We start from the raw sequence: 576,716 nt of genomic DNA on the forward strand, positions 1-576,716 counted from the left end.
AAAGAGCAAATTCCTAGTTGTTACAGATTTAAAAATTTTTAAATAGAGAAGCTTTACTCAAATGAAACTAATGGATTTCATCCACTATGAGTACGGAATAGAACAATAAGACAAAAGAGTGACCTATTTGAGAGAAGTTTATCTATTTCTTTTTTAAATCTGCACTTTTTCACATGGTAACACACATAGAAAATTATATTATTCACACATGATAGTAGAAAAAATGGCTGAGTCTGCTTGAAGTTGAAGAAGCAACTAGCTCAGGGCTCTGGCCTTTACAAGCTTTCAAAACTTTGGTTCACCTGTACCCCCATTTGTGGTACACCGGTGTGCACCAGTGTGGGATCTAGGCAAACAGACGGAAAGGATCTGCTACCTATTTTCTTTCTGTACTTTTTGAAACAATTGTGGTTTTTCTTCTTTAATTTGTTAACCAAAACAACTCTCTGGTACTGACTGGGTGTCCGACAATTCAATTTAATTCTGCCACTAACTACCCAACGTTAGTGTGTACCCCACAGGTTAAGGGCTATGTGCCACAAGGCTGTCCTCACTTTAGACACCAGTCACAAGCTGTGCTGCCCTGACTCTCCACCATGGGTTCCATAATTCCATACAATTACTCATAGAACTCAGGAAAGCTCTATAATCATGACCACAGCTTCATTATAAAGGATACAACTCAGGGACAGCCAAATGGGAGAGATGCATGAGGCAAGCTGGCGGGAGGTGGAGCAGTGCAAGCACAGAGCCCCCATGCACTCCCCAGGCAGCCACCGTCCCAGCACACTGAGGCATTCACCCACTGGAAACTTCCTGGAACCTGCTGTCCAAGAATGTTTTCTCAAGGTTTCATTAAATAGGCATGATCGATTAACTCATTAACCATTGATGATCGAACTATCTCTAGCCCCCTTCCCACACCCATCCCTGCGCCCCCCGCTCAGAGATGTGGCAGGGGGACTGAAAGTTTGAAACATGCTCCAGTCCTTATCTTTCTGGTAACCAGTTTCCATCCTGAAGGTATAGTTGAAACAGGCTCATTGTGAACAACAAAAAACATTCCTATCCCTCAGGAAATTCCAAGGATTTTATGAGCTCTGTGCCAAGAACATGGGACAAAGACCAACTATATTTTTATTATACCACAGTGAGGTAAATTATATTAATAGATTTTTCTAATGTTAAACATTGTTGCATTGTAATATTTTATATACTATTTAATTAGACCTACTAATATTTTGTTTTGGGTTTTTCTGTAGTGAGAATGGCCTATAACTTTCCTTGTTCATATTGTCATTGTCTAATTTAACTAGCAAGGAACAATTGGGCTTATTCAATTGGTTGGGATATTGCCCTCTTTTTCTAGTTTTTGGAAAACTTTAAGATTAGAATATGTTCCTTGAGTGTTTCATTTTACATATGGAACTATCTGAGCTGGTGTTTACCTCTTTTAATTACTGATTCAATTACAATAATAATCATAAGGTTATTCAGATTTTCTATTCTATTCTTGAGTCTCTGTTGGTAAATCATTATTTTCTAGGAATTTGTACATATCATTTAGGTTTCAAATATGTAGACATAACACCCACAATGCTTTCTTCTTGTATTTTAGTACTTGCTGCAATTGCACATATGTCCTTCCTTTTCATCTTAATGTATTTTATTTTTGTCCAGAGTACCAAGGCAGAAGCCACAGATTATACTTCAATGAAACTCTTGCTGTGAGCTCTAGTGAAGCTATTCCTCCTTTACATACTTTGGGATGGCACTAATTTCCGCCATCTGTCTACATACCCCCTTCTCAGCCCAGGATGTGATACTTGTTTTGATATGCCTTCTTTGCTGGGGGTAGAGGGAAGTTCCAGAGGCTTCTACTTGGCCTTCCCAATATTATAGCTCTTACTCCACAGACCAAAGACCCAATGTAGAGATTTTGCTAACTGCCAAGTACGCCAATCCCAATTACACAGAGAAAAAAAATTAGTCAATATAAATAGAACAAAAAATAATTGTGATGGTACAGTTTGTAGATAGGAGTTTAAAAACACTATTATAAATATATTTAATGATTAAAAGAAAAGCTAAACATATTGAAAGAACAACACACAGAGAATCTCAACAGAGAAATTGAATCTTTAAAAAAAGAATCAAATAAAAATTATAGAACTGAAAAATATATCACATAAAATGAAATTATCATAAGATAGGTTTAACACTGAAGAAAAATAAACCTTGAAGATAGGGCATAGGAGCTATCAAAATGGAAGCACAACAAAGACTCAAAAAAAAAAAAAAAAGAGTGGATGGAGCCTTAGAGAACAAATGAAGGAACAGATGAAGCAATGAGCATATATACAGGGTGGTAAAAGTAGAAAATAATACCATAATTGATACATAATAATAAAAGAATAAACTCTGTTTTGTGTACTCACAACTGTAAACCTACTTTTGCTCCACCTTGTATATTTGGATTATTAGACAGATAAAATATAGATTGGAACAGATAGAAATAGTCGTCAAATTTTTTCGTCCAAGTTGGATGAAAAATATAGTCCAAAAAATTGTTGGCATGAAGATAAACACACAATCAAATCAAAACACACCTCATAATCCAATTTCTAAAAATGTATGTAAAAGAGAAAATATTAAAAGCAGCCAGAGGAAAGGCACTTTACATATTGGTGAACAGTGTTAAAAATATTTGCTGACTTCTCAGTAACAATGCAAGCCATAAGCAATGGACAGTTTAGGCCTCTTGCTCGGACTATTTCAGTCGATGTGCACTAATTCAGAGACTCTGTATGTTGCTAGAGAGTCTCTGTATGGTGCTAATTCTAACCAGCCTCTGTCTATAAGTTTCTGGCTTAAACCCACATAGTAAACCACAACTATATCATATATTACGGAAATTATGTATCAGGTAGAAGAAGGTCTTAAATTTGTTGGCATACTTTAATATATGTTTTAATTAATCATCAATGCTGCTTTATATCTAAAACTACTCTTAGTGCCCTGGCCAGGTACCTCAGTTGGTTAGAACGTTGTCCTGATACACCAAGGTTTTTGGTTCAATCATCAGTCGGGGTACATACAAGAAACAGCAAATGAATGGATAAATAAGTAGAACAACAAATTTCTCTCCTTCCCTCTTGCTCTCTCTGAAAAATCAATAAGTAAAAATAAAACTACTCTTTGGTAATGATCTGGTGCATTTAGAAAAGCAATGGTAGTATAAGAAAAAAGATGGATGGTATAAATAAATCACTTTAAAGCATCCTGAGAAAGAAATATTAAGTTCTTAGATATGAATACCAAGAAGAAAACAATAATTCTGATTTAGAAAAAAGTAAAGAATATGAGTTTATTCAAACTGCAAAGTTAAAGGTGAGGGAAAACTTAGAAATAAACTTCAAGATTAAAAGGTTTATACCATGTGATTATTAAATATTTTATTGTAGGAGAATATTTAATGGCAGGGAAAATGCTTACGGTATATGACTAAATATTTTTAAAAACTAGCCACATAATAATAATAATGGGTAAACTATCATCCAGTGATGACAGATGGAGAGAGAGATCAATCAATAGATAGGTAAATATAGAACAATAGATACACTGAAGGGATACAAAAATATTGGCAGTGATAGAGTAGTAGGTTTAAAGATGTTTTAAATTTTATTCCTTGTGCCTTTTTACATGACATTATATAATTCCTACAATAAACATGGATCTGTAGTTTTGGACAGTAAGGCAATTAAAGGGAAAATGGGCACTAGAGATAAGTATTCAATTGGGACAAAAGACAGCAGGGAACATAGATTCGGGAGCCATATGCATCAAGGTTACAAGCTGCTGGCATGAGATCTCAAGGGAGAAGGCACCAGCAGAGGCCTCTACAAATTATGGACAGAGGAGGAAGAAGAGTCAGAAAGTGTGAGAGAACCAGAAGAATGAGGCTAGGCAGTCACCCAAGACCAGGAAGTTTAAGGAGGAAATAATAACCGCATGAAATTCTTAACAGTAATAAAAAAATGAGAAGTGTGTTAAGGTCAGTAGTGATATTAAGGCTCTTTCAATAAGATGGTAACACAAGCTAGATAACAGAGGGTTTTCAAAGAGATCAGTGGCAAGGAAATGGAAGATGGGTTAGGTAGATAAAGACCACCCCACTTGAGGATTTGGGATATGAAAGGAATGAGAAATGGTATAGAATTTAGAAGAAAGTGTCAATTAAACATTCAATTTAGCAGCTAGGAGATTTTTGAATGATTAAAAAATAGAAGGAGAGGAGTCTTCTTTTTTTTCATCTCCTTTTTAAAAACTGTTGCCAGTACCTGAATATTCTTTAAAAAATACATTACCTCGCAACTCTTTTGAAGAGTGTTGCTTCAATTTTTAGTAGTATTTGGAAGTACATCCTTTAGTGTCCTCTTGAAGAACATGTGGCCTTGCCTAGGTGCTCCTTAGAGGAAAGCTGGGGCCACCCCAAAGAAGAGTCACGGTGCAAGTGAGTCACATCACAGAGCTGCTCAGTAGTCAAAATTTAGGATTATGGCTTTTCTGTGTTGTGATTTGACACTTGGGAACAAGTGATCCATTTAATGTGTGATTCTTTACCTTTTATGACCTTGAAGGACATTCTAATTCCAGCTTCAGCACCCTTTTATTCTGCAGTTTAAATTTGATAATGATAAAATTTCATTGTCTATTTCAGTTCTATGTATGTAAAAATGGAGTTATATATGGCATAAGGGGGTCAGATTATCACTCATACATTCTGTGACCAATAATAAGAATTGACTAAGGGGTTTAAAAAGAAAAAATGTCTTGCTGGTGATGAAAATGTTTGCATACACTCGCTGCTATAGTATATCTCTAAGGGATGGTCATTAATCATGGGAATGAATCTGCTCGAACTGAGAGTGACTACTCAGCAAAAATCATGGCAGGAATACCACAGTACACAGTGCAAAAGTAAGTATAGCAGGTATACTTTTTTGGTTCTTTCTTTTAAGGACTTTACATTTTAAAGAAAAGAAATAATTTTCAGAGGCTGTCAGAAGAATGATATAAACCTACCTATATATACACTTACCTTTGTGAGGTCTGTTGTCAAACTGCATGCAACAAAGGATGGTGAAGGAAAACTGACCTGGAAATACATCCAAGTCCGTACTGATGTCTGCTTTAATACACTGTGGCGTGTGTTAAAGGGAAGCACAACCATGCCTCACAGGACTCAGACTGGTTGGGAGACACATGCAAGTGAAATGGTTAAGCAGCAATGCAAAGCATCGATTGCCAGGTGATTGAATTGGATATATGCAGGTGTTTGGAGAGATGAGTTTATTTAGGCTGGGAAGTCTCCTGGAGAAAGGAGGAGTTGAACTGGACCTTTATGGGGGGGTGGGAAGGTGGAATTTACATTGGTAGAAAGAAAGGGGAGGTTGTCCCTTTCAGGGATAATAGTCGTCACCAGACTTCAGTGTCTCCCTCCTTTCTCCGCCTGCTCACAAGCCCGTATTTGGGACTGGGTGATCCCTGGTGAGGTCCTCTATCTGGCCTAGTCTTGTAGAGCACAGGGCAATACAGCTCTGACAACACGTTGTACTCTAGGTCACATGAGTCCAGGTCACATTCTGTACATATCACCAGCACTTGACAAATACTTAAGATCACATAATCTATGAACATATGATTTTATAGGGTCATTTTATGAAACATTTCACTTGGAAGGAAAGAGGAAGGCCCAGTGAACCTGAAGTGACTGCTTTTTACTAGGAACTAAGCTGAATGCTTTTATTTTTCTTTAAAAAAATTTTTTTTGTTCAATTACAGTTTTTCCTCCATTATTCTCCCCTGTGCTACCTGGCCCCCTCCCCCCACAGACCCCACAACAATTTTAAAAGGTTGTGGTTCTAATTTAGAGAAAAGAAAATGGTAGTTCAGAGATGCAAAGTACCTTGTTTACCTTCACCAACCAGTAGAGTCAAAGTCAGGATTTTTTTTGAGATATAATTGACATATAGCATTGTGTTAGTTTTACTTGCACAACATAATCATTTGATATATGTATACATTGTGAAATGATAACACCATAAGTTTAGTTAACTTCCATCTAAAGTCAGGATTCATACCAGCTCTGACTCCAGAAAATAGCCACTTTTCATAGGCTATGTTCTTCCCTAGAGATGGAAACACATTTTTCCTTAATTACCAGAAGCATTTCAGTATTGAAGTTACAGAACAGAGGACTTATTAAATTAGTTACAAAAGGTCAAATAAAGTATTTGGTAGGCTAAGAATTGCTGGATAGGGTTTACACTCAACCTTTGATCAGGGAAAGAGGACAGCCTTTACAGTATGTTCTTTGGAAAGATTAACAAAGTAAATAAAGAGAAAGTTTTCTAGTTGCTGCAAGCAATCAAGGAAACACTACATATCTATGTGATTACCTAGCAAAGTCAAAAAGCATTTTATTGGGCAAATAAAAAGTCCAGAATGAAGTCAGTGCCAATGACCTTTAAGCTACCTGAGAAACACTGAGCGTGATGAAGTACAGCACATTACCAAAGTCCTTAGAAGTAAGGTCAAGAGTCAAAGCTTTTTGACACTTTGGCTTACAATGAGCATACTACCAGAATTCCTTGGGTTATTTGGATATTTCTTCAAATTAAAATTAGATGACTTTTATATTATTGCTTCACACTGCACAAGAGAAAAAATGACTAAGGTATCATGTGAAAATATGGCATACAAAACAGCCTTTTAGTAAAACTGGTTTAATAAAGAAATTGGGTTACTTTCCAAGTATGTGTAATTTATTTAAGTTGTAATACATGAATAACTTCTTGATTATTGCAAAAATATAAAAATTTAAGATACACTATGATTCTATGGTAACAGAATTGTCCTATAAGAAAAAAAAAAAAAAAGGTTTTTTTCTCTCTGATTTGCAGGTGAATATATCTCCCTCTAGTGTTCTAAGAAACCAAATGCAATCATTTGTATTTTTCCAGATCTGGTTGTGATTAGTCGAAGGTCAATGTGTAGTAATAAAGCAGCTCTGTTACTTGTTTTTATGGGAATTGGTCCATATATAGCTCAGTATTTTCACAAACACATACCACATGCATGAATTGTCAACCACATTTTGTAAGGTTCTAGAATCTAAGATATCTGTTGTAACTCTAACTTTGTACTTGTATAACCCTTTGTTAAAGGGTTGACAAAACATGTAATTTTTAACTTTTAAGTTTCCAGATGGAGAAAAACAGATCCTTGGACCATCTTTCTTTTTGTTTCTGTTTACTCTTTCTGTCATGTGATAATTTCATCTAAATTAATGGCTTCAGTTAGCATCTCTCTATGGATGAACTTCTGAATCCATACCTTTACCAGAACTGCCCCTAAGCTGTATATTTCCCTGCCTTCACAACACCTCACTTGGGTGTCTAATAGGCATCTCAAATCAGGCATCTGAAAACCATTTTTTTCTTGCACCTTTCAGCATGTGTTCTCCCCACCCTCACCTTAAAATTTCTAGCATCTATCAAGTAGCTCAGACAAAACCCCCCCTAATGATCATTTTATCTCCTTCTCATTCCTTACATCTAATCCATCAGCAAGTCCTATCAGGTTTTCCTCCAAAATATATCCTTGATTTGCCCTCTTCTCCCCATCTCCACCACTTTCCCCAAGTTCAAGCCCTTATTGTTACTTCCCTGACCTACTCCAAGAGGACTTTTTTTTCTTTGAAGAGTGAGTGGGAAGTTTATTTTATTATTGTTTTTATCGACTTTATTGGGGTGACATTGGTTCACAAAATCATACAGGTTTCAAGTATACAACTCAATAAAACATTATCTGCACACAACGTTGTGCCCCTGACCCCAAGCTAAGCCTCTTTCTGTCCCCCTCCACCCACCAACCCTTTGCCCACATCCACCTACCCCTCCTCAGCCCTCCTTCCCTCTGGCTATCACCACAATGTTGTCGTGTCTATGTGTTTTATATATATATATATATATATATATATATATATATATATATAAACATATATATATAATGTTTTTTTCCTTAATCCTTTCATCTTCTTTCATCCAATTCCCATCCCCCCCGCCCCCCGAGAGCTGTCAGTCTGTTCCATGTATCCATGCCTCTGTTTCCAGTTTGTTCATCAGTTTATTTTGTTCATTAGATTCACCAAAATCTGGAAACAGCCCAAGTGCCCATCAGTAGATGAGAAGATAAAAAAGCTGTGGTATATTTACACAATGGAATGTTACCTGGCCATAAAAAAGAAAAAAAGAACACCACACCCAAACATGGAAATCTTACCTTTTGCTATAGCATGGATGGACCTGGAGATTATTATGCTAAGAGAAATAAACAATAGGCTCTTAATTGACCTTCTTTCTTCCCCTCTGGCTCATTTCAATTCACGATTTCTCCACCTTATTAAAATAAAATCCTTCCTCCCTGTCTTCTTTGCTTCCTTCAGGTCCCAGAATGCATCAAGCTCAAGCTCATATTTAGGCCTTCCCACTAGCTACCCGCTTCCTGGGAAACCCCCATCCCTGACATCTTTAAAGGACTGGTTCCTTTTTTTGTCATTTGAATCTTATCTCAAATGCTTCTTCCTCAAAGACACTTTCCCTTGACTACAATATTTCCCATTACCCTGTTATATTTTCTTCTTACATTTTTCTCCATCTGAAACAAATAATATATTAATATACTATTGTTTTCTTGCTAATGTTGCTTCCCTCCGCTAGAACAGGAGCTGAGATTTTGGCTGCCCCTTGTCTCCCATGCCAAAAACAACACCTGGGCCATAGCAGGTGCTCAAGAAATATTGGTCAGTTGAGCAAAATGAGGAAGAGGAGGAAAAGTATTTTCCTTGTCTTTGGAGTATATTTTCAAAAGAGAAAAAAAATACAGGCAGAGGAAAGAATTCCAGATTTTGGACTCTGCTTTATGTTGTACGCTTGATTTTTCTCAACATCATACCATGCCCCAAGATAACAGGAACTCATGGACACAGACAACAGTGTGGTGACTGCTGGGGTGGCGGCCGGGGTGGTGGCGGGGGGATAGGAGAAGGGGGTGGGTGGAAGTGGAAGAGAGTATAGGATGAATAAATGGTGATGGAAAAAAAAGCTGCCTTGCTACCTCAAAAGGAGCCCTTCTAACTCACATCAGTGCTCCCTTCTTCCGCATATGCTAATTTCAAAAGCAGGAGGCAGAAATTAAGTAGTGACAAATAACAGCATAAGCCATAGCTCAGCAGCTGCGTAAGCTTGTGCATTTTAAAGGAAATATCTTCTCATAAAAGATTCCCTAAGAATCAGCACAAATTTGGACATAAGATCTTTAAGCAAGCATTTGGTTCATATCTAATAAGATCATTTTAGCAAAAACACCCAAACCACATGAGAAAACAGGGGATCATAAATACAGCTGACCTTGACACCCAGGGAACCAAAATATCAACACCTCAATTTCTGTTCTCCATTTGGTCTTTCATACTTGGTTAACTGAGGTAACAAGTTTCTGCTCCTACACACCTTCTCTTAAAATGGACTTCCCTATTTGTATATAGATTAGCAAGTCAAAAGCATACAGATAGCTCTACCCAAATTAAACACCAAGAGAATTGTTCCTGGAGACAAGTGGCAGGACCAATGTGCCTTTCTTTAATCTGAGGGATCCAGTGGTCTAACACATGTGACCTATAATTCATTTTATAGATACAATTTTTTTTTTCCTGTCAGGGTTTTGAGCTGACCTTAACTTTAATTGTGAGGACAAGAATTATATCTCAGTCTCCGGTTGGTGACATTGATTACTGTGAGAATTGCTATGGGAGTTAAGTCCCAGGAGCCACATTTCTCTTGCTGACAGGGATTGCAATAACTGACAAAAAGAATCCTTCGCCAATTTTTATAAAATTGTTTTTACATTCCGAAATGTTGGCATGGTGCCCTACAGCAGACAAATTTAGAAACAGGACTCTGCCAATAAAAACCTGATCCCCAGAGGAGCTTGAAATGGAGGTTTAACAGAGACAATGTAGGAAATGAGAATACCCTGATCTCTGTGTATTTCAATTAGTGACACAGCAGAGGACGGGCGAAGGAAAGTTTGCTGGTGGGGAAAGGCGGGAGGGCCATGGCTGACTTTTCCAGGCTCGTCTCTGCCTGGGCTGCTGCTGTGAACCCTTCTGTTCCTCCTTGGCTTGCTCCTGCGGACTAGCGCCCTCTGCGAAGCAAGCCGGGCCGTGTTGGATTTCTGCCAAGAACCCGAAATTCCTTCTAAATACCTGGGAAATGCTGGGACTGGTTCTTTCGGCAACACAGTGAGGAACACTTAACCAATCATCTCTTCCTGTCTCTAGGTTATTGCACGTGGTGTAAGCCCTTGAGGTAGTTTTCCTGCTTCTCATACTTCTAAGTGCTCTTTGCCGCTCTTGGCTGACTCAGCCTTCTAGTACTCCACTGGCTTTCGGGTCTTTTCACTATGCCCTGGGCTATGAAAGCACACTACGTCTTCAACCCCTGCTCCGACCCTTACCCCTGCCTCCAGGCTTTGACTGAAATTTGTCCCCGAAGGCTCTGTGTCTGCGAGGATTTTTCAGCTCTTCCGCATTCCGGCTTCAGTTAGCCTATGGTAAAACTGATTTCTTGGTACGTTGTTTTGCTTAAAGCTGCAGCTTCCAAGAAACCTATCCACCCCCTTAAAGAGGGATTCGCTGTACTCTTAGTTCCCAGTTATCTCTGGGCACTTCTTTTCAGTTCTCTGTGCAGGCTCACCTTCTGTCCAATTCTTAAAGATTGTTATTTTAATACTAGATGTTCTTTCGTTCTCGTTCTACATACTCCCTGAGCCATCTCATCTGTACTCCTGCATTTCAATGTCATTTGTATGTTAATGAGTGTCAAAGGCGTGTCCCTAATTCAGAGAGGCGCTGAGGGGGTCCTGGAAAGCTCCCAGGGGACCCGCTGCCCGTTTCCGGGTGCTCTCCAGGGAGCTGCAGATGACCGGAAATGGAACCTGTGCCGGCGCGTTGCTTAGCAACGACGCTTCCGGGACAATACACAGTCCCTGCGCCCAGCTAGCTGAGACTGCCAGGCCCGCTCTCCTGGGGTCTTATTTCTGGTCGGAGGGGTCTCGGGGGCGTCAGGTAGCAGCAATCCGGGAGCCGCTGGGTGCCGTTAGCGCGTCCTCGCAGCCATGAGCAGCGAGCAGGTGAGAGGGCGGCTCCCAGCAAGGCTCACCTCGCCCGGAAGGTTCCCTCGCATTTCAAACGCTGAAGCCCGGGTACTTTAGACTCCCCAGTCGCGACCCCGCGGGGTACAGCCTCCTTCACCCAGTTATGATTGAGGGTACTGAGTGCTTTCCGTGAAAACTCTTCTGTGTTTCCTTACTACCGTTCGTCCTTGATGTTGTCATAACAACCAAGCTATCAGTAGAGCGGTGCGCCAGCAGTTTATACTACAGTCCGACGGTGTTCCCAGGGTACTTAATAGTGGGTTGTGTTTGGGTCGGGGAAGCTCGGTGGGGAGTCGCGGTGGGTTCGGTCTCCGGCTTGGAATCCAGGCCCCGTCCTAGCTGTACGACTTAGGGCAAATCATTTCGTCTTTCTAAACCTTCTCTGCTGAGGGGAAAATCAGAGTAATGTTTCCTCCTTTCTAAGGTTGTGAAGTTCAAGATACCATACCATACCATACCATACCATACCATACCATACGTGAAAGGGTTTGGTAAGTGATAAGTGGGATATTTTCTTAAGAAAATTGCAATAGTTACATTTCAGAACTTTTTCTTTATTGAACCTAAGAGAAACGGTAAACAAAAGAAATGCAAAACAATGGTCAAACATTTTAATGCCAGAACAGATAGGAAAGTGTTAAGCCTAGGTATTATTATTTTGGCTAGCTAGAAAACAACTCCAACTCTCTAAGATGAATATGGAAAAAAGCCCCTTAAACATCCGGGTACTGAATAGGAAACAGTTGCTTTTAAGCCTGCAAATTTTGCTTAACTTCTGTGTTTTGACACTAAACTATAACTTTTTTCCATGCTTTACAATTTCTTTCTGTCTTAGAGTTAATTGTGGAAATGGTGTCAAAAGGTGATTTGTTCCCCGATCCATTGGGTTGTAGATTACTAACAGAAAATGTCATTAATTAATCAAGTAAGTAGTCAATGACTGATGAAAAAAATTGTGTTTCAGCATTATATTGAAATGTGTGACAAATGAAGAGCTAAGAAACATACAGGTTCACTCACCATTTAATTAGTAATTAATCGTAAAAGGACAAATGAACAAACAAAAACAAAAGAAAATTGAGATACAGATTACTAAAAAACAGCAATTAGAGAAATAGACTGTGCTGATTTTTTCTATGTGGTATTGTAATCAAAGTCCTTTTTAAAAAAATTTTGTCATCACCACCATCAATAATATACATTCAGCAACTTGCTTGATGTCGATTTTAGCCTTTGGCTTGATCTTGAATCATATTCTACAATGTTGAAATTTACAGTATACATTTATCATATTTGCAGTAGCATTTCTGAATAGCTATTATTTTGCAAAGCCCCTAATTGACCAATTTACAGCTGAAAAGCATCCACTATAAACCTATTGGCAGTTAAATGTTAAGTTTTGCTTCATCTTAATAAAAGTACTGTTTAGAAATGACACCCATTACCCTTCCCTTACCCCTCCCAAAGGACCTATATTATTAAAAAAGGCAGTGGGATCTTGAAAGAATGAGCCTGAGCCCATCCAGGATTATTTACATTTTCAGTATACTATTTTTAAACAGCAGAGGACCCCCTCTCACTGCTTTAGTTGGTCTGTAATTTTAATTGATGCTCTCATTTATGCTAATTTTGAGTGTAGCTTTCCTTTTGAAAGGATGAAAACTTTTATATTTCAAACTAAAACAAATGGAATGAATTAAACTTTGGAAATGCCATTTTATGTGACATTTACTTATGTATTCATTTAGTTTGAAAAAGTAAGCAGGTGGTAATTCATATTTGCCAAAGGAGATTTTAGCATATTCATCTCATTAGTGGAAGGTTGAGAGTAATGTGACATTTTTCAGAAATAGCCATCTGAGTTCTTAAGTTAGGTATTTAAAATAAATATGTCTTTTACAATTGCTCATTTCATTTTTAAATTAGTGAAAACAGAAGATAAGGCATTCTGAGTTTCAGTTGACGATACATTCATATCATAGATTCATAGATTCTGGTCATTCGATGAGAGTGGTTAAATTTGGATTATATGAGGTTTACAACAGCCCTTCCAATAGACAAGTAGTTGAAAATCAGCAGAATAAAAAATAAGTGTAAAACCAGACTACTTAAGGAAGACCTAGATTCTTCAGCTAAAGTTTGGTTTTGGTAATGTGAAATTAGATTAGTCAAGATCCAAACAGGAAACAGATGGCATGCTCAAAGAGATTTAACTGAAGAAAACTTATAAAGAGAGCATTTGCTGAGGTGTGGGCAAGGTTAAGGAAGGAACCAACAGGGATGAGGAGGCATTTAAGGATGGCTAGCAATAGACAGCTATTACCATTTCTAGGACTGATGGGCCAAAGAAACTGAACACTGCTCTCAGAATGAGAACTGGGGGCTTGGAATGGCAGCTTCCTGGCAGGTGAGCTCTGGAGAAATTCAGCCACTGTCAGAAAGCTGGGAAACAGAGTACTAGGAAAGAAGCCCTACACCCCTACTCCTCCTGCTCTCTCTCTCTGGTCTCCTACTGGTGCCTCTCACTGCTTAATCCCTGCCCGAAGCCAGGGGCTGGGAACACAGATCGTGTCCATACATAGGATTCAGGCTTCCAGTCACAGAGCAGGAAGAAATCCATGGAGATTTGACTTGGGCAAACAAGACACATCACAGAAATTACTATAAATAGATGCAGCATTCAGAGACATTTCCCTATTTACTAATCCACTGGGATTAAAATTTTTAAGTCATTTGTTTGGATCCTATAATGCTTTCCCTTCCATAACCTTTATACCTGAGAATAAATTTAACAAAAGGTGTATAAGACACTTATGAAGACTATTATAAAGTGTTTTTGAAGGATATACTCTTAGGACTTGAATAAAGAAATATACTGTGTTCATGAAAAGGAAGAGTCAGTGTTATTATAATGTCAGTTTTCTCTAAATTATTTTAGAAATTCAATGTTTCTATTAAAATTGCAAAAACTTCCATGCAGTGTCGATTCTAAAATTCACACGGTAGACTAAAAGTCAAAATTATTCATAATTTTTAGAATAGTAAAGTGGGATCTTACAGATTTCAAGACCTATTGTGAAGTCATAGTAATTTAGACAACATGATTATTTACAGATAGATAAATACAGCAATGGAATTAAATAAAGGCACAAAAACAGGCACATACACACGTATAATAAATATATTCATACATTGTTTGGGTGTATGCAAAATACAAATATTGTGTGTATACTAAAATACAAGCCAAAAGATGTTTATTGAAACATATTTTGTAATAGAAACATTGGAAATTAACTAAAATGTTCATTCATAAGAGAATGGAATGGATAAGTGGCATTATATTCATACAGTAGAGCATTATATAGCTATGATAATCGGTGACGAAAGTATTAATGTGGGAAGTGAGAAAACCACCTGCTTGCAGACTGAAAGGTTTGAAAGGGGTTTCCCTGTTTGATGCAAGGGAAACTTGCTGGAAAGCTGCCCTATGGATAACAGTGAGCCTGCGTTAGGGGTCTGCCACTGGGTCCGTCACACACGCACCACAGGCTGGGAAGGTGCCCAAGGGCAAGGGCGGTGACTGCTGGCAGCCACATGTGGGGGCAATGGGAAGAAGTACTGGGCCCAGGAAGAAAATTCCCTTTCTTTTGCAGTGTCTTATTTTGAACCCTTTACAAATATTGGGCCAGGTGGAGAAATGTCTGTAGAGTCCTGCTCAAGAATCACAAAGGAAGACAGAAAGCATAGATTTGATGATGAGATGCAAGGAATTGACAAGTGTCCACAGCACAACTCACATTATGTTTTATAATTCAAAGAATCATTCTTAGCAGTGCTGCTTCTTACCTAGATAAAATTCCTACCATAGAAATATTCTCTATTGCAAAGAAGGTAAAGACATTCTTCTCTAAAAGTTACTGCTAAAAAGTACAAATGTTACTTACAGTAACTTGAGGGTGCAGGTGCCTTAACCTGAATACATTATGACCTTGAGAAGTGGAGAACTCTGGGGAAAAATTTTTAGCCATGGAAAAGGTAAATGGGGCTGAGGAAACTTTCAGTGCTAATTAAATTCAGATAAATTCTCAGAAGATATGACCAATTCTCCATGGAATTGTCTTGGCACCCTTGTCAAAAATCAGTTGCCCATAAATGTGTGTGTTTATTTCTGAACTCCCAATTCTATTCCTTTTATCTATACATTTAATCTTACGCCATTTTCATTACTGCAGCTTTGTAGTCAGTTGTGAAATCTGGAAGTGTGAGTCTGCCAACTTTTCTCTCCTTTTCCAAGATTGGCTGTTCTTGGTCCCTTACGTTTCCCTGTGAATTTTGTGATCTTGAACTTATGATCTTATGATTTTATGAACTTGTTAATTTCTACCAAAAAAAACCTGTTGAGATTTTGATAGGGAATATGTCGAATCTGTAGATTATGGGGGAAGTATTGCATATTAAGAAATTAGTCATCTTAAGAAATTAGTCTTCCAATTCCATTTATTAAAGTCTTTTAAAATTTCTCTCAATAATGTTTTATAGCTTTCATTGTATGTCTTTCACTCCCTTTGTTAAATTTATTCTAAGTGTTTTATCCTTTTTGATGCTGTTGTAAGTGGATTTATTTCTTACAGTTTAGTATCATTTATTGCTAGTGTCTAGAAATACAGCTGATTTTTTGTGTATCAATTTTATATCCTACAACCTTGCTCACTTCATTAGTGCTAATATTTTATATGGATTCCTTATGATTTCCTGTACACAATAAAATACTATCTGTAAAGTATGTTTTAGAGTATTTTGGATACTTGTTTTACTTTATATTAGACACTCTGTAATATTTGGTTGAGTGAATCAGTTTTAACATTAATAAAGTTTCATTTTTTTATATTTTTCATGCAGGATAAATCAACCAGCAAAGAAAAATCCAAGATATCAGTAAGATTTTTACCCCAGTTGTCTATGGTAATTTACCAACATGTCATTTTGCTTTATATCATTATACTCTATTGTTTTATCATAATGTTTATTAGTTTTCAAACTTGTAAATAAGTTACTAAGTTTCTGTTGTTAAATTCTGTGGTCTGTTTAATTTTTTTCTGATAGAGAATATCTATAAGGTATATACCTTAGGGAAAATAACTGTCTTAATAAATGAAGTATAAGCTATAACATGCTAGCATGTATAGAGTATTTGAGTATTCTCAATAAATGAATTTTGAAGATGGTCTAACAGAATCAGTGTTGGAGTCAAGAAAAAATTTTTGTCACTGATGGCTGTGTGAGACTGTTGGGGAGTCACTTACCTCTCAAAGCCCTAGATTCTCTGAATTAGTGTTGATTTGGTGATCTCTGAGAAGGTGTCACTTTCTGGCACTAAAATGCTGTACTAAAGCTTTTTCATTATCTTGACTTTGAATTATTATTGTTTTGTGGAAAGAGATAGGTAGTAGACGCTTAATTTGTAAAGTGCTGGACAAGTAAGATTTTACTGCAGTAAAATGTACTATCTATTAATTATGTTGAGTTTAATGCTATTGAGTTACACTCTTGTAATTCTTGGAAGCTGAGTTTAAGTGGAAGTTCAATGTAAACATTATATGTTTTGCAACATATTTTAAAAGCTCAGAATGAGCTCTAAAATGGAATCTGCATTACTTCATACAAAGAAGATTCCTAATAATTTGAAATATAAGATTCTTTCAGCTTGAAAAACCTTGAATGAAAAATTTGCAAGCAGCCTACCTGGTGTGGCCCAGTGGATTGAGCCACCAGCCTGTGAACCAAAGGATTGCCAGCTAGATTCCCAGTGTAGGGCACATGCCCGGGTTGCAGGCTGGGTCCCCAGCAGGGGGCGTGTGAAATGCAACCGCACATTGATATTTCTCTCCCTCTCTCTCCCTCCCTTCCCCTCTCTAAAAATAAATAAATAAAATCTTTAAAAAATTTTTTTGCAGGTAAATGTTCTTGAACATTTGAAAGTACATATTTTAATTGTGAACTTTAAAAAAAAAATAATGCCAAGATTATCACACCATGCTCCAGGAAATAAATCATAGTATCTTTTTTCATTAGTTCTGCAAATATCTATTTTATTTTTTCTATTTTAAAAGATAGAGACCTGAAATGGAACAAACATTTTCTCTTTTAAAACTTAACAAATTTTAAAAGTGGAGAAAACATTGCTGTTAGTTTTTAAAAAATCCTCACCCAGGGATATTGATGAGAGAGAGAGAGAGAGAGAGAGAGAGGGAGAGAGATATGGATGAAAAAGAAACTTTGATAGGTTGCCTCCCATACATGTCCCAGCTGGAGATCAAACCTGGTCAGCACTCCAACCAGCCAAAGCCACCGGTCAAGGCTGTTAGTTTTTTTTTAATGTTAACTAGTATGTGGCCAAATTCAAATTTACTTAATAAATATTCACTGGCTGAGATGAATGAATTTTTCTAGCCAATGAGGCATATAATTATCTAAAATCTTTTGTTAGCTGATTTAAACCTTATACTGTGTTCATATTTAACTGTATCTTGCAGTTTTCCTTCCATATCCTTTACGTTTTATGTCTTTTAAGATAAGTCAAAATTTTAAAATATTTAAAAAAGCCATTGAATAAAATCTTTTTATTTGAATATTAAGGTTTGTGCATGAATAACCATTCCTGATAGTAGTTAAAACCAGAGAGATTGTCACTACAGACCTCCATGCTTCTGGAGGTGATCCTGTCGTTGAAGTCAAGTTGAACCAGCCCCGGAGACTCCCAGCCTTAGTGAGCTGGTGACCCAGTTCTCACCCTTTGTGCACACCTCGCTCATTGCCCTGCCATGAATCTTAAATCCTTTATGGAGCAAGATGAGAGTGAAAAAAATGGAAGGGCAGACAGAAGGATGGAAGGTCACTGATTTTTAAGTTGGCTTAGCTTCTTTTCAAGTGGAAGAAGGGCCTGAAAAAGGACTTGTGTGCCCTGTAATTGGAAGGAAGCAGGAGTAAGGGATTGGGGGAGAGTAAAACTAGGAAGAAAGAGAAGTCAATCTGAGGGTGTGTTACCAAATTGCCTGTCACACTAGGCAATTGGGGTGATCTGCCATGACCTCCTGAGGGCTTATAGAATGCTTTCTGGAATTGTCCACTTGAAGATGATCAGGGGTAGCATTTATCCATCAGCGCTCGTTTCAAACTGATGGAGGTTGCTCTAGAGGATGTTAACTCCTACCCACTTCTGGCAGCTCACTTGTGTGTGCCAAGTGAGCCATCCTGAGATTCCCATGGCACTCGAGAAGCCTCACCGCAGCGAGGTGGGTAGACATTTTCCTCAGGCAAAACACTGTCATTCCTACATGAATTGAAGGCAGCAGAGAACTGTTCATTACAGCTATGTCTGGAATCAGAGGTGAGGCTCAGAGGGTGGGAAAGAATGTGAGACACAAGGTTTGTTTGATAATAAAGTCATTGTGCCCTGAACGAGTGGCTCAGTTGGTTGGAGTGTTGTCCTGTACACCAAAAGGTTGCGGGATCGATCCCTGGTCAGGGCACATACCTAGGTTGTGGGTTCATGCCCTGACCACACAGAAGGAATCCAATGGATGTTTTTCTCACACTGATCTCTGTCGACCCCCGCTCCCTCTACCCCACCCTCAGTATCAATAAATACATCCTTGGGTGAGGATTAAAAATAAAAAGTCAGTGGAATTCCCTCATTCCCTTAAGCCCAGCCTCAGAGGAGTGCCAAAGCACACTGAAAGGATGGTGTATGCCTAAGTTATCATCGAAAAAAATGCAGACTAAAGTAGAATTGCTTAACAGCATTTGAAAAAAAAAATGTAGATGTTATTTTAAAATCCACCCTTCTAGCTTTATTGAAGAACAACATTATTTAGCTAGATGGTGGTCTGGCTTATGAGTGGCTGCTCTTCTTGGTTAGCCAGAGAACCACTACTTATAAAATATTCTATGAGATGTGTATTCGGCACTACATTATAAGAAGGGAACATTAAGGCCCTCACCACCCTCCTCTACTCAACGGTGCCGAGGATGCGGGGTGAGAGCTCAGTGTGCACAATGGGTGTGAGGTCCAAAGAACTCAGGTGTGTAGGGGTTTGTGTGGGAGACCTGAGTCGAGCAAGATGTTTTGTACATTTGTCTTGGCTCCAGTACAACAGACCTCGTTTGAATTGCCTCTGCATCCTAGTATGAATATTCTAGAGCCTCAGACCATGTATCCCAGAACCTTAATCATCTATGACACTGTTCTATCAGGCCTTGACTGCACCCTCCTTCTACCCAAAGGGAAGCCTTTCACTCTGAGAAAGTGAAAACGTGCTCATGTTCCCCTTCACATCCTGTGGCCCACTGGGAATTGCAGAAAACTGAGCCATTTTGGGGTACAGCATTGGATATGTCTGAAACATTCACCTAATCTGCTGTTTGTACTTTCGGAAGTACTGTCTGAAGTTCACTGCAACTCTTTTTATTTTTTTAAGGGCTTGATTAACCAATTTATATTTTTAAGATAGAGTTAAAATTATTTTAAAGTTAGTTTTTCCAGCCCTATAAGGCTGACTTAGTAGTCGAGATGGAGCAGAGTGAGGGGATAGGCGATCAGGATAGGCACACAGATATATTCCAGTCAGACTTTAAACAAGAAGAGAATTACCAAAGCAGTGTTATTTATATTCAGAGGAAATCATCTGCAATCGTAGTTAAAAAGAAAGTTAAGCTTTTTTGATACCTGTTGAAGAAAGTGCCAGATTTCAGGGAGATAGTGAGGGGACATTGGCAGTTCTGTGCGTCAGGGTAATCTAGCCGACATAACAGGCACACCCCCAAAATCTCAGAGACCCAACCCGACAAAGACTGCCCCGTGCTCACATGAGGTCTGAGGCGGGGCAGGTAGCCTGCGGGAATGCCTGGCCGCCTTGCTGTGGGTGGCAGGCGTGAGAGAGCAATGGAGGAAGTGCACCAGCTCTGAACCGCTTGTCCTGCTCACACTGCGTTGTCTGGCTCAAGGCCTGTGGCTGTGGAGTAAGTGTAAGAGAGGCTGAGAAATGAAACAGTTTGGGCGTATTCATGGGGATATGAAAACTAAGACAAAGTCCCTTTAATAGGGGACTTTTTGATGTTTCGGACCAGGGGAGAGGATGATTAGGGCTATGCCTTAGGAAGGTTGAGGTGACCTTGAGTTACTAGCATTTTCTTTAAATCAGGTTGCCTGGATTGTTTTTAAAACCTGCTAAAGTCTCCTCACAGCTGACTCCAGTTTTTTTCCTGTATATCTTGTTTACTGCTGTCAGGACCATTTGTGAAATAATCCTTTGTATGTCCTTGCATGATAAATAAGGTAACAGTATAATTTATCATCCAGACTGAGATGCCACTGTGAGTGAAAGTGGTCCTTATTATGCTTGAGCAAGAGGTATAAACTGAAACCATCCCCACAAACTGGGACTTGAAGTCACCCCAAGAGGAGGCCGCAATGGTCCTTTGTGGCCAGCCAGGCCAATCAAGCCCCCAAACCCATGTCTTCAGTCATATGCAGCACCCACCTGTCCAGCCCTCCCTTGTCCCTGATTAGGTTCCTACTCAAACATAACCTATGCAGAAAGGCCTCACTACCCCATCTAACCTAGCCTTCTCCACCTTCCATCCCCTGTACCCTGCTTTGTTTTTCACCATTGCCCTTATTACTTCCTGACATTACACGATATATTTATTCTGAGGTGGCTCTCTGTATCTCTATTGAATGTAAGTGCCACCAGCAGAGGGGCTTTGTTCTATTCATGATTGAAGCTCTAGTGCCTTAAAGACAACCTGACACATGGTCTGACCCATGGTAGGTGTTCAGTGAATCATTGTTGAATAAGAGAATTGTTATACCTTCCACTTCAGTTGGGCCAAGTCCCTTCACCATCAACCCCAGCATCTCCTCCCGAGGTGTTGTTTGTGATGCTCCCTCTTCTTTCAGTAAGCTCCTTGCTGTCCTCTGTAGAGGTATGGCTGTGCTTCAAGACTTAACTTCCATCCTTTTTCATTTTGAAATTTTCTTTGGATATTCTGTTCCACACCATCTCCTATCCTGGATGATGGGAGCATGTAGTTTTTAATATTAACTGGACTGTGCACTTTGTGGAGGCATAAACTTTATATATATAGTCTTAGAAAAGTCTAGCCATTATTAATATAATGAGAATGGTTTGCACGACATTGATGTAACCTGGCAGCCAAGGAGAGTGGACTGGAATGCGCATGCGTGAACAATGACAACTTCATTGTACTAGTCATTGGGGGCTGTAGATGCCATTGAGTGAGCATGTGTACTGTGTGGCCATCGCATTCAAAATGATTGTGCAAGTAGAGCAACAAGTCTGCATCAAATTTTGTGTTAAGCTTGAACATTCCTCTGTGGAAACTATTCCACAGAGTGGATGATTCAGAAGGCTTTTGGGGATGATGCAATGAGTGCAGCACAAATAAATGTGGCACGAATGCTTCAAAGATGCTCGAGAATCTTGAAAGTGATCCACATTCTGGAGGGCCTGCAACAAGCAGAACACCTGAGAATATTGAATATGTGTGGGCTGCAGTCAACAATTGGTGACTGACAGTGTGAGAGCTAGTGGCTGATCTCGGGATTCTAAAAACTACTGTGTCCAAGATTTTGACACAGGATCTTGGCATGAAATCTGTCGTGGCAAAATTAGTTCTGCGGTTTTTGCTACCAGAGAGGAGGAACATTGTGCTGCAGTTGCTAATGACTTGATTCAAACTGCTGCCAATGAACCAGATTTCCTCAAGAAGGTCATAACCAGAGATGAATGGTGGGTCTGCGGCTATGATTTGGAAACAAAGGCCCAGTCTTCCCAAAGGAAGTTGCCTGGTTTTCTATGCCCGATGAAGGTTTCGCAAAGTCATAGCAAGATTGAGACCATGTTTTGAACAGTGGAAGAGATGCTGGGAGAACTGTGTGAGGTCCCAAGGTGCCTAGTTTGAAGGGCACTGAAGCGTCATTGTCCTAAGTACAGTGTTTCTTGTATCTTCTTCAGTAAATGTCTCTATTTTTCTGGACATAGACAACAGTGTGGGGATAGCTGGGATGAGGGGGTATAAGGGGACTAAATGGTAATGGAAAAAAATAGTAAATATTAGATTTCAAAAAGTCCGTATTTTTCATAGCACATGGCTGGATACTTTCTGGACAGCCCCCCCCCCCATACACACAGTCCTTATGTATACAACAGGCACAAAAATGGTATAACCTGGCTTACCTCATAACACTTGAGAGAGAATTAAATGAGAAAATTTATGTAAACTTAATACACAGCACATACTATAATCAATATACTCTTAAAATATATTATAATCAATACCAAGAATCATTGACAAGATAATTTATATACTTTGTATTTTGTACTAAGTCTTAAAAATGTAGTATATATTTTACACTTAAACACATCTTTTCAGATGAATAACATTACAAGAGGTCAGTAGCTAGAGGTGGCCAGTAGATGCTGTTTTGGATAATGTAACTTTAAAGAATACATGATTAGCAGACATAAGGAGCAGCCATTCCCTTTAGGTCTAAGGGAGAGCACTCAAGGAAGAAACTTAAAAGATCTAACACTTTACAAAGCTAAGATTAAGACCTCTTGGAGAGGCAGAGGCAGTGGCCCACTTGGGACCTTTGCTGAGGTGTTCCAGGCCTGGGCTGGGAAGCGAGAAAACCACCTGCAGGGATGCTGAAGTTTGAAAGGAAGGCTCCCTCTGTGAAGTGTGGGGAACATTCTGGAAAGTTACCCTTAGGAATGCCACTGAAACCTGCTGGAAGGTGTCTGCCATAGGCCAGGAAGTACCCGAGGGCAAGAATGCTGACAGCCACACTGTGGGAGACATGAGAGAAAGCACTGGAACCAGGAAGCAAAGTCCCTTCCTCTTACAGTGTTTTTTTTTCTTTTTCTTTTTTATCATTGTTCAATTACAGTTGTCCCCCTTCCCCCCCATTACTCTCCCCTGCTCTACCTACCCCGACCTCCTACATTCAGTCCTCCCCCTGACTCCTGGTTGTCTTTGCCCATGGGGCCTTTATACTCTTTCTTTTTTTTAAGCACCCTTTATAATATGAATACTGCTAAGCAAAGGAGAAATATTACAGGATTCCACTCAAGAATCAAAAACAAGGGCAAAAAAAGTAGATTCAGAGCTGAGAGGCAGTAAACTGACAATTGGCAAAAAGCACAACTCATATTATCTGCTTATAAATCAAAGTCTCATTCTCAACAAGTGCTTCCTCTTACCTAGAAGAAATTTCTACAATGGAATCATCCTCTACTCAAAGGAGATAGCAGCACTTTTCTCTGAAAGTTCTTGCTAAAAAGTACAAATGCTACTTATGGCAACTTTAAGGTGTGTTATCTGGAATACATTGTGAGCTTAGGAAGTAGGGCCTTCTGGTTGTCAAGAGGACCAAGCTGATATTTTAGTGATGGAGAAGGGAGGTGGAGCTGAGTAAGCCCTGGGTACTGAAGAGGTTCAGATAAATTCCTAGAAGATAATGTAATTGATAAAAGGTTTTGCACACTTTTTAAAGCTTTCTGACTAGTATCGTTGGGTGCCTTTTTTACTTCTTTCCTGGCTGTGAAGAAAGCAATTCTAAGACAAACTTCGAGAACTTGAAAAGTAGTGGATTATGTCTTTGAATATTTTAGATAGTATGTGCTTCACTTTATAGCAGACTGCTGAAAAATTGGTTGAGGGATTCGATTTTTGCATTAACAGAGTTCCCCTCACCCCCCATATTTTCCATGCAGGATAAACCAGGCAGCAAAGAAAAACTCAAGGCACCAGGAAGAGTTTTACCGCAGTTGGCCATGGTAATTCACCTATACACTCTCAGTGAATTTTTGCCCTTTTAAGAATGTTTATTAGTTTTCAAACTTGTAAGTAACTAAATTTCTGATTTTGAATTTTGTGTTCCATTTGATTATTCCCTAATGGAGAAATTCTATGAGGTACAGATATTAGGAAAAATAACTATTTTAATAAGGTAACTGTAAAATATAATTTCCTAGTTATGTTCAGAGTATTTAAATATACTGGATCAAAGATTTTCTAAGATGGAATAGCAGAACGTATATCTGTGTTGGAGTCAGGAAATGGGGCCGCAGGTGACAGCTTTGCCCCTAATGGCTCTGTGATCTGAGATGGCCCCTTAGTTCTCTGGGGCTCAGTTTCTGATCTTGAATATGAGCACAGTTGATGATCTTTGAGATGTATCTTCCAACAGTGAAATGTTATGCCACAGAGGATTCCTCAGATCTTTCCATCTTTTCTTTTTTATTATGACTATAAATTGTCATTGTCCTGTAAAAGAGGCAGTTAATAAACATTTTTAGCTGATAAGTACTGAGTCAGGTATATTTTACTATAAGAAATTTTACTACCTACTAATTATGGTGAGTTCAATGCCATTGAGTAATGCCCTTGTGACTTCTGAAAGTTGAACTTAAGTGAAGGCTCAATGCAAACATTTGTGTGTGTGATAAAATATACACAACATAAAATTTACCATTGTAACCATTTTCAATTGAACTGTAGTTCTTTGGCATTAAGAATATTCACATTGCTGTGCAGCCATCACCACCATCCATTTCTGAAACTCCTTCATCTTCCCAAACTGAAACGTCCCCCACTACACTGTAACTCCCCATTCTCCCTCCTCCCATCTCATGGCGCCCACCATTCATTCTACTCTCTGTCTCTATGTATTTGACTATGCCAGGGCCCATACATAAGTAAAATCATACAATGTTTGTCCTTTCATGACTGGCTTATTTCACTTAGCATCATGTTTTTAGGGTTCAACCAAAGCATTATCTTTGAAAGATATAACAGCCGAGAACAAACTGTGAAATTGAATTTGTATTTAGAAAAGACTTCTGATAATTTAAAAGGAAAGACATGTTTTATCTAGAAACTTGAATTGATATTATTCTGTGAAATTGTATTGAACATTCCAAAATGCACATTTTAATAGAAAATATGCTTTTTTGATGACCTGATTATCATGCCAAATTCTGTAGAATTGAGCTATAGTATGTTTTCCCTAGTTCTGCAAAATCTATTTTAAATTTTCTAGTTTAAAAGACAAGACTTGAAATGGAACATTTTATTTTCTCTTTTAATATTTAACACATTTTAAAATAAAAAAAAATACTGCTTTTAGTTTGTTGTGTCTTGTTAGTATAAAGGTTTAGAAATGTAAACTTAAATTTCCTTACTTAATATTCAGTGACTGAGTTTCCTGTCAGGGTATGCAATGGTCTACAATACTTTTGTTGGCTGATTTAAACCTGGTTTTATGTTCATATTTGGCCGTACATTACATTTTCAGCATTCTTTGAGTTTTATGTGTTTTAAAGGAAAAGACATTTTTAAGATGTTTTAAAAAATACATTTTTTTAAAAAGCATTTTGTTTTGGATGTTAAGGTTTAGATTTAATTAAATAAATGTTCTGGCGATAGTTAAGACCAAGCGTGATTTTCATTACAGACCTCATGCTTCTGAAGCTGATTCTTGTTGAAACCAAGGTGACCGAGCACCAGTGGCTCCCAGCCTCTGTGAGCTGGTCCCCCGACTCTCACCCCTCTGCTCCTCTCACTCCAAGCACTTCCACAAATCTCAGATCCTTTATGGAGCAAGATGAGAGGGGAAGAAGGGAAAGCAGGTGGATGGTTGAAGAGCACTAATTTATACATTGTATTATCCTATTTTCTTGTTAAAGAAGAGCCTGAGATAAGGACTTGTGTGCAGGTAGTTTATTTGGAAGCAGAAGTAAGGCACTGGGGAAAGTAAAACTGTGAAGAAGAAGAAGTCAGTATAAGCAGCGGCTAGCCAGTTGGTCTGCATCTGAAAGGAAGACAGTGACTCAATTGTCAGCGTTAAAAAAATTAGTACCTTTTACTTTAAAATCCTCCCATCTGTGTTTACTGAAGAGCTATGGATGCCAGTAACATTGGGTCTGTGCTCTGGTAGTTCAATAATTGGCTCGAGCTCAACAAATTGTTGCCTTTTGAAAGAGTTAGGTGTTTCTCTGTTTGCCACAGTCCCTACCCTGCCTTGTTTCCCAGCACTGAAACCGAGGGCCCATAGCTATCGACCCCAGCCTTCCCCTGTCTTTTATGACACCTGCCTGAATTGGTGTACGTACAAGAATTTAGGACCCCTGCCTTAAATGGTGGAATAAATGTGTGAGTTTCCAGAGTAATCTAGAGACACTGAAAGCCATGAGGACAGGAAGCCTTTTGGAGCTGGAATATAGTGGAACTCATTAGCATTGGAGACCAGCAGAGGGTGCCTCTCATGAAAATGGAAAGCTTAAAAAGCACTCACCAATATCTGGGGGTGAGTAGTCACTCTGGAATGAACTCCCCAGTGTTAGTTACAGGTGCCCACATCAAAGCAGCCCAAGGTCCTTTGGCAATGTCTTCCAAATGTCACATAAATGGCCTTTCCCAGGCTTGAATAAGATTGGCTGTTGAGGGCTTGGCCCTTCTTTCCAGATGTCCTGATTTGTTGGAGAAAATGTCTGTGTTTATAATGCTCATGCATTTCATTAAAAAAAGGTTGTTGTTTTTTTACCTTGTCTTTTTAATGCATTGAAATTTCACCCTGCAGGTTAGCACAAAGCCCCAGTGGCAGCAGGCAGCTCCATCATTCCATTTGAGTATAAAGAAGGATGAGGATATTCCAGAACAGTTTAGTGTTAAAAACGAACAGTCATGTGGTAAGACCTTTAATATTCAAGCTTAGATTTAAGAAAATTTTCTAAAGAAAAAAATCATATGGCATTTAGCTAATAGAGTAGTGAAATTATAAAACTAAAATAACCTTTATATCAAGTAGAAAAATTTATCTCAAATGTTTTCCTTCAGAAAAAGATTGATTCCAGTTGTTAGCTATTTTAGGCTGTTGTAAATGTTATAAAAGCTGACATTTTAAGGATTGAAATATTTATATTAAAATTTTGATATATTGTGGTCAGAATTTGCCTATGCATCAAAGACTAAGAATTTTTTTCTAAGAATGATTTTAATAAGTTGTATACATTATTTCCAATTTAGTTATTTTAGTATTTTTTATTATTTTGACTCATCAGGTTGATTACATTGAATATTAACATTTTTTCATCATGGTCTTTAAATAGTCCGAAATAGTTTTGTATTCTGCTTTTATCATAATTTTAATCTTGTTTATTTTAATAATATATGATAGAAACATAATTGGAAATTTGAGTTTACTAGCATATTATTCAAAATATGAAATAAAGTTATTAAATAATCTAGAAATAGTGTTTCTATTATGATTACATGAAACAAGAGTAGTTTAACTTCCTGATGGGGAAAGGAAGATAATTATACTATGATAACTTGAGAACTTAAAGCCTGTAGTTTTTTCTTACAGGTATTTTAGCACTTAATTTTAAACACTTAAATGTTGCAGCTTACTTTTTAGATGACTAACTTATGCTTTTTAAAAATTTAGCCAAATACATGGGACACGGAAAAAAGGGCACATTACTAGACCAAGTAGAAGATAGTTGTGCTGGGCCATCTACTTCCAAATCAAAGAGCAAATCTCCACATAAAGAACGAGAGAACTTCAGAAGCACTCTTGTTAATGTCATTATGTAAGTTCTATAAGCTAATCAGTATGTGTTATCCTTGCTGGGGCCCATGAAAACTATTTATCCAGAAATATAAGAATTATGTGCATCTCTAAGGATGCTCCACGGCCTTGTTGGAATGAGATCAGGGTAAAATAAAGAATGAAAGATTGAGCTTGTCCCTATTAAGTGTATCCCTTTTTAAAATACCACGAGCTGAAAAGGTATAAACGTTAATACTTCATGGTAGCAAGAGAGCAAAATGTCTGGGAGTTCTGGTTGTAGTCATGGTGGCTGGTGGAAGATTTGGAACGGTTTTTTCCCCATCTCATTGGCTCAGGTGATGTAATGACTTCATTGCATTGTGGGTCTCCTTGTTTAGAAAGGGAAGAGTTTGGGGTGAAGTGATCAGCAGTGGCGAGTAGAGCCTCGGCTTGGCTGACTTGACTTTTAGATCTGTTTATGGAGAGCAATTCAGATGTGCACTAGTAGTTCCTCTTTGCTTGTTTCCTCACAGCTTCCTGCTAGTTATCAGTGCCCTCTTTCCTTCATTACAACTCTCAAGGTGTGCACACTGCCATTTGTGAACCAACAGAGTTTGATGACACATTTCAGTAAGCAACTTACCCTCAAAACCCTGTTCAATTTCCATGTGGCACTTTGCTAGCTGGATGGCCATCTTGAAGCGGGGACGGTGGATACCATGTGCTTCCAAAGGGAAAGGGAGTCCTGTGGAGCTGGACTGTGGGCATGTGCCTATACTAGAGTGGTTTGGAGTTTGCTTTTGACAGGTGCTGCTGGCATAGTACTAGCTTGACTCACTTATGTCTCTTTGTTTAAGCACTCTCAAGTCACTCCAGCTGTGTACAGTCAACGCTCGAAACCGTGGGTGGTAGGACTTTGGTTAGAAAATGTTAGAAGCAACATTTTCTTTGCTTCTAAATGCAGTGTCCTGGAAAAAACAGATGATCTTTCCTGATACCACTCCCTGTGCCTGTCATTACTGGTCCTAGGATGACTGAGGGTAGAACCCATCTTGAGTTTCAGCTTCATACAGGGGTCTCGGTTTGAGCTCCTCATTTCACTCAGGCCCACACCGTAATCTCCTGATGCGCGGGCATTACAGCCCGGAGCCACAACCCTCCAAGGGCAGCCATTGCCTCAGGGCTTTGCCGATTGCTTTGCCTTATGATTCCAGTTTTTCCTCATGAGTATTTTCTTTCTTGTGAACTCAGCTATTATTCAAAAAGAGTTTTGTGACACATTATTCAATATTTAGAGAATGGTACTGGGAAGTTTTTCAGATTATCTTTGCTACTGTGTTGTAAGAAACAAAAGTCTCATACATTTTATGTAATTTTTTAGTGATGCCTTTTATAAACAGGATATGGGTGGACTTATTGATATTTAATCTAAGAGTTTCTGTTCTTAAATAGAGTATTTAATGCTGTTCATAGTGTATAGTTATTGGTATTCCTTATAGGTGTGGGCTTAACTTCTACCTATTTAGTTTGTATATTTTATTCAGTATATGTTACCTTTGCTTATTTTTTCTGCATTCTATTGAATTGAATTTTCTCTCTTCTCCCTTTATTCCTATTGACCTAAAAGCTATCAAATATATTTCTATTCTTTGGTTACTCTAACATTTAAAACCACATATTGTAATTTATTTTTAAAAGTTTAAAATTTATCTTATCTTTTCCCCCTTAATAGCACAAATAAACCTTAGAATGCTTTAACTCACCTCTGAACTACCCTTTGCATTTTCCATGTGATTGTTTATTTTATTTCTACCAAGTCTTCATATTTTTAAGTTAACACTTAGATTTACTAACATGTTTTTTAATTTCTTAAGAAATTGCCTATGCAGTGTACTCTTCACTTCTGTGTTCATTTTCTTTTTTGCTGAAGCTTATTCCTTAGTTCTTTCAGTTAGGATCTGTGGGGAGTAAACCTGCGACTTTCATCTCTGTAAAGATCTCTATTTTGCTCTTACTCTTGAATTAGTGACTAAACTGGTTAAAGAATTTAAAAATAATAGTAATTTTCCCCCTGAAAACATTAGATTGAAAAATATTAACTATTATTTTTGGCATGTATTATTTTCCCCAACTTTATTAAGGTCCACATGACAGTTAGCGGGAAGGAATGTTTTATTATACAGCATCACTGACCCAGATAAAGCTGGGATCCAGAGCATGATACATTCAGTGATAAAGAGGTTTAAGTTATCCTAGGCCAACTTATTTTTCTTAAAGATGTGAACTATGTCTTTACACACAGGGGAACTCCAGAAGAAGTCACAAAATGGAGTTTCTATCTGGTATAGATTTTGAATTGAATTATGGCTGTGACATCATTGCATTATAAGAACCCTTATCAACAATAAATATAAAAGAGCATAGGAACTCCTGTGTCACTCATTGGTAACTTGTTATGTGTCTAGAAATCAGAGAAATGGTCTTTTGAAGAATGAATCTGTCTTCTGCAAAACTACATTTAAAGTCTTTTCCATCAGTGCTCCTTTAAATCCCGAATTTATAAATAACCATATATAATTTAGGAATAACTCAAGAATACTCTTGGACTTCCAGTCAAGATGGCAGCATAGGTAAACATGGCTCACCTCCTTGCACAACCATATCAAAATTACAACTAAACTGTAGAACAACCATCATTCCAAACTGTCACAAGTTGAGTTGAATGGAAGCCCTGCAACTACAGAAATAAATAAGAAACTGCATCGAGACTGGTAGGGGCAGAGACATGGAATGGGCTGGTCCCACAACCACAAGTGGTGGATAAATATCAGGAAGGATATCTCAGGGTCCCAACCCCCAGAGCAGGACCCTCAACCCAGGGTACCCATTCCAGGAAGAGACATTGCCATAACTTTTGGCTGTAAAAACCAGTGGGGATTGAGGCTGGGGAAGACAGAAATGCTGGACTCCCTGGCAGTTCCTCTTGAAGTGCCCGTACACAGACTTACTCCCTCTGAGCTCCAGTGTGGGGGCAGCATTGCAAGGCACCAGGGACATACAGGGAGAAACTGAATTGCTTGGCAACAGAGCAAGAGATGGAGTCAGTTTTCACTCAGACAGAAGTGTTGGCCGAGCCCCTGTACGTTTTCTGAGTCCTCCCACCACAGAGCCACAGAGCTGGCCGGCGGGCACCATTTCTGAGACTCCATAAACCTGGCTCATGCTGTTTGCTCCACACTGGTGATTCCTTGAGGCCCTCCACCACCCAATTTCAGGCCCACCCAAGCTGTTTAGTGTGGCTTTTCCATACCAATGGCTTGTCTTAGCCCATGCTTCAGATTTTTCTAAATTCTCTCAAAAAAGCAGCATCTGGCTTCAGTGAGCCCCATATCTCTTGCTAAGTTGCCCTAGGGGCAGCACTAGCAGCAGCCAGCCTCAATTCACAGCTTGGCCTCTGCTGGGTACCTCCAAGCCTAGGGCAAGTAGCAACAATCTGCAGATCGCTTTTTAGTTTATGCTATGTGACCCCAGACAGAACACAGGCAGTGGCTGACCTGGAAATGCCAACAACAATCAAGGTTTAGCTACCACAGGAGCATATACGCAGCCCACACAGCAGGTATACCTTGAGTACCAAGCTTAGGTGATAGAAGAGGCTGTGTCACTGGACCCTGTAGGATACCTATTATATTAGGCAACTCTACCAAGCCTGGGAGATGTAGCAGCTCTACCTAATACATAGAAACAAACACAGGGAGGCTGCCCAAATAAGGGTACAAATAAACATGGCACAAATGAAAGAACAGACCAAAACTCCAGAAAAAGAATTAAGCAAAATGGAGTTAAGCGAGCTAGGTGCAGAGTTTAAACCACTGTTTATAAGGATGTGCAAGGAACTTAATCAGGACCTCAGCAGCATAAAAAAGATCCAGCAAAAAATGAAGGATACACAAATTAAAATAAAGAACAATTTATAGGGTATCAACAGTAGAGTAGATGAAGCGGAGAATCAAATAATCAATTTGGAACATAAGAAAGCAAAACCCAACCAATCAGAATAGTAAGAAAAGAAAAAGAATCCCAAATAATGAGGATAGTTTAAGGAGCCTCTGGGACAACTTTAAGTGACCAAGATTCACATCATGAGGGTGCTGGAAGGAGAAGAGAGAGAACAAGTAATTGGAAACCTCTTTGAAAAAATAATGAAAGAAAACTTCCCTAACTTGGTGAAGGATATAGACATATAAGTCCAGGGAGTGCAGAGAGTTCCAACCAAGCTAAATGCAAAGAGGCCCACCTCAAGACACATCATAATTAAAATGACAAAGGTTAAAGACAAAGAGAATCTTAAAGGCAGCAGGACACAAGCAGTTAGTTACCTACAAGGGCACTCCCATAAGACTGTCAGCTGATTTCTCAAGAAAAACTTTGCAGGATAGAAGGGATTGGCAAGACATTCAAAGTGATAAAAAGCAAGGACCTACAGCAAACATTACTCTACCCAGCAAATCCATCATTTAGATCAAAGGAAAGATAAGGAGTTTTTCAGACAAGAAAAAGCTAAAAGAGTGCATCACCACCAAACTAGCATTATATGAAGTGTTAGGTCTTCATGAACACGAAGATAAAAAATGTGAACAATAAAATGGCAACAAATACATATCTATCTCAAATGAATCTAAAAACAAAATAAACAAATAAGCAGAACAGAAATGGAAGTGTAGATACAGAGAGCATTTTTTTGCTTGCCAGTTGGGAGGGATGTCGGGGGATGGGCCTAAGGGGTGAAGGGATTGAAAAGTGCAAATTGGTAGTTGCAGAATAGTCAAGGGGATGTAGAGTATAGCATAGGAAGCAGAGCAGCTAAAGAACACACATGCATGACTCCCGGACTGGACAATAGTGTGGGGAATTGTCTGAGGGAGTGGGGTTGGTGCCTGGTGGAGTGGGACGGAGGTGGAAAAATTGGGACAACTGTAATAGCATAATCAATAAAATATAATTAAAAAATAAAAAAGAGTACTCCTTTAACATTTAAAAGAAGAGAGAGCTTGTCTTTTTAGTATTGATGAAGAATCGGTAAAGCCCATAAAGCAGCAGATGGCCTTTGAATTAGGTCTTTTAATCATTTCCAGTATAACTGTCTCTCCATGGATAAAGAGAAAGTATTTGGGAGGGATATGGTACCAAAACAAATATGTGTACTATTTATAAAACATTCAACAATTTATTTGTTCCTTATGATTTAACAGAATACAGTCCTTATCTTTTTATATCTATTGCTATAAAACTGTTTTTCAGTAACTATTTAAATAGTTGTTTATCATTTTCTTAGGCAACAAGATGCTGTTCTAGACTCACCTACTCCTGATGAAAGCACATTTCCCAGAATGACCACTTCTGCAATAGAGAAAGACATCTTGGTAATGGCTATTTCTTTGATCTGTATAATTGGAAGTAAAGGAAGCACCTGAAGATACTTTCAACTTTTGAGATTAATCTTTGCTCCTCCCTGTGAAACTGTGTGGAAGTAGGAGTAAATATGGAGTTCCATAAGATTGCTCCATTGGATTAATGGAGGAAATCATTCTTTCCATTGTCACCTAAGACCACAATGAAAGAATCCCAAGTTTCCTCCTGCTCCCTTTGTTAAAGCTAGCCTCAGTCTTGTATAGCTTCTACATGTTTTTATTCTATGAGAAATTATCTTAGCTATATAATGTATACTTTACAAAGACTATTAACTTCTAAATAGTAATTCTTTGAGTATTTCAAATACAAAATTTTAAAAGATAAATATCAAAGTCTTTAACATTGCTAATTTGAAAGTATTTTTGTGTTTAAATATTTTTTGAATAAGTGACATATTTTAAAAGCTAATGAAAATATATTGAAGTTAAATATCCATTATTAGAGAAACACTATCATGTCTTAAAATGAATATTTTATGCACATATTTAATACCAGCTGTAAAATGATAGTATGGAATATTAATAGGTCAATTGGAAATTTTCTAAACCCTGTAGTATTGTCTTTCTGAGGTTAATGTATAGGGATACTAATGCCACTTGGAGCCTTTGAGATCTACTTCTGATTATAGATAGTAGAAGAACAAAAACTAACATACCAAATTTTCACCCACTTATAAAACATTGAATTCTACTTCTATATGGTCTTTGTTCAGTAATATAACTTGATGGTTTACAGTAGAATTATGAACTAAGATAAGAGCATTAATTTTCATGTAATATCATATGTATTTTTTAAATTTAGGCAATCTCAAATAGTGCCTATATGAACTGCACAAAATACTTTTATTAAATGTAAATAGGTCTCCTAAAACTTTAATTTTGCTCAGTAGTTTTATGTGTGATAAACAGAAGTATAAGAACTTCAATTATTATAGTTCTGAATCCACTTACATTTCTTGTTCTCCTTTATATAGAGATATTACTATTATATTCACCATGGAATTGATACAGACCATGTTGCCCCAATGGAAGATTCTTGGCTAGAGCATGTATTGAATTTAGTCCCCCAACATCTGAAAGTCCTCACTAACAGCATTCTTGCATTATCTGATGAAATGAGAGAAGATTATCTTCTTAGTGTAAAAAAATCCATAGGTAAACCAGTATTTCTCTCTTCTTTCTAATTTGATTGTCTCATTAAAGAAAAATTTTTTGAAATTGAAAGTTAATACCTATATTTGTAATTATTTATTGTATTTATTATGCTGTTTCTTATATTTCTGTTATAGTGCTCAAGATCTTAGGCAAGTTTTATTAATAATTTACAAAAAATTCAAGAAAAACACGATCTATCTGTATGCATATATCTACCTCAACAAAGGACAGAACTGAAGAAAGTTATTAAAATATTAATTATTTGATTAGTAATAACATTACTGATACTATAAAGTAGAATGTGATTAATTACAAAATTGTTGCTGTGAACCAGGGGTTGGCAAACTATAGCTCACAGGCCCAATCTGGACCACTGCCTGTTTCTATAAATAAAGTTTTATTGGGACACAATTACATACAATCATTTGCACGTTATCTATGGCTGCTTTTGAGCTACAGGAACAGAGTTGAGTAGTTGTGATAGATACCTTATGACTAACAAAGTTGAAAATATTTACAATCTGGCTCTTAACATAAAAAGTTTGCTGATTTACAGTGTGGACCAATAGATTCTAAGACCGACTAATCATCAGAATCATTTAAAAAGTACTGATTAGTGGACCCATCTGAATTAAAATCTCTGGAGAATGGACTTTTCAGTCTAAAGGTTCTCCAGTGGGTTGTGATATAATCATGGTATAATTGATGCTATGCTCAACGTTGGAGAAATCGTGATGCTTTGGAGTGGTCTGGGAACCCTTTATGGAGGAAGACATTCACTGCATTTAAGACTCTTATTGAGTGCCCTGGTAATAAAAAAAATAAAGATCCAAGTTCTTGCCCTCAAAATGTTCATAGTGTGATAAGGGAGATGGACACATCACTAAATTACAAAATAGAGTAGTAAGTGCAATGAGGAGGTAGATAGAGGACACACTCTGAGGGAGAAGAGGTGGCACCTGCCTTGTGTGGAAGGACTCTGGAGGCACCTGAATGGAGGTTGAAGAAGGGGCACAGCGTGCTAGGTAACATACTTGGCCTCGGAGATGGAGTAAACCATGGCCAATTTACACGAAAGGCCCTTTCAGGCTTGGGAGCAGTTCTGATGGCCAAAGCATAGCGTGCAGTTTGGGAAGGCAACAGAATTTGATGGCCTTTTTAAAACATTGGAAGGTGAAGGAGAGTCAGTGGAGGATTTTAAACAGAGGGGTAATAACATATATTTACATTTTAGAAAGAACATCTTGAAAGACAGGCAGGGAAATTAGAATTAACTGAGTTAAAGACCACAGAAGACAGAAGCAGAAATAGCTCTCTTTACTGATTTTATAACAAGATTGTTTTATGCTCCTAAGCAATTTAAAAGAGAGCAGCAAGACAATATGTGTATTTTTCTGTGACGGGAAACTGCTGCTGCTCTGTGGTGGTAAACTTCAATTAAATGATAACTACTTTTTGTAGAATAGCTAAACAAGAAAATGTAATATTAAAAGCTATTATTATTTTCAAATGAAAGAATAGGGAGGGATATTGTTAAGAAACAAACACTCTCAAAGATAAAGACATCATATATTTTTCATATTCATAAATGCACAATTATTTTTAAAAACAATTTAAACAATTTTAATGGAATTAGTTTTGCAATTGCTTCAAAACATACTACAATTAATATAAGGTGATTAATCAGAACTTTCTTGTTTTCTTTTAGTTGATTTTGTTTTGAAAGATCCCAGAGAAAAAGATGATAAAAAGGCAGATGAACTACCACCCCATCGTGCTGAGTAAGCTATCGAGTTTCCCTAAGAATATTAATTATGTGACCATTCCTGTGTATGTGTATATATTTACACACTGGTATTATTTTCTCATATATGTATGTTTACATTTTATGTACTTCATATATACAGTTGGTAGTTCTAACTCTCTTTATATATTTAAGCCCTAATATGTTACTTTACACATTGATGTATAGTGGGTATCCGAGTCATAGGAGTTACAGAATAAATGTCTTTAAATAAGAATGTTAGTGTTTGTGATTTTGTAAGTGACATTACACATTAATAGAGGTGAATTTCAATTAGATTTCCATAGGTAGAATGGATTATATCCTTAAAATGTTTCAAAAATAAAGGGAAAAATTAAATGTTTTATGTCTTCTTTAAGAAAATCTTTCAAGATGTATATATAACAGAGCATGTTTCTGTCTGATCGTTATGATTTACTTTTGGACTCAATAGGATCAAGTATGTAGAGAAAAAAATTACCTTATGTGATAAAAATTAAAATCTAATTTCACGTGCATTATTATCCTGAAATTACAGTAAGCCATAAAGAGCATGACTTATATTGTTATTACCATGAGGGATACATCATATTTTTAATTAAAATTAAACCATTATTACTCAAAAAATACATTGACTAAGAATAATTTATTTTGATTTTTAAAGAAGATAATGGAATATTTTCTCTTTATTTCCAGAATGGAAATTCTTCCAAAACCTTGGAGGAAGTCTTTTTTTGCTGCAAGAAATTATATTAGGGATCACTTGAATGCAATTAACCCTACAATGCTGGCTGTGCTAGATTTGTGGCACAGTACCTTTAAGTGAGTATTTCTGGCCTTACTGAAAATTTTATTTTTTTTTTAAGAGATGAAAATTATTTCATCTTAACTACATACTTATTTTCTACTTTAACTGCAAACTTTTAAAAATATTGCAAATTTAATGTATTTAAGCATGGCTTTAAATGAGCAATATAGCATAAAAAATAAATATTGACTTTATCTTTAATCCGATTCTCCCTTCCCCACTCCATACCCCAATAACACACATGCTTTAAGGTATAATTACAGTTAAGGGGCTGAATTATCATGCCTTGTTTTAAATCTTACAGAATGTTAGCTGCTACAATCATCTGTATGGTTTAGGGACCCAGAAAACATTGCCCGTATGAGTGGCAAGAGGTGAAGTTCCTGGGTGACTGGGATCGTGCATTGCCGCCGAGGCACTGCCCTGGCGGGACGGTGCAGAGCGGATGCACTCTGGTGGGAGCTGTGAAGCGAAACAGTTGAGTCCTGGGCTGAGGACAGTTTGCCTCCCATTTTAGAAGCTCCAGCTTCATCCTATCCCCTTCCTTGAACTGCCACTTCCAGGGTACGGGGAGACATCTTAGCAATATGTACCCATGGAAATAGGATTTTATAAAATATGTAAAAGTAATGCATAGATATTATTTTTCCTTAAAGAAGGCCTTCCAACAGGTCCCTTGAAAACCTGGGTAGGCCCCTGTTTTGTGATAGAGGAGATGACATCCTTCTCTCCAGAGTAGTCTGTGAGCCTTTTCTCACACCACCACGCTTGTTTTCTTTCATTTCCACTCACAGATGGAACTGCCAGAACACATTGGGCTGGGGATGAGACTCCATTGCTTAGTGTTGTTCATAAAGGGATAGTTTTTGTCTGTTAGAATGTGCTATTTGGCTAAGTTTTCAAAGCATTTTGTTTTAAAACATTACTTTACACTGTTCAGTTGTCCAGAATAACATTACCAGAAGTGCTCCAGCAATGGCTGTACCTACTTTGTGTCTAATGCATTATCCATGCCAGGTACTGAATGCATTATAAGCTAACAAATGGATTTTAGCTGTGAAAGGAGTATAAATACATAGATTTGAAATGTGTTTTGTTTACTAACCAGGATTTTACATTGGTCTTTAAATAAAAATTAAATGTGTTGTTTTTAATAGTGTTTACTATCTTTCAGGTAACATAGAAATCACTTAACCACATGGAAACAGGGAAAGAATCTATAATTAAATTGAAGTGAATAACGCAATGATATTAATAGGTAATAAATGAGTAAACCATGTATATTACCAGGATCCATAGCCTTGTTGTCAGAAAAGAGGCTGTCCTGAAAGCTGTTCACTGGAGTAAACGTGTGTTTTCTAAAAAGATCAAATCCAGGCAGGTTTCGATTTAGCCCCATTCATTTTTTAAAAAGATTTTGATACACTGGATCTTAAGTATGAGTGAGAGATCCCCCACCACATGGTTTCCCACTAGTCAGGGCTGCTTTCTTTTCAGAGAGAGTGCAACTTTTGTTTCAAGAGCTATGGCCCCTGGAAACTTTGGGTCCTACCTCTTTTCCTGTTTTAATTGTTTCAGTTTGAAAACAAAAATCAGTTTAAACTGTTCATCAGATCCCAGTTATTACAACCTTCTATTTGATAGTATAGTGTCATAATTCATACTGTGTTGCTGTTGAGTTTATATTATTTTTATTTACTTTTTAAAATTATATTTATTGGAGGTAACATTGGTTAATAAGATTATATAGTTTTCAAGTGTACAATTCTGTGAAATATCATCCGCATATTGTATTGCATGTTCACCACCCAAAGTCAAATCTTCTTCCATCACCATATATTTGACCCCCTTTACTATCTCTCCCACCCCCTTCTCTCTGGTAACCACCATACTATTGTCTGTCTTTAGGAGTTTTTGTTTATTTGTTTGTTCATTTGTTGTTTTCAGTTTTAAATCCCACATATAAATGAAATCATATGGTTCTTGTCTTTTTATATCTAACTTATTTCACTTAGCATGATATTCTCAAGACCCATTCATGTTATCAGAAATGGCGGTATTTCCTCTTTTCTTATGGCTGAATAGTATTGTATATATGTGCCATATCTTCTTTATCCAATCATGTTTCCATGTATTGGCTATTGTGAGTAATGCTGCAGTAAAATAGGGGTGCATGTATCTTTGTGAATAAATGTCAGATTTTTCTGGTAGATACCCAGAAGAGGGATTGCTTGGTCATATGATAACTCTATTCTTAATTTTTTGAGGAACCTCCATACTGTTTGTTCCTATAGTAGCTGCACCAGTTTGCATTCCTAAAAGCAGTGAATGAGGGTTCCCTTTTCTCCACAACCTCTCCTGGACTTGTTATTACTTGTCTTAGTAATGATGATAGTCATTCTAACAGGTATGAGGTGGTATCTCATTGTAGTTTTGATTTGCATTTCCCTAATAGCTAGTGAAATAGAGCATCTTTTCATATTGGCCATTTGTATGTCTTCTTAGGGGAATTATCTGTTCGTGTCCTCTGCCCACTTTTTAATTGGATTGTTAGTTTGTTTGGTGTTGAGTCGTATGAGTACTTAATGTATTTTTTATATTAGCCCCTTATAAGTGCTGTTGTTTGCAAATATTTTCGCTCATTTGGTTGGTTATTGTCTTGTTTTGTTGGTGGTTTCTTTTGCTGTGTACTTTTTAGTTTAACATAGTTGCACTCATATATTTTTTTGCCTTTACTTTCCTTGCCTTTCGGGTCAAATTCATAAAATCCTCTCTAAACTGAGGTCCGTAAGTTTAGTGTCTATGTTATCTTCTGTGTAATTTATTGTTTTAGGTCTTAGATCCATTTTGAGTTAATTTTTATATATGGGGACAAATGGAACCACAAAAGACCCTGAATAGTCAAAGAAGCCCTGAGAAAAAAAGAATGAAGCTGGAGTTATCACACTCCCTGACTTCAAATTATACTACAAAGTGACAATAATCAAAACACCATGGTACTGACAGAAAAACAGACACACAGGCTAATGGAACAGAATTGAGAGCCCAGAAATAAACCCATATGTATATGGGCAAATAATTTTCTACAAAGAAGCCAAAACAAATATAATGGAGAAAAGAATCTTCAATAAATGCTGCTGGGAAAATTGGAAAACCACATGCAAAAGTGTATTAATTGTGTTAAAATCATAACATCTTATGTCTTGAATATTAATTTTTATGCAACACAAATTTTAGTGATAAAACCTAGGAGTATTATATTTTTTGAGAAGGGATCAAATAGCAAAATATTAAATACAAAAACACCTCATACTTAAATCACTGTTCATTTTTATCTCTTGCAGAAAATTACGTTTAGTTGATACAGAAGAATTTCACAATTGCCAGGAGGCATTAGAGATGTCAAATTTTCAGACCATTGTTATGAGACACCTGGAAACTGCCAAAGAGACTCTACTTAAAACGTAAAGTAGACATTTCTTGAAGGAAAACAAATTTAAAAATGTGATTGGTTGGGTACTAAATTTTAACTGCTTTTTGAAAATTACACCTTAACAAGCTTGTAATCATCTCTGTTTAAGAGTTAAATATGATATCATTAACTGCTTTGGTCTGTAATGTCTATCCAAATGTTCTACAGAACCCATACGGGTTCTGATTAATGGTTACTTTTTTCTTAATGTCTGGTTTCTACCTCAGCTCTGCGAGTGGGGTTGGATACCATGGGGGAATGGTCATCAACTAGTTACTTGAAGATATTTATTTGACATCTACTATAAATACATGCAAGTTTCTGTGCCTTTTTCATTTTGTTTTTGGCTGAAAGATGTGGTAGAGTTAAAGAATGATTAGGTGGGGGAAAATATACTCCTATCTATAAAGGTATTTACAATCTCATTGGAGGTTAGATTTAACAAATGATAATTTAACACTGACCCTTCAAAATGGAATAGCCACATATGACAATTATTGATACAGGTGCTAGACAATATGTCATGAAGTAATACAGGACAATTGTCTTTTTCATGTATAATAAAGTTATTACAAAAACAACATGATGAAACTCCAGCTTAGTTTTGTAATTTCCAAAAGTTACTTAGAAATGTATCTTGATGGTTTAAGACTGAATCTTTTCTTTATCTTGTTTCTTCTTTACTATGTCACAATCAAATTTGACACTACTTGAAAGAACTTTTGACTTCTATTTAATATTAGTGTTAAGTTAACATAAACAAAAAGAGAAGAGGTGCAGAATAAAAACCCATAATTAATTTCCGAGAAGAAAATGACCTCTTAAGAACAGAATAAGAATAAATTATCTTAAACTGTAACTTCAGGGCTATACCCCAGAAATACATTACCACTGTAAATTTTACTAAATTGGGCATCCAAGTATAGGGTAGAGTACAGACTTTATTGAATACTTTGCCAAAACATGTAGATAGAGGACTTCTGGTCAAGATGGTGGTGTAGGCAGACATGGCTTGCCTCTTTGCACAACTATATCAAAATTACAACTAAAATATACAATAACCGTCACTCAGAAGTGTCAGAAATCAAACTGAATGCAAGTATGACAACTATGGAATTAAAGAAACCACATCCATCCAGATTGATAGGAGGAGTGCAGATGTGGTATAGGTTGGTCCCACACCCATATGTAGTGGATAAAAATTTGGGAGGGATATCTCGGGAGCAAGAAGTTCCAGCCCTGCAGCAGGCCACCCAGCCCAGGGTTCCAGTGCCAGGAAGATAAGTGCCCACAAGTTCTAGCTGCAAAAATTAGTGGGGATTGAGTTGGTAGAAGAGACATCTGCAGCCCCAAGCAGTTCCTCTTAAAGAACCCACACATGGACTCACCCACTCAAACTCACTCCCTCTGAGATCCAGCACCAGGGTATCAGCTTGAAAGGCACCAGTGGTATACAGGGAGAAAATGAAGTGTTTGGCATCAAGGCGAGCAGAGGCCATTGTCCCTTTTCTAAACCCTCCCCCCACAGAGCTGACAAGCTGGTGCCCTGTCTGAGACTCCATCAACATGGCTAACACTGTTTGACCTGCCTTGGAGATTCCCAGAGACTCTTTCCCATCCAACTTAAGGGTCAACCCAAGCTGCATTTCCATATGAATGGCTGGTCATGGCTCATGCTTCACAACTTCCTAAATTCTATGAAACAAGCAACAGCTAGCTTCAGTGAGTTGTAAGCCTGGCACTAGCAGCAGCCAGCTTAGAATCACAGCTTGGCTTTGCCTAGGAATCCCCAAGCCCAGCACAAGTAACAGCCATCTCAGATTGCTTTACAGCTCAGGCAGGGTGCGCTGGGCAAAATGCAAGTGGGGACTAACCTTGGCCTGCACCACCTGGGAAACCCCAGGGCCAGCGAACCCAGTGGACGGCTGCAGACCAGGTCAGAGACCCACCACTCTGCCCCTGCACAGCTCATCCTCCACAGAGGGCTGAGGGTGGTGGTCAGTGGTCACAGCCAGTCCTCTCAGCTGACTGGCCTGGGTAAATCCCTCCCATTGATCTGCCAACAGCAACTAAGGCTCAGCTACAAGAGGAGGGTGTACTCAGCCCACATGAAGGGCGCACCTGGAGGACCCAGCTTGGGTGATAGGGGAGGCTGTGCCACTGGACTTTACAGGACACCTAGTACATTTGGCCACACTACCAAGACACGGAGTCAAGGCAGCTCTACCTAATGCATAGAAACAAACACAGGGAGGCTGCCAAAATGAGGAAAGAAAGAACCAGGGCCCCAATGAAAGAACAGATCAAAACTGCAGAAAAAGAGCTAAAGGAAATAGAGATAAGCAATCTTTCAGATGCAGAGTTCAAAATACTGTCTATAAGGATACTCAAGGAACTTAGTGTGGACCTCAATAGCATAAAAAAGACCCAGTCAGAAATGAAGGGTACACTAATTGACATAAAGAACAATTCACAGGGAAACAGTAGTGTGGATGAAGCCGAAAATCAAATCAGTGATTTGGAACCTAAAGAAGCAAAAAACAACCAATCGGTACAATAAGAAGAAAGAAGAATCCCAAAAGAATGAGGATAGCATAAGCAGCCTCTGGAACAACTTTAAGTGCTCCAACATCATAGGGGTGCCAGAAGGAGAAGAGAAAGAGCAAGAAATTAGAAATCTTATCTGAAAAAAAAAGAAAACTCACCTAATTTGGTGAATGAAATAGACATGCAAGTCCAGGAAGCATACAGAGTCCCAATTATGATGGATGCAAAGAGGCCCATTCTTATACATATCATAATTAAAATGCCAAAGATTAAATATAAAGAGAGAATCTTAAAAGCATCAAGAGAAAAGCAGTTAATTACCTACAGGGGAGTTTACATAAGGCTGTAACTGATTTCTCAAAAGAAACTTTGCAGGCTAGGAGGGATTGGCAAGAAATATTCAAAGTTATGAAAAGCCAAGACCTGTAGTCAAGATTGCTCTGCACAGCAAAGCTATCATTTAGAATCAAAGGGCAGATAAAGAGCTTCCCAGACAAGAAAAAACTAAAGGAGTTCATCATCACCAAACCATTATTACATGAAATGTTAAGGGGACTTCTTTAAGAAAAAGAAGATCTGAACTATGAATGGTAAAATGATAAAAAATACATTTCTGTCAACAATTGTATCTAAAAAACAAACTAAGTAAACAAGAAGAACAGAGACAGAATCATGGGTATGGAGAATGTTTTGATGGTTGCCAGATGGGAGTGGGATGGGGGAGAATGGGTGAAGAGGTGAAAGGATGAAGAAGTACAAATAGGAAATCACAGACTAGCCATGACGATGTAAAGTACAGTACAGTATAGGAAATAGAGCAGCCAAAGAACTTATACGTGTGACCCATGGACATGAACAAAGGTTTGGGGTGTGGGGATGGCCTGAGGGAGTGGAGGGTGCTGGGTGGAGGGTGACCAAGGGGAGAAATCAGGACAACTGTAATACCATATAAAATATAATTAAAAATGAAAGAAACCAAAAAAAAAAAAACCCAAAAAAACAAAAAAGAAAGATGTAGTTTGATTAGCTGCATCTCTTGCTACTTCCTGATGATTCTAATGGCAGAACCCTCTACAATACTTTTAGTGAGCCACATGCGTTTTTCATGGTTAAAGGCAGAATTTAAACTCACCACAGTGGAGAAACAATTAGTAAATGATTAATTATGACATCTACCACAAATGCAAATGTTTTCTCTTGGTCCTCCTCCTCTGCTTCTACTTAGCAGTTGTTGTTTATCGCCCCTGCCTCCTGGAAATCTGTTTTTATGTGTCCCTGTGCCTGTTTCTTTTCTTTGTTTCTGTCTCTCTTTATTGGCTACTTATTCCTACTATCACTAAGAGTAGGGGCTGCCCAGGGTGTTTGCTGTCGTTTCTCTTCTTTATATTCTTGAAAATTTCATGATTTTATCTGTCTCAGCTGTCTTAAGATCCTTACATGTTTTCTGATTTCCAGGCCCTTATTACTAATTTTATACTGTATAGTTGAATGCCATGTTAGCAGCTGAATATCCGCATCTCCATAATAATGCTTGTTCTTCCAAACCTGCTACTCTCCCTTTACTGGACCATCCTCAGGCAAAGTTGAAAACCGTGACTTTTTCTGCCTCTTGCTCATCATCTACATCCTTACCACCCCGACCCTGCTCCCAGCCATATCCAGTGTATTGCTAAATATTCTTTTTAAAATTAAGATACAATTAACTTACCAGAAAATTTACCACTTTAATGCACACAGTTCAGTGGTTTATAATATATTCACAAGGTTGTGCAATAATCACCACTAATTTCATCACCCCAAAAGAAACTCTGTGTCTGTCAGTAGTCATTCCCTATTCCTCCTTCATAAACCCCTGGAAACCACAAATATATTTTCTGTCCCTATGCATTAGCTTCTTCTAGACATTTCATCTAAGTGGAATGATACAATATCTAGCCATTTATGTCTGGCTTCTTACACTAAGTATAATGTTTTCAAGATTTATTTATATTATAGCATGTATTAATACTTTAGCCCATCTGATGGCAATTAATGTTCCATTGTATGGATATACCACATTTGTTTATCTATTCATCAGTTGATGGACATTTGGGTTGTTTCTGTTTTTTGGCTGTTATGAATAATGCTGCTGTGAGCATTCATTTTGTGTAAACATATGTTTTCACTTATCTTGGGTATATACTTTGCAGTAGAATTGCTGGGTTCTGTTTAACTTTTTGAGGACCTGCCACAGTTTTTTCTAAATTCCTACAAACAATGTAAGAGGATTCCAATTTCTCCACATGCTTGACAATACTTATTGTCCGTCTTTTTGATTATAGACATCCTAGTGGATGGGAAGCACTATCCCATTGTGGTTTTGATTTGCATTTCCTTAGTAACTAATGATGTGGAACGTTTTCATGTGCTTATTTTTCATTTGTTTATTTTATTTGGATAAATTCCTATTAAAATCATTGTTCATTTTTACTGGTGTATTGTTGAGTTGTTAGAGTTCTTCATATATTCTTGATACCAGACCCTAATCAGTCATTTGATTTGCAAACATTTTTCCCCATTATGTGGTTTATTCTTTTACTTTCTTGATAGTGTCCTTTGAAGCACAAATATTTTAAATTTGATTAAGCCTAATTCAGCTCTTTTTATTATCCAGAAACCTTGCTAAATTTGTTTATTAACTTGAATATTTGTGTGTGTATACTTTATTGCTTTCCATATATAAGGCCATGCCATCTGCAAATAGAAACAGTTCTATTTCATTTTCTGTCTGCATATTTTTTTCTTTTCTTTGCCTAATTGCTCTGATTAGAACTTCCAGTGCAATATTGAATGGAAATATCAGGAGTGGACATCCTTGTTTGTTACTGATATTGGGGGAAAAGCTTTTAGTCTCTCACTATTAAATCAGTTGTGTAGTTGCTCTTTATTAGTGTTGAGGAATTTCACTTTTATTCATAGTATCTTTATTGTTTTTAATGTGAAAATAGTATGGATTTTGCCAAATGCTTTTCCTGCATCTATTGAGATGATAATTGGTTTTTCTCCTTTATTCTATTAAAATACTGTATTACATTGATTAATGTATTGAACTAACCTTGCATTCCTAAGATAAACCCTCCTTGGCCATGGAGTATAATCCTTTGTATATGGTATTGGATTCAGTTTGCTTGCCTTTTGTTGAGGACTTTTGTATCTGCATTCGTAAGGGATATTGGCCTGTAGTTTTTCTTCTTGTGATTTTTTTTTTGTCTGGTTTTGGTATTATGATAATACTGGTCTCATAAATGAGTTAAGAAGTGTTGCTTTTAGGAAGAATTTCTGAAGAATCAGTGTTAATTCTTTAAATATTTGGTAAACTCAGTAGTGAAGCCCTCTGTGCCTGGGTTCTGGCTCTTCTGTTTTTCTTTGGAATTTTTAAAATTTATTAACTCAATCTGTAGATCTATTCATGTTTTCTGTATCTCTTAAGTCATTTTTAGTAGTTGTATCTTTCTAGGAATTTACTAGATTATCTAATTTTGGGCATGTAATTGTTCATTATAGTTGCTTCTAAACTCTTAGTTTGTAGGTCAGTATTAATGTCTGCTTCTTCATTTCTATTTTGACAGTTTGAGTCTTCCCTTTTTTTTGGTCAGTTTAGCTATGTTTGTAAATGTTGCTGATCTTTTTGAAACCAATTTTTGGTTTTGTTGATATCTTCATTGTTTTTCTGTTCTCTGTTTTGTTTGTTCTCAATCAGATCTCAACTGTTGTAACTTTGGATTTCACATTAAGGGGGATAAGAAAATAATATACTTGATTTGTTGATTTGTACCTTGTTTTCAAATCATTGTGAAAAAGATGCAATAGCATAGTATGCCAACTGGGTTGATCCCAATAAGCCCTCTCTGGGCTCAATCAGTTGCTCACATTTTAGCTTTAAGGTAACAAATCCATTCCCTGAGGAATATTTCAGAGCCTAAAGAGTATCTTATAACATTCAATAAAGTTAGTTGTCACGTTTATTAAAAAACTGCATCAATCATAGTTTCTGAAGTTAGATGTACATTTTTCTCACAACATCATGTCACTGAGTCATTTTCTATTGCCTATGATTAAAATTTCTTTTCCTGGGAGAAATGAAACATGCTAATGCTTACATTTCTAAACTCTTAAATTTGGGTCATGAGAGCGGGCAATGTCACTGAGCACTGTCCCTCTCTGTGTCCAGGAGTTACTGTTAAAGTGCAGTGTAAGAGGAGAAATGCATTAAAAGTGTTAACTTTTAAAGGTCTTTTGTTCTTTCAAGGTGGTTTCCAGAAGTACAGAATATTTATTACCAAGGTAACAAAAAAAAGCAATTGCCAGCCAGTGACAGCAGTGCCAAATTGGAGTCTTTTTTCAACTGCGCTGCTACGCTTATGACTTTACAGCTCCAGGAGCTCACTTTAGTCTCCATGCAAGATTTCACAGACTTAATTGTACAACCCCCAGTAAGTATGGTGCAGTTACACCAATATTCATTTACTAGTTTATTTTACTTTCAGTTTTTACTTTCAGGGAGGAGGTGTTAAAATACTTTTGCCAGTGGGAAAGCAGAAAGTACAGGGTGGGGCAAAATTAGGTATACAGTTGCTTGTATGGGAAATAATACAATAATTAATAAATAATAATACAAGAATAAACTCTGTTTCACATACCCAAACTGTAAATCTACTTTTGTCCCACCCTGTATATCTTTAGACCTATTATGCTTATCTGTTAAAAAAAGTTATTATGAACCTGCGTATTTAGGATATATGAGTAAAATCACATTGGTGAGGATTAGTGGAAATAAATGAAAATTCCTATAATTGGGAAATTTGGGTCATGATGGCTGGGGAAAAAGGAACTCTTTTCTTTCTAGAAAAAGGTCCTGTTACAGTGTGAGCAGGACCTGGGAATTTTTTTTTTTTTTTTCGGCTAGGGAATTTGAATGTTCTCCTCTTGGGCTCTTCTTTACATGATTCTAGAGCCCCATTGCTATGCACATGCCCCTTTTCTTAGAATCTATAAGCCCAATGGATACTAGATACCAACAAATCTACCTGGGAATCACTCTCACCCTTGTTAGTAGAGCTCTTCTTTGGCTTAGCTTTTGGGCATAAGAGGAAGGGTGAGTTCCTACGTATTCTAATTGGGACGAGTGACTTCTAAGTCTATCACAATTCATATGTTCAGGGTGGGGCAAAAGTAGGTTTGTAGTTGTTTGTATGGAAAATAATACAATCATTAATAAATAATAATACAAGAATCTTTTTTTTCCCAGGATTCTGTTAGAGCTTTTGAACATCCAGGTTTCATCATGAGGCTGATTCTTGATAATGACACCATTAAGTTTGAACCTGAGTTCAATGACTACATAGACATCTTTCTAAATATTTATGATGTCATGATTAAGGCTGTCAGTTTTGTGCCAAGAGTTGAGACGAAATTGTATTCCAAACTGGTAAGTAACAAGTATATTCTGATTGCTTGACTTTGTCTGATATTCACTTCAAATCGCTTCCAAAAGGTGTAAACAGCTGTCCTCTGCTTTGGGGAATTTAAATGACCTAGTAACATTGACGTATGAGGAAGTTTTGTTCCAAAACTTCCATTAGCTTTCCCATTAGCTTCCCTTATAATATACCTATTTTCTTAGTCCGCTCTTCCACTGGAATCAGCTGAAAACTGTCTGAGGGGAAAGCACTGAAGTTGTGATCAGATTTGAAGTAGTCAATGAGCGTTTGCTGGAGCACTCATATCATGTTGTAGACATCCACTCTACTTGTCCAGCTCTGTGAAACGGTCCTCCAAATCATTACTCTCCTCATCTTCCTTTTTCCATAACAGTGTCTCCCTACTTTGAAATCAGAGACTCCACTTCCCTTCTCACTTTGGCCAAACATTTAACAGTGCTATGCCGAACTATGACATTTCTACGGTAGTTATTACAGTCTAGTATATGAAATAAGCATGTCAGAAAATTCTTTAACTTGCAAGGTTTTCAAGTTTTGTAAGTCCAATCTGTAGCTTTCTTTTTCCTTTTATACTTTTAAAATAGTTTATTAAAATTTCATGCATACAAAAGCGTATGAGAGACTAGTGTGTATAGTTCTAAGTAGTGATATAAATTCCTGTGTACCTATAATCTAACTGAAAAAAGAGAATATTACTGATACCTTTAATCCCTCCCTGCTCCCCATTGCCCTTCCCTGTTCACATTGCTATCCTCCTGGTAAAACAATCACTGTCTTGAATTTTGTTGTTATTATTCTCAACATCTTAAGGCAAACGTACTACATGTTTATGTATCTCTAAACAATTTGTTTAGTTTTTCCATGTCTTTGTATAGAGGGTGTCATTTTATAAATGATAATGTCTTGTTTTTTACTCAGCATTATGGTTGTACAATTATCTATTCTGAGAATATTGCCATCTTTATGTAGTTTCTAATTTTTTTAATTATTTTTTTTTTGTATTATAAAAATTCCATTAAATTCTCTTTCAAATAGGCCTGGTCATTTCTGATATCTCTTGTACTTAGTCATGTATTCATTACTCTTTTACCTCTCTGTTTGCTGATACGAGTCCTGCTCTTGGTGGCTTTTATTTTTGGATGTTTTCCTTTATTATTATGAGCGTATCCATGTAGGAGCTTTATGCAGGAAAGTCTTTGAGGCTTTGGCTTAAGTTGTTTCTTCCGGATTATCACAGTCTCTTCACAGGTGCTCTGGAGGTTCCTGCAGACCAAGGACCATTTTTAACAAAATTCTTCTCTGAGAATTTTGTGGACAAAAATGGCAGCATGTATGCTTACCCTAATCTGTGTGCGAACAGGCTTGCAGTTACAAATTATTAAGGCAACCATCTTTGTTCTCCTTCACTGGGAAACAAGACCCAAAGAAGACATTTCCCTTTACTCTTTCCCCTCATTCAAAGGTTCTGTCACCTGTTAGCATTCCAAAGTTTTATGTCCTCAGAACCCTCATTTTGAGGTTGTGTTACCTTTCAGTGTTCTTGGCTTTATGTGGGAGTGACTTCCCACCTTGCTTAGGCTTGAGGCTTTGTTCTCTGACTTCTATTCCCCCTGTCCTCACACAAGACACACAGAACACAGGCCCACCTTTTGGGAGACTCATTAAAGCAAAATATAGACCATCAGGGGTCCGCAGAGTCTCCAGGGCAGCTGCACACTTCTGCGCACAGTTCCCTCTCAATTCATGCTTTCTGTCCTGTTTGGCTTCTTTTATTATCATTTTACTTCCTTAGCTATGCATTATGAAAGTTATATTTATCATTTTTCTCAGAATGTTTATGTGTTTTGAACTAGGTAGTTTTCAGGATATTTATTCTTCATGTTGCTATAAGTAGAAGTCTCTCACGTTTTAGAAGTGTCTCTTATCTGTCCCAAGTTGTATGAAGTCTGCTTGTGAGTTTCTGAGACCTGAAAATTGACAGCTTCTTTGCAACTGGTGTACTGCTCCCGGTGGCTGGCTGGCTGTAACCATGCCACAGAATGAGTATATTCAGCTACACCATGAGCTCTATGGATATTTTTGGATTACCATGAGAAACAGAGAAAACAGTCAATGAGTAAGGGAGGTCATTGACCTCTGATCTTTGATTTTGTGGACAGCAACTACAGCAGACTAAAACCTGTAGTTGAAAATTTGCATTCTACTGTCACCATTAGAATAATGGTGGGTAAGAATGGGCCTGATACAATTTTAAATGAGCAAACAAATCTCAAGAGCTTTTCTCCTCTTTTTCAAATAAGAAGTCGATGTGCATTCATGGTTTATCTTCTTGAACCAAGTTACTTTTAAAAATATATATGCTCCACTTCTTGTCCAGAAGGGATTTTTAAGTGAAACAAAAAGAATCATTGTCTGTAGTAGATAGTCTACAGCAAGAAAGGTCATCGAGAGGCTCATGAACGTTCAAAGAAGGCAAAAAAGATAATTGGTCTGAAGGCTGAGCCTCAACTTAAAAAGTGCTATGCTGAGCAAATACAAATGAAAAAGACTATCAAGATGCATGAGAAGAGAAACACCAGACAAAAGAATGATGAAAAGACTCCACAAGGAGCAGTACCTGCATACCTATTAGACTGAGAGGGGCAGTCCCGAGCTGCTATGATTAAACACACATGAAAAGAGAAAGTGCGAAAATGGAAAGTCCCTCTGCCCAAAGTTCATGCCCAGGGAGAAACAGGTATTAAAAGTTACTGAAATGGGGACAAGAAGGAAGAAAGCATACAAGAGGATGGCTACTGAAGTCTGCTTCACTGGAGATGGCTTTACTCAAAAACCACCTAAGTAGAAAGATTTAGAGGGTGTTTTGTGTAAGATAATTGAACATGCTCTTAATCATCTTTGACAGCAACTGCAGAACTGGAATTCATATAGCTTTTTCTTTTCAAATCTTTGATGAAATTGAAGGGGAAATTGAAACATGCTTTTTTCCATGGAAGGCAAACCCACAAGAAGCTAAGGCACTGTGAGTCCAAGCACATACCCATTTCATCTAATTTGACTTGCTTTTGAACACTTGAACTGTCTCATATAGAATATCATTTCTCTTAACTCCCTGTAGGAACTGATCAGTAGTCATATGAAAAGAATACTTTCTAACATAGTTCTGAAGTACTGGTATCCAGTTCTGTTTAGAAAGATAAATATAACCTTTAAAAATTAGATAGGCTGTTAATAAATTTAAGAAACATTCTGTAATGAATATTAATGAGCTCTACATTAGCTCCAATAATTTTACATTACATACAGTACAAAACAGAGATTGCTTTATTCTAAAGTTCTTTTTCAGCAAAGATGACACCAGCATCTACTGAGCCACGGGATGAGGTGGTGGTGGCGGTGGCGGTGGTGGTACTCACTAATGTTCTCGTGAAGCATCTGGTAGGTCTAAGCAAAATGATTTCCTGGAAGGCCCACTAGAGAGCATAGCGGACAAATGCGCCCTGGATATCTGACCAAATTACTCATTTCTCTTAAGGAATCCTTTGATACCAATCTAATACTGTAGACTATCCAAGTGGAGCATATATATTTTTAAATGTAACTTGGTTCAAGATGATAAGCCATGCATGCACATTGACTTATTTGAAAAAGAGGAGAAAAGCTGTTGAGGTTTGTTTGCTCATTTAAAATTGTATCTGGCGCATTCTTGCCCACCATTGTTCAACGGTGACAGCGGAATGCAAATTTTCAACTAGGGATTTTAGTCTGCTCTAGCTGCTGGCCACCGAATCAAAGTTCAGAGGTCGACGAATGAGTAAACAATCTTTCCTTGCCCTAAACACATTATTCTGCAATGTGAAAAAGTACTGTGATCAAAGAGTATGATGATGTGACATTAAGATGGCTTATTTTTAAAAAGTGTACCATGCAAGCAGTGCCTTATAAAACTAGCACATGCAATTGCACAAATAAAAGATGGATTTTGCTGTTTTTATATTTTCTTACTTTGTATATATTTTTACTTTGTGCAAGAAGTGACTGTTCTTGCATCCATATGGAAAAACTAAACACAACTAAGTAGGTAGCCTTAAGGAAAAACAAAAAAGTTATATGAAACCTAGATATTTAAAATAACTGCTGTGATTGGACAACATATCTTTCTATAGAGATTAGAAAATCAAGAAGAACTTGTGAATAAAAAATAATGTCAATATGGTAAGATTGGCATTTTTACAAAGTTAAATGACATGATTACCTTAATATGAGGCATTTTAAATTACTAACATTGTCTTTTCCCCTTTGTTTAGGAAAGTAGCTCTAAACCAACAACCTTGAAACCAATCATTCTGAAGGAAATTGTTCAAGCTCACAAAGAAAAGGTTAAGGAAGTGATAATGAAAGAGAGCAAAGCACCTACTGAGCACCTCAGACTCTATGACAAGTATGATTTTTTGATCACCAGAAAAGCTGAGCGAGATGTTGATGCTTTCCTTGCAGAAAACCATCATTATGAGAAAATAATACAAGAAATTCGCAAATACCAAAAACTCATAGAGGAAATACAATACACATCTAGAAAGGTAAGTGACCCATTTTGTACTACCCTTCTCTGTACCTGAAATTTTTCCGGGTCTATCAGGATGTGTCTTTAGACCATATAGTGAAAGAATTAGGCCATTAATATAAAAAGGAAGAATATTTATTGAGTCTTTCCATTTGCCAAGCATTGTGGTTCTAGTAAGCCCTAGACACATTGAGACAGACAGACAGGGTTCTTGTCCTCCTAGACTGAAAGTCTACTACAGTCCTAACTAGCTAAGTACCTGAGTTTGACTCCTCAAAAATTCCAAGAAGTTAACTTTTTTTCTTTAGTATTTATAAATCCTTTGGACAATATGGTAATTACATCAAAATATGTTTACTTCTGTTCAGTAGGAGACTAGTAAATTAAAATTTTCTCCTTTTGTGCTTTTTAATATTTTCTAAACTTTCTACCATGAACATGTTGCTTTTTCCTGTTTATGTGTTTTATTTTCAATTTGCATACAAAAAATTTGTTTGCCTCACAGTCATAAAAATCACAATATTGCACTTGACAAATAAACCCTCCCTAGCCCTTCCTTTAATTAAATATAAGAAAAGCTTAAAAAAAAACATGTAATTTAGATTGTTTTCATCTTGAAATGTAATCCAGTAAGACTAAGAACTAAACATTTCAGGTCCTGTACCAAATAGTAAAATATTTGAAAGCCTTCAGGATTCTTTGACTGATTTACTTCAATAAAAGAACCTATTTTTGATGTAGTAATCTCCAATTACAGTTTCAAGCTCCCATCAGCCAGCCCCATCAGAGGGAAGCCGCAAAGCTTCATCTTCTTTTGTAATTTCACTGTCATCAATAATTCTCTTCAGTTCTTCCATTACACGTTTGTGTACAGAAGCCTCTTTTCTGATCGTGACATAATTTTTGTAATTACTGCTGCTGGCATATCTAAGCTTTCTGTCCAGCTGAAACTTGAATTCCAGAAACTCATGTCCCAACTTGCCCTTGTGCCCTACATAATAGCACAGGTAGGGATCACTGGTAATGGCCATTTTTGTCCCCAGAAAGCCCGCGGAAGATAAACGTCTTACTTTTATGTACAGAGCAAATGTAACATTTAAATCCCATACTGTTTAGCAATAGCTCAATTTTCTAAAGTTTCTCTGCTTATATTCATTATTGTCCTGAAATAGAATTGGCTTCCAAGATAACAAACACTTTAAGGGGATTTATTTAGAAGATAGTTGTAAAAACAAATGAATATTTAGAAAACCTGTCTACATCATATTAAAAAAAAATCCTGAATCTTGTTAGATCATGCACACAAAAATTGATACTATGAGAAAGACAAAGTTGTGGGAATCTTTTATTTGGTTCATGTTTATTAAACTTCTAATATTTGTTACTTAATGTTGTAGACTGTTCGTTTAGGAATGTTTGAAATGTGCTGTGAGGAATTAATCAGAGCTTTGGTGAAGCGAGCAGACGCTATTTGTGGAAAATTAATAGCTAAAATGTTCAGAGATCATCAAGAAATAAATACAAGGTATTTAGGTGATATTGATTATATTTTTATTTTTGGGGGGGTGATGTGAAATAGAATCAACTGTCTTTCAACTAAAGAAATGGATTAGAGCAGTGTCATAAATGGCCCAAAATAAAAGATAATGCCAAACTTATTTGTTTGGCTTTAAGTGTTATTTGGTGATTATTAATATTTATTTTTTTTTATCACAGAAGTGCCTTCCCAATTTTTTTAATTAAGGTAGTACTAAAATGTTTTTCATTTCATTTGTACAAGTGAGGTGGACATTACCTAGGTTCAGATTTTTAAATTTTTATAGTCAATATACAAGTGTGTTTTGAAAGTGGATTTACACAGTCGTGGGGGACACACATTTGGAACTTCGCCTTGCCATAATTACTCCTCAAGTCTACGGTAACTTTTTGTCTTAACTAAATACTCATCTATTGACTAACCTGGAGATTTTTAGGAAAACTGATCTATGTTAAGTAAACTCACAGAATGCTAAAGTGGAGTACCTATTTATTTAAGACAGGAAGTATAACTAGTCTTCCAACAACTGATATTAACGGTGTTCTGATGTCATTTTTTTCTAGTATCAGTTACATGGCGGGGGGCGGGAACAATTAGTTTTTTATAGTTATGGTATTAGAGAAAAAAATAAATCATTAAAAAGGATATTTCTTCCATACTGTAAAGAAGCCTGAAGGAAGCTTTATTTACTTACCATGTGTTAGGAAAAACACTAGGCACTGGGATTCTAAATATAAATATAACTGCTGAGGGAAGTTATAGTGTTGAAGGGGAAATAGACATACAAGCCAGTAAATTAGTACAGTGCACAGTAAGTACTGTACAGTAAGTAGGTAAGTAAGTAAGAACAGAGAAGAAAACAATATTCTTTCAGTATAGAAGTTGGGGGAGGGGGCAAATCAAGGAAGGCTGCAAAGAGGAAGTGATGTGTGAATTCATTTTAAAGGAGAAATAGGAGTCTGCCAGGTGAACAGTGTGGGTGAAATAATTCCAGGTAGAGAAAATATGATATAGAAGGGAGTAAAGTATGAAAATGGCATGGTGCGTTCCAAAAACTAGGAGTAGTTTGTGTTCCTTTCACAGACACCATGAGGGATTAGAGGTGAGGGGTAAGTCACCATGTGAAAGAGGACTTGGCTTTGGGTAGTTTATCTAGGAACCAGAACCATATATTCATCTTAAAACTCCATTTCCTGTAAAGTACCTGGAAGAATAGTGAAAATATCTTTTATATGTAGCTTTTCATGCTGAACGAAATATATATTTTAATTTCACAGATATTTTACCTGCCTCTTAACTGCCCTCTGAGCTCAAGCCACTTCTATTTTTCCCTTTTTTTCTCATAATTATGCCTCTCACCAGACTCACTGGATGTACAGAGGACATATCAGGACTGTTATAGGAACCATTAGATGTGAATGCCCTTAATGTTTTTTCCCTATATGTCTCAACTCACCTCTCCATGAACCTACTTATACCTGTCTCCCCCATGTTCAGAGAGCAAGAATCTGCTATACCATTCAGAGTTCTGTCTACCTATGAGCTCAACTCTATTTCTTTTCATCCCTTTGGAGTGGAATCCACCAATCATCTCTCTGTATTTAATATGTCCTTCACTGTTCCACCTCTGAAATTTACAAACATGTTCAAAACCCTCTTCCAACCCCGTACTTTAAACCAACATCATCACTGTGTTATTCCACTCACCTTCCCTTCAAGTCCAATTTTCCTGAAGAATTTCTGTACATTTTATCTGGACTTCCTTAGAACCCATCACACTTTTTTTAGACTCACAGTAAGTTCATCATTTATACTGACCATAACCCAAATCAGTAGGAAATATTTGCATATTACCAGAAGTTTCTGAGCATACAGGCCCAATTTAACCATTCCCTCCAAGTAAAATTAATCTCTCCCTTCCTTTGTACCGCTTTTTCTCATATTGTATCAACTAAATTTCTGCTAGGGTCCTAAAAACTCTAGGTTGGAAATGATTGTTTATGGTTCTGTCTTTTGTATTGATTATGAACTTCTTGAGGACCCTTGTTACCTTTTATCCATGGCTGTATTGCTTAATACTTCAATTGGGAATATAATAGATAATCATTAAATGTGTATTAAGTAAGTGAATACAAATTTACTTAAAATTCATCAGATGTCATATAGGTAACATAATCTTTATTTTTCATCTAATGGAACAATTCAGTAGTATATAGTAACATATTTATGGATGAAATTAAGTATGTAAGATTGTCTTTGTCTGTTGTTTCAGTTTATGCAATGAATTTGAGAAGATAGCTGAAAAAGCTCTTAGCACTCCTCCAAATACAGCAGAACTAATGGAAATGAAGGTACTGTCTGTAAAGTCTTTATTGTTGTACATGTATAAGTTAATTTTTCTGTTGCTTTTATAATTATTGACATGATAATATAATAAACCCTCCAAAATTTAAAACAGAGGCTTGAGATAATTTTTTTTATACCCAGCTTATGAGTTTGCAGTTTGACAATTTAGGCTTGACACTGCTGGGTGGTTCTTCTGGTCTCACTTGGATCACTACTGAATTGGGTCAGCTAGTTCTCAGTTGGGTTAACTAGTATAACTATATTTAGCAACTTGACTCTCTTCTTGTCTGAAACTCCAGCTGGCTCACCTAGGCATGTTCATGACATGGTAGAGGCTCAAAAACAATCTCAATTTTACAAATGCTTTTCAAGTTTCTCCTTGTGTCACATTAGCTAACATCCCATTGGCCAAAGCAAGTCCCAGGGCTACAGAGTCAGGGTGAGAGGACACTGCCGGGCATAGATGCTGGGAGAGGCGAAGTAGTGACGCTGTTAATGCTGTCAGCTACCAGGAGATTATTGAAAGCCCTGCTAATAATTATTACCATGCTAAAGGCATAAATCAGGGCTGTCGTGGAGAACCTGAGATAAGTGACCACCTTTCATTTTTTTAAACAACAAAAACTTAATCCTTCAGTAACATCTTTGTTTCCTATAGGCTATCTTTTGTAATATATTAAAAATTTCTGTGGTACTTTGCTAAAATATGTTTTGAGCATAGGATTTATGGTATTGAAAATAGTGGATGTCTCATTTTTCATGCTACTTCTATGCTTGACTAACTAACAGTAAATAATATAAAACAACTAGTTAATCACCATTTCATTTGTTCTTTTTTCATTCTTATAACATGAAGTTTAGTTTTTACAAGGTCTTTTAATCTAACATTCCCAAGGTGCAAAATAGAATCATTTTATTTTTAGATTTTAAAATATTTAAGCAAACCCAGCAAAACATGTAAATATCATTCAAACATTTGTATAGGCAAGAAATTGCAAAAGCAGTTCAAATGATAATGCACATTTTGAATTTTTTACTTAAACAAGGGTTTGTTAAAATCATTAGAACCAACTCTATACATCAAGCCTCTAACTAAAAGAGTTCTATTTTTTAAAAAGTTTTTGTATAGGATTAAGGTTCTTAGTCTGTGAATTTGTGTGTGTATGTGTGAAATACACATAGGCCTATATATATTCTCTTTTAGAATATTTGTGTATTTCATATTTGTTGTAAGACATCAAGTGATATGTTGATTATGGGTGATTATAAACATAGCTGGAAAGTTTCATAACTGTACATTCTTTTGGAAAAATGAATATTGACTATGAAGAGTCGTTTACTTATCCTGCTAGTCACCACTGATACTATTTAGGAATTTGGAGTTATTTCTTGTGAATTTCTATTGTTCATAGCAACCTTAAACAGAATTAGCAAATGGGATTCATTAATTGATATTTAAAAGATTTCTGTGCCCTAAAATGTTTATTGTTGCAAAGGCAAAATAGCTTCTCAATTTATTCACTACAGAAATCAGTCGTTTATTATCAGAAAAGGGAAATAAAAACACTGCTGTTTGATTACATTAAAAGCTAATTAACCAAATTACAAAAATACTGTATTTTCAGTTAGACATTTTGTTACTTGTGGAAACCACCATGGTTTGCTTCTTATTTGTTTGAAATTGCAACATAAAAACATTTAGTCTAATTTAGGTGACATTAATGAAAGATTTCTAGGCAATGTTACTTGGTTTTTTTTTTTAATTACAAAAATAAAAATTTAAACAGTATGGTTTTGCACAAAGTGAAATGTAAAAGTTTTTTTTTCATAATTCCTCTTTTAAGGTAATGATTCTTTATAGTTTAGTATGAATTCTGCTCTTTCTGAACATATATGTAATGTTACATATCTATTACAGAGAGAGAATGAAGCGAGGGAGCCAGAAAGATGGAGATCAGAGATTAAAAAGAGCTTTAAAAGCATCAAAAAATCAGAAGCATTTACTTCATAGACAGTGAGGTGGGGTGTAAGATAGGGCAGGTGAACATAGGTAGTTAAATGTAATGGCCTGTTTTCTCATTTTTCAGTGAGGTAGCAAGTTTTCTTCCGCATTTATATTATTAAGATATATAATTGCAATTTTGATTGAAATTTCATTGGTTTTATAGACTGGAGGAACATTGACATCTTTACATTACATCTTAACATGATTCTATATTCAGAACTTTTTAAATGTCCTTTAAATAAAGTATTATAGTTTTCCTTAACTAGATTAAGCACATTTTTTGTTAAATTTGTCCATAGATATTTTTTAGGTTTATAATTGGGGAAAGTGTTGCAACACTGTTGTCTGCTGCAAGTTTGCAATTTTACATTTGATTTGGTGGTTATTTCACTAATAGTCTTTCCCAGGTGGATTTTAACCTCTCTGAGGTCAGTGCAAGCCTGTCTGTTGTCACACTGAATTGCCAGCCCTCGCCACAGTGTCAGACACATAATAGGTACGAAGAAATGCTATCTGAAAGAATATCACTCAGATAGCATCTGCTTCGTATTTCCCAGAAACCCATAGCATTGTTCTCTGGTTTTCCAGTACTTTTTGCATTTGTTTAGTATTTTCTTTCCGCCCCCAACCCTGCTATTTTAGTAGAGGTGTTTGGGATTGATGAGGCTAAACTGTACTGCATCTAATCTTGAACCAAAAGTCTATAGTACTTCTAAGAAGTCTGTACATATTTAAGCAGTGTATTTCTTCAGGCTATTTTTGACATGAGCTGTTCATTCAAATGCCATCTGCAATTTTTGTTTCCCCTCAGGCTTATATTCAGAAAGTAGAGACAACTGATATGGTCGAACTGGGACAGAGACTGGTGGATTCTAAAAACTGCCTCGCTTTCCTCATTGAATGTGCCAACTTTTCTCCGGCAGATATTAGGCTAAATAATAATGTTTTCCAGTGGTATGGAAGAATGGAAGAAATTTTTGATGAACATAGGAAGATCATTAAAGATAAAACAGAACAATATCAAGAAGGTCTTAAGGTTGGCCTCATAGATATTTTAAATTATTTTTTTTTTCTGGACATGTTTAAGTTTTACCTTCTTATGTAGCATTGTAACTCAAATTAATTCACAGGTCAGACATTTTAGCTTTCTCATACTATAAATCTTAGTAGAAGATAGTATGCATACTGGATTGATGTGGTGCCATTTCTTGATTTTTTTCAAGGGAGAAAACATCCAAATACATTGTCCACATACGATCATCAAAGTGCTCATCTGAGTTATTTTTATCACTTCATGTCAAAGCTCCATTGATGGAATGTACCTTCCCATCTTATAATCGCTCAAACTCACCTAAGTACTTTGCTTAGAATCATCACTGTTAACATTTACTTTACTCTCACCCTTTTTTAAACGCTTAAAATATACTTTAATAAGTTGACGCTGCATTACTGCTCCATTTTTATGCCCTACATATAAGATGGTTGGCCCTGCCCACCTGTCCAGCCTCATCTCCTTACCCTTCCCACCCCTCGCTTTTGACTTTTCAGTAAAACCCCGAGGGACCTTGGGGCGCCTGCTCTCCCACACCTCTCACCTCTTGTACAGCCCTTCAGTTCACTCCGGAACACACTTGTGCACACACGTACTAATGCTTGTCTATCTAGTATACTCATTTGACTTTCTGAGAAGCCCTCTCACTCAGACCTCAATGCTGCTTCTCCTCTGCTCCCACTGCGCTTTCAACACATCTCCACTGCATTGATTATCTGATCGTTGTGTTTTCATCTTCCAGTCTCCCTCTCCACTACACGATTAGCTCCTTGACAGCAGGGCTGTTTGGTTTTGATCTTTCCTCTATTTATATCCCATGGCCAGTACAGTGCGTGACATAAAGGAACGCCGTGAGCACTCCATAGCTATGTTCTGAATAAAAGACTTAGTATTTTTGGTCTTATTTTACAAATGAAAAAACAGAGGTTCCCAAAGTGAAGAGGCCTGTTCCAAGTCAGCCAGCAGGGACGTCCTTTGATAGTAAGCCTAGTATCTTTCTGCCACACTATAGCAAATACAGTTAATCTGCAGAATGTGTTGTTTGGAGAATGATTCATAGACTTAAACAAACAAACAAACAAACAAACACTCTTCATTTCAAACTGTAGTCTATATTGCTGTTTTATATTTAGTCCATTTCAGGATTTTTAGAAGGTTGCAGAAAATATCATGAATAATAAGTATTAAATGCTTAAGTTACAATATAATAGAGTCTTAGAAAATGCTAGGTGGCTCAGCATTATCTATAATTTAGTGTAAAATATACTACTTTATGAAACATAATGCTGATGAAATTTTTCCTCTCATTTTCATTCCTCTGCTGGTCCAGAGCAATAAATTTGTCAGGAAAATAAAGAAAAGAGGACAGAAATCAACCTAGAAAATCTATGATATAAAATCTATTTTTGAATAACCTAGATTTGACTTTTACATATTTTATTAAGAACTATTTGTTTAGGTGTATTTAATTTGGAATGCCATACCAAGAACAATTTTGTAGTAAGCCTTTCTTGTTTAAACACACACGCACCTGTTTTATATTGGAAAGCTATAGTTTTTAGGCTTTTATTTACCTTACACGTTTCTTGTGAGGAGAGCCCATAGAACAAGAAAAATAACTTTGGAATTCTTTCTTAACATTGCTAGTAAAAGAGATGTTTGAATATCAGAATACAATTAAACAAAAATTTTCCAATTGTTTTTAAAAATGCCCCAAATATCATTATAGCCCTTAAAAATTGGAGTTTTCTTTTAACCCCATACTTAATGATTATGAGACTTTCAAATGCTTATAAGTCATTTGTTAGCATAAATTCTTTAGCACGCTAAAGAATACCATCGTCTAACACAGTCTTAGTCATTTTATTAGAATTCACATTGATAGCGCAAGGGTAAACTTTCTCTAACTTGTGAATCATAGGAATTTTAATCATTAGTTTTAAGTCCTACTCTTAAAAATGTTGTATATTTTGGCCTTAGTTGGTGTGGCTCAGTGGATTGAGCACCGGACTGTGAACCAAAGGGTCGCCAGTTGGATTCCCAGTCAGGGCACATGCCTGGGTTGCAGGCCACCGTCCCCTATAGGGGGCACACGAGATGCAACCACACATCGATGTTTCTCTCCCTCCCTTCCCCTCTCTAAAAATAAATAAATAAAATCTAAAAAAAGCCATTACGTATATTTTGGATCCCAGTTATCTACCAGATTATCCCTTGTTTATATTTTGCTCATATCAAAATACATTAATAATAATTCTGATGGTCCTTACAACTATTTATTTATATTTTTCACGTAAAAAATAAAAATTCTATATTATTTTCTCCCCCAGTGGAAATTCTTTATTTTACTTTAAAGTTTTTTATTATTTTTTTCCCATGATCATTTATCCCCCTTCCACCCTCCTCCAGTCCGCCCACTTCCATCCCTCTCCGCGCGGTCACCGCCCGGCCGTCCCTGTCCTGAGCCGTTTTTCTCTTTTGCTGATCCCTTCATCCTCTAACCCTACCCCCCAGAGCTGAAAAATATTTAAATTTTTTCTTGATGCCTAAGGGTTTTAACTTTTAAATATGTAACAACAAATATTGTTTTTATTATATTAGTTGCGGTGTGAGCGGTTTGTGGAGGAATTAGAGAGTTATGCTAAGCAGTCAGAAGAGTTTTACTCATTCGGAGACCTTCAGGATGTACAGCGATACCTGAAAAAGGCTCAAATACTGAATGGAAAGTTGGACTTAGCAGCAGAAAAGGTATTGTTTAAAAATTCTTAAGAGGATGAATTAGTTCAAAAGAAAGAGCATTGAATTTGCATTGCATATTCCCCTTTAAGAAATAGATTTGAATAAAAGAAATTTCACTACATTTAATTAGAGAATAATATAAATGGCACCTACAGATTTGACAGTCTTCGAGGAGTGGCACTACTGTTTTCCATTGGTAGTGACAACATTTCAATGGCCGTCATCTTTTATTTGAAGGAATGAACTTTATCTCCATCTGCTTCTTAACTTCTATTTTGTGTCATTTAACCATTTGTGTCATGTGATGGCACCTGGTTACTGTTTAGTTTTCTCATCTTCATAGAAACCAGCTTAGGTTTGGTGGCTGTGTTTTTAAATTAGGTCATTTATCATCAAGCTTCTTTGTTCCCAATATTGCCATTTCAGAAATCAGCTTTGTCGTTAGAAGAAGCTGGAAGGGGAAAAAGCCATATTCTTGGCCATGTGAGATGTTTCACATTTTTAATTGTGCTTTTTTAATAAAAAGGGGAAATATGAAAACAGACCATATTGCAATGCTCTACCATTTCTCTTACACCGAAAGATTTTAGTATCTTATCAGATCAGGTAATTAGTTTATAATAATCACAAATATGTAAACGCATGTTAAGAAAAGAGAAACTTTGTAGATTTTTTTATAACTGATGCCAATGAAATTTTAAGTAACCTGCATAATTTATATATCAAGATCACATATTTTGATTCTATAGATTTCTCCTCTAAACCATCCAAATCCTCACATATTTCTCAACTAAACAAAGAAATTAATGCTTTCTTTGCCTCTTCTTATCCTATTTAGTTTCAAGACTCAGTCCCAGTTGTATCTTCTCTACAGAGCACTTGTGACTTAATTATTTCAGCATGCTCTTTAGTCTCTGAGGGATAGCATTTTTTTGTAAATACTATTCCTTTTATATTAAACAGCTACTGCTCTAAGATATCTCTTATATTGCTTTCATTATTACTGAATAATTGCTAGTTAACTTTTGAGTACTTATGACCTATCTCCTTGGCTGCATTACGAACTGCTTGGAGTTGGCACTTTGCAATATAATACTTTTTAAAATGTTTCTGTAGTAGCTAACACAGTGCTGTGTATGTTAAAAACACTTAGGTTCTTGTTCATTAATAAATGAAGCTGTATCTTCAGTACGTCTGGATGGGCAAAGGCTCCTTTGTGGATGTAAATTTATTTTACTTTGTTAAGAACTTAACCAGTCATTGCTTTCCAGAAACTAGGAGAAATAGGATAGAGACTACTGCTCAGTTTTTCTAGATTAGACCTAGTATAAATTTAACTAGGTCTTAGTGAGTGTTTTTTGGGTCATATTTGATGTGAATATTTTTTAAAACTTAATTTTGGATATCATTCACTTTCAGAATAATAAATTTAATACCTGTTCCTCCAGATTGAGCAGTTTAATGCTGAAGAGGAGGCATTTGGTTGGCTACCATCGATATATCCTCAACGCAAAAAAATCCAAGATGGTTTGAACCCCTATCTTCGTCTCTATGAAACTGCTGTTGAATTTAGCAATAAATACAGAGGATGGACAGAAGGACCATATCACAAGGTGAATCCAGACCAAGTAGAAACAGATGTTGGAAATTACTGGAGAGGACTTTACAAGCTGGAGAAAACCTTCCATGATTCTCCAAATGCATTGGCAATGACAAAAAAAGTAAGAGCAAAGGTGGAAGATTTCAAGCAGCACATTCCTCTCATTCAAGTGATCTGTAATCCTGGTTTACGCCCCAGGCACTGGGAGGCCATGTCCAAAATTGTTGGTTACCCCCTGCAGCCAGCAGATGACTCCACCGTCTCACCTCTTCTAGACATGGATCTGGAACAATACTTAGATAGATTTGAAGGCATTAGTGAAGCAGCTAGCAAAGAGTATTCTCTTGAAAAAGCCTTGGAGAAGATGATTAATGAGTGGGATACAATGGAATTTGTCATTGTCCCTTATAGAGAATCTGGGACATTTATTTTGTCATCAGTTGATGAAATTCAGATGTTGTTGGATGACCACATTATCAAGACACAAACAATGAGAGGATCTCCTTTCATTAAGCCTTATGAAAAGCAAATGAGGTAAAGTGCTATTTGTAGGATAGTGTTTACACTATTTTACCAAAATCACTTGTTTTATTTTGATACCAAAATAATCACTAGTATGTAATGTAGAGGTTTTTTTTTGTTTGATTCTGCATTTCATACTTAGTATTTTAAATAGTTCATTGTAAGGAATGATAACCTTCATTGCTTTTGGGAGAGTACTGATCTTTTGCTATCATCTCTATTCATAAAAAAAGGTTGCGGACAGTCAGCCGTGAGATACTCATTTTTATTGCCTACAACCTGATCTTACTTATTTGACTCTGAAAAATAATTTTGTGTCTACGAACATAGGTTACAGAATTTGTAAGCTATAAAACTGAAAGCTTATACTCAGATATACTAATTAGTTTACTATAGATAATCCCTTTAAGCATATTTTAATTTCCATTCATATGCATGAAGGATTGCTAGATAAGTGCAAAAGCATGAAACTATGATTTTAGTCTGGTATTTTAGGCATTTGCCACAGCCAATTAGATTAAACTTTCATCCCATCTGTCAGTTTTTTCAATTTTTATAATTTACATCAAAAAGTTTATATTTTACCTTAAAAAGAGAGTAAATCCAAATCAGACTACCATCTTCAATATGATTTTGCATGGCAAGGAGAGCTAACCACGTGGTGGTAGGCACTTTTGGTTGTTGATACATTACCTAAACTTGAGCATGCTTCTGGCTCGGCCTATCCATTTCCCTGGTTGTCTGCGCTGCCTGCCGCCCAGCTCCCTCCAATGTGCTCATCAAGACTAATTTTTGAAACTCTGAAAGTGATATATCTAGGTTCTATTTTTAAGGACTGTGCATGAGATCATTAGTGAGTGGGAAAATTTTCTGCCTCAGTCAAGGATTAGATGGAGAAAGAGGAAAACAGTACCAGAAAAAAGCAGAGGCATTCATTTCTTCTTGTGCAAAGAGGTTAAACAAATTATTGATAAAAATTGAAAAGGAAGTATTTTATTTATTTATTTTTAAATTTATTTATTTTTAAATTTAATAAATTTAATACATTTAAAAATAAATAAATAAAATAAAACCCTTGTTCAGTTACAGTTGTCCCACCTTTTTCCCCCTTGCTCACCCCCGCCCCATCCCCCCACTTCCACAGTCAACGCCCCACCGCCATTGTCCATGTCCATGGGTCTCCTATTTGTGTTCCATTGCTCGCCCCTTCCCCTTCTTTCCCCCATTACCCCTCCCCCCACCACTCCCCTTCCCCCTCCCTCCTGTGACTGTCGGTTTGTTTTCCAAGTCTCTGGTTGGTTCTGTTTTCCTCTTTTGTTTGTTTTGTTGATTATGTTCCACTTATAGGTGAGATAATGGTATTTGTCTTTCACCACCTGGCTTATTTCACTTAGCATAATGCTCTCCAGTTCCTGTGAAAAGAGGTTAAACAAGTTATTGATTAACATTAAAAGGAAAGTATTTTAAAAGGTCACTTGAAAATGCCTGGTGACTTTAAGAACTCCTATGTATATTTCCTGGTGACATGAAGCTATCTCATCGCTAAGTTCTATTGTTATTAATCATTCTTCTCTATAGTTTTGTTAGCTCTTATAACATAGTGGTTATTGCTGTCTGGGTTCAAATATGGATCTCTTACTTATTAGTTGGGTGAACGTGAGCGTCATACTTACCTCTATATGCCTTACTCTTCGAAGTGGTATACATGTGAGAATGTGAGGATAGAGCAAATACATACTGAGACTTCAGAAATGTTGCTTGTAAAATTGTGAGTTTATAGTATAGTTATATTTATTCTCGAGGAAATCAAGTTATTTTGTTTTTTATATTTAGAAATGAACTGAAAACCTATTGTAAATTCTAAAGTGCTTCCTTCTCATGAATGCCACACTGACATATTTAGGATTATGTAGATTTTTCTTTAAATGTTAGTTACATCTTTTGAATTGAAATATTTTATTCTGGAAATAAGGCCTTGATGAGCCCCAATTTAAAAAAATGTTAAAGGAAATGAATTTTGGATATGACTACCTTTCCTAAGAAGTTTAGAATGCCCTCCATTGAGGAATCCCGTACTGTCTCCAAAATCTCGCTCCTCAGTTTGTGCTCCCTAGCCATGGAGTTGGATTGCAGAAAGGTTTATTGATACGACATATACAGAAACTAGCCCATTTGTAGATAGGTATGTCTTAACATATCTATATAAGCATAATTGTTGATACTATTATTTTAAAATAGATTTTGTAAAACAAATCTAGTGATTTATCTTTGAATGAAGACAGGTGAATGGATATTGGAATAACAACATTGCATACAAGATTGACAGTCTAGTTATGGTTTTGAGTTTAGTCATCAGAAACATTGTTTGGTTTGCTGTTGATAAAAACTACTGTGTTTTGCTTCTCAGAGAGTGGGAGAGCAAGCTCCTGCTGCTTCAGGAGATTCTGGATGAGTGGCTCAAGGTCCAAGCCACGTGGCTGTATTTGGAGCCCATTTTCAGTTCTCCGGACATTATGTCTCAAATGCCTGAGGAAGGCAGACGATTCACAACTGTGGATAAAACATGGAGAGATATAATGAAAAGTGTCACACAAGTAGGTAAAACTTCTGAGAATGTGATTATTTGGTTGAAATGCCATGATTTTTGTTTTTAAAGCAATCCAAATAAGCCAGTCTTTTTTCCACCTATATTTCCTTTTCAGATATTATTTTAGCAGGTACAAGGGATATCAAAAGGAAAATAGGTATTTTGTCCTAATTACTTCTTGCTGTCCAAGTTAAATTCGCATTATTTAATGACATTTGGGTGTAGCTGTGGTTCTTACCAGATGCTCTGATAAGAAGACCTTGGACTCAGCACTTGCTGCGCCATCTATTCGGTGGCCCTGCGTTATAGGCTATATAACACTGACATGTGCTCTGGTGGAAACATGTCAGCATGCCAAACACACAATCCACAATTTTCTCTGTAGGGACCTAAAAAAAGAAGAGTGGTAAACATAAATAAATCTAAAGAGCCCAACATATACAAACAAAATGCAATCAATTAATCAACACACAAATACTGTGCAGAATTTATAATTTTTTTCCGTTTTAAAGTTGAATTTATTGGGGTAACATTGGTTAATAAAATTTTGTAGGTTTCAGGTATACAAGTCTATAATACATCATTTGTATATTGTGTTGTGTGTTCACCACCCAAAGTCTAGTTTCCTTTTATCACCATTTATACCCCCCTTACCCTCTTCTACCTTTCCCCACACCCACCTTTCTCTCTGGAATCACCATGCTTCTGTCTGCATCTATGAGGATTTTTTCCCTTTAATCTCTACCTTTTTTTACCCACCTCTCCCATATCCCCTTCTCTGACAGCTGTCAGTCTGTTCTCTGTATATATGAATCTGTTTCTATTTTGTTAGTTTATTTTGTTCATTCCATTCCACATATAAGTGAAATCAGAATTTAAATTAAGGAAGAAATTTAATAAAAGCCAGTAACACTGAAAAAGATGTGATTTGCGTTTGATTCAAAATACATTTATTTACTGCCTGCAAAGCATGGTTTGTGTGTTACTGGAAGTTAAGATTAAAATAGAAGAAATGTTAGTTCTTATTATCACTAAATGAATGTAAACCTCTCCATTGGTTTTTTGATCAATTGCAATACAGTAGATTAGGAAGACTATCATCTTAAAAATTCTCTTCCCTAAAATAGCAATATGCACATTTCTCCCGGGTTCTTTTCCTCCTCTGATAGCACTGAAGCAGATCAGTGCACGTGGTGGCAGAGCAGGCTTCTAGTTCAGGGAGAAGATATTAGCCTCCTCTCTTTATAGGCACTTGAAAACATTTCTTCTCTCTCTGAGCCCCATCCCTAAAGAGGGCTCAGTTAACTGTCCACCATTTGGAGGTGAAGGAACTGGATAATCTTTCATCATGTATACTGCATACACCCAAACTTGACTTTTGACTCACCCAAGTCTTCTTGTGTATTCCATACAAGGCAGAAAAAGGCACTCTTGAATTTCTCCCCAGACCTTTTCCCCATCTTGGTAAATATAAACACCATTCTCCCTATTGCTTAGGCCAAAAATTTAGGAGTGATTATTTTATTTTACTGTAGTAAATATGATCATATGTCACCAGGTATCACACTTTATGGTGAGTTGGAAAGCTAAAAACTCCATCTCCTAGGCACCTTAGCATCTAAGTGTTTGGAAGGGAGTTAGGTTTTGCCAATTAGATATACTCATTTGGAATTTGGAAGGCATAAGTGAAACTACAGCCATCTCCTTGCCATTTTAGCTATTTCTACTGTCAAGCAAGGTGGTGTGACTTTTCCTTTTCTTTGCCAACAGGATTTTAATGGCTGGTTACTAGTGTCACGAGTATTTAGAGGAAGTGATGATCGTGGCTTCCTGATCCCTGGAATCACAGCCACCATTGTGTGCTCTTGAATGAAGTAGTCCAGTGGACGTGTCCTTTTGTCCTAATTGGGGCAGAGGCAGTAACACTCCCGGGAGATCAGTTCCACAGGCCAGGAGTCTCTCAAAGTGTGGACCTTCCAATGATTTTGTAATCATTTAATTCTCTATGTTAAATCTCTTTTTTAGTTAGTATACCTAGGTGGATGCTGCACTGAACTAAGAATAAAGATACCAGAGCCTCAGAGATAGGCTTTAGGGTAGTGAAAATCTAGTTCACTTTTGAAAATGGAACTCTGGTGGTATCTCTCATGTAGTACTCAAATCACTTACTTAAGTTATGCTCTTAATGAAGAGCCTGTTTTACAGGCAATACTGTGGTGGACCAAGTGGCTGCTGGAATAGGTCAACGCAGTAGGACTTTGAAATGCGGAGGGTGTGAGATGGGCTCTGAAACACTGGAGAAATTAAAGAAATAAATGGTGCCACTCAGGGTGCAAACTCAAGACATGGTCAAAGGACTAAGGGGCTTCTGTGGTGGCCCTCCAAGAGCCTCCTACTTCTCAGAGCTATGAGCTTGACAGAGCCAAAAATGAGCCACAGAGCCTGATCCAATGGGTTGTCAAGGTACAATATAATTTAATTCACAGCCTTACCAGATTTGTGTGAAAAGTAGTTTACTTCTTGGCAAAGAGTGGGATGGTGAGCATTGGGAACAGTGGCACATTTGGGTGGGTTTGACTGAGTGTCGGTACCTTGAGCCTTGTCAGAAGCCTGAAGAATGTGGAAGGAAGTGTATTGTAATCGTGCTTGTCAAGGGAGGAGAGAACCTGCTACATGCAGGCAAAGTGCTGATGTGAGCGCACTTACCAGAGATACTGGTTTCAGTGGGCTAGTCAAGGAGATGCGAATGGTTCTGTTTATTTGCTTTTTTGACCAAAACCTGGCTTCTATGATAGCATACTTAGATACAGTTGAAATGCCAGAAAATCCTTGACATGGTTTAAATAAATCAGAGATTAGTTTATAGATGTTTCTGCAGAATATCCTTGTACCATACAGAAGTGAAAGTTATAGCCCCAGTTAAGGGGCCTAAAGGGAAGTAGCAAGGTGATCCTTCTAGTGGGCACAACTTCAATAAATATATTAGTGTTTTTTTTTAACCTGGCTTAGAAAGGGAAGTGTCAGAAGTATGGATCTACATTGGTCATGGTCAGCAGTCAACAGTTTGGCTACATGATCAAGAACTTAGAAGAAATAAGATTGAAATTTTGGTAACAAGGAGGTCTGGGGAAGAGGAATAAGGGATCACAGAATAGACTAGAATATGAGTATATTTGTGCTCTGTGTAAGTGTTTAATAAAAGACAGCACTGTGACAAGAGGCACTTAAATATATAGTTGACCAGTTGATCTCTTCTGTGAATGTCACTCAGCTTATGCCAGTGTATACACAGTGAGCTGTGAATAATCACATTGAATAATGTGAATAGAATAACCAATAATAATACTGTCCAGGCTGGGAAACTTTTGAGAGTTAAGGCAATTAATAAGTAAGCCTATAAAGCAAGCATGAACCAGAACTCTCCTAATCAAATTTGGATATATGGTCACTCTAGCTATAAACAAAGAAGTCATGATGGCAGAGATGGAAATTACAGAGAGGCTTGTCATCCTAGGCTACCTGTTTCCAACACTGCTCAGTGCCCAAAGCTGCCAACAGCAGAAACTAACATAACTCTCTTGTTGCAGCACCACACCTGAAGGGACCAGGCAACAATTTAGGAGGAATTAAACACATCGGCCCTCTTTCAACATAGAAGGGGAGAGTGGTTTGTCTGCATCAGATGGATTTTTCCTCTCTCATCCCAAGCTTCTGCCAACACTGTCATTCATTGACTTACTGAATGACTTATTGTCACAGTTTCCACACAACATTGCTTCTGTTAAGGAACTCACATTACAAGGGAAATGAGGCAACTGACTGACATTCATGAGATTTACAGGTCCTAATGCGAGCGTTGACCTTATAAAAAGTGGAATGTCTCATGTTGAAGACTCACTGCTATACCAATGGGAGGACAATAGTTTGCAAGTTTAGGGTGCAATTCTAGAGGATACATAGTATATGTTCTCAACCAGATCCAGATATTTGGCTTCTTCCATAGGCAGAGGGAGAGTACATGGGTCTAGGAACTCAGGAGTGAAAATGAGAATGACGATTCTCAGCAAGTCACCCAATAAACTACTCACAATGTTGCTTCCCAACTTTTTTATTTTGCTAGTGGAAATATCTTAGTGTTCAGGGAAGGAATGCTTCTGTATGGGGACCTATCAATGGTTTCATCAAATAGGAAGTTCTTGATCTTCTCATCCTACCCTTTACCTCTCTGTCCTTATAACTCTCCACCTTACTAGATTATTAATTCTAGCCTCACTGGCTTCCTTTTTATGTTGTTGTTTTTTTTAAGGACACATGCCAAACACCCTCTGCCCTAGAGCCTTTGCACTTACTGGACCCTCTTCCTGAAATGCTGTCCCTCCAAGTACTTGCAGAGCTAATTAATGCCTTTGCTTCCTTGAAGTCTTTTCTCGAATATCTCCTTTTATAAAGAGTCTAACATGGGTGCACCATATTTAAAATAGAAACCTGCCTTTCCCTTTCCTAACACTCGCCCTTTTTCTTATTTGTAGCACCTATCACCTTCTGACTTACTCTATGATTTATGGATTATTACATTTATTATTTACCACCTGTCTCCCCATGGAGGTTGGGATCTTTGTTTTACTGACTGTCATGGCCAAGCACTAAGACCCAGGCTTGACAGGTAGCAGGCCCTTGATAAACGTTTGCTAAGTGAATGAATGAATAGTTGGAGTTTGACCCTTGAATTACTGCTAGTTCTAAGAATTCTGAGGGTTTTTTTTCCCTTGAAAAACCCTCTCTGAAAATTCAATTTTAGATAGTAGGCCCTCCAATCTGAAAATCTAGAAACATCTTGGGTCTTGAAAAATTTTTTGTTCTTGGTAAGATCAAAGGATGTCAGAGTTGTCAGGCAGTTTTTGCGTCTACTTGGTGAACCCACATTTCCTTTCTTAGTGCTTAAAAGGTTTAATGAAGATCTTACCATTTGCTGTTGTCCAAGGATTTCTGATTAGGAAGTTTTTGCTTCTAGAAGTTTACTGAACTGGCTTGAGCTTAATGCCATTAAGTGTATGAAACTGTACTTTTCTGTGAAGCTTCTGGGCAGTAATAAGTAGAATGCTCTCTCTATATCCCCAAATTAAAGTTTCAGGCCCTGGTATCACAGGTATTTGACTTAGAAATGTAAATCAACTGCAGATTGTCATTTGAACTGATAAGAGTGGTGATACTTGTGAAGTAAGACACAGAATTTGTATAATTCTTTCTTTTACCAAAACAATGACAGTTAATAGTTCCTTTTCTTCCCCTCCAAGGGATAGAAAGTAATTAAAGTGTCAAGGGAACCATGCATCGTTTCAATTAGCTAGTAGCTTCCTGTATAACATTGTATTTTTCTGTCCTGAGAACACAGCTAATAAATGCCAGCCTGATGCGTCACGGGGGCCGCACGGCTTTTGAGGCCCTCCGTCTGTCTGTGGGCTTAACTCACCCTCCGTTCACCCGAGCCCTCAACAAGCAGTGCCGGAGTGCCCGCTCGGCGCCGGGGTGTATGGCAGTGCTTAAAGGGGCTTAAAAGCCCATTTTATTTTACTATGATAAATATTTTACCTGAAGGATGACAGATTATAAAATATTTATTTTAACTCCAGAATAACTGATCGAATGGTGTAAGTGCCTCATTTTCTCCTAGATTAGTACCTGTCTGCTTCCCTCTTTCTCTTTAAGAGACAGGCCACGGAAGGAAAATAGAAAGAGTAGTTTCAAGTATGTATGTGATCTAGGCACCAGATTAGATGCTTTAAATATTTTATGTCATTTGGTCCTCAACTTTTAGAGAGAGATCTTTTCCCCATTTGAAAGATAAGAGACCCAAGGTCATTTGCTTACCTTGGGTTAAGGCGACACAGGTAATGAGAAGGAATGCGGGTAGGAATGAGGTCTGTGCTTTCCTTGATCGGACGCAGTCTTCATTATGCTTACTTCTCATGGGAAGAGAGAGAAGGTAGTTTAGTTTCCAGGCATGAGATGATTTCTTCCGTAAAGTTCATATACAAAGGTGCATAGATTATTTCCTATGTTTATTTAGAACTAGCACATTTATCTCAGAGTCATTGAGCTAATCTGGTTAAATAGTTTTGATCTCAGGATTTCAATAAAATATTTTTTTTCACTTGAATACTGAGAGTTTCCAGAGGTATTTCTTTTGTAACTATAATAGCTAGGGAAAGAAACATGAAATGTTGTTTTAAATAAGTAAATTTTGTTTTAACTTTCAAATCTCACATCCAAAATAGCAACATGCAATAAGTTCTTTGAGAATAAAAACAAATATTGTTAATTTATGAAAGGAATTTTTCACATTTATTAGCAACCATTCAGCCTTTTTTTCCCCCAAGAAGAATGGCATATTTTTCCAGAAGGTGGCACTCTAAGAACAGCATTTTGGTTTTTGGATTTAAGAGTACAAGGGTACCATTCAATCTATTATTGAATGAATTGCACATTTACATTTTGACCCCAGTTTCTGGCATGCTTCTTTTTTCTGTGTTTAAAAAAATGTTCATTTGAAGCAAACTGTTAGGAAATATAATAAAATGTCTTTCGAAAATTGTGGCTCTTCAAAGGTAAATGAATCTAATAATTTGTTTCATATTTCCTATGAACCTCTTTTATTGAGAAAACAAGTATTAATGATAATTATTTTGTTCTTCGATTAAATTGCTGTTTCCAAGTTACATTGTTGTAATTTAAGACAAAAGAATTATGTCTTTTCAGCCACATTCTAAGTATATTAACAAAAACATATTTTATATACTCCTGCAATAGAATGAAATTTCTGTATGAAACAATTTGCAACTGACATTTTTGGTTTATCTCTTATTTGTGGCTGAGTAACAAAAATAAGTTTAATTAGTTAATTTTGAAATTCTATGTTTAATTTTAAGTAATATTCTCTTGATCTAATTTCATATAAACTTTCTAAAATGCCTGATTACTTATATTACTAAATGCACTGGTGTGTTCTCACGAGGTTTGTTATTTGGCCTGGTGATGCAAACCCCTCGTGTATTTTAGCGCCTCTTGTAATGCCTTTAAGCTTATTTAATACCTAACTTGTTTTACTTTTGTCATTGGTGTCAATGGTGAAAACTGAATTTGAATTATGAGACCAAGACTTGACCTGGATGACATCAATCATGTACCAAAGAAAAAGAAATATTAAAAAAGAATTTTTATATCTAGATTGTATTTTAATATATATTTCTAAAGATTTTCATAAACTCATTGGTTACTTATATGGTTATTTTAAATTATTTGCTTTTTTAACATATCGGTTCTCAAGACTAGCTTGTGATGATAAATCTTATTTTGAATCCTACGGCATAAAAGCGAACTTCTTAAAAAAAATACTTGATTGTATTTGAATCACTTTAGAACAAATAAGTCATAGTGACACTTTCATGTCATAGGCATTCAGAAATCCATAACTTAAAGGTAGAACTGTCCTACTCTCTGTTGTTCGGGAAGAACACACCTTGAACTTCAGTCCTTCAGCAAGCAATGTTATAAAGTAGTTTCGAATGCAGTTATTTGCCACGTGAGATCTTTATCTAAAACTCCTTGCTCTTTGCCCTCAAGCCCTTAATTTTTAACCTATAGTTAGAAAACAGGGATTGTGTTGTTTTATTATTGTTGATAACAATAATATCCAAAATAATAATTATAATGATGCCATCTTTTTAGAGCACTTTTCCTCAAAGAATAAAAGACAAACATATCCCATACTATTTTGTTTCCTCCTGTCCTAGTGAGTTCAGTGTTCCTTCTCTCCCTCCTCCTCCCAGCTCTCACCACCTCTTGCTTACTTTCTGTCTCTCACACTTTCCAACTTAGAATGAGAACTTGTGGGCATCGCTGAGAATCAAGTCAACATGACTTTTACATAATTGAAGAGGCATTGATTATGCAAGACTACTTTTTAGAAATAAATATTTACTTTAAATTTTGCATAAACTTCATTTGATTAAAGACATGTAACTTCAAATGTAATATGCATATAAAGTTAATATATAGTATTTTTGAGTTGAGTGTTTTTTATTTTTAGGATAAACATGTTCTGACAGTTGTAACTCTTGAGAAAATACTGGAAAGGCTGAAAAAATCTAATGAACTTTTGGAGCTCATTCTTAAAGGACTCAATGAATATTTGGAAAAGAAACGTCTCTTCTTCCCCAGATTTTTTTTCTTGTCTAATGATGAACTTCTTGAGATACTATCTGAGACTAAAGATCCTACTAGGTAAATAACTTACATATGTAACACACGGCTAAATTTATCTGCTTGAATTTATTTTTTGTAATAAGGTAGAACATAAATATATGAATAATTGTTTATAGAACAACTTTTAAAAAGACTATGATGGATATTATCAATAATAAACTTAAGACAATTATTTAAAATGTAAGTGATATCATTGAATGACATTTTTCCAAATGTGATGACTCTTGGAGTCGATTTCTTATTTTAGCACATATTCCCTTATGGATATTTTCAGAACGCATCATCTTTCTGTATCACATTCAGAATAAAAGTTAGTGCCCTCAATGGTTTGCATTACCCGTTATTCTTCCTATTCCTCTCCCCATAGTTTTCTTCTTGCACACTGCTGCAGTCCTTGCAGTTCCTCCATAGAAGGGGCAGCCTCCTCCCTCAGTATTTTGTTCTCACTGCCTAGAATGCTCCTTATACAAATATTCCTAAGACTTCTCTTACCTCCCATAGGTGTTTGTGCAAACCTGCTCAAATGTCTGCCACTCAGGAGGCCTTTTCTGACCACTCTGTGGAAAGTGGCAGCCCCTTCCAGCTCTCTCTAGCCACGCTTCCTGGACTACCTTCTTGGCCTTATTTTCCTTTGGGATATTTTTACCATCTGTCTTAGTGTATAATGTATTTTATTTGTTTACTGTTTGATTTTTCTCTAGCAGATTATAAGCATCACTATAGAAGAGATTTTTTACTTTTTCCCCTCAATGCTGAGTACTGATTCCTTAGAACAGTATATAGTATATAACAAACAGTGAGTAGATGTTTGTTAAATAGTTTATTTGCATCTTGTATCTTCAAAGTAGGAGACAAGTGATTCAGACAAAGAGATCAATTTAGGTTCAGATTTCCATTTGAGTTTTTATACTCCGCTTCTTTATTGGCCATCTGAAAGACATATTCAATTGGTTATTGGTAATGTGTTAAAAATGAGAGGTTAGTCAGTTCCAACTATATTACAAAAGACTAAAAAGACTAAGTTAGGTAGCTCCAGAGCAGTTGATTTAGTAACCTCTACAGTACATAAAGCATTAAACTTAGTCCACATTTTGCAAGCAGTGTGTGAAGATCCCAGGTGAAATGACTACTTTCATGTATTTGAAGATTTTTCAGATTAGTGTACTATTTGTTAGTCAAGATTCATTTGCTCCTTATATTACTTTTAAATCTTTTGATTCATTGTGTTAGAAACAAAGCCTCATGGATGTCTCTCCTGTAGCTCTTATTGTAATTATAATTTTACAGATCTTTTTGTGATTATTGAATTAATGATGACCTCTCACGGGACTGTATGATCCATGCAGAGAGGGTTTGTGTCTTTTTTTCTCAGCACTTTCTCTCCAGCATCATCTAGCAGGGGCCTGACACATAATACACATTTATGAATTTGGAATGGGGATTGGTGCACTGATATCTACGGAATTGCTTTAATTTGGTTAATTCTCTTAAATGTTTATTTTTTTTCCTGACAGAGTACAACCTCACTTGAAGAAATGTTTTGAAGGAATTGCAAAATTAAAATTTACAGAAACGTTAGACATTACTCACATGAAGAGCAGTGAAGGAGAAGTGGTGGAACTTGTAGAGACCATTTCTACAGTCAAAGCCAGAGGTCAAGTGGAAAAGTGGTTGGTTGAATTAGAGAGAATTATGATTAAATCCGTCCACAAGGTAGCTGGCTGTATTTATTATTTCTAGTATAGATGATAGAATATAAATGTATCATTGATAAATGCACTATTATTTAGATAGAAATTGAGGCATGAGTTACCAATTTAAATAGATAGCTTAAAGGCCAAGGTATGGTTTATGATATTAATTTTACAGTGACTCACTTGAAAAGTGGAACGAAATGCCATCTATACTGGTTTTGGTCATGAATCTGTCTAATTTCTTACAGCCACATGTTAGTGCTTTCTATCATTAATCAGACACAGTTTGGGCTACACACAGTCTATCTCTAGTCTTGTCTTAAGTGCCTCTCTACAGTTTCACATCAATTTCCTTAACAGGTGTGTTTCTGTGGTGAATCCTTTTGTTCCGTATATATACAAAACATGTACCAAAATGTTAGAAAATCAGGAATATGTCCTATTATTAAGGCTAATTTCATATTGTTTCATATCACCTCATAAAACACAGTATCACCTAATCACTTGTAATTATTTTTGTCAGTGGAAAAATGTTCACAAAAGTTATGGTCACAAATTGATATCGATTGAGCATTTAAACTCATTTTATACTATAATGTGGACTTAGCATTCAAGTTCCTTATCAAGAATAAAAATCATGGTTAAGCAGGGGAATGTGAGGGCAAAAATGCAGAGTAAACATGGCATTAGGTCTAAATCAACAACAGCTTTTATTAATTTTTCAGATTCTCTCACACATAATTGAAAAAGAAATTAGAATCTGGATGCTTAATGGATATCACAAGTCTTAGTGCTTCTTTCTCTTCTAAAATATGGTTTAATATCTGCTTACATAATATTTTCCCAATAGATGTAAAATCTTTTGGCAGTTTCCCATTTCTCCCCATTATGGATTAAGTTATAGTGAATGCCCTTATACATATAATTAGCTTCTTTGATTGAATTATTTATTTGATTATGATAATTCTCATGCGGAGGACCACTGGGCCAAAGAGGGCGAGCTTTCACAGGCCGTGCTAAGTATTGAGAAATAGCGTTCCCATTTTTGTAGATGTTAGTGATACAAGTGAATTTCACTATGACCGCTACTAAACAGCATTGAATTGGGTTATATGGTTGGTTAATTGATATATATGGTGAAAACTCATTATTTTAGACATACACTATTTCAACCCCTCATTTGATTTTGTGTGTCGAAGTGCTTAAAGAAAATATTTCAGTTACCATTTCAGATCATTAAGATGGGGTGGCAAGGAATTGTGTAGGAGATATTTTCCCCAAATGTTCATATGTAAGTTTGTGTTGGTGAAATATGCAAGCAAATGCAATATAAATATGAATGGGAGAAATATGTGTTAACTTTTGTTGTGGTATATGTGTTTGCATACTTGAAAGACTACTGCATACCTAAATTAAGTGAATTTTATGTCTTTTGTAAATAACAAAAAAGTCACATTCTTGGCACATTTGCCCCTTTATCATTCTAGGCTTCATAAGTTTAATGTAGTTTGCTATCCCCAAAATGTACATAATTTATGTGTGTATACACACACACACACACACATACACACACATATATATATACACACACATATATGTATATTACATACATAGATACAGTAATATACTTTACATATATTATAGGACTTTAGGTAATCATATTTCTCCTCATCCAACTGTGTAAAAGTTTGTGATTTAGATATTAATGTCTTCCTCTTGTTCTCTCCACGATGTCCTTCTAGAACACATATTTACTCTACCCTTGGCATATCTCTGCTCTGCCTTCTTTCCTATGTGCCTCCCATCTCTCTGCTGTTCGTTTTCACCTGCCCTTTCTGTGGCTTCCTTGGTCTTTTAACTTTTCCCTACTATCAATAGCATCTCTCTTCAATTCCATAGACATACTAGCTACACTAGAATCCCAAAAGTTTCACTTTTATATATTTCTAAGAAAAATTCTTTTTTGATTTTTTTTCTGAAATTCAGATATAAAAATGGGTATCACCTCACAGATGATGTTACTATTTTTGATTGATACATAAACAGATGAAAATATTACCTACTAATGGCTGGTAGAAAAAAAATGGATGCATCAGTCCACTGAAAACATATGTAGCAAAGTACATGAATCAGGCTTCCTGATTTAGCCGTTCTCAACTCTCCATGAATGAATTATACATTAGTCCCCGTCATCATTGCTTTGGGTATCAAACTATGGAATTGGAAGGGAGTGAGATCTGCAAACACAGGAGGAACTTCAGCGAAATTGTGTGGTTTACCTGAGAGGACACGCACACATATGTGCGTGGCTGACGGGGGACCTGATGGGGCTCCAAGAAAATTATTGCCTGTGAACTCGACGGGTCTAATTTTGGAAATATTTGAATTTATGCTTTGCAATAAAATCACCTGTGCCTCTTTGATCCAAAAGTATCTAGGATATTTTTAGATACAGTTGGTACAATAAATACTTGATGTAGTGTGTTTCACATAAATTGATCATATATCAGCAAAATAAAGTGTTATGTAATTTATTTTGCTCACAGGCATATGCATGTATAATATGCATATTTAATATGCATATTATACATAAATATGCATATTCAAATTTGTGTTTAAATAGTCTACTCCTATGTTTTGAGTCTTCATAACTGGCTAAGATATAAAAAGTTGATCAGTATGAATTAATCTGTTGGCATTTAGCTCTTCATTGTATAGCATATTCAGGAGTGAAACTGTTCATCTTTAGCATTTTTTTCAATTAGGTAATTCAAGATGCAATTCTTGCCTATATACACTATGAACGAGTTAACTGGGTAAGGGATTGGCCTGGACAGACGGTCCTCTGTGTATCCCAGACCTTTTGGACAGCAGAAGTACAAACAGCTATTTCAGTGGGGCAAGAGGTAAGCTTTTGCTTCCCCTACATTTGTCAGCATTTTTTCAGTAGTTATTATAAATAAAGACAGTCCACTCAAAAAGTCAAGGGCACTTGAGTCCCAATCTTGTTCTTATATACATTTTTGTGCCTTTAAAAATAAAATACTAAGACTCAGAAAGGATAATTCTTCTTTATGTCTTGAAGACAAGGTATCAGACTCATTTAGACTCCTTTTTTCTTTATTTTTAATATACTGCTTTTGAATAAATAACTTAATATTTTGAGTGATGCTTAATTTTAAATATTCTAATATATTGGGTATATGAATTTAGAAAGTACTGAAGTCATGTTAGTAATTAATTAGTAGCCTTCTGTATCTCCCTCCTTCCTTCTGGCCCCCCCAATTCACCAGCGTTATTCCTCATCACCACAGGGAAATCATCTGGAGGTAACAAAGAAGCAAATGTGAGCAAATCAGCTACATTTGTAGGCATCTTCCAGTGTTTTTCAGGTAGTGTTTAAAGGTAGTGTTTATCAAACCTCTACCCCTCTGTCAAAACCGTATTTTTTTTTCCTGGTCTTACTCCAAGAATGTTGGAACAGATAAGGGTTGAGATAGAGCATTAAAGGGTTAACTATAATCCTTTCATGCTTCTACTTAACTCCCAAACATAATTTGAATCTCAAGGGACAGGTAGTTTGTGTCAGTACCTTCTCAATGTGCCCTCTGCTCAAAACTCTCTGCTCTGCCTGTAATTCTCATATTGTTGCATTCAGATACAAAGAGTGTTTTGGTTTACAACAGTGTCAACTGATACTGAGATGGAGTTATTTATTTATACATTTGCTAGCCTATTCCCATTCATGTAATATGGTACAGATATGGACCATTCACAGAGAAAGCCAAAACGAGAACCTGTGCCTCAAGGGTGACTCAGTTCCATAGACTTGAGGTCCTCTGAAGCAGTACCTTAGCAAGAGTTGGCAAGTCAGTCTTTTGTTATTGTTCCTTGCCCAATTGCCCTCTTCCATTGTGTTTGATGGTGCTTCCCTGGCTGTTTTGTGGTATGAAGTTAAGCTTTATATGTGTCTTTAAAAATTAATTCTTTTTAAAAAAAATCTGCTTGTGATTAACCTGTGTTAGCATGCCCTTCATCCACTGCCTGTGGTTCTATCATGGGAGGCTAGCATATGTTTTAGTACTCTGTGTGTTGGTAATTTTTTCCCTTAATTAATGTGTGGTTCACATTTGAAAGTGATGACTTTGGTTGAGCAGCTGGAGACTCTTGGCAGCCTACAGAACGCTGGACGCTTCCGTTCCCTCAAACGTCCCAAGCTGTCTGGAGCCCGATGCTACGCTAGCACTCCCAGAGGACCTGTTCACCTCAGGATCTGTGTTTCCATATCTTTATTCAGTGAATGTTGATTGTGGAACTAGTCTGTGTGAGGCATTGAGGGGGTGGGTACAATGAATGAAAGAATCACAGCTGTCGCAGAGCTTGAGGTTTGCAAATATTGATGTGATTTTGAGTCAGTGTATCTTTGTATATGTAGAGGGATCTAGGTATAATGAAAACATTTGATTACAGATATGATTTATTTTGGCTAAATATGATGGTAATTAATTTCAGATTCATTAGTTCACTGTGCAGAAAGGTTTACAAGGAATCAAATGTAACAAATACTACCAATATGATGATTTATTTTCCCATCTACTTTATCTGAGTTCTGATTGATTCATACAACATAGTTCCTAAAGAGCTCAGATGACCACAGTTTGAAGCTAACTTTTAAATCTCAATCCATTTTTTTAGTATCTAAAAATACATTCTGCTAGTGTAGATAGTAATAAATTCTTATGGACATATAATTTATACTTTCAGGTCCAAACATTAAAATTTTTTAATGCCTTGTGTGGAACTACAGGATGTGAAAACTGGTGAGGCTTTCAGAGATCTCGACTTTTACTGATGAGGAAACTAAGATGCACCAGCTGGCATGGCTTCTGTTCTGAGGATCACAATTGTTCTTACTCATTTATATATTCAATATACTTAAATTCATTAATTGGCTCCAAGAATTTAAATGCTTATGGTTATTTAAACACGGGTGGAATAGAAGTATATTTTTCACTACCTTTGAAGTAAATTAATAGCAATTAATCGTGTAAATCACATAAATGGCTACAGTGTTCAAGCACCAAACTTTTGAAGAAAAGATTCCTTAATATAAAAAAAAGATAAAATGCCCCTTAAAAATACAATTTGCCACCCCGAACAGTATCCCCACTTTGAGATTCATTGCTGCCACTTAACTGGCCCTAAAAGAGCAAAATATACTCAATGCATAACGTTTATTAAATATTACTGTAGTGAAGAAAGCGACCACATTAGTCTGCTGGAGCTTCCCTTAAGCACAGCAGTTTTTATTGATTCTAATTGGATTTTAATTAACCTCCTTCCCTCTTTTTTTAAACTTACTAATTACATTTACCTACCAGAAAAGAGACCTCAAAGCAAATCTTGTCCTTAGGATTGGTATTAGTTCACCCTAAACTAAAATGTTAGATGTTCATTAGTATCTTTACATTTTGAGTGGCACAAATATTATTCAGAAATTGCATGCAAGAGTCCTAGAGGGACTCGCGTGATCTGAGGAGGAGCAGTTGGATCGGGATCTTAGGGCTTTTGCGCTATTTCACTTACTCTTTCATCGTCTGTCTTTCATCTCTACTGGTCTCTGGCAGGTTTTATTCTGCAGTGGGATAAAGGCTTGCACTATCTTCCAATTGCATACAGGTGAAAACAGCCATAGAGCACAGAGCAGAGGAAATAGGAAAGGAAGGAATATTGGGTAGACAAAAACCACAAATGTCCACAATATCTAGCCAGATAGGGCTTGTTCACTTAATTCCTTTGTGTTCAGAAATATTTGAAAATTATGTCATATGGAAAATCATGATAAAAATGTAGAAAATGCTTTGTATACATGCTAGTTCAAAGTGTTTTTATTCAGAAGGATTCTGATTTTATTGAGTAATCATATATTATTTTCTTTCAGGCTCTTGAGTTATACTTGGAAAAATGTAACAGACAAATCGATGATATTGTCACCTTGGTCCGTGGCCAGTTGTCCAAGCAGAACCGTGTTACTCTGGGAGCCCTTGTGGTGCTGGATGTCCATGCTAGAGATGTCCTTGCATCACTTGTTAATAAAAAAGTTAGTGATGACTCTGACTTTGAATGGTTAAGTCAGCTTAGGTACTATTGGCAAGTAAGTGATACTACTGAACGTTATTACATAGCAATTTCAGCTCATAGCTTTTTAATTTGTGCTTACTTGCTCACATGGGAAATAGTATCAGTAATACAGGATTTTTTGCTGATGGCTGACTATACCCAAACAAGCATTCTCCAGATTGAAGATTAAGGCAGCCAAAAACTATATCTGTATCATCTGTATAAAAACAGTATTCTGTATCTAAATCCATCCAAATGTATGGTTATATAGAAATACATAAACACATATAGACACACACAAATTATGAGTAATTTAAAAAAATTACTCATTTTAAATGAGTCATTATGCTTGCTGAATCTGCAAAATGTTGGAACTAGTCATTTAAAGTTGCATTTATAGATTACTGATGCATCTATAGAATACACCAATCAGACTATTTCAGTCTGATTTAGTCATTAAAATTTTCTCTTGTTCATCAGTTGAAGGAACCAGAAACATAATCGGGAAAGAAGGTTTTTATCAGGGCATCTCGGTGACTGGTGTTGGCAGTCACCATTTGGAGGTAGAGAGAGCAGGTATAGTTCGTACAGTGGAAAAGGTTAGGCCTGTTATGAGTGAAAAGTGAAAGCTCATGACAGGAGATATGGACTCTAAAGTTCTCATTATATTCACTTTTGTGAAATGCTTGGGACATACGGAGTAAGAGGAGAGAAGGTACAAGAACCAGAAGCTTGGAAAAATATATGAGCGGCAGTGTGTATAATGGTTAGGAGCTCAGACTGTGGAATCACTGTTTCAAATGCCAGGTCCTCCCTTTACCAGATGTGTAACTTGGGCAAGTTACTTACTCTCTTTTAGCATCAGTTTCCTTATCTGTAAAATGGTGATAATACCCACTCTATAGTGAAAATTAATTGAACAAATGATTAGAAATATAGGAGAAGAATGAACTGTCAGAAAAAGAAATTAAGAAAACAATCCCATTTACAATTGCATCAAAAAGAATTCAATACCTAGGAATAAATTTAACCAAGGAGGTGAAGGACCTGTATACTCAAAACTATAAGGCATTGATGAAAGAAACTGAAGAAGACACAAATAAAAATATATTTTGTATTCATAGATTAGAAAAAGAAATATTATTAAAATGTTTATACTACCTAAAGCAATCTATGGGTTCAATGAAATCACTATAAAAATTCCAACGGCATTTTTTTTTGCTATTGCAAAAATAGAACAAACAATCCTAAAATTGGTATGGAAGTTAAAAGACCCCAAATAACCAAAGTCATCTTAAGAAAGAAGAACAAAGCTGGAGGCATCATGCTTCCTGATTTCAAACTATATTACAAAGCTGTAGTAATCAAAAGCAGTATGGTATTGGGGGAAAAACCCAGATTGATGAACAGAATAGATACCCCAGAAACAAACCCATGACTATATGGTCAATTAATTTACAACAAAGGAGCCAAGAATAGACAAGGGAGAAAGGGCAACCTTTTCAATAAATGGTGTCAGGAAAACTGGACAGCAACATGTCAAAGAAACTGGACCACTAACTTACACCATACACAAAAATTAACTCAAAGTGTATTAAAGACTTGAATGTAAAACCAGAAACCATAAAACTTCTAGAAAAAAGTAGGCAGTTATCTCCTTGGCATTGGTCTTGGTGATGATTTTTTGACTCTGACGCCAAAGACAAAGGTAACAAAGCAAAAATAAACAAGTGAGACTACACAAGCAATAAAGCTTCTGCACAGCAAAGGAAACCATCCAAAATAAAAAAATGAAACAGCAACCTAATGAATGGGAGAAAATAGTTGCAAATTATATATTTGATAAGGAGTTAATATGCAAAATATATTAAGAATTCATACAATCAATGGCAAAATAAACAATCTGGTTAAAAAATGGGCAGAAGACTTGAATAGACTTTTTCCAAAGAAGACATACAAATGTCCAATAGGTACATGAAAAGGTGCTCAACATCACTAATCATCAGGGAAATGCAAGTCAAAACCACAATGAGGTATCACCTCACACCTGTTGAAAGGGCTATTATCAAATATATAAGAGATAACAAATGCTGGTGAGGATGTGGAGAAAAAGGAACACTTGTGCACTGTTGGTGAGAAAATAAACTGGTGCAGCCACTATGGAAAACAGTTTGGAGGTTCCTCAAACACTAAAAACACAACTGCCATATGAATCAACCATTTTATTTCTGAGTAGCTAAAGAAAATAAAAACACTAACTCAAAAAAATGTATGTTTATTGCAGCATTGTTTGCAGTAACCAAGATATGAAAACAACCTAAATGTCCATCAACAGATGAATGGATAAAGAAGATGTGATTATATACACACACCCCCCACACACACCCAACATGCACATATACACACACACACACACACACACACACACACTCAACATGCATATATATATACACACACACATACACACACACACATATATAGTTGCATTTATAGATTACTGATACATCTATAGAATCTGCAAATCAGACTTTTTAAGTCTGATGTAGTCATTAAAAGTTTCTCTTGTTCACTGGCTAAAGGAATCAGAAATGTTATCTGGAAGGAAGGTTTTTATCAGGACATCTGGGTGGCTAGTAATGGCAGTCACCATTTGGAGGCAGGAAGAACAGGAACAGTTAGTGTAGTGGCAAAGTTTGGGATGGATATATGGAGATACATATATATATTTCATTCAAGCATAAAAATGATGAAATCGTGCCATTTGTGACAACATGGATGGATCCTAAGGGCATTGTAAAAAGTGAAATAAGTCAGACATAGAAAGACAACCACTATATGATCTCATTTATATGAGGTCTAAAACAAACAAAACAAAATCATGCTCATGATATAGAAAACTGATTGGTAGGTGCTAAAGGCTGGGGATGAGGGTGAGGTGGGAGAAATGGATAAAGGGAATTAAAAGATACAAACTTCCAGTTATAAAATAAATAAGTCTTTAGGATGTGATGTACATATTTGTAAGTTGCTAAGAGAGTAGATCTTAAAAGTTCTCATTGCAGGAAAAAAAAATTCTGTAACTGTGTATCATGATGGATATTAATTAGACTTGTGATCATTTCATAATATACACAAATAGAGTATCACTGTGTTTTGTTCCTGAAACTACTATAATGCTGTATATTAACTATACTTTAATAAAATTAAAAGTGTTAGCAAGGTTGAACAATAGAAAATACAGAAGAGATAAGGAACAAATATATTTTCCAAAGGTAGTCTATAGGAAAAAATTGAAGCCAGTGACTTCAATTTATTAGCCAAGGAAATTAGATATTGAATTCTTCTACTGAATTAAATGTTTTAAAAGTGAATTTTAAAGATGTTTATAAAAAGGCTATTATCTATAAAAGAGCTTGAGATTTCATATTGCTTACAATCCTATTATTTAAGCTAACTTTCTTTTATCTAATTTATCCTAGGAAAGTAATTTGGAAACAAAGATGATTAATGCTGGTTTACGATATGGCTATGAATACCTGGGTAATTCCCCTAGGCTGGTAATTACTCCACTCACTGATAGATGTTACAGGTAAACATCCCTAGACCACTTATTTCTTATACAGTACCAAATTATTTCCCACTCAGTAAATGTACCTTATGTTACCTTTTCCTAGACCCTTAATTCTATTCTCAACTTGATCTTCAATTTTTCTTTCCCTGCTGGCTTCTTCCTCTCGGCTCTGGAGTTTTATGTATTGTCAGGTATTGCTGTGTTGTTGTTTTTTTCACATTGTTCATCTATCCTGTCTTCTTGAAACGTACTGACTTTTCTTTTTGGATCATTTGAGACCTCCTCCTCCCTCTCCTGAAGCACAGGATTTTCCAGAATTCTGAGTTCATGTGATAATATGATTTGCCTGATGCTTCGTGATTTCCTGAATGTTCTCATTCCTTCTCAGGCTTTAACAGATCCCCAGGTCTGTACCTCCAGCCATGGGTAACATTGGTTAATAAAATTTTATAGGTTTCAGGGGTACAATTTGATAAGACATTATCTACATAATGTTGATACATCACCTGTATTGCGTTTACCACCCAAAGTCAAGTCTCCTTCCATCACTACTTATTCTCCCTTTACCCTCTTGTACCTCCCCCACCCCCCTTTTTCCTCTGTCAATAACCATACTGTTGTCTATGAGCAAGAGTCTTTCTTTTTATTCTTTGCTTAATCCCTTCACCCTTCTCACCGGGACCCCAACCCCCGACCTCTCTGACAGCTGTCAGTCTGTTTTCTGTATCCATGAGTCTGTCTCCACTTTGTTACTTTATTTTGTTCATTAGATTCCACATATAAGTGGAATCATATGGTATTTGGCTTTCTCTGACTGGCTTATTTCACTTACCAGAGTACTCTCCATGTCCATCCATACTGTTGCAAAAGGTAAGATTTCCGTCTATTTACAGCTAAGTAGTATTCCATTGTGTAAATATACCACAGCTTTTTTTACACATTCATCTACTGATGGACACTTGGGCTGCTTCCAAATCTTGGCTGTTGTAAATAATGCAGCAACGAATATAAGGGTGCATATATTATTTTTTAAACTTTTTAATTGAATATATTGGGGTGACATTGGTTAATAAAATTATATGGGTTTCGAGTATACAGTTCCATAATACATCATCTATATATTGTATTGTGTATTCACCACCCCAGGTTCAGCCTCCTTCCATCACCATTTATCCCTTGCATACCCTCTATGACTTCCACCATCTGCCTTTCCCTCTGTTCACATACTATTTCGAATTAGTGCTCCAAGTTTCTTCAGAATCATTGGGTCATAAGGCAGTTCCATTTTTAATTTTTTGAGGAAACGCCCTACTCTTTTCCACAGTGTCAGACATTGACTTTAAAATTTTACCTCTTCTCCATTCTCTTTCTTCATTCTTTTATGTCCCTTAACTTTTCTTATATTAGATCTATGTATCTTCCCGGGTGGTGTCTTCATATTTACCTTCTAATGCACAATTCTCTGTTTCTTCATGGTTATTCCACTACTTAATCTATTGACTGAATTTTTAAAAGTTCAATAATTATATTTTTATTGCCATTTTTCAAGTTTATGAAGTTGGCTCCCTTTTCCTTACAATTTTCTGGTGTCTATTGCTGTTTATATAAAATCTTGCTGAACAAAGCACTGGGATATGAGAGAGGGCAGATTGCCACAGACGTAGTAACACTCCCAGGCCTCTGCCCATGTGCCTTCGCCTCTGCAAGCCTGACTCTTCACTTTGACCTGTCTCTCAAGTTTTAATTGTGAGCCCATTTTAGCAGGGGTTGTATCCCCATTCATTTTTGCATGTTCTCAGCTGAGGAGGTGTCCATAGGGAGCAATTTCACGTTTCTGACTGAGGAAGCCTTTAGGGTTTCCACTGGTCCAGAGTAAAATTTTAATGTTAATTTTTCAGTTTGGTTACATATGCCCATGGGCAATAGAAATTTGGGTTTCATTTTCATGCATAATGCAGGCTTTTCATCAGGCCCTGCATGAAGGGTAAGCTCCTGTCTCTTCTGTAGCTGACTCTTTTTTCCTCTTTCCTCAGTAGTTTGCTGGAGTAAGTTTAGTTCCCTTTTATACAACGCAGCCTTCTAGGTTGATAAGGGTGGGTCCATTTTAGCTCCTCACCTTGCTCAGTTTTGAGGTTTCTTATTTTCTGTTTCTGTGTGAATATGTGTGCACTTGTGATAGTCAGATACCAAAGCAATATGCACTTCTATAGCTTTAGCACCTAATTGCTTTTCCAGCTTTTCCTTCCCTCTTCATTGGCTGTTTTCTTGTCACTCTTTCAAATATGCCTGTGTATTTTTGTGTGTGTGTGTGTATAGCATTTTCATATGCTTGCAGTGGAGGAATTGGGTGGTTCAAAGTGAGCTGAATTCTCCATGTTGACCAGAAGTCTGCATCGAATTTCAAAAGTGGATTTGTTTAGAATCCATCATATATACAACTATTCAGAAGTAAAATATAGTAACAAAGTAATGTACAAAGAATTTCAGAGGTTAGTGGGAAGGAAGAAATTATTGAAGAGGATGTGGGAAATTTGGCTCTGTTTAAACTTTCTCTTCTTCAGACTGTACATGAAAATATCACATTATTTTACAAAAGATTGTTTATTTCTTATCTTTCAGAACCTTATTTGGAGCCCTTCACCTGCACCTCGGGGGAGCGCCTGAGGGCCCAGCTGGCACTGGGAAGACTGAAACTACCAAAGACTTGGCAAAAGCTGTAGCCAAGCAATGCGTTGTGTTCAACTGCTCGGATGGGCTGGATTATCTGGCCTTAGGAAAATTCTTTAAGGTTAGAATTGACACCTCATTTTTTTTTTTTTTACTATATGATAACTGCTTAAAGAGGAAGGTTATTTATAATTAAACTTATTTTAATGCAAGTAAGAGACTTTGTAGTTTAAGTAAAGTTAAAATTAAAGTACCATCTCAATATTCTCAAGAGAAATGCGGTTATACTAAAGCTTATTTGAAAAGGAGCCCCACCTCCTTCCCCAGTCCTGCTGTCATGGGTCAATATTCCTGATAGGATTGAATGGTGTCCCTTCAAGACATTGGGGCAGATAAAAATTTGAGAATTACTACATCATGTGAATGTTGTGGGAATCTGAAGACTTTTTAAACTGTGGACCATGTTATTAACAAGGTATGATTCAGTAATTCAGTTCTATAGGCACCTTCTAGTTCACCTGTTTTTCCCAACTTAAAAATCCATTGAGAGTGTGTGTGTGTTTTTTCTGGGTTCTGAGTCAGAATCCCACTCTCATGAGTTTATAAGATTGCAAAAGGAAGATTAAAATGTAAAATCTCTAAACCTATGAATAGCTTGTCAGTTGAGCACTTTGTTGCTACAGTCTATTATTTCTTAAAACATTAGGTGGTACATTTAAACACAATATTCTCCATTTGGGATTATGGGCTCTGTTATTTCTTTTATTTCTATTTTTCTGTAGTTTTCAAAGTACATTTTAAAAATTCTGTAATCCTTACTTTTCCAAAATTTCTCCAGAGGAAGTTAACATTGAAAAGAACAATGAACTAACAAAAAAGATTCTACCAATCCTACCCCATACAGTAAACTGTTCCTGGCTGAAATATGGCCTGGCCATTTTATAACAAACTTGGAATATAAAAAAATCTCTACATTTGTGATGTTGAAACAATTAGAATTGGTTTTCAAAAAGTCAAAATTATAATGAATGAAATATCAAAATAATTTGAATGACCAAGTATCATTGTAATCATCCTCTGTAATAAAATGCAATGTTGTTATAATGATTATTTAAGAAAGAAATAGCAAACATAGAAGATTATATATGTAATTTGAGTAGTCATTATATTCCTAAATGTTCCAAGCAATGCCTGGTATGTATTACCTAATTTTTGAATCTATAAAATGGATTTTTAATTCTTTAATTTAAATTCATACACTGGATGGTGTTAATTTCGCTTATCAATAAGTATTTATTGATTATATAGACACTTTGTGTTATGATTAGGTTATGCTGAATAATGGAGGTATAAAATTAAAAAAAAATATGGGTGGTACTATTAAGAACCTCACAATCTATATAACTGAAAGTGTGACTTCATGAGCATTCTGTCCTCTATGATTTCTAAACCTTTTACTATAGCGTGTATTAGAGATGAAAGTCACAGGTAGAATCTGTTTTAAGTAATGAAAATGAACATTTTTTGACATGCATTGATTTCATGTTCATCTAGTACAGTTCAATAGATTGAACTGGGTACATATCCAAGTTCAGCCACTATTAGCTGTGTGGACTTGAACTAATTACTTAACATCTTATGTAGTCTTAGTTTCCTTACATAAAATATATGTAAAAAGTGCCATGCATCATGCCTGGCACATACCAGGCACTCAATGAAACATACATATGTACATATACAATTTACATAGAATATATTTTCAACAAATATTTGTTAAATAAAATTTTTAAAAAGTGAATCTGATTTTGGACTGAGCTACTCAGGCTTGATTTTCCAGTTTTTCTTTTCCTTTTTATTTTTATTTTTTGATATAACACAAATGCAACTTTATCATGTAACACAAATGCAACTTTATTTTGCTTTCTTCTTGCCTCTTTAAAAATGTGATTTACAGGGAACTTACTCATGTAGGCCCAAAATTTGCCCAAATTAAAATAAAAATAAAAGAAATCTTATGTCATTCAAAGTGATGATTCTTATTTGGCATCTCCATGGTTTCTGGGGCTGGACTGCAGAAGAAACCCACCCAGCCTCCTCTTTCTCGCTTTAATTTTCTTATTGTATTTTTTCCATGACCACATACCCCTTTTATCCCTACCTCCCCACCACAATCCCCACACTGTTGTCCACGCCCATGAGTCCTTTTCCCTTTTTGCTCCATTCCTCCACCCCCTGACCTCGTCCCCTCCCCATAACTGTCATCCTGCTATCTGTGAGTCTCTCTATTTTGCTTGTTAGTTCAGTTTGTTCGTTAGATTCTACATATGAGTGAAACCATATGGTATTTGTCCCTGACTGGTTTATTTCACTTAGCACAATGTTCTCCATGTCCATCCATACCATCGCAGAGGGTAAGATTTTCTGTTTTACAGCTGAGTGGTATTGCATATGTAAATGTCCCACAGTTGTTTCATCCACTCATCTACTGATGAACACTTGGGCTGCTTCCATATGTTGGCAACTGTAAATAACACTGCAATAAACATAGGCATGTTTATGTTCTTTCAAATTAGCATTTTAGGTTTCTTTGGCTATATTCCCAGAAGGGGGATCACTGGGTCAAATGGCAGATCTGTTTTTAATTTTTTGAGGTATCTCATAATTTTTTTCACAGTGGTTGCACCAGCCTGCATTTTTTCAGGTATCCCCACACTGCTCTCCACAGTGGCTGCACCAAGCTGTATCCCCACCAACAGTGCACAAGGGTTCCCTTTTCTTCACATCCTCACCAGCACTTATTGTTTGTTGATTTATTGATGATAACCATTCTGACAAGTGTGAGGTGATATCTCATTGTGGTTTTAATTTGCATTTCTATGATGATAATGACATTTAGCATATTTTCATATATCTATTTACCATCTGTATGTCCTCTTTGGAGAAGTGTCTATTCAGGATCTTTGCGCATTTTTTAATTGGATTGTTTGTGGGTGGGTGTGTGTGTGTGTGTGTGTGTGTGTGTGTCTGTGTTGAGTTTTGAAAGTTTTCTATAAATTTTGGATATTAACCCCTTATCACCAAATATGTTCTCTCTTTCAGTAGGTTGTCTTTTTATTTTGTTGATGATTTCCTTTGCTGTGCAAAAGGTTTTGGTTTGATGTAGTCCTGTTTATTTTTTCTTTTGTTTCCTGTGCCTGGGGAGAATTATCTCATAAAATATTGCTATGAACAATGTCCAATATTTTATTGCCTATGTTTTCTCCTTGGATTTTTATGGTTTCAGGTATAACAATAAGTCCTTAGTCCATTTTGAATTTATTCTTTTGTATGGTATAAGAAGGTGGTTTAGTTCCATTTTTTGCAAATATCTGCCAAATTTTCCCAGTGCCACTCATGGAATAAACTATCTTTAGCCCATAGTATGTGCTTGCTCCTTCTGTTGAATATTAATTGGCTATGGTGGTGTGGGTTTATTTCTGGGCTCTCTGTTCTGTTCCATTGATCTCTGTGTCTGTTTTTATGGCAGTACCATGCTGTTTTGCTTACAATGGCCTTATAGTTAGGTACCATGATTTCTCTAACTTTGTTCTTCTTTCTCAGGATCACTGTTGCTATGAGGGGCCTTTTGTGGTTCCATATAAATTTTTGAAATATTTGTTTTAGTTCTGTGCATATGTCATTGAAATACTGATAGGAACTGCATTGAATCTATAGATTGCCTTGGGTAACATGGATATTTTAATGATGTTAATTCATCCGGTCCACGAACATGGTACGTGCTTCCACTTATTTGTATCTTATTTGATTTCTTTCTTCGGTGTCTTATAGTTTTCTGAGACAGAACTTTTACTTCCTTGGTTAGATTTATTCCTAGGTATTTTATTCTTTTTGAAGCAGTTGTGAATGGGATTGTTTTCTTAATTTCCCTTTCTGTTAGTTAGTTATTGGCATATAAAAATGCAACTGATTTATGGATATTAATTTTGTATCCTGCTATTTTGCTGAATTCATTTATGAATTTAGTAGTTTCTTGGTAGACTCTTGGGGTTCTCTATGTGCAGTATCATGTCATCTGCAAATAAAGACAGTTTTACTTCTGCCTTTCCAATTTGAGTGACTTTCATTTCTTCTTCTTGTCTGATTGCTATGGCTAGGACTTCCAATACTATGTTGAATAAGATAGGTGAAAAGTGGACATGATCTTCTTCTTGATCTTAAGGGGAATGCTTGTAGACTTTGTCAATTGAGTATGATGCTGGTTTTGGGCTTGTCATATCTGGCCTTTCTTATGTTGAAGTATATTCCCTCTATTCATTCCTTGCTGAGAGCTTTTGTCATAAATAGGTGTTGGATTTATCAAAAGCTTTTTCTGCATCTATTGATATGATCATGTGGTTTTTATCCTTCATTTTATTTATGTAGTGAATCACATTTACTGATTTACAAATGTACCAACCTTTCATTCCTAGAATAAATCTCACTTGATGATGGTGTATGATGTTTTTAATATATTGCTGTATTCCATTTGCTAATATTTTGTTGAGGATTATAGCATTTATGTTTAACAGGGATATTGGCCTATACTTTTCTTTTTTTTTGTAGTGCCTTTATCTGGTTTTGGAATTAACAAAATGCTGGCTTCATAAAATGAGCTTGGGAACCTTCCATCCTCTTGAATTTTTTGAAATAGTTTGATAAGGAGAGGTGTTAGTTCTTCTCAGAATGTTTGCTAAATTCTCCTGTGAAGTCATCTGCTGCAGGGTTTTAAATTGTTGGGATTTTTTGATTAGTGCTTCAGTTTCACTAATTGCAGTCTGTCTACACATATTCTCTGTTTCTTCCTCATTTAGTTTTGGAAGATTGTATGTTTCTAGGAATTTATCCACTTCATTCAAGTTGTCCAATTTGTTGGCATATAATTGTTCATAATATTTTCTTATAATCCTTTGTATTTCTTTGGTTTCAGTTGCTATTTCTCCTCTTTAATTTCTGATTTTATTTATTTGGGTCCTCTATCATTTTTTATTGATGAGTCTGGTTAAAGGTTTGTCAGTGTTGTTTGTCTTTCCAAAGAACTACCTCTTGAATTCATTGATCTTTTGTATCTCTTTATACTCTATTTCATTCATTTCTGCTCTTATTTTTATTATTTTCTTCCTTCTGCTCATTTTGGGCTTTGTTCGTTATTCTTTTTCAAGTTCCTTTAAGTGTAAAGTTAGATTGTTTATTTGAGCTCGTCCTTCCTTCCTTCCTTCCTTCCTTCCTTCCTTCCTTCCTTCCTTCCTTCCTTCCTTCCTTCCTTCCTTCCTTCCTTCCTTCCTCCCTCCCTCCCTTCCTTCCTTTCTTTCTTTCCTTCTTTCTTTCTCTTTCTCCCCCCTCTCTCTCCCTTTCTTTCCCTTCCTTCCTTCCTTCCTTCCTTCCTTCCTTCCTTCCTTCCTTCCTTTCCACCTTTCCACCCTTCCTTCCTTCCTTCCTTCCTTCCTTCCTTCCTTCCTTCCTTCCTTCCTTCCTTTCCACCTTTCCTTCCTTCCTTCCTTCCTCTCTGTCTTTCTTTCTTTTGTCTGTAATACTATGAATTCCCCACTTAGGATTGCTTTCCCTGTGTCCCATGGATTTTGGGTTGTTTTGTTCTCATTTTCATTTTTCCAGGTATCTTTTGATTTCTTCCTTGACTTCATTGTTGATCCATTCATTGTTTAATAACATATTGTTTAGCTTCCATGTCTTTGTGTATTTTTCAGTGTTCTTCTTGGGATTGACTTCTAGTTTCATAGCATTGTTGTTTGAGAAGATGCTTGATATGATATCAGTCTTCTTAAAACTATTGAGACTTGTTTTGTGTCCTAACATGTGGTCTGTCCTAGAAGACATACCATGTGCATTTGGTAAGTACTGTATTTTGCCATGTGTAATGCACATTTTTTTGCCCAAATTTTTGAGGGAAAAATAAGAATGCACATTGTACATGGGTATAATGATTACATACCATGGGTATAATAATGAGTATAATAATCTCATGTATAATGCACACAAAAATGTGGGTGTGCATTGCACATGGCAAAATATGCTATGTATATATTCTGCTGCTTTGGTGTGAAATGCTCAGAAGATAACAATTAAATCCATTTGGTCTAGTGTGTCATTAAGTCTGCTGTCTCCTTGTTGATTTTCTGCCTGGAAGATCTATCCTTTGAAGTCACTGGGGTGTTAAAATCCCTGAATACGACTATATTTCTCTCGATCTCTTCCTTTAGGTCATCAAGATTTGCTTTACATATTTAGGTGCTCCTATATTGGGTGCATAAATGTTTACCAGGGTTATTTCCTCTTGTTGGATTGTTCCCTTTATTGTTATGTAGTGTTCTTCTTTGTCTCTTACTATAGCCTTGGTTTTAAAGTCTATTTTGTCCGATATAAGTACTGCCAGCCCAGCTTTTTTTCCTTTCCATTTGCATGAAATATCTTTTTTCCATCCCTTTATTTTTCATCTGTATGTATCTTTTGATCTGAGGTGGGTCTCTTGGAGGCAACATATATATGGGTCTTATATTCTTATCCATTCAGCTACTCTATGTCTTTTGATGAGAGCATTTAAGTCATTTATGTTTAGGGTGATTATTGATAGATATGTATTTATTGCCATTTTATTTTCTAACTATTTTCCTGTTTTATTCCTTTTTCTTTGTCTTCTTCTACTTAAAGCGAGCCCTTTAACATTGGGTGCTGCACTTGTTTGGTGTTAACAAACTCCTTTAGCTCTTTCATGTCTGGGAAACTCTTTATTTCTCTTTCAATTTTAAATGATAATCTTGCTGGGTAAAGTAGCCTTCATTGTCAGTCCTTGTTCTTCATCACCTTGAATATTTCATGCCAATCCCTTCTGATCTGAAATATTCTGTTGAGAAATCAGATGACAATCAACTTGGAGCTCCCTCATAGGTAACTAACTGCTTTTCTCTTCTGGCTTTTAGAATTCTCTTTTTGTCTTTAAGCTTTGCAATTTTAATTATGATATGTGTTGATATAGGCCTCTTTGGGTCTATCTTGCTTGGGACTCTTCAAGCTTCCTGGTTTGTGTGACTTTTTCCTTCCCTAGGTTAGGGAAGTTTTCGGTCATTATTTCTTCAAAAAGGCTCTTGATCCCTTGCTAACTCTTTTCTCCTTCTGGTATTCCCCTGAGGTGAATGTTGTTATGCTTCATGTTGTCTTAAATGTTTCTTAAGCTCTTCTAGTTTTTTAAAATTCTTTTTTTTTCTGTTGTTCTACTTGGTTGTTTCTTTCTACCTTGTCTTCCAAATTTCTGATTTTATCCTCTGCTTCATCTAACCTACTGTTTATTCTATTCCTTTCAGTGTATTATTTAGTTCAGATATTGTTCTTTATTTCTGACTGGTCCATTTTTATTGTTTCTTTGTCTTTTTTCATGCTGTTGAGTAATCTTACAATCATTACTCTAAACTCTGTATCTAATAAATTGCTTGCCTTTATTTCATTTAGTTCTTCTGGAGAATTCTTTTGTTCTTTCTTTTGGCACCTGTTTCTTTGTCTTCCCATTTTGGCTGCTTCTTTGTATTTGTTTCTATGTATTAGGTAGGTTTGCAAAGACTCTGGTGCAGACCTCTGTCAGATGTTGCCTGTGACTGGCCTTGGAAAACCTTTTTGGAGCTATCAGCAATCCATAGTTTGTGGCTTCCTCTTCTGGGCCTGCATGTGTGCAGATATAACCAGGCTGCACAGCAAGGCAGGCTTTTACCAGCACTGGGCCCTTTGGGGTGGGGGTTCAGCTAAAGTCTCAGAGATCTGCCTTTGCTTAAGGCTTTGTCTTTGAAATAGTCTTTAGCTGTACTCTGTACCAGCCAGGCTTAAGCACCACAGGATGGGACAGAGTAATTCCTATGGGTGGGGCTGTTTCTTCTCCCTCAGGCTGATGCTGCTCAAAGAGGAGTACTCTGTCTGAGAAAGGTCGCTTCTGTAGTATGTGGAATGACTCAGCACAGGGATCTTGGCAGCTGTTCCTTCAGTTCTCTCCCCAGAACCACCAACCCGAGACCCTCCTCATGAGTCCCTAGTCCATTCTGCTCTACCTCTTCCAGAGCCCATGGTAAGTGGCTGCACAAATTTTTTTTGTGAGTTTACCCTTTAAGAGGCTCTCTGTGTTTCCAGTTGTTTCTCCTGGGAAGAAAGAAATCCCACTACTTTTATCAGTCAGGTATTATCTGGGTTCCTTTCCTGGTTCTAGTGCTGTATGCTGGGGAGCCCAGCTTGGGGTTTAGTCCCTGTACTCCTCAGGGGGCCCCCCTGGCTGCTGAAATATCCCTCTGGAACTTCAGCTGCCACTCACAGGAGCCCAGCCAGCCTTCTTGTGCCTCCTTTGCACGCCCTACCAGTCTGGTTGTGGTGAAGTGGTTTCTTCCACCTGTCCTTGGTTACAAGGCTTCTCTCCAGCTAGTGTTCAGTTAGTTATTCAGGATGATTTTTCTTTCCATTGTAGTTCCAGTTTGGTCCTGGGAGGAGGTCTGTGTAGCTTCTACTTACTCCTCCACCATCTTAAAAATCTCCAGTTTTTCTTATAACCAAATGGCACATATTTGTGAGCTAACTGTGAGTTACAAACTAGGGCCTCAAACCATGTTAGTTGGCTTTTAATGTCCTCAGACCATAAAGCAGGCTCTTTAGCAACAAAAGTCATCTTATTCAGAGGATTATTTCCACCTATCCTATGGAGTCTATATGGAAGAAGCAAATGAAATCAATTTGTAAATAAAAAGTAAGAAAAGCTTTGAAATTACCAGTGTACATGTAAATGCTAAAAAAGGTATAGAAAGTAAAAAAATCAATTGGAAAATTTCAATTGATCAAACTCTTTATTCATGCGTAATAATGAATTGGTAATACAAAAGCCATCTTTAAAGATAAAGGTGAATAGCAATTCCCTTGGTAGATAGTAAATTCTTGAAAAGACCAGGTGAAATTGCAACATTTCAATGTAATATTCAATCAGATAAAATTGAAAAATTTCATTACTGTTTTCTCCCAGGGACTGTTATCTTGTGGAGCCTGGGCCTGCTTTGATGAATTTAACAGAATTGATTTGGAAGTACTTTCTGTGGTTGCTCAACAAATTCTTACCATCCAAAGAGGTAATCAAGTAGTTTGTCTTTTCATTATGTGAAAAAAGTAGAAATATGGGATGTAATGAATGGCACAAGTCACAATTATGTGGAATTGCTAAGTCATTTCATTCTTGATTACCCACAGGTATTAATGCAGGTGCTGAGATACTAGAGTTTGAAGGAACTGAACTAAAACTTGACCCCACATGTGCTGTCTTTATAACAATGAACCCTGGGTATGCCGGGCGATCAGAACTGCCAGATAATCTTAAGGTACAGAAGGAGCAATTATATCGTCCATTTCCTTGCTATAATTTACAAAGTTAATATATAAAAAGAAAGAACATGCTATCCTTGAATTTTATGAAAAGTATTTGCTTTTAAGTGTTATATTTTAGAAAGCTTTTAGAAAATAATTTTTACAGCTGTGAATAGCTTTAGAAAATAAGTATGCAATCCAGGGCAATTTCCAAAACTTATGTTTAAAAGTTGTGGTAATTATAGAAAATTAGAAAATACAGGAAATAATGAAAAGGTACTAATTTTACTGCTTACTATATTGTATCCCCCAATTTTCAATGCCTTTTAAAATGTCAATTTTAAATGGAAAAGTCAGACAATTTTGTATACTGGGTGTTTTTTTCAAGAGTGCATTATAACATGAGCATTTTCCTATCTTTATAAATAAAATTCTATAAAGGTACTGAATTATAGCTTACTGGTGGATATTTGCATAGCTTTTAGGGTTTTTTGGGGGGTTTTGTTTTTTTTTTCCATTATGGATAATGTTGCAATGGCCAGTTTTTTACTTAAAGTCTTTTCTCTATTTTAAAATATTTCCTCAGGTAGAGTCATAGGACAAAGAGCTTTGTTGCTAAATTGTCTTCTAACACAGGTTGAAACATTTATATCCCATAGCATTTCTCAATTCTCATTAATACTCAGCACCATTTAAAAAAAAACACTTTGTCAATTAAATAGATGAGAATCTTCAGTTTTCTGGTGAATTGCATGTTTATGGCTAGTACATAGAGAACAATGTTGAAGAATAATGCAGTTGTAATTGCGGATCCAAACCCAAATCTTCTGACTCTCTATCCTACATTCCTTCTGCTATTCATGCACTTAGACTGACAGCTTCTCAAGAGTATATGACAGACTTTTTCTTTTCCACCAGAAACACTTTTGATACAACTATTGCTACCAAATATTTTTGTATTTTCATTCCATGTACTTTTGTAGGTTAGAAAAGATATTGTAGTACTTTGCTTTAGTGAAAGAAGGTATGATTAAAAAATAAGAACTGGTAATCCTTTTTTCATCTCTGAAGCATTTTGCAGCTTTTCAGTGTGACTCACATCTGGAAAGCTCTTTTTGTATCAGTTCTTTTATTCACTCACTTATGTTTTTCTTTTATTCAGTAAGATCAGTCTGAATACATAAATATTTGTAAAGACAAAAATCTGTGAGTAGTTAATCATAAAAAGCTGGGACCATTATCAGTTGAGTTTGTTAATACCCTATGTAGGCTTTTTCATGGTTTTATTTACTGTGCAGGTTGAAACAGTGTCTAAATATTCACCCTGCAATTCTTGGAGTAATGCATTTTCCTTAGGCTTTAGGCCAAAGGTTCTATCAGATTCTGATGGCTAATTTTTGTTCTTCCTATTATGCAGTCTTTTTGGTTAGAGCTGCTTCAAAACATCTGTTTTAAGTATATATGAAAATACCTAAAAATTTTGGAAAATATATCTTAGTCTGAAATGAAAGTATGTATTCCTTAAAAATTAAAAGCCTCCTGAGGCTCAGAGTGTTGGTACCAGTCTTCAGAGTCATCCCTGAAGCCTCCCTCTTCACCTGGAGATTCAGCCAGTTGCCAAAAACCAGGGATCCTATTTTAAAAAGTCTTATCATTCTTACCGCTCCTGCCCAGTCTCACGGTCACACCTTGCTTCCACTCCTCGTCATTCTTCTCTTACAAGTCCTATTGCAACAGCGTGCCTGTCACCAAGCTCTTCCCCACCGACGTTCACTGTAATGAATTTCCTATTCCAATGCTACCAATGTCATCTACCAGAAGAAATCTGTGTCATTTCCAGACTTAAAAAGCTCCTATGCTTCTTTTTGCCCACAGAATGAAGTTCAAATGTCTTCGCCTGATCTACAGGAGACTTGGCATTAGGACCAGTTACACCTGTACTTCCCTCTCCCTGCATGTTTGCCACACGGGGCGGGCCTCACGAGCCCTGAGGGTCCCATGCCTTTGTAAACACTTTGCCCTCTCTTGGGTGTCGGGTGAACCGCCGTTTTCCTGCCTGACAGATTCATACACACCCTCTAAGCTAGGCAGCGTCCTTTAAATGAACCACTGGATGTCCAGTTCAGACATGAGCTGGGTGAGGCGCCGGGACCTGGCAGAAAGTGCCTGGTGTTGGCAGACTGGGCTTCAACTGAGGTTCTCTAGGTATTTAATTAATTGTATGATTTGGGCTTAACCAGGTAACCCTTAATAACAAAGCCATGTTAGATACAAGATATACTTTGAAATGTTCTTAACTTGTTTGAAACTGCAGTTTCCATACCAGTTCTTCACCAAGCAAAATAAAGGGGAAAAAAACTGGAAATAAGACATGGGTAATAATTATTGGAAGTAAGTCAGTTTTCTATATTGTAAAGATGTTATTTTCTCATGGTATTTTTAATATTGTGGGACAAATGAGTATCATGTGATTCTTAGGTTTATAGCTGAATTTTTCCATTGTTCACATGTCCATGGGATCTTCTAGGACTCTTTTGTTAGGCTTCTCACTTGCAAATGCTGTGACTTGGGTGATGGATTCTGTTTCTCCTGTTGTCCTTCCTCCTCTCTGCCTGGATCTCTGGTGGCTGATTTTAAACAGACCCCACTGTTGGAGGGCTCTCACTTTGCCAAGGAGGTATCTTAGACAGGACTTAAAATGCCTCCAGCTTAGCTCTCTCTTGTTCATATTGTGTACATTTCATGCATCCTTTGTCCCAATGAACTCTGGGAATGAAGGCCACATTGATTCTGCTGCCACCGGTCACTTTTGCTTTCTCAGACATGAATGAGGCACCAGTCCATATCCTCCCAAATATGGGTATACTCACTCATAAGCTCTCACTGAACTTGGGGCAAGGGTGGGAGGGACTCACTGCATAATAGAGGCTCCCTTCGATGGCAATCTTTTCACAAATCCTCTTTCTTTACTTACTCTCTTAAATATTTTATGATCTACGAGTAAGTAAAAAGGTTCAAGAATTGTATACATTTCCTTTGTAAATTTTGCATATTCGGTAAATCAAAAGTACTTTGCTTACTGACATGTATCATACCATGAAAAAAGAACCCCTTTTTTGGCATTCTGTTACATCTAGATAAAACCTGTACAGTAGCATAATTCCTTAAATATGTTTCTACTTTAGAGAAGCTATATAGAAGAATCAGTGCTTAATAATCATTTCAGAATAGTTAAGTGTGAGAAGCCATGGTAATCTAGGCATATTCTAGCTCTTTCAATGTCATAAAGCCAATAACCTGATAGATAGCTTTAACCTGATAGGTATGTAACATCAGACACCCAATTAGTATAGAAGAAAAAAGTGAAGTGGATCCTGAATCCTCCATTTCACTCAATTAAAACTTGCTTATTCCTGAACAGGTCATTATATTTATGAAATTTATTTCCAATTCCTAAGAAAGAAATGGTAAGAAGTATTGCCTGAGATTTTTTTTTTAATACCCAGTATGCATTCTCTGGGAAGTATATAGACTTCATTATATGTCACCCTCCTTCTTCTACCAAATAAGACAGAAGCAGTAAAAGAACTATTCTTGAGCATTTGTTTCTGCTGAGGTAGACATGGAGGTAATGCTCACATTGATTGCATATATTACAATTTATTTGAGCCCTGGCATGTTATCTGGATTTGTAACCCCCTCTTTTTTTTAATACTCAAGAAAGCATGTCATTGGTTAAGTTAAAATCCAACTTAATTTTTTTAAACAGTACTAAGTTATTTTTAAACTTACTGTTATTACTAACAAATTATTTCTGATACATTCCAAATCAAACCATATCATATCAGTACGTCAAACACTTTGTTTGAAAACCATTGAATTAGAATATCCACCATGATAGCAGTTTGGGCCTAAATTTTTTTTTTTGATCAGATGCTTTTCTCTGTGATAAATAAAAATCAGTGTTAAAGCTTTGGTGGAGGATTTCTATTAGATGGAGCATCATGATATCCTCTTGAAACTTCTTTACCTTGCTCTTTTTTTCCCTCCTGGCCTGAGATATGTCTCTTTCATGATGTTCCACAGTCATATCGCTAATTGTGCTGAGAGAATGCGAATAAGAATGAATGACATACCCAGGGTGGTCAGAACGAAACCTACAACACACAGACCTGAATGTTGACCCCGGACTAGTAGCAATTTGTACTATTTTGGAAAGACTCATCTCACCCTAACCTAGCCATTGACTGACAGACCGGTTTGTTAATTCATTCATTGCCTCTTTTCTTCATTTAAAAAAAATAGTTGTTGAGAATCTACCCTTTAAAAATGGTACCATCTGTGTAGTAATTCTCTTGCATTCTTTTTTCTTCAAGTATGCAGAGGTTGGAACACGTGCTTACACTTCTCTGTTCTGAGGTATTTGTTCAAGCTACGTATCTTTAACATTTTATTATTTCCATTCTTCAATGACTACTTTATTGAAAAAATAATAGTACTATGTCTTCTAGCTAGTAATTAACATATGACATTGGAAGGATTTTGCTTGATGCAAATCTTTTATTTGTTCTCAATAATAGATCATCTGAGCAAGATGTTTTCATTTTCTATCTGCGTTGTGTTTTCGGTAATTCAACTAATTCCCAGAAGGTATTTACAAACTATCTGAATACAATTGCCATTCACTATCTGAGTACTATTGTCATTTTTCTAGAATATTGTTATTTTCCATCTTTAGTACAAGACTGTCATTTTAATGCATGAGCTACTGAAGTCCAGACACATACCAACATTCTAAACTTAAGTTTTCTTATTTATCCTTTAAAAATCTGTTCAGTTTTCACCCTGGCTGGTGTGGCTTAGTGGATTGAGTGATGGCCTATGAACAAAAAGGTTGCCAGTTCGATTCCCAGCCTGCGCACGTGCCTGGGTTGTGAGCCATTCAATCACATTGATTTTTCTCTCCCTCTTTCTCTTTCCTTTCCTCGTCTCTGAAAATAAATAAATAAAATCTTTAAAAAAAATCTACTCAGTTTTCTATTTAATTACTTTCACATGACATTTATTTGTCCCACAATAATTAAAATACCATGAGATCATCTTTACAATTTGGAAAATGTATTTATCTCTCATAATTATTATCCATGTCTTATTTTTAGTAACCCCCCCCCCCCCCCACCGCCCCCACCTATTTTGTTTGGTAAAGGACTGGTATGGTGACTGCAGACTCTACAAGGTTAAGATTATTTCAAAATAGATCATGTATCTCACAAAGCCTTGTTATTAGGGTTACCTGACTGACCTCAAAGGATACAATTAATTAAATACCGCCAGAGCCTCCCTTGAAGCTCAGCATCCCAACACCAGGCACTTTCTCCCCAGCCTGGATGAGAAGCCCAGGTTTCGCACATCGCTGCAGAGTCTGACGTTCTTTCCCTATAACATGGAGCTTCCCCAGAAGAATAGAACATGATTGATACTTTATATCTCATGTGAATTAATAGTTCACCAAAGATTTAAGTATGAAGAGAATTTAAAGTTCTTAAAACATAATTTAAGGAAAATATTTAGGTAAAAAGTTGATGAATTTATTATATAACAATAATAAGAAGCCAATTTTTTTTGCTTTAATTTTATTTTAATTTATTTTTTCAAATACATTTGTCTCTGCCTACCCCCCACCACTTTCCCTTGCCCCCTCCCTCCCTCCCTTCCTCCCTCAGCTCTTCCCCTTTGGTTTTGTCCATGAGTCCTCGCTATATGTTCCTTGACTTTCCCCTTCCCTTCCTTTTCCCCGCCCCGCCTCCCTCCTTCCCTCTTGTCTCTGTTGATTTCTTTTCCATTCAGTGTTGCTGGTCTTATTTTCCTTGCATCTTTGTATTGTTGGTTAGGTTCCGCTTATAGGTGAGATCATATGGTATTTGTCTTTCGCCCCCTGGCTTATTTCGCTTAGCATAATGCTCTCCAGTTCCTACATGCTGTCGCGAAGTTTAGTAGTTCTTTTTTTCTTTCTGCTGCGTAGTATTTCATTGTGTATATGTACCATAACTTTTTGATCCAGTCATCTACTGATGGGCATTTAGGTTGCTTCCAACACTTGGCTATTGTAAATTGTGCTGCTATGAACATTGGGGTGCATAGGTTCTTTTGTATAGGAGCCAATTTTTTAAATGAAGCGTTTTTACCTATATGACTTGGACATTGTAATAGAATAATATTGATGAAAAGCTGTAAAATTGTAACATGTTATAAAATAAAGAGCAGGGTTATCTTCATGATGGTCTTTTTAAAAGCACATGTTTTTCCACCCCCGCAAGGCCCTTTTCCGGACAGTAGCGATGATGGTGCCTGACTATGCCATGATTGCCGAAATCGTCCTGTACTCCTGTGGGTTTGTCACAGCTCGGCCACTGTCGGTAAAAATTGTGGCTACCTATCGCCTATGTTCAGAACAATTGTCATCGCAACATCACTATGACTATGGAATGAGAGCTGTGAAGTCAGTGCTTACTGCTGCAGGGAATCTAAAGGTAGGGAGCTCAGGCTGTTTCTCGCTCATACATTTCCTATTTGTAAACTTCAGGACCATGTGTCTTCACAGAGTTCTGCAAACTAGTTGGTTTCATCAACCAAAAATCATTCCATTATTGTACTAAAATTTGATTATTTATTTGCACATATGAAAAACAAAATATTATAGTTTGTAAAACCTGAGACATGTGATTCTTAGTGATTTGAGTTCTGTTCCATAAATTTAAATATATGAAACTAGGTGCTACCAAGGAATAAAATTCTTTGTTGCTGAGAAATATTTTGAAAGCTATTATTCTACATGAACATGTATAACTTTAAAAGAAATAATGCACAATTTAATAAGTATATACAAAAATCCCTAACCATTTTCACTTAATATAATTACACAATTGCAGCTAACTATAGACTAGTAGTAATAGCTTTGCAATATAATATTTGCATTTAAAAATGATATAAATCACAAATAGAGATTAAAAATCCAGATATTTTAAGACTTGGGTAACCTTTCATTGGTAGTATTTTGTGAAACTATGAAATATAACTATGCATTAGGTCTTTATGAAAGCAAGCAAGATAGGCTATAGTTAACAGGAAAATGCACAATATGACCTTGGAATTTATAAAATTTTCATATTCATGATTTGTAGAAGATAAATATTTTAAAATATATCTCACATGATTAAGAACAAGGGCATGCATTTTTATCTTCTATAATAATGTTATCAAGAATCCTGATATATAGTGGTGATATTCTACTTCACATTAGCCTAACATATCATTTTTTTTTTTGCAATAAACAAATGCAACTAGAAGCAACAATTTATTTTAACCTGGCATGTCATGATTACATTGTGGTCAGATAATGGGAAAGATAATGCATGTCCTAGTGTATGTCATCACTGACATCTTAACTATGGAATTGAGCTATGAAAGTTACACAGCAAATGAATCCTATCATTCTTTGTGCAAAACGAATTGACAATTGTTGAGTGTGTTGTCTTTAGTATTTTGAAGTTTGTTTCTATTGTATCAAGAAACAATGTAAATATTTGCTTTAAAATAATGGCTTTTCAGGGATTAAGAAGTACAAATAGGCAGTTACCGAATAGCCATGGGGAAGCAAAATACAGTATCAAAAATGGAGTAGCCAAAGAACCTACACATGACCCATGGACATGAGCAATGGTGTGGGGACTCCCTGAGGGAGTAGGGGGTGCTGGGCGGAGGGCAGCAGAGGGGGAAAAATTGGGACAGCTGTAATAGCATCATCATTAAAATATAATTAAAAAATAAAAGTAAAAAAAAAAAACAATAGCCTCTCAAATAACAGAATAAACTTTTGACACTTCCTAATTTGTGTGTGCTTAGATTGATGCAAAGACAAACTTTTTATGAGCAGGACTGGCTTTGGCATTGGGAGGCCAGGAGATTAAAAGACAGCTGAACTGGACTCCCAGGCATTACTCATTTTACAAGACTACAGTCAGGAAAGTAGGAACATGGAGTTTATTAGGGAGAAAGATTCTAGAGAAAATGAAGAGGGTTCTGGAAAATTAAAGGCAAGATGATAGGAGAAACTTTGGTGTGAGATAAGTATTGAAATTGGGATCAATAATTCTGAGTTCAGATTTTTGTGAGTTATGTGAACCTTATGGGGATGAGCAACAAGTTGAGTTCAACCAGAAAACACTGGATTTACCACAGGTGTTTTGGAATTTAATGTAAACTTTCTGAAACACCCGCTACTTAAGTGCCATAGCACCAACCAGCCGACCCCACCCGGGAGCACACTAACGCGCGCCTACACTGGCTCTCAGCCTGCATGCTGCTCCCACCCCTGCCCGCCACCCACTGTGTTCCTAGCTAGAGACTCAACTTGTTCATGAAACCTTCTGAAGCCAGTTGGAATGTTACTGTTATTGTGTCATTTAATTAAATGTAAACAAAGTGGATAATATATAAGCGCAAAAAAGGAGAGTTTTGTTTTTATGAAAACTAAGTTCATTGTTTAAGAAAGTTTCAGCAACATGAAATTCTAAAAAAAATGAATTAAGATTAAACATGGATAAGAATAGTATATGACTGAAAAAACGTTAAAAATTGATAAGGATGCTACGCTTAGATGGTCTAACAAGTATCCGAAGAGCTTGATCCCCTTTAAAAAACACAGCCAGAAAACCACAAATCTGGATGGAGCAGATGATGCATTATGGATGTGTTTTTTGCAAGAAAATTGGTGCCTAACTCCATACTCAGAGGAAAAACCTGGTCTTTCTCTCTGAAATAAAATATGGTCAAATAAGTGAATGTTTATGTTTCAAATTTAAATACATCTTTTATATATGATTGTCCACCTTTAATGATTACTTCTACTTACCCAACCCACTGCTGGTCTTGAACACATAGGACAATCAAGCTCTTAACCCAATACAGAGGCAATGGCTGCTGCTCCGCTCCACTGAATTCATGCCAGTAGCTTTTACTCAGGGCTCCTGTGAAGAGGTAATTAGTTAAACCTAGGTTTTCATAATTAACTAGTAAAGAATTCAACAAGAATAAAGGTCAGATTCTAAAATTAACAAGAATCCAACTAAACGAAAATAATTAAAAACAATACTTTTGCATGGGTTTAAACTGCCTCTTGGGCCTGTGTGCTTGTGTGTATGTGTATGTGTGAAAATGAGGGGGTGCAGTTTACCGGTGCTGATATTGTGAACATATTTTCTTTTAGCTGAAATATCCAAATGAAAATGAAGAAATTTTACTGCTTAGATCTATTATTGATGTCAATCTGCCAAAATTTTTGTCCCATGATTTACCACTCTTTGAGGTAAGAACATTTATTATTCCAAAGTATCAGAACTCTTATAATACTGTATTTATCAAATGTCCAAGTTCGCAACTCCCTGGGAGAAACGCCCACTGTAGAAAGCAGGGCTATGGCACAGAGGAGCACAGCTCATTGCATGTTCTATGTGAAGTGTGGTTAGCTAGCTTTGTTGCTTCAGATGGCTTTTAACAACTTGGGATTTTAAAATAGTACATTTTAAACTCCAGAATATCATGAGCACACAAAAGTTACACAACCCTTATGCTTGCTCATAAGTTACACTAGGATGCAGGGTCGCTGAAGGGAAGGAATCGGTCTGACATAGCACTGACTCCCTTGCACAGAATAGGTCCTTAGGAAATGTTTGTTAAATTAGTGAATGAGGTAATAAAAAGATAAGTCAGCTTAATTCCTTTAAAAGGGTGCAGTAGCTGTTAAGAAATCGTTTTTCAAGAGGGAGGGAAGGAGGGAGGGGGCCAGGGAAAGTGGTGGGGGGGTAGGCAGAGACAAATGTATTTGAAAAAATAAATTAAAATAAAATTTAAAAAATAAAAATAAAAACAAATAAATAAAATCTTAAAAAAATGAAAAAAATAGATAAGCTAAGAACAAGACTAAGCTTAATATTCTTATATTTTTAAGATTATATTATACTAATTAAGAAGAAGAATTAGAATGATGGTTGACATTTTCATATTATAATTTGATTTCATGCTTTTCCTTTTCCCCATCTCAGGCAGAAGAAATCAGGGATGGGGCTTGGGCTCCTGAGAAATGTTAGATGTTGCACGAACTTGTGGTGCCTGGAAGTACAGGCAGTAGGTCCCCGTGTGTAAGGACTGATGTCGTTATGACTGTCCTGAGTGGGGAACAGCGAGGCCCAGTGTTGCGGGTTCTCTATAGCAGCCCTGTTGCACCATTCAGAAAGGAACTTCCCTTAGTATTTAGAGCTGGCAGCGCAAATATTTTATAGGACAAAAGCTCAAGAAATAGGCACACATTTACTTCCTCAAGTTTCCCTTCAGTTTTTTTTTGGGGGGGGGGGGGTCGGGGGGGACTAGTACACTGTACACAGTTTCTAGGAGTAATTAAAGCTATGTTTATTTCTATAAAGTGGAAATATACCTCACTAGATGTAGTTTCGTACAGGTATGTATTCATTCAGTGAACGTATATTGAGCAATATTTCACAAATGAAGTTTAATTAGCATTTCCAATGGGGACAACTCCTTGTTGTGAGAGACTGTCCCTTATACCACAGTACATTAGGCATTTCTGCCCCACCCTCCCAGTGTCTATAGACCCCATTGTGACAACCAGAAGGACAACTCCACATATTTTCAATTCTACCTAGTGGGATTGAGAACCACTGAATACTAAATATGTTCTGGAGATAGCTGTTCCTCTCAAGGTTAACCATAAAAAATTCGAACAATTTGAGATTTTTTTAAATTTAGAAAACATGCATTTACTATGGACCAGAAACTATCCTAAGAACTTTCAAGTTATGGAATTATAATTCTTTTCAATTATACATTATATGATTATATTAGTTTCCTAAAAGTACCATAACAAAGCACCACAGACATGGTGGCCTTTGACAACACAAATGTATTCTCTCACTGTTGCACATTGGGGGGTGGCTTCCTCTGAGGGCTCTAGGGGGGAATCCTTATCCGCCTCTTCTCAGCTTCTGGTACCTACTGGCAATCATCGACTTTCCTGGGCCTGCCTTTGCATCACCCCAATTCCAGCCTTGCTCACTACAGGGCCTTCTTCCCCAGGTGTCTCTGTGTCTGAATCTTTTTATGAAGATACCAGTCATTGGATTTAGGGCCCAGTATGAGCTTGTCTAACTTAATTTACATCTGCAAAGATCGTCTTTCCAAATAAGGTCACATTCTGAGGTTCTGGCTGAACATAAATTTTTAAGGGATGCTAGACGATTAAGGTATTACCCGCTGTAATGATTGAAATACCTTACAACTAATTTTTGTGTATGGTGTGAGATATGGATTAAAGTTCATTGTTTTGGCAAATCCAAGTATTCTAGCATCACTTATGGAAGACTGTGTTATCTTTTTATCTATGGAATTGCCTTCATGCCTTTGTTGAGAATGTGTTGGTCACATGCGTGTGGGTCTATTTCTGGACTCCCTATTCTGTTCCATTGTCCCCATTCTGTTCTATTCTGTTCACCTCTATACCAATATGAAGGTCTTTGTAATTAGTGTTAAAATCAGATAGTATTTATTTTCTACCTTTTTAACTTAAATATACTGTAAAACTAAAATTTGTAAAAGAAAACAGGAGAATCCCTTGTGACATTGGGTTTGGCAAAAATTTCTTAAATATGACACTGAAACACAAGGCATAGAACAATAAGTTGATAAAATAGACTCATCAAAATTTAGAATTCTGTTCTTTAAAAGATACTGGTAAAAGAATGAAAGACAAGTTACAGACTTGGAAAAATATTTGCAAATTAGATGTATGGTGGAGGAATTATATGCATAATATTTAAAGAATGGTCAAAAGTTACCATTAAGAAAATAAACCAATGAAAAGTAGCAAAAGATTTGAACAGGCACTTTACTGAAGAAGCTATGCATATGGCAAATAAGCACATGCAGAAATGTTAATCAGTGGGAAATGCAAATTGAGGCCACAATACGATACTGTCACACACCTATTGGTAGGGCTCAAATTAAAAAGACTGCTCACACCAAATACTGGAACTGGTATACACTCCTGGGGGAATGTGAAATAATACAGCCACTTTGGAAACCAGGCAGTTTCTTAAAATGTCAAACATACCTCCCCATGTTATACAGGTATTCCACTCCTCAGTACTCACCCAAGAGAAATGAAAGCATTTGTCCATAAAAAGACTTCTACACAAATGCTCATAGCAGCTTGCTTTGTTATAACCCCAAGCTGAAAGCAATGAAAATGTCAGTCAATAGGGGAATGGATTTTAAAATGGTGGCACTTCAATACAAGGGAACACTGCAGTACAATGAACTGTTGATACATGCCAAGATATGTGAATTTCCAAATCTTCATGCCAAGTGAAAGAAGCCAGACAATTAAAAGTAGTGCACATAGTATATAATTTATCTATATTAAATTTCAAACAATGTGAATAAAAATAGTAACAGAAAGCAAGTCAGTGGTCACCTGAGGATGAAGTAGGAGGCAGTAAGGAGAAGAGGGAAAGAGGATTACCAACAGTCACAAGAAAGCTTTTGGGAATGGTAGATATGTGACTATCTTGTGACTTGATTGTTTCACTTATCAAATTGTACACTTTAAACATATACAATTTATTGTATGTCAATCATACCTCTATAAAGCTATTAAGACACTGTTGAACTATGATTTAATGACTCTATTTCCATCAATATTAGATATGAGAATGAAAGAAATTGTATCATATTTATGTGTATATATAGTGTATATCTGTATAAATGTATATGTATATATATTTGTATATGTGTCTATATATGTGTGTAAATATATATATGTATATATAGATAGTGGATATATAATATATAATATATAATATAAATCCCTAAATCATCTATTCTCAGGGAATTACTTCAGATTTGTTTCCTGGGGTGAAATTGCCAAAACCAGATTACAATGATTTGCTGACGGCTATTCAAGACAACTGTGATGCCATGAATTTGCAAATGACCAATTTCTTCTCTGAGAAGATTCTCCAAATATATGAAATGATGATTGTGCGTCATGGTTTTATGATTGTTGGGGAACCATTTGGAGGAAAAACCAGTGCATATCGCGTCTTGGCTGGAGCGCTAAATGATATATGTGAGAAGGTAAGTGTGTTATAAATGCATTAACTTATTTATAATCAGGTTTGTGCATGATAGAATGTATGGTCACTTGAAAAGATACTTTAATGAAACAACTTCAGATCATGAAAAAAATGAGACAAAGAGAAAATAAAAGTAGAAAAGTAATATGAAGCATGCAGGAAGTTTGGTATATAAAGAGAATGCCACACATTTCCCTCTCCACCTTTTATTTCTGTTTTTAAAATGTTTAATTATAAAGGTAACACACAGTCATTGTAGGAAAAAGTCTGGAAACACGAAAAAAACTGATGGTTTTGTTTTCATACTTTTGGGAGAATATTTTATTTTTCTGGGTGGTTATAACTGTAGTGCCAACTTCTGTTACTGGCCGCTTGTGGTATTGAGTTGAAATGTGTGTGTTTTTGTCTGTGTATTGCATAATATATTTATATGTACATATATAATAAAAATAATTATTATATCATTCAAAATTTATATCTTACACATTACAGATTGGTCTACTTTGATATGCTAAAGAAATGAGGCTATTTTAAATTTTCCAACTAATATTACATTTTTGTCTACTTGTATTTTTAATAGTTTTTGCTTCACATATTTCAGTGTTTATGGCCTAGATGGGATTTGTAATCATTATATATTCACTGTACAGCCTCCCCTTCAACTAATATAAAATTGTGTACTTACTCTGTTATTTGCCTTGGATCCCCTGCATTTAATCCCAATATTGCCACCCATGTTTTCTCCTCGCATATATGTTTGCCTATGCCTGGGCATCACTGTGATTTACTTTTTTAGAGAGTGAACTGTCTGATTACTATTTTCTCCAGTTTGATGGTCTTTATCTTTTCATGGGGGGAATGAAATTCATTTATATTTATTGGACAAACTGATATACTACTCTTTTCTGTTGTCTGTTTTTATACTTTGATGCTATTTCCTTTCTTTTCCCTTCCTTTCCTTTTCCATTACCTTTTCTGCCTCTCTGCCATCCTGCCTTCCTTTTCTTGGTTTTTGTTTGTTTGCATTTATTCTGTTTTGTTGTTTTATTATTACACAGACTAATTGTTTTTACTCTGAAAAAGGTCACTTTTCAGAATAAAAGTGCTAGACGTGATGCCATTCAAAGATTAAAGAAGATGAAGGTATCAACATGTATTCTAGTCCAACTGCAAAGCCCCAAATGGCTCATTACCAGGAAACTCTAAGAGTGACCTTGTGGGGACCTATGGGACAGTCCCTCATAGCCACTGCATGCAAGCTATAGCTTCACACTAGCCTTTCTGCATTTGGGACAAAATCCTTGCTTTGGTGGTAGCAACTTTATTCGAAGAAAACCGAGCTTCCCCATACTTCTGAATTTAGGAAGACACATTGTTATCCCTTTCCTGAGCACAGATGAGATAGCAAAGACCTCGAGTTTGTTTTACTCCGAAATATTGTTATTCCCACATCTTTTCTTCAGTTTGATAGTTTGTGTCTCAAGCTCTGGGGTGGTGGGCAGGAGGCAGTGTTGGGAAGAATCGAACTTGTTATATTGTTATACATAAACGTGAGATGATTATGAATAGGTAGGGCACAGAGGATTTTTAGGGCAGCGAAACTATTCTGTGACACTGAAATGGCGGATAGATGAGATTATGCTCTTGACAAAATGCATAGAACTGTACAATACAGAGAATGAATCCTAATGTAAACCATGGACTTCGGTTACTAATAATGTCTCAGTATCAGCTCATCAATCATATTAATGTACCACCCCAATGCAAGGACTTAATTGTAGGGGAAGCAGGAGAGGAATGGGGTTAGGAGGGAAGGAATATGTGAGAATCTCTGTATTTTCTGTTCAATTTTCTGTAAACCTAAAACTTCTCTTAAAGAATAAAATCTATTAATTAAAAACAAAACAAAAAAAGCCTGTGCCTGAAGGTCATTAACATCTCATGTAATAATTCCATGACCAGCTTTTAGGGTTTTGGTTGAAATTGACAACTTACCAGTATTAACTTTTCCATGAGAATGATCATATTTCTCTGTATTTAGATCTTTCAATTTCCTTTCAGAGGGTATTTTGTAGCAGAGGCCAGCCAGTTATAGCATATGGGCCCAATTCAGCCCAAAACATAATATTTTGTAATGGTGTTAACAGTCTTTAAGATTTTTAAGAAGATGAAATTAAAGAAAAAGAAAGAAAAACACAAGAATATGACACAGATCATTAACTGGCAAAGCCTATAATTATTTATTACCTGACCAAAATTACCAACTCCTGTTTTATAGTTTTAGATTTATAGATCTTGTACATTTGCTAATTAATTCCCAAGAATTTTATGAGCTCTTTATTATTTTTATTAAAATTTTTTAATTTTTTTCCTTTATTTTCTTTTTAAATAAAATTATATTTTATTGTTTATGCTATTACAGTTGTCCCAGTTTTTCCACCTTTGCCCCTGTCCACTTAGCAACCCCACTCCCTCAGGCCGTCCCCACACTGTTGCCCATGTCCGTGGGCCATGCTTATGTTCTTTGGCTACTCTGTTTCCTCTGCTGTACTTTCCATTCCCGTGACTGTTCTGTAACTACCAATTTGTACTTCCTAATCCCTTCACCTTTTTTGCCTGGCCTCCTGAACCCCCCATCTGACAACCATCAAAATGTTCTTTGTATCTATAATTCTGTTTCTGCTCTGCTCGTTTATTTTGTTTTTTAGGTTCAGTGTTGATAGATGTATTTTGATATATTTCTTCTTAAAGAAGACTCTTTAGCATTCCATACAATACTGGTTTAGTGATGGTGAACTCCTTTAGTTTTTTCTTGTTTGGGAAGCTCTTTTTCTGTCCTTCCATGCTAAGTGGTAACTTTGTTGTGTAGAGTAATCTTGGCTATAGGTCCTTGCTTTTCATCACTTTGAATATTTCTTGCCAATCTCTTCTGGCCTGAAAAATTTCTTTAATATGTCAGCTGACAATCTTATGGTAACTCCCTTGTAGGTAACTAACTGATTTTTCTCCTGCTTCTTTTAAGATACTTTCTTCATCTTTAACTTTTGGCATTTTAATTATAATGTGTCTTGGTGTGGTCCTCTTTGGGTTGACCTTGTTTGAGACTCTCTGTGCTTCCTGAACTTGTATTTCTATTTCCTGTACCAAATTAGGGAATATTTGGTAAAAACTGACATTTTTTCAAATAGATTTCCAATTTCTTTCTCTCTGTCTTCTCCTTCCAGTACCCACATGATGTGGCTGTTGGCGAACATGAAATTGTCCCAGACGTTCCTTTTACTCTCTTCAGTTTTTTGGATTCTTTTTTCTTCTTGCTGTTCTGATTGGTTGTTTTTTGCTTCCTTGTATTTCAAATTGCTCATTTGATTATCAGCTTCCTGCACTCTACTGCTGATTCCCTATAAATTGTTTATATTAGTTAGCATATCCTTCATTTCTGACTGGGTGTTTTTTATGAGGTCCTCACAAAGTTCCTTGAGCATCCTTATAACCAGTGTTTTGAAATCTGCATCTGATAGATTGCTTATCTCCATTTTTTTTAGCTCTTTTTCTGGAGTTTTGATCTGTTCTTTCAATTGGGCCATGTTTCTTTGTCTCATTTTGGCACCCTCCCTGTGTTTGTTTCTAGTATTAGGTAGAACTGCTACATTTCTCAGGCTTCGTAGAATGGCTTAATATAGTAGGTATCCTGTAGGATCCAGCTGTACAAGCTGAGTACTTGAGGTACACCCACCGTGTGGGCTGTGTATACCCTCTGATTGTCATTGAGCCTTCACTGATGCTGGCACATCTAAGGTCAGCCACTGCCTGTGCTCTGTCTGGGGTCACACAGCATAAGCGACACCTGCAGATGGCCACCACTTGTGCTGGACTTGGAGGTACTCCGGGGAGGCCATGCCGTGAACCATGGCTGGCTGCTGCTAGTGCCAGGCTTGGGGCAACTTAGCAAGAAGTATGGGGCTTGCTGAAGCCAGATCTGCTCATTTGAGAGAATTTAGGAAAATCTGAAGCATGGGTCAAGAAAAAACATTTCTATGGAAAAGCCACTGGAAACGGCGTGGGTGGGCCTGAAAGTTGGGTGGGACGGGACCTCAGGGAACCACCAGTGTGGGGCAGTGTGAGCCAGGTGGATGGATTCTCAGACATGGCCCTTGCCTGCAAACTCTGAGGCTCTGTGAGAGGAGGGTTCAGAGAAGGAACAGTGGCCCCTGATAACACTATGTCTAGGAGAAAGGTGCCCCTCCTCCCCTCAGCTCTTGCCCTGATGGCAGACAATTCAGTTCTTCTCTGTATGTCTCTGGAGCCCTTCCATCTGTTGCCCCAGTGCTGGAGATCAAGGGTAGTGAGTTTGAGTAAGTCTGTGTGTGGGCCCTTTAAGAGGAACTGTCAGGGAGTCCATCAGTGTCTTTCTTCCCTAGCCTCAACCCTGGATGGTTTTTACAGCCAGCAGTTAGGGACACTTATCTTCCTGGCATTGGGGGGCGTGGTATGGGGCTGGGAGCCTTCGCTCTTGAAATATCCCTCCCAAGGTTTATCTACCACATTGGGTGTGGGTCCAGCCCATTCTGTGTTTCCTTTCCTCGTACGAGTCTCAATGTAGTTTTTTCTTTAATTTTGTAGTCATAGTACTTCCATTCAGCTCAATTTCTGACAGTTTTGAATGATGGTTGTTCTATAGCTTAGTTGTAAATTTTATATGGCTGTACGAGAAGGCAAGCCCTGTTTACCTATGCTGCCATCCTACTGGAAGTCACTTGAGCTTTCGAATACTATTGTAAATTATATCTTAAAAAATTTTATTTTTCAGTGGTTTATTGGCCTAGAAAATACAATTTGTGTCTACATGTTGACCTTGTGTGCTAGGACCTTGGTAAATACACTCCTTACTTCTGGTAGTAGTTTCTTTGTAGATTCTTTAAGATTCTCTATACACAATCAGGTTTTCTTTACATAAAGACACTATTCTTCAAAATATAAATAAACAAATTGATTGATTGATTGACTTTTTTTTCCTTTAAGGGGTTAATGGAAGAAAACAAGGTTCAAATTACTGTTTTAAATCCCAAGTCTGTCACCATGGGCCAGCTGTACGGACAGTTTGATGTAGTGTCCCACGAGTGGTCTGATGGGATCCTTGCTGTCAGTTTCAGAGCATTTGCTTCTTCCACGGTGAGTGCCAACACTTTTGCATGCATGCATATTTAGAAATCTGTGATATTTCCTTCTCACCAATTTCTGATTTTTTCAGTTGTTTCAAGCAAACATATTTATAGCTCAAGACGTTTCTTTAAAACACACTGCTGGAGAGCCTGGCAGTGTTTCTGTGAAGAACCTTATCAGGACCTACGAAGGCGCAGAGATGTGCTGGCAAGCAGCTTTGCCCTGGTGACGGACAGGAGGAAAAAGGGCAGGGGGTAGAGCTTCTGGTTTTCTTTGTTCAGGCTAAATGATCCGGGAAGGAGAGCCTCTGAATAACATGATCCTTTTGCTCCGTGTGATGTTCTCCCTTTGCCCTGCTGCAGAGCCGCTGTCGCTGGCACACCTACTAACTGTTAGGTGTATTCTAGCATTTAGAGGAGAAACTGCAGACCGTTACAAAACACGTTTCAAAGTTCCAGCACTGCCCCTCTAGTGTGTGAAGAAGACAATGGGCTTTCTGTGGAAAGCAGAATGCATAGAGGGTATGCCGGCTGCTAGCTGCTGTGGTTAGGAGCGGGCACTTACCTGCTCCTCGCTTATTCTGCTTGTTCTGCTGAGTGGCTGTTGCCCACTCTTACAAAAAGAGTTCGCAGACCAGTAAGTGGTTATTTGGCTATCATACGCTTTCAGGCTCACCATAGAGTGTGATCCTATGGGAGACAGCTTGCTAAAGCTAGTCTTCAAAGAAAGAGGGCCTAAGCTAGAGACATTTATTTAAAAAATTAATAAAAAATTTGAATGTTTCCTTTATGCTGATTATATGCATACTGAACTTGGTGCTCTTTTTCTACTCGAAGACCCAGCTGATCATGACTTATGGGTCAGTGTGATAATAGAAAAACATCAAATCTCAGCTCTGCTCTGATTGGCTACAGGACCATGGGCAATGAGTAACATGAGGATAGATTTCCATGGAGCAGACGTCTTGTCTAGTGTCAGAGTTTACTAGTGATGTCAAGGGTGAAAGTAATCCTGAGGCACAGGTAGGGCAGACAGAGGTGTAACTTCTCAGGTCCTCTCACTACAGTGGATGAACTCTGGCCCAAATTAACATGTAAAGTCTCTGAATAATATATGCAGTTACATTATTTACACAGAAATGATCATGAGATCTCTTCCATTTTATACTCATTTACATAGCTTACATTACATTTTCTAGGACTCTTTGTTCCATAGCTACTGAGTCTCAGGGAGTAAGTAGCTGACCCAAAGTCAGATAGCCGATAAGTAGTGGAGCCAAATGAAAGTGAGGTCTTTCGGATTGCAAAGCCCAACATCTCGCCATTACAAGGCAGTTTTTTTCCCCAAAGTGAATATTAACAGGTATGGGAAGCCAACGGTACAAGGGAGTTAATCTCTGAAGTACGGGCCCTTCCTTGTTTCCTGAATCAGCCAGAGCTGGCCTCCGAGTGTGAACGTGTATGTGGCCAGAGGCCATGGCAGGCCCGCTCTGAATATTAATGCAGGCAGCCACAGGGCCTGAGAATGTGTTAAGAAGGGTTCAAATTGTTCAGCACTTCAACTCAAATTTACATTTGCTAAAGTTGAACCAAGGCATCATCTCTGTACATAAAGAGGCTGATTCTTGAGAATCTGGAAAGAAGCTGTTTGTGCACTTGCCAGCTAATACCTGGCCACTCTTTAATTTTTTTTTTTAAGATTTTATTTATTTTTAGAAAGGAGGAGGGAGGGAGAATGAGAGGGGGAGAAACATCCATGCATGGTTGCCTCTCGAGTGCCCCCCACTGGGGACCTGGTCCACAACCCAGGCATGTGCCCTGACTGGGAATCAAACCAGCAACCCCTTGATTAGCAGGCCGGCACTCAATCCACTGAGCCACACCAGCCAACACTCCTTAATGTTTATTAGGCATTTACTATATTCCAGACAATGTGCAAATATTTTGATATTTATCAATGTGGGACTGTGAATGTTATATTGAGATTAATGTCCTATTCCTCCATGAAGTAGTCCAGTCTAAGAGGGGTGTATATATGTATGTGTCTGGAGGGAACAAAAAATGTGGCTTAGCACACAAGAATAATTACTTTGTATGAACGCAATACTATATAGAGTTAGACAATCCAAATGAAAATCTTGTTTTCCCTGAAAAATATGTTTTTAACTTATAATACTTTCTGAAACATGTAGTGTATGACTTCAGAAACATTGGAAAAGATAGAATGTTAAGAAAAGTGCTATATTATGTTTTGTCCATGGCATGTACAGATGAGGCAAAATCAGGCTTACAGTTATGAGTACACACAAAACCCAGTTTATCCTTATATTGTTATTTATTAATTGTATTATTTTCCATAAAGACACCTGTAAGCCTAGTTTTGCCCCACCCTGTGTAGGCTTACTAAGTGACTATATCATTCTCTCTCCCTCTTTCTATCTCTCTCTCTCTATATATATTTCATTCTATGTATATTCTCTATTATATATATATACTTTTTAAAAAAGATCTTATTTACTCATTTTTAGAGAGATGGGAAGGAAGGGAGAAAGAAAGGGAGAGAAACATCAATGTGTGGTTGCCTCTCACGCACGCCTGTACTGGGGACTTGGCCTGCAACCCAGGCCCTGACTGGGAATAAAACGAGTGATCCTTTGCTTCAAAGTCCAGTGCTCAATCCACTGAGCACATCAGCCGGGGCTATTATATATACTTTATTCAGATATATACTTTATTCAAAAGGTACCTTTACATTTTCACAGTCAAATTAATTTTGAGAGTTACTTTTTAAATTTTGATATATTTTTGAACTGTTTCCTTACATTATCATTATTGCATTTTTGTGTTGTATTCACCATATGCATAAACCAGACACCAGATAGGAAATGGTTAATTTTTGATGGACCAGTAGACGCAGTATGGATTGAGAATATGAATACTGTACTGGATGACAACAAAAAGCTATGTCTTATGAGTGGAGAGATTATTCAAATGTCACCACAAATGAATCTTATTTTTGAACCAATGGATTTGGAAGTTGCTTCTCCTGCCACTGTAAGTTCTCAGTTTTGACACCTGCTTATAAATTTGCAATGTTATAAATGATTTTATTATCAAGTAACTGTAACTTTAAATGAAAATTGTTGGTAGAACTCCTTTGACAGCAGTCTCTGATTCTCCAGGAGCAGACATATCTGTTGACAGACCTTGACAAATTTGAGTCAGGTTTTTTTTCTTTTTTGTCTGCAGCCATTTGGTAAAGTCAGATGTAAAACATTAGATCATGAAATTATATAAATGTAAGCATTTTTTCCAAGAGTTTGTAAGAAAGAGAGATACCAAGTCATGTTTCTTTTATAGGCAGCACCTTGATGGTAAACAGTTACTGTTGTTCCAGGTTTCCAGATGCGGTATGATTTACATGGAGCCTCACATGTTGGGTTGGAGGCCGCTGATGATGTCTTGGTTAAATCTTCTGCCTGCTACCCTCAGTGCCACTCAGAAGGAATTTATAATAAGCTTATTTGAAAGAATGGTCCCTGTTTCTGTTGAATTTATTAGAAAGCACACAAAGGTAAGAGGGGTGGGAATTTTAAGATTTTAAAAAATAAATGGAAAATCCAAATTACCTAAATATATCAATGTTAATGTCAGCTTTTACTATTAACTACTAGATATTAAAATAATTTCTTAACTGGTTTGACTAAAACCTTTTTATCTAATTAAAGTAAAAAGATTTTCATTTATATAATTATTCCATCAAAAATATTTTAAGTGAAGCACCTTAGGGTTTGAGAAAACGTTTGAGTGCTAATCGTTCTTCTCTTAAAAAAATCTCAAAGACCGACCTAATCACATCCAGATGATTTTAGAGGAAAATACTCTAAAATGTGTCTCATTTCTAATGGACTATTTATATTTTAAGTAGTTTCTATTTGTACAACTTTCCTCATTTTCCAAACTTCCTAGGATAAATATAGATGATCTTGTAATCAGAAAAAACGGCCACCTGAAAGGCTGGATAGTGGGTAATAATGGAGCAACACACATTACGGCCCAGACAAACCTAATGAGGAACCGACTGTACGTAGCATGAGCGCATCTGATTGTTTAGGGAGTACTGTCAGTAGCTAGAAATACAGATCCTGGGAGGGAAACCAGTCCCTGGCAGAAGGATTGAAACAGGTCCTGAAGGAGGCAAATCCATTTTTCTTCCTTTCAGTACATCCTGGGGGATTGGGGTCAGGGGAAAAATAAAAGGTAGAGAAGTAACAGCATGAAATTTGCCTCTCAGAGCTGATGGAATTCCAGCTAGCTTCTTAAACCCTCTCCAGCTGGAAATTGTATGGAACGGACACTTAATCTCTGCTTTGGGAGATGTAGACCAAAGGTCTTTATAGGATGATTTTGGCTCTGGAGCAAATATAGGGATGCAGGGCTGGTATTTGTCCTGCTGTTTGAAATATAACAGAAAAATTCGAGGTAGAAGGTTAACTCCAGGTACAGAGCTTGAGAGTGGAGTTTAAAACCATGTTAACAGCAATTACCTAAGAGGAAAATCCAGAGGAGAAAGAAGAAAGCGAAGGATAGGGTCCTGAGTGCACCAGCAAATTCAGGAGGAAAGAGGGAGGAGAGCATAGCATTGTAAGAAGCAAGTAGTCAGCGTTACGAGGAACTACTAAAAGGTCAAAGCAGCAGAGGATTGGCGCATGACCCTCGGATTTGGCAACAGAGAAGACGGAGGGAGAATGAAGAGAGGCGAGGCCACTCCAGGGCAGTGGGCTGAGCAGTGCGGGACACGCTGGCACCACAGTGAGTGTGGGCCGCTCTTCCAAGAAACTTGGCTGTAAAAAAAAAAACCCCAAAAAACAACAACCTGAAATATGTTGTAAATTTGAAGTAATCATACTTCAAAACAATTAAATATTTATTTATTGAGGTCATAATAGCATAAGTTACAGGATTGTTTTCTTCTGACACTGTCAGAGAATGTAGATATTCCAACTAAATGAATTTTCCGTATAGTTGAAACTTACCCTTTTAGTAGCAAAATAGAAAAAGACCACTTTTGATGCAAGCTTTCTAAAAGACACTGCGTTTTTGTCTTCCTGAAGAAATTATGAATGTCTGTTATTAACTATTGAATAATAACTATGTGTTTTCTTTTAGTAACATGTAACTATTTTTTTTAATTAAATTTATCTGGGTGACATTGGTGACATATAGGTTTCCAGTGGACATTTCTATCATATATGATCTGTACGTTGCATACTATTTGTATTTTAGTGTTGTGTCAGTAACACGTAGTCCCACCCTTAGTCTGCGACTCAGCTGTCATTTCTGCCTTCTTCTACTGAGCCTGTGGCTGAATATGAAGTCCATTTCAGAGAGTTAATTTTTACCTGTTACCATGAAGCAATATGACTCTGAAGGCTGGAGGAGAGCTTGGAGGGTAGAAGACATGCTCATGGAGAACTTTCTGTATGCTGCATTGTTCTAAGAGCTGTACACTGATACTATTTCATTTGTTTTTATAAGATGTCATGATAAGACCTAAAAAAGTAAAGTGAGCAACATTTACAGCACCCCAGCAACATTTTGTGCTCTTAAACACTTGAAAATATATTTCATAGGGATGAGTTTACTATGAGTATTGCCGTAGGTTATAAAGATGTTTTAAAATTGATTTTATTTATGAAGCATTTTAGATATGCAAACTAATTGCTTTCTCTGAAAGAATTTTTAGTGTTTTGTGTTTAAAATTGGAATCTCTGTCTTTGATTAAATTAACTGAGCATGTAACAGTGAGTTTTTAAATTGGAGATTCAGTGCGAGAATGGGTAAAGAACAGACTACTTGACGCGACATCCACAGCTGCTGCCCTCGGGACTAGGGGATGAATGTGTGCCTCAGCTTTCCCTCCTCTAAACTAGGATTGCAGTGATAATACCTTTTCATGGATACCCTGGCTGTTAGAACTAAATGAGTCCAATAAATATTAGTTGATACTATTTTAATTAGTGCCTAGTTTAATTTGTTTTGTAAAAAACTTTTTCACTGATTTTGTTAGGAATTATCTCCTACTTCAGATACAGGCTTAGTCCGATCCTTAATGAATCTAATGGACTGTTTTATGGATGACTTTGCTGATGAAGTCAAAGTAAGAGAGAGAAATGATCGAGAAACATATTCTTTGCTTGAGGTAAGGTCCATTGTCTGTGAAGTATGCAGTAGAAAGACATCTCTTGCTTTCCCCAATGCTTCCTAATTAATGAAACTCAATTTCCCGCTGGAATCCGGGGCTGGACAATGGGTGGTAGCTGAACAGTGAGGAAAAAATCAGGCCTAAAATACCAGGTGCTGGTAGGGAAATGCCTAGATTGGCAGTTCTGTTGCATCAGTGGTGAACAGTGATGTTAGATCTGCTGCTGAAATCTATTTGATCAGCCTCAGAAATTATCAGTTTTCAAAATGTCTATCACCATTTGACAGTGAGATTCATCTTTCTATCAACTGCAAAATCATAACAACTCATCATTTTTTTCCCTTGATTTTCTTTTCTTTTTCATGTGATACAAATGTTTAAAATATGTGTGTATGTATATGTGTGTATACATTCATATTTGTATTGAGGGAGCCAAGAAAATATATAACCTATCAACATATTGGTAATACAGAAATAAGATTATTTAATAAAATAATATATTGCTAATAGTAACACTTCTAACGTAGTCAATATGTTACTCTTGTTGCTTATACTTTATGTAGTAAATTAATTTTAATTTAGTGTCATATAGTTTCCAGAGAGAAACAGTCTGTGAGTAATCTAGGAGTAGGAGAACAGTGTCAAAGTAGAGTCCACAAATTTGATGAGTACAGTCAAGACTGTGTTAGCATCGGTACTAAAAAGGGTATTTGATTTTTAAAACGAACAAGCAGGCTTTCTCATCTGACAGTTGGTGTTGTTATCAGCCCTGTTCCCTCTGCCTGAGCCTGGTAAGAGGAAAACTTGCAGGACGGCAGTTCTCGTTTCTCAGTCCATGCTCTGATAGTTACTACTGTCAGATAAAAAAAACGAATTGGTTCTACTTTTAAAGACCACTGTATTAAAATTTAAGTTGAAAAAACATATATTGTGGGTTGATTATTCCTATTAAAATAGTCTATTATACTTATAAAACATTATCTCTATGTTCTTTTTAATATCAAGGGCCTACCATATACTTAAATATCATGTGATTTTCCAGACTAATCATTCTCTTTCACTCTGTCTGGAAATTTTATTTTGCATTGTATTATCTTCTCTAGTAGGAAGGTTTCTACAAAATATGCAATTTGATTTAAAAACTAATTATTACAAAATCTTGAGATAACTTACTATTACATATCAGTTTATTCATTTCCTTTCACAAATATTGATCTAGCTAATCTGATGTAAGCTTTAAGAACAGATTAAAGTTATTCTTTGATGCACTCTATCTTTACGTTTCTCCATTACAGGGCATTTTTCTCTTTTCATTGATATGGTCTGTTGGCGCTTCTTGTAAAGATGATGATCGGTTGAAATTTAATAATATTCTTCGAGAACTAATGGAAGGTCCAATTTCAGAGCTAACTCAAAATAAGTTTAAATTACTGAGTGGTACTGAACAAATGTCTTCGAAAGCACTAACTGTCCCATTTCCTGAAAAAGGAACAATTTATGATTATCAATTTGTCACTGAGGTAAGAGTTTTGAAATAAGATTTGCAATGACCAACCTGCCAGAGTGCCCTCTACAGAGCACATAATGGCTCTGTGGCCACTTTGTCACCTCTGCTTACCTTAAGAGACAGCATGTATTAAGGAAGGTCCCCTGGCTTTTGAAGTCAGACATACCTGGTTTGAATCCTAGTAAGACCATTTGCTTTCTGTATAGCCTTGGACTAATTAATCTCTCTGAACCTTGTTTATCTTATCGATGAAATGAGATAAATAATAACACCTTATGGACCGATTGTACTCAACAAATAAAATCACATATTATGACATCTGCTCCAGGACTAGGTACATTCCAGTCAAGGACACTTCTTGGCGGCTCTTGGTGCATGTTAGCATATTACAGGCGCTAAGAAGTCCTGCAGGAACAAACGCACCTGGCTTAGTGGTGTTAGTTCAGCACTTCCTGGACAGATTGGACAGTAAAAGCTGGATGGCGTTTGTTGACTTGTTTCTGTGTAACAGCTCCCATAAACACTGTATGGAGGACAAAGTTTAAGGATATATATTATTTAAGTATATACAGATCCAAGTGAAATTGGGATCACACTGTATCCCCAATGGGTAGTTTTCTATCCTTGTTTTTCCCCTAATAAAGAGAACACCTTTCTCTCTCACTAATGTTTCTTTAATAAACTTATTTCTCTAAAGCTTCCTTATTTCCTATCACCTGGATGGACCATGATCTATTCAAACAGTTTCCTACTCTTGGACATTGAACTGTTTTTATTGCTTTTTAGTTTTTTTACTTTGGTGAATATTCTTGTACATGTCATTGTATTCATATCTGATTATTTCTTTGAGTTCATAGAAAAAGTATTACTATATTAATTTGAAATTTTTATAACTCTGGGGATATAGTGCCAAGCTCACCTCAGAAGAGATTCTTCATCCCACCAACCAAAAGATATTATCTCTTCATCTTTATTTCAAATTACTGATAATATTCTGCCTTTCAAAATATGGGAAAGAAATTATTTATTCATCAGATCTAGAAAGTTCTAGAAATTTCTTTGCAATACAGTTTTCAGGCTGATGTGAATTCAGTCTCCTCAAACAAATCTCGACTATATGCTCAGCACTGTGCCAGAGGATACAAAAATGAATAAAGCACAGTGCTGCCCTTGGTGAGTTCCTAACCTCTTCAAAAGAGAGACATGTAACACTCTAGGTCAAAAGCATGCTGTGTGTCAGGGCCCAGGGACTTGGGTCATGTTTGAAATCAACAGATCCATCACTGAAGCTAGGTTGTGGGATACATGAAGATATAGAGGATGGATGGGCTTGAATGCTGATGTGTTTTGTTTGACAAGAAGCTTGAATTTGATTCTGTAAGAATGGAAAGGGATGTGGTGTTTTTCTAAGGAGGGAATTAACATGATATTTTTGAAGCTTTTTGTTATAAACCCTGCCATAGCAAATTAAAATTTTAGTTCAAAAGCCAATTGGATGCAAGGATATAATGTTAATTTGTCATAAAAACATCATATTAAGAAATCTCATATGTTCTAGATATCTGTTGCACAACAATGTGAATATAATTAACACTGGTGCTGTGTACACTTAAAAATGGTTGAAAGTTAATTTTAGTTGTTTTTTAATCACAATTAAAAAAATATTGTGCACTTGAAGTCCATATAATTTTGTTAACCATGTCACTTCAATTTTTAAAATATATTTTATTGATTATGCTATTACAGCTGTCCCAATATTTTTCCCCCTTTGCCCCCCTCCACCTAGTACCCCCCATCCCTCCAGCAATTCCACCCCTTAGTTTATGTCCATGGGTCATACGTATAGGTTCTTTGGCTTCTCCATTTCCTATACTATCCTTGACACCTACCAGTTATGCTTCTTAATCCCTGTATGTTTTCTCCCATTCTCCCCCTTCCCCCTCCCAGCTCTTAATCCTCTAAATGATCTCCATATCTATGATTCTGTTCCTGTTCTGGTTGTTTGCTTAGTTTGTTTTTTACAGGTTCAGCTGTTGATAGTTATGAATTTGTTGATCTTTTAATGTTCATAGTTTATGATATTCATCTTTTTCTTAGATAAGTCCCTTTAATATTTCATATAATAAGGGCTTGGTGCTTTAACTTGACCTTATCTGGGAAGCACTTTATCTGCCCTTCCATTCTAAACAATAGCTTTGCTGGCTAGGATAATCTAGGTTGTAGGTCTCTGCTTTTCATCACGTTCAATACTTCTTACCAGTCCCTTCTTGCCTGCGAAGTTTCTTTTGAGAAATCAGCTGATAGCCTTATAGGAACTCCTTTGTAGGTAACTCTCTGTTTTTCTCTTGTGGCTTTTAAGATTCTCTCTTTATCTTTAATCTCTCTTGTTTTAATTATGATGTGTCCTAGTGTTGTCCTCTTTGTTTCCATCTTATTTGGGACTCTCTGCACTTCCTAGACTTGTATGTCTATTTCCTTTACCAAATTAGGGACGTTCTCCATTATTTGTTCAAATAAGTTTTCAATTTCTTGCTCTTCCTCTTCTCCTTCTGACACTCCTATGATTTGGATGTTGGAACATTTGAAGTTGTCCCTGATGTTCCTAAACCTATCCTCCTTTTTTGAATACTGTTTTCTTCCTGCTGTTCTGATTTAATGCTTTTTCCTTCCTGTATTCCAAATCATTGATTTGAGTCTTGGCTTCATCCTCTCCACTATTGGTTCCCTGTAGATTTTTCTTTATTGAAGAATCACTTCACTTAGAATCACTTAATGTACCCTTCATTTCTTATGTTTTCAATTTACTCAATGAGTTCCTCAAGCATCCCGATCACCAGTGTTTTGAACTTTGCATCTAATAGGTTGGTTATCTCTGTTTCATTTAGTTCTTTTTCTGGGGTTTTCTTTGTTCTTTCATTTGGGCCATATTTCTTTGTCTTAATTTGGCAGCCTTGCTGTGTTTGTTTCTGTATATTAGGTATATTATGTACAGGTAAGTAGAGCTACTTTGACTCCCTGTCTTAGAAAAAGTACCTGAAAATTGTGTGGGGTCGAGCCTTCAATAACTGCTATGGCACAGCAACCTGCTTCACTGTTTTGTGGTTCTGTGAGGGAAGAGGGCTCAGAGAGGGAAAAATGCTGCTGCATGGCTTCTGGAGGTTTGCCCAGCACTTGCCTTGTTTTCAGTCACTTTACCCACTGCCCATATGTGACTGGCACCCTTCCAGCTGTTGCCCTGGTGGTGAATCCCAGAGTGAGTAGGTTTGCTTTTGTTCTAAGTCAGTGTGGGCCCTTTAAGTGGAGTCTTCCCAAAATCTGGCAGTTTCTTTCACTATCCCAGTCTCCAGTGGTTTTTACACCCAGAAGTTATGGAGATCTATCCCAGTGCTGGAACTCTGGGCTGTATGGTATGACCCGGGGCTGGGACTGCTTGCTTCCAAGGTATCCCTTCTGATTTTTATCTACCACATGTAAGTATGGGACCACCCATTCCACCACCGCCACTGCTGCTGCCTCTCCACACCATACTGCGTCTCTGTGCCTCCCTGCCCATCTCTGACTCTGCCCCTCCTACACAATGAGATGAATGTACCTTCTTTAAATCCTTGGTTGTTGGACTTTCATACAACTCGATTTTCTGACAGCTCTGGTTATTTGTTTTGAGGCATAGCTGTAATTCTCTATGTGATTGCATGTGAGGTGGTGAACTGTGTCTACCTATGCCTCCATCTTGACCAGAAGTCTCAATTTTTTTTTTAAAAAAGAAATATCACCTAAAATAAGCTGATGTTGTAAATGCCATCATAAAAGTCAGGCAATATGCAGCTTATGTTATCAGACTATCAGCTGATTTCTCAAAAGAAACCTTGCAGTCAAGAAGGGGCTGGAAAGAAGTATTCAAAGTCAAGAAAGACAAAGACCTGCATTCAAGAAACTCTGTCCAACAAAGCTATCATTTAGAATGGAAGGGCAGATAAAGCGTTTCCCAGATGAGGTAAAGTTAAAGAAGTTCATCATCACCAAGCCCTTATTATATGAAATATTAAAGGGACTTATCTAAGAAAAAGATGAATATCATAAACTATGAACAGTAAAATGATAACAAACTATCAACAACTGAACCTAAAAACAAAAACAAAAACAAAAAGAGAAACAAACTAAGCAAACAACTGAACAGGAACAGAATCACAGAAATGGAGATTAGAAAGGAGGGGAAGGGGGAAGAATGGGAGAAAAGGTACAGGGAATAAGAAGCATAACTAGTAAGTACAAAATAGACAGGGGGAGATTAAGATAGTATAGGAAATGGAGAAGCCAAAAAACTTATATGTATGACCCACAGACATGAACTAAGGCTGGGGGGAGATGCTGGTGGGATGGGGGTACAGGGCAGAAGGGAATAAAGGAGAGAAAGAAAAGAATCTTAACATTTCTCCAAAATAATTGATTTTTGGGTTGGTATAATCAATGGTTTCAGGGCATCATAAATATCACAGCATTGCGATTTTATTTTTATTGATGTAGAAGCCTAGTTTTTTCTTCACTTCATCTAAAATTTGAGTTGAAAAAAATCAGGATGAAGCATTTTTAAAAATAAAGATGACTGTATAAATATTAACATTTCTTGGTCTTGATTTTTTATCTTTTCTACCATGGGACAGGAGTACAGAGGTCTTAAAAGTGTTTTATAACATAACATTCCCTATTTGGCTCTTTATTATAAACAGGGCCTAGGAAAATGGGAACCGTGGATTAAAAAATTGGCAGATGCTCCTGCAATTCCTAAGGATGTGATGTTTAGTGAAATCATCGTACCAACTCTGGACACAGTTCGATACTCAACACTAATGGAATTATTAACCACCCATCAAAAGCCTTCAATATTTGTAGGGCCAACAGGAACTGGAAAGAGTGTTTATATTATTGTAAGTATTGTAGAAATGTATATATTAAAATTTGTATAGCATTCCTAAGAACGTCACTTTAAAAACCATCTGAAATAGTAGTATTTTTAAATACTCAAATATTTTGATGTTGGAGCCACAGAGAATTTTTGTGTAATTGCCTATTTATTTTAGAAAATTGATTGAAAATCTGGTGTCATTTTATATTACTAAATTACTGTCCTTTTTTAGGTATTTTAATAAAAATAGCTTATCCAGGATGAAGAATTTCATATCCATTGAGAAGTGTTTTAGTTAATTACACCTGCTATTCAATCTTCTCAATTATTTAGTATCTGAATGGTTACTATGTAGTAATAAATAATTTAGTAACTTTTATAGTAAAGTGTTTAGTAATTTTAGTATTTAGTCAGTTGGTAACTGTAGTAATTTCTCTTTATGATTCCTGGAATCATACCCATTCTATGTTAGTTAAGAAAATGCTAGCTGCTGTGCAGATAAAACCCCAGATCCTGGTAGCTTTACGCATCCTATGCTCCCTTGAATTTAGGTGCTCATATTGATCAAAGACCAGTTCTTATCTCTAGTTTCAGATTTCTGAAGACAGGAAGCTGGCTGGAATTAATAGTAAATAGCACCCCCATCCTTTTGCATGGCAAATAAATACAAGTTTCACCAGGGTCAAGTGGACAATAAGGAAGATAAGTGGACTTGGGTCTCTCTAGGACTCGACTCTAAGTGACCATAGCAGTGAGGGAACCCCATTTGTTCCTGTGTCAGAGAGCTGTGCAGTTAGTTGGATGTCCCTTCAGAGTATCTGAAGAACCTGCACATTGGCTCCTCCAGACAGCAAGCCTTTGGAAGCTCTCCATGATAGTGTCCAATAAAGCATTAGCTGAGAGAGAAGCACAGTGAAGTCACTGAAGTATGACTGTGGCCCTGCCTTCTACCTGACCAAGGGAAGCGGGGAATATAGAGGCAGCAGGGCAAGGAGGGTGGAGGAGCCATCAGTGGTTGCTCCCTCACTGCGGGTTCCCAGTCAATTCATATTCCCCCAATTTATGACTGTACCTGTTTCTCATTCTTTATTTCAATTTAATCATTTAACCCTTTTGCAATTCATTTGGTTATATAATTAAATAGTTGTCCTGGCATCATTTATTAAATAATCTTTTTCATAACAGGTTAAAATGACAAAAGAGAGACATACCACTGACATGGTAACTGTTGTTACTGTTGATTTCATCTCCTCCTGCATTGTTAAGACACTCCCAGGTTAAAGTTGTTTGTCAACAATGATGTTTCGTATTTATTTTGAAATGTCAAAATATAATTCCAACTATGGTTCATTTCATTATTTTCTATTATATAGAACTTCCTTTTAAATCAACTCAATAAAGAAATCTACAAGCCTCTACTAATTAACTTCTCAGCACAAACTACAGCAGCTCAAACTCAGAATATTATCATGTCAAAATTGGACAAAAGACGAAAGGGAGTTTTTGGTCCTCCTTTGGGCAAGAGAATGGTAATTGTTCTGTTTCTATATACGTGGTACAGCATGGGTCCTGTTCAAACACACTGCTCCATCAGAACAGGGAAGCCACACATACTGCGCTTGACACCTTCATGTAGAGATTTTGTATCACAAATTTTGATTAAGAGGTTTCCTTAAAAGTGTTCATATTTGTATGTGCTTTAGGCAACTTGACAGTAAAAACAAGCAGATGCCCTTTAAATTAAAAGTAGAATATTCATCTGGGAAATTATCTACCTTCCCAATTCTCTCATTAACATTTTTACTTAGCAGAATCTGCTAGACCTGTAGACATTCCAGTTATCAATTGACTTACCTGTGTTCTTCTACCAAGAGTACCCTTCTCAGCCTTACTGTCGCCACTCAGAGGTTGTACTCATTTTAAAATCACACTTGTCTCATTTCTTTTTTTTTATTTTATTTTTTCAAATACATTTGTCTCTGCCTTCCCCCCACCACTTTCCCTTGCCTCCTCCCTATTTCCCTCCCTCAGCTCCCCTTTGGTTGTGTCCATGAGTCCTTGCTATATGTTCCTTGACTTTCCCCTTCCCTTCCTTTTCCCCACCCCCTCTCCCTCCTTCCCTCTTGTCTCTGTTAATTTCTTTTCCTTTAATGTATTGAAGTTGTACATGGAAAAAAAGAAGGCACATTGAGAAACAAACTGTATGGGAGGATTGCTAAGTCCTAAACTCTTAACCATCACTTCCCATATAGGTACTGCACAAGATGATGATCCAATTCTTTGCCTCAACATTATTTACACAATAGGACACTATAACAAGATGTTAATATTTTTTAATAACTCTTGTCATTCTCAGGTTGTCTTTGTAGATGATGTCAATATGCCTGCTCGGGAGGTATATGGGGCTCAACCTCCCATCGAGTTATTGAGACAGTGGTTAGATCACTGGAATTGGTATGACCTAAAAGATTGTTCTGTGATTAAACTGGTGGACATTCAAATCATTTGTGCTATGGGACCTCCAGGTACACTTTCTAAGTTTGTGATTATTAAGACTGAAAATCACTCTGGCTATATGTAAAGAGAGAGCTGGAGAAAGAGAGACCCAACTGGATGATTTGAGTTACAGTGTTTTGTGTGTGTATTTTCTATGTGGACACATTGTGACCTGAGGGTGTGTACCACAATGGTCAACACTACAAAGTGGGCGGCCTTGTTTGGGGCCATTCTTCCACCAACTCTTCAAAATCCTTTTTCTCCTACCTTATGGGACTTTGCTTCCCATTTCCTGTCCCTATATTCTGAGATGCCAGATCCCCCTGGGTAGCTCATTTCCATTTCATTCCTTGAAGTTTCAGCTGCAAGAAACATTTCTGCTTCAAAGACTACCATCCTCTACCCCAATCTAGTCCACTCTAGTGAGTCTCTGGATTTAGACAGGCTGTTGAGAAGAATTTTAAGTAGTGAAATGGCCAAAAGAATTATTTCCTAGAGACCATTTACATTTTCCAAGAGATATTTATAAACTCAAATTAATCTTTCTATAGAAGAAATTTTGTTTGCTGGAATATCTAAAATTGCTTGACTCACCTAACTGGACATCTTTAATTGTTTGTTTTTTTTCCCCCCTGAACACAAGCTGGAATTCTGTTTTGTTTTTTTAAGATACCTTTACTTGATGTACCATTTCTTCTGGAAATCTATTTGGTATTTGCCTCTGAATCCCTGACATTTACTGACCTGTAATGAAGACAGTTCGCTGAGTCAGTAATTGCTCTCAGCGCGCTCGTGCGCTCTTTCTCTCTCATAAATAAGGCTATGCTCCTGGGTCTCAGACTTGAGTTCTGCCTTGCCTCTCTGCCACCCTGCAAGCCAGTCATTTGTACTACATGTTCACTTTTTCCTGCCTCTTCAGGGACTGGATGGAAAATTAGGTTGAATCCATGAGGTATCTTTTCCTCTCAGACCCCATTTTCTGATGTTCTCTGGGAGAAGGGGTCGAAGACAGAGGTAGAGGATATGATCCCACACCTTTCCTTCTACAGTCCTTTCATCAGCTTCTTAAGCTTGCCCAGGGAAATCAGTGTTCGCTGTGAGCTTGTGAACACTGCAAGACATGCATAACTGGTTTGATCTATAGACCACCAGTTCTGTGCTGTCACACATTTGTCATGTTTTCAGAAGCAGCACTGTATAATTCAGTGATAAAAACAAAGTACCATTTTAAACAAATATGAAACTTGAACTTACCTATCCTTATGCAAAACATATGTTCAAGATCCATACTTCTGAAGTCGCTTTTTTAAACCAAAGATTTTATGATAGAATCTCTTTAAAACACAATTGCAAATTTGTCTATATATTTAAAGGTGATAACATCAGTTACTAAAACAATGTGTTACATCTAAGTCCGTTATTAAAGCCTCATATTGGAAAATGGAATCATTATTTCATGAAAGTGAGATAATCCCCAAATTTTTAAACATGTGAGTAGCCAGTGAAATGGCCACATGAACCACATAGAGTGACCTTAGGGAAATCCATTTAAGATGTGGGAAAAGGATTAGGCTATATGCCGAGGATGCGCTGAATTTCAGACACGTGGGAAGGACCCTAAAGTTGGTCATCTGGGTTCACCTTATATTAATATTGTATAATACTATGTCTTAATATTGTTTTGTAATGATAATGTTCACAATTTACTGTTTTGGGCTATAGATCTGGAGAAGGTAGCCAATGGCTCTTTCCTTCTGGTTGAGTTTCCTTTGGTAACATAGCTGTGATCCAAGATTTTGTCTAATTAGTTGAACTCATTCAGATAATTCATCTTGAAAACAAAACTTTGAGTTTGAGGGGGATACTTTTTTCCCCTGCCTCAGCTTTTTATTTATTTTTAATTTTTTTAAATTGTTATTCAATTACAGTTGTCCCCATTTTCCCCTACTCCTCTCCCCTACGCCCCCCACATTCAACCCTCCCCACCGTTGTCTTTGCCCATGGGCCCTCTATACATGTTCCTTGACTTGACCCTTCCCTTTCTTTCCCCTGTTATGAGGGGAATACTTTTTTTGATGTCAGTGTTATCCTCTTAACTTCTCAGTGTGCCACAAATTTGTCCATCTTTCAAGTTATTTTATGCTCTAAAATATTAGAGAAAACACTCTGGTATATATTAGCAACATTGTTAAGAGTTATCCTTTTTTAATATATAGGTGGTGGTCGAAATCCAATAACTCCTCGATATATGCGACATTTCAATCTTGTAACAATCAATGAGTTTAGTGATAAATCCATGTTTGCAATCTTCTCTAGAATCTTAACCTGGCATTTTAAAACCTGGTGAGTAATTTAAAGTGTATTTGGCTTTTCTTTTTTCATTAGGGTGAAATAAAATCTTTTGAAAACATCTCAACATAAATAATGCTTCTTAAACTTTTCCCCAAAAGCATCCCTCGACCAGGGAAAGATAATAGGTAGCATCGCTCTCATGCACTGTGCCCAGCTCCAGGTTATGGAAGCATAACGCAAAGGAGCCAGAGTAGCTTTCTCTTTTTCCTTTTTTTTTGTCTTAAGTCTTGAACTTGAGCCTGAAAATCCATACAAATTTTGGATTCTGCTGCATAATATGTTCATGTTGGAATTATCAATATTTTGAATTTTCACCACATAGTGCAATTAATGATGAAAAGATATGTCAGGTTTATCCTGTGACTTGGGTGCCTCTAGAAGAACTCCTGAGTCCCCCAGGGGTGTCCATGGGGCCTCAAACCTGTGCCCTGGGGAAGCGTTGCTCCCTCTCTTCCCCACAAGGTGTGCGGGGTCTGGCAGACCTGAGCAGGGCAAGTCTTGGTTCCCTGGTGTCCGTCTCAGGAAATTGTCATTTCTTGCCATATGCTGTGGTGACAGAGGGCTGGCTCCTTGTCAAAGCAGAGGTTAAATAGAGACAATTTTTCCAAATAAATATTTTTCCCCATGTTCTTTCTACCCTAATCATGCCCTTCCCCCTCCCTCCACATTTTTAAGTCCTGGCTTATAATTTATTTAACTTTAATTTTAACTCTCTTTTTTTCTCTCTTTTCCTTATTTTTTTCTAGATTTGTATTTTCTTTCTTCCTTTTCTCTGAAAATACCTGCTATACCAGTTATCTATATGCAGTTGAGAATGCCAGGAAGTAAAAATTGTTAGAGCTTATTTGTTTAGTGGATCCTAGATTTGAGTTATATAACCTGGGTTCCTTTGTTGGCTATTCCATTCACTTATTTAAGTAGTTTAAAGCCCATTAAATTGGTTCTGCTACTCATGAGTTCCTTTGAACATAAATAATGAATGGGAAGTAACCTTAGGAGAAGTAAAAAATCTATTATTATTATAAGAAGAAATGGTAAGTCTACAAACTAAATCAATTGATATAATCAGAATATAAATTTTATGAGACATGCAAACTATTTATGTATTGTAATTTTATATTTGCTAACATTTTTCTTTCTTTTTATTTAAACATTTTTAAGTTATAAATTTCCAGATGATTTTCTAGATTTGACCACACAAATTGTAAATGGTACAATGAATTTGTATAAAGAAGCAATGAAGAATCTGTTGCCTACTCCCGCTAAATCTCACTACTTGTTCAACCTCCGTGATTTCTCCCGTGTCATTCAGGGTGTTTGTTTGTCAAGACCAGAAACAACACCAACCAAAGACGTGATTAAACGTCTTTGGGTTCATGAGGTAAGTTTCCATGTTACTGAAATATGATTATGCAAGAAACAAAGATTTTATCATGCCAACAACTGAGCAAGAAGGAATATTCAGCAATTTATATTGTTGAAATGCATTCAGGTATTTGGCATTCTAAAGGTTAATAAGATAATTTTAAAAATATTTAACTCATGTATAATGCTATTTAAAATGTGTTGTGTCTCGTTCTTAGGAATTCTTGTTGCTTTCTAGGATATGTTGAAGTAGGTATCACTTGGGGTCAATCTCCCTAAGAACTGAATCCTTGTTAGTATGACTTCAAATAATTTTGTGGTAGAACACTTTCTGGGCTGTTTTATAAGAAGTGAATGTATTTATTTACATTATTACTTGTAGTTTTACTAGATGCCAAAAGAAATGTAAGGCAAACCAGTAATGAGAGCATAGAAACTGTATAAAAATATATTGAAATTGTCTTTGGGAAGAAGAATGTGGGTGAACATTTCCTTGGAAAAGTGTGAAGGAAAGAAGAGTGAAAGAGAGAGAATATAAAACATAATGCATCAAAAAATAACAGTTCAATATTTTAAAATTAGGCAAATAATATGAGAAAGTGGGAAGAAGAATGTTCTTCCATGTTAATATATAAATAATGTAGTTATTTTCATTTAATAATGTAGTTAAGAAATCTAGAAAATTGGAACATGCTATGTTAAAACCATGTGCTCCACAGACATACATTTCAAAAGGGCTTTTAAAAATTCATCTTCTGTAGGCTTTTTAGATCTATAATTTTAATTCCTAAATCCTCACACCTTCAAATATATGCCCAAGTGGAGGTTCATTTCACTAGGAAATTTTGGCCTCATCAAGGTCCTTGAAAGTGATCCTTGGGAAAAGTATGATCTGCAGATTCTTGCTTCGCTCCAGTGTAGGTCACTTAGTTGCCTGAGGGGAATCCATATTCAGGGACATGGACACAGACCTGAAGTCTGGTAGGTTGCATGGGTAATGGAAATAATACTGAAAGGTGGAAAGGGAGGGAGATGAGAGGGGAATGTCACTGACTTCATTGAAGGAGTGCACTTTGTCATGGGCCACATCTTACCCTAGGAAGCATCTAGCATTCTCCACCTGAGGAACTTTGGTCTTAATGTACCTTCTACCTAGCACACTCTTATCCCCATTAGTCACAAGGCTGATCCACTTACCTCCTTAAGTTCTCTGATCGAATATCCACTTACCATAGAGGCTCACCTTGGACCATTCCTACCCTCCTTTGTAACTCTTTATCTTTTATCTTGCTCTGTTCTTCACACACGGAACGTCACTTGACACCATCTATATTTTTGCTAACTTGTTGTCTCTGCTAGAGTGGAAGTTTTGTGAGAGCAGGAACTTTGTTTATTCACTGCTCTCCCCAGTGCCTGTGGTATGTTCACAGCCTTTAGGAAACACTGCCTTAGGTTCTTACTAAGTTGCCAGCTTGATAATGATGTATTTGATTCATGCTTAGGCACTGATGTCTGATGAGTGAGGTTGGGTTAACTTAGTTTCCTCTTCCCATAGGAATACTATACATGCTCTTCAGTATCTCCATTCAAGAAGGTGACTATTGGCATATGCTGGGAAACTTAGGTTGTCCCGCGGAAAAATAGCTTTGTTGGAGAATGGGGATGCTTCAGTCATATCATTTGCCTGTGTAGCCACAACTGCTAGAAAAATGGACGCCACTATTATGTCATCCATTTGACAATAGTGAAAACATGAAAATCATTATTCTTGAACACCATTAGGTCTACTCCAAGGCAGTTTGTAATAATTTTAATTCTCAAGTCTATAGTTTTTACATATGTTGTGAGTTTATTTTTGCCATGTGTCTATGAGACTTGCAAGGCAGGTATTACCACTTCTATTTTATAGGTGAAGAAGCTGAAGTAGACAGATTTAAGTAATTCCCCTAAAATGTCAGAAGTTTTGCTGACAAAAATATGGCATTGCTTACATCATATATGTATTAGTCTGCTAGTGCTGCCATTATAAGATACCACAGGCTGAGTGGCTTAAATGAGAGCAATTGATTTTCCCATAGTTCTGGAGACCAGAAATCCAAGATCAAGATGCATTCAGCAATGTGGTTCTGGTGAAAGGTATCTTTTTGATTTGCAGAAAGCTGCCTTTTTATTGAGTCCTCACATGGCGTTTCCTCTTGTGTGGCTGCGGAGAAAGTGAGAGTTCTGGTGTTTCTTCCTTTCCTAATAAGGACACTGGTCTCATGGGATTAGGGCCCCACCCTCATGACCTCACTTACCTTAATTATCACCCTAAAAGACTTTTCTCCAAATACAGTCACATTGAGGGCTCGGACTTCAATATATAAATGTAGGTGGGACACAATTTAGTCCAAAATAGACTGTAACCAAGGAACACTCATACCATTTTGAGGAAATGGTTATTTTACATAGCAAGTCTGATTACCTGTACCTTCTAGTCCCATAATTTGTGCCCACAGCCAGAGTTTGTTTTAGTAGATTGCCTTCTGTAATGACTTACAACAAAAATAATTAACAAATATCCAAAACAAACTTCCTTTCCACTGAAGACATTTTCTTTTTTTCTAGAATATGTACTTAAAAGATAATATGTATTGATTTGCCAATAATTTTCAAAATGTTACCTAGCTTGGAGAAAGGGAAGATCGCTGCACAGAAGTTGGGAAACCCTAGCTACCAGTGCCCAGCTTTGTCTCACCCGAGTGACCTGCAAAGGCAGTCACTTACCTTGTCTAGTTTTGTTTTCTTCTCTAGTCCGTATAACTCTTTGCATCTCTACAACGTGCTTCAGTCCCTCCCAATTTACCTTTATTTATTGAAAACTATATGTAGCTGTGTTATTTCAAATATATATGAGCAAAGTGATCATTTAAAATAAACATGATCATGAGTTAGTCCTGATTATTTGATATGCTTTAATAAATCCTATACAAATTTCCTGAGAGTACTTTTTATGTTATCTGAGATTAGCACAGAAATAAAACTAAAAAAATTAGACCATTCAGTTCCTAAAGCTGCTTTTTACTTATTATACAGATCCTTAGAGTGTATTATGATCGCCTCCTGGATAATGCGGACAGAAGCTGGCTCATCAACCACATTCAAGAAATTTTGAAAAGTTATATGAATGAAAATTTTCATGAACTTTTTCAGAATTTAGATTTCGATAGTGATGGAGTGGTGGAAGAAGATGACCTACGTAGCTTAATGTTTTGTGATTTCCATGATCCCAAGAGGGAGGACACCAACTACAGAGAAGTTGCAGATGTGGATAATCTCCGGGTGATAGTAGAAGCTCACCTTGATGAATATAACAATATGAGCAAAAAAGCCATGAACCTTGTCCTGTTCCGTTTTGCCATGGAACACATCAGCCGAATTTCCAGGATCTTGAAGCAGCCTCGCAGCCATGCTCTTCTGGTTGGTGTTGGAGGGAGTGGAAGACAGTCTGTCACCAGATTAGCTGCCTACATGGCTGATTATTCAGTTTTCCAGGTTGAAATCTCAAAGGGCTATGGTAACTCTGAGTGGCATGAAGATTTAAAAGTGATCTTGAGGAAATGTGCCGAAGGCGAGATGAATGGTGTCTTCCTGTTTACAGATACTCAGATTAAAAGAGAGTCATTTTTAGAAGATGTGAACAATCTGCTCAATGCTGGGGAAGTTCCAAATCTCTTTGCATTAGATGAAAAGCAAGAGATATGCGATAAGATGCGTCATTTAGATCGCCAGCGGGATAAAACCAAGCAAACAGATGGCAGCCCTATCGCTCTTTTCAACATGTTTATTGAACGCTGCCGCAACCAACTGCACGTCGTCCTTGCCATGAGTCCCATTGGAGATGCATTTCGTATTCGTCTAAGGAAGTTCCCCGCTCTTGTTAACTGCTGTACCCTTGATTGGTTTCAGGTACTGCCATGTAAAATTTTTTTACAGATTTCTAAAAACGTTGATTCTCCTTATCATCATGGCTTATTTTATAGACTCCCCCAGGAAAATCTAGTGTTAGCAGAATTTTGTGATCAATAATAATGTATTATTTCATAGAATTATAATACAAGAAATGACCAAAATAGAAAAAAAACATTTTATTACTGGTTTATACAGTCATTAACTTCAATACATCATAGACTGTTTTAGGATAAATTTGTGTATCACTCCTGGCAGGAAAGACAGAGCACACTGGAAGGTGTCACTGAGGAAAGCTAAATGAAGGGGCTCTTCATGGAGGTGTAGGCAGGGATAAAGGAAGTGAGAGGGGATGGAGGAGCCATTGAGCTGAGGCAGAACACAGCAGGAAGTGGTTGCTACAGCTGGATATAGAAGGGCATAGGGAGGACAGTGTTACTGGAGTTTGAAGCTGTAGAAGGTCTGCTTCAAACCTAGAGCTCAGCTCCTGCTAGCAAGGAACAGAGATATAAATACCCTTACCTCTCTTTTTCCACCCTCCAGTCTCTTTCCATGAGCTAAATCCAACAGGAACTCAAAAGGAAGAAAGACAGACTGACACTTTCTGCAGTGAACTTGAGTATCAGGAAGCACAGAGTGGATAAGGGTAGGGGGTGGGAAATTTGTGGGCTGTGGTAGATATCCTATCAGTGAGACCTAACACATAAGCATTTTTTGACTTTGGGGAATTTATGACTCCTCTCTTGCTCCATTTCCTGCTAAGATTAATTATTTCACTCACAGCATATTTGTTGAACCTTTGCTTTGTAGTGGGTCTTATTCTCAAAGCTGGAGATAAAAAGGAAAATGAAATTGACAAGGCTTCTGCCCTCCTTGAGCTTAAATTCTAGTGACAAATCAGCAAATAATAATTACATCATACAGAGTAGCCTATAGGAAATAACAGAGGAAACAAAAGACACAAAGTACCAGTACTGAGAGGATCTGGCTAGAGAGAATAAACTAGTGAAGGCAAGGGGTTGTGTATATGGAATGAGTGGGCAAGAGAATAACATTAGAGCGGGGTAACTAACCGAGGAGCTGGTGGGAGAGTTGAGGTCAGAAAGGTGGGTAGGGCCAGAACAGGTAGATTTACAGATTCAGTTGGATTTAGATTTTATTTAAAGTATGCTGAGAAGTTTTCAAAGAATTGAAAGTTGTGGAATGTGACATTGTTACTGAACAGCAAGCAGGGTCCTGCTGCCCACGGCCACCCTCCAGGCAAATTCCAGAGGCAAAGTTTTGCTGATAAAGGAAGGGAGTCTTTATTCAAAAGCTTCACAATTGTGTAATAACAGCTTTCCATATGAATTAGTAGTCACTTAAACCTATCAATTAAGGCTAAAAGCTATCTCTAGTGACAGCTTTAATCATTTAAGCCTGTCAATTAAGGCTAAACTCTTAACACCTGAGTTCCAGCAGTCACACTGTTAGTTTTAATTATCTTTTATGTGTAGGGTTAGTTTACAAACTAAAACAACAAAAGATACAAAAGATACACAATTTTGGAAGAATGGCTGGCTTCTGCCTCAGAGCCTGTCCCCTCCAGACCACCCAAAGGAGAATAACCCTGCCACCCTCTGCCAGGCCAGTCTGATCCTAAACTGCACCTTGAGTTCCTTCGCATCCAAAATACCGTCTGCTGGGAAACACTGGATGCATGATCATTCAGGCATCCTCAAGGAAGACGAGCCCGAGAGCCAGCCCGTCCGCCCCCACCCCGCAGGGCCCCAGAGTGCTTCTTTTCTTTCAGATCTTCTTGCCCATAATTCCATGCGTTCTGGAAGCGTTCTGCTTCTCAACCATGCCCATCCTAGGCAGCTTACCATTGCCTTGGGCAACCTCCTTCCACAGCCCCTCCTTCCTCCTTCCTTGTGATCTGATCAGATCTCTCTCTAGCAACATAACCTAATTTATATTTTGAAAATATTCTGGCAGCTGCATAGAACACACAAACAGGGAGAACAGTTAGGAGACTGTTGGAATATTCTAGACAAATGATAAGAGGGGTTTGAACAGGGATATAGAAAAAGAAGGGAAAGGGTTTGTAAGCTATTTTAGGAGTGGTGCCAGTAGAACTTGCTTATGGGATCCATGCAGGGTCAAGGAAGAAGAAGGGGGTCAAGGATGATTCCTGCGTCTTGGCTTCAGCACCTGGGTGCATAAGGTGATGTTTACTAAGTTGGAGATGATTGCAGCCATTTCGGGAAGGATAGGAACTATGTTCTGGACTTGGTGAGTTTCAGATGCCTGTAAGAGGAATGAAGGAGGTGATTGTTATATGATTCTGGAGTTTAGGAGAAAAGATAACACTTACCTCAGAGAATTACTGGGACAATTAAATGAGATCATTTCAGTAAAATGCACACAGAAAGAGACATTCTGTAAATTTAGTTCCATTCTCCTTTCTTGCTCCTGCAATACTTCCAGACAATTTCTCTAAGCCCTGAACGAACCGATAGGGTTAATATTACATGCACTACCCACCGGCTCCCTGCCCTGTGAATGCGAGTACTTGGGGGAAGTTCCCCATGACAGTGTTTCTGCCAAACCATCCCTCATGTTTTCCCCTTCGTTTCCAATACCCATAATTGTAAAGGGCTACAGTATTAACAGACTCATATTAGTAACTTTGATCAAGTACTAAAACATTTGTATTCAATTCAGCCATGGCCTGAAGATGCACTAGAGGCAGTTGCCTCACGCTTTTTGGAAGAAATTGAGATGGTAGAGGAAATACGAGACGGATGTATCGACATGTGTAAAAGCTTCCACACTTCTACTATAGATTTATCAACATCCTTCTATGTTGAACTTCAAAGATACAATTATGTGACCCCAACCTCTTATCTTGAATTAATCTCCACCTTCAAACTGTTGTTGAAAAAGAAAAGAAGGTAAAAATGAATTTTTTATATTTTTAAGTAAGCTACAGTTGTTTTAAAGTACTTCTGTATACAAAACGGTATTGCTATGATGTAATAGGGATTTATTTCATATATATAAATTGAGTTTTGTTAAACCCTTAAATAATTTACTCCACAAACATCTTTTATGGTATAGAGTGGGTCATACTCTTTTATATAGTGCTTTGCCTAACATGTCATAAATACATAATCATGTTTGTTGAACGAATGAGTATGTCCACTCAAAGCTGTGGTAAGCCTGCAAGATACTTTGACAATGATATTGAATAAATACCACTAGAGAGTAATTTTACTTTGATAATAGATAAACCTTCTTTTTAGATAGTAAACAGCTGAAGCCCAGAGACAGCCACTCAATGTACCTAGTCAACTTTTCTTCAAATAAACTCTCATTTGAAAATTTCAATACAAATATCAATAAACTCATGTACTATAGAATGTGTCAGTGTGAGCTTTTTAATGTTAATTAGGGTGATTTTTACATGCAGGAAAGTTGTTGCAAAAAATTTCTTTGGCTCTAAAAATTAATACTCAATATGTATATTAAAAATGTAAAACCTTACATTAAGCTAGAGAGTTAGAAAGTTTAGAAATTTTAGTGATCACCTTTAAGGGGGCCTTCAACTAACATTTGTTCATATTCAAAAACTTATTTAAACAAAGTTTTTATGTTGTAGTTATTATTTTTAATATATGTTTCCCTTTCAAGATCTGATTTAATGAATCAAACTTTCCTACTTAAATAATTAACAAATCTAGTAAATTATACGGTGAGCCTTCAGTTCTTTGAAATGTTTGAATATTATCTATAAAGTTAATGAGATTTTTACTTAAAAACACAAATCTAACTCTACTGCTCAGTTATACAATTTATATTGCAATACCTTTTCTATTGAATAAATTTAACATGTAACATTGTAAAAGTTTAAACTTGTTACTTTGATATATTTAATATTGTAATATGATTGCCATTATAACAATATTTATCACATTACACAATTATAGTACAATATTATCAGCTTTATTCATTTTACTGTGGATTAGAACTCTTTGGCTTTTTTCCTATTCGTTACAATTTTGTACCCTTAAACAGCGTCACTCTTATTCCCCTCACCCAGTCCCCTGATAGCCACCCTTATACTCTCTGTTTTTTATAGGTTTGACTTTTTCAGATTCCACATATGAGATATCGTACAGAACTTGCCTTTCTCTGAGTTATCTTACTTAGCACACTGTGATCAGGATCCATCAAGGCTGCCCTAAATGCTGGGATATCCTCCATTCTCATGGCTGAATAATATTCCATTATGTGATTTATGTTGGAACTATAAGGCTGGTCTATTAAGTCAACAGACCAAATTTTTAAATAATATTTTAAAAAATATGTAAAACACCAAATGTGCACAGATTTCTTGACAGAAAAACATTAATGTTATGGGTTTGATTTTTGCCCATTTTTCTAGTTAATTTTAAATGTTTCCATGGCTAATTCATAATCTTAGGCATTTTGAAGACCCTTTTCTCTCTTTTTTTTTTTGTTTTTGTTTTTGTTTTTTCCCTTGCCCCCTCCCTCTTTCCCTCCCTCAGCTCTTCCCCTTTGGTTTCGTCCATGAGTCCTTGCTATATGTTCCTTGACTTTCCACTTCCCTTCCTTTTCCCCGCCCCCCCTTCCCTCTTGTCTCTGTTGATTTCTTTTCCTTTCAGTGTTGCTGGTCTTATTTTCCTTGCATCTTTGCATTGTTGGTTAGGTTCCGCTTATAGGTGAGATCATATGGTATTTCTCTTTCGCCCCCTGGCTTATTTCACTTAGCATAATGCTCTCCAGTTCCATCCATGCTGTCGTGAAGTTTAGTAGTTCTTTTTTTCTTTCTGCTGTGTAGTATTCCATTGTGTATATGTACCATAATTTTTTGATCCAATCATCACTGATGGGCATTTAGGTTGCTTCCAACACTTGGCTATTGTAAATTGTGCTGCTATGAACATTGGGGTGCATAGGTTCTTTTGTATTGGCGTTTTGGTGTTCTTAGGGTATAGTCCCAGCAGGGGAATCACTGGATCAAAAGGCAGTTCCATTTTCAGCTTTTTGAGGAAATTCCACACTGCTCTCCACAGTGGCTGCACCAGTCTGCATTCCCACCAACAATGGACTAGGGTTCCCTTTTCTCCACAGCCTCGCCAGCACCTGCTGTTTGTTGATCTGTTTATGATGGACATTCTGACTGGTGTGAGGTGGTACCTCACGGTGGTTTTGATCTGCATTTCTCTGATGGCTAGTGATGCTGAGCATCCTTTCAAATGCCTCTGGGCCCTCTGTATCTCCTCCTTGGAAAAGCGTCTGCCCAGGTCCTTTGCCCAGTTTTTGATTGGATCATTTGTCTTCTTGGAGTGGAGTCGAGTGAGTTCTTTATATATCTTGGAGATCAAACCTCTCTCTGATGTATCCTTAGCAAATATATTTTCCCATAGGGTTGGCTCCCTTTTCATTTTGCTGATGTTTTCTTTAGCCGTGCAGAAGCTTCTTATTTTGATGAGGTCCCACTTGTTTATTCTTTCCTTTATGTCCCTTGCTTTAGGAGACATATCAGTGAAAAAATTGCTGCGTGGGATATCTGGGAGTTTCCTGCCAATGTTCTCTAGGACTTTTATGGTGTTGCCACTTATATTTAAGTCTTTTATCCATCTTGAGTTTATTTTTGTGTATGGTGTCAGCTGATGATCCAATTTCAATGTTTTGCATGTAGCCGTCCAGCTCTCCCAACACCATTTGTTGAAGAGGCTATTATTGCTCCATTTTATGCTTCTGCCCCCTTTGTCAAATATTAGTTGCCCATAGAGACCTGGGCTTATTTCTGGGCTTTCCATTCTGTTCCACTGGTCTATGGGTCTGTTCTTGTGCCAGTACCAGATTGTTTTGAGTATAGTGGCTTTGTAGTAGAGTTTGATGTCCGGTATTGTGATCCCTCCTACTTTGTGTTTCTTTCTCAAAATTGCTGAGGCTATTCGGGGTCGTTTATGGTCCCATATAAATTTCTGAAATGTCTGTTCTATTTCTGTGAAATACATCATTGGTATCTTAATAGGGATTGCGTTGAATCTATAAATTGCTTTGGGTAGTATGGACATTTTGATGATATTAATTCTTCCAATCCATGAGCATGGTATATGCTTCCATTTATTTGTGTGAAGACCCTTTTCTCATATTAGCTATATGCTACCTGGATCCAGTAGGACACTTTCTTTTTTCATCTATATTTATGGTGACTATTGCAATGCCTTCGGCAGCTAGGATAGCATAGCTTTTCCTATTTCCAATGGTTCACATCCTCATATTTGAGTTATACCGTAAGTATGTTTTCCATCTACCTAGTGAAATCTGCAACTCCCGTCCTAGGCTGCTGTTACACTACATGACTTGGCTGACTTTTATTATTTCTTTAGCTCTCAAGATAATTGTCTCTCTGTGTTAATCTTATGATCTTTAACTTAATGGAATCTTGCTTTTTTTTTTTCTTCATATTTTCCCATCCAAGAGGGTCAAAAACTCTTGGAGATTCTGATTAAATTTTAGATATTCCTATGGCTTTGTTTGATTATATGCTCACAAATTTAAGGCTGTCCTGGCTGGAAGAAAGATTATAAAAATGAAATACAAACTTATAGGAAGTTTGAGAGCAATAGTTTCCTAGGCATTTTTGTACATTCTTATTTGACTTTAAAATTTCCCCTGCTTTTAATTCTTCATTTCCTCCACTAGAATTTCCACCCTGTAGTTATTCTAAAGCCTTCAGGCTTCTTTGTAGCCAAGTTGTACTGTAACCCAGCAGCGAGTTAGGTCATCAGCCATGAAACCAGTGGTTTAGCTCGCAAAGCAGCACATGGGATGAACCAGAACGCCGACTCTGCTTCCTGCTGGCAGCAGTAGGACCTTTCCTGAGCCTGCCCCACTAGGTTTCAACTGAAATTGAACTCGGTTATCTGGTACCATGTATTCAGTATCCTCCGTTCCCATCACTGTCAAATATTTTGCTAATTCAGAGAAAATAAACATGTGACAAAAATGTGGTGTGCCCTCACTGATAAATGTTTTTTCACCAGAAAGAAAGTATTGAATTTTATTATCTACTCTGTTTGTCACTTTTGTCTTAATAAAAAATTCCTATTTCAAGATATTGACTATTTCTTAAAAATGGCTTCCACCTTTGGCAACATTCATAATAATATATTTTGAGCACTGAAGTCTGTTTGAAAGAAATGATTATAAGAAGGTTTTAAGGAACAGTAATGTGCTGGAATAAACTTCCTAAATTGACTAATTTTAGAAGCACAACACTAATTTGATAAAGGAGGATTCTTTCCTTATACCTAGTGTGTTTTTTGAGTTTCTGTTATGTGCCCAGATATTGTGCTAGGCACAAGGAATTTTTAAAAAATGAGCAAGACATACTATATGCTCTTAATTGCACACAATCCAACTTTCTAGAGTTCATATTTTTTTTGACAAGTTGTTAATATATGTAGAAATTTTTCAGATTGCTCTTTTAGTTATGCCTTAAAAAAGCCTGAGAAGCTTAAAAACACTTAATATTTGTCCTTGAAATAGGATTCAGAGCCTGAGGACTAACCTTGTGTTACCTCTTTGCTTTCAGAGAAGTAATGAAAATGAAAAAGAGGTACGAAGTGGGCTTGGACAAACTGGACTCTGCTGCATCCCAAGTAGCCACAATGCAGTCTGAGTTGGAGGCTCTCCAACCTCAATTAAAAGTTGCCAGCAAAGAGGTAGATGAAATGATGGTGATCATTGAGAGGGAATCTATGGAAGTTGCCAAAACTGAAAAAATAGTGAAAGCTGATGAGACGGTAGCCAACGAACAAGCTATGGCTGCAAAAGCCATCAAAGACGAATGTGATGCTGACCTGGCAGGGGCCTTGCCAATATTAGAGTCAGCGCTCTCCGCCCTTGATACGCTCACTGCACAGGTAAGGCGGCCACACGCTCGCTGGGGAACATGCCATCAGGGCTCAGGGAAGTAGCACCATTGTGCGCTACAACCTGTTCCGTCTCTCCAAACTAGTCTCCACTGTTAATGCAATTAAAATAATTTTCAAATTGGCAAAGGATTCCCTAATTCACCTAAGAAAAAAAAAAAGAAATACATGTGTATGACTAAGACAATTTTGAAAAAGAAGAAAGCTTCCCAAGCATTACAACCTACCAGAGGACAACTATTACTTCAAGAACTTTGCAAAACAACTACAATAATTGACAGGAACATAAGCTTCAAATATATATTTTGATTCTAAGGTGCACCTTCTTCACATTTGGACAACTTTGTAGACAATATTTAGACAAGTTGGGATTCACCTTGCCATGGATGTGATCAAGTACATCCATGTGCCTCCATGTCTGCGGGGGCCTGGTTCCAGGAATCCCTTCAAATACTAAAATCTATCACGCTCAAGTCCCTTATATAAAATGGCTTAGTATTTGCAATATAACCTGTGCACATCCTCCCGTACATTTTAAATCATCTGTAGATTACTTAAATACTAAATACAATGTAAATTCTATGTGAGTAGCTAATATTATACTGTACTGTTTAGGAAATAATGACAACAATCCATGATTGGTTGAATCTGTGGGTGTGAAACCCGTGGACATGAACAGCTGACTGTATTGTGTCAATGTTTGTCTGTGGGTATTTTTGTGTGTGTATGATATGTAAAATAATAATAATATGGCTTATATTTTATAATAGCATGTCTTAGATTTGGGGAAATGTGGTATTAAATATTAAAAATTAAGATATGAAAAGGGAACATTTCAATTAAGAAAGATAGAGATGAATTTTTAAAAATAAATAGTGTGGGAGAATCTTGGCTAAACTGTTGCGTGGGGAAAGGGAGGGAAGGGTAGAGCCTTTCTTCATACCTTACTACAGAATATAGTTCAGACTGATGGGAACTTAAATATAAAGACTTCTAGTACTATAAAATAGTAGAAATGTAAGCATATTTGTAATATCTGAGTGGACTAGAATCTAGTATTTCTTAGGCGTGAGAGAAATAAAAAAAAAACTAAGCAATATTGTTTGTAATATGTAGGATATTCTTTTGTATTTCTCATAGTTAGCAAAGTTTTTCTAAAAGTTGTAAATTTTAGTACCTAAAAACCAACATATTTTGTTTGATATAAACACTATGGACAGAAGTTTAGAAACACTGGAGGAAAGTATTTTAATTATATGGCAAACAAAAGATTAATATTCTCTATGTAAATAGCTCTTGCAAATAAATAAGAAAGAAGTAGCTCTGAGATCAGATAGTAAAATGATATAAGGAAATAATTCACAAAAAAGGAAATAGCAATAATCAATAAACATGTGAAAATAGATCTTACCTCACTTGTACTTAAAGAAGCGCAGATTAAAATAAGATTTCTTTTGCCTATCAGAATACCTACCAATGTTGCTAAGGTTGTATATAGTAAAATAGGCACTCTTAGACTTTTTGTAGAGCAGTTTGTCAATATGTGCTAAAAACTTTAAAAATAAAGGACAAAAAGTCTTTAATTCAATAAAGCAATTATAATAGTAAAAAAACATAGATAGGGTATTAGAATTGTGGTTCATGTCTATATGCCAAAGGGCTGTGCAGACATTAAATATGGTAACGTAAATGTTTACTAGCATGAAGGGATGTTCACTACATATTGTTCTTGAAATAGGTTTTAAAACAGTACGTATGTTATGTATACTATGATTCCATTGGTTAAAATACGCATATATACTGGTTTGTAGCATATATTACATACATATAGGAAAAGATCTAGAAGAATGCAAACAAATGTGTTTACAATAGTTTATATAATGGGATTATAAATCTTCATATTTATTTCTTTGTATTTTTCTAATGTCTCCATCTTTTGTAATTAAGAAGCTACAGAACTCTTTGTAACAGCTAAACCTCTCTTTTATGTGTTTTTCAAGTATACTTCATGTCATTAAGTAATCTTACATACGGTATCTTCCCATTAGTATCTTTAATTTTTAAGTTTTTGGGGAGGCAAACTTCTCAGCACTTCTTGACAATTCTCCTTGACAGTGCTTCTTCATTGTTAACATTTCTACCCAATGAACAATAAGATTTTATATTATATGGGTTAGTTTGAAAATAGAAACCGATTACAAATAATGCATAAATAAATTATTCTTTTTAATACTCAGCATGTTTTATTTCAAGGATATTACAGTGGTGAAGTCCATGAAGAGTCCTCCTGCTGGAGTCAAGCTTGTTATGGAAGCCATATGCATCCTGAAAGGCATCAAAGCTGACAAAATCCCTGACCCAACAGGTTCAGGGAAAAAAATTGAGGATTTCTGGGGTCCAGCTAAGAGACTTCTGGGTGATATTCGATTTCTACAGTCACTTCATGAATATGACAAAGACAATATTCCTCCAGCTTACATGAATATCATAAGAAAAAATTATATTCCAAATCCAGATTTTGTCCCAGAAAAGATTAGAAATGCATCCACAGCAGCGGAAGGTCTGTGCAAATGGGTCATAGCAATGGATTCATATGATAAGTAAGTCCTGACAAAAAGAAAACAAACCGATAGGTTTTATTTTCAATTTTGGTCAGTTAGACAGTATAAAGCTTAAGGGCTACATAGGTGTGTGTACCCCAGAAAAATCATGTCTAATACCTGCTATGTGCTTACATGTTTACTGGGAACAAGATTATACCAACCAAATAATATAATACAATGGTACTCAAACTCTTGGATTCAGAAGCCTTTTACACTCTAGGAAAGTACTGGAAACCTCTGAAAGTATTGTTTACCTATCATACTAAAAATTAAAACTGAGAATTTTTAAAATACTCATTAATTCATTTTAAAATAACAATGAGAACATTACATGTTAATACAACTTAGTTTTTAAAAATCCACATTTTCAAAAAAATTTGTAAGAAGAGTGATAGTGTTTCACACTTTAGCAAATCTCTTTAATATGTGCTCTAATAGAATAGCTGGAGTCTCAAATCTGCTTTTTCATTCAATCTGTTGCAATATATTGTTTTGATTGAAGCATATGAAGAAAATACAGTTTCACACAGATCTGTAGGTGGACAAGGGAGGACCTTATGGATGACCTAAAGAGGAAGGACATGCCTTGGACCACATTTGGAAAACCACTGGTGTAATATATATTCATTATGACACAAGGAGCCTTTTTTTGGTGATTGTATGAGAACCATTTATAGCATGTACACAGAGTAAAAATTATTGGTAATTTTTGGAAAAATATTGATTTCCTTAAAAAGCAGCTATTATAGAATGTCTTTCAGATTCATACACAATTTTAATTATTGTACATATGTATATTACATGTTCTATATGTTTGGGACCATGATATTACTACTTTAATAATAAATTTTAATTTAATGTTTTATCATTTGTTTTGAAAGATAACATTGTTGACTCTGTTTCCCAGATAGAAAAAATAATTTAGATCCATTCTTTTTCCTACACAGTCCTTTTTATTTTGAACATACACATTTATAAGAAAATTGAGTTTTATTTAAGGGTATATTCTGAAATTAAAAAAATAAAGAGGTAAAATGACAGATAAAATAGTCAACCTTCTCCTCATCAGAAGTAAGCCTTAGCAAATTAGGCTACTTTCCCCAAATACTGTAATATTGTACATGAATATGCTATTCTCCTTTTGCAAAATCATCACAACTTCACACTGGCAACAATCAAATCTTTTGGGTAAAAAAAATATTTACTGATTGGAAAACATTATGCAAATTTGGTATCTATTTTAATAATTATTTCTTATGTAGCAGGATCAGTTGACTGATTCTTAGATGAAACAGAGAATGTAGAAATCAACATAGGTTGAATTATAGTAAGAATACCAGAAAAGCAAATTTAGTGAGAGTGCACTGGAATATTAAATGTATATTTCATTTTCCAATTTTACTTTTTGCAGAGTTGCAAAGATAGTAGCTCCTAAAAAGATAAAACTGGCTGCAGCTGAAGGGGAGCTTAAAATTGCCATGGATGGTCTTAGAAAAAAGCAGACAGCCCTGCGTGAAGTTCAGGACAAGCTGGCCAAGCTTCAGAACAAGCTTGGACAAAATAAGGAAAAGAAGGCTGACTTGGAAAACCAGGTATAGGATGATATATGAAAATATGGGCAAATTGTCAATTATTGTAAATAAAAATTCATGTTAGGATACTACCCAGCAATCCTCTTTTCTTGCTGGTCAGAAGTTGGTGACCTGCAGCCCACAGGCCAAATTCAACATTGCCCATTTTTATGGGCCAAAAGCTAGTCATGGTTTTGATGTTTTTAAATGATTACATATTAAGTGGTTATATAAATACCTACATAATATCTTCAGTTTTACCTCTTGGGACCTGGAGCCTAAAATGTTTACCTTCTGGCCCTCCCCACAAAAAAGAAAAAAAATTGCCAATCATCTCTGCTTCATAGTATTAAAATACTGAGCTAGATTACTTAAATTATTCTTCATGTTATAGGTAAGGAAATGGACAATCAAAATATTAACTTAGGTTCTTCAGGAGTTCATGGCAAAGCTGTGATTAGAACTCAATTCCCAGAACTATACTGTGTACCCTGAAAATGTCTTTAAAACCAAAAAAATTGCTCTTACTTATACAATGATGCTGTTTGCAAAAATTAACTGCTAAAAGCTGATTATGTTCCAGAAAAAAAGTCAAAATACTTTGTAACAGTCAGAATTTGTTCGGTGCTTATTATGTGCAAAGCATTGTTGTTCTGAGAGCAGTATATATTTATCTCATTTATTCTCTCATTAGCCTTCTGAGGGAGGTAAGCTTTTTGTACCTTTTTGTGGAAAGAAAAATGCAGAAAAGTTGAGCAGCCTGTCTATGGTCAAGCCAGCTTTTAAGCACTACGGCTAAGATCTGAACCTAGGCAATCTGACTCCAGTAGCTGTGCTCTTTCCCATGGTACCATACTGCTTCCTTCTATGGGCTATGTGTACACATTCTGTATTTGTACAGATATGTGACCTATTACTGGGTATGATTTCCAAGTGATCAGTTTTAGTTTAAGTTATATAACAGAGACTGTGTTGTTCACTCTAAGTATGTTTCAACTCTGCTGTATGTTTGAAGTTTCTATTTGTTTTTCAATAAAAAGTGTTAAAAATTATGGTAACATAAAATGAATGTATATATACAAATGTATATATGTACTAAAAATATACTTTTGGAGGAGAAATTTAAGTAAAATATTTTTACTTACTAGTTCCTTATGACAACTTTATTATAGTCCAAGACCTGATTTAACATTTCAACATCATTGAAAGAATAATGGATGAAGAAAAAACTAGGAAGACAAAAACTAATAGAAAGGGAAAATTAAAAAAGAAAAATTTTAAATTTAAGAAGTATTAAAAATATTACCTATTAGATACCCTTTGCTTTTTTGAATTTATCTTTAGATAAACTGATACAGTATTTTATATCTTTTCATCTAAAAGCAATTATTTAATATAAATATTAATAGCATTAGAAAAAAAGCCAAATTATTATTACAAAATAATCTAAATGTCTCTATTTTTTATCATTTACTTCTTTTCATGTGAATTATTTAATTTTTAAAATATTCTTATTTTTAAAATTTATTTTATTATGCTATTACAGCTGTCTCCTTTCTTTTTTCTCCCCTTTATTCCCCTCCACCCTGCACCGCCCCTCCAACCAGCATTCCCCTCCCTTCCACCTGCACTTCCCCCCTTAATTCATGTCCATGGGTCGTACATATAAGATCTTTGCTCCACTTCCTATACTATTCTTAACCTCACTCTGTTTATTTTGTACCTACCAATTATGCTTTTTATTCCCTGTACCTTTTCCCCCATTCTCCCCCTTCCCCCTCCCCACTGATAACCCTCCATATGATCTCCATTTCTGTGATTCTGTTCCTGTTCTAGCTGTTTACTTACTTTGTTTGTGTTTTTGTTTTTTAGGTTCAGTTGTTGATAATTGTGAGTTTGTTGTCATTTTACTGTTCATAGTTTTGATCTTCTTTTTCTTAGATAAATCCCTTAACATTTCATATAATTAGGGCTTGGGGGATATTGAACTCCTTTAACTTGACCTTAGGAAGCACTTCATCTGCCCTTCCATTCTAAATGATAGCTTTGCTGGATAGAGTAATATTGGATGTGGGTCCTTGCTTTTCATGACTTCAAATACTTCTTTCCAGCCCCTTCTTGTCTGTAAGAAGTTTTCTTTTGAGAAATCAACTGACAGTCTTATGGGCACTCCTTTGTAGATAACTCTCCTTTCCTCTTGCTGTTTTTAAGATTCTTTCCTTATCTTTAATCTTGAATAATTTAATTATTGTCTTGGTGTGTTCCTCCTTGGGTCCAACTTCTTTAGGACTCTGAGCTTCCTGGACTTCCTAGAAGTCTATTTCCTTGGCCAGGTTGGGGAAGTTCTCCTTCATTATTTTTTCAAATAAGTTTTCAATTTCTTGCTCCTCCTCTTCTCCTTCTGGCACTCCTATGATTTGGATGTTGGTTCGTTTAAAGTTGTCGCTAAGGTTCCTAAGCCTCTCTTCATTTTTTTGAATTCTTATTTCTTCATTCTGTTCCAGTTGAATGTTTATTTCTTCCTTCTGTTCCAAAGTTATTTGAGTCCCAGTTTCCTTCCCTTCACTGTTGGTTCACTGTATATTTTTCTTTATTTCACTTTGCATAGCCTTCATTTCTTCCTCTAATTTGCATCCTTACTCAACCATTTCTGTGAGCATCCTGATTACCAGTGTTTTGAACTCTATATCTGATAGGTTGGCTATCTCCTCATCACTTAGATCTTTTTCTGGAGCTTTGACCTGTTCATTCATTTGGGCCATATTTCTTTGTGTCAGAGCACCTGTTAATGTTGTAAAGGGTGCAGCCTTAGGTATTCGCCAGGGTGGGACAACCCACTTCCCTGTGTTGTGGCCCTGTACGTGGGGGAAATGTCAGAGAGGGAACAATGTCGCTTGCTTGGTTCTTGCCCCACTTTCAGTCACTTTCCCTGCTACCGACAAGCAAATTGGGCCCTTCTAGTGCTGATTCTTGGGTGAGTGGGTTTTTGTATGTTCTAGGACCCTGTGGGTCTCTCCAGTGAACTCTCCTGTGTGGCTGGGAGTTTCTCCTGCTGCCACTAATCCCACAGATTTTTACAGCCAGAGGTTTTGAGGATTTGCTTTCTTGCACTGGAACCCTGGGTTGCACGGTTTGTCTAGCTCCCCAGCTGTTCCTCCTGGTTTGTCAGCGCATGAATGCCAGACCACCTGGTCCACCAGCTGCTGCCTCACCCAGTCCGTATCCTTGCCATGTGTCCTCTCCATCCTGGCTGCCTATCTCTGCGCCTTTTACCATTCTGGATGAATGTTTCTTCTTTAACTACTTGGTTGTTGAACTTCCATGCAGTTATATTTTCTGGCATTTCTGGTTGTTTTTTTGTTTTTAAATTTGTTGTTGTCCTTCTTTTGGTTGTTCGAGGAAGCAAAGTGTATCTACCTATGCCTCTATCTTGGCAAGAATTCCTGAATTATTTAATTTTAAATTTTAAGGTAAACTTATGTATTCTTCTCTTCTTCCAAAAATAAAGATGTTATGTCATTTAAAATTAAATCAAAGTATTCAAGTATTCTACTGGAATATCACTATTGCATAGGTTGAAATGGCTTTCCCCCAAATTTGCCTTCATAAATTACCCTTTTTATTTTTTAATCACATTGCTTAATTATATATAATCGCATTTGGTTAACAGTCTTTTGCACAAAGTATGCTCTCAGCTATTGATTGATGCCCTAATTTAAGGTTAATTGTAAGTGTCTTGAGTAGGTTGACACAATTTAACAACTTGAAAATTATGCTTTGTAAGTAAGCATAAATTATTAAAACTTTTAAACATTTAACCTTTAAAATGATCAAATCAACTATATGGTAAATGAGTGGAAATGTTCACAGAATATTTAAAATAAAATCATTTAGATTATTAAAATGGAGGTAAAACATCTCTATTTATAAAAGAATGTCCTTTGTTACTTAACTTTTAGTGTCTCATACTGCAGGTCATTGTCTTAAATAGAGCTATATTAGCATTATATGATAAATATGATTTCATCAATTGTATTCAACACTTTATTATGAAAAAATTCTAAAGCATCATGAACTTCCAGTATTCATAATGAGGTATCTCACATTTTTCTTTTAGAGAGTTGAAAAAATTCCAATCAGAAGTGTGTAATTTAAAAAATTATTTATCTCTAACAGTAAAAGTTTACAGAATTTTAAGACTCATTCTGCTTGTGGATGTTGATAAAAATTTACTTTTATATTTGAGGTTGACTTGTGCAGCAAAAAGCTAGAACGAGCTGAGCAGTTGATTGGAGGCCTTGGGGGTGAGAAAACACGATGGAGCCAGACGGCTCTGGAGCTGGGACTGTTGTACACCAACCTGACAGGCGATATCCTCATCTCCGCAGGAGTGGTTGCTTACCTGGGAGCCTTTACATCTAACTATCGACAGGTAAAAGAGGCTAGTCGATTTGTAAGGTCTCTTTCTGACCCTCCTTGACAGCCACCATTAATCCTAGGGATGTTTGTTTGTTTGTTTTGTTAAACGTGAGAAGCAAAATGTATTTGATTTCTGGATGTGCATTTAAGTTTCTGAATTAGCTCTATAAGTACTCTTCTAAAATCTGTTTTCGTAATAAAATGATCTACTTGAAAAATTAAATGTGAAATCGTAGCCCCTAATGATAAAATTTTAGTTACTAAACAAGTATAAAAGTATCCATATTGTGTGTGTATATCAAATAATCCTTGTGAATTTCAGCAATAAATCATTTCTAAATTATTTCAGAGGCTGAAACTTCAGGGGAAGAAAATATAGCTTGCCTAAAACCCAAATGAAAAGTGACTTTTCTTTCCTTAGAAAACAAAGACCAAGTTCCTTATTTTCAATTCCCACCCTTGTGCCAGATCCTACCTCAAGTCTTCTCTTTGACCCAACCCCTAACCCTATTTCTTCTCCCTGACTTTTTCTTCCACTATTCAGTCCCTTTCTGAACAAAACCCAGCGGATTCTCCAGCTGTCTTTAGGGAAATTGAACTAGGATCTGACCCTGAACATGGTCCTATTGAAGCCAGAGGGGAGATTTAGGAAAATTAAAAGAATTAAAAGAAACAAAAAGGTGATGAGAATAAACAGAAGGAAGAAAACTAAAACATTGGTCCATAGCTTCTGTTGTCAAGCAAGGAGAGAATGAGAGAATAACACCCTTTATCATTTTATAAATGTTTGCTTGCTTGTGGTCTCAGCTGAACCTCACTTAATTTAAGCAGGATTCTTGGTGGCCACTGTTTTAGTTTGTTTGGTTGTTTGTTTTTACCAAACAGGTTTAAAATCCGACCACAGACAGTATTTCTACCTTTAGTCTTTGGGATTCTGGTAGCCCTTGTTCTGGTGCACAACGTCTGTACTCTTAGTTTTGTCTATTCATTTTTATCTTTGAATGACTGTCTATGGTTATGGCATTAGCATCTTGTAGTTCACATAGTTCAAATTTGACTTAACACTCTTTACCTAGTAATAGATTTGTTTGCTTGACAATTTCAGAGACTGACCCTTCTAAAAATTTAGAGAATTGCTCAGAGCCACACAGATGTTTAATGACAGAGCAGGGATGAGACTTGAAGTCACCCACATTTTTAGTTGAACACTCTTTTCTCCTCTTCTTCATCAGCATGGAACAGCGAAAGGAGTAGCTGCAGCCACCCTTACCCTCTCTGTTGGTTCCCAACATGGGCACCCGCACTGGCTGCTGCTGGGCGGCCCAGCCCCGTGCTGAATGTATGCCAGCCAGTACCGCTCCTCCCAGCCCAGCCCCCTCTGACAGACTCATTCCAAGGCTCCCGTCTTGCTGACTCCACAGCTACACCCTGCTACCAGGATGGGGCTGCCAGTCAGACCACCACACAAATGCTTCAAGGAAGTGGTGAAGTCCAGGACTGAGACCTTGGAATTTACTGAGAAAAGCAAAGCAACAGTCAAGATGCAACCAAAGCTCATAGCTCCTTCAGTGAACTCACTCCTGATTCGCAAAGCCACTTCATCCCATCTCATCTCATCAACACGAAAGCTTAAAGGCAGCTTTATCTCTTTCTTGCTTCACTGTACCAACCTAGGCTTTCGCTTTTCTTAACAAGTCTCTAATGTAACTGTTCCTTCCTGTTAATTTATTCTGTGAGTCCCACTCCATGATCTCTTTTTTTGTTTCTCTTGGGTCAGGGCAGCTGGCAGTTTACAGCCCATCAAGAGTTTCCTATTCAAGTCTAATTTTAGTATATGTGCTGCTGACGTGAGCACTAGGCCTATTCAATTTGAAATATAATGGTGATAGTAGCAACTTCAGTGTTCTGCCCAGGTTCCCACTTGGCTTCCTTGCTTTCATGTGCAAAAACCACCATGTGTGTCTCTTTTTTGGGTTCTTAGAACCCACTTGTCCAGTGCTTGGAGAGCTAGAATTGCCTGGGAATTTACTTCCGTCTCACTCAGGCCTTCAAGAATGACTGACAGACTTGCGAGCCTGAGCGCCTGTCTCCCTTCCCAATGATGGGCACAACTGCAAGGAACAGCTGACACCCCTGTAGGATCAAGATGAAGCCACCTGCTGCAGAACTGGCTGACCCCTTACCTCTAACTGGATCTTCCAGTCCTTGTCCTGCTTCCTCTAGCATCCCTTCTTTCATAAATCATTTCACATAAGTCTTCGTCTCAGAGTCTGCTTCTGGGAAACCCAGCAAAGACAAAATGACCTTACAATAATCTCGGTTCTTTTCTGATATCAAAGGCTCAGGATACCAAGAACCCTCAATAAATAGCTGGATTCCCCTCCCTCCGAGCTTGAACCTAAGTAGGTGTCAATTCTTCATCAACACATTTGCTGGTATTCTTCGTTACAAAAAAAAGACAAAGAAAACTTCAGTTCTCCTAAGGTAACTGGGCCCACAGAACTTCAACTGCAATGCCCATGCCAACTGCAAAACAGAATCCTACAGATGTGTAAGGACATACAAGCTCTGGAGTTCAATTAATTAGAATTTTCTAAGCGACCTTTTCCTTGCCAATAATCAAAGTCAGAACTATTTTGGTGCTTGTGAATATTTTCACCAAGGGGACACCCTTAATGTTTAGTTTTTCATTTCTGCCATCTATCGTCCCACCTGATTACCACCAAGGCCCTTGGCTTGTATTTTGAGATACTTGTTCAGAGTCCTTCATTTCAGTTATTCTCTGCTGCTACACCCTTACAGACATATAGTTGGGTCACTTAAAGTTTTAATCCGGAGTTCATTTGTGATAACATACTGTACCTGTCAACTATAAACAGCATTCCACAAGAATAATTGCATTCAGTTCCTCTTCTTCCCCATATCATTGGCTGCCACACCTACTCCAGCATCAAGCTATATCTGAGAAACCTGCAGACCTCCTCCAAAAGTATTTAGGTCAACCTATAGCCTAACAACAAAGAGATCAAAACTTGCCAATAGGAACTGTATACTAGGATGGAGAATACAAACTGGAAATGCTATCAGCCCCTCCTTCCTACAACCAAACCAAACAAAAAAACCAAGTAAATGTTATTAAGTAGTTGTGAGAGGCCAGATTTTTGCCCCCAGTGTTTGCCCTCTAGTGCCATACCTGTGAATATGTTATATTATGTAACAAAGGGACTTTGCAGGTGAAATTAAAGTTGACAATCAAGTGAACTTAAAACAGGAAGGTTATCCTTGTTTAGCCTAGACTTGACTATGAGATAATCCTACAGTTTTGTTTTTTCGTTTGTTTTTGAGTGAAAGTAAGAAAAGGCCCAAAGAATGATACGGGCATGTCAAAAGGTCATAGCATTTAGCTTAAAGGTACTCTCTCTGGCCAAATAATTAATAATAGTAACACATTAAAACTATTACATAAAATAGAAAAAGATGTGGGCAAAATGGGGGAAGGGAGTCAATAGGTATAAGGCTCCAATTATAAAATAAATAAATCATGGGGGTGTAATGTACAGCGTGGTGACTCTAGCTTGTGTATGTGAAAGTTGCTAAGCGAATACATTTTAAAAGTTCTCATTGCAAGAAAAAGATTGTAACCCTGTATTTTGATGGATGTTAACGAGACTTTTTGTGGAAATCATTTCATTATACACAAATATCAAGTCACTATATTGTACACCTGAAACTACTATGTTATATGTCAATTATATCTCAATTTAAAAAAGAGAGACAAAAATTGGAAAAGATAAATCTATACTGACATAAATTTAAAAATTTTTTAAATGAGTGCCTGACAAAACTCGGAATATTTACATGGCTACAAATATCTTTCCACAAAATGCTTATTAATTACAAAGGGAAAGAGGAAAAGGGCAACTTAGTGGAATAATACAATATTTCATAAGTACTGTCTTAACTCAGTTTTGAATCATGATTAAAAACTCTGAATTCCCTATTGTGGGCGGTTTGCTAAGCCCTCGCCACAACCGTTTCCATTATCAGGCACTAGTACTCCAAGGGTGTAATAGGCACACAACCTCCAGGGGCACCCAGGTATCTGATACTCAGGGATTACCCTTCTTAGTTGTGTCTGTGGAACTATTCTAAATACTCAAGACCCAAGAAGCCGATGAAACCTAGCTTGTCATATGTAAACTGCCTCCTACAGTTCCACCTTGTTGCTACTCTGTATCCAGGTGCAGCCTCCTATGGGGCAGCCTCTCTCATTTGGAACTGTAACAAAGAGTTCTGCCTTCCATCAATCAAGTGTCTTTGTGTTGTCTGCCGCCCCTCAGTGAAGCTTTAATCACACCTAAGATCATGTAACTGTGAGGCAGAAGTCTGACAGACAATACATAATCAAGTGATGAAAATCAACATCATCAATAAGTGAACAATTTGAAATCATGTACCATTGATGGCATGAAATGAGAAGAACACAACATTGTTTCTCTAATATTCTTGCCAAAGGTGCATAACATGAATTGAATCATGAGGGAACATTACACAGACCCAATTAGCAGGCCATTCTACAAAATAACTGGCTAATCAAGGTCATGAAAGTCATCAGCTCCCCCCAAAACTGTCCTGGCCTTTTCTGTGCAAACCTAAGGCAATGTTGATTGACCTACTCAGAAGGAACCCAAGGGAGGCGGTAGTGCCCACCATGCCCTCTCATCTAGCACCACCTCACACACAGCATCCTCATCCACCCCTGGGTTGGCCCCAACAACATGTATATCCACCTTCTCTATGCCACTTCCTAACCTATTTTCTCCATAGTCATATTTTTTACTATTTCTGAATTCTTTGATCTGTAACCTCAAATTGATCCTTGACTTCTGACTTTTCAAGTATGAACCTGGGCTTGAAGAATGCTTCTGGTTCCTGAGCATCCCAGGTGGGGTATCCCAAACTCCAGTCTATGTCCTGATCTTTGCTGGTTTCTAATAACCTTGCTGTGTTCTTCCCCTCATGGCATGTAAGAGCCAGAAACAAATGTTTTGTATGCACCTTACCAGTTCAAATTGGATTTACTTTTATACAGTAATATTGTTTTAAGTTCACTTGCTATTTGTAATGTAAAGAAAATATGTAGAAAAACATGATGGTCCCCAATTACTTTGTTAGATGAAGCTTTAGAATAATAATTAGCAGTTCTTTTTCCAGACATAAAATTCTGGCTTTATTGTTAAGCCAGACTTATTGTTATCTAAACTTTATCTTAGATAACAATAAGTTTGTTTATTGTTTATTGTGTGTTGTTTATTGTTATCTGAACTTTATCTTAACATTGGAATCAGTTAATTTTCACTTGAATACATAGTAGACCTTCTAAGCTATAATTTATTTGAAAAAATCTGATAAACATGAATCATTTTTTAGGTAGAATTTCAACAATGGTTTATTGAATCAATGAACAAAGTATAATCACAGAGTTTACAAAGTATTAACTTAGTAACCTCTGACTTTTTTCCTAATCTTTTCATGTATGTCTTAAAGAACCAAACCAAGGAGTGGACAAAATTGTGCAAAAGAAGAGGTATCCCCTGCTCTGATGATTATTCCCTTATGGGTATCCTGGGAGAAGCAGTGACAATTCGAACCTGGAATATTGCTGGGTTACCTTCTGACTCATTTTCCATTGATAATGGGATCATCATAATGTAAGAAAAATATTTTTACTCACAAGTGATCTCTATTAATCAGTAGATTTATTTGTGCAGCTTTTAAATAATTATAGCTAGTAAACTTTGATAGCATTGAAGAAAACTTTTGTTTAATTAGCTAAATTGCCTCAGGGACAGCTTCAAGCATACTAACATTTGCATCATAGGGGTGCTGGAAGGAAAAGAGAAACAGCAAGGAATTGGCCTCTTTGAAAAAATAGTGACAGAAAACTTCCCTAATTTGGTGAAGGAAATAGACATCCAAGTCCAGGAAGCACAGAGAATCCCAAACAAAATGAACCCAAAGAGGTCCACTCTAAGACACATCATGATTAAAATGCCAAAGGTTAAAGACAAAGGTAGAATCTTAAAAGCAGCAAGAAAAAAAGCAGTTAGTTACTTATGAGGGAGTTCCCATAGGACTGTCTGCTGATTTCTCAAAGAATCTTTGCAGGCTAGAAGGGATTAGCAAGAAATGTTCAAAGTCATGAAAAGGAAGGAAAGACCCACAGTCAAGATTGCTCTACCCAGTAAAGCTATCATTTAGAATCGAAGGGCAGATAAAGCGCTTTGCAGACAAGAAAAGGCTAAAGGAGTTCATCATCACCAAATCATTATTATATGGAATATTAAAGGGACTTATTTAAGAAAGAGAAGATAAAAAATGAACAATACAGTGGCAAATAGATATATATCTATCAACAATTGAATCTAAAAAATAAGTAATGAAGGAGAACATAAACAGAATAAGAGATACAGAGAACGTTTGGATGGTTGCCCGATGGGAGGGGTGTCGGGGAGGATGGGTAAAAAAGATGAAGGGATTAAGAAATACAAATTGGTAGTTTACAGAACAGTTATGGGGATGCAAAGTACAGTATATTAAATAGAGTAGCTCATATACGCATGGCCCATGGACATGGATTGCCTGAGGGAGTGGGGGGTTCTGGGCAGAGGTGGGCAAAAAGAGGAGAATTGGGACAACTGTAGCAGCATAATCAATAAAATATAATTTAAAAATAATAAATATAAATAATCACTATCTTATCCTATTAATATTGGAATAGGTGAATATTGGGGACCATCATAAATAAACCAAAAAACCCAGATTACTTGCTGAATTTTAAATCAATCTTTAGCAATAGAGCAGAACCCTACCCTAAGTAAATGAAGTCCAGAATTTCTATTCCAAGGGTTTTGTTATTGCAAGTTAGTGAAGTGTACAGCAGTGGGTTGTTGGTGGTGATGGTTTTGGGTATCGCATTTGGGTGTGGGACTTGCTTAAATGATATGGATACTCTTCTGGGTCATGGGCTGATTCGAACTTTTACAACAATGGCTGCTATTCTGAGAATTTCCTTGTTAGCAGATAAACATTAGGGAGATTGGACTGGGAGAATATAGGGGGACTCATGCAGCCTCACTGTTACCCCAGGTCTTACCTCCCAGAAGCTAAAACCTTCAGCCTACCCCAGTGTGAAGACAGTCATTGATTGTGTGTCATTTCCAAGTTCACAGTACCATAGATCAGAAGGAGATGTTCAGTTCTGTGTCACATGAGTATTTTGATTAGTTTTTAGTCTACTACTGAAAAAGTATTTGAGATGATAGTGCTTAATTTAAAGTAAAAATGGTTGAGCCATGTGAGTTTCAAAAATAGAATTAACCGCTACCTAGGAAGACTGTTCTTAAATTTTTGTATGTAGTATTTATGAAGATTATTTTACAAATTAAAATTCTGATGTACATTTACTTTTTACTTTTTCCCAGTCAGACCAATTCACTTCAGCCTAAAGAACAGTTAGATGTTTGCTATTTTTGATATTGTTGTTGCTGTTGTTTCCTTCTCAGAAAAAAATATTTTGCTCTTCCCAAATACTTGTGAAGATAGTTGGTCATGACCCATGTAGTAGTAATTATGTCCTTACTGTTTTGATTTGCAATTTATATAACTTTGTTCCCTGTAACAGGACATCTACCGCCATTATATCCATTGGAAACTAAATTGCTTCTTATTTTCTAGCAGATAGATGCACCTTTTCTTTTGGGTCCAGTCATATTCCACTAATAATAATAGAACTGTTGATGAATATTTCTGCTTTTAAGATTCCTTTTGTTGATTATTTGGCAAGACAACAAGCTCACATATCAGAGAGATAAGGTAGAAAGTGGTGTTGATGAGTCATAACCCCTAGATTTTTGTTATTTGTTTGTAAAAATGTTGAAATAGTGGCAAAAAGCTATGGTAGCAATTTTACTAAGAAAGAAACAACATTTTTCATTCTTAGCCTATATTGTGAAAGTATTTTGGTAGTCTTATAAGGAGAGGTTTCAGTAAATAGGTTAAAGGTAATTATTTTTAAGGTGATTATTATTTAATGTGGTTATTAAGTATCAGATAAGTATTTTATTTAATTGCATGGTGCATTCTTCCATCATCCAGAGATACTTGCTTGATGACGGTAATATCTAATATCGAGCACTTACAAAGGACCTAATTGTGTGTGGAGCACTTTTCACATACTGGCTCAGTTGAGTGAGGAGTCAATTATTTAGGGGAGCTGAAAAACCTATATAATTTGGATAAGTTAGAATATAAGTAACTTTTGGAACTATTGACACCTGAAGTTCCTTGGCTAATTAGAATTTCAAGGGCTAGTGATAACATTAAATGGAATTGGATTGTATCTGAACATTTCATGGGGAAAGTATTAGAATTGTGTAACAACTTATTAAGTAGTCAGACCTGTAACTAATATAACTCTGCTTTTCAAAAATGTCTTTTTCATTTCTATAGGATCTGATAAATTAGGCTTATTTCAGCAGCAATAATAACTGAGAGGAACACCCACCACTTCTTGTCTTTTTATTTAGTTTTATGTGTGTATTGTAAAGAAGAAAATAGCAAAATTCCAAAACACACCATGTTTTGTTTTCTTTTTTTATTTTCCAGGATAACACTTTATTTTCCAAAGTGGTTATATCAATAATGCCACCAACCATGCACAGTTTCCCATTATTCTACTTTCATGCACATGTTTTATAGTCAGAATAAAGTTATTGTTAATCTGATGTGGAATAGTATCACATGGAGGTTTTTTTAAAAATTATGTATTGGTTTTGGATGTACAGCATAGTGGTTAGACAATTGTATATTTTACATAGTGTTCCCTGTGATATTTCCAGTACACCCAACTGGCACCATACGTAGTTATGACAATATTATTGACTATATTTCCTTTGCTTTACTTACTTTCTTGTGACTGTTTTGCAACTACAAATTTGTGCATCTTAGTCCCTTCACCTTTTTCATCCAATGCCCTAACTCCCCGCTCCCCTCTGGTAACTACCAGTTCTCTGTCTGCATCTGTGAGTCTGTTTCAACTTTATTTTGTTCTTTATATTCGACATATGAGTGAAATCATATGGTGTTTGTCTTTGCTGACCTATTTCACTGAGCATAATGCCCTCTAGGGCCATCCATTCTGTCACAAATAGTAAAATTTCATTTTTTTTTGAAGCTGAGTAATATTCCACTGTATATATGTAGTACAACTTTTTAATCACTTTATTCATGGACACTTGGGTTGCTTCCATAGCTTGGCTGTTGTAAATAGCACTGTAATGAACATATTCTTTTGAATTAGTGTTTTGGGTGTCTTCGGATATATTGCCCAAAGTGGAATCACTAGATCATAAGGCAGATCCATTTTTACTCTTTTGAGGAAACTCCATACTGTTTTCTGTAGTAGCTGCACCCATCTATATTCCTACCAACAGTGCATGAGGGTTCCCTTTTCTCCACATCCCTGCGAACACTTGTCATTTTGGCAGATGTGAGGTGATATTTCATTGTGTTTTAATTTGCATTTCTCTGACAATTAATGACATTGAGCATTGTTTCATATGTCCATTAGCCATCTGTATGTCCTCTTTGAAAAAGTGTCTGCTCAGATCCTCTACTCATTTTTTATTTTATTAAGATTTTATTGATTGATTTTTAGAGAGATGGGGAGGGAGGGAGATAAACATCAATGTGTGAAAGAAACACCGATTGGTCGCCTCTCGCACACCTTCAAGCTGGGACCTAGCCCACAACCCAGGCATGTGTCTTGACCAGGAATCAAACCAGTAACCTTTCAGTTTGTGGGACCACACCCAACCCACTGAGCCATATCAGTCAGGGAAGATTCTCTACCCATTTTTTAATTAGATTGCTTGGTTGTTTGGTGTTGAGTAGTATAAGTTCTTTGTAAATTTTGGATATTAACCCCTTATCAGATATATAATTCACGAGTATGTTCTCCCATTTATTTGGTCATTTTTTTTGATGGTTTCCTTTGCTATACAACACTTTTTAGTTTTGATGTAATCTCATTTGTTTAGTTTTTCTTTTGTGTCCCTTGCTTGAGGAGATATGTCAGAAAAAATATTGCTATGAGATATGTTTAAGATTTTACTGTCTTTTTTTTTCTAGGATTTTTATGGTTTCAAGCTTTACATTTAAGTCTTTAATCCATTTTGATATTATTCTTTTATAAGGTGTAAGGATGTGGTCTAGTTTCATTTTCTGCATGTAGATGTCCAACTTTCCCAGCACCATTTATTAAATAGATCCTCCTTGTATGCTCTTGCTTCCTTTGCTATATGTTAATTGATCACACTGGTATATAAAAATGCAACCAATTTCTGAATATTAATTTTTTATCCTACTACTTTACTGAATTCTTTTATCAGTTCTAGCAGTTTTTTGATGGAGTTGTTAGGGTCCTCTATATACAGTATCATGTAATCTGAAAATAATAAGAGTTTTTCCTCTTCCTTTCCAAGTTGGATGTCTTTTATTTCTTCCTGTTGTCTGACAGCTGTGACTAGGACTTCCAGTACTATGTGGAATAAGAAAGGTGAAAGTGGACATCCTCATCTTGTTCCTGATCTTAAGGGACATGCTTTTAGTTTTCGCCCATTGAGTATGATGCTGGCAGTGGGTTTGTCATATATGGCCTTTATTATGTTGAAATATGTTCCCTCTATTCCCACTTTGCTGAGAGTTTTTGTTATAAATCGGTGCTGGATTTTATCAAATGCTTTTTCTGCATCTATTGATATGATCATGTGATTTTTGTCTTTCATTTGTTTATTTGGTGTATCACATTAATTGATTTGCAAATATTGTACCAACCTTGCATCCCAGGAATAAATCCCCCTTGATCATTGTATGTGATCTTCTTAATGTATTGCTAGGTCTGGTTTGCTACTATTTTGTTGAGGATTTTAGCATCTATGTTCACCAGGGATATTGGCCTATAATTTCCTTTTTTTGTAGTGTCTTTATCTGTTTTTGGAATTAGGATAATGCTGGCATCATAAAATGAGCTTAGGAATCTTTGCTCCTTTTGAATTTTTCTGAAGTAGTTTGTCAAGGATAGGAGTTAGTTATTTGAATGTTTTGCAAAATTCACCTGTGAAGCCATTCAGTCCACAACTTTTGTTTGCTGGGAGTTTTTTTATTATTTCTTCTATTTCATTAATTATAATTGGTCTGCTAAGGTTTTCTGATTCAATGTTGGAAGATTTTTTGTTTGTAGGAATTTATCCATTTTATCCAGGTTGTTTGTTCCCTTTGTTGCCATATAGTTGTTCATAACATTTTCTGACCATCCTTTGTATTTCTTTGATGTCCACAGTTACTTGTCTTCTTTCATTTCTGATTTTATGTTAATGGGCTCTCTCTTTTTTTTCTTTATGAAGCTGGTTAGAGGTTTGTTCATCTTAATTCGCTTTTTGAAGAACCAGCTCTTGGTTTCATTGATCTTTTGTATTGTTTTCTTTAGTCTCTGTGTCATTTACTTCTGCTCTAATTTTTAGTATATTTCCTTTTTTCTACTCACTTTGGGCTTTGTTGTTCTTTTTCTAGTTCCTTTAGGTGTAATGCTAGACTATTTATTTGAGATATTTCTTGTTTTTGAGGTAGGTCTCTTATGCCATGAATTTCCCTCTTAGGACTGCTTTCACTGTGTTCCATAGGTTTTGGGTTGTTGTGTGTTCATTTTTATTTGTCTCAAGGTAACTTCTGATTTCTTCCTTGATCTCATTGTTAACCCATTTATTGTTAAGTACCATGTTATTTAGCCTCCACATGTTTGTGTGTTTTTCAGTTTTTTCTTGTAATTGATTTCCAGTTTCATGCTGTTGTAGTTGGAGAAGATGCTTTATATGATTTCAATCTTCTTAAATTTAGTGAGACTTGTTTTGTGTCTTAACATGATCTATCCTAGAGAATGTTCCATGTGCACTTGAAAACGTGTATATTCTGCTACTTTGGGATGAAATGATCTGAATATATCAATTAAGTTTATTTGACCTAGTAAATCATTTAACGCTGCTGTTCCCTTGCTAATTTTCTGTCTGGAAAATCTATCCATGGATGTCAATGGATGTTAAAGTCCCCTACTATGGCTGGATTAGTATCAGTCAAGATTTATGTCCATCAAGATTTGCTTTATATATTTAGGTGCACCCCTGTTGGGTGCATAAATATTTACAAGGGTTATAACCTCTTCTTGAAGTGATCCCTTTATCATAATGAGGAGTCCTTCTTCGTCTCTTTCTGTAGCCTTTGTTTTTAAGTCTATTTTGTCAGATATAAGTACTGCTACTCCAGCTATTTTTCATTTTCATTTGCATGGTATAACCTGTTCCATCCCTTTACTTTCAGTCTCTGTGAGTATTTCTATCTAATTCAGGTCTCTTGTTGACATAATATATAAGGGTCTTATTTTCTTTTTTTTTGGTGGTATTTTTTTATTAATTAATTAATTAAAAAAAATTTTTATCTTTTCCAAATACATTTGTCTCTGCTTCCCCCCAACACTTTCCCCTGCCCTCCCCCTCCAATCCTTCCCCACTTTGGTTTTGTCCATGAGTCCTCGCTATATGTTCCTTGACTTGCTCCTTCCCTTCCTTTTCCCCCCCGCCCACCCCTACCTCCTTCCCTCTTGTCTCTGTTGGTTTCTTTTTCTTTCAGTGTTGCTGGTCTTATTTTCCTTGCATCTTTGTATTGTTGGATAGGTTCCGCTTATAGGTGAGATCATATGGTATTTGTCTTTCGCCCCCTGGCTTATTTCGCTTAGCATAATGCTCTCCAGTTCCATCCATGCTGTGGCGAAGTGTAGTAGTTCTTTTTTTCTTTCTGCTGTATCATATTCCATTGTGTAAATGGACCATAATTTTTTGATCCAATCATCTACTGATGGGCATTTAGGTTGCTTCCAACACTTGGCTATTGTAAATTGTGCTGCTGTGAACATTGGGATGCATAGGTTCTTCTGAATTGGCGTTTGGGGATTCTTAGGGTATAGTCCCAGCAGGGGAATCACTGGAGATTCCCCTCCAACACCAACACCAAAACGCAGTTCCATTTTCAGCTTTTTGAGGAAATTCCACACTGCTTTCCATAATGGCTGCACCAGTCTGCATTCCCACCAACAGTGTACTAGGGTTCCCTTTTCTCCACAGCCTCGCCAGCACCTGTTGTTTGTTGATCTGTTAATGATGGCCATTTTGACCAGTGTGAGGTGGTATCATTGTGGTTTTGATCTGCATTTCTCTCATGGCTAGTGATGCCGAGCATCCTTTCAAATGTCTCTGGGCCCTCTGTATCTCTTCCTTGGAAAAGCATCTGCCCAGGTCCTTTGCCCTTTTTTTGATTGGATCATTTGTCTTCTTGGAGTGGAGTTGAGTGAGTTCTTTATGTATCTTGGGGATCAAACCTCTCTCTGATGTATCATTAATGAATATATTTTCCCATACAGTTGGCTCCCTTTTCATTTTGCTGATGTTTTCTTTAGCCGTGCAGAAGCTTCTTATTTTGATGAGGTCCCACTTGTTTATTCTTTCCTTTATGTCCCTTGCTTTAGGAGACATATCAGTGAAAAAATTGCTGCGTGGGATATCTGAGAGTTTCCTGCCAATGTTCTCCTCTAGAACTTTGATGGTGTTGCGACTTATATTTAAGTCTTTTATCCATCTTGAGTTTATTTTTGTGTATGGTGTCAGCTGATGATCCAATTTCAATGTTTTGCATGTAGCCGTCCAGCTCTCCCAACACCATTTGTTGAAGAGGCTATTATTGCTCCATTTTATGCTTCTGCCCCCTTTGTCAAATATTAGTTGCCCATAGAGACCTGGGCTTATTTCTGGGCTTTCCATTCTGTTCCACTGGTCTATGGGTCTGTTCTTGTGCCAGTACCAGATTGTTTTGAGTATAGTGGCTTTGTAGTAGAGTTTGATGTCCGGTATTGTGATCCCTCCTACTTTGTGTTTCTTTCTCAAAATTGCTGAGGCTATTCGGGGTCATTTATGGTTCCATATAAATTTTTGAAATGTCTGTTCTATTTCTGTGAAATACATCATTGGTATCTTAATAGGGATTGCATTTAATCTATAAATTGCTCTGAGTAGTATGGACATTTTGATGATATTAATTCTTCTAATCCATGAGCACGGTATATGCTTCCATTTGTGTCTTCCTTAATTTCTTTCTTCAATGTTACATAGTTTTCTGCGTACAGGTCTTTTACCTCCTTGGTTAAATTTATTCCTAGGTACTTTATTTTTCTTGTTGCTATATCGAATGGTTATTTGTTTTTTTTTTCTGATTTCTTCTTCTTCTATTTCATTGCTGGTGTACAAAAATGCCTTTGATTTCTGAATGTTGACTTTGTATCCTGCTGTTTTGCCAAATTCACTTACTAGGTTGAGTAGTTTTTTGGTGGAGTCTACAGGGTTTTCTATGTACACTATCATGTCATCTGCAAACAGTGATAGTTTTACTTCCTCCTTTCCTCCATTTGGATGCCTTTTATTTCTTTTTCTTGTCTGACTGCTATGGCTAGGACTTCCAATACCATGTTGAATAGAGTGGTGAAAGTGGACATCCTTGTCGTGTTCCTGATCTTAGTGGGAAAGCTTTTAGTTTTTGCCTGTTGAGTATAATGTATGTCTTTTGACTGTAGCATCTAATCTATTAACATTTAAGGTGGTTATTGATAGATATGTATTTATTGCCATTTTATTCTTTATGTTCCTCTGGGGAGTTTTGTCTTCTTAAATAAGACCCTTTAATATTTCTTGTAATACTAGTTTGGTGGTAATGAACTTCTTTAGCTTTTTCATTTCTGGGAAGCTCTTTATTTCAGCATCAATTTTGAATGAAAAGCCTTTCTGGGCACAGTCGTCTTGGTTGTAGGTCCTTGTCTTTCATCACTTTGAACATTTCATGCCAATCCCTTCTGGTCTAAAAAGTTTCTGCTGAGAATCATCCAACAGTCCTATGAGAACCCCCTGTAGGTAACTGTCATTCTCTTGCTGCTTTTAAGATTCTTTCTTTGTCTTTAACCTTTGGCACTTTAAGTATGATGTGTCTCTTTGGGTTCATCTTCTTTGATATCTCTGCATTTCCTTGATCTGTGTTTTGTTTTGTTTTCCTTCACCAGGTTAAGGAATTTTCAGTCATTGTTTCTTCAATAAGTTCTTGATTCCTTGGTCTCTCTCTTCACCTTCTGCTACCCCTATGATGTAGATATTGTTATACTTCATATTGTCCCAGAGGTCCCTTAGATCATCTACATTTAAATTTTTTTCTCTTGTTGCTCTGATTGGGTGTTTTCTGCTCATCACCACTAAAGATACAAAGAGAAGATGGCCATCTTTAAACCAGTCTCCCGAACGGTGAGAAATAAGTGTTAGTTATTTAAGCCATTCAGCCTGTGGTCATTTGTTACAGCAACCTGAGCAGACCATGACAGCCTTGCACTCTATGCACAACAGAGCCTCCTAAGCCCAGTCTGCTGTCCACAGGGATGGGTTTTCCCTCAGTGTTTTAGGTGACTGTACCAGCACTGCTGCCGCTATGGTAACATAATTCTGTGGCTGCAGCTTTCCTGGGGCAGGTAAAGAGGGGAACAAAGAGGAAAAAAGAAAACATAATTTCCCTTCACACTGGCTCACACGTGATTATTGTCTCAGTCCTCGAGTGAGAGTTTTTGCTACCTGTGCCTGCTTCACAGTTCCCCTCATGGGCTTTTCTCAGGTCAAAGACATAGACAACAAGAAAAACACCCACACAAGAAACTCACCACCTCCTTATCGGTTGTTCCTCAAGGTTTAACTTCCCTCCCATTCAATTCTTATTTTCTTTCTGTAGGTAGTTGCTTTTTGTATTTTATCCAGTTAATCAGTGGAAGAGATAGGTTTAAATGTGCTGAAACCAGCTTGGCCAGCACCGGAAGTCCTTTCCTCTGCTTTTGAAATGTTATTCCTTGGACCAGTAGTCTCTTAAAAAATGTCAATTTATAGAATGAATTAACTAGGATGATGTTTGTCAGAGTTTTTTTTCTATTTTTATTTCACTAGATTATCATATTCAAACATTATTTGATATAGGAATATACAGTTTAGTTGGGTGATGCAATTAAGAAATTATAGAATTACCATAATAGAATATTATCATTTTATGAAAGCAGCATAAATGTAATATGGGTAAATTGCTGAAGTTTAGAGACAAAAAAATCAAAATGGGCTTTGTGAATTGTATAGCATTTGAGTTGACCTTGAAACATGAGCAGGAATTAAACATGAAAGGATGGGGACAAAGTGCATTTTGGACAAAAAACAGCATGATCATGGGTATTGTGGCTAAAATATTGGAAGCAGTAGAAGGAAGAGCGAGTCATTCAATGCCTTTGGGGAAGCATAAATGCAGCAGAACACTCACACCAACCCTCCAAACTTAAAAATATTTCTAGAATGTGACAGAATGAAATTTTTACATATTTATGTCTTATTCCTTTGTAATTTCCCTTCTCACCCTATTTAATTTCTTATGAATATGATTCTCTTTTATTAGTTGATTGCATCTGGTATATGGAACTACTCTTTTAGTCTCATTTTTTCTAAGTATAATGCATTGTATGGTACATGTCCCATACCCCTTCCCAACAATTTGTATGTTGAAGCCCTAACTCCAATGTGACTGTAGTTGGAGATAAATCCTTTAAAGAGGAAATTAGATTAAATGAGGCCCGAAGGGTAGAGCCCTGATCCAATAGGACTGGTGCTTCTATAGGAAGCGCAGGAGACGCCAGGGAGGCACGCATGGAGGGCTATGTTGTCTACTAGCCAGAGAAAGAGAGTTCTGGAGCAACTGAACTTGCCAGCACCTTGCTCTTGAATTTCTAGCCACCAGTACTGTGAGAAATAATTTTATGTTGTTTAAGACAGACTGTGATACTTTATGGCAGCCCAAGGCAACTAATATGTTATATAGTGCTGATACTAGAGGACAGGACTATCTTCTTTACCATATAACCTATCTGTTTTGATTCAGGCTCTGAATTACATGCCAAAAAAAATATGATTACTTCAATTTGACAGGACAAATTATCCAATAAAGTCCTACATTCATAATATAATGAAAATTGAATTGAATGTATTATCTTGTTCTATCCCCACTTTTTTCTTTCTTTTTTTTTGCCCCAGTTTCCTTTTATTTTCTCCTTCTGTTCTTCTGATATTCTGTGTGAATTATATATGTCCATTTTTGAAGACTTTCCCTAGGAAAGTGGCCATTATTACGGCTTGTGTTTAATGAAACTTCTAAGAGAAAGAAAAAGAACAGTAATCTTAATGCTGATAACATTTTACACAAGGCAGAAAGCTATTTGGTTGGTACTATATGGTGATGGTAGGTACTATATGGTTATGTACCATCACCCTATAGTGACCCCACAAGGCCCTTAAAAATAAACTGGGTGTCTCATGGTTCACTTGTTCTTGTTTTTATCATAAAAGGGAAAATGTGAGGGAGATTTAAGCAGTATGAGTTCTCCCATAGTGCAAAAACCCTGACTTTCAGAGAATATATTTCTGTCTAGAAGAAGTTCACAATCACTAGGCAATTATGTAATAAACTACACATATGACATTAAATACACAAGTGTTTGAAACAAATAATGAGTCAACAATTGTGTTAACACTTAAGGGTCCATGACTATTATGAAGGTTAGACGATATACAATTATTCTTTTCACCTTTTTTTTAGACAATTATATCTTTAATGGCCTAAAGTTCAAAGAGAAATATGATGTCTCAATTCTTTTTCTTTCTCTTTTGTGCAAATGATAGCAGAGGGCAGCTTTGGGGACAAAGTGATTTGCACAAGGTTGCATGAGTAATTAACAGCATGGCCTAGTGAAGAGCTTGAGTTTGCTGATTTTCATTAGTGTTAACGGTTGACATTGTGACTTAATTAGCAAAGGCAGAAAATATTTTCAAAATGTAACTTAACATTTAGAGAACTGTAATTTTCTAAAAAAAGTAAAACACTTGTGTTAAGTTTGCTAGATGGCTTTTATAGTTGCCATTCTAGTAGCCTGCTCAATTTAAATGTCTCTGCTTCAAGAACATAGTTCCTTGTAATAAGTTAAAACATTGCTATTATGCATAAGCTATGAGAAAGTGATATGTGTGTAATTAAACATAGAGACAAATCATAGCTTGACCAGCATCTTCTTTCTTCTCTCCTTCAGGAATGCAAGAAGATGGCCTTTGATGATAGACCCTCAAGGTCAGGCTAATAAATGGATCAAGAACATGGAAAAAGCAAATAGTCTTCATCTAATTAAATTAAGTGATCCTGACTATGTCAGGACTCTGGAAAATTGCATCCAGTTTGGTACTCCTGGTATGTAGCTGAATAACAAGCATGCATTACAAAAATGCCTGGAGAGGGCACAATTAGCCCAAATGATGTAGGTTGTTTGGTTTTTTGTTGTTTTTTTTTTATTTGTGTCAGGCTCATCTTAAATAATGAATTTGTTAATGTCTTTCATTATTTATTGATAATTAATCAAGTGAAACTTTAGAGATTATAGTTCCAGAAGGTTAGGAGATTTTCTTTGCCTCAAGATTCATTTGTGATGCATCCTCTAATTGAGCCGTTTTAAGTTTTGTCTTTCTTTGTCATTCTTCAGTTCTCCTTATAACTCTTTTGCAATTAAAATGGCCACTTCATATGCCAGAACTGCTTGAACATATTAGTCCAATTATCTATATATTCTTCTCTCGACTTACCCTATATAAGTGTCAGAGAAATAAGTACACATTTCACATGGCTGATTATTATCTGCCATTAACAATGGAGAGGTTAGAAACATGTCAAGGATTTTTCAGTAAAGCTCTAGGCACATGTCACATTTGTCAAAAAAACAAAACAAAATATTTATGATTGGAGTAAATTGGGGTTATTAGTCACATTTTAAATTCATGTTGCTTATTAAATTTGACTTTTAACTTGACCAAATAAATGGAAACATTATGAAACTACAACATATTTAGCTTCAGGACAAGTTTAGCAAATCCCACGTACTATTAGAGCTAGTAGTATATGGAAAAATCATGATAAATACACCAGGTGGTTTTATAGGCATTTTATTTTTATATATCAATAATGAATTAGTCTTTAAAATATTAATTATGCCCTGGCTGTGTGGCTTAGTGGATTGAGCACCAGCCTGTGAACCAAAGGGTCGCTGATTCAATTCCCAATCAGGGCACATGACTGCATTGCAGGCCAGGTCCCCAGTAGGGGGTGCTCGAGAGGCAACCACACATTGAAGTTTCTCTCTCTCTTCCTTCCTTTCCCTCTCTAAAAATAATAAAATAAAATAAGATATTAATTACAATTTTAGGTTCTGTTAAGGTAAGCATGAAATGAGAGAAACCTAAATCTACCAACAAAACCTGTGTGATGCATACGCATGCGCGCACACACAGAATTTCATTCATCCAGCTAGTGTTCTTAGAGTATAGTATAGTGATACAGGAACTACAGAAATGTGAAATATGATCTCTACTATCGAATATCTTGTTTTTTTGTTAGACAGGATCAGATAATATATGTAACTCACTGTAATAAAAATAAAAAGTGTGCGCAGCTCACTAACATTTATTAGAATCACTGTGCTGTTATGGATAGCCACATTGGCTCTGGAATTCGAGAAGCTGCCCCTGGTTACTTTTCGTGCTCGGTACAGTGACCTTTCTGAGACTCAGTGTCCCCATCTTTACTTCAGCAATGTGATATGAGGAAGAGATGAGTTGCTGTGAGTACTGACAGCAGTGTCTGATAAGCTCAGCTTATGTTGTTTTATTGGTTGTGGGTTTACTATGTGGTTTATGTGTATCATCTTTTAGTTATAGCAGTATAATATTTAATTACATTAGCATATTAGGAAAGGGAAATATAATAACCTATGAGAATTCAGAGGAATCAGAGATTTCTTGGAGGAATTGGCACCTTATATACTTTAAAAATTACCTAATTTAACTTAAATATTCAAATAATTCCCTTGATACAGGTTTTAAAAAAACCCAATTTAATGATAATTGAGCATCCACCATCCAGAGCGTGACATTCTGGAGCTCTCTATGATCTCAGTCATCTGTATTGATGATAATATTGCATCGTTTTAGAGAGAAAAGGGCCATAGAGACAAGCTGTCTAGTGTTTTTCAAAGCACGGTCACAACTGTGAGAGAAACCCAACTTGGTGGGTCCTGAGCAGAATTTTTAAATGAAATGCAATAGAGTGTAATAGAACATATTAGGCTGCATAGCGTGGAGTAAAGGTAAGCATTATTTCATGAAATTCTAAAAGTTTTAGATGCATGTATGTTTGTACTAGATTAAGATTTAAAATGTATTTCTCACTTCGAGTTGTGGCCATAAAAATTGAAATCCAAGAGTAATTCCAACCACTTCATTTTATTAACAGGGTAAGTGAGGTGCTAGAGAATGGCAGTTACATGGCTTAACCAAGGTTGTATCCCTCCTTAAGGGGAGCGCTGAACCAGTCCCCGAGCCATCTGCCTCTGTCCACTCCTTCCTGCGTCACTCACAGTTTGCTTTAACCTGCTTTTTGGAATGAAATACTTTTAAAATAGATAACGATTACTTACAATGCCTTCTCACGTTAGTCATCAGAAAGAGGTGAAAAGTTTTAAATCTATTATAGAAAGAGAAACAGATGGAAGATTTGAAAACTTTTTATATTTAGCCTTCGAGTAAAATAATAAATTACTGTTATAGTTTTAAAATGTAAACAGTTGAAGACTCCTCCATTTAAAAAGTTACCATTAGATATTGGTCAGGTTGAGGACAGAGGTTTGTGATCTGCCTCCCTGGCAGGCAGCTTGGTTCGAGAAGACAGAGGTTTTCCTTCACCCTTGTCGCCTACCTGCCTCTGCTTCAGCCAGAACGGGGCTCCCTTTTATTTGTTTTTATTGAGCTTTAAGATAAGATCGTCTGTGATAAAAAGTATCCTGCTGCTTAAAAAAAAAAGTTTGAAAGCCAAGATTCTAGAAAACAAAGGTGCATCTGTATTAACTACACTAATGAATAAAGGATGCACAGAATATTAATAATATAACTACTGCTGGTAAATCTGTTTTTTCTTAATTCAATAAAACTGGAAAAATGAAATAAGAAAGGTTTAAATTTTTAAAAGAAATTAACTTGTGAAAATTTCTTTATGGGTTACCATTAACTCTATGAGAAAAATACTTACATTAAGAGCAAAATCTATCAGATCTGAGCCTTCCTTTTATGTTATCTCCTAGCACTTTATTTCTTTCTTCCTTGCATATAACATATCAGGTTTGCAAAACTACTTCTGGTTTAACGTCTTTCATTTGCTTGTTTGTTTCCTCATTCATTCGCCTGACATATTTATTTTGCAATTACCACACGCCACTGGATACACAACATCAGCAAGGCAGACTTGGTCTCTGCTTTCTTAGAGTTCACTCACTGGTTTAAAGAGGGAGACAGGTGGCCCACATGATAGGGAGTTGAAGATGAGGGTTCGGGGTATTAGAGAGCAGCTGGCACACGGCATGGTGTTATTTCTTGTCTCTTAGCTTTTTTCTGTGCTCTTCCATCATTTTGTGAATTCCTTCAAATTTCATCCTTTAAGACACAGCTCAAGTACCCCTTTTCTGTGACATCTCTCTTGATCTCTTCAGTGAAGTGCCTGTTCTGAAACTTTTATAGTTCTCTTCTGTTGGCCTTATTATTACGCATAGAACTGTTTGTCTCTCACCTCCAAACTCTTTGAGGGTATTTAGAGGACACTCAGTAATTCTTGGTTGAATCTGTTTTGAATACAATGTGCTTCATAGTTGAACATAGTGTGCAGATGGGTTTTTTTCTATAAATGTGAAGTCTCACATGGGAAAACATAGGTAATTCATAATAAAAAATAATACCAGGTAATGTCCTAAGTGCAAGAGAAATATGAAAAGAATACTTGGTTCTCTTTATGTTTCTGTTGCTAAGGACAGCTGCTTGAGTGAGATGATCTGCCTTATTGAAAGGGAGTAGCAGCCCCGTGTTTGGATTGCCGGTCTTGGTTTTCCACAAGCTTTGCAAATGCCGTGATGGGCTGGACCTTGGGAGTGAGGAAGGAGGCTTTTGTATAAATCAGCATATTGTTAACTCTGATGATAGAAATATGAATAGAAGTCCTGTCTCATGAATTTGTGCCTGTATTTTAACATGAAACATGTTTTGATTTAATTAAAAATTAAAGTAGTCCAAAGTGAGAGTCAAAATAAAATAGTTAAATTAAGGATAGTCTTCTGGGTAATTCATGTACATATGGATTTTGTTCTTTTCCTTTTGTTTTTTAAGTTTAGAATACTTTTGATTTTCTGGTGAGGCTTATAATATAGTAAGTATTTAATGCTGAGTGTATATATATATATATATATATAAAATCAGGATGCTACAGAATCTTTCCTAACAGGCTTAAGACTTGATCCTACTATTAAGGAAATGAATTTTCCCTTTTAGGGAAAAATGAAGCCTGTGATATTTAAGTTTTATAATATATATTTAGGTTTTGAAAAGGATATATTAACATAAACACTTTAAGTATCATTTCAAACTAGGAAATAATTTAGAGGGAGTAGGGGACAAAATTGTATAATATTATTTTAGTGGAAATCTAAACACTTGATTTTATGCAAATATTACTGTTAATGAAAGTTAAGGCAATTAGGCAAAACTTAAATTTATAATAGGTCATAAACAGATTTTCAGTTCATAACTCTAGCAAATTAATAGATATTAAAAATATGATAATGTAAAGATTAAAAAATTGGTATCTGTTATTACTGCTATTGTTTAACATTATTAAGAAAGTTTTTTCAGTGCAATAACGCAAGAAACAATGAGGGTGCTATAACATTTGGAAAGAGGAAAGAATATTATCGTATTTATAGACAATATATTTCATGTAGAAAACCAAAGAGAATTAGCTGAAAAGCTATTAGAATAAAAGAATTGCATGGAGTAAATATATTCCAAAGAGACTATTTAAAAAATCAATAATAACAGAGAAAAAGTGTGTAGTGATTCAGTCAGTCAGTGAACAGGAAACAAAAGAGAAACCTAGAATGGCTTTAATAATGCATAGTGCGAAAATGACAAAACTTCACAGAAAAACAAAAGATGAATAAGAAAGGCATTGCTTTTTCATTGATAGGTAAACCAAATGTAAAGATGGTAAGTCATTCAGAAATAAATGTTTTAGAAGTAATACTAACATTAACCTAGAATAAAGACAGTAAAAGAGCCAATAAAAATTCAGAGGAAGAGTGAATTTGGAATTACCTGGAACAAATTCTAGAATCAAATCTAATATATATAAGCCTTTAATGTGTTAGAAGGTAAGCATTATAAACCAATGGAAAAACAATCCATCATTCAGCAAACAGTGGCTAAATCAAGTCAGAGCCTTACCTCACACCAAGATAGACTCCCAGTAAGTTAAAGAATTAAATAGGAAAGGAAAAAGGAAGACATAAATGCCAAAATAACACACAGGGGAATAACTAAGTTGTCTTTGATGGGAAAGGACTTCCTAAGAAAATAAACAATGGAAAAATTTAAAGAGAAAAAGATTAGTAGATTTGACCATGGAACTTTATAATTTGAAAGAATAAACATTACATGAAAGAAGTTTAAGAGAGTATCAAGCAATCACGATTTATGGAATTGATTCATATCTCAATTTAAGTTATCAAACTATAGACAACGTATTTTTAAGACACTGAGGAAACATATTCCCTAACTTTACATTTGATGACATCATGAATTACTGATCATTTTTTAAGGTGTGGCCATTTTTAAAAGAAAGTCTTTAGTTTTCAAAGATAATTATTTAAATATCTGCAGATGAAGTTTTATGGTGTCTGGGATTTGTTTGTAACTAATCCAGGATGAGATGAGGAATAGATGAAACAAGATTGGCTGAAATTACAAGAGTATATAATTTGTTTTTTACTTCTGAACAAAGTTTGAAAATTTCTATAACAAAAAGTTAAATTATATAAAGAAATATAAACAAATTTTTTAAAAAGCAGAAAACTTGGGAGATATTTGCTACATCAGTGTTAAAAATGCAAATAAAGTTTTAAAAACTAGCACACTGTAACAGTTTCATTAGTGCTGTTTGTTCTGATATCCATTCTCACTTTCTTCCTTACTATTTGCAACTCCTATGTTTACCCAGGCACATTGCATCAGAATAAAACACTAAATTTGCTAACTTCTGTTGTGGTAATATATAATCATATGAGTTGGTCTGACCATTAAGATGTAAGTTGGAAGTGCCATTTGTGATTCACAGGAAATACACTTAAAAGATGTTACTTCCTTTTCTGTTTCTCTTTTTATCAGATGGCTGGAAGGTCGATGTAGTTTGAAAGGCCATTTTGGCCAAAGAGATCAAAGCCATATGCCAAGAACAGAGATGCAGCAAGGGAGTGGGAACTCAGATCTCTGACAGTTCAGACACCCTATCCTTTCAGCCCTGGACTGGTTACCTCGGGCTCCCCTTTATGTGGGATATAAGTTCCTTCTTGTCTGTGTCACTATTCTTTTGGGGCTTTATCACTTGCAGCTGAACTTAATTATAAATAATATGACCCACAATAGGAAAATGGGCAAATACATTAACATAGCTTCCAAAATAAAAATGTATTATCCAAAGAGCACCTAAAACATCAAGCCCACAATACAAATTCTAACAGTATTTTTAACCTATCAAACTATGAAAGTCATGAGTATGGTATTTTAATGCTGACAGTATGGCATAGTGTTTAAGAGAGATGTGTAAACCACACTGCCTAGTTCAAGTTTCTGCTTTGTCATTTACTAGATGATTTAAATGAAAATTTTATTTCTGTTGCTTATGCCTCAGTTTTCTCATCTGTAAATCTTGGGTAATATTAGCAAACACTTTAAGTTGTGAGGTTAATGAGAAAGTACAATGCCACTATAATACCTTAGCTTTCTAAGTACAGTGAGTGCTGATTGCAACTCTGAAATCTCTACAGCCATTAGGAAAGTAATTTGGCAATATGAATAGCCTTAAAATGTCCATAACTGGTGACCATTAATTGCACTTCCGACACTCCACCATGATTAAATAATTCGAGAAGAACACAAGGTTTATTCAAAAAGGTGTTCACTGCAGCATTACTAACAATGTAAGTCTTTAATTTAACAAGTGTAGCAAGAACCTTAACAATGCCACTGATCTTACATCAAGGTTTCCCTTCTAGAATGTTATCATAAGAAAGTATTCTGAAGTGCAAAGTTTTTGTATATAGTGCTATTTAATATTGAGAATAGGAAACAATCCCAATATCTAATAATAGTGCATTGGTTTAAAAAAATGAGATAATATTAACATGATAGACTGTGATGTATTAATTACAAGTATGTTTGTTAGTTTTTAAAAAGTGAGGAAATATTTATGCTATAATTTCAAACAAAATAAGCTGCAATATGAGATATATTATTTAGTATCAATGGTGTACAGAAACAGACAAATAAAAACACTGAAGAGAAAAATATAATTTATTTCACAAATAATTATTATACGGATATATTTTTGTGTCATTTTTCTACCAACAGAGATATGGTATGAGTCAATTATGTAAAACATTTTAGGGAGGAGGAGAAAGGCTAAGAAAATCTGACAAGAGGGAGTTTTCCAGTTTCCTTTGTTAAAAGATAAATTGAGGCGTATTGACATTTTTGAGTTTATTGAGCAGAATTCTGCTAGAATGAGGCAGCACCTAACCGGAAGCAGTTGGCACCACTCCACCAACAGGAGCCCAGGGAAAGGCTATATTATACAGAGAAAGCGTGGAAGCAAAGAAGGGAAACCATTTGATTGTCTATAGCTTAATGCCCAGCTGGCTCTTTGTGGTTGGTTGTCCCTCGTGTTTTGATATTTTAACACTTTCTTGTAAGGAGGCTCAAGTTTCGGTTTGCTTATGTAAGCAGCCATGGCATTAGAACCATTTCAATATAATAGCCTCCTTTAATTAATTCAACATTTCTTTATTCTTTCCTATATTTTCCACACATTCTGCAATATGCGTGAGTTGCTTTTATAATGAAAAATACAGTAACCATTCAAATAACTGAGGTGGGAATGTGTTTTCTCTGCTGTCTCAGATGGATACACCTCACTGCCCTCACACTTAGGCACACAGTGAGTCCCCAACCAGGTGAGGACCCCAAGTAGAAATGTGGTTAAGCAGTGGGGAAGCAGGCAGGAGGATCAGGTGTACTGGCCAGTTAACCCCTGCCCAGAGACATCCAGTTATTTTATAGGATCATTTCCTTTCACTTAAAAGACAAAAATACAGGTAACTAGGAATAGCAGCAGTCTGGAAGTCTAAATGAATCTGAAGCGTTGCAGGTTTACAGTTAATATTTAAGGTAACATGGAACCTTTTTCTGATTTTACTCCAGTGTTGCTGGAAAATGTTGGAGAAGAGCTAGATCCCATCCTGGAACCACTACTACTGAAACAGACCTTTAAGCAGGGTGGGAGTACATGCATCCGGCTTGGGGACTCCATCATTGAATATGCTCCTGACTTCCGCTTCTACATCACTACCAAGCTAAGAAATCCTCATTATCTTCCTGAGACGTCAGTGAAGGCCAGTATCTAAAATGAATATTTGTTCATCAGATTTTCCAATTAATGACTATATTTTCCTCCTAGCCACAAGAACAACAGATCTTCCTAAGAAAAATGATTCGTTTTCTTGTTTGGCATTTCCTGAAATTGCTATTATAATTTCCAAATGTCGCTTTTGTATGTGCATGTAGAAATAAAGGAGCCTTCAGTATGCAGTGGAAAAAGGCCATGAGAATCTAAGTTCTACAACTGATGTAATTCTTAGATTTTCATTGTTAACAAAAGGTGACATATATGCAGTCTTTTTTTTTTTTTTTTGTAATAAATGATAATATGCTAATTCTTGGAACTGGAATTCAAGAACAGAGTTTCAACATTCTTCTTTCTCAGAATAAGGTTGCCACTATCTGATTTTTATGGAATTACTTAAAAGAACTGGTTTTTGATTACTGGTTTTTTAAAAGTAATAAAAATTCCTTTAAGAGTAAAGCTAGCCCTGGCTAGTGTGGCTCAGTGGATTGAGTGCCAGCCTGCAAATCGAAAGGTTGCTGGTTTGATTCCCAGTCAGGGCACACGCCTGGGTTTCAGGCCATGTCCCTAGTTGGGGGCATGTGAGAGGCAACCAACTGATGTATCTCTCACAAACATTTATGTTTCTCTCCCTTTCTCCCTCCTTTCTCCTCTCTCTAAAAATAAATAAATAAAATCTTAAAAAAGAAAACATGTTGACTTTAAAAAAAGAGTAAAGGTAGTTTTTCTTGATTTTTTAAAAGTAGATTAAGCACAGAATAGGTGTTTAATTCTTTTCTTTTACTTACTGATATTACTTTAGAGAGAGAGAGGAAGGGAGAGAAAGAAACATCGACTTGTTGTCCCACTTATTCATGCGTTCATTGGTTGCTCCTCGTATGCACCCTGAATGGGGATCATACCTGCAACCTTGGTGTGTTGGGACGGTGTTCCAACCAGCTGAGCTACCTGGCCAGGGCCAAGATTAAAGTTAGCTTTAAAGCTTTAGTCAATGACTAAAAGGACTTGAGACTTTGATCTGCCGCTGAACTCCTGGAGGCTATTCCATTTTTTATTCCCAATTCTTAGCCCTGGTTGGCACTTGATAAATATTTGCAGAATGAACAGATGAGAGAGGGAGTGTGGGAGAGAGAGCTTTCATTTACAGAAGCTAGCAGGACAGGACATTAAGAAATATTGATTCAGATTTTGAAAGTTACATATAGAGACAAGATTTATCCAGGCAGTTCAAAAGCTGTTTTTTATTGGAAATATTTAAATTCATGTAGACATCTCTCTGCAGAGTCAGAGGAAGCACTGAGATGTCATAATTCTTTCCCTCCAAGATGAATAAACATAGTCTTTGCTTTCAAGAGGTTTACATTGTAAATAACATGTATGTAAAGTGACCATATTTATGACTAGAAAGACATAAAGGAGCGCGGAGTTGGGGGTACACATTAGACAGGACACTCAGGGAAGCCAGAAAGATTGGGGTGAAGGAGGTGACCCTTGAATGTAGTTTTAAAAACACAATGTTAAAATATGGAAATTCTTGGCCACTGTTTTTAACTAAAACCAATGTTATCTAAACCTCTGAATTGTGTATTACTAATTTGCCCATTAGGAGAAGCAGTACCTAGTGGTAGTTAGGGCCAGACTAACTTGCTTCAAATCCCAGCTCTATCACTTGCCAGTTGTGTGACTTTGGCCATGCTATTTAACCTCTCCATGCCTCAGTTCCCTTGTCTATAAAATGAGGAAAATAAATGTCTAGCTCATAGAATGATGTGAAGACTAAATAAATTAATCTGTGTAAAATGCTTGAAATAAGGCCCAGCACATGTTATTATCGAAGTATTAACTATTTGCATTGTTACTTTTATATGTAAGTAAGAAAGAATGAAGCAGAAAAGAAAATGATAAAATCTCAAAGTTGTGGTACCCAAAAAAATATTTTTAGGAAATGACATGAAAAACCTTTTTTTACTCTTCAGTAAAATCTATGAAGGTATCACAAATATCATAAACAATTTTTAGCTCACTAATAACTAGTTGTAATAGAAGTCATAAACCCTATGGTGAGGAAACTGATCTATGATTCACTAATCGAAATCCTTAAGATCCCTAGAGTGTCTGATTGCTTCATTATTTTTAATTGCTGGGATTGATTAAACAGGGATTAGAAAACATAGTGAAGCAGTTACTTGCTTTCATTTACAAATTAAAATACTTCCTCTTGATTTTATTTTTAGGATCTTTTATGTACCTTTTGCTTTCAAAAGTACCCAAGGGATGATATCACGCTGCTATAATCCTTTTGAATCTAAATGAAAATAATATATTATGAAGCCATATTTGTATGATTTAAAATGTTTATTTGTGATCAAGTGGCTAGATTTGCAAAATCTTGATCTTGATAATGCCAACTTTAATGGAATATGAATGAATACCTCCCCTTGTGTCTGAATACAATGAGGTAAAAATAGTAAAGCATGCATTTCACTAAACATTGGGACTATAGTTTGGGGATTAAAGTAAATGTAACCTGTGCACTTCGTTTCTCATGCCAATAGGGAAGATCTCTTGAAAGCTTTAGTTATACTTTTTTCATGAATGAATGCCAAAGCAGTAGAGAATTACATACCAACATGTAATGATTTTTTTGAATTGCTCAGTTCCAAGAATTGCTTATTATCCCATTTAAATTTATGATTATACCCATATAATCTCTATTCTTAGTGGCATCCAAGGCCTGTCATGTGGCAGGTGAAGGGGAAGAGTTGAGGTTAACCCAGAGGACACCACCCGAGTCAGGGTGGAGGAGGGAGTCACCTTTCCAGGGCTATTGCAAGAAGCTCTTTATAATTCCTGGTCACTGGTAGGAAATTTTCTTATAGAAACAAAGGTACTCTGTTCCCACAGAAGAAATATTCTCTTACTAGGAAAGGTGGGATTACACAAGGTCTCCCACTTAGCAACCAGAGCTAAAGCACATGTGAACATTTCATAGTTTTGTGTGTATGAGATTCCACAATCAGTTCAGAATCACTCAAATGAAAGACACATGAAAGGGAAAAATGGGAGGGGTTGCTCAAAACATAGGTAGGGACCTCAGCTCAAGATATGAGGGCAGGTAGACTGCAAAATAGTTGCTGGGAGACAGGGAGGGAGAGCTTAGGGAGAACTTGTGTTCAGACCAAGCCAAGGTCATCAACTAAGTGTTTATTGGCTTATGGGTTTATTGGTGACCAGAGCCAGAAAGTTTCTATACTTTATTGCTGTGTGTATTGATGAGTGTGTAGAGGCAGGGATGAGAGAAGATTGTAGAGAGCACAAGAATGAGATGAGGTGGAGACAGAAAGCATATATACATAGCATCTTCAATAAGTATAATTCTGAAGACACAAAGAGAGATCTTTCCATAGCTGAAGGGATTGTGGGAACAGAAGAATGATTTATTTGCTTGTTGTTTGTTTTCTAAAAAGAGAGACCTGAGCATGATTATTATTCCACTTATGGGAAAGGGGAATTTTAAGATGTAGGCAACAGAGAGAGAGAGATCTGCCTGTAAAGAGCCGTCAGGTACAAAGCAGCTGTGAGCGGACTGCACTTTTATGGGCATCATTGAGATGTGCATTCCTTAGTTCACAATAGTCTCTGGTCGTTATATTGTAAATTCACTATTGTAATATGATTATTAAATTGTAACTATGCATATATTTATTACTCATGACAAGTAATAACAATGATTTTTTTTCTCTTGCCTCACTGTGTAAGATTTCCTTTACTTTTTCATGCCTCTAGGATCCTTAAAATATCAATCAGCTGGTCCAGCCAATATGAGAGATAGCTTGCAACCTGACTCTAATTGATTCTGAAGTTAATGAGCTGTTAGAAATTGGACCAGTGTGAAATAAAAATAAATTTATCACCAAAAAACCTCCCCTTAAAGTATTAACGTTTATGACTGTATGAAACTTTAGTGTGTTTTTAATGCAACAATCAAGCTTGCCTATATCTTTAGTTATAGTCTCTACAAATCCCACTTTTCACATATACTACTATAGTAAATAGAGTCTATTTTTAGGCCAGAACTTGAAGCATATAAGCAGAGGCTTTCTCTATAGAAAGAATGACTCAATTTTTGTATATTCTTTCATTTATAGGTGACATTATTAAACTTCATGATAACGTTTGAGGGACTGCAAGATCAGATTTTGGGAATTGTGGTGGCAAGGGAAAGGCCCGACCTTGAAGAAGAAAAACAAGCTTTGATATTACAAGGAGCTGAAAACAAAAGGTTTCAAACATTATAAAACACAATTATTTTGCTTGTTCTGAGATCACTTAGAATCAATTAAAGTACATATTGAAGATCTATTTTGTTAGATTTAATAGGTGCATTAAATAGGAAGTTTTAAGAGGAAAATATAAGGTATTACAGTGCTTCTTGGTTAATTTGGAAAATTGCATTACAGACTATACTTTTATTATACAGGTTTTCAGGCACTGGAAGAACTAGAAGGCAGTGTGTTTTCAACTAGTCAATAAAGTTAGCACAAAAGTTTTAGTATTTTTTAAATTATATTTTATTGATTATGCTATTACAGTTGTCCTGGTTTTTTCCCCCTTTGTCCACCTCCACCGAGCACCCCCCACTCCCTCAGGCAGTCCTCACACCATTGTTCATGTCGACGGGTCATGCATATAAGTTCTTTGGCTACTCCATCTCCTATACTGTACTTCACATCCCCATGGCCATTCTGTAACTACCTATTTGTACTTCTTAATTCACTCATCTCTTCACCCATTCTCCCCTTCCCCTTCCTATCTGGCAACCTTCTGGTAACTAACTTCTTTTCTCTTGATGCTTTTAAGAGTCTTTATCTTTAACCTCTGGCCTTTGAATTATGATGTCTTGGAGTGGGTCTCTTTGCATCTATCATAATTGGGAGTCTGTGCTTCCTGGACTTGCATGTCTATTTCCTTTACCAAATTAGGGAAGTTTACTTTCACTGTTTTTTCAGATAGATTTCTACTTTTTTACTCTTTCTCTTCTCTTTCTGGCACCCCTATGATGCGAATGTTGGACCTCTTGAAGTTGTTCAAGAGGCTGTTTATACTATTCTCATTTTTTTTGTTTATATTTTTTCTTCTTGTTGTTTTACTAACTGGTTATATTTTGCTTCCTCATGTTCCAAATCATTGATTTGATTCTCAGCTTCATCCACTCTACTGTTGTTTCCCTGTAAATTGTTCTTTATTTCAATTAGTGTATCCTTCATTTCCGACTGGGTCTTTTTTATGCTGTTGAGGTCCTCATTAAGTTCCTTGAGCATCCTTATAACCAGTGTTTTGAACTCTGCATCTGATAGATTTCTTATCTCTATTTCCTTTAGCTCTTTTTTTTGCATTTTTGATCTGTTCTTTCATCTGGGCCATGTTTCTTTCTTCCCTCATTTTGGCAGCCTCCCTGTGTTTGTTTCTATGTATTAGGTAGAGCTGCAATGACTCCGTGTCTTGGTAGTATGTCCTAATGTAGTAGGTGTCCTGTAACGTCCAGTGGCACAGCCTCCCCTATCACCCAAGCTGGGTCCTCCAGGTGAGCCCTTCGTGTGGGCTGAGTACACCCTCCTCTTGTAGTTGAGCCTTTGTTGTTGGCAGATCAATGGGACGGATTTACCCAGGCCAGTCAGTCAGCTGCAAGGACTGGCTGTGACCACTGACCACCACCCTCAGTCCTCTGTGGAGGATGAGCTGTGCAGGGGCAGGGTGGTGGTGCCCTGACATGACCTGTAGCTATCTGCTGGTTGCGCTGACCCTTGTGTTTCCCAGGTGGTAGATGCCAAGGCCAGCCCTTACCTGTGTTCTGCCCAGGGCACCCTGCCTGAGTTGTAAAGCAATCTGAAATGGCTGCTACTTGTGCTGGGCTTGGAGGTTCCCAGGTGAAGCCAAGCTGTGTCTCTAATCTGGTTGGCTCTAGGGTTCACTGAAGCCAGCTGTTGCTTATTGAATAACATTTAGTAGCCAAGGCCATCCATTCTTATGAAAAAGCAGCTTGGGTGGGCCAATAATTTGGGTGGGGCAGATTCTCTGGGCATCTCCAAGGTGGGTCAAACAGTGTTAGCCAGGTTGATGGAGTCTCATATATGGCACCAACTTGCAAGCTCTGTTGGAGGAGGGTTTAGCAAAGGGACAATCGCCTCTGCTTTCCTTGATGCCTAACACTTCAGTTTCTCCCTGTTTACCACTGGTGCTGGAGCTCAGAGGGAGTGAGTCTAGGTAGGTTAGTCCATGTGTGTGTTCTTTAAAGAGGAACTGCTTGGCGCTTCAGAAGTTTTTTCCACTGACTCAATTCCTGCTGGTTTTTGCAGCCGGAAGTTGTGGGGACTTAGCTTCATGGCACTGGGATCCTGGTCTGGTGGGGCCTGGTATGTTTCTGGGACTCTTCACTCCCAAGATGTCCCTTCCAAATATTTTATCCACCACACATAGATGTGGAACCAGCCTGTTCCACATCTCTGTACCTCCTACCAGTCTGGATGAATGTGGTTTCTCTAATTCCTCAGTTGTCAGAATGCTATTCAACTCAGTTTCATAGTTGTCAGACTTCCATTCAGCTCAACTTCTGATGTTTCTGAGTAATGGTTGTTCTATATTTTAGTTGTAATTTTGATGTGGTTGTGCTGACAGACAAACCGTGTCTGCCTGCATCACCATCTTGACCAGAAGTGCCAAAAGTTTTAGTATTTATTGTGTAACTGAGGTTACTGGTTTTCACTGGAGCACAGTCTGAATGAATATGTTGTTACCTCCCACTTTCTGTTTATAATGTCTGTATCTTAGATAGAAAGGGTAAAGCTCGATAAATACTGAAAAATTTGAGAAAATAAATGGAGTGATACTTTCTGTTCTCTTGGGGCTGAGATACTTGCTGGCAGAGTAGATTGGTTTACCATATCTCTCTCCAGTTGCCACATAAATGATCATTAGAAAGAGAAGTGGAGCAGAAAACCTGTCTTTTTGACATTTCACAAGATAAGAAATTATACAACATCACCGCTACGGATGTTTGTCACAAAGAGATGCATTTTCTTAGGCTCTTTGTTTCTTAGAAAAGAATGTGTACGTGAAGTGATTTTAAATGATCTCTTTTTCATCTGAGAAAATTGTGTTTTATTCTAGGCAGTTGAAGGAAATAGAAGACAAGATTTTAGAAGTTCTTTCATCTTCAGAAGGCAATATTTTAGAAGATGAAACTGCTATTAAGATATTATCTTCCTCCAAGGCTTTGGCTAATGAGATTTCTCAAAAGCAGGAAGTAGCCGAAGAGACAGAGAAAGAGATTGATGCCACCCGCATGGGCTATCGTCCTATTGCCGTCCATTCCACCATCCTGTTTTTCTCTATTGCTGATTTAGCCAACATTGAGCCCATGTATCAATACTCGCTGACTTGGTTCATTAACCTTTTCATCCTGTCTATTGAGAATTCCGAGAAATCAGAAATTTTATCAAAAAGGTATGTAAAAGAAATACTAATTAATACTAGTACTAACTAATTAGTGCATGAAAAATTAAATAGTAATTGGTGGCTTTCGTTGTTGTTTCAGAATGCTGTGAGCATTACAGCCACATAGCTAAAATGATTAATCATTGTACTAGAAATAAATGTGGAGGTTAGAAATTGAACAGATGTGACCAAATTTAGTCCAGCAGGAAATTGTTTACAGAGATATAGGATTATAATGTAGTTTTAAAAAGAGGAAATATTTACCTCGTTTTATCATTTCCAAAATGATTGGAGGAATGGAAAGAATATTAATACCCTAAGACAAATTACTCACCCTCAGTAAGCCTGTATTCCAGGAGTTACTAATTTATATTTTGATATATACATTTATAAACTTTGTCAAGTAACAGGGTTTTAAAAAAATCCTCTGCTGTGAGCATTTGGGTTATTTATATAAGGTGCCTTATTTTACTGTTAGCTGTTATAATCAGTAATGGAATTAAGACCTTATTTAATAGTATATCTGTGAGAGAATAAAATTTCATTTTGTTTTCAGTGAGACAAATTTTAGTTTGGTAATAAAACATGTTTTTAGTAGAGTCTAACATGAAATTACTGCTTGAATGGAGAAAATAACTTTTTGCAACCTTTGCCTTTTGTAACTTGATTGATCAATATGAAGCTAGATACTTCAGTTTCCTGACTGTTCATGCTCAAAGAAAACTGTTTAATACTTACCACTTACAGTTAAGAATAATTTTTTTTTAGAAATCTACAGTGCTAATATCCTGAAATCTGAATTAAATTTCTTCATTTATCATGGTATAGTTTTGCTAAATTTGTAATGTTCTTAGACTGAGCATTTCTTTTTGTCAGTATCATTTATTTTTTGCAAGCTTGAATATGAGACTAATAAAGGTGTAATACTGACACTTAGCAAGCAATTTCTCAGGTGTCTGCCCATGAGAAAGGGAACAGAGGGAGAGGAAGATGGGGTATCTTTAGGGAAGAAATGTATGATGTTTAGTTTATTTCTGTTTCTTTCAGTATCTGAAATGTTGATATAAGCAAGGATTACTGAAATTTGGAAAAGAAAATTTTAAGTGACCTTTCTTAGAGAAATTCCCAGCCATTTGCATTATGGTCATTAATTCAACATGTTTTTCTGGTTTTAACACTACTATCTGAGTTCCTTGAGGCAAGGATACTTTTTTTTAATATTCCCAGAACCTATCACAGTGCCAGTCACTTAGAGTCACACAGTAAATGATGTCTTGCTTTTCACTGTAGTTCTTAATGTCTACATTGTTTAAAATAATAGCCACCAGAATGTTATCATCTTAACTAATTTTAAGGCATGTTCTTTGCTGGAGTTTAGAGAAAAAGATTTCTTTGCTCTGTCACTTAAAGACATATTTTGCATACAAGATTTAAAAATTAGAATAACTACTTTTTGTTATCTGTTTTTATAACAAATTAGAACTCATCCACAAATGTGACATCTGTTTCTCCACAACTGTGGAAAAGCCCCTTACAGTTTATAGAAAAATAAAGTCTTTTTACCCAGATGTGAGGTTTCGATGAAATGTAGAATACAAAACGTGCCTTTTTCTTTTTAGTTAAAATTCTTTAAAGACAACAAAAATCATATTTACGACTACACTTATCCTAAAATTATAATCTAAATCAACGAGTAAATTTAAAAATATATTTGAAAATGTTTCTTCCACTATCTGGAATTATCTCATATTAATATATGAGATGTCTGTTGAAAAAATATGCAGCCATGTCCCATGAAAAATAGAGACATTTACTGAAGAAAATACAAGATATAAGAAACATTATACATAGGACAATGAAACCTCAGTCCCCTTCAAAGTAGACACTTGGGGACCTCACACAGTTCTCCCAGGCACCATCAGATGCCCTGAATCTCATCAACAGTCTGAAATCTCTTCCCTTTCAAAGGCGATTTAGTTTTGGGAAAAGCCAGAAGTTGCAGGCGCCAAATCTGGGGTGTAGGGGGGCTGAGTCACCTGAGTGATTTGATGTTTCACCAAAAAACCCTGCACAAAATGTTTTGGACAAGTGGGCACATTGTCATGATGAAGCTGCCAATCACTAGTTGCCCATAGCTGTGACCATCCAAATCATCTGAATAGTTTCCATGGAGGAATGTTCAAGCTTGATGAAAAATTTGGTGCAGACTCATTATTCTACTCACCCAGTCATTTTGAATGCAGTGGCCACACAGTACACATGCTCACTAGTAGGGTCTACTACCTCCACTGACTAGTACAGTGAAGTCTTCATTGTTCATGCATGCACACTCCTGTCCACTCTCCTTGGCTGCCAGGTTACAGTGATGTCCCCCAAACCATTCTCGTTATATTAACAGTGGCTGGACTTATTCCAGACAGACCTCGTATAGACAGAAACATGCAGAAATTAGAAGTATTTGCTCAATGATTTTTAAAATTTTATTTTATCATGATTTATCTCAATAATTTTAATAAGTGAACACACCTGGGTAACTCGCACCATGATAACAACATGTTTGAGTCTTCTCCCAATCACTAATCCTCCCCCAAGGTAATCACTGGCCTGAGTTCTAACACCATAGCTTAACTTGGCCTGTTTTAGAACATTATGTAAAAGGAAGTGCACAGTATGTGCTCTTTTGTATCTGACATCTTGCACTCAACTTTGTGAGATTCATATTGTTCTGTATAGTGCAGGGTTTATTCACTCTTACTGTTAAGTAGCATTCTATTGTGTAAGAATATTTTTAGGGAAGTATAAAAACAAAATCTCCCAACACAAATTTTCTTCAGAATACAATGTGCATCACAGATAATCCATAGAAGTTGCAAAGATAGAGATCTCATCTTACCTTTACCTTCTATTGGAGGTGAGGTGACCGTGGGTATTAGCAAACTGCATTTATCCAGAGAAAAACAAACATTTGATATCTTCATGACAGTATGTAGTTTTGCAACTTGGAGGCAGGCACTGATCCAACTTAGGCTTCTACCCTCTGAGATATTGGGAGATAGGTGCGCTATGTCCCCTGACTTTTACATTTCAGATAGATGGTTCTCAGATCTTTGAGAAAGACATTCCTGGATTATAAAGCTGACAAAAAACCTAGGTTTTCAAAAGAATTTATATGCATTTTAAGGAGAAAAGAAAGTACTTGTAATTTTAAGTTTTCAAAAGTAAGTGCTCTAAGAAAATGGAAGACAAGGAAATGTCTATTTTCAATAGAGAGAATTAAACCTCTTAAAAATAAATTTTTATTTGTCCTTACACTATACTACAAATTATTTATTCATTTACTGTTGAGGATATATGGGTAGTTTCCAGTTTGGAACTATTATAAATTTTTGCTGCCTTCACCATTCCTGTACGTGGCCTTGTATGTACACACCGCTGGTAGGTATAGATCCGAGAATGGAATCAACGAGCACAGGGTGTTCATGTGTTCTTTTTCGGTAAACACTGCCCAACAGAGTTCCAAGGTCGTACCCCAAGGGACAGTCTTTTAGCCAGTCTTATTTAATCTTCTTCTCCTTTTTTTTTTTAAAGTAAAATAAAGGTTTTCAATTAAGAAGCTAGCTGTCATTCAGAAATTAAATTTAGAATGAGTTCTCATAACAATCATTTATCTGTCATTCATTGATACACACCAGATAAGCTGTGGACGTTAGTTAGCTATTGGACTAGAGCTGTGCCAAAAGTCAAAGGAAGCATTTGATTATTAACAGCAGACCACCAAATTATTTTAGAATCTTAACCTCACCTACAGTTATCTCTCATTTCCTTTTATTCAAAGATAAAAATGTATTTTATTTTTATTTATATTCTGTTATTATTTGTAATAATTATTATTTAACTATGCAACAAATGTACATTAAGCTATGACAATGATAGTATATACTATGAAATGGCCATAACAATTTGGATCACCTGTTTTTAATAAAAATTTTAATGTATTAAAATTTATTATAGCAAAATAAATAACTGTAGTAAAAAAATATATAAAAGTATAGAAACAAAAATCTAACTAGGGTATAACTTTGTTACAGAGTCCAAACTGAAATGTCTCTTTCTTCCTCTGACCTTTTGTATATATAAGTACACACGCATGCACACACACAGAGACACAAGTTTTTTTCTTCCACTTTACAATGTAATTTTTCCATGTTATTAAACACTTCTCTGAAACATAATTTTTAGTAGCTGCACAATATACCATTTTATGAATGTACCATACTTCCTTTTTTAAAAAGATTTTATTTATTTATATTTAGAAAGAGGGGAAGGGAGGGAGAAAGACAGGGAGAGAAACATCAGTCTGTGAGAGATACATCCACCGGTTGCCTCCTGCTGATCCCCGTCCGGGGACCTGGCCTGCAGCCTAGGCACGAGCCCTGACCAGGAATTAAACCGGAAACCCTTTCGTTTGCAGGCCAGCACTCTGTCCACTGAGCCACACCAGTCAGGGCTATACCATAATTTTCTTACTGTAAGACTTGTAAGTAGTCTTCAGCTTTTGTACTATAAATAATGCAGCAATAAATATAAATGTCCACAGGATTATTTAATTCAGCTAGAATCCCAAAACTAGGACAAAGTTGTTCACTTCTTTCAGACTCTTGAAGTCATCTCCTTTCGTATAAGGTTATTCAAATGCACAACTCCTTCAGTGGAGCAGGACCGATCTTTATCACTGTGTCACGCATCCACATTGAGAATAATAATTTTTACCCTTTTTTGATTCTAACATATTAAAATTTTTAACACTAATGAGACTGAATTTGGATTTCTAAAATGATTGACCCTTATAAAATTCCTTTCAATCTTATCTACAAGAGGGTATTTGTCTTAAAGTGCATAAATTTTTATTTTATTCTAAAAATAAACAACCTGTGTTTACCCTGTATTAATTGTGCTGTTACGAATGAGAAAAATGAAATGCTATATATGAAAAAACCCATCTATTAGCATAAAATTGGAGACAGGAAGAGTATAATTGTTTTAAATCCTCAAAGAATTCAACCATATTTCAACAGCTAGTTTCAAGGCCCTCTATATCAAGCGTTTTTTTTTTTTGAGTTTTCAACTAGAAATAAAAGGCATGAATTTGATGTAATTTCCTTTATGGGAATGCTGGCAAGGATAAATGAGTTAAAGAAATTGGTAGGTAAAAGAAAAAATGGAGCTGGGATGATCGATAGCCTGGGATATCAGTCTGGAAACAGCCAGGATATGATTGTAGTGGTAGATTTTTTTTATTTCTAGACACATTAAGAAACACCAATATAATTTTTGCATAATCATAATCAAACTATGCTAATTTTTTCTTCTGATAAATTGATTTGCTTAGATGGTTTGGGCTAATAATCTGTGTCAATCATTAGCTCTCTACAAATTATACTTATTATACAATTTATAATTATTATAATTTATGTAATAAAATATTTTTTTATTTTTTTGTTCAATGACAGCTTATTTCCCATAGGAGATAATTAAATGAAAATGCTTATGTGCTATATTCATGTTAAGAATTATTATGAATACAGATTACATGTTAGCACTTACTAGAAAGTTGTTAGTTGCAAATATGATTTGCATGTTTTGTCTATGTGGTAAATAAAAATATAGTTTATCAAGTTTTGTGATTTCTTCAGCTTTTGTTAATGAACAGAGCACACTACTGAATTTAATATTAATTTAATAAAAGATATAAATTTTTGTCTGTTCACTTAATATATAATATAGAATATTTGGAAATATTTATGGAATAAATAAGTCCAATTTTACCCAAGAAATGTTTTATTATTAAAAATAACCCACAATGTAATAGATTAATATATCATGCATTGATTTTTTTTGAAAATGAAGATCGTGTAAAAAATTGGTCAATAATAAAATGCAATTCTATTGTTGTTTCTAAATTGTGCAGCTCTCAAATTAGTGCATCCAGTTAATGCGGGTCCTTTATGGTTTGGGGAGTAATTGACCAGACAGCTTATTTGCATAGCACACATATACATCGTTTGTTTCCTTAAAACATTTTCTTTCAGGAATGAAGCATTTTTATTTTTTTAATTCTCTTTTTCTTGACCCTAGGCTTCAAATTCTCAAGGATCATTTTACTTATTCCCTCTATGTTAATGTCTGCCGATCACTTTTTGAAAAGGATAAGCTACTTTTTTCCTTTTGTCTAACTATAAATCTGCTGATACATGAGCGTGAGGTCAGTGCTGTTTTAATTGGTAGAGAAAAACCCATAATATGAACATTAATTCATTAATTTACTGATATGTATGTGGATATATGTAAAAAAGAGTTGTAAATTGTTAGACAATAATAATAATCATTATAATTAAGGCAAGACAACACAACTAGACTGAATTTCAGAGGGGAAAAATTAAGCACAGAGTTCATTATGTAACTAAATTTTTTAAAAGATTTTATTTATTTATTTATTTTTTAAAGAAAGGAAAGGAGGGAGAGAGAGAGGAAAAGAGGGAGAAAGAGAGGGAAAGAAATATCAATGTGTGGTTGCTTCTCACACATCCCCTACAGGAGACCTGGCAGGCACCCTAGGCATGTGCCCTGACTGGGAATCAAACTGGCGACTCGTTCACAGACTGGTACTCAATCCACTGAGCCACACCAGCTAGACCTCATTATGTAACTTTTATCTAAACTTTTGTATGTTTTAATTTAAAATAAGTTTATTTCTATTAGAATCTTATATAAACGTGCATAAAAATTTACTAAATATATTGCTATATTTACATCAAGTAACAGTATAAACGGTAATGTTTTTAAGAACTTGTGCAAATTAGTCAAATCTAACCATTTGTGTTGAACATACGTTTTATAAATTTTTGCTATGTTTTACATCCATTCATTTAAAATATAGGGAGTTGAGAGGGGTGGAGGGATTGAGCCAAAAAAAAAGAAAAAAGGAAACGAAAAAGAACTCATAGACATACACAACAATGCAGTGACTTCAGAGGGGAGAGGATGGGTGGAGGTGGAAGGTTTAGGGGGAATAAATGATAATGGAAAAAATACAATAAAAATGAAAAATAAAATAAAATATAAGAAGCATTTTAAGAATGGAAGACAGGTAGTATGTAAATTCACAACTTTTTATACTTCTGCGTGTAAGATTTATTGATCTCCTATGGTGATATATTGGTTGAATTCTAAAGGAGTAAAGGCTTTTTCTTGGATTTCTTGCAAACCTTTCATAACAGTACCTGATTATATTTAAGGGAAACTATTTGAAAACATGGCAGATTGATGGCTTTCTGTCTTCCCACAGTTTTTAGAGCCAACAGAACTCTAAGTAGTCAATTGGAGAACAAACATTCAAATAGAACATATTCATATTTTCATGTTTATATTAGTTATTTTGGAGGAAAAAATATCAAAAGTACCTTTTTAAAATGGAACTATTTTGAAAATTGATTATGATAGATCATTGGTTTCTTATTAATAAATACTGAGTTTTATTAGCAGCTGTAGAATTTCATAGGAACCATACCTGAAACTTGAAAATCAAGTCAGTTCTTTTAAAATGGTTGTAAATTTACTATGTGTATGATGCATTTGTTTCTGACTCTTCATGCTACTTTGTTTTCAAAAGATTAATAAAGCTGAGTGGCGATTTCTGCTCACTGGTGGCATTGGACTGGATAATCCTCATGCCAACCCCTGTACGTGGCTTCCTCAAAAATCCTGGGATGAAATATGTCGACTAGATGATTTACCTTCCTTCAAAAGCATTCGTAAGGAGTTTATGCACTTAAAGGACGGATGGAAAAAAGTGTATGATAGTTTGGTATGTTTTTAACCCTCTTGCTTTCCAAAGTTTTTAAATGGGGAAAATGTTAAATAATATACTCTTTGAATGCAAACAAGATTCAAGTAAGCTCGAAACACCTGGTCAAATATTAAAAATCAAAGTTTACATTTATATTATCCTCACCTTCTAAATCACTGGTTCTGTTAGGGCTTTACTTCAAATTCTTTGAAATGTGTGGAGATGCAAAAAAGCTGCATGATCCTTAAAAATGCTCTTTTTGAATTTCTGTGCCCAGTTTTTATTTTTTATCAACATATACTTTGGCAATCATAATAGCAGATGAGCTAAAATTTTACAAAACAGATGTTGTTTAGATTTTCTGAATGCAGGATACAAGCTAATAAATATTTTTGTCGTTTGAGGAGAGGGAAAAGCTAATATTTCTCAAATATTTTTATGAGTCCATATCTTGCAAATTAGAAACTATTATAGTTAACCCATACCGTAATACTCAACAGTTTCCCTTCTGGAATTCAAAGACACTGAAGCCTTACTAATTTTTTAGCCAAGTGCCAATATTTTGCCAGTTCCCAGCTAATTTTTTCTATTCCTTTGTTTCTCCTCTCTTGCTGTTTTGCTTTTCTTGGGTTTAATTTGCATGAGCCTGTTTGGGAAAGCTGGGAGGAGGAGGGGAAGAGCCAGGTGTGTGAAGAACGTTTTTTTATTTGGGGACCTATTTGTTGTATTATACATGATGGTAAGATTTTGTCTATGCATAAACTCAAATATTTTGGAGAGATTTATTTGGATCTCTCCTTGTTCATAATACAAATATATTTCCTGGATATAAATTTGTTTTTGTAAGTACTTCATTCTAATTTGAAATAGAAATTTGTTCACTATGCTGAAGCATGGAGATTTCTCATCAAGATACCACATAGCCTCCCCTGAAGTTTCAAAGGCACAAATGTCCTCCCTTTTTTTCAAGGTTACTCTTCCTGGGATCTCAGTTCTTCTCTTCCAGTATATTTGTAATAGCTCTCTCTCTTTTTTAGCTTCTTTACTATACACATTCTCAAATATCTATTAAAAGGGTACAAAACTTGTTCAAAACAAGAAATAACACAGTAAATTTTAGTACAATACCTTTCTTTGTAATAAATGTTTATTTTTACAAATAGATGATGCAAGTAGCTGGTAGGTTCTTTTAGATGCCTTTGGAGAAATAATAGGAATAAACTTCATATGTACATTTTTTTTTTCATAATAAGGATCATTTTGTTCATTGATTATTATTCACACTGAGATTAACTGCTTAGTACATTAACTAAATTTACCTGGTTTTGATTCCTTTCTGGTGTTTTAAATTTTATTTTTATAACTTTGCCCCAACCTAATAAAACTTACACTCGCATTCTTGATTTCATTGAGTAATAATGTTTTCTCTAAAAGTTGAATTACAAGACAAAATACTGTTTGTTTGTTTTGGAATAATCTCCAAAATAACATTAAATTATCTCTGCTGTAATTTTAGGAACCACATCATGAGCCTTTTCCTGATGTTTGGAAAGATAAAGTAAATGAGTTTCAAAGGATGCTTATCATTCGTTGCTTGAGGCCAGACAAGGTAAATGTGGGCTTTGAAATTCACCCCTTCAGGTCCTCCTCTCTCCATAGCCCACCAAAGGGCAGGTAGAGCGGCCTGGGGAAATAACCCCACTTCTTTTTAATATAGCCATTCTGCAAAAAGTTTGTGTATTTATTAAAACTACACTAAATTCAGATTATATTTTGTAAGTCTTCCTTGTAAAGTATGTTTCCTCAATTTCTCACAGTCTACTTCCTTTGCATGCTATAATCTCATTTTTTCATCTTTATTATTTCAATAAAATTAGTCAGTGACGTTAACATCAAGCTAATACACTAGAAATTCTGATTCTACAAATGCTATCCTTATATGTAGTTCTTTGTTAGCCTTTGGAAAATTAATAGAATATTACTTTTAAGACATTTGTCATTGCTGACTACAAAGCAAAATATCAATCATTTTAGTTTTACTTTCTTCAAATAATAAATTATATAACCAACATATCACTGACTTGTGACGTCAGCAAATTTGAGAACTCATTGAGATTCTCACTTGCATGATACTTTATTAAAAAGAACTACTCACTTAAGTATAATGGCTCATGTCCATAGAGATATCCATATACTCAGAAAAAATATAGACATTAGGTATATTGGGGAAAATTGAAAAAATATTCAAATTGTCTACAGTTTTTACTCAAGTAAAAGTAATACATAATTGTTTAAGGACTTACTGTATTCACAATTTAAGTTGCTAAGGAATAAGACAATACTTCCATCCTAACAAAAAATAAAAAAGCAGAACTTAGATGGTGAAAGCAATATATATATTTTAAATGTTTTTATTCACACCAGTGATATTATGATGTGGAGGCATCCTTTCCTCTGTAAGCCTGAGTCTGTTCAATGAACACATGTAATTCTTGCTTGGCTTGGCAGATGTTCTCAGCCAGGGCCAAAGTATCCGTTAGGCAAAGTGCCGAAGGCCCGCAATACTTTTAGGGGTCCATGAAGATGTTTTAATTTCTTTTATGATCTGAAAATATGACCCAGTCTATATTATATTTGTAATTATACCCAAATAATTGTAAAATATAAGTTTTAATTTTTTTTTAATGAAGGAAGGGGCCCACGATGTGCCTAAGGTCCATTGCAGCCGTAATGCCGCCCGCTCTTAGGTGCCGGAAGTAATTACAGTCGTTTAAGAATTATTATTAAACCGGTACTGGAGGGTGAAACATCCCCTCGGTAGCCCTTTTAAACAGTGAATCCCCACTGAAATTTCAGGGTTAAGCCTAAGAAGCTTTTGCTTCAAGTATTAATAAGGAAGAGGATGAAATGCTTCAAATCTTGCTCCAAACGGCTTCTGCCTTTACAACCTTTTATTAGAATTTTCAAAGGTTTTTACTTTGTTTCCTAAGCTAGATAAAGACATAACTAAAATGACCCTGCATATACTGTTGGCCTTCTTACCTCAATATTTGAAAAACAAAGAACCCTCTGTTCATTAAATGTGATTAATGAACCATTGCCTAATTGCAGCAAGTTTCATCTATACATGTCTTTTCCTCAGTTTTGTTTTAAAAATTTGACATTTTAATCTGAAAATACATTGCACTACTAAATAGATCAACTATTACTTTTCATATTTGTTCTCTTTTTAAAGTGTTTTTCATGGAGGTGGGGAGTTACATACTCAAGCTGAGGAGGTTTTGTTTGTATGTTTTTGTATTTAAATCAATTGAGATTAAACTTACGATTTCATCCTTCTCTTAGTTGCTCCAATTCTTTAGTACCCCATTTGTAACTTTTTCCTCTGTATCTCCTGTAGAGTTTTCCTTGGATAGGGGGATGAGTGTGTAGACATTAGTGCTTCTCAGCAATATTTTCAGCTCTTCTGCGCACACTTGAGGTGGGGAGATTGGCCATGTACCTTGCTTTGGCCAATAAAACGTGAGATATAACCGCCAACATGAGATTTTCCAGGGCATTCACCTGTCTTCAAAATTGTGGAATCATGTGTTGATATTTAAACCATAAACAAGTTTATTGCTGAGCCAGCACAGGGAGTTAGTTACCTGCATACCCAGGTGACCTTGCAGGGGCAAAGGATAACCTTTTGTTGTGTTAAGCCACTAAGATCTGGAAATTGTTTGCTACTACAGCATAACTCAGTTTATCCTAAGTGATACATTACCTACATGTACTATCACATCTGTAATCCTTAGTATAAAAATAATTACTGGTAACCTCATACATTATCAGACCTTTCAATCTTACTGTTACCAGATAATTCTAATTTTAGCAGTGAACTGTTGAATACATTGTTTGGAATCTATGTATTTTAAAATATATACGGTGATTATGCTTTTAAAAGAGTAGTTTTCCAAATTAAAATGGTATTAGCATACCAGAGAAAGTAACAGTGCCAAATGGAACTAATATTTGGAAGTAATATCTAAGTCATGAGATACTATAACGTCCACCAGGAAAATCAGCAATTGTTTCAATCCTGGCTTAAAATATGCTTTATTTGTCAACACAATTTTTTTGGTCTCCTTTTGCTGTTCTTCCCTCAAAACCAACTCCACCTAGGCAAGTACCAGGGCATCTAATGCTCTTGTTTGGAAAGATGTAGAAGTTGCTGACTAGATCACCTGTGGGAAAATGAGGCGGGCTTGCACTTTCCTTTAAAATGTAATAGTCGATGGTGTTTATTTAGCAAAGAATATCAAATGGATAAACAATGAAGTGTAGAATGTTTTGGGTCCATTTACAAAATGAAGAGCTTCTGGCCACAATTATCTCCTTCTGAACTGTAAACAAAAAGCTAATTAATCAGCTTTCAATAAGAAAGTTGTCAAATATAAGTTAGTATGTTTCTCTGACCTCAGATAAATCTTGTAGGAACTTGCAACACATAGAAAAACATACATGGGGGAACACAAACTTCTTTCCTCCCTTTGGAAGATGGTTGCCTAGATTAGTCTGTAATTGCTGTTACTGACAGATTTCATTTTACAAATGCAATGCTGGCAAAATCAGATTGCAGGAGCAAACCAGAGCTCTCGCCTTGCAAACTGAATAGCTAACACAGCCTCATTTACCTTGGGAGTTCCAGTTCCATCTCAGGAGCAAGCCAAGTCTTGTTCAGTTTTAACATCAAAAAGGAAACACCGCAATTTGTCTCTATTCACCCCTATGTGAGCACCCCTAACGTGGTCTCCACGCCCCGTGTGTGCAGGGGCTGACAACAGCCGAACCACTCACAAAAGAGGGGCCGCTCTAACGCAAACTTCCTTAAGTAAAGCCAGGCACTTAAAAGCCAGGTTCTTTCACTTTGTTTGTGAAACTAATTTAGCAAAGAAGTCAGCCTTGGGAGGAAAGAAATGATGAAAACAATATTTCATTTTCTTTTGTTAGTTTTTGTTGTTTTTAATCTAGTGAAAAAAGATGAAAGATAGGAAAAGAATAATAGGAGGAAGGGCAAGGACAAGGCCAGGGCCTGGGGCAGACAGGATATTTTTAGTTTCCCCGCAATAAGCTTGACATCTGTGCCCATTCAAAATAACTGAAACATGAAATAACTTATCTAGAGATGAACTTATGGTGAACTTATTATTCTGTAATTTTTGTTTAGGATTTCTGTAATTAAAACCCCACCCTCAGAAAAGAAAGCACCTTGAGTTATTTATCCATTCATTTGTTCAATCGATACTTAATGTGCACAAACAATGTATGTGTTATCTTGTTAGGTAGGTTCTTGATTTCACTTAATTTATTGTTTCTCTTCCATACATTTTCCATAATTGAATAAATCTAGAGAAATATTGGGAAGGGGTTAAAAACTCCAATTTAAGCCCAGATATTCTTTTACCGTTAGCTCCTCACCCTCACAACCTCCGACACACACACACACACACACACACACACACACACACACACACACACACACACACACACACACACCCCCCCCCCCCGCTTCCACCCCATGACTGAAACTGTTTTAAGGCATTGTGACATGCCTTACTTACAGACCTGGGTGAACAGATGTTCCCAAAAATACACAATTAAAGTTTGTAAATACTTGTACCTTTTCCAGAGGAGCCCATCTTTTTTAAATACTTGGCATCTGCAAATTATTTCTACAGTTTGCTCCAAGTCCTGCTGGTGGAATTGCCTGCCTAATTTATCATGTTATATGTCCATATAATTCCATCCTTGGATATGAGCAGATACCTGGCGAGAGTGATTCTGGGGTCTTCAAAAATGCTTTGTGTCCTTGTCACTCCATTTCTCCTTTTCCTGGGTTTTGTTTAAACAATCTGGTAAGCTAGACACAGGGATGCTTGTTTGTTAAAGATACTTTATTTATGGTTTGGGTCACACCTGAGTCATGATTATCTGGTGCCATCACCCAGACATGATGAAGTTTAGACCCTTCATCAGACAGAAGAAGGGATGTAGCTAAAGCTGCATCTCAGCTACACTAATTAGAGCAATTCCATTCCCACCTCAGTGCCTGAGAGGTACCTACGAGCCATGAAGTTCTGCCTTTTCCCTAACATACTTCCTGAAAATGTGCGGTCATGCTGTCAGAAATATAATGCAATATAGTTTTGCCTGTTTCTCAGGAGCATGGGTTTTTTCACAGTGATTTGTCTTTGGAAAAACATTTTTCCCAGCTATATCTGTTCTTTCTTGATGGTATGTAGTATTGGGTGAATCACACTAAAATTTCTTGGGCTTTTGGAACACAGTGTTTTAAAACTTAAGAGTTAAGGTTTCTTATATTCTTTTATCCACTATGTGTTGAATACTCACTAAAAGGAAGAAAAATGCCTTTGAATTCTGGTGTCTACTACCGACCTTTTATTACTTAAATATTTATCATTTTTTCTATCTAAAAAGCATTAATATAAAGTGATACTTTTGACTCTCCACCAACATTAATACCTAAGCAAGTATAGCTAGAGTCCTTTGTTTTAAAACACCCTTGAATCTGAACTTCTTAATGTTTTAGGCAGGTTTTCAATATTATCTTAAATGTATCCTTGTTTCTTTCTAGGTTATTCCAATGCTGCAAGAATTTATAATCAACAAGTTGGGGCGTATATTCATTGAACCACCGCCCTTTGATTTAGCCAAGGCTTTTGCAGACAGTAACTGCTGTGCGCCCCTGATCTTCGTGCTCTCCCCTGGAGCAGATCCCATGGCCGCCCTTCTAAAATTTGCTGGTGACCAGGTACCTTAAAATAGATTGAGTTGTCTGTGGATGTGCATGTATGTGGACATCACTATATATATATGCATTTGCTTATATGTGAAATGCTAAGGGGTGAGGTAAAAGGAAAAACTTACAACTCTTTCTTTGAAAGACTTGGGAGTCCGGAGGTTGACCCAGTCCCAAGAAACTGATACTTGAATGGCCACACTGATATTAAAAATAGCTCCTTATCTAAATTATAAAACCAGTTAAGTGGGCTATTGAAAATCCAGGAAGAGCACTGGTGGACAGGACGGTAGCGGACGTGGTGGAGACGGCTGGAGGTATCCATTTTGTGTGAGGCTCACCTCCATGAAATCAACACAAGCTCTCCAACCCTTTGAGCCCTACCAGTCCCTCTGGGCCTCTGTTCCCACAGTATACATTGTGGTTATTCCCTGGCCCCTGTGTGGGACTGCTCAGTGCATTGTCTTCTCTTGCTATCTTTACTTTTTCCAGAAATGGTAGTATCTGGCCCTGTTTTGTTTTCTGCCGCTTCTACCTGCTAGTGCGGATAAGCCATGGACACTCGGACGGGGCTCACGGCCTCACTCTCCCCCTGCTGCCATAGTCAAGGCGTCTTCTGAAGAGCATTCGGGTGGCTGCTGCCCTAGAGAGGAGGAGCTCAGGGAGCCACAGGCACGGAGTCCAGCAGCTGCAGATGAGTCAGGATCTCGTAGACATGCATTCCAAGCAGACATTCCCACAAAATTCCTTTAAGGAATTTAAAAATAGGAATTAGGGGTTAATTTTTTTTTCTCAGAATTTAATGCAGGAGCAAAATTACTTAAAATATTCAAAGACTTGGACAAGTTCATCTGTCTATTTATAGTTTTCTTTGGATTTTAGGAGTTCCGGCATGACTACCAAACCCTTTCATCACCTCCTCATGTTAAAAGTGTTCTTAATTTCTTTTTCTAGCCTTTATCTCAACAATCAAAGACCCTGCAGGGTTTTTCATTTATTACTATGACTGTTTTCTACGTGAGTGGACTGCTTTTTTATCTAAGTGATTATAAGATTCTTAATCAGTAAGAGTTTTTTAGGGCTGCCTGTGTTCAGACATTTGAAGGATGCTACATAATTAAATTTTAATATCTCTAATGTTACTATTTCCTGTAATAATAATATCGATTCTTTCTCATTTCTATTACTTTTGTACACAGGGATATGGGGGATCAAAACTTAGCTCTTTATCTCTTGGTCAAGGCCAAGGGCCCATAGCTATGAAGATGTTAGAAAAAGCTGTCAAGGAAGGAACATGGGTTGTTCTCCAGAATTGTCACCTTGCCACCTCTTGGATGCCAACTCTTGAGAAAGTTTGTGAGGTAAAAATACAACTTTATTTTTATTAGGTTGTATTCCCTCAGTAGAATTAGTGATACCCAAACCATCTAAGCAACCCCGTTCCTGCCCTCTGATTTGGAGGGTTGCAGGTGAGTAACATGTGTGGACTACAGGAGGGGTGGACTGGCTTTGGGAACTAAAGGACTAGAGAAGAGCACACAGCCATACCTGCTGAATCCCTCTGAATAAGGGCAAGGGCTCATCTGGAGGAGAGGCTGCAAAGGTGAGTGTAAAGAACAGGGTAGAAAGAAAGCAATTTACATTTCATAGCAGTGGACCAGAAACAACAGAGGAGGCTTTTCAGGGTGAAATTCATGTGGCCACTCTAAACGAAAACATTTCAAGGTATAACTTTTCTTTAATTCACTCCTCACACACTTAGCTAGTGATCCTGCCACAGAAGATCAGCCCAGAATCAAAAGGCCACTCCCTCCGCCCTCTTTGCACTGGATCATGGTATTTCCCTGTTTCTGTAAGCAGAAATTCCAGGAAGAAACCCACTTAGTTCCACTGAGTAAACAGAACACTTGGTACTTGATTTCTGTAAATGTAGAGAAAAGTGTCCTCTGTAATTACCCATGACTCTAGCCCCCTCCTAACTCAGAGTACCACAAGCTACTAAATAACCAAGGTAATAGTATAACTTGCACTATCCGAATGCTCACATGAAACTGTAAGGAGCAGGTTGTATTTTTCTTTATGGTACTTGTCACAATTTTGCCCGTATCTCCCACAGAATGAGAGCACCATGAGGACAGTAACTTTGTTCTCTTCTCTGTTTTGTCTTTAGCACCTTAAATAGTGCCTGGCTTGTAGCAGACAATCAACAAATACTGAATTAGTAAGAGAATATTGCTTCATTGCTTAAAACCTTTCCATGGATTCCCATTTCATGCGAGACAAAGCTCAAACCTGCACCGTGGCTTTCAGCACCCTCCTTCATCTGACCTTTGCCTGCCCCTCAGCTTTTTTCTTTGGCCTCTTTCCATCTTGACTTCTCTTCTCTGTCCATTTGAACGTCTTTCATTTTCACTCTATAACACACTTTCTCAAGAATGAGGAAGGCCATCGTAATAGATGTTTTTTCTCTCTAAAAAACCATTCTTTTTATTATTTGCCTTACCAACACCTACTCATCCTTCAGGCCTTGTATTAGAGGTTTTATATTTATGCCTGCTTCCTTGTGTTCCTCTTTCCCTCGGCCATGCTTATGACCTCTTGAATAGCACCGTGCGTTCCCATCAGAGAGTCATCTAGGAGAGAAGAATGGTCTCTAATGGATGGTGAACTTGACTCAGCATCCCATGAGTCATGTTGCTTAAGTCCCTGGGCCCAGGGCAGCTAGCGGGAGGAAGAGTGGTACCCTCACCATTCATCAAAGAACCTAGGCACCTATGCGTTCTTCCTAACTCGCCCCTACCCATTTATCATGGGAGTGCTCAAAAGCTTTTTACTGCTGGATATTTGCAGTTTTAAACACACAGATCCCACTGAATGGACAATTGGAGGAGATAACAGCAGGGCATGGGACTGAGCAGGAAGAAAGGGAAGGGCCCCTGGAAATTATTCCTAGTCTGTACAGCCTTCAGGACAGTGCCGAGTGTTCTGTTATCCTCTCTAGCGCAGGCCTGACTAGCCCCTTAAACAAACATACCTCCTATGATATGTTTCATGCTTCAAGATATACCAGTTCTTCTTACCATTCAAAATGCTCTTTTTTTCACTTCTGCTTAGTTTAATATTGACATATCTATAGTGTGTTGTTTATTTTCACAACATGGCTATAGCACAAGAAAACAAAAAAAAACCAAAAAAGGATTATTCTTAATCCAGCTCTGGGGCAGAGAATAATTCCTGGAAATATTTCAGCAATAGCAATAGATACAATTTTCTTGGTTTTGTTTTTTTAATGTCTTGGCCTTTATTGTGGCCAATTCTGAATTATGTAACTCCTTCATAAACTTTATAGTCACATGATTTAATTGTATCAAGTATATTGTTTCCAGGACAGAATCAGATTTTAAGGCTTTTGCCTTAAATTGCAGCTATGAGCTCTATTTTGTAAAAATGCTTCCTCCCACCTCCAGCCCATCCTAGGCACATGTGACCTGAAGAGCTCTCATTGATTTTATTTGTGCTTTTGTATCTGATTTCTTTTCCTGCAGGAATTAAGCTCAGAATCAACACATCCAGATTTCCGAATTTGGCTGACAAGTTACCCGTCTCCGAATTTCCCTGTGTCTGTGCTGCAGAATGGAGTGAAAATGACCAATGAAGCACCAAAAGGCTTACGGGCTAATATCATCCGATCATACCTCATGGATCCAATCTCTGACCCCACATTCTTTGGCAGCTGCAAAAAGCCTGTTAGTAATGGCCAAGTCTTGTTACCTCAGCCCTGTAAAGCGATTCAAGTGGCCCCTGGTGATCACGAATGTGTGTGCTGAGTAAAACTACAAATTAAATAGGCCTCCTGCACTGCAGTGCAGTTGGTTTTGATCACTGATTATTGACTGTGCTGAAGTCAATTTTATTAATATTTTATTTTAATTTTACTACCAGCCTCATTCCTGCTCAGCTGAGATCTTGTGGGGTGTCATTAATAATGTAGCTTTCTATTTAGAAAGTCAGCTGTAAGCCATTCCCAGTACAAATCTGCAAGGTTGGAGAATCTTGTTTCAGGATATTAACTGAGCCCTGTGCTATTTGGAGCCATATCTTTAAATTAAAATATAAAAATATTTCCTCTATATAACCATAATGAGAGCCAAAATGATTTTACTCCTTGATTGATGGGACTCATAAGGGTCTTTTTTAGCATCGCCAGGCAAGCAGGGAAACCACCTACTGCTTGTGTGATTAGAATTCTGTGTGCGAGTGTCTGTGACCTAAAATTGTTTCACAGCGTTTTACCATAATTAAAAATGGAAGAGTTTCTTTTTAACAGAGGTTATGAACCTTGGTAAGCTTTGCCATTTAAAAGCTTACATGCTTGATACCGGAATGTGTTTTAAGTACACATCAAAAGAAAACATTAAAAAAAAAAGTACTTTCATTAAACAAAAGTCTTAGATACCAAAAAAAAATCTAAGTCAAACCTTATCCTAAGCTTCTAAGACCTACTGTATGACTAATTTTTGCACTGATTGGGCCCAGAAAGAGCAGGTTACTCCCAGGCAGGTGGTGAGGGCACTTCTGCGTATGATAGCTGGACAGAGGCCCTTCTGAAAAATTTTACTCCCTTTTTTCTTGATCCAAAGGCCTCTCCAGTGGCAGTCACACATACTGCAAGTCAGGGCTTTTGTGAACCACAGTCCAAACCAAAACTCAAATCTCCTCAAATGCCACAGCAGCATGTCATGATTGTTCTGGTTTAATTTTGTATTTGGGAACATTTTTAAACTTACAGAAAAGGTATAAGTATAAAAGTTGCACAAAAAAAATCCCTATGCCCTGTGCCCCTTTTTACCTCCTGTTACTATACCATGTGCAGGTAAGTTAGAGATGTCATGTCCTTTTATTCCTAAATAAATACTTCAATGTACATTTGTTAAGATGAGAGGTGTTATCCTGGTACAGTTATTAGTTTAGTAAAGTTAACGAGGATACACTATCCTATCTAATCTGCCACTTGTGTTTGAAACCTGTCACTTGCTTCAGTATTGTCCACGGGCCCTGCTCGCTACTCCAGGACTGGCCCAGGGTTGGTGTATGTTTAGTTCCCCTGCCTCTTTGCCTCCTTTTAATCTGAAACATCTCCTCAGCCTTCCTTTGTCTTTGATGAGACTGACACTTCTGGAGAATTCATCTTCCCTCCCTCTTTTAAAGATAAACTTACATTTTGGGCTTGCTCAATATTCCTTCATGATTAGATTCAGGTTATGCATTCTTAGCCAGGAATGGCATTGTGTCCTCAGGGGATCACATTAGGAGGCACACAATGCCTATTTATGCCTCATTGATGATACTAATTTTAATCATCTGGACAAAGTGTTGTCTTATTTCTTCACTGTGTGATAATTGTTTTGCCCCTTGCAACTAAAAGTCAACCTATAGGGAGACATTTTAGGGCAATACAACTATCCCATTTTTCCAGACCAAGCAGCCATTGCTGACTCTTGCCTGAGCCAGTTATTTCCTGGGGAATTCCAGCTCCAGCTCTCGCCCCACTCCTGACACTTGGCGCTCCACTGTCAGCCACAGACCTCCCTCTTAACCCACGTATTTACCTGGTATTCATATGGACTCATGGATTCCTTGGTGGTTTTCCCCCCAGTTGTTTACAGTTTGTTCCTATTCTTAAGCCTTCTGCTCCATTGTCCCAGATTTGGTCAGTGAGAGCTCCTTCAAGTTATCTCCTCTGTACTTGGTATAGGACCCATCATTCTAAAAAAGTCTATTATTATTTTTGCCTTCTTACTTTCCCACAGAAGATGCTCCTGGTTCATCAGTACCACTGGCCTGAAACCAGCCCTTTCTCTAAGAGTTCTGGTTCCTTTTTAGAGGAGAGTAGTATTAGAGACTAAAATCTGGGTGCTACAAGAGCTCATTGCTACTGTGTTGTCTTTGGTTCTTGGCCCTTCCAGTGGAGAGAACTTGGAAATATATGCATGTACTTACACACACATATACATTTATACATATATACACATATATACATACTACAAATAAGTACACACACACAAATACACTCACATGCATATTTTAGAAGTAATGTGTTCTTAGCACTACCTCTGATTTCAGTCCATCTTCTCAGCATTTTTCCCTGCTTTTCCTCATTCTATATTTATATGTCCCTTCTTCTACAGTGGGAAACCTGCCTCCCACAGCATCAACACATTCACTGATCTGCTCAGTAAGATAGCTAAAAAAGTTCCAGAATTAGCACAGCACGTTTAACTTTACTTTCTCCTCCCTCTCTGGTTAAATTTGTTCCTTTACTTATCTTCCACTCTCCCTTTTGACTTTATTCCACAGAGTGAACTTTCCCCTGTCCTTGGATAAAACTTTGGACAGCCTAATGGCTTCCCTGGTTATTGTCAGGCAATAAAATGGCCTGTAGTCATTTTTAACTTGCAAAGCCAACCTTGATTCAGACATCAGAAAGTATAATATAATGTATTAATCAATACCTCAACGTTTATTAAAAATGTAGACATCAAAAAGTCAGTGAGCTTCATGTCCCTGGGGAAGAGGATGGAGTTGGCATCTTTCTGTTTGTGACCCCTCCTGCAGGTGCCAGCTGCCCAGATCGAAGTGTGTGCAGGGGTGAGACAGGCAGGGACTGAAGTGCCTGCTCTGGGCGGCTATTGCTCGGAAGTCTCTGGACTCGGCGCTTGAATGTAGGATTTAAGGCTGACCTCTTCTCTTGTGAGTGCTTCCATGGGTGCTCCTTTGGGTGCCCTGCTTGCCCCTCTGACTATAACTCCATCACCCTTGGCTGCACCTCTCCTTTAGCCAACCGCTCCTCATTCCCCTCAGGCTTATGTTCTCCAGCATTTCCTTAATACAGACTCTGACTACTGGGGTTTTCCCACCTCAGAACACACGTCCTCTTCACCAGGAAACCTTTAGAATGATCCCTGGCTGGCATTCCTTGTCCAGCGCCCCGTCTGCTCCTAGTGACTCACAGAAGTGGCCCACGGTCATAGGTGGGGTGTCGGTTTCCCCCTCACAGTCTACTACCCTGGGTCCATAGCCTGCCCCCCTCTTTCAGGCGTGAGTTTTGCATTATCCCAGTCCACCCCAGCTGCAGGGCACAGGCAGGAACTCTCTGAGTGGTGTATTAATTCCTCTCGCCAGCTTGGACTGAGAAGATAGACCCCACTCCCTTCTCCCTCGAAGGTGGAGGCACGCATTCTCTTAGCACAGCAGCTGCTCCTTTCAGAGGAATCTCTTTCCAAATCCTCCATCCAGCTCTATTTGGGACATTTTGCATTCACCTCATGGAGGGTGCAGATGATCAATACAGTGCATCATACCTTCTGGTTTCTGAATGAGCAAGACTGGCCTTGCATTATAAGTGAGTGTAAGAATTTTTACTACCTTAGAGCAACCAGAAAACTCCTGGGCCTGCCCAAAGTTTCAGTCCAAAGTTCTTTTCTGTAGAGCTGCTTAACTGGTTTGCACTATCTCCTTTGAAATTCCTCCACGGTGGTCTGGGACCACATATTGGAATTCATTCTTCTTGCCTCACGATGCTTCCATTGGAACCTCCAAAATCTCATGTAAGGTAACATGAAATTAGACAAGCTCACTATAAAACCCCAGTGAACGTAGCTTTATGTGCCAACCCAACATGTGTACGATGGACATATTTTTGCCTAAAAAGCCTATAGAAACATATTTGGTTCTGTTTTAGTTAAACTTTGGGATGGATCTATTTATAAGTACAAAAAAAAAAGGAATTGCTTTTGTCTTAAAGTATGGTTAGCATAATGCAATGTTGGGGAAAATTAATGATGTGGCACTATTTTTTTATTACAGGAGGAATTCAAGAAATTACTTTATGGCCTCTGTTTCTTTCATGCTTTGGTACAAGAGAGACGGAAATTTGGACCCCTGGGGTGGAATATTCCTTATGAGTTCAATGAGACTGACCTGAGAATCAGTGTACAGCAGCTCCACATGTTCCTGAACCAGTATGAGGTATCATAAAAATCACAGCAAGGGCACTACCTAGTTTGCTTTTTATCACCTTATAAGTGTTTGTACAGTAAGCAGGGACTTCTGATTAATTCCTACTCTTATAAAATGAACAGCAAGATAGTCCCCAACAGCTTATTAGGAGTACTTTATTATAACAGGATATTATAACTGTTGTAGGAGGTAGTTAGGACATCAGTTTGTCTATTAGGAACTTATATTTTATTATTTACTTTGACACATACACATACCTATGGGAATCTGAAAAGTGTTCTTATTTTGAAAAAGTTTTGAGGATATGATAAAAGAACCAGGCTCCAAAATGGAAAAAAAAAAAGAAAAAGAATGATTTTCTTCTGTTCTGGAGCGTGACTGTAGTTTTAGAAAAGTGTCATTATTTCACAGTAGAGCAGGTGTTTGGGACTGAAAGGATAAATAGAAGGTTTTCAGGTAGACAATGTGAAGAAGCAACAATAAAGAGGCTTTTAAAAAGTGCAAATGATGTCTGCAAATATCAAATAATTATGTTGTACATCTGAAACTAACATAATATTATATATCTCATTTTTAAAAAATGCAAAGAGGTGAAAAGGTTTAGTTACCTGTAAGTGATTTGAAATATTCTTGTATGTTCCATATCATCTTGCCATGCTAACTGATTTGGGACTTTATGTTATTGCTATTGGTGTGCTTTTAGAAGAATATTTGCACTTTAGAAAGGTCACTCTAGCAACCAAATGAAGAATAGATTGGAGGACTTAGAGGACAAGCCAGTTTTAGGTGACATGAGTTGAATTAGTACCCCCAAAAAGAATATATGTTCAAGTTCTGATCCATGGTACCTCAGAATATGACCTTAATTGGGAATGGGGTTGATGCAGATGTAATCGGTTAAGTTAGATTAAGTCATGCTGGAGTAGAGTGAGTCTTCACAGGATGTGACTGATGCCATTAGAAGAGGGAAATTTGGACACAGAGTGAAGACAGCCATGTGAAGATGGAGGAAGAGATTGGCATTAAGCTGCCACAAGCCAAGGAACACCCAAGGCCACCAGAAGCTGGAAGAGGCAAGGAAGGAGCCTCCTGGAAGCTTTGGAGGCAATGTGGCCCTGCCAACGCCTTGATTTCAAATTTCTAGCCTCAAGAACTATCAGTCAATATATTTCTGTTGTTTTAAACCACCTCTCAGCAGCCCAGGAAGCTAATACTGAAGACCATCATGCTAACCCAGGCAAGAGGTGGCAACAGTTTAAACTAAAGCAAAACAAGGAATGGCTATATCATGGGATTCTGTTTCCCTTCCCTACTTTCCATTCTCTGACAGCATCAAAATAATATAACTACCACCCACCCAAACTCTAAACTTTTGCTCAGACGGAGACCTCATTTTGTCAAATCACAAGCCACTGGACTACATGGTGACTTTGTTTACTCTTGTATCCCCAGTACCTAAAACACGGTGTACAGTAAATGGCTCAGTTAGTGTCTGTTCAATGAATATACCATGAAGAGTGAAAAGATCCTTAAGCCCTGCAAAACAAGAATGGCAATGCAAATATATGTGGAAATTAGGCATAGTACTTTCAGCATTTTAAATGAATAAGATGGAAGAAATATTCAACAAATGATGACAGAATAATTGGTAGAATGATTGGTTATCTGCTTTTAGGAAAAATTAAGTTAGATTATTCATACTACACAATTCTTGTTGGATTAAATAGGAAAAAATTAAACTGTTTAAGAAGAAAATACAAGTAGATAGATATGTAACCTACTTAGCAGGTGGGCAGTTGTCTTGTTCTTGCTGTGTGTGTGTGTGTGTATGTGTGTGTTTGTTTGTTTGTCTACACTGCCAGGGGTGTATAAGTATTTATGTTTAGGATAAAAGAAATTGCAATGTGAAAAGTTGAACATTTTCATGCATAAACATTTAAAAACCCTATCTACAAGAGGCTATAATAAAAAAGAAAACTAACAGGAAAAATATTTCCATGATTGATAAATAAAGTTCAATTTGTGAAACAGCTTATACAAATAAAACTATTAAAATTTAATTGAAAAATGAATAGTTCACAGAAGAACAAATGTTATTAAACATATGAAAAAATTATGAGCCTCACTAGTTTTCTAGCAATGCAAATGAACACAATATTAATTATCTTTGGGTTATCAAAGTGATTTTTACAATAGCTACAGATTGTCAGAAAAGCAGTTTGGTGCCATTAATCAATTGCTTTTTATATTCTCCTTTCCTTTGACATAGTAATTTTCTTTTCAGAAATCTAGACTACTGAATCATTAGAAATGTATATTTAATGAAAAATAATTTAAAACAGTAGCAAATTAAGAGCGACCGAAGTGTTCAGTATTAAAAGACAGTTCTTAAAATAGTATTTTCAAAGAGTATTTCATAAAATGGTAAAAGGTTTTCATGAGTTTTGGTGAACAGTCATATGCAAAATTGTATATACACTGGTATTCCAATTGTCAAAATAGATATGGATATAGAAAAGTGGTGAAGAAAATTAACGCTGATTATCCCTGAATTATATTGTGTTCTGACTGTCACTGAGCAGTGAGAGGTTTTCAGGGATGAGCTTGTGGTCTATTTCATTTTGTATCAGCGCATAGAAGGCGGGACATTAATGTGGGTTGAGTAGTGAGTTCACAAGCTAATAGAGATCTATTCTCTGCATTGACTGCGTGGAGATGACAAACCGCAGAGGGAGAGAAGGACTCCAGGAAAAATGGCAACTATTAGCAGGGAATTATATAAAGGGAAATTGCCAACTTTTGGTAAGAGGTTTTCATTTAATCATATGAACAAACAAGAAACGCAACTTTGTATAACGTATCACTGATAGCTCTTAACTGGTAGAGTGACTTGAGTTCTCACTTTTAGGAACTGCCCTATGACGCCCTGCGGTACATGACGGGTGAATGCAACTACGGGGGCAGGGTGACGGACGACTGGGACCGGCGCACGCTGCGCAGCATTCTAAACAAGTTCTTCAACCCAGAATTAGTTGAAAATTCAGGCTATAAGTTCGACTCCAGTGGCATCTATTTTGTCCCCCCTTCTGGTGATGTAAGTAGGCCTTTCTAGACAATGCAAAGCAGTAAAACATGAGATTCCTCTGATATTGAAAATGGTGATTTTTTTCCAGAGGCCTTGCTTTTTGTTAACCATTGTGTGTGCTTCATTCTTGTAGGGACAAAGCAAATCCCATGCACAGAGGGAGTCAGTGGCTTCCTGCTGGCTGTGGTGTGAGAATATCAGAAATGCCTCTAACCTAAGAATAGCTTCCTCATGAATTCAGCCCTTGGGGTAAAAAGCCATTAACCCCAATTAAAATGGAAATACACACAAGAGGGGTTAAAAATACTAGTAACAATAATAGTTAATAAATATATCATGTTTAATTATTTACTGAGCAGTTATATATAATTATTTCACTAGGCGGGGTGTGCAAACTGTGTCCTGCAGGCTGCATGTGGCCCAGGATGGCTATGAATGCGGCCCAACACAAAATCGTACATTTACTTAAAACATTATTTAGTTTTATTACTTAGATATGTACATTTTTTGTATTAGTGATCACAAACTTGGGACCTGCTCAAGGATTTTAAAAAATTATTGAAAGGGCCACTGCATAAGTGGGGTTATTATGTGAGGATTTTTTGCTTATCTGTGGTCATAGATATCACAAAATTTAGGCACAGACTTTTTTTTGCTCATCAGTTTTCACTAGTGTATGTGTATTTAATGTGTGGCCCAAGACAACTCTTCTTCTTCCAGAGTGGCCCAGAGATGCCAAAGGTTGGACACCTCTGCACTAGAGCATCAAATTAACATTGGTATTATTATTCTATCCCTATTACAAATGAGAAGACAAATTCACTAATATTGATTAACTCATCCAAAGCTGCACAGGTCAAAAGTGGCAGAGTCCCAGAACCACCTACTGTACAAGGCCAAGGTCCCCTTCTGCTATTTTTTTCCAGTCCTATCTAGTGGAAGACATGGTATCTGCCTTCAGATGATCACACCGTAGACTTCCAGGACAGCTAAATTTGTTCTCATTTTTTCCCCAGAAATCCAAAGGGCACATATTGAAAGTTAAACCTATGGCCACATCCAACACAGTCATGTACCATAACTTCCCAACCCTGACCCAGTCACTCACCAGGATTAATGCCAGCCAAGGACAGATAGCAATGGGGTGATGAGAAAAATCCGTCCCATATCCTGGGTCACTGATGGGGTGCAGCAAGTCAGCATGGGAGTCACGGGTAGCAGGATCTCCAGTGATGAATTGTCAAATGACCCAAAACATGACTCATATTGAAAAACCATCAATGACCAACCGAATCATCTTATATATACATGAGGGTTTGTATATAATTATATGGACATCAAGAAAGGTATGAAATTTTGATAGAAGTCCTTGTAAATAAAATATAGAGTGAGAGTGCACCTGCATAAAATGATATGCAGCATTAATAGTGGTTACCTCAGGATGATACATTTTCAGATAATTTTTACTTTTCTCAATTAGGTAGATTTATTACAATAAGAATAAACAAAGAAAAACACAGAGTAGAGCCAAAAAATTTATTGTTATTGCAGTAAATTAAAACCAGCCATTGGCAAAAGGCAGCAGAGAAAGATTTCTCTGGAAGAAATTTCTAAATTAAGTGGCCAGGACATTCCTCTCTCTGTTTTAAAATTCATTCCAATTGAATGGTACATTTCCTTTTTCTTGCTAAATGTGTTCGTATCTTTTTTTTTAAACCTTGGCCCAGGCTGAAAGAAAATGAAAGCATTCACTGTCTGTTCTCACAGGCTTAGCTACTCAATAACTTGAGTATTGAAAATCATCTCTTTTCAGTGAGAAAGTTCTACAGGATAATTGATTTCTAACCTGCTGACTCCCCGTTATTCATCTTTGCAGCACAAAAGCTACATCGAATACACAAAGACTCTGCCACTGACCCCAGCACCAGAAATCTTTGGAATGAATGCCAATGCAGATATCACTAAAGATCAGTCGGAAACTCAACAGCTATTCGATAACATTCTTCTCACACAGGTGTGTGATCTGAGGCTGGACTGGATGCTCCCCAGCAACGTGTACGAACACAGCAGAGGCCCGTGTGTACACAGTTCTATCTGTTACGGTGGATAACCATTTTGAGAGAAAGAAATACATCTTAAATATGGATTTAAACAAAGTACATAAATGTATGGGGTATTTTTCATCAACCTGTGGTTTTGGAAAGAATCTTTGAGCATCATTCTACTGTTAGGAGGTCTTGGAGTGACATTGTTTTAGTATCTCTGAGTGTTCTCTGATAGCATTCTGCTCCTAGGATTGCATTTTGCCTTTCTTGCATAAGCCATGTCCCAAAACATGACACATGATGGTCCCTTTAAATTCCTCTAAAGTGGAAGAAGAATCTCAAAGGTAATCGGAAAGCAGTTTGGTGCTGGAATTGATTTAAAATTTTGCCTATTTTATTTTCTAGTCTCTTTCTAATTCACCAGCAACTTTTAAAATGACTTATTTTTAAAATATTCTGGAACATTTAATTGAGTTTATATAGCAAAAGTATCTTTCACATTGGTATTTCATCAGATTCTATACCCGTTAAAGAATATAATTGCAATAGTAAGTACAAAATGGGGGGGAAAGGCTTAGAAAAATACAGTAACCCTTAGTAGATACGCAGCTCTACTGGTGAGAGCATAAAAGCAGAGCATGTCCGAGAGGTGGCTTCCAAGGCGTCCGAATGCAGCATGCCACGGGCGTGAGGCCGTGCATTTGAATGAAAAATACTTAATCTTGCTTGTCTATGAAGGTCTTCTCTTGTATTGTTCTCCCTTAAGATGTGCTCAGTTGTTGGCTTTTTTTCATTTTTGAAAACAAATTAGTCCAAACGGCAAGAGTTCCCTTAGTGACTGAATGAAATTTTAATAAGTCAAGCAAATTATTTCACAAACTGAAGTCTATCTGAGTTTTTTCATTTCTGTGGAATCTCAGAAGTAGTAATGATAACAGTTAATATCTAGTGCTTACGGTATGCTAGCGCTGTTCTCAGTGCCTGTGTATGCTTATGGAATCCTATGAGGTAAGAGCTAATTATTCTCATTTTGCAGGTATAAAACAGACACAGAAAGATTAAATAGCTTACCCAAGTTCAGCTAGTACAATTTCAAGCCAGGACTCAAAGCCAAGCAGTTTGACTCAAACTAGTTTGGCTCCAGAATCTGTGTTCTGAGCCACTCTGCTATACTCTCTAGATTCTAAAAATGGGATAGGACTTAGATGGCCAGAAATGCTGAAAAAAGGAAAAGGAAAGAGCTAAAAGAACCAAATTAGAAGGATAAAATTGAGGGACTTTTAGCTCTGATCTACTATAAGATGACATTTTCTAATAAGGCAAAAAGGACAAAGACTATTTTTATGTTCGTTTTACATATTAGTAGCACTAAAATCAGTTATTGCCTGAGTGTAGATCTTTAAGAACATTAGATGCATGCAGCATACCAGTCTGACAATAGGGCATTTATGGTGTCTCTCGGCTTTATTTCAACTTGATGGGATGTGCTACATTACAGAATACATAAAACAGTGGGCTCATTCCAACAGAAAATGACTCAGAACCAAACGAATAAGTTTAAATACACATGGGGTATCTTCTCAGTATGTAAACAACCTCTTTCAATATCCTCACACTCAGATTGGCAAGTACAATTATAGCAGTGGGTAGGCGGTAGTAGTTCAGTGATTTCACGTTGGCTTTACCACAGTTCAGAGGCAAAGAGGAGAACTGCAGAGTCTGGAGAAGTTAACAATGACAAGACTTTCACATTGTGTATTTCACAAAAGTGTCTTAAAATGAGATGGGAAATATGGGAATTGAGACTGTTGCTTTTGCAGAGCTGTTTTCCTCCTGCTTAACTGCCAGACTCTCTATTGAATAGGAAAACTGTTTCAATGTAAAATAACACAACCAGAAATGAAAAGGTTAAATTCTGTGATGTTTCCTTTTAGTTTAAGAAAAGGAAAATAATCCTTAGAAGATTTCAAACAACATTTGTGAAAATTCTAAAGTGATAAAAAGAAAAAAGCTAAGTGAAACAATTACGAACAAATAACACCCTCATGTTCTTCATTCTCTATATCAGTTGGGTATTGCTTTCAAAACATACCAACCCAATTACGGGATTTTGTTGTGTATGGAAAATAGGTAAAGGGAAATGTTTGTGTTACTAACATACTTTTCTTACATTCTGAAGGAGTATAAGCCTGCTATTTGTTTTGGTGTTTTCTTGTTTTATCTTTTTCTTTTTTCTTTCTCTTTTTCGGTTGTTTGTGTGTTTTTGGTGAAGACACAGCTCTTGTTAGAAAATAGGAATGTTTTTAATGAGTTTATAGCACCTTGCATGCATATCAAAATACAAATATAAATCAGCATACAATTATTTAAATGCAATAGAAATAGATATTTCACTCACTTTGGCCAACTATTCAATATCTTCTTTTTTCTCTAATTTGTTTTATATATTTAATTGTAAACCTGTTACTCAAGATCTTAATAATTAGCATATCCTAATATTGGCATATCCCTTTTTTACTAACATGTAAGTAACACTTACCAACACTTAATTTTTTTTAATTGTGCAACTTCATGGGATTTTATGGTGGTGTGTGCTAGATAGCATTAAAAAGCTCACTAGAAAGTTAAGTAAAAGTCAATATTTATAGAATAGATCCAATGTGAAAAACCAGGAAATATTAAATCTGAAGTAATACTAAACACAATTTCTTCGGACTGGAAAAATATGAGATATTCATTTATATTTTAATAGTGCTTGCTCCTTTCAATACACACGTACACATTCATTTATTTTGAGGATTTAAAAGGATTTTTTCCAGAAAATATAGATTCATTTACACAGTGCCACCACAGACATAAAAAATAAAAATTGAAATGAAATTCCCCTTCCTTGTTTCCAATGTGAATCACTAAAGTCTGTCTTTTCTCCATAACTCTTGAATAGCTTAGAAGAGATGAGCTTATTTTCTTTGCCCTCCTGGTTCAAGGAGAAAACCATATCTCTGCTTCTGGCAACCAGTAGGCACCAGAGTTATTAGCAAATATATTGTGTGGCAAGCTTTCCCAAAGCAAGGCCAGATTCTCCTCCTGGGTCTCAAAGCCCATCCTCACTTGGCCGTCCACCCACCTGCCCCCCAATGTAAATGCTATTCCTCCCTCTATTCACAGCATCTACTCCTACCCACCCACTACTCAAGTGGCTCAGTGCGTAGCTAATTTGCTTCCTCCAGACCCGCTTCTGCCTCTTGTACACTATACATGTTTTCCCTCCTTCTTGCTTACAGTTCTTTTCTCCTGAAACTCACTTCAGTAACTCTTGTGTGGAGAAGAATCAGAGATAAAATAGCAGAGTATACTCCTAAAATTTACCTGAACACCTGATCCAGCAATTCTTACACCTTTATGAGGATTTCTGACTTATAGTTGGGATTCTTTCAGTCTCGTTCAGCAGATGCTGGTGCAAAATCATCAGAAGAAGTAGTAAATGAGGTCGCTGGCGACATTTTGGGAAAACTTCCAAACAACTTTGATATCGAGGCTGCAATGAGGAGATACCCAACAACGTACACTCAGAGCATGAACACGGTTCTTGTCCAAGAGATGGGACGGTTCAATAAGTTGCTGCAGACCATAAGAGAATCGTGCTTAAACATTCAAAAAGCAATCAAGGTAAAGGAAAAGACAAGAGAGAAACATCATTGAAATAAACCTATCATTCATTCACTCAGAAAATATTTATTTATTGGGTACAGATTCTGTGCAAGCAGTGTTCTAAGTTCTGGGGACAGAAAAAAAAAAATCCCTGTCCTTGAAGAGGGTGTAAGTTTCTGGAGGTTGCTGTTACCAAATAGGTAACTACATATAGGATATGTTAGACCGCAGTAGTTTGCTGGATAGGAGACATGCTAAGAAGATAGGAAGTGTTCAGCAGTGAGAAAGACAAAGCCTCTGCCGTCATAGAGCTTACGCTTTAGTAAGGGAGAGGAAAAAATAAAACAGGACCTGGGGTAGAGAATGGTGGGTGGGAAACTCAGTCATTTTGAGCTAGGCTCCTCCGAGGAACTGGCCCATGAGCAGACAGATGCCTCATGTGAGGGACGAGCCATGGGACGTTTGGGGAGAGGGCATAGCAAGTGCAGAGGCCATGAGGGGAAAAAGGTGGCATTGTTTAGGAACACAGTAGGGAAGGCCAGTGTCGCCAGAGCGGAGTAAGCCCAAGGGAAATGGCAGAACAGAAAGCAAGCCATGGCTTCTTGGTGGCCTTGTTGACCATGGTTAGAACGTTGAATTTGATTCTGAAGTGTAAAGGTAAAGAGAAGCATTCAGAGGGTTTTAAGCAATGAAGTGAAATGATGCATTTTACACGGTTAAACGTTCACTCAGACCACTACAGAAAGGACTGCAGGGAAACAGGCGCTTGGCCAGAGACCAGTTATGTGACTGAGGTAGCCCAGCTGAGCTAGTTTCTTGTAGTGACCTTGGAGGTGGAGGAAAGCGGTAAGATGTGAGTTGCTAATGAAAAGAGGAGCCTGCTCGGCTGCGGTAGTGTGACCTGGCTGGGCTGCTCGGGGAAGGAGCATTCAGGACCATTGGTTTCCCCTTGACCTGCTTCTTCCTGACTCCTTCCTGCCTCCAGCCTACTAGGGGCCAAAAGGGAACAAGGCCTCAGGGACCCCAGCATCCAACAAATGTGATTCACCTGATTTCCGATTTCAGAATGGCCATTGTGACCACAGCTGAGCCTGGTGTCCCCCACTCTGGGGACATCTTCGTTTTCCCCTCAAGGTTTCATTCAAGTAAGGTCATGGAGTACAGTTTTGTGGGGAATGACCTAGAAGTCTATTTTTCAAAATCAGTTTTCAACAATCTTTTTCACTTAGCGCCACCTCCCCTCCTCACATTCACTGAGGGCTGTAAGTTCCAAGTGTGGGCGCTGGGGCAGCGGGTGGGTATTCTGCGATGTTTACCGAGTTGATTCTTAGCGTTGCCCTCGGCCGGTCCGGGATCAGTTTTCTCCTGACCATTCGGTCAGTGATCAATGGCCCATATGCTTTCTAGCTCCCCAAAATGTGTTGTCATTGTGCTTTTCTTTATAGTTTTCTGTACTCGTCAGCTTAAGACTTTAAAAGACATAAACTCCTTTACTGTTGTTTTAGTTGGTTTAGAAGGAGACAAATGAAATGTGAGTTTTCCATGAAAGTTTACTTTAAAATCTTCTCCATGTGATAGTTAGAATAATATTGTCAACTATGGAGAAAATATGATGATGGCAACTGGCCCAATTGCAAGATTGAATAGACAGGTATTTTCACAGGCCTTAAAGTTTGAATATCTGCCCCTCATGGAGTCAAAATGGGGTAAGATCAGTTAGCCTTCACAATTAGAATCTAGGCTATTTAAACTGTTTAAAGCATTCCATATCATTTTCTAATTTTTTATTCATCACTGTCTTTATAAGAAGGCAAGACAGAGCTATATTAATTATCCATCTAATAGACAAGTAACCTAAGTCAAAATTAGGCTGTGCTTTAAAAGCTAGTGAGTAGCCAAGTATTTTAAGATTTTCCAGACTTCCAGCCAAAATCGGCTCTACTCCTTGCTCAACCACATCAAAATTACAACTAAACTATAGGACAACTATCACTCAGAACCATCAGAAATCGAGTTGAATGGAAGACTGACAACTATGGAATTAATGAAACCACATCCATCCAGACTAGTGAAAGGGGCAGAGACATGGAATTGGCTGGTCTCATACCCACGTGTGGTAGATAAAATTCGGGAGGGATATCTTGGGAGTCCCAGCCCTACACAAGGCCCCCCAGCTCAGGATTGCAGTACCAGGAAAGTAAGTCCCCCTAACTTCCAGCTGCAAAAACCCATGGGGATTGAGTCATTGGAAGAAACTTCTGGAGTCCCAAGCAGTTCTCCTTAAAGAACCCATGCATGAACTTAGTTGGACTCACTCTCCCTGAGCTCCAGCTTGAAAGGCACCAGTGCATACAGGGAGGAACTAAAGTGTCCAGCATCAAATGAGAGCTTGGTGACAGCTTTCTCCCAGAAAGAAAGACAGGCAGATGGGATTGTCCCATTTCTGAACCCTCCCCCAACAGAGCCACAGAACCAACAGATGGGTGCCATATCTGAGACTCCATCAACCTGGCTAACACTGTTTGCCCCGCCCTGGAGATCCCCTGAGACTCCATCCCACCCAATTTATGGGCCCACACAAGCTGTTAACAGTGGTTTTTCCACATGAATGGCTGGTCTTGGCTCATGCTTCACAACTTCCTAAATCCTCTAAAACAAGCAACAGCTGGCCTCAGTGAAGGGGGGCAAAAGGAGAAAAACTGGGACAACTGTAATAGCATAATCAATAAAATATAATTAAAATAAAGTTTTTTCAAGATAGGCAAAATGTGTGAAGGGAGTCAAAGTTACAAACTTCTAGTCATAAAATACAGTTAACCCTTGAAGAAACATGGGTTTGACTGCACAGGTCCACTTAAACACAGTTTTTTAAAACATCTTGTTCAAGAGTTAACTGGGCTTTCAGTCCACAGTTGGTAATCTGTAGATGTGCAGGACCGACTTAGATTATATACCCAGATATTCAGCCATAGAGGTGGCCATCACCTCAACCCCTGCATTGCTCATGGGTCAACTGTGAATAAGGTATGGGATTTAATGTAGAGCATGCTTACTATACTTAACAATAGTGTATTGCACACTTTAAAGTTGCTAAGAGAATAGATCTCAAAAATCCTCATCACAAGAAAAAAAATTTTTGTGACTGTGCATGGTGAGAGATGTTAACTAGACTTCCTGTGGTGATTATTTCACAACATGAACAAATGTTGAGTCATTATGTTTTATACCTGATGCTAATATAATGTTTGATGTCAATTATACTTCAATAAAAAACTTCCATTAAAATTTTATTAGGTTAAAGTTTTTAATATTTTTCTGAGGAATAGTTCACAGACTCCATGATTTACTTGAGAGCATAAGAAAATATCTTTATTTTCTCTTTTTTTGCTATATGACTCAACCTTAACTAATCACAATTGTAAACAAAAGATAATTATTAAGAAGGTATTTAAGAGGGGCTCCAAAATCTGAATTATCATGTTAACCAAAAATTAAACTGTGTTTTAGGGGCTTGTAGTGATGTCTACAGATCTTGAAGAAGTGGTTAGCAGCATTTTGAATGTTAAAATTCCAGGAATGTGGATGGCTAAATCTTATCCAAGCCTGAAACCACTTGGGAGCTATGTGAATGACTTCCTTGCCAGGCTAAGATTCTTGCAGGTGAGTTCATCTAAGTGCACGTATATCAATTTCTTCTGATTTAATTTCCTTCATTTGGGCACCTAATGTGATGGGTATTACTCGCTAGTTTTTCTGTGCATTTCACGCACAAGTCACCACTACTTGATATGCATATAATTAACTGTTACACTGAACTTTCAAGTACTAGTATTGGAAGTCGAGTTTTAGAAAGCTTCTTTAGGAGCAGGTGTTCATGTTCAGTGAATGTAGACATTCAAGTCAATGACATTTGAGGAGAGGAAACCACTGGTTATGTTGATTTTTTCATTAAATATTCAGCGTTGACATTGAGCCCTAGAGCAGAGCATCTTGGCAAACCAGCCAGGTCACAGCAGGCAGCGCCCTTCCCTCCGTGCTGTGCCGGCCCTCCCAGGCCCTTCTGCCACTGGGCTGCTGCTTCGGCCTGGCCTAGTAATAACCTCTGTGGCTAATGGTCCTCCCATGTTGGGTGGACTGAAGTCTACCTCCTAATTATCGGGCCATACTGGTGTTTAACTATGTTCTTATTAACAATTCTATTCAGTAGAGGTATTAATTAATGTCCTAGATACTGTGCATAAAACACAAAAAACTGCCTGTGAAAAAATTTCTGCAGGGAAAAATGACTAAACTGCCCTCCCATAATGCGGGCCTGCTGCGGTACTAGAGTTGAAACTAAGGAATTAAGATTGTTCTTGAAAGACGAAGGCTCTCCCTTGGGCTCTAATAGAGAAAAGGTCTTCAAATGTATTTCTTCAGACCGATTTCGGTAATTTAGTATTTGGTTAAAGTCAGTATTTAATTAGCCTCTTATAATGTGTGATGTAAACAAAATATCCAAGTATCTTTATTTATAAAGATCTTAAGCTCTCACAATTTTGTGTTTTCTGGGAATTCCTTGTATGATATAGTGTTTCTATATGTTGGATTTCACTGTATTTTGGTGAAGTAGGAGAGAAAACTTCCAAAGGAATATTGCACTGGATATTATACTGACTAGAGAGAAAAAAGCTGGGCAACATTAACTATCATCTGACCAACCTTGATAGAGATTTTTTCTTCTATTCAACTGTGTAACATGATCAACTGTGCAATGATGTATATTAGATACTCACTACTGCATGGAGCTTTTCTGAAGGAATCATTAGGTAATTTAAAACAGACACCTCCGCACTCATAAACATGGTGATACCCAAGCTGGTGTGGTGGGTATAAAAGTGAAGTCAGAACAAGACTCTGAATATGCTCCATATTTCTAAAACCTTCAGAGTGTGGCTTTATCTTCCTCAAAATGTTAGCTTAGTTATTAATTTACCCAAAAGATAACAGAGGGACTGTTTGGGGAACATTTTAGTAAGTCGCGTTGTATCCAAGCTGAAAAGCTCTGCTGTGAGGACACTTGTGCTTTGACACCGCAGCAGTGGTACGAGGTCGGCCCCCCTCCCGTCTTCTGGCTCTCCGGCTTCTTCTTCACACAAGCCTTCCTGACTGGGGCCCAGCAGAACTATGCCCGGAAACACACCATCCCCATTGATCTGCTTGGCTTTGACTATGAAATGATGGAAGACAAAGAATATAAGGCTGCTCCCGAAGATGGTAAGTGCAGTGACAGAATGAGCTGACTTATATCTAGGCACTAAAAAAAATGGCGTTCTTGCTTACTCTCTCAGCTGTTAAAACATTTAATCATCATGTAACTCACCCTTAAGTGGTTGAGAAAAAACTTTATGGGGTGTGGGGTGGAGAGAATATGATAAAGCAAATGAAGATAAAAGGAATCAGAATAAAGAGTGTATGTCCCATGTACTGTCTCATCCTTGCAAAATTTTGTAAGTTTGCAATTATTTCTAATAAAAACTAGGGAGAAATAATCACCACATTAACAATACCTGGGATAATCAACCATAATCTTATGGTGACTTTGGGGAATCAAGGTGGCACGATATTGGAAGGAAGATTTTCCTGGTCCCTCAAAAGGAATACCTTTGCAGACCTCTAAAGTATATCCTTTTTCCTGTTACAGACATCATTCCAAAACTTAATAAAGCTAATATCTAATTGGAACATTGGTTTTGTGATCGAAAGATTATGAGGAAATTTATCTTTATTTTCTTAATCGATTGTCTTTTCATTAGTCAGAGGGTTTCTTAATGTTTTATTTCAAATTTAGTGGACAGGGCCACTATTTTAAACAAATATTATTTTTCAAAATGCTACAGATTCCTAATTTTACCAACACAGTGCTGTCTTTTAAAAAAAATGACATTAATTTCTGCCCTGACCAGTGGGGTTCATTTTGTTGGGTGTTGACCCACAAAACGAAATGTCACCAGTTTGATTTCCTGTCGGGGCACATGCCCTGGTTGTGGGTTTGGTCCCCAGTCAGTTGCATAAGAGAAGCAACTGATTGGTGTCTCTCACGTGGATATTTCTCTCCCTCTCTTTTTGCCTCCTGTCCCTCTCTCTAAATAAATAAATAAATAAAATCTTTTAAAAAATGGCATTAATTTCTAAGTGATCATTAATGTATCCCGCTTTAACTGATGTGTCAAAGACAATTCTACTTCCTTATTCCTTGGTGAATGAGGAATTCACTGGCTCACTCTGTTAAACGCTGAGGATATCAACAGTGAATAATTTAGACAGAATCTTCACCCTCAACTAACATACTGCAGTGGGAGATACTAACAAGTAGCTATGTCAACACAACAGTGTAGGATAATCACATTACTGGGCCAAGTGATTTTCATTTACATCAATTGTCACAAATCTCAAGGGAGTTTATAGCACTATGAAGCGATCTTACTAGTATTTTTTGGAAAGTTGCTTTCCCACTCTCAGAACAACTGCAATGCTTTCCTCATCCTTCCCTTTGCTCCCATTCCTCACCTCATCCTTCACTGAAAAAATAAGAAGCCATCAGAAGAGAGCTTTTAGCATCACCAAATCTATTAATCTGCCCACATCTGCACCCTCTGTAGTCCAGATCCGATCAGATAGTCCAGATTCCATTTTTCTCCTCTTTCCAAGGGTTTTTGCTCCTTCCATTGTGCCCATTTTTTCTAAAATCAATAGGCTCCCTCTCACTACTGGATAGTTCTAGAGCATGCAAGATGCTCATCTTGCATGCTCTAGAACCTATCTTTTAAAAAATATCAACAAAGAATTAGAATCATTTTAACACTCACATCCCCTCGGCTATTGTCCCAAGTCTCTGCTCCGCTTCCTGGCAAAATTAGCAAAAGAATTGTCTTTACCTGCCTTCTCCAGGATCGCACTTCCCATTTCCTGTCTGCCTTCCATCCTCCCCAGTCAGCTGGTGCTGCGCTTTCACAGTTACTAGTGACTTCCATGTTGACAGATGCCAAGAATCCTTTTCTTTCTTCACCTTCACTTCTGAGTAGCTTCTACTAGTTGACAACTTCCTCTTTCTAGGGACATTCATCTCCTTTTGTTTCCAAACATCACCCTCTCTTGATTTTCCTTTTATCCCTGGACACACTCATGCTTGTTTGCTAGCTTATCCTCCTCTAAATATTGGGTTTCCAAAGGACTCAGTCCTGGGACGGCTTCTCTTTTCTAATTGCATCTCCTCTCCCCCATTGACCTCATACTTTATGTTTCATTATCTCTGGCTGATATCTGCCAGGTTTAAATGTCCAGTCTAGATCTTTCCTCTGAGATTCAGACCCCTACATCCAGCTGCCTGCCCAACATCTCCACTTTGTTGTCCCCTGGATGCGTAAGACTGATAATGCTTATTAATACATGGCACCGCCGTCCGGCCAGAATCCCAGGAGTCTCCGTTCCTCTGCTCCCTAAGACGCCCCCATCAACAGCAGCTGCTTGTCCACACGTTTGTATCCACCGCTTGTATCCAGATTCTTCTGCTCTAGAGTTTTATCTTGTCTCCCTCCTAGTATCATTGCACACTTAAAATATTTCATCTGTACCAAAGTCACAGAAAGTTTTAAGAATGTAAGCAGATCACGTCACCACGAAGCTCCCACTGAAAATTCAGACATCTAAGTAAGTGACTAATGGCAGGTCCCCCTTTGTAGCTAGAATAAAACCCTGACCCTTATCATGACTATGAGGCCAAGCATGTGCTGGTCCCCGTCTACCTGCAGGAGCTCATCATGTGCCCCTGCACTCAGGTCACACTGACCCTCTGACAGTTCCTAGACACCTCACAAAAGTCAGAATATGCCCAGAAAGATAAATACTTTGATTTAAACTAAGTATTTGGAAAGGGGGCAAGGAATGCTTAAGCTGGGTATGAGCAAGTTAAAGGAAGGGCTGAGTCTCCCTTATCGCCACAGGCTTCCGGAAACTGCCCATCCATGTACATTTAATCTTCACTGTTACCCTATGGCACAAATATTACTATTGTCCTCGTTACACAGAGGTGGACACTAAGGCCCAGAAAGGACAAATCACTTGCCCAAGTTCTCACAGCTGGTAATTAGCAAGGCTGAGAGTCATACTCCAGGCCATCTGGTCCCCATGCTTAGCCAGCTGCCTTCTCTGTGGCTTACTGTGCTTCTTGTAGAAGTTTGGAAGCATCATCACATTTCTAAGGGAAGTTTTCTTGACGAAGTTATGTATGATTGATTTTTATTTAATTGAGATGCAAAAATTATTTTTCTAAGTTTTCCTCCTCTCATTATTAAAAAAGAAGATGGCATTTGGATTAAAAGCTAAGTAGTACTGATGATCAGCAGTTACACGTTTTTGAACTCAGGTAAAAGACAAAGCTTATAATATCACTGTCTGAAGTTTATAAACTAGCTAATATCTGTGATCAAACTATTGAATTCCCAATCATTATATACAAAACTTTGAGTACAGGGTAGTTGGCGTTTCTTTTTACGATGATTTATTAATTTAACCCACAAATACTCTTATTAAAGATTCAAATTTATTAAAAGACAAAATTTACTTGAAAACAGTGGAGCAGTATAAAGCACAACTTATTTCAAGATTGATAAAGGTCATTTAGTGTTCTAAGATTTCACAATAAAGAGTAACCATCCAGTTAAATAAACTATTTTACTAAATTCCAAAGTATCAGCCCAGGTTTGCTCCATATAGCTCATATTCACTAAATCACAGATTTTATTGTTTTGTACACATACAAACACATGTATTCATTTTCACCAATAAACACATATTCACAACTTAATCCTTCTGTCACTCTAGTTGTTTCCTCCCTACTTAGCTAACTACCAGAAAGAAGATAAGATTCCATAGAATAATTTGGAGCAATGGCCTTTTCCAAAGGAACAGCTTTCTCACGGGGCCCTACGGAGGGGAACACAGGCCCCTGGGAGCAGCTTAGGGTAGAAGCGCAGTCTGTCTGCATCCTCTCTCCTGCTCCACCGGCTCGCCTGCCCTACACACACTCTAGTACATGCCTGTTTCTGGGATTGGGGCTTGTAAAGAGGTCAGGCTTATTTACCTAAGATCAAATTAAACATCATAAAAAGGTCACTTTCAACATGACTTGAAGTGGCCACACTTCAATCTGCTTGGGTTTGACATCATACGTTCTAGATGTGTTTGCCTACGATTCCTCTTATCTGAAGAGCCGGGTGCTAGTGGGTGACTCAAAGTCGTCAGCAGAGAGCTCTGAGCAGGAAGGGAGGGAGGGCAGGAGGGAAGGGGGAACGATAGGGCCTTGGAGCAGCTGCGGCTGATCCTCTGTGCTGACCGCATCTCACGGGCGGCAGAGGTGTGGCTCAGAGCAGGGGAGGCCGTGAGCCAGGGCCCAGTTAACATCTACCTGTGGCTTTATATCTGTGTTCCCATAAGACCCTTATGAACCATGAGAAATGAAAACGTGTGAATATCCCTGTCACATTTCCTATAAAACTGTCACTGGTTTGGGGGGAATTTTTATACCTACTGCCGCTTTTCTTAGGTGTTGAAATGAACTCTTCTGTTTATGTGACATTATCTCTCTTTACCGTGTGAGGAACGGATGATCCGATTGGTTAGTGCCAGAGGTTTGCTGGGCTGTGCCTGTCAGTCAGCCAGGCCAGGGTACGGAGTGGCCCTCCTGGCCTGGGTGCAGGGGCTCCTCTGTTCCCCCGTCCCCTCTTGTTACTGCGGCCGGCCCGGGCAGTAGCTCCGGGGATGAGACCGGAGCCTGGGCTCCCTCAGGCATGCCCGCTCCCTGCCCTGCCCCAGCCTCAAGAGACATGTTGCAGTTCACCTTTACCAGAGTAATGTTTGAGACGCTATTGGACAAGAGCTTTGCTAATTAATAAAACTGACATTTCACTCCAACTATTCTTTCCATCAGTTAAACCCTAGAGAAGAGAAAGGGTGAGTCCCCTCCCACCCAGCCCATCCATCGTTGAATTACCTGCATTTTTTTTTACAGTTAACTACAGTCAGGCGCCCTGTAACAACGTTTAGGTCAATGATCCCATACGTCCCACAAGATTATAATGAAGCTGAAAATTTCCTATGGCCTAGTGACGTCGCAGCTGTCATGACATCTTAGCACAGTGTGTGACATGTTTGTGGTGATGCTGGTGTAAACACACCTGCGCTGCCAGTCATATAAAAGTATAGCGCACACAATTATGTACAGTACGTAATACTTGATAATAAACAACTATGTTACTCACTTATGCATTTCCTATACTATTCTTTTTATCGTCATTTTAGAGTGTAGTCTTTCTACTTGTATTTTAAGTGTTTGACGTGAACCAGTTTGCCATGTTACGCTGGCAGCAGCCTCATTCATCTCGTGTGTACCATGTTTGTTCATTGCATCATTTTCTCTTGTGCTTGACTTGGAACAGATGGGCTTGCAGCCTAAGAGCGAGGGGCTTGTAGCCTAATAGCAACAGGCTCTACCATACAGCCTGGGTCTGTAGTAGGCTCTAACCTCTGGGTTTTTATAGGTCCTTCTGTGATGTCCACAGGGTGATGAAATTGCTTAAAGATAAAGTTGTCCTATCACGCATTTCTCAAAATGTTTCCCCATCCTTAAGTGGTGCATGGCTGTATAATTAAAATGAAATAAAACTAAAAATTCAATCCCTTGGTCACACTAGCCATGTTTCAGGCATTTAATAGCCAGTGGTTACCACATTGGAAAGCACAGATACAGAATATTTCCGTCATTGCAAAAAGGCCCATTGAACAGCGCTGCCACGGTGGATTTTTATACATACTTCACAGAGTGCTTTTGCCAGTATTGGCTGATTTGATCAAACAATTCCACAAGGTAGACAAAGCGGACATTGTTTTACAAATGTTTCCCAGCTGTTCTCCAGATGACAAAACAGGTCTCAAGTTAAATGAATTGCTCAAGGTCACACAGCAAATTAGAAAGTAAAATTTAGGTCTGAGTTCCACAGTGCTTCGTGTAACATCTGTGCAAATATACAATGAACGTTTGCAAGTGCAGATACCTACATTCAAATCATGAGGTTTTACACACACGGATAGCCAGAGAAACTGGCTGGGTTTCATTGAATTCCTCTATTGTGTTCTTCAACTGTTAGTACAGGATGTTCTATTCTAGAGGGAGTTCCTCTATTTGTCTGTCCTGGGAGGGAGAATAAATCCTAAAAGGGAGGAGAAATTTAATTCTCCCAACATTAGAGACCTGCAGAAGGTATTTGTCCACTTGCTGCCCAGAAGTCACTGGATCCCTGCAATTGCATGAAGAACTTTCATGGCCTCTGACATTACAATCATTGTCCAATTAAAAATAGAAATCTGATCCTGTTCATACAAACTGATAACTTCCCATAGACTAATTTAAAGTTCCTCATTTGTCTTCCACATTTAATTATACTATTGAGTTAATTGACTTGGCAAAGTATAGATATTCTTGCAATAAGGTTGTTAAGACAAAATACTCAGAACACTGCTTTTCATTTTAAACAAGCCTTAGGCTGCTGACCTAGTATAACCTGCATAGTATTCATCCCTAGGAAGTTCCGATTCAGAACTCAAGGCAATTTGGGTATTTAAAGTGCTGCATTAACCTGCTTCTTTTATATTTAGGTGTTTTCATTCATGGATTATTTCTGGATGGAGCTTCCTGGAATAGAAAGATAAAGAAACTTGCAGAATCACATCCCAAAATTCTTTATGATACAATGCCCGTGGTTAGTATTTTCTAAGGATATGTACACATGGGGGGTTATTTCACACACATGCATATATAGTCAACTGTTGTTACTCAGGGTAATTATTTTTCATGGAGTCGCTGCCAACGTTGAATGGGTGAATACTGAACCATCGCTCCGAGGAGAAAAGCAAGGTTATGGTTTTGTTAACTGATCAATACCTAACCTTGTTTCATTTGTGTTTCTGTTTAAAGGTACCTTACTTATGATCCATTAACACTGCACTCATGGACAATGGCACAGCAGCTCATGCCTTAAAAAGCTCGTAGTCTTTTCTCCATCAGGCACATCACAGCCTTCTTGCACTTGGGAACGCTAGAGAGGCCCTCAGCAGGGTACATGGGGCCGTTTTAAACAGAGAAATCACCATCAACAAAGAACCACTAAAATGATTTAAACTTGGCATTAAATAAACTGCCAAAAGGATAGTGGTTTAGGTATGAGAGATGAAACAAAAAGTCAGAATGTCACGGAGTCAACCTCAGCTGGGAATGTGCCTGTCTGATGACTTACATTTCTTGCCCTTGGAGAATGCCTGCAAATGATTGTGAAAATGCAGATTACTGATTTAAGGATTACAAATAAACTGTAATGCTAGGCAAACTTGCAAACACAGAGCCCAGGAATACTAAAGATCAACTGTGTATATGTATCCACACACACACAAATGCTTTATCATATATTTTTTGTACATAAACCTTGACCTAAAAATGTAAAATTTACAGATTAAAAGATTACTATATGAAAACCACCCACATAAAAAGTTATGTTTCCTAGGTGCCTATCTTCAGCAAGGGCAGACCACAAACCGTATAAATGTTGTTTCCCTGTTACTGCATCATGAGAAAATGGCTAGATAGATTTTCCCACAATTGGACAGTCTGGGATGGTGATAAAATAGAGGCTGTAAATTTACATGAATTGTTTGTGGGACACTGGAAACAGCTCAGAGAAGCAAAAATTCTTCAAAACATCTCCAGCAGGTAAAGGGACCAGCTGACAGTCAATTACAAGAAATCGGCTAAGGTGCTGTGGGCAGAGAAAGTTTCGAAGACGAGACCCAAATTGAAAGTCACAAGGACAAATGTGCAATTTCAGGAGTTGATTGGTATCGAATTTCTTTCCATTCACATGGAAACTTTTAAGTAGTTGCAGTGAATAGAAGAAATTTATATGTGGATGATCCTTCTGAATAAGGAAGTCAGTAAGAAAAATCTACTCTTGGTTGAAATGAAATATAGCCAACCCCAGTGCTCCAAGTCCTTATACTCAATTATATCTGAAAACCTGTTTTATGATCCCCCCTTATAATAATCTAGATTCCACAATTACATGGGAGAAAGGCTAGTATCCTTTTTAGCTCCTTCATACAATTTGTATTTTGACCTGTGAAACCTAGAACTCTGAAGAGCAGGCCCATGAAGCCTTATCACCTCAAAGGACTGCTGCTCTTATGACAGAAAAAAGCAATTCGATTAAATTCTAAAACATTATGTCATCTTTATGATCGTAGTTTGTTCTTCACTCATATTCAGAGATCAACTTGCCCCTAAATCCTATTTTTGAGATTGGTGAGGTTCAACATGCTTGCCATTCTAGGAACTTGGCTGACTCTATAAAAACAATGTGGGTGTATTGGATACGCATGATATATGTAATAGTGACTTTAAAATATTCACCAAAATGAGGTGATCTAATTTTACCATCATTGATAAAAATCCTTTCAGAATATTTTGGAGTTGGCCTTTAATTAATTAGGCATCATGATTTTGAGTATCAATGGTGGCAGTTTTCTCCTTTCCAAGTATACCTGACTTTCATTTGTAAGCACCAGAAGAGATCCCCAGGTAAGTGTGGTGGAGAGGTGATGGAGGAGAGTTAATATGCTTTTTGACAGAGGAGGTGAACACGGCTACTCCTTTTTTTTTTTTCTCATTTAGTTTCTAAACTTGTTCTGAAGATAGTTCTAAGAGCTCTAAAAAATGTTTTAAACAATGGCAGTACTGCTGACAAAAACAAACCCCAAACTATTTGGGTCACAGAAATTTGCAGACATAACCAACTTTAACAGTACTACGTGTATGTTGAAATATAACAACTCTGACTTAAAGAAGTCTTACGCACTTTCTTCCAGATGTGGCTAAAGCCCTGTAAGAGGGTAGATATACCAGAACGACCAAGTTATGTTGCTCCACTGTATAAGACAAGTGAGCGGAGAGGAACATTGTCTACCACTGGCCATTCTACGAATTTTGTGATTGCCATGGCCCTGCCCTCTGACCGACCCAAGGAGCACTGGATTGGACGGGGAGTCGCACTGTTGTGTCAACTCAGTTCATAATTAGAAGAGTATTTCCCTGTTCCTATTTCTTGTTACATGATTAAGTAGAAAATGTATTTAACTTTTTTAAGTTTATTTAGTTTAAATCAATTCGACTGAAGTTAAACTTAATTATAAAGTTATTAATGTGCAGATGCAACCTGTGTTTAAAATGATTCATACTTCAGTGTAAGGAAATGTCCAGAAATAAAAGATTAGACTAAAGGAAACACACTGGTATATTTGCTCTTCTTTTAATAACTTTATTTTGGGAGAGTTCCATAAGCATAAGGAACATACATAAAATGACACACCACTGTTGACAATGAAAAAAACAGCATTTGATCATTTCCAGCTTTATAAATTTTTAAAAAAATGATTCAGTTATAACAACAACAACAAAAAAGTTTAGCTATTTTAGCAAGTATCAACTTGCAGGACCATAATCACATTTAAGCCACTGACTTACTGTTAATGGAAAAAATTCACACTGCATCTAGTTACTATAGTATTTCTAAGCATAATCACAGCTGATTGAATGCAATGTGATATACACCAAATTTCATATGGATGTCACACAGTGACAGCATTGTACAAGTAACAGTAATGAACTCCAACAAACACATGTTAAAGTAAACTGGTCAAGCTAAATGGAATGTTGGAGCCAAACAGAAATGTAGTGGAATTCGGATTGTCTAGTAAGACTTGAAATTATATACTAGAATGATGTGAAAACTAAAATACTGGTGGAACCCTAACAAAATACTAGCAGCAACAGGTACAGCCTCCTTAAAAAGTTAAAAAGATCCAGCAAATAAAGATAATGCCATTTTTGAGAAAATCTAAAACTTTATATACTTCAGCATAACCTATTTGCTTTACATCAGGAGTTTAAGACTGGGAGTATATTCTAGCTGTTGCTGTTCATAACAGTTTTTAAATTAAGCAGATTTGATAATGGTGGAATGCAGGATCTGCCTTGGATACAAAACCCCCAAATGAACTATAAATACATCTTGGTTCCGAAAGCAAGACTCCCGAACCGCCTGCATCTGGCAGTCCTGAACCACACGTCAGCACCGCTGAGCTCGGTCGCTCGGAGGCCGAGCAATGAAATGACGGCTGTCCTAGTTCAGTGCCCGATGCTGAAAATACTCGATGTATAAAACCCCTACTTGTTACAGGAGACCATGGAAAATGTCAGAAATAACTTTTAAAATTCAGGCATAAATTAATAAAACAAAACCTAAACTCCCTCGCTGACTGCGTAAAGAAGAAACACTGGCAATGCTCCATTAATACCGAGATGCGCGTGCTGCTCTCCAGGGTTTTGTGTTTTACTGTACAGTTGGGGAGTAAGAAAGAAAGTTGGGGAAGGAAGAGGACTAAATGAAAACATTACAATGGAATGGAGAGAGTTTGGCTCTTCATATTTGAATGATAAGATTTTTAAAGCAGCCACACTGGTAGCCAAGCAGAGTAAAAGAAAGCTGCCTGCACAGTAAAAATCCAGTTTCCCTGGCATAAGTGAAGACCATGTGACACAATGTGTAAACAGAAAGCTACATGCATCTGACCGGGCTACAAATTATTAGGTCAAAATTCAGAATAAACATGGCTTGCACTTCTCACAAATCAATCACAATTACGGTAGGAGAACAGGGCACCTAAAAAAGGGACTAATCCCTATTAGGCACTAACAGCATTATTGGCACAAAATGATCAAGTGATTTCAGCTGAGTTATTTAAATATATCTTCCAAGTCACTTGGTACTATGACGGCCACAGTGTCAATGGAGATCACCCAATAACTGTTTTTATACTCCATGCACAGGTGACGGACATGGTACACTGGACTCACTGCCAGCCCCAGCGCGGTCCCAGTGCCAAGCTGGTAAGGTGATACGCACATTTAGAACGTACATTTCCCAAGTAACTAGTTAGTATTGTTAAAAGTAGGAAAACTGAATATTTAGACCATGTTTGGGTTCTTCACTTCTCTGAAGTTTTCTAGAGGGTTACAATTTTAATAACAAAAAACTCATTTTACCACATGCTCCAACCTCCTATCCCCACCAAAAAACCCAAAACAAAACAAAAATTTAAAAAAAACCCCAAACACCAAGTATAATATTATACAAAGAACCATTATGAATCTTTCATTAAACTGAAGCTCACACAAACATACAGTCACAAATTTCAGTAGTTTAGGCTGCAAGTTTAAACACTATGCAAATATATACAAAAATAGTAACTCTAGATTCAAGAATAAGGGCTTTTCCCAATGCTAAATTCATATTCTAACGCAGCCTGAGCTTTCCTTTAGGTCCTATCATCTACTTTATTCGATTTCAAAGTCGTCAAGTTGATTCCTATTATCATATGTATATATGTAGCTGAATTAAAGGACACTACAAGTCATTTTTAGCACAAAGAAAAGTCTGCCCAAAGTTCATTGAAAATATTTTTAAAGTTTAAGTGATTTTTTTGGTTCAATTTCTATTTCTGCATAGCCACAGAAGTTTCTACTAATAAAGAGACTACTTTAGTGTTTTATATGATTATTTTTTTCAAAGTCTTAAACCTATACCAACATTGTTTCACAGAGTCCCACTTTCTCCTTCCTGTATCACAAGCTTTACTTTTTTTTTTTTAAAGCCCCCTTCACACGGGGAAAACAGTACTGAGCACCAGTCTTGGGGGCAGGCTCAAATCTATGGAACTTGTAAGTAGTGCAAGCCGCTGACTTTTCTTTGAGCAATGCGCATACAGTACGAGGAAGAGATGCAAAGCTGCACAGTAACATTCTCGTAATCAACAGTGATCACTGGGAATGGTCAGAACTGGAAGTCAAACACAATTTTGTCTTCGTAGAGGGCAATCACCAGCATGATGGCAAAGCCAAACAGCAATCCTAAATTCTGAAGAATGAACTGCCCCACTGGCCAAAAGCCGTGCTCTTCATTGTCACCGTCACCATGCAACATTTCTGGAAGCTGGGAAAAAACACACAGGTATTTACAAGCAGGTTTGTATAATATTCTGCTTAAATTTTTTTTCTTTTTACATTTTCCTACTTAAGAGCAGTTATGACTAAAGCATGGCGACAAATAAAATAATTATTTTATTGAACACAGTGTTAACCATAACCTATTTTAGTCAAGCACTGAGGAAGAAACTTTATGCTTTGGCTAACTCCTAATACGAAATCTGTTCCCACCTCGTTCTCTAACAAATGCACACAATATATGTCAGTCATGTTTTAAAGTTACTTACTGTCCACTGACCTTATCAATTCTGACATTTACTTTATGCTAAAGTATACGACAACTAATTATTGCCAACAGCTCTCGGAAAAAAGTACCACATATCCCACATTTACCCATCTAACTTAAGCTCACTGAGAAAGTAAGGTTCCCTTTGGGGAGATCTAATTCAAAACTGTATCGTTTCTTTACTCTTTTCCATTTAAAATTCTCCTTTCCACCTGCACATTGATGATAGAAATTTACAGACAATTCAAAATTGGCGTTACTGTGCCCTCAAGCACCATTATTTCCCTTCTGGTAACAGACACAGAAAACAGCGTATCAGTGCCATCCAGCATAACTACTGCCAAGTTTCGCACACCGCACGTGCAGTGTATTCTGTTCTCTTAATACTGATACAATTTTAAATATTTAAGTCTCCAATATCTTTAAAGCAACAGTGCATGCGAAATTTTATAGTTTAACTTCTAAAGTGTTAAGTATATACTCTTACATTTAAGAATCCATAGGTCAAAATATAAAACTTAAATCTTTATATAAGTAAATTGGATCTGTTGAAGCCGAAATACTTGTGTATTGTTAACACCTATATACCTTCTACCCAAACCTAATCAAAACTGTGAAAGAACTGCGGCTCCCAATTTTCACTTTCACTTTTCTGTTTGTTGTTTTTGAAGTTTGCAATGAATATCTACAGAAAGATGGCAGCCATGCTATTCTCTTAATCACTAAGCCTTACTCTATGCAATATCTTGGTGTTTTAAGGTTTAGGGAGCAGAAATGTAGTGTTATGCACATAACACCTCTCTAAGAAGAAACACCATTATTTATTAAATGAGGACAATTAATCCAACTACTGTGCTCTGACAGTCCTATTTACCAATCTCCTGAGGGTCTGATATAAGAACTACTTTGTGTTGGTCACGTATTCTGTTTAAAAGTCCATGGCAATAGTGTATAGTAAGCTAACGGAGGCTATTGTTCTTGTCCAACAGTGTTAAGTAGCTGTGACAGAAAGCACTACCAACGGTACAGTTGAATACTTATGATAGAGACTAGATCATCCACAGTGCCTAAGTATTTACTTTCTATCCCTCTACAGAAAGTTTGACAACCTCTGGATTAAGACTGTAACTGGCAACTTCTTCCATATGATTCTAATAAAGACTATTTTATCGTATCTTTTCTCCCTACTTCCCCTGAGTTTTTATTGTTAAAAAAAGCCCTTTAATTCTGACGTTCCTTAATAGAACGTTTCACCTATTACGAGGGGAAAAAAAATCCCCTCTCGATATGTGTACATGCCAGACAGAACAAACAGGGACTCTTCCTTCCTTACGTTCAGCCCTGCTGTGAAGGCCGACACCCATGCTGTCTGTCACAACCACAGCTAAGAGCGGCCAGTTCACGTGGCCACATTTGTTAAAATGCAACCATGCTGCATACAGGTTAACAAGCAGCTGTTATCCGAAGTCACCTAAAACCAGACACTCCCATCTGGATATCCTAAAAGTGCCTCAAACCGAAACTGCTGCTGCTGTTGCTATCGTATTAAATGACTACAAATCAATAAAAACTTCCTCTCTATAGCCAAAGTGGTCTTTCTAAAACAAAAATGTCATCATTGCTTAAACCTTTTAATGGCTCTCCAAAATTTACAGGATAAACTCTGATCTTTTTAGCATGGCATGTTGTGTGATTGTCAGGATCTAGCCAACATCCACCTGAGGACTCTATGGACATAATTTTTTAATCCTTTTTTTCTACTTAACGTTAGAAAAAACATAATTTCAATGTCATTAAAATCCTAAAATATATGTGAATAATTTGTCCCCCATGGACATTTAGGATATTTTCAATAAAATTATGACATTATAAATACTATTGCAAAGGACACTTTAATATGGTTTTATTTTTTGTTTGCTTGCTTGATTAGCAGTAGTCATTTTAGGTTATTTCCTCAATACAGTCCCAAGAGTAGACTCACTGGTCAAAGAATGAAGCTATTTATTATTCTGTTTTCTCATATGCTCTTTCCTCTTCCTTCTAATATACTTTTCTACATTCTTTAAGACTTAGCTCAGATTTCCTATTCCAGATAAACTTCCCTACTTTTATTTCCCAATTTTTTTTAGCCAACCTTTCCCTGTAGGTTCACAAGCATGGTGTACCACTCTATTATAACATGTATCAAAAAATTGTAATTAATGACTACTTTTCTTCTTCATTAGACTATAAATCCTTTCTGTAGACTCTCTCGTTCTTCTACATCTTTAGGTTCCTAGTATGAGAATGAGCTCGTTCTTTATTCAATAACAAGTGAAATACGGCAAAAATGCCTGCGCTTCCAGGACTGACATCTTAGGGTGTCAGTAAAAAAGCACAATGATTAGTGTTATTAACAGACTGAGATGCCAGTACAATGGAGAAAAAAGTAAAGAAGGCAAAGGTTGTGAAATGCTGTGACAGAGATGAAATTTTAGATAGGATGCTTCACAAGATGTGAAGAGCTGGCCAGGAAAACATCCGTAGGCCAACCATTCCACATGGAGTGATGGGCAAGGGGCAGAGTGGGCTTCCTGGGGTGAGGGGGGGACATAAGGTGCAGTTAGGAAAACTGGAGGTGGGGCAGGGGGAGGGGATGGAAATGTTCAAGGAGGATGGAAAACAAGAGCTTTGAGGCTTTTTTCTGAAAAAGATGGAAAGCCACTTAGAGGTTTGAAGCACACAAGTGACATGGTCTAATCATTCCGAGATCATTAAAAAAGATCACTGTAGCTGGGGTGTTGATGTGGAAAGTGGGCGGGGGGTGGTGAGGGCAAAGCAGGGAAAAGAGCTAAAAAGAGAATGATGATGGGGGACTGAACGAGACAGATGTGAGTAGAGCACAGGTGGTTAGGAGATGGAACCCTCAGGCCTTAGTGACAAGCCAGACGTGGGGAGAACAGAGTGGAGTCAGAGAAAGACACTTGAGGTTTTTATCTCCGCAACTAGCAGCAGAGTTACCATGAGACGGAGGATTCTATAGGATGTGCTGGCGCGAGGAGTGGGGTTGGCAAGTAACAGGAGCTGGGTTCTGAACACGCTGAATGTGCGATGCCTTTGAGATATTCAGGTAAGCAGGTGGCTAGACTAATCTGCACTTAGAGAGAAAGCCTGAGCTAAAAATGTAAACAGGAATTGCTGGCCTGGCTGGTGTGGCTCAATGGACTGAATGTCGGCCTCAAACCAAAAGGTCACTGGTTCGGTTCACAGTCAGGGGACAGGCCTGGGTTGCAGGCCTAGGTCCCTGGTAAGGGACATGTGAGAGGCAACCAATCCATGTTTCTCTCACACATAATGCTGCTCTCCCTCTTGCTACAAGTAAATAAAATCTTTAAAAAAGACACTTGTAAAAAAAATAAACAGGAATTATCAGCTAATAAATATATCATGAGATGAGATTACTTACAGGGTTTTCACCAACATTTTTCACCAACATTTAGAGGTTGGGGAGAGAAAGAGGATGCAGTAAAAGCAACTAAGAAAGGCCAGAAAGGTGTAGGAGGCAAGAAATGATGGCAGCACAGAAGCCACATGACAAAGCGTTTCAAAGAGAAGAGATAAATCAGCTGCCGAATGCTGCTGTTAGGACAGGAAAATGAACACAGCGGGGTCGGTCAACTTGACAAAAGCCATCTGGCCAGGCAGTCAGGAAGAAAACCTGATGGGGCCAGACTGAAGGGGGAGAGAACTGAAAAACAAGAAAGGGCGATACCCGATCAGAGGGAAGGAGGGCAGGAGTTAAAGAAACTGGAGTTAAGAAAGGTCCATCTCCCCGCCTGTTTAGGAAGGTTTTCATGCTGATAGGAATGATCCAGCAGACAGGGAAAAACAAAGGGCGCAGGAAGGAGGGGGCCCTGTAAGGAGTTAGCCCGAGGGCGTAAGTTCTAAGGAATGGTCTGAAGGAGCAGGCCTTGGGAACATAGACATTTCTTCACATTAACAGGAAAGTAAACAGGCACGGGTACAGGAGATTAAGTAGAAATGGTGGTGGGAACTTGGGGGAGATTGTCTTGAAGGCTTCAGTATTCTCCTTGAAGTAGGAAGCAGAGCTATCAGCCCAACACAGGGTTAGGGAATGAGGTGTTAGAGATCTACGATGAGAGGACAGTAGGTAAAGCATATGATTGTCTACCCGCTATGCTGAACATCTGAAGCCGATATAAAAGAATACTGTTAGTAAGCTGACGCTGAAAAATAAAAAATATAATACAGTAATAAAAGAAATGGTTACCTCTAGATACAGAATATAAGTCATTTTAATTTTTTTGTTCATATTTTAAACTTTCTTAACAAACAGGAATTAATTCTGTGATCAAAAATTTAGGATATAACATCGCCTGGTGTGGCTCAGTTGGCTGGGTGTCATTCTGCAAAGCAAAAGGTCACCAGTTTGATTCCCGGGCAGGGCACTGGCCCAGGTTGTGGATTCGGTCCTGGATGGGGCACGTGCGAGAGGCAACCAATCAATGTTTCTTTCTCACACTGATGTTTCTATTCCTCTCTCTCTCCCTCCCTTGCCCTCTCTCTAAAAGATAAGCAAATGAAATATCTTTTAAAAAGATTTATTTATAAAAATTTAGGATATATGCTTTTGAAATGAGACTATCCAACTGATCCTACCACATCTACCGAACATAATATTTAGTTAAAAATAAAAGATAAAACAAATCGCTAGTTTGGCAAATACACTGCCTAACATATTTAGGATACTAAAGTAAAATTAAAATAAGTCTAATTGTTAGTATTTGACTTTACTTTTTTCTAAACAGTTTTAAAAACTTTAAATGTAGTTGGTATGTAATATAATATTAGTTTCAGGTGTACAATATAGTGATTCAACACTTTTGTATGTTACAACATAGTTGCCGCACTAATTCTAGCATCATCTGTCACCGTGCAAACTTATCACGGTATTGTTGACTGTATTCCCCTTCGCCTTTTTCACTGAACCCCTCCCACGCCCTCCCTCCCTTTCAGTAACCATCATTTTGGTCTCTGTTTTTGTGAGTCTGTTTTTGTTTTGCTTTATCTGTTCATTTGTTTTATTTGGATTCCACACATAAGTGAGACCATATGGTAGATTTATTAATTTTAAACTAAAGTTAGAAATAAGGAAAATTACATATATTCCTTGGAATAAAATTTTCTGCAGAAGACTGACTTACCTAAGACGTACAGCATTTCTTTCTTGTTTGCCGTAAGGCCAGCTCAAATAATATTTTAACAACAAAACATTTCCATCCGCATATTACAAAATCTCCAAAGCAGTGTTAATAATCCTGTAATTATATCTCTAAATACTATTGATGATTATTTCAAATAGTAACATCACTTGGTCAAAAATCTTCAGGATTGCAACTGGTTTTCAAAGAAGGAATCCTCCTACTTAAATATCTTTCCCTAATAGATTATTTAGGGTATCACATGTTTTTAAAGCGGGTTATATATATTTTTTAAAAAATTAGTTTTTCAAACCACAGCCAAAGACTTCTTCCATTTTTGGAAGTTGTAGTGTATTTACAGATTTAACATTAACAACAAAAATGCAAGTTATCTCACCATATCCACCAAGGCTACGTAGAGGAACATGCCGGCAGTGACCGCAAAGATCCAGAGGGTGATGTTGTTGGCGTACTGCCCGACCGCCGTGCCTATGAGCATGCCCACGTAGGCCATCATGGCGGAGAGCAGGTTGTACACGATCGCTTGCTTTACCGTCATGCCTGCTTTAAGAAGAACTGCGAAGTCACCTGCAGTTAAGACATAATGTAAGTGTTTTAAAACCAGAAGATTTTACACACAAATTTAGGAAAACACCAATAAAAAACAAAATTAGGAATGACAGAAGATAACCTTTAATAACTGGAACTGTATGAAAATTTATTTTTTAACTTACGAAATTAAACCTTTATACATGAAAAATATTTGGGTGAATCTCAAAGACGTGATGCTGGCATGATTTAATTTGTATGATAATCTAAAAAAGATAAAGCTACAGTGGTGAAGAACATCAGTGGTTAAAGAGAGGGGGTGTGAGGGGGCAGAGGGCTGTAACTGTAAAGGAAGAACATGAGGGCATTTGTTAGATGGAATTCTTGTGTATCCTGATGGTGCTGATGTTTACACAAATAAGCATTCTAAAATTTTTTAAAAAGGTACATCAAAAAGCAAGGTCAATTTTAGTATATAATGTGAAATGTAAAATTTTTTTAAAAAGAAAAAAATCAAGAAAAACAACACAGCTCTTTTTGTAAACAACAATCAAAGCTCTGTGCTCTAATTTCTGCTTTCTTCAAAGGGAAATGGCCTAAGGAAGAAGAGGTAACAGACTCTTTTGAGTATATCTTAATTGTATGCTGCTTACGATTATGTTTCCCCCCCCAAGAAAAACATTGAACTTTAATTCTGAAAATGCTTAATATGTAAAAAAAAAAAAAAAAAAAATTTTCTCACTTATTTGCTTAAAGTTGGGACACTAGAGAAAAAAGGATTACATATTGCTTAGAACAGCAATTTTCAAACAGTGTGTGCAAGTATTTTTAAAACATGCAACACCTGACTGTTTATTCAGGGGCACTGACCTCTTTTCCATTAGACTGTCAAATAAAAAATTGAGAGCAGCCAACACAATAATAGCTACCAGGTGTGAATGAATCAAAATTGTACCTCTTTCTTTTTTTATCAGATAGGCAAAAATGGTATTTTTGGTGTGCCACAGAATTTTAATAATTAATTCATGAGATGAAAAAAACAAAATCACTGGCTTAGAGAGATGATACTAGAAGGGCAAAATGCTGCAAGAAATAAGTCTTGGATCTAAAGGGTTAAAATAGTTTTACTAATTATAATGAACTTTTTAAAAAAGATTTTATTTATTTAGAAGAGGGGAAAGGAAGGAGAAAGGGAGAGAAACATTGATGTGAGACAGAAACATCAAGGTGAGAGAGAAACATTGACGGGTTACACGGCCCCATCGGACAGAACCTGCAACCCCGCCTTGTGCCCCAACTGGGAAGCAAACCAGCAGCAACTTTCTGCTTTGTGGAATGAGGTCCAACTGAGCCACACCAGTCAGGGCCCCAGCTATTTTTTTAAATACTAAATATACAGACATTCATTTAATTATTGAACACTTAGTATATATACAAGGTACCATGTAAAATTCTGGGGCTCTTCTTTCGCTTAAGGGGTCTGACATGACTAAAAATATGGGATGTGTTAATAAAGTTAACAAAGAAATTAGTGCAAGGCATTATTTTTCCATTTTCTAAAAAACTGCTACAAACTACATACTACCACATTATTTGGGAAAGTTAAGATGACACACTTAAGATTATCTACCAATGGCTTCAAAATTGCTATTCTCCAGTTTCCATCTAACATTATCTCCATACATCTTTTGTCCTCTGATCCTAAATACTTAATTCTCCTGGGTGAGACTTGGATTCAAGGATCTTTTATCTATCTCTTGAATCCTTTTATCTCTTCTCTCCCCCAGTTTTTATTTCCTCTGGTCTTTCTTTCTCAGCTTCTTTTAAACAAAGAGCTCCCTAACTTCTTCCTCTATAAATTCACTGCCCATATTTTCTTTTTCTTTTTAAATTATTTTATTTTTCAAATACAGTTGTCTCCATTTTCCCACCACCACTTCCCCTGCCCCACCCACCCCCACCTCACTCCCTCAATCGTTCTCCACTTTAGCTTTGTCCATGGCTCCTTTATACCTGTTCCTTGACTTGACCTTTCCCTTTCTTTTCCCCCCTACCCCCTCCTTCCTCTCCTCTGGTTACTGTCAGTTTGTTTTTCCTTTCAATGCTGCTGATTATATTTTTCTTGTTTGTCTGTTTTGTTGATTAGGTTCCACTTATAGGTGAGATCATATGGTATTTGTCTTTCACTGCCTGGCTTATTACTTTGCTTAGCATAATGCTCTCCAGTTCCATCCATGCCATTAAGAAGGGTAGTAGCTCTTTCATTCTTTCTGCTGTATAGTATTCCATTATGTAAATGTTCCATAGTTTTTTGATCCATTCATTTATTGATGGGCACTTAGGTTGCTTCCAGCACTTGGCTATTGTAAATTGTGCTGCTATGAACACTCAGGTGCACAGGTTCTTTTGAAGGTGTTTTGGGATTCTTAGGGTATAATCCCAGCGTGGGATCAATGGATCGAAAGGTAGTTCCATTTTTAGCTTTTTGAGGAAATTCCAAACTGTTTTCCACAGTGGCTGCACCAGTCTGCATTCCCAGCAGTGTACGAGGGTTCCCTTTTCTTCATAACCTCTCCAGCACTTGTTGTTTGTTGACTTGTTTATGATGGTCATTCTGACCGGTGTGAAATAGTATCTCAACATGGTTTTAATTTGCATCTCTCTGATGGCTAGTGATGCTGAGCATCTTTTCGTAAGCCTCTGGGCCCTCTGTATGTCCTCTTTGGAGAAGTGTCTGTTCAGGCCCTTTGACCATTTTTTAATTGGATTGTGTATCCTCCTGGAGTGGAGTTGTGTGAGTTCTTTATATGTTTTGGAGATCAAACCCTTGTCCAAGGTATCATTGGCAAATATATTTCCCCATATGGTTTCCTGGCCATATTTTCAATAATTCACCCACCAACTTTTCTAAACGGACAATTTTACTTAGCAGGGGTTAGATAATATAAAATGAGACTACAAAAGTGCTTTTTAGGTTATAAAATATAGTATTTTCTTTTATAACTTCAAAATAGGGTCTTAAAGGGGGCATTATTTAATGCTAATGGAAAAAAAGTATCACAGGTACAAAGTATTCAATTTGGATGCCTTCCCTGATATTACTGAATAGCAAGATGATTTACTTCATCCCTGAATAACTATCAAATAGCATGTATTAACTGATCAAGAATTAAGATGAATTATTTTTAGTTGATACTACTTAGAGGAATCTTTAGGGTTCTGTGTATACAGTACCATGTCATCTGCAAATAAAGACAGTTTTGTTTCTTCCTTTCTAATTTGAATTCCTTTTATTTCTTCTTGTCTGATTGCTATGGCTAGGATTTCCAGTATTCTGTTGAACAGGAGTGATGAAAGGGGACATCCCTGTCTTGTTCCTAATTTTAAGAGAAATGCTTTTAGTTATTCCCAGTTGAGCATAATGTTGGCTGTGGGTATGTCACACATGTATGGCCTTTATTATATTGAGGTATCTTCCCTCTGTTCCCACTTTGCTGAGAGTTTTTATCAATATGGGTGGATTTTGTCAAATGCCTTTTTTGCATCTATTGATATGACCATATGATTTTTATCCTTTATTTTGTTTACGTCATGTATCAAGTTAATTGATTTGTGGGTATTGAATCAACCTTCCATCCCAGGAATAAATCCTACTTAATCATGGTATATGGTCTTTTTAACGTAGTTAATAATTTTTAAAATTGTGGTATAAATTACATACACAGTTCCTTCTGGGGGGATGTAGGGTTTTATGAGTTTTGACAAAAGTACGTACCATGTAACTATAACCACCATCAAACTTGAGAACTATTTCATCACACCCCCAAAACATTTCCTCAGGCCACTCATTCCCAGGCAACCAGTGATCTGCTTTCTATCCCTGTAGTTTGCCTTTTCCAGATCATCATATAAATTAAATCATATAGTATGTAGTCTTTTGAGTCTATAGAGTTGTTCACTTACAATGTATGTATGATTCACCCATGTTACAGTTTACGAGCGTCTATCAGAAAGTCACTGCTTTTTACTGTTAAGTAATATTTCATGGATGAACCAGTTTATTTACCCATTCATCAGCTACAGAACATTTAGGTTATTTCAAGGGTTTGGTAATTATGAATAAGTCACTGTACACATTCATAAGCAGGTTTTTGTGTCAATATGAGTTTTCATTTCTTTTGTGAAGATACCAATGAGAGGGATTTCTGGGTCATATACTAAGTGCATTTCTAACCTTGTAAGAAACTACAATCCCACCAGCAATTTCCAAGAGTTCTGGTTGTTCCATATCCTTTCCAGCCCATGACATATCCACCACCTGAAATTTCATGTGTTTATCAGTTATCTATATAACCTCTTTAGTGACAAGCCTGTTCAAGTCTTTTGTCCCATTTTTTGTTGAGTTGTTTTCTTATTGAGAGGTCTTTAAAAGATTCAAAAAGTCTTCTATCAGATATATTTTCCAAATATTTTTTTCTTACTCTGTGCCTTGCTGTTCCATTTTACATGTCTTTTGTACTGAGTTTTTCATTTTTATTAAGTCCATTTTATTAGTTTTTTATTTAATGGATGATTCTTTTTGTGTAGCATCTAGGAACAATTTGCCTAATTCAAGAACACAAAGATTTTGTTATAAAAGTCTTAGATTTAAATTTTTACATTTAGACCAATAATAAATTTTGAATTAATTTTTGTTTATAGTGCAAGTTAGTTTTTGGTTGTTTTTGTAAGCAGGTATCCAATTATTGTAGAAACATTTGATGAAAAAACTATTCTTTCTACACGGAATTTCCTTTGTACTTTTGTTGAAAATGAGCTATCATATATATGAGGACTCTCTACTCTGTTCCACTGATTTGTGTGTGTATTATTTCACTGATAGAAGTTGTTTTGATTATTGTGGCTTTATAATAAATCTTAAAAATTAACTTTGCTGTCCTTTTTCAAAATCCTTCTAGTTATTCGAGTTCCTTAGTCTTTCCATGTAAAATTTTGGAAAAAGCTCATTTATCTCCAAAAAAGCCTGCTGGGATTTTGAATGGGAATGCATTGAATCTATAGAAAAAATCAGCATCTTAAAAATACTGAATCTGTCCTGGTTGGTGTAGCTTAGTGGATGGAGCACCAGCCTGTGAACGGAAAGTTCACTGGTTTGATTCCCAGTCAGGGCACATGCCTGGGTTGCAGGCTGGGCCCCCAGGAGGGGTGTGTGAGAGGCAAGGCATCAGTGTTTCTCTCCCTCTCTTCTTGCCTTCCCCTCTCTCTAAAAGTAAATAAAATATTTTTTTAAGAAATACTGAGTCTTCTGGTCCATAAACCTAGTTTATCTCTTTATTTAAGTCTCTTTTTATTTCTTTTGTTGGTGATTTGTAGTTTGCAGCATATAGAGTCTATGTATATTTTGTTAAATTTAACAAAAGTAGTTCACATTTTTCGTTTAACTATAAACAGTACTTTTTAAAATTTCAATTTCCAATTTTTTATTTCAAGTATACAGCAGAATATTTTATATGATATCAAGATAAAATATTTTATCTTTATTTCTTAATGATATCTGAGTAATTTTCTCCCTTTTTCTCTACCTCCCTTTCCTAAATAAGAACCTGTAGAAACATTTGAAAAATAAATCAAAGAAATACCCACAGTTGGGACTTATAATGAATAAGCAAGTCTATTCATCTTTTGCTAAATATTCTTTCTATTGACAAAAATAACGTTATAACAACAAATGACTTGTGCCTTGTTATAGCTAACACGTGCTAACAACAAATATTGAGATTTTTTAAAAATGAGTATATATTTTAAGGTTCTGTATTTTTTTCCCTTAAATAATGCATGTATATAATATAGGTATAAATCTATACAGTGACTGTTCAATTTTCTCTGGACAATTTAGCATATTATGGAAAAGTTATTTTGAATTTCTATTTAACCTGTAACATACATGAGAAGAAAGGGGACAGAAGGACAGCACTATAGCCTCTCTGAGCTGAGTCTACGGCTTCCTTTACCTACCGAAATACTATTTCCTTGAAGCTGAAGCATACTACTCAATGTCAAAAGGGAGCTTGGATTATCTACCTTTCTAGGTTATTTCCAGTCTCATTTCCTCTTTATATGTTCTTACCTAATTTTTCTTATAAATTATTTTTCAAATGTTTATACAAGCTCCTATTGAAAGGGTTGAGAAAAGTGGAGAGAATAAAACAGTAATATTGTAACATTTAAATTTAGCTACACAAGCTTTGCAAAAACAGAAAACAGAGTAAGAATAATTTAGGCAATTTCATTCATTACCACATCCCAGAGCACACCTGAAAAGCGAGCCTCTAGAGCTGTATATTGTTCTAAGGTTTAAAAGCACACGCTTTTCCTGTCGCATTCCTAAACACTAACAAAACCCCCATCTGGCACATTATTAGAGAAACAGAAATCTGCTCAGAAGAGAAAGACCCAAACTTGGACTTGCCAAGGGTCAGTTTCCAGTGGCCTGCAATGTAATTTAAGTACATGTTTCTTTTTTTTCCCCTTAGGATATGACTTTAGTATAGAAATCTCAGGGTGGTTTTAAGAATTCATAATCAGAAATTTAACTAGGGCAAAACAGGTTTTAGATAAAAACAAATTATCCTGGAATGTGACGTAATACACTGTGTTGCCAACATCTTAACCTATCAAGTCAGGAGAGGACTTCTCCCCATCTACCTGCCATGCCTCTATTTCGGCCTTTAAGGGATTAATTTTCCCTTTAAATTCTGAGGAAGAAGATTCTATGCCTCTCTCTATTCTGATCCTCTCCAAGTAAGAATGAACAACTGAATTAGAGTAGAGATATTCATCTGGCTCTGTGTTACCAAGGTGCCCCATTACTAGGTCTTGAAGGCAAAATTGAAGCTCCGCCATGTTTGTTTGTTTACACTTCCTTTAGTTATGATCGCTAGACCATTTCCTACCTTTCTGACTGATACAAGGGTCAAAGCCTTTTCTCTACCTGAGAAGAAGGGAGATGGGTAGTTTCTTTATGCTCTTTATTTCATAGGCAGCTAATATATGGGGCAGTTCATGTCAATTTAGCTCTAAACATTGGAGGAAAATACACATTTTCATAAGGTCTCACTCCTTTCCTTCTGGCCAAGTTCACTTATTATACTATGGATCGATGTTCCCTCTCACAGCAATAGTAACATCTCAACCTCTTGTTTGTAGGAGAAAAAGAGGTAGAGAGATTTGGGGTCTGAAGGTCTCATTTGGGAGGCCTGGCTAAAGCAGAGCTCTGTAATCCAGCTCTTGCTAGAGCTCTGCGCCGAGGGTCTGGAGCTTAGGCATGCACTGCATTTGTTTTACACGTGGCCATTATTCCTTGTGTGTCACTCCTAAAACAAGAAACTACAGACAGAAAATTTTGTGCCCACGTGGATCCTCAGGGGTCAGGGCAATTCAGTAAACCACAGCGACTCATGACGCGGCCTGACACACTCCACTGGGGGCAGCGGGTGGGTAGGAAGGGAAACTGGAGGTTTCCTGGCATAAAAACAGTCAAATGATGTTTCATAGCCAGATAAACTGAAGAAAAACATAAAATTAGAAAGAGTGAAGGAGGAAATTCCTTGGATACTCAAAAGATGAAGTCAGTTTTTTTCTTTCAAAATACTGTCATCTCTACATCTCTCGGACATTTTCAACATGAATGCATGTCCACATCTTTTATTTGTCCTTCAATTTATAGAGGAAAACCAAAACATTTGAGGAGAAATTAAAAAATAATTGGTAGGTCAATAAATACCAACTAAGCCAACAAAGAAGTATTCATTTCACACATATTCAATTGGCGAAAATTAGAAAGTTAATGTCCAGCACTGACAGGGATACAGAAACTGTCAGGTGCTGCAGGCTGGAGACCAGTGAGGCCGCTGGTCAGTGACACGGGACTGCTAGTCGTGCATATGCTTGGGCCCATCAACTCTATTCCGGGGTAAGTCCTCAAGAACACGTTCTTACAAGGATCTATGAGCAGCAAGTCTACAGAAGTTCGAACCATTATCTGCGATAGCGTGAAATTAAAAGCCACGTTGGGTGTCTCACAACGGATGTTAAATATGAAAAATGTGGTCAGCCCAACACCCCTGAGTACTGGGCAGAAGCTACATATTAAATTAACTCATAGTAACCTGGGTGGAGTTTAAAAACAATGGTTAGTAACATAAGGAAAGAAAACAAATGGGATATAACATAATATTGTTTATATAAATTAAAAATATATAATATAAAATACCGGTTTTTGATGAAATGTGGTAGAAATTTTAAAGGTTCTATTACCTAATTCATGTGGCAGTTCATGACAGAAGACAGCTATGGAAGTGCTGATTCCTCCTGTCAGTCCAGCACTGAACGCTGCTCCTGAGGTGAGGGAGAGGAAGGAAAAAAGTGACCTTTACTGATCTTCTGCTTTTCCAGTTTCATTAATGACAGATACCATTTCTTTTGCTTATCTAAATTAATTTCCTAATATGAACGACTCACTTATCTTACAAACTACAGTTTTTCAACACATAGTGAGGTTCAATAGGTGTTGATAACCAGAAAAAAATCTGCTTAGTAAAAGAAATATTCCATTTTGAATTAAAATCTCTATTTATGTAGCTTTTTAACTCACTAATAGCTTGGAAGTAGTAGTGGTTTTCAGTATTTCAATCTCTGAGTGGTAGGTTGATGTTCAAGGTTAACTCATACAAGTCCACTTATAGTAAGTAAAATGGCTGGTATCTTTGTTCAAACTTATCTGGGCCTAGAGCACAAATGGTACAAAGAATTATTTGTCTGATGGTCTTGAAGACTGAGATCAGAGGTAAAATGCATATAATTCTACTAGTAAAATAGTTTATTCTTTAACATAGATAGTCACTATCAATTCAAGAATATGGTCTCTCCTTTCTGAGGAAAAAAACAAACAAACAAACAAACAAAAAAAAACCTACTTCTGAGTAATTATTTAATAGAATCTGGATCTCAAACAAAATTATGTATTAACCACTCACTGTCTTCATAAACTGGCAATATCATTTACATTAGCAAGATGCTAATGTATTTGAATCTGGTACAATGGATTTGTTTTTACCATTATAAATTTTTTTTCACCTTTTTAGATGTAAAAAAATTATTAAATCTAAAACTGAAATTAATTTGTTCTCATTCAGGGATATGTAAAGGCATTTGAAAACATAATGTTAAGGTAGCTTTTTCAACATGATAACAACGAATTGAATAAAGTTATTAGAGAAGTATAATATAGACATTTGTTTACATGTTCAAAGAAAAACCCACTGAAATCAGGCCTTTATATCCCCAACTAAACCTACCAAAAACATGAACCTGGTCTTTAGAAAAAACAAATGAGAGGAGTAATACATATTAGTTAAGCTCCAGATATTAACCTTACATATTATATTATGTAAGACTGGTACTGAAATAGAAGATGGCCTTCAAGAACAGCAAAGTAGAGCCCAAGTCTCCGGTGAACTTACCAATGGCTAACCCATCGCTGAAGTTGTGGATGCCGTCCCCCATGATTACCATCCAGGCTATATTAGCTATTCCTGTTTCTTTCAGGTCGGACCCAGAATGGCAGGGACCATGTGAATGATGAGAATGTTTGTGGTGCCACTGGTGACTGTGTTTCCTCAGCACAGTTTTACTCTCGTCATGGTGGTTGTGTGTAGCAGCATGGAGATCATGCTCATCCACGCTATGGAATCCATCACTGTGAGAATGGTCTATGATTTTCTCCTCTTCTACACACAGATAATTTTTGGGAGGGGATTCTTGTTGGCCTTCTATATCTGTCAGTTCAGTTTCATTAAGTCGATCTTCTGAAACAACCGAGTCATCAGTTCCTATATTTAAAATAGCAAAGGATATGATTTATCAACAAATAAATGAACACATATTTGCTCATTTAAACCCAGGGAGAATAGCATTGTAATGAACATTTCTTAAGTGAATGTCTTTTAAAACTCACTAAATAAATATATAGAAACAAATACAATTAATAAATACACATGAGCACACACACACAAAAACAAACTGGGGTTTTGAGGGTCCAAAAGATGCATCACAGAGGGAACTCAAAGCAATAGCAGGCAAAGTGAGGAGAGGATCTGGCAAGGTCGAAGATATTGGGGAACTAAAGGAGCATATCAAAGGAGTGAAAAGTTACTGTAGCATTTACCAGTAACAAAGTGAACCCCTAATTTTCCAGAGAAAGAACAATCCTTAAAGTTTACCCACTGGAACCTTCTCTTACTATGTAAGAAAACAAAGACAAAATTTAAATAACGTGCATCTTTCAACGATCCACCTATTTGACAAAATTACTTAGATCATTACTAGAATGAAGTTCAGAAACTCGTCAGTGACAACATCCAAGTTTTTCTTTCTTTCTTAAATTAAGGCTGCCTCTTAGCTAGTTTTCAAAGTTATTTATTATGTGACAAAGATTCTAATACTTCCCAAACTGTATTCTGGGGCAGAGGCTACAGTTCGGGCCTAGGCTCCTGCTTTTCTGCAGAAAAGTCATTGATACCCTCAGTGGAAACATAAGTTTAAAGGGAAAGGGAGAATATTAGGTAAAAAACTTTGTCTATGTTTCCCTGAAAATTGTAAGCTACACCTTATTACACCTATCAGGCAACCAAACAGATGGGTGGATGGGCAGGGAGGTTAAGCACAGAGACTGATTCTCTGTGAGCACAAGGCTGATTCTCCTTTGTCCATGTGAAACCAGTCGCCTGGGGAGGGCACAAAGGTCTTGCATGGCCAAGGAATAAAATTTACACTAATCTACCACTGACAAAGCCGTTTGTTTCATTCTTTGTTTTTCTTTAAAATAAAAGTACAATATGTTTTTTGACCTCTAATATAATTAATTGGTCCCACAATCCAGTGTAAATAAGGCTGAAATGAAGGAAGAAACTAACAAAACCACAGGGCACACTAACATTTAAGAAAATTCAAGTTAGAAACTAAAATTAGGGAACCTATGAAGAGAAAAAATTTCAAGGCAACACAGAGTTTAGAAGCAATATTTCAATTTTTATGTTTTAAAAGTTTCTCTTTAGTCAGAATTGTCTACCGGCAAGAGGCTTGAGCTGAAGCCAGTCAGCATCTGGTCTATTATTTAACTTGTGATCTGAAAGCTTCCTTCCAATGGTCGATTCTTCCGTGTTCTGCTTCATAAACCATTTCTGTTTCCCCTGGAAAAAAATCTGGCATTAGAATCAAATCTGCAGCCACAATTAGCAATAATATTCACTCACTAACATCTATGGGAATAGCTGGTGGCAATTCTGTACATAAATTATTTAGTAAAGAAGTGAGAAAAAAATTTTAGTAGTTAATCAAGGGGTCTAACCAGATGAAAAACCCAACTGTATTTGTACATTTTTTTTTTGAGTACTCAACTAAAAGATTCAAGTTCATATAATTCAAAGTTAAGAATAGAATAGCCCTGACTAGTGTGGCTCAATGGGTTGGGCACGGTCCTGCAAGCCTTCCCTCTCTCTACAAATAAATAAATAAATAAGAATCTTAAAAATAAAAAGAATAGGATACACAGTATGGTATTACTATATGAAATGTGTGACATATATGTAACCTCTCTTATCTAACAGTGTATGGGAATAGGAAGTTCCAAAAACTAATGCTTATTCCTTTGAATTTTATTCTGTGATTAATGCAATCCTACATTTCCCTATGTGTGACATAATGAATAGAGTCAAACTTGAGTTAAAATATCAAATTTGCAGTTAATGTCCATGAGACTTTGCTAAATTTATTAAACATAATACTCATCTGTAAAATGAAAATGATTATGAGGATTAAATGAGGTGATGTATGAAAATGACCTATAAATAACTGATCCTAAGCTTTGCAATAAAGACAAGTTTTGTTTCTGATCTAATCTGTCCTCAATTATTAATAAATTCTAATTATTGCATTTCATTGTTTAAGTTTGAATTTTCCTACCTTATCTTTTAATAGTCTGCTTTCTTCTTTTATCAATGTAACTACCATTAACAACTCTTCCAGCTTGAAGTTCTAACCTATGTTAACTTAAGAGAACAAATAATCGAGTATATTCTCTGGGAGATGCTTACCGACTGGCAGAGCATTTTTCTTGTAGCTGGTTTTGTATACAGGCTGCAAACTATGTTTCAGATGTTTAAGCCTCTTACTGCTGCATAAGCAAGCCTGTTACGGCTACTTGTGTGTAAGAGTCCTCAGAGACAGCCACCATCCATTTCTTCCCTCTCTGTCTGAGCCTTCCTCTCCAACCACAAGAACGTAAAGTCTATCCTCTGCCCCTGAGTTTTGGCTGACCCTTTGACTTGCCTTCACCAAGAGAAAGCAACAGAAGTGATTCTGTGCCAGTTCTGGGACTAATGAGAAGCAGGCCTGGCACCTTTTGCTCACAGAAACTAGCCACTCTGCAATGAGGAAGCTCAGTCTAGACGTCGATGAGAGGTCATGCGGAGGAGTACCAAGATGCAGACTTTTAGACATAGAGCGAAGCATTTTTGGACCTTCAGCCCTGCCCTGCCCTGGCTGGCTGACTTTGAATATAGCAGCGAGTGACTCTAGCTGACACCAAGTGAAGCAAAAAAACCCTGCCCAGCTGAATCCTACTTAAATTCCTGACAGAATTAAGAGAAATACTAAATTGTTGTTATAAGCCATTAAGTTTCGGGTTGTTCCTCTTCATAGCAATAGATAACAGAAATTGGGGAAATAGAAAACATTCAAAAGAAAATAATATGGAGACACCCTAAAGAGAAAAGAAACAACAGTCACAGTTAACAAAGAAAAAAAGAGGAAGAAGGGGCCAAGAACAGTACAAAATTCAATGAGAGGGATATAGAAAGTAAAGAAGGAAATGTGAACACCAGCTGGGATTCTGTTTGATTGCTTTGGTCCTGATTGTCCACTTTTCCTAAAAACATGCCAAATCATTACCCTCAAAGCATCAGTCTTGCTGAAACCAGCCATTACTGGGTATATTTAATGCTCTGAAAGCTTCCTTCCAATAATTGACTTTTCTATCAAACAATCAAATGTCTGTTCTATTCAGCTATCACTAATCTCTTTTCTTACAAAAAAAAAGCCTTTACTTTTTCATTTTAGATTACTTGTCCTATTTATCATAAAAGAGATATGCTGATTTATCTGCCTAGATTTCTTTCTTTGATATACTTAAAGAATTCCTTATTATTAGATTTGCAATACACCTCCGCCAAAGGTATTCCCTTTAGTTTTTTTTCCCCCTCAATTTCAAATTTACAAAAAAGCTACGCTATTTTGGGGACTCTGGTCGCCTGTATTAGTTTAGTTTACAAAAATGAATATGTTTAATTTTGCTGATACATTTAGGTTCAAAATGAGATCAAGATTAAATTATAAAAAAAGAAAACTTTTTTTTGCACTTATCTGTAAATTATACAGTCCCTAATAGTTTATGCATATTAAATACTTAGTATCTGCTGCTTCAATGTTGGTGTACACAGCTGAAGAAAATGAGGGCTTCAGAGTAATTCCAAAACTTCTTTGTATACTTTGCAGTATGTAGCTGTGTTCTAAATTAGGTACTCACAGAGACGGACTCTAAATTCTTGTATTTCTTACAGCTAATCATATCTGAAGTCTTCTTTTTGACTCTTTCATTTTAACAGTTCTCTTAAGCACCTCTTCTTCCCCGCGCCTTATGCCATGCCTTTGTTCAAGCCCACGTCACCTCTTCTAAATGACTCGGCAGGAATCTTCTTCGCTGACGCACTTCCTCCAGCCACTCTACCTTGTCACCCATCCCACCATATTCTGTTCTTCACCCAGTCACATGACCTTCCACACAGCCCTTCAAAAACCAAATGCCACTAAACCTCTTCCACTTTTCTGTAAGTTGATCCTTCCCAGTCCCTTTCACCATTCCTCAGACAGTTCTTCCCTGGGCACACCATCTTGATCCTCCTCCTTTGGAGGCAATTAAATATGATAGTGTCCTGACAAAAATATGGCAATTAAAATTACATACACTACTTGGAATATAATATAAAAATAAAAAGTAGGATTTATTTCCCATAGATTTAGATAGCAACTGGAAATCATGTGGAATGAATCATAGTTTCACAGCTAGTTTGCGGCTGAACATGGACTAAAATCGTCTCCCCTGAATCCCAGTTCAGAGCTCTAATTATAAACAATTTAATTTGTCTCAAGGAGATATATACAGAACACATACATCACATACATATACAAAAACATATGTATATAAAAATAGTATAAAAATTTTATCATAACTGTAGACTCTATTATGATGACTATCCAATGTTCCTGAGGAAAAAGGCATTTTTTCTATTTTGAATATTTGTAGTTAACTAACAAAATATAAGAATTTTTTAAACCTTTTTTGTGGAAAGGTTCCTAAAAATGTTCTCTAGGTTTCCTTACTTAAAGAGTGTATACTGAAGATAATCAAAATTAGTATCACAAACATGTTAGTGAAATATATTCAAGGTAGAGTTATAAATACACATGTAAACCAATGGGAACAGGGAGGGGTATAATTATGGTGAAAGTCGGTAGCCCTGAACTTACCTTTTGTGGGAAAAATTGTTTTATATATTTGTGTTATTCTCATAAATGTGACAGTTCATGACAAGCAGGATATTGGATCAACAGTGTAAGCATCATCTCCCAAGTGGCTTGTTACTACTGAGAAGAATTACCGTGTCCTTCATTTCATTATACTTTTTTCCCACAAAGCCCCCTGAATCTAAATTCTTGTTACCTTTAGTACTTCTACCATCGGCAAGGCTTTTCTGATAAAGAAATGTTGTCTGAAAACATTTTCACTAAAATATATGAAAATAAAAGCCACTTATACTTGAAAATATTAAAGATTGAAGAAATGTGCTTCTATTTATGTATTTTTACATTTTTATAACCATAACTTGGCCAATAGCTTTCTCCATCCTACTTAATTAGGTAAGATGTGATGCAAATGCTCTAAGACTGAGACTGCTATTTTTTTTATTATAAATGACAAAATAAATGTAAAAAAAAATGTCCAAGATCAAAGCCATTTATTCCTGAAGATAATCTATTGGAAGACATTTAATACATACCACCACCATAATTAAGCATATGGCCAGAAAATAATAGTCTTTGTTTTGAGTTTTACACCCCACAAAACTAAACAAACAACTCAAAAGCACTTACTCTTTGCTGTTTGTAGTGCTTAAACATTCTAAGGCAGTGTTCAATGATAAATAACAAGTAAATGCCTCCTAGCGCAACAAGTCCTTTCAATACAGCATCATATTCTTCCAAAAACTTCTTAGGTTCGTGTCCATGAGAATGTCCATGCCCATGTGCATGTTGATGACTGTGATCATGTCCACCCTGAGACTGTTATTAAAAATAAGAGAAACTAAGTAAAAGGCTATTTTAAGTTCTGAGATTATAAATTTCCTAGATGACACAGAAAAGAATACTTTCTAATTTTGAAAGTGCTCCCTAAATATTCTCTCACTTAAAAATAAGTAGTCTTCCACTTAATTTTGCTATACTCCGTGGCCTGGAAAGTACTATTGTACATTTCATGTTCACTCTAAAACAAAGACCACAAACTCAAATGCCTGGAAGGGCGAAGACACATACTGCAGTGAGAGAACCAAGTCAGCAGTAAGATAATAGGGAGTGACAGGCCCTTAGTAAATGCAAGTGAACAAAATCCAGATAAATGCCCAATATTTAGTAAAACAAACAAATTCTCCCTGTAATCTAACTTCCTCTTCAACTGATTATAAAAATGTGTATACTGAAACATGCACTTAATTTTCTCTTTTAAAAATTTAGCAAAAATAAATATATATGTAAAAAAGTTATTTTTAACTGTGAAATGTATAAGTTTCACAATATTAACCTTAGAGAACTTTAAACATTAGATCTATTTTTAAGTACTGTCCTTCCTTATAACTCTGGTAGTCTTTCCCCATTTACTAGTGGTCAACAGAGGAGGTTTCTAAACCTCCAAAAGAAGGTAAGACCATTCAAAAAAGTATTAGCTTTATTTAATTAACATTTCTTAAGAAAAACATAACTTAAACAGCACTTAAACGTTGTTTCCACTTCAACTGCTCTCATTAGGCCCAGCTTTGAAACAGATGTTGCTATTCCTGATGGATGGTAGATGGGCAAGAAACGGGGAGTAAATAAAGGGGAAAACAAGCAAATAACATACAGTATAATGAATGAAATTAAAAATTTTATGTTCAGTTTTAAGAGTAATTAATTTTTTAAAGGCAACGCCATACACTGTTCTAGATGCTAGATCTGGAATTCTCAACCTAGAGTATAGAAGGAGGGAAGTAGTATTCACAACAAACAAATACAATTTTGTCTTCCAAATACTCCAGGAAGGAGGCAGTGAGAATATAAAAAAAATTCAAACCTGTAATTTTACATTTGGAGTAAAAAAAGTCGCACTATTTTCATAATGTGATGTAAAAACAGTAACACTACATCAAATACTCTTAACTGGCAACAGATTTTAAAAGGTATAATCAAGGCACTAGAAGTGTGGGCTTATGATCCTATCGTTAGAAGCATACCCAATGTCAGAAAACAGGTGTACTCCAGGTGAAAAGACATTTGGCCCGGTTCGTAAAGAGCTAAATGCCTGTAAGAGCTGAGTTGATCTATATCCTTCTGCTCCAATAAAGACGCCTGTGGCACCCTGGCCATACAAGTACGTGCAATCATTATAAGACACTTACACATTTCTTCTAAAGGCTTTTTTGATATACTTACAGATAAAAAAATGTATTACTCATTGATTTTTTTTAATTATTTTCAGAACTGTCAATAGAGCAAGTTTTTTCTTTTTTTAAAATTAGCTTTACTGAGGCATAACTGGACTATAAAATTGTAAGATTTTTAAAGTGTACATTGTGGTGATTTAATACGTATACATTATGACAGATGAACATAAAACTGACATAACCAGTTTTTCGCTATTTTAAAACCTAATGATTCAGTTTATTTCAAATGTTGTTACTATTAAAACTGTTCAAATGGGGAAAAAATACTTTATCCTATTGAGCAAATAATATAGCACAAATACTAGATTGCTGTGCTACAGCTTGCTAATGAAAGGTATTTTTAGCTTAAATATTTTTATTTTTAATTTTTTTAAAGTTTGAAAAAATTCCTTACATGGGGCAGTAGATGAAGAAGAGCATCTCCACTCATTGTTCCTACAGCCAGAGCAACAAGGAACGTGAGAAGGAATTTGAAGCATCCCTGGTTAATGATGGGCACCAAGATCACGCCTAGCAAGGAAAGCAGGCTAATGACAGTGATAGAAATGATACCACAAATCCATGCTGTTGGAAAGAAAGTAACAGTCAACATTAGCATGACAAATAAACCAAAAAAGCTCCCAAGGGAAAAAAAAAATAAGATAAATGAGTCATAGACAATAGATTCTCTTACCCAGACTATGCTTTTTAAGAAACTTTCTATTTTGGCACTGTTGCATTTAAAAAAAGAAACAAGACAAAAAACCGTAACACTAATTTGAATACTTAAAAAAAGAATGAAGAAACTCAGACCAAATTATAAATAGTATCTCCATTGGCCCACCTTATCAGAAACAAGGACTTAAAATGACTTAAGGCTGTGATTCACTCTTAATATCTATGCTGTAAATAAAATTTTACCAATTCTAAAGGCAGAGCTACAGCAATAAAACTTTATTTAAAGAATATAATTATAAACCTCTCCTGTGAGCATTAAAGGAAGCCAAATATCTAAAGTACCATAACTTTCGTAAATCTTTCTAATATAAAGCTTAAGAAACTATAAATCAGCCCCAAATGGAAATACATTCACCTGGCATACAAAAGAGCTTTAATACTGGTAGCTTTATTTTATTTCATTTCTAATTTTTACCAAGTTAAATAACTCAGTTCTGTTTTCCTCAACATCATCTCTCCTCCACACCCAGTTCCAAACTCCTTCCTCCACCTTAACTTTCTGTAAAATTTATTACTTTAAAAAAACAACAAAAACCTCATTTTTTGTAATTAGTAATATTTACATTTAAGCTTACATAAAAGCTATCATAATTTCCTAGGTGTTGAAAAACACACCATGGGTAATAAAATTCTTCTAATTTTTTAATCAAATTATTGGGTTTTTTCAATCACAATTTGTTTGCTATAAAGAAGAAACAGAACAAGCAAAAATAATAAAGGCATCTTTTATAAAACTTACACCAAACTAACAATATACAAACTATTATATATAACTAGCAAATGTTTTCTTTATTTGTACCCAGGATACCAAATGCAATTAAAAACAAAAACAACAACAAAACAAAAACAAAACTCTGCTAAATGTCTGCCACAAGCTTCACTTATTCTGCAAATTGGGTCGCTTAAAATGTTAAAGGTCTTCAAGCTTAGTTATTCACCAACTCCCTTTCTCATTATCTAGAGAGAAAATGCATTCTTTTAAAAAGAAGCACTCATCTGTGGAAACTTTCTAATTAACTTGGTTCAAAGCATGTGCAAGATGATAGTTTTCTACACTGTTTCAGCATTTTAATTGGCAGAAAATGCTTAGCGACATACTCACAAACCCCCTTGGTAATTAAGCTAGGGTCAACTCTATGACTAAATGAGCCAATCTTGTGAGACAAACGATTTCTACCATACACAGTATATAACATATTTTGTTTACAGCACTCTTTGAACAGTTAATGAGGTAGTAGCTGTGTCACTACAGGAGATTTACACAGAACAAGTTAACCTTTCTTAATGGTGCGGCAGTCATTAAAAATAGTTTCTAGCAGGGCTTCCTCTCTAACAATTACCAACATCTATTGGGACACAATTAATTCAATCTTCATTTCTGACAATGCTACTAACCATCTGCAAACACCTCATTGATATTCACTATTAGTAATATATTTGTTTTCAAGCTTTTCAGATTGAATAAACTGTAATTTTCAATATTACTGTAGTCAAGCATCTGTCAACATCTTATAAAATAGATTATGCCAATATTACAACATAGAAACTCTAAGTCATAATCCACAGTTGATGTGAAAGCAAAGATGTAGAATTTTTCAGTGCCTTAAATATAAAAAAGGCTATTAATCTTAACTCTTGATGTGATAATCTCGTAAGTCTCCATTTTTCCCTGTAAAGAACAAATGAATTTTATTTTTAATTAAGTTAAATAATCTTGGGCATAGCTTCCCTTTCTCTCCTGTTACAATGAGAATTCAGAAACACCTGCAAATAACTGTAACTCTCAAGGTATTTACTCATTTACAAATATCAGTGAACAGGATGCCAGCAAGGGGAACACATTTTATCTATCCAAAGATCAGCATTCAAATCTAGGGTCTGGACTCACGCTCTCCCTTTACTGATCGCATACCAGACTGAACCCAGCCTGTCCACCTAAAGGCCATTCTTGTATTTTTTCTTACTCATCTATACTTACAGCAATACTTACACACCAATACTTACCTCTAGACCTCTTTCATATGTCTGCATTATCTGTTAAAACACCACTAAGTCTAACTAAATATAACTATCTCCCTGTCACATTCTAGCAAAAAACCTTTTTAGGAGGAAGAAGTCCAGCATAGCATCAGTTAAGAACAGAGGTTACATTTATAGGCTTTTATTTTTCATTTTAAAATTATTTTTACTGAATTTATTAGGGTTATATTGGTTAATAAAATTATATAGGTTTCAAGTGTAAAGTTCTATAATACATCATCTGTACATTATATTGTGTGGTCAGCACCCAGATACCCTCTTCTTCCTGCCTCCAACCCCTTCCTTCTGGAAATCACCATACTGATGTCTGTATCTATGAGGGTTTTTTTTTTTTAGCTTAATCCCTTCACCTACTTTACCCAGCCCCCAATCCCACCCCTCCCCCCTGACATCTCTCAGTCTTTTCTCAGTATTTATAAGTTTATTTTGTCTTGTATTTTGTTCATTAGATTCCATATATATGCAAAATCATATGGCATTTATTTTTCTGACTGGCTTATTTCACCTAGCATAGTAATCTCCAGGCCCATTCATGCTGTTGCAAAAAGATGTCCTTTTTTACAGCACAGTAGTATTCTATTGTGTAAATGTACCACGGCTTTCGTATCCATTCATCTACTGATGGGCACTTGGGCTGCATCCAAATCTTGGCTACTGTAAGTAGGACTGCAATGAACACAGGGGTAAAAGTGTTCTTTCAAATGAGTGTTTTGGGTTTCTTCGGATATATTACCAGAAGTGCAATTGCTGGGTCATAAGGCAGTTCCAGTTTTATTTTTTTGAGGAAACTCTGTACTGTTTTCTACAGTGGCTGTACCAATATGCATTCCCACCAAAAGTGCACGAGGGTTCCCTTTTCTCCACATCCTCGCCAATACTTGTTGTTTGTTGATTTATTGACGGCAGCCAATAAATCTGGTAGATGTGAGGTGGTATCTCATTAAAGTTTTAATTTGCATTTTTCTGATGATTACTGATGCTGAGCATCTTTTCATATCTCTATTGGCCATCTGCATGTCTTCTTTGAAGGTGTCTAATCGGGTTCTTTGACTGTTTCCTACCGCCCCACTCTCCAACCCTGAACATCTTTTAAAACATTTTTTTCATTTTTTTCTTTATTCTTGTTGTTGACACTCACAGATGTCCACATTTCCACCCCCCTTTGCCTGCCTCCACTCAGCCCCCACTGCCCTCTTCCCTCTAGCCATCAATTGGATTGTTTGCGGCTGTTGTTTTGCTGTTGAATTGTTTGAGTTCTTAATAAATTTTGGGTATTAATCCCTTACCAGATGAAGCATTGGCAAATACGTTCTCCCATTCAATGGGCTGTCTTTCCATTTTGATGGTTTCCTTTGCTGTGCAAAAAACTTTTTGGTTTGATGTAGTCCCATTTGTTTTTCCTTTGTTTCCCTTGCCCAAAAAGATGTATCAGAAAAAATACTGCCACGAGAAATGTCTGAGATTTTACTGCCTATGTTTTCTTCTAGGATTATTATGGCTTGGAATCTTATATTTAAGTCTTTTTTTTTTTACTTTATTTTTATTGTTTACCCTATTACAGATGTCCCCATTTTTCCCCCTTTGCTCACCTCCCCACATCCCTCGTCCCTCTTCCCTCTGGCCATCTATATTTAAGTTTTTAATCAATTTTGAGTTTATTTTTGTGTATGGTCTAAGGGTGGTCTACTTTCATTTTTTTGCATGTACCTGCACAATTTTCCCAACACCATTTATTGAATAGACTGTCCTTACTCCATTGTATGTTCTTATCTCCTTCTCATATATTAAGTGACCATAAAGGCGTGGGTTTATCTCTGAGTTCTCTATTCTGTTTCATTGATCTATTGCTCTGTTGATCTGTTTTTATGCCAGTATCATGCTTTTCTGATTACTCTGGCCTTATAGTATAAAGTAGATACCTGGTTGCAGATATCAAGTAGCATCATACCTCCAGCTTTGTTTTTTTGTCAAGATTGCTGAGGCTATCTGGAGTCTTTTGTGGTCCCATATACATTTTTGGAATATTTGTTTTAGTTCTGTGAAATATACCCTTGGAATTTTGATAGGAATTGCTTTAAATCCATGGATCACGTGGTAGTATGGATATTTTAATGATGTTAAGTCCTCCTATGCATGAACATAGTACATGCTTCCACTTATTTGTGCCTTCCTCAATTTCTTTCTTAATATCTTATAATTTTCTGAGTAAAGGTTTTCTACCTCCTTGATTAAATTTATTCCTAGGTATCTTGTTGGAATTATTATTTTTTTTGTTGCAATTGTAAACAGTGTTGTTTTCTTCACATCTCTTTCTGATAGTTCCTAGGCTTTTATATGGATAATACTCCAGTTTCTACTAGGCTCTTCTACCTGGCAGCTTTGTGACATTATGGAAGTTGCTTAACTTCTCAACACCTCCTTTCCTCAGCAAATAGAAGTTAATAAAAGAGGCACTTCCTTTTAAATCTCATGGGTTTAAAAATTAAATTAAGCCCATAAAACACTTGTGAAAGTGTTTAGAACAGCAGAGGGTAAGGTTCCAATAAATATAGGCTATCATGATTAATTTATCTATTCTTAAGTTATTTTCCTATTGCAAAGAAATTAACCAAGAATAGGTAGTACATAAGTAGTACCTAAGAGACTTACTTTGTTGCACACTGAGAGTATTTTATTTGTACTCTTTTAAGCTTTAGAGAATATCTTTATCCTAAGTAAACTTCACATACTGAAATGTGATCTTTTTAAAACTTACTACTACACTAAGAAAAAATTTTTAATTCTGCCCTTTCAATTTTATCTCAGAATTCAGTTTTTAGCTCACATGTATACATATCAATTTAATCATCTTAATGACTATGCAATAACGCCACTATGTCTTGGGTGTTTCAACCCTTCTATATTCATCATGATTTTGCACATGATGAAGTTCATGAAAATCCCACTCACAGAATATTATCTACCTAAGCCCATTAGGTTGATTGATATATTCATAAGATGATCTTCAAAGACTCGTTTTCAACATGTCTTTTCTGAGTTATAACTGAGTGCTTATCAGCTAATATTAAACAATTCATTCAATCAGTATATGAATGCTGACTTTTTGTCCAAAGTACCCTTTATCTCAGCACTATGGATGCTGAGATGAAAGACTCAGTCACTTCCTTTAAGCAACTGAAGTCCACCAAAAAAAAAGAGAGTTGGTCCAATTATTAAGATTCCCCCAAGCTCTGTACTATGATGGAAATATCCAGAGGTTATCAAGAAAGGAGATTTAATTAATTCTAGGATGATCAGTAAATTTTCCCAGAGAGACTAATCCTTGAGCTGAAATTTTGAGGAATCAGTAGTAGTCAGTCAAGTAGAGAGGTTTAGAATGTCAAAAGGCTGCAAAGAATGAGGAAGAAACAACAAAACCTATTATCAGGAGTTTGTAATGGTTAGCACTAAGAAGAAATAAATGAATGATGGGGGACAAGGATGGATGACAGGCAGGCAGGCTTTATATCTAGAAATCCTGACTGGCCAAGTAAAGGACTCTGAACTTTGAACAATATAGTGTAATGTAGTTTCCTAAAATACCTGAGGAAAAATAATAACACATGACATCAAAGTCATATTATTGCTTATAACATATAAAAGACATAAATAAAAATATTAGAGATCAAATGAAAAATAAAATGTAAAAATACATGGCAACAAGCACCAAGGTGACACCATAATTAACTGAATTTGGAAGATAACGGCATAGTGATGAACTCCCCAGAGGATTTATCAGACAAACTTTAGGGTTTGTGGGCTCTGTCATTTCTTAGGTCAGGAATTTTGGGTAAGTTTCTAAACTTTTCTGTACCCCAACTTCCTTACCTTTAAGAACCATATAATAGCTTCCTCATATAATAATTTAATACATTACTGTTAAAATTTAATGAAAAGAAAAAAGCATGTAAAACACCTGGCACATCAATAGCAAATTAAACTTCCTAGGCTTGAATCCTAGCATTATCACTTACTAGTCTGAGGTTCTGGCAAGGTAACAATGATAACATTCTCCACCTCACAGGACTGTTTTGAAGAGTCAACTAATTGAGTTTAGAAAAGTGTCTGCTATTTGTGGTTGCTAATATATAAGATAAAATTATGTTAACTATCACTACAAATAAAGAACTCCTCAGAGAATCTCACTTGCATTTTATAAAGACAAATCTAGCTCAAGTAATAAAGATGATAAGCTACAAGGGGGACAAGAACATAGGCAGGAGAGGTTATAAAGATATTTCAATGATTCAGTAAAAAACCAAGAAAGACCTGAACTAAAGTTATGACACAGTGAGTAGAGTCAAGAGAAACTTAAGAGAAGACTCAACTGGAGTTGGTAACTGATTATACAAGGAAAAAAGGAAACAAAATAAATACTTGAGAAAAAAGGTCAAAGATTTTCAGATATTATCAAAAGCATGGATTTTAATGGCATGAGAGTCAGTAAGAGATTAAAAACTAAACTGTGTGTGGAGTAAAGTTTCAAATTAAGTGTGAGGAACCTGTGAACATCAAAGTGGAACTATTTAGTCACTAGATATAAATAAAGAGCCTAGAAAAGTTTTAAAATAGTTTTGGTTTTACCTTAGTTGAGCGTTCTTGAAATGCCCATGATGAAGTTCATATGCCATATACTGGCATTTCTGAGATATTCCTAGTGCTTAACCACTTTGGGTTCCCTCTACACGTCCTTAAAAACCTAATAATCTTCGCTTTCACCAGAGCCCCTTGAACCCTGCTAAATACTGAGCAATCAGAACACCAAGTAACTTTAATTAGGGGCCCTGTCAGCCCATCAAGATGTCTTGATAGACATTAGCCCATCAAGAAAGATCCATTTGCCACAAGCCTATATATACTTTTAAATCTAGTTGTCTAACAAAGTATTCCTCCATAAATACCAGAAGAGGTAGGTAAACTGTACTGTCTTTCCCTAATCATTTTAAAACACATATATTAAAACATATTGAAAGACACTAAAAGGAAGGCAATAATTTGGAATTACTTTCTAAATCAACTACATTAAAGAAAATTAGTATTTTTACATTAAACATTTTACATTTATATTTTACATTAAAAAAAACTAATAATTTTGAGGAGAAAAAACTTAAATCTTTCTTACCTGATGCGCCTATATTTGCCTTATCTTCAGGAACCGTATTTTTATCCTTACTTAAATCTTCAACTAAAAGTTTGTCAAAATGCTCAATACAAAGTCTGCTGTCAATCTGATATAACAATGCAGGGCAAAGATATGTAAACAGATCAGCTGAGATGGGCGAGTTGGCACCATGACCATAGTATTTCAACAACTGAGTGACATTCAAGCACTGCAAGGAAATTGATAAAACAAATTAAGTAAGAGAGTATTTTAAGAGGATTTTGCAGAAAAATTACTGTATAAAGAAAATATTCTAATTATTATTTGGAAATAATTTGTAATACACAGATATCTATTAGAAGTAAAGCTTTTGGATAGAAATTTACGATGGGGATACAGTCAACTTGTTACCCAAGACTTTTGATGGACTCTAATAATTTTTCCACTCTAACACATGAAAGATAATGATCCTTTGCCACTGATGAGAGATTCACAACTATAGTCCCCAGATACTTAAAGAGTGAGGGAAAAAAATCAATTCTCTAGTTAAAGCATATTTTTCACTCAAGATATATATTTGAAAAACAATGTTAAATAAAGTACTTTAATAACTTTATATTATACTGTAATATAGGCTTTTTCACTATGTAAGGTGCCCCAAAAGGGTATTATATTGAGGAATTCCAGCCCAATGCTAAAACTAGAAGATGAAAAAAAAGGCAGCTTCATCCGCTGGTACTTTTTAAGTGGAAAACAAAGCAGGAAACAGCATAATCCAGTTTGAGTCCATCATATAGAAAACAAATATTTAAAATTATGGCAAAAAAGATGGTACTGCCTCCTTTTCATACATATCCACTCAGGTAGCATGTTTGTTTATTGACTTGCTATCTCTTTATATGATTTTATCTATGTACAAAAAACAAAATCAGAACATTCAAACAAACAAGATTCTTCTCAGGTTTTAACATAAGGTACTTACCTTACCCAATGCATACAATATTTCCATAAATCCTAAGGAAATTCCCAATATGCATCGGGTCTGATGATTCAGGCCCACAAGTTTGATACAAAGAGTAAACATTAATGATATTGTCCACTTATTAACAACAAAAGATTCTAAAATATCATCCATAGTAATAAATGAATATATTTCTTTAAAAGTATATTAACATTTTAAAATATGAGTTACATTAAAACCAGTGTTTATACTGCTAAAAACCAAGTACCTGATGATTTCTCCAGGGAAGAAACAAAAGATATTTACTTAGATGCAAAAGATAATAGAGATATAAACAACGAAGGGTGAAGTCATATTCCGCATTCGATGGTGCTGCTTTCATACATATGAACAACAAATTCAACCATTTTTTAAAACTTGAGTGATAAAAATCAGAATATACAAAGGTGTTAATATATCTTAAATGAAACAGAGATGTGTTTAAGGTGAATAGTTTAAAAAAAACTAAGAAGGAACAAATCAAATTTGAAAGGAATAAAAAAAATCATGAAAATTTAGAAGAAAACCACATCCACCCCATTACTATTAGAATGTCCTATTATATCTTTTTAAATTCAGACTAAATCTGTAAAAGGCATAAAAAAATGTATTATGAGCAAGTAGGCCATATTATAAATGATATAGAGAAAAGACCTACCATATTTGCAAAATATTTGATATGGAGTTATATCAATGACTAAGAACCATTCCATAATTAATTAAATAGCTTAATGGTTTTGTAAAAGAAACTGAGTATCAGTTAATAGTAATAACATGAAAACTCACCTGAGGAGTCAAAAAAGTCATAAAGCAACATAGTAAAATAAGAATGAATACAAGGGTATAATTTCTAACAACCTTCAAACATTAAGATTTTAGGAACCCAAATTTGAGAATAAACAATACAAGTGAAAATCCCGATAAAGATCTTTAATCTGATTTTAATTCTTTAACGTATTTATTTCACATTACCTAGAAATTTTGCATTACCCAGAAATGTTTGCATATGACTGACTATTCCACTGTTACTTCTCTTTTTACCTAAAATACTCCCCAACGATCTGAGGATTATGGAGCAACCACCTTTTTATACTTACTTCATGTGGACGGTCATCTTCATTATGATCTTTGTGACTTGCAGCTGAATAAATTGCACTTTTTTTAACATGTGGTGCTTCTCGCTTTCTAGTATGTCGAAGTTCACCTTCATTATCAGGATCAGGATCTTGGTGTCCATGACCAGGATCATGACCAGTATGTTCTGGAAGATGTACATGAGAGTGACCTGGGTTATGTACACGATCTGGTTTATGAACCCGATTATGTTCATATTGTTCACCCTGATCATGGTTAGGAGGAAAACCTGGTGTAATAACCTCAGAATTTTCATGACTCTTCTTTCCTTTTCTCTTCCTCTTTCCTTTTGGTAGTTTACTTTCAGATTGTTCCTGTGTTTTATTGGTCTCTGTTGAAGGTTCATGGCTAGGCACCCCACGCTCACTATGAGTAATGGAATCATTAGGAAAATGCCGAGTAGTGTTGTGATCGAGGTTATGATGACGCAAACAATGGTGATGACATAAGCGATGATTATGATCATGTATATGTTTATCATCAGATTTGACAGACACTTCAATTGTCTCTTTCTCTGGATCACACTTATGGTATCTTTTTGTTGATACACTGGTCACAGTTTGATTTTCTGAATTTACATGCTTATGGGAATGCTGATGGTTATGTGAGTGAAAATGCTTTCCCTCTTGAACTGCCAAAATATCTAAGTGAGAAACATGATCGTGGCCAAGATCCTCATGATTAATCTCAACTACTTTTATCTCTCCAAGGCCCAAGTTTGTTAAAAGTTTCTCCAGACCAAAAAAGGATAATCTTCCATTTTCACCGTAACGGTCAAAAAGTTTCTCAATATAATACTTTTTTTCATTTTCAGCATCCTGCACTGAAAATTTGCTTGACTCCGACTCTGTCATTCCATGATGGTGTCTGTGATGCTCTTCAGGACCGTGCTCATGGTCTTCATGGCAGTGGTTGCAATGATGAAAAATAAATGTCAGCAAACAAATGAGGCAAAATTTTGTGTGCATATGTACCTTCATTTCTATTTTTCCTAAAGGAATTTAAAAAGAAAGACAAATATTAGCTTATACTTAGTCATATTCAAAATAATCATACACTTTCCAGCAGTTGCCAACCACCAGACAAATGTTTTACCCTATTTCTTTCATGGTTATTAATCATTCTTTCCTTTTCTAATTCCATGTGAAAATGGCCTCTTTTATCAAAATAGCATACAGCCCTTTGATTTAATACAAACTGCTGAGACTCATGTACCAAAGTACTCTGACTCCCGGTTAGCACAACACTTAAGAGTGTATACATTTATACAGGAATCGCTGGCTTCCTTCCTGTCTGGTTCTTTACAAAAAAGTATGCTGGTCCTGCTCTTGAGGCCCCGGTCAGTGCAGTAAGGCACGATGAACTAAAATGATAAAATACGTAAGAGTCAAAAAGAAATTAAACTATCATTATTCACAAATGGCAGGACTGGGTATGTAGAAAATCCAAATGAATCTCTATGATGTAATAAGTTAATTTAGCCAAGTTGCTGAATATACGGACAATATAATCTAAAATCAGCTGTATTTCTATATACCAGCAATAATTAGAAAATAAAATTAGAAAACAGTATTATTAACAATATCAAATAACTAGGAATAAATCTAACAAAAGATTTGTATGAACTTTACATTAAAAAAAAGGATCACATATTATTGAGAGAAATAAAGACCTATATAAATGTATGACTATATCATGTTTACGACTGGATGAGCTACAGATCCAATGTAATCTCAATAAAAATCCCAGAAGTGCCCTGGCTGGTAGCTCAGTTGGTTAGAACATTGTCCCCATATGCCAAGGTTGTGGGTTTGATCTCTAGTCAGGGCACCCAAGTAACCAATGAATGCATAAATAAGTGGAACAACAAATTGATGTTTCTCCATCTCTCTCCCCATTCCTCTTTCTCACTTTCTAAAGAACCAATAAATTAAAAAAATTTCAAAATCCCATAAGTAATTTTGTGAGAATTTGACCAATTTTTAATATTTAGGTGGAAAAAGCAAGGGCCAAGAGTAGCCAAAACACTTTTAAAGAATGAGATCAAAGCACTTTCTCCACCAGTTACTGAAGAGTGTGGTATTTGGTGTAAGAACAAACAAATACACCAAAGAAACAAAATAGAGTATAAAAATAGCAAAGGATTCTCTTTTCCTTGATGGTTGGTCAACTCGATTTCTATGTAGAAGAAAAAATAAAACAATCTCTACCCTCATACTATAAAAATAAATTACAGATGGATTTAAACCTAAATCTAAAACAATAAATGTTGAAGCAATAAAATGTGCAGAACTGTGCCGTCCAATATGGCAACCACTAGCCACATGTAGCTACTTAAACTTAAACTAACTACAATTAAATTAAAATTCAGCTTCCTAGTCACCTTAAGCGACATTTTAAATGCTCAGCAGCCATATTGGATCATTGCTACCATAATGGATGATGTAGAAGTAGAACATGACCATCGTCTCAGAATGCTCTACTGTACAGCACACTTCTAGATACTGAAATATAATGTGGGTCAATTACGTAACTTTAATGTTTTCTGCAATAAACTAGTCTAAGTAATTTTCATGCTCTCTATTTTTTTTTTATTTACACATTTTTCCACTTCAGTCTACCTGCTCTACAGAAACTCTTGTTCTTAGGCACAGGAAACATGCAAGTTCAACAATCTTTACTGTAATATTTTAAATTTTTTAAAAAAAGGTTAACTACCTTGTAAAAGAATGCTTTGGTTACAAATAACAGAACAATCAATCAACTAAACAAAGAGGAAATTTCCACATAAAAAAAAAAGTTAGGAAAAATGGGTAGTTTCAGGACAATTGAACGATAAAAAATTCAAGCTCTCTTTCATCCTCAGATTTGTTCCCTTGGTCTCAAGAAACCTGCTGTTGCTTCAACCATTCCATCCTTGCACGACCATTTCCAACTCTGGAACATTCATTTATCTTCAGCCTGCAGAGCTGTGTTCTCCTTTAATTCATCACCACTGTCATCCTAAGAGTTACTGCCACTGCCTCAAATCCATCCATCTTCACTCTTCCCTTTGTGTTTTTCTTTTTCAGCATCTTGTCACTGTTATACCTCTCTGATCTTGCACCAGGCTGCCATTCATAAGTATTGCTAAGTACAATTACCCTTCCTTTCCCTGAGGTTAAAAAAAAAAAAAAAATCACAGAATATTGAGGGCCATCAACATATTTTGATGTTGACAGCACTGACTACTTCTTCCCCACCACGGGAAGTTTTCTGTCTGATTAATTTTAACTGTTCTTATAATTACTTTAAACCATCAAGGCCCTCTTCTTAATTGTTGAACAAAGTGCAATGATTCAGTTATTTACCAGAATCTTACAAAAGTGTAACTCAAATGTCAAAGCTACTTAATTTTTACTAGCAAACGACCAATTTCATCATCAATCCCTCTTTATTAACAAGCTGAACAATGTCCAATATAAAATGGGGGCAAAAGATTTACAGTTGTTTGTATGGAATACAATAATAAATAAATAATAACGTAAGAATAAACTCTGTTTCACATACTCACAACTATAAACCTACTTTTGCCCTACCCTGTATAAGGAATTTACATAAATTCTTCTACAAATATACAGTCCTCTTAGGGTACACTTCCTTTTCTTATAAAGTTTCATTCATATACCCAGACCTGGGGTAGATTTTGTGATATATAGCCACACAGAAAAATAAAAAGGAAAATATTTTAAGGAAGTTATTAGTGACAGGAAAACAAAGTAATGCAGAAAAGCAAACAATTTATTACAATGGCTATGTTGTAAATAATACTTTTAGTCATAAAAATATAGTGTTAACTACTCTTCTAAACCACAATTCCAGTACAATTATACCAAAAAACTGGGGTACAGGAAATAGGAAGGTATATGGAAAGATGGAAAGAATGCTAAATCCTCATCTTTCATTAAATAGATAATGGCTAAAATTTAAAATGAATGAAGAGTAATGAACACATTGGAAACATGTTGCAGAGCAGTATAACCATCTGATGGAGTTTCTTGTTTTTCTAGGTAAAATATAAAAGAAGAAAGGGGACTGATTATTTTTCCTTTTCCCTAAAAACTTCACAGAACTATTTAATTCTTTAAAATATCTTCAGGTATAACTTTGATTGGAAAAAAGAACTGAAAATAAAAGTCAGCAATTACAAATCTTAAAAGTTTTGGTTAAACAAAATCACATTATGTCACATGTGGAAGAAAAATTACTCAAAGTTTTGAGATTTTCACAAGCATTTCTGGAGTTTTAATTATAATATGCAATCATTTTAATTTCAATTTGTGCTATTATTTTAGTTACTTGCTTGGGTAATTCTAAGATGTGGAAAAAAGACTACAAAAATTTTAAATTTAAAGGTCTTATGCTTCCAAATTGGTTTCTAGAGAAATTAAGTTTTGTTATACTGCTACCAGCGATATGATCATAGCATTCTCAATAATACCTGGTGTATTAATTTTGGAATAAGATCTTGCCTTATTTTAATTTATAATTTTAAAATCATTCCTGGAGTCTCAGTATTTTTATCAAATATATGTGCTTTGGCACAACATGACTTGGTCATATTATCTACTCAGTGCCTTTTAATTTTAATTACAATGGTTTTCCCTTTCACAGATAAATGTTTTCATGTACATGGCCTATACGAAATTGTATAATTTCTTCTATGATTTCTAAATTTAAGAAGTTTCTTCTCCCCCTATCTAATACATATTTTCTCCTTTAAAAAACTAATTAAAATGAACATAACCCCCAAAGAACTAGGATCCCCCTAACATTGTTACTTTTTTCAGGGGAAATAAAAATACCCACTGAACTCACAAAGAATACTCTTACAAACTTACCTGTTAAGAAGGTTTATATTTTAGCTTCAGTAAAAGTTTCTAATGCTTGTGTTTAAGCAAAAATATTCATGGGAAAAGGCTCTAGCATTTGTCTTATAAACTATAAATATTATATACTACATGATATGATATTTACAGTGAATCTAAAGAACAGTTTTTTTCCCTTAGGCTCTTCCAGTGATTTGATTTTAGCACACCTTTTTGAATTTCTTCTTCATTTTTTAAAAAATTGTATGATTATTTTCTTGAAAATACTCTTTGTTTACACTGGTTATATATTGTATATCAAATTACTCACTTTATTTGAAAACAACTGTAATATACTAGTTAAAATGAAAATCTTAAAAAGTATGTTCCATATCACTTACTGCTGGTAGGAATGTAAACTGGTACAGCCGCTATGGAAAACTCTTTGAAGGTTCTAAGAGTTACCATACAGCCCAGCAATCCCTCTTCTGGGAATCTATGCCCCAAATTTGAAAACATTTATTTGCAAAAACATACGCACCCCCATGTCATTGCAGCATTACTCACAGTGGCCAAGACATGGAAACTACCAAAGTGTCCCTCAGTAGATGGCTGGATAAAGAAGATGTGGTACATATATAATATGGAATACTGCTCAGCCATAAGAAAATGTGAAATACTACCATTTGTGACAACATGGAAGGAATCCTGAGAATATCATGCTAAGCAAATCATGTTAGGAAAAAGTCAAGAACCAACAATTTCACTTGAGGGATATAAAACTGAAAGCAACAAATGAACAAACAAGAAAAACAAACAAAAACACAGACACAGACAGGTATGGTGGTAAATAGAGCAAAGCAGGGTAGTATAGGGTAAAGGGGGTCAAATATAAGGTAATGGAAAATTTCACTTGGGGTGGTGGGTACACAGTTGATGTACCATAGAATAGTATACTTGAAACTGATGTCATTTTATAATGTCACCCCAATAAATTTAATTTTTAAAAAGTACATTCTAGCCCTGGCTGGTGTGGCTCAGTGGATTGAACACTGGCCTGCAAACCAAAGGTCACTGGTTTGATCCCTGGTCAGAGCACATGCCTGGGTTGTGGGCCAGGTACCCAGTTCAGGGCATGTGAGAGGCAACAGATCAGTGTTTCTTTTGCACATGAATGTTTCTTTCCCTCTCTTACTCCCTCCCTTCCTCTCTCTATAAATAAATTCTAAAAATCTTTAAAAAAGAAAAGCTATGGAGTCAAAATCTACACTAAAAAAGATCTATGGGATAAAAAACAATCTCGTTGCTTTATAATATATATTATATATAACACAGTATCTAGTTACTTTTTATTTATATGTAATTTTATATATAATATAATAAATACTACATTACAATCCTAAGATGTTTTTCTAATATACTCTTACTGATTTCAATGTTGTATAATGTAATAAATCATATTTTATACTATTTATCTTGATAAGGTATATAAAATCAGTCTTTCCATAGTCCCCTTCATGAAAAGGCTAAGTTCCTGTATAACATAAAGTACACTTCTTCACATATAAACAAACTAAAGTAATGATTCACCTTCAGAAGAGGTGCACTAAGGGTTATTATACCAAAATATTTCTTCACAGGGCCTTAAACATGTGATCATGCATTGCTTAATAATGGGAGTGGGCAGAGAGAAAGAGGAGGGAAACAGAACAGAGCAGTGAGAAGGCATAAAAATAAGTATAAAATAGATTCTGCCCTTAAGGAGATACAGGAAGATACAATCACCTTTTAAATTAGTAAACTGTGAGAGATACTACAAAAGTAGTAAAAACAGTGTGACAGTGTTAGGTTGAAGGCCAAGGGCTTCACATTCCAACTCCAGGCATACATAATAAAGGGTGTTGTACTTCCTATAGAAAGAAAATGGAATTGTGAAGAGATGAAAGGCTTCTACACTAATAGGTGATGAACACACAAGAACTTACATTACCTATGAATTTATATCTGAAAGAACGTATTCCTACTAAAATATTTTACTCATATAGGTTCTAGGAAGATAGAACTATTCTAAATAATAGCAACATGTCAAATAATGGTAAAGCATTAAGAACTGGATCCAAGGGTTGGGAGCCTTAAAAAGGCTAGACAGTGAACATTTTAGGTTTTGCAGTCAGTATTGTATTATATTTAAGGCAACTACTTAATTTTGCCATTATGGCACAAAAGTAGCCATACATAATATATAAACAAGTGAGAAGGCTTTGTTCCAATAATATTGAATTTACAAAAGCGGGCTGATTTGGCCCATGGGACATAGTTTGCTGACCCTTTACTTAACCTACACATTTAAAAAAAAAATGTACCAACTCAGTAAACTGGAGGGGAAACCACTATCTTAAAACTCAAAAATTCACAAAACATATAAAATGAATTCAGAGAAAAGTTTAGAAAAGTTTAGAAGTATAAGGGCACATCTGAGGTGGCTTCTTTTTATTTACAGATATTGAAGTAATAGAACAGTGGATGTATACATTTTTTAAAGATTTTATTTTTAGGGAGAGGGATAGGAAGGGAGAAAGAGGAACAAAAACATTGATGAGGCAGAGAAACATCGACCAGTTACCTCTGGCATGTGCTCCAACCAGGAACCGCACCACAACCCAGGTTCAGGCCTCAAGCAGAATCAGCTGGCGACCATTCACTCCCCAGGAGGATGCCCAACCAATTGAGCCACACTGGTCAGGGCTGGGATGTATATCTTTGTTATCTTGTTACTACAGCTGAAGGCTATTCTGATTTTCTACTTCCTATATGAATGAAAATAAACCTAAAAACTAAAGTGATCACTGACTGACAAGCCTTAAATAATCACTAGAGTATGAAAAATAACTTTCATACATAATTCATAATAATTCTTCTACTAACAATACTTGTGGTCCTATAAAAGTACATAATTTTATTATGTTAATAGAATTAAGATACTTCCTATAGCATTCTGATTCACTCTTTTAATCCCCCAAAATCTCTTTTCTTCACTGAATGGATGGCCCCCAAAAGTAGGACATATATTAAGACTACCATGACTATTAAGAATGTTAATGCAAGGACAAGTATTATCTGATACCCACTTCTCTTTCAGCAGTAAAATATCTGAAATATGAGTAATTATAAAATCATCTACCACTCTTAATGAATATAATTTAAACACAGTAAGATTTTAGATTATATCCTTATGCTTACACCTGTAAATACCACTCCATTCTAATAACATCTTTTAGCATGAAAAATCTAGTATGAAAAAATCTATTAAAATATCCCTACCTTCTATCTGGCAGTCAAAAAACCTTTATGTTCTGATAAGAAAATAGAAATATATTTTGGTATTTGACACTATTATTTATGATGTAATATAACAATAAATTTTTTTAATACCTGAACATTAAGTGTAGTCTCTTAAGCAGCTGGAATAATTTGCATGCTATTGTTATTGAAAACTTTGTTTCAGTTGTAATTGCCTTAATATCTACTGAACACACTGTTAAATATTCTGATTGTCATAAATTTTTGAGATTATATTAGCTTATTTTGGAAAACCCAAAAGTCATTGTGTGGCCCACACAGAACTTATGAATAGAAAATAATGAAAAGAAAAAAGGAGGTTGGACTATTAATAACTGGCATAATTTGAAACTTTAGTTTACATAAATGACTACAAAAAATCTTGTGGTTATTAAAGGTCCCAGAGACTATTTTTCAAAGATCATTCTATAAAAGTCATAGCTCAAAATGAACTTAAAAAAAAGTTCACTGTGAGATTTTAGCATTTTCAATTTTATTTCAGTACAATTGGGGTAATACAAAGTTATATGGGACTACACTGATCCAGAAAGCAACTTTTTTGTATCACTCTTTTTCAAGACAAAGCCCAGATTAAATTAATAAAACTGCTGTTATTCATATACAAAGCTAACTTCAAAGATACATCTTTAACATATACCTCTCTCCCAGCTTTGAAAAATACCCTACAGGCCCTGGCAGAGTAGGTCAGTTGGCTAGAGCATCATCCTGATACATCAAGGTTGTGGGTTCAATCCCCACTCAGGGCATATATGAGACTTAACCAATTAATGCATAAACAAGTGGAACAACAAATCAACATTTCTCTCTCTAAAATCAATAAATAGAAAAAGAAATACCTCCTATCTACTCTTGCAAGGCAATTTGGCATACTTACTGTTTTATTTCCACCCAAAACTCACTCCCTATTTGGAAAATTGGGGGCTTAAAGTAATCAAAACTAACCAATTCAAAATGACTATATTTTTCTTATTAGCAACACTAACCAGGAGCTGGATGAAATCCCAAGTAGACCAGACATACAGCACTAAGGAACTAATTGTAATTCAAATAGATCTTGTTTTAGGAAAAGAAGTAGGCGAAGCTAAACTCCAGAAAGCTTCAAGGGGAATGAAACACTAGGGGGCAGCATCAAGCTGTTGGGACAGGCTGGGCTCTCACTTGGAAAGTTTAAGCTCAAATTAGGCCCTGACTGGTGTGGCTCAGTGGGTTGAGCATCATCCTCCAAGCCCAGAGGTTGCTGGGTGGATTCCCGATCCGTCCAGCATGTGCTTGGGTTGCTCCCCCAACCCCTCACCCCACCCTGTTGTGCCCCTTTGGGGGATGTGTGAGAGGTGACTGATTGGTGTTTCTCTTTCACACAGAAGTTTCTCTCCCTCTCTCCCTCCCTTCCCCCCTCTTTAAAAATAAATTGAATGTTTTTTAAAAAAGCAAGCAAGCATATTTTTAATGAGAATTTTACTGTTTAATGAAATATGACTTAATAGGATTATAAAATTTATTATAAAGGAAAAAAACCTAGTTTTATTTTGATTGTCTACATTTTTTCCTTTTTCTACTGTGTACTTTGTTTTGCACCTTGTTATTATCAGTCTAAAAATGCACTAGTGATAATGTCCTTTTGATATAAAACAACACAAACCCATGGTATTTCCATTCTTAAGGTACGCACTACATAGACAAGGAATGATGTTTTTATCCAAAAAACTTCTTTGGGTTAGTGCTAAATTTGTGTTTTATTCAATTAACATTTTAAACTTAATTAACAAGCTTAACAATCAAGCTTTGAACTCACTGAATATGTCCATGAGCATTATGTGACAAAAGCGATGGAGTGAGTACCCGTTAAAGAGTTTAGTCTGGCAGGGAAAACTCAAGATGTGTGTATGTAATTATGTTAGAATATACAAGAGAGGCAGAAAAAAATTCTCTGGGTTATTTCACATGAGGAAGAGAACAATAACAGGATAACTATCATTACAAAGGCCCAGTAGAGACCATTAAACCTAATAAGAAAAATCTAAACCTTATGTTCTGGGGGTAATCAAGTATTAGGGGAAAAAATAGAAAGTAGTCCTTCAACCACTAAAGAATTGAAATGTTCATATATTAAAAAAATGTAAAATGAATTAAGCATCTGTAATCCTTTGGTTGCTTATGTCATTTATTGATCACAGCAAACCCATTACGCAGGATCTTTTTAGTAGTACTTCAAGTTCACAGATTAAAAAGATTAAGATAAAGTAACTTGCTCAAAGTAACCAAACTAGTTAGTGTCAGGGTTTTCAATTTTAACTCTTACTCCAAAGCTGAAAAATCTTGCCAGTACTGGCCAATAATCGGGGTAGATGGAGGAGGGAATAGAATAATAAAGTAAATTCACTTTAAAAGGAAATGATCGTTCCCAGTGAATTAATTTCCCTTGCTATGATACCTGTATCTCTATAAATCAGTTAAAAATAAAACAAAAACACCCCTTGAAGTAGTACCTAAACTAGAGGTCTCCTAAAGTTCTTCAGATCCGGTGCTCAGAAAAAGAATTGTGTTAGTTTTGTTTTTTTTTTTAAATCCTTACCCAAGGGTATGTTTATTGATTTTAGAGAGTAAAGGAAGGGAAGAGAGAAAATTCTATGTGAGAGAAACATCCATCAGTTGTCTTGAACAAGTGACATTAGACATTCAAAATTTGTAGAACAGGAAGTCATAATATAAACCAGTACACAAGTCCTGACTTAAGATTTTCAATCACTTTACCAAAAAAATCGACTACATTCTGAATTCTCCAGCTTTTCCAACATCTCACTTTCTTGTTCTTATGCAGAACTTAGATCTAAGTATCCACACACACACAGGAATGAAATTGAAACCTGTCACATGCTAGTTTAGATCCATTAAGAGTGAGTCCGTTCCAAAGTAAAACCAGCGTACAGAACAGCGTTGCGATATTCTGTGCTTTAATGTCAGCTTTTATTACTCAAAACAGACACCGGACCCTGAGAGCTGTGGATCCTGCAGTGATATTCTTCCTTGTGTCCAGCTCCTAAGACGGCCCGTGTGGGCAGGCTCCCACGTGAACAGTTCTTTACAGAAGCCACAGGAAGACCTTCAACGTCACGTCAGCCGCGCCCTCCAAGGCCCCCTTCTCAGCTGGGGCACATGGGGGTCCCAGGGGAGAAACATTAGGAGTCGAGCAGATCCCTAGACCCGGGAAGGGCGGCCGCGAAGTCTCCCCTACATTCTCCCCCACTGGGCCCCACAGTGCAATCCGCCGAAGGGCTTTCAGGAACAAAGCCCGGGCAGCGGCACCACCTCCCTGCCCACTGGCCTCCCCATCGACCCAGCCCCACCGAACCCTCCGCTCCAGGGACCCCACAGGCCTAAATGTGAACTCCCCTGTGCCCCGCCTCGGCTTTTCGGTTGGTGGGGGCGGGGAGGGGGACAAGCCCCCACAAGGCCTCCCCCCACCCCCCCGTCGGAGCACAGGTACCACCAACCGTTAGCCTCCCGGTGCCGGAACTGCGGCGCCCGGGCTCCATCTCGGTGTCCCCCCGCTCGACCCCACGACAGACCGGAGAGGAGACGGGGGAGCAAGAATCGGGGGCATTCGACACCACCCCAGGCCAAGCCCCTCCAAGACCTGACTGCGGATGCTCCCACCCTCCGCCCCCAGGCCACTCCCGCGCAGCCCCTCTAACCGCCCCTTGCCCAGCGGTCACTCCTCGCTCTCCGCACCGCTCCCCAGCCTCTACAGGAGGCTAAGACGGGCACGGGATCCCGCACGCGGGGGAAAAGGCTGCCTGGCCGCCAGCCCCGGGGCAGCTCAGAGCGCACACGAGGAGCCGCGGTTCCCCACGCGCTGCCCCACGCGCTTCGCTCCGGCTCGCCACCGCCGCCGATTGCAGCAGCTGCGGAAACTCCAGCGCCCGGATCCCCGAGGGTCCCCCCGCCACGACTCCCAGGTTCTCGTGTCCCTTTCTACGCCCCCCCCCTCCCACCCCCTCGCCGTCCCGGGACTCGCAGTCTCCGCTGCGCTTGGGGCCGGTTCTGGGGGAGGGAATGTAAACAAATCGGGGTTTTATAGTTACCTCACACTCGAGTGCCGTGTGCATCTCCTCTCCGCTCGGTACCAAACCCCGGCTGCACCAAATCGTGTATTCACCAAAGCTGGCTGCGCTAACTGCGTCGTGCAGGTCCGCGCGTCAGACGCCACACTACGCTAGCCGCGTACAAAGCCCACTCAGGTCCTTGCGCAGCCGCACCCCGTCCGCCTGAAGGGTGCTACGCTCTGGGCGTACTCGCATCACCCAGCCATTCACTTTGGATAACGCAGCTTACGTAGGGGGACCACACCACTACCGGATTCCACACAGACCATCGGAGTAATAGGAAATTCGAGTCTCCGCAAACTGCGGAGCTCGGTGGCCCCGCGCTAGTTTTGTTCCAAGAAAGAACGCCAGGGAGGAGTTGGGGCGGCTTCTAACGCATGCGTGGAGCGCCCTTTACCATTTGCCTTTTCTCCAGGCTTTGCACGTTGGTTACTGCGGCCTGGGGAGGCAGATGAGTAATGTAATCTCCAAGCACGAACGCTTTCAAAAGATTTTAAATTGATAAATTAGGATGTTTATCTGTACACGAGTTAAACATCTACCTTAATTTAACTCCTCTCCTTTGTTCAAGTAACCTTGAAGTCTCAGCGCAAAAAGCTAATATTTATTTAGTGCTGAGTCCGAGGTTTTTTGCATTCCTTTCCCTCACCGCACAATTGATTCTATAGCGCCCTTCCTGCAGGCCTTACAAGCCTGAAAGAAAAGGTTGGGTCCTGAGAGCTTGTCACAGGCTTGGGAAATCCTTGAGGGCTTTGACAACTTCCCAAGGTCTCCCACCACCTCCTAATGCTTAACTTGTTATTTCTTATCGCCCAACCAACGGCAAAAACTCCCTGTCCAGCCAAGCAATTCCATGGACTCCTAACTACATTGTATTCACTCTTGCTCCCATTCCTTTACTCACACCATACCTGCCACCCGAATTGTCTCCAACCCTCTTCTTAAGCAATTCACAGCCCATGCTTTCTTAAAAGGTGGCTCTGGACACCTTCCCTTTGCTCCATTACTCTACTTCCTGGCACTTATTGCGTCTCCACGGTGAGGCTTATTGCTGTTCTGTCTGATGCCTGTTTTCTGTATCCAGCCAAAATCTACTTAACAGAGTTCAAGGGTGCCATCTTGATGTCCATCAGAGTGCATAAAACCATGATCAATAGTAATAACAAGCTTCACTATGTGTCAGGTACTTCCTAAGTGCTTTACATAAATATTCATTTCATCCTCATAACACAGCGAGGTGGGTACTATCCTACCCCAGGAAACGGAGGCACATGAAGTTAGGTAACTTGCCTAAGATCACAGAACTGATAGGAAGGAAAGTTGGGATCCAACCCAGTTAATATGACTACATATTCTTGCTATTTTGGATATTTACAAAGAACATCATTTAAGTGTATAATAAATGTCTACTGACTGCCAGGATACTAAGCTTCTCATATCCCTCTTTTTACTTGTTTGGAAAAGCCTCATTCCTGCTCGTTTTCACATCTGCTATTAGGAAAGGGGAGAAGACCTGAAGTGTAGAGAAAAGAGATTGAGTCTAAGTCCTAGTTTCGGGTCTTACTATTGTCACTAACAGTAGGACATAATAATGACAGAGATCCTCAAATTCATGGATAAATTAAAGGAACTGGTCTAAATTTATCCTAAAGTCCCTAAATTTAATCAAATCAAAAGTAAAGTCTGTAGATTTCATAAAATCAATATTGTACACATACTATACATCAATATAGCACATTTTGGGCCTAAAGCACAAAAAACTTAAAAATTACACTGAAAGTAAGGCTCATAATTATTTTATCGAACACATTCTTATCACCCTTCAAATATATGCAATATCTTTCTTCTAAATATCAATAAGATATAACACATTCCTTATATTTTGAGGTACCCACATTGATTTTTAGTTATGTATTAACAACTCTACTGTTCAGCTGCTACAGGTACAGCTCAACTGATTGATCAAATATTGAAATGATCCATACAAATTAGTCAACAGCGACAGCTCCGAGCTCAATTTCCTCATGGTCCCCACCCTGGTACAAGCACTTTCTCTCAGATTCCCCAGACCTCCCACACTGCATGAACTAAGGGGTTAACGCCTGGCTAAGACCTATGATTTATTAATTGTTATATATTTTAAATACTATCCCTGTGATGGGGAACTCAAGAGTTAAAGATTTTAGCCTTCATTGATAGGCTTAAATGACTAATACATGTGGAAAGCTGTTATTCCAGGAACTGGAATGCATGACCACATGCCTCTAGGAGGTCACAAGTAATTCAACCTTTGTTCCCCAAGGAGTCTGCAAGTGATAAAGATGGTATCTGAGCCATTGTGTGTTGGGGAGGGAAAGCCTATAATGCAGGTAAAAAATTCTTGACCAACAGATAAAGTATTAGGAAAATCAGAGACTGCAACTCTTATCCAATTAATCTTTTTCTGAACCCCTTACACCACACCCTTTCTTCTTATAAAAAAGTTGAATTACAGTGAGATGTTAAGATAGTTTTTGAGGTTACATAACCTACAACCTTCTCAGATCACTGGCTGTCTGAATAAAGTGCCCATAAAGATTAAGTCCTTGTCTCTATTTATTGGTTCTGGTAGGACAGACAGCATTAACACTGACATTTCTGGTTCACCTGCATAAAACTATAGAGTAAGCTATTCAAGAGACTATGTCTCCTACCACTTGATACACTAATCTAAACATTCATATATGATGATCAATGTATTCATGCTGATTAGAAAAGAGCTTAGAACAGAATTAATAGGTAGGGTAAATGAACTGCAAACAAGTGTATGACTTTTCTGATAGGGAAAACGTTTCAAAAGATGAACTGAAGGTTAACTCAAAATCACCTGCTGACTTAAACCACGGAGAGTGCAGCAAAAATATTGCTATCATGTATGTTTTATTTTTATCAGATTTATATACAATATATGTCAGGGTATGGAATTTTTAATATGTTAGAATCATTGACCTTCTGAAAGGGTCAGACATGAACCCCTTAGAAACAGTATAGATGATCTGCAATTCCTGGGGTCAAGAGATATTGAATTATGTGTAAATGGTTTATCTTTTATTTGTTCTGCTTACTCACACTGCTTCAGTCACAATTTTATTTCACATATATAAAATTTTAAGCATGATTAATCTATATTTTTGAAGCATGATGTAATAAACCTAATGGCCTTTTTTGTCTCTCAGAATTAGAAAAGAACCCACTACAATAAGTAAAAGAAATAAAACCACACTTCATTCCTCAATCTTTAGTTGTAACCAAAAGAAGTCCATGTCATAACTTGTTTATTTTCCTCCAGTAGAGGAGAAAATTGTCATGATTTACAACAAAGTTAAAGAATTTAATTCATTTTTTAAAGAAAATTACTGATTCTACGAAACCAGATCTTTCTGAGTCAATTATTCTTTCCATAAATCAAGTTTAGTAATAACCAAAGATAAAGAAACTTCCTTAACTTCATGTTCAATTTAAACTGATTTTGACTTCCAGTCAAAATGGAGGTGCAGGTAGACACACTTCTCCTCCTTGTGCAACCAGAGAATTACAAATAGATCTCAAAACAAATAGCATCCAGAACCATCATTAAATTGAGCTGTATAGAAGTCTGACAACCAAGGATTTAAAGAAGCTACATTCATCCAGATACGTAGGAGCAGCATAGTCACAGAGACAGGTGGAGATATGCAGAGAGACAGTGTGGCACAGAGAGGTGGCAGCAGAAGAGGAACAGACGATCCCACATTTACACATGGTGGATAAAAATAGGGAGAGATGCCTTGGTAGCAAGTGATACCAGCCCCAGGCCTAGTGGCACAGCCCAGGGTTCCAGCACCCAGAAGATAATTCCCCATACCTTTTGGCTGTAAAAAACCAGTGGAGGTTGAGGCAGTGGAGGAAACTGCCAGATTTTCAGGAGATTCAGCTTAAAGGGCCCACATGGACTTAGAATGTGTGCAACCCCCACCCCCCACCTCATTCTGGGATTCACCACCAGGGAAACAGGTGGAAGGGCAACCAGTCACATGGGGTAAGTGGGTGAAGTGACTGGAAATGGGGTGAGTGCCAGGCAAGCCTCCAGAAGCCAGGTAGTGGCATTGCCCCCTCTTTGCCCTCCCCACACATAGAACCATAAAGTGGTAAAGCAGGTTGCCCCACCCTGGTGATTACCCAAGGCTCTGCCCCACACAATTTACAGGTGCCTTTTCCACCATTGGCCATGCTACTAAGACAGAGAGTCAAAGCAGTTCTACCTAATACACAGAAACAAACACAGGGAGGCTGCCAAATTGAAGAGACAAAGAAATATGGCCCAAATGAAGAAAAGAAGAAAAAAACAGAAAGAAAGAAATAAAATGGAGATAACCAAGTATCAGATGCAGAATTCAAAACACAGGTGATCAGCATGCTTAAAGAACTCATTGAGTACAGCAACAACATAAAGGGAGAAATGAAGGTTGCACTAAATGAAATAAAGAAAAACCTACAGGGAACCATCAATGGAGGGGAGGAAGCTGGGATCCAAGTCAATGATTTGGAGCATAAGGAAGGAATAAGCGTTCAACCAGAACCACAAAATGAAACAAGAATTCAAAAAACACCCCCCCCCCCAAAAAAGAACAACAACACAAGGATAGTATAAGGTGCCTCTGGGGCATCTCCAAATGTACCAACAACTGAATCATAGGGATGCCAGAAGAAAAAGAGGAAGAGCAAGAAATTTAAAACTTATTAGAAAAAATAATGAAAGAAAATGTCCCTAATTTGTCAAAGGAAATAGACATACAAGTCCAGGAAGCACAGAGTCCCATCAAGTTGGACCCAAAGAGGAACACACTAAAACACATCATAATTAAAATGCCGAGTTAAAGATAAAGAAAGAATCTCAAAAGCAGCAAGAGAAAAGCAAGAGAGTTACCTACAAAGGAGTTCCCATAAGACTTTCAGCTGATTTCTCAAAAGAAACCTTAAAAGCAAGAAGGGACTGGCCAGAAGTATTCAAGTGATAAAAAGCAAGGACCTACAACTGAGATTATTCTATCTAGCAAAACTATCATTTAGAATGGGAGAGCAGATAAAGTGCTTCTTAGACAAGGTAAAGCTAAAGGAGTTCATCATCACCAAGGCATTACTACATGAAATGTTAAAGGGGCTTATTTAAGAAAAAGAAGATCAAAACTATAAACATTAAAAAACCAACAACTTAATAACTATCAATAACTGAGTCTAAAAACAAACTAAGCAAACAAGCAGAATAGGAACAGAATCATAGATATGGAGATCATTTGGAGGGTTATCAGCGGGGAGGGGGAAGGGGGAGAATAGGGGAAAAGGTTCAGGGAGTAAGAACCATATTGGTAGATACAAAATAGACGGTAGGTTTTTAAGAATAATATAGGAAATGGAGAAGCCAAAGAACTTAAAGGGACGGCCCATGGATGTGAACTAAGGGGGGGATGGCTGGAGGGAAGAGGGGTACTGGGCAGAGGGGGACAAAGGGGAAGTATTGGGACAACTGTAATAGCACAATCAATAAAATATATTTTAAAAAATAAACTCATCTTTACATGGCCAAAAAAGTTCGGTTCTGACAGTTATGCTCAGAGGCAAGAGTAACAAGAAAGACTAAATTATATTGATATATAACCTTGAGTTGGGGAGCACTAATTACCAGAAGTGAGTGTTAAAAGATTGGGGAACAAAGACCTCAGAAACATGTTCTAAACATAGACCTCAACAATAACTAGCTATGCATTTTAGAGACTATGTATTTTCAGCCTGGAGATTTAAAGCCCCAGCTCCAGATCTGAAGCCACAGAAATGTGAAATATACATCCCATTTCTGTTCTGTGAGGCCTGTAGTACTGTGTGACATGTAACACATCAGGCCCATGGTCAGAATGGGAAGCGGAGACTGTGGAGCAGTCTTTTTCTGATCCTTTGAGAAATTATGGCTCCACGGTCTCACTGAAAGACTTGTCATTCCTAAAATTAAAATAAATAGGCCTTGAGATCTTATATGAAAGTTCAAATCAGTGGAGTCCTTTCTAGAGAGCTGGACGCATGTGAATGCTAAGGCCACTCTCTTCCACAGAGCCCACCACTTTGAGGAGGGTACCCAACGGTAGGGAGAGATGAGCTAATCCCACCCTGGTGAGAGACAAATCTGACTGGTGTGCCTGTAAGTGAGACCGTTCTGAGTTGGTAGCTTTAAGCAACAAAATGAGCTTCAGGCTATCTGCAGAAACAAAAATAGATTGGAGAAATGAAACAATTAACACAATAATGCAAGCAATGCCCTGCCCCCCTCCCCCATGCAGAAAAATTAACTTCTGTCTATGTGATTTGCCTAGATGATGGTAACATTAGGGGGATCCTTTATTTTCCATTCATTGCATTATAGACAAAAGGCCTTTTCCATGATACATCCCCACTGGAAGAAAGGCAATAATGGAGAGGTTTAAAGCCTCTGATTCACCATGGCAAATCCTTTCGAAAACAGAAATGAGACCTAGCCCAGGGGAAAGAGGAAGACGCACTCAGAAGGATGAAAATAAGCACGAAGCCCAGAGCTAGAGCCAAGATAACAGGCAGACCACACATTTGCCTATACGTGTGGGCCAGGAACGTTTCTCACCCCAAAAGTACCGCACTATGCTCACCAATCCCTGGAAACTGACATTTAAAACTTTATTTTTGGGCCTTTAATCCAAAGGGATTTGGACCCCCAGAGAAGTTACTATCATTTTATGATTTATTTATACTGCTATAAGAATATTTTCCCCCAGGTCTATTCTGAAGAGGAAATTTTAAGAAGGGAAAAAACGTGATCATCTAGATTTCTAACAGTAGTGTGAATTAGTTACCACGTAAATATTTTTTATTGTTTTTTATTGTTCAATCACAGCTGTCCCCATTTTTCCCCCCCGTTACCGTTACTCTCCCCTGCCCTACCCACCCCCACCTCCCACACTCACTCCTCCTCCCCACCCAGCTGTCCATGTCCATGGGCCTTTTATAAACATGTTCTTTGTCTTGACCTTTCTCCTTCTTTCCTCCCTACCATGTAAATATTTTTAACAACAGGTTCATTTGCTTAACTAGTTAAAATGAACTCATTTTTAAAATTCATTTTAAATGTCATCACATAAGAGAGAATTTCAAATCTTGCCTAGGACTTCCAATATAAAGAATAATGAGACCCATTTCACAACTGACATTTTTGAAAACAATCAAATACAACTTTTAAAATCAAGACACACCTGGTTTATTTAACAAATATTGCTTACATTCACTAAAGCTTTGACATCAATGATGCAGCAAAATTCTAAATATTAGGGAAAGCAATAAACAAATTATCAAAACAAGACTAGCCTGTAGAGATTTCCAAATTTTTCTTGAACTGTTTCTAAGTAAAGCTCAAGTCATATTTTATTTTTACTAATAATGATAGAGAAACTCAAGAATTAAAAGATTTTAGCTTAGTTGATAGGCTTAGTGATTAATGCACAGGGAAAGCTCTTATTCCAAGAACTGGAATGCATGACCGCGTGCCTCCAAGAGGTCACAAGCAATTCAACTTTTGTGCCCCAGAGGGTCTGCATGTGATAGAGAAGGTATCTGAGCCATTTTGTTCCAGGGAGGGAAAGCCTGTGATACAGATAAAGAATTGTTGACAAACAGATAAAGAAGTATTTGGAAAATGGAGGGACTGCAATTCTTATCCAATTAACCTTTTTTCCAAATCCTTACCTACCCTTTCTTCTCCTTATGAAAAGATCAGCTTGAAATGAGATGTTAAGACAGTGTTTGAAGGTACGTAACCTGCTGTATTCTTAGATTGGCAGCTGTCTGAATAAAGCATCCTTGAAGATTCAAGTCTTGTCTCTACCGATTGGGTCTAGTAGTGACATGCAGCACGAACACTTACTTTTCCAGTTTTAATAGATCATTTTTACTTTCCTCATAGAATTCCATAAACCACCTCTTCTTACCAGCACACATCTTTAGAGTAGTTTTAGAAATTTCCTACTGTTTTTCAAGGGATGATTCTGGCAGTGCCCAATAGCTAGCCACCTCTTATGCTTGGCTTTCATTTTCATAGATGAGCTCAACTACAGCTTCCAACAATTTCACTACACTCAAGTTTCTTTCCAATTGCAACGACAGTTGCTTTCTCTAAGCAGTTATGTTTCAGTCTTTTTTTCCCACCTTTAATACATGAAGATCTATGGTTTAAAATATACCAAGCACCACTTTAAATGCTTTAAATATGATAACTCATTTTATTCCTATGACAGCCCTGCAAGGTAGCTATTATTATGCCCATTTCAGAGACGAAGAAAACTGAGGTAGTGACATAGCATGTGGCAAAGCCAGGACCCCAGTCCAGACAGTCTGGCTCTAGAGTGATGGATGCTCTTAACCCTTACATTACCTTCCCTCTTATATCAGGACTGCATGCAGTTTCTAGTTTTTCTGAGAATGTCTACATTACTTTCTCTGCAAATGCTAATTTTTTAAAAAAGTCAGTAGAACCATAAACTGGTGGCTTCCCAGTCCATAATGTTGCAGTTCAATGGACATTTTAAATAGAACAAAAAATATAATAAAAACATTTTGAGATACTTATAATGTGAACATTTGCTCTTTCTTGCTTTATATTTCAGCTTGACTAGCTTGAATCAATTCCAAGGGAGATGTTTATTCCACAGTCTCTTAAATTAGAATGTTAATTAGTCAGTCTGGTTATACATTTAGTTGAAAGCTTTTCCCTCTTTAATGGTGATTTGGTATAGTTATTCAAGTATTTATTTTTACCAGCAAGGTTGTATTAAAAATTAGGCAGAATCAGGTGTATGTCAATGACGTAGATCACCATCATGTAAATATGAGCTACTAATTGTGCTAATCCAGGGCTCCCCAACCTCCAGCCGTGGACTGGTAAAGTGGACTGGTTAGGAACCAGGTCACACAGCAGGAGGTGAGCTTGAATTATCCTGAGACCATCCTCCCCTATCCAGTCAGTGGAAAAATTGTCTTCCATGAAACCGGTACATGGTGCCCAAAAGGTTGGGGACCACTGTGCTAAGCAGTGAAGAATTGGTCAGGTGTATTCCAACAGATTTAAAGTGTAATTCACTTAGGGATTAAAGGTTCATTTTGGTCCTCGGATTTATATGAATCTATATCCTCTGCAAGTAGGAAATAGGAATGGAAATATCTTCAAGCGAAAAGTTTGTGCTTCTTTTATGTGCAAGCCAGTCTGTTAAGTAGCTGGGAAATGAGGGCATACAAAATATGATTCTTGCACTTAAGTGGCTTACAATCCAGCTGGGGATGTAATTAAAACGACAATTACAGTACAGAGTGGCAAGCGTTATGTTAGAGACAGATATGGGTTGTTACGGCAGCCAAAGGCCATATATGGTTTGCAAAAAGAAGTGAAGTCCAATGTCTGACCTGAAGGATAAGTAGGAGAGCCAGGTAAAGAGGAGGGGACAGAGCAAATGAGTGAAAATGTGGTTCTTATTGTGGGAAGTGGAACACATAGTGTGGGTGTGTATCAGAGATGAAACAGGACCGGCAAGCAAGGCCTTCATGCACCATGTATGAGTAAATGCCACCCTGATGGCATGTAGGAGGATTTTAACAGGCAAGTGGCATAACCACAAGCAAGAAGGAAAGTAGGTAATATGGTAAATTTGGTAGGCAGAATAATGCTCCACCTCTCTCACCCCAAAGATGCCCACATCCTAATTCTTAGAACCTGTGGGTATGTTAGTTTGCATGACAAAAGAGAATTGGAATCGGGGATGGGATTAGGATGCTAATTCTCTGACTTTAAAATGGGGAGATTAGCCTGAATTAGCCTGGTGTGCTCAATTTAATCACAAGGGTCCCTAAAAGTGGGAGAAGACAGAAGAGGAGAGTCAGAGTCAGAGGGAACCATGAAGCAGGGTCAGAGAAAACCAGACTAAAGACAGTGGGCCACAGACTCTAGATGCTGAAAAGAGCTTCCAGAAGAAAAGCAGCCCTGTGAACACCTACTTTTTAGCTCAATGAGATTGTGTCAGACCTCTGACCTAGAAAGCTGTAAGAAAATAAATTTCCATTATTTTAAGTTGCAGCAATAGAAAACTAATACAATTAAGAAGCTGTTATAGCAATAATCCATATATGAAGTGACTGTGGATAAACAGAAATTGGCCTCGAGAAATGTCAAGGAGAAAGAATCAAACTGGAAACCCAACTGTATTAATCTACTAGCTGTAGACCCGAAAGACCCTTGTTAACCTTCTTAATCATTCAGCTGTGTTTGAAATACCTATGGAGTCAGCAATGTTTTGCAGAGCTTTGTTTGTTTTAATTTGTTTTCCTCAATGTAGAACATTAACATTAGCTTAAAAATTCAAAACAGAAATGCATGCTACAACATGAACAAATCTTGGGAGTTGTAGCTATCAACAAGGTCCATTCAAAGCCCAGCATAGTGCCTTCAAAAAGCCTGTTTTTAATGAATGGAACAGCAGGTATAATGCAATATACAACATATAATGAGATGCTGTGTTTGGAGAAATAAACACATAGAAGTATTTTGTGAAGTACATTAATAGTGGCGGGATTTGGGGGAGGTTATCAGAGTTTTGGAATTTTTCTATCATAGTCCTGTTGCTACTACTACTAATGTACATTTATTGAATGTTCGCTGTGTGTCAGAACTTTCTTAAGTGTCTTACATACATTATTATCTTACTTAATTCTTACAACAACCCTATGCACTCTTGTTGTTCCTATTTTACTGATAAGAGTCCAGCTGCAGAAAAGTGACAAAACCTGTTCAATTGGGGAAAGCCGTTGAAGTTTAAACCCACAGTCCAAGTTCAAAGCCTTTGATCTTAAACCACTAAGCTATTTATCTCTGTGTGTGTGTGTGTGTGTGTGTGTGTGTGTGTGTGTGTGTATGGTGGGGAGAGAGACAGAAACAGATACAGAGAAAGACAGAGGAAATATAGTTGCTAAATTTTCAAATCTGTTTTAATAAACTAAGGCCCAAATTGTTTTGGCTAACAAAAATGTTCTTCTGTTGAACTTCCAACTATGCTTAGAAATAAAGCTCTAACACTCTTATTTGTGTTTCATTTTATTTGAATTTTTATATTGTGCAGCACTTCACATTCCTACTGGAAGCAAAGCACATTTTTTAAATATTTACTGCATTTGTGCAATATCTAAACTGATACCCAACATTGCTAAACAATAGGTATGGTGACTGGTAATCAATCAGTCAGTTCTGGATTAACCTGATAATGTGAGTGGTGTAGAGGAGTAAGGAGGAGGTAACACCTAACACAAAAAGACTATAACAATCAAGTTCTGATAAGTTCTTTGTCAGAGATAGATGAACTGACTTTTGGGCTAACCATGGTTAAAAGCGATGGCAGAATCTTACCAGTTTGGGGCTGGGGAGGCAAGCTTTGCTAATTTTGCATAATTGACCAGTAGAGGACAAGTAAGAAGACAACTGAGAAATTCTGGTTCAAGGTCCCAGTTTCTTCTCTTTTCTGGCTTCCCTCATCCAACCCCAACCTACCATAGGTTAGCTCTTTCTTCAAACCATCATTTCTCTGCAAAATGGTTTATCCACTACCCTAATTAGTAGAAAAAGTGACAGTATGACTGAACATCATTTGACTTATCTGAATGTACAAGCATAATATTATTTAATAACTATATGATGCATGTACAGAGACTCTGTGGTTTTACATCATTAAATCAACCTATAGTTTTATATTATTAAATCAACCCACACAATAGAAATAAGGTTGGAAAGACTCAGAAGGGCATGAATCTCTTAATATTTTCCAAGTGAACATCCATTCATGCACTGCACTTTCTATTTTCGCCCTCTTATAGTCAAAACTGTTAAAAAAGACTTTTACACACACGCACACACACTCAACCCACTTTCTCAACTCACTTTTTAAAACTGGGCTTCCATCCCCTACTTGGTCATCCAAAGTGTCACTAATGGCTTGAGTTACTAAATCCAATGGTCACTTTCAACTGGTAATCTACTTGATTTCTCTGCTCCTTTTGAGACCATTAACCACTTCCTACTTCAAATACTGAGGAAGTCTGATGGATGTGTGGGCACTTTTAAGAAGACATGTTCAGGATACACAGCTTGAGAAGAAGCCAAAGAATGTGCCTTCCTCCCAAACTGATTGCCCCATCAAGTAAGAGGCCTGCCTAGCTGTCCCTCCTCCAGCCTTGCCCCACTTTCGGTGAGGGTCTGGCTCCCCCTCCTCTCTCATAGCAGATAGTGCTCTTATGATTTATTAACCTCTTTAGTAGCCCCTGGCCTATCTTCTTCAAGGGCTTTTCTTTTCTAAACTTCCATATGTGTAGGCAATTTCTTCTGAGTCACCTTATTTCTCATTCTACACCAGGGTTTGGAAAGGAACGTTTTTAGGAACCACTTGCACCAGCGCCAGTCTCTAGGGGTACTCATGAGAAGTACAGCTTTTAGTCCTCACCCTAGGAGCCAGCATCTTGGGGAGAAAGAACAAAAATCTGCATTTTAAATCACCTCCCAAGTAATTCATATTCAAAACTCACCCTGGGTAATATTCACCTCCATGGGGTCAGTTATGATGTATATGTTGATGATATTTATTTCTCTGTTTTCAAATAGGAATATTCCCCTTGATATCTCACAGCCAATTCTTATAATTTAAGATGTCCTAAACTGAACACATCTCTCAGTCCAGCCATCTTCCTCCTGTTTCTCCCAGTTCTCAAAATTGTTCTACTGTACACCCATGAAGGGAAAAAAGCAGAAGTGAGGCGGTCATTCTTGTCTCCTCCCTCAGTTCATTGGCCTCTTAAGTCTCTTGATTCCTTCTACTTCTCACCACACCCAAGGCACTCCCAGTGTTAAAAGTATTTTAATATACTGCCTAGAACTAGTTGTCTTCTGCTCAATCCATTACCTGAAATGAAAGTTGGAGTACAGATTATTCTTCTACATAAACTTTTCAAAGCCTCCCCATTGCCCTTGTGTTAAATAACTTTACTGACAAACAATACCCTACCTAATCTGCTCCCATGTTATCTCTGTAGATTTATTTCATTACTTTACATTGCAACTATACAGTCCAATATAGTAGGCAGTAGTCACATGAGGCTACTAAGCACTTGAAATCTGGCTAGACCAAATTGTGACATGCTATAAGTGTAATTCACACATTGGATTTCACAAATGTGGTGCAAAAAAATGTAAAAATGTCTCATTAATAATCTTTTATATGGTCACATGTTACTACTTTAAACATATTGGGTTAAATAAAAATATTAAAATTAATTTTACCTGATTGTTTTTACTTGCTTAATGTGACCACTCAATCTTTTTAAAATTATGTAGGCAATTTGCATTCTACTTCCCCTGGGCAATGCAGGTCTAGAACTCTATGATCCAGCCATATTACATATAAGACTTGCCACTTCCTCAAATGTTACACCTTTCCTTGATTAAAGGGTCTCCTCTCATCTGCAGCCCTTCTGCTTCCTTCATCTGATTACCTTCTATTTATTCTTCAGGATGAGCTTTAGTTGTCACTCTGAGGAGCTTCCTTGTCCCCACTTTTTCCTAAACCAGTTCTGGTTTAGTTGCATGTCCTATACGCTTGCACATATAAGCACATAGCTTGCGGTGTACTACACTTGTAGTTTACTTGTCTACCCCCAAACTGCGTCTCCTGTGCTCACTAGTTGCTTGTTAGCAGGACTCTGACTCGGTCAGTGTAGTTATTCTCAACATCTAGCACATTGGTGCAAAGTAGATATGGAGTAAACACTAGTAGAATGGCTGCTGTAAATGACTTCCAGGGACCCAAAACATAAAACATGGCTGCTAACAGTATGTGTGGGAGGAGTTATAAATTAATAATACCTCTTCATGTTTAACCTGATCATATCCTATCAGACAACACCCTCAACCCTCTCTTGCTTTCACCCCTATAAAATTTTAAAACTTCATCAGTTAATTCAAATGACAAAATGATCAGAGAACAAAATTAACACTTTGGGCTTCTAAGTATTTTTAAATTCTGCTAGAAGAGATTCACTGTGAGAAAAATTACCTATTCACTGGGAAACATTTTTATAGCATTTCTGAAGATCAAGTTTTTCTTTGCAGGAATTTAAATGAGACCTAAAATCAAGTAATTTTCTCTATAATCCTATACTGCTGGCATTCACAGAGAAGTTCTGAGAACATAAAAAATTCTGGCATACTCACATTATAATTAATGTTTACCACATTACTGTTAAAAGAAAAAAATTAGTGTATGGGAAATATAAAAGCAGTAAGAACAGACAGTAACTATTTTCTTAGTCTCATCAGATATAAATTTTAAGAGGCATTCTCGGTGTGCATCCAAAGACCACTCTCGGTTTTATGGTTTTATTTTTTAATGCTTTGAGGCTTTTCATGACACAACCAGGCCTTTTATCTCTCTATGTTTTTATGAGATTAAAGTGTCTAGAGGACTTATAAAGACAAATAATAAGCCTCACCTTGGTTTGAGGCTCTGTTTAACTGTTTTTCTGCTTTGACTGCTTCACCATTTCTCAACACACTGTTGTGCCTGGGGTCCCCACTCTGGCGAAACGGCTCACTCAGAGTCACCCCTGAGCAGGGCATCTAAGAGGCACAGAAGCCACTGAAAGAGCACTCAGTGGCTGGACCAGTTTGAACAACAAATTCAGTACAGTTTTGGATTACAACCCAAAGTATAAAATAAATATTCAGGAGTCCATACTGATATAAATAAATGATTAAATAAAAATTGAGAGAATAAACAAATATCCCATGCGGAAGAATTCCAAATAATGTATGTGACACGCGGTCCTCATCGAGGAGGACCCTAACTCCCACTTTAATTATGTGGAGAGAAAAAGAGCAACAGTGGGGACACTTGACACTCAGCCAGTTGCTCAAAGTCAATGTCAACAGTGATAAATCATGTTAGTAGTAGTGCCTTTGGTATAATGAGATTAAAATGGCACTTAATCTGTGTGGTCTCTCGTTCTAAAATCTACAACCCCAGTATAATCATGAGGAAAACTTGAGGATCACTCTACAAAACACCTAACTTGTCCTTTTCAACCTGTGAAGGGCATCAAGAGAAGGAAACTTGAGAAACTGTTACAACCAGGAGGAACCTACAAAGACTTGACAGCTAAATGTTATGTGGTAACCTCGATGGGATTTTGGAACAAAAGAAAGAAGGTAGGTAAAAACTAAGGAAATCTGAAAAAACTATGGGCTTCAGTTAGTAAGTATATCAATGCTGGTTCATTAATTGCAACAAATATATCATACCACTGTGAGATGTTAATAGGAGAAATTGGATAATAGCTATGTAAGAACGCTTTGTACTACCTACAATTTTTCTTTAAAACCGTTCTAAAAATAGTTTATTTTTAGAAGGCATCATTAATTCCTCCTTTGCCAAGTCTTAGGTCTTTTCACAAACTTTGTCCTGCACTGTAAAAAAATCTTCTTGTGGAAACTCTCTTCCTTTAGCATCCTCAAAAATACTTTCTCTTTGTTCTGTTCCTGCCTGATACTCTTTTTCCAATCTCTAGTATTGGATTTCTCTTCTTCCCATCCCTTAGATGATATTTCCTAAGTTTCTACCTTTGACTGACTTGTCTTATCACTTCATCTCTCAGAGAGGAAAAAAATTGTATTAATTCCTACACCTTTATGACTAAGCCCAATCTCTCTCTTTTAAAAGTCAGACCATCCAAATTTCCAGCTGCCTAAGGACATATCTACCAACAAACTTTCAAAAACATTAAACTTAGTAAGAAAGAATAAACCCTGGTTTTAACCCTTAATCCTGTGACTCCTATTACGTCTTTTCTCATGGTTACAAGCATTATAATTTCTCCCATCATTCAATAGTAAGGATCCTTGAATATACATACACCCATGATTGTCTTCTTTATCACCATTATCCTCTCTGATTTTCTGTAAATATTGTTTGATTCTATTCTACCTGTTCCTTTTACCATCACACATTAATTTTCTTGAATAATCACCAATAAGACGATCAAAACAGCCTTGGTTTACTTGTGCAGCACGGAGGTGAGCCTAGGTACAGCAGACCTCCGGTCCTGGTATGAGAGAGTGATATGGGATGTCATTGCTTTATGTTCTGGGAAAAAAAACAAACAACCCCAGCAAAGAACACCATTGCTTTTGGGGGATAGATCAGATATTCAAGTTGATCCCCATGAGACATGAAAGACAACAAAGTGCCTCTGTCCATTTTCTGTGTGTACTTTTGAAGAAAAATTCCCCCTAAGATCTGGCAGCCCAGGGCACTGTAGCATGAGGCCCATGGCCTTGAAAACCTGAGAGCCCTTCGCCAACACTTCCCAAAGACAGGTCACAATTTGCTGATTGCCAGATGCCACTGGAAAAATCTCCTTCAGCCTAATTGTGGCCGATCATTGTTGTCTGATCAGGCAATTAACCACCTGTTAACAGAATCCTGATTTTACTGAGACAATATAAAATCATGTACACAGGGGAGGCAGAAGCTATGCCCCAAATTGTGAATCTTTGACTAGTTTAAACCAAGAGGTCTTCAAACTTTTTGGTTTCATGATCCTTTTACACTTTTAAAGCACCTGTTCATGTGAATTATATCTGTCAATATTTACCATCTTAGGAGTTAAAGATAAAATTTTAAAAATATATATTTGTTAATTCATTTAAAAGTAAAACCAATAAGCCCATTAATATAAAATAAATAATGTTATGGGAAAATAACGATATTTTTCAAAACAAAAAAATTTTGAGAAGTCTGACTTACCAGGAAATGTAGATTCCCATATCTGCTTTTGCATTCAACCTGTTGTTTTGGTTGAAGTACATTAAAAAAAAAAAATCCTGCCTTGTACAAATAAATAGTTGGAAAAAAAAGAAGTATTTTAATAGACTTTTCAGATAATTTTGGATATTCTACTTTAATACTACACTAAAACTCAAAAAGTAGTCATTCCTCAAAGGTTAATTACAATGTAGAATCTGAAAAACAGATGAATGAAAATTTGTACTCAGTTACCCTTACATCTTTTAGTTTATTTTGGTCTTTGAATGGATCTATTACCCATGAATGATTCTGTACCATGCATTTGTAATTGGGAAAATATTGGTTCACTGAGTCACACAGATCTTTCAAATGCTGACACATTTCAAAAACTCACTTTTGTTAATATCACCACTATTAAATACTTTATCATCAGAAAAATATTTAAATACTGGGAAGCTGTCAATCTTACAGTGGTGGACACAAGTTATCTAGCATTGTTATTTTCACTTGAAAACTTGAATTTTATCTTTTGCAACAAATTTTATCTGTTGTTGTCCTTGCAGTAGCAGACACTTTGTTCATTTTTGTTCATTTTCAAGAAACTGTAGGCAAAATATCCAAATCTGAATAATCACATTTGGTCAATTTTTCAAGTTAAAAAAATGTGTTTTATGGAAAAAGCAGCCATTTCAGTTCACAATTCAAACAATCACACAATATGAGACAAAAAAACAAAAGCACTTCAGTATGGACTGGAAACAGCAACAGAAAGAATGACAACAAAACTTATTGTAACTTTCTGGCAGTAAGAACACAATGACTACTAGTACATTTTGGTGCCACAGCCTTGATTTGTGATAATCAATGGGGAGTGTTACCCACCATTCCTCTTTTACGCTGTCAGAGAGTGAAAAAGGCAAATATCGTCTCAACATTATTAGGGAAAATGACTTGCACCTTGTGAACTCCCCATAAGGATCTCAGGGCCCCCAAGGTTCCATAAACCACTGATGAGTTAAGCCTATGTGATACTCCATTTCATTCACCAATTAGCTCTGGAATAGGTGTGTGACATAAGTCTAGCCAATAAGTCAAAGGAACCTCTGGGAAGGTTTCTTCTTTCTTATAACCAGATCTGTGGAAGCAGAATTTTCCCCTTTCTAACTTTGGACTTTGTCTCATTTACCTGGGAAAACTAGAAATGCCCTGCCTCAGAAGACAAATGACACAATGAATTTGGGAAAATATCATTGTTCAATCACTGAATTATTCAACTACAAAACTGCCCTATCTCTAGGATTCTTGTTACATGAGATAATAATTTTACTTACTGTTTAAGTGACTTTTAGACGGGTTTTTTTCCCCCTTAATGTTGAAAACACCTTTACTCATAACCTTAGACCTCCTGTTAGCCAATCACTATTCCAAAGACCGTTAAGAGCCTGATCACTATTCCAAATTCCCTGACATGGGCAAGTAAAACAAAATCATCACAAACCATTTAACAGGAGCTAGAAGGGGGCATACCAAATTAAACGAGAATAGGTGGCTTATCCGGGGACAAATCAAATCAGAGAAACAATAGTAAATTTTAAAACATGAGAGCCCTTAAAAAGATTAGAAAAGTTCAGGGCTGAAAAACATTATTCCTGAATTTTAGAGTGATCAGCATCAGATCAGAAAGCAACTAGGTGTTCGGAAGACAAAACCCTTAGAATATATTCAAGTGTCAGAAATAGAATCACAGATTATGTAATAGAGCAATAGGAAAGTATCCATTCTTCTGTTTTAACACAACCAATATTCTACCACTACAGCTGGAAATGAGTAAGAGAAGTAAAATATGTTTACTTGCAAATTGTCAGGTTACAGTAAAGAATTCTTTTCAAAATAAAATACAGCAAGTCTTCAAATAACATCATTTCATTCAACGTCCTTTTGTTATAACTTATATGAGATGCCTTAGAAACTTAAATCTTCTTTATGTCAATTAGCCTGTGGTAAAATTGGTTTGTTATACTTGTTTTGCTTAAAGTCACATAATGTATCAACAAAGTAAAGACTTTCTGTAGGTTTATCTTTTGATACCTGCACATATGGATTTGAAGATTTCTAATTCAATTTTTTAACACTCACACTATGAGGTCCAGAAGGGAAAATACTTAAGTCAAGAAATAAAAGAGAAACAAACTTGTCTTGTAGATAGAAAATATTATTATTTATTTTGCCCATCCACTTCCCCTTTGTGTGAAAAGCAGAAATGGTTTACAGCTATTTGTGCCTTCCAAGATCAGTTCCTGCCTCTTCAAGAGGAATCCAGTCTGCTATATAAAGAATGGCTTTAGGAAAATAACAGTCTCACTTTATAAACATCTTAAACATTAAATTCCTCTAGTGTACAATAGTTCTTTAACTAAATGACATACAATTTTTCTTCAAGTCAAATATTAAGTATCATTGAATTACACATTTAATTTAGTTCTGGAATGAGTAGACATTATCACATTAAGATCTATCATTTTAGAGGTTTCAAAATAGAGAAGTTCTATCTTTTTATCACCATATCAAGAGTAGGAATAGTTCTAGATTCTTAAAAGTACTGGATGAAACCATGACTCTTCATTCAAATTAGCAGATTAATACTACAATTGTTTAAAAGGTAGTAAAATAAGAGTTGAGGACCTTTCTTTGTATTTGACATTACTACTCAATTTCAACTTCACTGAAAATGCTTTAGTAAGAACAAAAAACCACTTAACTACTTTGGGCATAAGCTTATCTTGGATCAAAAGCATGATAAAATTCCTCTTGTCCAATATGAAAACAAATATGGGGAATGCAGTTCTCTAAAATCCTTGAGCAGAGAGCTTCAGCAAGTAAGATTATAGTAACCAATTAAGAGTCACAGCCATTGTATGATAGTGGCTGCACCATTAGTAATTTTGTTTTACAAAGATAATGATTAGTTCTATATAATATAGAAATTGTGCATTTATTGAAGTTTTTCATCTTATGTCATAAATATATATAATCTAGTTGTTTTGTCCTTTATAGTTTATGAGCAATGATCAGTATGTCCATAAAATTTTGCATTGTTTTATATTTTACAATGCAGTAAAATTCATCTTGTGATGATATCAATACTTGTTGCAAATGGACATAGTGTTTTATACTGGTAAATAATCACAGATTGAGATTGCTTTCACAGGCTGTTTTTCAAAGATAACTTCAAATCAAAGACCCAGCAATGATTAATCTATTTCCATTTGATAACACATTTTCTTTTTTAACCATCCTAAAGCAGTAACAGAAAGAAGTTCATCAGAAACTTTAAAATAAATTATGGTTAAATGAATTAAATTATAATTTATCTAACAATTTGGTATCATTTTTAAAAAATTTCTTTAAACTTTGAAGTAATACTATGTTTTGAGGGTACTCCTAAAATGTCTTTTTAATTTTTTTAAGCAGAGCACAGCATGGAGCTAAGATACATTTGGTGTTTTAATTAGACACTTTTAATTGGAGATTCATTAACATAGATATCAAGTAAAATAACTAGTTCAATTCTTCCAGCAATAGTACAGAAATATTTCTTCTCCATCTTTCCCTTTCAGTCAAGTCTCATAGAGGAAAATTAATTTCAAGCTATTGGTAGCCTTGAAAAGGAATTTTGCCAAGCCATTTCCATATTAGGTGAAAAAGTCTCTTCCCCCAATCTAAGACCAACATGCTTAGCCTGTGGCTCCATAGCTGTGGCTGAATCCTGACATAGATGTTGAGATTAAAACTCACTGGTGCTACTCTAGTAATCCATGCCAAAAATGTTGGTGTAGAAGCGATGTCAAGAGTAGTAACAGATTTGAGATACATTTTTGGAGGCAGAATTTAAGACACTTGGCGACAGCCAACAGCTTTCCTTAACCCCCCGACCTGTGACCCAGTCTAGCCATATAGCCAGGATAAGGGTGTGTGTGGGGTAGGTGGGAAGTCAAGGATAACTCTCAGGTTTCTGTTATGAATAACTATATAGATGGAGCTATCTTTTCCCAAGAGGGAGAAGACTAGAGGAGGAGCAGATTTTGAGGTGCGGTGGGGGATGAAGACTTAACTGAGCTATTTTAAGTTTGAGATAACTAAGAGACATCTCAGTGGAGACGCCAAGTAGATAATAGAATATCCAGGTCAAGCGCTCAAGAGTAATGAGTCAGGTAATAAATTTTAGAGTTGTCAGTGTTTAGATGACATTTGAAACCACAGACTAGATAAGATTGCTCAATAATAATTGGGTAGAATGTAAAGAAGGTCTGGGACCTCTTCCTGGAAAACTTGAGGAATTGTCCTACCCTATTTTTACCAGATTAATCCTCTTGTATACTTAGATCTCTGTTTAATTTTTACTTTATTCAAAATACTTTTTCTGACCCTTTAGTCTAATTTAGGCAACCCTTGATCCAATGTGTCCTCACCCTTTTTATTCAAAGTGCTTATCACAATTTTCAATGAGTTATTTATGGTTATTTATTTTGTATCTTTGTCTCCACTAGAATGTATGTTTCATGAGGGCAGAGGCCAAATTGTATCCCCAGTGCCTAGCACAGTGCCTGGCACATAATAAGCATTGAATAATGAGTCAAAGTGGATATGGAGTGGTATTTATTAAACATTAAGTCGAGTCTTTTAAGGTGATAAAAAAGCAATGGTTAACATATAGAACAGTTTTTAAAAGATTTTATTTATTTATTTTTAGAGGGAGGGGAAAGAGAAAGAGAGGGAGAGAAACATTGAGAAAGATCGATCAGTTGCTTCCCCCACGCCTCCAACCAACAACCTGGTCCACAACTCAATCACGTGCCCTGAGTAGGAATCAAACTGGCAACCCTTTGGTTTGTGGGAACACGCCCAACCCACTGAGCCACACCTATTAGGGCAACATATATAACAATTTAAGACATTAATAAATTATTATTTTGAACTTTCTAAGGGAAGAATAAATTAAATAGCAAAGGCTTCAAGCATTTTAGGTAGTTATTTCACTATCCATGAAGGGTATGTGATATATATGAACGTTTATGGAGAAAGTTTATGTTCAAAGTACACACACTTCATCAATTGTACAAGTTCTATCATAAACTCCCAGAGTCTAGAGCCTGTGTTATTTATCTATATCTCCCCCAAGGTTCTCATGTATGATGAATAGCCCTAAATATTTATTGTTTCAATGTATGCTTTAATTGTTGCATTGAAACCTTTACTTAAATGTTTCAATTATAACTTTGGTAAACAAGGAGGATATTACATTGATTTTACTGATATTTTCCTGATCTTACTCTAAGTGCCCATCTTTGTAAATGTTCCTTATACCAGAAGTTTATTTCTGAAGATTAATAGTTCTAATTCACAGAGAGATTTCTTCTGCAAGGGACTTAATAAATTGCGCACAGAGCAGACACTACCAGAGGTCTGAGATCTCCAAAATTTGATATTGACAATTATCTGCTCCCATGTTTGGCATTAGTATTCCTAAGATAACTAGTGATTTTTTTGCTTCCCCTTGATATCTAGAGATTCTCAGTGCAACATCTGGCCATTTACATTCTATGTACATATGTACATTTTACCTCTCTCAGCTTTACCTGTCTTGTTTCCAATTCTTTGTGGCCTTATTTCCTGTTGTACAAGGAAATGTCTGGCTGTAGATTATTTTTTTAAATGATTTTCAGAATCATAGGAAAAAATATAGTAAAGGTTGAATAAAATTATTTTTTAAAGTATCATAAAATGCTAGAATTGGTAGGTCATTAGAAGTCTCTTCCTCACTTTTTAGCTACTCAGGTAATCATTTTATTTTCTGGGTTTTGTTAATTCGGGTACCACAATTGCCTTTAGGGTGTATTGCTGATGGTGGGAATCTGGTCCTGCTCAGATCACATCATTAGCCTCAGGTACACAGAATGACATAAACTAGGCACTTATTTAAATAAGTGTCTTCATAGTTTACTTCATTTTGAAATGAGAGAATGGACAATTACTGAAGTTGTCGGTATTTTGTTTAAATAAAACACTGAAGTAGGTATGAGTCATGGAGGGATGTGTGTGTGTTTTGTTTTCTTTTAATGCAGATTTCTAGACCTACTGTTTCAAAATGTTTTAAGAGATGGGTTAGGAATAAATTATCCAGAGTCATTCTAGCAAATGGAATTTACACATATCCTTGATTACAAACTCCAAATTCAGATCACTTCTTAGATAATAGCTAACCCTTAATTTAATACAGAAAAGTAATATTTTAAAATACAATTTAAGGCAATCTTTCAGCTGTTGAGGAGTTAGTGATGCATCGTCATGAATTTATTTTCCCTGAGAAACATAGATTAATGCTTTGAGATAAAAACAGCCAAGGGACATTGGAAGACATTTATGTGCAAGGAAAGAAATTGTATCTCCAGGCTATAACTATTTATCAATTTTCTTCCCACTAAAACCTGCCAGCCAGTTTGTGAGTCTGAGATACAAGTGAGTAACTCTACACAGAAAAATATTCTCTTTTGGGAAAATTTACTCAGTGAAATTATTACCCATTGATGATCTTTTTCCTGACATCCTCTTCATCCTTATCTGCACTTTGCAGTTACTCTCCAGCTGACCCTTTCTAATTACTGTCTCTGCTCTTCAAAACACAATCTCTAAAATCTAGAAGAGGTTTGGTTTTTAAAAGGAAGTTCTTCTACTTCCATTTCCCCAGAATTATAGAAGCCATGTTTAAGTTTTCATTTTTTAAGAAATTATATAAATTAATAATCCTATTTTATGGTCAGGAAAAAGAGTACTTGTATTATATTCTCTTTTATATGTCAGACTAACATTCTATTTCTTACTCCTTCATTTCAAACTTCATGAATGAAGCCATCCAGGAAACAGGAGTAAGCTGGAAACGGCGGTAAGCTGGACGGCAGCCCTACCACACAGTCAGTCCACTGACAGAGGATTAAATTCATTGCAGTCCGAGTCCCACTCTCTGAGTCTGAATAAGGCCTCCGTATCCCAAGGGGAGTTTGGCAGAGTTTAGGGTTTCTGATTATACGGCTGTTATCTCCAGGGGGAAAATAAAGAGTGCAGAATAGAAGAAAGTAGCAAAGGCCTTTCATCTCTTCAAGGTAAGGAAGGTGAGGTCAGGAACTCATTTAGAACTCAAGAGGCCTGGAGCTCTGAAAAGGTCATGATTCCTTATAAATAAAGTCAGTACCAAGTTATAAATTTCAAAATACAAAACTTATATGCATACTTAAATTAAGAACTTCTCTCCAGTGTTTTGTTTTTGTTGTTGTTTGTTTGTTTATTTGTTTTTTGGCTTATAAAATTTGGGTAAGTTTGTCATTGCTGAGCTTTCTTCAGTTTTTGTATCCCTGGCTTCACTGGTGTCCAATGAGTAATGCAGGATGAGCAAAGGCCTTATCTTAGACATGCATTTTCCTTGCTTGTCTTCTCATCTCAAAGTCTTACACACAATAGGTACTTCATAAATGATTTTGGGATGGGGCTTGATAGTGGTGAAGAGTCACTCCTTACATAACTGGCTGATCGGGGTAGTTGTCAACAAAGATTTAACCTTTAATGCCTCGGTAGACAGAGGTTGTGACTATTCTCAAAAGTATGTTGTCAGCACCTTTTAAAAATGCCTTTTTGAAGCTTGCTAGCTTATGAGTAGAATGTTTATCTTTCCCTTCTCTTGAATAGGCAATCTCCACATTCTGTATCTCTAACACATGGAGTCAACAGGCCTTCTTTGATGCATAGATACAATTGAAGGGGTCACCAGATTTTGACTGGTGAATGATCTCCCTCCTTTGTTTCTTCCTGACCATACATTTTCCAGGAAATGACAAAGCCTTTATTGTAAATTTTGAGTCCTTGGTCTAATTTTCCCCAACACATATACCTGAGAAGGTATGTGTGTGTGTGTGCTGCTTTTTTTCAAGAAAGACTGAAACGCCATTACTTTGATGGAATACTTTTTCAGTGGTACAAGTACATTCACAATCTTTTCAGGCGCTTCCATTTTCAAAGGATAAAAAAGCAAGTTGCTGAGAAAAAAAAAAGACAGCATAAAATAAAAGTATATAATATATTGCATCCATTTCTCTCATTTAAAATTTGAAAATAAGCCAAAAATATTTCCTCTTCTGGGCCAAATTTCTGTTTGAGAGCTAAAGCCTGCCATTAATGGGTGGCCTTCAACTTTAGTTATACAGAGCCATAATAAAAATTACTCACCTCAAGACTATGTGTAGAGGACTAGTTTTTTGCTACACAGTAAATATTAGGTTTAACATGACCTCTCTTGTTTAAAGAAATGTATACTTACTGAGCCCTTAGTACAAGAATGTAACATTAACAATTTATTAACAATAAATTATACACTGCCAGCAAAGTTGGAGGGGGTGCGGAAGAGGAAACTGTGTTCTTCATAAAAATTTATAAGGTCACTAAGGCAAATCTAAATGAACCTAAACAGAAGTATTAATATTTAAATAGTATTATAACTTACACTTAGGGGAAAATCATATTATTGATAGTACATTCCAAACCAATCATGTCATGAAAATACATGCCCTGGTATCATTTGGCAGAATACCCCAGAATACAATGCACCTTTTCATTAGATGGATCTCAAATTTCGCTTTAAAGTGACATTTACATACAGACTTTGACCTTTACTCTCTTCATACCTGTTCCAACTATGTTTTCTCAGTTTATAGAATCTCCAGCTGTTGTTCTTTTGGCTCATTCCTCAAACTGAACTATCTACAATATGCAAACTTTCTTTTGATCTTTATTTACAAGTCCCTTTGTCATGTTCACCACAATTTGTCTTTTAAACACTTGAATTCTCTTTAAACCCTCTGTCTTTAAAAATTGCTTGCCCTGTGCCCAGGAGGTATGGGTGACTAGATGACAGTTTGCATGTCATCCAACTACCTTGAACTGAAAATGTTTACTTTGGTAGGTTTACCTAACCCCAAATACTTCTGGAAATGTTTCAATCCTTAAACTTAAAGGGGAAATTCAAAGTGTAGTAATAGGCACAATAAACCAATATAATTTAATGAAAGAGCACAGAGTTGAACCAGATAGACTTTAGTTTGAATCACAGCACCACCATTTCTAAGTAGGGGAAATTATTTGACTACCTAGGTCTCAGTTTTTTTCTTCTGCAAAATATTCCTTACATTGCAGACTGTCTATGTAGATTTAATGAGATGAAGTTTATAGCTCCTAGCATATTTTCCTATACATGGTCAGTTGGTCACTGGATTTATTATAATAGAAAACTGTTCTATTAAAACACAATTAATTTCTGGGTTCTCAGGATGCTTCCCCACACCCCTTATGTCTTCTGTTTTTGGAGCCATCAAAGTCTTTGAGGTCTACCCATTCATGCGCAGTTACAAAACCTGCCTGTTAACATCTACCTTTCCAAGTCAAACTCTGTTTCAATTCTGGGTCATTTCATACTTTAACAAATGCTACAGATTTATTCTGGCTAGTTTGTGCATCTCTGAATTGGTGAAAATTTTACCAGGAAAATGATCTTTTCCAGTCATGCCAGCCCTGTGCCTTTTCTCCTTAACCTTATTTTCTGCTACTGCCAGATCTCTTACTGAAGGATTAGATTGATATGGATGCTTCAGAGCATTTGGAGATGGTAACAGGAGGAAGAGGACTACCTGTCCTGCAGATAGCCTTTAAATCAGCGTGGCTGACTGCCACATAGACCGAAACAGCCTTTTGCCTCTATGCTGAGTTCAATAACAAGAAAGTGAGCTCCATCAAACACTATAAAAAATAAATAAAAAAACTTACCATCCATATGGCAATCAATTCCCAATTCCAAATATGCCTTTAAAAAAATATTCAGCTAATTTCTAAACCTGTATTCTTGTAATTGCCTTCTTTCCATTTATCTTATATTACAAAACATCTAAAAATTATGGTATATCTACATGTATTACATAAACTACCTAAATGATGTGTGTTCTAATTTTGCCTGTCTGAGCAATTAAAATAAGTTACTCCCATTAAAATAAGTCTCCAGTAAGTGCCATCATTGAGCATCATGCTGTCACATTTAATAGTGTCAGTCAGACAGCATCTAGTCAAAAGAAAACAAGCTCATTGAATAAATTACATCTTTAATGATTTTGATACAAAGGAAAACTATGGACAGTCTTTGTTCTATTTGAAAAATATCCAGGCTCTTGAACTCTCTACTTATTTTTGGAGCAGGGACTTTCCAGTGCTCTATACTGATCTTGGTCTCTGAGATACCAGACTCAGGCAGAGATTTGGGAGGAAATGAAAGAGGGATCCAGAAAGTAAGGACTCGGACAAGAGACAGTGCCTGATATGGAGCAACAAACTTGGATACATTCCTTTCTTCTGTTTTGTGTGCCTAAAATAATGTCCCCCACGTATCATTCAAAAATAGTTACTGAATGAATACATGGCTCTTGACAGGGTGCTGGTGGTGGAGACAACCTTCTAAAATAAGGCTCTTACGACAGAACCTGGCGCAAGGTTTGTGGTGGATTTTTGCTGGCAGGGATCAGGAACTGGAGCCTTAAGTACAGAGTGCTTGCTCAGTAGAGGATTCCTTATGTGGCTCTCCGTGCTTAAGGTTCACAGATGGATTTTATAATGTCCAGACAACTTGAACTATCAAATTTAACTCTAATGTACCTTCAGGAAGTTTTGCCCTATATTTCACGCATATCGGTTTACAATTTAATTCCTTCTTCTCTTTCTCTGAACTCTGGGGAAATATTTGTCTTTAGTGCATTTTTCTATTTTTCATTTGTTCTTTTCTCCAGGCTAACTCAAATATACTTTCATATAATTATTGCTTATTAGCTATTATTTCTAACCCTTTATTTATCTTTTTACTCTTCCAATGTTGTCCAGGATTTTAATGTCTGAAGTCCCAGAGCTCAAGCTTGGACACGATACGAGGTCTGTCCAGAAAAAGTCCAGCCATTGTTAATATAACAAGAACTGTTTGCATGACATTGATGTAACCTGCCAGCCGAGGAGAGTGGACTGGAATGTGCATGCATGAACAATGACAACGTCACTGTACTAGTAAGTGGGGGCGGTAGACGTCACTGAGTGAGCATGTCAACTGTGTGGCTGCCATATTTGAAATGACTGAGCAAGTAGAGCAATGAATCTGCATCAGATTTTGAGTTAATCTTGACCATTCCTCTGCAGAAAATATTCAGATGATTCAGAACACCACAGCTATTGGCAAATGGTGATTGGCAGCTTCATCATGACAACATGCATCACATCTCATGCACAGTTTTTTGGTAAAACATCAAATCACCCAGGTGACTCAGCCCCTCTATAGCCCAGATTTGGCACTCTGTGACTTCTGGCTTTTCCCAAAACGAAAATCACCTTTGAAAGGGATGAGATTTCAGATCATCAATGAGATTCAGAAAAATATGACAGAGCAGCCAATAGTGATTGGGAGAACTGTGTGAGGTCCCAAGGTGCCTGCTTTGAAAGGGACTGAGGCATCTTTGTCCTATGTACAATGTTTCTTGTATGTTGTATCTTCATCCATAAATGTCTCTATTTTTTTATGTCACATGGCTGGATACCTTCTGGACAGACCCATATGTTGGGAATGGCTGGTGGAGGCTAATGTATTATTATCATCATCGTAAGATCACTTATGCTTCCTATTCCAATTTATGTAGGCTTTTACAAGCTTTTGTTGCTTTTTAAATTAATATACCTTCCATTTGTAAGTTCATCTTTTCCCACAATTTCTGAGGCTGCCATCGTTTATATTGGGAATTCATAGACTGAACTGCATTCTCAAGCTTCTGCATATGTAATTTCTTTCCTCAAGTAATTACTTTGTGGGAATCCAAACTAAATCTTTATTCCTAAACACCGTAGTTTTAATCCAGTGCTAACAAAATGCAAACAGTCCAAATATAGTATTGATATCTGAAATCCAAAACCAATTTACTATTGGTTTTACTATTATCTCTCCATCCCCAAATCTATTTCTTCTCCTAGGTTCTCTCTGGGTCTCACCACCATTCCATGCCCAAGGTGAGGAGTCAATAATTGTTACTGTGTCTTTTCTCTCACTACCTACAGCTAATTGGGTTTTCAAGTCCTGATGGGTTTAACTTTCATGTCACATTGTGTTTATGTCTTAATTATGAGGTAAACATCCTCTCTCTTTTACTCTACTACTTGAGTTCATGAACTCAGCATCTCCAGATTGGACTACTACAATAGCTTTCATTCTTTTTTTTCCCTTCAATCCATCATTCCTTTAAACATATATCATGCCATTTTTTTGCCTTAAAAAATCATATTATTTCCATTACTAAATATGCATTCAAGACCCTGACATCACCTGCCTTTTCATTTTCCACCTCTCTTTCCACTCCCCTTCCTCCCCCATTCCTCCCAAATCAAACCCTATACCAAGGATGGCAAATGTATCCATTTTAATTAATTGGAAGTGACTGCCTGAAACAATATGTTTTAAGAAGTACCATGACAGATTGGCCATGTCTACCGTGAAGTGGGGGTGGTAACTGCAGCATCTATGAAGGACAATCCCTTTTCATCTTACTGCACAAATTGAATATTTATATTTTCCTAACACTTCCTTTGCTTTGGTACCCCCTGACTTTTATATTCCTAGACATGACTCTTGCTTCTCTTTTTCAATGCTGTCATAAATATCTTTCTGAAAATAATTTAATAGATGGTAGTTTGACAAAGGATGGGCATACAAAAATAATCAGATTCACACCTTGTATCACATACCAAATGCAGATGAAAGATCAAAGACAACTGTTAAGAGACAGAGTTATAAATGTTCTAGAATGTAACATGAGAAGAATTCATTTATCGTCTTGGAATGGGGAAGGTCATTCTAACTATGATTTAAATTCCTGAAATCATAATAGAAAAATTGGTAAGTTTAACTCTCTCAAAACCAAAATCAACTATAAGGTAAAAACAAGCAAACAACTAACAAAATACTCTACAACACTGTAAGCAAATGCAGAAGACTGGGAGAATTATTAGCAACTCATATTTTAAAAAGTACAATAATTTTAATACATGAAGAGCTTTTAGAAATCAACAAGGAAATTATTTACTAACAAGTGAATTACTAACAACCCAATATAAAAATGGGAAAGAATGCCCAGGGCACTGTGAGGGGCACTGGTTTGGAAACCACAGGGGAAGATAAAGGAGGTGAGACAATGTCTGCCTTTAGGTAGTTTATCAACTAGAGAAATTAAGAAAAATACATATATACACATAAGACAGAATGTGGTCATTGCCTTAAGTGTTACAAATAAAGTTGTATGGGATTTAAAGCAAAGAAGAATTCTTATGAGTATTATATATCTGAAAAATTCAGTAGTTGAAAAGGGGTTTTGAAAAACTGATGTGATTTCCCCGAGAGGGCAGGGTATTTAATTCAGAAGATCAAATGCCTACAGGGCCAGAGACAAGTTATGCATACAGTAGTCTCCCCTTAGCTGAAGGAAATACCTTCCAAGACCCCTCGGCTGATGCCTGAAACTATGGATAGTGTTGAACTTTATATATATATACACACTGTGGTTTTTCCTATATGTACATACCTATGATAAAGTTTAATTTATACATTAGACACAGCAAGAGATCAACAATAAAATAATAAAAGACAATTATAATTATATACTGCATTAAAGTTATGTGAATGTCTTCTCTCTCTACCTTTCTCTCTTTCTCTCTAATAACTGGTCTGATAACCAAGATGGCTGTAAGTAACTAATGGGCAGATAGTGTACAGAACACAGACATGATTCTTGTCTGGAAAGAACAGTATAAGATTTTATCACGCTACTTGACGCAGTTCATAATTTGAAACTTGTGAACTGTTTTTTTCTGGAATTTTCCATTTAATATTTTCAAACCACAGTTGACTATAGGTAACTGAAATAGTGAATAAAGGGAGACTACTGTATAAGTGAATGGATCGCCAAGTGGACACTGATTAAAAAGAAGATCTACTGACTTCTGGTCAAAATAGCAGCATAGGCAGATGGCTCGCCTCTTTGCACAACCACATCAAAATTACAACTAAAACATAGAACAACCATCACTCAGGAATGGCAGAAATTAAGCTATATGGAAGTATGACAGCTATGGAATTAAAGAAATCACATCCATCCAAACAGGAGGGGAGCAGATGCAGAACAGGCTGGTCCTACACCCACATGGATAAAAATTCAGGAGGGATATATCAGGAGTGAGGAGTCCCAGACCCACACAAGGCTCCCCAGCTGAGGATTCCAGTGCCAGGAAGATAAGTCCCCACAACTTCTGGCTGCAAAAACCAGAGGGGATTGAGTCAGTGGAAGAAACTGCTGGAGCCCCAAGCACCTCCTCTTAAAGAACCCACACATGGACTCACCTACTTAGACTCACTCCCTCTGAGCTCTAGCAGCAACGTAGCAGCTTAAGAGGCACCAGTGGTACACAGGGAAAAAATGAAACGTCTATCATTGAGGTGAGCAGAGGCCATTGTCCCTTTGCTAAAGCCTCCTCCAACAGAGCTTGCAAGCTGGTGCCTTATCTGAAACTCCATCAACCTGGTTAACACTGTTCGACCTGCCTTGGAGATCCCCAGAGGCTCCACTCCACCTAACTTCTGGGCCCACCCAAGCTGCTTTTCCATAAGAATGGCTTGTCTAAGCTCCTAAATCCTATCAAACAAGCAACAGCTGGTTTAAGTGAGCCCTAGGGGCAGCCAATTAGATTCATAGCCTGGGACTCTCCAAGCCCAGCACAAGTAGCAACCATCTCAGATTGCTTTATAGCTCAGGCAGGGTGCCCTGGGCAAAACACAGGTGAGGACTGACCTTGTCCTGCACCACCCTGGAAACCCCAAAGCCTGTGCACCCGGTAGACAGCTACAGACCATGTTGGAGGACCACCACCCTGACCCTGCACAGCTGATCCTCCACAGAGGACTGAGGGTGATGGTCAGTGGTCACAGCCTTGCAGCTGACTGGCCTGGGTAAATCCCTCCCATTGATCTGCCAACAGCAACTAAGGCTCAACTACAAGAGGAGAATGTACTCAGCCCACACAAATGGTGCACCTGGAGGACCCAGCTTGGGTGATAGGGGAGGCTGTGCCACTGGACCTTACAGGACACCTACTACATTAGGCCACTCTGCCAATACTTGGAGTCAAGACAGCTCTACCTAATGCATAGAAACAAACACAGGGAAGCTGCCAAAATGAGGAAAGAAAGAACCATGGCCCAAATGAAAGAACAGATCAAAACTGCAGAAAATGAGCTAAAGGATAGAGATAAGCAATCTATCAGATACAGAGTTCAAAACACTGGTTAAAAGGATGCTCAAGGAACTTAATGAGGACCTCAACAGCATAAAAAAGACCTAGTCAGAAATGAAGGATACACTATTTGAAATAAAGAACAATTTACAGGGAAACAACAGTAGAGTGGATGAAGCTGAGAATCAAATCAATGATTTGGAACATAAAGAAGCAAAAAACAACCACACAGAACAGGAAGAAAAAAGAATTCAAAAAATGAAGATAACATAAACAGCCTCTGGGACAACATCAAGAAGTCCAACATTCGCATCAAAGGGGTGCCAGAAGGAGAAGAGAAAGAGCATGACTTTGGAAATCTGCCTAAAAGAATAGTGAGAATAATCTTCTCTAATTTGGTTAAGGAAGTAGACATGCAAGTCCAGGAAGCAGAGTGTCCCAAATGAGATGGATGCAAAGAGGCCCGCTCCAGAACCTCATAATTAAAAGGCCAGAGGTTAAAGATAAAGAGAGACTCTTAAAAGCATCAAGATAAAAGAAGTTAGTTACCTGGTGGTTGCCAGATGGGGAGTGGGGAGGGGAAGAACGGGTGAAGAGGTGAGGGGATTAAGAAGTACAAATAGGTAGTTACAGAATAGCCATGGGGATGTAAAGTACGGTATAGGAAATGGAGTAGCCAAAGAACTTATACGCATGACCCATGGACATGAACAGTAAGTGGATGGGTTGCCTGAGGGAGTAGGGGGTGCTGGGTAGAGGGGTGTAAAGGGAGAAGAATCAGGACAACTGTAATAGCATAATCAGTAAAATATAATTTTTAAAAAACCCAGGATCTAGAGGTTCTTAAACGTGGCAGCATATTAATATTACCTGGAAGATTTAAAAAAATCCCCATGTGTAGACCGTAACACAGGCCAATTCAGTTAGAACCCCAGGATGGGGTCATGGGAGGAGGGGAAGGAGAATGGAATGGGTGGAACTGATAACAACATGGACCAGCAGCATTCTCTTCCCCCATGACTTAAAAATGCAGAATCCCAGGCCCCACCCTAGACTTACAAAATCAGAATCTGCATTGTGACAATATCACCAATGATTTTCATATGCACTGTAAAATTTGAGAAGTCCTGCTCTAGAGAATTTGATTGTCTTCCAAGGGAGTGGCCCTTCATTATGCAGTATAAGTGTTTCCCTGAGGAAATGCAATTTTTCCTCTTACACTCTGGCAACCACGCAAACAATTGATAGCAGGTGGAAGCCATCAAAAGATGACTGGGGCCTCCCCGTTTGCTGGAGAGGGAAGAGAGGATTAGTGGAGTTTGTCTAGAGGCAGAAATTTTTTATTGTGGGTTTTTGGTATGTACTTAAAAAAAAAAAATTGAGCCACGACAGCATCCTTGCCCAGGTTATCATGTAGTGAAGTTCAGTATGTCACCCTGCTCTCATGTAGGTGGGTAGGGGTGCTGAAGCACCACCAGCTCAGAACTCTCCTTCTCAGTCCCTTAAGCAAAATTTAAAGGGTATTTTGGAAATAAAGCTATAAAGGCTTGGAGGGCTTGGAATGCTAGAGTAAAGTTTATCTTAATTTTTGGTAATGTCAACTCACTCAATATTTCTAAAGCCAGGGTGATAACTGCAATACAAACAAAAAAAGAATATTTGCTCCCTCACGATCTGGTTGGAAATATTACTCGCACGAAGAGTTGAAGACTGTTCCCATAGATACTGCGCTCCTACTATGTATCAGGTGTTATTCCAAGTCCTTTAACTTCATCCCTTGGGTGATGTTTCTAGTCACCCAGATTCCTGGAAAGTTTATGTCACTATTGTTAGAATGAATGATCTCACAAGATAAAAGTGTGTCTGAGTCAGGGCAACCCATGGCTCCAACCAGCGACTGGCAGCAGCTCAGCAGCATGGTCTTCACTATCAAGGACCGCTGAGACTGGGAGGCGAAGAAAGAGCGGAAGGGGAGGTCAGAACAGGTAAAGACACACCTCAGGGGCCTCTCTTTCTCTCCCTGTTGCTCAAGCTTTTGACACCAGTTACAAAATTTAAAATGGCACTACTAGCACATGGCTGGTCAAAGGATAATAAATATCAGCAACCATTTTCTCTTGCTTCCACAACCCTTACATGATCTGTCCTTCTTTTTTAAATTGCTGTTTCACTGAGTAATGTTTTTACCTACCTCTGTTGAAATATTATGTAAAATCACTTCTATGGATAAACAGCTCAATTCCCAATGAAAAATCAGTTTAAAGCCTTAATCTGTTGAACCTCCACTGCACTAAATTATGCATAATTATTTCTGAAACACACTAGGCATTTTAGTAAATAATCCAAAAGAGCAGAAATAAAAAACTTGACAGAGTGGAGTTCTGTAAGAAGTTTTTTGACAGAAGTTTCTTTTAAAAGAAGTTCTTAAGCACTTAAAAAAATTTCAATGCTCAAAGAATATAATCACGGAGAACAGCTGTACTCTTCCATTACAGGTTTATAGTAGAGCATGCGCTTATTCTTTTTAAGCTGCGCTGCGCACAAGCATGGTAACAAAGGAAGAGAGAAACAATGCAATGTATTAGGCAAGGCACAAAGACAGGACAAAAGGGAAGACTAAACCTCCCTTTGAGTTAAAAGGAAACAGAAAAATATTTTTCTATCATCATGAAGAAAGAAAGACATCTCTGAACATAAAAGATTTTCCCAGCAGTGAGCTAGCGGAACTTTGGGGGTGAGGTTGAGGAATAAAAGGGTACGAGGTCAGTAAGAATTGCTTTGGCCCTTGCGAACAGAATTTCGATTTATATAACAAAACGATCCACTTACGGGACATGTTTAACTTCACCTGTTGGGAGGTAAGTTCAGTCCTTTCTTCTTCTTTGAATGAATAGGGGAGGCTATCAGCTCGCCCACTGCCTCCCACCACAGGAATGTGGGCAATCTATCTACAGAGCTGTTTTGAAAACCCATAGCACTTAAAGGAGCTGTATCAACAGGTTCCTCCTGCTCCCGAACACTGAGCCAATTGTAAATGCTGAATGGGAACCTTGAACAAGTTAAACGCTATCATAGGAATCCAAAACCAGCTCTAGCTAGAGTGTTTTTTCCCCTAAATAGAGTCACAATTTATATTTTTATCACTTCAGTCTTTTGAACCCAGAAGTATGAAACTAACAAAGGGCTATTTCCTGACAGCTTAATACAAAGCATGTTTTAAGGAAAGCCTGCAAGTTGGCCTTGGAATGTCGGTTAGGACAGAGAATTCTTTTCCAGATGGAGCTGCTAATGTGGTTTTTAAGAAAACTCAGGAGACTCAGAAATGTCCTTCCAAGCAATGTAATAAATGCCAAGGCTTTTATGTATTAATTATCTAATGCATTTCTATGGCCACTGCCCTTCAACACAAATAGTTACCTTTTTTTGTCTCTAAACTTTGGCATATATATGCATATATACTTTCCATTCTGTCTTTAAATAAAACTGCTCCCAGCACATGAATAGTGAGGAGAAGTACTCATTATAGAAACTTCAACTCATCCAGCCCTAAATGCTAGTGGGAGTCATAGGAACATTCAGATCATATTTTAAACTTCTACCTATGATTGCTAAAAACTGGAATTTGAACCCTGACCAGTGAGGCTCAATGGATTGAGTGCCGGCCTGCAAACCTACAGGCTGCTGGTTAGATTCCCAGTCAGGGCACATGCCAGGGTTGCGGGCCAGGTCCCCAGTTGGGAGCGCACGAAAAACAACCACACATTAATGTTTCTCTCCCTCTCTTTCTCCCTCTCTTCCTCTCTCTCTAAAAATAAATAAATAAAATCTTTTTAAAAACAAACAAACTGGAGTTTGGTTAAAGTGTTGATATCCAGAATTGGCTTGCCATGTCTGCACAGCTATTTGTCACTATTGTCATAGCATTTACAATTTACAGTATGAGGCACCTACTCTTAAGAGGCAATATAGCTTGATATAATTTGATTTATTATGAACTGTCTTAAACTACGTTTGGTATGAACTTAATTGAAAATGACTGCAGTACAATTTCAAACATCATGCACACAATTTTTAAAAAGCCAACACTCCCAAAATGAACACACAATTAAAAAACTACCCTTAATCTTAATGATAGAAATGAAAATTTTTATAATAAAAAATAATTACTGAGCAAATCATTTGCTTATTACCATGTACTGACTATTTTAATTGACCAGTTTCTTAGATGACCTATATATAAAAATTAGAAAGGAATAGGGTTTAGGTAGTTGTCTATGTAATTTATTAATGTAGTGGATTTTAGGGCTCAATGGAATAAACTTGAATGTTGATGACTTTCCCATTTGAGGACGCAAATTAAGTAGCAACAAAAGCAGAAAAATCTAAGGGAAGTAGAATAAGGCATCAAAAGGTAAAATTTAGCAATGGAGATTAATAGCAACAGTGCACAAAACAATATACACTTGAAGATATATTTCACCATTTTCCTCTGTCTCCCTGGGATTTGTTCAGGTGTTTGGACTCTTCATGAAGGAGAGAGAGAGAGAGAGAGAGAGAGAGAGAGAGAGAGAGAGAGAGAGACAGAAGGGAAGGGAAGGGAAGGGAAGGGAAGGGAAGGGAAGGGAAGGGAAGGGAAGGGAAGGGAAAGGGGAGGGGAGGAGAGGGGAGGGGAGGAGATGGGAAGGAAAAGAGAGAGAAGAGAAAGAAATCCTTGTAGGAGAAACACTAGGAGTCAAATATCCTAGTGAATTTGGCATGGAATTTGTACTTGACATTATGATTTTATCACTTCTAAAGGGACATGACAAAGCTCTTTAAATAATTTCCAAAGGGCATGGAGTATTTCCAAAAGTGAGGTAAAGAAGTCTGTAATCATGTAAGCATTACTTATTTAGCTACTGCCAATTAAGATGATCAGATACCTCTATAAAATGGGAATTATGAGTTTAAGGTTTTATATTAACATGCCTACACATTTCCCTTCCTCCCTTGCCTTTCCCTGTTCTCCCTCCTTCATGCCTTCTCTCTCTCTTTCTTTTAATGTGAAAACAAGATTTGTGTTGTCCTTTAATTCTGGTGCCAATGTAACTTGGAGAACTAATGTGGATTAAATTAGCTGGGAGCCTGTAAACCCTCTCCACAATTCTATTCACTACAAAGAGGGAGCTGTAGAAAATTTAGAATCCACAGTAATGATCAAGACAGCTTTACTTAGAAGAGCCAAATAATGAAAACAATACAAATACTCATCTATAGGAAAGGCAAATTGTGGTATATGCACACAATGAAATACTGAGTAAAAAAAAAATTACTGATACATGGAACAATATAATTGGATCTTACAGACTTAATTTTGATCAAAACAAACCGTACGCCAAAAAGTACACAGCTTATGATTCCATTTTATATAAAGTTCAAAACCAGCAGAGTGGTTTATGTGAGAGGGGTTACCAATTGGGAAGGGACACCCAGGAGCCTTCTGTGTGCTGAAAATGTTCTAATCTCGATGTCATTCAAGTAAACAGGCTTATCAATATACAAACATTCATTGAGCTTAACAGTTTAAGATTTGTGTGCTTCCCTGTATATATGTTATCTGCATTTAAACTTTAAAAAATGAAATTAAAAGAAAATTCACAGCCGAGGAAGAAAATTCAACTTAGAAAGCCTCCATCCACCAGGTTCAGCAAAAGTGAAGGAGAGTGTCCCATCTTTAAAAATTCAGAGAAATAACCCTTCACCAGGAGACAGAAAAATGACCAATCTGTTTTTCTTTTAACATTCCTTAACTCATTAGCTATAGAATGTAAAAAGAGGGGGGGCATTAAAGAATGATTAAGTATCTCCAAAAAACAAGTTGGATTTGGGGGCTTAAGTTTTAGAATTTCTTAATTAGGGAGCCCCTTCCGTCTCCCTAATCCTTACAGAAAGTACCCTGATTCCCTTGGAAGGAGATTGTTGTGAAGAGCAACCAGGTAGACAAAGAGGAAATCAACTCTTTGGGCTTCAGGAAGAGCATTAAAGTTTGGCCTCAAGTTTACTTTACTGCTCGACAGTGTGGGAAAGGAGGGAGGACTGTGGCCAGCCCTGCCCAGACTTAGGATGGTGAACACACGACGCAATATGCATACGATGTATTATAGAACTGTAGACCCGAAACCTATATAATTAACCAATGTCACCCCAATAAATTAAATGAAAACAGGAAAAGAATAAGGACTGTCCCGGCCTGAAAGGTGTGCACATGTTTGGACTTGCCTCTGTGTTCTCTGTGAAAAACCACACGATGCATCTGGTAGATTGGGAGCAGATGAAAGAGAAACCCCAATATTTATTTCTAGTCAAATCCTGTTGGTATAATTTGTGTGCCTTTCTTTTTTACAGAATGGAGGCAAAGCAAATCCCTATCTCCTACCCACCTTTTTTTCCTCCAGGCTTTTTAGGAACACCGTTCTTTTGTCCTGTTTACTCCATCTGGACACTCCCCGAGCTGGCAGACCATGTCTAACAGCAGAGGCTCTGACCGGTGATGAATGTGTCGATGGCTTTTGAGCTTCATGTCCTGGCATTATGACATTGTCTCTGAATTTTTAAGAACTAGATTGCTGCCTCATTTGCCACTCAAAGTACTGCCATGACAACCTGACTGCATTTATGAAATTATTTTAAGATCCTAGGCTAACATTAATGGAGAAAATTATGGACAATGCTACACTTGAGCATTTCATTTAAGTAATATACAAGGGGGAAGGAATGAAAATTTAGAACCTACCTACACAATAGGTGTTTTATATACATTATCACACTTAATCCTCTGGAACCTCTAGAAGCTAAAAATTAGTACTACCTTTCTGTCAGGGAAAATCTCAGGCCTCAAGGAACAAAAACGCTAAATGCGCATAGCCAAAGTTCAAGCCAGGTCCATCTGAAATCATTTTACCTCACTGCTGCACAGGCAGGGCGCTTTCTCAACCCGCACAGAGCTTAATTATCCTTTTACCCTATGAAAAGAACATGTATGGTGAACTATATCAGCTAAAATAGATGGTAATCTCCTTGAGGACAGAAGTGATTACTCATCGTTTCATGTGGCAGAGTAATGTGCACCAAATAGGTGCACATGAGATAGGTGTTGATTTTTTTTCTAAATCACACAGACACAACACACTTTTCTCAAAACATGCGTAAGCATCTACACATCATTGTCATTATGGACTCAAGACACCTGCAGAAAAAATAAAATGTATTCATTTAATTAAAAAGTAAAGTCAGTAAAAAGGATGGTTAAATGCCAATTGATAACATAACCGAAAGGGTAAAAACTTGGGTAATGAATTACATTTGCTGGTCTTTTACGCTTTAAAGGTACGTTGGCCAATATTTCTGTTATACCAGGAAAACAAGCAAGGGTAGTCTTTTATGGTATAACTGACCCTAAACATGGAATCACTTCAAAGAAAAGAACATGCACACACAAGATGCTCTGTTTATAAAAGATGGAACCTAAATGGGAAGACTAAAATCCAACTGTTAGTCAAATTACACTCTGATGACCAGTTCTTTATACCAAAGAATCTGAAAACTGACTGAATATTTATTTTTTTTTACAGGACTTCCTCACCCCTCAACCCCCACCTCTCCCAATTTTACTTAAGTTTCTTTGTGTGGAAGAAAAGCAAGATTTAAATTCTTAATGCTGAAATTAGTTTCTTTACTTCTAAATTAAGTCAGTTTGTTACTGAAAGGATTGCACCTGTCTTTAGCGGCTCTATTGTTAACGAATCTTTGCAGATAAAGATATGCAGATTTCCTAGGTGATGTGCTTTGTTATTTACTTTTTACTAGTAAGATTTTCAGTTTGCCGTATGTTGAATAATCAAAATTTAAAGTTAAATCACAGAATGAAAGGTCTTATAGAGCTGACTGGGTTTTCAGGTAGGACTATCCAGGCTTTCAGGTTTGTGATTTGCTATGTTTTTCTAGGATGAGTTTACCTATGATCCTAAATCCTCTTGTAAGTAATTAGTTAATTTCCATGAAAGATAAACTTGTCTGGTCCATTTATGAGATTACAAGAAAGAAATCAGTATTTCTTTCTTTCTATATTTTGTCTCTCATTTTGTTCATGCTATTACAGTAAATGAACATCCTTGAAATTTCAATAATGTATATCTATGCACTGTGAATGTTTTCTTCATTACTACAAAATATTTACTTTTGCTCTTTACTTTTGTGGTTCTCCACAATTTTTTGAGTATTCATTTCTTCTCAAAAGGAATGCTTACACTGGTTCATTTTGGGGGTCAAAATACCTCGTTTTAATCGTGTTGGGTTATTTTTGAGAAGTCTCCAACTGACTCCTGCACAAAATCCTTTTCTACATTATGGTTCTTAAATTAATCTGTCTTTGCACATAAGTCTCCTCCCTACTTCTGCCTCTCCATTTCTAATGCTTTTCATAGTCTCTCATTCTCTTAACTTTAACTCACATTTTCTTCTATTTCTTTGTATGTATGAATTTACATATTTCTTCTTTTTGATTGGTAGCTACTTTATTCTATCTTAAAGTCTTGAAAGTTTTTACTTTTGGTGCCAATTGAATCCCCTAGTAATGCCAATTCATTAATACACCAAAAGTTTATTGCTTGGGATACTCTACAAATGTGACAACTCCTAGCATGTGTAAGGAGGCATACCTGTCACTCATTGTACTGGTCTTTATAGTACTGAAGACAGTGTTACCCCAAAACTAATTATTAAAATAAATGTTCAACTGTTTAGCCAATAGCATATACTTGGCTAAATAACTATACCATTTTGGAAAAAGTAGTAACACACACAGACACACACACACACACACACCCAAACCTACCCTTTGAAGATTTCAATCGATGATTTAGGATCTTTACCTGTTTATTTCAGCTTACTCCAATTCAGGTAGCAGTTATAGAAGCCTGTCAGGTCCAGAGGCTGTAGAGACCACAAATGGAAGGATAAAGCAAGTCCCTCCTTCTAAATTTACATTCATTTAAATTACTTGGAGTGCTAGGGTTTTCATACCCCAAGCTTTCTATAAATTGTTTTCCTTGAAGAGTGAGCAGTAACTGTTTTCACCAGCCAGTGAGGATCTTGGGTTTCCCCTCTTTTAAAGCTTCAAGTAGTTCTCCAGTTATCCTTTTCATGTTCTGTAACCCTCAGGGGTTATATCTGACTTTCATATTTAATGTACTTTAATTCAGCCTGTGATGATCTATATATGCACTCATGAGCTCATCTTCCCCTTAGGACTGGAACAGGTAGCAGAGATTAAATTGGCTTTCTTTATTACTTCCTGGCAATTGCAAGACTGACTTCATGAATACCTTTATTTATTTCTGTGTTTGCATCCAAAAGTTTTGGAGAAAGTGTGATTACTTGATTAAATAAATAAAACACAATCTTTTGGACTGATCTTTTTATAACACCATGACTCTAGTGAACTGGCAACAACACGCACACCCTGGCTTTTCCTTTCCTTTACATGCTCCCCTCCAACATTTTCATTCCTTTGAGTGAGCCCTTTGAAATCTAGAAAGGTTTGTACTGCTTTCTCATAGTCTGTATTATGCCCCTATTCTACCAGATGATTTTTGTAAGTAGTTTGTCTGTCTCATTGGCACAGAAAAAACAATACATTTTTTTATTTGAGGAGAAAGAAAAGTATTTTTCCTTTCCATCATTCTTCTTTTGGACAGGGAAGTGGGGGTGGAAGAGAGAGATGTGAGTGGTAGAGAAGTAATGCCCAAAACAGACACCTGGGAAGCTTTGTTCAACTGTATGCGCCACCTCCAAGGAGGCCACGGTCTGAGGAATTCCTAACTGAAATAATATCACTACCTCTACCTATCAACAGCTTCTCAAACATTCCCCGCTCCCTGTCCCCTTGCTGAAATCTCCTCCCTCGTTTAAATAATTGTCCTACTCTATAAATAGAGTCATTTCTGTATTGTCACATCTCCCCATTAACATTCTGCTATTCTTTGTACTCTCTGCCTAGTCCTAGTCCTTTGAAAAATGTTTACTGAATTGAAATAATCTGTTTGACCTTGCTTAAGATCCCTTTCTCAAGCACATTGAAAAAGCTTATTTTAGTTTACACCTTCATCTTTACTGAATGCTATTAAGGAATAGTGACCAAAAACAACATAAAGAAAAGTAACATGGTTGGCTTTTAAACTCCACCCTAAGAAATTATAATACTTTTTTCTGGAAGAGCTCAAGGTGAACCATTCTTAACGTCGGTGAACCATTCTTAATGTTTGGTAGTATAGGCCTCAAAATGCAGAGAGAAATGCTTTTCTGATTTTAGTTACCTTCTGGCTAGCATGGATGATAATCAAGGATAATTAAAATACCTTAAGTGCAACTTTCACAAGTTTACAAAATAAAATAAAGCTTAAACTTGGGCTTGCCTTCAGCCATATCTACATTGTTCACAGGATCATAAAAATTTGGTGATTCATTGGATTGTATGTCTCCATGTTACCCCACATTCACGTCAGGAATGGCCATGGATTAAGTTGCCTCATTTTTTTTTTTCATCTGCAAAATTCACTGGATCAAAGGAAGGAGAGACAGAGGGGAGGAACCAATAATGGCGCGGTGCTCCTCTGTACCTTCCTCTGTGCACCTGCGCTAGAATCTGCACGGCGAGCCACAAAACTCTCCGCAGAGAGGCAGGAAAGAAAGCGCAAATGCTGTTGGTAGGAGGTTGGTGCATGTCAGATTGGTTTATGAAGAGATATTAGCATTTTAAACAAAAAAATCAAAATATCCCATTATACTGGGAATTGTTTTAAATGACTATAATTAGATTTGTAATCATTTGGAGTTAACTTATTTATCTTTATTTCTTCCACCTAGACCTTCAACAAATATATTTAAATGGAGAATTTAAAAAGTAGTAATGCATTTGTGTATATTGAAATGCTAAATATACATATATCTTAAATAATTACAATAATGTTGTACCTGGCAAGTAAATGCATAGCATAGATATACATGAAATTGGCCATGAAAAGTTTTTGATCACTTGGAATGAGAAAATTCAATAAATATTTGTGATATTAGGTTCAAGGAGCAGTTTCCTGTGCTTTTTTTCCTGGAAGTGGTTGACATTTCCAGACAGTCAGGGCTCTGGGCCACCCTCATAGCAGATCAAAGCTGAAAGGCTAAATTGTTAAATCTTTGGGGGGAAAAAAACTTACACCAGAGACAGCGTCGTTTGCTGTTGAGGTGTATCACCAGACCCTTCATGCCTTGAGACACGGCCTGCACCTGGCCAGGAATGTGGAAACCATGTGATAGAGAGCTCTCTGCCCAAGATGTAGAGATTAAGCACTAGCAACGAAGCAAAACGAGGTAATGGACATGGAGGATGTGATTTACTAGATTAGGATGCAGGCAGAACCAGAAATCCTCTACTGTCTGGAAAGACCAAATGTAGATTGAGTCCTTAGACACAGGCTAAGGGAGCCTGTAATTCATGCTGGCAGTTTGCATCTCTTGTTTCATCTCACGGTGTTCAAAATAAAGACAAGTTCAATAATGTCTACGAGTGTAGTATTTGAGGTTGGACAGACCTAGGTTTGAGTCCCCACATTGTCATTTATTATATTAGTTATATAACTGCCACCGCCACCCTCACGCCCAAGTCTCAGTTTTCTTATTTGTGAAATGAAATAATAACAATACCTACTTCACATTGTACTTCTGGTATACAGGTTGAATGGCATAATATATGTAAATAAAGTACTTAGCACTATGCCTGCCATTCTCAGTGACTGCCAACTAAAAACAACAAAACATCAACTGCTCAGCCTCTCTTATCTGTTGTAAAATTCAAGGAAAGCCCAATCTAGGATGAGAAATCAAATAGATTTGTCCCTCTGATCAAGGGCTACTGTCCCCCCTATCCTCTTGTTATTTTATATTGTCTTCATACCTCCCATTCTTGCTGCTGTCAGAGGTTGCTAAAGACAGTCCTTCATTCAACAAATACTTAGTAAATGCCAATTCTGTGTCAGGTAGGCACTGTGTCTTGGGTGTATATTGGTGAATCTCTCAAAGACAGTTGAAAAGACAGGTATAAACAAGATAAACACACAAATACAATAATTGTCACTTATATAAAGGAAAAAAATGGGACTCCACTCTAGGTGAATTGTCAAGGGAAGACCTCTGCAAGGATGGGAAATTTAAACTAAGAGGCCAAATTTAAGAAAGAGAAGATGTGTCCCCCCCCGCTTTTCTGGCCTTTGTAGCACTTGTGACAATCCCAGCCTTATCTGTCCAGTAACTCCTCTCTAGCTGCTGACTATCACAATCCAGAGGTGACCCCAAGAAATATTTGGGACAGATTAATTCCTGTTAAGAGTGATACTGTGTAGGAGAATCAAGATGGTGAAGGAGTGAGTGGAAGTCACACTGACCTCCTCCCAGGACCAACCTGGAATTACAACTAAATTGGGGAGAAATCACCCGGAACAAACAACTGAACAAGAGTGAGAGAGAAGCCTTGTAACCTCGGAGACAGAAGAATGGGCTTTAGAGCAATCTAACCGGAGTGCGGTAGAGACCTGAGAAGGCGGGCGGGGTGCCAATGGGGTGGCAGCACCAGAAGGATATTGAAACGGGCAGTGGGATCCCCCTGAGAAGAGTGGGGTCTAAACCAATAGTGGAGATCTCTAGCCCACAGCACCAGAGCCCAAAAAGTACACAGAAAAAAGCGGCAGGGTTGTTCTCTGCCAGAGACAGGTGGCTGGAGACCCAAAGACCTGTTTAAAGGGCCAATCCAAAATTTTTATTTGCAGCCACTTACCCTGGTCTCTGGCAAAAGTGAGGAGGGGGCACAGAGTGGGCTAGAGATGCCCGAGGAAAGACTGGGGAAGGAGGCTTTGGGGAGAGAACTGAGAGAATAGCCAGTCGGATCTCGGTCCTAACTCATCCCCCATACAGCAGCAGCCATTTTGCTCAGGAAGAGGCCACACCCCATGAGCGGCACCAGCGTCAAAGGACCCAATAGCCCCACCCTCAGGTGGGATTCCATCCCGCCCTGTGCTGCCTAAGCGGCCTGCTGAGTGCAGAGTGGCAGCCACAGACAGTAGATCCCTGGCTAAAGGGGGAGCAGAGAGGTCTGGCGACACTTGAGGAGAGACTGGGGACAGAGGCTTTGGGGAGAGAACAGAGAGAGTAGCCGGCTGGATCCCAGTGCAGACTCCTCCCCCATACGCACCATCATGAGAGGACACAATAACCCCGCCCTCAGGAGTGACTCTGCCCCACCCTGAGCTGTCTAAGGCGCCCTCCTGAGTGCAGAGTGAATAGATTAACAGCTAAAGGAGACACCTACAAACAGTAGATTACTGGAAGTCTCGAACATACTGCCTAAGGTCAGGCAGGGATGACATCTGACACCATCAGAGGCAAATCCAGAAAGTAAAAACAGCAGTCTCCTATCATAGAAGTTCACACCACAAAGTCAGGAAATCAAGACAGACCAACTTAAGAAGCAGAAGCAAAAGAGAAGAGTCTCACAAATAATGCGAAGACAAAGAAATACGCCCCACTCGAAGGGAAAGGAGGAATCCCCAGAAAGAGAACTAAATAAAATAGAGGTAAGTAAACTATCAGATATTGAGTTCCAAACAACGGTTCTAAGGAAGCTCAATGAGCTCAGTGAGCTCAGAGAGAATTACCAAAAACTCCAGGGAAATTGTGAGGAACTTACTGCAAACTATATCAGCATGAAAAAGGACATAGAAAATATCAATAGGAGACAAGAGGAAATGAAGAATACAATTTCTGAATTGAAGAACACAGTACAAGGAATCAAAAGCAGGCTAGGTGAAGCTGAGGACTGAATCAGCGAGCTGGAGGACAAGGAAGAAAAAAGCTCCCAGAAAGAGGAAGAAAATGAAAAAAAGACTCAAAAAGAGGCATTTAGAGAAATGCAGGACAACCTGAAACGTAATAATATCCGTATAATAGGGATACCAGAAGGAGAAGAGGGTGAGGAAGGGATAGAGAACCTGTTTGAAAAAGTCATGATGGAAAACTTCCCTAATTGGAGGAGAAAAAGTCACACAAGTCCAGGAAGCACAGAGGGTCCCATTCCAGAGGAACCGAATGAGGCCTGCTCTAAGACACATCATCATTAAAGTGGCAAATATCAAAGACAAACAGAGAATCCTAAAGCAAGCAAGAGAGAAAGAGGTAATAACATATAAGGGAGGCCCCATATATTTGCCTTCTGACTGCTCAACAGAAACACTGCAAGCCAGAAGGGAATGGCAAGAAATATTCCAAGTCATGAAAAGCAAAGGCCTTCCACCAAGACTGCTCTACCCAGCAAGGCTCTTGATTAAAATGGAAGGTGAAATAAGGAGTTTCCCAGACAAAAGAAGGCAAAAAGAATACACCTCCACCAAACTAGCACTGCAAAATATGCTAAAGGGACTGCTTTAAGATGAAGAAGTTTCTATGAATACCCAGTTCCTTTCACGGTTGCCAATTCTTGATATTACCAATATTTTTAATACTCATTAATCTGATTGTGACAATGATGTTATTTTAATTGTTCCTTTACTATTTGTTGAAACGAAACTTGTTTTAGTATATTTCTTGCCTATTTATATTATTTTTTTTAAAAAAAGCTTTAAATGACTTTTTGGTATTCTTTACCATTTATTGATTGAAAGTTTGTAGAACTTTTTCCCTAAAAAGAAAAAGAAACAAAAAACCTATTAACCATGTTTTATATGTGTTGCACATACTTTTCTATTCTATTCCTTGTCCTTTAACTTTTTTATATGTATATTACTATATAGTTAAATGCTTAATATAGTCATATTGTCAATATTTACTTTATAGCTTCTGGGTTTGAATATTTTACTTCAGGGTAAGAAAAATATTATTTTTTATTTTCTCCTAAAACTCCTTAGATTCTACATATTGATTTTTAACTCACCTGAATATTTCTTGTATAATGTGTGAAATAGGGCTCTATATTTGTTTTATTTCAAGTAATAGTGGTCCATGCACTTTATTTGTTGAATAAGCCTTATTATACCTATTGATTTGGAATATCAATTTAATCATACATATATTAATCAGATATATATGTTTGTCTCTAGAATGTTCATTATATTTCATTGATCTACTTGATTATTTCTGTGCTGGTGTCATGTTGGTTTCATTGCTGAGACTTCATAATGGTTTTAAATTTTTAAAAATATAATTAACTTTGACATTTAAAAAATAAATAAAATCAATCTATATTTAAGAAAGAAAGATGGAACTCCTACCTTTTGTGACAACATGGATGGAAGTGGAGAATATTAAGCTAAGTGAAATAAGCCAGTTGATGAAAGACAATTACCATATGATCTCACCTATAAGTGGACTCTATTCAACAAAATAAACTAACAAACAAAATAAACCACAGGCATGGAAACATGGAGCAGACTGAAAGTGACAAGAGGGGAGGGGGAAAGAGGACAATGGTGGGAAGAAGGGGGAAGGACTAGACAAAGAACATGTATGAATGACCCATGGACATGGACAACAGAGTGGGAATTGACTGTAGGAGTGAGGGGTGAAGGGGGGAAAATTGAGACAACTGTAATAGAATAAACATGATTTATTTTAAAAAAAGAGTGATACTATGTAGAATTATGCACTTGACATTTGTATAATTTTGTTAACCAGTGTCAGCCCTAATAAATTCAATTTAAAAAAAGAGGGATTCTAGGGTCATGGGCATAGACGTAACTAGAGGGCAGCCACATACACACTTGTGCAGGCTGTTATGACAGAAGGTCACTAGGCAAGCGAGTGCTCTAACACAGAGCTGTATCCACCTATATCTGAGGAAAGGGTGGATTTTCTACTTTAGACAGGAACTAGCCAGTGGCCCCATGCAGTCTCAAAATGAAAGGAATGAACACTCAAAGCCAGTGAAAGGTTTTTAAGAAGCAGACTAACACTGAAGACTCCAGGGACCATCTCAGAACAACCGGCTTTAACTCCTAGGTAGAGGTGACATAGAGGACCCCTATTACTGTAGAGCAGCACCATTATTTGTAACCCACATTCCAGGAAAGCATGTGTTTCCCCTCTTGGCATCCGTGGAATCGGGGACTGTGCTGACTCACTAGCTGCGCGGAGCCCTGGTGGCCCTGGAGGCTGGGGGCCCAGTAGCTGGGGCCCCCGTTGCCTAAGTCCTCACACAGCTCACTTCTTTCAAAGAATACTCCCCCACAAGGGGCTTCTGCTGGGCGGTACTGGTCCCCAAAGCTAATTGCCTCCTTCCCAGGCTCTCACAACTGAGCAGTTCTTGTTGGACTTGAAATGATTCTCCTTCGTACCAGAGCAGAATCATTCTTCCTAATGATTTAGAAAACAAGCCACAAAGAATCCCTTTGTAGGAGTAATTAAAGAAGAAATAGAAGGAAAACATAGAAGACCATGACCTAAAAACAAATGTATGTCAAGTTAATGTGTGCATACTTAGAGAAGTACCTAACTAAAATAGTTTTGGGTCGGGGGTGGAGGCTATGCAAGGCAGAGGAAAGTTTTTATAGAGAATTGCATTAAATTATAGTTTCAATAGGTTTAACACCCCAAGTCTACACATAATATTCTCTTGGCCAGATTTCTTACATATTAAAACTTAAAATTATGAAGGGAAATTCTCAGGTTAAGACATGTTTTGGCCTAATTAACAACCCCTTAGACTAGCAAGCGAGAGTCTGATTTTAAAGATAACACTTATACTTAAGGTGAGAACTAACAAAACTGGCCAGACTTGATTCTTATCAAGGATTTTTTTGGAGGGAGTTAAAAAAGAAAAATAAGAAAAGTGCATTAGTCTCTCAGAGAACTGAAACAACAGAAAGCAGAACTGGACATTAATAATGCACTAATTTTATGTGGATTTTGATGCATTAATAAAGAAGAACTTAACTCTCCCACTATTTTGGAGACTACTCAAGTTATAACTCTAGTTAATAAATTTCACAATCACAAGGCAGTTACAATCCCCATCCAGGAATCCTGGTTTTCTGACATGCAAGTGTGTCTACAATAAGTCCAAGGAGTGTTGTAAAAGACTCAAAGTAAAACCAATGTTGATTCATCCAATTTTTTAAAAATAAATAAATATGAAATACAACTTTATGTGAGAATAGTGAGGCTACTCTAAAAAGACTCATAGTCTTGATTACTATCATTTTTATTCGGGGACCACAGATATGACTGATAACTCTTTTAAAAGTATTGTGCAAAGTAACAAAAGTTGTGTAAAGGGAGAGCACATTAAAATTTCTTTCAATCACTAAAGAACGTACTTATGATACAAAAATTTCAGTGCCACAGTCTCTCTTCCCTATGGCCTCTTCCCATTCCCATCTTCAGCTATCCCTCACAAAATTAAATTTGTGCCAATTCTCCTTAAACATATTTAAGTTCTTTTTCTCTAGATGTTTTGTTTCAGAACACTATTGAAAGGCAGTTTACATCTAAAAAAATATAATCAGCAAATTCTTGAACTTTAAATAACAAGGAATACAGAGTAAACCTTGCAGTGAGATCTAGAAATGCCATAAAAAGGAAGATATGCAATTTGAATGGCCTTCCAACTTACTGCTCACATGCAATTGTTTAGATGCCAATGAAATAGACATGCTGGTTAGATTTGAGATTATTCTTCTGACAGCTGACTATTGAGAATTCATAGTGGAGGATAAAAATAATCATAGCCACGGTATAGATCATGTATTCATTCATTTATTCATTCATGTAACAAGTATTAATGAAGAACTGTGAGGTACTTTGGATAGCAGTAAACAAAAACTATTTGTACTATCAGCCTACTTGACCTAACTGACACATGCAGAGCACTTCATCCAGAAATTGCAGAATTCACTTTTTTTTCACACTACATGAGACATTCAAAAAGATACATCAGATTTTGGGTTTGAAGTAAATCTCAATAAATTCAAAAAGAATTGAAAATTTAAAAAAACAAAACAACTCTGCTTCTGACCATAATAGATGAAAGCAAGAAGTTCAGAAAATTTTTTTTAGGTATATGGAAAATTCCCATATATTTGGGTTAAGGCAATATATTAATTCTAAATAACGCATGGTATAAAGAAGAAAAAACTTTGAAATGCATAAAAATAAAAACACAACATAATAAAATATATGTGATGCAGCTAAAGTAGTGTTTGGTGAGAAATTTATATTAGAGAAGAAATCTCCAAACTGAATGATCAAGTATTTAAATTAAGCAACCAAATTAAGAATTAAGGATGAATGTCTACATTTTCCACCAAAACAAAAACAGAAAAAGACCAAATTAAACCCATGGTAAAGAGAAGGAAGAAAAAAAAAGAAAAGAAATCAGTGAATCCGAAAATGGATGACAAGAGAAAAATCAATGAAATAAAGTCTTCAAGTAATATAAACATCATTATTCATTAGGGGAATGCAAGTTAAAATCACATAAATTGCCACTATAATGACAGAAATTAAAAATATCCACCATACCAAGTTTTGGTAATTATGTCGAACCACTGAAATTCTTATGTATTGTTAATGGAAATGCAAAATGGTAAAACCACTTTGGAAAACTATTTGCAGTTCCTTAAAAAGTTAAACATACATTTACCACATGATCCAACAACCTGTTTTCTAGGTATCTATCCAAGAGAAACAAAAACTTACTTAAAGAGCTGTATGAGAATGTTCAGAGAAGTTTAATTGTAATAGCCAACAATCGAAAGTAACCCAATGTTCATCAGCTGGTAAACTGATAAATTGTGGGAGACTCGTACAATGATTTCACAATAAAAGGGATAAACTACTGATACATGTAATAGACAGGAACAACCTACCCAAACAGGGACAAATCTCAAAAGCATTGTGCCGAGTGAAAGGAGCTGGAGACAAAAAGAATACATACAATATGACTTCATTTATGTGTAATTCTAAAAGGCAGACTGTAGCAACAGAAAGATGAGTGGTCCTTCAGGGGCTGGGCAGGGGGAGATTAGCAGAAGAGCGGCAAGGCAAAAGTCTTTGAAAGTGATGGAAACGTTCTGTATGTTGATTTCAGTACTGGTTACAGGGCTTTATTTCTCAAAACTCTTCTAAATATACCCTTACAATTATTGAATTTTATTGTATGTAGATTTTACTTCAATAAAGCTAAAAAATAGACGTTATATAAATGATATAAAAATCCAGACTAATCAAAGGTAGTTTTTCTTTTTCCTTTTAATTATATTTATTGATTATGCTATTACTGTTGTCCCAATTTTTCTCCCTTTGCCCTCCTCTACCCAGCACCCTCCAACTTTCCCCGACACCATTGTTCATGTCCCTGGGTCATATATGTTTTTTTTTTAAGATTTTACTTATTTAGAGAGAGGGGAAGGGACCTTGCCAGCAACCCAGGCATGTGCCCTGACTGGAAATTGAACCAGTGACCTTTGATTTCACAGGCCAGCAGTCAACCCACTGAGCCACACCAATCAGGGCCCTATTTGCACTTCTTAATCCTCTCACCTCTTCACCCATTTTCCCACACCGCCTTCCCAAAACTACCATCTGGTAGTTTTGTCTTTTTTTTTTTTCAATGTTGATAAATCAATTACTGATATGCTAAGAAAATCCATCAGATCCTATAATTTCTTTTGCAAGGGGATATTTGAAAGCAACAGCGTATTCATACTTAAAAGTTAAGTAACAATTACTAAGAAACAATTAATAGGAAAATTAAACACAAAAGTGAAAATTTTAAAAAATGACTGGTACAGAGTATTTAAGACAGTAAAAAAAAAAAAAAAATAAGGCAAGGGAAAGAACATTGTTCAAATGTCAAAAAGAAATGTTTTTATCAAGAAAGAAAAAGCGGTATCTCTTGATCAGGAGGCAGAGATAGAAAAGTCCAACTGGATAAACAGGGCTCTGTAGGCAGCCTTACTGTTGGGTTTGTGGCTGCCAAGTAGCATAGGCCATTTCCTTAATTAAGTTCTGTATTATAGGAATGTACTGTCTAGAGATCTGATATTAAGTAAATCTCCGTTCTCACAACAAGCCTTGTATTCAGAACAGAGGACTAGCCACCATTTTCACATTCAAGGACGTTTTGTCTTCCACTTTAGGACTAGGATTATAGCCTTTTGAGCAATTAGACCTGCAATCCTCTGGGGACTGATGATTCCCTGCAGTTTCACACACTTATCCTAAAACCTGGCACCTTCCCCCTTCCCCCCTTCCAGCTGATCTGCTGCATCTGTTGTGCTCTGAAGTCTGAGGAAGCCACAAGCCCTTATGCAAGACAAATATTTAAAAGCCGGTGTGTCAACGGAGGAAATTTCACTTTCTCCTTAAATGTAGGTATCCTTTTAATCTAGATCCATTGTACCAAAACATTTCCCTCTATTTCTCCAACTTTTATTTTATTTTTTAAACTTTTTAAAAGTAGGCACTATGGTACTAAATGATTTTTTTTTCCCATAGGGAATGATTATGATGGATACTCCTTCCTGAAGTTTCTGTTGTCCAAAATCTTAAGGGCAAAAGATTGAGTTGGTATGACATTGGAAGAGCAACTTTTCATGTCAAAAACAAGCATTCTTTTTTTTTTTTAATGAATTTATTTGTGCCAAATTGACAATTGCCAGGAATCAAAATCTCAGTGGATTGAGAAAATGTTCCCTCAAATGATCATTCTTGAAAATGCTACAGAGCAGGCACAAAAATAAGTAATCCTGATGCAATGAAACTTTTTTCCCAGGAGTTTGTGAGGCTTCTGAAAACCTTTGGCAATTAGTGGGGAATGGCGTAAAGCAGAGGATTGATCCCTTACCTACTGGTGCCAGAGTCCACTGGTGCTTACCTGCACTGAGGGACAATGGAGTCAAAAAAGGGCAAAATGTGGCAGAGGGAGAACCCAATGCAGGGCTGTAAGACTTAAAGCTCAGCTTCCAGAAACTTCTCACAGAAGTACCATGAAGATGATGCTGAAGCTGGCTCCTCCACTGCTACCCTGTTTGCTGTCCAGAGAATGCTCTCCGGAGGCTAAAGGGCCAGGACATCCAACTTTTTGACTATGTAACCCAAATTAAATGGGTTTTCAGCTTAAGGCCACAGTTCTCATTCCATAGAGGGGTTAATGACTAGTTTGAAGGAGATATGTCTCAACTAATTTGTTGTTCACAAGTCGTAAAATTGACATGAATGTACTTAAGTCTACTTAAAATATATTCAAGAGTTAGATTCATAGTTTCCTTGTATTCAACTGCATTGTACAAGCCTGAGAGTAAAATGAGTGGTTTTGTCATAGTCAGTGGGTCCTGGCATTATGTGGAACTGTAGGCACCCCTCATGTGGACAGCAGAAAGATTGAGAAGCACTCAGATAAGGCAATACTAACTGTAAATCCAGTGTTCTGTTTTTTAAATTTTTTATTGTATTTTCTCTATTACCATTTAACCCCATCCCTGAACCTGCAGTCACCACACGGTTGTCCATGAGTCCTCTTCTTTTTGCTTGATCTCTCCACCCCCTGACCTCTGCCTCCCCAGAGCTGTCAGCCTGCTCTCTACCTGTGAGTCTGTCTCTATTTTGCTTGTTCTTTTGCTTTTTTAAAAAGATGGGCTAGGACCTAAGAAAAAAATACTATGTTCTCCAGGTTTTATAGTGAGAAAAGAGGCTTAGTTAAATTAGAATCACAGCTAGATTTTTAATTCAAAAAAATACCTTTCTCCTATAAGCAAGCCATCATCATTTGCTCAGAAACCTGTTGTTATGGTTTCTTCAGTTAATCCAAGATGAACGAAATCTCAGAAGACACATGTCTAAACGCTGCCTTCTTTTTGTCAGGTTCCCAGAACATTCAGCCCCAGACAATTTGACAAACAAGGTCAAAGTTTGAACTTGCTCACACTGATCATTAATTCCTCTGGAAGAAAAGTCACAGATCAAGTGGGAGTGTGTCCAGTTTCTGGGGGGTTGAAACTAGGGCATTTTGGTTTCCCATATGAAAAAGGAAACCTAACAGAAAATATCATGGGAAAGTTTTCCATTTTCTTTAGCAGAGATAACTTAGAAGTATTACAGTATTGGTTTTCTCTTTGTGTATCTTATCTTCTTGGCAGTCCTACCATTGAGAAATCTGGTCTCTACACATTTTCAGGCTTCTCATAGCATGACAATGAACTCTTTTTAGAACAGCTGTCATTAGTGAAATATTAATATAATTTGATTGATGTTTTATACAGGGTGTGGCAAAAGCAGATTTACAGTTATGAGTACACGAAACACAGAGCTTATTCTTGTATTACTATTTATTAATTATTGTATTATTTTTCACATGAACAACTAAAAACCCACTTTTGCCCCCACCCTGTATGTAGACAACCCAGGCTGAAACTTGGCAATAGTAGGATCATGACTTAGATCAGAGTTTGGCTGAGATGGTCTATAAAGGACCAGAGATTAATATGTCAGGTTCTGTGGTCCATATAGTCTCCACGGAACCTGCTCAACTCTGCCCTTATGCAAGAAAGCAGCCCCAGACAATGCATAAGCAAATGAGTGTGGCTGTGTTCCAATAAAACTTTATGCCTGAAATTTGAATTTCATGTAATTTTCACATGTCATGAAATAGTCTTTCTTTTGATTTTTTTAACCATTCAGAAAGTGTCAAAACCACTTTTAGCTTGCAGGCTGTAGAAAAGCAGGTGGCGGACCTGATTTCGGCATCCAGGGAATAGGTTGACATTGACCTCTGAATTAGTGAATCACACTCAGCCACGCTCCACCTTGTAATTGCTGTGAAAAGGGGAGTCACCAGGCCCCAGACCAAACGTAAATAATTACGCTGGCCCTTGAACAACCCAGGTTTGAACTGCGTAGGCCCACCTACATGTGGATTTTTGTCAATAAACATTGTAAAACATATTTTCTTATGATTTTCTTAATATCTAGTTAAGTTTATTGTAATAATTCTGTACGGAATACATATAACACACAAAACATGTGTTAACTGACTGTTTATGTCATCAGTAACATTTCCAGTCGACAGTAGCCTATTAGTAGTTATGTTTCGAGGGAGTCAACATTAATGCATGGATCTTTAGCTACATGAGCGGTCTTCACTCCCAACCAGTGTTGTTCAAGGGGTCAACTGTGAATGTAATTTGGGGTTACTTGCATTTCATATTGTTTGGTTTTGTCCTAAGGAATGCCCCAAGAGACTGGCTGCTTGAATCGTGGTTTCTCAAAATTTTCCAGAAACTACTAACAAGAATCATCAGAGACATACGCAGTGCCAACTGTCCTGCCGCAAATACGAAGTTTCCTTGTAGTTCTGTGTTTTGTTTTAAACACTGTTGTGAATTTGGCATTTTATTCCATAATCTGTTTTTCCTGTTTTCCTTTTTTTGAAATTATGTTTTATTGATGATGCTATTACAGTTGTGCTGATTTTTCCCCCTTTGCCCCCCTCCACCCAGCACCCCTTACTCCCTCAGTCAATCCCCCCACCATTGTTCATGTCCATGGTCCACTTGTATTTCTTTAGCTACTCCATTTCATATACTGTGCTTTACATCCCCGTGGCTATTCTATAACTACCTATTTGTACTTCTTAATCCCCTCACCTCTTCGCCCTTACCCTACAACCTCCTCCAATCCAGCAACCATGAAAACCCTGTCTGTATCTATGATTCTGTCTGTTCTTCTTATATGCTTAGTTTAATTTTTAGATTCATTTGTTGATAGATAGATATTTATTGCCATTTTATTGTTCTTAGTTTTGATCTTCTTTTTTTGAATAAGTCCCTTTAACATTTCATATAGTAACGGTTTGGTGATGATGAACTCCTTTAGTTTATTTTGTCTGGAAAGCTCTTTATCTGCCCTTTGATTCTAAATGATACCTCTACTGGGTATAGCAATCTTGGCTATAGGTCCCTCCTTTTCCTGACTTTGAATATTTCTTGTCAATCCCTTTTAGCCTGCAAAGTTCTTTTGAGAAATCAGCTGACAGTCTTATGCTTACTTTCTCTAAATAACTAACTTCTTTTACTGCTTTCAGAGTCTTTAACCTTTGGCATTTTAATGATGTGTCTTGGAATGGGCATCTTTGTATCCATAATGTTTGGGACTCTGTGCTTCCTGGACATACTTGTGTATTTCCTTCACCAAAGTAGGGAAGTTTCTTTCATTAGTCTTTCAAATAGATTTCCAATTTCTTGCTCCTTCTCTTCTCCTTTTTGCACCCCTTTGATGTGAATGTTGGACCTCTCAAAGTTGTCCCAGAGGTTATTTATACTATCCTCATTTTTTTGGATTCTTTTTTCTTCTTGTAATTGATTGCTTTTTTTCTTCCTTATGTTCCAAATCATTTATTTGATTCTTGGCTTCATCCATTTTACTGTTGTTTCCCTGTAAGTTGTTCTTTATTTCAATTAATGTATCTTTTGTTTCTGACTGGATCTTTTTTACGCTGTTGAGGTCCTCATTAAGTTCCTTGAGCATCCTTATAACCAGTGTTTTGAACTCTGTGTCTAATAGATTGCTTATTTCCATTTTGTTTAGTTCTTTTTTCTGGAGTTTTGAGCTGTCCTTTCATCTGGGCCATGTTTCACTTTGCATAGCCTTCATTTTTCCCTCTATTTTGAGACCATACTCAGACATTCTGTAAGCATCCTGATTACCAGTGTTATGAACTCTGCATCTGATAGACTGGCTATTTCTTCATTGCTTAGTTCCGTTTTTGGAGTTTTGATCTGTTCCTTCATTTGGGCCATATTTCTTTGTCTCAGCACACCTTTTACATTGCAAGGGGTGGAGCCTTAGGGTATTTGCCAGGGCGGGGCCACCCAGGATGCTTTGTTGTGGCACTGTATGTCAGGGAGGGGTCAGGGAGGAAACAATGCCACTTGCCTGGCTCTCAGATGGCTTTCAATCACACCCCCGCACTACACATACGTAAATTGGGCCTTTCTCGTGCTGATTCCTGTGGGGGTGGGGGAGGGGAGGTTTGTGTACGTTTGAGGACCCTGTGAGTCTCTCCAATGAACTCTTCTGCGAGGCTGGGAGTTTCTTCTGCTGTCACAACCCCACAGACATTTACAGCCAGAAGTTTTGAGGCTTCACTTTTCCCTCGCTGCAACCCTGGGTTGGGTGGTCTGTCACGCTTCCCAGCTGTTCCTTCCAGTTTATCAGCATGCAAATGTGGGACAGCCTGGTCCACCAGCTGCTGCCTTGCCTGCCCTGGTCCAGGAGCTTCCATCTTGCCAGGCATCCTGTCTGCCCCGGCTGCCCATCTCCACCCCTCCTGTTAGTCTAAATGATTGTTTCTTCTTTAACTGCTTGGTTGTTGGACTTCCACATAGTTCAGTTTTATGGCAGTTTTGGTTATTTTTTGTATTTAAATTTGTTGTTGTCCTTATTTTGGTTATATGAGGATGCAAAATGGATTACATACGCTTCTATCTTGGCCAGAAGTTACCCCTCATCTGGGCCGTGTTTCTTTGACTCCTCATTTTGGCAGCTTTCCTGTGTTTGTTTCTATGTATTAGTTAGAGCTGCTTTGACTCCTTGTCTTGGTTGTGTGGCCTAATATAGAAAGTGTCCTGCAAGGTCCAGAGGCACAGCCTCCTCTATCACTCAAGCTGGGTCCTCCAGGTGCACCCTTTGTGTGGGCTGAATACACCCTCCACTTGTAGTTGAGTCTTGATTGTTGTTGGCAGGTCAATCAGAGGGATTTACCCAGGCCAGTCAGCTGCAAAGCCTGGCTGTGACCACTGACCACCACCCTCGGCCCTCCACAGAGGATCAGCTGTGCAGGAGCAGAGTGGTGGTGTTCTGATGTGGTCTGTAGCTGCCCACCGGGTGGTGTAGGCCGAGGTCAGCTGCCACCTGTGTTTTGCTGTTGGGCCCACCCTGCTTGAGCTATAAGGCAATCTGAGATGGCTGCTACTTGTGTTGGGTTTTGAGATTCCCAAGAGAAGCCAAGCTAGGAATGTAGGCTGGCTGATACGAGTGCCAGGCCTAGGGCTCTCTGAGGCCAGCTGTTGCTTCTTTGAGAGGTTTATGGAAGTTGTGAAGCATGAGGTAAGAACAGCCATTTTTATGGAAAAGCACCTGGGGTGGCCCCATAATTTGGGTGGGGCAGAGTTTCGGAGGTTCTCCAGGGTTGGGCAAACAGTGTTAGCCAGGTTGATGGAGTCTCAGATATGGTACCAGCTTGCCAGCTCTGTAGGAGGAAGGTTTAGAAAAGGGACAATGGCCTCTGCTCACCTTGATACTAGACACTTCAGTCTCTCCCTGTGTATCACCAGTGCCTTTCAAGCTGCTACCCTGGTGCTGGAGCTCAGAGGGAGTGAGTCTGAGTGGGGGAGTCCATGTGTGGGTTGTTTAAGAGGAACTGCTTGGGGCTCCAGAATTTTCTCTCACTGACTCAATCCCTTCTGGTTTTTGCAGCCAGAAGTTTTGGGGACTTACCTTCCTGGCACTGGAACTGTGAGCTGAGGGGTCTGGTGTGGGGCTGGGACTCCTCACTCCTGAGATATCCCTCCTGCATTTTTATCATCCACATGTGGATGTGAGACCAGCCCATTCTGTATCTTGCCCCTCCTACCAGTCTGGATGGATGTGGTTTCTATAATTCTGTAGTTGTCAGACTTCCATTCAACTTGATTTCTGATGGTTCTGACTTATGGTTGTTCTATACTTTAGTTGTAATTTTGATGTGTTTGTGGGAGGAGGCGAGCCATGCCTACCTATTCCACCATCTTTACCAGAAGTCCCCCTCTAATTTTCAAGTAAAGGTAAAGCTCCAGGAAATCACACTTGCTTGTAGCTCTGGTCCTCCAAAGATATGGCATGAGAATTAAAAATATATATATATCAAAGAAGTACACTTAGGTACTACCATACTCAAATAAAAATTAGATAAAAATTTGGTTGTACAATTCCATAGTGTTAAATGATTTCTACCAGAAATTGTTCTGAAAGTAAACTGCTGCAATGAGACCTTGTTTCATTTATGATTTTCTGTAAAAAAGGGGGAAAACTATACAAAGTTATGTAACAGGGTAGGTTAGATCACTGGGGAGCAGGCAAGGGACCCCAGAAGTAGCATCAGAATCAGCACCTCCCCTGCTGAACGGAGGGGGTTGCAGGAAGTACCACAGGCTGCCTGGATTGAAATCACAACTGAGACCCCAGGACAGCCGTCCCTCAGCCTGGGGCTACTGTAAACAAAGGCAATGTGGTTTCGAGAACCTTGGTGCATTGTCCCAGCAGCTTAGCAGCTCAGGACACAGCCTGCAAAGAGCCTGTGCAAGCTGGAAAGTCAGAATGCCTTGCCTCAGAGTGAGATGCTTGTGTGCCTGCACATGGTTGGGAAACTTCTGTCTCCTTCCGCAAAATGATAGCCAGAAGAGGGGGCAAGACACTGTGACAAAACATGGTTGACATTAGCCCGCATTGGTTGAAAAGCCAGATGCTCCAGCTTGCATGGGTTTCTGGGCCGAGACTTTAAAATCGAATGCATACAGAAACACTCGTTCTCTTCCTTGCCCCGTGCCCCCAGTCGGGGCGGGGCATGGCGTGTTCATGGGATACCGTGGGGGGCCAGGCCCTGCTCACACGGTTTGGAGCTGGTCCACCCACAGGATGCACATCCTGCCAGTGGTGGGCCCTGGTGGGGTGCTGCAAGCCTGCACCACACAGCAAGGGTCCTGGACTGCTTCCACTCTCTTGCCAAGAGAGCAGCACACAGACACAGGGGCTGGGAAAGTTCCCTGGCCCCAGGGGCAGAGCAGCTTCGGGTGCTGTGGCTCCACGGGGGGAGCCCCTGCATGACTGGCTGGAGTGACCTCGCAACACTCTCCAAACCTGGGAGAGAGGAAGCCGCCCAAGGTGATGGTGATGCTGAAACCCACAAGTTTGCCCCCCAGAGAGAGAGAGAGAGAGTGCGCGCGCGCGCCTAATGATGGAGACCTGTTTGTGTAGCCTCCTTGAACTCCAAAAGGATGGATAAAGAATGATGGGGAAATTCTGGGCATGGGTTGGGACTTCTGTCTTTCTGGGAACAAGGGAATTTATATATTTTGCAGAAGTTGGCTTGGAGCAGGGATGCTCCCAGCCCAACCCTCTCCTCCATCGGGTACCCTGTTAATAAAGACCTTTTTCCTTCTCCATAAATCCTCATGTTATGCTTGCACACAGTGGCCGACAGCCAGACCCCAGCCTGCTTGGTTACCATTATTAATACATAAAAGCAATGACTTCAAAATGAAAAGAATATAGGACAACACTGGCCTCAGAGCTACTGAAATGGGGTCCTCATAAGTAAGAGCAAGATGACAACAAAGAAGCTAAATAGTTGACAACAATTTCTCTTATACCTTCCATTCTTATGAGAATGTGCAAATTTAAATGACCCAATGCTTCCATTGTTTTTGACTTTCAGATTCTTTTAGTCCTATTACCAAGTGTGAGTCCTTTCTTCTTTGCATGCCCTCTGCCCCTTAGATTTAGTGTAATTTAGTAGTTGATGTATTTCTGCATTCTCCCTACACTTACTCTCTCTCAAAAGTCTAAAGCAAAATCTGAAATCAGTTTCAGTCCACTTCCAAAAAGATTCATCTCTCACTCTTTTAATGCAAGTGCTTGATATCCTCTTTTAAGAATGTAAGCCAAAATTGTACCCTGAAGCTGACAACAGCCTTATACCCTGGTGAGTTACCATGACAACCCTCAGATTCGCTTCTGGAAAACAGTAACAAGAGTTTCGTCCTATTTCCATCACTGTGTTACACAACCCCATCCTGCCCTTTGGGTCCTATCAGGAGAAAGATCAGTCTAATTCTTCTGCTTCAATTTGCCTCTTTGAAAAGAGGAGATTGGAGACAGAGGCTACCCAGTCCTTGAAATGATTGCAATCAGAGAAAAAAAAAACCCCTTGCCCAAATCCTGGAGTCTGTATTTTGCTTTGGATTATAGTTTTGACTTGGCTTTCCAGCTTTTTATACCTGTTCTTTTTTGACACGATAGGTATGGTTACAAGTCTAGAGAAATGTTTTACAATGTGGTGCACCCCGCCTTTACAGCTTTACAAATGCAGTCAATGACTCACTTCGGAAGGTTGCTGTTCTACATGGAGAAGAGTTTGGAGTCTGACTAGGAAAAAGAGTGGCCCAGTGTTGTGCTTTTATTTGTACACAAACCAGATTTCTAGTCAAAAGCAAAACAGTGCCCATCCGCCTGCCCCCTATACTCCGAATCTTCAGATAACACATCTAGAAATGCCTGGTAACTAAGCTGTCGAAGAATTTGGCCAAAAAAGAGGGTAGGCTAGATATAGTTCATCTCTGGGCCAGGGTTCATCCTTAATTTATTATTTATAAGAAAAAGAATGAAATGCCGATGTTGGCTCTTTTGGAAGGCTTTTGGAGTCAAGTACTAAATACTGTAAAGTCTGGACAGCCTGCAGGTATTTCTTATTAGAGCTCTATAGAAGTACTTGAAATACAGGGATTTAAACACTACAAACTCCACCTTTGTTTGCTGAAGTATTGCAGTTGTGATCAGGGACTTGCTGACAAGTGGCCTGGTCATTTCCATCTATTTCTGTCCTTCAGGCCCTGCATACAGCAAGGGCCATGTCTATGGTTCACTTCTCACATGCCTGCTCTTCAGTCCTGGGAATCTCCACCGTTTGAGTTTCACAGCAAATAGACGGCTATTTACTTATTGTAGGGAAATGCTTCTCCTACCTGCAGTACCCTTATAAGAGATTCTATTACACATAGCTTTATTTTCTGTATACTAGTCTCCCAGGTATGAACATTTCAGTGTTGACTATTGAGAACTAAAAGGTACTCCTGTTTGTGATAATTAAAATAGAGGGAAATAGAGGTTGAGAGTAGAAACCCAAGTTAAAGAGGATGGCACATTAGCAAAAGAAAAGAAGTTTAAAAGGTAGAAGAAATTCCTGGCCTCTGAGGTGCATTTGGATGGCATCCTCAGTGAAGAAGCAATTGATACTTGAGTGAAATAATCTAAAAGCCTGAACTTTCATGTGAGGTTATCAAGAAAAACATTTAAGATTAGATCACCATAGGTTTATAGAGAATCGAGAAATACCTACTTCGCTATGTGGAGTGGGTTCAATAACGATAACCAAGAACTAATTTTTTTAATTATTAAACTTTATATGATACATTTTACTGCCACGTTGGAGCCTGGAGTCTGCTGGGAAAAGGGAGTTCCTGTGGTGGCTGTGGTCCAAGGTCATCTTCGCTGGCTATACCTGGGGTCTCTGGAACCATAGGGCACACACAGCTCTTCTTAGAACCAAAGGTGTTTATGTTCGAGATGAAATTGAATTCTATCCAGGCAAGAGATGTGCTTATGTGTACAAAGCAAAGAGCAACACAGTGACCCCTGGTAGCAAACCGAACAAAACCAGAGTGACCTGGGAAAAAGTGACGCGTGTTCAAGGAAACAGTGGCGTGGCTCACGCCAAATTCAGAAGCAACCTTCCTGCTAAGGCCATTAGACACAGAATCCATGTGATGCTTAAAAGATTTAAACTTATCGAAAAGTAGAAGTTGATTTCTCTTATGAAAAAAAAAATTATATGATAAAACAGGTTGGGGATTTGGGATCAGGGAACAAAGAGGCCAAAACAAACCATCACCCATGTCAATAGAAGAAAAAGAAAACTCCTCAAGACACCTTATCTGGAACAAGACAATCTCATTGAATCTGTACAACTGAGACCCTGAATAGTTTTGAGCATACAGGAAGGTAGAATAAAAAAAAAAAAAAATTAACCCTACAAACATCTGTCTTCACTGATGTCACACATATTAGGTTTATTTATTGTGCTCACGTCACTGTTTTGTTTCAGTGAATGGCACACTAATCATCAGGGCAGCTCTAAGGCTAATCCTGATCTCCATTTCTGAACAGTAGTCCTCCTTATGGCTTCATCTTTCTGAATCACATACTTTTTAAGGCACAATAAACCTGAGACAGGCCTCCTACATTGGAACGCTGAGAGTATTTCTAGTAAGAAGAGGGTTTACACCAACAGAGTTAAGTCACACGTCAGGCCTTCCAATAGCCTGGAGCCTGCGCTTCTGTCTCAGGGAGCGGACAGCCCTGGGATGCTTCACAGTGGGCATTGGCTCAAAGTGCTTGCAGATCTGTCTGGACCTGCAAGTAATTTTCTTTTATCTTAAAAATTGTACCCTTGGCACAACTAATCTGAAGGTGCAACACATCAAAAAAAAAAAAAAAAAATTAAGAGCACAAAGCAATTCCAGCAGGGAATGTATAACATAAGGCAGGATTTGAAAAACTGGAACACATCTTCTTAATTCAATATTGGTTCCCCAGGAAACAAATACTATTTAATGGCCTTCGTCTCTGTGTTTGTATTATCTTTGACTCTTCCACTTTTAAGGCCAGCTTTATGAGAGCTGCACATGCATTTTAAGTGTCTTAATGTGCATACTTTAAATTATATTAAAATTTATCTGCACTTTTTTCATCGTCTATTGTCTTTCTTCTCTTTATCATGCACTTAATAGTTCATTTCATCATTTTGTAAGTTTTTCTAATTGACTGATTTTGAGTAGGAAAATTTTTTTAGTCAGTTTGCCACTTTATTTTTCTCTTATGTTCCTTCATCACATCAAGTATTTTGGGATAAATGATCAACTTAAAGACATAAATTCAGGCGAGCAGCATATTTTTTCATTACAGTTTTACATACCTCACTGATTTAAAATTTTACTAGTTCCAATTTCTAATGAGCTGAAAATCTTTGCTGATCAAATTGCTTATTTTCTGACTAAATTACACACAAACCTCAGACTATCAGGCTGTAAACTGAAGGACTGTAGTGTGTTTACTGTGCAAATTACCATGTTATGAACAATCAGCATATATATGTACCACTAGATGTGAAACAAAGTTATTTTTGTCACACTAGGAATTTAAAAGATCTTTTTGTTGTTGTTTCCTTTTTCCTGATTTGAAAAATTTATCAGGTAAAGTTATTCAGAACATGCCACTGCAAAATATGCCACTTTGAATATTGACTATTTTAAGCTGAAGATACTTGAGAAAAAGGACATGCATGGAGAGCTGTCAGACTTCCCACTTCCCTCCTAAAAGCAGGTCCTAACATTTCCAATGAGAAAAGCGCCCTCTCTGTACCTGGAAGAGAATATTCTTATCATCAGTGACTGGGAGTTGACCTGGAATGGACCACCGCAAACTCACTAAAATAACCCTTATCTTCCATGAGTTCCCCCTCTTATACTTACTGGTCACCGTCCCACAGTTTACTGCCCCTAGCCCAGGACCCTTTATCTTGTCACATCCCCACAGTTTATCATTCTTTGTGTTATAGGTATATACACTTTTGGACCTGATAGCTTCTACAGACCTTCATTTTCCAGCTAAAGATTCCAACATACATGAAAAAAAGCCCTAAATAAATTTGTATGATTTCTCCTGTTAACCTGTTATATGTCAGTTTAATTCTTAGGCCAAGGTAAGAGCAGTTTGCTCCCCCACACTGCAAAGTTCTCTCTCTCTCTCTCTCTCACTCACACACACACACACACACACACACACACACACAATTCTCCCTGATAATTATGTCATATATACAACTTTCTACATCATCCTAGAATCTAGATGCTCAGAGTTAAAAGAAATCTTGAGAGGATCAAATCAAACCTACTGTAATCTATGTCATATTTAGTTTTTCACAATTATAATTATGTGGACCACACCACTGACTCATAAGACCTTGAATGAACACTTAACGTTGCTTGGAGAGATGGCAAAGAACCAGTTACCTGAGTTTTGTTTCTTCTTAAAATGATTTCCTTTTAAAAACATAAATCTGGCAATTTAAAGTTTCAAATGAATGAGTCCCTGTGTATGCAACAAACATCAATGATTTAATGTTCTATGTGGTGGACACTTACATTTTTTACAATAGTTATTAGTCCCTAGATCTGTAACTCTGCTAAGAACATGAGAAAGAGGTTGGAAGAGTTAAAAGAACAAGGGAATGAATCTCAAGACCAAAGGCAGCAAAACTTCTCCTTGAATAGTCAGTGTCTATTATGCGGAAATTCGAGTTTCTGTCTTCCACAAAATATACCGCTAATACCCCGGAAGCACTCTGCCATCTTCGAATCTTCATCTAGTGCCACCCTCTGCGACATCATGTTCAAAAGATTAAACAGTAAGGAAATGGACACGACAGAGAGACACTAAACATCCTTCCTACAGCCTTGGTAGTCATGTCTTAACCCAAGCGTGAGTTGAACAAAAGAAGACTTACCCTGGCAACAGCTTTTCAAGGTGCTTTAGGTCCAAAGAAAACGATGAAATTCTGCTGTCCCGTAAATTTTCTTCTGGTGGTCTGCGAGTCAGGGTGAGAGATCAAAATAGTCTCAACCTCAGATGCAAAAGCTATATTCCAGTGATGGTCTTTTGAGAGGGCTTTGCTGTTCCTAATTAGCATCACAATGGCTCCCCATCAAATCCTAATCCACTGCATATTTTTAGCTTTTGTGATTTTTATAGCCTGTTAATTCTCTCTGTTTTCATCAGCACAGACCTTTCACCTGAACTTCCAAAGTGCACTTTATCAAATCACATAGGACTCTCATTTCTACTTACAATCAAACCAACCTCAAGATTTATACCTTTGAAGTGATGAGTGTCAGGATTTTGCCATGTGGTTGTCACTGTAAAGTGAAAAAACATCTCAGAGAAAACATTGTTGGCTCAGTGGGCTCTCACCCTTCAGATGTGGCTCCAATATACTCAGGGACAGCCTTTCCCTTCTTCAAGTCTACCTGCCTCCGGATGTAAAAACTACGGAGCTGTGAAGGTGTCAGGGACAGGAAAATGGAATTCCAACATTTTACTTCTGTGCAGATACTTTCAGTTCTCAAGGAAAACATGAGAGGGGCCTCACATTTCAGTCCCAGGTAAAATTACTCAGGAGGAAGATTGGAACCGTTACAGAATAGGCATCACCATTACCTCCATCATCAACAATGATGTTATTGCAAATGGTAATTTCATAGCATGCTTACTATAAGGGTCTGTTCCGACTCCCTTTGAAAAGGAGAAAACTAGAGTTTACAGGGGGTAAATTGGTCTAACTTACTAGAGATAGTGAGCGGTACTGCTATAATCAGAATACAGACTGTCTGACTCCATGGTTTCTGCTCTTAAGCACCATAATCTAAAACTGGACCTTCTAAACAATTAAGTTTTAGAGGTAAAAGGAATCTTAGAAGTTGAGTGTCTCCTTGAACTTGATGGATTATCATGGACACATTATATATTTTACTTATAAAAGCTTTTAAGAAATTATGTATCTATTATCTAATTCCCTGATATTGATAACAAATCAAGAGTATCAGATAATTTATCAATTACTTACCTGTGGAAAATATAGAAAAACCTAAATCAAAAATTAAGGAAAACCTGTACTGCTAATTACTTTTACCACAAAGTTATTTCACAAAGTGTTGATTATTTTGTAGAAGAAAGAGAAAACATTAGTTTTTGACATCTACTCATTTTTACTTCAGTTTTGTAACTTTATTAAAGTATTTGTCAGGAAAGCTTAATCACTTTATTTTGCCAGAAAATATTCTGCATCTAAAACTTTTTTTTGCCTTAGAATGCATTCTGCTAAAAATTGACTCTGTAATTATCTTTCATTATCTCAGATCTCCCACTAATATCTTTCAGGCATCTGCTCATCAAGTTGCACAGATTTCCAAATGGGATTAGCTGTCTTAACAACTTTGCTATTAGCTACAGTTACCAATAGCATCCTTTGAGGATGTTTTGCTTATGTTCTGCTCTAGCAAATGTTTTATTATTTTAGTATCATTTGATGGGTAACAATCTGGAATTTACAGCTGAAACATGAATTTCATATTTTTAAAAAAGTGATACAGAAATTACTTATAATAATAATAAATACCTGAAGTAATGTATTTTACTGTATTTATCCTAATTACTAAAATATTTTTAAAAAGCAATCATTTAAGTTTTTTCTGAAATGTTTATATCTATGAACATGTAATTCAAATTGTATACATACATATTGAATAGTATGTGCATTTATATTTAAAGGAGATTTTTTGGAACCTGGGAAAGAAAGCAAACAAATTGCTTTTTTATTACATAGAAACTCCAAGTTAAGGTTTGTCTTTTTTGTTGAGAAAATTTATTCTCATTTCTAATAAACAATTGGAAGAGAATAGTTGCTGAGATTTTTCTAAAATTTTAAATATTGTCCTCTTTCAATATATAGTACTATTTTTTAATTTGGGGACACTACCTTCTAAAATGCTTTTGTTATTTATTTTGATGTCATACTTACATCTATAGCATTCCTTTAATCTCTACTTTTTAAAAATAACATGACTTAATATTTTTATACTGAGTGGAATTGGATTTGCTTTAAAATATTTTTTTTTTCTGGTTTTGGGAAGCAACAGGTACTCACATTATTGAATCTTACAAGCAGTTTTTTTCTCACTTTGAAAAGATGGCCTTTTTAGCCTACTCTAATTGTTCTTCCTTTCCTTCCTTTCCTAATCCCTCCTTCTCATTCCGTGTCCCTTCCTTTTTTTCTCGGCTATTTTCTCTCCTACTTTGTCCCTATCTCTCACTCTTTTTTGAAAGAATGTGGTTTAAAAGGAAGAAGTCACAACTCTGAAATCTCTTAAGCGTTGTTTATAGATTTTAGAGACAACATGTAGCTTTATTTATATTTGAAAAGTGGAATATTGCATACACTCTTGACTTTAATACCAGGCTCATGGCTAGGTAACAGTAAGTTATGGAAAATACCAACACTGGTAGGGAGACCTCAAATCAATATAAAGGATCTCAGGAGAAATGATCTGTGATAATCTTCACTTTGAACTCTATGCACTGGGTGAGATGGAGTAAAAACGATCTTCACTGTGCAAAAATGTGAACTTCATTTTCTTACTTTTTTGATAGTCTCCTTTTGCTAGAGAACAAAACAGGAAGTGTCATTGTTTAGAAGCAGAAACATTAAAGTTCTGTTCTTAAAAACACCTTGAACCTTTTTTCCCCATGAGGACATTTTGAATGCAGGAACTTTGGGTGAGAGCTATGGCTTCCTGAATTCTTTTCAAAGTAGTAAAATTTGTTTTTGTTTTAGAATGCAGTTAAAGAAAGATATTTGCCATTTCAGAAGAGAACAACATTTTAAAAAAAGAAGAGAACAACATTAAGTTCCTTTTAGACTTTTATGAGCATCTGTGATCATCAGTTGCATATGGCTTAAAAATGACCAATACTGGTGAAATAGCATTTTATTTTTAGAGAAAATCCTCAAGGCGCTTTCCCAAAATAGTTTTTAAAAAAAAATCTCTGCTTCCTTCCAGCAAAGTTCTGTCCATGGCTACATGTGGATCCATATAGTTTTATGATAAAGGACATATATTTTTTTTAACCATTGATTTTTAGAGACAGAGAGTAAGGGAGAAAGAGTGTGTGTGTGAGAGAGAGAGGAATAATGACTTGTTGTTCCACTAATTTATTCATTCATTGTTGATTCTTGCATGTGCCCTGACTGAAATAAAACCCAAAACCTTGGTGTACGAGCATGACGCTCTAACCAACTGAGCGACCCGGCCAGGCTAAAGACCATCTTTTTATCCAAATATACTGATGGTGAAAGGCTTAAGTGTTGTTGTTTCTGAAACTTGTATAATAGAATTCCATTTCCTAGGTTCCTTGTGTGCAAATATTAATAAGTTATTCTTACAATACTTATTGACTTGATATTTTAAACAAAGAGAAAAATGTCTTAAGCCAGGAAAGGAAAATCCAGGAAAGAAATAATATGGCAAATAAATATCTCAGTCTCTAGAGTTCCTTTTCCAGTGCTCAAATTTTCTTCTAGCCCATGTCTGATGGCAAACAAATATTCTAGAACAAAATAAAGATAGACATATATTTTCTACAGGTAGAATATTCAAGCTACTTTTTCTCTTTTCCTAATGGAATAAGACTACTTCAGATAAGAATATACTGACATATGGAGGGAATATTTTCAGCTCAAATTCTTAATTAGAAGTTTATCTTTACTGGTAAGCTGCTATCATACTAAAAATACAGTTTAATATGGCAACTAAATAAAAGACAAATCCCCAGGTAATGGGCCAGAAACTTAACATAAAATTATCTAGCCCTGGCTGGGCGGCTCAGTTTGTTAAAGTGTTGTCCAGATATGCCAAGCTTTCAGGTTTGATCCCTGGTAAGAACACCTGTAGGAGTCAATGAATGAATGCATGAATGGGTGGGACAACAATTCCATGTTTCTCTCTCTCTCCCCTTCTAAAATCAATAATAATTTTTTTTAAAGATAAAATTTGCTACACACCCAAATCCAGTCGAGAACTTGACCAAGGACACCATTTTATGTATCTTTCATTGTGGTCTTAAAAACATTTGAATTTGGGGTTCCTTACCTATTGATTTCTGCAAACAATTGGAAAAAGAGTTTTCTGACTTATTTATTGTAGAATAGGATATGACTGGCCTTAATGAAAAATGAGAAGCATTTTGCAAAACTATTGAACTAGTCTAAGAATATATGGAGCTAAACCAAATCTCCTAATTTAATAATCACTAGAACTTCTTCTAGGTTTTTCCTACCATCAAAGTGTAGGAGATGTAAAGTTATTGGACCAGAATGACTACCATGAAAGGTCTCTTTCCCACACATGTTATCACAACAGAATTTGCTCGAAATTCCATTTGTCATCTGCAGACACCAAGAGAAGCGTCAAGAGTTAGCTGAGTAGTGAAACGGATGGGACTAATTCCAGAGTCCCAGCGTGTCAGAGTCTGATGTGATTACAGAGCCATTGAGTTTAGCCTCTCCTCTCCTTTTCTCTGTTCAAACTCAGGGTGCTTCTGTTCACATTTTGTTTTACAAGGTGAGCTGGAAATGCAATGGGTTTCATTTATACAATTATTATTTTGAAAATTTTGGGGAATTTAAAAGGAAATAAGCACTTAATTGCAGGATCAAAGTTCTATTTAACAACTGTGCGATCCTTAGAGGAAGAAATTTAAAAACTTTAAAAAAATCCATTTAAAAATTATTTTATGGTTTACAAAGCACTTTCATATAAAAATTATTTCATTTGCACATACAATTAGGGATTATTTCATTTGAATATACAATGAGGGAACATAAAATTTTCTCAACTGGCAAAACAAATTGTAGTATCATTGAGTTATTCACCACAGCCTGAGTTACTAGCAGAGCTGTTAGTCTTAGACTTTTCATTCCCTCTTTCTCTCCCTCTCTTTCTATCGCTACATATTTTTTCTATCTTCTCTCTATCTTTTTCTCTCCCTCTCTCCTTTCTCTTTCCCCCTACTCCACGATTGAGTCTGAAACTTAATGAATGCTTAAAAACATAAAAAAACTAAAAGCTTTCTGAGGGTAAATGTAGTGTCCTATTTATTTTTATATCTGTACCATCTAATCCAATGTAGGTGTTCAGCTGTTTGTTGAATGAATTAATGAAATAAATAAAAATAAAAAATGAAACAGAATTTTTCAATACTAAGTAAATAAATATAGAAGATTAATATTGTAGATTTTAGACAACTATTGAGAAAATATTGTATTAGATGCTATCTGTTTATCTATTATCTAACCTGTCTGTCACCTATTTTGTTAGTCTCTACATAATACTTTTTTTTTTTTTTTTTTTTTACTTGTATTGATTCTAGAGAGAAGGGAAGGGAGGGAGGGAGAAAGGGAGAGAAACATTGACCAGGGACTGAACCCGAAACCCATGTGCCCTGACTGGGAATTTAACCTGTGACCCTTTGGCCTGTAGGATGACACCCAACCAACGTAGCCACATTGGCCAGGGCCACATAATATGTTTTATCACCTATTATTATTCACAAATTTTCAGGTCACTAAGTCCTAGTTATTATTTAGAAAGACTCTGTTTTGTTGACAGCAAAGAGTTAGAATTCATGTTCAGTAACATAAGGTTTATTGGAACAGAACAAATAAAAATGGTCGTAATTACCTGTCACATCTGGTAGGGTACAAGACTATTAACTCATTCTATTTACGTCAGCTTTCATTATTTTTTGTTGTCATATTTTTAAATAAATTTTGATGGTTTATGAAAGCATCAACTGATCATTTTTTATATTATTCCATCAGCATGGCTTATCCATGACTAGATTTCAACTGGCCATGTTTAGATAAAACAAGTTTTCATACATGTATTCCTTTCTACCTGCGTGTTTGGGTAAAGATCCTAGATGTGTTGAGCTTTATTTTAATTTTGCAAAGTCTCTCTAAGTAAATATTTCTGTATGTGACATGGAAGAAAATTAAGAGGAAGAACTAATTATGTATTTAATACTAATAAATACTGGGCTCAAATACTAGCAAGATACACTGAGAAAAATACATCTCAAAGAATATACAAATTTTACAAAGCCAAACCCATAAAATAAATAAAGATGTAATATCCAGGATCTGACTTAGATTCTCTAGATGCATACCAAAGAAGAAAACATTGAAAAAATGGCCCAAGTTGTAACTTTGCCAATTTAGTTATTGCTCTCAAATAACACTACATGATGCCATCTAGTGACAAGTGACCAACATATGATTAATCACATAGAAATGACAGGGTGAGGAGGTGAAGTTCGCAGGGTTTTTATATGTAAAGGGGAAAAATCCTTCTATCAGAATTAAATTTGATAGATGAGTTTTCTCTCTCCAAGTACACAGAGTGTATGAACATTTATCACCGGTATGCAGCTTAGGAATTTCTATTTCGAAATAGTGTATTGCCACCTACCTGCAAATATGCACCTCTGCCTCCTCCTGCTGCTGCCCTTCACCATCAGTCTGCAGCTGAACCCAGAACTGAGGAGTGTTGTCCAAGTCACATCCCCCAGTATAGTGACAGATGGTGGAAGTGGAGCACTTTACAATCCGGTCTCAACAAATTTAAAAAAACAGAAAAGAAAAAGACTTCAAAAAGGGAACCAAGATGATTCCTGAAACAATCTGTGCCTGATAAAAAATAATAACAGCAATAATAAATAAGAGGTTCAAAGAGCAAACCTAAAATAGGGACTAGAGGAAATCATCTTTGTTTTTCTTGGCCAATGACTGTGCAGACCTGATGCTGCCTTGTTTCTTAAACCAAATCCTCACTGAAAATGCAGGCGACCTCTCTCTGGATTGCTCTAGCATTGTGCCCTAAGGGAAATAATTTTCTCCAAGTTAGCTCATCTTTTGTTAACAGATGGCATAGATTTTTTTTTTTTTTTAAGAGAAAGACCAACAATCTGTCAACTGTGGAATTCTCATAGTCCAATAGTTCCTTTTTGGTTAATTTTTCACAACTAGATTAACCAGCACTGCTGCCATAGATACATGTAAGAACATGAGACACTTTGCTGCAATCACATGCATCTGTTTAAAGCTCAGGAGAAATATGTCAGTCTCCTTAGACTACCAAGTTAAAAAATATTTGTGAAATGAAAAAGAAAAGCTTATCGAAATCTCCAGCTTCAAGCGCGATTAGTTGTTTTCTTTTTACTATGCCCACATGCTGTGTTTGGAGCACAATGTGTGGAAATTGCATAACTATTATTTTCATGAATCAAAGCTATTGAGAAATGGGAAGGCCTGGCAGGAGCTCTTGCATGAAACGTTGATTTTAAAAATTCTACCTTTATATCTAAAGTTATCCTTCTTTCTTTTAACTATTATTCAGTTTTATTTTTTTCTGGTACTATTGTATTTATTATCATTTAGAATACTGCTTGAGCCTTTGTATGCTTAGTCTATTGTTCAGTTTAACTATCTCTGAGCTTTGTTTTGTTTTTTTTAATTAAAATCAGAATTAACCACAAGCTAATTAACATATTTTGAAAAATTGTTTTCTCTATGTTTCTTATAATTATCCTAAGCTCAACTTTATTTTATTATTTTTGGTATCTTGGACTAGTCAAGACAAAGAACTCCTAATTCAAGTATTAGAACTACCAAGAAAACTGTTGGCGTTGCTTGCGGCAGGCAGCACATGTACTAACATTGGAAGATTAGCATGACCTCATGCAAGGATGACACATAAATTTGTGAAGTGTTCTATATAAAAGGAAGGAAGGTAGGGAGGGAGGGAGGGAAGGAAGGAGGGCGGGAGGGAGGGAGGGAAGAAGGAAGGAAGGGGAAGAGAAAGAACGAAAGAAAAATTTTAGTGCAATTTCCATGTCTTAGGGGGAAGTTTTAGTGCCTTCAGCTTAGTCCATTCCAGGTTTATGGGGGCTACTGACGGTCCTTTCTCCACTTCTTTCACATTTAAAATAGTAACCAGTCAGATGGTTATTTGGGTCAAAGTGAGCCTGAATGCAGTATAAGAAAATGAAAAAACACTTCTCATTCTGGCCTTCTGTTCCTCTTTTGCTCCAGGAGACATTTGGTCATAGGTTCTGCTGAGAACTTAAAAACTTCCCGTTTTCTGGTGAACACATCTGCAGTTAGGCTGGGGGTGAATGAGACTGGGTGGATTCTCTGACACCCTCTTGGAAATCAGGAGGTAAAAATGGGGAATTTACTTAAGAACAAAATGCAGTTTTGCGGGGACGTTGTGGGGGAGACCTCTCCTGGGGCATTCTCTTAGCTCTTTCACATTTAAACTCATTTTGAGGAGGTAATAATAGTCCGCAAAAAGGACACATTTCAGCACATGGGCTACAATGAGCATAAATGTCACTTTAGGTCCAAGATTTATGGCCATAGTTTGTTTTCTTCTGTATTGTTTCTCCTTCAAGAAGTGTTTCAGTGTTCTTTAAAGTAAATTTCAGAGATTATAAGGCTAAAATAATGATTAAAGCAAAGACTATAATAAGCCAGTTTAATTTTGAATTGTGTTGGCAGTGTTTCTTTTATCTTTAAATTTGGTGCTGCTTTCTTCGTATCGTTTTTACCCCTGGGATTTTTCTGGTTAGAGAAGTATGTAATTGCCTTTTTGCCTGCATCCCCTTCCAAAAGAATCTTTTTCTACCTGCAAACTCTGCTGATCAGATGGGTTTAGTCAGCCATGATGGTATCAGAGGACCCTACTCCTTTGGCTGTTGGTGAGAAGAGCCATTATGTGGAAGCCCACTATGAGAATCAGTCCATAGGTTACACCAAGCCACTTAGATGATTTCATTTGATATATTTTTGAACTAGGGCACAAGAATCATAGATGGGTGATGAGAACTGGATTTGCAGAGTCTTGGGTATTTGGGTTAAGAGTTATCTCATCGTAAGCCTCACCCATGTATGAATCGAATTTATGAGGGAATCGAGAGTCAAAACCTCACAAATGGAGCCAACCTGAGAGAGTGTCAGAACAGACCTACAGAGAAAAGCGGTAACAAGAGCTCTAGTTGACACTTGGGAGATCCAGGCTACTTTCTATTTTCTAAATAAATATTGTGGGTGTGGTTCTTTTGTTTTTAGCTGATGACCCAGCTCCAGGGGTAATTCCTGCCTTTTTAAAGCCAATTAACAACATCACAGCTGTCCGTCCCTGTGATTGTTTCAGAGCAGGCTTGTGAACCGAATTAGGGACAATGAAGTTAAGGAGACAGATAGTTGCAGGAGTTCTGGGAAAAAATTTTTTTCTCTCATTCATGGGAGTTGCCTCAAAAGTATTCTCTGCTTTTGTAGATATCAACCAGGAAGATGTAGTTCTGGTTGTTCCTGACTACCTTGTTTAAATTATAAGAGGAGAGAGTCTTAGATGAAAACCACATCATGGAAGACAGAGGACAGCCATGGAAAAAACGCCAGTCTTTGTTGACATTATGGAGCCAATGGTTTTTTAAAGCCTGCCTACATTTTGGACTTCTCAGTCATGTGAACCTTTAAACCTCTGTAATTGCTTAAATTGTTTGGCTGGATTTTTTTAAAAACTTACATCTATGTTCTTAAATTAGAGTGAGACTAATGATTTTCTAGATCTCAGAAGACAAAGCAGTCCTTTGAATATCACCAGGCCTTAGCAGAACAATCCTTAGCACCGTTTTCTCCATTGCATTTTGCCTGGTTCTTTGTCATCTAGCAAAGTGCCTGGAACATTTTAGTTGCAACCATCAGCATTTATTAAATGATAAATTCCCTCCTCTCTTACCCTCTCAGTAACATTTTCCGCATATAGCCCTTGCAAACAGTACATTTTGAGGAGGCACTTGACTTTCAGGTTGTATGAAGTGGTCTTGGAGGATTTAAAGACAACTAAACTAATAATGAAATGAGGGTGATGAAGTCAACCTCATCAAGGTTGGGAAAAGCAGACTGATAGTGCTATAAAAACAGGCAACATATACATATTCTATAGACAATTCATTTCTATGTTGATAAGAATTCATCCTCTGCATTTGAAAGGCAAATTGATGGAAAAAGATTATATTTTTCTCATGGTCAAAATCAATGGGTGTATCTGAAACTTTGGTATATTACTTCACTTAACCTTGACAATCCTGCCTGCGGGGGATCATTAGTTTTTTCATACAAATGGGGAAAACAAGGAGGAGAGATGGCCCAAGATGGTCTGTGTCAGAGCTGACTAGAATTAAAAGGTGCACTATTACTTTATGACAATTATCAAATGTGATTAATTTATGACCTCTCTGGCCTTGTCAAGTCCAGAGCTCTTGTTGAAAGTATATAATAGCATGTATAGAATATTTTGGAAAAAGATAAGATGCTAGTAACAGTGCTTCCTTCCAGGGATGCTAACTGAGTAACTGGGAATGGGAAATATTTATTTTCCATTGCTCAATGTTTTGTCTCTTTTGACATTTGAATTATATGCTTATATTATTTTACCCCAAAAAGTGAAATTTTTTAAATTAAAAATAATTTTTCGATTACAGTTGACATTCAATATTACATTAGTTTCAGGTTTATAGCATAGTGGTCAGACATTTATATAATTTATGAAGTGAACCTTCCAATAATTCTAGTACAACTATTTTAGATTCTACATATATGTGAAATAATATGGTATTTGTCTTTCTCTGTCTGACTTATTTCACTCAGCATTATACTCTCTAGGTTTATCCTTGTTACAAATGGCAAGATTTCAGTCTTTTTTTTTCTGGCTGAATAATATACCATTGTACATGTGTACCACATTGTCTTTATCCATTTGTCTGTCAATGGACACTTAGGTTGCTTCCATATTTTGGCTATTGTAAAAAAATGATGCAATGAACATGGGGATGCATATGTCTTTTCAAATTAGTGTTTGGAATTTCTTTGGATAAATACTCAGAGGTGGAATTGCTGGATCTTTCTATGTCTTTGTCGAAAAGTCTATTTTGTCTAATAACAGTATTGTGACCCTAGTTTTTTTCATTTTCATTTGCATGAAATATCTTTTCCCATCTCTTTTCAGTCTGTGTTTGTCTTTCATCTGAAATAGGTCTTCTGTAGACAGCATATATATAGGTCTTATTTTCTTATCTATTCAGGCACATTATGTCTTTTGATTGGAGCATTTAGTCCATTTATATTTAAGGTGATTATTGATAGGGATATATTTATTGCCATTTTATTCTTTATAACTATGTTCCTCTCCTTTTTTTTCTTCTGTTCTTCCTTTTCTTAAAGAAGACCCTTTAACATTTTTTGTAACACTGTGATTAAAGGAGGTGGTGATCAACTCCATTAGCTTTTTCTTTCCTTTTTCAGTGACCGTATTCTATCATTCAGTATTATTCTATCTTAGTTTCAGATGTAGAGCATAATTTTACAAAGTGGTTCTCTGGATATTTCAAGTACCTAACCTGGTCCCATACATAGTTACTATAATATTATGTACTATATTCCCTATGCTGTAATTTACATCTCTGTGATTATTCTGTAACTCAATTTGTACTTAATTCCTTCACCTTTTTCACCCAGTCCTCTAACCCCCATCTCCTCTGTCAACTGTCATGTTTTCTGAATCTGTGAGTCTATTTCTTTTTTGTTTGTTTATTTTATTCTTTAGATCCCACATATGAGTAAAGTCATATAGTGTTTGTTTTTCTCTAAATTTTTCTTGTTTGGGAAGCTTTCTTTTCCTTCTTTTGACTTTAAATGATAGCCTTGGTATTTAGAATAACATTAGCTGTAGCTCTTTGCTTTGACTATTTTGTGCCAATCTCTTCCGGCCTGCAAAGTTTCTCTTGAGTTTGGTAGATTACCTGCCTCCATTTTGTTTAGTTTCTTTTCTGGAGTTTTGTCTTGTTCTTTGACTTGAGAGCTCCCTTGTATGTAACTGTTTTGCTCTTGCTGCTTTTAAGACTCTCTCTTTGTCTTTAACCTTTGGTATTTTAATTATGACGTGTCTTGGTGTGGGCCCCTTTGGGTTCATCTTGTTTTGGATTCTCTGCACTTCTTGGATTTGTGTGTCTTTTTCTTTCACCAGGTTAGGGAAGTTTTCTGTCATCATTTTTTCAAATAGGTTCTCAATCTTTTGCTCTCTATCTTCTCTCTTTGGCACCCTTTTGATGCATACATTGTTATGCTCTATGTTGTCCCAAAGGTCCCTTAAACCATCCTCATTTTTTAAAATTCTTTTTTTTGTTGTTGTTTCTCTGAACTTGTGTTTTCTGCTATCTTATCTTCCAAATCACTGATTTGACCTCTGCTTTATCTAATCTGTTTTTGATTCCATCTAATGCATTCTTCATTTCAGTTATTGTGTTCTTCACTTCTAGCTGGTTTTTTTTTTTTATGGTTTCTATCTCTTTGTGTAAGTTTTCACTGAATTCATCTATTCTTCCCCTAGTCCATTGATTACCCTTATAACCAGTGTTTTGAACTCTGAATCTGGTAGATTCCATTTTGTTTAACTCTTTTTTGGGAGTTTTGTCTTGTTTTTTCACTCGAGACATGTTTCTTTGTGTCCTCATTTTTGCCTATTCCCTGTGTTTGTTTCTATATATAAAATAGATTTGCTACATCTCCTGGGTTTGGCTGGGTGGCCTTATGTAGTAGGTGTCCTATGGGGCCCAGTGGCACAGTCTTTCTGGTCACTTGGGCCAGGTGCTCCAGGGGTGTCCCTTGTGTGAATTGTGTGTGCTCTCCTGTGGTAGTTGACCCTTAATTGCTATTCACACATCAGTGGAACTGATCCTTAAGATGACTGGGCAGGGGGAATGGTCGTGAAGACAGCAGTTAAGTTGTTATGTGGGGTCTGACCCCATGGAGTAGGACTTGCTGTAGCGAGGCTCTGGTGCCTGCTGAGTCCACCACAAAAGTGATATATGTTGAAAAATTATACCATGAATAATTTTTATCTGATAAAATAGTAAGTTTAAATTAAGTGAATTGGAGATCTTCACTAGCTCTAAAATTATTTTATTGTGTAGTTTCATGAAAGGTCTCCTGGCTTTAGAGAATACTAGATTCCTGCATTGAATGTTCTCTCAAATCACTGAAACTGCCTGAAAAGATCTTAAAAAGTTTATCTATATTTTTGGTAATATTAATAGCATTTTTAAAAAATCAGATGAATTAAATTAAATTTGGAGGTTAACCTTCAGATTCAGATTAAGCCTAATGTTTCTAGGGGGACCTGCCAGCTATTTCAACTGAGAGACTAACTGTTGTGATTAATACCAAACTTCCTAAGGAGTAGAGAGAGAGCATCAGTTAGGAGCCCAGCAATTAATCATCCCAGATAGGTCCCATGGGTGAGGACAACCTAAAGGCGAGCAAGCTTTTTACATTTTATTTTCTCAGGTACACAGCAGACATCTTGTAAAATCACTAGCATAGGCCCCACAACCATAACAAAGGAGGGCAAAGAAAATTTGTGTACTAGCAGCTAGCCTTCATTCTCTAATGGCAAACCCTATAGGAGACAGGAACCCTTTGGAATTGACCTTGTCACTTCTTACCGAAGACAATCTAGTATGTGCCTCTGTTTCTTTAAACTAAGTGCTTTACATTTATGAAATCTTTCAAGTGTCAGAGATCCCATATGAATGTTACCATAAGAAGCTATTCTGACAAACATGACATAATTTTTCAATACACCTACTTGAGTGTTCATATTTTTGAGCCTCCTGAAACACTAAAAACAATGAAAACCTTTTTATGCACTAAAATTATCATAAATATGAGTCATACAGCTAAGTTCTACTGTTCTTAGCATCAAAGATAGACATATTTAATTTTGCTGCTATAGAAAGCAAATCAGTTCTGCTAACTGAAACCCACAGTATTTTGCACATTAGTGTTCTCAATTCCTTCTGTCTATTTTAGTATTTGAAATGCTAAAAAATTCTGCCACAGCATTCTTTCTGGGAAAGTCTCTGTGCTCTCTTTTGATCTCTGCTACTGGTTCATAAGTCACTCTTGGTTGAGTTATAATGCAGGACACGGGGTTTTATTTATGGAATTTTGTATTAGTTTTTCCATTCACTATGCTGCTGTTCCTCCTCTGAGGTCTCAGAATTCTGCTGCAAATTACAACAGTAAGAGGCAATGACAGCCTTTGCTAAAACCTGAGCAATAAAGATAGAAGGTCCCTGAGTGGGATCCCAACTTGAAAGGTATTTCCATCCTGTTGTGTAAAACCTTATCCCTAGAATCTCAACTTTTGTGAGGGAAGAATAAAAATGCACCAATAGAGAACCCATTGTGTGCTTGTGGCTGGCAATCCAATAAGCCTGGAGGAAATGCCACTCATTCCTTTGTTTCTCTTTGCCCCCAGGGACTTCTGAAGATAACCTTTCCAAGTCAGACCAGGACTTCTGTGCAACTAGCCCTGAATTTCGCAATGGCGGTGCTAAATAGAATGCACTGAATGAAAGATTTGGTGTTATCCTCACACATGAATCTACCAATGTTGCTATTAGGCCTCACATAGTTATGTTAACTGACCACTCTGACAGATTTTCCCCCTTCTTTCATTTTTGTGTTATTTTTTAAATTTATTTTTTATTTTTATTGTGTTTTTTCCATTGCCATTTATACCCCCTACACCTTTTTCCACCTCCACCCACCCTCCACCCCTTATTCTTATCCTCCAAGTCTACAATAACACTTAGTTCCTCTCCCTCTATTCCAACCTGATCATAGCTTGAGCTTCATAGACTCAGCTGTCTCATTTAGATCACCATCATGAAAACCCCCTAATACCTTACTGTAAACTTTAATCTACAGTGTGGTTTCTTCTCTGCCTGTGGCCTGGCTTCTATCCGCTTTGTAGCTGTTTAATTGAGGAAAGTGAAATCCTTTGATAAAACTAGTTCACCACCTTCTCTCTCATCTAGAGACCTCTGTTACATTTGGCTTGTTACAGTTTTTTAAAAGCACTGGGACTTTCCTTAATGAAGGGAACTCAGAAAGTCTCTATCTTGAACTTCGCTGCACTCAAATCAGGAGACCACAATACATAAAACCCATTAGCCCATGGAAACCTGCAAGGGAAATCCTTAACACTCTGCAGCTTAAGCTCTATGTAATTTTTGAAATACAGATGAAAATGCCTTCCTTAAAGGGATGTTTTTATGATTAATGAGAAGATATGTATAATGTGTTGCGAGTTCCTGGAGCAAAAGTTCCGTATAAGGAAGCTGTTATTATTCATTATTACCATCCAGATGCTGAGACTATGTATTTCCCATGGACAACATAAAAAGTAGGAAGCTGCAGAAATTTCAGAATATTAGAAAGCTCTAGGGCAACTAGCATATGGTGGGTATCCTTTGATAAATATTCTAAATACATATTTATATGCTAAACTGACTGTTGAAATTGGAGAGATTCCTTCAAGCACTCTCACCAGAGTTCAGCGAGGTCCCTGGTGCACTAAGTGGAGAATTCTGCAGGGGGTAGGTGGGCTCCTGCCAGTGTTTGGAATAGACCCCTTCCTGTGCGGTAGCTGGAAGCAATGATTAAGCAAAGAACTGGTGCTGCTGAGGCTCTTTTTTCTCATTGCTAATAGAAGTGAAACCTGGCACAACCCTTTAAGAGGGCAATTTGGCAATACCTATCAAAATTGCAAATTCATATTCTCTTTGGCTTAGTTCAGTTTTACAACTAGGAATTCACCCTATGGTTATACTGGCATTGCTGCATTATTTATAGTAGCAACAATTGGAAGTCACCTAAATGTTAATAAGAGCATGATTATGTAACTTACTGTACTAACATTTAATGTTATAGTATGCAAAAAAAGAATGAAGATTTATATTTGCAGATAAGGAAAAACCTACAAGAAATGTTTTTCAATAAGATATAAAGCAATGTATATGGTATGATTGCCCTTGTGTAAACAAGTAAAAAGGAACAAGTATAAGTTAGTATATAAAATATTTTTATACGTATATTCACAAAACAACTATTAACTGTGGTTAATTTGGGGACAGAAACTTGGATTTTATGAAACGAGAAACTATTTTTCTTCTTAAAAATCATATATTCATACTACCTTAACTTTAAAAATAGATAGCTTTTTTAATAGTATTTTTTTTATTCCCACCAAAGGATATGAGATGTGAGAGAGAAACATGGACCAGTTGCCTCCTGTACTCACCTTGACTGAGGATTGACCCCTCGAACCTGCAACCTTTTGGTGCAAGGGATGACATTCCAACCAACTGAGTGACCTGGGCAGGGCTAAAAATAAATTGCTTTTAAAGAAAAAAGGAATACTCCTTTCCTTCTACTGCAGCCCAGAAGGCAACTTGAAAAGCTATCGCTGCTAGGCAGCTCACACTGCGGCCCTAGAATAGAAGCACCCTGGACGTCCACAGTGATCGACACATCTCATTCTTAGCCCAGAATCATTTGGTCAGAACCACCTGGTTTGCATCTGAAACACCAGTGAGGCCAAACCTCTCATTCTATAAGCTGGGGGTGTGAGTGTAGGGACAAAATGAAATTCGTTTTCCAAATTAATCATCTGCAACTTTGTTTTAAAAAATCTGTTTGCCTTTGACTCCCCTAAAACACACTTGTGACTATGTCATTTATGGCCACAGGTCTTCATTTAAAACTGTTACACGTGTATCAAACACTACAAATGTCTCTCCACCCCACCATAAAACACCTGTCCTTTTCATACTTGGTAATTTTAGCTTGAGCATGTACTTTTCAAGAAGTACTTTTTCAATAAAAATATGAAAACCTAACAGGTACTCTTTTTTATGATAGCCTTTCTTATCTGAAAGTAGCACATAATATATATCTGCATATATGTACTTATACACCTATGTACAAATACACAATTATACAAAATACACAATTATGGAAGACTCTTACCCTTCAGTTTGTTACAATAAGTGCATCATACAAAAATGATTTCAGGTTTTTAATTTATAGGAATTTAATACTAGTTGCTTAAAAAAATCAAGCAGGACAGTAAAGTCATGCTTGACACACATTCTGCAAGTATGTAGGTATGAATCATCATTAGGAAATAAGTCATTTACGAGCAGAGTAAGTTCACTTTTATCATGAACTTACTCTTCATGTTGGGTTCTTATACAATAGCCCATGTTTAGGGAGAAAAAATAATCTTCACACTACTGTTCACTCAAGTGTGCTCAAACAGAAACAGATCTGATAATAATGGCTGAACCCAGTCCTTGTGCATGTGTCATTTCCAGCTTCCTGGGGGAAGTGTTAGAATGCATGTGTAAAACCACTGTGATGTAATTGAAAGAAGAAAATATTGCTGGTCTCTACCTTCATCCACTTGGGCTGGCTTAAGACCGTGTGGTGTCATCGAAGGGTAAAATCATTCTCCTTTAGCATAAAAAGCTGGGTGACACTTGCTACCATGGTTAAGAATTTCTTCATTTAAAATGTTTTTTTCAATGTAATGACCTTCATTTTCTACATGTTCCTGACAGAGGAGCAAAGCATAATCTTTTTATGAAGCTGAAGAGCAGTGGTTCTCAACATGTGGTCCCTGCATTAGTAGAATTAAATCTCCTGGGATCTTGTTAGAGCTGCTGATTTTTGGACCTCACCCCAGACTTACTGAGTCAGAAACTCTGGGTATGGGGCCCAACCATGTGGATTTGCCAACTCCTGAAGCTTGAGAGCCAGTTTGGTATAGGAATTCTTACAGTGTGGGGCCAAGGACTGCAAAATACCTTGTGGGATCTTTGACCCTGTAAAGAAAGAATGTCTACTCTCAACTTGTCCACACACTCCAGCGCAATTATTTTGAAAAGTCAGATACTCAGACTGCTTGCATCAGAATCACATGGAGGATGTGTTAAAATGCAGATTCCTGGACCCCTTTGGAGGCAGGGCCTGAGAATCTGCACTTTAAGGACACATCCCAACCAATATGAAAAAATGGGACTAAAGTTCTAATGTTGTTGCTCTAGTATTCCTTGACAGAAGTTCTTACTCTACTGTCTTACATTTTAATTTTGGCATTTTCATATTACCTCTCTGCCATCACTATTTCTTTGGAATGGGGCAACTTTTGTTAAGTGATGGGAACTGAGGGAGGTGATACAAATAATAACATTTTTAAAAGATTTTATTTATTTATTTTTAGAGGGAGAGGAAGGGAGGGAGAAACAGAGGGAGAGGAACATTGATGTGCAAGAGAAACATTGATTGGTTACCTCTTGATTCCTCCCAGCCGGGGACCTAGTCTGCAACCCAGGCACATGCCCTGACTGGCAATCAAACTGGCAACCTTTTGCTTTGCAGGACGATGCCCAACCAACTGAGCCACACCGGTCTGGGCAAACTAATAAATTTTCTACACTTGATCTTAGCCAAAGGCTGAGAAGTGATAAAATAATACATTTTCAAAAAATTTGTATTTGCCCTGGCCAGTGTAGCTCAGTGAACGCAGCGTTGGCCTGCAAACTGGGGGCTTACTGGTTTGACTCCTAGTTGGGGCACATGCCTGGGTTGCTGGCCAGGTCCCCAGTTAGGGGCATGCAAGAGGCAACTGATTGATGTTTCTCTCACACATTGGTGTTTCCCTCTCTTTGTTCCTCCCTTCTCCTCTCTCTTCTCTACAAATAAATAAAATCTTTAAAAAATTTAAAAATTTGTATTAATACTTGAAATGCTTCCCCAACCTTATGTATGAACCACTGGAAGTTGACTAAATTGAAAAAAAATGCTAAATTTTCATGTTAAGGACAATGATTCACTTATAAGTAGGGGGAAGCAGCAGGCGGCCAGTCAGGAACATTGTACAGTGGCCTCCTTCTTGCCTGCCCTGCTTCTGGGGCTTCCCCGTGCTGTCTGGGAGCTTCCACTGATCCAAGTGCCAAGGTAGTGGACTCTTCATTTTTATCATTTGAATTCTTAGGTGATTCAACTTTTGTCCTTTGTCTTAAGATTCCCACATTCCTTACTGTTATTTGACATCATTTCTGCTGGCTCTTTTCCAGCATTTCTTGGAAGGCTATTCTCTTTGTCCGCTACTCAAATGCTGCTTTTCCTTAGTTTCTTCCCTTGGCTTTCTCTTTCACCAGTATCTATCTCTATAATCTCTATCTCTACCCTGCCTATCTCTGTTCTTTCCTCCCTTCTTCTCTTTCTTTTCTCCATCTCTCTTTCCTTGTGCCCCCCTTTTCTCTTTTTTTATACAGGGCAGGGCAAAAGTAGGTTTACAGTTATTCATATGGAACATAATACAATAATTAATAAATAATAATACAGGAATAAATTCTGTGTTTTTTGTACTCACAACTGTAAACCTACTTTTGTCCCAACCTATATTATTAAGTATTTATTATGGCTCAGGTATTCTTCTAGGCACTTTACATAGACTTACTCGGTTAATTTTTATATTTCACATTTACAATAACTGAAACAGAAATTAGGTTAAGTTGCTGGATTTGTCACCCAGCTAGTTAAAGAAGGAACTTGATTTGAACTTTAGCATTCCAGCCCCACAGCCTGTGGCTCTTAACCACTCCATCATATGCCTTCTTTTCTTAACCTACAAACTCGTTTCAGAGAGCTAATCTATGTCTTTGGCCTCAACTTGTACTTAAGCTTATTTATTTGATACCTCTAACTGCAGTCTCTGTTGCTCACTGGATACCATCACCAGTATTTCCCCATAGATATTAAACTATTAATATTCTCACAATGAATTTATTATCTCCATTGCCTTTTTCCTCCATCTTAGTGAATGGTGTCTCTATTCTTCTTGTCACCAATGCAAGAAACCCAGGAACTGTTTTACGGTTCTCCTTTTCCCGATCCTCTGCATCTTAGTGGCGATCAAGCCCAGCTTCTCCTATCTCCTCAACATTTTTATTTCATTTCTCTTGCCTCCTCTTCTTCTCCACTGCTACCACATCTACTCTTTGGGATTAGAGTAATATTATTCTCATTCTCCTGAGCAATGACATTGGGAGTCTCTTAACTGATAATATTCCCATCTTTCAATTATCTAGTATGAAGCAGGGAGCCATACATGAAGGCTACTAATAAAAAATTTATAGGAATTTATGGAATGATTTTCAGAACTCTCTTTTGCCATCATCACATTATCCTCTACATATTTTTCCTTGGATTTGCTTTCTTTGTTGTTTTCAATTTTATTTTATGTCATGGAACTCACAATAAATTACTTGCAGTTCCTCCAAATTTGTATCTACCTATCTAGATTCATGTTGAAATGTCCTTTCCCACTTTGTATTTTTTCAAGTATCAACTCAGGATCATTTTATTCTGAAAATTGGTTATGACTTGTAACTTGTGCTACCTCAATAAGACACATAAGCTTTTTCATTTTATCATTTATGACTTTTATTTACTTATTTTTGTCTCTCCTGAAGCATAATCTCTGAAGAAGACTGTCTTTCTATTCTCAGTGGCCTAATATAGGCTCCACATCCAAAACTAGCCTATGCAGTAATTCTATAAGTAATAATACTCATCCTTACTGAGCAGTTACCATGTGACAATCTCAGGCCAAACATCAATGGTATCTCAACAAGAACTACATATTCCACTTTTATATTTTGGGGATTTCTATGCCATTGTAATACTTTTAAATGACTTGTAAGCCCTATTTCTCTGTGATTATAATAGTAAAACACTTAAAAACAAGTATGCATTACACATTGGTTTCAAGAAGGCGGGAAGCTGGGGTAAACCACATCCTCCTCTAAGAAGAACCAATGAAGACAATGAATAATGGCCTGAGAAACGGAGGGTGAGGGAGAGGAGGTAAGTGAGGATGTGGACCTGGCCCTGTGAGGGTTTATCAACAAGTGAATTGCTCATAAAAATGACAGATTCTCAGGGGTTGGACTGGGCACGGGAGAGCAGTGTGCGGGGGCGGGGAAGCGGGTGTGATGGGAACAACTGTAACTGAACAACAACAACAACAACAAAGACCAATTCTCTGCATTTTCACACAGCAAAGCCAGGCATTTTTAGGCTTCATTGTGGGAAAAGACAGAAGAGAGCAGGAAACAGCTCTGCTCCCATTTTAATCTCTTAGGACTGCTGCTACGAGGCACCACAAACTGGACGGCTTAAATAACAAAAAGTTGTTCTCTTGACGTTCTGGAGGCTGGGAGTCTGAAATAAAGGTGTTGGCAGGCGTGGCTCCTTCTGGAGGCTCTGAGGGAGAAATCAGTTCTCTCCTGTCTTCTGGCAGTTGTTTGCAGTCCTGGGCATTCCCTGGCTGATAACCGTGTCACGCCAACCTCTGCCTCCACTTACACATGGCCTTTCTCTCTGCATGAGCCTAGATTTCTCTTTTTTTTATAAGGGTGCCCTAATCAAATAGGACCTTATCCTAACTTGATGACATCACAAAGGCCTTGTTTCCATAACTTCACATTCAGAGGTTCCAGAGGTTAGCATTTGAGTGTATCTTTTTGGAGGCCACAATTCAATTCACAATACCTCCTCAAATTCCCTGTGACCGTAAGTTCATTAGATAGGCCTCTCCACTGCTTTGTGGATGGTGGTGCTAAGGTAGTGAAGATGTGAACGTGGGCTGGAAACACTGGAAATCTGTGTCACAAATGTGCCGCCCCACCTCCGCCCCGGCACCACTTCACTCATTCAGGTGGCTGAGGCTAGGAAGCATTGTATATTTTTACTGTCTTTAGGTTCTGAAATTGTTATTTGAAATAAATATATATATTTTGAGTTTAATTAAAATAATTCTAAGACATGTATTTGCTATAAAGCATTAGAGTCAAGTGTATATATAAATTAAATTTTTTTTAATTTTGAAAGTACGCTTTATTAAAGCTGGGGACAATGAAACAAGGGAGGCCCTAAGGTAGAAGAAACCACAGGAGAGGCTGGGTGGGCCTGCTTTGGTTCTCTAGAAACAAGGCACTTTATTTTGGACATTTTTGAATATATACAAAAGTTAAGATAATTAAATAAAGACCCATGTTTCTATCTGTTTTCCAGCTCCAGCTACTATCAGGATTTTGGTATGTTGCTTCATCTATCTGCCACCCTCAGTTTTTACCTTTTTTCTAGAATATTCATAAGCAAAGCCTAGACATTATGTGATTTCACTTGTAAAGACTTCAGAATGTACTTCCCATAGAGAAAGTCAATGGGATTATGTGGGGAAAAAAAAAGTTCTTCAGTGGCAAACAGAATCACACTCCTGGAGGACAAATTCTTCTCCCTTGTAAATTAGACTGTTTTCTCACACTTAGCATCTGATATGAATCATTTTCCCACCCCCACCCCACTTCTGAGGCTGTTCACTTTTTTACTTAAATGGATCACTGTTTTAGTTTTATATTGCTTTGTAACCAATTATCCCAAAACTTAACAGCTTAAAACAACAAATATTTATCATCTCAAGTTCCTGTGGCTCAGGAATGTAGGAGCATCTTAGTTGGGTGATTCTGGCTGAGCCTCTCATGCAGTTGAAAGGAAGATGTTAGGGGAACGGCATCATCTGAAAGCTTCACTTGGGCTGGAGGACCTATTTCCAGGATGGCTCCCCACATGGCAGGAGACTTCACTTCCTATTAGCTGTTGGCAGGAGGCCAGATGCAACTCTTTAGAGAGCTGCTTGAGTATCCTCACAAGATGGCCTGGCTTCCCCTGGAGCGATTACTCTAGAGAGAGCAGAAAGGAAACCACAGTCCTTTTATGACCTAGTCGTGCTAGTCTTATCACTTCTACCACAATCTATTCATTAGAAGCCAGTCTGTAAGTCCTGCCTACATGCAAAAGTGGAAGAATTAAGTTTCACCTTTTGAGAAAACAAGTATCAAAGAATTTGTGGACATATTTTAAAATCACCACAATTGTCAGTGGACGGAACATCTTGTAAAAGTTGAGAGAAGCTAAACCGTAGTACATATCATTAGTTAATAACTAATGATATGATTGGCCTCTGGATAAAAAAGATGGAGTTAGCAACATCTAAACAAATTCTGGAAATTTCTCTTTATGCTCCTTTTTATTTTTATAAACTTCAAGCTTCATCTGTTCTCCTTGCTACTGAATTTTAGAGAACCTAAACATTTCTGTAGCTATCTTCACATGACAGTGTCTTATCCAGTCTTGTTTTTCTTCTCAAGAATCCTCTATACTTATAAATTATTGTTTAGTCACCTTTTTCCCATTAAATCTGGTCATAATTTTTATTTTCTTAGTATAGAACATAAAGACCTAGATTTTTAAAATTCACTTGCATTTTTAGAGTTGGATGAAAGGGATCTCATATATCATTTAACTGTTAGAAAATTAAATCAATGGACCCTAATTTATATTTCAACAAATAATAAAAATAAAAGAGAAAAGGAAATAAAGAAACTAAAGAATTATAAAAGAGCAGAGATAGAAATGCTCTGAAAGATTTTCTAGTTTGAGGCAATGGCTTTCTTTAGTGGGTTAAGTGAAGCCCATTTAAACATTTTGTTCTAAAGTCGTCCAACTGGTTACTGGGCACAATGTAAACTACACTTTAGGTTTGTTAACTTCTGGTTTAATATTCTTTCCACTATACCACAGTTAATTTTTGTCTTCATTTTTAGATATTTTAATGGATTATGTCAGGATTTTGTTTTTGTTTCACTTAGAGAAAATCAACTTGCCAAGGGATATGTCCTTATTTACCGGTGTGTAGTAAGGTCAGCCAGTAGAGTTAAGCATATATTTTGTTGTCCAAAGCAGGACTTAAGAATACAAGAATGTTGCCCTGGCTGGTGTGGATTGAACATTGGCTTGCAAACCGAAAGGTCATTGGTTCGATTCCCAGTCAGGGCACATGCCTGGTTTGCAGGCCAGGCCTGCAGTTGGGGACATGCGAGAAACAACTGATCATTGTAGCTCTTGTACATTGATGTTTCTCTCTGCCATTTTCTTTCTCCCTTCTCCTCCTTCTAAAAGTAAATTAAAAAAATCTTAAAAAGAAAGAATAAAAAAGTGTGTTGATAAGTATGTTAGGCCAACAGGTATAAATCTGTAAGGCTTTCGTTACACTGTTATAAGTGGCGAGCTATTGGTTAGTAGGTGTCATCATGAGTAGAGATGCTTTGGGCTGTTTTTACATTGTTTATTCCTAAATATTTTTAATACATATGTTAATTTGACCTTAACACATAATATAATCATCCAAGAGAGAGATCTTTTTCATAATTACCTTCTGAATGGATAATCCTTTGAGAATGGCATGAAAGAGAGCTCCAGATTCCTGACTGAAGGATTAATTTCTGGTAAGTAAATTCATTCAGCAGGTATTTTTGTTTATTATGTACCAGACATTGTCCTACGAGCTGGAGATATGATAATGAAGAAAATAGACAAAAACCCCTTTGTTTTCTTGAGGACTGCATTTTAGAATTGAAACAAAGGTAATTTTACTGACCAGTAAAATGAGCAAGTTGAGGTTTTGCTTTGCTTATTTCAATAATAAGAGGTATTACCAAGGCATCCCTACTCCTAGGACAGATTCCTTGATGACCTATGTCATATACTATAAAGCAGTAGATTAACTTAAGAAGTGATCAGGGATGCAACCTAAGTCAGGGCATACAGTTTCGTGTGTGTGTGAAAGCATCTGAACAATATGGGAGCTACTCTTATGACCTTGAACAATCTAGTCCTGTAGTCTGATTCAGTGAGCTGATTTGCTTCAACAAAGTAAACTCATTTGTCTAGCCCAAGGGAAACATTTTGCCAATTTTACAGTTGGATAGTTTCTTTTAAAAAAATGCATTAGTAGTTATTTCAGCATTAAGATTTCCCATAAATTAAATCTGTGCAGACTTCCAGCAGAGCTAGAATTTCACCAAAATGAGAGTCCTACTAATTACTACATTAAGTAAATCCTCATCCTCTCTGTAAATAATGTAGGTGGTAATTTACTCTTCTGTAGATGTATAAATTAGGCCACCAGGAGGTTAACTAGATTTCCAAGGTCACAGTATGTGGCAAGGTCAAATTGAATCTAAAATCTTGACTTCTAATTTTAAAAATCAAGTAATCACTTTCCCATATTTAGCTATATAGAGTAAGCTATATTTATAAATAAAAACCTATGTATATATAAATAGAAGCCAATTTCTAGAAGTACTTTATCTATCATAACATCAATATGGATGTTAGTATCAATAGTGTTGGGGTTTATTCAGCAAGACGTATTGAGTGATTATTTTATTCTAATGACGTTGAAGAACAGAAGACCTCGGGGAGATGAATGAGTTTTAGGTAAAAAAACATTTAACATTTCCAAACTCACCCATCCATTTGCATGACAGACTATTGGAAAAAAATTAATTGAACTTCCTTTTTTGAGTTTTATTCTCTTCCAAGGCCTGCATTAGCAAGAGTAGACTGTGGGTAGATTTTCTGAGTGATATGGAATACCTGAGAGTAATTTTCTGACATTTGATGAGGTCCCAGAATTTGGGAGTTAGGTGTATAGTACAAGTTTTTACTTTTTATAGTTTGTAGGAAAATACCACCCTTAACCCAATTATGAAAGAGGAAGTCCGGGCGCATATTCACTGCTACTTTCATTGCCATCATCACCGTTATCACCTAAATGTGGTGAAGCACCCACTCATATTTAAGTGTCCACGCCATTTGTGGTAATAGATGAAAAAGAAGCAAAACGAAGATCCTAAAACTTTTCTCTAATTCTTATCAAAGAAAGATGAGAAGCCTTTCTCAAATTCCCTTGTGCCCTGTAATAATGAATAAAAATCATTTTCTTCCAATTACTCATCCTTACACTTCTTTAATCAAAAGATAAGTTTAAGGATGTCACTGATTGAACATGACTGACATCAAGGATGTGAAAAATTACTTATAAATCATGACTTCTAAAGAGAAAATATGCAGTAATTTTTTTTAAGACCATAGCCCAGAACAACAGCATGCAAATACATCTCAAGCCAAACAAAAAAAAAAAACCCCAAACACCAAACTAAACAAAACCCACACAGGCACTATTTTTATTCCACATATAATTTTACATACATGAGAGAAAAAGACACATGTATGGTTCATATTGCTCAATATACTTTTCTAAACATAAATTAGTGCTCTTCAGTTGAAAACTTATTAGCCCTTCCTAGGCGAATCTGATAATGCAATTGATCCATACTCACAAATTTCAGTGATTTCTTTGAAAAATCTAAACAGAAAATAATTAGGATCGAATCTTAGAAATTATGAATGCCCGAAGTAAATTTATTTTGGAGGGTGTTAATTTAGAAATATCAAGGAGATTAAGGGGAATAAACTGTTGCATAACAAAAGGAAACCTGAATCCAGTTTTATGGGTGAACTGTGTGATCAATTTCTTTTTAGAAGTTTGGTGAAAATAAATGACAGATATCAAACTTTAAGTGATACGCAGTGTGCTTTTGATATCTCTGTCTCTGCCTCTTGTTTCTCTCCCTCTGTCTCTCTCTCTCTCTCTCTCTCTCTCTTTCTCTCACACACACATGCACACAGAGTGCATATTTAATTTTTAGGTCTTTATTGATGATTTCAGAGAAGGCAATGCCAGTCCCATAATTATAGCAATTATTTCCATGTCTTTTTGTCTGTTTCTTCTAGCATCTATATCAGTTCTGAGCTGCTGTCATTGGTTAATTTTCTAATTATTAAAGATTGTGTTTTCCTACTGTTTTTGTTTGTTTGTTTCTTTGGATTACTGGATGGTAGATTTGTGATTTTTTTACCCTGTTTGTACTGAGTATCTTTGTATTCTTATAATTATTCTTGAGTCTTGTCCTGGAATACAGTTAAGCTACTTGAAAACAATTTGATCCCTTTGAGTCTTGTTTTTAGAATTTGTTTGGTGGATCCGTAGTGTTTAGTCTAGTGGGGAGGTCTAATTATTCTTCATGACTGAGGTAAAACTACCCAATGAGTAATCTAGGCTAATCCCCACAAATTATAATGTTTATGCAATCTGGTTGGAAGTATAGTTGACCCTTGAACAGCATGGGATTGAACTGAATGGATCGACTTATATGTAAATATTTTAAAATAAATGTGTAGTTGACCCTCTATTTCTGTGGGGTTTGCTTTCATGGATTCAACCAACCAAAGATCAAAAACAGCATTTTTGATTCACGGTTGGGAATCTGCAGATGCAGAAGGCTGACTGTATGCATTGTTCAACAGCTTTGTATGTAAGGGACTTGAGCATCTGCAGATTTTGGTATCTGCAGAGTGTCCTGGAACCAATCCCCCACAGATACCAAGGGAAGATTGTAGTTAAGTTTTTGGGGAGTCATAACCTGTATGTGGATTTTCAACTACGCAGGGGGTCAGTGGCCCTAATTCCCATATTTTTCAAGGGCCAACTGGACAGGCTAGTTCTGCTGTTGAGTGTGAGTGTTGGACACTCTTTTCTTTAATCCTCTAGAGATTCTTTCCCAGCCAGGAGTAATTTTCTCACATGCCTGTACGGATGAATACTCTGCTAAATACTGTAGGGGACCCTCTGCAAATCTCTGTAGTTCTTTGTGGAGCTCTTTCCTCTCTGACACGCTGTCTTGCAGACCTGTCCTGCCTCGGGTCTCCCTGGACTCAGCTCTACCTCCTCAACGTGGGTCATTCACTGGGTTGTGCATGGAAACACCTCCATTATGCCATGATTTGGAAATTCTCTCAAGGTAGGAAGTCAGGGCACTTACAGGGCTCACATCATTTGTTTCCCGCCTCTCAGGAACCACTGTACTTCATTGCCTGATGCTCAATATCTTGAAAACTGTTGTTTAATTTATTTATTTTTTCTTGTTTTTTTTTTGTTGTTGTTGTTGCTTCAGCCAGAATGGTAAATCTATTCCCTGTTACACCATCTTTTCCAAATTAGTGCCTTAAACAAAAATGTATGCCAATGGGAGAAGAAGTAATAGCATTGGTAGTGCTGGAATGGTAGAAATGCTTGTTGCTAAAATGCTGTTAACTTTATCTAGACAAAGTTTTTGCCTGTGGTTTGAATTTCAGGTCTGGCACTTCAGTGGCATGACTTTGAACAAGTTACTCAGTCTTTCTGAGTCCCAATTTCTTTATCTATAAAAAAAAATAAAGGAATTGACTGCCTGATTCACGGTGTTAGTGTAAGGTTCAGAAGAGATAATTTGAATTGCAAATTACATGCTACAGAGTTTGGTCCAAGGTAGCCCCTTATTTACCTCTCTTATTCCCCCCATTCTTACCATTTCTTTAATCAAAAAAAAAGTTTTTTTTCTATCATGGTTTTAAATAGTTTGGGAGAAAAGCAAAAGGTTTCATTATAACTTTCTTTAGGATGTAGGACATAGAGCTTTTGTTCTTTTCTTTATTTTTTCATACATCAAACATCTACTATATAAAAGGCAATGCATTGCAAAGTATGGAATAAAAATATGCATGACAAAGTCCTTACTCTCTGCGAGCACACAAACCAGCAAGGGATGTGGGCAAGTAACCTGCAATGTGATAAGATGGCAGCTCAGAAACACCATGTCTGTTTGCAAAAGAGAAAGTTGGCAGCTTGCTGGCTGACAGATAAAAGCACCATGTCTGTATTCAATCTGTCTTCAGCTTCTTTTGTTGTTTACTCCTTCAATATCTGATTTATTTCAAGGCTCAGGCTCTGATCCAGCTGACCCTGTCACTGCAGAAACCATTTGATTCTCCCTATTTAGTGTGTTCAAAAGTCACTTTGTGGTAGACCGTATCCTTAATGAGCTGCCAAAGCTAGGGCCAGAGTTCCCTGAGTCAGGGCACCTCATCTGGGAGACTCGCTGCCTCTGGACAAGGAGTAATTAACTAAGGCACTGACTTTAGGAAAAGATGAAAGGCCTCTCTTTATAGGCTTCCCTTGATCTTGACACTGAAGGCCTACATGGCATTCTCATCAAGCCTTTTCTAGCTCATCACCAGCCAATCAATAGAAATTTGGCAGAGAGGAAGAAAGCAGTACAAGATTTTTCTCCTTTAGGCAGGGAATTAAAACTAGCAGAGTTAAAAGAAGGGCATTCTTACAGTGGAAAGAGCAAGCCCAGGACGGGGAGTGAGGAGACTCAATTTTTGGTCTGGTTCTTTTATGTAAAATAGCATTAGGCAACTACTTTGGAGTTTTTAAAATTCTAGACTCTAACTGTGAGAGCAATGTACTGTGCATATGTGAAAGAAAGCCCAATAAAAATGTATTATCATTTGTGTAATTTAAGAAAGGCTTTAATTTTTGCAGTGTAGCATTAAATTTGGTTATTTGAAACCAAGTAAAATGCGACTTCCCTTCCAACTAAGGGAAGTAAAGTAAATGTATTTCTTTCTTTTAACAGAACTTTAATGAAACAGAGGAAAAGTGCTTACAAACCACAGAAGAAGTTATACCTCCTGGTGAGACAGATCGACTATTGCCAGCCCCACCTGAATATGGGTGACTTGGGCTGTGGGTGTGTCTCTTGTGGTCTCACATCCTGTCAGGAAATTACCCCACTTGCTGGAGGTTCAGGGTTCAGTGAAGTCTTCTGAGGTGGATGCAAATGGTTGTTTGACTCTGCACATGACCCCTAACATATGTCTACTGAATGAGTGCCGTGCACCCAAAGCCCACCTTTACCAGGCGGCAGCTTAGAATAACGGCTCAGAATGTGGGCTGTGAAATTGGATTCCTGCTCTGCCACTACACTTGGTGTGTAAGATAATTAACTTCTCAGGGTTTCAGTTTTCTCATCTATAAAACTGGGATCCCAGTTACTGCATGGGGTTGACGTAAGGATTGTATGAGGTAATGCAAGTCAGCGCCTGATACCGAGCTGAGCAGGTCCTTATGAAGCCCAAGCAGTACAGAGCAGAACAGATGATGATAACAATCAATAACTTATTAGTGTAAGAAGAACAAGAATTATTTTCATTTTGCACATGAAGAAACTGAGCTTCTGTGAACTTAAGTACCTTGTGGTACTTGACTGCTCCTGTGAGCCAAACTTGACCCTGGAATATGGGGACTGTCTCACTGTTGTCTTCCTCCCAGGTGTTTCTAGCCAACTGGTATCTGCCATATTTAAACAAAGGACTGATTACAACTTTTCTTTGATAGTGAAATGGCACACTGATGTTCCTGTGACTTGATTATAGAAACCAAGGCTTAGATACCATCGAGATCTTCCATTTTTTTATACTACAACTGACATTGTTTCCAAACAGAAGTGACCTCTTACAGAGACCCCTGAAAGTGGCTGTTATCTGCTCTGAGATAAGGGCTTACAGAAGTGACCGATGCAGACCTTTTCTTCCTCATTACATATAGCCATAAAACACTTCTTTATGACTTAGAAAAAGATAGTTAACTTCCATTGTACCAAACATATTAGACATTTCACATTCTTATCTAATTTGTCATTACAATATCCCAGAGAGATATAGTTTATTACCCCTGTTTTATGATCCCCCCTCCCCTGCCAAGGTTATACATTTTGCAAGGGAGGTAAAATTTGAATCGGTCTTCTTCAGAGGAGCTTCTTCCAAGCTCTTTCTCTTTGAGTATATGACGCTGCTTTGCTCTTAATGAAAAAACCCAGCAAACCGGAAACCAGGGATTTCATTCCATTTAATTCATCAAAATTAAATTCAAAAACTACTTGCTGAGCTGTTACTCTATGTCCAGCCCTGTCTATAGTTCTAAGCATCTTAAAACCTTGTTAGGAAATCTCATATCTTTATATTTTAGATTGTGCTATTTTAGTTTATAAAGTTATAATTTTACAATGTTCAAAGCTACTCCCTGGAATATCTACTAGACTTAATATTGGGTTGACCAAAAATTTCGTTTGTTTTTTTCTGTAAGATGGCTCTAGTAGTACTTAGTTGTCTTTAATTTCATTCAAAACAATTTTGTTAGATTGTATTGTGACAGCTGTCGTATCTGTGTGCATTTAAATAAAACATCAAAACTGGTGAATTTTTGTGTAGCTATTGACATTTTAATATTGAAGATGGAATAAAATATACAACATTTTTGGTATATTATGCTTTATTATTTCAAGAATAATATTATTATTATTATGCTTTATTATTTCAAGAAAGGTAAAAATGCAACTGAAACTCAAAAACAGATTTGTGCAGTATATGGAGAAGGTATTGTGACTAACCAAATGTGTCGAAAGTGGTTTGCCAAGTTTTGTGCTGGTGACTTCTCATTGGATGGAGCTCCACAGTTGAGAAAACCAGTTGAAGTTCACAGTGATCAAATCGAGACATTAATTGAGAACAATCAATGCTATATACAATGTGGGAGACAGCCAACATACTAAAAAATATCCATACCAGTAAAGCTGTTGGTGGAAATGAAAAATGCATCTTTTATTTTACAGAAAAAACTAAATGGACTTTTTTGGTCGACCCAAAATTATTTTGCGGATGTACAAGATAGAAAGACTAAAAAGACAATTTATTCCAAAGAAAGACCTCCATGCACAAGATCATTAGCTCAGTATAAATGGCATGGAAAGGAGTAAAGACGGTACGTATTTTATTAGGATAATATACTTAAGGTGTAATATCAAGTCCTGAGGCAACGCCAGAGAGTGTACCTTTTAGACATTCTTGTATCACTATGAAGTAATTGAGGGTTGGAGCAGGGGTGGCTAAATACAGCCTGCAGGCCAGATTAAGCCCACAAAGATATCTCATCCACACTTGGCCCCCACTGAGAATAAGCAACAACATTCAGCTGTGGGGGGATGCTGACTCACAAGCTCTGTTGGTGCTCAGAGCCCTGCCAGTGCCAATGAGCTGCAGAGAGATGGGAGAAACCAGTGGGGACCTGGTCTCCAAGGCCTCTTCTTGCAAGTACCCCCTAAGATTTGCTGATTCCGTCCTGCCTGCCACAGATCCTGGATTGACTAAACTCACTCAGGGAGGGGGCCTGCAAGAATGGCAGGTAGCAGTAGCTGAGAGGGGAGAGTAGCAGCGCTGCCATGGAGGATGTCTCTTCTAGAACAGCCCCTCAGGGTGTCCATGAGTCTCCAGGATGATTTGTGTGTGCCAGGTCCCCCAGTTTATGTCTGCTGGCTGCTGCCCCTCTCAGCAAGCTGCCAGGGGCCACAGCCGTACCTTGCTCTGCTGTGCATTGGGAAGGAATGTGATTCTCCCATTTGAGTTGATCTTTAGTTTTGTTTGTGGGCTCTCCTCCCTTCCGCACCTTGGGGAGCCAGCCTTGAGACAAGCCAGGCACCAGGCACAGCGCTGGACTCGGCAGTGCTGCTCTCCTCCGATGGCCCAGGCTGCGTGCCTGGCTTCTTTTTCTGTTAGGCTGAGCTCTCTCCTAAGGCAATCTGAGTCACAAGGCGACCTTAATGAGCACATGTCTTAGTCAGTTTGGGCTGCTGTAACAGAACACCATCAACTGGGTGGCTTATAAACAACAGATATTTATTTCTCACAGTTCTGGAGGCTGAGAAGTCCAAGATCAAGTCACCAGCATATCTGTGGTCTGACGAGGACCTGCCTCCTGGTTCATAGATGGCTATCTTCTCGCTGTGTCCTCACATGGCAGAGGGGGCAGGGAGCTCTCTGGGGTCTCTAAAAGGGCCCCCATTCAGCAGGGTAAAGTCCTCGTGATCTAATCCCTTCCCAAAGAACCCCCACCTCCTAATACTATCACATTGAAAATTAGGGCTTCAACATGAGAACTTTGAGGGGATACAGACATTTTCAACCTATAGCAACAGGTTATTAATAAAACTATTAAATGCGCCTGTAATTTTACTTGAATGATTAGAAGTCTAATAGTTTCCTCATGATCAGGAAAAATTAGTTTAGGGAAATTTCAAGTCTCCATGAATATGATATAACATGGGGTCAAAAAATGCAAAAGAAAAAAAATGGCATGGATAATATAGGAAGAGTAGTGAATAAAATGGAAAATATAGGAATTATATTTTGACTCATTTTAGGCTGCATAGCAGGATTCTATTTTTGCAGAAGTCACAGCATGGTGCACTTATATTTTGTAAATGTAATTTTAAATTTGGTTTTAGGAAAATCAATGTAGACAATAGAAAACTTCCACATGTTAAACGATGAAAAGAAGACCAATTGTAATACAAAATGGAGAAGACCATGTACCTAATTGCACCTGTCTCTTTTAACTTTCATTTTCAAGGTTATCACCCTGCAGTGAAGATAAACACTACTAAAAGCTTGTCAGCTCTTTTTCAGACAGGAAAAGAGATTCATTTCTCTGCCTGTCTCAAGGAGATAGATGTGGACATCAGTATCCCTATACAAAGCAGTTGGTGAGTCCCAACAAGATGCAGTGACAGCCTGTTGATGGAGTACCTTCAGAGGTAACAAGCAACCTTGCAAATGGCAGTGTTTTCTTCATTATTCTGCAAACAAGATTTTGGAAAGCTTTCACAATAGGAAAAGGGAAAAACAAGTGCCATGCCAAGGTGAGGAGTTAAGGATACATTGTGCCTTTAAAAAGAACCAGCCAACAGATGAAAGCAAGAATTTTCTTTGCCTGAAGGCCAAGAAACACTTAAAAAAAAAAAAAAGAGGAATATCTTATCTTAAACATTACTTTAGAGCATCCAGAGAATAAAATATGCTTTGGACTATTTTCTTTTTTTAGATTATAATCAGGATTCTTTTAAGAGTTACAATTCCCTTGGCAAAGTGTGGACTGGGTAGCTCTTTGTATTCGAGATGGTTAGAGCTGCAATGGTTTTAAAATATTATGTGGTCCAATTTCCTCTTCTAAGAGAGTAGGAAGCTGAGGCCCAGAGAGTTAACCACCTCACTGGGAATATCAGGGCAGGGCCAAAACTAGCATTTCTGCTCTCAGTCATATAAGTGTTATTCTGTGCTGTCCTGAATATACACTATAGCATCCAAAATGACAGGACTCATGTGCACGAGGTTGTCTGTGAAAGACAGTGAGAGAGAGAGAGATAGTTCAACTACTATATAGAGGCTGACATATTTTGTTTGTTTTCATTAAGGCTCTCCCTACAGGATAGTATTGTGCTTAGGTGGGGCATCCTCTCCTGAAAAACAAACACGTGGGCCATTTCTTCTGTACTAAGTGGGACTCCTCAAGTTGCCAGTGGAGTGTAGTTTCCTCTGTAGGCTTCTGCCTTTAGGGACCCTCAAAAATAGCTCAGGTTGAGGGACTGTGCTGAGCAATAAAGAAAATAATGTCTTCTTTACTTCACGTGTCCTTGTTTCCTGGTTCTTCTTGAAGAAAAACTCTTCTTCAAAGTCTCTATCACCCCTATGCAAAACAATTTATTTTAAAAGGTGTTCAGAGGTCTTGGAAGTAGAATAGACTCAATAAAAACTTTCCCTTCACAATGCACATACCACATACACACACGCAGAAACAGACATGCAAGCAGTTTTCATTTGCTTAGATCTATAGCTCTTAAGAGACGAGTAGTAGTTGTATTCACTTAAGCATTAGGGCACATGCACTCAGATTAAAGCAAATAGCCACATGATTTGTGACTCTTGCATGACACCTAAGTAAACAAAGGGTCATACCACGTTCATTAGTTGAATGTCTCAAGACTTTTAAAATAACAGTTTTTCTCAAGTTGCTCAATAGCTACAACGTGATTTCTGCCAAATTCCAAACAGATTTTGGTAGAAAGGAGCAAACTCTTCCAAAAATTTACATGAAAGTGCAAGGGATATAGAATAGCTAAACACTTTTGAAAAAGAACAAGTCTGGAAAATTTACGCTAACCAATTTAAAAACTAACTGAAAGCTTAAGTAATCAAGACATAAGAATAAACATCAACAATGAAGCAGAATGGAGTCCAGAAATAAACTCATATATTCATGATCACTTGATTTTCAATAAAGGTAACAATGTAATTCAAAAGAAGGCATAATCTTAACAAATGGTGCTAGAACAATTGGATATGTATATGAAACAAAATGCACTTAGGCCTTTTCCTCTCACCATTAAAAACAAATTAACTCCAAAAGGATCACAGACCTAAATCTAAAGACTGAAACTATAAACTTCTAGAAAAAGCATAGGAGAAAGTCTTTATAACCTTGTCTTAGACAAAAGATTTCTCACAAATGATAACAAAAGCACTAAGTATTATTATAGGGAAAAAAAGATAAATTAAAGTTCAACAAAATTATGGTCTTTTTACTCTTCAAAATACTCCATTATGAAAATAAAAAGATAAATGATAGATTGTCAGCAAATACAATATTTGCAAATAACATACATGATAAAAAAAACTTATATCCAGAATATACATAGAACTATAAGAATAAGAAAACAAATAACCCAATTCAAAAATGGGTGAAAGATTTGAGTAGACACTTCACCAAAGATATGCAAATGGTAAATATAGTCATTGGGAAATGTAAATTTAAACACAATATGTATTACCTGTTGTGCATTACATACCAAATAGAATGACGGCAATCAAAAAGGAATAATACCAAGTGTCGTCAAGGCTGTAGAAGAAGTTGAACTTTCAAACAGTGCTGATATAGCTACTTTGGAAAACAATTGGCAATTTCTTAACAAGTTAAAAGTATACTTAACTAGCCCTAGCTGCACAGCCCAATTGGTTGGAGTGTTGTCCTGTAAACCGAAAAGTTTCCGGATTTGATCCTCTGTCAGGATACACACCTAGGTTCGATCCTTGATCAGAGCATGTACAGGACCCAACTGATTGATGTTTCTCTTTCACATTGATGTTTCTCTCTTTTTCTTCCTCTCTCTAAAAATCAATAAACACATACTTTCAAAATCAATAAAAATGTATCCTTGGATGAGGATTAGAAAGGAAAGTATACTTTTCTAAAATCTACCCAAAAGAAATAAAAACATATGCCTACAAAGTTTTGCCTGTAAATATTCTGAGTTGTATGATTCATAATAACCAAATAAAACATGGAAAAATTCGAAAGGTCCATCAACCATTGAATGAAAAACAAAATGTTTTCATTTTGCTGAATACTACTGAGCAATAAGAAGGAAAGAACCACTGATACATGCAGCAGCAACATTTCCAAAAACGTTATGGAAAGTGAAAGAAACCAGATACAAGAACTACATAAGATTCCGTTAATATGAAATTTCCAGAAAAGGCAAAGCTGTGGTTTAAAAGGAGATCAGTAGTTGTGTAGGGATGGGATTGGAGACAGGATTGACTGCAAAGAGGAAATTTGAGGATGATGGAAATTTTGTAAAACTAGGCTTATGATGATTGCACAACTGCATACATTTATTAAAATTCATTGAACTCTAAACATAAAATTGATAAATATTATATTATATAAATCATACCTTAATAAGTCTGTTGAAAACATATTTGAGCAAGGGATACAATGGCCATTGGTTGATTTTTCATTTCCTAGTATCCATTTCACCATATTTTGGTACCAGCTGCAAACATTTCCCTATTGCCTGTGGAATTCTCTATTCACCAAGCCAAGAAATAGGCAGTTTAGTACTCTGTTGTAAGAGAGAAAATTCTACTTTAAAATCTGATAAATAGCCCTGGCTGGTGTGGCTCAGTGAATTGAGTGCTAGCTAGCAAACCAAAGGGTCGCCAGTTTGATTCCTGGTTAGGGCACATGTGTGGATATTGGGTCAGGTCCCCAGTAAGAGATGCTCAAGAGGCAACCACACACTGATGTTTCTCTCCCTCTCTTTTTCCTTTCCTTCTCCTCTCTAAAAAAAAATCAATAAATAAGATCTTTAAAATAAATAAAATCTAATAAATAAAACAGTAAGTTGATGACAGTATTTCCAGCATACATATAGCTAGACTCAGCTTCAGTATGGGGAACAAGGAATGCCTCATTAGCTATGATGGTCCTCTTGACATATCATAGACCTACGCACAGAGGACCTCTGTGACTTCGGTCCTCTGCGTTCCCTTGAACCAAAAACTGTTTCCAGGAAAGTGTGTTCTACATGATTGGCCAGGATAAGTTGTGCCGCTTTTGACAATTTGACCAGAAACTTGGAGTTTTCTTTCTTTGGGGGAGATGTCGAGTTCTTAGTTTTAAACGCAGTAATTAAAAAAAAAGTTGAATGGGGATATTTGGATCTAGAATGTAAAAGGAAATACGAGGTCATTGGAAAGACAAAGAGTTGGAATAGGGTGGACATTCCCTGTTTTTAGCCACCTCACATCCATTCCAACTTTTGGTACTGCCAAATTTCTTTTTTTTTTTTTCAGGAATGGCCTCTTTCTATTTTGAAAATGGGAAGGGGGCATATGATTCTAGTTAAATTAATCAGATGCTTCGTTCAATAATGTGAAATTTGAGTAGACTACAGGGAAGACTGAGATTGGTTTGAATAAATCCACTCAAAAGAAGGTGCTCTGGTGACTCCTGGAGCTCCCTTGGAACTAATTGCTTGGCATTTCCATCAGTTATGTGAACTATTGCAAATATTCATAATAAATTCTATTTTTGCATAAGCAAGTCAGATTTAGTGGGCTAACAGCAGGCATTATTAAAATAAACTAGCAATTCTTTTGATAGAAATATGAGTGAAAATAGATGAAGAAATTGTCTGTTGAAAGTTATGCTTTTGTTAACAGTTCACGGTTCATGTGCCCTACGCTTCAGAGGCCAATATTCAAAATGTCAGTTTGGAGTAAGGAAAGGTTTATTGTTCAAGAAGGTGTCAGCCTGAGAAGATGGAGGGTGCCTTGTAGCTTTAAGAGAGCTACAAATCCATCTTAAGAGAGCCCAGAATACAGGCACTTTTTTATGTCAAGGGAAGGGAGGAGGGGCAGGGCAAATGTGAGTGAGAAACCTAGACAGCCAGGCACCGACAGGGATCTCAGGAAGAGTGAGAAATCTCTAAATCTCTTTGTTCCTGGTCGGTCTCCTGACCCTGCTGATCAGAGTCCAGGGGCTCCTGTAAATCTTTGATAAACAATCATTACTTTGTACATATTCCCCTACCTCTTCTGGAAAGGCGCCTTCTGACAAGGAGATGTTCTTGCAAAAAACTCAAGTCTCAAACAGAATTTCTCTAGTTAATTAGCATCTAGAGCAGGAGCTATTAGCCTGAAGGCCATAAGTAGGAATCAGGCCAGATTTAAGATAGAGTCAGAGAGAGTGGGCATTTCCAACTGTTACACTGTGATTTTTTTTTATTATCTACTACATTTGTGCTTGTCATTTTTGAGTATATGTGAGAATGTGTTTCTGTGTGAGAATGCAAATTTATCATAGGTCAAGGGTGGATTTGAAGATAGGGAAGGGCGACAGTGAGGCTATCAGCTTTATATACTCTATATGCTGTAAGCCTAGACATGTGGCTCAGCAGGTGTAGTTTGAATCATATGATTTATTGAGTTGTGGAAGCAGAATAATATAAATTCCTTCTTTGAAGCAAGAAAGTTAGTTATGTTAGTCTTGCTTTAAACAGGGCATCAGCTTTAATGAAAGAGGAATTGTGAAGCAAATGAGACCAAAAGTACTCTCTGTTGATTCAAGTTTTATGTTGCTAATTGCTTCTCTTTGATGACAAAGAGAACTATGCAAATAGAATCTGTAAACCCATGGACCTGAACAAAAAACTTGAATTCTCACAGATCAGATTGAGACAACCTTTCAAGCAAGACTGAAACTTGGTTCTGCTCAACAGTAATTGGCAGGTTGCTGGAATGTGTTTCCATTCATTGTCAAAAAGCACACCCTCTCCTGTTCTGTACTGTTTTATTAGCCAACTGGAGTGTCAGCCTTTGTGTTGTCAAAATCATGGAACATTATGAGGGGAGAGAAAGCATGATTGGTGTAGAAGAGAAATGATGGTTCAGAAATTGTACTTAGATTTCTTCAGACATAACCAAACATAATAATAATTTAAGCTAAATTCTTGGTTTTACCATCTGTACAAATTTAGAATAGTTTTTTTTGAAAAAAATATGATCCTTTTATTTCACTGTTTCCCTTTGCTCAAGATGAAAACAAAACAAAAAAAAGTGTTTCAAACCATTTCTTAATCTAAAAATCATTTGAAACTATGTTTTTGCTTCTATAATTTATAGTCTCTCAAGCAGAGCTCAGAGATTCACAATAGGCCAGTATTTAATATGTTAATGAAATTATTAATATACTTTCCGTGTAAGATTCAATAATGAAGTTCATTTTTATTCTGTGATAACTGTTGGAATTTCATGAATAATAGATTTTCAACTGGAAATGCAAGGACCAGAGGAATCTTGGAGCTGGAATGTTAACTTCAGTTTCAGCCACAGCCATTAGTTGTCTGCTTAGTATTTGAAAATGTCCAGCATATGATTATTTAAGGATATTTAAAAACATATCCAGATCATTGAATAGTGTATAAATGTCTATATCAGTAACTTCCAACTACTGTCTTTTCTAGGCTGGCATACTCCAATTATAAAAAAAGAAAAAGAATATTTAGCTTCTTTCATTACAAATAGAGAGAATTATAATTCTTATATGTTTTATGATGAGGTGGTACTGTTGCATCAATCTTAAGCGAAGAGATACACCTCTATGAAATGTCAAATCACTAGCTCCTAGTCAAATTCTATCAAATACTCCCCATGCAATCAGCTGTCATCTTCAGTAACAAGTAGAAGATCATGATCATACCCTGCTTTCATTTTATTCCTGCTTGTAAGCTCGAGAGTCTGGCCAAGACTCAAGGACAGAACAGGGAGTGTGGCTTACATAAAATAAAGAGATAAAATTCCTGCTGTTTTTTCCTTCCCACACCCTACCCTGTCCTCTAGTACATTCTTATTTCTCTCCCATGCCAATGAAGTTCAGTAGAAGGATGCTGCACCTTGATGCCCTATCTTACTTCCTTCAGCCATACTATTATCCTCGTATTGTCAATTGGGTCATTTAGAGATATCATCTTCTTAGATAGAGAGTGAACCTACACAGGCAGCCTTAATTAATTCTAATTAATCATTAGAATGGTTAACTAACTTTCTAATTAACTATCTTTTGATGTGGCTATTGAGTGTGACCATAGATGTTGAACAGTTCTCTCTGTACCTAGTATAGTCCCTACCTATTATTTTTAAGGAATAGGTTACTTTCAATTCCCTACATCTATTTCTTCTTGAACAAATGGAGCAGTCTATAGCCATAATTTATAGACAGGTGTGCATAACACATGAGACAGGACAACCATATAAATCTAAAGAGGAATAAAACCCATGTTTCATAACTAGATACCCACTCATATAGCTTAACCATGATCATCATTATTATTTTTTCATTTGTAAAAAGAACATTCTATGAAGTTATCTTCACTGAATATTGAAAATAAATAAATAAATATGAAGGGGGTAAGTACTGCTCTTTGACTGATGGCTTTACTGTACTACCTCCCAGATGCATGTAATGAACAAAATAACTTGTCACGGTCCCTTTCACCTCTATAATGAACATAAAAAGATGTTGTTACTTTATGATTTTAAACAAGAAAGAAAACAAAACTCCAGCAATGCTTCAAAGAAGGCTTTAGTCTAATTTTATTAGACTCAGTTACTTTAATCTTTTTTGGTAGCCTGAGGTTTCACAAAAGGAAGCATTAAGTGGATAATTTCCTATATGTTATTAAAAGACATTTGAGAAGCTGATAACATAAAACAGGTCACGAGGCAACAGGAGGGCATAAAGTAAATGGGAAAACAGTGCACAGAAGAAAAAAGAGGCAAGACCTAACCTGCTATTATCAGTGGTTTCAAAAATGATTACGTTTCTCTAACAGGGGCTTCAGAGGTCCTTCTGAGTTCAGTACAGGGCAATTTATTCTGATGAACAAGAGAGAAGAAAGCATAAAAATGGTTGTTATTCAATCATTATGGCGAGAAAGCCTCCTTTTCCTTATTTGATAGACTATTATACACGTTATTTCATTTAACAACGTGAGAATTTTAGTTATCTATATTATTTTCCTCTTTGGGCACCTGACATTCTCGCCTCATAACTTCCTTGCTCTAATTCTTTTCAAACTTCCCACCTTCTCTTATTTGTGTTGACTTCATTTTTGGAATGAAATGAGAATTGTCCGGAGCAAATTTAACTTGATGTTTATCTTCCGTGGGAGCCTGGCACTGAGTTTAACATTTACTTACATTTGGAAGAACCTCTGCATGTCGTTACGGGGAGAAGACCTTATTCCTCCAATACTTCCTCCTATCCCAACCCGTGTCTCTCTGATTTGATTGCTTATGGTGGAAATTGTTTCCTCTGATATTCAAGTGCAAACAGTTCTGGGAAGTACAGTCACACTTTCTTGTGAATGAGGCCCAGAGGCTGGGCTTTGATAAGAGGGTAGGGATTAAGAAGGAGAGAACCCTGGCAACCCGTGCAAGTGTAATTGTCACAGTGATGGTGGAAAGACTACTGGATGCATAGTTGGGTCTGCTATGCACTAGCTCTGTCACTTCTTAACTCCTTAAGCTCATCTATTGCATATGAAAACTTGGTAGTTGGTTTGGCAATAAGGTTATCTGAAGACTCAAGTGAGAGTATATGTGTGACAAAAGATTTGCAAACTGTGAAGACCTATGCAAAGTAAGGATACTAAAGGGCATGGCCGACGGGAAAAGAAATATAGTCCAGGAAACGTTTATCCTTTTTACAACTAAGGGAGATCCTGGTACTACTTTATAATCACACTCAGAATTCTGACAATTAAGATGACCAGGATTTATACACTGCATTGATTTAAGTGGTAATCTCATCTGCCCTGGCCGGTGTGGCTGTTGGTTGGGCATCATTCACAAACTGAAAGGTTAGATTCCTGGTCAGGGCGTGTGTTTGGATTGTGGGTTTGGTCCCCGGGTGAGGCGAGTGCAAGGGGCAGCTGATGGATGTTTCTCTCTTACACTGATGATTCTTTCCCTCTCTTTCTGGCCCCCTTACCCTCTCTCCAGAATTAATAAAGGAAAAAAAAATGTTTAATGTTAATCTCATCTAAAACACCCTCCAAGGTGACACATAAAATTAACCATTACACGGCATTATACTCATGAACTCTAGGAATACACGGTGGCTAAACTGGGGTCTGTCTATGCCCCACTAGCGCAAGCTTTCTCATTTTAGAAAGAAGAATGCATTGCGGATTAACATGATGTGAACTTGAATCACAGGGATCCTTAGTAGCTATGTCATTTGGAAAGATCTTTAACTTTAGTTATCGTAAAGCAATTTGGGCCAATTTGCCTGTGTCTCTACCTCCCCAGAAGACATTTGATAATGTCTGAGAACATTTTTGACGGTCACAACCGGGATGGGGTGGAAAGAGTCGCTACCTGCCTGTGACGGGTAGAAGTCAGGAATGCTGCTCAGCATCGCACAGTGCACAGGACAGCTTCCCAACGACAAGGAATCCTCTGGTCCCAAATGTCAGTAGTGCTGAGGTTGAGAAAGCTTTTGCCAGAGGCAAGGTAACCAAGCTAGGACACAGTAAAGTCAGAGAAGACTGGAAGATGAAAAGATTAGAAGGAAAGATAACCAATAAACTGGTGTTAAAATTTCAAAAGCAAATGTGTGAACAATAGATCTTGTGTTATTGGCCAATTTCCAAGTAGAATATTGGGAAGGTGCTGTTATAAATTGAAAAAAAAAAAAGAATTACTGGAGACTAAACTATCCTTGGGGAAAAGAGAGCACAGCTCAGGTTAGTAAGAACATAAGCAAACACATTAGGTTTTCATTGAATTTCTTCTTATGTCATTGGCTCACACAATGTCATACATGCGCAGCCCTAGAGTAGTATGGTGACGGTGACATCACTGTAAGCAAGTGTTGTGAGTCAAAAAGGGGGAGGTGAACTGTGGCTGAGAAATCAAAGAGGCTATTTTGCAAGCAAATGTAAAGGGATAACTATAGTATAACTTCCCTAATGCCTTAAAGTAATAGATTACTATTTTGTTAGCTCATAATTTATTCTGACAGTCTGTTTAACCATATGCACAGTCTCCTGAACATGATTTAAATGTTAAATCTTAATTATGAAACTAATTCAAAACAATTTTAAGCAAGCTTATTGAGAATTAATGCGAATGCAAATCATGAAGTCACTCTCATTAGGGAAATGCACATTAATTTTAATTTTGGACCAGGTGTAAGCCTCTTTGAACTAATATTAACTAGACCTAAATTAAAAATAAAAGTGGTCAAAACTTTAAAAAGATTGTATTTGCCAACTTAAATTATCCAGGAATACGTAAGTTACCTGATTTCTTTATAAATGATTTTGACATAATTTAAAAGTATATAGATTATTAGGGGCCTTCTAAACTCTTAGGACTAATTTTGTTGCCTGAGCTCTTGTCTTGTTTCAACAGGCTTTCTTTGTACATATTGAATTATTGGAGTCAACTAACTGGGTCAATGTGCTGTGAGGGTCACCAAACATGCCCTTTTGTTTAAATTAATCAGTCTCTGAAAAAGAAGAAAGACAATTCAATTCTATCTACTGAATCAAAGAGAAAAATGAATACATCAAAGCAAGTGTGAAATTTTTTCCAGTTGGCATGCACAACGAATGTAGCTAATAATAACCTCTTGGATTTTCTGTCAAGCAGATCGATATATCTCTTTATCTGTTACAGTCAATATTGTAACATTGCTGGATCATTCATTCATTATTCATCCCCATACCATTTGTTGAAATCTTAAATTGGTGCTCAGTCACTGCACTTTGAATAAGGATAAAGAGACAACTAAGAACCCGCTCCCTAATCTAGTGGGAGAGACTGACATTACACAGTACAATGGGATGCTGAATTTTATGAGATCAATATTCACGGAGGAGAGCTGAAGGAGACGAACATGGGGCAAGGGGAGTATACACACAAACCCCTAAGGAGACTGGGATTTACTGTGCGAGACGATGTTGCTTAAGGCAGCAGCACTGGAGACGGAGGTTAGTGTGCAGGATGTTTACTGTGGAAGGAAAGAAAAGGATGTAGGTACCCTTGAGAGGGACTCCTGGGGGAGCCTCACACTGTCCACTGCAAACGTCAGTGTCAAAGATCGAGGCACCTGGTTCTGGTCTGAGACAAACAGGCTGGAAAACATGAGCTTCCTCCTTGAGCCCCAGGGGGTTCACCTAGGGTCTTCATCTCCTTGAGAAACATGTTTACCAGTTTATGAATCAGTATTATTATTTCTCTTAAAGTTTTGTTACATACACAGACCTAGCTGGTATAGAAATCTGGTGAATGTCTTTGACAACTGCAGTGAAAGAAATATTAGTTTATAAATGTGTGGTAACTGGTCATGCTTAGCTCTACTTTTCGGGGTATATTCTCTGGTAACAAATAAGTTTTGAAGTTTGGGGGAAGATTTAGGTGAGTTTTTCCTTATTGTCAATCAGTTTGCATTTTCAGTGTCTAACAATTAAAATTATAAAGACAACCAGGAAGATGGATTGGTGGACAAAAATAGGATGTCTGAGATCATCATGACAACAATGTTCATGGTAGTGAGGAAAGTGTAGCACAACCTGATGTCAAGGAGGAGTGTGTTGTCCCTGAGATCCATTGCAGCGAAGAAGAGGAGAGCACTTCTTCCACCACAGCTAGAAAAAATAAACTAAATGGAAAGAGTTATTAAGAGAGAGACATACTTAGGTGTTAAATTTGGAGCTTGTCATGGAGGAGTTGCAAATGAGCTCAGAGCATGGTGTCTCTTGCTGCCTTTACTGTTGCATTGTTATTTTTTAAAATGTAAACATTATGATGGAAACATCACAAGAACTCTTACAGCTAAATGGAGACATCATAGCAGAAGCAGTGTAATGAAAAGCATAATCCCTAAGCAAATGAAGGCTTGCTTGATGGTCCCTTCAAGGTTAGATAAATTAAAGATCCCAGCCTCATTGCTATGAAGCTGTGAAAGCTAACTTCATTTAGGAAAAGGAGGAGGAATAAAGAAGAAAGGCCCTCATAAAAAGGCATACTTTTATAGGATTATCAGCTGATTTCTCAAAAGAAAGCTTACAGGCAAGAAGGGGCTGGAAAGAAGTATTCAAGTCAGGAAAGGCAAGGACCTACGTCTAAGACTCTGTATCCAGCAAAGCTATTATTTAGAATGGAAGGGCAGATAAAGTGCTTCCCAGATAAGGTAAAGTTAAAGGAGTTCACCATCACCAAGTTCTTATTATATGAAATGTTAAAGGAAGATCTAAGAAGAAGATCAAAACTATGGAGAGTAAAATGACAAAGAACTCACAACTATCAACAACTGAACCTAAAAACCAAAACCAAAACCAAACTAAGCAAACAACTAAAACAGGAACAGAATCACAGAAATGGAGATCACATGGAGGGTTATCAGTGGGGAGGGCAGGGGGAGAATGGGGGAAAAGGTACGGGAATAAGAAGCATAATTGGTAGGCACAAAATAGACAGGGGATGTTAAGAATAGTATAGGAAATGGAAAAGCCAAAGAACTTATATGTATGACCCATGGACATGAATATGGGGGGAAATTCTAGTGGGAGGGGGTTGCAGGGCAGAGGGGATTAAAAGGGAGAAAAAAATGGGACAACTATAATATCATAATCAATAACATGTACTTTGAGAAAATGGTATACTTTGAACTGACCGAACATTTACTTAACAGAGACTTCTAAGCAAGACCATGTAAATTAGCTTTGAATGGCAAATTTGAATGACCCTTTTTCTCTGTTTATCAGTAGGACGGGGTTTCATACGTGGTTGAGTTCAAATGGAGAAATTAATAACACTAACTTATTTTATTCTTCTGTTTTAAATATTATTTTTATGTTTCAGATGTTATTTATTTTGTTGAAAATTAGAAATTGTCAAAATTTTAAATATTTAGCATATACTTTTATGTGATGAAAATTATAATATTTATGATAACAAAGAATAGCATTTGCCTGTATTTATATACTTGGCAAGTGATTTAACAAGTCTTTCCCTTGAAAATAAAAGACATTGTGTCATTGACCATATGACACCAGAGATTTGACTTCTCAGGAAACTAGCACAGTTACAAAAATATTATAGTATTTTAACACCTAAAATTATTTTTCACCTATCATCACATTTGGCAACATTCCTGTCATGATTATTCTGACACAGTTCAAATAGTAATGAGAAAAAAAACTATTGCCATTTGTATCCACATTCCTATGTGAATCTCAGTTCTCAAAATACTGTGACATTCACACACCCAGGAGAGAAATGAATTGGGTGTCAAATCTGGTATCTGTGGCAGCGGCAAAAACAGCCTTAGTCTTTCATTCAGCTGGATTTTCTCAAATTGTTAGTAGTTAATTTCATGAGAGATTTAATTAATGCAATAGCTTCTCACCCATTAATCAGTGGAGGTAGGAAATTTGTTTGTATCATGTGGAGGATGGCAAAAGTCACACATATTTAAAGATAAAAAAGACACTCCAAGTTAATTTCCAACTTCTCTAGTTTTCACTTAACCCCCTAGATTTCTCAGGAATAGCTCTCCAGCCTCCACTGTTAGTAGTATTTTGGTAGGGAAGTTTAAGAAACATTAATACGGGCAAATGGGAAGCAGAAGAATTTTAATAGACTATTTTTTTAGAGCAGTTTTGGGTTCACAACAAAATTAAACAGAAAGAACAGAGAGTTCCATAGATCCCCTACCACCCAACATGCATAGCTTCCCTCATCAACATCCCTCAGCAGAGTGGTACATCTGCTACAATTGATGAACCTGTTTTAACACATCATCACCCAATATCCATATTTGACATTAGAGTTTGGTGTTATTCTATGAGTTTGGACCAACTTACAGGTTTTTAAGTAGGGAAGCAGAGTTGTTTTAAAAACTATGTCATAAAATATGGTAACCACTAGTCACATATGGCTATTTAAATTAAAATGGGCTAAAATTAAATATCAATAAAATTAAAATTAAGGTACTTTGTTGCTATAACCACATTTTATGTGCTTAAGTAGCTTAATAGCTACATATGGCTACTGCACTATTAGACAGCACAGATAAGGTCCATTTCCCTAATTGCAGGAAATTCCATTGGGAAGTGCTGATATAGAGGGTGGATTGCAGAGAAGAAAAGCTGGTTGCAGGGGAAACAATTACTAATTTATTAATGTAGTAAAATATTGACTAAAAAATGAGGCAAAAATGTATACTCCATAATGCCTTTTTATACAACACCTTCAGGATATTTTTCTTTTTAACAATCACAGTTTGTAAAGAGAAAAGAAGGGAATGTATTTTACTAAAATAAATTGTAGTTTAGACTGAAAAAAGTATTTTGTTGTAATCAGAGAATTTCAGTTAACAATAACCCTCAAAGTCCTCTTGTCTCTAACACTCCATTTGATTGAATTCACTTTGGCCATTCAGTTTATGTTTGAACCCCGGGGGAGCTTTGAACGCATCATCTCCTGAGACACAACATTTCGCCTCGGTGGACTGTCCAGGTGGGCTCTGTTTCCAGCTGACGGCTGCAGCGGGGCAGGTGGTTGTGACTGCTGATTACTAGTCCGGGAAGGAGCTGAGCCAGAGAAGTTGAAGGACGTCTGAGGTTCGATCCAAGCCCCACTCCGAGAACACAGGCCGCCTCTTTGCCTGTTTTCAACCTCACCTTTAAACAGCAAAAGAAATCACCATGTATAAAGAATCACAAGATAAAATTATATGGGTTCATGTGCTTTGAAAACTTTAAGGTGCTGCTATACATGTAGACTTTTTTATTACAGATCCCTGGGGAATTGTGGTGGCACAATAAAGTCCAGGAAAGCTGATACCATGGCAGGCAAAACTCTTAGGGAGATAAAGTTATTATTTCAGCAGGCCCAGCTTAGAAAAGAAACTTGTTAAAGAATAAAACATATAAAGTTATATAAGGTAATCAGAACATGCATAAACAAAGGTTACTATATTCCTGGTCCAGGAGCCCAGAAAAAGGCATCTTCTTAAACATATTTTTTATTATTGGCTCAGGTAAGAACGTGAAAATTCAGGTCTATAAAGCAGTGCAAAAGCCTCAAGACAGGCAGACTTGGCGAACTAAAACACTGCTATGAAAGAAAATCCTAAAGTTTGTTTTCTTTTAATAGATGAATCTTCGATCCCTATGTTGATTTTTAAAAATTAGTTTTCTCTTTATTAATTTCAACAGGATTTTTGTATGCCTGGAAATAGCATGTAAGTGTGAGACATACAGGAGGTGAGGTGCATGGTTGGTTTCACAGATTTCTTATGAGGCCTGTACACTTTCTCATCTCCCAAGGGTCTACCAGCCCCGGGGTGAGAGCTTACCCTCTCCCCTGCGCAAGTCACTCTCTGATTTACCGATGACTGGCCTTTGCTTTTGCCTTACCATCACCATTTATCCAAAGAACAGTGGATCTCGACATGAAGCATTGCTTAGACATCACTCTTCTCCTTTTGGTTTCTAAGACTGAAAAACGTCTTGGTGATTTTTTTGAAACTTGAGATATAATTGACATAGAACACTGTATTAATTTTAGGTGCACTAATATATTCAGAATGACTTTACAGAAGTAGAATAGGACGAAAAAATGTCCAGATAGTCTCCAAGAAAAGCACGTCAGTTTAATATCTGGTCAGTTTCTATAAAGGGAAAAGGCCAAAAAGACCATTTTTCAAAAGTAAAGACAACGACTGCACTGACATAGTTTGGATTTTAATCAAATAAAAATTGGCTGAGGTCCTTGACTATGTCCCTACATAAGAAAATTTAGATACAAAGTCTGCAAGTGCTGAACTTTGCTCTCTTTCTGTTGAGACAGAGGGAATAGAGGGAAAAAAGCTGTGCTGGTTTTCAAACTGAGACTAACAAAAAATCGTATGTGAAATAAATGTATATTATTAGAATTTATGCAGTTTTCTTTAGTAACTGAATCTGTCCCCATTTATGAAACAACTATACTATGTATAGTCTCACTTGGGCTCAGTGGGAGATCAAAAAGTAGTAGGATAAAAGGTGATGCTCATTAAATGCTTAAAATCTTTCTCCTATAAAAATGGGACTGGTCTTTCAAAATGCCTTAGAAAGACAACTAACTGCCCCTGTTCCTCACCTGACAGGGGACTGTCTACTCTTAGGCAGCCACTCCTCCTGGCCCCAGATTCTCATTGTTATAATTCATGGACTTGATCAGGTGAGATGTGAACTACCATTACAGCTTTACTTCTATGTAATAGCAGTAATTGTCACTAGTTTACATATTTTATTGCATTTAATTTTCACAAAATTCTTTAAGAAGTTATTGTTACACCGTTTTGCAGACCTGACTGTGTGTGAGTAAGTAACATATTCCATGTCACAGACCTTGCAGGAGAGAAAGCCAGAATTTGATCTCATACCCACGACACTGTGGACTGTGTGTTTTGCATAGTGCCAGATCTCCGCTGTGGCAAAACCAGTGGTTAATGTAAATTCCTCAGCCAATTAGATACCAGGAGACAAGAGCTGGAGGTGGTAAATTAAATGCCTATGGTTCAAATGGTTAGCTGTAATGATGATGTGATGATCTCAGCTAAGTTTATGTAAAAACCATCTGATCATTCAACTTTGTGTGACATTCCTCAGGGATGTGCCATACAGCATAGGGAACGTAGTCAGTAATATTGTAATAACTATGTATGGTGCCAGGTGGGTACTAGACTTATCAGGGTGAATCTCCTGTCAATTTTATCATTGTCTAACTACTATGCTGTGTACATGAAAAAAAAAAAAACTAAAAAAAAACACCCTTTGCATGACATTCAATTTACTTGTATTAAAAAAGTTTTACTTTGAAATAAGTGTAGATTCACATGCATTTATAATAAATAATACAGAGAAATCCCACATATCAGTGACGTTCAACTGCTGTACTGTGTGGCTGGCACACTGGTTAGCACAAGAACTTTTAAAACATGCGCTATCTGACTGTTTAGTCAAGGGAACTGACCTCTTTTCTGTTAGACTGTCAGATAAAAAATGACAACAACCAGCACAAAAATAGCCATCTGATGAGAATGAATTAAAATTCTACCCATTCTTTTTGTCAGATTGCCAGTAAATAGAATACAGTTTTTGGGGTGCCACAGGATTTTGGTAATTGATGTGTGCATGAGACGAATAAGGCTGAAGATCACGTACCCTTCACCCAGTTTCCCCCGTATAGTAACTCCAGCGTTGAGGCAGTACAATATCCCAAACAGGAAACTGACATGGATGCAGCCTATCGCTTTTATTCAGATTTCACCAGTTTTATAAGCACTGATTTGTGGTGTGTGTCTATTCAGTCCTATGCAATTTTATCACATGGGTATATTCATGTGGCTACGGCATACAAAGGAGTCCCATCGCAGAGATCCATCGGGCTACCTTTTTATAGCCACAGACACTCACTAATCTCTTCTCCACTCTTTTGTCATGTCAAGAATGCTATGTAAATGGATCTTACAGTAGGTGACCTTTTCAGATGGACTTTTTTTTTACTCAATGTAATTTTCTTGAGATCCACCTAAGTTTAATGTATCAATTCCTTTTCAATGCTGAGTATCCTACATTATGATGCACCACAATTTTTTTAACCTATGAAATGACATATGGACCATTTCCAGCTATTGCCTATTAAGAATAAGGCTGCTATGAATATTCACATATAAGTTTTTGTGTGAACGTAAATGTTCATTTCTCAGTGGTAAATGCCCAAGAGTGCAATGGCTGGGTTGTATGCTCAGTGCATGTTTAGTTTTGAAAGAAACTGCCCACCCCTTTTCCAAAGTGGCTCTATCATTTTACATTCCCACCATCAGTGTACGAGCGATCCAGTTTCTCTGCATTCTCAGGCATTAAGTGCCCTGTCTGCAGTAGAGCCTCTACAAAGGGGCTGGGTGGAGGAACACAGCCCTGACCTCCAGCCTGAATTTACCTCTGCCACATAGCTCTGGGGGAAGAACGAGAAATGCTGGTGGCCTGCCCCTCCCTGAGATATCACAGCCCCCAACTGTAAACTAGAGGGAGAGGAATGACTGTGTTCTTTGCTGCACTCAACTACAGTGGAAATTCTGTCATGTTGAGTTGGGAGGAGGTTATGGGAGGATGAGATGTAGGTCAAATGCCACAGACTCTTGCTGTTCTTATTGAATATTATAGACTTTTTTTTTTTTAATCAGTGTTACTTCCAGAGACTTTTTTTTGGTAATTTTACTAGTTGTTGTTTTCTGGGGAGTAGGTCTGCAGATACAGAACTTGGTACTGTTGAATTTTGGGGTTCTTTGTACATTCTATACACATGTTCTTTGTCATATATGTAGTCTGAAAATATTTGTCTGAGTCTTCTCTTGGTCCTGAAGATTTTTTCTTGTTTTTGTCTAAAAAGTTTATAGTTTTACATTTAAGTTTGGCATATGATTTTTTGGAATTAATTTTTGCTTAAGGCATAAGGTTTAGAGTGAAACTCTCTCTCCCCCCAATATCTGTCTATTTTCTCAAGCACTATTGGCAGAAATCATTCAGACATATTTTGTGGGTCTATTTTTGGATTCTCTGTTCTGTCCCTGCTTTCTATGAGTCAGTCCCTCCATTAACACCATATTATCTTTATTACTGTAACTATATAGCAAGGCTTAACGTTGTATGGAGTGATTTTTCCTCTTTTGCAAAATTGTCTTAGCTGTACTGTATCAGTATAAATTTTAGAATAAGCTTGTCCATATCTATAAAAAACCTTCTTCACAATTTCTTAGGAATTACATTAAAACTATAAGTCAATTTGGGGAGAATGAACATCTTTACTCTGTCAATCCACTTTTGCATGAATGGAACATTTAATTCATTTTTGTTGTTTTTACAAATGTAAGTGAAGAAGTGACAAAGCTTTTTGACTAACTCATAACAAAAACACATTGGCGTCAATTTACCATTAGGTGAGAGTGTCTCTTTTTCTCTTGAATTCTTTGGCTTGATTTAACTTTTTTACATTAATGTTTATAAGCATAATTTTTGCTTCTGTATAGACACAGACATGGATAATCAAGGAAACTATAACTCAATCTTCAGTCAAACTACAAATAAATGTTTGAGTTTTTGGGTGATAGTAGATGACTAGGTCAAATGACTCATGGACTGTAATCTTCCAGAAAGGACTCAGAATACACTGAACCTTCCAAAGTGCCTCTGGATGGGACAATGTGTTGCTAGAAAAGGATTTTTTCACTATACTCTCTCTTTTGTTTATTTTTTAACTTATTTTTTAAACTATATTTTCATTTAAAAAAATTTCATTATCCTTACTCAAAGACATGCTTAATGATTTTAGAGCGAGGGGGAAGGAAGGAGAAAGATGGGGAGAGAAACATCAAGATGTGAGAAAGAAATATTGATCAGTTGCCAGGGACCAAACCTGAAACCTAGGCATGTGCCCTCACCAGGAATCAAATCCATGACCTTTTGGTTTGAGAGACAACCCCCTACCAACTGAACCACATTGGCCAGGGCAATCCCCCCGCCCCCCACTTTTAAATAAGGTTAAAAATGAAATGTACTTATCTCATTGTAGCTTTTCCATTTTGTTTTTCTGTTTTTTATTATAGCCAGTTCCATCAGGTGAGTGACTGCACAGAGAGAGAAGGGAAAATTAAACTCTTCTGGCCAGCACGATTATTCCCCTCAGCCAAAAGATGGTATGCTTGACAGCATTTTTTTCTCTTTTTTTGCAGCTACATTTGGGAGTCACAGGATCAGTGGATAATTATGTCATGCAGTTGTTAGAGTTACCAATTTTTCTGCTTTAAGAATAAAAACAAGTCTCCAAATTTATCTTTATTTTTCGCAGCTGCAGCATTTTTATTACATTATTGTTTTGTATTAAAAACTTTTTCATCAGCCAATAGAAATAGACTAGAAAGAAATCTTTCTAGAACAATTTATTGGCAGTTATTTCTGCTAGGGCTTGGGAGAGAAGAAAGTATGTAGATGATTAAAACTCAGGCAGTAAGGTCCTTACTTTAAACTAGAATGAAGAAACCTGTTGACTATATATTTGTATTGCTTCTAGTTTCAGCTTCTTTGTTGAAGGTGAATGTATGTGAGAAGCTTTATTCTTGTGCGCTCAAATCACTTTGGCTATAATATCCTATACTATTTGGTTTTCCTCTATAAATTCATATAGCATCCCCTGCAGCTTATTTATTAGGCAGTGTATTTTTTGTGGCACATGATACTCAACTCAATGCATTGACCTGAATAACTGAAGAGTCAACACGCAGACACAGCTGAATCTAAAGAACCTAACAGTGTCGTCAGGCCTTAGTTTCTTTCCATCCATTGTCTCTGTTTTCAAATCTGTTGGCTCATTTTCAAGCAGGCTTTCCCTCTGTGGATGACTGTGGATCAAGGCTTATCTTATATCCTTGAATTTTCTTCTCCTGTTTACTCTTGTAACTAGGACTTCTAAGTCCTGTAATAGATCTAATTGGGTCATGTGTCCATTCATGAATCAGTTACTGTGGACAGAGCTCATCTATGCTCCAGTTAACGAGACTTAAGCCAGAGGCTGACTCCTGTAGCCAAGAGGGTTTCCATTCCATCCAAGGACCTGGGCTCAGGATGAGAAAAAAGTAAATGATTCAGAGTTTGTTGTGGAATAGAACGAGTTCATCCACTCGGCTCTATCAGTGCCAGACACTGAACACCAAGAACCGGGCTGTAGAAAGATTGGCTAGTTTATCATGAATAGTACCGCCCAGGGGAATGGGAAGATAATGCTTAAAAGCTCAAATTCCTGGATGGTTTACATACCAGAGGTTTTATAGAGCAAAATCACAAGTCATCGTGACTAAGGGGTTTAGGATTATGGGTCTTTCTGACTGGTCAGAGTGAGTTAAGGGCAATAAATTATTATTTTAGGTCTTGAGGTCAGCTTTAGCGTCACTCAGTCCGACTTGATGGGGACATGGCCAGGGGCTGTTCCACTTTAAGACACAGGAACTGAAATACAGTTTAGAGCATAATATTATCTTTAGCTTAACAGAAACCCATAAACTGTGATCCTTAGTCAAGGCCTGGCCATTGTTTCTGGCTGCCTCGGGGGTTAATGACTAGTAAGTGAATCAGTTAAGGTGGGCTAAGGCTCAAAGGGCAGGCTGTGGAGAGACTGAATACAGTGCTGTGGCTCCATATTAAATCAAAATCATACGTTAAATCCAGACTCTTAGTTTCAGTGGGTCCTTAACTTTGTGGACTGAAAGACATCTTAACAATGCATGTTCCTAGGTTATCTTGATGTGCAGCAGTGGGAGCTCTACATCTTGTGACTCTTACTCATGTGTGTTATTATTTGTGCTGTCCTGGCTATTTATTCTCCCTAACACCCTCGCTTCCCCCCACCAAGTCTAAAAGGCCCTAGACTAAGCAGATTCTATAATGGTGAACAGGGTGCTATGTATCTTCCTTCTTGTGGCTGTTAGTCCAAACTAGCATACAAACCTATTTAAATTTTTTTTTTTTTTTTAATTTTTAAAGGTATTTCTAAGGGGTCTTAATTCCTTTGCTTCAAGGTGTGTGTGCCTGGGGAAAAATGGAGAGAGGGTACCTGGGCTGATAATAGTCTGTAGTTTTTCACTACACCAGGTTTTAAAGAGTTGATCATTAAAGAAACAGCTGGATAATGTAATACAAATTTATGCTCCTAAATGAACAAAATTGGGAAAATGATAAGTAATGCCTTTTAAACAAAACTCATTTTTATTTAATAAAATTATGAAGACTCATCAGCAATGTAGGGAGAAAAAAATACTTTCTCTCTAATTATCTTAGGTTCTTTAACTGGGACCCATAAATTAGAGCAGCAAAAGGCAAGCTAACAAGAGAGATAAAAACAGAAGTTTATTAACATGTGCATCACACATACACATAGGAGCACCCAGTGAATAACCTAAAGAGGTTGTTAGAACTTGAGCTTATATACCTTCATCAGCTAAACAAAGGAAAAGGGATTTTGGACTTCTGGGTGAGGGAGGCGAGTTATGGGAAAGGAGATCAGAAAAAGCATAGTCAACAGTTGTTTAGTATGTTTCCCTGTGCAGATTTGTCATTTTCTTCTCCATTGATAAGCTGTTAAGAGTCTTTCTCCTCCCACTATGGGAGGATGACATCTTTACAAATGAAATTTCTTTATAAATGCAAATTTCTTTTACAAAAAGGAAACCTAGAGCCTTTTCTGTTTCTGTTGGTTCTCAAGGGCTTTTAGCTCAAAATAGTACATCTGTCAAAGTGGCTCTTTTGGGTGCATCCCATTCTGGTACCTTTTGGCAACTTCCCGCAGGGCCATGATTTGCTTAAACAAAACAAAATCATGGGGTTCATTAAATAGTTTCTTAGGAGTCTCAGCTCTAATTTCTGTTATTCAATAATCAGCAACCATCACTACTGCTGAGTATACTGTGCCTCTCTAAGCCCTGAAGACTAAGTAAACTATGTTGAAGGTAAAGATGTGCATCTGTGAATGCCAGTAGCCTTAGGTATTTTCCATTTGAGCAAAGTGCTTTAGATGACTACAAGTGCAGTTATGGATAGCTTTAGGACCTCTGGCTGCATTTGGGCTCCAAAGGGACAAGAAGAAATGTGTGTTGACATAAGAAACATCTAAACCTGTAGAGAATTTTTATGACTTTATTTGAGCCAAACTTATGACGTGTGCTGGGGATCAAGATCTCAAATGCTCCAGAGAATAACAGTTTTGCAGTTTATTTTATGCATTTGAGATTAAGGAGAGAACCAAAGATTACATGTAAGTGGGAGAAAGCAAGGCGGGGATTCAATTACAGGGTAGATAACAAGATTAATGTGCTCTCTTGAGGGTAGTTAACCTAGATGGACAGGGCTTGCTTAGGAAGAAGATAAACATTTTACTAAAAAAAGTTATATGCTTGTGGCATGCTTCCCCACCATGCCCTGCCCATTTAAGAATTTATGATCCAACCACCCTGTGAGGTTACTTTCCATACAATCCCATTTTTTTAATCCGCAGTTTCTATAACTTGATATAAAAATTTTTTTGGTTGTTACTTTTCTAGGATGTTCTTTGTTCAAAAGAATGTTTTAGTTATTGTATGGCTGACTATTCCTATTTAGCTAATTTATCTTTCCTTTGAACTGGCTGGTATATATACTAAGATGATAGAGGCCAATTTTAAATGTAGGCAGGCTGTGATCTGTGAGCAATTATTATTTTTTTTTTAGAGAGCCGTCCTTTTCATTCATTTAACAAATATGGATGGAATGCATACTATGTGCAATGCACTGTTTTAGGGATACAGTGGTAAACAAAACGAGTTCCTTACCCTAATGGAGCTTATAGTACTGTGGAAGAGAAAAATTCCCCCATTCCTCTCTTGGTTCTTGTGACTGACTGGTCGAACAATTAAAATGGCATAAGCAGATTAACTGGAGAAAATCAAGATTTAATCTGGGGAATTGACATAAACATCAAGAATTCCAAAGACAGTAAGGCAAAATGAGGTATATATGTCATTCGGGACTAAGAAGGAGGCAGCAGGGGTCTGATCACTTCAAAGGGAAGTAAGGCAATTCACAGGGAGACAAAAAGAGTTAATGTTCGGTAAAAAATGTTTACTGGGCACTCTAGACACAGTGGGACACAGAGAGGACTTAGATCAAAGGGACCTTGCTGGGTTCCTTCCTGTCTGTTACACTAGCTCATCTTATACTATGGTTGTCCATGGTGACAGCATCTTCCTGAACAGGCCCCCTATCTTAAATTCTTTTAGGCAGTTAGGGAGAAGGTCAAAGGTTCATCCTGCGCCTTCTGGGCCTTGAAAATAACTGGCTTAAAATAATCGATATCCCAAAGAAGCATTTTTTGCGGTGACAAATTCTGTTCCACTTCAGTGCTAAAGAAGATAAACAAATATGTAATATAAGTCAGACAGTAATAGGTGCTGTGATAAAAATTGAAGGTGTACAATTGACTGAGTGACTGGAGGGCTATTTTATGGTCCTCAGACCAGACCTGGCTAAGAAGGTGACCTCAGAGCAGAGACAGAAACTAAATGAAGAAGCAAATCGTGTCTCATCTTGGGGAAAGACATTCCAAGCAGGGAGATCATCCAGGGCAGAGGCCTTCAAGTGGGAACATGCTTGACATGTTTAAAGAATTGCCAGGAGGCTACGGTGTCTGGAGCAGCATGAGTCGGGGAGAGTGGCAGGAAATGAGATCAGAGAAGCAGGCTGAGGCCAGATTATGCAGCTCATGAGAAAGGCTTAGAAGTTTTTTCAAAGTACGATGAAAAACCTTGGAGAGAGTGGGGATGGAAAGATCTAGTTGACATTGGAAAGGGTTTCCTGGGCTGCTGCTTGGAGAGGCTGCCTTCAGGGGTGCAGAGAGAAAGCCGCTATTGAAGCCCTTGAGGAGCTGTCTTTCCTCCATGGGGCAGCTCCCAGGAGGGCAGCCCGCATTTCCCGTTCTGGAAGATCCTTGGACTCCACTCTGAGTGACCGTGGCCAGAGTCAGCAGATGCCCTGCTCTTACTGTGGATCTGAGACAACTGTGTTTCTATCCCCTACTTGGAGGGGCTATACTTTATTATCGTTAAGAGACAAACTAGAGCATATTACATTAAAAAAAGAAAAGAGTTTACTTATTTTTAGAAAGAGGGTGAGGGAAAAAGAGAAGGAGACAGAAACATCAATTGGCGGCCTCTCTCATGCTGCCAGCTGGGGAGCCTGCCCCTCAACCTAGGCATGTGTCCTGACTGGGAACTGAACTGACATACAGCGTCCCTTCAGTTTGCCCAACTCTCTCACTGAGCCACAACGGGCAGAGTTTATTTGAGCAAATATCGATTCCCAGGCAGCATCAAACTGGAATTTGTTAGGAGGACTTCACCACCAGGAAATGGGGAAAAGCATTTATAGAGAAGTGAAAGTAATGCAAAGAAATTATTTGATTTGCTGTAGCTTAAGCAGTTGCCTTATCTGGGAAAGCCTAGTTGGCTGTTTGTGATTGGTTGTCCTTAGGTTTTGATTTTTTAAATTTGAGGCATTTCAAGCATAGAGTCTTAATGGCCTCCTTGTTTAAGTCATTCCAGACTATTAAAACCGCACCACGCCTGCTGGAAGGATGCTGTGGTAAATCTCATCACATTGTGAGTTGTCTAAGGTGAACTGAGACTTAGCCACCACTTACAAGATTGTTTCTCTGGCAACATTATTTCTAAGCTCGAATCAACTGACTTTAGAATGCTTTTTACACTAGGAATTAATTTGTAAGTTGGAGATCAATTCTTTCCCTCTAACCCAGAATGAGGATCATTTTCCTAAGGAAAGCTATAATACCTTAGGGATTAATAACACCTAGTGAGCAACATGGGCATAAAATAAGAAGTTAATCAAGGTGTTTGTTTGTTCGTTTGTTTTTTTAGTGACAGAAACGATAAGAATGACTTAAAATTCATGGAAAATAAACTTTATGTCTGAAAAATTCACCTTTCCAGAACCAAATAAATATTTTAAGAAAAGTAAATGTAAGGGATGAAATTATTTTATTAATCTTACAATTAAGTATAAAGACTTTAATTAATCTCTCTTGTGCTATCTCTGCTACTCTGGATTAGTATGGGTAAATTAATATTCTATGATATTACACTTGTTCAGAATTGAACATCTTTTTGTGGGGAGCGCATATGCAGGTAGACATAAGTTCTCCAATATTTAATGGATTTTAGCAATTCTATTTAGTCTCTCCAATGTTAAGATGTTAAGTTAGTTGTAGTTATGTTGTTGTATATTATACATGTAATAGTAAGATAATGAGTAGTAGTTTTATGTTTCATTTTGAGCAAAAAAATTCAGTGGTAATTATTTCTTTTACTGCTGTTAAATTACAAATAAAAGTCTCCTTTATCGTCATTGTTGTCTGGACCAAATCTTTCAAAATGGTTCATGAGGCTAAGATGTATAATTGAATAAAAACTTTGCTAAATCTTTGCATTGCATAAGACTTATCACTCTGATGTGGAAAAAAAAATGCCACAATATATTTTTAATTCAGTCTTGTAGGTAACTTAGCCCTATGGTTCTTATTTGGATAATACCAAACACAGTCTATCAGTACCTGCCCAGCTATCAAAAGTACAGCTGACTGCTACATTTCTTGGAGCTATCCTGTTTTGCTTTTTCTCTCCAGTGAGAAAGATACTTCAACATCTAGATCCATCATTTTTAATACACAAAAATTCGAGTTGCACTGGAATCAAATGAAATGTTTATTCACTTGATTATTTGTAAGGAGAAACGGCAGGTGAAGGGAAAATAAATGAAGAGAATTCTAACCTGTCAGCCAGGAGGCCGAATGCCTGTGTCCACAAGTTCATAAATCACCTTTTTTCTCTTCATCTCCTCTTTTCTATCAGGAAATAGTGGCTCTTGACTGTAGAAATTCATTAATTAAAAAAAAAAATCCCATGAGGGTGGGCTGAAGTAGTCTAAAGTTAGAGAAAAAAATTCTGATAGAGAGTCTAAAAGCCTCTGACATTGAGAGAGGACGGAAATATTATTTCCACATACAAGTGACTCCTTTTCTTAATTTCCCAGAAGAACGTTTACAAGAGAAGAAGAATTGTTTAACCTGTTCAGGAAATCTATCATTCCTGCTTATTTAGGTTTTATTTTGCAGGGGGGGGCGGGGGGGTGGTAGGGTGGGGTAAGAACTACGCTGGCACAGCTATCAGCAGAATAATCAGAGGTGGGCGTCATCTCGCGCACTACACCCCCCTGATTAAAATCATTGGCTCCATACGCATGCACGCTGTAATAAGGATGGAGGCAACAGTCTCACTCCAGGGGTAGACCCAATTTGAACGAAGATCACTCCTACTTAACTTTTCCAGTTTTACTATTCTGGAAGTACTTGCAGTATGTGTTTGTTTCTTCTTTTGATTATTTTTACTTGTATTTGTTCAAACTTTTGGTACTCCTCTGGAGAAATACAGTCAAATATCCCAGACTCTTACAACTTATTTCATCATGAGAAAGACATTCTTGTTTTAAGTTGAGGCTTGGTTTTCTAACTTCCTCCTGAGATGCTTGGGTGGGGATTTAAGTTAACCACCTGGGCTAGGTGTTTGTGTTGTCCTTGTCCTTCTTCAATGGTGATTTATAAAGAGCTGAAGCTAGAAATTTTTTTGGTGCCCCTAATCCATCCAGCCTCTTTTCCTAGCATTATTAAATATGTTGTGTGTGTGTGTAATGGAACTCATTCTGTATATGGGTGATATACAATATTAATACACCTTGGAATCTATTTCAGGTACCTGCGAAGGCAGGAAGAAGTCAAGGCTAAGGCTTCATTAAAGGTAATATTATGTCTTTAGGGTAGAAAAATTTTAGGTTTCATAAATCTAATTATTTCAGAGAAAATCTTGAGCTTGAAATGCATAGCTTTTCTTACTCTAAAGAGGCCCTAAGGCACAGTGTTTAGGGGTATGAATTTTCTGGACAAATCATCTCATCCTAGAATCCTTAATCTGTTACTTCCCAAGAGTGTGAAATTGAACAGATCCTTAAAGTTTTTAAGCCTTAGCTAAAATTATAAGAACTATCATGTAGAATTCTTATAAGAATTAGAGTTGATGTACATAAAATACCATTGTCTCTAGCACATATTAGGTATTCCAAAAATTACATATTTTTAGCCATGGAACAATTTGTTATATCCCAATAATGTCCAATCTATGGCAAATTCTGCTCATAATGTAACAATAAGGAGTAAAATAGTATTGCATGTAAGACTTTGTTCTCATGTGAAAATAATTTAATGACTTTGTTCTTGTTTTCTGTTGTTGGTGTGAATACCAGCAATATTTATATTTTCCACATTAAGTTTCAGATGATTTGTTATAGTCTTGGTCCTAATTATTAGCTACTTTATTCAGGAGAAACTTAAATCTAGAACTATACTACATACAAATGACTATCTCTACTAATTTTATTTTTTATATCTCATTGTACCAAAATGAGTAAAATCTAATGACAGCTGGATTTCATAACATACTTTATCTAAGCCTCTTGAACCACCATGCACAGAGAGAGAACATCCTTATGAGAGTGATAGGCTAGAATTTTAGTGTTGTGAACTACAAAGAAATCTGAGTTGTCTGATGAAAATGAAACCCTAAACTTTCACCATCATAACTGAAACATCTGGTGAGTCTCTCTTAGATTAGACTCATTTTCTCTTGTGGTTTCCCCTGGCTTTCCTTTGCTACCATTCTCCTAATTCTGTGGTGTTGGAAGTTTGTGGCTTCCCCTTAAAAACTCTAGCTGTATATATCAGACTTTCCTTTACTACTTCATTTTATTGCTGAGATGAGGTTGGTACATTCACATAAAAATCCCAGAATCATCATCAAATTTAATCTTAGGACATAAAAAATGGGAATGAAACAGAGTGCTTTCAGTCTTGCTGATGAGGCTTACAAAATCTGTGAGCTTTAGAGCTCTTCAGGTCACATGAGATGCTGGGGGAAAATCTTATCTCCATTGTTGCAAGTTCCTCATTCATTTGCTACCAATTAGTAGGAACCCCCTGGAGGGGGTGCTGTGGTGTGTTGCCCGGATCTCCCTTCAGGATCAAGGAACTCTTTACTGCGGCTGCTCAGAGAGTTTGCTGCTGACGGCTCATGGTGGAGTCCCGTTTCAGGGACTGTCCTCAGGTACAGGGAACTTATTTACCTTGGTTTCATTACCAGCCTGGTAGCAATCTCTGTCTAATGCCTGGTTCCTGTAGGGGAAATATTGATTAAAGTTGATACTAGCATGCAGGGGTCCTAGGAAACAGATTCTGGGGCAGGACTTGAGAAATAGTCTGCCTTCGCTGTTGGTAGCTGGAACGCTGACAGAGCCTGGCATGAGTGTGCATTATAATTGTTAAAAATTTCCATGGTGGTAAACGATGATGGGCCACTGGTGAAAGCATTTGAGAAGTTCAGAGGAAATAGCGGTTTAAGGACTACAGAACTGGACTGCGGTTGCTGGGGTGGGGTAGGTGCATTAGAGGACAGTGAAGGGAATTATCATGACAAAGTGAAGGGTGACAGCCAGAGGTCCCCCCTGGAAGCATAAACTCTAATATTTTGCCAGAGCTCAGAAAAAGCGCAGACTCAAATCCAGGCTAGGAGCGTCAGAGCTCCAGAAAACATTTAATTCTCAATTTTGGCAGGTTTACAAAATGAGCACCCTGCTTTGGAAGAAGTGGGATTTGGGATTGGGACATCTGGGTTGGAATATTTGAAAATCTCAAGTCTTCACATTCCTTTGAAGCCTGGGCTTTACCTTCTTTGAAAAGCTGTACTTTAAACAATGTAGAGAAGCCCTTGCTTATAGGCAATGTAGAGAGGGGCTCCTTCTTTGCAAAAAAAAAAAAAAAAAAAAAAAAATCTGCCTATCTTCCTCCCTCTTTTCACCCCGAACTCCCTTCCCACAGGATTTACCCTCACCATCCCCCCATGTCTCTGAGGCATAGCAAAGGATGGCTTAAAGCTGATAATGGAGAAGAAATTTACAAACAAGTTGTTACCCTAAACCAGCCTCTACTCTGAACACAGGGTAATACAGAGAGGAATTTTATGCCTGTGGTATAGTAACAACAGTCCAAACCTCAACACAACTTCTGGCTAAATTTATTCAATTTCCTATAATAAAGGCCTAGCAGAAAGAAAGCCATGTCCGTTTCTCAGTACACAAATTATTTACCTCCATCTTTGAACAAAAACTTACAAGGGGCACAAAGAAGTAAGAAATAGCCATACGCTATCAAGGGGTATTAATAATCAACCTTATTCAAATATGACACAGATGTTAGAACTATCAAACAGGAAATTAAAATAATTATGATTACTAGGTTGAGGGCTTAAGTATAAAGGGTGAGCAGCATACATGATCAGATGGGTAATTTTACTAGAGAGATTAAAATTATAAGAAAAATCAAATGGAAATGGTAGAAATAAAAAACACAGCAATACAGGTGATGAATGTCTTTGGTTCTTCAATTGAACCAAAGTTACTGATTTTATTTTTTAGTAACTGTTGAGTGAAGAATCAGGGGACTTAATGATAATACAATAGAAATTAGAGAAATGGAAACACAGAGATAAAAGAGAATGGAAAAGAAAACTATCTCAGAACAGAGTAAGAACTATGGGTTGATATTAAATGGTCAAAGATAAGTACAATTGAATCCTATAATTGGAGGGGAGTATGGAACAAAAGAAGCGTTTAAAAAAATAATGTCTCATACTTTCCCAAAATTAATGAGTTAATTAAATTAGACACGCTAATTGAAAAATACCAACATGATAAAAGCCACACACACACACACACACACACACACACACACAGAGGGGCGGGAAGGAGGGCACTAGAGGGGGGGAGAGCGGGAGGGAGAAAGGAGAGGAACAAATACAATAAAACTTTCTTTTTTTTTGGTTTAGGAACGATGCAAACCAGAATGCAATGGAGTGACATCCTTATGGTGCTGGAAGAAAAAAAATCTGTTAACTGTAGTGGTATGGATTGCACTGAAAGTGGCACCAGTATTGTTGAGCTCAGTGGTAGCTCTTCTCTGTAGCTCAGGATTGGCAGTGGAAAACACTGTTATAGACCTGGGATCGCCGATAACAAAGAGGTTCAAAGAATCCTGAAATATTAGAGGGCAGGTGGTATACTTAACAATAAGAAGCAAGGTAGATGCAATTGTGGCAATTATTGTTATTATTGTAAAGGTCAGAGTGGAAACCAGGCATGCTGGAACCACAGAGCACTATGGAGACAAAGCATGGCATTCCCTAGGGCAAAGTAGGTGGGTAGTCAATGATGGTATTTCACAATCTATACAACCAGAAGAAATCAAGTATTGATGATCAGGATACTAAGAGCCCCCAAAATATCAATCCTTTGCTCAGTTCACAGATCTGAGCCAATTCTGAGATCTAGAACTCATTGACTGAAGGGAAGGACAAATTCCCATGATGAAGGGTCTTCAGCCTGTATAAAGGGTAATAATTTCTCTAGTCCTTACTCAAAGGGGCCTGTGAGCATTTACTAGTATAATAATATACTTTGGAAAGAGGGATACCCAAACATTTTGCAAATTGTTGAACAGTGGGTTCAAGTTGACATTGGTACCTGAGGACATAAAGCATCTTCTTGGCTACTCTGTTAGGAGTATATGTGTGTATGAAAAGCAGAATAATGCTGCCCTCAAAGATGTGCTATTCTCCAGAAACTGTGAATGTGTTGGGTGACATGACAAAGGGGATTAGAGTTTATTCTACATGGGTAAATCCAACGGAAAGTAGAGAAAATGAGGATTTCCAAGAAGTCATGTCTCCATAAGCCAGGCCAGACAACTGCTACTTGGTTCTCAGGCACCGATTTTACTGATAGTGGCTCCTACTGTCACTGGTTTCCCTCACAGTTACTTCCTTTGGAAGCTCATGACAGTGGCAGTTCTTATAGAGTCCTGGTGTTTTTCATCTTACCAAGCAGCTGACAATGAGCTCCACCACCCTTTGGTATCTGGGTAGCTCACCCATTTCTCTCATATCACCTAGCAAAGGCCCTGTTGAAGAAGAAGTTTTGATGCATCACAGCTTAGTAAATAAAATTGTTCTAAAGATCAAAGATTGCATTGAGGGAGCAGGCCCTCCTATCTATGTTAAACTCTTATTCACTTTGAGCTATTTTTCTCTTACTGTTCCTGAGAGGGTCTAGTGAAACTGTCAATCAGTATAAAGCTGTGTTATCCAATATGGTAGTATTAGCCACATCTGGCTATCTAAATTTGAATTAAGTAAAATAAAATAAAATTAGACTTTCAATTAGTTGGACCAGACATTGTGTGCCCAACAGCCACATGTGGTTACTCTGTGTGATAGTGCAGGTATTAAACATTTTCATCATCACAGATAGTGCTGCTACTGGACAACACTGTTGTCCAGCTTGAGACCTCTCTAGACTTGTTTAGTGCGTTAAACCTTCACTATACATGCTTTTCTTCCCCCTCCCAAGAGGGCAAAGAGTTATAGATACAAACAGAACTTCAATAGGCTCTCTCGTTTCACCAATTTCCCAAGAATAGGTATAATAGTTTCTCTGGATTACAAATTCAGAGAGCACAATACACTTCTATCCTTTGCATTATGGTATTCATTAAAAAATAATAGCTAGCATTTACTGTTCATGTGCTGTATGCCAGGCCCTTGACATGCATTATGTACATCATTCAACCCTCACAGCCGCACTGTGGTTTACGTATTATCTCAATTTTGCAAGCAAAGCAACTGAGACTCAGAAAATATGAACGACATGCCCAAGGTCATATAACAGTGGCCAAAACAGATTTGAACGTGAATTTTTCTAGTGCTGAAGACAATGCTTTAGGTCACACTGTGCTTTAACACTTGAGTTATAGAAATGCAGTTGGCAATAAATGTAAGTTGGTTCACATCCTCTGAAATTCTATTGAAGGCAATTTCTACTTCCCTCTGAAGCCTCCTGCCTTCATACTTTCTTTCTTTCTTTCCTGCCTTGAGGATTACCTTCAAAATGCAAAATTAGGACAAATTTAATCTTTGTGGGATGAAGTTCTCATTCATCCCTGTAATGTTACACTGTAGCATTAGAGAGTTTATTGAATATATTACCAATACTTTTCCTGTTCCCCATACTATTTAGCCTTTTTTATCTTCGGTTTGAAATTCATACGTGCACTTAAATGTTTTTTCCCAATAATAAGAGGTGGCAAGTGCTCAGTTTTTGCAGATCCAAGATGCATCCTGGACTAAAATACAGACAACATGATTGCCTGTGAGAATAAGGCTGTTCTTCACTCTCAGAGGAATCATCAAATCCTTTTGTTGGTTGAAGCTTTGTGTTCTTTAACTATCCATGACAATCTGGTTTTTAGTTCTTTTAGGATGCTGCAGAATTGTTGTTTTTCTTTTTGTTTTGTTTTTGTTTTTTTTTACAAAGATGGATTTTTCTTGTAATAATCACCATAGTTTTTTAAAAAAAGCCTTTGGGATGAATTTGTTGCCTATCATGTGCCTAGCGAACTGAACTTTAAATGACCCTCTTTGCCCTTATTATTGCAGCTGTCAGCACCCAATTTTATACAGAAAATATAAAGGAAAGGGAATTGAAACCAGAATTTTTTATTGAGGCACACACAGCCTCAGCAGCTGCTGTTATAACGGTATCATCAAATACCAAACTGACAAAGACCCATGGGGTCTACTTTCTAATTCAGTCTTGAAGGAAATTTACAATAGTGAATCTCTATGGCAGTTGAGGTTGGCTAAGATTTAGATGACCCATTTCCCTTATCTAATGAATTCAGGCCTTGCAAACTTCGCAAAAGCTTTAAACTGACAAAATATCAAGAGAGTTGATGTGAAATTGAAAGACAGCTGGCAACAGACTCAGAGCCTCTTGAGTTTAGCTCAGGAAACTGCAAACTTTCACAGCTGCAAGACTGTCAGAAAGAAGATTCCAGCATAAAGATAGTCAAAATATTGCTATTAGATGAAAAACTTTATGCCTAAAGAAAGTCTTTGCTCTACAGACAAGATACTTCATTTTAAATAAAAAATGCACATGACATTTTTGTGTTTATCGCCATTTTACTAAGAGAAGTGAAAATCTTTCCATCTCCATCAACTTAAGTTTAATAAAGTCCAAATTAAATTCAAAGAGTGTGGGTATTTTAAAAAAATTATGATAGACTCTTATTCCTGGGGACAAAACCAATTTGATGTGGTTTTCTGTTTCAAGCCGTCTCTTTCCAATTCCTTGGTCTTGAAAAGTCATGAGGATAATTGAACACTTTGTTTTATTATTTGGTAAGAAAGTCATCAGGGCGTTTGTTGGTAAGATCACACAATAAATTATTAAGTAGAGAAACAAAACTTGCTAGGTGTGGTGTTTTCAGGTTATAAATTATATTATTGATCGTAATTTTTATACTTCTCTTTTAAGCAAAGCAAACCCCAAAATGAGTGGCATTTAAGGCACAAGTGAAGTTTTACTGTTGGGAAGATACTTCAACTTTAAAAGTATAGTTTCTTGAACAGTAATTACAAGGCTTATTGTATTTATGAGAATTTAAAAATTTGGCTACATTTTCAAAAGATCCCAGTTATGGCTTTTCATAGAGCCAATCACAAAACCCTTTTCAAATAACTTAAATTTTACCATGGGTTGGCCATTTATATTTGATATATAACATTAAACTCATGCCAATATTGAAATCCCACTGAATAGAATGATATATATAATATAAATGGACAATGGAGAAAATAAAGGATAAAGTTTATGAATTTACAGGGATAGAATGTTGTTTGAAATACAGAAAAAATTTATTCATAGTTAGTTTAAAATCATTTGTTTTATTCTTATTTAACTACTGAAACCTAAGAGAAATAAATCGTTCTTCAATTCTATGTATAATGAGAATCATAAACTATGTTTAGTTCATTTTTAATTAATGTGCTACTTGTCTACTACCAGTCAGCACCATCATTTTAAACATGATTTTATTTTTTGTAATTATTATACATGAATTTTGGGGGTATAATATAAAATATTAAGCACATCAAAGTATTAAAAGAAAATGGATTTGTAAACTAACTATTGACTCCTGAGCATTGCTAGAGACTTGGGTGAAGAGCATAAAAACGTCATCTCCTTACCTAGCAGAGCCACTATCTTCCTTATTGCTTTAAGCCTGTATTAATCTCTACTATAATTATTTAAAAGTGTATTGAAATTGTTGTATATGTACCTTCTTCCTGAAGGTAATAAGCCCTTTGACATTATGAACCAGATTTTCCTGTCTTCAGTACCAGTTGATTCAGCAATTCAGTGATGTGGTCAACGACTGGTTCTTTCTACCTTTTGCTCTGCCATCCACCCTGATGACTTTGTCCTAAGGTTGGTTCTTACTGTAGTGACAGAATCATTTCCCATTGCCTGTAGTATGAAGGCTGCATTTATTCTCATTTAAGTCCTTTGGAGGGGCGGAGGGGAGAGTGCCTTTACTCACTAGAAGAACAATAATACTTCTCTTCTGTCTGGTGCAATTGTTTAGGTCTAACGCAGGATCAGTAACTGTCACCAGGAGAATACCATGTGCTGATTGGCTTAAGCTAGAGTTCTTTAACCAATCTTGGGTAAGAGAGACTGAATATTGTAATTGCTTAGACTAATCAGGGCCCTCCTCTGAATATGGAATCAGTTCTTCAAACTGCACTGAAACTTAAGCGGGAGAGTGGTTGATGTAAATATTGGTCTGCTGCCTGCAACGACCACTGCCCAGGATTCAGTCCACAGCATTTCTCAAGCTTATTTGAATAGGAATTTGTTCTTAGCATAGGTAGATTATAAAATATTGATTTATAAGAGTAAGTTATATTTCTTATTATAGAATGAAAAGCTTTTATGATATGGCCCCTGACTTCTAGCTACTGGTTCTATAGTCCTGTCAAAATTATGCACTTTCAATAACAAATTTATTGCTTTTCCTGCATATCTCTATGTTTAATATTTCAAAGCTTTTATATTTATATTCTTGGTTAGCAGGTTTTTTCCACTCTGATTGATTTCTCATCCTTCAAATCCCAGGTCAAATATTATCTCTTCTAAGCCTGCCTTTCTTTATACTATTCTAGTATCTTGAACATAATTCTTTCATTGTTTGTTCACATAACATCTTGATTACTTATTAACAGTAATTTTAATTTTGAATGACTTGAGGGGAGGGTCTATGTTTATATCTTTTAAAAATTTTTATTTATTTATTTATGGAAAGGAAGGGAGAGAAATATCAATAACACTGTTTCCTCTAGCACGTGCCTCGACTGGGTACTGAACCTGCAATCCAGGCATGTGCTTTGACCAGGAATCGAACTGGCAACTTTTCACCTTGTGAGACGATGCCCAACTAACTGAGCCACACCAATCAGAACTATATCTTTGCAGTCACAGAATTTGGTGGAAGACTGGTGTCAAAATCTATTAAATTGACTTGTTAATTTAGTATGGTTTTAAAAACTTCAGAACAATACTACATTTTTATACTTGTTCTGTGTGTGCTCAGAAATATTAGATGTTTCAGTAGTTAACTGCAAGATCTTTAGCTGATGGCTTGAATAGTAGTTCCTCAGTCAATCTCAGATTCTGAGCTTTAAAATACTTTTATTTTTATGATTCATGCTAATTTTAAAGTTCAAAATCATAAAAGTAGATGTTTGCTTTCTGCAGGCACTATTGCAAAAGTCAAGATAAAAACAGACAGGATTGAATGGAGGGAGGCGGTTGCTGGCCAGTGGTCACAGCCAGTCCTACCAACTGTCTGGCATGGGTAAATCCCATCCATTGACCTACTAACAGTAATCAAAACTCAACTACAAAAGGAAGGTGTGCTCAGCCCATACAGAGGGTGCACCTTGAGGACCCAGCTTGGGCGATAGGGGAGGCTGTGCCACAGGACCCCAAAGGACACCTACTACATTAGGCCACACTACCCAGAAACAGAGTCAAAGCAGTTCTACCTAATACATAAAAATAAACACAAAGAAGCTGTCAAAATAAGTAGACAAAGAAATATGGCCCAAATGAAAGAACAGACCAAAACTTCAGAAAAAGAACTAAACAATATGGAGTTAAGCAATCTTTCAGATGCAGAGTTCAAAACACTGATTATAAGAATGCTCAAGGAACTCAGTGGGTACTTTAACAACATAAAAATGATCCAATCAGAAATGAAGGGGACACTAATTGAAATAAAGAACAATTTACAGGGAATCAACAGAGGAGTGGATGAAGCTGAGAATCAGATCAATGACTTGGAACACATGGAAGAAAAAAGTATCCAATTAGTATAGCAAGGAAAAAAAGAGCAATAAATTAGAAATCTCTTTGAAAAAATTATAAAATAAAACTTCCCTCATTTGACAAAAGAAATAGACGTACAGGTCCAGGATGCACAGAGTACACCAAACAAGGTGGACGCAAAGAGGACCACACCAACACACATCATAATTACAATTCTAAATGTTAAAGATAAAGAAAAAATCTTAAAAGCAGCAAGAGAAAAGCAGATAATTACCTGAAGAGGAGTTCCCGTAAGACTTTCAGTTGATTTCTCAAAAGAAACTTCACAGGCTAGAAAGGATTAGCAAGAAGTGATGAAAAGCAAAAACCTACAACTGAGATTACTCTATCCAATAAAGCTATCATTTAGAATCAAAAGGCAGATAAAGAGCTTCCCAGACAAGGTAAAGCTAACGAAGTTCATCATCACCAAACCATTATTATATGAAATGTTAAAGAGACTTATTTAAGAAAAAGAAGATCAAAACTATGAACTTAAAATGGCAATAAATACATTAACTATCAAAAATTAAATCTAAAAAACTAAGCAAACAAGAAGAACAGAAACAGAATCAAAGATACAGAGTTCATTGGGATGGCGGCCTGTGAGAAAGGGTGTCTGGAGGAATGGGGGAAAAAGTGAAGGGATTAAGAAGGACAAGTTGGTAGTTACAGATTAGTCATGAAGAGTAAAGTACAGCATAGGAAACGGAGAAGCCAAAGAACATGTATGCATGACCCATGGACATGAACAAAGGAGGGAGTATCGCCAGAAGGAGTGGGGGGCTGGGTGGAGGGGGGCAAACAAGGAAAACTGGGACAACTGTAATAGCATAATCATTAAAAGCAAAAAAAAAAAAAAAGAGATAGGTTTGAGAACATATTTATGAGGAATAATTCTACATAGTGTAAGTATCATACCTAAAGTACACAAATACCTTTATTTATATAATAAACATTCAAAAGTGTATTCATGAGCTGTTTGACATATGTATGCTGTCAATGTAGAAAGGAGAATCTGCAAGTAATTGGTTTTTAGTGTGACAAAATCTTGAAATTATTTGGGTATATTGCTGATCTAATAAACATTTTTAAAAGTTCACCTGGCTTTTATACAAAGTCAGTGCTAGGTGAAAGGTCAGCTATGAATAGCTTTTCTCTCTAAACATACATAGGATATGTATTCTGCTCTTATATGAGTTTACTTGCAGAGATGTTTATTTACTTACTTGTGTAACCTAGCATCCATTTCTCCCTCTCTTCTTAAACACTTCAAAAAAATAAACAACACAAAACACAAAAACACTTCTAAATTTCCTTTTAAGAAATTAGCTCTCTTGCATTGTAAGCAAAAAGCAGTCCTGGCCAGAGGACTCTTAACTCTTCTAGGTGAGTAACTAAGGTAGGCTAATCAGGCTCTCCCCAGACTTAACCTTGATTGGAAAGCAGTTGGAGTGGACTTGCCCAAAGGACAGCACCCAGGCGATACTGTTCATTAGTGCTACCCAGGCTGGGTCCTATCCTCTCCGGGATAGTCCGGGTCCTATCCTTTCAGGCTGGTTTATTTTGGAGTTCCCCCACACATTAATACTTCCTGTAAGATTTCTTCCTGCTGAAGTTAGACAACCAGAGTCCATTGCTTACCAATGAAGAACCTTGACTGATGGAGCAGTCAAGGTGATTTTACTCTTGATTTGTTTTCAGTCACATTTCAGAATTACATCTTAGTCAAATCTATTCTTTTTGTTTCATTTGGATTTTACTGATTTTCATATGGGAAAAGTGCTGTACATCAAGAAAGCACAATTCTTTATATTAGTTGCCAAATGAAGTCAGTTTTGAAAAGCTAAGCCTTGTCACGTTCAATCACTTTTCTGTAGGCCTTTCCACTTGCAGCAAATATAAGCTGCTTGTTAAGATATGTTTTAGCCATTTCTTTGCAAATCATGTAAATATTTTTGGAAAGAGGAATTCTATTTCTCATTGCTGAGATAATTTTCTCACAGTTTAGAAATGCTTTTGTAGAAATCAACTTTCCAAAATTAGGAAATCTATTTCTTGTGTTTCAAAAGAAAAACACAATAAAAGAGATACGTTTTCCTGATGCCTTCTTATTCTCTGAGAGAACTGCAATCTATTCTTACTGATTTCTTTTTGAGAAACTTGTATCAGCAGAAATCATGATGTTTTATTTTGCCTTGGAGTATAGACAGATGTTTAAAATCAAGGAAGAAAGAAAAAGAGTACAATTATATATCTTCTACACCTTTTACAGTATATTATAAGGGCTTGAACCTTGTCATGGTAAAAGAGAAACGAACATTATTTAATTGAAGGTTAAAAGGTAGAAATGCTATTCTGAGTTAAATGCCTGTAATAATTGAACTTTTGAGCCACAGAGCCAAGCCAGTGCTTCACCAGGTACCCTCCAAAAATCTTTTTTTTTGTAGGCTTTAAAACACAAATGCCTTTAAAATGTCAAACTTATAATTCTACAAAGGAAAGAAAAACGCTTCTAGAATATTAAATGGACTTATAAAGGGGAGATTTTTGGCTAAAGGAGATCAAATATTTTCTTTTATCCAAAGCTCAGTTCATTATTGTAAGTGAAAAGATCATGAAATAGCTGCTTAAGATGACAAAGGGACTATGGTAGCTCTAGTTAATGATACTGCACAGCCAATATTGTCTTCTGCTTTTGTACGTGTTTTATGAAAGTTCTCAGCATTGGTTTTCTTTTTACTTTTTTTTTTTTTTGGTGATTATAGAGCTTGGTTATTATGGTTTTGAAAATTGTAGAGGTTTTTCCTACATTACATCTAACTTTGCGAGGTAAGGTTACACACTGATGTTAAAAGAAAGCAAAGGAAACTGAAGGGGTTTTTTTTCTTTTTTTTTAATATTGAGAAATGATGCAAAAACCCGTATGAAAGATATCTGGGCAAAAAAGTCTAGAAGGAGTGTATTATTTTCCTGGGGTTGCCATGACAGAGTACCACAAACTGAATGGCTTAACCTACAGAAATTTATTGTTTTATAGTTCTGCAGGCTACAAGTTTGAAATAAAGGTATTAGCAAAGTTGGTTACTTCTGAAGGCTGTGATAGAAGAACTTGTTCCAGGCCTTTCTCCGTGGCTTATAGACAAACATCCACTCACTGCATCTTCACATGACATTCTCCTAGTGTGTACGTCTGTCTCTAAATTTCCCTTTTTCATCAGGATAAGCCAGATAGGATGAGAACACACCCTAGTGACCTCATTTCAATCTGATTGCTAAATAAATTCACATTCAGAGGTACTGGGGATTAGGACTTCAACATATGAATTTGGGGGGAACACAATTCAAGCATAACAAGAGACAAAGGATTGTTTAAAAGGAAGAATACAAATAAGTTTTTGTATAGGACAGAAAGAAAAAAGGTTCTTTTCTACATGCAATTCCTTGTGAATCTAGGCAATGAAGGACTTGCTGCTGAAATTTTTTTTCTTGTGGCCTTTTGACTTTGCTCGTTAGAAATTAGAAATGCTTTTTATCTATCTTGATTTATATACTATAGAAGTTTGTCACTATTTGTGTACTAATTTGGCAATCATCATAGAATGGAAGTAATTATTTTCTGTTATGTTAACTGAAGTTTTCATCACTAAGCAATTATCACACTGGCAGTCATGTTAAAGTACAGTATATTAAATAGTCTGCACCTACAGAGAATTCTCTTTTATTGACTTTGTCCTTTTGTCCACAAGAAAAAAAATTAGCCTTTTTTGACCTGGTTTAACCAAGTATTCTCACTTGGGTTTGCTTTTCCTTGTGTTGAAATCACTCACTCACTCACTCAATCAATCAATCAAACAATCAATCAAACAGGCCAAAATGGAGTCGCTTTTGCTAAGCCACATCACCAAACCAAAACTTCATAACTGACCTACCTGCAGTTTGGCCTCTCCCAAGAGTGTAACTTTAAACCAGTCAGTCTGGAATTTCCTGATCAACACTAGTGAGGTAGGTGTCAGCTTCATAAGACCTCCTATCTTCCCTTAAAAGAAGCTGTCCTCACCTGAAATAATCTACTCTTTCAACATTTTCTATTTTTAAAAATTCTTTGAGGATAAAAAATTCTTTTATTTTTATTTTTGAAGTTTTATTGATTATGCTGTTGCAGTTGTCCCACTTTTTTCCCCGTTGCCTGCCTCTGTCCAGCACCACCCACTCCCTCAGGCAATACCCCACATCATTGCTCATGTCCATGGGTCGTGAGTATAAGTTCTTTGGCTACTCCATTTCATGTACTATACTTTACCTCCACATGGCTATTCTGTAACTATCTATTTGCACTTAATCCCCTCATCTCTTCACGCATTCCTGCACATACCCCTATTATCTCAAAACCTTCAAAATGCTCTCTGTATCCACTGTTCTGTCTCTGTTCTTCTTTTTTGCTTTGTTTGTTTTTTTTTTTTAGATTCAGTTGCTGGTAGATTTATATTTTTTGTCATTTTTTTGTTCATCATTTTGACTACCTTCTTTTTCTTAAATAAGTTCCTTTAACATTTTATATAATAATGGTTTGGTGATGATGAACTTTAGTTTTTTCATGTCTAGCAAGCTCTTAATCTTGCCCTTTGATTTTAAATTATATCTTTGATGGATAGAGCTGCCTTGGTTGTAGGTCTTTGCTTTTCATGACTTCGAATATTTCTTGCGAATCCCTTCTAGCCTGCAGTTTCTTTTGAGAAATCAGCGGGCAGTCTTATTGTAACTCCCCTGCAGATAACTAACTTTTCTCTTGCTGCTTTTAAGAGTCTCTCTTTACCTTTAAACTTTAACATTTTAATTATGATGTATCTTGGAGTGGGCCTCTTTGCATCCATCTTGTTTGGACTCTCTGTGATTCCTGGAGTTGCATGTCTATTTCCTTCACCAAATTAGGGAAGTTTTCTTTCATTATTTTTTCAAGTAGAGTTCCAACTTCTCGCTCTTTCTCTTCTCCTCTTGGCACCCCCTCTGATATGAATGTTGGAATAGTTGAAGTTGTCCCAGGGACTGCTTACACTATATTCATTTTTTTGGATTCTTTTTCCTTCTTATTCTGATTGGCTGTTTTTTTCTTCCTTATTTTCCAAATCATTTATTTGATTCTCAGCTTCATCCACTCTACTGTTGTTTCCCTGTAAATTGTTCTTTATTTCAATTAGTGTATCCTTCATTTCTGACTGGGTCTTTTTTATGCTACTGAGGTCCTCACTAAGTTCCTTTAGCATCCTTATAACCAGTGTTTTGAACTCTGCATCTGAAAGATTGTTTATCTCCATTTTGTTTAGTTCTTTTTCTGGAGTTTTGATCTGTTCTTCCATTTGGTCCATGTTTCCTTGTCTCCTCATTTTGGCAGGCTCTCTGTGTTTGTTTCTATGTATTAGGTAAAGCTGTTTTGACTCCTCATCTTGGTAGTGTGGCCTAATATAGTGCATGTCCTATAGGGTTCAGTGGTGCAGCTTCCCCATCACCCAAGCTGGGTATGCCTGATGAGCCCTTTGCACGGGCTGAATCCACCCTCCTCTGTAGACTTGATTGCTCTTGGCAGGTCAATGGAAGGGATTACCCAGGCCTGTCTGCTGCAAGGACTGGCCATGACCACTTACCACCAACCTCCACCTTCCATTGAGGATCAGCTGTGCAAGACAAGGTGGTGATACTCCAGAGTGCATCCTGTAGCTACCCACTGGATGCACAGGCTCTGGGGTTTCCTAGGTGTTGCATGCCAAGGCCAGCCCTCCCCCACACTCCCATGTTCTGCCTGGGGCACCCTCCCTGAGTTTTAAAGCAATCTGAGATGGCTGCTACTTTTGCTGGGCTGGGAGATTCACAGGCAAAGCCAAGCTGTGAATCTAGACTGGCTGGTGACAATGCCTGGCCTGAGGTCATTTAACAGCTGGTATGGGAGCTGGAATTTGGGGGCTTACTCAGGCCAGCTGTTGCATTTTTGATCTGATTTAGGAATCTGTGAAGCATGAGTCAAGACCAGTCATTCATATGGAAAAGTAGCTTGGGTGGGCTTATAGATGGGCGGGACAGAGCCTCTGGGGGATCTCCAGGGTAGGGCAAACTGTGTTAGCCAGGCTGGTAGAGTCTCAGATATGGTCCCAGCCTGCCAGCTCTGTGTCTCTGTTGGGGGAGGGTTCACAAAAGGAACAATGGCTTCTGCCTGCCTTTTTTTCTGGGAGAAAGCTGTCCCCAAGCTCCCACCTAGATGCCAGATACTTCACTTCTTCCCTGTGTGCCACTGATGCCTTTCAAGCTGCTACCCTGGTCCTGGAGCTCAGAAGGAGCGAGTCTAAGTAATTTCATGTGTGGGTTCTTTAAGAGGAACTGGTTGGGACTCCAGAAGTTTCTCCCATTGACTCAGTTCTCACTGATTTTTGCAAGCAGAAGTTACGGTGACTTCTCTTCCTGGCCCTGGAACCCTGAGCTAGGGTTCTTGGTGTGAAGCTGGAACTCCTCATTGCAGGGATATCCCTCTTAAATTTTTTAAAAACATCTTATTTACTTATTCTCTGGGAGAGGGAAAGGGATGGAGAAAGAGGGAGAGAAACATCAATGTACAAGAGAAACATTAATTGTCTCTCAAACACCCCCAACTGGGGACCTGGCCTGCAACCCTGGCATGTGCCCTGACAGGAAGTAAAACCAGTGACTTCAGTTCACGGGCTGGTGCTCAATTCAATGAGCCACATTAGCCAGGGTCCTCCTGAATTTTAATTCACCACACATGGATATTGGACTGGCCCTTTCTGTGACTCCGCCCCTCCTACCGGTCTGGACGGATGTGGTTTCTTTAATTCTGTAGTTGTCAGACTTTAATTCAACTTGATTCCTGACAGTTCTGAGTGATGGTTGGCCTATATTTTAGTTGTGATTTTGACGCGATTGTGTGAGGAATTGAGCCGTGTTTACCTATGCCACCATCTTCTCTTAACTTTTTAGTCCCACATTTTTCTGCCTATAAGAACCTTCCATTTCGTGCAACTTATCTGCACCCATCTAGCTGCTAGATGGGATGCTGTCTAATTCATGAATTACTTAATAAAACCAATTAGATCTTCACCTTTACTCAGTTGAATTTTGTTCTTTAACACTGGTAACTGTCTTGAGAATGATCAAAATGAGGTTTCCTTAGTGATGAAAGTAGAAAACCTTCTGTTCATAGCTGCTGCTTTTATATTTTTGTTGATGGTGTAAACAGTGAAGATAGCTCTGATTAAAACCCAGAGAAAGCTGCCACAGCTGCTGGGGAGGAGATTCAGAGACAGTGCCACTCATGGAGCTCCACGGCTGGTTATGTCTGTCTTATGGGACTAAAGAGGTTTATTTGCCTGCATGCATCCAAGCTAATCCAACATAAACAGGAGTTTGCAGCCAAAAAAGTAAGGGCTTATTAGCTGAGGAAATGGTAGCAAGCCCAGAGTCACAGGTAAGCAGTGCTCAAAGTCCTGGTTCTGCCTTCCCCCTGTCCTTTCATGGCTCCTTCCCAGCAATGCCATGATGAGTCTTGACCCTCATGGCACCAGACGTGTCATTTAGTATGGCAATGAGATTATAATGCAGTATGAGGTTTCCTGAAGGTCGCTTTGAGACCATCTTAAATTCAGCCCCTTCCTCCCTCCCTCCCTCCCTCCTTCCCTCCCTTTCTTCCTTCCTTCCTTAGTTCTTTCCTTCCTTCCTCCTATTTTATTAAATTTATTGGGTTGGTATTTGGTTAATAAGATAGTACAGGTTCAAGTGTATATTTCTATGATATGTGATCTGGATAATGCATTGTGTGCCCACCACCCAGAGTCAAATTGTCTTCTGCTACCAAATAATTGGCCCCCTTTGCAACCTACCCCCACCTCCCCCTCCATCCCTACCTCTTCCCTTTGATAATCATCATACTGCTGTCTATGTCTATGAGTTTCAGTTTTATATCCCACAATGAGTAAAACCACATGGCTCTTGACATTTTCCATCTAACTTTTTCTGTTTAGCTTTATATTCTCAAGGTCCATCCATGTTGTCACATATGGCAGTATTTCATCTTTTCTTATGGCTGAGCAGACTTCCATTGTGTATGTGTTCGACATCTTTGTCCAATCCTTTATTGAAGCATACTGGCTGCCTCCATGTCTTGGCCACTGTGAATAATACTGAAATGAACATAGGAGTGCATATATCTTTGTGAATAAATATTTTTTAGCGTCTTGGGTAGATACCCAGAAGAGGGATTGCTGGCTCATATGGTAATTCTATTCTTAATTTTTTGAGGAACCTCCAGACTGTTTTCCATAGTGGATCTCCATTCTTACCAACAGAGAATAAGTTTCCTTTTTCTCCACAACCTCTCCAACACTTGTTATTACTTATCATTGATAGTAGCCATTCTAACAGGTATGAAGTGGTATCTCATTATAGTTTTAATTGCATTTCCCTAATAGCTAGTGAAGTTGAACATGTTTTCATATATCTGTTGGCTGTTTGTATGTCTTCTTGGGAGAAATGTCTGCTCAGGTGCTCTGTCCATTTTTTAATTTGATTTTTTGTTTGTTTTGTATTGAGTTGTATCAGTTTATAGTATATTTTGGATATTAACCCTTTGTCAAAGCTGTTGTTTGCAAATATCATCTTCCATTCAATTGGTTGCCTTTTTCTTTTGTTGTTGGTTTTGTTTTGTTTTGTTGCTGTATAGAAGCTTTTTAGCTTGATACAATCCCATTAATTTATTTTTGCCTTTACTTCCCTTGCCTTTGGGATCAAGTTCATAAAATGTTCTGTATGACCAAAGCCTGTAAGTTTAGTACCTATGTTTTCTTACATATGTATTTATTGTTTCAGATCATATATTTTGATTTTTGATCCATTTGGAATTAATTCCTGTACATGGGGACAACTGTAACCTAGTTTCTTCCTTTTGCATTTGGCTTTCCAATTTTCCCAGCATCACTTACTGAAGAGAGTTTCTTTACTCCCTTGTGTTTTTTTAAGTCAGTCTCTTGAGAAGGAACTGTTACTTGCATGTCTTCCTATTCTCAAAGATAAAAAGAGTTAGGGTGGGTCAGGGTTCAGCCGGGTTACCTAAGCTTGATGTGGAATAACTGTTTCGCTTCTGAGGCGTGTGAAAAGAGGCATTTTAAAGGTGTATTAACCTACATGCACAGAAACCATGAACAGAGTTTGCTTAAGGCAAAAATAAACCTTTTACTAAAGAAGTTATACACTTGAGGTTTGACTACTCATCATGATCTGCCCAGTTAGGAATTTATTGTGAGATCACCCTGTGAAGTTGCTTTCCATAGAACCCTTCTTTTATTGTCCACAGAATTATTAAATGATATCAACTTATAATTAAACACATTTTAATAAAACAAGGTAATAACTTACTTTAAACTCATTTCTTCCTACTTATTTCACTACATTTTATTATTATCTATACTCTTCATATGTCTATTTTATGTGATTGGTATGATGAAAACACTATAAAATGGTTTTACTTCACATCTCTACCCAAGATGGTTTTCAGTGAATCATATAGGTAGCCTGAAATTGCCCATAGCTGAAATATTTACGCCATGGAAATCAACAAATGCTACAAATCAGACATTTTATTTCTTGTTTTCCTTCTTTCTGTGGATGAAAAAAAAGGATGCCATGGAAAATAACCTCACAGGATGATCTGATCATAAATTCCTAACTGGGTAGGTCATGGTTGGTGGTCATGGCTGAGTCCTAGAAATTTTTTTGTGCCAACCCTGTCCACTATTCTTTGTGCATTTAACATACCTTTGAAATACCATAAGTACTATCCCTTGAAGGGAGGAGCATTAGCCCTCCAGAGAGCACATAATCTCATTAACTCTCCTATAATCCAATCTCTACCTTGCTTCTCCAATTTTCCTTATGCTGGATAAAAGAAGCTGCAAACCTGTTATTCCTCAAAGCATTTGAGATCTCCCTTCCTAGCATATATCATCCGTTTGACTCAAATACACTTCTAAAAATTCTCCACAGGTTTGGACATTTCTTACATCAACATTTCCTTCTTTTCTCCTTTCCTTCCTTGTTGCCTTCCCTGCCTTCTCTACCGCTCCACTCTCCTTCCTTCTTTCTGTAAACTTTTAGCAGCATACCAAAGAGTACAAGAAATAATGACAATAGAAAGGTAATTTCAAACTCGAATTGAGAGGGTCAGAAACAGGAAGGAAATTGGCTCAAGAAAATGATTGAGGCGTATGGTTTAGCACTGAAGTTGTGAGTATGTCTTCTAGATGGTTCTGAATGGTTTTGCTAAGGCAAATAAGACAGCTAAACCTGGCCAATTGACATTCACCTGCATTCCACACTCTTTCAGAAATGCTACAATTGCTATGAATGAAGTTAGAAACAGATTTGCTTAACAGATCATGAATATTTAATACAATGTGAAGGGACCAGAGAACCACTTTGCTCTATATCCAATGGTCATGTAGGTTGAGGGCACCTAGGATCCTACCCTTCAAGACTTAACCATTCCTGCTTGAAGCTTGCTGCCTTCTCAGCATCCTTCCTTGTCCCACCTTCCTGCTTTGCTCGTGATGCTGAGTGTTCTTATGACTTTTCTATTTTTCTGTGCTCTTTTTTTTGCTATACAATTTTACTCTCCTGTAAGTTTTCTATGATATTTTCTAGTTTTTTAATGATTTTTTCTGTTCACAAACTTCTTGAATCTCATCTATGTTGTTGCTCCATCTGTTTTCACCATCTGCTGTTTTTAAGTACTTGAATCCCTGCTCAAAGTGTTTCTTTGTAGCAGTGCATCCTTAGTCAAGTTAACTTCTGGGAGCCTCATGTTTCTCCTTTGTAAAATGGGAGGATTTGTACCTTCTTTACAGAGCCTTTTGTAAGATTTAAAAGACACATTGTATATAAAATACTTTAAAATTTCTGGCATCTAAAATGACTAATAAATGGCACCTACTGTTTTAATAATGTTAATCCAGACTGAGTTGTTACCCATGAACACCCGCACTAAATTTATCAGTAGTTACAAGCTCAGAAGCATACAAGACTTAGGTAGAACATAAATGAATGAAGTGGGTTGCATTGGGTAGTAGCAGACATGGTGGTATGAGCTCCTAGCTTCTCCGAAAGAACCAACCACTTCTCAACTCTGGCCAGCATATGTCATGTGGAACTGTGAGCTCAGGCTGCCCGTTCTTCTAATTTTTCAGGAAACAAGCGAAAATGAATATTTTTATAGGTAACGTCTTGGATGTAAAAATAATGTTGCTCAGTATTGTACTTCAAAGAAAACAAGTCTATTACCTCTCCTTGGCCTGCCGTCCACCAGTTTGAAACCTCTGTAGGATATATTTATTGTGCTGTGTTTGAGCAGTTGGTTCCTTATTTATCAACAGGAAATCCTGTCTTTCACACATGACAGAGCCAACTTTCTAGTAAAAGTGTATTTGGAAGACAACCCTTTTTGGAATAAAAATCCATAGGGTTTCCTTCACTCAAAATACAACTTAACCACAGTCAGGCATTTCAAAGACTGGGTGCTTAACACTTTTAGGGAAATCTTTTATTTTCTATCAAATATTCTGTCTTGATTCTATTAGAAATTAGTAGCTAGTTTTGAAAACTAGCTTTACTTAGAAAGAAAAATTGAGAGTTTGGGATAGTAGAACAGTTTAATAATCTGAAAGCTTGGCTGGCCTTCATAGGTAGGTAAGTTAATACTTCTATCTTCTGACCATAAGGTACTGGGCAAGTCACTAATTTACATGGGTGTTAGTTTTCCTATTTGCGAAATAAACGGGCTGAGTAAAATTATCTTTAAATTTGTCTCCAGAATCATTATTTGTACTTAATGTTGTAAACCAATGTACTTAATTTTGAGAAACTGATAACTGATTTGTTTAAACTTCCCCTAACTTAATTAGGGTGATGTTGATGTCTTCATATACATTTAATTCAATTTAGTTCCTTCTTAATTTTTTACTTGAAGACCTAATATAAAGAATACGATGAGTTAATTATTCAAGGGATCCTTATAAAAACAAGTGTTCTTCAGAGAGCTTGAAGTTCACTGAGGAAGAGAGAAATTAGTGGTGGTGGTAGCAGAAACTGGCTGAAAAAGGGGCCACACCCTAAAGCTGACACGCTCAGGGGCGGCCTGTGTGGTGGCCTTACAAACTCAGAGACCTAAAGGAACCACACTGGATGGTCTGAAATTAAACCTTTCTAGCTAAAAGCATGTCACAGCAGGTAGACAAGTCCTAGGCTGCTATTTTGTCTGACAAAGGTCAGTCTTTACTTTAATGGAGACTGCCCTTTCGCATCTATGATAATAACCTAACTTTGGAATGTCAGAGTAATTTCTTTTCTTTTTTTTCCAGACCCCTCAGGGCTCAATCTCCCACTAGAGCAGGGGACGTAGAACCCTCATCGTTATTGTCATCATGTCAATTGTTTACTGTTAACTATCCTGTACCCACCTAGGTAAAGGAGGTATGTGTCCGATGCCAAAGATTTTCTGCTTTTCTTTCTGCCACTGCCCTAATGTATCACCAGTGGATTTCATGGAACCCCCTTATACTTCCTCCTTTGGCTGAAATGTACAAAATAAGGTACAGTACTGCCATTCTCTGGAGCATTTTCTTAATTCATTGAGATTGTGCTTCCTGGCAATTGTCATCAGTTTGGCTCAAATAAAATCATAACAATTCTTACAGATTTGGATGTTTCTTATATTGACAAGACCAAAATAAAAAACTGTAAGATAGAACACAGTATTAGAAGAATGATAAGATGAATGAATTCCTCTTTTATCTCAAAGTAGGAAAAAAGCTTTCTAGGTCACCAAAGTTAAAGAAAATAAAAAAAAAGAGCGGTAAATTTGACTACATAAGACATTTCTTGACATGGAAAAAAAATTATAAGCAAAAGACAACTGACAAACCAGAGAAAGTATTTATAGCATATAATGTTGGGAACCATCCCACCTGGTTTCAGGGACTGCAGCCTTGCCAACAAGCGAGAGGGCCTCAAGGCTGGAGCTGAGCAAGGAGACCTTGGGAAAACAGGCCACTGAGGAGGAAAAAATCTGTCCCCCTGGCAGAGGTGCAGCCCCTGCCTCCCTCACATCATCCTGCTTGGCCCCTGAGGAGAGCTGTTTAGTCAATGACAGGTAAGACCCCTCGATGGCAGGGCCAGCCTAAGACAGGCACAGTCACATGGGGGCCATCAGGGAAGGACTTGGGGGACACGGAGAAGGTGCAAAGACCCTCACCCCTTGGCTTTGTCACGGCCAGAGTCCTCATTCTATCCCAAAGAAATCTCCTTGTCTCTTGGCTGCTCTGCCCGGCTGCCTGACCAGGTCAGTGAAACAATGCTAAAGGCAGGTACAGCTCTAAACTGGACCGGGCGGTTCCCAGGGACAATTAGGCCTGGAAAAGGAATGTATTAAATCCTATGGAACGTACTTTGCTAAGAATGCCCTTGAGTTAATGAGTACTGATGTTTGGGGTTGAGCATAGAATGTGATCAGTTTCCCAGGTTTCAGGGCAGAATGGGTACCACCCTGTCTACCAGAACCTGACCTGAGGCAAATCTCTGTGTTCCTTCAATCGTAGCCTTTTGACATTAATTGATGAGTTTTGCATGCATGTTGTATATCCTTGTGCATATCTTTCTCAATAAAAGCCACTTCAAGAGAAGGGCTTGGGGCATTCTCCACTAGAGGGAATCCCCACCCCCTTTTCCTGGCAGACTGCAAAGTGTCTAGAATGATTTATTTTATTTTCCTCCATCCATGGCAACCTGGGGGGACTCTGCAGGAATGGGGTACCCTCCAACAATATAACATAGATAAAAGGCTAATATGTCTAATATATGAAGAATTGAGGAACAAAGGACCAAAAACCTGATCGAAAAACAGAAATAGGTATGAACATACAATTCACATACACAAAAGCCAAATATAAAAATGGCCCTGATGTGTATATAAAAAAACCAGCTTGAATTCAATCACAATTAGAGAAACAGTAATCAAAACAACATGGAGATACCATGTTTAACCTAGAAGATTGGCAAAATTTAAAATGTGTAAGAATATATTATGTTGGTAAGGCTGGGGAAACAAGTATTACTTCTAGGAATGCAAACTGGTATAGTCCTTCTGAAGAGAAATTCAACAATGCATATGCATTTATGTTTTGATCAGTGATTCTAATTTTAGAAATCTACACTGAAGATCTACCTACAATAAAAAAATACATATCCACAGTGTTATTTGCTGTAACATTATTTATAATTGCAGAATGTTGGAAAGAATACTAATATCATATATACAAAAGTTGTTGAATAATCTATGGTACATCCTTGAGATAGATAGAGTACTATGCAGCGATAAAGAATGAGCAAGATCTCTATGAAGGGTTATGAAGGAATTTCTATTAAATACAATCAAATGCAAAAAGTCAAATGTTATCCTTTATGTAAGAGCAAAAGAGGTTATAAGAACATATACAAGTATCTGCCATTTGTGCAAATGAAATAAAGGATGGAGCAAGAACTAATAAGGTTAGTTTTCAACAGGATGTGAGTGGGAAAAGGGAAAAAAGAAGGGAAGAATGGGAATTGAGTAGTGGGGATTAGGAGAAAGGGAAAATTCTCTGAGTACATTTTTTGTATATTTCTAACTCTTAAAATCCTGGTAATGTTTCTCACACTGTTCCCTCCAATGATTAATTAAAATGCATTGTAATGTGGGAGGAATCCAAAATGGACTACAAACAGTAACAAGTGAATCTAACTGTGTTACAAATTAATATTAACCACAATGAAGGAGATGGGGAAGAATAAAACGAACTTAAATAACTTTGGAAAACAGTATTTTGGCTGTATACTGTGAGAACAGACAAAATCATTGTGCATAAATACTGTACTATAGTTACTAAGTTTGTTTTTCACAGGGTGTGGTTCAACAATTCTAATTTATGTGTATATTAGGATTGAGCAAATACATACATCATATATAATGAAAGTTGGGTTTCTCATTGTCAGAGAAAGAAGTTTCAAATAAGGTAAAGGGGGAAAACTAGAATAAACAGTGAGGTATTGGATTAGAAGTGAAGGTAGAAGTACTGTGGTGGTCAGAATAATGGGCTGCAGCAGGGGTCCCAACCCCTGGGCCATGGACTGGTACCAGTCCTTGGCCCGTTTGGGACCGGGCCCCACAGCTGGAGGTGAGCAGCAGGCCAGTGAGCGAAGCTTCATCTGTATTTACAGCCACTTCCCATTGTTTGCATTATCACCTGAGATATGCTTCCTGTCAGATCCATGGTGGCATTAGATTTTCATCAGAGCACAAATGCTACTGTGAGCTGCACATGCAAAGGATCTAGGTTGCATGTTCTTTACACGAATCTAATGCCTGATGATCTGAGGTGGCGCTGAGGTGGTGATACTGGCACTGGGGAGCAGCTGCAAGTACAGGTTTTCTTTAGCAGAGAGCTTTGACTGTACAGAGACCATGATAAATCAGTTGCTTGCAAACTCATATCAAAACCCTATAAGTGTTGGCAAGTGAGTGGCAAGTGACAATTAAGCTGCATCTGGTGGCAGACTATAAAGCCATTCCCCTCCCTCTGGTCTGTGGAAAGATTGTTTCCCATAAAACTGGTCTCTGGTGCCAAAAAGTCTGGGGACTGCTGGTCTACAGGGCCTGTGAATATATTACACTATGTGGCAAGAAGACATTACATTTACAAATGAAATGTTTTTGCTAAACAGCTGACCTTAAAATAGGACAATTATCCTGGGTTCTCTGCATGGTCCAATGTAATCCTAAGAGTCATTATAAGTGAAAGAGGGAAGTAAGAGAATTAGAGCCAGAGTGCTACAACACGAGAAACCATTTACCCAGCCATCGCTGGCTTTGAAGATGGAAGGAGACTATGACCCAGATTTAAGGAGCTCTAGAATCAAAGGCTAGAGTTTAAATAATTTGAGCAACAAAATAAACAATGAAAGTGATGGGTTGAAATTCATAAAAATAAAACAAAAAACCCTGGCTGGGTAGCTCAGTTGGTTAGAGTGTTGTCCCCATACAACAAGGCTGTGAGTTTGATCCCCAGTCAGGGCACATACAAGAATCAACCAATGAATGCATAAATAAGTGGAGCAACAAACACATATTTCTTTCTCTCTTTCTCCCCTCTCCTTTTCTCTCTCAAACCAATAAAAAATAAAATATTCATGAGTCTATAGAAATTTAAGTAATTGACTAAGTTAATAAATAAGAGAAAAAACAACTTCCTCAAAGAAAAAATCCAATTAACAAATATAGAAGAAATTAGTAGAGTAGAATAATCACCATTGATAAACACTGCAGTAATAGTTGTTGCAGGCCAGAGCTATCAATGGATGCTAAAATTCATAGGCAAAGTGGTATGAGAAACAGAATATGTGAATAACCTTAAACGATCTTCCTCAAGATATTTATTAATTATAAAGGGGGGAATAGCAACTGTACAGTGAAGAAACATGGCAGACATCTTAACCAAACATCTAGGTTAGTATCACTCGAAAGAATACACATTGGCACCACGTTCCATCGGATACTATGCACTGAGAACGGTACCACGTCACTTCCATGGTAGTCTTGTTGGAAATGCATAAACTCAATTGAGTCATGAGCAAACATCAGATCAATCCAAAATGAGGAATATTCACAAAATAACTGTCCAGGACTTTTCAAAAGTGTAAAGTTCATGAAAAACAAGCACAGACTGAGGAAATGTCATAGATGGGAGGAGTCTAAGGAAACATGATAACCACATGCCACGTGGGATTCTGGATTGCCCTGGACTAGAAAAAGGGCATCTGAGAAAGATTAGGAAATTTCAATGAGGTCTGTAGTTTAGTTAATAATATTATACCAACATTGCTTTCCGTGATTATATAAGATGTTAACAGCAGGGAAAGCTGAGTGAAGGATATAAGAGAACGCGCTGTACTATTTCTGCAGATTTTCTGTAAGTCTAAAATTACTTCAGGACAAAAAGTTAAAGAAAAAAGAACTGTTAACAGCAGTACAGAGGAAGTGCTTTCAAGCAGCTCATGGAGTAGGGAGCCCATTTGGAAAGGTTGCATGGCAGTAGTTAGTGTTCTAGGGCTGCCATAACAGATTACCACTGACCAGGTGTCTTAAACAACAGAAATTCGTTTCTCACACTTCTAGAAGCTGGAAGTCCAAGATCAAAGTGTTGACAGGATTGGTTTCTCCTGAGGCCTCTCTTTGGTTTGCAGGGGGTGGCTTTCTTACTGGGCCCCCGCATCTTTGCTCTCTCTTCTTAAAAGGATCATACCTTTATATAACCTTAGTTGCCTCTTTAAAGGCCCTATTTTCTTTATTTTTAAAGATTCTATTTATTAACTTTTAGAGAGAGGAGAAAGGAGGAAGAAAGAGAGAGAGAGAGAGAGAGACATCGCTGTGAGAGAAAAATATTGATCAGTTGCCCCTGGCATGCCCCCAACCCGAGACCTGGCCCACAACTCAGGCGTGTGCCCTGACTGGGAATGGAACCTGTTACTTTCTTCGGTGGGCTGATGCCCAATCCACTGAGCTACACCAGCCAGGAGGCCCAATTTTCAAATACAATCACCTTGGGAGTCAGCGTTTCAGAATATAAATTTCAAGGGGACATAATTTAGTTCATAATTGGCGACAACTATGAAGGGTCCTGAAGGATGGACGTTAACAGTGTCAGGGAAAATGCGTGGCAGTGATTTAAAAAACAAGTGCCATGCTATATTAGACAGGGTTTCCTAGAGAAACAGAGCCAATAGGACATGTATAGGTGTATAGAAAGAGATTTCTTATGAGAGATTACTTCAGGTAATTATGGAGGTTGAGAAGTCTCACAATCTGCCATTTGCATGTGGAGGACCAGGAAAGCTGGTGATATAGTTCCAATCCAAACCAAAAGGCCTGAGAACCAGAAGAGGGCTCTATCCCAAATTAGTAGTTGTTCTGGTCACTCTGTAAATGGGCCACAGTGCCATTCTCAAAGAAGAGGTTGCCTTTAAAATCCGAAGAGGCCTACTAGGCATTGCGTTTTTTTCCTAGTTAGAGAAGAGGTCAGATGTAATTTATCCTTCACCTTGAAAAGGATATTTTAACATGCCCACATCATCGGAACCCTAGAAATTTCACTGAGGTAGAAGGTCTTTGAATTCTAGTCAGATTTATTTCCCACCCTCTGACATGCAAATATCTTGCCAATAATTCTACAGTAGTGGCCACTTCTTGATCACCAGGTTCAATTAGCATGTTGTCATTATTATCTTGTGAAAGAGAAAGGTGATCAAGAGCTCTGTGAATGAAATTATAACATGAAGGTAGGGAGTTGATATAGCCCTGAGGTAGGACAGTAAAGGTGTATTGCTGGTCCTGCCAGCTAAAAAAATCAATTTGCTTTTAGTGGGACTATGGACAGGAATGAAGAAAAGGTATTTCCCAGATAAATAGCTGCAAACCAGGTACTAGGAGATATGTTAATCTGCTCAAGTAATAAAACCATCTCTGGCACAGCAGCTGCAACTGGAGTCACAGCCTGAATCTTTTAGGTCTCCGATAGTGGCACTAGTCTCTGCAATTCCTCTAGGAATGTGATAGTTCTATTAATTTACTCTTTTCCTAGGTGGAGACAATTGTAATGGCTTCCACTCAGCCTTTACCACCCATATGACTTTACTCCAAAGACTGGGGAACCAATGTGGGGATTCTGTCACTGTCAAAGTATGTCTATTCCAATTATGTAGTTCCAGCCCAAACCTGAAGACCAGAGAACCATGAGAGCCAATGGCATAAGTCCAAGTCTAAGTATGCAGATCTGAGAACTAGGAGTGTCAATGTCCAAGAGAAGGACAAGATGAAAGTCTGAGTTTAAGCAAAGGGAGCAAATTTGCCCTTCTCTCTTTTGTTCTATTAAGGCCCTCACTGGATCATGCTCAGCCACATTGGTGAGGGTAATCTGTTTTACTCAGTCTACAGATTCAAATGCTAATCTCTTCCAGAAGCACTCTCACAGACACTCCCAGAAATGTTTTACCAGATATCTGGGAATCCACTAGCACAGTCAGGTTGATATTATATATAAAGTTAACCATCTCACCCAGTTTGATAGGAGCTGTGGTAGACATGTCTACTACGGGAAGGTGGAGCCATATTCCTGAGGTCTTGAATTCTTCAGGGTGGCAAAGAAAAGCTATTAAGACCAGTTATAGAATTATTGAAGTAGTTAGGTGGGAAACAGAAGGGACTTGAAAGAAATTTATTGCAGTGAGATTAGAAAGAGATGGTTGAGAGGGAGATCACGTATACAGAATTAATACAATTCCAGAAAATGACTAGCTGCCTACACAATACCCTTTTCCATTATTTCCTTATAACAGGCTTCAGCTTGGGGTGGTGGTGGGGTATAGTATTTTATTTAGAAACTGACATTTCCTAGCCTCCTTTCAGATAGTGTTTTTGGGGAATAATTGAGTGGTCTTCCAGGAAAGCTTTTCAAAAGAGGTTAACACAGTGGACAATCATTGTTGCCATTGACTATTCATTCTTTCCCCTTTGTCCTCCCCAGGACATGGACATGTGCCTGGAGGTAAAATAGCCATTTTTGACTGTAACATGGAATGAGGACATATTCAAGAATGATTTAGCAGCAGGAGTTGGGGAACCTGTGTCTCTGACGCTGTACCAGTCCAAGGCCACTCTTTTCAGGTATTTACTTATGTCAACATTTAAAAAATAACTTATTGATTAAAGTCGTGTGTGTGTGTGTGTGTGTGTGTGTGTGTGTGTGTGTAGAAATTGTTTAGGTGTTTCTGATTCTTGTAATTGAATGCAGTCCTAAGCTGGTAAAACTGTCTTTCACACTTGGGGTTCACACTTTCAGACTTGGGGTCTAGAGACTAGAAAATCAACCATGCTATTAGGAGAGAAAGAAAAATTAATGATTTTAATGAAAGTTTTTTTTTATTAAATTATTAATTAAATATTTATCTTCTTCCTACTATGTGCCAGGCACTATTTTAAGGACTCAGAATTGAGTGGCAAGTACATGGACGATGTCCCTACTCTTATGTCAGTAGAGACAGTCAATAAACAACACCAAGAATGATAATAGAGCCAGAAGGAAAGTTTTGATTACAATAAACACTAGACAAAGACTTAGCACAGAGTGATACTAAATAGACAGTTAATGGGTGGCTTTCATAGTGGGGTTCTATGAGACACACTGAGTTGATGGGTTTCTGGACCATAGCACTGAAAGCTTTTAGAAATGTGAATTTAAAGATTGACAGAGGAGTTGGGCTAGATATTTAGTTTGGGGAATTTTCAACATAAAGATGATGGTAGAAACAAAGTGCAGGGTAAACCAGAATGAATAAAAAACTTTAGGATATATAAAAATGGAAAAGGATTCATCCAAGGTTATCAGAGGAATCTGGGAAATACTGTGTTCTGATTGAGCATATATATGAGATATTTTAAAAAAGAGAGTAATTAATGTTTCAGAGATATTAAAGTAGAGGAGATTTAAGGAAAGACCATGGAATTTGGCAAATTCACAGTCATCAATCATTAGTGATATTTGAAGAAATAGTTCATAAATAAACATCTAATAAAAAATGAAGAAAGCAAATGTGAACCGCTGTAAACTCATCTTTCTTCTGCTTCCAACACACACAGATGTGGCTGAATAGGTAGGCGTGACTCCACTTAAAAATCTAGCATTTCTGATAACTCATCTCTTCACTTGACAATACGTTCAACTGTTTTATTCAAACACTGGCACTGTCATTTTACAGTGGCCCATAGCATCCCCTGAATTCTTTGATTCTTGTAGTTTATATAATAGATGCTGAGAGAAATAACACTTAGAGTCACCCAGTTGTGTAAGAGCAGTATGTTCTATGTCTTCTTCATCTCATTAAAACAACAACAACAACAACAACAACAACAACTAAGTTTTTCCTTACAGTTGGAAAAAATTTTAGACTGGAGTAAAGCTTTAGACTGGCCTAAGGTTCTAAGTTTATAGGTTCAATATCTTCCTCTTGTAAGTTCATGGGACAACTCTATATGAATTCTCCCACAGGGTGTGAAATCTTCATTCAGTCAGGTGTTCATGTCTTTTCATGCAATTAAGCGATTATTTGAAAGTGGATTAAAATTTTTAGAAGGCTTTGAAAAATGTAAGCAAAAATAGCACTCAGTAGTTCTTGCATTGAGTTCTATTCCTAATTGTTTAAAGAATGTTTATCAGCTGAAGATATGGCAAATATTAGCATTTCTACTTTGTAGGCAGAGACATTGTGTGATGCACATGATGTGACACTGAAGGTCAAAACTGGGAGATTCTGAGTCAGAGCTTTTATTAATTCTGTTTATCCATTTTCCATTAATATTTTTCTTTTTCATTTTTCCTGTACCAATAAATCTATTTAAGTTGTTTTGGAGAAATAATTTTGAAAAAGTTGTGGTTCAATTCTTAATTATTTTTGAAAGTGCCAGTGTAGATTGGTGATTATTGCTATGGATTACCAACTTACTCTCTTATCAGCTAGTTACTGACTACTTTTTAATACATGCTGTATCTTGGAGACACATTTAACCAGGTCCCTTAAGACTCTGCCAACTAAAATATATAATCTTATTAAAAGCAGTGTTTTTATAACAGAGATACGTCTTGGAGTCAAATTCTTATTCTCCCCCGTAGGAGCCTTGCGTGAATCAATCTATTATCTATCTATCTATCTATCTATCTATCTATCTATCTATCTATCATCTATCTATCTGTGTATAAATCTACCTATCATCTATCTACTTATTGATCATCTTTCTATTGAAATTCTCTAGTCTCCGATATTGAGGTAATTTGCTTATGTAATGGTTAATTTACCAGGTGGAACATGAGAGAGAACTCTTCTCTTTCAGGTGTCTATTCTGATTTACTCAGTGTTAGGTTCTACATAATCATTTCTTAGATCTTGTGCAGTGTGAAATTCTTTTAATGTAGAGGTCATGAACCCCTCTTTTGTTGGCTCATCAGATTTAATTAGACACAATGCCTCAATTAGTTGTGTAAAATGATGCTACTGACCTGTTATCAGTAGAGAACAGTGTACACACATTTGACAAGTATTTAACTGCAATTAAAGAGTCTATAGACATGAACCAGAGTGATGGCTCCCATCTGAGGAATAATCTCATGGTCTTGGGGGTCATTTAAAGAATCTTGAATCTCATTAGTTAACATCCATGAAGGAGAGCAATATTTTTAAAATACTGGGTCTAAAGCAGCATTCAATAAAGAAGGTAAAATAAGTCACTTTTTAGAAGAAGACTATATTGGTTGCCACCCATAGATTTTTGAAAGAATTACTAAACGATGTGCTTCAGTAAGGATAGAGGTAATCCTGGAGTGAGAAAGAAAGAGAGGGGGCGGGGAGGGGGAGAGAGAGAGAGAGAAAAGGAAAGAGAATGTGAACTAGCCCTTCTGGTAGGAAGAAACTATCTGTTAAAATCAGAAACTTGGAGTTTCATTTGGGGTTGGCTTATATTCAACTACATTCAATTATAAATGAGCTATCAAAGAAAATTTTCTAACCTGCTAATCCAGAATGATGTTCAGAAAACTTTCAGAGCTTCCAGTAATTTCTCTTCCAACTGGATTAACCTTCTAGTTCTGCAGTTAATTGGAAAGATCCATTTGAAAGCAGCATGTTGATTCTTGCTGATATTATCTGCTAACATTGTATATCATAGATGTTAAAAGATTAGCATTGAAATTACTTTGAAAACACTAGGTGCAATTCAATCATTTTGACCAGTAGTTTATAGCTTCAAAAAGTTATAAGTAAAATTGGTATGAAAGTGGAAACACACACACACACACACACACACATACACACTGCACACAGGGGATAGAACAGTGGAGCTGAAGGCTATGACAGAAATGAGATAATGGTATTTCAAGTCAAAAGTCTGTCAGGGTAGAAAAGGGGACAAGCAACTAATCCAGAGTCTGGTTAGGTTTAGCTACAGATCACAAAACTAGTTTCAGGAGAATGTGAAAGAATCATATTGGCTCTAGGCAATGTGGTATCCAGAGATCAAATAGTCTCCAGACAACAAAGTTTCAGGATTAAACTAACATTTGTTGAGTACTTTCTATGGTCGGCCACCTGTGTTAGGTGCTGAGGAGAGATACCAAGATGTGGAAGATAAAAGCCATGGTCTCTGGAGGTAATCTAAAGACAGACATCTAGTACAGCGACAGACAGACATAAACAATTTTACAGGGCATGCTAAAATAACGGTTGAGAAAAGTGCTAAGGAAATAGGAGAGAGGAGAATTAAATTCCAGTTAGGGGTAATTAGGAAAGGGTTTTAGAGAAAATTGGCTTAAAATAGATCTTGAAAAATGGGTAAGAATTTTATATCAGGCAATGGGGATGGGTCTTGCCTTCTAGGCAAAGATACATCAATAAGGAGCATGAGAAAAATGAAGCTTAAGATCCAGCTGCAAGTATTCCTAGCTGGGCCTATCTACTTACCTTGTCGTGGTTGGAGACTTCACCATGTGCCCAGAAGAGAGCAAATAGATTTATCTGAACAGAGGGGAAAGTGAAGTAACAAGAAGGACGCAAGTAGAGAAATATTTATGTATTGGGTTGGCCAAGAAATTTGTTTGTTTTTCTGTAAGATGTCTCTAGTAGCACTTAATGGTCTTTAACTTCATTCAAAACAATTTTGTTAGATTGTATTGTGACATCTATCATATCAGCATGCATTAAAAAAACTTATCAAAATTGGTAATTTTTGTGTAGCCATATATTAATATTGAAGATGGAAAAAAATACACAATGTTTTTGGCATATTATGCTTTATTAATTCAAGAGAGGTAAAAATGCAACTGAAACACACAAAATATTTCTATGGAGAAGGTGCTGCAACTGATCAAACATGTCAACAGTGGTTTGCAATGTTTTGTGCTGGAGATTTCTCACTGGATGATGCTCCACAGTCTGGTAGACCAGTTGAAGTTGATAGTAATCAAATCAAGACATTAATTGAGAATAATCAATGTTATACCTCATGGGAGATAACTGACTTACTCAAAATATCCAAATCAATAAAATTATTTGTGAAAATGAATAATGTGTCTTATTTTATGGAAAAAAACTAAGTGGACTTTTTGGCCAACCTAATATATGTAATATTTCTTTGTGTATTTAAGTATGTTTTTAAGTGGCATCACATTGTATATATCATTCTGTTAGTTTTGCCACTCATCTTCCTTTTTGTGACCTTTTCACCTCTCCATAGCTCTGATTCATTCATTTTACCTCTCTCTTACCCATGTTTCTACTGATGAATCTTTAGGTTCTGTTCAGTTTTTCAATATAACAAACACTGCTACTGCATTGTAGAAAGATCTTCTTATACAGCTGTGCAAGTTTTTTTAGAGAATGTACTTAGAAAGGGAGTGACTGAGTCATGATGCATGTATTCCCAACTTCCTAGATATGGTCTATTACTCATTTATATCTCTTTATGCACCTCTCCACCCATCACTTCGGCCATTCATGCGGTAGGTACTTAGTGCATATTCACAAATTTTCAAGGTGGAAGGAAAGATGAAGTTTGCTGAGGACAATGAGAGCTGACAGAAGAAGAGAAACAAAAAAAGAGAGGAAGAAATGAGACTGGCAATTTGGAGCACAGCCTCAGCATGTTAAGGAATGGGTAGAAAAGTGTTTGAAGTGGAGCCTTTGGAAGGCCGCTGAACTCATCCTGAGACCTTGGGGAGCTTCCTTAGATTGAAGCCCTGCAGAGTGGAACATGTGTGCTCATGCCCCACGGCCTGAGTCAAACCTGGCCTCGCTTCAAAATCTCTGTCTCAATCTTTGGCTTAAAAATGAGGTTGCAGTAAAGGTAGTAATAATAATTACCTCTGGATATTGTGAAGATTTAACAAGAAACACTACAGGGAAGTGCCCAATATATTTACTTTATTTGTAACTATTTAAATATGTTCTTATCCCTAGCCCATGCCTTTCCTTTTCTGGCTTTTCAATTTCAGTCTCATGAACTGTTTCTCAGATGTCATAGTCTTAGTCGTCTTAACATTATGGTTGTACTCCTCTGAGCACACTTGTAAGTGTGGATGCAGAATTAATCCATAGACTCCAGGGTGTGATTAACCATGTAGAGTGGGTCAAAGTGTTAATTTGCTTGTTTGGGATACTATTGTACATAATGGCAATGCATTTTAATATAAGATATCTTTTGGCAGCTTCTCCCAGTGTTGACTCCAACTGAGTTAAAAAAACAAGAAAACATCAGCTGAAACCCACAAGCCTCCTTGTGTTTGTTTGTATGTTTTAGGTAGAGCTGCTCTGACTCTGTGTCTTGGTAATAGGGTCTAATGTTGTAGGTGTTCTATAGGGTCTAGTGGCACAGCCTCCTCTGTCACCCAAGCTGGATACTCGAGGTGTACCCTTCCTGTGGGAGTACACCCCCTCTTGTAATCAAGCCTTGGTTGCTGTTGGCAGATCAGTGGGAAGGATTTATTCAGGCCAGTCAGCTGCAAGGACTTGCTTGAGCACTGCCCAGCTACCTCTGCTGTCTGTGAAGGATCGGCTGTGCAGGGTCAGAGTGGTGGGCACAATTGCAATACTTCACCTTTATCTACATTAAACTTCAGTTGATTCAGTTTGGCTTTTTTAAAATTGTGATTTTGACTTTGTTATCAATATATATATATATTATTATTCTTTCCTAAAACAAACTTTTCTGGTTTACTCTATATTTTGTTCATGTAAGAACAAGCATGTAAAATGTAATGTATCTTGTGTTCTTCTTGTTTCACACCTCAGAGCCATTCCTCCAGGTCTTCTCTCTACATGAAATATTCCTCCTTCAGATGTCTCTATAGCCAACTGCCTTACTTCCTTTAAGCCATCCTTGAGAGTTGGCTCCAATTTTACCTTTTTTAATGAAGCCTTCCCTGACCACCCCTATATAATACTTCAACCTCCATCCTCTGCCAATATTCCTCTTTGTCCCATTTTATTTCGTAGCACTTAAAACTATCTAATGCAAAAATTATATATTTATTAATTATGATTACTCTCTATCTACCCCTCTGTTCCATGAGGATGGGGATCTATGTTTTTTTCACTAACAGGTTCCAAGTTTCTAGAATAGTGCTGAACACATTGTAGGCAATCAATAAATGTTAGTTGGATAAATTAAATATATTACAGACTATTATTGATTACGATAAATTAATGTAGAAGCTTCTTAAATCATATATTTGATAGTGCAAATGCCTCTTGGATTCCCACAATGCATGTATTATCACTTCCAGGTGTTGATATATTGATAATTTGCTCATTTTTCACAGATACTTTAGTGAGAAAATGAAAAAGGCTGAATCAGAGAGTGTTAGATGCCATTTTATACCAGACATATCAGATAGTCTTTTTATGTAATAAATTTCCAGTCAAGTCACTGATAAAAATATTGATCAGAAGAGGCCAAAGATAGATCCCTGAAGGCCCCTGCAATATCTCTCTAGTCATTTATCTCCACTCTTTTGTATAGTCACTTATCCAATTGATATTTACCTGGTAGAACCATCATTCGGCTCGCATTTCTCTCTGTGTGAACCATAAAGATATGATGTTTAAAGCTGGTAAATATGGGCCCTGACTAGTGTAGTTTAGTGGGTTGGGCATCATCCAGCAGACCAGTTTAATTACTGGTTTAATTACTGGTCAGAGCACATACCTGGGTTGCGGGGCAGGTCTGCATTTGGGAGCAATGCATCGATGTTTCTCTCACACATCGATGTTTGTCTCCCTCTCTTTCCCCTCCCTTCTCTTCTCTCTAAAATGAATAAATAAAGTCTTAAAAAAATAAAGTTGGTAAATATGGGACTCCAGATCAATAGTAGTAAGTGCTATTATTTATTGAACACTTGCTATTTTCTGGGCACTGTGCTAAGCTTATTACACACACATTTTATTTAATGGATTTATTCAAGCCCCCTTCCTCATTTTTTAAATAATGAGTGAGACCATAAAGTTAGTAAGTGATGCAACGTATCTTTGACCCCACACAACCTGATTCCAGAGTCTCGCCATGACTCTATTATACTTACTCTCAGATATATTGTTTATTAATGTCCCTGAATCAATACCCTAAATATCCTTACATCAAATATTTCTTGGAAAGCCTGTTATGTGCCAAGACATGTGCTAGGAAGGAATCCTATCCCTAAGGGCTAAAAGAGGAAGTTTAGAATTACGGAGTACACAGACGAATCTTATCCTTATCGTCTGCAGTTAAAAAAAAAATGTGACAATGAGACTTGGTTCTGAAAACCTGTTGTTAGCTAATAAACACTGAAATCCAGGATACATACATCGCTTCGCAAAGGTTTCTAAAAACCAGAAACTGGGGATACTTTCTTGACAGAGCTTGCTTATTTATAGCTTCACATAAATGCCAGTTGTTTGACTCATGACAGTAGCTGTGCTTAAACAGATACCCCTGACCTGCTGCCAATGTGCTATCTTTGATCTTGTGAGTCTTTTCACTAAGTTTTCATGTGATCTCATCTCACTGCCCCTTAACTGAAGGCAATTTTCATGTTTTATATTTAATCCATTTAAGGCACTGAGCCAGGTGGTCAATTAATTACTTTTGTAGGTTGAGGAAATATCCCAACTTCATTGTTAAATTTACCTAAAGTCAGAAAATTTTTTTGGAAGGCTGTATTGATAGCCTTTAGGCTTTTATTTCATTAAAAATTATGTTTAAAAGACAGAGTAGTATGGTGTAATGGCTGATTCCAAATGTTTTGGGATAAGGATTGTTTTAAGTATGAAAGGCTATTTTTGTTTGTAGCCTCTTTTTGAAGCAATGACAAATTTCCTTGGAGGCAATATGGCTATGAGGTCTTCATGACTGGAGGTAGAGGGGGGAAGTCCGGTTTGAAGTTTGTAGAATTTACAGGAAGGGTTACTGAACACACTGAACAACCTGGAGAAAATATTGTTACGGTGTTATTTCTCTGAAAGGGAGAGGAAAGAATTAAGAACACTCTGAACTTGAGGTCAGAACACAGTTCTAAATCTTGTTTCCAGCACTAATTTGAAATGTTACCTTGGCTGTGCCATATAACATTGCCAAATCTCAGTCTCTTTGCATGAAAAATGGGAATAATGACACATTCCTCATTATTATTCTGGTATCCACCGAAATACAGTTAATTAATTATTTGTAATGGGTTGGGCACTTACAAATGTTACTGGTATTTGAGTCTGTGACACTGAAAATGCATTACAAATTCCTGTGGTTCTTGATGCACTAGACACTATCATTGCAGTTGGAGAGGAGATAAGCATTACTGTCTTCCTTCACAAATGGACAAACCATATTTTAAATGACCTGAACCTCATCATTTGGAAAGAGGCAGAGAACCTGTCTTCTGACAAATATCCTCCCTATGAGTTCCTGTTCAATAGAAAGCAATATAGTAATAGAAGAAAAGCCCTCTCTTAAATCAAGTAGACTGCATCTTCCTTGAGTGATTGAATGCAAACCTTGACTATGTAAGCATTTCCAGAAGAAGGTCATTGTCTATGGAATTAATTTTAATTCTTGACTCAACAATGCCTGTTAGTCAGAGCTTGGTGAAAATCCCATCTGTTTAGTTAGAGACTGGCCTGATTGATGAAGGATTGACAGAAGTTAGAAGATAGATTTTTGCAACTAGAAATAAATTATTTAAGTGCCTTTTAGTTCTGGGTAGAACTGGGTAGAAACTAAGTGTCTAGACATGTACTAATAAAGTAGAAAGTGAAGGCTTTCATCTGAATATACTATAGCTAAATAATGAAAGCTCTCACGTATCCTACACATAATAGATGCTCAATGAACTTTGTTAATTTTGAGAATTATAAATACTCTTTTTTTTCTTTTTTGAGTTATTCAGATAGCTTTTACTTAATATATATAAGTCCAAGACACACTGAGTGTGGAAATAATTAAGACTTTATTTCCTTACCTCTCTTTTTTTCCACTCTATCTTCACATATATCAGCCTAGCTTTATTTTGAGTAGCTTTTATTTTAAAAATAATTTACATATTACTTTAGATCAAATGAGCATTTTCAGACTATCCACATTCTACTCCTTGAGATGCTAAAACAAACATACTCATTATCTCCAAACCCACCTTCCAAGAATCACTGCAATGTGTTTTGATCATATATGAATGCATTTCATATCTCAAACTGCCAATGTATCTAATATATCTTTTATGAATTATTGTTGCAAAGTGATTTCAGGATGAAGAGTTAATACTGAGAACAAATTTTAGTGTGTAAGGCAAAGAAAGCTAAGTTCAATGTAAAATACTGTATAAAGGAATCCTTATTTTAAATGATAAATATTCCAAAATTTAAAAATATATGTCAAAAAGCAATAATTTTAAAATGCATAAAGTCATTTGATTTTAAATAAAGCCTACAATATATAAGACTAAATTTGACAATTTGAGTTTCATTTCCACCTAAAACCTATGACACAATTTCAGTAAACTACATTGTATTTTATTTGGCCTTCTCTTCTTAACATGTCAATGAGGTGTACCAAAAACTAATTGATAGATAGAGTAAGAAAAACTTATTTAACAAGCATTTACTGGTGATTTGTGAAAGTAAAGAATCTTGCAAAATATCGAAGAAAAAAGCATTGGTAAAGTTCAGAACTTAACAGGCTCATCAGTCTAATAGGAAAGATTAGACATGAAGAAAAACAATCTAAATATGAGGCAAAATGTGGCAAGTATAGAAATAAATATTACTGAAGTTTAAGGAAAGGTGGTGTTGTTGTTGTTGTTTTTCCTTTTTCTTACAGGGGAAGTGGAGAAGGGGGAGACTAACAAATTTGATGGAGAAGTCATCTTATGAGCTGGCCTACCAACCCTGAAAGAGCAGAGGAGGAAATTATATCATAAGCCTCTCATTGATTAATGTGCAGCTCACCTACCCATCAGCTACAACTGACTTTGCTCTTTTTCCTTGGAGGCTGTTTCCTGATTGTTTCCCAAACCTGCCCTCCTCTGCCATGTCTCTATGCTTGCTTCTTTCTTTTGAATGCTCTCTCTAACTATAGTTTCTTGTAAACTTTCATTCTTCTTTCAAGACCATCTAGAAATCTCCTTCTCCAGTCTTCCCAGGTTTGGTCACTTTTTCCTCTGAGCCTTTGTAAATTGTGTGCACTCTCTATTATAAAAGCAATTAGTCTATTTTGCCATCAACTTGTTAATCCCTATTGTTAGTTTCAAGAAACATGAATTATCTTCATATAGCTATCGCTTATCACAATGCCTGGCACTGAGAAAATAATACATTTTAGTTACATATATGAATGAGAAAATAAACTGTGTTATGTGTCATTGTAGTGTTAATTTGCATTTCCCTAATGACTAATGATGTTGAGCATTTTTGCATATTCCTATTAGCCATTTATATATGTTTTTCAGTGAAGTGTCTATTCACATTTTCGCTAAGATTTTGTTTAATTGGGTTGTATGAATTGTCTATATTTTCTGGTTTCCTGAGATTTTGATTAGTTATGGTGACTGATTACATTGCAACCATGGTCACTTCCTTACTTCCCAGAAAGGATAGATTGCAAAATATCACCAAAATTTTTTCCTATCCTAGGAAGTGGTTAGACATGAAGAAAATTTTTTCCTATTCTAGGAAATGATTAGACATTGTTATTCATCCAGTTAAGAATGAGGTAGAGTCTGTTTCTCAATGTTCTTGAATTTGAGCTGACTTTGTGACTTTCTTTGGCCAGTAGAATGTAGCAAAAGTAACCCTGAGCCATAGAGGAGGCATCAAGAGATCTCACCTCTGCCAATTTCACCCTTTTGAGTGCAGCTGCCTTGTAAAGAAGCCAAACCAACCCAGAAACCAGTTCTGTTTCCTAGTGGATGGAGAGAGAGGTTCCGCTCTTCTACCAGGGTCTGCCAGAAGACCCTCCCACTTAACCCACAGGACTGTGATAAATAAGAAGTGGTGGTTGTTTGAAGCTGCAGAGTTTTTAGGTGAGCTGTTACAAAGCTTTAGATAACTGATATACTAGGATTGAAAGAAGCTCAAGAAGTGTTTAATTTGTTAGGTTGGAGTTAGGAAAAACTACTGCTGAAGAATTTGTTACTTTCAAAAACAGATTGAATGGGAACACAACACTATCTTATAACCATTGTTTGAATTACCTACCACACAGAGTATACCTGGAGAGAAAAAACAATATGGTTTTATAATTTTAGGTCATATAGAGATAATTCTAAGAAGCTATATTTTAACCTCTTAATAAAGTGACATTTTATTTTTTATTTATTTTTTAATTAATTTTTTAATTCAAATACATTTGTCTCCGCCTTCCCACCACCACTTTTCCCTGCTCCCCTCCCCCAACTCCCTCCCTCAGTCCTTCCCCATAAAGTGACATTTTAGAAGTTCTCTGGTGAAAAAGAGTGAAGGAATTAACAACTTGCACCACATATATAGTGGTACAAAGAATATAATATTCTTGGAAGCAGTCCCAATTGTTATCAGAACAAAAAAGTGCTCATATAGATGCCAAATAAAGTAAAAATTTTCAAACCCTGGAATGTTCTGGCAAATGTTTATCGTCTTGTGTGCAATCTGGAAAATTTATTAAGTAGATTTGCATACAATACAAATAAGTATGGTGTCCTTGGGAGATAAAAAGTTTTGACAGTTTTATGAGTATAGTAGACCCTCAAACATCTGTTGATTGGATGGACTAGACTGTTATTTTTCTATGTTACCTTCTTTAATTTGCTAAGTTTCATCACTTTTTTTTTCAATGTGTGGGTTGCCTTTCACCCACCCCCTACTGGGACCTGGCCCACAACCCAGGCGTGTGCCCTAGACTGGGAATCGAACTTTTGGTTCTCAGGCTGGTGCTCAATCCACTGAGCCACACCAGCCAGGGCAGTTCTATCACATTTTTAATAAGATATATTTTAAAAATAGGGAAATGTTACTAAAACATTTTTGAGACAAAACCACCATATATTTGCAGTCTTTGCCCAGGCCATTGTCTCCCCCCAGCCCCCGAATTAGTTGTTGGGTCATATAGGTATTCCAAACAGCATTTTTAGAAATTCATTTAGCACTAAATTATATTTCCTATCACTAGACAATTAGAACATAGTTTATGTGTGGAGGAGTGGGAAGGAAATTATCTATCAGGCATATCTCAAGGCAGTTGGCAAACATCCAGGTCTTGGAGGAATCTAGTTAGCGCCCTGTTCTAACTATTGCAAAAGTAATTTTCTTTCTGAAATGGAAAAATTAATGTAATGTTCCTGAAGGGAAACATTTAATAATAATCAAGTCAAGGCATATGGCACTTGATTCCCTTCTGTGACCTTAGTCCTAATATATTAGTAACCCTGCGGCTCTACCCTTAACTAGATTGTGGTTCAGAGACTAAATCATTCAACCATGAAGTTCTGATACTCTCCTTGCCCCTGTTTCATATGATAATCAGTGTTGAGTTGATGGATATTTCTGAAAAGTATAATAAACTTTGTTTTTCCATTTTCTTTTTTACAAAAACTACGTAAAAGTCCACTAACTTTTCTCCATACTAAAAGAAAGATATCAGTTTAAGGAGTTATGTTAACATCAAATTCTAGCTAATATAGTTTAACATATTTTGGCCATCATTATTAAATTAGATATCCAAAACAGAGATATAAGATACACATTAACATTTTATAATAAGGTTTCATTATAAAATACTATACCAATAGCAAAGAAAACAATTATAGTTATAAATAAATATATGATATTCAGAAAACTTTATTCCATTATTTTAAAATCATTAATAGAAATAGAATTTAATAGAACTTAATAGAGCAGATTATATTTAATAGAGAAATAGAAATATTTAAACAGAAGACAAAGGAGATTACAGTCTTAACAATTATAATTTTTTCCTTAATTGTATTTTGAGCTCTGGTTCTCTGGAACTCCACACATTTAGCACAACTATGGAATCTTGAAATCATCTCTTCTCACTTTTTATCTATGAAGGAATCTATTCCACAGCATTCCTAGTGAGTGCTTTCTGAGTCTGAAATATTTTCACAGACAGAGAAGCAAAACTAGGAATCCACTTCTTTATGTTACAAAATGTGCTTCTTTGACAATTTAAATTTGTATCAAATTTTCCTCCAGGAAGTCCTGGTTCTGTCTGACAGAGCAGATTCCTCTTATGCAACATAGCCCTTCAAATATTTCTCAGCAATGATTACAGCATGAGCAGATTTGTCTTTTAGAAAGATTGCTTTGGCTGCAGGGTGGAATAACCTGAAAGAGGATAAAACTGAAGGAAATCCAGAAAGACCAAACTGACAAATTACAAAAAAAGGGAAAAAAAAGACAATTGGTATTATAGGCCAAGTTTGCCCAGCTTATACACTGAATTTTATATGCTTAAGATGATAATTAAACTGGCTGACCATTCTGAAAACAATTTTAAAATTACATCCTTCCTACATACAAAACACACCAAAATAAGCTGGAGATGAATTAAAGATTTGAAAATAAAAAGGAAATCATTAACATACTAGAAATATTATAGGATAGTGAAAAGAATTTTTGAGATTTTTAGGAAAGCCTATTTTTGGCATATCAAAACCAAAAATACATATCAGATTGTTAAATCTTATCATTTTGAAAGTTTGAATTTCAATCTCCAAAGGAGTATGTAGTCAATAAATGTGTTTCCTTGAAATTTTAATCTAATTTCAATCTCCTAATAGATTGTCAGGAAATTCCAAGGTTGTTATACGTGGTGCCCTCTTCTCTTTCTCAAGGTTGCGCACAGAGAGGTTTATGTGCTACCTATAAAATTATGTGGGTTGTTGGCGTGGAGTGGGAAGGATGCAAATGTCAGTGCTTTTAATTCCCAGGGAATTTCTCATGCTGCCATTCTCAATATCCAAGTCCATGGTTGGTCCTTGCAGTCAGGTAACTCTGTATGGCTTATGTGTCACATAGAGATTTAAGGAACCAGCCTCCTCTGTTGGGATGTAGGATGCAACCTTCCTCTCTGGGATCCAGCCACCTCCCCAGAGTGCTGTCAGAGCCAGCTCTGAATGTGCAGGTCCTGTCTCTTCTACAAAGGTCTTCATAGTAGTGGGAACAACCCCATTCTAACTCCTGTTTCTCCACTTTGCTTCTCCTCGCCAGCCTGTCCTCTCTCATCTTCTGTTATAATTCGCTTTGACGGTGTATTTCAAAATACTCAAATTATTAATAATTTCAAAAACAGCTCCCATTTCCTCCCTTTCTAAGGGCAAAGAAGCTGTGGTCTTCACATTCTTTTAGGGAAAAAAATACTTGAAGAAAGGGGGGGAAATTAAAAGATTAGTTTTCCATCTTAAACAATTTTTGCATTCACATCACAACTACAAACATTTTTCAAACATATGTGGAAAAAATCATGGCAAAAAGTCTTGAAAATTTTTTAAAAAATGGGGAAATCACTGCAATTTATATCATAAAAAGAAAAGAGGTTTTTAGCAATTAAAAAAGACAGTATTTCATAGAAAAGTTGGCAAAGAACACAAAACAAGCAGTTTAGATGAAGAAATACAGGTTTTTACTAAATGTTAAAATTCCTTAAAATTTAGAAATTAAAAAAATGTAAACTAAGGTAATGATTAACTATCATTTTATACCACTTGTATTGTTATATTGGCTTTTTTTTTTTTTTTATGTCAGACCCAGTATTCAGGGCCAGGACTATGGCGAGACAACTTATTCACCTCAGGCACACAAAAAACTAATAATCACAATAAATAACATTTTAATAAAAATCATTCCCAAAAAACTATGATAAATAAAATACCAAAATTTTAAATAAAGGTAGCGTGTAGCCTTAATCTTCATCATAAAAATATTAGTATCAGGTGAAATAAGCACTCATACACTGTGAATGGCTTATAAATTAGTTGACATTTTGGCAATTTACATCCACAGTTAAATTATACACAACCCATGACAAAAAAATACCATTTTGGGGAATTTATTATAATAAAATTATATGATAAATAAATAAATATTTCTATACATTAATGCTCATTTAAACATTGTTTAAAGGAACAAAACACTGAAAAGACTGATAAGCAATTATTCAAGTAAACTATACCATATTGATTCACTGGAATAATATTTAGTGATTAAAAATAATACAGATATATATGTTTTTACATAGAAACTTAAGCCATGTTATAAAAGTAACTGATAAAGGCAGTTTCACTCTGTGTAGACAAAATAATTACAAAAAATTTGTTTATCTATCTATGAAAGAAAATTTAGAAAGATGAACCTTGAAGTGGTAACTGGTTATCTCTGAGATGGAAAAATTCTGCATTATTTTTTTCTTTCTAAGTTCTTGTATCGATGAAAATTTTTCTGATTCTTCAGTTATTTCTACCAAGTTAGGGGAGAAGGGAGTACTCAGTGGAGAGACTTCCCACCAAATGAATAATTATATAAAAATCCCCACATCACGAGGACAAGTCTAAAGCTGTTTAGCTCATTTATTGCTTTCTTTAGAAGAGGATGTCCAAAAAAATCTGATGGGGCAATTTTAGTACCCAGGACTTTTCCATAAGGGTCCTTCTTTCTTTTTTTTTCTTTTAAACAAATCTGTATTCACTTTGATTTACACATGAATGCTGCAATAATGCCCCCCTCCCTCCCAATTCTAAAGTAAGAGGGGATTTCTTGTGATTAAGGTATCTCATGTTTATAGCCAAGCATTCTCCTACACTAGTCCTTCAACCACAGCTAAGAACAGGAAAGGAAAAAAGCCAGTATTGTGCACCAGAGCCCTGGGCAAAGCCTAGTGTCGTTGGAACCAGAGGAGAAAATTTCAAGACCATGATACGTAATGCTAAGTCTTACAGAAATTTAAAGGCATGGTGACTAAGTCAAGACTGGATAGGAAACTGGAGATCATTGGCCACTTTCAAAGCTACCTGTAGAAGTAAAATGCCAGGAGTCACTGCGAAAGGATGGATGCTGAGACTGTGTGTTGACACTGGCATAACAACATTCTAAGAATCTTAGAAAGTGTTAGTTAAAAAGTGAGAAGTGGTGGCAAGAGGAGGACTTAACAAGATAGCAAAAAAGAAGCTATGATGCCTTGGCCAGTGTGGCTCAGGTGGGTGGAGCATCCTCCCCTAAACCGAAAGGTCATAGGTCTGATTCTGGTCAGTGCACATGCCCAGGTTGCGGGTATGGTCTGGTTTGCTCTGGTGGGAGCGTGTTGGAGAGGTAACCTATTGATGTTTCTACCTCACATCGATGTTTCTCTCCCTTTCTCCTTCCCTTCCCCTCTTTCTAAAGTCAATGAGCATGTCCTCCTGTGAGAATTAAAAAAAAACAAAAGGATCTATGAGCATTTAAAAAGCCAAGAGAGAAGAAGGTACAGTACAAAGATGAAAGTAAATAATTAAAGGAAAACAGCCCTGGGGGACCGGGGACTGACTAGGATCTAAAACAGAATATGAGTGTGTGTCAAAACCATCTGTGCATGCCCACATTTTGATTCTTAGGCCCAGCATGGGGCCTGAGGTTTGCATTTTCAGTGAGCTCCCTGGTGATACTGACACTTCTGCCCTTCGGGCGGTGCTTAGAGCAACAAGGGGTCCTGCCTCAGTGCTATACCTTGGAAAAGAAGGGAAACACCTCTTTCTCTGAGACTAAATTAAGGAAAGAGACATGAGAGTTGTAGAAATCAAGCCTGAGAAGGGAAGAGATGAGGGGATTTATGCTGAATGACTTTTTGCTCCTCCATAAATTAGGGGTGAGCTCATCTGTTGAGAATGAGGGAGGATGAAGAAATCAGGGCTTGAAAACTGTGGGGAAGCGTTGGATGAACTATTGTAAGACGCTTATCAGGAGATCAAGAAAAGAAGAACTGCTTTTTTGGTGAGGTGCATTAATAACATAATTAAACCATGGAATGAAGTGGGGGTTAGGAAAAGGAAGTAAAGATTACTTTGCCCAATTAAAATTAATGAGAGAAATTTCACCTATGGCGGCCACAATGTGCTTGCTAATGACCACCTAAAAAGGCTCAGGAATACCGTTCACCCCATGACCTACACATTTGAAGCAACCTACCCCAAATTTAACTCATTTTTCTAAATTTTTCCTACTTTCACACATTCAGCAAGCGAATAATATAAAAACTACAGCCTCTAGTTGTAAGCAGGCCGCCCAGAAACAAAAAACCATATGGAAAAATGAGAGCTTCCAGATTGTTTAATATATAGGCAAAGAGCAGTTTTCAATTTACCCCAGTTAATTTTTCCACAAGCAATTATCGTTCTTGGCACCTACCCAGGACCTGAGGTTGATGTTAATCCTTAGGCAACAAACAGGCCGGGAATCCCTAATGACCTGAAGTGCTTCTGATGTCCCCTTGGCTGCGCCTCATCTGAAACAGCACTTCCTTTCTCCTCCTCTGCACAACTCTCTCCTGCTTTAAATCAAGGACTCATTCTCAAATGTTGCCTTGGAATTTGGTTCTAAATGTTACATGAACATTGTTAGAAAAATGAACCTTACTTATCTGTTATTCTGTTCATTAAAAATGGAATAGCGAAAGGAGAAAATAAATTGCAAGGAGTCCCTTAGCCATGTTCAATATTCACACCATTCACAGAGTTGGCTGTTGAAATATGGGAAGGCGAATGAGGAAGAGCTGAAAATAATCTGATTTAAGGGCTCAGAGCAGAATATCGGCCTCCAGGTCTCCCTGTCCTGTTCTAGCAGCAGCTGCAGCTCCCCAATCCGATAATTTTACTTTGTGATCACTCCCCCATTATTAGTAATTTTATGCACTATGAACTTCACTGCTTTCCTGATTATTTCTATGAGACTCATTTTCAAAACTCATCTGCCACATTCCTCACCAGGCCTCTCTGAAGTCATTTTCCTCTTGACGAAATTATCTCAGAGATTTCTTTTACATTACCTATCATCTCTCTATTCATGGTTATTTACATATCTTATCTCCTATATTAAACCATTAGCTTCTCAAGGACAGAATTCATAGCTTACTTTATTCCATATCTTCCATAGCATCTAATTTTATTTTTAAGGTTTTTTTCTGTATGATTGTTCTTTACTAAAATGTATTCTAGTTAGAAACTGACATGAAGCTAAAATAAATGGTAACTATGAAAACAGTTTTCAGTTTAATTCTGAAATTCAGTAAGCATAGTCAAGGATACTACCTCACTTTTTTCTGTATCCATCTGTATCTTTACTTCTAATTGCATGTAGATTACGTGATATGCATTTCAAAAGATTTTTGCAAGGGAGCTAATCAGACCTACATACTACACTTTTGATGAGTTAGACCCTGCACTCATAAACCACAATAACACACAAACCTTATAGCAACAATTTTACCTGCATTCTCAAATTACAGAGGTTAGGGATGAAGGGAAAAGTTATAAATTTAAAGACAAAAAGAACATGTAAAAAAATAATCCAGGTTTTTATAATACTACCTCTTTGAATACCATTTTGAATTTTACAAATATATAACATATGGAAAATTACTTTTCTAAATGTTGAACTGATCAGACAGTTTGGGGTGAGACAATGTTAATCTCATTTACTGGGAAGTTCTGGAATAATTCATATAATTTATTGTCAGCAGTTTTACAGTCTAACAGACCCAAGAAAATTCTCAAAACAACTACAGGCTCTTTTTTGGTTCAATATCACCTCTCCACTCTAATATATCAATAGTGATATGTTATATTGGTATCTAATCTGAAGAAAATTTGCCCTATTCTTTATAAATCAGTTCTAGTTTCTTGCCAGCAACCATAAAAGTTTTCTTCAATGTATTAAAGAAAATAATACTGCTTCATAATCACTAAAATTTAAATTAAATGGAAACACAGTTGAATCCCTTTCCCTAGACATAAAAATTTAAAAATATATAATTGGCATGACATTTTCCAACTAGAACATACTAAATAAGGTTCATGACATGCAACTTTCAGTATATGAAATCTTTCTCCTAAAACGTTAAAATAACTTCTTTGGTATCTACTAAATGCCAAAAATTAGGAAACTTGTTTTACGCTATATAGTGCACAGACTCAGAATGGACTTCCTTATGAGACAGTCAAAAACTGGCATTGTAGAATAATTTAAAAATGTATTTTGCCTTGAACCAGAAAGATTGAAAGACAGTGGCTGATGCCTCATTCTTACATGAAATTATTATTCAATGTATAGATTTTCTAATCTCAAAGCGTGATAACTTCATTGAAAAGTATTATAAACACCTGAGAGGATGAAAAAAAACCCAAACTACTTTCCTCCACTTTTTTCAATCATTTAGTTTAAATTAACTTGGTATGATTAGGGAATTAAGCCTATGATTGTGGTAACAAAAAATAAAATTGTGAGCCAAATTAAATTGAAATGTTATCATTATTACTTGAATATAGTCAACATGTAAGTTTTAAAAAGTAATTTGGAATAGCAACCATTAACTGCTTTAGCAGAAGGCATTGGGGGAGTAGAATTCATCCTTTGCAAATTACTTTCAGATCAGTAATCATCATGAAGACTGAACTAAGCAGAGAGTAACACACTCTACCTCTTTTTAAAAGCATTACATTAATCTGCCTCTGTCTACATAGGTGAGTCTTATGCTTGGGGACATTAAGAAAATTAAGATCATTGTCTTGAAACAATGAGTGAACCTGATTCTCCTCTGTAGCAACTGTAAAGACCAACTTAAAATATCATAAAAAGGATCTCTTTTATTTCTCACCTTACACAATATCTGGGAAAGAGATTTTAAAATAGAAATCTGCCGATGGTCATACTACCCCGAACGCGCCCTATTCTTGTCTAAAATAAAAATCTTTCTATTTTTGTTTGCACAGCCTGCATAAGCATTTGCTCCCACAGATGTTCCACATTTACATACAGGAAGGAAGAATGCTGAAACCCACCTCCGCCATTTACAAAATGATGATAATACTAAAGAGCATTTCCTTCTCCTCCCCCTAGAGTCTTTATTAAATGGTTCCAGATATTCATACTCTGTGACCAGGATATTTGACTAGAGTTGTCTTTTGGTGGGTCTCCTCAAATGTTTGTCCACCTTCTACTCCTCTAGGACAAAGGTGTTCTGCTTGGTGTTAAAAAAGTGCTAATTATATGAAGGCATTTCCTGGCTCATCATTAAACGGCATTTGCTAATGATGGTATTAAAGAGGCTTAAGCATCAATTAAAAAGTAAATGAAATTATTTTACTGACAGCTCTGTATCAAAAAATGATTGCTCTTTGTGAAATAGTAATGTTCAGACATGACAAAATGAGATCTAACTGCAGTTACTTTATTGTTTAGTACTTAGTAGAAGAAAAAAGTTAATTGAAATATGAAAAATGTTTAGTAAGGAACTACTGTAGTAATTTACCAAATGATGTTAATTCCCATCACTTTTACAACTAGAATTTGCTGAAACACCTAGCTTTTATTTATACATAGTAAAACATTGTTGGGTTGGTTAATCCATAAAACATTAATCTCTTTTAGAAGCATTTTTAAAACTCCAAGCAAAAAAATAGAGGCTGTGAACACAAGTGCACAGAATTTTCTTTTTACTGAATATACGTATCCCATCAAGCTTTATGCTTTTATCAACTCTTAACAGTCTCACCAGAATCCACTGCATAAAATCACTGTTTTTCCATATGTGAGCCCCTGCAGAGGGGAAGGAACTTTTTTTTTTTACTTCAAAGTATTTGCATGTCTTAAATGGTTTAATCTCAACCTTGATCATTAACATGGTTACCGGCTGAGCCAGAACTAAATGAGCAGCGAATTTAAACAATATCCTATAAATGGTAATGTGTAAGGGCATCTAATTAGTAATTTAAATTCATCTGTTTCTGTAAAATAAAATTTAAATGATTTGGTTTATATTAAATAATGTGGCTGACCTGATTCAGCATCTCCCCATTATCATGTTTTTATTTATTGTCACTCCCATTATTAGTCTTGCTCTAGCATATCATTATTTTTTGAAAAAGAAAGAAAGGGCACAAGTCTCATTTTATAATGTGATGATTACTATTAGAACTTTAGAGACATAAAGTGACGAGTTTCAGTTGACGAAGGGAAATATTCTCTTCAATTTCCTAATAGGGTAACTGTATTCTACTAGAATAAAAAATGGAATGTTAAAATAAATCTATAAAAAAATTGAACAAAGCTTCAAGAAATTTAGGAAAGAAAAGATGTTACCACTTGGTGACTTTTCAATGATTTTGTTATTTTTGACATTCTCTCAAGTCTTACCCTGTTTTTTTCTTATATGTAAGTCTTTAATCCATTATGAATTTATTCTTGTGTATGGCATAAGGAGACGGTCTAATTTCATTTTTCCCAACACCATTTATTGACTAGACTGTTTTTTTCCCTGTTGTATGTTCTTGCCTCCTTTGTTATGTATTAATTAACCACGAAAAAGCGTGGTACATTTAAACAATGGAATACCATGCTCCTGTGAAAATGAGGGAAAGCTTACCTTTTGCGACAGTATGGATGGACTGGAGGTTATTATGCTAAGTGAAATGAACCAGGCAGAGAAACACAGATGCACTATGATTTCACTTACATGTGAAATCTAATGAACAAAATAAACTAACAAAATATAATCAGACTCATAAGTACAGAAAACAGACTGACAGCTGTCAGGGTGGGTGTAGTTGGGGGCTGGGTACAAAAGGTGAAGAGAAGCCCCGCCCCCCCAAAAAAAAACACAGGCACAGACAACAGCATGGTGATTGCTAGAGGAACAGGAAGGGTGGGGTGGTGGAAGAGGGCAAAAGGGAGACAAATGGTGGTAGAAAGAGACTTGGCTTTGGGTAGTGAGCGGATGATACAGTATGCAGATGATATCTTATAGAGTTGTACATTTGAAACTGGTATGTTTTTATTAACCAACCTCACTTCAATAAATTCAACAACAACAACAGCAAAAAGGTCAATGAGGGATAACCTCACTCTTCTCCTTTATGAATAAAAAGATTTTATCTCTCAAAAACAAAAAAAGTGAGTTAGTGACACATCGTTTCAACCATCAAAACCACTTTCATTAAAATTCTTTTGCTGCTGTCTCTCTTCTTTACTAATTTCTCATCTATAGTTACAATTTAAGTTATAGGAATATCCCAGACTGCTTGTTTTTATTATTCCTTTCCTCCACTATGTTTACTCCTTAGAACTGCATGTTCTCAAAGTATTGCTGACATATTTCCAAAACTTATTTTTCCCTATTTCAATTTTTCCAGAAATTTCCCAACATTTCCTTTATAGTTCTCATGACTTTCTCCAAACATGTGGCCACAAGTTAAGAATATCTATACCTCAATCCACCAAGAATTATTTAGAGGCCCCACGCCAGTGATTCTAAAGTTCTTTAGGGGAAAGAACTACACTTGATTTATCATAATTATTTCTTAGGAACGCTTCAAATACTTTATTAGGAAGAAAGAATTTGAGAGTAATTTTAAGGAAAAAGTTAAGGCTAATTTTGGGAAGCCAAGTTCTAGGGAGAGTATAAAGCTGACTCTACATGAAGCACCAATGCAGGCTATCTACATGCAAAGCGAGGAAGTAAGTGTGTGCGGAGAGCGGGAGGGGGAGAGAGAATACGCCTATCTGATTGTTAATTTTATATGTCAATATAGCTGGGCCATGGGAGGCCAGACATTTGGCCAAATACATATGTCTGTGAAGATGTTTCTGGATGAGATTAATAATATTGAATCTGTTGACTACATAAAGCAGATTGTCCTCTCTAATGAGGATGGTCTTCATCCAATCAGCTAAGGACTTTAATAGATCAAATTGAGTAAAAGAAAATTCTTTCTGCCTATTACATTTGGGACATTGGTCCTTTTGTTTTTTGGGGGTTTTTTTTGTTTTTTTGTTTTTGCTTTTGCACTCAGACTGAAACATTTGCTCTTCTTGGCTCTTGAGACTGCTGGTTTTTGGACTAGAACTCCCACCATCAGCTCTCCTGGGTGCCCATCTTGCTGACTACAGGCCTTGGATTTCTTAGCCTTCACAATCATGTGGGCCATTATAAATGTATACATGGAGAATGGAGAAGCTGACGGTGGAGCTGATCGAGCAGGTGGCTCAGGATACCAACGTCGTGTGGGACTGCGAGTGGGGCTTCCATGGATATAAAATTCCTGTCATTGAAAATCTGGGTAGAACTTTAGACACCTTTGATGCTATTGATTTTTCTGACAATGAAATCAGGAAATGGGATGGTTTTGTATTTTCTTGAGGGGACTTTGAAGACATTGTTGGTGAACAACAGTAGGATATGTGGTATAAGTGAGGGAGTTGATCAGGCCCCGCTGTCTGGCGGAACTCATTCGCACCCACAACAGTCTAGATCTGGGTGATCTAGACCCTTTGGCATCTCTCAAATCATTGACTTATCTAAGTATTCTAAGAAATCCTGTAACAAATAAGAAGCATTACAGACTATATGTAGTTTATAAAGTACTACAAGTCAGAGTATTGAGTTTCCAGGAGGTGAGACTAAAAGAACGTCAGGAAACAGAAAATGGTCAAGGGCAAACGGGGTGCACAAATTGCAAAGGATATTGCCAGGAGAAACAAACCTTTCAATCCAGGTGCTGGTTTGGACTAAAAGGAAGGTGGCCCACCTCCAGGAGATGTAGAAGCGATGAAGACTGCCATAGCAGCCCGGGCCAGTCATCTTCTAAACCAAAAAGGAGGGTTGGACTCCTTGTCATGGCACATGCCTGGGTTGCAGGTTTGGTCCCCAGTACGGGCACGTGTGAAAAGCAACTGATTGATGATTCTACCCCTCTCTTCCCCCCTCTCTAAAATCAACAAGCATGTTCTCCAGTGAGGATAAAAAAAACCCAAAAGAACGCTATAGCAAACTATCACCTTGGGCGGAAGCGGAGTGGCTGAAGGGCATGTTGCAGTCAGGTCACAGACCTGTCAGGGAACGCAGATCAGGCCCCGCCGACGGAAGTGGAGAGAAGATGGAACAAGACACAGTCACACATGGGACCTGAGCATTGTGGCCTGAGTATCCACAGGATATATAACATGTCTACTTGGGACAATTCTGCCTTTTGATCGTGGAATGACAGCCTTGTTTGTGACAGCAAAGAGGAGTTCACAAGCATTGTTGAAATGCTTTAAACTGCTGCTGGTCATTTTGTAATTTAAATTTTGAGATCTAAATGTCTGTTTCCTACAAATAATAAAAATAAAGGAGACTCACTGTGCTGCTCCCCGCCCACCCAATATCATATACATGTATTGCCTCTATAATTTCTTATTGGTTCTATTTCCCTGGAGAACCCTGATAGAATAGCTAAAATTAAAAGAGATAAAATACTAAGTATTAGCAAGGATGTATAGTAAATATATTCTTATACATTGGGTGAGAGTATAAAATGGCATAACCACTTTGAAGTACAATTTTGACAGAGTTCTTTATGAAGTTAAACACAATTAACATTTAACTCAGTAATTGTAATTTTTGGTATTTACCAAAAATAAATGAAAATATATGTCCACAAAAAGACTTGTACACAAATATTCATAGAAGCTATATTCAAAATAACCGAACATTAGAAAAAATCCAAATGTCTATCAATAAGTAAATAGAGAAACTCATTGTGATATAGATATAATAGAATACCTTCCAGCAATGAAAAGAAACACACTACATAGAACAATATAAGTAAATTTCAACAATAATATTTGTTCATACAGCATGGTTGAAGGAAGACTGGAAAGGGTCATGGTTACGTGGGTATATACATTGTCAAAACTCATCAGACTGTACACTTAGAAATGTATAATGTTTTATTTTCTGTATAATATGCCTGACTACAGTTGATTTAAAAAGAAATGTCAAGGCAAAGTTTTGGGTTTCATAAAACCATATTTCTTTTCATCTCTCTAGTTTTTATTTAGGAAAGAATAATATCAATGTTTAAAATCAATCAAAAGTTTTGTTATTTCTGCCTCTGGTAATGAGAAATTGTGTCATGTTAATGTGAAGAAAACCTTTCTTAAAAGCCTTTTAATACTACATGTCAAAGGGATAATATTTATTAAACATAATTGATGTTTCAATTGCACCTCACACAAAACCACTTCTTAGATTATCATCAATTCTAATAATTTAAGTTTGCAGACACAATGTGAGCTATTTTCATTGACATGAAGGCTAAATAGCAGTCATGTCACAAATCATACATCAAAAGTTTTAAACATGTTTCATTTTCCAAGAGTTACAAGTCTAGGTTTATAATGTTAGTAAAAAAGAAATTTTATAAAAATAGTCTAAAAGTTGTCTATAAGTTTCCCCATAGCAAAATTGGTCAATTAATAAGGAGTACAACTGTGTAAATAACAAAAAAATTTTGTGAGTCCAAAAGAGGGGAAACATGCAGTCAGAAAATACTCTTCAACTATAAAAGGAATAAAAAGTGACCAAAGAAAGACACTGATGTCCTGATAGGCATTTATGTTTTCAAATTTTTAAAATCATTACACATAGTAAGAAATATATTTTTATCCTGATAGACACATACTTGTATCAATGACTTCAGTTCTCACATACCTACATAGGAACAAGTTACATGAATTAATTATTTTTCCTACTTTACCCAAGTGGACGCTGATATTTCCTATTTCATTTAAGTAAAAATGCTGGTTTGACTGAAGTTTGATCAACATTGCTCTAGCTTTAAAAGATTATTTGAAATTTCTTCAGAATGTAAACCAGAAGAAATAGCAGCAGGAGAGAATTCAGGAAAAGAGAAGAAAGACATTCTATAATGTAATTAATAAATATTGGGTCTTGGAACTGATGGTCAAGGAATGTCCCAAGAATCTTTAGAAAAACAACTGACATTTATTTGTCTAGAACTTTTAATTATAAGTGTATCAAATATGTAGATGAAATAAATGACCTTCTGAGTTGCTTCAAGTTCTGAAAATATTCTAGAACTTTCATTTACTTAGTGATTCATGATGAATAGATAATTCTGTTTTTTAATTATTTCTTAGTGATTATCATTATAATGGACTTTGTTCTTGTTTCAGAATTGTATTTGCCTTTGATTTTATTCATTTTAACTTTGATAATATAATTAGATAAAACTATCATTAGGTGAACATTCACTTTTAAACAAGAGTTTTATAACACATTCTATAAGACCATGAGCTACACACTTATTGGTCATTAATATTAAAATTAAAAAGTTAACAAAATATAAGATTTTTGTTTGAATCATTATCTATAACATTTGGTTTAAAAAAATGAAAATGTATTAGAAGGTAAAGTTGAATTTTTATCTAAATAATTGATGTTTAAAAATAATTTGTCCATTCCCTACATTTCTATCTCTCTTTTTTTTATTTCTTTTTTTATATTGTGATACTTTCTGTGCCCTTAGTGGCCATGCTTATAACTTTATCATAAACTGCTTGAGACCTATTAAAAACCACTTTCATATTCTAAACCACGCTCATGCCCAAACATGGTTTAATAAAGTACTCATGACTTTTCCCAATCATACATTATTGCTTTTGGATAAGACATATTTTTAAAAAATAAATATCCATGACTTGTTATCTATTTCAAAATATATTAGTTATTATAAAATAATAGTCTTTTCCATCCAATACTAATAGTTCATGTAATTTCATGAATTAGAACTTGTGTAGTAAGTTTGATCCCTGCTTTATTTGGCCATAAAATTGATAAAAATTAAATTCAAGGGCATTCAAAACAAGTGAGGACTCCTCTCAGAAAACTAAACTGATAATTCAAAAATAGCCCAGACCTTCACGTTTTAATCATGCAGAATGCGATGGTGATAACCATTGTATCCTGCCAATATTTTAGAGGTGAAATTGGGACAATGGAAGCCAAGTCCCAGATGTTCCAGGCCAGCTGGATGATGTTCATTATTATTATTTCCAGGTACAATGTTGTCCGGGTTCTTCCCTGAGAAAAATATCAGTTGTACTTTTTCCTTTAGTTTTTAAGAGAAGATTATAAATGAGTGACTTGATTTTTCTCCTCTTAATTAAATAAACTTGTTTCTTCAGTTCTATGTCAGGATGGAAAGAATAGGCCTCTAGGAAGAAAATCTATTTTGAGGTTATTGTAGAGGTAGGTAAATTTGTCTTTTCATATTTTAGGTTTCATAAATAAGCAGAAAAACATTTTAAAAACATGAAGTTTAAACAGACATCTTACCAGACCAGATAAATAAAGGACAACTAAGCATATGGAAAGACATTCAGCATCATAAACTATTTGGCCATTGCAAGTTGAAATAACAATGAGATATCACCACACACTATCAGAATAGCCCAAATCCACAACACTGAAAACACTGAATGCTTGTGAGATTGTGAAAAGATAGGAACTCTCATTCATTGTTGGAGGGAATGCAGAATGGTACGGTCCTTTTGGAAAACAGTTTGGCAGCTTTTCACTAAATTATGCACACTCTTACCATAGGATCCATCAATCATGCTCCGGTTACCAGGGGCTCTGGCAGGTATGAATGCCCCCTGGACCTTGGGTGGACAGAACTGCCTACATGACCTTGGTTAGTAGGAACAGTGCTGAAATAAGAGTCCAGTTCAGGATTTTCGATTAGGTCCTGATAATGGAGAAAATAAAGTGAAAGAAGCATTGCTGAGAGAGTTACTTAAAATGGAATAGGAAATCACCGAGATCTATGCACATCTTGTGCTTCAGCTCTCAGAGCATTCTGTTAAGTTGCTAACCTGTTGCTAAACTCTGCTCAAAGCTGAGCCATAAACATCCTGGAACAACTGCTGCATGGAAATATAAGGACTTTATTTTCTTCCTTGTAGTTTTCATTTCTCTCATATGCACATTGGAACTAACCCCTTTCTGTTAACCTAGCCAGCATCCTTCATTTGCATGAAGAACCTAAGTAGAAACTGCACTTGTGGTTTTTGCCTTTATAAACCCTGCCTTTCTCTTTGGAGAGCAATTTGGGTTGCTCCCTGAATTTGTGCATCCCTGGTTGAAATCGTTTTTTGCTTAAACGAATGCTTTTTGTTCTTTATGATGGTCTAAACCTCTCCTTTGGTTAAGAGTCCACAGATGGCAGGCCCAATCCTAGGTACACAGATGGGTGTTTCTCCTGCTGGATCACTGTGTGGGCAGGACTCAGTCTGGACTGCAGCTAAGCCTGGCTGCCATCAAATCACAGGGCTGCATGAGGGTTCACAGCTGAGACCAAGGCCGTCAGGCCTGCCTCTGGGAGCAGGGATCCGCATGAGTCTTGCGGGGTTCCTGGGTGGGCAGGACTACTCTCACACCATGACTGAGTGGAGTTAGGGTTTGGTCACAAAGGCTGACTTAGGACCTGAGGTTGAGCTGATGTCCGTAGACCTAACTTTGAGGGTGTGGAGAAGCTTGCCTCTCTCAGGGCCCCTGGGTGGTCAGGACTGCTCCCAAACGGAGCTGGAGCCAAGTCACAATGCCATTTCAGAATCCATGATCAGATCAAAGGCAGCAGGCTTGTCTCCAATGTCACTAACAGGCATGTCTCCTATCTGGTCCCTGGCTGGGCCAGGACCACTCCTGGACCACAGCTTAAAGGGCCTGAAATCGGTTTATGGCACACTTCGGAGTTCACAGCCAGGTCTGAATTGTGCATGCCTGTTACCTGAGGCAAGGGCACATGCCTCTCCTCTTAGGTCCCTTGACAGATAGGTGCTATTGGTAGGACCAAGGCCAAAAGGCATGTAGCTAAGTCCACAGAGGGACAGGGCTGTTTCTGTATCTGTAGTTTTGACCTTGGTTGGTGAGACTTCCACCTGGGTATAAGCCTGCCTTCTCAAAATTGCCCCTCCTTGGTCTTAGACTCCACTGGGGTTTTGCCATTTCTTAACTGGATCCCAAAAGAGGCACTTTTGTCTGTGGGTGGCTTTTAAATTATTGTTGCTAAGGTGCGATATAAGCGGGAACCTCCTGTTCTACCCTCTCACTGACATCATCTCTTGGAATGAAATTAATCTTGATAATAAAGGCAGGTTTGGGTTTCATATGCTACATTTAGGATTAACTAGCCCAGAGTATTTCATGTAATAGTCAATTCAAAGTATAAATTTTGTATCAGAGTGATTCTACTCTCTCAAAGACACCTCTTTTCATGAAATATGCTTAGATAGAAACCGATATGATCTTACTATAGAGAGCAGGGGGTGTGGAATGGCTTATATACCCTTCTTAATATCCTTCCTAAATTTTTTGTGGTATGATTAGTCTATGCTGGCCCTTGGCTTCTGTGAAGTGTGACTTGCTATTTTTGAGTCACTTGGGTAGCTCCTTCTGAAATCCATGGTTGTTACCATTTACTTTGATCATGAAGTTCATGTATTCTGCAGCCTCTCCTTCTGATCCTCAGTATTAGATATTCCACTGTTCTCTCTGTGTCTTCTAGTTCACCACTCAGAAACGCTTGGCCCTTCTGCATGGCATTTTCCTGAAATGTGGGCTCACGGTGTCTGTTTTAGGCTCATCTACTATATTCCTCAGGGTTCTCCAGAAAAATAGAACCAATAGAGTGGACATTACTTATATATGGTATATATGTGTAGTATACCAATAGGATGCATGCATGTGCTCTGGGAGTGGCAGAGTGCCAAGAACTGTATGTCCAATTGTTGCAGTCCTGTGTACCCCAGGATTGCAAAGCCCCTCTCTCTTCCAGAGCCAGGAGATCAATGGCTGTCCCCTGGCTGGCAACCTTGAAAACTGGGGTACCAGATGTGGAAGAGCTCCTTTCCATGAGATACTGGTGATTTGGAGCATAGCAGACAGAGAATATATAAATGGCACCTAGGAAAAAAGAAAAAAAAATGGCGCTTGCTGACTAGAGTGAAGCAGAGAATGTGAAGATGGTGCCTACCAGCCTGCAGGTCCCTAGATGTGTGTGAAATTACATGCCTGCCCCTCATTCACATAAAGTCTGGGCACCTCTGGATAGGCTGTCTCTGTGCTGAGGCAGGAGAGGCAGGGGAGGCAGGTGAGGCAGGGGAGGCAGGTGAGTCCAAGTGTGGGAACCCTTTAAGGGCCCTTTTTCAGATCACTACAGCTTTGTGGGTCTTATGATCAAAACTAGAAGTCTTGGGGCTTGTCTTTCAGGTACAGGTCTTAAATTTGGTGTGCCTAATATGAGGTTTAAACTGGTTGCTCTTCAGAGAAAAGCTCTGGGTTTTGCATACCCTCTTGATTGACAGTGCTGTGCTGGACGTGGGGTTTATGGTAATGCTGTGGCCCAGCCTCTCCTGCCTGCTTGGATGTGGACCTTCTCTCATTGGCCAGATGCATAGGAGTTGCTCAGTTTTTAGGTTGTTTTCAGAGGAAATTGTGCCATATGTAGCTGCAGATTCATGCGTCTGTGGGAGGAGGTGCGTCCAGCATTGCCCTACATCGCCATCTTGAACTGGAATCCATAATTCTGGGGTTAGCCAGGCTTGTCTTTTTATATAGAAAGGTATTTTGAAATTTAGAAAACCCTTTGCTTAATAAAGTTAGGCTAAGAGAAAACTGAGCTTTATATTTTTATTTGGGGCACCTAATGCAGAGTGTATAGATTCTGTATTTCTGCTGTGAAAATTTCAATTCTCCCTTGGGCAATGGATTAAAAGAGAAAGTTCACACAATATGAAGTGAGCAAAAGAAAAGCACTCTAATCTATTAAAAAATATATTTTCCCTGTTAGGCAACAATAATTCACCGGGGTTTGGAAGATTCAAAGGACGTTTTATAGAACAGTTGGGAAATACTGCAAGAAGATAAATAGCAATGTAAGAAGTGTAAGCTCAGGGACAATAGTATAAATAGTAGTTCAGAGAAATAAGCAATTTACAAACGCATTTTTTTCTGGCTTCATTATAAAACTAGGGGAAACGATGAGAGATTTTTAGCTCCAGCTCTGCAGAGGAGGTGGGCCTCGGGTGTGGCTTCTTCCAGCTCTTCAGCTCTTATTCCGCTCTCCCATGGCTTCTCTTTCCCCATGTACAGACTTGTTCTGACCTGGTCCTGAGTTTCTTCTTTAGCTACATAGGATTCTGTTTTTTATACCTTCTACAGTTTTTGAGCACAGGTGGGCATGTAGTAGCTGCTCAATAAATCTTTTTTAAAAAATAATAAATTCTCTATAAATAAATAAAGTAGCAAAGTACGCTACTTCCTGTTGTGAGAAAATATTCTACATTTTTCTTTTTTCTTCAGCACCAAGTCCTCTCAACATTGATTTTCTTATCTAGACTGACCAACTGTTAAGCAACAGAGATATAGGGGGGAAAAGTGTGAAATCTGCAGTTTATTGATGTTAGTGTGATTTAGATTTATAAATAGTCATGTGGCAAACTCGCATTTCATGTTTAAATGTTGTGGGCTAAACACTTGCTATGTGATCAACAAAATATGAAGACTGAACATATACAAATAAAATTAGCCTAAATCAAATGTTTACAGTTAATCTACCATTTACCTAATCTAAGGAGTGCTGGATTATTGAGTAACATATTAAATAATGATCAATAGTCAGAATAAAAACTGTTATAATGATTTTCAAACAGTCAAGCATTTCTGGAAAAGTTGAACTTGAAGGAGGGAGATCACCTTTTTTCTCACAGGTAGGTCAGCAGTGCCGTTTTTGTCTTCTCCCTTGTTCTATCAGGTGACTTGACTGTCAGCTCATCAGCTTCCCCAAGTAATATCATGGCTTTTAAGACATGGGAAACAGCTCTCTTTCCAAAAGGCCAGTGCCATTCCTTAAATGATTCTATAACAGGCCTAGAATTCCACTTATTCAGCAGCACCAGCCTGAGTATTTCGTCTTTCTTCATGCAGAAAAGGGTGGTTATCACAATATGAGTGATGCGGCTGCTATATCCATAGAACCACTAACATATTAGCAGAGATTAGTTTGTTGGATTTCTAACAATTTATCAGTCTGAACACAGCTCAGCTTCTCTTTATCTCCCTCTGGTGCTCTTACCCTGACACTCTCCATTCATTCTATTGTTCTTTCTTTTCCTTGCTGAGAAATTCTTTTACTGGCTGTTCTCATTAGTACATTTATATAAGACTCTTCTGAAAGATTACAAGGAAAGAGAACCAATGACATTTATGTCTTGTTGGCATGAATTTCCATCCACTCCAATAGTCACGTTGGGAAACATTGTGTGTAAGGTGCATCCTAAGTAATGGCTCAGACACAGTGTGATTTCTGGGAAAAACAACCAAACAACACTTCCTGCTAATCTCCACAAAAACAGAAAATGATATTCTGGGCAAACACGTCGCCACTTGGCTGGTTTCTCAACATCATAACACCCTTTCAATTTTCAGAAATCCCCTTTCATGAGAAGGTAGGATGATCAAAAATGTCACTCAGAAAATGCAATTAGTGATATGCCTGCCTCAGCACTTTTAAGATTACACCCTAGCCTGAATTTGTTTCCTCAGCATATTTTACAAGCTTTTCAGTTGCCCCTAACCAATCTATAATTTTATAGTGTGGGAGTCTATGTGATAAGCTAGTCTTAAATGAGTATACTTAAGACAATCTTATTTTGCTTTTGAAGCTTTCCCTAGGTTATCTCCTTGCAGATACACATCCATCAAATTTTTTACTTTCTATGAAATTATAGCCCTCAGCACATAGCTTTAAGTTGGTTCTGATCAGTACACTGGAATTATAAGGAAAAAAACTGAAAAAAAAGAAGCATTGCGTTCACAGTCTTCCTTTCATATAAACATAATAGGATGAAATTACCTACAGGGCCATTTCCATTCTGTGTTCTCTCACTGCACTGAATTCAGCTGTATTGGACTTGGGAGGCTAAAGATACAAAATGATGACCATTTTTTAAAAAGTCATTTCTCTGGGCATCTCAGTGGTAGTCTCCAAGGTATCTAGCAATTCTTTTCTGTTGAAAGGTCATTTTTCTTCCCTTTTTTTACCTACTATTTTTACTGCCATTCATTTGTTTGACAGTTGTAGAGGAAGGACCTGAAAGGTTGATGTGCTCTACCATATTGAGTAGATAATACTGTCTTTTTGTGTAAATATGCATATGCATCACATGTGTACATACAAAAGTAATATTCCTATATATACAAAAAACTCCAAAGTACTTTCATTTACCTCTTTTTATATAATTCTCACAACAAATGGGGTTGTTATTATATATATATTTTGCAAATGCTAAATTATCAGAAAGATTAAGTGAGAGGTTGGTATTTTGTTTAGTTTTCTTTTTTTCTTTTTTAAACAACATCATTTCCATTCTCAGTATTAGGATAACTTTCTCTTTTTAAAAGAGAAGCTGTAGATGATTATTACAAAAAGTCATTAAATGCACTTGGAATGAACTTACTAACAGCCCATGTATATAAGAATTTGTTCATTAAGTTCTTAGCAGAATATTGAGGCCAAAAGAGAAAGTAAAAAGGATGACTAAGTTTTGACGTAAGAGAGGAGACCCAGGAGCTCTCTGGGGCTAGCCAGGCTTGGGGTAGAACGTCACAGAGAGAATGTGGAATTTGACAGTTGATCTGGGAGGAATAAAGAAGGGTGTTGTAAAACAAAAGATGCCCAGTGGAAGAATGAAATTTAGAGAGAGGAGAAGGGAGGGAGAAAGAGAAGGAGAGAAACATCGATGTGAAAGAGTTGCGTCTTGTACACACCATGACCAGGGACTGAACCCACAACCCAGGCATGTGCCCTGACCAGGACTCAAATGCACGACCTTTCACTTTGTGGGACGACGCCCACCTGACTGAGCCACACTGGTTCTCTCTCTCCTTTTTTTTAATCTTTGTTAAGATTACTTTATATTGAAATTCTGAAAGTTGCTAAAATAAGAGTTTACTTGTTAAATATCAGCAATAATTTATATATTTAAAATTCTATATTAATATTATAATTAAATACTAGCGACACTAGCATGCATTGCCCTGGCAACCAAGCACAACACTTAAGACTTGGAAGCAGGAAAAGGGGTAGCAGAGGAGGCTGCTGCCTCAGGCAACTGTAAACAAAGCAATGTGACTGGGAGGGTGGACAAGCAAGTGTAATAAGGTAACACCCTGTGCTAAAACTGTGCGGACTGATAATTCATGGTGGACGTTGGCGGGCACTGGTGGACGCTGGAAACTCCCACAGTACGTGGGATTTGGGGGGAAAGATTTAAAACAAAACACGAGCACGCTCTTTCTTCCTTCCCGGGCCTGCTCAGGGCTCACTGGGCTTTTTGCGTCTCCTGGTCTCCGGAGCCAGTTCACACAGGCCGAGTCTGGCGCTGAAAGCTGTTGCTCTCGCACCGTAAGGCACGAGCCCCGGCAGGACCCTCTTCCCGCAGTGCGGGTCTGGGAATGCTTCCATTTTCTCTCTCTGAGAGCAAGGCACAGAGGCATGGGCTGGGAATGAACACCTGCCCTGGGGGTGGCCACAGCCCGGTGCCCCAGGCCCCCGCAGACACAGTCCCCTCCCAGGGCCGGCTCCAGTGATCTGACAACAACCTCAGCCCGGAGAGGGAGAAAACTCTGCGAGGTTATGGCGACGCTGGAACCTAGAAGTGTGCACCCAAAAAAGAGGGAGCCTGAAAGCTGGAGGGACCCCGTCTGTGTAGAAGCCTCTGGCTCCAAAAAGGACAGAGAGGGAATGATGGGGGAATTCTGGGCATGGGTTTGGATTTCAGTCTTTTTGGGATCGAGGGAATGTTTGTGCTTCGCCGAAGAGGTTGGCTGGGAGCAGGGATGCTCACCACCCCAAAATGGAGTAAGCTGTTGTGAGCAAACTGTTAATAAAAACCTTTTTCCTACTCCAGCAATCCTCGTGTTACGCTTGTGAGCAGCGGCAAGTAGCTGAACCCCAGGCTGCTCCATTACACCATTACCCTGGGGATTAGGGCTCCAACATTAAAGGTACCTACCCCCGCACCGTCCCCACCCCGTGTGTTGGGAGGACAGTCATACAGCAGGGCTACAGAATTTTTTTTTTTAAACCTAATAATTACAATTTGTTTTTCAGGATTTCCTGTCTCCTTTTTAATTCAGACATACCACCTTCATTGAGAAGTAAGCCTTTAGAACAAGAAGAAAATATAGATTCTCATATTACCTGTCATTTAGTGGAGAAGTACAAAAATCATTATACCAGAAAGATAGAAGAAATGTATTTGAGATAAAAGAATGCAGATTTATGTGTTTAACAGGGAGATGAATATCTTTGGGTCGGTAGAAATATCCAAGTTGTTTTAAGGCGTTTATTTTCTAAATGACATAGTGCCACTGTAATTAGAAACAGGTGCCTATAAATTAGAAAAGAGAGAAGACTAATTGTTAGTAATGAACCTTTTCAAGTAAAAACTTTACTTAAAATGAAATGCATAATTAAGCATTAATGGCCAAAAAGATGAGTAAACTTCTTTTACATACATTAGACCTTGGCTTAAGGTGAAGCCTAATTCATTACTAGTGCTAAGAGCATCACTCCTTGTATATGGCTTTGGCTTTAAAAACAAGCAAAGAATTGACATAGTCTTAGAATGCTGATTTTAATGTGTTGAAAAAGATGACCATTTCTTACTTGGAAAGTGATTAGAGGAGAATACTGAGGACATTACACTTAGGGTGTAGTGTCTGACAGCAATGACTCCGATAAGCAACGAGGAAATCCCTCTATCTTAGAGCTAAAATGACCTGTCCATACAGGATTCAAATCTCTTTGGGTAGTTCCAGATATCAGTTACCAAGATGATTCTCGGCCTTGATTTTTCTATAGAATTATCTAGGAGCTTTCACAAATTTCTATGACTCATGCCAGGCTAATTAATCTGAGTGTACATTATAGAGGTGGGGTGGCATGCGGGCCTGGGTATTTTCTAATGTCCCTAGAGATACCAAATCCTGGGAAGGGCCATTTGTAGAGTTTCCTGATGGACAATATAATATCCTTTGCTCTTCCCTTTGCCAGGGGATTTCCTTGCCTGTCTTTTCCCGCAGAGATAATTATCCTTCACAGCCAGCTCAGCCCAGCTACCACTTAACTGGAAAGCTTTCCTAAAAATTACTTACTTAAACTTCTCTAAGTACAGTGCTGCCTCCACTGTACTTTGTAAATTATATCGTGTCCTTAGCACATGCTTTCGGAATTTGTGAATTTTGTCTGTTTTTGGTCAATGCTTTAAAAATTCACAGGGTACTAAAAAATTTAAATTCAGTGAGTCAATTCAGCTTTGTATTCTTTGTGGCTAGTGGAGCGCTTGACCCACCCTAGGTACCCGGTATGTGTTAGTTGAATTGTTTCATGGTGTATCCTTGATGTATCTTGCCTCAGCAACAAGTACATTTGATATATTTTTGTTATGTGTAGATGTATTTAGTAATTTTACATAAATTAAATACATTTCTGTATTGGCAGAGGTAATAGAGATGTGTTATGAAAAATGTGAACTAGTTTGAGTCAAAACTTTTGTTTTTCAAATTTGTGATACATGTTAGCAAGCTCTTAGCACCATCAAAACTTACAAGCAATTTTTAGTGCTTGTGAGTTAAAAGCAATAATTTAGTGCTTATTTTCTTGTGTTCAGTAACCATAGAAAAAATGTTTCATTTCAGTCCCTGTCAAAGAGGAAACATTAATCATAAATTTCTGCTGTGTTTTAAAAAAGTAAATTTTTCTTGTTTTTATTGTTGACATAGATGTATCATATGAGAGTCAGCCATATAGTGCTTGAGAGAAGGATGTTTCCAGAAAAGTACAGTTAACTTTTTATTTCAATGGAAAATAAGGTGTCATGAACCCAACCCCCCTGAAAAAACCCCTTTAGGAATAATAAGCTACCTGCAAATCATTAGAAAATTATTAAAAGATATTTAACACCCCAGATATCCATTATATGAGCATGATAGAGTAGGTTTCTAAAAATGTTTGATGTAATCTCCAACATATAGTATTTATTTATTTTTAGGAAGAGGGAAAGGGAGGGAGAAAGAGAGAGAAATCGATGTAAGTGAGAAACAACAATCAGTTGCCTCTCATAGGTGCCACTATTGGGGAGTGAACGTGCAACACAGGTATGTGCCCTGACTGGGAACTGGACTGAAGACCTTCTACTTTGTGGAACGATGCCCATCCAACTGAGCTACCCTGGTCAGGGCCAAGGTATAGTATTAATTAAAAATACAAGAAGCAGAAGAATGTGTACTCTAAGTTTCTTTTTGGGCAAGAAGTATTGGCTTGTGTGGGTAAATACCTATGTGTCTCTCTGTGTGTATTGCTAATATTTTCAAGAAGAAATAATGCAAGGATAAGCCAAAAACTAATAAAAGTGTTTATCTAAATTTTGCAGAGAAAACAGCGGGGAAAAGAGCAATGGGAGCTAGACCTCTATCAAAATGCTTTATTTTATAGTTTCGGCTTGGGACCCATATGAGTATTTTATGAAATTACAAAATTAATTAAAAACAAATCAATATATAAAATAGAAAATAAAACTATGCAAAAAAGAATAATTTTTAGTAATTTTTAAAAACATAGTATTTTGACTTTACATTTCTAGGGAGATATTTTGTAAAGATAAAAACAACCACAAGGAAATATTAAAGTACATTCAATGGTATTACGGCTGGTAATGTTGGCCTTGTTATTTGAAAACCATTATTAATAGATACATAAATAAGTAGAAAGATAATGCAATTAAGTACTATGTTAATGTTAGAAATCAGGCTATTCAGAGTAAGAGAAAAAGAGATAAAATATAAAATCAAAGAAGTAAAAATCTTATAATCATTAACTTGAATTAGATATTACATATGTATTTATTTATTTTTCTCTGTCCAAAAATACATATTTTCTAGGTTTAACCACTGAAAAACCGTAGAAGTAATGATTGCAGTCATTATGACTACTTTGGAACTCAGAGGCTTCTAAATACCAGTTACCACTAACAAAATCCAGGGCTCTTTAGAAAAATGACTGATTGCAGGTCAGGCAGGAATGGTGGAATATGAACCTGGAAGATCTTGTCAGAACAGATAAGAGAAGGCTATTCAAGCGCATTACAATTGTGTGAGAATCGCACAGGAGTAAACCTCAATGGCTCTCACTGGCCAAAGACAGGGCAAAAGAACAATGGCCACAGCTCAGTGAAACACTTACTGATGTCCAAAACAAAGTCAAACAAACATCACAGCAAAATCACAAAGCACTTTCAACACCTTTAGAGGTAGACAGAATATCAACTCATTTTTTTGAAAATTGATAAAAGGAAAGATTCAATCATTTCTTACACCTTTTCTTTTTGAAATTGAATTTTATAATTGACATATAACATATATTCATTTTACGCATACAACTTAATAAGTCGATATTTGTATGTATTGTGAAATGATCCCCATGATCGCTTTAGAAAACAACTCTCACTCTACCTAGTGACAAAGTTTTTTTATTCTGATTTTTCTCTACAGCTTCATTTCAGAATACCTAATAGTCAATGAGAGAGAATTTATTTATAGAAAAATCATTGCTTTAAATACAGAAGGAGGTAGGAACTAGATTATGTAGTGCTTTATAGGTTATTCCAAGCACTTTGGACTGAATCCTTAGGATAATGGGAAACTTCTGGGGACATTTAAGTAGCGGAGAGATGTAACTGGATTTTGATTCCTGATTTGTAGCAAAAAATTGAAAACGACATTTTTAGACAATTGGGGACAATTACAGAAGGACTGGCTCTTTGTTGATATTAAGGAACTATTGAAAATTTTGTTGAGTATAGTAATGATTTGTACTATGTTTTAGAAATCTCTCTTCTAATGGAGATACATGTTCAGGTATTTATGAGTAAAATGGCATGTTTTCTAGAATTTACTTTAAGTGTCTTAGAAAAAAGGCAAAAGGATAGATAAAATTAGAATAGCAGAATGTTAATAATTGTTCGAAATGGTTGGCTGGCATGTACATAGGTGTTCCTTAAACAATTCTCTACTTTTTTAATGTTTGGAATTTTCCATATTAAAAATTAAAATGTATAACACTCAACATGATCAATTTGCATACTGTGTCAAGATCAGTAATCAATTTTAGACAGAAAAGAATAAGCCATCATCAACGTAACATCTTTGTCTATTTCGACTCTTGCATAGCTAAGTTTCAGTCAATTAAAGACTAAAATATTTTAATTGAGGAATTATCATACAGTTATTTTATTAATAGAAGGAAATCAGTTTGAGTGAGCATTTTTTAAAAACATAAATGTAACCATTTAAAAAAATATAAAACAGAAAGCTCTTATTTAAAGGAGTTGTATATAAGATATCTGGATAAATTCAGTAAAAAAGAGTGGCTCAATCAATGTTTGCTGTGGTATAGGATGATAGTAAATAGCACATGTACTATGTTTTTGTCTTCCCTGGTTTGTAGCTTTTTCTGTTCCCAGGTACCTTCAACACTCTCATCATCTCATGGTGGATCATGTGCTCTGTGACCATAGATCACTAGGCTGGAATTGCAAAGATGAAAAATATTCTAGATAGTAATGTTGTTGGTGGAAATGAGGTTCTTCCACAGGATCATGAGGAAAGCATTTCAAGGACCCATGCATGATGGATTGTTATGTGGAATGGTTTATTGGTGTGGAAATAGAAGTTGCCTCCTGGGTTTCCAATGTCCCATCTCCCTTTGTTCTGCCACAGAAAGAGTCCAACCACGTCCTCAGCAAGGCCAAGACAAAGCCAGTGTCCAAAATTTTTGCTTCATATTAAAGTTCAGTCCTTTGGAGTACGCAGGTGGCTGCTAGGCAGTCCTAGTCTGCATCCAGGTGGCTTAGTTTGTTCCATGCCGCTCCCACAGAGAAGTCCGCATGGCTGCTGGCCATGCAGCTGGTTTTGGACTCACAAGTGCCACGTGGTTTTGGACTCACAAGTGCCAAGGGCAAACATGTTCCCAGGTGGGGAGGGGAGCGGAGGGGGAGAGAGAGAGGATGAGAACGAGCTTCTTTCATCCCCTGGGATTGTATTAGTTTTGGTTTGGGACAGACCAGGTGTCTTTTCAAAAGAACCAATCAGCTTTCCAAGCTTTTGTGGTCTTTGGATGGGTTTACATTCCAACCAATCCCTTCTTTTCCAGGCTAGACTGACAGGTCTCTTTGGTCAAGCACCTTCCTCTGCACCCTTTTTAACATCTGTTACGTCTGTGTCTGCCTTTCCCTGCTCCTACTTTGCAGTCTGGTACTGGAGCCTTTCCCTGCTCCCACCTTGCAGTCTGGTACTGGAGCAGGGAAAGGAGGAGTGTTAACCCCCTGGGTGTAGCCGTGCTGTAATCCCCTGCACTGTGAAGCTGTAGCTGCCTGGCTAGCAAGCAGGTTTACCTTCCCCAGTTTATTAAGCTTCCTTTTCTGGCTAAATACTGACGGTAATAGTAAAAACTCATCATGCTATCTCTTATGCTGCTTTGTTTATAATTTTGGGCAAATTACTTTTTCATTAACCACTACATACTTGAGGTAATTTTTTTTTTTCTGGTAGTGATTTAATCTGCCTTGCCATCTCAGTTTTTTTTTCTTTCACTTATGCAAAGTGCTGATGAGATCTATGCATAGTTTATTGCCATGGTGGGAGGGATAAAAGTAGTAGGTCATTTTGAATTTATTATGACTGAGCCTTAATCTATTTTAAACCAAGCCCATATACATTCGTTAATTGATTATTTGAAATTACTAAATTATGTAACATAATATAATTACAGAGTTTAAGAACTCTCAAAGGATGAATAAAAACACTAAAAAACCTCTAGAGATTATATCGAGAAAGGGATAATTTTGTTGCAAGACTTGTTGATTCTTCCAAAATCCTAAAGTTTAAAAAAAAAGATGATGACTTTAATTTATTGAAAAAAATATAGTCATTTGATTAATATCAATTTTGGAGGAATGAAGCCTGATAATAGGAGAATTAATATAGAGCTCAAAGTCTAGACCATTTTATTTCTAATTCCACCTGTTGAATATCTGCTTTATAAGTAGTTAGTTGGGTTGCAATTTAGGATGTCATGATTGTTAACAAAATGTGATGACCAATTATACAACTGGTAATTGTTTCCAGGGTGTTTTATGCACAAGAAAGTACTTTCAAGTATTTTCACTTTCGAGGGTGTGGTGAAATCTTTAAAATTAACCACATCTAAAAGAAATGATGGATTAAGTATAACCTGAGATGTTTTTAGGGTGTGGCCTTCTCACAGTCTATTTAACTTCATTAGGTTGTTGCATTTCTTTTAAAAATAATGTTTATTTTCAATGTGATGTGTAAAAAATATGTGCATCAGTTTTTATTCTTTTATTTTGGATATACCTAAATGGAATTTCTCAAAGTAGTTAAGGTACAATCTACCCATTTCTTGTCTTCTATAGAACACATAAAAGCAATTCAGTTTCAACGATCTTTAAATTATAGCTACTTTAAATAAATGCAATAGAAAACAATTTTTTATTATTTTAAAAAAACTTTTGAACTATTGCAAATGCTAACTCATTAATGACTGTCTAAATTAGTCCTAAAGGATAATATCTTTATTCTGTGTCTTATGTTTCTAACTATAAAGCTACTTTTTTTTACATGTCAGAGATTTTAAATAGAGCTTGCAGAGAATACATGACTCATGATTTGACTCCCCATAGCTAAAATCACCTAGTTCCACAGTGTGATTATTGTAGGGTCTAGTCCTAGAAGGCCAAGTGATGTGGTTGGTAAAAGAAGATGGCTACCAATATTTTTGAGTCCTCACTATGTACCAGGAATTTCTTACATTCTTAATCTCATATAATCTTTAAAATAACCCTGTGAGAAGACAATGAAAACTCCTACTTTTTATTTTACATAGGCAGAAATGAGGACTTGAGCTTTTTAAAATTTATATAGCTAATAAGGAGAGTTTAAGCTTAGCTCTAATTCCAAAACTGACATCTCTCTAACTGTATTAAGTTACTCACTTGACCATTGACACTGTGTTGTTTAATTTTGCCATGGCCAATACTCAATGTTCTTCTTTCTCATTTAAGTTTTATAGATAAAATAATGTTACATGGACCTTTTAGAGACCTCTCATGTAAGATGTTTTATGAAATTTGTACTCAGTTAAAGATATTTGATTTGGTTGGAATATATTTTTCAGATGATGGTATGAATTTCACCATTCCCCAATTTTACTCTGGAGGAGGTTTCTTTATTTTAAATCATTATTTTGATTTTAAACACAGACTTATTCAAGTAGTTTATTATTCTCCTTGTTGATGAAGTTCCTAATCATATCACATACTAGTTTAATTTTTTCAAGTCTCAAACATAGTTTTCCGAATAATGCAAATTATTATAGAGTAAGAAATTGACCCTCTCTCTGTCATTCTCTGTCCCAGAAAGACCACAATGCTTCAGCTAATGACAACAAAACAGTAAACTAGGTTGTACTAAAGGCATGTTTCTTGTAATAACTATCTCCCTTATCCACACCCAACTTTCCCATTGTCTAGAGCATATAAATACAGTTCACTGAATAATTTCTGAGTGAGTTAGGTACTACCACACAACAAGTGCTTGTTCAAGCCACTTGGAAAAGGCAGAAAGAAATCAAGTGTTTTCCAGTGACTGCTTCATAAATAGTATGGTCTGCAGATTGATATTTTAAATTTTAGACTGCTAGAGTATTTGCAATTCACTTATAAAATATAAAATGGCTTATCAGGGGAAAAAGAGTAACACTTTTCACTTTGAAAGGATTAGTGCCTTTTCAGAAATATAAACATCGGATATATGTTTAAGTTTGGTTTTAATAACCTTCACAAGAGTTATGTCATGAAGGAATTTTCCTAGGTTCTGGAACTATAGGTAAGATGAGTTCTAAATATCGAGTGCAGTTGCTTGGGTGTTCATGGGTCTGATTATTCAGTGAACTACTGAGTCACCATGACATACCGGTAACTTTTGTGGTTTGAAAAATTATTTCTTTGCTATAAATTCAAACCACTACACTTACTTTACAACCGAATTCCTTTGGAACCTTGATTTCACCATGCTTTTCAACCCTGTCATCCTTGGCTGCCATTCACAAAGTATTTTCTCACATGCTTTAAGCTTGCCGTGCCTTGCCCTTCTTCCCTTAGCCTAGTCTCTTGCTACTGATTTCTTTCCTAATCCTTTCCACTGTGACCTGTGGAACTGTTTCCTAGTAAACTAATTTCCTTGAATCTTGCTTATTCATTTAACTCAGAAATTCACTTCTGGGCTATCCTTCTAGGACCAAGCCTACAAAAATCTGGGTCTAACTGGTGTCTTACTTGACTTGCTCTGCCCCTATTTAATGAATACTAAATACTGAACTTTAAGCTTTTGAGAGACATAAGCTAACTCATTTCTCTAATTAGTAGTCTCCATGGGTTGCACAATAATCTCCACATTCTACGGTATGTACCATGCCTATTTTATCTCCTCTCAAATTCTCCCATTCTATATGCACCATATGGTAAACTCCTTTCAGAACAATTGCTCTTTAAAAGAAGTTGCCCTTTTCTGCTACTGTGTGTTTGCTAACGCTGTGTCTCTGCACTAGGAGGGAATTCTCAACCTTTCCTTACTTTTGATATCCTAATATTATTTAAGATCTGGTGACAATTTCCCCTACTTCAAAAAGCCTTCTACAGTGTACAGATGATGCGTTGCAGAATTGTGCACCTTAAACCTGTATAATTTTGTTAACCAGTGTCTCGCCAATAAATTCAATAAAAAGAAAAAAAAAGAAGCCTTCTTAGCTACAACTAATTTGTTGAACCAAACATTGTTTCCTGGTCCTTTGACTGTACTTTGTACTCTTTTTACATAGTCTGTTTTGTATTATCTTCGACATGTGCCTGCATTTGTTTTCCACCTGGTTGTAAGATTTTTATTTTGAGAAAGGAACTCTTGTTAAGTCATCTTTGAACCCTTGGAATGATAATTCACAGCTGAAATCATAGCAGGTGTCTTAGGCAAGAATATCTTGCTGAACAGAAAAATCTTGAAAAGCACCCAACAAAAGGTTACTGGAAGAACAACTGGTGGAATCACACAGAAATTTAAATAAAGGCACCAAAGTATGTGCAAGGTTTTTGGGAAATGGAACTGGGAAAACATTAAAAACTAAGGATTTTGTTTTTATCTTCTCTCCCTCTGGGGATGCGTGGCTTCTCTCATTTCTGTCTCATGTTCTCCCTGTCAGACCAGCTTCCTCAAAATCTGATGGCATAATGCCCTCCCTTGTTCTAGCATAGGCTGTACATGACTTGTATCTTGAAGCTTTCATCACTATCTAGGATTTTCTCTGTAGTCCCCTCATTTTTATTTCCAAGAGAGAATTCTTGCGCTTCCTGTCTTTGAGCCAGGCCATGAGTTACTGTGCGTTACTGGGCAGAGTGAGGATTGCCTGCTCTTGAGTCAGGTTTCTATCCTGGGCTCAGCAGCTGTGCCAGGAGAGGAAGGGAAGGGGGCGGGGCCCCCGGAGACTCAAGACCTGACTCAGTGTCACAGGGCCTGTTGGAGGAGCTGATTTTTCCAACGACTGCAAATGCTTAGCATAGTAGGCCTGCTACAAACAGTTACTGCATTGAATTGATCTAAAGCCTAATGTGAACAAAATTTGGTTTAACTCTTAATTTTTATTTTTTTCTCCTTTAAGACTATTCTTAGAATAAGATACTTCATTAAGTCCTTATTCATTGAGTGTTAATTAGACTATTTAATCATTTTCCTATTTATAAATCAGTTTGTTCATATGCAGCTTTGTTATTGCATGCTCAGTACATCTAGATTTGTGAATGATGGTTCTTTAATATGGTGTATTATTTGATATTTTAAGCTCTGCAGTTTAAAAATGTAATAATTTTTTTTGCCTAGAAGGTCTTTCTACTGGTTCCCATCGTCTGGGTGTTGTTTCCTTTTTTGCTTTGTATCTACATTTAGAGAAGTACTATGGGATTTCCGTATCCAGAGAAGTTTGCTGGCAGAACAGGAATACAACAACAACGACGACAACGTTAATAGAACTTATATGTCCAAAGATGTGAAGGTTGAGTGAGATAATATTTGCCTGGAACATAGAAGCTTTTCAACAAATGGTATTTTCGAATATGTAGTGTATATATTGGTTTCCTTAAATTACCACTTTATTTTACTCTGTTGAGGCACTCTCCCTGTTCCTGTTTTGTAACGGATCTCCTGCTGAGTTCTCTACTTAAGTCTTCTGAGCTTTTGCTGCTTCTTTTCTTTTCCTCTTGGGGTGCACTGCATTCTTTTTGTAACTGAACCCAGGTGCGGCTGCCTGTCACAATGAAAACCGAACTCATCAGACAGGTGTTGGTGAGAAGGAAAATGATTTATTCCAGAGCCGGCATCTTGAGAAGATGGATGGGCCCCTGTCCTCAAAAAGCCATCTTAACATCTCTGGTCAAGCCTGGGATTCTTATAGGGAGTTGCTGGGAATTCGGGAGGAGGAAAATCCCTAGGGGCAGCGGGCCTGCTGTTTCTCTTGAGAGTAAGGGGACAGGGGGCTGAAAGGGGAGCCATGCAGCTATTCCCAGCCTGGATCCCTTTGTTCTGGTGTTATCTCTCTCTTTGCATTTGCATTCCTCCCTTCCTGGGACACCTGTGGTTTATGGCCTGTGCCAGTTTATCTTGCAGCTGCAAGGAGAACTGACTGCACAGAGTTGATTAAATACTTTTATTTGTTACAGAGTACATACTAGCTGAGAGATACTAAATTATAGTTACAACTTAACATCTTAGTGCAGGCAGAGGTTTTTAAAATTTATTTATTTATTTACTTTTATTTTTAGAGGGGAAGGGAGGGAGAGAGAAAGAGAAAAACATCCATGTGAGAAAGAAACATCCATTGGTCACCTGTCCTTGGCCCCCCGGAGTGGGGGCCGTGCCTGCAACCCAGGCATGTGCCCTGTCTGGGAATCAAACCAGAGGCCCTTCAGTTTGCAGGCTGGTGCTCAACCCACTGAGCAGCACCAGGTAGGACCAGACAAAGCGTTTTACCAGGGAGGAGAGGGGAAGCGGAATGAAGAGGTCAAGGGGAGGGGCTGTGAACCTTCAGGCGGTGTTCTTGTTGGTCTCAATGTGGATCTTTTGGTCAGTGTCCTGGTGTTGGGACTGAGGTCAGATTGTTCCCTGGGTTTACACAGGAACTGAACCTATTGATTTTAGTAAAGTATCCTAAGAAAAACGACTGTTAACATGTACACTCCAGCTTTGGGAGAAAAAATTAGGTTAGAGTAATAAGCTGGGTTTAATATTTACTAAGAGTACTATGGGTAGCTTTATATAAGTATGGTGTATTCGTTCCCCCTACATTTTGATTTTGGTAAATGCTGTAGTCATTCAAAGGCAGTTCAAATTCTACCATTTTCAGGTGAGATAGCCCAGTACAGTGGAGCCAGTCTAAATTCTGATGTCACTTAGGTTTGTATGGTTATGGAACCTTGAACAAGTTGTATAATCTCACTTTAGTCATCTGTGAAATGGAGATAAGATAAATGTTGCTATAAAATCTTTTATACATACCCTAGTTTGTAAGAATGTTCCCTTTCTGATTTCCTCCCCTACCCTTGGTCTTTTCATGTAATGGTATGATGTCTTATTTTTTTATCTTCTTGTCTTTATGCTGGCCCTCTCTATCATGAAAACTGTGGATCTATATTTTTAAAGAAAATAATGAGATAAAAATGTTTTGTATTTTTAGAAGACTAGATTTTAAAGATTTTATTTATTTTTAGAGAGGGGGGATGGGAGTGAGAAAGAGAGGGGGAGAAACATCGATGTGTGGTTGCCTCTTGAGGGCCCCTCACCAGGGAACCTGGCCTGCAACCCAGGCATGTGCCCTGACTGGGAATCAAACCTGTGACCCTTTAGTTCACAGGCCGGCACTCCATTCACTGAACCACACCGGGCCAGGGCTGGGTGACTAGATTTTAATAGTTGAAGTTAGCAGCAACCAGGTGACAGCTGTTTAGTAGTTAGTGAGGTTTGATTAAATCGCAGGATTTGGGGAATTTTCCCCATTCTGTCATCAGGTATGCTGAAGGTAGTCTTGACCTCTCCGGACGCATTATCCTATTTCACTGTAAGTTCACCTTAGATCACTGCCATGATCTTCTGAGTTTAGTTGGAGGAAAACACTGGGAAGAAAGAAACCTAAAGGAGCCCTCCCTTCCACTGTTGTAGGTGAAGTATTTGCCTGCATAATTAGGGTCTAAGTGCTGTCATTACAGAGATCAAAGGCTACTGTAACACTTGCTGGGGCTCCCATCTCCTTTAGGTGTCCGCTGCCTGCGGGGGAAGTGAGGGAAGCTGCTGAAGATGAGGATGCTGCAGCTTCTAAGTGACTTCCAGTGAGGGGAGGGTAGGACGGCTGGATTTCAGTAACAGCGATGGAAACAAAGACTGCGTAGGCTGCAGGGAGCACCACGAATGTGCAAGCATTACTGTGGGTATGAAATCAACAGCTTTATCGCACAGTGTTGTTGTTCTGTTAAAGTTAGTGGTTCTTTCATAGGAATTAAGTTTTTTCCCCCTCTTTTTCTTATAGGTGGCTTAATAGAATCTTGATTGCTCTTTATCCCCTTTTCTTAAAGATATTCTGGCTTCTCATATCTATGCCCTCATAATAAGTTTACCGTCTCCTGGTGACTTCTTTATACTATAGCTAGGTGTCCCAGAGGTGTGACTGAGCATCTACTCCATCAACTGCCTCTTGCCTCCTCCCGCTTTGCTTATCATTAAAGGCAGAAGGGCACCAATATTGAGGGTGTAGGCTCTGGAGACAGACCTCTGCTCTATCCCTTACTAGTGATCTCGAGTCTGCTATATAAACTCTCTGTATCCCAGTGTCCTACTCTGTGTCCCCTCATAGGCTTTGTAGGAGAGTTAAATGAATTAGTACTTAGAAAATTACCTAGCAGATAGGAAGTACCCAATAATTGTTTATCTTAATACTCTTATTACTATTTAATATACATGGCATCTGGCTTTCAGTCTCTATGAGAACTCTCTGGGAAGTAGGTTTCTCATAACTGAATAGATAGGGAAATTCTGGTCCGGCAACATGAAGACACAGACAACTAAGACATAGCTACTAAATGCTAGAACCAGAATTCAAACGCTAGCCTGACTCTGAAGTCTGTTCTTTTAACCACTGTGTTTCATTGCCTAAGGTCTGTTTACAGTATTTCTTGACTGTGAACTTTATTTTTGTCTTTTCAAACATTTTAGTGCCGCTTATGACACTCTCCCCAACTACGGTATAGGAAGTCCACATCTACGTCTCTTCATTGAATGGCTATAGGAGTGCTGAGCTTAAAATTGGCATTTGCTAATTCCTTTTGAGGTACATAAAGTATCGGTTCCAGAGAAGTCACGTCCCAGTGTTACAGCATTCTCCCCAGATTTCTACCTCTGTGTTCTCTGCAGATCGTGGTCAGTGAGTAAAAGGGAGGAAAACTGCCTCAGCAATCAGACTGAAGCTTCCCTTGACCCTTCCGTCATTGCGGTTGCTCTTCTGGGTGTTATTTGGAAAAACTTGGAGGAGTTATTCCCATAGGCTTTTCATTCATCTCTATACTCAGTTTATAACAGCAGGTAAACAAAAGACGGACCGGAGCATGAAACTATTTATATTTAAGATTTAGTTGAGTAAATATATACTTTGCTTAGAGATCAGTATTTTCAAATTTTGAACTTCAGGACATACAAGGAGTGGAGGTACCACCGTCGTCGTGATCAGCACTGAAGACCTAGTACGTGGCAAGCAGCTCCAAATGTCTTACAGGCTGTGACAGAAGTTTCAGTATGTGTCAGTGAACACTCCAGCAGTTGACTGGTCTTGGTTGCTGTGGCAGCTTCGAAATTATCACATTTAACATAGTGTCAATTAACAGAGTAAAAATGATTTAGAATGACAATGAAACAGTCACTTAAATGCTTTCCCTTTTATTCCTCATTGTGAGAGTTGATCTTTGTAACATGAGTTTCTAGGTATCTTTTAAATAATACCCTGTTAGTTGACCAGAATTTTTCAACTCTAATGAATTCCAAATGATCCAAAGATGTATTTTCAACACTAAAGTAGGGGAAAAAATTTAGAAAATTCATTTCATAAAAATTACAAAAAATGTTATGGGCCAGAAAAAAAATCTGCACATTAAATGTATGGTAAGTAAGAAATAAATCTTTTTTGCGGGGGAGAGGGGATTTAATCCATGAGCACATAGTTAGGAAAACAAATTTAGTTTTAGAGTATTTAAATTGAAAATTAAAACCCTTATATTTTCTTGACCCAAATTACAACACAATTTTGTGCCAAGTAATAGAGTTTTAAATTTTCCAATAAACAGAAGTCTTTATTGAAAGAAAGAAAGAAAGGAAGCAAGGAAGGAAAAGGTGAATTTTGCTTAACAAATAAATCGCTGGGACATCCTCATTCTGATTCCACAATTCTGGTGTAAGGGGCAGCCAAGATGGCTCTGATACAGGTAGTCTGGAGATTAGTCTTTGAGAACTGGATTGAGAGCGTATTATACGCTTTAAAGCTACTCAGTAGATACCTCATTTTTGTTAAGTGACTACCGTGGTATTGACCCTGACCTCAACAACAATAATGATAGATGACTGTGAGTCCTTCAACCAATATTTATTGAGCACCCACTATTTTCCAAGTACTGTTCTAGATGTTGGGAATATAACAGTGAAGAAAACAACAAGCCTTGACCTGAAGGAGTTTGCAACTTGATTGGGAATGGGAGAAAATAAAGAGTCAAATCAGTATGTAGAATGTCAGGGACTGACAAGAGTTACGAAGCAAAATAAAGCTGGGTTAAATGAATGGAAATAGGAAATAGGTCTGTAATGATGAAAGGGAGTAGGAAAGGAAATGACGGTTGTTGAGTGCACCATATTTGTCAAGTGTTTTGTTTACTTTCTATTTTTAGTCCACAGAATCCAGAAAGTGTGTATAATGCTTATTTTATAGATGTTTCAGGACCCATGAAATGTAAATGATTTGCTCAAGGTATCAGAGACGGCAACTGTTCAGGTCAGGATCAAACCCAGGTCTTGCTGACTCTGCTCTACCATGCTATTCTTCTTGCCTTCCCCTGGGTATCTAATTAGCATATATTCTTATTAGCACTTTTCAATATATAAAATGTATTTCTATATACACCATTGTCTCATATTCATAATAATCCCTATGAAATAGTAGTAGTATCAGATTGATTTTAAAGAATGGAAAACTCATAGAAGACTCATAGAAATTAAATAAGTTTCCCAAATTAGAAAGTGGCATGTTCCATAAGTTTTGACTCCAAAGCCTTTGCTGCAAGCTAGGGGCCAGGCTAGAGATGATATTAATTGGTATTTAGGAGCATGACCTCTTGAGCTGAAAGGTAGGTATTTGAATCCCAGTTCTACCTCTTAGTAACTACTTGACCTTGGTGTTTTAAGCAGTCTACACCTCAGCTTTCTCCTCTGTAAAATGGGGGTAATAATAGTATTTAAGATATTATGAGGATTAAATAAGCCAACACATCTAAAACACTTAGAACAGTGCCTGGCAGACAGTGCTGTATAAAAGTTAGTTGTTAGTGCAACATTGCTGGGGAGATGAAAGCAACCTACAATCAAAGTCATATGTACTACCTTATAATTAGGTGTTAAGTGATGTGGTTTTGACAATAATTACAGCAGAAGTTCAGGGAACAAGCATGACCTAAATAAGCACATGGCTTTCTAGAGTCTCAGGAATATGTCCCTTTTCAAAGCTCCCTAGGGAAGTCTCTGCCCTGGCTTTACCTTATTAACTTTTTGGTTAGTCTATTGTTTGCCCTAACTCTAATTCACCACCGCAGGCAAGGGCAACATTAAACAATTTCCCCTGATTGTTTTGACTCATGGTCCTGGGGAGAAGGCTGTTTTCACAGGGTAAGATAGCTCTGCATCAGGTCAATAAAGCTTGTGGGTGAGACCTTCAAGACAACCTTGAGATAGGTCGGATTATGCCCACTCTCTGAGAATGGGGCTTTCAAAGAGCTCCTGTCCTTTGTGGCTCTTCCATTTGCTTCTAGGCTGCTTTTATCCCCCTACCATAATTATGTGTGTAGCTGGGGGTGGGGGCTTGGGAGAGGAGAATACGGCAAGTTAAAATGCCACAAAACGTTTTCTTACTGAGATTCAACAGAAAAAAATTTTTTTTTTTGAATAAACACTCCTTGGATGGCTGTAAGCATTTAGTTAAATTCCAGAGTTCTGGAAATCTTGATTCTGATACTTGTTTTTCAATATTCTCATTGCTTGGAAGAAGAGGATTTCTGGAGGCTCTTACTCCACCATTTTCACTGACATCACTGGTAATATTTAATGAAATAATATAATTACAAGAATGTTTTGAGAGTAAATAGCAGACTTTGGGTAAATGTAATATGGTTTATGGGAGCAGAAGTGCCCAGCTTTGTGTGAGAACTATGGACTCTGAGCACTTAGCGCACCATGGGCCTATCAGTTTGTTTTGTTTTCAGGAGTTGAAGAGATGTGTTAAGGAAGCTTTTACTGTACACATGTAGAAAGAATAAAGGTTTTATTGTGGATCCACTTTCTGAGCACAAACCATTTCTCATTTTACTGAACCATTCTTAAGTTTGAGGTCAGCCCAACATACTCTAATAGCTCTTCAAGGGGTTATCATATTTTGGGTTTTGTATGTTTAAAGTAGGGATGCAATTGAATGGCATTCAGTTTCTAACAAGCTGAAACTGCAAAGGTCAAGAACACTGTAAAAGCGCCTGGGAATGCTTTTGTTCTCAAGTCCATCTCACACAACATTCCCTGTTGAGAGTGTCTTCTTCCTTTCTCTTATTTTGCAGCCTTGAATATTTCTGGGTGAGCTGCAGGGTAAACCCAGTCTTCTGCTCCTTACTCAGTGTTTTTTTTCGTTGTTGCCATCGCTTTGTTGGAGTAGCAATCACATGCTGAAGCTGTCCTGTGGGTGTAACAATGATCAGGCGCTGGCAAGATGCTTTATTCAGTTTTAAGGAAATTGTCTGTATTTCAGATTTATTTGAAATGTATCATGGAGCACAATGAAAATATATTATCAGATGTTATCAACTGCTATCCCACCCACCTGCTTGCCATTTAAAGATGTATTTACCATCCCTCATTTTTGAAAACAACTTTATTGGTATATTTTTTATGTCATAAAGTTTACCTGTTTCAAGTATATAATTCAATGATCCTTAGTAACTTGACTGAGTAGTGCAACTATAACCAAAAATCAATTTTAGAATTTTATAGTCCCAACAAGATCCTTTACGTCCATTTACATGTCCCCTTCCCCGCCTCAGCCTCAGGAAATCACTGATCTCCGTTCTGTTTTTATAAATTTTTTCTTTCTGGACATTTCATGGAACTAGAATCATACAATGTGTGTGACTTCTTTCACTTTGCCTAAGGTTTTTGAGGTTCATCTATGATATAGCACATATCAGCAATTTGTTCTTTTATATTGCTGAGGGTATACCACTTTAATAGATACAGCACATTTTGCTTATCCATTTCCTCATTGATGGACATTTAGATTGTTTCTAGTTTTTCGCAGTTATGAACAATACTACTAAGAACATTTATGTGCACGTCTGTGTGGATGCTAGTTGTTTAACCAGGTTGTTGAGTATAAGTACAAGGTGTTTTTTTTTTTTCTGGAATCTAAATTTTGCTCTGTTGACCTCCATATATCTATCGTTGTACCAGTATCACACTTTAACTTCATAGTAAATTTGAAGTTGAAAAGTGAAAGACCTCCAATATTGCTTTTGACTTTCAAAAGTGGGCTATTCTAGTTTTTCATTTCCATATAAATTTTAGTATCTGCTTGCAAATTTCTATCAAAGAAGCTACTGGAATTTTGATAGAATTGCTTTGAATCTAAAGATCAATGTGGGAAGAATTACAATCTCAACAATAATGAGCCATTCTATCCACGAACATCTTTATTTTCCCACAGCAAAGTTTTGTAACTTTCTGTGTACAAGTATTGTACTTTTTTTGGTTAAATTTACTCCTAAGCCTTTTATTCTTTTTTGATGTTATTGTGAATGGAATTGTAGTCTTAATTTTACTTTTAGATTGTTCACTGGTCATATATATAGCTCAATGGATCTCATTTATTATGTCTCCCCCAAAATTTATGTTATAGCAGGGTTCTTGCTGATTCAAAGTGCTATTAGAAATTCTTAAGGCGATTTTAAACTTCTCATGAATAAAATCATATATTATCATCACACTATACCTGAAACCCTTAGCATGGGTCTGTATAAGAGTGGAGCTTATCACATTTTTATTGAATAAACACATAATTTTGGAACGCTATCTTTTCAGTTTAAAACAACATGGTTATATATGGCCACCACCTACTTTTATATAAGAAAAATGAAATGAATTAAGTCTGTTTAAAAAAAAAATACGGTTACAGATCCACTTTAGTCAGTTACCTTGATGAAATCTTTATCTATGTAAGTAATGGGAATTAAAAACTTACAATTGGCTCTTAACAAATTAGGAGTTAAGAGTTTTTTCATTGGTGAAGACTGCAGTTTTCCAAAATTATGCTATATATTCACATTGGGGGGTTTGTGACAAATGTCTTTGTTTTAATAGAATAAATATTATTGTTAATTTTTACCTAGTAGGTAGTAATTATTCAAATAAGAGCATACTTACTCCTTTGAAATGTTTCAGAAAATTTTTTTCTAGGTTATAAATTTAGAAGTATTGTCAAAAGATCATTTATTGTAGCAGTTGGTCAACATATCTAGGTAGTAGTTCCTGAGTTTCTGCTACTGTCTTCATTTACTTCCTCCTCCACAATATTGAGTTTAGAGGAAATTTCTTAAATTTCCAGACAGAGTAAGAGTTGGAATGTCAAACTGAATGGCCTTGTCTGGATACTTATCTCTGGGCACAAGAAAGCCTTTCCTCATAAAGTGGAAGCTTAACATTGGTAGGATGCAAATGGAAACTTTCCATGGGCTGAATAGGGGACATATGGTAGGGTGATTACTTGAAGACTACTAAGCAAGTAAGACAGGCCCCATGTAAAAATTCCAGTCCCAGTCTCCATCTGTAGTACTTGTGTCCCCTCTGATTATATTATTAATATTTGCATTAAAGTAACCTGGGATGGTTTTGTATATCTCACTTTGTACTTTCAGCTTCTAACATGGTTCTATGAGATACTTGTGCAGTGACCCGAGTTCTCACTATCAGGTATTATAGTTAAATCTGAAAGAAAACCAGCAACACCTGACCCTTTGTGGATGCAATAAATCTGACACTTTAAAAGACAGCGGGCAGGCCTGGTTGATAAAGCAGAGTGTAGTAGGATGTGAAATGGGAGCAGTTCACTTCTTCTGGTTTCAGGCAGTGATATGAGGTACCAGTCAACTGTGCTGTGGCCCATGGCATGGCTTGGGAAATTTGTGAAATCTTCTCCAATAACTAGGGTGAGAGGGGAATGGGGATTTTAGCTTAGATGGCTATGAAAACTTCCTCTCAATGGTATTGCCATTTATCAAAAATCAAAAGTACATTAAAAATGACAAACTAAGTAGTGAATTTTTGATCCTCAAGGGATAGTTATACATTATGTGGACATTAACCACCCAACAAAGTGGGGAATGGGGGCCCATGCAGAGCACTTATAACTGACCATGTGAAAACCCAGAGGCATCAAGTAATTAATAGTTCCCTTAAGAAAATTAATAGTCTCTTTAAGAACATTATTCCTAAGGACCAGAATGTGCAGAATGTGCCTTTATATATTACACTTTATTTGTATCAAATGACTACTCTTTAAAATTAGTTTTGTTCCTTTTTGATTGTTTACACCAATGAAACAATACCATTTATGTGTCAGCTCTACTCGCAGAACTTTGTAATCACTTAAATAATGTCAGTTTTATATCCTGCCATCAGATATTTCAAATAGAAAATTATTTGTTTATTTCTATAAAGGATTGATATTTTAATCTAATTCATAGAAATTAAAATAAAACTTCAGACATTCATTTTGCCAAAGCTGAAAGAATATAAAGCTGACATTATTATCAATGCTGTCATAAATCCCATTAAAAATTCAACATTTTAACATATAAACAGGGAACTTCAAATATTTTATGTTGTAGCTAAATTTGAATTTTTAAAAAATACTGTAACATGTTGATATGCATTTTTCCTTTTTGCTGTCTATTATCGATAAGTTTTAGGAATGTTTAAACCTTTGGAGAATTTCTTTGTCAATCAACTTAAACTATATTTTCAAAACTAGTATTTGGATAGTATTATCAAAAGAACTATGTAAAGTGTTATATAAATAGTGTAATAATATAATGCAAGTAATTTGTTGGTTAATAATATTTCAAAATTATGTATTTTTTTTTATTTGTAATGCCCCATTTCTCTCAAAGGATTTCTGGCCAGGATAGTTAATTATCGTATTTTGCCATATATAATGCACACTTTTTTTGCCCCAGTTTTTGAGGGAAAAAATAAGGATGCGCATTATACATGGGTAGCACCTTGTATCTGTTCTTGTGTTTTGTAATTATTTGTTACATAAAATTTCTTGCATGTAATCTCATAATATGTTCAAAAATAAATGCTAGAATTCCTTTATAATACCAAGACAAGTATCTAAATATAAATAAATAAAAAATGGAATTTAAAAAATTAAAATGAAAGTTTTTTTTTCCTGAAAGTTTTGGCCAAAAGTGTGGATGCACATTATACATGGCAAAATATGGTATATGGTTACTGTGCAGATAAGGGATTTGTTAGCAAATGAACTGCATCTTGAGATTCAACCTGGACAGCCTGTATTCAGCACCCAAGTGGCTTTTACTAGTTCCATGCCTGAGCTGGTGCATTTTGCTTGTTTCCCATTCTTTCCTGCCCTATCTCCACCTTTGACTTTGGGGTCTTGGTAGTTTTAATTACTCCTACAGCTCTTGACTCAGTGCTTCGGCAGAAATAATAGTTTGACCTCTTTGTTTTGATATGGGAAACTTTTCTTAAGAATCCCTCCCTTAGGAGTACAGTACCTTGGCCTGAGGTTTGAGTCCTTTCTGCTTGTACCTTGGTGCCAGCTCTTTCGTTCCATATGGAGCAGTATTGTTGATTGCAGTCTTTAGATTTCATCATTATCACTTTTTAAATTTGTTCATGTTTTATTTTTCCCTTAAGGAGATTTTTTTCCCTTTTATTTTATTTCAAAGACTTCCCCTTAGTGACAAGGCTCAATTCACTTATATTTTACTCTAAATTATCTAAAACAGATAACCTGATATTCAAATCAATGCCTACTAATAGGACTACTTATTTATATTTTATTAACTTTAAATTATTAAATTTCTATCTCTTATTTTTCTGAACATTCTAATTCTAGAACAAACTCTTTTTATGTAAGTAACAATTTGTTTGATTCAGCAAGGCCATAATTCTTCCAGGAAATTTAATTAACTTGAGTTTGTTATCCTTCTGGAATACCAGAGTGGTTTCTATCTATTAGAGTATTCTATAAAAATGTTACCAGCTGCAATTATGATAAAATTCACTCATGAAAATTAATTTCTGATTATCCCAGAATTAATAACCTTATTCTTAAAGATTACACCTTTGAGGTTGATAATACTTAGCTACTAGTCTTGTGAAAAAAACATCAAAATTAGTTATAATGGTCAAAAAAATTTTAGGTATGTTTAATCCTTATAAATATGACATGAATACCTCTTATAAAGGATAACAGCTTCTCTATATCCATATAATGTGAAAGACTGCTGATGGCACCACATCACAGGAAACAACTAATAATACTTTTCACATAACAACTTGATTAATAAAACAGTTTTTGCATGGCTTGGGTTAATTATGCGTTTTCTGTTGTAACCTAAGGTACCAAGAAATATACTGACATAACTTACCAAAATTTCAAGCTGCATGCATGTTTCTTGGTATATTTATACCATGCTAATATCACTTCACACTGTGGGCCTTGGAGAGAGAAGGGAGGGTCTCTGTGAAGGGACTCTATGCCACTTTGGGTTGCGATATTTCTATATTGGTAATGTCTAAGATGAATTTTTATTCTCCCATTTATCTGTCTGTTGGCATGCAAATCTACCAGGAAAGGCTGAAAATACTGGTTTCCATTGCTTTGAGCACCAGTTTCTTCCTTGTCTTGAGGTCCTCAAAACCTACATTGGAAACTATTCTTACCATTGTAATAATAACAAATGACACTGTATAGACTATTAGTGCTGTACAAACTCAATAAGAAAGCTGTAGACTTGCTTGTCTAAAGGGATTAGGCGTCTGTACTATTTTCATTCTCACCAATTTAAAAGAGTTCTAGTGGCTATGCATCCTTGCTAGGAGTCGTTATTGTTAATATTTTGAATTTTAGTCACTCTAATAGGTTTTCAGTGAGAGCTCATTATGGTTTTAATTGCATTTCCCTAAAGACTAATTATATTGAGCATGCTACATGTGCTTATTTGTCATCTATATATATTCTTTGGTGAAATTTTGGTTCAAATATTTTGTCTAATTTTTAAAAATTGGGTTATTGAATTTTGAGAGTTTTAAAAAATACATAAATTCTAATACAAGTTCTTTGGGAGAGTTAGAATTTGTTTGAACAAACTACCTACAGACAATATTTACCTATTTGATTTTATCCAGAGGGCTAATTTTCAATGCTTAACTAGAATAAACAGTATGAATTCTTTCTTTAGCAATTAAGCCCCTTACCTTTTTCCTTTAGTTAACTACTCAGTAAATTCCTTATTGGCCTATGTTCCCTTGCCTGGAAAATCAATAGACTTGTATTTCACAATAATGAAGAATCCAGTGGTCTGATATTATTCTTTGACAATATAAATCTTGACTCTGTTATCTCTCAGCCAAACTGCTTTGAGTATGTTACTTAACCTTACAAAGTCTCAATTTACCTCATTATAAAATAAAAATGGTTTTAGAATTTTTATGAAGATTGGATAGTATGCATACAGTGCTCAGTTAGAGCCTGGTACATATTAAAAGTTCAATAAATTTTCTGCTCTATCAATAATATTAGTCTTGGCCATTTTTTATATAAAACTTTAAACATATAATTTATTCTTGCAAGTTAATTAATGCATGGGAAACAAAGTTTAGAAAAATAAACAGACAGAAAAATAAGATTTTCTATAGTGGGGATTTTTCTTATGTTTTTTGCCAAATATTATGGTGTGTGACTTGCTGTTTAGGAAGTACAGAAATTGGCTAATCTTTTTATGGACAATTGCATAATTTACTTCCTTAGTAAATTCAATTAGAGCTACAGCCGTGGATGGGAAGAGGCCAAAAAAAGTGATTAGAGCTTATAAAGGCATTAGCAGCTCAATAATTGTGTAATGAAGAGCAAGCAAATGCTTCCACAGTCATGGAAGAAATGTAAAGTGCTTAGTTAAATAGTTATTTGGTGCTAATCAAAGATTATTTTTCTGACAATAAGTTGTGATTTTATTTATCCAGAGTAACTAGATTCTCTTAGATTGTCTTAATGTAAATGTGAAGACTTTAAGGAATGTATTGTAGTTCTTGAATAGTTGTTTTTTAGAGTATCAAAGCATATTAGTTAACTTTGGGAGATAATGCGAAGAAGGATAAACTTTAGAAAAATAGTTAATCCATGCAATGGAAAAAAGTCTCTAGTAGACTAATTTTAAGATTCATTTGAGAGAGAAAGAGACAGATGCAGAGATAGATGTATGAAGGGTGGGGACAGAGTAGGGGGGCGAGGAAAGGAATAGCCATTCATTGTTAGGCTACGTTAGTGGTTTGCCGTACATTGGGTGCGCTTAGGGAAAGGCCTTTAAAGGATGTTGGATATTGATACTCCCAGGCATTCTGATTTTATTGGTATGGGGTTTGATCAGGATGTTGGGAATTTAAAAACTACCTCAGGTGATTGTAGTGTACAACAAAATTTGACAACCACTGAATTAGTCATAAATTTAAAAAAAAAATGTTTGGTTAAAGCTCACTTCTGACCGACAGCTGTGTGGGATCAGAATTGTGTCCCACAATAAGACTTTAAATTAAACCTTATCAGAATTTTGCTTAAGCATTCTGCCAAAAATGTTAATTTTTCCCCAAAAGGAAGAAAGGTTGGCTTCCATACTCAGTTTGAGACAGTAGGGATCAAGAAACTTGGTTCTTGACTTGTCTCTGGCTCTCAGTGCCTCACTCACTCGCTGCGTTATGTTGGGAACTTAATTTTGCCAGCTTTCAGTTTACTTAGAAGTAAATGATGTTATGGGACTGTTACATCTGATAATATTTCCTAGCTCTAAATTTTATAATGTAACAAAAATAATGAGTATTATTAAATGATTAAGGTAAAAAAGTGGAAAAACACAAATTAGTACATTTTACTGAATACACAGCTTTGATACATGTAACCCAGATGAACTGAACCTCTTTGGTGTTGGATGCAGCATGGAGTTGTGTTTAACACCCCGCCGCCCGCCCCCCCCCCCCCCCGACAGAGGGCTCTAGCTCCAGGACTCTCCAGGACTCTTCAAGACTGAGAGAAAACTAATTATAGCATTGTCTTCCTCAGTACACATAATAATGTCCTAAAAGCACTCTTTAACCATTTCTTTTTCATTTAACAAAATAGCTTTTTCCACTAATGGAAACTAGCTGTTCCCATTTTCTTTTCTAGCAATTCACCCCCAACACCAACATGCTCTTTAGAACTCCTCTTCAGCCATCAGAGCTTTGTTATTCTAAGATTGGCTCATTAAGGCTTTGTCCAGTTTTCTAGTACTAAGTTCAGATTCTAGAGAACTTGAAACTGTGTGAACGAAGTCCCAGGAGTCAATCAGAACTTCATTTCCTTTTCATCCAGGAGAGCGTGTCTATCTCCTGGCTGCAGTGGGCCACCAGATAGTTTTCTGTGTCACAGTCAAAACAAATGCACTTGTGTTTACCCTTACAAAGTTCTGGGCAGTCCTGGGCTTTTACGGATTTTTTTCCATAATGTAAAGCACCCTAAAGCACCAGAAAATTAATGCCTAGCTGGTGGATTCATTGCCTTTGTAAATCTTGCCGCACTGCAAGCAGATTCAGAGAAGCGCTCGGGCTCAACTACGACCTTAGTCCTGGGCTGAAGGAGTCACTTATTCCTAATCACCAGAATTGGGATGGCTGGGAATTTGTTAACAAGAAACTGAATCACATGTATGCTACTTTGGTTCCCCGGGGTCATCTCAGTAACTCTGTTATGACATCAGAATTCGATCATGCTCCCTGAGGATTGTGACAATGTCCTCTTCGTCTTTACCCTCTATCATTAGCTTTATCAGCTATGATAATTCAAGTATATGGCAAATCTTGGCTGTGCATTCCTTTGGTGCTGTTCTAATTCAGATGCTTCTGGTTCTCCAAATTGTGTTGCACCACAGTTGTGCTTGCTGCTTCATTATCTGACCTCCTTACTAGAAAGAGACACAATCTTGTTTGCCTCTAAGAAGATTTGCATTGATACTGCATATAAACAAAAAAGTGTTAATTTTTAATATCTCTACTTGGATTTTTGAATCCACACTAAAACCATCATCTCTCAAAGCTAGGCTTTTTAGAGAGAAAATGAGTTTTCTAAATTTTTCAAGCTTCCATGAACATATTAACATCTAGGTCTGGTTGGTTTGAATGTCAAGGGTTCTGTGATCCAGGAGTACAGGCAATTTTCTGCTATGAAGAATGGGAGAATAGTCTCCTTATAAACTTGATGGAATGAAGGGTGGGATAAGTGAGTGAGAGACAAGTCAAGAAGTCAGATTTGAAGGAGAGTGAACTGTGGCTAATGAGCATTTGGGAGAAACTCCACGGTAGAGTTGGGGCTATATCCAACATAGCGTGGGATAACTAGTGCAGCATTTGTGCAGAGAAGCAGGAAGTTAGTTGCGCCTAAAGTCAGGGCTGCTGTCTCCCACAGCTTACATGGGACAGGCTAGGTATCTCGGACCTCTGTATGTTGGTGGGTACAGAGGAGGAGTGCTATGTGAAATATTGAAAGAATTTGTGAGGCTGGTGAAGTTAGGGATGGATGTAAAGGTATGGGAATTTTATGAATGGGAGTAGATGGCTGGATCTGTTAACCTCAGTCTGGAATAGACAGATGGTCTAGCCACACCTCAGAAAAAGCAAGGCTTGGCCAGAAACCCTGAAGCAGAGATCAATGGCAGACGAGAGGATGGAGTGGGCCTTCAGGGGATCCATTTTTTGCCAAGAGGAATGGAGCAGAGCTCTTAACTACTCCAATCTTCTTTGTCACTGTCTCCCTCTTTCTTTTAGAAAGGACTCTAAATAAGAAATTGATTGTGCAGACTGGGATGTTACAATTTAGTGAATTCACATAAGACCTTGTAACCACATAAATCAGCAATTCTGCAGCCCAGCTCATCAACAAAGGCTCAGGCTGAGGATTTGCTCAAGCAGCAAATAATCCCTTTAGCTTAGAAGGCAAGAAAGGCAAAGACAGGCATGTGATTAGTTATTACAATATTTTGTCCCTATCACATATTAGTATATTTACTTTTATAATTTCAAAATTGATCTTTTTCTAATTTCAGTTTAGTCAATCACTTTCTCCTGTCAAGATAAACAATGTCATACTATATATATGCTTCTGTTAATAAGTATATATGTGAAATATATGTAAATGTGTATTTAGTTGATTTCCTTAACAAATTTGGAATGAGTTCAGGTATATAAATATGAAATGAGGTCAGGTATATAAATCAGTATGAAAACAAAATTAAAAGCCTAATAGTTTTAAAAAAGATTTTTAAAATTTATTTTTAGAGAGAGAGGGGAAGGAAAGGAGAAAGACAAGGAGAAACATCAACGTGCCCTGACTGGGAATTGAACTGGTGAACTTTCACTTTGTGGAGTGATGCCCAACGAACTGAGCCACACCAGTCAGGGCAAAAGCCTAATAATCTTAACTAGATAAGAGATGTCCTAATTCTGACAAAAGTAAATTCATTTGGCACCAAGAGTCTTCTCTTTTCCTCTAACTGTATTGTTTTTCTTTAGAACCTTTTTTCCCCTCCACAGAGAACTGTGGGTACTTCCCTCTGTATCTCCCTGAATGTTCTAATGCTATAAATTAGAATTCTTTAAAGAGGAACATGTATAGTTTTGCCTATAAATTGGACCTTGCACATTAAAGTATTTATTACAAAATATCACCTTAATAGAATATACAAAAATATTTCATCCACTGGGTTTACTAGATTTACTATAATTTCACATGAATTCATTTTTAATTTAGCTTAGCAAAGAATCACTTTTGAAGGCTAATCATTTAAATTTGCATTTAGGAGACTTGGATTTTAATTTTAAAATGTCTCAAGACCACAGAATAGTAGGAGGAAATATAAAGAATATTCATGTATCTGCCACCCAGATTTGTGAAATGTTAACTACTTAGCCATATTTACATCAGATTTTTAAAAAACAAAGTAGTATAGACATACATGAGCATTTATGTGTTCCTCCTTAAAGTGATTCCCCTAATTCTGACTCCTTTCTAAAAATGATGCACTATGTTGAAGTTGTGCTTGTTATTCCCATGCATGGTTTTTACTTTTATTATATATGTATGTAAATATAAGCAATACAATATTGTTTTACAAACTAAAAATTAATATAAATTTTATATAAATATAGGAATTTTTGCAAGCTGCCCTTTTTTACTCATATTTTTTGATATGTATCCATATTGATAAATGTAGTGCCTTATAAGTTATTGAAACTGCTATCTAATATTCCAATAAATGGATTGCTATACCACAACTTACTAGTTTATTGTCCTGTTGGTGACATTTAAAATATATCCTTTTTCTTGCACTTACCAGTAGTGATTTGAAGAACATTCTTTTAATGTCTCTATTATGTACACCTTGTCAGGTGTTCTCAAAGAAGGTCATTGCTTCACTCAAGATGACCTTCCGTGTTCAGTTCTCTCCAGATTCCCACATCTGTCTCCTCTCTTCCCTTAGCCTGTCTCCCTATGGGTGACAATAACTCTGCTACTGGTAGCCCCAGGTTGGTTTTTATCCCTTAGGGTTTGCATGGGGATTATTTTTATAACTCTGTAAACAATCCTTTAGGAAAAAACATTGTGACGGATCCAAGATATTCCTTCTAGGAAGGTTTGCTTGTGTTTGTGCCATGAACCCAGCTTGGACCACTTCAGGATTCATTTCTTAAGTCAGGGAATCTTAGGTCTGTGGTAGCATACATTGAAATTCTAGCTTATATATAGTCTAGACCTGATGTTACAAGTTCTTAGAGAAGATAATTGTCTACCCAGAGCCCATGCAAAATAAACTGTACATATTTCCCAGTGGTGATGGGTGGATCTGTGTTTATTTTACCTTTTTTCTAAAGATGCAAGCCTCTAGAATACAGCCCTTCATGCGTCTGTTGCATATATATGTATATTCGAATGTGTTTGTGATGTGCGGGATGAAAGAACAGGGCATCTAAATACCATCTTCCCTTAAGCCAAAGACCTTTTGTTCTGTTGTCTTGTTGTCATGAAGATCCAGGTATTTGAGTTTATAGGGATTGGAAGAACTCCCCAGATAGCTGCATTGGTGACTCACGGTTCTAGTTTTCAATCCCCCCTTTTTTTGTTCCCTAGGTATTTACCTTATTTTCTTAGGATGCATGTATGCTTTTCAAAGCTCATTTGTTATATCTTCTGCAACATTTCTTGTTGTTTTGAGGGCCATGTTTCTGCTTGTTGTATTTGTAAATCAATTGTCAGTAGATGTTGCCAAAATTGTTCTCCAAATCATAGTACCAGTTTGCTTTCTCGCTTGGCAGTTAACTGTTGCTTCATATCTTCACCTACACTTGGCACTGAAAGAGTGAAACAAAAAAAAGACTCAATAATAAAGTATTGCCAGACATAAAATTTTTGGTCAAAAATAGTATAAAATTGTGTTTCATTGTTTGTTAAAGTGAATTTCTTTGATTATACATTATCTTGACAATCTTTTCATAAATACATATTATACATTTTTCCTCTTCAGCAGTATGTTTTTTTCATATTCTCTGTTCATTCCTGCCTCTCCTTATTGAATTTTTGTCCATGTTTTTATTAATTTGTGGATTTTTAGAACATATCTTTTTGTGGTACTCCTTTGTGCTTTATTTTTGTCACAATATTTTCTGCCAACTTGTGGCTTATCTTTCCACGTTGCTTAGCATATATCAGGTTCATTTTAATAACCTATTTGTGGAGTTTATTTCATTATTTTCATCTTAAGATGTCTTAAACTCTTCATCTTTAATACTTAAAAAGTACTCCTGATCTTTTAAAAAGAAACCAATTTTGTCCTGGTATTAATTATTAAAATGTGCTATTAACCTTAGATTGTATAACCTGTACCCTTTCCCCCCAAATTATATTTTTTATTCATCTTTTAAAATTATAAGCTGTCATATACAAATATTTTCATGTTTCCACAATTTCAACTCTTCAATAGATGTTGCAGTGACTGATTAATTTTCATCTAAGATTTAGTCTTAGTATTTTCAGTGACTACATTCTATATATCTGCTTCCCTGAACAGAATATTATAAGAAAAATAACAAAAGTTAAGCAAGATCTTGATTGTACTATAATTTATTTTGATTATTCCTAGTAATAATAGGACTTATTTGTGACATTTATTTTTATTATTAATTAATAATTAGTGGAAATAAAAGCAAATTGAGAAAATAGAGAAAAGTAGAAAAACATCCATAATCTCATTTTCTGATAAGATTTATTAAAATTTTGGTGTTTTACCTCTTAGCTTTCTTTCTATGTATCAAATTTGCTCCAACATAGATGTAATGTGACTATATATAAAAATTTACATTCTGATATTTTTATGTAATTGTATATCATGGGTATCTATTCATATTATGATATAACACACTTCTTCTTAAAGAAGGGACATGGAACAGTTTAAGGAATAATTTCAATCCAGATAATACATGTATTTAAAAATACAGAGAAAGAGACCATTTGATAGAAGCACATTCTCTCTGACACCTGTCAGATAGACTAAAGCACATGAACTATGAAATTAAATTTAACATTTCTCTTAGCTGAGGAGATATGGGTAACTTGTGTATATTATGTTTTTATAGCCCCTTCCAAGCACCTTCCAATAGGAGTTCTGTGCAAGAAGATGATACCCAGTATAGCAGCACAGATTGAATTTAGATATTACCTTCCCACCCGATCCTATTTTATCCATGGGCTTCAAGGGATGGAGAGAGAAATAGTTTTTGTATGATGCCATTGTATTGTATTGTATTGTATTGTATTATAAAATCAGGACTCCAGGCTTAAAATATATTTCTAGATGAGATTTTTGGCCTGGGTTTTATGCACAGGAAATTGATGTGAAGCAAATAGATTGGAATTGCAATAAAATTTTGGGGAATTTTCCCCAAATAAACAGGGAGTCTGTCTTATGAAACCCAGTTCAACCCTTTGTAAAGAGCCTGCACAACCTTTTCACTCTCTCCTCTGCCACCTAAACCAGCAGGACACAAGCTACAAAGGACTGTGCATCTCCCTGAGCAGGGCATGTTCTCAACATACATCTCAGGTATGGTCTTGGGGAAAAATGAGCAAAGAAGCACCTTCCAGGGGTAAAGTCGGAGGCCACAAAGGACAGTGCATAAGGAAGAAGGAAGATTCTCCCAGAGGACACAATCAGGTGCTTCCAAATGGGTTAACCAAGGAACTTACTATATACTGCCAGAGATGCTAGGTGCCTTTTTGTTTTTTTGCTTTTGGCAAGGAGTCAGTGGGGTTAGAGTATAAACTTAGAAACCTCAGTTCTTAGTACTTTCAGTTGGGAAAGCATCCAAAATCAAGTCTATCACTAAAAAATATAAAATGTGTGTTCCCTAATGATGCCATTATAGAGGGTGGGGTAAAAGTAGGTTTACAGTTATGAGTATGTAAAACACAGAGTTTATTCTTGTATTAGTATTTTTTAATTACTGTTATTATTTTCCATATGAACAACTGTAAACCTACTTTTTCCCAGCCCTGTATATAGAGAGTAACATGGTGTTATTTTTTGTTCTTTACTTTTATCCCATGAGTATTTACTGACATGAAATAATTATTCCCTACTTTCAACTTCAATAAATCCAAATTCATTTGTAAGTATTAAACATGCTTAACTATCAACACATAGTTTATTTCCTTTACATAAGAATAACTTTTACCATTTTCTTTGTTTATTGCAACCCTATGAGCAGAACGGAATATACAGCAGGTTGTCAGTAATTTCTATTATGTGTATGCATCTTATCCCTCACGTGACTAAGCTCTTGGAAGGCAGAGATGTTTGCCTTACTAATATGATCTATGTCCCCAAGAAAAGGAAACAGACAAGTTATTCCTTATTGAAAGTCTGCTGCATTTTCTTCATATTTATAGAAATCCCTTTCTATGATTAATACATATATTTTCTCTTGGAAACAGAACTCTTAGTGATTTAACAATACTAAAACACCAACTTAAAGAAAGCCTTCTTTATCGAAGCCTTTTTTTCACTGAAGCCTTATATCTTTAATTGTGAGTGGTGCACTCTTGTATTCTGAGAATAAACATTGGAAAAATCCTCTGTTGTTGTATAAGTTAGTCATGCTTTATGAGTCACCACCAAAAACTGGTAGACTTTCGTCATTTAATTCACTGTGCAAAGCCTTGTGAATTAGGTGGGGATTTAAAACTTGATGATTTTTTTGATGGTGAGATGAGTGAAAAGAAATGCCTCATATTTCTTATAGGTGTTTTCAGTACTCTTTAAGACCTTTTAGATTGGCATTTAATCAAAATGCCCTCAAGGGATTATTTCATGCAATATAATCTGGGTGAAATAATGATCTGTTAGTCTACGTTCAGTATGGATGCCAGGGGTTCTTGTCTTCATATTCGGTCCTGTTCAGGAAAGCAGTCAGCTCTTTTAGAAAACATTGAGTTCTTGGGCTTTACATCATGATTCAGTTGATCGACATAAAAGAGAGTGAAATAATAAATGTGTTTGGAATTTTTATTTAAAAACACTTTAACATTCTTCGCCCCGCCCCGCCACGTTTCATAATTATATGGTCTGGAATATGTAGTCTCTCTTTTTAATTTAGGTTTTTATATGGTATTTTATGACTCTGAGCTATATCTGGAAAACATTGACTTGTCTTAGAGATGGTTTCTAAAAAGGCCTTTGAAAGTGGAAGACTTCCATTCCTTGTAAGATTGACATTAGAAAATTGCTTCCTTACCATTTGGTTCTCTGGGTCAGAGCTTTATCACGTGATTTCTTATAAGCAAACAGTGTTACGCCTCATCTACTACATCTGTCTTCTTTTGTCATGGAGAAGGGATGCACCTAATCTTAGAATTTGTTTACCTGATAGGGGATGGAAGAACCCTACAAACTGCTCCCTTTTCCAGAAAGCAGTCCAAGAGAAGGTCCTCATTTGTAAGATGCAGATATGCTCTGGGTGTTGAACCATGCTGTCCAGAATTCTTCACAGACACACGTATTCCTTAGGGAGTCTTAGTTTCGACCTTAAAAGACTCAGGATTCGTTGAAAAGAACAAAAATATAACACTCAGCTCCTGTAATAAAAGTTGAGTTGTTGTGGGTGTTGACTGGAACAGCTCAGATCGATAAGAGGCATTAGCTAATACCTAGATTTGTTTTCTATAATAACTTTTCTTTAGTGCTATCAGTATTATTATTATATTTAGCTGTATTAACAGAGTCTACTTTGATTTGTGAAAAAAGAAATCACTATCTAGGGAAAAGACTCTGGTTTCTCTCTTAATTTCCTTGAGAAACATACCATTTTATAAATAATTCATTCATCATTGCTCTTTTGGAAGTAACATATTCTTTCTGTAAGTAAAATATATGAGCAATATATAATTCTTTGAGAACAGAGTTTAAAACCCAATTTTTTAAAATGGATAAAGTGGGCCAACAATAGCACCTGGGATTCGATAGGATGTCTTGACAGCTTCTGTATTAATTTGGTCTTCACCTTTGTGTATGTCCTGAGAGGTATGCTGAGACAAGCAAACAAGTAATTTGTTTAGGGCATAGAGCAATGGCTTATATTAAAAGCTCTGAAGGTCTAAAGAAGACCTTTACCCTGGCAAGAATTGAAATCCATCATACTATAGTGAGCAACTTGTGCATTCTTATGTATCCCTAAGAGTTTATAGTTTTCAACCCTGATTATGTATCAAGATCATCTGGGGACATTTAAAAAAATACCAATACCCAGGCCCTCCCCAGAGCACTTCTGAGTGAATTGGTCTAATGTGAGGTCTTGAAGTGAACATTTTTAAAAAGTTGCTCAGATTTCTAATCTATAGCTGGGATAAGGAACCCGTACACTCTAGCCATTAGCACATTACTCAGTGTGTGAAGGGAAGCTGATGTTAGTATATTCTAATCATAACAATGTGTAACATAGAATCTACATGCATTAGATCAAGCAGAACCTTGTATGCAGGGTGCTGGTGGTGGTTGTGTGTTTGTTTGTTCTTCTTTTACTTAATGTTAAACCTTGGCTACAACTCTGCTTTTTTTGCTGGGTAAGAATTTTGTCAGAAATAAATTGGCAATGCATTTTACAGATACTGCTTCTCACATCCTTACAATATACCATCAGCAGAAAAACAGTGCCATCGAATGAATGAACCAATACTTGAAATAGTGCTTTTAGAGCTATTGACATGGTGGCTGGGTATGCTACCTTGTCTTGGTAAAGGTATCTTAATCAAAGCTCCCCCTGCTTCCTTGTGTGACTTACTCTATCACAGCTGTAGATAGTGCTATCCCTGCCTAATGTTTGTGACCCAAGAAGGCCTCTTTGCAGAAAGCTCCCAAAGGCACATCCCCTCCAAGCTAATATGAAGGTAAAGTGCTCTTTGTAACAGGAAAGGAGACTGTGTTATTATTGAGAATAAAAATTCTTCAGTAGTTCTTTTTTGCCTTCAGGTGGTACAAGACCATTTATTGCCTTGTCCTTACCTGGTTAGATTTAATATCCCACATTTCTCTCACCTCTCTCTCCATCCTTCATTCACATATACAAGGTTGAAATGAGGAAAATAATTGCTTACTTCCTAGGGTTGTGAGTATATTAGAATTCCTGAAAAGTACTTAGTTATTGCCTAGAATGTAATAAGAACTCAATACAAGATTAAACACTTGCACACACACAGAAATAAACAACAACAAATCTATTCCTGTCATTGCGAAGCAGTTATTTGCTTTTTCTCTCACATTCTATTAGCATCATTTGCATATATCTATTATAAGGCTTATCACATTGTATTGCAATTGATGGTTTGCCAGTCTGCTTAACAGCAATAGGACTTGATGTACAATAGGTACATAATTATTGTTTCATGAAATCAATTGCCACTGATTTCTGATTTATAGGGAGTGATAGGTTTTTATTTTGTTTTATTTTTGTCAGCCATTTATTCTCTCTCATATGTTCAGACCCTCAGATATTCATTCAGTGAATGACTGAATAGTTCCCTTTATAACCAAGAACTGCTAAGAACTCTAAATGCTGTTCATAAAGTGTTGCTAACTGGCCCACAGATGGTTTGAAATGTTGACCCTTATCTTTCTAAGACCCTCTTCTATAAAATTAATCTCTATATCTAAAACCTAAAGATTGGAAAACCCCAAATGTAATGACTCTTCCTTAGCACTGTGGTTGAAATTCAATTACTAAATCTATTTCATTTAAAAGGAATGAATTGTAACTGCACATCTGTTTTGATTTTTCTCTTTTAACAGGGCCAATAATATAAGTAGGTCAGCATTGAATGTGGTTGCCAGAATTTGATATTATAGGACTTTATGGTATAGCTGTTAGTTTTCCAACTATGAAAATAGACGTGTTTGAGGACAGCTACTAATTCCCGTTAAATTTTCAGAGTCCAGCTAGGTAAATCAGAATAAATGTTTATCTTCAGCTCAGTTGGCTGTGAGCAAATTTGTGAACATGTGTCTAGGCCATTCTCCTGGGAGCTTGCATGGCATTCTAGAAAAACATTCCCAAATCCATGGTTTATGCCCTTGGGGATAAATCTGGGGAAAGACTGGAGCAAAGGAGTTCCTCTTACATTCATTCATTAAGTATTTACTGAAATTGTACCATGTACTGGGCAATTTGATTGGTTAACCAAAGGATTAATTTGGGGATTTTCAGCACTATGGCAAAAAAAAGGAGTGAGCTCTGGGGGGGAAAGTGACTTTAAAAGCGTTTCTTACATTTCAGCCCATGAACACAGCTCATGTCATTCACTGAGAGCACCACAAGCCCTGCTGCTCCTGCACTCCTTCACACCATTTACTTCTCTCTTCCCTCCCTCTCCCCACCTTTCCTTCCTTCCTTCCTTCCTTCCTTCCTTCCTTCCTTCCTTCCTTCCTTCCTTCCTTCCTTCCTTCCTTCCTTCCTTCCTTCCTCCCTCCCTCCCTCCCTCCCTTCCTTCCTTCCTTCCTTCCTTCGTACTTCTTTTTCTGTCTTCATTCCTAGGTTCTACATGGTCAATGGTATGAGTGTAGGAACCATGCATATATCGCTCCCACTTTATCCATGCTAGGCAGAAATTGAACACTAGTGTTACTCAGAATGGAAGTATGTTCTGGTGCTACGTTTGCAGCTAGAAGCGGTACTTTTGCACCAACTGGGTGAGCAACAGACTTGTAGTATAAAAATATCACTTAAGAAAGGGGATCAGCCCAGATCAAAAAGGGAGTGACCTGATGCACATAGTTGACACTCCAGGCGATGTTTGGTACATGATGATGATGGGCAGAGAGAGGTGACAATGTTCTGAGAATCTACATTTTCTAGAAAATATTGGCTTAAGCTCATTAGATGGGGGAAAAATAATGTGGTGAGAGTATGTTGTTTCATGGGCCTGGCTGGTACAAACCTGACTCTTACTGTGAGTGACTAGGCATCCAGGTGCCAGGCCATCTGGGTAACCACGGATGAGGATTTGAGCTGTTTGATTACAGTAAAGGTCTTTTAGGGGCCAGTCTGCTCAGTAAAAGAGACCCATCAATTTAATTTAAAAAACCAGGTTTAAAACTAAACACACACTTGGATTTCAAATATAGCATTGATTTCTGAATGTACCCTATTGTATGTAATCAAGTTGCAGCAGCTTATTTTATATTTATATAGATAGAAGATGTATCTAGTAGCCAGCAACCACCTCAAGGGACAGCCTATGACTGAAGAATGTCTTATTTAAAAAGAGTATGTACTTTGGTGGTTCTTAGACCCCTATAAAGGGGTATGCTAAGGACCCTCTTATATTAAGATAAAATTTAATAGCTGATTATTAAAGTCCCAAGAGGGAACTGGGGTGCTAGAAAGGAAGATGAGTAATCTTCATGTGAAGATTTGATCTCGAGAGCCTCAACTAGCTGCTCCCACAACGGTGTGGGAGCAATAGGACCAGGGCGCCAGAACTCTGGTCTAGCTCAGGCTGGAGCCCAGTTTGCTGGGAAAAGGCATCCACTATGCCTGCTGAGACAGCCAGTGGCAAAGGATGACAAAAAAAAGCGATCAATGTCCCATTCGCAGGCCAGAGCGCAGAGTTCACACGCAAGATGCTTTCTCATGAGATATGGACTGTTCCAGGGCCAGGCGCCGGGGTAAATCCCTGCTGGTTGGCAGCAGTCAGAACAACCCAACACTGCTACTATATCCTGCCTTAAGGGCCCAGGACCGCCTTCATTATTCAACATTCGTTCCTGTAATGGTTTTAGGTTTATTCAAACTTTACCTACATTTCCAATATTTCAAATAATTTATATTGGATTATGTAAGACAAAGAAGTAAAATTGTACTTTGATTACAAAAAAGTCCACAGGCTGAAGAAACTACCACCCACAATTGTATGTAATGAGTATTTATTCCCCAAAATTAGTCATCCACCTTCAAAGCATTAATTTCTACAGAGAAGTTTATTTTGTTTTTTCTTTTCTCTTTTTTTAAATCTTGCTTTCTTGAAATGCTCAAGGCTTTCTTCAGCAATTAAAATGAAGTGTAAAAATGATTTTGGCCTAAAAATTTTGATAATGGAAAAATGTGCCAAAAAATTCAACTATATAATTCAAGGATGTTAGTTGAATATATTCTTTCTGAGGTGCACATAAAAACACATTCTGCACCTTTATTTGAGTCACAGGGTATTGACAATAACTTTTAACTTGTGTTTACTCCAAAGTTTAAAAGAGAACCAGAAAAATATTTAATCTATTCAGTTCTTTTTGTCTTGTGCCAAAATATATCTTGGAATTTCAGGGAGTCAAACTTGTTGAATAAAAAGAAAAGATCAAAGACAATGTTTAGAATAGAGGACACTTAAATAATACCCAAAATAAACAAGTGGGAATTTTTATATAGGGCACAATATCATAGACAGTAACTACTGAACACCGTTAGAACTGCATGTCACCACATATTCAAGGATAAGAGAGATCAGAAATGTTCCCATGGGAATGTCCCGTGGGTTCCCAAGCACCTGCAACACTTCTTTCTTCTGCTTCAACAGAACTATCAGTGACAAGCTTTCACGTGGTGAACTATTTGGGATCGACCTTCTTGGCGAGAAATCTAAATGACACTGCACCCTGCCATCACGGACACAGGGACATCTAGGCTGGAAGAGTGGGAGAGGTCATTCATTGGTAAGACACACCCAGTCCTAGGACACCATTTTTTCTATGGTGCTTAGCAACTAGTGCTTCTGTCTTCCTTTTGAATAACCAACTAATCAGATTAAACTAGCAACACATTGATTGAGCTATGCTTGCTATGTATGGTTATTTGGCAGCATCAAATGACTTTCTAGGAAAATTTAGCAGTTGCTTATTTATCTGAACCTCCAAATAATACAGCTAAGTAGTTTCTATTTCGCTCAGCATTCATTTTCTGCTCTGTTTTATATTTAGTTGTTTATATGCATATATGTTTCTTCAACTTGATGCTTAACTAATTGAGGTGAGCATCTGTGTAATTCACACTCGTGTTCTTCACAGTTGGAGCATCTTTCTTTCAGCTTCCCCAGGCCCCAGAAATGGCAGCTTCCTCAGCGGCACAAAGCGGGGGCTGCAGAGGCTGGTGTGTGGGGTACCGGAAGTGGCAGAAACCTGTTGTCTCAAGTGGTGGAAGAAGATGTAATCTGAGGAAAAATGAGAATGATATGCAATAAAATGGTCCAGAAAATGACATAAACTTCTCCTATGTATCATATTTAAGGACAACAAGAGTGAAACTCCAGTCAAGAGGCTGTAGCAAAAGGTCTGGGACTGAGAATAGGTCATGAAACAGGATATGGAATGGGGCAATGTTAGTGATTAAGACTGGAAACAAAGCAAAGATTTCGAGGCTCATAATTATTGGATGTTGAGACAAAGGAGCCAACTGGCTGACTTAAAGCTATAGCGTTAGGCCAGCCAAAGACAAATTGTTTCTTATTGCAAGTATTTCATGAATTTCTTTTTGGATGAATCTAAGTAGTTAATTGTATGTTCCACACAGAGTGATAATAAGGTGGCCTAACTCCATCCCTAAGCTCTTGACAGAAGGAAGCAAAGATAGTTTGCTAAGTGTGCTTTTCATCGGATAGAAGGCTTTTTGGGTAATATTGACCCTAGAAACTATTCATATTGTAGCCAAAGTTAAATTCATAAAAATCCCCCCTGCTGGAAAGTATTTGGCAGCTTTAAGAAGTATTTTATGGAACATGTAATACAAGAGAGCTACATCTTCTGAAATTACCCATCTATGTACAAGCCGTATGGCAGATTGTGTTTTCCAAAGATGGTCTTCACAGTATATCCCATCTCACTTGCAATTTCCACACTGTGAGACTGAAAGGTCTTCCATCCGTGGTAAGGCTCGTGTCTCTCCCTTTTGAATTGGGAAGCCCATAGTGACTGCCTTATCATATAAAGCACAGCTGAGTGATGCTATGTGACTTCAGAGGCAAGGTCATCAAAAGTGTCATGCTTGTTCACATTGTTCTCTTGGGACGTTTGCTCTCAGATGTCAGCTGCTATGCTGTCAGAAAGCCAAACGGCCACATGAAGGACTGCATGTAGGTGCTCTGGCTGAAAACTCTAGCTGAAGTCCCATTCATTGCACAGCCATCATCACCGCTGGGTGTGTGATGAGCCTTCGGAGGGTTCCATCCCCAGTGAGGAAATCCTCTGCTCCTTGCTCCCCTCCGCCAGCTAATGGTGCATGAGGCAGGGATGGGTGTTGTCCCTGACTCACACTTCATATTTGTAAGCAAAGCAAATGATTGTTATAACAAATTTGTTGTTTTAAGCTATTAAACTCGGAGTGCCTGTTGTGCAGTAATAGATAACTAGAACAAGCCACAAAGAGAAACAAGTATAGTTTGTGGTATAGAAACAGCAGTTTGATGTAGGCAGTCCAAAGCTGTTCTCATGAACCTGGTTTCATTTTTTTTATGCTCTTCCCAAGGGAGCAATTCATCATGTGAATGTAATGCTTTTCATACTTGATGAAAGTTAGTTTCAAAATAAGAAAAAAATAAAGTGACAATTTATGCGTACAATATAAAATGTATTCTAAAAATGACTGCTGAATATTAAAAAGTATTTTTTTTTTGCTTCTTAATGCTTTCGAACACATCGCATTGTTGATAAAGCACACACACACAATTTTAGGCAGAATTTTTCCCCAATACTTAACAAAGAGAGTAACAAAATGCTATCCCTAGACATCATTTTTTTTTAGAAATATAATTTGCTAATGTAGAAGTGTCAGAACAAAGTGACTATTTGACATGACAGCTTGTAATTCAATGCAGCACTAATTTGTGTATTTTAAAAACTTAATTACTCATTCAAAGGAAATCTCTACTTTTCTGTAAATGTCTTTCATATCAAGAAAAGTGAACATTTTCATTATAACCTCTTGGTTTTTAAAAAATAGGAAGCATCTAATATTTATATTTTAATTGAGTTAAATGCCTAAGATTTCAGTGATACTGCACGTGATTTGCTAGGGAAAACAAAAATATCTTCAGATAGAAGAAGTGCTCAAAATATTCCTGAAAAATTTATATGTATTTAACACATAGGTATTATGTATTGGATATGTAATTCTTTAAAAATCTAAAAGATTGTCTGTTCCAATTTGACTAAAATGACAACTGAAAGTGATTGCAAGCTTCTAAAAAGGGGCATGACATAATCAAAATGACTTGAGAAAGATAATTAGTGGTGCTGCATGAATGAGACATATGAGATGTGATTCTAAGAGTGAGTTTGGAGGGGGTAGATGCAGGCCATGGACAAACTTGTTGCTCCCTGGAGAATCAGAAACTTTTCTCCCACATCCTCCCTTAATAATTTCCCAACATAAGGGCAAACCAATAGAATGCTGGGAACTCTGAAAAAGCTTGGACCAGGTTGTTGGAAGAGAAACTAAAGGACAGAACAAAGAAACGTGGATTATAAAAAAAGACTTGGCAGAATGGACTTTTTATTTGGATGTGATAACTGTAATGAGGATTTAAGTTAAGAGCTCAAGGGAAAAAGTGGTATGGGAAAAAATGGGATGTAAAAATGAGAAAGAAAGAAATTATGTTGAGCCTTTTGTTCAGCCTTTTGTATCTGAGCAATTAATTGTTTAGACTTCAAGAGATGGTTCTGTGAAGCATTGATATTTTTGTATTTCAATGAATCCTGCTTTATCTTCATATGCTGGGAAGCTCAATATAATTTCTATACAGATTTTTTTACTTTGAATTATGATATTTAATGTGACAAAATGAGTCATTTTCCATTGAAACATGAAAATGTTAGTTTGGAGCATAAGACATAATATTTTAAGAGTTGCTAATTTAGTCTTGGTAATGTTCTTTTTACATTAGTAAGTACATCAGTTTTTTTTCCAAAATAGAAATGCTATATTAACTTCTAAAAAATCCTGTGAACTGCTTTTAATAGACATATTTTCCTTAAGAATGTAGCTATTGGTCATTATGATTTACTTGAATCCTCCTTTGCTACCCTTGCTGCCTTTGATGTTCTCAGTTCCTCCAGGTGTCTGTCTATTCTCTCCCACCAATTGGCCTGGCTCACCCCCTCCTCTTTCTGTTTACCTCCTTCATCAGTCCCACTGCACCCATAACCACTGACTACTGATCACTAACCACACTGTGGTTACTTGGGACAATACTGTGGATAGTACTGCAAAGATTTACATCTTCCATATTTTTGTCTGGACTGAAGACTGTAGTTTCCTTTGTTAGCTTTGTTAACTTGGTTTTTTGCTAATGTTTCTAATTTAAATCAAAATGAAGTTCATAAACACCTTTAACAGCTTGGACGTAGAAGCATATTGAAGGCATGGCAATAAATAATATAGAGAGGTTTCACAGTTAGCCTAGATCCCTGCTTTAGAGCCTGTGTATTTGAAGACCCGACCTTCAGGGAGGGTGCTCTGTGGTTGGGCTCTGTTTAACTCTGCTCCCAATCGGCGTTTCAGCCTTGAGGAAGTCTAGCTCCCACAGAAGTTCTCGGTCTCTAAATGTCAAAACATTCTCCTTTTTGAAAGAACAGTTTCTTTTATGTGCAAAAGGTCTTCCTCTGTCTCATTCAGTGTGTTCTTCTTAGCATTAAAAAATAAACAGAAGCGACATATCCTTAAAATAGCTATCTGAACTTGAGTCACCTGTGCATCCCTGAAGTGCTCTAAATGAATGAACTGTCAAACATCCCACAGAGGTGGGAATTAAAACTGCTGAACTGAAGGTATTAGAGACAATACAGGGGCTTCTTCAGGGCAGCATGTTGGGCCAGAGTTCACACAGCTGCTGTGTCTCTCCGTCTCTCCCAGTGTATTAAAACATTCCCTTTGAATAACACAGGCTCTGTGCTACGTTATTTAACCTCCGGGTGATTTGAAGTCTCCAAACATCATCCAATTAGAGCTGACACTCACCGAGTTAGCTACGATATTTGGAAGAAAAACCAGTACAAAGAGGAATTTTAAGAAAAAGATGTGTTGCTTCAACGGGAGAAATGAACAAAGATGTATCATGATTTTGTAGAATTGTGAGCATTTATAAATGGAGCATTTTGGTTCAATGCAGTGTTTATTTATTAATTGCTTTAAAATTGTCACATTGGTTTCCAAACTGCCTGCTGAACCTACTGTAACAGAGATTTGCTGCCCTTCTGGCCCATGCCTCTGCCCTCTAAGGGCAGCCTTTTATAAACTGCGATAACAGTGAAAAGTTTGCTATTCCTGCCTCTTTTCTTCTTGAAGATTTTTCTTTCACTGACTGCTTATAGCCAGTAGTGACTGAAGGTGCCACAGCCCCTCAACTCTGCTGGCGGCCAAAATAAATGCAGCGGGATAACCATCTGCCTACCCTGACCATCCTGCCCCTTCGTCGGTGAAGATTTTTATGCAAAGTTAGGGCATTCTCAGAAAGAAATGACACTGAGTTGAAGTTCTGCCTCACTTGGATACTACTGTGAACTAGCTCTTCAAGTGACTCTGAATGAATCTTCCTCTTGGGAAGACTCTCTCACTTCCATGAAAGTAGATGTGGTTCTTGATTTTTTTCTGAGCCCTGTTTTACGACCCTGGACTTCGGTCGGATGAAAGTCGATGTTCACCTCTGTGCTGTCCACAGCTGCAGGCACATAATAAGCTTATCTTACGAGGAAGGATAGACACGAATTCTGCAATCCCTGTCCTCTCTTCCCGCGGCCCTCCCAGAGTCCTTGATCGTCTATTTAGATAAGCACATCCCTTTAAGAGAAAACAAAATGTTTATTTATTTGTTTGCTTGTTTTGGACAATGTAGCTTGTCCAATAATGTGGAGAGGTTTCCTTTCTATTTGCAGGGTTTGCCATACTCCTGTCCTATAGGATCATGGGGCCAATTAATTGTGTTAAGAAACTTTTGTCTCTTTCCAGCTCCATGATGCAGTGACATCCCACAAGCACATACTATTTAAATGGATAGTCTTTTTGTTACCCTGGGAATGTCTCCTGGGCTGATTAAATACTTTTGGTGAAGAATCTGAAGAGAAGTGTTGGTTTATTTTATCTGCTGCCTTTATTTCTTACTGCACTTGAACTCTCTCAACCTCTACTTGGGACTGATGCATACTTGTCTCCTGAACATACTCAGTTTTCATTTTTTATAATTTGTATTCATTTTACCACTAACCCTGTCTTCCACATCCTAATCCTTCCACAGATAGGTTTCCTCCTTCTTAGAAGGTCCTCTCTTCCTCTTCATGCCTGTGATTTATCTTATTTATCCCACATATTCTCGCTCAGCTTAAAGAGTCTCTGCTACTCTTTTGCCATTCCTTTTGTGTTAGTGTACATGGAGTGACACAAGAAATACCACAGATCTCATGGCTTAAATAACAGACAATAATTTTCTTACAGCTCTGGAGGCTCAAAGTTCGAGATCAAGGTTGGCAGGGCTTGGTTTCTGGTGAGAGCCCTCTTCCTGGCTTGCATCCTCACAGGGTCTTTCCTTGGTGCACACAGGCAGCGAGAGGGAATGAACTCTGCGGTGTCTCAGAGGAATACTAGTGCTGTCAAATCAGGGCCCCACCCTTGTGACTTCATTTAAACTTAATTACTTCCTTAAAAGTCCTACCTCCAAATATAGCCACTCTGGGGGTTAAGGCTTTAACATATGAATTTGGGTGGGAGTGGGGGCCTGAGGGGACAGAGGAATGCAAAGATTCAGTTCATAACTATTCATTTTGCTTTGTGTTTGCAGTTAATATATACATATGTATATAAATATGTATATATATATGTGTATATATTTAAAAGCATTATAAGCTCTTGTAAATGTATCTGTCATACACATTTTTATACTTTACCTTTTGTAGGTACTGAATTCATGTTTTCTGACTGATAAAATATTTTAAACATGAGGCATTCACATGCAAATTTCCACATTCACTTTCTAGCATACACTGCTTAATTTAAAAATCCGCACGTCCAAGGTTGATTTAAAATTATAGAGGATACTTAAGCAAGGACTCATGGACAAAACCAAAGGGGAAGAGCTGAGGGAGGGAAGGTGGGAGGGGGCAAAGGAAAGAGGTGGGGGGAAGGCAGAGACAAATGTATTTAAAAAGTAAATAAATTAATTAAAAAAAAATAAAATTATAGAGGATACTTTTTTAAAAAAATATTTTATTTTTTAATAGTTTTTTTATTGTATTTACCCATTAACATTTTATCATCCTGCTTATTATATCCTCTTCTACCTCCACCCACCCCCTTGCTCCCTGCAGTCACCACACTGCTGGACGTGTCCATGAGTCCTTTTTTATTTTCCTTGATCTCTCCATCCCTCCACCCCCACAGAGCTGTCAGCCAGCTCTCCGTCCGTGAGCCTGCCTCTGCTTTGCTTGTTAGTTCAGTTTGTTCATTAGATTCCACACATGAGTGAAGTCATGTGGTATTTGTCTTCCTCTGACTGGCTTATTCCACTCAGCATAATGTTCTCCAGGTCCATCCATGCTGTTACAAAGGGTAAGAGTTCCTTCTTTTTTATGGCCGAGTAGTATTCCATTGTATAAGTGTCTCATAGCTGATTTATTCACTCATCTCCTGATGGACACTTGGGTTACTTCCAAATATTGGTGACTGTAAATGACACTGTGATGAACATAGGGGTGAATATATTCTTTGGGGAAAAAAATGTTAGAAAAATCTCTGGCTTATCTAATTTGAAGGCTTAAAAATGTCAAGGATTTTCAGTTTTTCAAAGATCTATTTTGTTCACATTCACTATATGAGATACTTAAAGAATTTCTTAGATCAGGTAATTTCTATCAATTAATTTTTTTCCTTATAATTTTGGGTTTCAGTGACTTTGGCAAAAAGAAAAAAACACTTCTCTGTATTTTTGTTGTTGTTATATACTAGAATATATGCTTAGCTTTGATTTTTCTGTTATGTCTTATAATCTTTGAATACAGTAATACCATAGGTATATTTTAAATTGAAAGACTGAAAAATACAGTCTTTCAATTTAAAATATACCTATGAAATGTGATTTCTTTTTAAATAAAATACATTGTATTTTTGAATGAAATACATAATACAATGTTTATATTGATACTACGTGGACACACATATCACATTAAAATCATGCACCTGGGCATTGAAAAATGAAGGCTCTTCTGAACTATTTTGAAATGTTTCCCAGTTCTTTTCTAATGAAAGCAAATTTTACTTCCTATTTTTTATGTAGCATCTAGCTCTTCAGAAAGCAGTTTATCTTGACTTCACACATTTTCTCAATCTAAGTACAATTTATTTAAAAGTTTTTATCTTGAAAAAAATTATTAAAATCACAGTAGTTGTTTCATATAAAGACATTGTCTGCAAATGCTTATTGCAATGCTGTAAGCAAAAAAGAAAAAAACTAAAACAATGCAGATAATTTCCATTTAAACTGTTAATTTCAAAATTTTTTAAATCTCAGGAAAATATATTGGGTAATGTATTAGATCAAACTTAACTGATAGAATGATTTAGCTAAGTGAATTCTTAGCTTGAAAAACGCTCCCACAATCCATTTTATTTATTTCTTTTTAGAATTTTTGTTGCATCATTGTAGCAAAACAATTTATAGTGTTTCCAGAATTTTACTTAAGTGACCATATTGGTTATTATTATAAATTTTGGCCTCTAATTTTTAAAGGAACCAAATCAGAAGGTATGTATGAAGCTGCCGGCAGGATTAATATTAGCACTATTCAATGAATTCATATGTGTTTCAAGAGAGATGACATAGTTTAATCATTGTTTCTACCTGTCAAGAATCTTTAACATTTAATTTATATTTCACCACATGGAAGAAATTGGTAGTAAATGGGTGTAAATGATATAAATGTCAGGAAACAAGGATCAAATTTTTCCATTAATGGGCATGTCTGAAATATATTTAATACTGCAATTTTGTGCTCATTATTGCTATTGATTTCTTTAAAATAGATAGTTACGATTACAAACAATTTAGTATTTAAAGACTGAGAGTAAGAAAGACAGATATAAATGTCACTGTGACTATGAGATATTAAGTGTGGAATTCTAATTACTGAAACCAATGTGGAAAGAAATCTGATGGAGTAAAAAGGTAATTTAAAAAAACTCTTGATAGTATAGATAAATAACTTGACCCTAAAATCACAAAGTCAAACCTAGTTAATTATATCTTTGCTAATAAAAACTACAGTGATAAGGTTTATAGACTGGTAAAAAATTAATGAATGTTTTAATGAATTTTCTGGCAAATTATATGTCAGAAGTAACTTAAGAAGTCTGAAAATGCATAAAAGTGATTAGATTTACTGAAATATAAAATAATGCTAGAAATAGTAAAACTCCATTTCTATGCAAGAGGATTTTAAAATGTCTCATCAGATTGTATCTCATTGTCTAAAATAGCACTTAATAAATAATAATTACATATATTAATATTAAAATTAGGCTGTACAAAAACAAAGGTGTTAAGAGTGTGCGCATGTGTGTGCGTGAACTCTGAAGGCCACAGGTAACATTTCAATACTGTCAATTTTTAAAAATATATAGTATTGATAAGAACATTTAACAGGACATCTACTCTTTTAACAAACACTTAAGTATACAATACTTAATTAAGTATACAATACAGTATAATTAACTATAGGGATGCTGTATAATAGATTTCTGACACTTGTTTGGCTTGTATAACCGAAACTTTATATTTACTGAAAGAAGCTCCCAATTTCCTCTTCCCTTGGCCCCTTAAAGCCACACTCCACTCTCTGCTTCTATGAGTTTGGCTATTTTAGATACATCATGTAAGTGGAATCATATAGTACGTAACTGTCTTTCTGTGACTATCTTATTTCTTATTTCATAATGTTTTACAGATTTGTCCATGTTGCATATTGAGAGATTCTGTTCTTTTCAAAAACAGACTAATATTCCATGGTACATGTTACATTAAAATAAACCCATCCACCCATTACCGGATATTTGGGTTGTTTCTCTATTTGGGGTGTTGTGAATAATGGAACAATGAACATGGCAGTGCACATTTCTCTTCAAGATCCTGACTTTGATATTTTTTTTTAAAAAACTAAATACCTAGATGTGGCATTGTGGGGTCATATGGTCATTCTATTTTTAATTGTTTGAGGGACTTCTATGTTGTTTTTCCTAATAGTTGAACCATTTTACATTCCCACCAACAGTTTATAAGGGTTTCTGTTTTTCCACAATACAAACAATATTATTTTTCCTAAATAGTTGCCATCCTAACAGATGTGAAAGCTGTCTCTCACTGTGGTTTGATTTGCATTTCCCTAATGATTAGTAATGTCGAGCACCTTTTCATGTGCCTGTTGTCCATCTGTATGTCTTCTTTGGAAAAATATCTATTCAAGCCTTTTGCTCATTTTTAAATCTGGTTATTTATTTATTTTTTTTACAGTTGATTTTTAGGAGTTCTTTGTATATTTTAGATATTAACTCCTTATCAGATACATGGTTTGCAAATATTTTCTCCCATTCCATAGGTTGCCTTTTCACCCAGTTAACTGTTTCCCTTGCTGTGCAGAGCTTTTTAGTTTTATGTAGTTCCGCTTGTTTACTTTTTGCTTTTGTTGCCTGTACTTTTGGTGTTATATTCAATACATCACTGGCAAGACCAATGTCATTAAGCTTTTTTCCCTATGTTTTGTTCTAGAAGTTTTATGATATCAGGTTTTACATATAAGTCTTTAATGCATTTTAGGTTGAATTGTGTGTGTGGTATAAGATAAAGATACAATGTCATTCTTTTGTATGTGGATATTCATTTTCCTAATATTACTTGTTGAAGAGATATCCTTTCCCCCGTGTGTATTCTTGAATTCCTTATCTCAGATTAATTGACTGTATATGCATGGGTTTATTTCTGGGCTTTCTATTCTGTTTCATTGGTCTATATGTTTGTCTTTATTCCCATACCACAATATTTTGAGTACTATAGTTTGGTAATATCTTTTGAAATCAGGACATGTGAAGCCTCTAGCTTTGAGAAAGTTCTTTCTCAAGATTGTTTTGGCTATTTAGGGTCTTTGTGGTTTCTTATGAATTTTAGTATTGCTTTTTTCTATTCCTATAAGAAGTGCATTTGGAATTTTGATAGGAATTGGAATGAATTTATAGATCATTTTGGGTAGCATGGGCATTTTAACAATATTAAGTATTCCAATCCAGGAATATAGTATGTCTTTATATTTGTTTGGGTCTTCTTTAATTTTCTTCATCAACATTTTTAGTGTAAAGTATTTAACCTTCTTAAGTTCATTTTTAAGTATTTTATGGACTTTAGAAACAGGAGCTGTTGGTCTCAGCAGGAGGATAGCCTATGTAGCAGGGCTCCAGCACAGTACTTTGCAAACACTGGAAAGCTGGGTGACCAGGAAAGTGGAGATCGTATCTTATTCCCCAGTTGGATGCCTTTTTGGAGTGGGGATAGGAAAGAAAGTGCAAGGGTGCTTTGGGGAAAGCGATAGAGAAGTAAACTTGGCTTTCACTCCATTTTTTTGTTTAAAAGATTTTATTTATTTATTTTTAGAGAGAGGAGAAAGGTAGGAGAAAGGGAGAGAAACATGGATGTGAAATAGAAACATCATTGGTTGTCTCTCCTATGCACCCTAACTGGGAGTGAACCCACAACCCAGGCATGTGCCCTGACCGGGAACTGAAATCGTGACCTTTCCCTTTGCCAGATGACTCCCAACCAATTGAGCCACACTGGTCAAGACATCACTCTCATTTTATTTTTATTGGGACAAAGACTTGCACTTTTCTAGTGGTTCATCGGAACGTTAAGAAACACATCTGAGCTTCAGTAGAATGGTCCCTGTCCCACGTGAGAGAACTGGTCTTTTCATTTGGGATTATATTCTCAGAATGGAGTTCTAGAAATTTCAAGAATAGGCAGAATGCCTTTTTAAAATGCTGATTGTATATAACAAATATCTTTTTAGAAAATATGGGTATAAAAGAAAATAAAGAAGAGAATAAAAATCATGTTAAATATCATCAGCTAGAGAGTCATTATTACTTTTCTTCATATTTTGCTTATGCTTAAATACTTTTAAAAAGTGAGATCATGTTGTAAAATAATAGCTGTATACTACTTCTCTCCAATTAATATTATATCATGAGAATTTTCCATATTCAAATATTTTTAAAAAATGTGATTATAAAGACTAAATATTATTGAGTTGATTTATAAAAATTTAATTTCTTTTATCATGGATAGTTAGATTCTTTCATATTCTTTTGGGATTATGTTATGGGATTAGCTATTATCCCATAAATGGAATTCCTGAATCAAAAATTAGGAGTATTTTCCTAAATTGCTTTCAAGAAAGTTAGTACCAATTTTTCAGTCCTACCAGCAATTTATGAGAGACATATATTTTCAATATTTTCTTCTTCATACTCTACCTGGCATTGAAAATTACCGTGAAAATTTTTGCAAACTTCTTAAGGAAAACTGATATCATTTTCATTTTCATTTCTTTGATTATTAATGAGGTTGAACTTTTCATTTCATGTTTATTAGCCGTTTGTGTTTCCTCCTGTGTGTTCTCTGTTTGTGTTTTTTTGCTCATTTAGCTATTTGATGTATTTGCATTTTAAAAGAGGAACTCATTATCACAAATAAATCTCTAACTAGTGAACCTATGTCGGAAATAGTTTTTAAGCAGAGGGAGATCTTTCTTGCTCTTATCTACTCTTTTAAAAATATATTCAGTAAAGAAAATCAAGCATCTACTTGGTATAAGGAATTGTGCACTGTGGGAAATAAATTGGGAATTCTCATTAAGAAATTATAAAAACTAATTAAAGTATGCTGGAGTAAGTATGAACAATAGCAAAGCAAAAGAGTAGTTATTAATTTCTATCACCTTATTGCATTACCTTTTTACTTTTTAGATAGCCTTTTATCTTGTTTGCATTTGACATAGGTGTAATCATATGCTACGAAGTACTTTGTATCTTCCTATTTTTACTTTACATTATAGCTTAACCTAGTGTTTTGTAAGTAGAGGTCTTTGTTTTAATGAGTGGATCTCACTACAACTTATTTAGTTATATTCATATTTTGGGGCACTTAGATTTTTCCCCTTTTTTCCAGCATAATTTCTGTTCTATATTTCTTGGCAACTGTTTTTTTTACCCCCATTTGATAGTGTGTCATGGGCATAATTCTTAACTATTTGCATTTTAAATATGGAAAAGCTAATTAACTTAAGGAGTGACAAAGAGTAGTTTTTGAGGAATCATGACACTTCTTGTAGGCAATGATTTTTTGGGGTGGTCTCCTTGTGTACGTTAAATCACACCATATGATTACTACTTGTGTTACATTGGAAAGAGCACTAGACTCCAGGACAGAAGACCTTGGCTCATAGTTCACTTTGTGATCTGGGCTAAATTAGGCCTTTAGAGTCTACATTTTTTTCATCTATAATGTATGGCTTCTAAAGTCTGCACCACATGATATCGTTATGAAGATTAAATAAAATAGCATACAGTGCCTACTACAATATGTCCTCCAAACTGGTTCAAGTTAATGTTAGATTCCTCCCACTTTCATTCAATCTCTCTCTTTCATTCTAGCTATTTGGGAGGAAAATTGAATCTTGAGTTAGCCTGAGGAGTTGAATTTTTTAATTTCCCCCCTCCAAATTCTATAGGAATATACTCTTAATCATGGCTATAGCTTAAGTTTCCTTGAAAGCCCTAAAATAGAATAATTACTGATTTTCCATCAGTTTACTCTAAGGCAATGTTGAATATAATACTTTTAGTTCAGAGAAATCTTTTCTAATTTCTTTGGTTGATATTTGCCAGAGTGCCTTCCTCAGAGCCAGGATTTGAGTCATAACTCCAGAATCTACTGCTTTTTCACAAAGCCAGGCTCCTGGCCTGCCTTTGTACTTCTAATAGACTTTATCCTCCTAATCATGTCCTTGAAACTTGTCCTTCGCATATTTTGCTTATCAAGTGATTAAGATTTTTGACACAACTGGAACAGAAGTCCTCAAGATGTTCTATTCTAATTTCTTGGTAATACAGTGAAAGTTACATTTTAGGAAGGCAAAATGAGATTCTAAGTGTACCTGTTCATGATGCCTGTCATGCTCATGAGGGAGATGATACCTGTATTTATCAACTACTTAAAATCCTCACTGAAATAAGATGAGAAACTGTTCTGGCAAAACTACTTTCTGTTTCAGAAACCAAATTTAAGAAAACCAAAACTTTTATGTGTAGTAAATGTGTCCTTTACTGTTAGACATGTACTTTACTGAACATAAACCATATCATAATGTCATTAGTTTGTCAATGAGCATAATAAAATAACGTATGGCTCTGTATGGAGGTCATATATCTGTGTGTGTGTGTGTGTGTGTATGTGTGTGTGTGTATCGCCTTTCCAGAGAAATATCCAGCCATATAGCCATGCAATGTGAAAATTAGAGAAATTTATTAAAGAAGAGACAAGATACAAGAAATATTGTACTTAGGACAATGATACCTCAGTCATCCTTAAATTAGGTACCTTGGGACCTCACACAGTTCTCCCAATTGCCATTAGCTGCTCTGTCATATTTTCCTGAATCTCATTGATGATCTGAAATCTCTTCCATTTCAAAGGCTGTTTTGGAAAAGTAGAGATGCTATGAATTTTTTTTTAAACAGCATGTTTCACTGTAACTATTATATATCATGTGCTATATATATATGCAGGCATATATATGCGTATATCTATATAATCAGCATTATGATAGTGGATGAAGAGGGACATAACAAATCCTGCTGGGTTACCAGATTGAATGTGTGTAGGGCAGGGTCGGGGGCGGGTGGAGGGGAGATGTACAGCAAAGGAGCAGAGCCTAGACTGTGCTCCAGTTGGACTAATTCACTTTAAATTCCATTTCTGTCCTGAATTACTTGCTTGATCTTGGGCAAACAATTTAAACTCTCTAAGCCTTAGTTTTAATATCTATACAATGGGGTAATAATAATACCCTTCATATACTGTTGTTGTAAAGATGATGTTAATTTGGCAGAGTGCCACACAGTAAAAGTTCTCATGGAAAATTACTGTTATTATGAATAAATTCCAATATCTCAAATTTTACCAGAACATAATTTGATACTAAGATTGTCCAATAGTTTAAAAGCTTAATAAATTCAACAAATAACTAATGATTTGGTTATTAAAAAGTTTGTCTCAAACTATCCAGCCTATCTAAGTTACAGGGCAGGATAAAATACAATACAGAATTTAGTTATTACACATGAAAACAGTGATAAAAGAAGCAAATTCTGGAATAAATTTATTCATATATATAGAGAATTATGCTGCCAGGAGTTTTAATATCCTTAGTGCCTGCTTCTTTTTAAGTGCAAATTTTTGAAGAATAGTTTTGAATACTTTAATTCATTAGCACCTTGGTGCAACTTGTTTTTATCAGTGCTATTCTTCAGTTGGAAAGGATTGCATGAAACCACTTAGGGAAAGAAATGGATAAAGTAAATGGATAAAGTCTGGAAAAAGTGGAAAAAGAAGGTAGAAAAGCAAGAAACACAACCTGTCATGCAGGCTTCCTAGTTATTCTGCTGTGTGCAGAATATACATTTTGTTGATACCTGTCTATGCTTTTTAAAAATAAATTCTCAAGAAAAATGGCAAATAAATTGCTCAGGAAAACTTTTTTTTTTTTTTTTAAATCAAGCATTTTCAAATTAACATGCATTGATACAAAAAAAGGTCATTCTTGAGTCTAACATCTGCTGAATTAACTACCCAAGGTCACCTCTTTTATTGTTAGCTAAATATTTTTCTAATAAATCATTTCAGAATACATTTAGATTCAGAAGAAAGTTAGAAGAGCAGTAGAGAGTTCCAAATATTCTTCACTCAGATTTCCCTAATGTTAACAACTTATGTAACCACAGTATATTTGTCAAAATTATTTATCTTATGATACTGTTAACTAAACTCTAGACTTCATTTGAATTTCAACAGTTCTTCTGCTAACATCTTTTTTTGGTTCCCGTAGTCAATCTAGGACACCATATTGCATTTAGTGTCCTCTGGTCTGTGACTGTTTCTCAGCCTTTCCTTGTGTATTAGTTCCTATTGCTGCTCTACAAATAACCACGAACTTAGTGGCTTAAAACAATGCATACTTATTTTACAGTTCTGGAGGTCAGAAGATAGAAAGTGGGGTTCACTGGGCTAAAATCAAGGTGCCCACACAGCTTGTGTTTCTTTGTGCTGACTCTAGGGAAGAATTCATTTTCTAGTCCTTTCCAGCTCCTAGTAAGCTGCTCACTTTGCTTGGCTTCTGGCCCCTTTCATGTTCAGAGCCAGCAATGGCTGGTCAAGTCTTTCTTACAATGCTGTCTCTCTGCTTCTGACCCTGTTGCCTTCTTTTTCTTGTAAAGATCCTTGTAATTATTTTCAGATCGCAAGTTTATCCGGGATAATCTCTTTATTTTAAAGTTAGCTGATTGGCAACCTTAATTCCATCTGCAAACTTAATTGGCCACTTCCATGTTTGGAGATTAGTATGTGGACATATTTGATGGGCCATTATTCTGCCTACCACAGCCCACCCTCTGGCTCACAAAGATTTGTGTGTGTTTCACACACAAAATATGTTCATTCCATCCCCCAAATGCCAGACCATGAAGTCCAAAATCTCATCTTAATCTCAGCTCAAAAGTCTCAGGTCCCATTATCCGAATCATCCACATTGGGTATGAGGGAGGCTCTGCCCATAATCCACGTGGGGAACAATTTCTTTTTATCTGTGAACATAAAAAAGTGGCACTGAGATAAATCTAACCAAAAGTTGTTTCACAGAGAGGTATGATCATAAATTCCTAACTGGGCAGGTCATGGTGGGTAGTCATGCCCCAGGCCTGTAAAAGGTTTATCTTTCCTTTAAACAAGCCTGGTCTATTGCTCTTGTGGGTCTAGGTTAACATACCTTTAAAATGCCTGAAGGAATCCTCTTCCAGACCCCTTGAAGTCTTAACCATCCTGAAGGGAGCACATAATCTTGTTAACTCCTGCTCTTACTTTCTTCCACCTTTATTCCATCTTCCTCCTGTTCCTTCCTTAAATCCAAATGTATAAAAGAAACTGCGAAAGTGTCATTCTCAGAAGCATTTGAGATCTTGCTTCCTGGCAATGTAGGCAGTTTGGTTTAAGTAAACTCATAAAAATTCTCTATAGGTTTGTACATTCTTATGCCGACAACATAAAACTCAAGAAACAAATTACTTACTTCCAAAATACAATGGTGGAACAGGCATAGAATACCAGATATAGGAGTGTTCAGTTCGAATGTGGAAAAAATAAGAGGAAAAAAAGGAATCAGGAAATATTGTAACCATTAAAAATTCACATGTTCCTGTTGCCTCAATATGCTCACGAACAGACTATGAGCATCCCGCCCAGGTGAGGAGGTGCACCTGTGTAATAAGGTTGGCCCTTGCCACAGATTCCCCTTCTCGCCCTCTCCTGACTCTGACATTCAAAAGAACCAATGAAATCCCCCACTGCCTTTCCTTGTATACCCCACCCTGACACCCAGTAAAAACACATGCCCAGGGGGCCTCACTCTCTGGGCTCCCCACCTACTTGGGTGAGTTTGCTCCCTTGGTGCTCCCTCCCACGTTGCCCCCTTCTCTGCATGTAGTGACTCTCTGGGACTTGAGAGTATAGTAAAGGTTGTTTTTCCTGAGCCTCTCTTCTGTTTCCTGTTGTAGCCACACCTGGTTGTTTTACAAAAGAGCACAGAACACATAGATCCCAAGCAATTTCAAAATGCCTCGTGGCTCTCCATTACGCCCTCTGAGGTTCACATCTCCACCCTGGAAATCACCCTTTCTTTTTCATGTGGCACATGTTTTCAGCTGAGTAGTCTCAGCAGTTTGTTTCTTGCCTATACAATTCTAGGGAGCTGACAGCTTTCTTACATTTTGTACTCTTTTAGTCCAAACTTGCAATGTTTCTGCTGGGATAAAATTCTCAAGAACCAAAGAAGCTTATGATTTCAGTAAGAGCCATGTCAGACTTCTAGCCTACAGTGCTGTAAGATAACAAATTTGTGTTGTTTTAAGCCACTAAGTTTGTGTTAAATTATTATAGCAACAATCAAAAACTATTACAATTGGACTTAGTCATATTGAAGTAATTGGTGATACTCATAAAAGCTGTTTCAGGGAAGAGAAAGAGAGAAATGGAAGCCTGTTTAGAACGGATTTAAAAGGGAAATGGAGAAGAGCAATTGGAGAGTGCGTACAGACTGCCCTTGTTTTTCCACATACTCTATACTTTTTTACCTTGACCTTACTTAGCTCATTACCTTCCTTGACTGATTTGTCCTCCTCTCTTTCCTAATTCCACCCTGTTTTTCTGGTTAATGCCTATAATTAAACCTTCCCTTACTCTTTCAGTCTGGGTTAGCTCTTTCTTCTTTGGGTTCTTATCACCTGGACACTTACTACATTATATGATATAAGCTCTTTCCCCACCAAACTTAATATGCTCAGCAATGAACAGAGTGCTTACCTGGAATAGAGATCAATAAATGCTTATTAAATTAATTAATGATTATTTTGGGGCCTCTCACACATTGATAAATTAAGCAATTATAAAGTATGCTCTACTACTCTATAAAGTTTATTACCTCTGTTCTTTAGGTGCAGTTCAATAGTTAGGCTTCTATCCAAATATTTGGTAAGGTAAGCAGAAAAATTAACTATTAGAACAAACACCCATCAAATTTCAATCAAATTCTAGCTTCAGCTCACAAGATCTATTTACTTATTGAAACCCTTTCCTAGGGAAATATTTGTAGATCGTTATACCAAGTTTCGGAAGTAAATTTCCAAGTAAGTTCTAAGTTATGTCTTTTCTTGGAAATTAAAAAAAAAAATTATAAAACTGAATCTGAATCTATTTCAATTTCAGGAAAGAGGATGCAGTAAACATTTGAAAGCTTAAACACACCTGCATTGAAAGCTTTAAATACACACAGATGTAGGAACCAGAAACTTCAACCAATTACAATAATCAGGAAAGAAAATTTACCCAAATAAATGGGAAACTTGATTTAAGTTTTAAGAATTTTACTTCTTTAAACTTAATTTACTTTTAAATGTTTTCACTTGTTCCCATCAATTCCCTATACTTTTCTTGGCAGTCCACCCTTTCAGTAGACAAAATGTCCTGTGGCTTTGGAAATTACATTGTTCAGTTAATTTTTCCTGCCCTCTCACCATGCACCAATTCCCACACTTTGTCTTCTATTATCTGATAGGCACTGAAATTTACTTTGAGTAAGCAGCACCATTTTATATAATAAGAAGTCTTTCATCTTGTAACTACACCCACTTGAAACAACCTGGAACAAAAAAGAAAACAAGCCATGTTTTTTTGAGCAGCCGGGAACACTGTCACAAAGACCAGACTCTATGACTCATAGAGTTACTCTTTGGAGAGTATCACAGGCCCTCACTAAAAACCTGCTTACTTTGACATTGTTCATTTATCAATATACCCTGAGAGCATTAATGCCTGATGTCATAATAAGGTAACTATTATTCATGATGCATTGATCTTAAGTCATAAGTACAAGCTAACTCATGTTCTGTAAATGAGAATAAATTAGAGGAGAAAGTGGGCAGTTCATCCCTGGAAGAGTCCCAGCCAAAATAGATGAAATACAGAAAGTTTCAGCACTTGACAAATGGCCTCTGTTAGTTTACAAAAAATATTTTTGTGGAATATATAATTTATTAATAATGAAGAACAAATTTTTCAGTTCACCCACTAATAGTCCTTTGAAATTTTAAATTTACCGTTAACTATATTTGAACAACAGTTCGGAGATAGCTGTAGAAATCCTAGGGCATCATGAAACCTACTGGGGTCCACATAATTCAATGGCTATTAAAAAAAGCCTGACTGATGATGAGTCAAAGTTAGCTTAGCTGACTATGAATTCAGATACGTTGGGTCCAGATCACTATTCAGCCACCAATGAGCTGTGTGAACTTTGGCAAACTACATACCTGTACACTGTCTCAATTTCCTCATTTGTGAAAAGGGGATAATAAATGTAGTCACTTCTTAGTGTGGGACACAGTAAAATACAACAAATCTTAGTTGTTATAACCATTTCTACATATTTTTTTAATTTTATCACTGTCAGAAACATATCCATTAGACGCATAGAATGAAAGCAGAGAGACTTATAAAATCTTAGGATTGGAAGAAAACTTAAAAATTATTCTGTGAAGAGAGCTTAGAAATGATCTAATCTAACTTTCACCCAATGTAGAATTCTCTTCAAATTTCCTGATAGTCATTTACTGCATGAAAAATTCATGGAAAGGAGCTAACTCTTTCAGGGGTCTTTTGTGGCATGATTCTGCTGAATTTCATCCATTACCTTAGCCTACCTTGCAGAACAAGAGCATAAAAATGCCTACCCTTTATGGAATATAGCCAGTGTTTCAAGTGACATACTACACACAGTACATGCATTATTGCTAATCCCGATAATAGCCTTGCAAAATTGATATTCTTAACTCTGTTTTAGAGGTTAAAAAATTGAGGCACAGAGGGCCAAAGATTTTTCTGAGGTCATAGAGTTAACATGTTTAAAAATGATGAAGTGTTCTTATCAGTAATAGCTCTTTAAGATATTTGAAAATATGTATTAGTTTTCTCTAAGCTCTCTCTTTCCTACAGCCAGCAATTCCTCAGCTATTTGCTATTCCATATGTGATATGAGGACTGCATTTCCTATTTGTTGCTCTTTCATGAGTACTTAAAAAATTTTTAAATATTGCTTTTAAATGTGATGCCCAGGTATGAATACTCTTCCCTAGATAGAGATGACCTATGCTGATTTAGATATTACTCTATTATACAGCCTAAGACCCCCCCTTTTTATTTTGCAGCTGTATTAAAATGTTGACTAATGTTCAACTAGAGATCAACTAAGGGTTCTAGGTTTTCTCTCTCTCTCAGTAAAAACGCCATGTCTGTTAATTTTATTTTATGGGTTTCATTTCAGTGTTCTGCCTTGTCAAGATCATTTTGAATCTTAATTCTGTCATCCAACACATTAATTCTTCTTTTCAACTTAGTGTTACTTGCAAATTTGATAACCATCCTTTACATGTCTTCATCAGGCAAAGGGCAAAGATGTATTCTATAGCATGCAACCAGAGATATTTTAGTTAATAATGCTCCCTCTAAATGAATAATGACCAAACAATAAAAGATCTGTAGAGTATTTAATAGTTTCCAAAACCCATATTTATTATATAATATGTTATTGTGATGTACTCTAGTCATCATATTACCTGACTAGGTAGTCAGTCAGATGACTACAGGGGAAGGGGGATGAGCAATTGCCCACCGGGTGCTGGGATTTTAGGAGCTTTAGAAACACTGCTTCTTTTTCTCAAGTGCCTCCTCATTCAACTCACTGCCATGATGAATTCAAAGAAGCTTTGTTAGTGACTTAAAAAAAAATAGGAGTTTGTGAACTGTTAAAATGCCAATTTTATGCTGTTTTTTCACCATACTATATGTTTTACTTATTATTTTATTTACTTTCTATCCCCCTAGAATATAAGCTCCATAGGAGAGGAATACACACACACACACACACACACACACACACACACACACACGCGCGCGCGCGCGCGCGCGCTCTGTCCAGAAAAGATCTAGCCATTGTTAATATAATGAGAATGGTTTGCATGACATTGATGTAAACTGGCAGCTGAGCAGAGCGGACTAGAATGCACATGCATGCACAATGATGAATTCATTGTACCTAGTCAGTGGAGGTGTTAGATGCCATTGAGTGATCATGTGTACTGTGTGGGTGTTGTATTCAAAATGATTGAGTGAGTAGAACAATGAATCTGCATCAAATTTTGCATTAAGCTTGAACATTCCTCTACAGAAACTATTGGGATAATTCAGAAGGCTGCAGCTGTGGGCAACTTGTGATTGGCGGCTTCATCATGACAGCATCTCTGCTCATGCATCACATTTCATGCAGTATTTTGGTGAAACATCAAATCACCCCAGTGACTCAGCCCCGCTACAGACAATATTTGGTGCTCTGCAATTTCTGGCTTTTCCCAAAACTAAAATCACCTTTGAAAGAGAAGAGATTTCAGACTGGTGATGAGATTCAGGAAAATAAGTTGGGGCAGCTGATGGCGATTGGGAGAACTGTGTGAGGTCCCAAGGTGTCTATTTTGAAGGGGACTGAGGTGTCATTGCCCTATGTACAATGTTTCTATGTTTCTTGTATCTTCTTTACTAAATGTCTCTATTTTTCATAGTATGTGGCCGGATACCTTCTGGAGATACACACACACACACACACACACACATTTTTATGTATATAAATAAATAAATAAATAAATAAATTTAAATAGTGATTTTTTCTGTTTTGCTCACTGCTATTTTCTAGCACCTAGAACATATAATAGATGCTTGTAGTAGATACTTAAAAAACTTATGAATAATTGAGTAAGAAACTTTAAGTCTTCTTGCTCTGTAAAGTTTTTGCATAAATGTGCTTTAGGTCCTGCAGGGCAAGTTTGATTAATTCAACTGATCAAGGCAGTGAAGGTTTGTGGACCAAATCAATGTGACTGCTCTGATACTGACCTTTGACCTCACTGCTTTGGTCCCTTGCTAGCCTTCCTGCTACTCTGACCCTAAAATGTAGGGTCAGGTGCTTTCCCTGTTTCCCCCAAGTCTTAAGAACCTGATCTAAGGCTGACTCGGCAGTCTAGATCCAATTCAAGTTTGTCTTCCAATGACCAGACAAATCTTACAGCTTTTCTGAAATGAAGAACACCTTGCCTGAGGCAGAAGTCCCAGATGCTGAAAGCCTCTTTTCAGTTTCCATTATTGCTCATTTGTATTTTTTTGTTGCTTAGATTCCTTAACAGTGACATGCCCCTTGTTCACTTGCTATCTCAATGTGCTGCTTGCCTGAAGGTTTGCTGCAGACGGCTTAAGCTCTCAGGACAAAATGAAGAAATCCCTGGGCTCAGCTGGGTCTGAACAAGCCCTCGTCCTTTTCATTATATGCACTATTGCATATTCTTCTGCAATGATCCCAGGGTATTCTAGGCAGGAACAGAGTGGGGGACAACATAAGGTCACGGATGGCTGGAGGATAAGACACTCAAAAGCCAACTCTGCTTACCACGTGGTTTTGCACAGAAGGCTCTACTTAGAGTACTGAGATTGTATATATACCCTTCAGGTATGATTAGAAAATAAAGTACATGTAAAATACCAAAATAATTTCTTTTTAAGGTGGAGAAAGAGAAGTGACCTAACTATATTTTTTTCAACTACATGACAGATTATGTCCATCTGTTTTTCTCCTCCACCAGGAACAGCACTAGAGGAAACAGCCTTAATCTGTAGCCTGATCTTTGTAGTTTAAACATAAGGGAGAATTTCCTGACAATGAGTAGTGAACTATGGAATTTGTTCCTTGTGAGACTGGGATTTCCATCTGGTTTGAGGCAGTTGTCTCTGAAGGTGGCAGAGTGGGGTCCATGAAGGTTAAATGACCTCTCAAAGATTCTTATTCCTCAGAATTGAAGATTAACTTTTTTTGGAGGAAAAAAAAAGAACTACAATGTCTTCATGCTTTCCTAATATTCTTAATGTAGGATCATGTGAATTTTTAATTTATTGGTGGAGTATATTTAAAAATAACCTCAAAAATAAATGTTCAGGCACTTCTAGAGATTAGGAGGGCTGATCTTTGAATTTTGAAAAGATCGAACATGGTTTACTAAAAATGTATTTCTGAGTTTGCCATAGATGAAGTTATTCAGTTATGTCTTACATTTATAAACTGAGTGTGAATTTGAAATTCATAATTTGTCATGTGAAAGTATTTGGGTTAGACAGTGTTGATAGCAGTGATCCGAATGTGCGTTATCTTTGCCCAAGAGTGGAAAGAAAATCTTTATAGACCCATTAACTAGGTACAGTTACTTATCTAGTCCAATGATAGATGATGATAATAGAAATAAAAACAACTCATGGCTGATTATTAATATGGTTATCTGAAACATGTGATAGAGTCAGAAAATAACTGAAGTAGAAATATGTAACAATAGATAAGAAGATAAAATTCAAAGCGACTTCAGGGTTACTTTAGACATCTACATAAATATCAAAGTATTAAAATTATGTAAAACTCATGTATGGCATTTGCATGAAAACTATTCTCTCAAAAATCAGTGTAAAATGTTGAAAACATGAACTTTGAATCTTGACAAAAAATATTAAATGTTAAAGACTGGTAGTAAAAGAAGAGATTTCATGCTAGTAGGTTATATACTGATAACCTCAGCAACAGTATTTTAATGCTTTAATTATCATATTTTGAAAGAATACTAAAATTATGCTAAAAAACTGTCAGGTGCTGGTATTTTCATGATAATTTAGACAATAATGCTTAATCTTCAGGTCAGTTGGTAATCACTTATATAGAGGAATGCATAGCCCAGATCTGGAGCAGGTTACATAGTTACGGGTTTTACTGGAATGATATATCCCCTTCTTAGCTTTATTTTAAGTAGAAAAGTGATTCAGGGAATAGTCAGGACATATAGAATAAACTAAGAATATTCCTAAAGAATAGAAATGAAAGTTTGCGAACTCTTTCATGTACTATTAGAAGATTTTAGAGATAAAATTCTATGGGTTCCTACCTCATGTGTTTGAAAAATGAATGATTTGGATGAGGAATTTTATACTGAGCAATCATCCTCTGTTATTGAAAAGTTATCTTATTAGGCAATGTTTAAAAATGCCAACAAAGGTAGATTTTAGCCAATAAAAAAAAATGAGGCCTCTAAGTAAGCGTTCTGAGAGTGAATCTATCAGTTATAAGAATCACTCTTAAAAACCAGGAAAATCTGAGAAGATTGTAATACCCTCTGGCATACTGTCCTCCTTATAAAACTATTTTTTGTTTTTGGGCACATGGTCACACAACTGGATCATCCAGACTCCTTTGCTGCAAATGCCATTCTTCAGTTTCTTTCCAGAAAAATGTGAGGGGAAGCGTTATGGGCCACTTTGTCCTCATTCACTTGCTCTGGGCTTTTCCACTTTTCAGGTCCTGTGAGTTAGAACACAGACATGCTGAAGACCCAGCCTGACCATGGGTTGAGCACTATGCCCCAGGCATGGTAGCGCAATAAGGTACAAGGAATGTGGTTCCTTGATAACCGAATGGCATCGGACCACCCTACCAAGTTAATCGTTCACTTTGGAAGGTGTGTGAGACAGATAAATACTCACTTTTTTTAACCCATTGTATTTAGGGGGTCCCTTTAATGCAAACACTTGTGTGTTTTCTAACATCAGAGTTTATGAATAAATATTAATGTGAGATGTGAAATACATTTGATGGTAAGATGAGGATTAATATGGAAGGCTTTAAGTTGTATTTGGATTTATGGTTTTATCTTTTTATCCCTTTCTCCATCTTGCTCACTGCCCCTAAGAATGCAGTTTATATGACTTACAGGAACAGACTTCCTTGCCTTCTGATTTCTGGTTGGGTTTGACCAATAGAAAGTCTTGGCAAACAATCAGCGGCATGTGAGTGAGGTCAAGGAAATTACTTTGAAAACTACTTCCATGTAAGGGTGACTTGGCCTGTTTTCTTTACTCTGAAGTTAACTGCTGTTCAAGGCAGTCTATCTACATGAATCTCTGCCCTTTTATAGTAACTGCTCCCTCTCCTGTCATTCTGATGTTAATAAACCTGAGTTAAGGAACCATCTTTTGTGGTTCTCCTCACCCTGCCAACATCTTTATGAATAGTCACTTTGTAATTAAAATCTGCCTGAATTATCTTGAGTGTTCCATCTGTTTCCTGTTGGGAACCTAACTAAAACACTATTTGTACATCATTCTTTTAAGTCTAATTTTATCTGAATGCCAGCAAATTATTTATGATCGGCTTGAGACTGTTTTACTTTTATGAAGACATTATTAAAATTGAATGAAAATTGAAGGGAAAACATGCACTTTATGTTCTAGGTAGCTAAACTTATATAACCACAATTATTTTATAATGAAAAACTGACTTAGAAACTGACTTAGAGTTTTGTTTCCTTATTATCACAGAAGAAGCTTACTTAAATTACAGAGTGCTTGGGGAAAGATGAACAAATACATATAAACAAAGACTTCTAGAGAATAGAGTTGAAATTAGTCTATTTTAGCAAGGGATCATGTTCCTTTGTGGCTCATGGAGGCTGGCAGTAGAAATAGTATCCTCAGGAAGGTGGTTGTATACCCTGGCCCTCAAACGCTGTGGAACAACAAATAGCAGCGCAGTGGACTTTATCAGGCATTAACAATGGATTAATCAAGATGCTTTCATTTAAAAATGAGAGAAACCCAATTAGACAAGGTTTTTTTTTTTAAATTTGTTTATTTTTTATTGTTCAAATACATCTGTCTCCATTTACCCACCACCACGTTCCCCTGCCCCACCCACCCCCTTCTCCCCGCCTCAATCCTTCCCCACCTGGGCTTCACCCCTGTGTCCTTCACACCTGTTCCTTGATCTGACCTTCCCTTTCCCCTCTCCCTCCCTGCTACCGGTCTCCCTCCCTCCCTCCAGTCCCTGTCGGTTCCTTCTTTCTTTCAATGCTGCTGGTCATATTTTACTTGCCTGCTTGCTTTGCTGATTATGTTCCACTTATAGGTGAGATCATATGGTATTTGTCTTTCACTGCCTGGCTTATTTCTCTTACTATAATGCTCTCCACTTCCATCCCTGCTGTTGTGAAGGGTAGTAGCTCTTTCTTTCTTTCTTTCTGCTGCATAGTAATCCATTGTGTAAATATGCTGTAGTTTTTTGATCCACTCATTTACTGATGGGCACTTAGGTTGCTTCCAGCACTTGGCTACTGTAAATTGTGCTGCAATGAACATTGGGGTGCATAGGTTCTTTTGAATTGGTGTTTTGGGATTCTTAGGGTATAATTCCAGCAGTGGAATTGCTGGGTCAAAAGGCAGTGCCATTTTTAGCTTTTTGAGGAAACTCCAAACTGTTTTCCACAGTGGCTGCACCAGTCTGCATTCCCACCAACAGTGCACTAGGGTTCTCTTTTTTCCACAACCTTGCCAGTACCTGTTGTTTGTTGATTTATTTATGATGGCCATTCTGACCAGTGTGAAGGAGTATTTCATTGTGGTTTTAATTTGCATTTCTCTGATTGCTAGTGATGATGAGCATCCTTTCATATGTCTCTGGGCACTCTGTATGTTCTTCTTGGAGAAGTGTCTGTTCAGGTCCTTTGCCCATTTTTTAATTGGATTATTTGTCTTCTTGGAGTGGAGTTGTGTGAGTTCTTTATATGTTTTGGAAGTCAAATCCCTGTCTGAGGTATCATTGGCAAATATATTTTTCCCATACAGTTGGCTTCCTTTTCATTTTGCTGTTTTCTTTAGCCGTGCACAGGCATCTTATTTTGATGAAGTCACATTTGTTTATTCTTTCCTTTATGTCCCTTGCTCTACAGGACATAATGGTGAAAATATTGCTGCGTGGGATATCTGAGAGTTTCCTGCCTATGTTCTCCTCTAGGACTTTTATGGTGTTGCGACTTATATTTAAGTCTTTTATCTTCTTGGGTTTATTTTTGTGTATGGTGTCAGTTGTTGGTTGAATTTCAATTTTTTGCATGTAGGTGTCCCAGCTCTCGCAACACCATTTGTTGAAGAGGCTGTTTTTACTCCATTGTATGCTTCTGCCCCCTTTGTTGAATATTAATTGACCATAGAGATATGGGTTTATTTCTGGGTTCTCTATTCTGTTCCATTGATCTATGTGTCTGTTCTTATGCTAGTACCAAACTGTTTTGATTACAGTGGCCTTGTAATATAGTTTGATATATGGTATTGTGATCCCTCTTACTTTGTTTTTCTTTCTTGAAATTGCTGCAGCTATTTGGGGTCGTTTATGGTTCCATATACATTTTTTAAATGTTCTATGTCTGTGAAATACATCATTGGTATTTTAATAGGGATTGCATTGAATCTATAAATTGTTTTGGGAGTATGGACATTTTGATGAGGTTAATTCTTCCAATCCATGAACATTGTATATGCTTCCATTTATTTGTGCCAAATAGACAAAGTTTTTAAAAAAGGTAATTTCTTTGCTTGGACAACTGGCAAATCCAAGGATCAATGCACAGGATATCATGGGTCTAGACGTTTCTTCTTTCTGATTTCTTCTCTTTAATTTGGTCTGTGCATTGATTTCATTCTGAGACAGGCTTTTTCTGTATATTTGGAAAGGTAACTGCTGACAGTCTTAAATGGTAATGGAAAAATACAATAAAGATTAAATAAAAAAATAAATATATATATTTATGGCATGTGATTCCAAGGGAATAGAGCTTCTTTCCCTTTCAAGAGCTGATGCATACATGTTACATTTTCTTTATCTTTTCATTCATCAATGGGTTGTGCCTACTTTTTGGTTATGGTGAATAATGCTGCTATAAATATGAGTGTACAAATAACTCTTCAAGACTGCTTTGATTTCTCTTGGATGAATATCCAGAAGTTGGATTGCTGATCATATGATAATCTATTTTTAATTTTCTGAGGTTCTACCATTCTGTTTTCCACAGAGGTTGAACCATTTTTATATGCCTATCAATAAAGCACAAATTCTTCATATCTTTGCTAACACTTGTTATTTTCTGTCCTTTTGATAGTAGCCTTCCTAATGGATATGAGGTTATAGCTATATTTTAACATTAGTAGGTTGAGATTGGGAATGAGGCATGTGCCATTTATTGGTTGGGTTGGGAGCCTGTAAAAATATTTTTAGTTAGACCAAGGTAGACTTACAAGCTTCATAGTATGTTTCTCTTTTTAGCGTATTTTTATTATTGTCTAAACAGCTGTAATGTTATAAAATTGTTGAAAAGTCCCTGCTTTTAATTATTTCTTCTCTTTTCCCCAGCCATGAATCTACCAGGAACCTCAATTCAAACTTACTATAGGAAATTAAAATAATTTTATGATACACACACACACCTATTGCATGGATTAATAACAGGTATGGTGATGTTTTCCTCATAGCAGATATAAATTACTATTAATGCAAAAAGGGGCAGGTGTTCTGTTTGATGGGACCCCCCCTAAAAAAAAAAAGCCAACCAAAATCTACCACATAAGGTTTCTACTGTTGTTTAGAAAGATTTTTTTCCCTCTACTGCCTTAAGCACTTACTCTTTTTAAAATTTGAAAATGAAAGTGATAGCATTTTCCATAGAGTAAAAGATTTTTAAAAATTGATTTTGCACTCAATATTTATTTATTTATTTATTTATATTTTATTTTCTTTTTAGAAATCTGCTCCTCAGAATAGTGATGGAGAATGAGCTTGTGGAATAATTGTATTCTCATATTCCTTTGTTATTTGAAGAGATACAAGGCATATCTTATACCTAATTCCACTTAATAGAGAATGATGCCTTAATAAGACTATTATGTAGAACATTAAGACTTTGAAGTTTTTTATTGGACCAATCCAACTCCGGGAGGTGTTAAAAATTGATCTCTTTAATATTTTTTTAACAATACATGGAATGTAATTCCACTTTAATATGCTTAAAGTATAGGATGTGTAGTTGAAGTCCCAAAGCTTCAGTTCTTCTCTTCTATAATCACTACTGAAGAATAGCACAGGCGGAATTTTTAAGGGATATCACTTTCCCAGCATTGAATTCCGTGAAATGAAGTAACTAAGTGACTTGGTTAATTCTATTACCTTAAAAATTTGTCCCATTAGTTTTCTCTCATTTTCTCACCATCAAAATACCCCCAAAATAAAGATCCTGGTTTTTATTGAGCCTGTTTGCTGAAGACAAACTTGACTTTTTTCTTTGGGAAGTTTTCAAATATCAATAACTTTTGGTATAGGGTACCTCACCAAGAACTGTTGATGGTTTTCATTTCTTAAGAACTGGTTTAAGAATTTCAATTTCTCTTATTATTAGTTATTTCAAGGTAGATATAGAAGAGAGGCAAACTATCATAAAATTGTATTTTCTACTCAAACTGTCTGAAAAACAGTATTTAAAACCTTTCTGCAATTTGAAATAAGATGGCTTAATGTTTCATATATATGAGGGACTAGGACACTTGTGGGCATAATTTTAGCTCATCTGTAGAGGCCAATCTGTAGAGTGTTAAAGATCCTAGTGGGTAATCCAGAAGCAGAAGAGAAGATATAAAGATGGAATCATGTACAAACTTCTGTCTTATTCTGCATGACTGTAAATATCTGTGAGGCAATTTTATAGAGATTAATAATACAGTAGAAGAGCTAACCTTGAGCTGCCCAAGGAGGGATAAGATGGGATTATTACTGAGTGAAAGGAAACAAATTCATAAATACCAGATCAAATGTAATTGTAAACAAAGTGAAAGATTCAGCACTTTTTCTGGAGGGGTTTTAATAGGAAGTATCTGGGAAAATTTTTTAAAGTTTTTTTCCAAAACTTTTGTAAGTTAAAGAGAAAACGGAGGGGAGGGTAGTGGTAAGAGTAGGTGTGCTAAGGAGGGAGACAGATGGGCTGAGGTCCCTGGGGACTCAAGATTTAGAAAACTGCAGTGAACTGTTTTTCTTTTTACAAGGTTCCCTTTAAAGAAACAAGTATTGAAGAGCCAGTGGATGTTCTTTGAGAATTTGCTTTTGATTTTCAGAAAAAAAGTGGAGGGCAGATTAAGAGTTTTGATATAGCTTCAAAAAAATAAAAAATAAAAAATTAGGAGAACACCATAACTTTCCCCAACTTCTAATGTTTCTTGGCTAAATTGAACTCTCATTTTATTTTTAGGATTTAGAGAAGATAAAAATGACCAGTGCAGGTTGCTATTTTTTTTTTTCTTTTAGAAATTTTTTATTCACAGAAAAAGAGAAAAATGTCCTTTGGAAAAAAGTATCTAATGAAAATTCAGATGATGTTTTTCAAGAAAACTTCTATCTTACAATGTTACCCACATACCGTAATGATTTCCTCACAGGATAATCCTAGTATTTGACGCTAACGATTACACTGCTTTTCCTCAACATGTAATTTATTTTGTGGACTGCCTGAGGAAGTAAGGATTGTGTGGAGGGTCATTTTATGAGCTCTACCTTGGGCTTTTAGTTGAGCTATTTTCACTTCATTCCTTAACATTTCAGAATGTGGGTGACCAGTGGTCAAGTCCTTTAAATTTACTGAGGAGTAAGTAAATTGAAATTGATACATTATTTTTATAAGTCATATAAAATTTTGCAGCTCTATACTAAAAAACTCCTTAGTAGGGGAAGAATTTAAGAATCTCTAGTAAATCCATCTTACCACAGAATTCTCTTCTGAAAACCTGCCTCATGTTAAAAAACTGGGTAAAATTGTGTGCAACAGAAGAAGATCCAACTCCTTCCTTGAACACGGCGCCCCCTCTCCTCTGTAACCGAGAAGAGTGCTTCATTCTAAAAAGATCTCAATTTTGGTCCTAGGAACTTATATTGGAAAAGCTAATTAAGACTATTTGTAATAAATATCTGCCCAATCTAGTATTACACATGATAACTGTAGCTTTCCCCCCCCTCCCATTTCTGGTATAGTTGTATATTTTAACACACATTAAATAAAATGCGAAACAGTAAAACCATGTATCTTCTGCTTTCTCTGCTCCCTTAGTTTTTGGTGCTTATAGCTTCCTGTGGCTTCCTATGGTTAAATGGCAATTAGGGATTAAAGAAGGTGATAGAATTAATTTAGGCAGGTTTTATTCTCCACCTGGCTTTTGTATAGATCAAAGAAGATGAATGTCAAGCCATAAGAAAGCAATTAAAAACTGTTGCCTCATATAGGAGTTTTTGCCCTTGTTTCTCCATGTATTTCACTAAGAACTTATCACCTTTTTTCTTTCTCTTGCCCACATCTCAACCTCTTCCCAAATATTAAGTGTAAAGAGTTTTTTTATTTAGTCCTTCATATTGGCTTGGGGGTTGAGAGGAGTATCTATGGAAACGGTCACAAACAAGTCCTTTCTAGTCTTCACTAGATAATTGACAGTGGTCAGTTGTTTGTGGTTGCCTTGTCTACCTGAACGAATCAGAGTTCTATTTACTCTTTTGTGATTTGGAGTCTTATCATTATTATTTATTTATTATTTATTTTTAGAGACAAGAGAAGGGAGGGAGAGGGAAGGGGAAGGGGAGAGAGAGAGGAACATCAATGTGTGAGAGAAACATTGGTTGGTTGCCTTTGGCACAACCTGGTCAACAACCCATGCATGTGCCCTGGTGGAGAATCAAACTAGTGACCTTTTGGTTCACAGGCCAGCACTCAATCCACTAAGCCAGGGTAACCAGGGCATGCTTCCCAAACCTTTAATCAGCTTTTAATACTAAAACAAACAACAAACAAATTTGAAGTGTAAAAACTTAGAGAGGCTCTAACTATAGTCTCTTAACTAATATTCCAATACATAATATCTATCCATACCCCTAATTTACAGTTGTTTTCATTTTCAAGGGTTACTTGTGAATCATCAAAATTTATTAGCATCTATTTTATTAATGGGAGACTGTTCTTAGGGAACTTTGGGAAGTAGATATAGTTGATTTTTGGTGCCTTTTCATCTAGTTTTGACTTTGACTAGCCCTTTGTGTCTCTTGGTGCTTTTTCTAGGTACTCGGTATAGTCTTCAGTCTTAAAAGCCATGCCCGCAGCTCCTATCCTTCCCCAGACACTGGTCTTTTTCTTCAACAGAAGTTATGAAAGTTCTTCACATGTTTCCAGACTTCCTTTTGTTAAAAGTTTTCTCCACTTCTCTTCTAATATTTTATAGTCATATCAAGTTGTCAGTAAATCTAGTAAATAAATTTAAACTGAATCCTAAGGGCTGATATAATAAAATAGTTTATATTTATATATTGACCTAAAGGAGTTAGCTTTCTGTGAATTTCAGATTCCTGTCAGAGCCCATGCAAAAGTTATTTTTGGGTAATATTTTTCCTATTAAAGCTAATTAAATCATATCCATCTTCAAATGTACAACAGAGGAGAAAATGCCCTGGGGAAAGCCAAAGATGAACCTGAAGGACTTTACCGTCATTGACCTCCACATATTTCACAGGTAACCCTCTTTCTCACCACTCTCTTTCCTCTTTCATCACCTGGCTTCAAAACCTTCAGCCTATTATGATAGGACATATGAGTGATATTCCATGGGGAAATACTTCCTTTCTATTTTGAATGTGCTTATACTTTGCCAACCACAATGGCAAAATCTTCTTCAGATCTAGAATGTAGTATATTATGCACTACAAAATTTTCTTTTGTAATTAGACCAAATCAGAATGACATAAATTAATGGGTAGTCTTAATAAAACAATTTTTAGTTTTCCCCTTGTAATTTTATATGAAAGGTTACCTTTTAAGACTATGAGTAGTCAATCTGTTTAACTTTTCCATGTAGCATTCCTCATTATGGCTTACTTTAAGAAGGCATTTAAAATCTGCTGTTTGAGGAAGAGACTAAGAAACAATAATTTATGTATCTGATTTTGATTTTATATTTTAAAGAATTATGATTTTAGTGTTGTGAGCTCTAATAACTTAAAAATTGCTTTATTATCATACTTGACCTTATTAGAAAATCTAGGTTCACACCAGACTGACAATTAAATTTTCACCTTTGAGAACATACGTATAAATAAAACGGTTTTATTAACATAAAGTTCATGTTGTATTTTTTAATTGAATTTATTGGGTTCATGTTGTATTAATTTGCCACATGGGCATTCAGATACACAAAGGCTGACTAATTCCAGACATCAAAGGAATTGTAGTTACAATGCTCCACCAAAAAAGGGAACAACACTGTTATTCGCATGTCTTGTGATTTAAAATTTTTCTTCTTCCCTAATGCAGTGACTAAAATACAGCCATTATTTACTGAAACCTATTGCCTGAGGGCTTAGAACATTCTTGATATTTAACAAGCAGGAAAACTAAACTAAAATCATGACTTATGAATAATGAAACAGACAAATCTACTCCCTCTGGTGAAATGGAAATAAATACTGTACACCTTTCCAAATATTTGTTTATTTGTCCATTTCACCCACTCTTGCCCATTGGAGTAAGTTTTCCCCCCACCCTCTCTTTTTAAATAGAAATAACTAGAAAATGGTCCCAGTTGAGAAATATATTTTCAAAAGTACTAAGATTTTTATTCCATTTCTAAGCATTATTGGCTGTTTGCAATTAAGTATGTTTAATAAAAACTGAATAATATGTAGTAAGGGCTAATGATGATGCTCAGGCCTCTGAAGTAGGCCACTATTCCCAAATCAAAGCTTTCTTTCCCATTCAGAAAGTGACCTAGAAACTAGGATATCTAGAGCCATCGGCCTCAGGGAGGGCTGAGAGATACAAGTTTGTCTTTATGTTCTATGGACAAGGCCCGATCTGGAGGCTATGTGTGATGTATACATATTTTAAAGAATTATGATCTTATGGGCTTGGCGTGGTTTACCCATCACAAAGGCATCCTGGCGAGGCCAAGGCAGTGCCTATGCCATCGCCTCCCAGGAAGGGTTACTCTCACCAGCCAGTTTGGAATCCTTTTCCTTAATTGTGTTTCCCAAGCTGTGTTTATTTTTATAGAGTCATGATTCTACCAGCCACGTTGTCTGAAAAGGCAGGATTTCAGATTGTTTTGTTGTTGTTGTTCCTTTTTTTTCCACCTTATACTTTGCCATACTGGGGTAGTTAGCATATCTGATAGCATTTAAGTTCAGTTTATTTTGAAATCTTGTGATTATGACTGTATGACTCTATTAGGAATGCGTTTCCTTTTTATGTAACCTTCTTAATATTTGAATATTTGAAGATAAAGGGTGAATTTCGGAAATGAATTTTCTTTCATGTTTATTTTTCTTTTTGACAAACTTGTAGCCACTTTAGAATGGCTTTAAGCCAGAGCACTTAATTCTTTTCTCACCTTGGTCAGTTGGGACCTGAGACCTTTAATACAGTCCACGAAAAGGTGCCACGTGTTTCATCTTTGGAAGAAGTAACAGGGTTTTGTTTTTTCCCCCCTGCTTTTTCTGGGCTTAATAGTATGTTATCATTATTTTATTTAGAAGAATTCACAATGGTTAGCCACATTCAAATATAATGCTACTATTGTTGACTATGTGCTGAATGTGTTGAATACATTATTTTAATAGCTAAGCAGTAGTTATTACTTTTACTATTTTTATAGATTAGGATTCTGAAACACAGAAAGGTTTACTAACCTACCTAAAGGTCACATAGCTTGTAAAAAGTAGAGTCAGTAATTGGTCTCAAATCTGACTTGACAACACATTTACAAACCACTGTGCTGATTACCGATAGCACCCAAAACCAAAAGAAAGTCAGGCAAACCATTATACTATCTTTTCCTCATTATTTGTTTTAACTCCATTATGCAATGACTTTATTAGAAAGTGATCAGGAAATGCTTCCGTGATTCTGAAATGCACCCTCCCTCCCTTTTACATTTTAACATCTCTTAAAGTGGAGCTAATATAATAATCATGAGGTTTTATAATTACTAACAACCAGTTAGCAATTGTGACATAGTTATCGATGCTTTAACCAATTTATTTTGTTTATATTTGCCTTTTTATGTGTGCAATAGGGTGAGATATTAAAGAAAGTCAATGTCAAAATAAGATTAAAAGAGTTTTTTCTTCAAATGTAAAATAAAAAATTTAAATGATGGGAAAGAAACTTGTTATACTTTAACTGTCAGTGCAGTATTTTTCTTTATTACTGAGATATGAAAGAGTATATTTACCATATCTTAGATTTAATAAAGTATAGTATGTGTTATGTCTATACAATGACCACATAGCATGTTAGTACTGAGAAAAAAAGCACCAGTACTACATTTCTGATTGTGGCTGCTAAACTGTAAATTTCTTGACAGTTGTATTATCTTTATACCTCTATATCATCCAGTGTAGTGTCATGCAAGTGATAGATACTGAATAAATCTATGTTGTATTGAATGTGTAATGAGACTGATTTGCTTGTGTTCTCCAAAAGGGAAATTCAGGACAGGAGTTCCAGAAATATTTCAAGCAGTGCCCACATCCCTATTGTAGAGTGTTCTATGATGATATACCCTCTTTGAAATATCATGCTGATTTTGATGTATTCATCATAAAGAATGGCGGCCTCCTAGAAAGAACACCATTTAGAATGTCAGGCGATTTTAATTTTAATCCGGCACAACTTTCCTGTGACATCATAGGTAAATCACTCAACCACAACTTGAGTCATATATAAGGGTAATAATAGTTTTCACAGCTATTTTGTTTTAATACATGGTCAAAGTCATTGTGACCATAAGTGAAATTACAAATGGAAAATCATTTAAAAGTTCTATAAAATGCTCACAAATACTGGTGGAGCAAAAGTAGATTCACAGTTGTGTGAATGGGAAATACGGAGGTTATTTTTTATTATTACTTATTAATTATTGTATTTTCCATATGAAAAACTGTAAACTTACTTTTGCCCCACCTTGTATAAATGCATTATTGTAAATAAAATTGTCTCAACTGAGGGAGCTTGAAGTTTCCAGCAGAGCCAGTCAGAACCAGGAGCCCGGCTTGTTAAGAACATTGGGACAGAGACTGTCCCCCTCATTTCCTCTTTTACACTGTTTTCTTGGAAGAGTGAGTGCTCAGGGCAGGTTTGTTTAATGAGGGACTAAATGTACACAGAGGAAGAATGAATAACTAAAATAGATTTAGGGGAATATTAAACATTTTGTTCTCATAAAATTGCATAATCCTTTGAAAAGGATTGGGGAACAAGAGTTACAAATCACATTATTAAGATTACAACCTACTTAAAAAAATTTTGCCCTTTGTTTTTAATCTGATATACTTCAAATTTTAAGACACAATAGATAATATTTTGTAAAACAAAAATTTTTTTTTCTGGACACTCTCCAGATGTGACCAATAGTGACAATATAGCCAATAACATTTGGAAAATAAATACCAATAACTGTAGATAAAATTTTCATGTTTAAAAATTTATCATGGCAGATTTGCTTATCAACCCAGAAAAATATAATATTCTACTGAAATATACCTTGAACACTTGAATCACATACTTTAAATCATGCAAATAAGCCTGTCTCTTTTAAGGGTGTGAGCACAAGTAACAAAGGTAAAGTATTGATAGACCTTTTCTTTTAAGGAAAACAGAACTGAATTAGGAATATTTGCTGCCGCTTGGTGGCACTCTTTACTCATTTTATTAAAGCAGCTTTGATGATGAGAAAAAATGTGTTTGTAATAAAGGAAACTGACATCCAGGGAGAATTTCAATAATCTAATTTTAGACACACCATTCAGGTGTTTTGGTATTCTGATAGTCTGGATCGGTTGGTTTCCAGAGCTTGCAAGTGTACTGGTAAGGGAGGTCTAAGAAATGTCACTCAGGTTATGAAATGCATCAGGTTTGCACATAATAATGTTTTTACTCTGCAAAATTTGGCATATTAGACTTATCTTTTTGGTTTTCTTTTGTTTCCATTCTGGAGGATGTGGTTTTAAAAGCCTGGCCAGTACATGGATAGTAAATACACATAATGAATGATTCTCCAAAAGAAGGATCCTTTTAAGAAGAACTTGGATTAGTAAAATTTAGCAAAGTAATGGATGACAACATTTTGGTTACTGGATAGCTGAACCTCATTTACGAATAAGATTTAGAAAAAAGTAACAAGCAATAGCTGTCATGGGCCAGTTCATTCATTAAAGAGAATTTTTTAGGTATGCAAATTGAGGTAAATGTATACACGTAATCCTGAAAAGAATGCGGTTGTTGCTAAGTCAGTGCAGTCAGAATGCAAACCATTAATAATGGCATCCTGGCCAACTGTCACTCTTCTGCATCATCAGCCACCATTCCAAAGATTTTATTTGATACCAATCAATTTAAACAGAATGTTAGAAAAGAAATTATATTAGAATATTGTTACTGGGACACATAAAAATAGAAATTTATGACTTTGTCTTGTTCTTGCTATGTATAAAAATACTCATTGCTAACCATTCTTCGGCATTTGGGGTCGGGGGTAGAAAACATTAAAGACCTATGCCTATCTTCATTACAAACGCCGTGTCTGGGCAACAGTCCCAACCTCCAGCATAAAGAACCTCCCAGAGCGCAGAGCATCAGTGAGTATAGCTCAGCCTTATCAGCTGTGGCATCAATCACCTTCAGAATAGTTTTATGAAGCCCCACCCAAGCCACTGAATTATGAAAATCTGTTCAATGCACAACTAGCATGCCATTGCATTTGAAATCCATGCACACAAGCTCATTGACATTGAGATACCATTTTAATAGATGGAGTTCATTGAGAAGTAGCCACATTTTTTAGGACATTTTTTTACTCCAAGTATATCTGAGAATAAATGTGCTTCCAAATACCGATATGATGGCTGAAATGCACATTCCCTGGCTCTACTAAACTACTGGAGATTAGTGTGGACTGTCAGTATTTTTAATAAGCTTTCTGAGTAATTCTTATGCTTATTAAAGTCTGAAAACCACTCCTTGGTGAGGGACAACCTGTGACTATTTAAACATTACATATAATTTCTGTTGTCTACACTATGTTTGTCACAGTCCATTTTAACAGTGAGAGGGTTTTTACTTTCAATCACTTTCTAGTGCTCCTTGGGAGTGAGGATTGGGATTTAGAAATTTAGAGTATATCAAATATCACAGAACCAGAAAGGCTTAGAATTTAAGCTACAGAGGAGTATTATGCTTGATATTTTGTCTGTCAGAAAGATACTGTTTTCACGAATATCACTTGCTCCCTATGTAAATATCCAAGGATAATATTCAGGGATGATACTTTGCCAGGGAAACTAACATTTGCCAGTCATCTACTCTGCAACAGATTCTTTTTTAAAAATTATATTTTATTGATTTGATATTACAGTTGTCCCAGTTTTTCCCCTTTTGTCCACCTCTACGTAGCAATTCCCACTCCCTCAGGCAATCCGCACACCATTGTTCATGTCCATGGGTCATGCATATAAGTTCCTTGGCTAGTCCATTTCCTGTACAGTACCTTACAGTACCATGATATCCTGTAACTACCAATTTGTACTTCTTAATCCCCTCATCTCTTCACCCATTTCTCCACATGTCCTCCTACCTGGCAACCATCAAATCACTTTCCATGTCCATGATTCTATCTCTGTTCTTCCTGTTTGCTTAGTTTGTTTTTTAGATTCAGTTGGTGATAGATATGTATTTATTGCCATATTTTTTGTTCATAGTTTTGATCTTCTTTTACTTAAATAAGTCCTTTTAACATTTCATATAATAATGGTTTGGTGATGATGAACTCCTTTAGTTTTTTCTTGTCTGGGAAGCTTTTTATCTGCCCTTCATTTCTAAATGATAGATAAACTGGGTAGGATAATCTTGGCTGTAGGGCCCTGCTTTTCATGACTTTGAATATTTCTTGCAAATCCTTTCTAGCCTGCAGTTTCTTTTGTGAAATCAGCTGACAGTCTCAGGGGTAGTTCCCTGTAGGTAACTGCTTTTCTCTTGCTGCTTTTAAGATTCTATCTTTATCTTTAATCTTTGGCATTTTAATTATGACATATCTTGGACTGTGCCTATTTGTGTCCATCTTGTTTGGGATTCTCTGACCTTCCTGGACTTGTATGTCTATTTCCTTCACCAAATTAGGGAAATTTTCTTTCACTATTTTTTCAATAGATTTCCAATTTCTTGCTTTTTCTCTTCTCCTTTTGGCATCCTTATGATGTGACTGTTGGACATTTTGAAGTTGTCCCAGAGGCACCTTACACTATCCTTGTTTTTTTGGATTATTTTTTCTTCTTGTTGTTCTGATTGGCTGTTTTGTGCTTCCTTATGTTCTAAATCATTGATTTAATTCTCAGCTTCTCCGACTCTACTGTTGTTTCTTTGTAAATGATTCTTTATTTCAGTAAGTGTATCCTTCATTTCTGACTGAACTTTTTTTATGTTGTTGAGGCCCTCACTAAGTTCCTTGAGCATCCTTATAACCAGTGTTTCAAGCTCTACATCTAATAGATTGCTTATCTCTATTTCTTTTAGTTCTTTTTATAGAGCTTTGGTCTATTCTTTCATTTAGGCCATGTTTATTTGTCTCCTCATTTTCACAGCCTCCTTGTGTTTCCTTCTATGTATTAAGTAGAGATGCTATGACTTCTTGTCTTGTTAGGGTGACCTAATGTAGTATGTGTCCTATAGGGTCCAAGGTATAGCCTCTCCTGTAACCCAAGCTATGTACTTGGGGGGTGCCCTTTGTGTGGGCTGAGTACACACTCCTCTTGTAATTGAGCTTTGATTGCCCTTGACATGTCAATCAGAGGGATTTACTCAGGCCAGTTAGCTGCAAGGACTGGCTGTGACCATTGATCACCAACCTCTGCTCTCCATGGGGAATCAGCTGTGTAGGTGCAGAGCAGTGTTGCTCTGATGTGGTGTGTAGCTGTCCAATGGGTGCACAGGCCCTGGGGTTTCCTGGGCTGTTCAGGTCAATGTCAGCCCCGACCTGTGATTTGTCTCAGGCCATCCAGTCTGAGCTACAAAGCATCCTGAGATGGCTGCTACTGTGCTGCTGTTCCCAGGCAAAGCTAAGCTGTGAACCTACACTGACTGCTGCTAGTGTTGGGCTTTGGGCAACTTAGCAAGAGTTATGGGGGCTGGGGTCTAACTGAGGCTGGCTGTTGCTTGTTTTAGAAAATTTAGGAAGTTTTGAAGCATGAGCAAGATCAGCCAGTTATGTGGAGAAGCTAATGTTAAGAGCTTGGGTGGGCCCGTAAATTGGGCATTCTACCCAATGCATCCTCAGGGGATCTCCAGGCAAACAGTGTTACACAGGTTGATGGGGTCTTAGATATGGCACCCACATGCTGGCTCTGTGGCACTCTTGGGGGAGGGTTCAGAAAAGGAACAGTGGCCTCTGGCCATCTTTGTTTGGGAGAAAGCTGTCCCCCAGCTCTTGCCTTGATGACAGGCACTTCAATTCTTCCCCATATGCCACTGGTGCCTTTCAAGCTGCTACTCCCAGTGCTGGAGCTCAGAGAGAGTGAGTCTGAGTAAGTCTGTGGGTAGGTTCTTTAAGAGGAACTGCTTGGGACTCCAGAATTTTCCTTCATGACTCAATCCCTGCTGGTTTTTGCAGCTAGAAATTATGGGAACTTATCTTCCTGGAACTCTGGGCTTGGGGGCTTGGTGGAGGTCTGGGACCCCTCTCTCCTGAGGTATCCCTCCTGAATTTTTATCAACCACACATGGATGTGGGACCAGTCCGTTCTGTCTCTCTGTCCTCCTACCAGTCTGATAGATGCAGTTTCTTTAATTCTGTAGTTGTCAGGCTTCCATTCAACTTGATTTCTGATGGTTCTGAATGGTGGTTTTTCTATAGTTTAGTTGTAATGATGATGTGGTTGTGCAAGGAGGTGAGCTGTGTTTACCTACATCTTCATTTTGATTGATAGTCTCCAGATTCTTTATAGTATTTCAATTAATTCAAGGTTGTCCTTTTTGATGTCCTATTCATCTATTGCACAAAACATTGTAACTATATCATTATTTGAGCTTAGCAAAGGTAGTGGCGGGGATGTTTTGCTCACTGTTAATCAGGTTTGCTCAGAGACATTTGAATTATTATTATTAAGATGCACTTTGAAGACTATTAATAATCTCTGCACCACCTTTAAATATGCATTTTTCTATTTAAAAAATCTTATATTGTATGGGGTATTTTTAGATGCTTTCACAGGCTGTGCTCTTTCATTCTGTGAGCTCACAACAATAAAACATGGCCTTGAGCCAAAAAGCTCAATCAAGTACTTCACCTTTAGAATTCCACCGTAATATTTCTTCTGCTAGTTTAAAAAGTTTATGTAACTGAATAGGCATGCTTTGTATGCTAAAATCATCCAAAGAGATACTTAATTGTGAATAACAGAATCCGATTTTCAAATCTTATTTTTTAATCCTATATTTCTAGAAGGACACTCTATTGCAGTGTGAAACTTAACAAGAATAATGATCACTTCAACTTCTGAGTCACCATGATGGACCATGATAATGCTCCCAGTTCTCCAGAAGGGCAGCCAGGAAAACATGCAAATCATACTTAAAAGCTTCTATTTGATTCCTACCAGAAATTAATTCTATGAGGACCATTATGTGATGTGAGTGGATGAGAACATTTCTAGGTTCATCAACATTCTATCCTGCACCCACAACTTATTGATATGAAACCATGCATCTAATAATTGAGCCTGTTTGCTCCTATCATTTTTCTTTAAGGCTGCATACTGATGGTAGTTGGAAGAGCTTCTGCATTCCAACTCTTGCTTGCTAATGAGTATCTAAATGTGAGCAAGACCTCTCAAAAATATAGTCACTTTTGAGGCAATAATAAATATCATCTATTAATTGTTGAATTTTAGAACAATAATGGGCTATAGAGATCATGTTGCTCAAATCCTCTATTTTACAGAAAAGGAAGGAAGTTTAAAGAAACCAATTTTATTTTCCCCGTATAATCAAATTTACAGCTTAGCATAATAAAATGCTAATATGAACTGCACAGGAATGAATAACACTTGATTATTCAAGCTTATACTTCATGGTTGAAAAGTCTCAAGCTGCTTTTCATTTTGTTTTATTGTCTTTTGACTTCTTTCTATAATCATTTGCATTTAATCCACATTTCTCTAAATGAGATATCAATAAAAATCCTAGTTTTCTCCAGTTGTTTCCATATTAGAAAATAATTTTTTTCTGGGAAATATACTGTTATTCCGGCAATCATAAAGGGAATTTTGTACTTATATTCACCATAATTTATGATAATACTCTCTCAGACTATTTTTTTTTTGTATATTCTGCTCTTCCTTGTCTTGGACTGAGAGAATTTGACTTTGAAGAGTTGATTGCTGATGAAGTCTTATCTGTGGATGGTTCTCTGACTCTGTTCTTGGTAATTCTGACAATCCCTGAAAGAAATGGTGAGACGTGAAAGCAGAGGAATGAACTCATTATAGAGAGTCCATCTTGATTTCTTGGTGTGACTGCATTGTACTCAGCCCTACAAAAGGCTAAGCTGGGTGAATTACAGTGGATAAGGACAGACATGGTGTGTGATGGGGAAATCACAAGTTAGAATTCCATCTATTTTAGTCTATTGTGCACATCATACAGCATACATGCTATGATTCTTGTTTCTCTCCTCTGCCTTCCCACAGCTAGTTACTCACACACCTTGCCATTTTCTTCTTCTCTGCATCTTTTGCACATCTCTGTTCGATAATATTGTATTCTGAAAGAATAGTAGAGACCATCCTATTTAATCATGTATTTATTAAAAGAATCACTTCTACAGCATTGTTCCTAGATGATCTTCCAATTTGTACCTGAGTATTTCTAGTAGCAAATAACTTGACACTTTTCCAGGGATTTTATTATTGGACAATTCTAATTGGTAGAAATTCTTTCACTTTTATTATCACGAAAATCATTTCCTCTGCAAATGTTTTTAATCTTTCTTCTGGATTATTTTCATATTATTCAAAATAAATATAATCCTCATTCTACATGGCAATTCACCATCAAACATTCAGTCAGCTGTTCCACCCTACTCCCAACACATATATAGAGAAACATATTTCTCTTCTTCAGACCAAACATCCCCAAATTCGTCATGTAACATGGTTGTCTATAGACCATTTTTTAACCTTGGTCACCTCTTGTACATTTATCACAATATACCAGCTTCTCTTTAAAAACAATACATGTGAATGAACACAGTAGTTTTCCTTAGTCTGAAGATGATATTTCAACCAAAGTCTAAGGTCTGAGCTTATATGAGTTCATTTCTTTGTTTGTGTCAGGGGCAGACTCATTTTGGTCTTAGTGTCAAACATCCACCTTTTCTTACCTCATAGAAACTCTTGAATCCACATTTTCCCATTGTGAACTTTTGCAATTAATTGAATGTTACACCCATAAATGTTTAATTTCACTTTTTAAAGTCTTTTACTCTTTGAAAAAATTTTAACTTGATTCTGTCAATCAGCACGGTGATTTGTCCCAGCTTAGTGAAATGTGACAATTCAAAAAGCATATACCTTCATCCAGGTAGAACAGGGGAGCTAGAGGGACAGTGCCTGTGGCACATTCTGTAGATTGATCGACCATGAATTCACATAGGTATATTGTCATCAGACCCGCATAATGTTACACAGACTTGTCAAATCTCTTGCCTATGTCAAGATATTCTACTTCCTTTACTGTTCTTATCACTTGCGGCTGTTCTCTATCTCTGGTCTCTCATTTTATTTATAATTTGCTATAACAAATTTATATACAGTCTTGCTAGGCTTAGGCACTTTTTCATCTCTGTTCTCTAAAGATGTTGGAATTGTTCTCTTAAAAACTATTCTTCAGCAAGTCTTTGAACCACAGCCCCAGCATGATGTCCATGGAACTTAGGCACTTCTGCTTTTGTGGGCTCCTTCCTCCATTAAAAAATATTTGAAATTATATTTTACAATTATGTTGGCATAAAGTTAGTTTTTTGACCTAGAGGTTAGTTCCTTTTTTTTCAGTTCAAAACAAAACATTGTGGGCCTCAGCATGGGCCCTGCCCCTAACAGATAAACCAGTCTTGCATTTAAGTATAACATCAACTTTGTGCTCCCAAACCTACCATGATAGTTCCTCCATTAATTTTCCTCCCTTACTTCATTTATCTAATATTTTCGCTGGCTATACTGCACTGTGGCTCACATATTTTTTATGGCCTACATACTGACTTCTCTAGTCATGAATTCTGCTTTTATCATGTGCCATGGCACATTATTTAGCAGCTGTGTATTTAGTAGTCATTCAGGATATGCTTACCAAACAATTTATTTCTTTCTGTTAAATAAAATAAAAAAATTTCCCTTTGATATTTAGTTTAGAATTATCACTTAATTATCATCATCCTTGGCAGTTAATACAGATTGCATTGTGGCACTATTGTTAATTGATAAGTGCCTGAGGCAATGTCTTTTGTTAATTTTTTTAAAATTGTTTTTTTTGGGGGGATTCTTACATGTAATATAAGTTCAATGGAAAATTTTGAAAAATATTGAAATTTATGTGGAAGAAAATATGTCACCCAGAATTCCATTAAAGAGAGAAAAAAATGTAATTATTTTGTTCTATTTCTTTCCAGACATTTTATACAAAAATTAATTGTATGATTACACTCCTTTGTACCCTATATTTTTCACTTAGCAATGTACTAAAATATTATCTCAAGACATTAATTATTTTATAGGCTATGATTTTTATTTTATTATTAATTTTATTTATTTATTTATTTTTTCTGAATATACCATCGTTTATTTAACCTGTCATCTATTTTGGGAGACTCATTGTTTCCAATTTTTAGGAGGTTGTAGTTGGGTCAACTTGAGCTTATTTATTTCTTATTATTCATACTTGCTATTGAAAAATTCAGGATCTTGATAGGTGGTAGTAAATGGGAAGTTTGATAAATGCAGTAATTATCCTTATCAAAATTTCTTGGTGTTTTGTATTTCTAAATGTAGACTTTAAAACTTAAATTGTTCTGCCTTGAATTAAAGAAATAAGATGTAAAGGTCAAAGAAGGTTAGGAGCAGTTGTTTCAAAAATTAACATTTTTATGTTTAAACCTTTTAAAAATATTACAATAGTAATATTTTGTCAGTGAAAGTCTAATTTGCTTATCAAAATGATCTTTGTTTTTTTTCATAATTTCAACACTGAAGAAGCTGTTTATTCCTTTTTGTGTTTTCTCTAATAAATATTGCTTAAGAAACTAAAAAAGCAGCAAAATTGTAAGATAGATCATGGTCTGGAAGTACAGTGTATGAAATCTCCTCTATTAGGTAGGTATTGTCTATCATCTGAAGAAGAAAAATGGATTGATAAAAGCTATTAAAAACTGGAATCAATGCATATTTTATAAACGCTACAACATTAAGGAGAAAATTAAACATAAAGGTAGACATTTCAGGCTTTACACAGCAGTTTATAATTTTATTTTCATCCCTTTCAGGAGTGTGGGTGTAATGCCAGCAGACCAATTATGTTTCAGAGATGAGAAAACCATCTTCAGCAGCTTGGCAATCAAGGATCTATTGTCTAAAAATCTTCCTGGTGTTTATAATGTAAAATTGTCCAGGCATCTGCTTTTTTATCTTGGGCGAATTCAGATGACTCCTAATGTCCGCAGGCACACATATTATCCCTGACCTTCCCCATAGTGCTCAAAAGCCATTTTATGCTGACTTGCAAAGTGCTCTTTCCTATAAAGGATGTTATAGCCATGAATAAAGGTAAAAGAGCTGCAAATATAATTATGTGAATAAATTAATCCATACACTGATTTGTACTACAGTAAAAATAAAAGCAGCAATTGTTTCCCACATAATGTGAACATAATTTTTTTAATGCATTCAGGCACCAGTCAGGTCTTTCAACATTTACAAAATGCAACTCTTGTTAAATAACTTTCTCTAGTTACAAATCACTCTTGTGAACGTTTCCTCAAAGATATACCTATCATACGAAATTATTGGATGAGATGTAGAATTGGAGATACAAGAACAAAGGTAAAATGCGGCCATTTGACAACAAAGCATAACAAACTTGTGAATTTTAGATTTTGCTTCTGGACCCAGTTCAAGAAGTTGTTTCACTAGAGTGGAACAATCACATGTCAAAAACATGCACCACAGATACAATATAGGAATGAACTGGATAGATACTTTGAGGATGGGGTGGGGAAGGTTTTAGGGAACAGTGACTTGAATATAAAGCAATGATGCTATGTTAATATAAAAAACATTTCATTCAACACATAACCCTGGGCTAATCAATTTAAAAAGAATAATAATAGTAGCTGTTACTTATTAAAGTCTACATGCCTTAGCCCAACCATTTACAAAAACGATATGATGTTTCCACAAAAATATATAGAGTGCTATTATTATTAAGAAATTAAAATAAATTAAAAGCTAAGGCTGGGGGAAGGTTGGGCAGGAGGCTAAGTGACTGCTGGCAGAGCTGATACCTGAACTGACATCTAATTATGAAGGCTGAGGTTTTTTTCTAACACACGATGTAATAATTGAACAACTGTATTTCTGTGGTGGTTGGTACTGAATAGACTTTGGGGGCTGTAGTGTTCATCTGATAACCTCTATGACTTTTTAAATTTGTTTACAGATATAAACTCTTAGCCACCCACAGAACATTCTGTTTTGTCATGACGAAGTTGGCAGGTTCTTGCTAGTGAACGATTTTTGGCACTGCTCAGGGGGCGGTCAAACCTCTGGTGGTGGCAAGGGATTCTCAGGGGGTGATCTTTGCGTTTATTGAGCACCCTGTGGTCAAAGTTCTGCAGCCCATGTCATTATAGAAAAATTGTTTGGGTGGGTTCTTTTTATATTGTATATCTTGGGCTGCCCCCTTCACAAATCAATGCTTGTAAATCCACATATTGTGTGTGAGTGTGCACGTTTGTGACTTCGGATGTGCTGGTCATATTTTCAATCACTGTTTGTCTCTTCTGACTGGCAATTATGTCAGCTTGTCAAGCCCAGATAGAGTTTCTCTAGAAGATTTTAGTCTGCTGTTTTAAAGGCCTTCCTGAGACCCCCCCCACCCAAAGTGATTTTTATATAAAATCTTGTGCCTACATTTTAAATTTGATTATCCTAAGCATTTTCTCAAAATCTGTTGAAATTCCTGAGTTATTTTTATTACATGGTGCACAAAAAACATTGATATTTAATTTTTATTTAAACAGGTTTTTGGCTTTTTGCAAGATGCTTACTTCTTCTACTTGGTTTCCTAATCTAAAAGATGGGGGAAAAGAATAGAATCTGCCTTTGTAGATTATTTTAAAAAATGAACGGTGCCTAGTTATGGCTTAGCTATATTAAACACCCAGGGAATGAAAAAACAGAGGAGGGTTAAGGAGGGGAGGAAAGGAAAGAGGGAAAGGAAAGAGGAAAAGTAAAGAGAGAAGGAGGAGAGGATGAGGAGGGAGGAAGGAAGGGAATAAGTAAGGTAAGGGAAGGCAGGCTAAAGGCCAATATGAGATGCGGGAGAGAGACTATGAGTTTTCGTCTATTTTCAAAATTTAGTTTATTTTAAACCTTTAAAATAGTTTACTCTATTCACATTTTTTTTCTCGAGATGGGATTTTCTCATGGTTTGCATACAACTAAAATGGAAAAGGAGAGAGAAAAGGGTGGGGATATGGGCAGGGAAGCAGCTAGCTGCCTCTCTCCAGCCCTGAGCTTACCTCCTCTTCCTTCTTGAACTATCAGCTTTATAACAGAAAGAAATGGAAAAGAAAAGGGCATGGTTTGCTTTCATTTTCAGTCCAGCCTGGTTAAAGAGAGAAGTTTCATGTGTACAACCTTTCCCTGTTCAGTCCCTAATCTTATTCTGTTACTTCTCCATTCCAAGTTTTTTTTTTTTTAATGTGTAGTTTTCAGAAAAGTTGGGAAACTTACACTGAGGCAGAAAAACAGAGAAATCATTGATGTGATTTAACACATGAGAAGATTTCTGGAAAAGGAAAAACATTTGATTGCTTTTTTATTAAAGATAACGACTGTTTCATGGATAGGACTTAAAGAAAATATTTATCATTCTGACTTCTTAATAGAAAAATTGGTTGCAACCAAACCATAAACACCCTGTAATTATAGGCTATCTGTCAGGACTCAGAAATCTTCAACAGAAATTTATCTGTCTTGATCTACTGCTAGGAGGATTTGATATTTTTACAACCTGTACTGATCCATCTTATTATAGCTGATTATATTGGGCTACTTAAGTCCCAGTGGATTACATCTTCATGAAATGGTATATAATCAGTTTGATGAAGCTTAACTGGCATGTTACTATATAATAGGTTACATCTTACATATTGGAAACAGGACCACTAAAATAAATTTCACTGTTGCAGTCCTATATGGCCAGTTTTTGTTTTTTCTTTTTTTGTGAGTGAACATGCTGCAGAAACTTCTCTGTACTTTGTTAGAACCTTATGTGACATCTACATATCTATAGTTAGGTATTTATTATTTCTGTAAACATTTAATCTTTGTTTTTAAAATAGCTTATTTAGAGTAACCAGTTAAGAGAATTGTCTGCTTTATCTTTTATTTTACACTTAAAAGTTAAGAGTTATATTTGTAATTTCTTCAAATGAAATACAGGATTGTCTTTCCAAGTTCATCTTGTCTCCTAACCTGAGGCTGATTCCTGGTGACCTTGTGAACATGAGGTTTCTTTTTAAATCTGTATTCTTCCTTTGTGTTCAGGATCTTTGAAAAATGACATTTCTGTGTAATTAAGTCTCATCATCTGCGAAATGTTGTCATAGTAGCTTGAATTGAGGTGGACCAGAACAAACTGTTTTACAATATTACATGTGACACTGTGCCAGCAAGCCAGCTTAGAACATGATGCATAACATTGATCTCAGGAAAATTATATTGCCAGTTCCAGCAATAATTGGTACATATGAGGTGCAAAATTAGTGACTGTTCAATTTGAACTTTTATGGTCCTAAAAAAAGTAGCTCAGAGATGAACAAAAATGGAGAACTTTACCCTTTAGCTTATGAGACAAAAAGAACAGCAGGAGACCATTTAGTACCTACGGCTGGCAAGGCCAGGTTATGTATAAGTTCACAGAGTCATGAGAGCTCTTATGGTCAATATAATAACTTTGTTGTTTTCTGGATTTATAGATGTAATTTTTTTCCAGGACTTCTAGTCTAAGTCCATCCAAACTAGAATGCATATGCATGCAATTTACAAACTCTTTCTGCATATTGAACATATGTTTATGTTGTGATTTTATTAATTTTGCCCTAAAAGTGGTTTCATGTACAGTACAATCTTACTGAATTTTTATTGTTACTTTAGAAATACCACTAAAGTCAGCTAGTGTAGGGCCCTCATGCCAATGTCTTAAACTCATCATTTACCTGGGACTGAGTAGAAGGGGAAAACCAGTGGAATGGAAAGAACAAAACTTATAGTATCAGAGATCTTAAAAATAATCTTATTTTAATAACACTAGAAATGTACCTTTCATGTTAGGTGTTTCCTCTTTTTGGAAAATAAAATATATTTTAAATGTATTTGAATCTTGAAGTTGGCTCATTATTTTGCTTATTTAAATCTGGATTAATTTCATTATGGTTATAGGCCAGGGTATCAATTTTTTCTACATTGCATTACTGAATTTCCCAAAATAGAAACTGCACAGGTAGTATTTTCACATTTTCTTTGTGTATTATAATGCCTTAAAAATCCATAAGCCAAAATATAGATTTAGTAAATCATAGAATATCCTTGTTTAAATTTTATTTCGTAGGGTTTACTCTTGTGTTCTATAATTTTAACTAGCTGGTTGTTGTTTCAGTTTTTTTTTTGCTACAAATAGGTTACTCCTGTTGTCTGGCCAATAACGTAACAATGGCTGCGACCACTTGTGATATTGATCCCTTGAGATCCTTTGAAGCAGCTTTCTGAAATGAAGTGTCATCAGAGGTTAAAAACATGCTGCTTCTGTTCCTACTACAAATCAAGCCGTCAGAAGCTGAAGCCTGAATCAGAAACCGGATTTCTTTTTTTTAATGATGTCTTTGAGAGGAGAGAACAAAGTGCAAGAGAAGAAAAGGAGGGGTCTGAGTCAACAGAAGACAAACAGGGATGGCTACACAATACTAATGTGCTTCCCAAGTGTTAGTAAGTGCCTTCATACTGGCAGCTAAAGTGTAGAGGGGCAAAAGAAATTGGTTTTAAATCTGTGAGTAATGGTAGATATATCACATTATCATTTTTATTTCTCACTGGTTTCTTGATGGGTTTAAACTCCTTGAACCAATTGTGAAAATGATTGTGAAAATTTCCATGTAGCAATGATGGGAGTTAAAGAATCAATAGTAATAATTAACAGTAGTAATATCGTTCAGGGGCTTATTATTTTTAAGAGATTTGAAAAGTTGTTATGCATGTGTTTCCTAATTTATTCTGCATAGTAATTCCAAGTGGTAGCTACTATTGTGTCTGTTTAACAGAGGAGGAAACTAATGCACGGGCCTTGGTTTTAATGCCAGAAAGTTTGACTGCAAAGCCCAAGAGATCAACTTTGTACTTGACTCTCTCTGTGCCTAAAGGATTGAGAGCAGAGTAGAAACTTTGATCATTTCAAATATGTGAAAGGTTCATTTCTGCTCCAGTGCCAAGGCCAGGACTTTGCCAAGTGACTGCATCAGAGAAACAACCCGCACTGCTGTTGCCCTTTTAGATTCTGTAATACTGCTCTGTATTTTCTCCACATTTTCTATTTTAATTTCTGCTATTCTTTCGTTTAAAACAATTATTTCCTAATCATATTTGTTATTCTGATTGCTTGGGTAAAGTATCAAAAGGCAAATAACCACAAGAACAATACTTTCTGGCATGGTATAACACCTTATATGCTACTTAATGTTCTTCCCTATTATTGATATTAGATAACTATGGCCAAAGAAAAGTGGAGAATTGTGACAATGTTCTGAAGTTTTTTAAGGGGAAAATATCAAGGAGAATTAGATCTATTATTCAAATAACTGTTAAAATTTTATGTTTTACTTATTTCTGTTTGAACGGAACTTATTTTTGACTTTACCTATGTATAGTAGTTAGGTCCCTGAAGAAAAGAAATGAATTGGTGATGTGGATAATTATTCAAACAACCTTTCCTTGCAGTGTTTTTTAAAAAATCCAGAAGGCACTTGCCTCATTCTTCACTACTGTTTTCTCATTTCTTTCATATGTTTTAACTGCATATAATTCCTTGACTGGCCTCACTTAAGACTTATTTCTGAATACATTTATATAAAATAAATACTTATATACTTAATCCTATTGAAAATTATACACACTTCCTGGTTTATTATGAAAGAGCTCATTGGTAATTATAGCTACATTGGTAGTAATTTTTCTTTATATTGAATGAAATCTATATTTTGGAAAACTATGAAGAGAAAGTTATTGATTTAGCAAATACTTAGGAAGATACAGATTATTTAAAATGCAAAGATAAAGAACATTTGAATATTTCAGGAAACTTCAAAGGAGAAAGTAAACCTTACCTGTATCTGTTAAATTTCAACACTGAGAGAAAACCGTTCATATATTTTTTGGTGTATGGTCTTCCAGGATTTTTATACACACACATACACACACACACACCCTTTTTAAACATTCTCCTTAACCGTGCCAGATGATTTGATCAAATCAAGTACTCTTAACATGAGATATTAAAAAAAGGGAAATAGTACAGTGAATGCCAAATGATACAACTTCAAGTCTCTTATCTTTTTTTCTCTCATCCATGGTCCAGGGAAAGATACTCTCATGGACTAGGCATTTTCCTCTTAGGATGGTTGAAGTGGTACTTCTAGAACACACGTGGGTTGCAGCGGGCATCCTGCCCCCTTTTGGTTAGAGGGCAACATCAGAAAAGCTGAGATGGGTCATCTTATCTGAAGAGCTGCATGTAGTTCACTAACTTCAGTAGTCCAGTTTTTAGAGACCTTGAACCTCCTTATTAGAGGACTATGGCATGACTCCCTCTGTCAGGAAGCAGGGTAAGAAAGAATGCCTGGGGCAGACCCAACCATTGTCCATTGCATCACAGAATAGAACTTTTCAGATTATTGTCTTCAAGTCAATGAATATGATTCAAGAGATGGTAAGTAGTTGGCTTTGCATTACTTGGACCTTGTCAGGCATTTGGAGGCCCTAGTTGACATGCATGCATCTCAATCTCAGATTATATCAGTAATATTTTGGTTTTAGGCAGCCTTCCTGTCTCCAGTTCCTATGAGTTCCTCTGATCTCCCATCTCCCATGAAATGTAAAGACTGAGGATTGGAGTTTAGAGTTTAACTTTGGCTTGATCATCTATCACACATGAATCTATTTATTCTTTTTCTTTAACCTGTGAATTACTTGAACAATGTCTTTGTATTCCTCACCTTTGCCAAGCGTCCTCAGATGGGAGGGCTATTGCATTCTCAGTACTTTGTCTGCACCATACTGTTGGGACTCAGTTGACGTTAAGATTAGGACTTCACCTAATACTGAAACAACTATTAGTATATTGTTACAAAAAAGTTTTAGTTGTTTGTCACATGCTGGGTTATTTTCCAGCATGGATGTACAGTTCTTTTGCTAATCCCATTGGCTAGTATCAAATCTTCCAGGGTTATTGTATTCACAGAAAGATAAACCGCAGATCAAGGTTTTTGGTTTTTTTTTTGGTGGGTGATGTTGGTGGTGAGCAGGTAAACTTCTAATACACACACAATAAGATTCCTAAGCAAGCATTCTATTTTCCTACACAAGGCTCTATTTTATAATCATCTCCCAATTTGAATTAATAAATAATAACTTGTTACAGCTTTAGCCTCATAAGTTTGCACTGTCATAGGCTACTCTCATTTTCTTCTTCTTGTCTGTAGAGAGGAGAGAAATCAAGGAGTAGGTCCTGAGTTCAAAGCCATATACCATCTTGGGTAGTCCCCAAGAAATTATGGGTGGGTGCTTACATTAAAAAATCTAGGAGGGATTTTAGGTAAAATCTAGAGTAACATTCACAGTTCATTTCACATAGGAACCTCAAAAGACCAGAAACAGGCATGTTACCCACATTTCAGGAAGAGCTGTAGTTACTTCAAGGCAAATAAGCAAGTTATTTCACAGCAAGAACTCAACTATAAGTGTGTATGTCTTTTAACTTAGAATAGTTTTGCTTTAGTTTTTATTCTTCTGCCTGCCCAGTTCCATTTTCTATCCTATTGTATTTGGCAAAAATCTAATAGTAGGAGGGGACATTTTGTGAGTATATCTCCACTGGGATGTACACTGAACAAATTATCCAGAAAAAAACTAAGTGATAAAAGGTACTACTGTATCTTTTCTCATATGATTTTGCATTTTTCTGAATTATTTCATCCCCTACAATATAAGAATAATTATTTTATAAAGTGGATTAAATAGAAATAGGTTGATTTTTTGAGGTATCTCCATACTGCCTTCCATAGTTGGTGCAATGGATTTGTCTTTTAACCCAGCGATTGCCCTTCTGGGAATACAAGGCCAGAAGATATCCATCCATGTAATATGAAAAATAAATACATTTATTGAAGAAGATACAAGAAACATTGTACATAAGACAATGATGCCTCAGTACCCTTCAAAGAAGTCATCTTGGGACCTCATACAGTTCTCCCAATTGCCATCAGCTGCCCCCACATATTTTCCTGAATCTCACTGAAGGTCTGAACTCTCTTCCCTTTCAAAGGTGATTTTAGTTTTGAGAAAAGCCAGAAGCCACAGGGTGCCAAATCTGGGCCGTAGGGGGGCTGAATCATCTGGGCGATTTGATGTTTCACCTAAAAACTGCATGAGACATGATGCATGAATGTGTGCATTGTTGTGACGAAGCTGCCAATCACCAGTTGCCCATAGCTGTTGCCTTCTGAATCATCTGAATAATTTCCAAAGAGGAATGTTCAAGATTAACACAAAACTTGATGCAGATTTGTTGTTCTACTCATTCAGTCATTTTGAATGCTTTGACCATGCAGGACACATACTCACTCAATAGCATCTACTGCTCCCAATGACTAGTACAGTGAAGTCATCATTGTTCTCACATGCGCATTCCAGTCCATTCTCCTTGGCTGCTACGTTACATTGACATCATGCAAACCATTCTCGTTATGTTAACAATGGCTGGACTTTTTCCAGACAGACCTCCTATATCCTAAGACATCCAAAACACTAATTCAAAAAGACATAAGCACCCCTATGTTCACTGCAGTGTTATTTACAATTGCCAAGATATAGAAGCAGCCTGTGGCCATCAGTAGATGAATGGATAAAACAACTATGAGACATTTACACACTACTTGGCCATAAAAAAGAAGAAAATTTTACCCTTTGCAACAGCATGGATGGACCTGGAGAATATTATGCTAAATGAAATAAGCCAATCAGAGAATGACAAATACCATATCATTTCACTCATATGTGGAATCTAGTGCACAAACTGAACTAATAAGGAAAATAGAGACAGACTCATAGATAGAGAGCAAGATATCAGCTCTAGGGGGAGTTAGGAGGTGGAGGGATTGAGGAGAAAGGAAAAAGGAGTGATAGATATGGACAACAAGGTGGTGTTTACAGGGTGGGCAAGGGAGTATAAGGGGGATAAATGGTAATGGGAAAAATACAATAAAAATAATTTAAAAAAGGAAAAAAGAAATAGGTCGAATTGCATTCTTGAAATTAAACCTTTCTTGATGTCTAATAGACTCTTGGAATAATCCTAGCAAGCCTTCTTAAAAGCAGTTTTCAAAATCAATGCGGTGTCCTGAACACAGGAACCTGCCCAGGATTGAAGTGGAATCAGTGCGTGAGGTAAAATATATTTAGTAAAACCTTCACAAGTTATTGTTTTTCAAATAGATTTGCCTGTAATCTGCTAGATGCTACCAACCTCAAAATAGTAAAGAATCCAAGTATGATATTTTATAGTTTTTAAAATTTAATTTGATTTTTGAAACATTTATCTCTCAGTAAACAAATTAAGAATATGTGTAAAAAGAGCTATCAATGGGGCAATTACTGGTGGTTCTAATCTTCCCTGAGAAAATATGAAGATCAGTTTAAAAATAGAAGGTAAAGATTTATATATATTTTATATTAAACAAATTCTGTTATGTTGAATTTATTTAATCTTTCTTGCATACAATTTTTGGATTGATGAGTGAATCTATTAATATAGAACACATTTCCTGACTGTATTACTGGGTTATATTTTTGTCTGCATATTGTTGGCCACCTCAGTCATTTTCATGTGTTTTCTTGAGAAAAACCTTCAATAAATATAAATGACTCAGTTTTATATTTTTGTTCTTAAGATTGTACACATTTGCTTATCTGGTCTATTATGTACATGGTAGTGTCTACAAGGTACTAAAACATAAATTTTATACTCACTTTGACAATTGAGTGCTTTATCTTCTGATACACCAGGATTAAACTTCAGGTATTATCTTATTGAGTCAAAAACCATCTTGCCATTCTGTGATGCAGACATGAAGCAAGTATATTGATCTTACCTGACAAGTCTAGATGCTGGTTCAGATACTAATGGATATGAATACATTTCTTTTCTAGAATTGTTTATTCTTTCTCTGTGTAAAACAGTGCATTTCTCAGAGTATATGGGGGTATAGAAGATTTCTTAAAAGAGTATTCCAATTGTATTGCAATTATCTGTTGCAATTGAGGTTTACTAACCAAGAATAAAAGTTTGTGCTTGAATATCTTTAATTTATGAAATTTTGAGTCATTCTCTATACTGTAGTTGGAATAAAATTTTTTTTGGAGGAAGAATCATAAAGTGGTATCTATATTTGATTATTCTTTTCTTCATTATTATACTATTTAACCTACTGCACTGTTTCTGGAGTGAGAATGGTGGGATGTAGCACAGAAAAAATTTTAATAGCATTAGGGGTTTATGTGAACACAATGCTGGGTTAAACTAAGGGGGGTCATAAGCTAAGCTATAGTCAATTGGAGTGATGCTGCTTTTGGTTTAATGTTTTGGAACGTCACAGTTTCATAAGTTGACAAAGAAATGTCCAGGCAGCACTCACAGTATGGCATGATGTAGACACAGAGAGAGGATATATGCGTGTGCAAATGAGGGGAATCTCATATTAGGAAGACATTTCATCTGTAACGAAAATGTTCTCACCTCAGGAGTAGGATGATGCAGAGAGTGATTTCCTAGCTCCAGCAACACTGCACAGTGGTCTGCAGCAGGAACCAAGGGGTATAATAAGCAAATAATGCAAATTGCTGCAAACCAAATAAATTCTACCATTGCCCATGATTAGTAATGGATTCAGCTCATTTTGCAGGAGGCTCTGTAGATTAAATTCCAACTCAGAAATGTACAGCTTGATCAGTAAAGTTTGTAAATGACTTTACAGATGAGGGATGCCATTCTGTAGTAAAGATTCACTTCAAATGCTAACACATTAAAAAAAATCCACAGCTGAGATGTGCTTTGGCTCAGAAGCAGGTGCCCAGATCTGTTATAAGTTAAATGGAATCAGTGGAGTATTCATATTCACTAAGAGTATAGTCTAAAAGGACAGCAAATGATATATAGTGAGAGCGTAATTTATTAAATACTGCAAGATAGCAAAGTAGGCAACCATCTGATAGGTACAATGTGAGATTAAACAAAGATATTGAGCTTTATCAGAAATAATGACGACAATGTGGCATCCAGAATATCTAACATTTACCCTTGACCTCAGTTATCCATTTCTAGGGGGTGAGTATATTCACAAGGAAAAATGACATATAAGAGGAAAGTCCCACTTCACTGTTAGTTGGGCTGGTCCTCAACCACAGTATAGAGTACTCTCATTAGCTGATCTGTGTCCATGTGTTTTCCTGAACAAGTTAGTTTTATAGTTTCATTTGAAAAAGGCTGTAGGTGGGTTAAGCCAACTCACTTACAAATCCCCAAAACCAAAGAACAAAGAAGTTAAATGGGTGAAGAGAAAGAAGAAGGAAATGAGAAAGGTGGGAGACAGAGAGAGAGAGAGCGAGAGAGAGCGAGCGTGATTGCTATGGTATCAGGTCTTCAACAATTTAGGTGAGTTTCACCTTTAGTGCATTAGTTCTATTAAATAGAGAGAGGCAGAGGGAAGTGGCTGGAATATTCAGCATATCATTTCCATTGTAAAAAGCATCACCCACAAGTGCCGCCCTTTTAATACACAGTCTCCCTACCCTTTTGTGAATGTGTCCAACATTGTCTGGAGAGAGAGCCAAACACATTTCGATTCCCAGCCCTAGCCACTCCTCTGAACTGCTAATTGGCATATTGAGCTGTCTACCAGTAGCCACACTTGGAGGTTTCACCAATTCTCAAATATAACATGTTTGAAGACTCTTGATGTTTTCCACTAATTATATTCTTATCCCTTTCGTACCTCACCTGATCAGTTTTTCTTCTTTTAGTAATATACTCTTATCATCCTCTCATTTGAGCAAGCCAGATACGTGAAACCATCCTTAATTCCTCTTTCCCTCAGACCTTACATCCAATTGATTAATCCAGCCAATCAATCTTCCAACCAGATATGTCTCCAAGGTGGTCATCTTAAACTTTGGTAACATCCCTTGTCCAGGCCAACATCCTCTCTCCCTGGGACTTGTGCAGCAGCCTCCCTGCATCTACTCTTGGTCCTTCCAATCCATTCTCCATATGGTAGCCAGAGTTACACTCTTTTTCTTTTTTTAAATTTTAGAGAGAGAGAGGAAAAGAGGGAGAAAGAGAAATATCATTTTGTTGTTCCACTTATTAAAGTATTCATTGGTTAATTCTTGTGTGTGTTCTGACAGGATAGAACCTGCAACCTTTGTGTATCAGGATGACATTCTAAGCAGTTCAGCTACCTGGCCAGGGCCAGAGTTACACTCTTTTTTTTTTAATCCTCACCTGAGGATATGTATATTGATTTTAGAGAGAGGAGGATGGGGGGGTGGAGAGAGAGAGAAACATTGATGTGAGAGAGAAACATCCATTGATTGCCTCTCATATGTGTCCCACCAGTGATCAAACCCACAACCTATGTAAGTGCCCTGACTAGGAATGGAATCCTCAGCCTTTTGGTGTACGGGACAACTCTCCAGCCAGCTAGGCCACCTCACCAGGGCAACATCACACTCTTAAAACGCAAACCTGGTTATGGCTTTCCACTGCTTACACTTGTGGTGTTCTGTTGGACTCAGAATTATGACTAAGTGTCTTATAATAGCCTGAAGAGCACTGTATGACAAATCCCTGCTTACCTTATCTCTCTCCCTCTTGCTCACTGTGCTCCTGACATTCTGGGCTGCTTTTACTTCTTCAGACATGCCAAGTTTTTTACCAAGCTCATGGTCTTTGCCCATATTTTTTCTCTGCCTGGACCACTCTTTCCCACCCCCATCCCTCCTACATCTCTCATGACTAACTCTGTTGAATCTTTCTGGACTCAATCTACATGTTATCTTTTCAGAGAGGCCACCCATGACCATATCTGAAATAGGTCCTCAATTTCCATTCTCATTCTGTTTATTTTCTAAGCAACTTTCTTTTTGCCTTTCACAGCCCTTATCACAATGAATAATTATTTACTACTCTATTCATGCATTTTATTTCCTGGAAATAATAAACCATATTGAGATATTTGGTGATTTGTATCCAATCACAAATAATATTCCCCTTTTAATGCACAGTCTTGTCTCATCAGCTGTCTAAATAACACACAGTCTATTTTTTGGTCATCACTTTTGGTGATACTACCCTGTTCCAATCCCACTCTATCTGTTAATCAGTATAGATGCTCAGATGTCCACAAGAACATAAACAAAGGTGCTAAAGTTTTCTTATACAGGGTCCGACACAAATAACACCCCTTTTTTATTACAATATCTTTCATTACAAAATCATAAACATGTAATGCTGTAATATAACAATATTATACTCAAGCACACCCTATCACATGTTAGGTGAAATGTTCAAATTGTTGTCCATCTTGTGCGAGACATTTATGTACCCTATGAACCACACTTAAGCAAGCCTGACTTCTGCTGGACCCTGTATAATATACCATAGATGCTAAAGTTCTGTAATTTAATAAACCATAAGTAGAATACAGTTTGCAAGGGCTATAATTAGAGAGTGGGTCTCAATTAGATTCCATCTTCTCATAAATGTGAGTAACATATACTATCCATTGCAGGTACTGAAACAAATGAATAAAGATCAAATGACTAAGAATACTGTCAGAAATTAAACTATATATTGTGCACGTTGAAGAGTAATGTTTCTTATACAAAATTATGTTCTTGGAGAGACATTGATGATTGTTATGTTTAGTCATTGCAGACTGGTTGGATTTCCTATAACTAGTTATTACTGCCTTCATTTATAATAATCATGTACTGAAAGGCTGCATATTCACTGAATTTCTTTTTGAATACTTCTACACACACACACAATCTAAGACTGAGTGATATAATCTAGAGACAAAAGGCACAACAAGAAATCTGAAAAACAATAACTTTAAAATTACATGTCTATTTTAAAAGTTCATTCAATTTCTTCTTTTCCTGTTTTCTTCCATCCTTCCCTCCCTCTCTCTCTGTCTTCTTTTCCTCTTCCGTTCTTTTTTCTTTTCTTCCTCTCTGTTATGGTTTTGGAGGGGAGGGGCTGCTGGAGAAAGCAACCATACTTTGTGAAATGGTTTCCAATGTTCTTTTTTATTGTTGTTTTGATCTTTATGTTGCTATTTAAATACAGTAGTTTATTATGGATGGCTATGGTTATGGTGCTTTCCAGACTTTGATATTTATTTATGACTTTATTAGAAATATAAGGAAAAAAGATGGTAAAAATAATTATAGTTCAGTTGAAAACTTTAAAGACAAAATAAAGAAAAATTTTAATGTTATAATATCAAGCATGAAGAATAGTATTTGTGTTTGACATAAAAGTTGACTTCATTCATTTATCCAGAAAATAATTATTTAACAACTACTGTCAGGCACTGCATTAGGCATTGGTATATAATGATTAATAAAATAAAACATATCCCTAATAAAGTACATTTTCTATGCCTAGGAGACATAAAATAGACATTCAAACCTGTCAGGAGGGTGATTAAGAGCTATAAAACAAACAATCAAACAAACAAACAAACAAAAGGTAGGATGAAGAAAACAGACCCTACAGGCGGGTACACATGTGTATATGGGTAATAGTATTTTTTAGAGAACATGATGACTTTAGAACAGGGATTTGAAGGAAGTCAAAGTGTAAGCCATATAACTATCTTCATCAAAAGCATGCCAAGAGGAGGAGAAAGAGTGATCAAAGGCTTTGGAACACAGTAAGTAAGCGAGTCTAGGGGGAGAGGAGCAGAACAATTGGTGTCAGGAGGTGGGAGAATAGATCAAAGCGATAGTGCAGGCCTATTCCATGTAAGATCTTGTTGGCATGATAAAGACTTTAGATATTATTTAGCACTATATGAGGAGCCATTGAAAGGTTTTGGAGACAATGGTCGTAAACCTATAGTATTAAATGAGCTGTATCTAAGAACCAATAATACCTACACACATTTCCATCATAAATAGCAGTATGACAATCAATTAGTTAGAATAAAAACTGTTAAACATAAGTTAAAAAACTCCAAATAGAGTGCATTATTTATTATAATCTCTCTTTTCAAAATCCTTGGACGAAATATATCATTTATAAAACTTATCCGTCACAGCGTATCATACTCTAGCACTAGAGGTAGAGAATATGACCATTCCCATAGGAGACTTCTTGACGTCTATTGAAATAATCTTTTTAATGGCTTTAGTAGAAAGAGATTTCTATTACTAAATGAATTTATTTATAAGAAAAATAGAAAAATTTTATTTCGCCTTTTAGAGGCTACATATTAAGATACTGGCAGTGAATGTACATGTGAAACCAAAGTCAGAATGGCTTTTTATGATGAGCATCTTTATAGAAGTATTTGGTAAATGGCATACTGTCAATTACTCAAAGTTGCTTCTTTCATATATTTAAAACCACAATTGTTAAGGCTTATTAAACTTACATATAGATTTGTGAGTTTCTTATTTAAATGATTCCTTTTTATTATTTTTAATTGATGCATTTCTTCAAAAATAATTTATTTATTTATAAGAATGCAATCTACTTTCAATATGACCTCATAACTGATTCAACAGTGAGAGGAAGAAAAAGCAAGTTAAATTTGTTTTGATGACTTGGCCTTTCAAATCCTATAATAAATTCAAGACTGAGGATTGAGAGTGGCAATCAGAAATTATGTGGACTCTTTTAAGCAGAATTACGTTTCACAGACACAATCCAATAGGCTGGGTAATGGAGAAAGTTCATAATAACTAATTGCTGCTATATCAATTTTAATATCCATCCTCATTTTGAGAACTTGATATATCCCAGCTCTCAAAGGTATGGCTATAATTATGCTTTTGAGGTGTTCAAGTGCTTTATCACAGGGAGACACTTGAATTCCAATGTAAGAAGGTTAATTATTTAGAATATCCTTGAAAACATTCTTTAGTATCAGTGGATTACATGAAGACACCTTGAAGTGACTACAGAAGTCCCAAGAAAGATAAATGTAAAAATCAATGATTTGTCTATGCCAAGTCTCAAAAGACTGCTTTAGAATATTAATGATATTAGCTACTCACCCTCTTTTCAGAAACTGTTTAAAAATATTATTTTTCCCTCTAGCAATGTATACCTCTGGAGAATTGTGCTTAAATTTAGCTGATTTTCAATTTCCTGACTTCTATTATGGGATTAATCCATATAAATCATTTGCTGATGAATAAACATGGCTTGCCTGCCACATGTGTCCCTATGTGATCTTCATTGTATGACATCATGATTATACATCCTTTAAATAATTATAACAATGAGTTGTCATTATTCTGAACTACTAATTAGAACACTTTTGGTATTAGACTATCCATGTTTAAAAATCTCATAAAAATTATATGAATTTATAAA

The 576,716-nt window shown here is 36.9% G+C and overlaps 2 protein-coding genes and 3 pseudogenes across 2 annotated transcripts; 3 read left to right on the plus strand and 2 right to left on the minus strand.

Moving 5' to 3' along the window:
- The first annotated feature begins 11,044 nt into the window (after window positions 1-11,044).
- Window positions 11,045-236,867, plus strand: DNAH7 (dynein axonemal heavy chain 7). The gene is given in 66 exon segments (XM_054566705.1): window positions 11,045-11,105; window positions 11,108-11,256; window positions 16,180-16,242; window positions 24,078-24,140; window positions 26,945-27,053; window positions 27,812-27,956; window positions 33,252-33,339; window positions 34,362-34,542; window positions 36,251-36,323; window positions 37,022-37,147; window positions 40,478-40,597; window positions 47,441-47,624; window positions 48,440-48,619; window positions 52,940-53,212; window positions 54,594-54,721; window positions 57,006-57,084; window positions 59,896-60,120; window positions 62,737-62,883; window positions 64,323-65,008; window positions 67,404-67,590; window positions 75,670-75,863; window positions 77,360-77,558; window positions 80,305-80,445; window positions 83,481-83,693; window positions 87,139-87,248; window positions 89,850-90,018; window positions 98,935-99,037; window positions 99,156-99,283; window positions 105,587-105,799; window positions 108,535-108,633; window positions 112,227-112,475; window positions 117,494-117,643; window positions 120,505-120,687; window positions 121,031-121,207; window positions 123,704-123,835; window positions 125,134-125,358; window positions 130,073-130,270; window positions 131,622-131,777; window positions 132,605-132,773; window positions 134,961-135,087; window positions 136,258-136,477; window positions 139,537-140,409; window positions 143,116-143,345; window positions 148,025-148,355; window positions 150,618-150,964; window positions 152,379-152,559; window positions 156,785-156,970; window positions 162,505-162,668; window positions 175,262-175,416; window positions 183,567-183,757; window positions 187,917-188,050; window positions 190,936-191,271; window positions 197,398-197,524; window positions 198,932-199,126; window positions 200,625-200,717; window positions 205,746-205,922; window positions 207,110-207,271; window positions 209,456-209,656; window positions 213,777-213,938; window positions 216,838-217,023; window positions 218,891-219,028; window positions 222,498-222,728; window positions 226,218-226,370; window positions 227,789-227,966; window positions 234,402-234,505; window positions 236,661-236,867. Coding segments are annotated over 66 exon segments (12,264 nt in total).
- On the plus strand, window positions 50,662-51,477 carry LOC129065459 (ribosome biogenesis protein NSA2 homolog; annotated as a pseudogene).
- LOC129065460 (protein mago nashi homolog 2-like) lies at window positions 53,795-54,227 on the minus strand (annotated as a pseudogene).
- A 255-nt stretch (window positions 236,868-237,122) lies between the features above and the next one.
- Window positions 237,123-285,216, minus strand: SLC39A10 (solute carrier family 39 member 10). Its single transcript, XM_054566706.1, has 10 exons — window positions 285,063-285,216; window positions 272,737-273,764; window positions 270,661-270,868; window positions 263,137-263,306; window positions 261,139-261,327; window positions 257,000-257,120; window positions 255,393-255,761; window positions 254,188-254,268; window positions 245,720-245,910; window positions 237,123-239,842 (listed from the first exon to the last, which is right to left on the minus strand). The coding sequence occupies exons 2-10, from the start codon at window positions 273,751-273,753 to the stop codon at window positions 239,684-239,686; spliced, it is 2,505 nt and encodes an 834-aa protein (XP_054422681.1). The 5' UTR covers window positions 273,754-273,764; window positions 285,063-285,216; the 3' UTR covers window positions 237,123-239,683.
- Window positions 285,217-464,363: 179,147 nt separating this feature from the next.
- LOC129065436 (U2 small nuclear ribonucleoprotein A'-like) lies at window positions 464,364-465,324 on the plus strand (annotated as a pseudogene).
- The last annotated feature ends 111,392 nt before the right edge of the window (window positions 465,325-576,716 follow it).

Source organism: Pteronotus mesoamericanus, unplaced genomic scaffold (assembly GCF_021234165.1).
Source record: "Pteronotus mesoamericanus isolate MK-2021 breed Mesoamerican mustached bat unplaced genomic scaffold, CSHL_Meso_final contig_179, whole genome shotgun sequence".
Taxonomy (NCBI): domain Eukaryota; kingdom Metazoa; phylum Chordata; class Mammalia; order Chiroptera; family Mormoopidae; genus Pteronotus; species Pteronotus mesoamericanus.

Coding starts and splice junctions, on each gene's coding strand:
- SLC39A10 (XM_054566706.1), bottom strand. CDS start 273,753: ATGAAGGTACATATGCACACAAAATTTTGCCTCATTTGTTTGCTGACA. Junction 255,762..256,999: donor TCAGCTCAAGCCTCTTGCCG/GTAGACAATTCT, acceptor TTTTAAATATAG/GAACTGATGACTCGGTTGTT. Junction 245,911..254,187: donor TGAACTGCCACATGAATTAG/GTAATAGAACCT, acceptor TCTTAACTGCAG/GTGACTTCGCAGTTCTTCTT.